The sequence below is a fragment of the Orcinus orca genome, chromosome 2, assembly GCF_937001465.1.
Source record: "Orcinus orca chromosome 2, mOrcOrc1.1, whole genome shotgun sequence".
Taxonomy (NCBI): domain Eukaryota; kingdom Metazoa; phylum Chordata; class Mammalia; order Artiodactyla; family Delphinidae; genus Orcinus; species Orcinus orca.
Window position 1 is genome coordinate 161000850 of NC_064560.1, and position 576716 is coordinate 161577565.

Genomic DNA, 576716 nt, shown 5'->3' on the forward strand with positions numbered 1-576716 from the left:
AAATGGGTGTTTCCCCTCCCCCAGATTCTTCCCTAAGTCAACTTTGTTGAGCATCCATATTGGGCTCTGTATTGGAAAATCCGAATGATTTCAAATTTTCCCTCATTCATTTCCTTAGTTGCCTCAGTTGAACAAAAGCACAAAGGTTAGCATATTGGTGTTCTTTGTTGTGAGGATACTGTTTACCTGCTACTCATTAAATATTATAAATACAAGTTTTAAATTACACCTTTATTTTTTACTTTGTTCTACTTTTCTTTTCCCTACATCTCTGTCCCGCCCTAGAAAATTTCTTTTTTAATAGAGGGAAAGACAAAGTGCATACAGATTTGCTTCTAAGATATATTAATGTTGGAAAATTTAACCAGGACAGGTTAGGAGTCTTAAATCAGAATGATTTTTAAAGAACAGAAATATGGTAAGGGGACTGCATTGTCATTTTGCCTTTTAGTTTTTCCATAAAAGGGTGGTTTTTTTGTTTTGTTTTTTTGTTTTTTTCTTGGTGAGAAATCAGGAGATATACTGTGTATAAAAATAATCCTCCTGGCCTTCTTTATGAAGATTTTGTCTGTTTATTTTGAAAACAGCCATTGGTTCCAGATTCCCAGAACTGATTTTCTTAGATTAGCTGTTTGTACTCAGAGGTAGAGCCCTGAGCAATATTATTCTTCAATTAAAATAAAGAATTTGACTTTAGGAAGAAGCATGTTATGTTTATATAGCATCAGCAACGCATAGAAAATATTCACCACACATATCTGAAGACAGACAAGGCTTCAATTGTTTAAACGTTCTTCTCACTTCATAGATACAAAGGCACGCTGACCTATCTAGCTTAATTTTTTTTAAGCTTGTTACTTACTTTCATATTCATGACATCCTAAATACAGAACTAATGCTTCTTCTTTGTAACTACCTCCTTGACTTTTAGGTAAAATTTCCTTTTGCAAGGTACTGCAGACTATGCCACCTCACCCTCAAAATGTGCATTTTCTGTACAAGCTCTGTAAGTTGCTGCTCCCCTCCGCCAACCACACCAGTCCCCAACACCACCACACACACAAAAACCTGCAAGAGTTAAGGGGAACATTACTGCATACTGATGCTTATAGTTTAAATATAATATCTGTTTGAGAGCCAACTAAAGATGTCACAGCTATGTGGATTTTATTTGGTTTGTTTTTTGGGGTTTTTTTTTCACAGTCCCATTGCCTTTCCCTGGCATTTAGATCATTTGGATAACTAGCAGCTCAGTTTAGAACTGAAGTGCTGCAAAGCAGCTAAAGCCATGCCTTAAGGGGAAGGAGGGGGCAAGGAATGTAGTTGAGTTTGTAAAAATACTTAATATAAAGTAAAAGACATCTAGAAAGTTGGTTTTACAGGCTTGCTGGTTGGAAGCTGCAGATTTTGTATCAGGGATGCAAACCGACCAGCTCTATGAAATGTTAAAAAACATTTTAAAGTTGTTATTGTTGTTTCTTTTTAAGAATCTTAAGATAAAAAAAATACGTAGTCTAGGACCGTGTTTTCCTTCAAGATGCCACGTGCATATCAGCTCAGGTCCTGAACCACCACCCCAGCAATAAATTATGTATCTATTATAAATAAGCCATGGCATTTTAAAAGTTGTAATCAATTTTAAATCCTATTCTAAAATAAATTATATAGCAAATTAAATTTGCTTTGTGTTAATCCATTAATGCTTCTATTTGGATCTGCCTATGTCAGTCCCATAAAAGATTTATCTTCTAAGTTAGGGAGGATGGAAAGGACAGGGGACCAGATGGAGGGAGTTGGTATACAATTTCCATGCCTCCTTATTATAGTAAGTAAAGGGCCAGAATCTATCTTTCTACTTATCTGTCTTTTTAATGATAACCACTAATGGCACAGAAGAGAAAACAGCCAATATCACCTAATTGTATTTTAATTACAATTGGGTAGCCACTTCAGGTACACTTAAGTGTGTGTTACAACTTAAGTTAACTCTTTTCTCTTTCAAAGATAAGACAGGATTGGGGTTTTAGTTTTAGTTAGTTTTTCTTTCTGCATTTTCCTGTTCGAGGGGGTGGGGGGAGAAGAATGTGATTTTAAGAACACTTCAACGTTATGGCAAAGGAAAACAATTAGTGGGCACTTTTGCAAAAGAAGGAGTGGGGGAGACTCCCAGGTAGCAAAGCAATACAGGAGAGCAAACCTTAAGGTGTCTGTGCTCTTCCTGCTGAGAAGTGGGGTCTCAGCTGTCCATTAACAAGTTAAAAGGATAGAAGCTGAAACTCAGATGGGAGACAGGCATACACGCGCCTCAAGCAATCTCTTTCTCTTTGTTTTTAAATGCTACTGCAGTGTTGTTCCTCGCTGTCTGAAAGGACCACAGCGCCTAAAACAGTGATTGCCATCCTCAGTGGGAGAAGAGGTTTCCAATTTCATCAGCTGGAACTAAGTTGTGTATGTATACTCAGATTAAAACACTAAAGAAAATGCAGCCTTTCCAGGGCAGCACTGTTTCTGGGCAGAGGACAAGCCAACAACTCGCCCATGATTTTGACTTCTCGGTCCTGGCTGGCTTACCCATATCTTTAGAGAATCTGCCAGGTGGAGCTATTGGATTCAATCAAACTAGGGAAGAAACGAAGGCGCGGGTCACTTGAGGGGGCTCACAAGTCCCCACCTAAGGTCACGGAGCATACCTGCGGGCTAAGGAACTGAGCCCTCGGGTACCCTTGGTGCGAATTGCCCCTGGGGGCTAAGTGGGCACAGACACTAGCTCCGCTGGCTTCGGGTGTTTGGAGGAGGTAGTCTGGGAGTGTTTTTACTTTCCTACTCCTGGGAAAAGCTCAGAAAAAAAGAAGAAATAACGTAGAGAGAGCACGTGGGCCACCAGCCACTCTCCTCACCTTAACCCTGACCCACCTGTTCTGTCAACACCACCTGCCCCACCAAAGAAGGGCAAAGTGTGCGCCGCGACAGCCCAGCCCGAAGCGCGCTGCGGGCCTCGGCCGGGGCCTCCCTGCTGGGGACCCGGGAGGTGCGTCGGGAGGAGGCCGCTGCTCGCCCCAGGGCCACGGGCTAGGGGGAAACGCCGGACCAGGCCCAGCGAAGGAAGCCGAGCTGCCGCCCGGTCCTGCCCGAGACTCTAGAAACCCGGGCCGCTCTCCTCGGCCGCCGTTGAAGTTCTAACGACAAGCCAGGGAAGGGGTGCCCTCTGTGGCTGGCACCCCTCCGCCGAGCGCGCGGCTGATGAGCCCAGGTCCGAGGGCCAAGACCCAGGCCGCAGGAAGCAAAGGAAACGGGCCATACCTGAAGTAGGAAGGGCGGCCGGGCCTAGGCCGCCTCCCGACCAGGCTCTTGGGCCTGAGCCGGCTGCCCTCAAGTCTGAGAACCAGGGAGCGCTCCCACCTGCCGCCTGGCCCGGGAGCCGCGAGTGGCCAAGACCGCTTCATCCCTCCGCCACTGGGCCTGGTCCAACCCAGCGGTAGCTCTTCCCGCGTGGCTCACGTGCCTCGCCCGGAACTTAGCTCCTTAATTCAAAGAGCGAGACGCGACTTGAGCTTGGGAGGTGGCTCCTGGGTGCCCAAGGCCACGGCAGCTGCGTTGTCCCCCGAAGCTCAGGCCTTTGCCTCCTCCACGGTCTGGACCTTAGAGGCTAGCCTCAGGGGCTCCGCAGGCCGGGCCACCAGGCCCGCGCCTGGAGCTGCGCAGTGATGCGGCTCCCGGGACGCGCGCGATTCTCCATGAAACGGTGGAGCGGCTCCACCCGGGTCCGGGGGCGGAGAGCAGCGGCGCCCCGATTTCCCGCGCCTTGGGAGGGCAGAGTGGCAGGAGCAGCCACGGGAGTCTGCAGGTGGCAGGAGAAGCTCCTCCAGTTTTCTGCAGCCGGAGACGCGCGGAACGGAAGCCTCTGGCTCCCTAACCTGGAGTTCTGCTTGGAGACCTGACCAAAGACCTCCAGGCGGGGGAGGCGGTAGGAGTGAAGCCCCCTCCAGCCGCAGCCGCCGCTGCAGGCGCGGAGGCTGCGGCGGAGCAGAGGAACAGCCGTTCCGTGCGGGGTCAGTGCCAGGTGCCCGACTCGCCCTCAGGGTGCGGGAGAGAGCGGCGTGACAAGGGTCACAGCTCAGCAGACTCAGAGTTCGCCCACAAGCACCAATGCTACTGCCTGTTCCTGGAAGCTTCCGCTTCATCTCGGGGTCAAGCCCAACCTGTCCTGCCTGGAGAATAGTTCAAGACCGGCGGTGCCCGGCCTCAGCGGCCTCCTTCTCCCTGCCCGCAGCTCGTGGTGCTTTGGGGACTCTTGAGTCCCTACCTGCTAAGCCAAATTCAGGAACCGTCGGCCAAGCCCCTTGGCCTCCCGAGCATTTAAGGAAGCTTCGTTCTCAGCCAAGAGGTCAAGGCAAGCAGGCAGTGGGGACCCGAACAATCCTGTGTTCAGATCTAAAACGTAAAAAATTTAAAAATCGCCCTAATATGTTATTGTTCTCATCTTACTTGATAAAATTCTGTAAGGTTTCATCCTAAAAACTATTTATAAGCCGTCGTTCATTACTTTGGGCTCTCCTTATGAAATCTGTAAAGGAGAAATCGAAAAGTGGCTTTTGATTCAGTTAAACTGTGAAGCCGAGAAGGTAAATTAGAGGTCCCTTAACAGCAGGTCCTTGAAGATTTCCTCGAGGAAAAAAAAATATGGTTAGTTCCCCCTAATGATTGCTCTAAAATGATTGCCAAGAAAACTCAAAGCAATATTCAGCTTTCTCGCTTCCTCCTGCTTGTCCCTGGTTTAGCCAGACTGAGAGGAGGATGGTGAGGGAGGCACATTGTGCAATTTCTTATTAAACACATCTGGAATTTGCGCACTCTGGATCGAATGCCAGGGATTTTACAAAGAGTTTATGACTGTGACAGAAAATTGTCCTTTTAACGAGTTTACAAGCAGTAATCACAGGGGCTTTTACAGGACCGGCCCACTCTGCTCCTTGCCAGATTTGCAGACATTTCCAAGATTCACCAACCAAGGGAGCAGGAAGTGGGCCGGGGTGCCCAGGGAGACAGAACTTCCACGAGTCTAAAATTATACTAAACAGAGCTGGAAGAGTGGGGGGTAGTCATCTGGGTAGGAAGAGAGGGCATGTAAGAAATTAAAGTAATTGGCCCTTCCTATTTTTCAGGGAGATTTCCGCGGTGTCCTTTGAAGCCTGTCAGGGTCATTGAAAGCTATCTTTGTGCAGGGTGTTTGTTTTGGGGAGTGAATGTGAAGAATGCGAGGAGATCCCCTGTGAGAGCCCCTCCTGCAGAGGGTGGCATTTCTCCGTGGCCCAAGACGTGGAGAATAAACACCCTAGTGACTTAAATAAACACCAACTTAATGATCCAAAACACTAACAAGGGAGATTGGGACCCTGAGCTCCCAATCCAAAGGATGGTCTCTGAGCGGCTGTGTGAACATCTGTCCATCACTGAGGGGAAAAATGACTTTATAAGTAAAAGTGACTACAGTTAAGTACAGTGACCCTTTCTCCCTGGAACTCAGTCACAGCCATTTAGCATTTAAAAAAAAAAAAAAACTCATAATAAGAAGGCCTTAATCTCCCCATCTCCCACCCCCACTTCTAGATCAGGACAGGAAAGATAGGAAAGAGTAAGAAAGAAATGAATATATTAATGGTGACACAGATGGAGAAAGATCAAAATTATGAAACTGTCATGTCAGAAAATAGACTTCCTCTGGGGAGTAATATTTTACAAAGCACAAGCAAGCCAATCCTGTTATCCTGAGTAGAATTTTAATAAATAATGCCATTTGTTTCACTAATTTTAAAAGCTAAATACAAAGATACATCATTTTTGCCCCAGGCAAAAATAATTTGGAGCCTACATGATTACTGGGATTTTTCTGGACACTATCAGGCAGCACCGCAAAGAACTCCTGTCCTGTTGGTCTGCTTTCTATTTGCACAGAGTAATTCACAATGTTGCTATCCTTGTACAAGTTCCCTTTTTTTTTCCCCCCCAAGCAGATAAATTATTTTACTTTCACAGTCTTGTCATAAATTTGTTAATAATACAAAAGAGCTAACATACGAATGATGTGGAGAAGAGCTAGTGGTAAACAAAACTGCATCTCTAAATAATAAAAAAATAAATAAATACCCCAAAGCTAAATTCACTCTTTTTCTGTCATATAATTAACTCAGTCACCACTCTTGGTTCAGGGGATGGCCTTCAAAGTACCCTGCAATTCATAACCACCATTAAGTAAGAAAGCAAGAAAACTATTCGTTTAAAAAAAATGGGGGGGGGCCCAATGACAGCAATACACAACTCACCTTTCAGAAACAGAATCAGTACTCCTGGTGTTCTACTAAGTTTTAATTTAGACTGGTTTAGGTACAATAGAAAAGAAACCTGAAAACACATGCTGTTTTAGTAACAAATACCAGGTTGCTAGATTTGTTACCTATTTTTGCAAGCTAGAAACTAGGAACAGGAGAAACCCTTAACAGTAGGCTACAGATAAGAAAGCTTCAAGGGCATGAGAAGTAATGGCATTCAGGAAAGTGTTTTTTCACACTGGTACATTTTTAAAGTTTGCCATAAAAAAAACCCAAGAAAACAAACAACAACCAAAAACCCCCACTAAATTTGACAGAAGTATTTGTATTACTAATGGTCACTTCTATTTCTAACTGCCTCACATAGAGAGCATTAAGACATTTAGGCACTTGTTTTTTCCCCTAATACTGTTCTTTCATTTTAATCTACATAAAATTGTTTAACACTAAATATGAAAATGTAAACTTAATTTTCCCCATCAAAAAAAAGTTATAAGATCGTATTTTTCCTATTCACCTTAAGAATGCAACCAGTTCCTCCCAGGCTGGAGGATCTTTTCACTATTTTGCTCTCCTCTCTCTCTGTCTCTCTCTCGTTTTCATTTCCTTTTCCTCTTCTCAAAACATTTTTCCATAAATAAATTAAAATGAAGTAATTAAAATCCAGTTGATTTTGTAATTCCCATTCATTGAAAAAAAAAAAAGAAAAAGAAAAAAGAAAGGCTACTGAAGCTGGAACACGGGTTGCCCAGAACCAAGACTGGGTGACTGGATATTTTTGTTTGTTTGGGTTGTTTTTTTTTTTTCGTTTCCCTGATCTCCACACTGGGAGGGGAAATAATGCAAAAGTGGAAAGAGTTGGAGAGAAGAGGGCACTGAGCTTGAGATCGCTGTTGGGTTTGAATTTTAAAAAAGATATTTGTGAAAGTCCACCATTCCTTTATGCGCAAAGAACCCCAGAAACAAGCTGCAAAAATGTTCCTGATTTCTATTTACAAGTGTCCCTAGTCGCTGCTTCGAGGCCCCAATCCCTCCCCCTTAGGACCCCAAGTCCACCAGACTGGAGGTGAGGGGGCCCAGCAGAGAGTCCTGGAGCTGATGCTGGTGGGCTTGCAGGCCGTGGGTGGGCTGAGAGGCGGTTAAACCTGGGAGAGAATAGTTTGAGCTCCTGGCGTGGCTCATATTGCCCTGCAGCAGAAGGACCGAGTTCTGGTCTGGACTTTGGGGAGGTGAGAATTCTTCTTCTGAGCTGGACATGAGCGGCTTGCCCCCTTCCAGAGGAGAGAGTTGATTCTGCTTGTTGGAGGAGGAGTTATTGTTTTCAGTGTTCTCCCTAAGAAATAGAGGACAACACCATATGGTTAAAAAAAAAAAAAAGTAAGTTAAAAAAAAGTGTGAGATGGAGGAAGGGGAGCTGGAAGGAGGAAAGGGCCATTGTGCAATCAGTCATTGACCCAAATGGAGAAGCTCTGCCCTCTCACCCATCCCCAAGGGTCCTAGGGGAAATGAAGAGGCAGAAGAGACTTGAGAAAGGGGGAGCTACGGACAGAGCTCCTGGGGAGCCAGGTCCCTTCCTCTTCCAGATTTTAGAAAGCCAGATCAGCAGGGCTTATTTGAAACATAAAAATTATTTTTAAATTTTTGTTCAAGCAGTTATTTTTAAATACCTATCAACAAGTACCACATTTAGAAGTAATGAAATTTGAAAATCTTCCAACAAATGATTGTTGGTGATGAAGAAAATGATCGGGGGACGAACAGCACCCAATGAACAGATGTTTGGTGGTGAATCAAGTCAATTGTCCTGTTCCCATCTGAGGAAACGATTAACCGTCGAGTTTCCCTGCCCCTGCCCGGAGGTTGTGGTCTCAGAGACACAGGACAGGTCATGGGAAGTGGTGTCCAGAGCGGCCCAGTGACCTGAGTAAACACAGGGAGCGCAGCCAGTCTCTCCGATTTCATCAGGGAGTGGGCCCTCGGGCCTGGCTTAAAGGACGGCCTTTTTGAAACTAACGTCTACCTGGAACTGTACTGTTCCTGTCTCCGTGTTACTCGCTCAGCCCGCAGTCCCTCACGGCCCTCTCTTAGACTCCCTGCGGGCATCCACACCAGCGCACCCATTCCCCACAGGGGAACTTCGCGACCCCGCACAGCCGGAGCCTGTGCGAAGAACCGGGGTCTCAGTCTGGGCGCTCGGTGCTGGTGAACTGCAGGGTCTTGTAGCCCTTGGCGCTTCTGCCTTCAGAGGGCTCGGCCGTCCTCCCCACCGCGGGGCCCGCCTGTCTCCCCAACTCTCTCCCCATCTTTCGCAGTCTCTCCCAGAGAGCCCATTTCAGCTATCCAGACTCTTGCTTTTCCACCCAGAGGGGAACAAGGCGGCGACATCTTCGGCCCCCAGGCTCCGAAGCGAACAAAAGAAACCTAGCCGACTCGGGAGCTTAGGTTTCCCCCAAACTGCCCGGCTCCCCGAAGCGCTCTCCCCACCGCCGCAGCCGCCGCCGCCGCCTCCCACACGCTCTTCCGAATCTCGGTCGGAAACTCTACAGCAAACGAGTGGAGCCGGGCCAGGTGGCCGGGTGTGTTGGCGTGAGGAGGGCGGGGGCACAGACAGGTTAAAAAAATATTGCTTTCTGAGCTCTGGGGCGAGAGAAGTCTGCGACTGGAAACCCCTTCCTCACCCGTGGAGGGGGGCGGGGGGGCGGCGCGGACAGCGAGACTGACCAGCCTCGGCTCCCAGCCAGGCTCGAGGGAGCCGACGAGGAGCAATCTTTTCTGGGCTCGGGGCGCCAGGGAGTAAATGCAGCGCCAACTCTCCCAAAGCTCTCTTTTCTGTGGATTTCTTTTGAAAGACTCCTCCCTTTGTACAGCTAGTGCGGAATTAAGCGACCTCTCACCCAGAAGACTACCAGGACAGAGCGATTGAAGGACGGGGCGGGAGTGGTGGCTGAGAAGTTTCAGGCCAGCTCCACCCTCACCGGGAGCAAGAGGAGAGAGGTTCGAGACCCTCAGGCCCCACCGAACCCCTCTCCTCGCGATACCAATCAACACTGCCCTTCTAAGCTGATCTAGAAACTCACTCTCCACCCGCCACTCCTCGCCCCAGCCAGCCAAGGAGGCATGAAAAACAAACCTAGCGCCAACATTTTCCAACACACATCCAAGGAAACCCACGCGCGGACGCTCAAATCAGATGAGCACCCCCCGCCCCACCCCTAGCAAGCGATCTCAGAGTTCACGAACTTTCGCCGCAGTGCCGCGGAAGCCTGGGCGCCGCCCGGCGGAGGGCTCCGGCCGGCTGGGTGGACACGGTGGCTGGTGCCTGCGGGGGCGGGAAGGGGCGGCGGGGACAGGAAGGCTTCCCGGGGTCGCCCGATCAGCGGGAATCACTCCGCGTACCTTTCCTTGGCCTCGGCGGCCCGGTCTCTTTGCCTCCGGTTCTTAAACCAGTTGCTGACTTGGGTGGTGGTGAGGCCGGTGGCCTCGGCCAGCTCCCGCTTCTCACGCGGCGAGGGGTAGGGGTTATGCGCGTACCACTCCCGCAGCACGCCCCGCGACTTCTCCTTGAAGCAGTAGCTGGTCTCTTCGCCGTCCCAGATGGTGCGCGGCAACGGGAATTTTCGGCGCACCCGATATTTGCCCACCGCGCCCAAGGGCCGGCCGCGCAACTTCTCGGCCTCCACGTAGTGCGCCTTCAGCCACAGTTGTTGCAGCTTGGGGTGGTTGTGAGGCGAGAACTGGTGGCTCTCCAAGATCTTGTAGAGCTCGCGGAAGTTGCCGCGGTGGAAGGCGACCACGGCCTTGGCCTTGAGCACGCTTTCGTTCTTGTGCAGGTGGTCGCAGGCAGGCAGCGACCACAGGAACCTGCCCAGGCGCTCCAGGTTCCCGCCTTGCTGCAAAACCTCGCATACGCACGCCACTTGCTCCTGCGTGAAGCCGAACGATGGCAGCATCGACATGGCTGGGGCCTGCCGGGGCGCACTGCCCTGGCGCACGCGGCAGGGAGCAAAGCCGAAAAAGCAGGAGGAGGCAGCCGCAGAGAGGGGGGCGCGGCTGCTCCTAACCCCCTCCCTAGGCTTTGCGAAGGCTAAAAAGCGAGTCGAGACTTGGGGACGGGCGGCCGAGTTAGTGGAGGAGGAGTAGGACTCGCGCTGGACAAGGAGCGTCCGGCTCACTCCGCAGCTTTTCGGGCCTCGCTGGCTCCGGCCTCCCGCCGGGTGGATGCTGCTTGTTGCCGGGGAACTTGGTTTCTGTTCTCCCCGCAGCTGCCTTAAAGCGCGCAGCGTCCCCGGCGCGCTGATTGGCTGCGGGCGGCGCCTATCCGGGGCTGGCCAGCCCGCGCGCCGCCAGGCCGGGCCGCGAGGCCGCGCCGCCTCGCGCGGGGAGGGCGAGGCTGTGCAGCGAGGGATAGGGAGTGGTGGGAGGAGGGGGACCGCGAGCGGTGGGAAGCGAGGGGGGCGTGGGGGGGAGGGAGCGGTGCTTCCCGGGGACGGGGGTGGTGGGAGTGGGTGAGCGCGTCAGGACCTTGAAAAGTGAGCCCCCTCTGCAGTGTCACCTAAGGGCAGCCGCGCACATCTCTGCACAAATCAATGACTCCAGACCTTCTGATTCGCCTCCTCTCCCTCCATACCCTGTCTCTGTCCCTTGCAGACTTGCCCTTTCCCGGTGAGCTCATATTTAATTACCTTAATGTTGGAATGAATAAGTAATGGATTGATGAATAGCTTATGGAACGCGATAAATAATACAAGAGCAGACCAGTGCTCCGGGCTGCAACCGCTGGAAGAATGGCTTCTCTCCCGGCTGGCTTCAGCTCCAGAAGCCAAGCCTAATTTCCTCCTCTCTTCCCTCCTGCCCCCACCTCCCTCCAAAAGTCACAGATACTCCCGGCTGTATAGCGCTTCCCTCATTCTCAAAAGGCCGCGACTATTTAGGACCACGCAAAGAGTTGTGTAGAGCATAGTTGCTGAGCAGATAGAGATGCCGAAGGTTCATTTATGATTTGGTATCTTAATGTTCTATGGTTTAAGTGGGCAGGCTTCTGGACTCGGTTTCCCCATTAGCGTGGTTGCATTTTCCAAGGCCACCTCTGCTACCGAGGAATGCCGAGAAGATTTACTTGCTATTAGCAAAAATGCTTTGGGAACCTCGCGCGAAAGGCGCTGGATGGGGTGTAAATTAAATAAAACTGTGTCCGGCTCCAATAGCCCTCTGGTTGTAACATAATCCTTGCCCTGTTCTGAGAGGGACACTGCCCTCAAAGCGAGAACGACAGCGGCTCCAAGAAGATTAAATAAAGAGGTGTGTGTGTGTGTGTGTGTGTGTGTGTGTGTGTGTGTAGATTGCAATGCTGGCCTATTTTACTGCCAGGGAATGAGAGATGTCTTGCAGTTTCAGTCCTATCATCTCTTATTTTGTGTATGTGTGGAGAATGCTTATTAAAACTACACAAACAAATGAAGCTGTAATTATCTTAAGCCTCATTTGCACACCTTGTTCCAAAGCAATTATTAAAAAGATTTTGAAAACAATTAGCGTCTCTAAACAAAGATAATCTATTGTCAGAGCTGAGACTGGCAGGAGATAAGAACAATGCATGGAGATAAGGGGAGCCAAACGGTGGAAGGAGAGTGACTTTATGACTATACTTATCTCTGATTAGATAACTTCAAAACAGAATTTTAAGTACACTTCAAAAATGCTTTTGATTTAAATGTCTCCTCTTGGTGAATGCAAGGAGCAAACTCTAGGTTCTTTAAACTTGCTCGTCTTCTTTAAATATATTTTGATTCCATCAGCAAGAGCCCAGCATCGCAGAACCATTTACATATTGAGACATAAGTGGGAGTGGAAGAAGGAGAAGCACGGTGTCTCTTTCCCCTTGTATTATTTATATGGTTTTAAAATAATGCACCCAGTCCAATGCACCCTGCAATGTACATCTTAAACTCATGAAGGGTTTCCACTCCCTAGCTGTCTCTCAGGAGGCTCCGAGTAGACATGAAGCTGCTTCTCCACTGAACTCCCAAACAATGCTTTTTGCATCTTTGAAACCCTGCAGTATCAGACCTTGGAAATAGATGCTGATATTTCAATATGTTTGGGATTATTTTTAAGTGCATGTAATGGGTGCATATTATTTCAAAAGAGCCCCTACCACACTGTGTGCCCAATGACTTACTTTCTAAACTGGAAAACTGGCAAAGCTGAGCCCAAGCCCATGTGTCTGGTAATTTTCCCTGGCGGTCTTATTTTAGTGCTCATGATGTTTCAGATGAAGTCTTGAGGAGCTGCAGTGTCCTGCCAGAAGGAACGTCTCTGCTTGGAACAGTCCTTATTGACATGGCAGCTGTGTGAGGACTGGAACGGAGGCTTAAACTCGGCTCTAAAAAATCAGTTAATGCCTAAAGTCTGGAGCGAGTGCGCAGAATTACAATGTGTGTGTGTGTTAGAGGAATGTGGGGGGGGGGCGGGAGTCTGTAAGTACAACCAAGTCTCTTAAAAGACAAACGGTAAATTGAGTATGGGGTGTACTTTATAATTAACAATTTTGTATAAGGAAATGAGGCACAGCTTGGACAAATAAGGGCAGGTATTGATTTACAGGGAGCAGAGAGATGACAATTAGACACCAATATGACCACCTTTTTTCCGGCTTCCTCCAGACCTCCCTGCCCACTTCTTTTCATCTCTCTTCAAAAGGAATCAAGACGCACTAGACGTTGGCGACAACTGGGAAGACGACCGTGTGGATGCCGCGATTGCGGGCACCGGGGTTGATGTGATGTGGTGCTCGTCTTTGGAGGCCGTGCCCGGGCCCGCCAGCCTTTCTCCTAGCGTTCAATCCAGTAGATCGCGTGACTAGAAAGGAAAAGTGCCTTTCGCTTTGTACCAACGAGCCTACCTGCTATTTCAATCCCTCGGTTAGGGGAACCAATCGTTATAAATGTTAATTATTGGCTCAGATATATAAGGTTTCCCAAAATGGAACCTTTCACTGAAAACCACTAAAAGAGGTAAAATGACATGAATTTACAAACCACATAAACCAAATGATCCATTTTAAATCGCACACAGAAAGGTTTGAGTTGTTCTAGTAACTTAAAACCTTTTGCTGTCAATGCAAATCACAAGAAAACAGAGATGCGGCGGAGATTTAAAGGCAACGAGCAACTCTAGCTGCTGCCCTCGCCGCTTCGCGGCTCCCGAGGGTAACGCGGCTGGAAAGGAGCTCCCAACACCAGGCTTCTGCTCTCCTGTGCCTCCCTCCGTACAGGTAACGGCCGGGTGCGCACAACTGGTCTATGGAAAGGTCAATGCAGAGGCACCAGTTGGTGCTGGGGTTTCTCGGTCGGGTTGACATAAGGCCTTGGTTCAAAAAGCTCTGGCTGGGACCCACTTGTTTCCCTTCTGGCTTGGAGCGAGATGCTTTGAGGCTCCCGGCCGGCTTTCTCGGAATTCCTTTGCCATTAAGAACGACAGCGGGGATTCTACTCTACCTAAAGATATTTGGAAGGGAAGGGCTTCGGGAGGTGTCTCTTCAATAAATTAGCGTCGTCGCTCTGGGGCAGTGAGAAGACTCCCCAAATCCTGGCTGAAGTGACAACGTCCATCTTTTTCCTCTACTTAGTCGGAAACTCCAGGTGCCCTCGACCCTCGGGATCCCGGGCTCCGATGGCGGCGCGGCACCCGAGCAGCCGCCCACCTGCCTCCTGGGGGACGCTGCTCCTCACGAGCTCTGAATAGGCCGAGGGCTCAGGCAGGGCGATGTGCGGACCCAAAGGAGAGAAACCCAAAACCAGTCCATTAGTAAATGAGTTTTGTGTTGTCAAGGTTCTTTCCCATCCACTTGCTGTTCTGAAAAATAGATCACGTTTCGTTATCTTTAGTGGGAATCTGCAACGTGACACCGGATCCGCGCGGCCCCCGCCTCTCTCTCCCTCCCTTCCTTCCAGCCTCGCTTGGCCGGGCCAAGGGGAGCCGGCCGGCCTCCTTGGCTTATTTCTGAACAATGAAGATTTGTCTGTTCCCCTAATATATTTATGTATGGAGGTAGGGAGGGAGTTTTCTCCTGGAAGCGGGAAACATGCGAGCAGAGCCTCCCGCTTCCTTGGTGCGAAAACGCAGCGGCAGCCCAAGACGCCGGGAGGCTGCCGCCCCCTGCCCACACCTGGACAAACAGAGCGGGCTGCGAGCCCAGCTTGCTGCTAAAAACCGTGCCGCCCCGCGCGGCTCCTGAAAATACAGTCTCCACATTGTTCCGGGGTCGGGGAAGGAAGAGAGAGGAGAGAGAAAGGCTGAGACACACCGCCGCGAGGGAACTCAGATTGGATGGGGACAGTGCTGGAGTGTGTGTGTTTGGAGAGGTTATCCTCTCCCTCTGTGTGTGTCCCCAGGTCTGGTCTCTCTCCGTGTCTCTTTCTACCTCATCCTCTCTTTTCAGTCTGAAAGAGGAAGCTCATTCATTCTGTGTGTGTGAACCTCTGATTCCTTCATTCTCTCTTTTATTCTCTCTTATCTCCATCTCACCCTCTGTCCCTTTCGTTCCCTCGCTGCCTCATTCTCATTCTTCTCCGCGTTTCTCTCTCTCTCTCTCTCTCTCTCTCTCTCTCTCACGCCACACCCTCTCCTCTCTATCTGGATCCCTCTATTCTCTTTTTCTTTTTTCCTTCTCTCTCTCGTTCCTCTCCCTTCCTCACGACTATTGGCGCCTGCGCCTGCTTCCCCAGGACCAGGAGCTGTGAGGTCTCACAGAGCGTGCTGTGCTGATATCGGGCACCCAGGCAGCAAAGGGCGAGTAGACTCTGAAGTCTGAGCAGGGGCGTCTAACTCAGCTGGTGGGGACCCGCCACACTGAGTGGTGGTGTGGTTAAAAAGGTGGGGGCACCCATGGAGGACTGAGGAAGGTGGGTTGGCCACCTGGGGGGAAGAGGGCAGATTTAAGCTGCGCTCTGCGAAGGCTCAGGCCCAGAGACTTGCCAACCGCCAGATTTGAGTCAGAAGACACCACTCAACATTAGATAGATGCCAAGCACCTTTCTGGAAAGTGAAGGAGAGTGTTGTAAGAATCTGTTCTTAAGAACCTAAGACACTCTTGCCTCTTTTGCTTTATTAATATTACCTCAGGGCAAGAGTTCTTATCTTCCACTGAATTTCCAATCAACTTTTTTGTCAGCTAATGTACATCCTGTATACTGCATCTGTCTAAGCTAAGAAGAATTTCCTTTTGGGAGGTGAAAGCCTGCAGCTCCTCCTGTTCAGAGGAAAGTGCTAGTGATGGTAATGCAGGGTGACACTAAATAAACAGTTAGGGTGGACTGCAAAGATGGAGTTAATTATCCAGTGAGCTGCGTTTCAGCCCAGACCATCAGGGGCTGATTTGTTTTGGCTCATAGTCCGAGGAAGGAGACAAACCACTCTCTTCTCTACATCTCTTAGGGATCCTGATCGTTCCTGTCGCAAACAAAATAAAAAACAAAAATCACTACCCAGTTATCACTGTTTCAATTAAAATTTGGTTTATTATTCCTCTGCAGACTCTGTGAAAATGTCCACTCCATTGCCCCATAGCCCTTGAGAGAAGACCCAAAATGACTCAAAAATGCCCTCCCTAAGTCTTTCTGTAGGGACCCATTGGTAAGGAAAGTGAACATCCAGCATTCCTCCCCATCTCTTCACTTAGATTCTTAAAATAAGTTTATAAAAACACGTATTTATAAAAACTAGATGTTGGCCTGATTTTCACATTGATTTCCTCCCCCCCCCCCAAATAATCAGGCTTCGTGAAATTTTAGATGGAATTAGATTTATTGTTTGCGTGATTCACTGACTATCTGGTTTCCTCAGGTAAGCCGGAACTTATATATAAATCCTAGTAACTTAAAACTTCTCCCTCCTCACTTTGCTCTTCCCTCCTTCCCTTCACCCACCTCCCCTCTCCGCCACATTCTGATATTAATAATCCCCGGCTGCCCCTCTTTCCGGGTCATTACGGTACTGCTGGTCTCTAATCAATCCTAATGCGATGGCAATTGGAGTCCCTGATGACTGCGGCTCGGGTTTCTTGTAATGGCTCTACCACATTTTCCTGGACCTCCTTCTTTAACCTGAGATGCCAGGGGGACGAGTCCCTTCTCGGCTGCTGATTACTTCAAGATGTGGGGGCTGGTTTGAGCAGAAGGGGAAAGAGACACGCGCACAGCGTGGCTACCACTACAGGCTGGGCGGCTGCGGCGAGCAAGGCGTCTGCCCGCCGGGAGCTGGCACCCCAACGCCTTTTGCTACTCCCTCTTTTCTTTTCTCCCCATTTTCCAGGCCCAAACTCACCCTGGTGGACCGAGATGAAGATTCTTAGAGGTTTTCTGTGTTTGTTTGTTTTGTTTGTTTGTTTTTTCCCTTGATGCGGAGACGCCTCGTGGTCTCTGGGCCTCTCCAGTTCTCCAGGGTTCCCACCCTACAGCGTCCGCCCGGGCTCCCGGGCCAGGCCTGCCCCTCGCTCAGTTGTGAACGCCTCTCCCCAGTCATCAGGGCCGGCTCCTCTTTCCTCATGGCTGTTTTCTCCCAGTGCCATTCTCCCTCTCCAATTTTAGTGTAGTTGTCCCGAAACTGGATTCTTCCTCATCTCTCCCTCTGACCCTTGACCTCTCTTCCCTTCCTTATCCCAGCAATGCCTGAAGCTCCCAACCTGTTCCTGACCCAAAGCCGAGGCCAGAAGCTTGGCCCTGTCTTGTCGGGATATGACCTCTTCTCTCCAGATCTCTGAAGGAGATCATCGCTCTGAATCCTTAACCTCTAGGGATAAAGGCCCAACACTTCTTTCTGGTTGGTGCCATTGGGAAAGAGAACCAAGAGTGGGAACTTGCGCCATACCTCCCTCTCCCTGGCCGAAATCCTCTCGCTCGCCTCCCTACCCTCATACAGGCCCGGCAGAAAACCGATCACCACCTTCGCAGCATTTATATTCTTCCATTTCTCAGCCTAAAGCCATTTAGTGTAACCTGAGCCCAGGATAATTGCCACGTTTCTGCCGCGATACTTTTAAAAACAAGATAATGCTTCTGAATTGCGGAAGAAAGTGCTGCGGACAAATTGGGCGCTGAGCTGCCGAGACGGTTCGCTTTGTTAGGGGCAGCCGGTGGTTTGTGACTCAATTAGTGCATTTCTGGGAGCCGCCTGCGCTCTGCAGCCGGGTGAGCTTGAGGCGAACTCCCCCTGTGGCTCCCGAGCGCCGGGAACGGTTAGGAGGGGAAGGGGAGCATTTCAGGCCTCTATGTCGGTGCAAATCCACGCCATGGAAAATGTTTTTGCATTCCCATACGAGAACATTGTTTGGGTTCTAAAGAATCCAGGTTTTCGCGGACATAAGCTTGACTGCCTCTGTTCCCGAATGGGCCACGCAGCATTTGTCTGAAGCAGCAGTCCTCTGAGCTGTGGAGAATTAAATAAGGGGTGGAGGGTGCCCACTCACGCATGCCCCTCCGCGCGTCTCGCCCACCCGTCTGGGCTTGGATTTTGCAACCATTTCCAACATCGTTGCTGTACTTGGCGCAGCCCTGCTAAAAGCCGGCAGGGTGAGGCTTCCAGGCAGCCGGCGGGCCGCGAGGGGCGCTTTTAGGGCTTCGAGCAAGGCTGTAGGAGTTTTCCTTACCTCTACTCAAGTTCACCCGCCACCCCCACCCGTCACCCTGCTTGCAGGCCCGCGTCAACGTCTCGCTGGAGCATTCTGGGGTCCCCGGTAAGCTGCTCTGCCAGGTGTGCGCCGGCGCGGGGGAGAGCTCGCCGCGCAGCGTACTCGGGGCCCCGCCCGCCGGCCCGCTGTACCCAGCCTGCGAGAGCCGGGCGAACCCACGCCCCGCCACCCGCGCCAGGAACCCCTCCCCGGGGCCGCGCTCGAGCTCTCGGGTGCCGCGTCTGCGCCGGGGACGGCTCCGCCCAGTTCTACAGCCAGAGGTTGGGCGTTCGGGCCGAGCCGGCCCAGTGGCCCAGACTTGAGAAGGCTTCGGAGCCCGCCATTCTCTCGGGTTGTTCCCCTGGGTGGTTCTGGGGGCCGAGAGGCGTAGGGGCGTAAGGAAGGAGGGGACAGGGCCGAGGAGGGCGGGGGCGAGAAGGAGGCGAGGGGAGGTCAGCGAAGCTGGGAGGGGGTGCAGGCCGGCGGCGGGCACGGTGGGAGGAGAGAGAGGGCGCTGTCTTCCTGGCAAAGGATGCCTGGCCGGTAGGAACCGAAACAAAACAAAAAAAGAAAAGAAAGGAAAAGAAAATCTGCCCAGCCGAGCCCCGGGGGTGAGGGACGCGCGGCGGGGAGGGGCAAGGGTGGCATAGCGGATTCTCAGCCCACAGCCTGGCAACAGCTCCTCCAGCTGAGGCCTTAGTAGCGCCGCGTTGCCCCAAGCGGAACTCGCAGGAAGGGAGTCTTCTTTGGCCCTAAAGGGCCCCCCACAGTTGCCTTCCTTCAGAGCCATCCCTCCCTCGCTTTCTCCTTTGGAAAACTGGAGGCGTCGGGGTAAGGTCTGCGACGCTTCACTGGCGATTGCGCTGCCCCAATGTGCCCAAGGCGAGCAAGGGATAGAGGAGAATCTGGATCTCCTTTGCCCGAGCGGAGCCCACTTTTCGTTTTCCAGAGTCCTGCGGAAGGAAACCGCAACGGCAACCAATCCTTCCCATCGAAGCGCCGCAGCAAGTGGCCTCACCTGGTTTGGCTGCGCCTTGCCCAGGAACAAGGAAGAGGTAGAAGATCCTCTTATTTACTGTTACCGACTGGCCCGGTTGCACACTCGGAGACCAAAGGGTCCCGAGGACAATTGCTATCAACCGTTCCCCACCCAAACCCACAAATCTAAAAACTGAATTTATATTAATTCAGGAGAAACTCCTCTATCATTTGCAAAGGATAATGTGTTCTTGTCTCTCCATGCTCATTATAAACAAGTCAAAGCAAAACAAAAGGATCTCATGTTTTGAAAGGTCCCTCTGTATTAATGAACGTAATTAAAGGCCCTCCAGGTTTGCTCATAGATACTAGAACCGATCATCCGCCGGAGAGTCCCAAGTTCCAGTCCCCATGTGAATTTCCTGGGGAGTCGTGACTCTTCCATAGGCCTTCCAGTAGAATCCAGGTGTCCCTGTAGTTCTGCCTTTAGCAAGAGAGCTATTTCCTAGGAGTAACTGGGTGGGCTGCAATCCGCCTGCCTCTCTTCACATTGAGAAACGCTTCTCTTGTGGGAACGTCTGTTTCTATTCATCCGATTTTCTAATTTCTTTGATCAGCCTAAATATTTTCTTGGCAAACGGAAATTGACCATGCCATGAATATAACAACCTGCTTGGAAAGAAGCTATTTTGTTTCGAAGCAGCAAGGGGGAAAAAGGCGGGGGTGGGGGGAGCAGAGAGCTGGCTGGTAGGAGTGCCTGTAACAGATTCCTGTAAGTACGTCTTTTTCAGTCTCTGAGGCAGCTTTGTGAAATCTGCCTTTCCCCCCAATATAGTTTCTTCCCTTTCTCTCCTCCCCTCAGATAAACACACACCTGGTCTCCTAAAAGTCTTTGATACTCTTTATAAAAAAAAAAAATAGAACTTCAATTGACGCCTCTGGAGAATTTCCCTTTAAAACATAGATGAAAGGCAAGGTTAATACAATGTTCTCTTAATCCCTTTGCCTTGTGAGTCAAAATAAATATTTTCTTCTGCATGTGATTGTACGTCCTGCCATTTGGCTGTGGTTATAAGGAAATCGACCGGTAATAAAAGTGTTTTGAGGCTGTGTATTAAATGCAGTTCTCCTGAAATCAAGGGGTGAGGGGAGGGAGGAGCCTTACTTCACAGGCAAGAGTTGGTGGGTTTCTGAAAAAGCTGCAAGAAAAGGACCTTTCACCTCTCATTAGTGATGCCATCAGTGCTCGGGCAGAGTGGGGCTGAGGTCATGTTACATATGGCACACAGTCTGCTCAGCACTTGAAACGTCAGCTTTGAAATTTTAGAGAGGGGAAAGGTCATCTTTAATAAGCTAAAGTCTGGGCCTCCCATTGCCCTCTTTGCAAACTGGGTGGGTGTCCATATGCTTCAAGCCTGCATAAGTTTTTTTTTTTTAATTTGCAGTTTTAAGCTGAGTTTTTTTTCACATCTTCATTTAAGCTGTAATGTTTTCAGCTGTTAATACACCAAAAGGCCTTTCATTTTTACAGCAACTTTGTCGTCTTTCCTTTTCTTTTCATGCAATCATAAAACCGTCTGTTCTGAGTGATAGCTTTTTAGAACTCAACTTCCCAGGAGAAATGAAGTGTATCTGTCCATCTGCATACATGGATCCAGACATGTGGGCTCTAGGGTTACCCTTCTGAGTGGGTAATTTAGACTTCACTTTTGTATACTACATAATTTACTGAACCTTCAAAACATTAAAACTTCCATATTATGTAAAAGCTCTAGTTTCTGAAAACTTGCTGGTACTACGAAAATTTTTCATGCCATTTACTGAAATTTCACATTTTATTTTTACCATGTGGGGGAAACTCTCAAATCAGAATATGCTGATTCTTCTATAAGGTTTAAAGTTAAGGCTGACAGATGCTGTAATGGTAGATATCGCACTGAAAAAAAAGTGCTAATATCTCACTTCCTTGTTCAAAAAATATTAGGAACATTTGTGAATGTTTAAACCTCAAATTTGTTCAAGAAGTGATGTCAGTCAAACCCAAGCCACTGATCTATCCCCAGATCTCTTTGTCACTGTCAATATGGATATAAATATTTTTCTTTCACGTCACTCTGCAAGGAACTTCTCAATAGTAATTTGTCATTTATTCAGTTCCAGAAACTTTTTTACCTTCTGGACCTACTATCCAAGAAGAGCAGCCTCAGCACACCATTTCATGTATTCCTCACTTTTTAAAAAAAATTTTTATTTATTTATTTTTGGCTGCATTGGGTCTTCATTGCTGTGCGCAGGCTTTCTCTAGTTGTGGTGTGCGTGCTTCTCATTGCAGTGTCTTCTCTTTGCAGAGCACGGGCTCTAGGCACATAGGCTTCAGTAGTTGTGGCACACGGGCTCAGTAGTTGTGGCTCACAGGCTGTAGAGTGCAGGCTCAGTAGTTGTGGCACACGGGCCCAGTTGTTCCACGGCATATGGGATTTTCCCAGACCAGGGATCAAACCCAGGTCCCCTGCATTGGCAGGCGGATTCTTAACCACTCTGCCACCAGGGAAGTCCCTCACTTTTCTTTATGTCTGCCAACACATTTTATCTGTTTATACATCCCAGATTTTGGTGGTGTTTTTCTTTTTCAGCTTTTTTCTTCTACATAAAAGTGACATATTTTGTACTTATAAACTTTATTAAATAAGACAACAAAGTGTGATCAGCTTCAACCAGTAGACTCAATAATCTTTTTTTTTTTTTTTTTGTGGTACGCGGGCCTCTCACTGTTATGGCCTCTCCCGTTGCAGAGGACAGGCTCCGGACGCGCAGGCTCAGCGGCCATGGTTCACGGGCCCAGCTGCTCTGCGGCATGTGGGATCTTCCCTGACCGGGGCACGAACCCATGTCCCCTGCATCGGCAGGCGGACTCTCAACCACTGCGCCACCAGGGAAGCCCCTCAATGATCTTTTAAAATTCCTTCTCCTACTTTGCAAATTGAAAACGCTGAAACAATCTTCAAATACCCTCTTGAGCTAACTAGGCGTTCCTCGTTACTAAGGAATTTAATGATTGTGATATGCAGATATGTGTTGCTTTTGCTTTGTCTCTAGTTAGATTTTTCAAAAATCCTTAATTTTGGATGAGCAAAAATTTAAAAGAGCAGTTTGCATGATAACAACTGAAACTATAGGTGGGTAGAATAATTTCACAACCAAGAGTGACATCAAGTAAATAATTTATTTCTAATCACTTTCCTACATTAGCGTTTACTGCTAATAAGCTAGTAGACCTTGTGATACTTTAGCTAACCCAAAGCATTTGAGGCTTTGAGGACCCAAATTGTTTAAGTTCAATCGATCTAGTCATTAGTAAGTCAAGATAAAGATGCACACTGTAGTCTCAGGGAGTGCATATGTGTTTGGGAGAGAGGTATTGTTGCTTTTTTTGTTTTTGACTAAATTTTAAAGCTCCCAAAAATACTGCAGGAAAATTTAAGGGCAGATTGTGTTACTCCAGTAAGCCTAAAAAACAAAAAGTGAAATATTTCAAGAGGCAGATTCATCATTGACAGGTCAATAACTCATTAAAGGCCCATAAAAGGAATACTAATAATTTACACTTTTTATAGGATCCTTCACTCAGAAACCTTTAACATTTTACAAGCCTGATCTCATTCATCTTCTCAGAACTTTCTTAACTTTTCAGTATTATTCTTATTGCAAAGAGAGATTATTCCTATTACAAAAATATGGCAGAGAGGTTGTACAATTTGCACACGGAATTATAATTCAGAGGCAGTTTGGGGATAAGAACTATGACTCCCAATAAAATAAATAAGCAATAACGATATATTATACAGCACAGAGAAATATAGTCATTATTTTGTAATAACTTAGAATGGAGTATAATTTATAAAAATATTGAATCACTATATTTTACACCTGAAACTAATATAATATTGTAAATCAACTACACTTCAATTTAAAAAAGAACTTTGAATCCCAGATCCTTTCCAATTTATCTAAAAAGCAATTTTCCATAAAGAGATCAGATTCAAATGATTCTGATTTAGTGAGTCCTTGTAAAATTTTATCCTCCTTAAGTTAGATTCTATAATTCAGGTTCAAGATTTGTGAGAAATTTCATAAGTGTCTTTAAATCACTAAGAAAAAGAAAATGTAACGTGAAGTGGCACAGTCCACACAGGTCTGGTAGTTCTTCCATCCTGTCTAGAAATAAGCCATAGTCTTGGTGCAAATGTCATGTGGGAGGAGACATACAGATTACAGAACTGTGAGGTAATTACTACAGCTTAACTGTTCCACAGAGAAGCTATTAAGTGTTCATAAACAGGGTTACAATAGAATACATATTCTATGACAAGATTTGGCCTGTATTTTCAATGCTTACAATTCTTTCTTTGGCTTAGCTGGGGGAAGAAATACTAGAAATTCCAGAAAATTAAGGATTTGGCTTGTCTTAAGGGCAGTGTTATCACGAAGTTTGGTGGGCATGCAAATGACGTGAGGCACTTGTAAAAATACCGTGGCCCAACCCCCCAGAATTTTTGATTCCCTAAGTTTAAAGTGGGATCCTGGAATCTGCATTTTAACACGCACCTCAAGTAATTTTAATGCAACTGGTTAGTGGGCTCTCCTTTGAGAGTAAACAATAACTCTGTGTAGGAACATAAAAAAGGGATGTCCTATCAGCAGGAGTAAAATTTAAACTCCAAATTTTGACCTAACCAGAAATTTATTCTGTATGATTTTTTAAAAAATATTTATTTATTTGGCTGCACTGGGTTTTAGTTGCGGCATGTGGAATCTTTAGTTGCGGCATGCAGGACCTTTTAGTTGTGGCATGCAGGCTCTTAGTTGTGGCATGTGGGATCTAGTTCCCTGACCAGGGATCGAACTCAGGCCCCCTGCATTGGGAGCACGAAGTCTTAACCACTGGACAACCAGGGAAGTCTCTACTTTGTATGATTTGGAAAGAGAATTTTTAGATTAGGTTTTTTACTTGGGGGGTGGGATCTTTGGGTTTCTGAAGGATTTTGTAGGAATTAAAATGTTTCTAACTAATGACTAGATAAGAAATAGGAAATAGTTTGTTCTCTTCCAGTGATTGCTTCTGCTGAATGCATTAGCAGGGAAGTGACATCAGACAAGGAGAATGAGACAAGAAGGAAAAATCTCTGAAGACAATCCAAGCACCAGCCACAAAAATTAAACAAATCTCATTGGCCAAAGAACAGTATTGCCTCCTGAGTACCACCTTAGAAACCAAAAGGTTTTTTAAACATTTCTCAATGTGCATGACCCCTTTAGAATAGTGTAACCCAATTGAGCCCCTCTCCCCAAAGATTTGCAAGAAATGGAGATGTTCTGGAGCATTGCCACAATATAATAAAAGGAATGGAAAATAAAATCTAAGAGGAAGTTAAAAGTGTTGTCTACACTGCAAATAATGGTCATTTGTTGCTTAAAAAGGTATACAAAGGGTTTTTACAATAAAGAACACAATCACATAAATCACAGCTTCTTGCTTATGAGAGGGAGATTAAATACCCAAGATGGTTAATAATCACAGTTTATTATTTTCTCCCTTTGGAAACATAGTCACCAGACTCTTTGCTGTTGGGAAAGACCAAGAAGTCACTGGATAAACCTGCCACACTAAGTAGAATCCCTCCAAAAACATTCTTGATGGACAACCCTCACCTCTGCTTAAACACATGAGTATTGGAGAACTCACTACATCACATGTGTTTTGCATGTTTCAAGACTCAACAAAACAAGAAAGATATGCATGGTGGTAACAAAGTCACATGGAATCCATGATCCATATGAGAGAAACATGGAGAGGATCTTCCAATTACTTGTTGGTAAAGTAGAAAGTTAGAGTAAACTATACTAGCTAAACTGCTTTCTCAAGTTTCCATTTTAGGCATTTCTACTGTTTGCCCACTGCCTAGTAGGCTGCTGGAGTTCACTATAGGAAAAGTAAATATTGTCATCTCAAATAAAGAACTGTTTATTATATAACAGAACAGAGGCTGCCTTCTATTTTTGAGACTCTGCTAAGTTAATTGGGGACAGTAGCCAAAGCAGCTGCCCAGGAGATGGTGTTTTCCAACAGCTACAGTCCTTAAAGCTAAGCTGGGTTCATGTTTGTCTACAAAGTGGCAATCACATTGTTCTTTTCATTGAATGTTCTTTGGCTTCTATTGGGGTTGAGTAAATGGGGGCACCATTTGTACCATTTTACCAGCCCATTTGACTCCTGCAGTGAGGGCAAACCATAAGGCAAGACAGATCAAAGCCAGACCTGATGGCCTGCTACCATTAATGGGATTCAGCCCAGACTCTTCTCAATGAAAGGGCAACTGTTGACTTAATCCCTATTTCCATTAAATCAGGGGTTCCAAGATTTTGGTAGGTTTGGGACTGGACTCAGTATTTTTAATAAATTCTCCACATCCATTTTGATGGAGATTTGTCTGCTGCCCACATTTTGAAACACTGGTTTAAATATATGATAGAGAAAAGAAATCTGGACTGAGTAGTGATTTAAGAAAAACAAAGTTTTGGTTAATAAAAGAATGTTTTTCAGGAATAATACTTTGCACTTCTACAATGCTTTCTACTTTTCAAAGGGCTTCTTTTGTTTGCCCCTTACTTGTAAGATAGATAAGAAGCAGCAATATTAACTCCATTTTATAAATAAACTGAGATAAAGAATGTAGAAGTGACTGGATATGTGGTAGAATGGAGGCTAGGAGCCTGGGCTTTCCCATCTTTGTTTACCCAGTTCATAGTCTCATTTCTATTAGGTCAAAACATATAGTTGTACCTCAAGCTTTTTCATAGCTATAAGATATTTCGTGGATTTTTTTTTCATGGATTTTTAAAAACTTATTTAACTATTCCCTTATTGATGGACATATCTTTTTTCCAACTTTTTTCTTTTATAAGTAATGATTCTGTGAATCTTTACACATATCTTTGAGTACTTGTGTGAATATTTCATTAGGGTATACTGCAAAAGTGAAATTGCTGAGTCAAAGGGTATATATATTAAAATTTTCATGTATATTGCCAAATTGTCCTTCAAATGTGTACCATTTTACCCTCCCCTTGACAGTATACAATAGGCTAACTTTCCCCAAGTGTCTATCTATACTCTTCAGTCTTTGCCAATCTGATTGCAAAAGTGTGGCTAATTAAAATTTTTCATTTTATTTTTTTTACTGTTATTTTATTTTTAATAAATTTATTTATTTATTTATTTTTGGCTGCGTTGGGTCTTCGTTGCTGCATGTGAGCTTTCTGTAGTTGCAGCGAGCGGGGGTTACTCTTCGTTGCGGTGCGCAGGCTTCTCTTGGCGGTGGCTTCTCTTGCTGCGGAGCATGGGCTCTAGGCACATACATGGGCTTCAGTAGTTGCGGCTCGCAGGCTCTAGAGCGCAGGCTCAGTAGTTGTGGTGCATGGGCTTAGTTGCTCTGCAGCATGTGGGATCTTCCTGGACCAGGGTTCGAACCTGTGTCCCCTGCATTGGCAGAGAGATTCTTAACCACTGTGCCACCAGGGAAGCCCTTCATTTTATAATTATTAAAGTTTAGCATCTTTTAAATTATGTCTGGAAAAGATAAAATGAAATAGGAAAGTGTACAAATTACAGCCCAGTAACTTTTTACATTTGTATACATCTGATTAACTATCATCCAGATCAAGATATAAAACATTTCCATCACCTCAGAAAGTTGCCTCTTGCCACTTCACCCGCCCACCCCAGGGGTAACCACTGTTCTGACTTCTATCAAAATCAACTCATTTGACCTGTTCTTGAATTTAATATAAATGAAATCAAACAATTTTATGATATCTTCCTTTGCTCAACATATCTGTGGGATTCATCCATGTTGTTGTGTGGGCTAGTAGTCCATTTTTCAAATTATTGTTTTGTATTCCATTATATGAATACACAATAGATTAGTAATCCATCCTCCTGTTGATGGACCTTTAAGTTGTTTCTAGTTTTTGACTATAATGAAGAAAGCTGCTATGAACATTCCTACACGTGTCCTTTATTGGGCATATATTCTCATTTCTCTTGGTCGTATACCTGAAGTACAATTGCTGAGTCAGGGACTAGAAGTAAATTTAGCTTTAAAAGATACTGCTTAATTGTGTTTTAAAGTTAAACTCCCACCAGCAATTGTAGGAGAGTCCCAACTGCTCCATATCTTTCCCAATACTTGGTTTTTTTAGTCTTTCAAATTTTAGACTTTCTGGTGGATGTATAATAGTATCTTGTGGTTTTAATTTGCATCCCTCTCATGAATAATTACATTGACCATCTTCTCATATACTTATTGGCTATTGGATAATCTCTTTTGTGTGATACTTGTTCAAGCCTTTTGCCCATTCTTTAAATTGTTTGTGCTTTTTTGTCTTATTTGTATGAGTTCTTTATACCTTCTGGATATAACCCTTTTGTCAGATAGATAGATAGATAGATAGACATATAGATAATAAAAATATTATCCTAGTATGTGACCTGCCTCTTCATTCTCATACTAAAGTTCTCATACTGAACAAAAGTTCTTAATTTCAATTAAGTCCAATTATGTTTTTATTCTTTTATGGTTACTGTCTTTTGTAACCTATTTAAGAAATCTTTGTCTATCCAAGGTGATGAAGATGTTCTATGTTTTCTTCTAGAAATTTGATATTTTAATTAGACATTTATACTTATGAGCTATCTTTAATTAATTTTTATATGTGGTATAAGGTAGGAGCCAAGTTTGAGGTTTTCTTCCCATATGGATATACAACAGTTCTAGCCTCATATGTTGAAAAAGCCATGCTTTCTTTCACGGAATTGCATTTGTACCTCAGAGGGAAAGTACTCAATATCGCACCATCAGATATGTAAGCTGTGATGTTTTGGTTTGGGGTTTATTTGTAGATAGTTTTTGTTATATTAATAAAATTCCATTCTATTTTAATATGCTGAGCATCTTTTTCCTGAGTGGGTCTTCTTTTCTTTAATCAAATCCATTTTCTGTATTTATTGAGATAATTATATGTTTTTTTCTTTTTTTCTGTCAATGTGAAGAATTATATTGATTATTTTAGAATGTTAAATGAACCTTGCATTCCTGGGATGAACCATACTTGGTCATTATGAAATTTTTTTTTTTTACATCTCTATTAAATTTACTAATGTTTTATTTAGAATTTTTTACTCCACATGCAGAAAGGATTTTGGTTTTGGCATCAGATTTATGTTAGCCTCATAAAACAAGTAGTTAAGTGTTCCTCTTTTCTCTAATCCCTGAAAGGGTTTGAGAGAGATTATTATTTCTCCTTAAATATTTGGAAAAATTTACCTTGAAAGTCACGTGGGCCTGGATGATCTTTATGGAATTTTATCCATGAATTCCATTTCTTTAACATATGTCAGTGTTAGTATTTTTATATCAGTTTTGGTAAATTGTATTTTTTCCAAGAATTTGTCTATGTTGTCAAGTTTATTGGCAAAAAGTTGTCATCATGTTCTCTTAATATCAGTAGAATGTGTAGTGACATCATATTTTGAAACTCCTGATATTGGTCATTTGTGTCTTCTCTCTCTTCTATTGATTATTTTTTCCAGGAGATTATAGATTTTATTACTCTATTTAAAGAACAGATTTTCATCTGTGATGATTTCTTTATTGTATATATACTTTTTATTTCACTGATTGCAGTACATTCTTTATTATTTCCTTCCTTCTGCTCTATTTGTTTTTAAGTTGCTTTTCATTTTCTGTGTTCATAAAATGAAAGCTTAGAGTATTGATTTTGAACTATTCCTCTTTTCTAATGTATTCATTAGAAGCCATTGATTTCGTTCTAGGCACTGCTTTAGCTGCACCCCACAAATTTTGATATGTTTTATTTTCATTTTTCTTCAGTTCAAATATTTTCGAATTTCCTTTGTGATTTCCTCTTTGGCCCACAGGTCATTTAGAAGTATGTTTCTTAATTTTAATACATTCTGGGATTTCCTACTTATATTTCTGTGTTTTCTTTCTTTCTTTCTTTTTTTTTTTTTTTTTTTTTTGCTGTACGCGGACCTCTCACTGTTGTGGCCTCTCCCGTTGCGGAGCACAGGCTCCGGACGCGCAGGCTCAGCGGCCATGGCTCACGGGCCCAGCCGCTCAGCGGCATGTGAGATCTTCCCGGACCAGGGCACGAACCCGCGTCCCCTGCATCGGCAGGCGGACTCTCAACCACTGCGCCACCAGGGAAGCCCCCAGCTTTCTTTTGATTGGTGTTTCCATGCTATATCTTTTTTCCATTATTATACTTTCAAGTTATCTGTGTCTTTATGTTTAAAGTGTGCTTAATGAACATAATATAATTTATTCTTTTCTAAAAACTGTCTGACATCTACTTATTTTTAGTGAGTTTGTTGATATAATTGGGATTAAATTTATCATCTTTCTATTTGTTTTCTATTGGTTTCATCTTGTCTTTATTCCTCCTGCCTGTCTCCTTTTATAGTAATTAATATTGTATTGTATCTCCGTTTAATTTTTGTTGCTCTCTTAGTTTTTTTTTTTTTTAATTACAAAATGATATATTTAAAATGTTAAATCCTCCTATTCAGGAACATAGTATATTTCTTCAGGTCATGTTAAGCCTGTAATGGGTTGAATAGTGTCCTCCCAAAATTCACATCTATTCAGAACCCCAAAATGTACCTTATTTGGAAATAGGATTTTTGCAGATGTAATTAAGGTAAGTATTGAGATGAGATCATATTGAATTAGGGTGGTCCTAAATCAAATGAGAATCCTTGCAAGAGACAGAAAGGACACAAAGAGGATTTTGTGAAGATCTAGAAGACTATGTGAAGATAGAGCTAGAGATCGAAATGATGCATCTTCAGGCCAAGGGGTGATAAGAAGTGCCAGCAACGACCAGAAGCTAGGAGAGAGGGATGGGACAGTATCTCCCGCAGAGACTCTATAAAGGAACCAAACTGGCCAGTTAGTGGCGGCGTACTACAGCAGCCACAGGAAACTAATGCAAAGACCTTCAGGTAAATTTTAGAGTTTATTAGCATAAATCTTGCAAAATTCTTGTTAAATTTATTCTGAGGCATTACAAAGTTTTTATTGCTATTATAGATTCTATATGTTTTTACATTAAAAATTTTTAAGTTTATAATATTATTTATTAAAATATTGATTTTATATTTAAAATATTTATGTATATTTTATATTTAAAAATTTTAAATCTTCTATCTGACTACTACTAGGAATCTAGGAAAGCTGTTATCTTTTAACTGGTCTCTTTATAGAACTCTCATAGTTGTTTGTAACTATTTTTTATTATTCCCATGGATTTTCTAGGCTGACCTCAAATCATCTGCAAATAATGATAAATGTCTCTTCCTTTCAAATTTGTCTTATGTTGAACCATATGAAATTGCTATTTCACCATTTTGTCCTACAAATTGACAGTTTTTTATGGTTCAAGCTAGTATGTCTCTTCTGTCCTGTATTTATTAGCTTAGCTTGAAACTCCGTAATAATTTTGGCTAAATCAGCAATAGAAGCATCCTTGTCTTCTTCCTAATATTAATCAGAGTGCCTTTAATAATTCATTTTTTAAGAAAAATATGATGTTTAGTACTGTGTTTTATTTCGTTAAGCAAGTATTCTATTTCTGGTTTCTATAATTCTTAGATATGTCTGTTAAAATTTATTAAATACCTTTTTGCTCTCCATAAACATGTACTTGTGGATTTTCTCCTTTATTAATAGAGAACATCATATATACATATATATATGGCTTTTTAAAAATGTTCTCAATAATAGTTTTTAAAATGTGCTACCAGATTTATTTGTAACCTTTTATTATTATACAAGTAATGCACATTCACTATAGTAAAATTAGAAAATATAGAAAAAGCAAAAATAAAATTTTATATTCCTGCTACCCAGAGATTATCACTATTAACATAAGTAGATTTCTTTGTGGTGACTATCTCAAATCCTTGTGTAAAACCTCCTAGGTCATATAATAGTTTTTAAATACATTGCTGGTTTCATTTCACTGATATTTTATTTACAACATATTTATTCTCATTGATGAAATTGCTCTATTGTCGTGGTTCTTTTTGTAGGTCATATACATGTTTGAAAATCTGATGGAAGCCTTGTGCTCTCTCTTCGGAATAATATATATGTATATATATATATAATATGTATATCATATACTCCCAATCATCCATAATATTTCAAGAATTTGGGGATCCTCTTAAAGTTCCATCATCAATATCCCAGTGTCTAGAGACTCCAGGTTAAGAACCATGGTCTGATTTTCTTTTTCAATGCCTCCCTTGCCAGGTTCTGGTATCAAGATGATGCTAAATTTGGAAGCTCTCATTTCTCAATCTCTCTCTCTCTCTTTTTTTAGTTTGCCTTTCCTTTCCTTGCAAATTTGGAAGAACTTGTGTCTGAAGTTGTCTGGGCCTTTGACAACAGTTTTTAAATCGTTACTACTCTATTCAGGCTATTTCTTTTAAAATCAATTTTAGCAATTTATGTTTTCCTAGCAATGTTTATTTTACATAGAATATTAATTTTTATTTATTATATTTATATGTTATTAAATCTATATTAGGACAATTTCCTTTTGGAATCTGGGCCTTTAAATCAATGTGCTTTATAATAAGATATTTTTAAAGTAATCTCACTGTCTTCTAAATTAGTAGAAGCCTGTTGAACTTAAAAGACTGTTGACTGAATAAACTTGATTATAAGGCAGCAGTTTTAATTTAGGTCAAAATTAATGCTGAAATAAAGCAGTGTTGTTGCTATCTATCTACGTATCTATCTATCTACCTATCATCTATCATGGTAGCATGGCCCTAAATGCCCGGATGACCTATAGAGCATTAAACCTTGCTTTTGTTTTACTTGTACTCTTAAGTATGTGTAAAGGCTCACACATTCAGAAGGAAAGGAATGCACTTTTCTTTCACCATTGAAATGAAAAATCTTGTCTTTGATTAAAGTTACAAATATCTCTCTTGATATTTCTAATGTCTTAAAAAAACAGCTATTGCTTTTATCATTTCTATTGTTATTCCCTTACTAGTTTTCACTTTCATCTTTATTAATTCTTTCTACCTTCTTTGGGCTTATTTGTTTTTCTTTTTCTGGTTTCTTGAGTTGAAATCTTGACCACCTATTTTTAGTCTTTCTTGCAAAATAATAATATAATTATTGCCATGGATTTTCCTCTGAAATTTTATCCTATAGGTTTCCTATGTAGAATTCTACTTTTTGTTAATATTTAAATAACAGACATGATCATGCAAATAAAAATTCAACCTCCAATTTAGAAGTGTATAAATTGACAAGAAAAAGTCTCTGCTTTCTACTCTCCAGCTCACAACTGTGAGTCCATGCCTTGGAGTTAACCACTTTGGACCATTTCTGGTTTTGGTCCTCCTTATGGACATATCTAGAACTCTAAATAGTATTCTATGTCTCTATTATTTGGTTTATCAACTGTTGGGTATACTCTTGACTGCTTTCCATAAAAGATATGGAGTTTAGCCCACTTAACACTTCTCAGTTCCCTACCCTTTCATGCAATTTTTTTTTTTTTTTTTTTTTTTTTTTTGCTTTACGCGGACCTCTCACTGTTGTGGCCTCTCCCGTTGCGGAGCACAGGCTCTGGATGTGCAGGCTCAGCGGCCATGGCTCACGGGCCTAGCCGCTCCGCGGCATGTGGGATCTTCCCAGACCGGGGCACGAACCCGCGTCCCCTGCGTCGGCAGGCGGACTCTCAACCACTGCGCCACCAGGGAAGCCCCATGCAATTTTGATTATTTTATAAGTTACTATTTAGCTTACAAAAATATACTTAAACCTCTTTTTTCTTGATCCATCAACGATCTGATTCTCTCCTAGGTAAGATGAGGAAATTAGTGTCCCTACTCTTCTCTTAACTTCCTTCTGTCTCTGCCTCCCAGTTTCTTTTCATTTTGCTAAAATCATAGAATACATTGTTGCTTTTATTATTTTGAACAAAGTTTTATCTGTTAGATCAACTAAGATTTAGCAAAAAAGTTTTATTTTACCTTTGCTTATTCTTCCTCTAATGTTCTTTTCTTTATGTAAATCTGAGTTTCCGACCTATATTATTTTCCTCCTCCCTGAAGAACTTCCTTTAACATTTCTGACGAGGCAGGTCTATTGGCAACAAATTCTCTCAGTTTTTGTTTGTCTGAGAAAGTCTTTATTTCTCCTTCACTTTTGAATGATAATTTCTCAGGATGCAGAATTCTAGGTTAATGTTTCTTTCTCTTCAACACTTTAAATATTTCACTCTACTCTCTTCTTTTTTTTTTAAATTAATTTATTTTTGGCTGCGTTGGGTCTTAGTTGCTGCGCATGGGCTTTCTCTAGTTGCGGTGAGCGGGAGCTACTCTTCCTTGCGGTGCGCGGACTTCTCATTGTGGTGGCTTCTTTTGTTGCAGAGCACGAGCTCTAGTCACGTGGGCTTCAGTAGTTGTGGCACGCAGGCTCAGCAGTTGTGCTCGTGGGCTCTAGAGCACAGGCTCAGTAGTTGTGGCACACGGACTTAGTTACCCCATGGCATGTGGAATATTCCTGGACCAGGGATCGAACCTGTGTACCCTGCATTGGCAGGCAGATTCTTAACCACTGCGCCACCAGGGAAGTCCCTCCACTCTCTGCTTACTTGCACAATTTTTGAGAAGTCAGATGTTAGTTCTTATCTTTGTTCCTCTATAGATGAGATATTTTCCCCCCTCTGGCCTCATTCAAAATTTTTTAATCTTTGATTTTTTACAGTTTGAATATCATATGCCAGTGTGTAATTTGGGGGACATTTACCCTGCTTATTGTTCTTTGAGCTTTCTGGATGTGTGTCTAATATTTGGTGTCTAATATTAATTTGAGGAAATTGTCTTTCTGACATTCCCAAAAGGAATACCTATGTTATGCCTTCTTTAGTTGTCCCATGGAACTTGAATATTCTGTTCCATTTTTTCTCTTTGCTTTACAGTTTTGGAAGTTTTTATTGACATATCTCCTCATGCTTCTTCCTCAGCCATGTCCAGCCTACTAACGAGCCCACCAAAGTCTATCAGAAGCTATCACATTCTTCATTTCTGTTTTTGATCTCTAGATTTCTTTTCGATTCCTTTTTAGAATTTCCATCTTTCTTCTTGCCCATCTATTCTTTTTTTTTTTTTTTTTTTTGCGGTACGTGGGCCTCTCACTGTGTGGCCTCTCGCGTTGCAGAGCACAGGCTCCAGACGCGCAGGCCCAGCGGCCATGGCTCACAGGCCCAGCCGCTCTGCGGCATGTGGGATCCTCCCGGACTGGGGCACGAACCCGTGTCCCCTGCATTGGCAGGCGGACTCTCAACCACTGCGCCACCAGGGAAGCCCAGGGGTCTTAGCATATTAATCATAGCTGTTTTAAATACTTGGTCTGATAATTCCAACATCCCTGACATATCTGAATTTGATTCTGATGCTTGCTCCATCTCTTCAAACTGTGTTGTTTGCCTTTTAGTTTGCCTTGTAACTTTTTGTTGAAAACTGGTCCTGATGTCCTGGATTAAAGAATGTAGTCTGGTTTCCATGTAGGTTTCTCCTCCAGTAAATTATGATTCTATCTGCCTGTCTGTCTCTCCAGTTTTGAGGGCAGCAGTTTGCCTTGTGACCTCAATTCTCTGATGGATCTAAGAAGAGCTGTTGATTTTCAGTTTGTTCAGCTTTTTTTTTGTTGTTAGGATGGAGTGATGATTTTCAAACACCTTATATTACTGACCAGAAACCAGAAATCTTTTCAACTTTGTAATTCATTTTGCATAGTTAGTTTTTAACAACACTTACATTTTTTGTAACTATAATTGAATTTTCCATACTTCCTTTATAAGTTCATTATGAAATTCAAGTCCAAATAATAGCATTTATAGTATTATGATTATGTAACTTTGTTTGTTACAGATATGGGTAGAATGATTGAATCCATAGAGAAGGAGTTGTAATTTTATGTTCCTAAACCTGTGCTACTCTGAGAATTTCCTGTAACAAATTGAAATGGATATTCTTTTCTTACAGTTTATCCATTTCTCAAATGAATGCCTTGTCTTAGCTTATTGCAGCTATGGACCACAATTTTCACAGAGTCTGTAATTGTTCCTCCTTTTCTCTTGCTGAAAGAGAAAATGCTTCATAATTATCCCAGTTTTTATTTATACTGTTTTTGGAATGGTTACTTTTTTTTTTTAATTTAATTTTTTTTAAATAAATTTATTTATTTTATTTTTGGTTGCGCTGGGTCTTTGTTGCTGTGTGTGGGCTTTCTCTACTTGGGGCAAGCAGGGGCTACTCTTCGTTGCAGTGCGTGAGCTTCTCATCATGGTGGCTTCTCTTGTTGCGGAGCACGGGCTCTAGGTGCATGGACTTCAGTAGTTGTGGCACGTGGGCTCAGTAGTTGTGGCTCACGGGCTCTAGAGCACAGGCTCAGTAGTTGTGGCTCACAGGCTTAGTTGCTCTGCAGCATGTGGGATCTCCCCAGACGAAGGCTCGAACCCGTGTCCCCTGCATTAGCAGGCAGATTCTTAACCACTGCGCCACCAGGGAAGGTCAGAATGCTTACTTTTAAATAGATTATTTTATTGTCACATTGTACAAATCTATCCCCATTATTTCTTTTTATGGCCTTTGTGGGTTTCTTCTGCTGTTTCTTAGATCCTGTGTCATCCTTTGTCATGGGATTCCTCTTTGGAGTTGCTAAAGTGTATTTTGGTACTTTTCAACTTTTTTCAGAAGAGATACATAAGAACCGTTCTAAGTCTTTGCATGTATGAAATGTCTTCATTTCACTTTCACACTTGGTTGATAGTGTGCCTGCGTATAGAATTTTATGCTCAAAATATTTTTTCCTGGGCTTCCCTGGTGGCGCAGTGGTTGAGAGTCCGCCTGCCGATGCAGGGGACACGAGTTCGTGCCCCGGTCCGGGAAGATCCCACATGCCGCGGAGCAGCTGGGCCCGTGAGCCATGGCCGCTGAGCCTGCGCGTCCGGAGCCTGTGCTCCACAACGGGAGAGGCCACAACAGTGAAAGACCCGCATACCGCAAAAAATAAAGAAAAAAAATATATATATATTTTTTCCTAGTTGTTTGAAATCATTACTTCATTGCTTTCTTGCTTGCTTTTCTATTTTTTTTCTTGGATAATATCTTTATTACATTGTCTGATTTTTCACTTGGAATAAGCTATCTTGATGTTCCAATACTGCTTTACCCACCTCTTGGTGTCTCAGCTAAGAATACCTGTCTTGGTTTCACCTGGAAATCCACTACAGATATTTACAGCTGCTAGATTGCACTGGGTACGACTGACACTCTTGGTTGCTCAATGAGGCTGTTCCTTCAACATTTTACTTGGACTTCTACCTCTGGTATGTGCTGGTCTATCATCCGTCTCAGGTGTAAGTGGTCCCTGGCCACTCCACCAGTGGCCACTTCTCTGGCTGGAATGTCAAGCATCTCCCACAGCTGGTCTGCTCTGCTCTACCCCATTGCTTTCTTGCATCCCATGTGTCAATGGAATCCCTGAAATTGTTACTTGTTTGTAGTAACCTGTTTCCCCTAACCCGGCCCCCGCCCCAAAGCTTTTGGTGTGTTCTCTTTATACCTGTTCTGAAATTTCAGAATGAATCTTTTTTTCTTTTACAAACTCATCCTGTTCTATACTTAATAAGCCCTTTCAATCTGAATTTTTATATCTTATATCAACTCTGGGGTATGTTCTTCTATTATTTAATTTTTTTTTTCTCTGTCACTATTCCTGGAACTCCTGTTGGACAGGTATTGATTGGTTCTTTTAGTTGCTCTACTCCTCTTGACATTTTTCCCTTCATGTTTTCTGTCTCTGGTCTTTTTCCTCTATATTCCAGGAGATTTTCTTAAGTTTTTTCTTGCATTCCTTAGGGTTATTTTTTTATTTTGGTGATTGTATTTTTAATCTCCATGAATTCTTCATTGTTTTCCACCTGCTCTTTTTTCATAGTAGTCTCTTTTGGTTTAAATGAATACATTATCTTCTCTTTTTGGACATTAATGAGAATTCCTTGTAGCTTCTTATGTTTTATGAATTATTTATATTTCCACTGTCTAGGTCAGTTATTTTGATATTTATTTTGGTTGTTCTCCAAATAAACTTGAGGTACAGAATTTCCTACCAACACATGGTCTTTTACTCATTTACTTGTGAATCAAGGACAAGTCCAATTGATATAGGTGGCTTTGGTGAGGTTTCCTTTGTTCAGCTCCAAACTTAGAGCTAGATTTTGTGTTTGTTAATAGGAATGTGGATGATAGGATTTACTTTAGGGTGCTGGGGGCAGGTAGTCAGTCTGGGCTTCTCTCTAAATGCCAATGCAAATTTGGTCCTCTCTGGTATGCCAACCTCTACTCTGAATTACTATTGCATGAATACACCACATACACTGACTAAATTTCTTCAGAGATGATGTTTCCAACTTGGCCTGGGAGCAAAATCCATTGCTGCATAGAAGGATGGGGCAGGGCACCAAAGACCAAGGACAGCAGGAGTCCGGGCTCTGGTTCCATCAGTCCTGATGTATGTGCCCATCTTTGGAGTTGGGGATGAGAACATCTGTATTCGTAACACCGTGGATTGAGTAGGGAAGTTGTATTCCTCAGAGGAGATTCAAATGCTTTTATCTGAAGATTAAGACAAGAGCAATAGCTGTCCACTATAATAGGCAAGTGTGATTAACCCCACTTTATGAGTGCATTTGGTGAAATACTGTGAATGAATCATAGAGGTTAGGAGTGAGGAGCAGCATGATATATAGTAAATCAACGTAATATAAACAACACCATTGCTGATCCTTGTGCTGATCTTTGTGGGAAAAGCTAGAGGGAATGCTTAAGTAGTTCCATCAACTTAACCTTGGCCCAGTTCACATCAGTTGGGAGTGGAGAGGAAGAGGCTCTGCAAATCATTAACATCATAGCAAAGATGCTATAGGCTCCAGTAGAGACCAACTTCCTGTTTCTGATTCACTAAATATCTTTCCCTTAAAATGAGCATAGAGTAATCATGGGAGAAAAATGTGGCTGTGGAAAAGACTTGTGGAATATTACAAAATGTTTGGGACCGTATTCACTCCATTCGTACTCCTCCTTTCATTTGTAGAGTTTCTATGCATTTCAAAGACTTTTTTCGGTGCTGACAGGGAAGAAAGTTCTGCCAAATTGGAACCTTTTAAACAGATCAAGATTTTCAGCTTATCTCAAACAGAGTTAGATTTGATGCAGATAAATCTCAACTACATCACAATGTTGATGGGATCATTCATTTCCTTTCTTTTTAGCAGAGTAACTGCCATTCTCAAACACAGATCAAGCATTTAGCCCTAACAAATGTAGTAATCAAGGTAGAGGTTGATCAGCTTACCCAGTTTCCCATCTGCGCTTTGGCTGAGATGTTTAATTTTCGTTTCCTCCTTTCCATTGACATGGAAGGAGGTCTGATAGCCCTTTACAAGGGATGTTGTTACTTCTTCATTCTCAAATAAGAGCTGGAATTCCATTTGAAAAGAGAAATTACATTGGGTTTAATCAATACCCTCAAAGAATTAAGAGGAAAAAATTACCTGTTATTTGACTTTAATAGGTACTTGATGCCCATGATTTGTGTTCTTATGTTAATTATAGGGTCACTAGCAATTAGATTAGCTATTGTTAACATCTAAAATTGATTTAAATGCAAAAAGAATCAATACTTGAGCTAAATGTTTAAATATCCTGACACTAACAAGAGACTCAGTCTTTCCAATTGAATTATTTTTTGCTTTCTGCATTTTACATCGATCATGTCTAAGAGAGGTGAAAAATACTTACTGTTGTAAAGGACAATGTAAATAACTTGCTATGGCCTTAGGAATGAAGGCAATGGCACTGGTGGGAGCATTAAGTGGTAAGGGTAGTTTGTGAAACTAAAGTATCTTAGCATTAAATTTGGCAAAAGATTATGCTAATTACAAATGGCCGATGAGGTTTTTTATAGTAATAGTTTTTTTTTAATTGGAGTATAGTTGATTTACAATATTGTTTTAGTTTCAGGTGTATAGCAAAGTGATTCAGTTATATATATTTTTTCAGATTATTTTCCATTATAGGTTACTACAAAATATTGAACATAATTCCGTATGCTATATGGTAAATCCTTGTTGCTTATCTATTTTATGTATAGTAGTTTGTCTCTGTTAATTCCATACTCCTAATTTATCCCTCCCTCACTTCCTATCCCCTTGGTAGCCATAAGTTTGTTTTCTATGCCTGTGAGTCTGTTTCTGTTTTGTAAATTCACTTGTATTACTTTTTAGATTCCACATATAAGTGATACCATGTGATATTTGTCTTTCTCTCTCTGACTTACTTCACTTAGTATGATATTCTCTAGATCCATCCATGTTGCCACAAGTGGCAATATTTCATTCTTTTATGGCTGAGTAATATTCCACTGTATATATATACACCACATCTTCTTAAACCAATTGTCTGTTGATTGGCACTTGGGTTGTTTCTGTGTCTTGGTTATTGTAAACAGTACTGCTATGAACATTGGGGTGAATGTGTCTTTTTCAATTAGTTTTCTCTGGATGTATGCTCAGGAGTGGGATTGGTGGATCATATGGTGGTTCTATTTTTAGTTTTTTTTTTGCAGTACGCGGGCCTCTCACTGTTGTGGCCTCTCCCGTTGCGGAGCACAGGCTCCGGACGCACAGGCTCAGCAGCCATGGCTTACGGGCCCAGCCGCCCCGCTGCATGTGGGATCTTCCCGGACCAGGGCACGAACCCGTGTCCCCTGCATCGGCAGGCGGACTCTTAACCACTGCACCACCAGGGAAGCCCCTATTTTTAGTTTTTAAGAAACCTGAATACTGTTTTCCACAGTGGCTGCACCAATTTACATTTCCACTAACAGTATAGGAGGGTTCCTTTTTCTCTATACCCTCTCCAGAATTTATTTGTAGACTTTTTGATGATAGTAAAATGGCTGATGTTTTCAAGCACTTGCTGGATGCTTGACACTGTTATTTTTCTCATTTAATTTTCACAAAAATCTTATGACACAGGTACTAAGTGACTCAAGGAGGATCTGCCTCCACTAAGTCACAGGTTAGGTTAAATCCCAGATCTGCTGACTACAGATCCAGAACCCATAACCTGTATGCTATGTTTTAGCAATTGCGATTCTAGATATTCTAAACAAATGGAGTGTTGATGGAGTTTTAAAGGGTGAAAAGTTGAAAAGATGTAAATTCAGAAAAATAGTGGAGTTTACAAATTACTTGCTCTTATATCAGTTTAAATCACAGAAACTCTCTTGGTAAATTTGATACTCCTATAACCCTAAATTTGGTTTGTTGAATTGGGTTCTACAATTGTAATAGTCGAATTTACAACATTTTTAACATGTTCAAATCTTTTTTAGAGTCTCCGAATTTAGAGTTGCGAGCTATCAGAGTGTATACAATCATAGGTCATAGAAGCATTTAAGGATCTGAGTCTGGGAGACTAAACCTAGCTCAGTGTGTGTGGTTGTGTGTGCATATGTGTGTGTGTGTGTGTGTGTGTGTGTGTGTGTGTGCACCCATATGTACACCTGACTGCATGTTGGTGGTGAGGTTCTGGTTAGACAGAATTTCAGCCAAATAAATCACATTTAAACAGTCGCTGTTTAAAAACAACAAGACCCCTTGGTGCAGATTCTCCTTGTTCTTTTTTGTTTTTAAGTATCACTTGAGAAGCTGAACATAGTTATGCAAATGTATGTCAAGTAGGCCCCACAGGCCCTAGAGAAAATGTATAACAGGATCTTTTGTGGCTTGACAAAGGCTGCTCAGACCAAGGAGCCCTTGGTTTTCAGAGTTGGATGCTAGAGAGGGAAGGTGGGGGTGAAATGAGGAAATTTGCAGAAAGCCCATTGTTTCAACAATTTAAAAACTACATTAGTGGGCTTCCCTGGTGGCGCAGTGGTTAAGAATCCGCCTGCCAATGCAGGGGACACGGGTTCCAGCCCTGGTCCGGGAAGATCCCACATGCTGTGGAGCAACTGGACCAGTGCGCCACAACTAGTGAGCCTGCATTCTAGAGCCCGCAAGCCACAACTACTGAAGCCTACGTGCCTAGAGCCCGTGCTCCACAACAAGAGAAGCCACCGCAGTGAGAAGCCCACACACTGCAACGAAGAGTAACCTCTGCTCTCAGCAACTAGACAAAGCCTGCGTGCGGCAACAAAGACCCAACGCAGCCAAAAATAAAGAAAGAATATATATATAAAAAAAAACTAGATTAGTTATTTGTACCACAAGCTACTAGAGTTAAAAGCATCAACATTTTAACACACACTCCAATATTCTCAAATCTGATATTCAACTTCTGATATTCAGGTTTTGACTACATTGACAATTATATTTTGAGTAAAAATTTCACTTTAGATGAATATATCCTTTACCTCAAAATATCTTAATTGTCTTAACATATATTTCTTTTGAACTCAATTTGCTTTGCTGAAGATTATTTCAACTTTGGAATCACTAATTGCCACTATTTTGTCAAAAATGTTTGTCTATTTAGGATCTCAAAAAGTTCTGCCCATCTTTTTCTATCTTTGTTGCCATGGGAAGATCCTTCTGCAGAAGCATGTTTGCAGAAGTGTTTGGGTTATAAGAATCACCCAAATCACTGTAAGGTAGGCAGGACAGGGATAACTCTTCCCATTTTCTGGTTGAGGAAAATGAGATAAATGATATGAGTTGAAGAAGGCCTCATAGTTGGCCAGCAGCTGGGACTTGAATGGGCTATTCTTGACTTTTAATTCTTTTTTTTTTTTTTTTTTGCGGTACGCGGGCCTCTCACTGCTGTGGCCTCCCCCGTTGCGGAGCACAGGCTCCGGACGCACAGGCTCAGCAGCCATGGCTCACGAGCCCAGCCGCTCCGCGGCACGTGGGATCTTCCCGCACCGGGGCCCGAACCCGTGTCCCCTGCATCGGCAGGCAGACTCTCAACCACTGCGCCATCAGGGAAGCCCTATTCTTGACTTTTAAAGCAAAAGACCCTCTTTACTCACTGTTGTGTGCTGATGATCTTTATGAATAGTTTTCTAGACTGAAAAGTGCTCTTCAAGGAGGAAGCAGATCTAGGTTCAAATCCTGAAGCTTTTGCTTCTCATCTCTGGTTGGACAAAGTACCTAAACTCTTGGAACCCTAGTGTCTTAATGTGTAGAATGGGAGAAAATGATATAAATTTTGCAGGGTTGTTAGGATTCAATAAGCTACAAGTTTTAAGTGCCTGGTATTGTAGTATTAGTGTAAGAAACACCATGCAGTCTCTTTTGATGTTCTCCAACCTTTACTAATTAGAGTATACTTTACCATTAACTTTTTGAGAATACACCAAGAATTGTATCATAAAGACCTAAAAATCTCAGGAGAAATAAACTAAATGGTCAGCAGCTTTTAGGTCAGCATGGAGTGATGCAGAGAGCTCTGATCAGCAGACTGGTTCTGATTACTACCTACCACTAATAAAAGCAAGAGTTTAGATTTCATCCATTCATTGAGCAAATCTTTATTGAACACCTATTCTATGCCAGTCATTGCTCTAAGTCCTGGGGAAATAGCAATGAAGGCAAAAATACCTGCCCTTAGAGAGCTTACATTCTAGTGACACTTATTGTATACCAGGCATTTGTTCCAGTGTTCAACTGCTGTGTGATTTAATGCCCAAATTAATTATGTAAAAATAGCATTTGGGTAAAACTTGGCTGGCAATTCTTTTGCTCAGTGTGGTATTGACTGAGGTCACTTGTTTTTTGTTCAGCTGACAGCTGGTTTGGTCTAGAGGGTGCCAAACAGGCTCATTCAGATGCCTGGCACCTTGTGAGGATGGCAGGAAAGCTGAGCTCAGTGGAACAAACCCCTCTCTCTCTTCATGTAGTTTCATATGGTTTTTCTAGCAGGGCAGTCATACTTCTTATAAGGCAGATGGCTTCCCACAGAGAGAGTGTTCCTGGAGACCAAGGCAGAAGTCGAAAGTCTTCTTCTGACTCAGACTTGGAAGCCAAGCAGTATTACTTCAGTTGCGTTTTATTAATGACAACTGAGGGCCTATGGCCAGTGTGGGTTCAAGGGGAGGGGAATTATATCCCATCCTCTCATAGGAGGAATGTCCAAAAAACCGTGGCCGTCTTCAAGCTGCACTTTATGTGTGTTATCTCATTTAGTCCTTACAACAACAACTCTATGAAATAGGTACCCTTAAATTATACTCATTTTACAAACAAGGAAACTAACACAGAGAAGTTAAGTAATGTGCCCAAGATTATGCAGTCAGTCAGTTGCAGAGCCAAGATCAAAAAATGGGAATCTAGATCCAGAGTCCAATGTTTTAACCACTGCACTTTACTCCCTCATATGATTTGCACTACCTTGGACAATATATTTAAAATGACTGGGTTTCAGTTCCTCATGCACAAAATGAGAGACTGAGAATAGATGAGGTTTTCATCTCACATCTGTTATGATGGCCACTACCAAAAACCAAAAAATAGCAAGTATTGGCAAGGATGTGGAGAAACTGGAACTCTTGTGCACTGTTGGTAGGAATGTGAAATGGTGCAGCCACTCTGAGAAACAGTATAACAGTTCCTCAAAAAATTAAAAATAGAATTACCGTATGACCAGCATTCCACTTCTGGGTATATACCCAAAAGAATTAAAAGCAGAGTCTCAGAGAAATATTTGTACACCCATTTTCATAGCAGCATTATTTATAATAACCAAAAAATGGAAGATAAAACCCAAGTGTTCATTGACGTATGAATGGATAAATAAAATGTGATATATACATAAATGGAATATTATTTAGCCTTAAAAAATGAAGTTCTGACACATGTTACAACATGGATGAAACTTGAGGATATTTTTCTAAGTGAAATAAGCTAGTCACAAAAGGACAAATGTTCTATGATTCCATTTATATGAAGTACCTAGAGCAGTCAAATTCATAAGTCAGAAAATAAAAGGGTGGTTGCCAGGAGCTAAAAGCTGGGAGGAATGGGAAGTTTTTGTTTAATCGGTATAGGGTTTCAGTTTTGCAAGATGAAAATAATTCTGGAGATTGGTTGCACAACAATGTGAATGTACTTTACTGTAAAAATGGTTACAACAGTAAATTTCATATTCTGTGTATTTCACCGCAATTAAAAATAAAAAAGAATGGATGAATTTCATCAACTTTCTACAATTCTGTGTAACTTTTATCCTATATCTAGTATAATAGTAGTTGCTTCTGCTAGACTTAGAAATAAATTTGTAACAAGTATATTCCAATTAAGGGTTAGTGCCTAGTCTCATAACTTTACAAAAAGAAATGAATTAAGTCATAAAAAAGCAGAGCACATTATATATATATTTTCCAAAACATTGAAATAATGAGTCATTAAGAAAGGTGTCTAGTGATGTGTACAGAAAGTGACTAAAATACACAATATAATTAGCAAACCAAACAGTGGAAGGCAAAGTCAGACAGGACTCCTTGCCCACCAGAACAGGCCAAAGCAAACAAGTGTATTTTGTATTGTGCTGTGCAGGTCAATAAACTCAGACTTGGCCAGTTCAGGAGTGGGAGAGAGATGCAGAAACCAGGACCTTTGGAACTGAACGTCAACCCAAAATTCAGATTATAGGATAGAACTCAGATGTTAGCTGTGTTTCTGTTGCCTGGAAGGTGACTTGGGGGGAAAAAACAACCAACCAGGTTCAGGGTTTCAGAAAACTATTTCACCAGGCCATTTAAGGGGGAGCAAGTTTGATTTCAAGGTTTAATCAGAAGGTGAATATAACTGTTTTTTCAAGTGACCAGAAGGTAAATAAGGAAGTATTCCAGAGGCACCACTAAACCCCAGGGCAAGAAGGAAATGGTGTTCTTTTCTCACTTAAAATTTTTCTTCCTGACTATCCAAATAAACATGTTCATTGAAAATACAGTATGATGGACAGTTGTTATTTTGATGGCCTAGCAGCTCTTTTCTTTTCTTGGTACATTGCACACTCCTTATCACACTAACCATCTGGCCATAGTGGGTGCTGCTGTCTTTTAAAAAAAAAAAAAAATTCTGCTACAGCATGGGGAATGCAGGCTGCACTGACTTGTCCCAAACTCAAGGAGAACAGATCCTGTTACCTCCTGATTGATACTGTCTTCTTCCATAAACCTGCCTTCCTATGTACTACCCTCCCCTCCCTCCCTATCACCACCCTGGCCACTCTGATTGGATATGTGATCTAAAGTGGGCCAATGAAAATTTTTTGTTGGGATTATTTTAGCTGGATCTGCCACACCCCCCAAAGAATGAGGGGACATTCTTTGCCTCTGTAGTGGAAAAACTAGAAAATGTGAATCCAGGAGCTTCTGGCAACAGAGTCCTGTGGCTGTGGAGAAGGCAGATCTACCATAGAAGACATTGATCCCAATGTGCAGAGAGGAGGGGGAAGGAGATTTGGAAAGAGTCCCTGGTTCCAGTCAGTCCTAGTAACTGGTTCAGTAAGCCAACAAATATCCCTTTAATTAAGGTAGTTTGATTTCAGTTTCTGTCACTAACAGTCAGAAGAGCTCTGACTTGTATCAAACAAAAAAGTATAAAGAAACAGAATAATATGCATCTGTAGTGCTACTCCCCAGGGGCAACAACTGATAACATTCTGTCATAGGTACTTGTGATCTTTTTACTATGCTTTATTTTTTAGTATTTTATTCATTTATTTATTTATTTATTTATGGCTGCGTTGGTTCTGCGTTGGTTCTTCGTTGCTGCGCACCAGCTTTCTCTAGCTGCGGCGAGCAGGGGCTACTCTTCCTTGCAGTGCACAGGCTTCCCATTGCGGTGGCTTCTCTTGTTGCGGAGCACGGGCTCTAGGCGCACGGGCTTCAGTAGTTGTGGCACGCGGGCTCAGTAGTTATGGCTCCCAGGGCTCGGTAGTTGTGGCGCATGGGCTTAGTTGCTCCGTGGCATGTGGGATCTTCCTGGACCAGGGCTCGAACCCGTGACCCCTGCATTGGCAGGCGGATTCTTAACAACAGCGCCACCAGGGGAGTCCCGAGCTTTATGTTTGTTTGTTTTTCATTATATCATTTTCCAGTATTATTGAAAATGTTAATTACAAATTATAGTTTTCACTACTGTTCCCGTAATATTGGATGTTTAGGTTATTTCCAAGTTTTTGATGCATGGTGGGCATAAATTTTTGTTTGTATTTCAAATTACTTCATTGGGATAGAAAGAGAATTACAGAGTCAAAGAATATGAATAGTGACTTTTTAAGTGTTTTACTTCTTTGTTTTTGGTTGCACTATGTGGCTAGTGGGATCTCAGTTCCCCAACCAGTGACTGAACCCAGGCCACAGCAGTGAAAGCCAGGAATCCTAACCATTAGACCACCAGGGAACTCCCCAAAGATTTTTACTTCTGTTGAAAAAGTGACATATGATAAAAAGAGTTAAATATAAACCTTAACAAGTTAGCCTTCCATCTCTGACCTTCAATCATGTTTTTTCTTCCTCAGATTCTTTCTGTCTCTCTCGCGCGCAATATATATATATATATATATATATATATAAATAAACGTGAACACTTGGGTTTTGTCCTCCAGTTTTTTTTTGAATTTTATTTTATTTTTTTATACAGCAGGTTCTTATTAGTTTCCTCCATTTTTTGGTTATTATAAATAATGCTGCTATGAAAATGGGTGTACCTTCCACAGCTACTTTTTAAAAAGCCTATCAAATCATGGTGGTAAAAATACTCTTGTGTACTTTGACTTTAACAATTTTAACAATGTATTTTTAAATAGCTGCTTGGCATTTAATTGCTCCCTCCCAATGAAGGACATTTAGGCTTTTTCCAGTCTTTTGCCACTACAAATAAGTCTGTATTAAGTACCCTTATATAAACGAACATCACAACTGTGCAAATATATCAGTAAGACAGACCTCTAGAGGAGAAGGTACTAAGTCAGAGTATGTGCATTTTAATTGTGCTAGGCATTCCCAAAATGTCTCCACAGTGGTTACTACTAATAGGCTCCCACCAGTAATATATGAAAGAGTATGCTTCCTGATACTTTCACCAAGATAACATATTAACAAATTTTTATATCTTTGCCCATGTGATCAACAAAAATTTGTTTCTTTTTGTTCTTGTAATTTGATGAATTGCCCTCTGGAAAGGTTGTACTAATTTATACTTCCATGTGTAATATGTCAAACTATCTGCCTTGTTGCATCTTCACCAGCATTAAGCACCATCATTACTTTAAACCTTCACTAATTTAAAAGGAGATAATAGTATCCCATTCCATTTTTCAAGCTGGCATCTTATTTTATTCATTCATGCAACATATATTTTCCAGGCACCTATAGTGTGGCACATTGTTCTGACAACAGTGGTAAGATATTCTCCTTGCCCTCAAGGTGCTTACATTTCTTTGATTACTTGTGAGTCTGAACATTAAAAAATGAGCAGTTTCAAGTTGTATTTTAAACTAGGAATTGTGCATTGCCTCAGATGTTTTAAGGAGATAGGAGATAATGGTAACTTAAAGATGATGTTTATTATTCTGATGGAAGTAGCATCTATAGATCTGTAGTGGGAAAACAGCATTTCCTGACTCATTTATATGACAACTTCCATTCTGTTACCTAGAAGGGAGAGTCCAGAGGTTTCAAGAAAGTAAGCTAAATACAGTGACAGATACCATTAATTGACCCCCAGTGTCTATTGTCCTCTTCTTCCTTTTAGGAATAGAATTATCTGACCTTTTAGTAGGACATATGGCCACTTAGCTAGAGGTATATTTCCCTGGGAGCTAGGCATTGGACATGTGACTAGGATTGGGCCAATGATAAGTAAGAAGTGACATAAGCAATATCTTGATTGTTTCTTAAGGTGGAATCTCCTCCTCTAGATTTCTTTCTTCCTTCAGGCTGGGAAATGACAGGGATTGGAAACCAATGTTGAGGGTCACGGGATTTTAGATGACCCGGTGAGGCAGAACTACCTTGTCAACCTAGACTACTCATCTCTGGACTCTTACATGAAAGAAACAAACTTCTATCTTATTGAAGTCACTGTAATATGTGGCCTCTGAAACAGCAGATTGGCTCATTTACTAATTGATATATGTACATAATGTGACATGGTATAATAGGTACTACAGAGACCTAAAATATCTCTTCTAGTTGGCCTCTGTAAAGTCTGAAATTTCCTCATTAGAGAGTCCACCTTCTGAGTTAAAGTCTCACAAAATAGATTCTGTAGAATACTAGCTTCTCAGTTAATAAGAAATATTGAGATATTGCTAGAAAAAAAGGGCTAGTGTAAATTAAAATTGGGACATGCAGAGTCTTAGCACGTTTCTTTACTGCAAGCTTTCTCAGATAATTTCATATGCTGGTGTGCATCAGGAACATTCAAGATTGTCATAAAACACATATTCAAAAAATACATTTCCAAAGAAAAAGCATTTCTATAACTTAAGTGATCACTTAAGCGGCCAAAATTGAATCCATTTTTGTGGATTTTGTTAGCATTTTAAAGGACTAATGTTCTTTGGAACATATCTTGGGGAAAGCTAGTTAAGACTTTAGACTCCAAGAACCTTTTTTAAGGATTCTCAATGAGAGGCTAAGAAATTTACACATCTCCTGGTCATGAACATTTTCTCTAATAGATTTTGGAAGCTTTTGATTTTGGCAGTAACCCTAAAAAGAGGAGTGAGCTTATATGTAGATTCAGTGATGTGTTGGGGGAGGGGTCTGGAGGAAGGATGATAATAGACTTAGTACTCTGGGACTACTCTAGGCAGCTTAGGTCACTGAAGTATGACCAGTAAATCTGATGATCTCATCTCTCTGTACGTTAGTCAGTTATTGCTGCAATAATGTGCATAAAAAATAACCATAATATCTTAGTGACTTACATGACAAATATTTTTCTCACCCCCAGATCTTAGGGTCAGCTAGAGTGACTGTGACTTGGGCTGTGAATTGAGTTCAGATCTGATCCACATGTCCTCCATTCTGCAATCAACAGGTACCCAGGGAATGTTGTTCTCACGGCAAAAGTATAAGACGGTGGAAGACTCCCTGGTGGCACAGTGGTTAAGAATCCACCTGCCAATGCAGGGGACATGGATTTGATCCTTGGTCCGGGAAGATCCCACATGCCGTGGAGCAAATAAACCAGTGAGCCACAACTACTGAGCCTGCCCTCTAGGGCCCGTGTGCCGCAACTACTGAGCCCATGTGCTGCAACTATTGAAGCCCACCCTCCTAGAGCCCGTGCTCCGCAACAAGAGATGCCACTGCGATGAGAAGCCTGCGCCCCTCAACGAAGAGTATCCCCGGCTCGCCGCAACTAGAGAAAGCCTGCACGCAGCAATGAAGACCCAACACAGCCAAAAAGAAAAAAAGAAAAAGAAAAGAAAAAAGTATAAGGGGTGGAATCTCTAAGGCAGCAAGTCAATCCATACAGGTACATTTAAAGCTTTGGTTGGATATTATATCTGCTCACATTCCATTGGCCAAAGCAGATCACACAGCCAAGCTTAATATCAGTGAAGCAGAGAAGTAGAATCACCTCAAGAACAAGGTGCAGAGGCAAGTGGAAAAGATTGTGGTTATATATGTATTGAAATCTTTGGTTATCTGCTTAACTGAGTGATTTCACTTATAAAGATTAATCTTAATGAAATAATTATGGGTATGCCCAAAGATGTACCTACACAGATATTCTTGAAGGCATTTCTCAATAACAAAAAATACTAGGAACAAAGAAATAACACTGGAAACAATTGAAATTTAATAGTAGAGAATCAGTTGAATAAATTGTAATCTGTCCAAACAGTGGAATCGTACGTAGTAACTTAAAAGTTAACAGTAATAAATAACAATTATTATGTGTTTTGCTAAGTGTATTGCATGCATGCTTTTGTATAATCCTTGCAGAAAGTCTGTAAGGTAGGTACTATAATTATTCTCAGTTTACAGATGAGGACCTTGATACACAGGAAGATAAAGTAATCTGCCCAGGGCCAATCAATTAGTAAGTGGCAGTATGTGATGGTTAATTTTAGATGTTAACTTGACTGGGCTAAGGGATGCTCAGATAGTTGGTTGAACATTAAGAACAAAAAGGCTGACCTTACCCTGAATAAGAGAAAATTCTTCTTCCCTGATTGCCTTTGAACTGGAATTTTATTTATTTATTTATTTTTAATTACTTGCTTCTGGTCTCAAACTGAAACACTGGCTCTTCCTGGGTCCCAAACCTGCTGGACTTCAGACTAAAACTATACCATCAACTCTTCTGGTTCTCAGGCCTTTGGACTTGGAGTGGAACTAAGCCATTGAGTTCCCTGGCTCTCTAGCTTGCTGAGACACCCTGACAATCTTGGGACTTGTGAGCCTTCATAATCGAGTGAGCCAACTCCTTATAATAAATCACATATATATATGTACATATATATATATATATATACTTACTGTAGAAATATTGTGAGTTCAGTTCCAGACTGCTGCAATAAAGCGAATATTGCAATAACATGAGTCACACGAAGTTTTTGGTTTTCCAGTGCATATAAAAGTTATGTTTACACTATACTGTAGTCTATTAAGTGTGCAATAGCATTATGTCTAAAAAAATGTACATGGTTTAATTAAAAAATACTTTATTGCTAAAAAATGCTAACCATCATTTGGCGACGCAGGGTTGCCACAAACCTTCAGTTTGTAAAAAAAATGCAGTGTCTGTGAAGCTCAGTAAAGCAAAGAGCAATAAAACAAGGTATGCCTGTCTATAGATAGTGGTTAAAAGGGTAAGCTTTGCTCAATGAAAAAAGAACAGTCTCTTCAACAAATGGTGCTGGAAAACCTGGATATCCACATGCAAAAAATGAAGTTGGACCTTTATCTTATGCAACATACAAAAATTAATTCGATGGATTAAAGACCTAAATGTAAGACCCCAAACTTATAGAACTAGAAGAAAATATAAGAGAAAGTCTCATGACACTGGATGTGGCAATGATTTCTTGGATATGATGCTAAAAGCACAGTCCACAAGAGCAAAAATAGACAGATGGGACTACATCAAACTTAAAAACTTCTGTTCGTCAAAGGACATAATCAATGGAATGAAAAGACAGCCTTGGAATGGAAGAAAATATTTGCAAATCATATATCTTAAAAGAGGTTAATATCCAGAATATATAAAGAATTCCTACAACTCAACAACAAAAGATCAAATAACCAAATTTTAAAAGGGGCAAGGGACTTAAATAGACCTTTCTCCAAAGATGATATACAAATGGCTACCATTTGTATATTAGTGAAATTTAAAAATAATAATGCATTTCATGGTTAATTATTGTCTATAGAGTTTAAAATCCTTATTATAAATGCTATATCATCCACTGAGAACATCCTTTCTCTCTGCCCTGCCAGAGTGCTCCTACTCATCTTTTTTTTTTTTTTTTTTTTTTTTTTGCGGTACGCGGGCCTCTCACCGCCGCGGCCCCTCCCGCCGAAGAGCACAGGCTCGGGAAGCGCAGGCCCAGCGGCCACAGTCCACGGGCCCAGCCGCTCCGCGGCACGCGGGATCCTCCCGGACCGGGGCACGAACCCGCGTCCCCTGCATCGGCAGGCGGACTCCCAACCACTGGACCACCAGGGAAGCCCCCTATTCATTCTTTGAAATACAATACCACCTTGCCTGTGGGGCCTTGTACAACTCCTAGGGACATGTTGTACATACCTCTTTTGTAGTACTTTAGCATGAATAGTTTGTAGGTCCATATCAATCCACTTAACTTAGTTCTTAGATGCTACAGACTGGCCTGTTCATCTTTGAATCCCAAGTGATGAACAGGGCACTTGCCACATGGATGCTGGGGTTTGGCTTAAATTAAGTAAACCGATTCAACAAAGCCAAGCTTTGAGAGCTTTTCAGATCTGGTGTTTCTAGAGTTTGGAAGTGGTTCTTTATCAGAAGTTTGCTCCTCTGGTACAGGAGCTTGGGCCCAGATCACAGACCTGGTTTTACGTTTATGTACAAGTGCATTGGCATTTTTAAGACTTGGGCTTCATCAAATTGGCACTGGGGAGCTCAAAACTCCACTGAATGTTGCCATATTTTAAAATTTACATCAGAGAAAATGAGTGGGGAACACATGAAATCTATGACCCAGACCCCTGAGAGATATGCATATGAGGTATATGATGATCAGGCATAGAAAGTGATATGATCAGATTCAGGATATTTTATCAAAGATTACACTTAACTGTTTTCTTTTCTTTATAAAAATTATCTTGGTTTACAGACACATCTAACAGTTTTCACGGAGAAATCTGACTGAGAAAGACTGAAAAGTGGTCTGTCAGTGTGAACTAATGAAAAATTTGGAATTACAGAAAAAAAATTAAAAGGTAGTTTTATTTATAGGCCATGTAATAACAGAAAAAAATTTCTTGTAGGCTCCATGGAGATCTGCTGTGTTAAAAGAGAGGATTACTTTGTATTTAACATTTCAATGGCTACTGTATTTGAGAATGCATTTAAGGGGTTTAAAGTGTTTAATAAATAGTTTTCCACCTTAGATGCTTTACATATGGACCCAATCTGGTTCATGTATTTTATTTACATTGTTAACATGCACCATTTAAAATAACTACTGGCTGATGATCTTCAGTCTCTCTGCACCATCTACATTGCACTGACCAGTTAAAACTTCAATTTGCATTGAGATTTAGGTCAGTAATAGAGAAGCTACTGCATGAATCCTCACTATTTAAAGTGTGGTCCCCAGGCCAGTAGTATCAGCATCACCTGGGAGCTTGTTAGACAGAGTCTCAAGCCTCACCCCAGACCTACCGAATCAGAATCCACACTTAATCAGGATCTTCAAGCTATTTACATATGCACATTAAAATTAGGAAACACTAGCTTGCAGCACTCATCTCCAAAGTGGGGTATATTTCCTCCAAATGGTGTCCAAGAAGATTCCTTGGGAAATGTAAACAATAATAAGAACTTATTCACCTTTATATACTTGTACAATTTTGATTTTGTGAATTTTAATAATATGTATAATATTGCATAGCAGTACATGAATACAACTTTAAAATAATAAAAGTAAAATAAATTAACTAAAGGCAAATTTTAGCCTAATTTATTCCTCCTTGAAAAAACACAAATTCTGTTTTAATATAGCGTGACTCATGCTGTGAGCTCAGTATTATAACACTACCAGTTTGCTACCTGATTCAAAAATCTGTACTCATCCTTGGGAAGACAGATATGTGTTAAGATATCAGAGTATGATTGTATAATGAGACTAGAAGTAAGGGGCTCTTATTAGGTGAGATTGTATGTATTCTTAGAACTAGTGTGTGTTCATTGGAGATATTTTGGAAAATCTACCTGGGATGATTGGGATAGGATACTTGGTCACTTTTAAAATATATATATATTTTTTATTGAAGTATAGTTGATTTACAATGTTGTGCCAGTCTCTTGATCACTTTTTTTTTTTTTTTTTTTTTTTTTGCGGTATGCGGGCCTCTCACTGTTGTGGCCTCTCCTGTTGTGGAGCACAGGCTCCGGACACGCAGGCTCAGCGGCCATGGCTCACGGGCCCAGCCGCTCCGCGGCATGTGGGATCTTCCCGGACTGGGGCACGAACTCGTGTCCCCTGCATCGGCAGGTGGACTCTCAACCACTGCGCCACCAGGGAAAACCCTCTGGATCACTTTTAAGATCCCTGATGCGCCACCAGGGAAGCCCCTCTTGATCCCTTTTAAGATCCCTGATGAGTATTCATGCAGGGACAGAATTTAATCCATCCTCATTCCCATTAAGTGCTAATACAATAAATTTGCCAAGGAATGAATATTGTTTATACTAGGATATTCAATGTCATCCACATGTTAAAGAACACAGTAAGAATATACTTATTAAATAAATAAAAATGAATACAAACTTGTATTACATTCCCTAATTTTAACCAAACATATATTTTGTGTTTCTCTTTGGCACACCTCCTAAGTAGCTCACACCTTAAAAAGGAAAGAAAACAAAACAAAAAACCCAAAACAACCCTTGTTTTTCTACGGCTAATTTTTATGGTTTCATTATAGCTAATGACTTTTCAACACAGGAATCCTCTTGAAGGTAATTATCCAGGCTCTGGATAAGATGTGTGTGGGGAAACTACACTTAACTGTTTTCAGAGGATCCAACAGCTCAGATTCCACTGTCTGGTCCTTGATACCCAGTAGGGAAGTGGAGCACATTAAGAAAGGAAAGGGTGACATTTGCTTTTCCTCCACTCATCCATCCTTCTCTCCCTAGTCTCCAAACCCACACACATGCACACATACACACACACAAACACACACTTGTCTGTTGTGCTTAGAAATAGGGAACACCTTGCTCAGTTTTATTGATCTGCAACTTATCATCCATGATGATAGCTTTGTTCTTTTGCATCTTTAAAAGGCTTCCTTAAAATACAAATTCCCAAGGGGTGGAGGGTTGGGCTCTTCATACCTTAAACTATTAACTACCCACACCAGGATTATCACTTAAGGAGCTTGGGAAGGTAGGACAATACCTGAGGGAAGGGCAGACCCATTAGGGAGCAAAGTAGATACAGGTGAAGAAGGTGGAAAAGTACAAAAGCAGCCCTGCCTCACCTAGCTGTACACCTCTAAATAGTCCTAGGGTGTCACAGGTTGTTGACTCAATATCAGTTATTTTATCTTACTTTTATAGCCCTTGGCAGGTCACAGTGTACTTTCACTCTGCAATTGATTCGATTGTCTTAACCTGTGGGGTGGCCTGGGAGGGAGTGCATTTTATTAACCCTTTTTCTCTTCTTATAACTACATGGATCTCAAATATAATGATATCCAACACACCCATTTCAATGGAAGAAAAGAGAGGTGAGTTGATATTTCCCAAATCTAAAGGCTAACTAGAATCCAGATTTCCTGATGCCTAAACTCTACATTCCATTAACTATTCCTTATAGACTCTTTAGACATCTGCTCAGTTTAAATACAATAATAGGAATATATCCATAGAGAGAATATTTTTAGAGAGCATATCTGTGTATAAGTATAAATACCGCTATTTTGAAACATTGATCTAAAAAATCTTAGTGAGTACATTTTTGCTAATGCCCCCAATTGTCTGTCAAACTTTGTATCATCTGGAACCCAGCCTCTGTTTGGAAGTAAGTGGAAAAAACCTTGGAGCAGTAAGGAAAATAATCACCATGAAGACCATCTACCAATGTTAGGAGATTCACAGTACCACTCTCAGACCCTACCCCAAAATGCAGTGATTTATTTTTGTTCTCTAAATAGGGATAATAGTTTAACCAGTTGAGCCATAAAGTTCCCTAATCCAAGCAAGTGAAATGATTTAAAGGGATGGATGACTGTTCGGGTCACTATTCATTCAACAAATAATTTTTAAGTGCTTACTGTGCTCTGCTACACTAAAGGAGAAACAAAGATGAAAGTGTTGAGGCAAACACATAATTACAGTGATGTGATAAGTGCCACATGAAAGGAAGATATAAATTCCTGTCTGATCACAGAATCAGCCATGTACTATTCTGTTTATGAGGGTGAGACAGAGCTTCCTGGAGCAGACTCACTTCCTAGTGAGTCTGGGAGATCTGGTAGGTAAGAAAGAACCTGGTGCCTGTAAGGAACAGATTCATGTGGCTGGAGACGTGACCAGACAGAGATGTAAGGCCTGGGTCTTGGAGGCTTTGTATGTTAAGGAGTTTAAATGGTATTTCATAAGCAATGGAGAGCCATTGAAGATTTCAAACTAGCATGTGAGGCTGGGATAAGTCTTGAATTCTGAAAGTCCTATCTGAATATAGTTGTAATGTAGCCTGGAATGAGGACCAGACACTGGATACCAAGCAGGCAGAGGCTGCAATAATTCAGTCGAGAAACGGTAATTATGTAAACTATAGCAGTAACCCTAGAAATGGAGGGGTAAGAACTAATTCAAGAGACAGTAAATGAGCAGACATGGATAGATGTAGTGATCTGGTGGAGGAGGTGGGAAGAAAGGGACAGAAGACACCAGAGTGAATCCCAGATTTTATATTTGGCCAATGGATGAATGAGGAACACACAGTGGAGAACAGGTTTATAGTGAAGATAATAGTTTAAATTTTCATATATAGAGTCATAGGTGACTAGGATATTCTGAAGATATTCATTAGGGAAGTGCATCACAGACTAGTAAAGCCCTACCTGTGATCTGGTCCCTGCCTGTCTCTCTGACTGGATCTCCTTTCACATGACCCCTAGAGTGTATAACACTGTGATCCAGCCGCTGTGCTCCTCCCTCAGGGCCTTTGTATTTGCTGTTCCCTATGGCTGGAATGCTCTTTTCTAGGTCTTGCAGGCTGGCTCCCTTGAACCGTTCAAATCTCTCTTCTGAAATGTCACTTCTTCAGAGACCTTCCTTGACCAATCTAATCCCCACCTCTACCCATTCCCCATTCTCAATTCCATCACCCTGTTATTGTCTTTATAGCATTGACCATTATCTGAATGTATTTTGTTTATTTACTATCTACTGTATTGGAAATGGTGAGGTACAAAGGTAAATTTCCACATTTATTATTTTTAATCAAACTGGCAAGGTGGGATGGAATCATATAGCTAAAGGTCTTGAATCCCATTGAGGGGTTTTAATTTGCTAGTTTCCAAGGAGCTACAAAAATGTTTGAAGTAACACAACATTTTAATCAACTATACTACGGTAAAATAAAATTAAAAAATTTTGTCGCTAAAAAAAATGTTTGAAGTAGATCAGTAACCTTGTCAAATGTTTTAAAAATGTTTCATTAAGGGCTTCCCTGGTGGTGCAGTGGTTAAGAATCCGCCTGCCAATGCAGGGGACATGGGTTTGAGCTCTGGTCCGGGAAGATCCCACATGCCGCGGAGCAACTAAGCCCGTGTGCCACAACTACTGAGCCTGCGCTCTAGCGCCTGTGAGCCACAACTACTGAGGCTGCATGCCACAACTACTGAAGCCTGCATGCCTAGAGCCCGTGTGGCTCTAGAGAAGAGAAGCCACCGCAGTGAGAAGCCCGCGCACCGCAGTGAAGAGTAGCCTCCGCTTGCTGCAACTAGAGAGAGCCCGTGCGCAGCAACGAAGACCCAATGCAGCCAAAAAATTTGAAAAAGAATATATATATGTATAACTGAATCACTTTACTGTACACCTGAAACTAACACAACATTGTTAATCAACTATACTCCAATATAAAATAAAAATTTTAAAAATGTTTGGTTAAGATATTATAAAATATCATCACTCCATAATTTCTGACCCTATACAGTACCCACTTACTGAGACACTATTCACTTTAACTGGTTTAACTACATAGAAAATTTGTAAATAAATGAACTGAATGACAAGATTATAAAAAACACTACACATAATACCTGAAATTAATTTGATGACTTTAGTTTTGTAATAGAGTTGTACAGGTGGTCCCAGTCTATTTTTTTAATCTAGTTTCCTCTTCATTTCAGTGTGGGAGGCATGCAAAATCAGATGTCATGTAATTTTAACATGAGGACCAAACTGTACTAAGGCTGACTCTTCTACACACTCAGTAATGCTGTTCTGTCCATAGTTTTAAGCCAAACCACTGGTGGACCCAGCTGTGGTATAACCAGACTTTGGATAATGGGAGTGCCTTAAAGATGGGGTGATACTGAGCTCTTTCAGTAAGGTTGGGAAAGGAAAGGTCCTTGGACCTTTCAATTTAATTCCATTGAAAATGGTATCAGATTCAGATTTGGGGACACCTAAATGAATGACACATTTCTTTCCTTTAAGGAGGATGAAATCTAATCATTTAGCTCTGAGTATGCAGTACAATTAAGTGAGTTGGGTAATTTTGTATAAAGACCAACAGACTATTTTCCCCAAATGACTCCTCTTATATTTGCAAGCCTATGAAATGTTTGTGGATTTTTGTTTTTCTTCTCTTTACTCTTCTCTGCTTTCCCAGGGATAAATAACTTTTTCAACATAAGGTATGTATAAATATAAAGTTTATTTAGCATAGTGTTTAGAAAAATAAGTTCACATCATTTCAGAAAACAAATAAAACACTTAATTGTCCAGGCATAAACCCCTATTACAGTACAACATACATACTTTAGATCTCTTTGGTTGGGTAATTAAGCACAGAAATGTTCTGGGACATGCTCTGTGTGCCATCACCTAACAGTGCAGTATAGACTCTGTTACCCCACCCCATGATATACATTCTGTATAGATTTTCTCTTTGTGTAAGGCACAGTAAAACCATATTGAGTATATAACTGGTTGCCTCTAAACATACAGTACATGCAACAAAAGAATAAAAAATTTTTGAGAACCCTGAAAGCCAAAAGAGTCACATGCTATACAATTTTGAGTAATAAAATGTGTGGTGGTAATAAGAAATTAACATAAAATGTATCAGTTAGATACAAAATAACTGTTAGACTCTATTATCTAAGCTCTAAGAAGACTTTGAAACATCTTCTATAAAATGTAATTCTTTTCCCCACAGTTTTCCTGAATTATTTATATTTTTATGATGAGATGATCTGTCAAAAACATTTTAAAGAATGAAGAACTTCTGGTTATGTACTAATGCACACTTGTCTAACATGTAGTAGGGCAGGCTGCAATATCTACCCAATTATCCAGCTTTTAACATGCAAGACGCAAGGGCATATACAGGGAGATTTAAGGTCAGTGTGCAATTCAACTATGAATTTTATCTATGGCTATAACATCTACCTGCCTTTCGTAACACAAGAAAGGCACTGAAACGTGTATAATTCAGTCTTTTCTTTACTATGAATATACATGAGCTATAAAGCAGTACAACACAGGTGCTCTTGCTTGACTGAGGAACAAATGCACCTTCTCTTTAAACAACAGGCTGTCCTTTACTGGATGTAACTAAGAGCTATATATCAATTCTGACTGATAGAGTGCATAGATAGGCTCACACAGCCAGCAGCAGGGGTTGGGGTTTGCAGGGAGTTATCTATCCCTATTCTGATTCCTCTTTGGGGATCATTAGAGGGTCATTTGCAGCATCTTCAAGCATTGGTTTACGTAAGAGGGAAATTCTGACAAGGGTTCTGAGTCTGGCCCTTGGTACTGCAAAAAAACATTTGCAATTCTGTGCAAGGAGATCATGGGGTTTATCTTATTTCATTCCCATATATATGGGCTACATAACAACTGGCCCTTATTTTACTGAAAGAATAGAAAAGAACAAGTTCTTTATAATGTGCATTGATTCTTACCTGGTATATTGTATAGCTACCTGGAGTAACTGTAGGGGTATAATTACATCATGTTGGAGTATGAATAGGTTTCCTAGGTAAGTCTTAAGTTTTGTGCTATCTTTCTCTTTCTTAAGGAAGAAAAGAGGAAGAACTGTGAATAAAAGAGTCTTATATTTTTGGAAGACACAAAACTTTTCCTGTTATATATATGTATATATAACATATATAACTTTTTAAACCTTCCCATCTTTCTTATTGGATGGGTATTTTAAAATAATTAACAAACTCTTGATATTTGCAGCAATCAAGTGGAAAACATCATTTTCATGTAAACTGCACTATAGACCCATGTAATTAATCTCAGTAACATGATCAGCACACACCCAAAGAAACAAACAAGCTGTATAAGTAGTGGTGGAGTGGAAGGAACTCTAAAAGACCTGATGTTGTAAAACAAAACAAAACAAAAAAACACGTAATTTCAGCAGTTTAGGAACATTCGCTAATTCCATAAAAAAATGGGACCTAAGTTCTTTATCAAAATGAGGGAGAAAAAAAATGATGGGGGAGGAATTCTTCAAAGGGCTCTTCACCTATGCCTGCAAGTTCCATTTGCAATAACAACAAAAGTTAAATCCTCTATGGCCCTTATTCAACATGCTAGGCTGATGGGCATGTAGACATTTACAGTGGACCCTTTGTTCCAATCTTAAAGAAAGCAATATGTGGTGACATCTTCATGTTCAACAACTTTCTGTCATCTCTGAAGAGATCATTTTCTCACTTTTCTTGCTTTTCAGAGGCCAGAGACTTTACTCACTACATAAATGTATTTGTATTATTACATCTTCTGTTCAGAGTCCTGATAAAAACTGTAACCACAGCTCACAACATTATCAAACAAGCTTCTTACAGAAACCCCGAAAGATTTACTTTTAAAGAAGAGGTGATAATATAGTGCAAACAACAGTCATATGTCATAATGTAACAACTGAGTTAAAACATTTAGAACTAAGTTTCAACAGGACATAATTCAGCTCAATAGAAGTTACATATTCTTTCTTTCCTTTAAAATGGTTGTTTTCATAGCCTCCAGAATTGGTTTTACATGGTGGTCTATAACTGTTACTTCTTTGTAATGAAAAGTATCAACAATAATTAATTGTTCAACCACTTGCATCATAAACATTAACTCTAATAATATAAGTGAAACTTAAGTTCTTCAGATTTAGAGCAATTCTGTGAAATTAACCCTGTTGGATAGTAGAAAGGAGTCATCAGTGCTTCTGTTGAAACTTCTGTACCTTAGTAAGAATAATAAAAAGGCCACAAGGTAAAAAGGCACATAGAATTCTGTAGAAAATATATTTAAATGAATCAGAGAGTTGCTAAATAAGGAACAAGGATGTGAAAAAAAGTACCAAAATTCCAATACTGGGAGTTAGATTTCTTGTTTCAGTGTTATTAATATTGACCTTAATAGACTCCTGATAAAAATCATTACTTTTAAAATCCTACAAAAAGTAAAACTTTGTTGGAAATAACTGTTCACTTCCTGTTCAAACAATAAAAATAAATTAAACAGTACAAAAACATTTTTCTTTTCAGTTCATAGTGTCTGAAGTATAAGAGAAACATATACAGCATAAATAAAATTCACTGTAATTACCCAAATTCTTGCTTATAGGACTAATATATTTACACTCATACTGAAGTTTGTTTCAGAGTTTTTAGTGGAGTTGCAAACTTTCTCAGCCACAGTGAACTATTACCAATCACATTTGGAAACGTATAGAGACAAGCCAAGACTTTCACAAAAATGCTGAAAAACAGAAATGCACATATTCAAAAATATACCCTTAGAATAGTGTAGAGTACCTTTTATGCTTCTTAACCTTACCAATGCCCGTGGAGTAAAAGTAAACAAAAAGAATTGTATTGTTTCTAACGCTCTGTAGTGATATTTAATTTCTACCTTAAGTGTATACATTTTTAATTTAGAAAACTATTTATCAAGTTCCATTTGATCTTAGAATTATGTTAAGTCAACCAAATGATACACTTTGACTTCTTGATATATTTCATCTTGTTCCTCTGTCTCCATCTATCTAAAAGAGAACACATGTGAACAAAAAGGCTGCAGTAATGCAGTTCTACTCCTGCATATTTAACTGTGATCTTCATTCAGATCAATCCAAAGTCTCTTGAATGCATTTACTTGCAAAACTAATGTTTCCCTTCAAATGGGAAAATCCTTTATGTCCTCAGGTCTTCATGAAAAGATTTGCCTGCTGATGCCAGAAAAAAAAAAAAGAAATTAAGTTTACAAGTCTTGCATCTCTTCATCCAATTGGACAGTCTGGAGCTTGGCAAGCTCTTTTTTGTCTGTTTCCAGGTCTTCACAGACAGTCTCAACCATGCCCTCTAGGACATACTTGGATTTGGAGTCCAGCATCATTAAGTTGCTTGTTGCTTTGCTCTCAGAATTTGTTAAGAAATTCTCTTTTATGTTAGCTACTGATTGCATAACCAGATGATGTTCTCTGACAAAATCCTGGTGTACTGTAGGGGAGGGGTGACTCACCTGGGCTTCAGCTGTGGGAACTATTTCCCCAAGGGCAGCCTGGGTCATGGGTACTGATAATAGATCTTGACCAGTAATAAGGGAGCAGTTCTGAAGAGTTGCATAGTTAGTGTTGCTGACAGATGTCACAGTAGATTTGCTTGCCACAGGTGCAGACATTGGCTGGCTATCAGCAATGTCAGGGTTTAGCTCAGTGGGGTTTAGTATGGTAGGGGGAGTCAGGGAAAAATTGTGAGTTGGGGATACATTAACTAAGGAGGAGGACAGTGGGTGGAGGCCACTTCCCGAGATACTTTCAGAAGACAGGTTTGCATTTACTTGTGCATTCTGATTGACAGGCATCAACTGAGAAAACACCAGGCTCCTCTCCACACCCTCCTGTTTAACAGATCCTATAGTCTGGCCTGAATTAGGAACAGTGTATACCACTGCACTGGGAGCAAGAGAGCTCAAGAAAACCTTTCCTTGCTGGACTGTGGCGGACTCACTTGTAAATGTGCTCCCATCTGAAGTGCTTGAATTTACTGAAATATTACCTAAAAAAAAAAAAAATGAAGTACAGATTATCATTGATGGGGCTGATAAGGAAAGAAAAAAGTTATTTTTTACACACATGATTTTTCTCAGGTTCCGTAGAATCACCTTGGGCACTTAAAACTACAGATTTCAAGACTCCACTCTTGAGAATCTATCTATCTGACTCAGTAAATCCCAGAACAGGTGTATTTTTAACTCCTTGAGTAATTCTGGTGATGAAGCGGGAGCAAGAACTACTGGCTTAGAAATCAAATGTGAAAAAAAAAAATGTTGTTTCCAAGTTCTAATTTCAGTGAAGTTTCTGGTTCAGTATTACTGAGACTTGATATCTCTCAATTAGTTGATAGTTATTGCTCGCTCTGCCAGTTAGAACTAGAAAACAAAAATGTGAAAGAGAATGCCTTTGTTCAGGGCAAGCTCAGTAACTGACATAAAATATAAACGGAAATGCAGAAAATACCACATAAATGAGTTACCCTGGGGCTTACAGTTAACCATATAAACCTGTACAGACAAGTTGCAAAGTTTCACCAAACTAACCATAAAGTCAAGTCAACAAAACATTCAATAGTTTTTTTTTTTTTCCTTTTGTTGTGCTAGTTCTGAATTTTCAGTGTTGTAGTTACAGGAAGAATTAATGATAATAATGAAATGTGCTTTTTAAAACACAGATTAACATAAAGAGCTAGAGCTAATGCTTCTGTAAAAGGTTTGTATCTTTTGAGACTCTCATTATAATGTTCTACAGAGACCAGAAGTAGTAAAAGAAATATAAGTAGAAAGCTGAGTTGTTCAAATCAGCTAACTCAGAAAATGCAGACAAATTAGACCCCCTCCCCCCCAACTCACACCATCAAATAAAACCCTTTTCTTTCTGAGTCTTTTCCTAGGCACAGTGAAATAATGGCAATTATCTTGCCATTAAAGGAAAGGTGGACATGGGGGAGTTTTGTGACAGAATAATTCAAGCAGGATGTTTACCCTGATCTTGAATTAGATGTTCAGTAAACTCTTCATTATTTTGAGAAAACAGCCTAATGTTAAAGGTAATTCACCTAAAACATTTCCCTCCTTGAATTAATAGAATAACTGTGATTACGCTGCCACCTCTATTGATAAATGTATGTCACAGGGCTGTTTATATGTCTTCCAAACATTCTTTTTTTTTTTTTTTGCGGTACGCTGGCCTCTCACTGCTGTGGCCTCTCCCATTTTGGAGCACAGGCTCCGGACGTGCAGGCTCAGCGGCCATGGCTCACGGGCCCAGCCGCTCCGCGGCACGTGGGATCTTCCCGGACCGGGGAACGAACCCGTGTCCCCTGCATCGGCAGGCGGACTCTCAACCACTGCGCTACCAGGGAAGCCCCCCAACATTTTTAAGCACCTTAAATGCAAAGGAATGGCTTTAAACAAACAAAAAATGAAAACACCTTATTTGAACTTAAGAAAAACATTTCTACATATGTTTGAGCTCTTCTCTAACGTAAATCTTTGTTCCAGGTCAAACGAACTAAAAAGGCTTTAAAATTCTTGTTGACTACTAAACTGTAGCAAAAGACATCTGAAATAGATGGTTACTTTGTTGTGTGTATGCGTTTGTGAAATTGTTTGCCAGTGTATTTGTGAACAAAATGATTCATAATTTTTTGATAGGGCTATATATAACATAATAGGTGCGACATTTTCCCAAACTGCTACGGAATATAAATAAAATAATATTTCTAAATGTGTAGATATTATAAAATACATAGATGAAGGGGGAAAAGCAGATGTGATCTAAAACTTGATATTTAAGTATAGCTGCAATTGAATTATAAATTGAACAATCATTTCAAAATCAGTTAAAAAAAACCCAGTTGAGAAATGATATAGGTACAAAGTATAATTTTATAATGATGCTTAAAAAAAACCCTTTATTTACTCAGATTATAAAGTGAGCAAAAGAAATAGAGATTCTGCTTTTCTATATAAATTTCGTCTATAGAAAGATAATCTACCTTGTCTAGCCATTTTTAAGAAAGGCTTGGTATCTGTTTTGAGAAAGGCTGAATCCCCAAATGCTTTACTGAGAACTGCAATACACAGTTACTCTAAGGGAACGTTGTTTCCTGGGCCATCTGGTTAAACTTATGTCTTCAACTCACCCAGACAAGTCTAAGGATTGACAGCTCTGTCATTTGATCTTAGCTACTTTAACTGAAAATGCTGTTCTTATTCATATTAAATGTCCCATTTTAAGAATTAGCTATTAGTTTGTAATAATTTTCTATGGTAGCACTTTTTTAGTTTATGTGTGAGAAGTACTCCTGCTTTTCTTCTCCCCCAATGTACATACCATGCTTTTTGCTCAAATTTGTTGTCTTTAAAATGTTACCTACTATTTGGAAATTTCCTAAAGAGAGAAAAAGGGTTAGATCCACATTAAAGTATTGTAAACTAAGCACTTTGGCTCTCCCTGTGGTTTTCCTATTTTTGCCCTGTGTTGGATAGTGACTAAGCTTAATCCTTTCCATAGCCTGGAACAATGAAGAAATAAATGGCATGCTGCAGGACTGTTGTGTGTTACTATACTACCATTTTACCTAAAGAGAAACAAATGAACAGAATGGAATTTACTGCACAACAATTCTTCCATTAATGCCTCAAACAAACTGAAGTAGACCATAGTTGTGGAAACAAGAGTTGTGTATAAATTGAGGTGTTTTTTTTGGATAAAACCATTTTACAGGAAGCTGATCTTTAAGGCAAACAGTCACTTATTTTGTTTGGGTAAAAATTTGGACTTTCAGATTTGCTTCCAGGAAGGCAAATATGCACTAACATCTCCCACTCCTGAATTCTAGCAGCTCTGCAACCTCCACTGCCATTCTAACCATTCCTGTTTCTACAGAGAAACAATGACACAGAGCCATCCAGATTTGCTTAAAGTCATTGAAGAACTGGCATATCAGCCTCAAGTTTCCCAAATTTCAGATCAGCGCTTCCTTTAGCAGATGCCTGAGTAAAGCCACCAACATATAAAATAAGGCTTACAGTTACCTCCATAAATAAACCCACACATTTAGGGGGCAAGTATACATGCATAGCAACAGACAATCACATACTCCTCTGTTCTCCCTTTAGGTCTGTTAGTCTTACTTATAGGAGGAACATGAATCAAACGCAAATGATCCAGTCTCTTTAGCTCGCTCTTCTAAAACTCCTTTTGGTCAAATAAAAAATGCTTAGGTGAAGTCTACACATTCTTACCAACTGCTTGACTTATTTTGTGTTCTAGCAATATTATTAATTTTTAATCTTAAAATGTCAAGCAGTGAGTTACTTTGTAAGCACCGATTGACTTAGCATATTTCTATAATTGTAGAACTGGCAGGACTCACTACGAACTGTATTTTTCCATTCAGTTGTTGGGAAAATAAAAACCCACCCCCATGATGCCAGGGAACCAAGCAAGCTGGATATTACATGGATGTTGTGAAGAAAGAGGAACAAATCAAGGCTATTCTGCAGCTGTGGCAGCCAGTAAGGTACCTGAACAGTAACAGCAATCTATAGCTCTCACCAAATGCGTCATTTACAGCAGCTGGCTAAAACATTCACTGGTGCATTACGGTACCAAACCAGACTTTTACCTTGTGAAGCTGCCACTGAAACAGGAGGCAGCTGCAGTGGAGAGAATCCAATGCTCCCATTAAGGAACTGATTGCTTGCTCCGGAATTGGGGATCTGGACGATGCCATACTGGTTAATTTGCACTGGTGTGGTAAAAGTCACTACAGAACCTCCATCCTGGGAAGCCACTGTTTGAATACCTTCTCTTTTCACCTCAGTGCTGGGTATCAGCCCTGGGAATGACACAGGAGCACTGGGGCTATAGGAGGTGGTGGCTGCTGAGTTAGTTGAAGAACTCTGGAGAACTTTGAATTCCTTCACATCCTGGGAGGTAGACCCCAGTATGTCAGTCATGGATATACCATTGCTCACAATGTTTGATGCCATTTTTGGTGGGTTCAGTGACACTGTCTGTGTATTTCCCACACTTAATCCATTAAGGATAACTCCATTGGGTCCCTGAATGAAAGAATTACCATTAAGGAAGACAGGTGAAGTACTGGCAGGTACCAAACTTCCATTCAACAAAACTCCAGAAGAGCTTAATGATATTTTAGCATTTCCAATTTGTTGCATATATACTGGCTCCATGTGACTGGAAAGGCTGAGGTTGGTGACACCATCGGATGAACTGGAGAGTGGATGAGGAGACAAATCTTCATGACCCTTGCTGGATTCATCTTCAGTGCTAGGATTGCCATCCGACTCACTGTACAGAGGAGGAAATCAAGACATTCAGAAAGTCATGGGAATGGCAATCTATATAGTGCCAACTGTTTGGAAAACCAGCCTCTAATCCCATTAAAGGTAGTGTTTAAGGAAAGCACAGCAGTTAAGTCTTCTAGTCTTGTTTTAGCTCTGAGGCCTTTCAGCAGATTCTGACCAGGGCATCTGAGAAGAGGAAATCTCATGTCTCAATAACCTTTACTAATAATAAGTTCAGAGAAAGTCCAGAGGTCTAAAAGATATAAATTCAGCTAATAGGATTTACAGGAGAATTGTCTACATGTTTTTATAGCACTGAAGTTATTTATTACTGTTAAATATGCTGCTACCTATACCACAGAAAAAAAAACTCATTAAAGGGGTGGTCAGTCATTTCTGTTTAGGAACTCTTTCCCTTCCCCTCAAACCAATTCAGATTAGTGTGATTTTGGAGGTAAATGAAACTGTCAAAGGAACAGGAGGTGGGAAGTACTCAGTTTTGTCTGCCAGTTAGTTAACAAGAGATCATTTTCTCACCTGCTCCCAAACTTCTACTCCACCAGACTGACAACTGTCTCATTCAACAAAGTGGCTGTCTTGTTGTAGGAAAGGCACTTTCAACCCAAGAACTGTTATGTGCAGTCGCCTTTGAATCCAAAGAAAGCCATAGGGGCCTATTTAACAAACACCATCCAGTGCCCTGGTGAGGTGGGAGGGAAAGGGTGTGGGTCACTCAGTGGCCTTGTACCTTTCAGACCCCTTCCCCAGCACCCTCAGTCCTTCTGTTCCAAACAAGACTGTGTTCCTCAGTTCTCCGATTTGGGGGTAAATACCAAATCTGGGGAGGGGTAGTGGTGGGTGTTTCCCATTTGGTCTGAGGCTGGGCCGGGGGAGAAAGGATGGTAGGACAGAGGCAGTTTGGAGTGCGGCGGGACTTGGCCCGGCAGAAGATCCGACATCTCTGCAGTGCCCCGAGGTCGGTTCGCTTTCATGCCGAGGGGAGGGGATTACCCCGGACTGCGGGGCCAGGAGCGCAGAAGGCGCTTTGATTTACGAGCTGAGGCTGAGCCGCCGTCGCCGTCTGCGAGGGTGACTCACCGGGGATGCGGGTGGGAGGTAGATCCGGAAAGGGGCCTCAACCAGGCAACTGGGCTGGGAGCGGGTGTGTGTGTTGGTGGGGCGAAGCAGGCTGAGTGTGGCTGGGGAGACGCGGAGAACGCGCCCGGTCAGGGAGTGGAGGCTCCAGGGCAGCTGGCCGGCGCGCCGCGCCCGCTCCCCACCCCCCTACCCCCTGCCCATCGGATTCCGTCGCCGACAGGATCCGCTGCCTCAAGTAGGCACGGGGACAGGTGGCGTGGAGTTACCAAGGCGCCTCCTCTGGGTCGCCCCCGCAAGTCCGCGGAGGGGTGCACACAGGTCGCAGTGCGCGTTTTGTTTTGGTTACCGCGAGGCCGGGTTCGGGCACGGAGCCTTGGGCGAGAAACGGGCAGGAGCGGCCCGCGGCGGGCTCTGGAACGCGCCGGGTGATCGCCTTCTCCCCGCCGGGCCGGGCTCCCCGGCTCCCAGATTCCTCCCCTGAGCAGAACCTTCGAGCTGCTTTTGGATTCTTTCTCTCCTTTCCCCGCGGGGCTGGCGACACCATCCCTTTCGGCGACCGTCTCTTTACTTTGTCCAACAATACACACAGACCAGGTGTCTGACTCAGGAGGACGTACAAAAGAGGAGGAAAACCCGGTATTTTCTACCGGTTGGGAAAAAATACCTGGCAGTCAAAAAGTTCAAACCCGCCAGGGTGGGCGCTCAAAGAGGTGCGGAGTGAATAGCGCCCCCAGTCCTTCCCTGCTGTCCGCCTGGTGCCAGCCTGCCCCCAGCCCCAATCACCACACCGGGAGGGAGCCCCGCAGGGTTCGGGGGCCGGGGAAGCCGCCCTCTAGCCCCACCACCCCGGCGGCGCTGAAATTCGATCCGAAGGAGTTCAGAATCAGGTTTCAAAACACCGCAGAGCCGAGCCGCACCAACACCCCACAGTTGCCGCGGCCGCGAAGGGAACCACAGCGGGCAGGGTGAATGATTAACTCTGTCATATAAAACCTCGACGTCCCCAGACCCCCTTCTGCGCTTCCAGACCCCACCAACTTTCTTCTCCCTCCGGAGCGCCACGGCCACCTCCAGCGCCTGCCTGGGGCAGCCGAACCCTGGGGGTCCGGGAGCGCGTGCGCGCGCCGGGCCGGCGTGACCCCATGGAGGTGCAGACCCCGGCGGGCGCTGGCAACCTCCGTGGGCATCGGGCGGCAGCAAGAACTGCCTTTCCGGCGTCTACACACGATCCTTCGCCCGGCTAGAACCGGGTAGAGAGTGGCAACTTCAAAGCCAGAGGGATGGGGGTGGGAAACCGGGCAGCAGTGACCAGCCGAGGTGGGGGCGGGGACTGAGACCTAGGCGGGCGACCAGAAACTTCTGGGGGGAGGTGGGGGGAGGGTAAGGAGCAAGGTTCCCCCGCCCCTCGCCGCCGCCGACCCCCCTCCCCCAGCCGGGGAGAGAGGTGGGGGGCGGGGAGAGGTGGGCAGCCGGACCAGGCTGGTGGGGAAGGTAAGCGCCATGTTTGCAAGCACTTGGAGGAAAAGAAAGCTGGGAAGGGGGTTGGGGAGAGGAAGGGGGAGGAGGAGGAAAGTTGGCGCTCACCTTTTGGACTGGGTCTCAGAGGGGTTCCGATCGCGCTGCCGGCGGTTCTTGAACCAGTTGCTGACCTGGGTGAGGGAGAGGCCGGTGATCTTGGCCAGGTGCCGCTTCTCGGCGGGCGAAGGGTAGCGATTCTGCTTGTAGAGCTCCTTGAGCGCGTTGCGCGACTTCTCCTTGAAACAATACACCGTCTCCTCGCCGTCCCAGATGGTGCGGGGCAGGGGAAATTTCCTGCGCAGCCGGTACTTGTCCACGGCGCCCAGCGGCCGGCCGCGGGCTCGCTCGGCCTCGGTGTAGCGCGCCTTGTACCAGAGCTGCTGCAGCAGCGGGTGGTTGGCCGACTCGAAGCTGTGGCTCTCGAGGATGCTGTAGAGCTCAGGGTAGATGCCCTGGTGGAAGGCCACCAGCGCCCGCGCCTTCAGCAGGCTCTCGTTGCCACGTAGCAGGTCGCTCTGGGGCAGGGACCACAGGAACCGGGCCAGGCGGTCCAGGTTCCCCCCCTGCTGCAGCGCCTCGCACACGCAGGCGACATGGTCGGGCGAGAAGGCCAGTGGGGTCTGCGCGGCGGCGGCGGCGGCGGCCGCGGCGTGGTGGTGCCTGCCCAGAAGTTCCGAGTGGAGTTGTACCTGATCCGCCGCCGCTCCGGCCGCCGCCGCTGCAGCCACTGCCCCTTCCTCTCCGCTCACCCTGGCGGCGGTGGCCGCGGCGTCCCCCGGCTCCAGGGGGAAAGGGGCTGGAGCCGGGGGGCTCAGCCCCGCCGCCGCGCCCCCCGCCACTTCTCGGGGCGCCTCCTGCCCTTCCGAGGCGCTTTCCATCCCATTCTCCTGCTTGATGTCCGCCGCACTTGCAATCTGCCCGGTGGGGGAGGAAGAGGACATTTTTTTGTTGTTTATTTTCCTCCCTCCCTCACTCCCTCGCACTCTTTTCCTCTTTCTTTTCCCCTCTCTTACTCCTCCTTCTTCGTGTCCCTCCCCCCTCCCCCCCTCCGGAAAGCCCACTCCCTCCCTCCCGGTTTCGGCTGGATCTGGCCGATCAGGTTTCCCCCCGGCCACGCAGTCACCATTAAGATAGCTGCTAGAGCAAAGTAGTGTAAAAGGATAGCTGCTTTCTGCCGTTCCCCCAACGTGACTCCTCCGGTTGCTGCATACTATATGGCACTGGCGGCCCGGCCGGCCCGGCCGCGCCACCTCATTGGCTATTTCACATTCAGAGGGAGGAGGAGACACCGTTTCTATCCCTGTCGATCACCCGCCTCCCACTCCACCCCTTGCCGTTCCCTCTCACCCTGACCCCCAGGCACCTATACCTGAAGGGAAACACCGACATTCTTTTCAGGCCCTGCTCCTGGGCGGGAACATGCCTAATGTGGCCTGAAAACTGGACAACAGACTCTTTCAAAGAGAGTCCCTACGATTCCAGTGGGAACATTAATTATGTGGCCTTAAGGTCCGGATGCGAAACTCTTAACAAAGAGACCACCCTCAGCATCTAGATGACAAAATTTCAGAGGACAATTCAGAAGCTTCCCTGGTGTCTCTCTACTGCCCTTCACCCCCCTTTCAGATGTCTTCATTAAGGATTTTTATTCAAAAGGGTCAAGAATAAAATGGCACTAGGGAATGCTCTAAGGGGGAAGCACTCACAGTAAATTAAAATTCCAAAGGCGGGGGGAATGCTTGAAAACGGTATAAATAGCCCACTGAGAACACAAAAACAAGAAGCCTTCAAAAAAAATGTGTTTAACCTTAAGTCACTTGGCGGGCTGGCAACCCAACTGAGTTGAACGTGTTACAACTGAACGTATAGAATGTTTTACCATATGTTTATCCTGGGTCGGTAGGGTAGAAGAGATCTAACTTTTAGATTATAATAACAGCATGGAGATTTAAGCCTCTATATGAACATTTTTAATATAAGTGTATGGACAGTGTTTTGCAGATGATATTCCTGGTAGAAACCACCTCTGTGTGCAGGTGTCTTGGAGGAGGTCATTGCGGGATCAGCAGCCATTTCCACAGCATAAACAGATGGGAGACTGCCCTTTGGTTTGAGGTGAAGTGCCCGTGGGGGTGGAGTCTGCTGCTTTCTGCAGCTGTGTCTCTTCATGGTTTGCATGAGGTCTTCACTCAAAAAAAGATGAACCCATCTCTGCTTCTCTGATGACTGTGGGTCAGTTGGGTCTACCTGCCGGTACTCTTTCTCAAAAATCCAACATTTTAATGACATCATCCTAACCTTTACTTCTGGGTGGCTTTGTGTTGTTTCTGCTCCCCAATTACCCATAAATGCTTACTTCAGCATATTATAAAGCAGCTGTTTAGGTCACCTGCTATCGTGATCAGCTTGATGAGGTTTTCCTTTTTTGAGGACAGGCTGCATTTTTATTGCTGGTCAACGACCAAGGTGTCATGTGAGTTTGAACTTAACTTGCTTTTGTACTACACTAATGAAGCCAGCCAGCACTGACATCTCTGGTAGATTCAAAATTTATAATTATGGAAAAGACCGCACGTTTCTGCCCCATTGGAAATATCCAGTTGGGTATTGGACTTCTGGACGATATCTGAGATTCATAACTTCCTTGACTTTTAAAAAATATGCTTTTTATTTTAGAATAATTTTGACTTACAGTACAGTCTTAAAAAGAGTACAGAGTTCCCACCTACTCTTTACCTAATTTCCCGTAATGTTAACACCTTATATTATAATGATACTTTGTCCAAACAAATTAACATTGGCGCAATACTATTAACTAAACTCCAGACCTCTTTTTGGACTCACTCCAGACCTCTTTTTGGACTCACTTAGATTTTTCGCTAATATCTGTCTTCTGTTTCTCTATCCAATCCAGGATACCACGTTCCATTTAGTTCCTTGAATTTTTAAAGTTTGTTTATCAGAGCAAAGTAGACAGGAGGTAGTGTGGCTTAGTGGAAAGGATGTGGATTTGGGGATCAGCTAGCTAGATGTAGGTTTAATCCTAGCTCTGCCATTTATTAGCTACTTGACTATAAAAAGTGGACAGGATTGTTGTGAGGATTAAATGAGATAAGATATGCCAAAAAGCACCTGGCACATAATTAATCTTTGTTAAGTGTTTCTTATCTTCCTCCTGATAGTGCAAAGTAGGAAACTTTTCAATTATATATACCTAATGAAAATCCATTTGGCTATATTATAGGGCTTTCCAAGTTCAGGTCATAGGAGTCTTCTTCAGGTTTATTATCAATCAAATATAGTGCATTGACTTGGAAAACCATGTATTGGGTTTCTGCATGTCTTCTGTATATTTGACTCCAGAGTACCAAGTTCAACAGATTATATAGAAGCAGCAGTGGCCTTTTATGATATCTGTAGCCTGTGGCTACACTGGTATTCTGTAGCTCCAGGAGGAGATTCCTATAGGACCAGAAGTGAAATCCAACACCAGGCTCTGGATTCCTTTAGCTGGCTGAGCCTCAGAGCTCATTCTGGCAGCATTTCAAAGTAGATTGGAAGCCCTTGACTCAAACATGGTCAGCTACATTAGAATAGAACACCAGACTTGAGGGTGTGTGGAGTTAATCTCAGAGTACTTGTTTTGCCAAATGACTTGTAAAATTGATGAATACTTGCTTCTATTTCCTATATCTGCCATGCTGTGAACATTGAGTCTGCTGTGCTGATATGTAGTCTAAAGCTGTGTTTTGATTTGGGAAAACAGAGTTGAGGTTGGGATTGTGTCAGAGTGAAAACTAAGCTGCTTGTTTCTGTATCTTTTCCTTCCTGCCGGAAGGTAATGATGAGCAATATAGAAATATAGAAATCTTTTGCCATTTTAGTGTAGTGAAGAAAATCTTGTTCAGCACAAAATGTTGCACTTTGCTTGAATATATTTAATGGTGTGGCCATCAAGAATGGAGATTTCCTTTTTAAAGGCTGACTTTGGCTGTCTGGAAGATAGTGGGAAGGCTATATATCTGTATCTTGGTCAGTTATTTCTACCACAGAAAGCTTATGTAGTGGTAATATTAAGGAAGTTAGGTTCTAAAGTAGTTTCCCAGGTAGAGGAGGTGTTCCACTGTTATTTAGTGACCAATGGTTGATGATACGTAATCAGCATTTCTGAAGGATCATTCATTTGCCAAATATTTATTGAGTCCTGATTAAGTACATGGTATTGCATTACATACTGAAGGATAGAAAGATGAATATATTGGGGTCTCTGACCCTGAGGAGCTTAAAATCTAGTGGGGGAAGTAAGACATATTTGTAAGTAAATACAATACAGGGTATACGAGTGGTGAGGATAAAGAGACTAATTTTGAGAGGTGGAAGGCAATGGGGGGTGGATTTTTAACTGGGTCTTTAAGGACAAGAATTTTGAGAGTTCAAGGATACAGTTCATTAGAGGCAGAGGGAACAAAGCATGGAGCCATGAAGGTGTGTGGTTTATTTCTGAATATATTGAGTAATTCAGTGTGTCTGGAGTGTGGGTTTTATGTAGGTGTGTGATGGGAGATTAGCTTAAAAGGCATGTTGGGGACAAATTATGAGGGACTTCAAATGAAATGCTCATTTTGCTGTGGTGTGGTGGACACAGTGGTCTGTGTATAGTGGCTGTGTTGTACATAATATCATAACCATATAGTTGACTGGTCCAGGGATGGGCACTGGCCCCAAACCAAAACAGTCCGAGTCCTTTTCTAGGATTTTTCAAACTTGCATGAAGAAAAGAATTAAGACTGGTAGAAGGAGTCTTGGAGGTAATGCTTGGGAGTTCTCAGTGACTAAGCTATCTGCCTGTTGAGGACGCTGATGAACAGTAGGTGAGAGGGAGGGTGACCTAGTAAGTCACATGGGTGATAGTGGAGGGAAAAGATCCTGGCAGAGACTAAGTGCCAGGTTCTAGTCTTCTCCCAGGTGTAGCAGCATTTTTGCCTCTTTGAGGTGATATTAATTTCCCCAGGAGCCAGAAACCCCACTTGAACTGGCCTAGGCAAAAAGATGAATTTTTTGGATCATGACACCAAACAATGGGAAGAGCAGAATGCAGCTGGTCAGACTTAAAGGCCCATTCATTGTCCCTTTTCACTTGCCTCTGCCTGTCTCATCAAAGTAGTTTTAGTCTTTCAGAGGGGCTTTCCCCAGGAGGTTGGAAGCATGGCTTCCATTAGTTCCCAGCTCACATATTCTAGCTTCAAGAGGCTCTGCTACATTTTCCTTGCTGCCAATTTGATAAATTCTAGGGAAGATCTCTGATTGGTCCAGTAAGGGTTGTATGTCAACCCACACAGGCCTGTGGGGGAGGAGGAGCTGTTTTCCATAAGAAGGGAGGAGGGATGCTATCCATCATCAAGGGACAAAACAATAAAAGCCTTTAACATATGGGGAAGGCCCAACCTGGGTCCATGGCCTTGGGGCTGGAAAGGAAGGGCTGCGTTTGAGAAACATTGTCCCAGGAGGTAGAATCTACTCTTAGGAACGCTAGAGGATGAGCAGATCTGGGAAGAGAAATAATGGGCTCCACTGGTCCACCGTTGGGATGCAGCTATCTTTAGAAATGTGGGAAACTTTGATAGTTGGGTGGTTTTTACAAGGGCTGAGTTTCCATTTGAGTCAGAAGTCTGGTGCTGTCAGTGCTTTCCTCCTCAAAGCTTTCTGACCATTTTGTATTAGTGAACTCCACCAGTGGTAATGGTATACTTTTCAGAGTTTCTGTTGTATGCGAGGCATTGTAGTAGGGCCTTTGTATATGCACGTCATGTAATTTAATCATTACAACACCCTGTGAAATGTATTATATGGAGGAAGGAAACTGAGGTAAAGGAGGATAAGAAGTTTGGCTCAAAAACAGGTCTGTTTGTTTTAAAAGAAGGACAGGCTCTTCCTAGTACATTGCATGCCTCTTGTCGATACTACTGCTAATAAAACCTATACTCCTCTTAATAATGGCTAACAGTTACTGAGCTCTTACTCTGCGCTAGTTGTATCCTCAGTCCTCTGTGCTAGTTGTGCTGGTGTTATCCTCATCTTATATTTGGGAAAACTGAGGCCCTTGATCATGCAGCTAGTAAGTGAGGAAGCCAGCACTTGAATCCAGCTCTCTTAGTGCCGGGGCCAAATCTATAAGCACTACTTTCTGCTGCCTCTAGCTCCATGAGTAATGCTTATCTGATAGAGTTCCAAGTCAGCTGTTGCTACCGTGCTTCTCTGACAGTAATTTCCAACCTGGGAAAAGGATAGAGTTGGTAGCAATGTTTCCTCCCATAATCTTCAGTGCTTTCTTTGCCTTAATCTCAAGGTTTGGGAGAAAGGAACAGCAATTCACTGCACAAACTGGTTGAGGTATCCTGTTCAAAGATACAATTAAAAGTGTGCTGGTGGTGACAAACAATAATGCCAACTTAATGGATGGGTTCTCGATGTAGTTTTGGCTAAAAATTTTATTTGCTCACTGATCATGTTCACTCTTTCACCAGAAGTTTCCTGTTCTGTTAAAATATAAAGATACAAAAAATTGCCTTTATTCTTAGAGAGCTTCACTTTGAGCTTATAATTGGTTTGGATGTGGTCTCTTTCAATAAATAGCAGGATAATGTCTCCAGGTCAGCACAGTGTTGGATATTGCCTATTTTAGTAAATTTACATTTGTTTAGCTTCTGTTAGTGAACAATATTATGATCCAGCAAATGACATGATTTATTTGTTAGGTGAATCCCTGATGTCTGTATACTAATATAAAGCCCTGTACTGCTGTGGCCTGCCTTGGTCTGTTGGTTCTCCTATGTGGTATCCAGCTGTTTGTCAGGTTCTCCCTCCGTAATCCATGGAAATCCCAACTGTATTGCCACATGGGTTACCTGTTGGGTTCACTGTTTAAAAAAAAAGTGAGAGTTGGAATGTTCCTCTTTATGTTTTCATTGAAAAGAGAAAAACTGCTGTGAAAAATTAAAATTACTATGAGTGTATACAGCTGGTATTCATTTTATGGGTTAATTTGAAAAGCTTTATTTGCCCACTTCTAATGGAGTTTGGGTCAGATTACAATATAGTGCTCAGCATAAAAAAATGTTCACATTACGCTACTCTTTGATGTTCATTCATTCATTCTTCATTTACTCTACTTATTCAACAAGTATAAACAAATCCTCCTTCGGGGGATGGATAAGATGTGTCCCTTATAGTGGGAGGAATTTATTATCTAATAGAGCTGTTTACAGACTTCACTTTGCAGCCTGGATAAATTTAGTGAATGTGACTTACAATTTCTAAAGAGATTCAGGCTCTCAGAGTGTAGAATTGCTGAAATAAAGCATAGATTCGTGTGTAATCACCCCGGTATTTGGGGAAACCAATATTGTCTTGATTGGGAGGGTGGTAAGAGATATTAGAGCCAGCCGAAACTGTTAAGCATGCCTGACCATCTTGAGGTAAGAGGTTCTCTACAGTTGCCAGATATTATTTATAGAACTATTTTGACATTTAGTGAGAATCTGTAATAAATAAACCCCCCTCTGCAGTGGGTCGGTGCAGAGACTTTCATTCTAAATAACTGTTCCAAACTTCATATCTGCGAATGCATATTATTTTCTGTGATTGCACGACTGTGCAAGCGTAAAGGAGAAGTATAAAACACAGGCTATCAAGTTGTTCAAAAGAAAATACTGGTGCGAATTATTGAATATGTACACCAGGCATAAATCTTTGATACAATGGGAATGTCTCCAGACAAAACAAGATGGAATCTCTGTTCCTAATTGTGACACAGTTCCTTGAAAAATACAGCTAGGTGCATAGAGATGAGGCTTTATGTACAATTTGCCTTTTTAAGAGCCCTCCCCGAAATCTAAGCCTTTGCGCTGGCCTGCGGAAGCTGACACCGAGCCCTAGCTGCAGGACCGGAAAACTTGCTGCCGGAACCTTTGTGCTGACATGCCTCGCCCCCCGGCCGGTGCTCATTTGCAAAGGACCGTCCCAGCCAAGTGCCTGTTGGTAGGAATCCGCTTGGCCTCGGGTCTGAGGGGGCTTGGAGGTGGCTGTGGCTGCGACTGAAGCAGGCATCCAGGAGAGTCCACAGGAAAGAAGGCGCCATGGACGATCAGGGCTGTCCCCGGTGTAAGACCACCAAATACCGGAACCCTTCGTTGAAGCTGATGGTGAATGTGTGCGGACACACTCTGTGAGTCGGGGGAGAGTGGGAATTATGGGGGGAAGACGCACAGGGTGGGAGCTCTCGAAAGAGCCGGGAGATGCTTGACCTCGGCTCAGGGGAGAAAAGGGCGTCGTTAGTTTCGACTCTGGGGAGGAAAATGGGAAAAGGGAACGTTGTTTCTGTAAACAGACTAGCCGCTAGCCCTGAGCCGCTCAGGCCTGGTTTGGACTGCAGGTTCCCTGATGTGGTAACCAGCAGTTTGTTAGGTTTCACCCTTCTTAGGTGATGAAAACCTCGACTGTATTTCCAGGCTGTGTTGTCAACAGGGTTCCAGACATTTCGCTGGTTAAAAGCGTGGGGTTAGGAGTGTTTAAGTTCACGCAAAATGTTTTTATTAAAAAGAGCGAAAGTGCTATGAAAATAAAATTACTGTGTTTATATACTGCTGCTATTTATTGCGTTAGTTAATTTGAAACCCCGACGATATGCCCACTGTCCTGATGGAGTTTGGTTAGATTCTCATCTCTAAAAGAGAAAATTTAGATTTTAGGCAGTTAATTTTGGAGATAACAGTAATGGCTGGCATTTATTGAGTGCACATTACATGCCAGGCACTGTTCTAAGCTCTTTACCATGAGTTATCTTATTTCATTCTCACAACAGTCCCACGAAGTAGGTACTAGTATCATTTCCATTTTACAGGGAAGGAAACAGAGACTGCTCCACGTCTCTTATTTAGTGGGCCCTGCTAGAATTGGAACACAGGCTGTCTGACTCTAGAACGCCAATTTTGGGGGGATAGGGGAAGAAGGGAGGTTGAATATTTTGAAGAGTAAGTGCAGGAACTGGTCAGAGTGTTTCTTGCCACGTTTTTATGGTCAAATGTGGTTCAGTAGAGGTGGTTTATATAAAGCACTTTGGGATGTAAGGTGAACATATATTCCTGTAGTTTCTTTGAGGTTTCTTAGAGATAAAAAATGATGGATAATCTACAATGTGGTGGACAAGACCTTTGGGTAAGCATAAATTGCATGGTTAATTGTAGTTATAATGATTATAATGGGATTTAGTAACTTACTGGATTGGTCCCTTTTTCTAATTAATCTTTATTTCCCTTTGCTTCATCCAGCAAAGGAAATACAGTAGAGCTGTGATTGAATGGGTTAAGATTTAGAAATATGGTGAAAATAATAAAGTAGATTGAAAAAGGGAAACGAGACAAACGCTGTGTAAAGACTATTAGGTTTTTAGAGAGATTTTGCTCAGCTTCTCTTCATTTTCCTGTATCAGATTTGTTACAGTTGGTGCTCAAGGAAAGGGAATTTGCTTTTTTGGAAGGATGCTAACTAAATGTAATTTACTGGAAGAAATTTCTACCTAGTAGTAATTAGCCAGTCAGGGAAGATTATGTGATTTTAGTAAAATAAATTGCGTTTTTATTAGACAATTATAAAATATTTATTTTTAATTAGAAATTGCTTTTGTCATATCCATAGTCTTTTCTGTTTTTTCATAAGAGTTAAGAATTGTCTAAGTCATTCTCGTATTGCATTGATTTTGGTTTATTTGCTAACCTGTTAGATAAAGACCACGTTTTACAGCCCTTTTTTGACTTGAAATATGAACAAACTGAATAAAAGATTATATGTTATTGGCTAAGAGAACAAACTTCTGATTTTGAATTCTTTGTACTCTTACAGGCTCTGTGGCTTTGGGCAAATTCCTAACTCCTTTTGCCTCATTTTTCTTACCTGTACAATAGAGATAATAGCACCATATATATTACAGTGTTTGAGGATTAAACAATATATGTAAACATCATATTTGGAGGTGCTTAACAGAGTTTCTTTCACATAGTATTTGTTCAGTATACATTGGCTATCATATTATTTGTGCATGGTATGGATGTTAAGCAGAAATAAAATTTAAACAGGATCTGTCTGGCCTGCTATGAAAGACTTGCACAACAATGGTTATCTTTAAATAAATTTAAGAGACTATAAAATGTGAAAATATAATTTTAATTATAATGACCCTTTTGTGATGATTTTCTTAATATGAACTCGTTATCATGTTCTCTCATGGAAGTGGGATTATATATATCCTTACTTTTTTCATAATGTATATCTTGGGTATCTTTTCTAAATTGGTATGTACATGTCTTCCTCTTTAACAGTTGGTTGATAGTCCACTGTTCAGTTATACTATAACTGATTTAACCAAAAGTTTTTTGATGAATCTTTAGATTTCCAGTTTTCACTGGAGCTTCTCTCTCTCTCTCTCTCTCTCAGCACTTATGCAAGTATATTGTAAGATAAACAGGCAAACGGGGGTAAATGTAAATGCCTAGTAGTAGAATTGTATGTGACTTGTAAATTTTGATGAACATTGCTCAGTTGTTATCAAAAAAGATTGTATTGATTGTGCTCCCAACAACTATTTATGGTAATTTTTGTTGCCAAACATCTTTGCTGATATTGGGCATTATTATTTTTTAAATCTTGCTCTTCTGATAGGTAATAAAACATTATGGATTTTGATGTGAAATACTTTTGATTTGATAGTATGTTGAATTTGTACAGAATGTATTTCATGGCATTGAACTTGGGCATTTTTATAATACAGTTGTTAGTCTGAAAGGAGCAGGTATTGTTGTTTAGCATTGCTATTTGCATTAGTTACCTATTGCTGTGTAATGAATTACCCCAAAACTTAGTACCTTAAAGCAATAAATATTTATTATCTTACATAGTTTCTGAGGGTCAGGAGTATGAGAGTGGTTCAGCTGAGTGATTCTGGCTCAGTGTCTTTCATGAGGTTTGCTCAAGCTGTTGCCTGGGACTGGAGCATCTGTTTCCAAGGTCACTCATGTGGTTCTTGGTAGCTTCAGTTCCTCCCTGTGGACCCTCCATAGGACTGCTCATGACGTGGCTTTTCCCAGAATTAGTGATGAGAGAGAACCAGAAGCTGCAGAGCCTCTCATCATCTAATCAGAAAAGTCACGTTATCATTGCTTCTGCTGTATTTTATTTGTTAGCACTGAACAATCCTGTTACAAGGTGGGAGGGTGTTTATACACAAGAGTGTGAATACCATGAGACAAGGATTACAGGGCCACATGATTTTACTCACTTTATTTTGTGTGTCCTCAAGTAGTAAAGGCATTTTAGGAAGCAAGTGATAAAGTGAGTAGGAATAGTGCTTCACGAAAGATAAGAAGTGTAGGATTATGGAAAGATTATTTAGGAATACTATTTATGAGAGAAAATACAGAGGCAGAAAGGAGAAAAGAGGTGAAACATTATGAAAATACTTTTCTCCCTTAACTGCTAGCTATTGAGGAAGTGTGTTCTCTTATGTATCAAATCTGTCCAGCAAACACCCAAATGAATTGATTGCATGAACATCCAAAGAAGATTGGATTCTATTTTTGCTTTTTTTTTTCCAATTCAATGATGAACTCTGACTTAATTACAGAAAAGGATAATATTTTTTCTTTGTTTATCAGGGCCACCTATTTTAAGAAATGGGTCTTTCATAGAATTCTGAAGGCATATTGAATTAGATGGAGCCAATTAAATCTAATTTTCATTTAACTGAAGTCTTTTTTTTTTTTTTTTTTAAGGAAGCTGGGAAAACTTTATTTTTTCTTTGGAATACAGAAACTTTATTTTTTCTTTTTCTATTACCCAACATAGTTGGATAATATTTTTCAGATTGACACAAATTTAAAACTAAAGTCTTTAATAATTTAAGTTTTATCCCAACCATCCTTGGCAACACTTGTCTCTGGAAACTTTACCTATATTTGATTTTATTAAATCTCCTTTTTTCATTTTAAACACACATAAGACACAAAGTAGAATAAACAAAACACATCTTGATATATGTAAAAATCAATATTTTGCAGTACTTAAGGTTTGTCTTTCTCTCTTTTTTATCTTCTTTTCTCTGTCCCTCTGTCTCTCTCTCTCTCTCATTTACTGATGTTTCTGAGTAGTTTGTTCTAAAGAGTTACCAGTCTGAATTTTTCTGATTGCAACTCTGTGGTATTAATATGTTCCTTTGTATTTTCTATAAATTACTAGTAATTTTAGAAGTTTGTCAGATTAAAGTTCAATTTATTTATTGTTGGAAAGAATAATTCATAAGTGGTATTAATTCATTTGTTTAACTAATATGCTGGGCTTATACAGTACCTTTTTGTGAACTAGGAAACAATGGACAGAAAAATTAGAAAAAGGCACTCATTCTGGGTAGAAGAATTAGAAAAAGGGGACTTTACAGATCATTTAATTTCTAATTTAATATTGTTGAAGTAAGAGAATGCACTTCGCTAAATTTCAGTCTTTTAAAATTTTCTGAAAACTTATTTATGGTCCAGCATATGGTCTGTCTTGGTGAGCAATCAGTGTAAATTTGAAAAAAATGTGTATTCTGTAGCTGTTGGGTATAGTGTATGTCAATTAGGTCAACTTGGTTGATAGTGTTACTCAGATCTGCATCCATACTAATTTATCTTATCTACTCATTTTATCAATTACTCCAACTGGATTGTGGATTTGTCAGTTTCTCCTTTTAGTTCTGTCATGCTTCATGTATTTTGAAACTCTCTTATTAGGTACATAGATATTCAGAATTGCTATGACTTCTTGATGAATTTATCCTTTTGTCATTATGAAATGCTCCTTTTGGTCTTTTGTAATATGTCCTGAAGTTTTTGTCTGATATTACGTCATTCTCTTAATGCTTCCTGTTTGATAGTATACCTTTCTCTGTCCTTTTGCTTTCAACCAATGTGTGTCTTATATCTTGTAGACAGTACATAGTTGGTTTTGCTCTTTTATATGGTCCAACATTGCTGCCTTTTAATTGGTGTGTTAGTCCCTTTATATTTAATGTAATTTTTGCTATCATTGGGTTTAAGTCTATTTGTTTTCCATTTGTCCTTTTTTTGCCTTATTTTGGATTAATTGGATAACTTAAAGTATTGGCCTATTAGCTCTTTATTGTTCTTTTATTTTTTAAATTTTCTTTTAGTGATTTCTCTAAGTATAACAATATGCATCTTTTTTTTTTTTTTTGCGGTACGTGGACGTCTCACTGCTGTGGCCTCTCCCGCCGCGGAGCACAGGCTCTGGACGCGCAGGCCCAGCGGCCATGGCTCACGGGCCCAGCCGCTCTGCGGCATGTGGGATCTTCCCGGACCGGGGAACGAACCCGTGTCCCCTGCATCGGCAGGCGGACTCTCAACCACTGCGCCACCAGGGAAGCCCAACAATGTGCATCTTTATCAAAGTCTATTAAGAGTCAATATCTGACACTTATAATTTTTCACTTCCTCACAAATTCCTTACATTTCAATACCTCACAAGTGTGAATAATATAATACCATTTACTTACCCCTCTCATCCTGTATGCTGATGATGTCTTATCTTTAACTTCTATATATGATTTAATATTGTTATTTTTGCTTTAAACAGCCAGTTGCCTTTAAGGAGATGTAGAGAATAAAAAATAGTCTTTTTAGTAAACAACTTTATTGAGATAGAATTCACATACCATAAAATTCACTCATTTTGAGTGTAGAATCAGTGGCTTTTGGTATATTCTCAGAGACATGCATCTGTCACCACAGTTAATTCTAGAATGTTTTTGTTACTCCACAAAGAAACCCCTTACTACTTAGCCCTGTCCTCCAGTCCTACTGTCTCCCAGCCCTAGGTAACCACTAATTGACTTTCTGTCCATATAGATTGCCTATTCTGGACATTTCATATAAATGGAATCATATAATATATGGTCCTCTGTGACTGGCTTTTACTTAGTACAAGTTTCATCCATGTTGTAGCATTTTTCAGAGCTTCTTTCTTTTTGTTATTGGACACTATCCCATTGTTTGGATATACCACTTTTTATTTGTCTGTTCATTAGTTGATGGACATTTGGGTTGTTTCCAGTTTTTGGCTATAATGAATAATACTGCCATGAACATTCATGTACAAGTTTTGTGTGACAAATGATTTTGTTTCAGGTGTGTACTTAAGAGTATAACTGTTGGATCATATGATGATTCTATATTTATCCATTTGAGGAATTGTAAGACTTTTCCAAAGTGACTGCAGAATTTTACATTTCCACCAGCAGTGGATAAGGGTTCCAGTTTCTCTACATCTTTTGCCAACACTTGTTATTATTTATCTTTTTGATTATAGCCATCCTAGTGTGCTGTAGTCTTTTTAAAAAATTATTATTATTTTTCAATTTTTGGCTGTGTTGGGTCTTCGTTGCGATACACGGGCTTCTCATTGCGGTGGCTTCTCTTGCTGCAGAGCACAGGCTCTAGGCTCATGGGCTTCAGTAGTTGTGGCTCGTGGGCTTAGTAGTTGCGCTCACAGGCTCTAGAGCGCAGGCCCAGTAGTTGTGGTGCACGGGCTTAGTTGCTCTGTGGCATGTGGGATCTTCCTGGACCAGGGATCGAACCCGTGTCCCCTGCATTGGTAGGTGGGTTCTTAACCATTGTGCCACCAGGGAAGCCCCATGTAGTCTTTTGTATTCACCTACTTATTTACCATCTTTAGTATCTTTCTTCCTTCTTTTGGATCTGATTTTATAGTTGCATTGATTTTTTTTCTGCCTGAAGAGCATTCTTTAGTATTTCTTGTAGTACAGTTCTGTTGGTTAAGAATTCTCCCAGATTTTGTTTATGTGAGTGTTTTTATTTCACCGTACTGTTTGAAGGATATTTCTGCTGAATATGAAATTATGGATTGTCATTTCATCACTTGAAATATATCATTCCATTGTTTTCTTTTTTTCTTTTTTGGCCACACTGCACAGCTTGCGGGATCTCAGTTCTGACCAGGGATTGAACCTGGGCCATGGCAGTGAAAGCGCAGAATCCTAACCACTAGGCCACCAAGGAACTCCCCATTCCATTATTTCCTGATCTCCATTGTTTGTGATGAGAAGTTAGCTGTTACTTATATCCTTGGACCCCTTTATCATAAAAATCTTTTGGGGCTGCTTTCAAGATTTTATCTTTGGTTTCTAGAAGTTTGACTATAAGTCTAGGTGTGCTTTTCTTTGTATTCATCCTAGTTGAGGTTTGCTGAGCTTGGAACTGTTAAGTCAGTGTTTTTCATCCTATTTGGAAAATTTCAGTGATTCTTTCTGCACTATTTTCACTCTCTTCTTATTTTGGAACTCCAAGTACTTGTGTGTTAGACTCTTTGGTATTGTTCTATAAGTTGCTGGGGTATTATTCATTTTTCTTTGATCTTTTTTTTCTGTCTGTTCTTCAGATTAGATATTTTTTACTGGTCTGTATTCAAATTCACTGACTCCCATCTGCCATGTCCAATCTTCTGTTAAGCCCATGTGGTAGATTTTTCATTTGTTATTGTACTTTTGTTCTAGGGTTTTCATCTTGTTCTTTTCTATAGTTTTCATTTCTCTTACTAGATTTCCTATCTGCACACTAATTAAGACCATATTTTCCTTTACTTCTTCTTCTTTTTTTTTTTTTTCCTTTTGCGGTACGTGGGCTTCTCACTGCTGTGGCCTCTCCCGTCGCAGAGCACAGGCTCTGGACGCGCAGGCTCAGCGGCCATGGCCCACGGGCGCAGCCGCTCCGCGGCATGTGGGATCCTCCCGGACCGGGGCACGAACCCGCGTCCCCTGCATCCTGCACCCACCGTCCGCCCTGCAGGCGGACTCTCAACCACTGCGCCACCAGGGAAGCCCTTTCCTTTACTTCTTTGAATGTAATTCTTTGGACATATTTTGTGTTAAATCTTTAAAAACATTTAAAATAGCTGATTTTAAAGTTTCAGTCTGTTAGATCCAACATCTTGGCTGTCTCAGAGTTGGTTTCACTTATTTTTTAAATTTTTATTTATTTATTCAGCTGTGCTGGGTCTTAGTTGCGGCATGCAGGATCTTCGTTGAGGCACGCGGGATCTTTAGTTGTGGCATACAGGATCTTTAGTTGCGGCATGCAGGTTCTTAGTTGCAGCATGTGGCATCTAGTTTCCTGACCAGGGATCAAACCTAGGCCCCCTGCATTGGGAGTGAAGAGTCTCAACCACTAGACCACCAGGGAAGTCCCAGGGTTGGTTTCTATTGACTACTCTTTTTTTTTTTCCCTATGGGTCACATTTTTCTTTCTTTTATTTTTTTTACATTTAGTACTTTTTTCAATTGTATACTGATTGTGTAGATGGTACTAGAAATTGCAAATTTTATCTTTCTGTGTAGAGTGGTGTTTTTAAAAATTCTTGTAGATACTTCAGTTACTGGCTGATTACCTTGAACTTTGTAGGCTTGGTTTTTTTTTTTTTTTTTTGTAGGCTTGGTTTTAATCTTTGCTAGGATGGATCTGAGGAGAGCCCATTGTGTTTCCTTACTTTACTGCAACTCAACCTCCAAACTTTCAATTCCTTGCAAAACTTGTTGGGGCTTGATTAGGCTTTGTTAGGGTGAGTCTAGAATAAGTCTTATTATATGATGTGGTCCTCACTCTTAGTTGAGGCCTTTTTCATATCTCAGTTGGATGTTTGAGGTGTTAATAAGGTGTTAATGTGGTTTCTCTACTTTGGCTGGGTGGGAACTCCAAAGTTTACCCAGCACTCCTTAACTATACTGTCTTCCTCTCCCAGCCATTATCTTTTAATCCTTGATTGGTTTTGCCCTGTATATGTGCAGTCTGTTCTGTGGCCAAGGACTTACAGCGGGGCGTGGTTCTTACAGACTTCTGGACCCTCTGCGTTGCAGATTTCAACCATATCAACAGCACTGAAGTCTGATCTCTGCCTGTACAGCTTAGCAGAACCACTGTGCCCTTCTTAAATTCTTACTTGCTGGGCCGTGGTCATGGACATTTTTCCCAGGTAGAAAGAAGAGGCAACTGTAGTGGTCACCTTGTTAGTTTACCATTTCTAAGGGATTATAGTCTCTGTGTTGCCCATTATCTAATACCTGTAAATGATTGTCTCATGCATTTTGTTTGTTTTATGGTAGCTCATGGTGAGAATGCTAGTCTGACATCAGTTACTCCATCATGTTTGTTAGGAAAAGCTGGCCTTACTATTGTTGAGGCATTTACTTCCTGTAGCCTCAGTTCTGTGTGTACATGTTTATTTTCTTTACCTCAAAATTGGTAATTGCTATGCCCCTTTAATATTTCTTTCCTTTTGTAGTTTCTGATTTTTTTTTTTTTACTACCTCAGCTTCTTCCCTAAAACTCTCCTAAATATTCTTTTCTTTACCCTCTCCCTCTCCCTCTTCCCCTCCCTCTCCTTCTTTGTCTTCTTTAATGGGATGTTTTGAAGTTGATTAGAATATAATGCTGTGGAACAGCTCTGGAGAATTAATATCTCATATTTGTGGATTGTAGTTACAATGAATATCTCAAGACAATTCTCCTGAAGGAGGTGGTTTTTGCTTTCACTATATGTATAAGAGTTCATGTCCCATGTATTATTATTATTATTTTTTTTTGCGGTAGGCGGGCCTCTCACTGTTGTGGCCTCTCCCATTGCGGAGCGCAGGCTCAGCGGCCATGGCTCACGGGCCCAGCCGCTCCGCGGCATGTGGGATCTTCCCGGACCGGGGCACGAACCGGTGTCCCCTGCATCGGCAGGTGGACTCCCAACCACGGCGCCACCAGGGAAGCCCTCCCATGTATTTTAATTATACAAATCCATTGGGTAATAGACAGAACACTGACTCACAAGTTAGAAAATCTATGTTCTAGTTCTGCCACAGACTGGCAAGTTTTAGGCCAGCTGTTTAACTTTGATTTGTTAATTTGCTTAGAACAGATAATATTTAGCCCCTTCAGTCTCTTAAAATTTGGGTAATTTAGTTAACAGTTAATTAGAAAATCATTGTAGTCATTAGCTTTAGTCTTTTTTTTTCTGACCTTATACCATTAGTAAAACTGCTTCTTAAAATATTAAAAATTTTAGTTATTTTTATTAGTGGTGATTTTCCTTTTCCATTATGGGAGAGAGTGCTGGTCAGTTTATTTACAGAATATGAATATATCACTATGGATTGGTTATTTTATGGCTATAATATGTATTTTTTTGGTTTGACTAAAAATGACTATTAGTGCATTTGAGTCTTGAAGATGCAGTGTTTGCATTTCAGTTCCTTCTCTTATTGAGTGTAACTTACTGTCTTAGTTCTTTAAAACCATGGTTACTAAATATTTAGTAATTAATATTATCTGTAATGTTTCTCTTTGTATGTGAAAATATAGCCCTAACCCCATATGGCTCTTCTTCTCTAATTCTTTTTTTTTTATACTGGGAATCTTTTTTTAAGATTCATTTTATCTGCTGACTAGTTTACTACATATATGTATATATGTATATATATACACACACATGCGTATACACATATATTTTCTGTCTTGGAAGAAACCTTTTGTTAGGTTTTGCCTGCAGGTGAATTTTCGTTTCATGGATGGACACCCTTTTTCATTTTTTTTTGGCTGCATCGGCTCTTTGTTGTGGCACGCAGGATCTTCGTTGCGGCAAGTGGGATCTTTTTGTTGCGGTGCGTGGGCTTCTCTCTAGTTGTGGCATGCAGGTTTTCTCTCTCTAGTTTTGGCGCGTGGGCTCCAGAGTGCGTGGGCTCTGTAGTTGTGGTGCACAGGGCTCCAGAGCGTGTGGGCTCTGTAGTCATGATGTGCGGGCTTAGTTGCCCTGCGGCATGTGGGATCTTAGCTCCCTGACCAGGGATCGAACCCGTGTCCCCTGCATTGGAAGGCAGATTCTTTACCAATGGACCAAAAGGGGTCCCTCATGGATGGACGCCCTTTGAGAGCTCTTTCCCTTGTATCTATATCCACCTCTCCTTTGAAGTTATATTGTCAAATTTGTATTATAAGATTCAAGCAGGTAATAAATATGAAGCTGTTTATTCGATGTTCAAACTTAATTGTTAAAACACAAATTATTTTATTTTGCAAGAACTTGAAACATTGGCACTTAGTTTCTGTAGGGGTAAAAGTATAAACAGAGACAGAATTAATATATTTCCTCATTGCCTTTTTTTCTGCTGTGGGCATAAAATATTATGTCTAACGTATGTGTAATGATAGTTTGCCTCAGTTTGAATCCTAGGTTTTCCACTTATTCTTAGCTGTGTGATTTAGGGAAAACTATTTTCTTTAAGCCTTTGTTTTCTCATCTGTATAGTAGGTTTACCAGTAGCATGTACCTCACAGCATTGCTGTGAGGATTAGATGAGGCACAGTTCAAGAAAGTTTAAAAATTTAGGTAAATTTAAGAGTATTTACTTTGTAGTCAACTGTAAAGAGTTGCTTTCAGTATTCTAAATGCAGAAAAATAACAATTTTTAGGTTAAGTTTCAGGAATATTTTTGGCAATTTACTTCTTGTTTACTTAGCTGTTAGTCCCTGAGATAGTAAATAGAATGAGAATAATTGAATGAAAATTTAACCTAGATATCTTAACGGTTTTCTTCACGTTTCATATGTATTAAGCTTATTTTCAAAGATTAAAAAGTAAGACTCAACTGTAGTTTATTAGTTGTTGGTTTACTAATAAATATAAGTTTGCATTCTTTCTCATATACTCAATACATTTTCCAGGCCACTGATTCCTAAACTTGCCTCATCCTAAGAATCACCTTGGGTGCCTATTTAAAATACAAATTTCTGGGCCTTACCAGGTGGAGGGAACTTGTATTTTATACTGGCTATCTAAGAGAGTCTTACGCTCAAGCAATTTTGGAGAACACTGTGCTGAGTATACAACAGTGAGTGTGGGAGACATGGTTACTGCCCCCAGTAATTTTATAGTATTTTAGGTCTTCTTTTGAGTCATTAAATGGAAATTAGTTTTTCTTGGTTCTTTATAAGGAGGAAAAGGGAAGTTTAGAGTTATAAAAATATTCTTTGTAATTAAGATGTGAAAGTGGATTTTATGCTATTTGTTAAACTATTTAAAAAAATTTTTTTTATTGGAGTATGGTTGCTTTACAGTGTTGTATTAGTTTCTACTGTAGAGCAAAGTGAATTAGCTATATATATATATATATATATATACATATATCCCCTCTTTTTTGGATTTCCTTCCCATTTAGGTCTCCATAGAGCATTGAGCAGAGTTCCCTGTGCTATACAGTAGGTTCTCAATAGTTATCTATTTTGTACATAGTATCAATAGTGTATATATGTCAATCCCAATCTCCCAATTCATCCCATCTGCTTCCCTTCCCCCTTGGTATCCATATGTTTGTTCTCTACGTCTGTGTCTCTATTTCTGCCTTGTAAATAAGATCATCTATACCAGTTTTTTCAGATTCCACATGTATGCATTAATGTACAATATTTGTTTTTCTGACTTACTTCACTCTATATGACATTCTCTGGGTCCATCCACATCTCTACAAATGACCCAATTTCATTCCTTTTTATGGCTGAGTAATATTCCATTGTATATATGTACCATATCTTCTTTATCCATTCCTCTTTTGATGGACATTTAGGTTGTTTCCATGTCCTGGCTATTGTAAATAGTGCTGCAATGAACATTGGGGTGCATGTGTCTTTGAATTATGGTTTTCTCTGGGTATATCTGCCCAGTAGTGGGATTGCTGGGTCATGTGGTAGTTTTCACAGAACTAGAACAAAAAATTTTACAATTTGTATGGAAACACAAAAGACCCCAAATAGACATAGAAATCTTGAGAAAGAAAAATGGAGCCAGAGGGACCAGGCTCCCTGACTTCAGACTATACTACAAAGCTATGGTAATCAAGACAGTATGGTACTGGCACAAAAACAGAAATATAGATCAATGGAACAGGATAGAAAGCTCAGAGATAAACCCACGCACCTATGGTCACCTAATCTATGACAAAGGAGGCCACAATATACAATGGAGCAAAGACAGCCTCTTCAATAAGTGGTGCTGGGAAAACTGGACAGCTATATGTAAATGAATGAAATTAGAACACTGCCTAACACCATACACAAAAATAAACTCAAAATCGATTAAAGACCTAAATGTAAGACTGGACACTATAAAATTCTTAGAGGAAAACATAGGAAGAACACTCTTTGACATAAATCACAGCACAATCTTTTTTGACCCACCTCCTAGAATAATGGAAATAAAACAAAAATAAACAAATGGGACTTAATGAAACTTAAAAGCTTTTGCACAGCAAAGGAAACCATAAACAAGACTAAAAGACAATCCTCAGAATGGGAGAAAATATTTGCACATGAAACAACTGACAAAGGATTAATCTCCAAAATATACAAACTGCTCATGCAGCTCAGTATCAAAAAAACAACCCAATCCAAAAATGGGCAGAAGACCTAAATAGACATTTCTCCAAAGAGGACATACAGATGGCCAACAAACATATGAAAAGATGCTCAACATCGCTAATAATTAGAGAAATGCAAATCAAAACTACAATGAGATATCACCTCACACCAGTCAGAATGGCCATCATCACAAAATCTACAAACAGTAAATGCTGCAGACAGTGTGGAGAAAAGGGAACCCTCTTTCATTGTTGATAGGAATGTAAATTGATACAGCCACTATGGATAACAGTATGCAGTTTCCTTAAAAAACTAATAAGAGAACTACCATGTTAAACTATTTTTTAAAAAAATGCTACTGAAGTAACAGACACCTGAAATCCTGAACCCTTATTGTAACCATTCTGCTGATGTAGGAAAAGGGCCTTTGGGGAAGCAAACAATTTTGGTGAGAATATCCTAAACTTGGGAAATTTTGCAATATTAGCATCAAGGGATCAAAGTGTTAAGGTGGCTCCAAATGCATAAATGTTTTTGTGGAACAGTCACTGAAGAGGAAATATCTAAATATTAGCTCCTTTAGGAAAGTGAAAGTCATGTCTGTTTTAGCTTTCAGGCTGGGGATGGAAGCCCTTACAAAAGTACATGCTACAAAGTGCTATTTGTTTCATCAAAAGGATTGATAGGAAGTTGGCAGACTCGATTAATGTAAATTTGGAAGGAGCTTTGCAGTCATCTTTTTAGTTCTATTCTCCACCTGTCCTCCCTTTTTTAACAGATGGGGAAGCTAAAGCCTAAGAAAGGTTATATGGTTGCATTGCTCACCTGGCCAGCTCCATTTTCTTTTTTCTGTGTAAATTCCAGTTATAATTGTTCAATTAAATTTTGATCATATTTGCCAAGTACTGTTCTTATTAATGTAATGCAACCAGATTGTAACTCAAACCCATTTTATGTGAAAAATGAAAATACTACAGTATTATCAAAAATCAATTTGATATGTTTGGAACAATTTTCTCTTTGTATTTTAGTTTCCAGGATGCTAGCTTGAGATTAAAAAATACTTTAAACATTCAATAATGATTTTTCTGCCAGTTTTTAATTTTAATTTATCTTTTTCTTTGATAATATATAAACAATGTCATTGTATTTGGTTTTTGAGATATAATATGCAAATTAGGAAACCTAAATGTATTATTTATGCCAGGAAATGATTTGGAGGATAACTTTTTTTTTAATCAGAAGCAAATTTTATTTCCTTTTTTTTCTGTTATCATTTAGTTTTTTTTGGAGAACAGAGCATCTCACAATATTGAAAAATCCAAAATTTAGACTTTGTTTTGTGTTATATGCAAGTGTCTAGAAAGACTGTATCAACCACCTCATAAGGATAATTTATTTTATAGTATTTTTACTTTACATATTTCACTTTTGACATTGTATAAATATATATATTATACACATGTATAAATAAATATATTTATTCCCTACAAAAAGGCAAGAAAATGTAAAATTTAATGGACTTCATTAGAAATGTTTTGGAGTATTAGGTTTCTTCTCATTTACTAAGTTAGAATATGTAAAAGCCAGATTTCTGAGATGAAGAAAAATGATTGTAAACCTCACTCGGTTTTTTTTAGAACACAAATATGATAGTGGCTGTATCATTGAAAATTAATGAGGGCTCCATCAATATGGTGCAGTGCCTCTGCATCACTGATTTATATATATTTAATGAGCCTGCTATTCTAATTTCAGGTAACTGAAGCAAACTGCTTCTAGCAGTAACTGATTTACTCACAAACAATTCATTCCTTTAAAATATAAAAGTCTTGAAATCTACCAATGTTAAGTATAATTTCTTCATAAATAATTCTACAATGTTTATTTTCTGGCTATAACTAACCTATCTTCTGTTTCAGATAATGTTACCAAAACATGTTCTTTTATTTGATCTTATTTCTTGCTACTGATCTGTGGAGTTGGAGTAGAAAATATGGGGGGAAAACCTTTAAAAAGTAATAGGACAGGGACTTCCCTGGTGGTGCAGTGGTTAAGAATCCGCCTGCCAATGTGGGGGACATGGGTTCCATCCCTGGTCTGGGAAGATCCCGCATGCCGCGGCAACTAAGTCCCTGTGCCGCAGCTACTGAGCCTGCGCTCTAGAGCCTGCGAGCCACAACTACTGAAGCCCCTTTGCTTAGAGCCCATGCTCCCCAACAAGAGAAGCCACTGCAATGAGAAGCCCGTGCACCGGAACGAAGAGTAGCCCCTGCTCACCACAATTGGAGAAAGCTCGCGCGCAGCAGCGAAGACCCAGCGCAGCCAAAAATTAAAACAAACAAACAAAAAAGTAATAGGACAGGAATAAAGACACAGACGTAGAGAACAGACTTGAGGACACGGGGTGGGGGAGGGGAAGCTGGGACGAAGTGAAAGAGTAGCGTTGACATATATACACTACCAAATGTAAAATAGATAGCTAGTGAGAAGCAGCTGCATAGCACAGGGAGATCAGCTTGGTGCTTTGTGACCATCTAGGGGGGTGGGATGGGGAGGGTGGGAGGAAGGTGCAAGAGGGAGGGGATATGGGGATATATGTATACATATAGCTGATTCACTTTGTTATACAGCAGAAACTAACACACCATTGTAAAGCAATTATACTCCAATAAAGATGTAAAAAAAAAAAGTAATAAGGTTGTAGAAGCATGACTTGGCAGATGTTATTTTTGAGATCTGTTAGAGCGTATATGAGAACCATTTTAGGGTGTATTTCTATATTCTTTGGCATTAGGATTATAACTTTTGATATTTACATTTTTTGTTTTATTTTAAGGTATCTATTTTGTTAGTTTTATTGAAAAGATAATATTAAAAACAGTTTCGACAAAAATTTGTACATAATAATTTTATAGAGTGTTTATTTTAATTTTTACCTTCTGGTTGTGTGTGTCCACATACACAAATGAGCAGTTCTATAGAAATCACTTTATAATATGCAGTTTTTATGGAACAGTAATTTGCTGAGCTACATTTTATTTTCTAAAAATGCTAATATTGCCGAATGAATATGCAATTGACAACTTAACATTTAATAAAATACAGTGTTAATAGGTAGAAATTTCTTATTCATATTTGCTCTATGCTCAGTGAATTGATAGCAAAGAGAGTGAGTTTCTTTAGAGAGCTGAGATTGATAAGCAGACTTCTAAAGATAAAAATTCTTACTCTTAGGTAGTTTAAATATATTTCTAAGGTATAAAATTGTGGTATGTTGTAATCGGTGTTTCTTTCTGCATTATTCAGATCATGGATGTCTTATTTCTCATAATTGTATCTGGAAGATTTCGTTAATATTTAATTCCTTTTGGAGGTTAATTGCAAAAAGCAATCTATGTAATGTGCTACAACTAAATGCAAAAACATACAATTTATAGAAGGAATGGTGTCAATAATAATAAATTTCCATGGCTAGTTTAAGTTCAGTGCTTGTAATTCCCCCTTGGGAAATATATTTTTGTCTCCTCTTTATGAATTTTGGGTTTATATTATTTAGAATTAGAATAGAAACTAACATTTATATATTATAACATTTATATATTTATATATCATATGTAGAAATAGAATGTAAGAAATTAGAGATGAAAACGTATGGCCAGAGTGGATTGATTAATAAAATACCTCACAGAGGACAATTATATACATATGTGAATATGAAGGGTTTATTTCCTACCAAAAGTTAGAACCAGAAATTAAACCTGTGCTTTTCGATTATATTCTCTTTATTAACACTGTGTTCCCAGTTGCTGTATTCATTTATGGGTTTTTGGTTTCTAGATTATGCTTACAGAGAGACTTTTGGAGCAGTGGTTAAAGGTATCAACTTTGGAATCAAAGAAACTTGAGTTAAATCCTCATGCTTCCACTTAATAGTTGTGTGACCTTCAGCAAAGCTTTTTTTGACTCCCACATTCCTAACTCTCTAAAATGGTGATAAAAATAATACTACCTACTTTACAAGTTTGTTGTGAAGATTCAATACAATTTGTACAAAGTGCTTGGCATGTTATGCTTAGCATATAGCAGCTAATATTTATTGGGCACTTACTATTACTACTATTAGGAGTGGTGGTGTCAATATTATGTAGTGTTTCTTTGTGGAAAACTATAAAATATTTGCAATAACAGAGAATTTTAATTGTGATAAGGGTACTTGTTAACTATTAGGTGTAATCACAGCTAGCAACTTCTATGCATATGCATTTTTTACTTTAAAAATTAAACACAAATGGATTTGCTGTATGAATTTCTCTGCAACTTCATTCATTCATCAGTATATCTTGGATAGTTTCTTATGTTTGAGCATATAGATGTACATCATTCCTTTTTTTTCTTTTTTTCAGTACGCGGGCCTCTCACTGTTGTGGCCTCTACCGTTGCGGAGCACAGGCTCCGGATTGCGCAGGCTCAGCGGCCATGGTTCACGGGCCCAGCCGCTCCGCGGCATGTGGGATCTTCCCGGACTGGGGCACGAACCCCTGTCCCCTGCATCGGCAGGCGGACTCCCAACCACTGTGCCACCAGAGAAGCCCCCCCTTTTTTTTTTTTAAACATCTTTATTGGAGTATAATTGCTTTACAATGGTGTGTTAGTTTCTGCTTTATAACAAAGTGAATCAGCTATACATATACATAATGTCATTCCTTTTTATGGTTGCAGAATATTCCTTGTTTTGAAGTACATTAATTTATTTAACATGTCATATATTAATGGAAGTTTTGGTTGTTTCCAGATGTTTATAATTTTTCAGTACATATCCTTATCTTTGTGAGTGTATCTGTAGGATAAACTTCTAACAGCAGAGTGTGCATTTAAAATTTTGGTGGATATTACCAATTTTTTTTCTTTTGGTTTTGCTTTTTTCAACTTTATCAAGACAGAATTGACATTCACTAAACTGCACATGAATTATATAATTTAATCAGTTTGGGCATGTTTATGCCCCATGAAGCCATCACTACAATTAGGATAAGAAATATTTCTATCACTCCCCAAATTTTCTTATACCATTTGTAATCGATTTTTTTCTCTACTCCCATCCTAAGGCAACAAATGATTCACTTTTTCTTATCATAGAGTAGTTTGCTTTTGCTATAATTTTACCCAGAATCATATAGTCTGTATTCTTTTTTTTTTGCCTCACTTCTTTCACTCAATTATTTTGAGATTCATCCACGATGTTGGGTATATCAATGATTCATTCCTTTTCCTTATGTAAATTATATAATTATATATATAAATTAGTATAGCTATACTAATTTGCTTTTCCATTCACCAGTTAATGGACACTTGGCTCGTTTCCAGTTAGTATTACAAAAGAGCTTCTATAAACTTTCATGTAAAGTCTTTGTGTAAACATGTTTTTGTTTCTCTTGGATAAATACCTACGAGTGGCATGGCTAGGTTGTATGGTAGGTATATATTTAACTTAAGTTTTATAGGTTTAGATTTTACATTTAGATCTGTGATCCATTTCGAGTTACTTTTTGTGTATGGTGTGAGGTAAGAGTGGTTTTTTCCCCCGTAGAAAGCTGTGTAGTTGATCTGGCACCATTTGTTGAAATGCTTTTATTTTTTCATTGGGTTGCCTTAGCATTTTTGTTAAAAATCAATTGACTAAATAAATATGTGTCTATTTCTGAACCCTCTATTTTCTTCCATTGATTTATATGTATCTTTGCCGTTACATCCAAACTGTTTTAATTACTATAGATTTGTGGTCCTCCACCTTTTTTTTTTTTAATTGCTTTTGTTATTCTAGGTCCTTTGCATTTCTATATAACTCTCAGAATCATTGTCAACTTTTGTAAAAATGCCTGCTGGAATATTGATTGGGATTGCTTTAAATTTGGGGAGAATTGCCATCTTGACCATATTGAGTATTCCAATCAATGAACATGATATATCTTTTTATTATTTAAATATTTAATTATGCTCAGCAGTGTTTTGTAGTTTTCAGTGTAGAAGTCTTGGACAACTTTTGTTATATTTATTTCTAGCTAATTTATGTTTTTTGGTTGTACTACATATATGTTTTAAAATTGTTTTCACTTTCCAATTGTTTGCTACTAGTATGTAAGAATACAATTGATTTTTGTATATTAACTTCATATCCTTCAATCTTGCTAAATTCAGTTATTCTAGTAGTAGGTTTGTAGATTCCCTGGGATTTTCTATGTAAACAATGGTATCTTTGGGGCTTCCCTGGTGGCGCAGTGGTTGAGAGTCCGTCTGCCGATGTAGGGGACACGGGTTCGTGCCCCGGTCCGGGAGGATCCCACATGCCGCGGAGCGGCTGGGCCTGTGAGCCATGGCCACTGAGCCTGCGCGTCCGGAGCCTGTGCTCCGCAACGGGAGAGGCCACAACAATGAGAGGCTGGCGTACCGCAAAAAACAAAAAAACAAAAAACCCGCAATTATATCTTTATTTTTAAAAAATTTCTTAAACTAATTTATTTTTGGTCACACAGCTTGTGGAATCTTAGTTCCTTGACCAGGGATTGAACCTGCACCCTGGGCAGTGAAAGAGCAGGGCCTTAACCACTGGACCACCAGAATTCCCAATCATATCATTTTTAAATAGGGCTGTTTTAATTCTTTCATTCCAATCTTTATTTATTTATTCACTTATTTAACCTTAATGCAATGCTGGAACCTCTACAGTAATGCTGAATAGAAGTGGGGAAAATTGGGATTCTTGCCTTGTTTTTGGTCTTGGGAGGATAAAATTCAGTCTTTCATCATTAAATATGATGCCTTCTGCCAGTTTGAGGAAGTTCCTTACTATTCCTAGTTTGCTGAGAGTTTTTTCCTTTCCTTTTTACATCATAAATTGGTTTTGAATACTGTCAACACTTTTCCTTAATCTCTTGATATAACCATATGGTTTTTCTCCTTTATTCTGGTAATATGGTGAATTATATTGATTGAGCTTTGAATGTTAAATCAACATGTGTTGCTGGCCTTAATCCTAACATGTCATGATTTATTATTATTTTCGTATAGTGTTGGATTTAGTTTGCCAACACTTTGTTAAGGATCTTTGCTTAGATATCCTGTAATTTTTTTTTTAAATGACTGTGTTAGGTTTAGTATTAGAATTACTCTAACCTCACAAAACCACTTGTGCTGTGTATTAGCTACCTATTTCTTTGTAATAAATTATTTCAAAATTTAGTAACTAAAAAGCACAAACATTATCTCATGGTTTCTGTGAGAAGGGAATGCATTAGTGGCTTAACTGGGAGGTTCTGGCTCAAGGTCTCTCACAGGGCTGCAATCAAGGTATAGGCTGGTGTTGTAGTCATCTCCAGACTCTACAGGGGAAGGATCAGCTTGCAAACTTACTTACATGAGCTATCTGAAGGCTTGACTGGGGCTGGAGTATCTACTTCTAAGCTCACTCCTGTGACTTTTGTGAGGAGTCCTCAGTTCTTTACTGTTTGTTGGCCTCAGTTATTTGCTACATGGACCTTTCCTAAGAGTTTCTTTCTTTCTCTTTTTTTAACATGTATTTATTTGGCTGTGCCTGGCCTTAGCTGTGGTACACGGGACCTTCATTGCCTGCAGGATCTTTGTTATGGCATGAGGGATCTTTTTTTAGTTGCAGCATGTGGGATCTTTAGTTGCGGCATGCGGGATCCAGTTCCCTGACTGTGGATCAAACCCAGGCCCCCTGCATTGGGAGCATGGAGTCTTTGCCCCTGGACCACCAGGGAAGTCCCTTCTAAGAGTGCTTTAGTGTTATCACAACACATAACTTTTTTTCCCTAGAGTGAATAATTCAAGAGAGAGAGGCAGATGCCATAGTGTCTTATGAACTAGCTTTGGATGTCTGGCACTTCCATTTCTGCCACATTCTATTTGTTAGAGTCTTAAGTGCAGGCTACATTCAGCGGGAGGGGTAATTAAGCTTCACCTTTTGATGAGAGAAATGTCGAAGAATTTGTGGACATATATAAAACCACATCACCCATATATCTGTATGTTTATCACTGTTATAGCCCAGATCCAAGAGTGTTCCCAGTGATCCTTGCCTCCTGGTATTCATGCCCTTGTGTAATTTCTTCCCATATTGTATCAGAGTTGCTTGTGTGACCAACAGAGTATGGCAGAAGTGATGGTTTGTCACTTCCTAGGCTAGCTCATAAAAAGACTGTGGCTTTCCATTGGACCACTTGCTCTGGGGAAAGACAGTTTCTGTGTTGTAAGCAGCCATATGGAAAGACCCATGTAGTGAGAAACTGAGGCTTCCTGACAACTGCCATGTGAGTGAGCCATCTTGAAAGTGGATTCTCCCTAGTCATGTCTTCAGATGACTGGCTAACATCTTGGTAAATAAACTACTACTGAATTCCTGGCACTCAGAAACTATATGAAATAATAAATGTTTATTGTTTTAAGCTGCTAAGTTTGAGGGTATTTTGTTATGCAGTAACAGATAACTAATACAATTACTTCACCTTTTTAGCACTTAATATTTATTGGTATAGATGTTTCTCCTGTTGATGAAAATTTAAAAATATGAACTTTTGATGACTCTTTAAAAATTTTTTTTTTTTAATAAAGCACACTAGTTAGTACCCTGCAATAGTGTATAAAAGTGCCTGTTTCCCCATACACTTTTGCAACACTGAGGCATTCGTAAAGGCTGTATTGGTTTTAATCCATTGTGATCACAGTTATAGCTATTGTGTTTCATGTTTGTATTTAGTAGCAAGTCTCCAATATGATTTTAAGAATACTGATATAAGGCATTTTTTAAATTGATGTTTATGTTTTGAGCAAATACACAGGTTGAAGTCATGGTTTAAAATCATTTAACTTTCTGAGTAATAAAAGTCTGAACGAACATTTACAAATACAATTGTATGAAATAGCTATTGTTTGTAAGCACTTTATCCACCTCTTATTTCTGTAAAAGACTCATATTACAATTAGTGTAAGATCTATTCTTTAGACAGCTGGAAAGCAGGACGAAGAAAAATCATTCTTTTGTCCTGTAGAAAGTATATTGGCCCTCTAGTACCAGACTTGGGCTTTTTTCAAAGATAATGGATTCCATACAGGTGAGTCAGTCTTTTGTGTTCCTACCAGGTGCATTGTTGATTTTCATGATGGCAGTCTAGGTACTCTCATTCTACAGCAGCTTTAGCAAATTCTCCAAAGAGCACAAAGAAAACAAGAGATTTTTGCATTTTGAGTGCAAGAAAATGAATTTCCTCAACTCTTTTGCCCTTTGTGCTTTTTCTTGCTAGATGCTTTTGAACTGTGACTCCTTTGAAAAATATATGTAAGATATGTAGTTTCCCTTTTTCTTTTCTTTCTTTCTTTTTTTTTTTTTGGCGTGGATTGTGTGTCATGATTATTTAATTTAGAACATGAAAGCAAAGTATATTGACTTACAGTTCTTTTTCTTGCCTGTAAACTGGGTTACGGTAGGGCAGGAAGGATTCCCATTTACAGAGGTTATCCATGTCCCAGATTCTAGGAATAATGAAGTTCACATCGTCATCTGGAGTTAACAGTCATTTGATATTCACTTGGCCCTTAAAGTACAATACTAAAATACATTTTGGGTCTTAACTAAGGTAACATTCAGAGTAATCTTAATGTAAGAACTCTTTGAACAGATTTCCGAGTGAAAACTATAATCTACCTGAGAGCCCTTAATAATTGAAGGAAAAGTTAAGTACTTGCTCCTTTAAAGTTTGGGATTTTTTTCCAGATTTGCAAGTTATTTATTTTTCAATTGTTAGCACTAAGGTAGGAGCTTAAACTATCATAGCTCTGAAGAGTTTATTTTATGTCAGTGTTTAGTAAACAGTTGCAATGAAACTTTGTTTATTTAGTTTATATTTCCTTTTTGGAGTAGATTTCTTTTTCAGGTTATATTTTCCTTTTAAAGTCTTGTTGCTTCTTTCATTCAACAAATATTGAGTACTACTGTGTGCCATGCATATTCATAGTTACAGAATGATAATATCTTTTGCCCTGGTTATTAGATTTCTTTGGTTATCTAATGTAACTCTAATTAAAGGTTTTATGGATTGATTTTCCTTTCTTGTTTTGTACATAGTAGTTTAGTTTAAATGTGTTATTTAACCTTTTTTTGTGGGTTCACAATTTTTAATATGTATAAATTAATATCCTGGCTAGTTGTTAGATCAAACTATCTAGATCTGTGAGTTGATAAATTCTAATTCTGGTACTTTATATGTTACAGCATTTTGTTGTTCTTTTTTTTCAAATCAGATACTCATTTTTTTTTTCCTATTTCTAATTCTATTTTTCTTCATTTTCCCCTCCTCTTCCTGTTACATAAATCATCTGCTCTCTTATCACATAGCAAATTACTATTTCAGTTTGAGTTAGTGACTTGAAGTTTGTAGCATTATCAACTAGGAGACCATAATCTCTTTGTTAGAAATCTCATGCTTAATTCTTAGGAGGAAAAACCTTAAAGAGTTCTTTGATGTAATTACTATGCTTTCTGGGCAAGTCTCATCTTCATGAGAAAACTTTTAGTTCTTTATTTCAACGCCTTATAATGGATCGTAGTTGATTTTAAATAGATTATCAAGAGAGCAAATGTTGGAAAGAATTTTAAGACATTTCTGTGGTAAAATAGTTCTTTGATATGGTATTCTTTAAGTGGTTTTTCTATGCGTTTTATGTATGCTTCACCAAGAAATAAATTGAGACTACCACACTTGGCTAGAAATTTTTATTGAGCTGTGGTATTGTACATAAGAAAAATTTAAAAAAGAGTACAAAACATGTTTCTTCTAGCCCAGTTTTTTTTTTTTTTTTTTTTTTAAATTATTTTGGCTGTGCTGCGCAGCATGTGGGATCATAGTTCCCTGACCAGGGATCGAACCCGTGCCCCTTGCATTGGAAACTCAGAGTCTTAACCACTGGACCGCCAGGGAAGTCCTTCTTCTAGCCCAGTTTGCAGTTCAGTTTATTACTTGCTGTACAGAGATAGATTATTCTCATATATAGACTTATTGAAGCCAAAAAAACCTCATCTAGTACAGTTTCTTGATTTTAATGGATGAGAGAGGATAGATTTTTCTTTTAAAGCTGTTGAGTGATGAAACTTTGCAAATTCAGATTGGCCTCTTCCTCAGTTTAAGTTAGTGAACAAGGAAGCCAATAGACTGAAGTAGCTCTAATGCTTCGGTGGCCTACTAAGCAAATCAAAACCTAAGCTTGTAAATGCCTCAAGGTGAAGAAATTGAAACCTAAGGACAACCCATCACAAATACCAGCTAGGCTTTAAACTATAGCCAGTCAATAATTTCCTTGCTTTGCTTCCTTACTTTCTCTATATAAGTCTCTCCTGAGCTCCTGTTGGTGGAGTGCTCTTAGCCAATACCAGTTTGGTGCTGCCCTGTTCGAATCGATTTTCGCTCAATTAAACACTTAAAATTTAAAAAAAAGTAAGTTAATGAAGTTAAAAAAAGATCTAATGAGTTGATTTAATCAGTTCTCATTGGTGCTAATGAAAATTTCTTACTGGGTTTCAAATGGGAACAAGTATTTTTATTATTCATCTTTAAATTGATTTATGATGAAATGGCCATTGCTGCATTGCTGGTTAGTACTTCAGTTTTTAGTGACTGCAATAGCTACAGCCTGTATCATTTTATTTTTTAATTTTTTTAAACATCTTTATTGGAGTATAATTGCTTTACAATGGTGTGTTAGTTTCTGCTTTATAACAAAGTGAATCAGCTATACATATACATATATCCCCATATCCCCTCCCTCTTGCGTCTCCCTCCCACCCTCCCTATCCCACCCCTGTAGGTGGTCACAAAGCACCGAGCTGATCTCCCTGTGCTATGAGGCTGCTTCCCACTAGCTATCTGTTTTATATTTGGTAGTGTATATAAGTCCATGCCACTCTCTCACTTCGTCCCAGCTTTCCCTTCCCCCTCCCTGTGTCCTCAAGTCCATTGTCTACGTCTGCGTCTTTATTCCTGTCCTGCCCCTAGGTTCTTCATAACCATTTTTTTGTTTTTAGATTCCATATATATGTGTTAGCATACGGTATTTATTTTTCTCTTTCTGACTTACTTCGTTTCTTTTTACGGCTGAGTAATATTCCATTGTATATATGTGCCACATCTTCTTTATCCATTCATCTGTTGGCCTGTATCATTTTAAATGACTAATTAAAGAGGAATGACTTATTATTTTCTAGCATGTGCATGTATGTCAATTTTTTAGAATCATAAACTCTTTGTGTTGGAAGAGATCTTGGAGAGCATCTAGCCCATGTTCTTATTTTATAGATGAATAAACTAGGGTACAAAGTGGTTGAATGATTTGTCTAATCTTCCTTGACTATTAAGCATTTTGTATGCTTGCCTCCACTGTGATTTAGTAAGGTTACAGACCTTAATGTCTGATTTCAGCTTTTACTTGGTTAAATTCAGTTTATGAATGTGTTGTATCATCTACTCTCCTACTTAGTTTAAGTTATCAAGCAATGAAAACTCAGAATTTATGGTGAGTAGTAATTGAGAAGAATCATTTTTCTAAGCCTGTCATTATCTGTAATTTAGAATTACAATGACCAGGAAGCAGTGTTAGTATAAGAATAGTTTAATACATCCATATTAATCTGCCTGGCAGAATATAACATTTTAACATACCTTTTAGATCCCCAGTGATGGAAAAAAATGATTAAATTGCTTATTGTCAAAACAAAGGACTGCTTTGGATATGGTTGTTTAATAAGCTGTTTTGCTTCATGTAAAATAGTTTTGCTTAAGCTCTGGAGATACAGTCACATGGATTTACCTTTCGGTGACAGTTGTTTACCATCTGGGTTTACATTTAATGCAGGTGCTGGTGACAGTTTGAGATTCTTGACTCATTGCCCAGAATGGGAAATGATTGGTTTTGCTAGCTATACACAGTACTATCTTTTATTTTGTTATATACATTTTCAGATTTTTTGCCAGAAATGTGTTTATTTTATTTTAATATTTATTTATTTATTTGGCTGCGCGGGATCTTCGTTGCAGAATGTGGGATTTTTTTAGTTGCGGCATGCAGGATTGGGAGTGAGGAGTCTTAACCACCGGACCACCAGGGAAGTCCCCACAGTACTGTCTTTTAATGTTCACTTGTTAATGCCATTAAACCTGACAATTATTCTCTCTTTATAGTGTTATGAAAGAGTTGTTAATGGTATGATATATCTGTTAAAATACTGTATGTATGTAAACTACTGTATATATGTAAAATGAAAAGTTTATGTGTACATGGTATTTATTGCAGTAATGTAAAGTTCAAAAATAGAAAATAAACATCAGGTTTATACATTTATACACATAAATCGTACAATACTGTCGAAGCTGTCTTTCTTGAGGATCTGCTCATGTTCAGTACATTCTCCCTTTTTCCTTGTTTACGTCTGTATATTTATGTCTGCAGTAACAGTGACTGAGAGACTTACCGGGTGGCGTAGTAGTTAAGAATCCGCCTGCCAAGGCAGGGGACATGGGTTCAAGCTCTGGTCCGGGAAGATCCCACATGCCGCGGAGCAACTAAGCCCGTGTGCCACAACTACTGAGCTTGCGTTCTAGAGCCTGTGAGCCACAATTACTAAGCCCGCATGCCACAACTACTGAAGCCTGCACGCCTAGAGCCGATGCTCCACAAGAGAAGCCACCGCAATGAGAAACCCGCGCACCGCAACGAAGAGTAGCCCCGGCTCACCGGAACTAGAGAGAAAGCCTGGGTGCAGCAATGAAGACTCAACACAGCCAAAAATAAACAAGTTAAAAAGAAACAAACAAAACCCCCCCAAAAAACAGTGACTTAGATTGCTAAGGCATCCTCTCTTGTCTGTTTATCAGATAGTGAACCTAATTGTCTTTTGACTTTGTACTGTTTACTACCTGTAAGTCTAATAAATAGATAAAGCTTATCACAAACAGTTACAAGTTAATGGGCTATTTGATTTTAGAACCCATACTCTTAGCTTCTTGTTTTATATTGAATTAAGGAGTGTGAAGACATTCACTAAGACATTAGAGTTGAACTGAAGAAAATAAGGAAGATTTGAGATAGATTTAAGAGATAAATTGAAAGTATTTGGTGATTCTGTTGGCTATGAGGGTAAGAAGGCATTGTCTAAGATAATTCTCACTTTTGGGATTTTGATGATTAGGTGAAGAATGGAATTTTGAAGAGTCAGTGAATTTCTTTCTGGAAAAGATAGGGAACGTGTCAGTAAATCAGCAGGCAAATAAATTACCCAGTGGTAATAGCTGAAATGGTGGGTCTTGGGGTCTGGGCCAATTATGAAAGGTAGTGTAACTAGGGGTAAACTGTAATTAGAAGAGGAAGGAAGTATCAAAGGGGTAGGAGGTCTGGATGAGATTCAGCGGGGCAGTGTAGGTAATGAGATTGAGAGCTAGTAGTTCAGAAGGTTGTGGCCAGAGTTTGGAATATAATTAAACAGGCTGCTATTATGTCCAGTGCTGGAGAAGTAAGAGAGCTAAACAATAGACAAAAAATGTTTAAAAGACTAAAAAAATAGAGCATTCTTAAAATTAAGATGATCATTGGAAAACTGAAGCATAACCAGAGTAGTTCATTTCTGATGGCTTCTATTTACAGTTAAATCGAGTACTAAATAGAAAAATCTTATCCTCTATTCAACCTATGATATACTGTGTTGTGGTAAAAAATTTGAACTTTATTTGTACTATGTGATTTTAGCAGAGGTTCAATCTAACTTTAAAGTGTAGAATTCTTTTCTGCCTCTATACAATTTAAAACCTGTAGTCTTAGAAAAAAATATTTTAAATCTTGACATACAAAAGTAGAAGTATAACCTGAAAATGATTATTTTTTAAGGAACCTCTTTTTTCCCCAATATTTGTTTTTGGTGATATCTTAAGATGATGATGTAGTTAATATAAAAGGATTGCATCTGTGAAATAGTACAAAGTACGCCCTCCCCCATTTTTTGGGTACCTATCTTGTTTTTCACAATCTTTTCAAGAAACTTTCAGATATAGGACAAATAATAAATCACTGGATAGTTAGTACCATTCATTATATGAGTACTATTTAGATTTCATTTTGGGGAGGTTTATTAATACAGTTTAATAATTTAATTATTAAAAACAAAATGCATTGGGTATATACTTGTTAGAACTCCAAATATGTTACAGTTGAAATTTGAAACAATAAAAACTGAGAGAATAAATGTTCTTTAAGAAATAGGAAATGTTTTCAGATAGTATGGAGAAAGTGTGGGGACTTAGGAGTTCAATAATAAAAATGAATGTTTGTAGATAAATCGAGTTTGAGAGTTTCTGTTTTAATAAGTTGTTAAGGTTTAGGTTCAGAGATCTGTTTCTCTTATAGTAAACATTTTTAATATAGGAACAGATCATGGAAATGGTTTCCATATGCTTCGTGAGGTGTTAACAATGCACTTTTGGATTGGAAATGCAATATAAACCTAAACTACATTTTGGAAGGTGAGTGGAGGAACATTTCAATGGTAATATGTACAAGAAACCCTTGTACTTTGTGGATTTGTGACTTACGGTCTTGTGAGTTTCTGGTACATGCAAATACTCCCTCACAAGCCTGGCATCTAGCACACCTTGCTCTGTCTGGCCAGCTTACTGCAGCCTTAGTCGGTCCAGTATTTCTTTTTACTACATTTCTTCCCTCTGGGTTCTTTCCTGGATACCTTTACTTTTGGGAGAAATGAGCCCAGTTTTGAAACCTATTCTAAGGGACTTAAGATATATAAAACGGAGGATGGTTGTGGGAAGCCCCCAAAAAGAAAAAAAAAATCCAAGTGGTAATTATCTGTCAGACCTTCTGGGTTTTCTAATGATCTTGGAGACAAGAACAATTTAGTTTTTGAATTATGGTTCACTTTATTTCTGCTTGAGGTTGAGTATATAGTATTATTATATTATCCATTTACGAACAGCTCCAGAATATATGTGCTTAAAAATAGTAGAATGGTTGTCCTTAATGATATCTGTAATTTTGAAGAGTTGCATGTTTAATAACTTTCTTCTTGGTTGACTTTTAAAAGTCTTGGTTGACCTTTAACATTTTTTTTTTGGTCTTTGTAAGTGATAAGGCACACCGAAACACAAGGAGAAATTCTAATGGATTTTTGAGAGTTATATCTCTGAAAAGGATTTCTCTAACCTTTCTTCGAGGATAATGACAAAATCTTTCAGACGGAGGTAGGGCAAGAGGAGGATTAGAATAACCTAGGAAGGTTTTAAAAAGTACTGTTACTCCTACAGAAATGCTTATGGTGTCCTAGGCATAGTACTGAATGCTCTTTATTCATTATCTCAATTAATCTTTATAATAACTCTAATTGGTTAGGTGCTATTAACATCCTCTTTTTGTGGATGTGAGCATTGAGGCTTACAAACTTTAAGTAACTTACCTAAGGTAAAAAAACTAGTAAATGGCTTAGCCTGGATTGAACTAGGTCTAATTGATGACAAACCTCTGCTTGTAAATCACCATGCTATAATTCACTTCTTACAAACCCTTTTTGTGTTTCTCCTCTATTATCAGAGAGGGGGTGATGACAAGGCCATGTGCATTTTCAAAGAGTTATCCTAGTTTCTGAGGAAATAGTGTTGCGTTTACATTTTTAAATCTTTTTTTCATACAAAAAGTATGTATAGAACACTAATAGCTTAATAAATAATAATAATAAACCAAACATGTTTGTATCAAATACTTACTACCTAGATGAAGAAGCAGGATATTACCAATAAATTTGAAGCCTCTATCCTTTTTCTATCATATTTCATCTGTCTCTCATAGACATGACTGCTACTCTGAATTTTTGTGTTAATCATACTTTTTTTTCCTTTTCTTTATAGATTTACCACATATTGCTGCTCTAATTTAGTTTTGAATTTTATATAAGTGTATGTATTATGTATATGTTCTTTTTCTAAATATTTTTTGTGTTAAAAAATAACATTAAATTTACCATGTTAACCTTTTAAAGTGTATAGCTCAGTAGTGTTAAGTATATTTACAATGTTGTATAAGAGAGCTCTAGAACTTTTTCAGCTTACCGCACTGAAATGCTATACCCATTAACATTCATCTCCACTCCGCCTGCTCCCCAGTCCTTGACAATCACCTTCCTATTTTCTGTTTCTCTGAATTTTGAGAAACAGAACTTAGTTACTTCATGAAAATGGGTTCATACAGTATTTGTCCATTCGTGACTGGCTTATTTCACTTAGCATAATGTATTCAAGGTTCACCCATTTTGTTGCACAATTTTCTTCCTTTTTAAAGTCTGAATTCCACTGTATGTGTATAACACTTTTTGTTTATCCATTCAACCACTGATGGACATTTAGGTTGTCTCCATATTTTGCCTATTGTGAATAATGCTGGAACAAACATGGGAATACAGATATCTCTTTGAGATTCTGATTTCAGTTCTTTTGGATATATACCCAGAAGTGGGATTTCTGGATCATATGGTAATTTTTAATTTTTTGGTGGGGAGCTGCCATGCTGTTTTTCATCTTTGCTGTACCATTTTACATCCCCACCAACAGTGTATGGGGGTTCCAATTTATATATGTGTTTATATATATGTGAACAAAGTTCTTTTTCAACTTTGTTCATTTAGCATTGTGTTTTTTTATAAATTTATTTATTTTTTGGCTGCATTGGGTCTTCGTTGCTGCACGTGGGCTTTCTCTAGTTGCGGCGAGCTGGGGCCGCTCTTCATTGCGGTGCGCGGGCTTCTCATTGCAGTGGCTTCTCTTGTTGCAGAGCATGGGCTCTAGGTGTGTGGGCTTCAGTAGTTGTGGCATGTAGGCTCAGTAGTTGTGGTTTGCGGGCTCTGGAGCGCAGGCTCAGTAGTTGTGGTGCATGGGCTTAGTTGCTCCGTGGCACGTGGGATCTTCCCAGACCAGGGCTCGAACCTGTGTCCCCTGCACTGGCAGGTGGATTCGTAACCACTGTGCCGCCAGGGAAGTCCCTAACATTGTGTTTTTTTTTTTTTGCGGTACGCTGGTCTCTCACTGTTGTGGCCTCTCCCGTTGCGGAGCACAGGCTCCAGACGCACAGGCTCAGTGGCCATGGCTCACGGGCCCAGCCACTCCGCGGCATGTGGGATCTTCCCGGACCGGGGCACGAACCTGTGTCCCCTGCATTGGCAGGCGGACGCTCAACCACTGCGCCACCAGGGAAGCCAACATTGTGTTTTTGAGTTACAGTTTTGAGATTCATCCATGTTGATGCATATAGTTGTAATTTGTTTATTTCCACTGCTGTATAGTATTCCACTGCATGATTTTATAGTATTTTATTTATCCATTCTCCCATTAATGGACATATGTGTTGTTTCCAAATTTGTTTTCAAATTTTGTTTTGCTGTAGGAAATATTTCCGTAACATTCTTGTACATGTCTCCTGATTCACATGGTTTAGGTTTTCTCCAGGATATATACCTAGGATAGAATTATTAGGTAGTAAGGCATGTGCATGTTTAATTTTACTAAGAAATGCCAAATTGTTCTCCAAAGAGGATGTCTAGTCTACACTCCTATAGGCAGTGTGAAAATCTAGTTTTGTATATCTTTGCCAACATTTGATATTGTCAAATTTTAAAATTTATAAAAATTTTTAGATGTGAAATGGTATTTTACTTTGATTATACAATGTATTTCCCCAATCGTTCATCTTTTCATGCTTCTCGGTAGTTTCTGGTTCCTCCTCTGTTAATACGTGTTTAAGGTGAGAATGTGACCACTTTTTGCTCCATTTTTACTGCTGTCACCTTGGTTTGAGTACCTTCATCTCTTGTTTGGATTATGATACTAGCCCATGACCTAGTTTAGCTGCTTTTGTTCATGCCCCTCTTGTCTATTTCCACACAGCAGCCAGGGTGATACTTTCAAATAAATAATTTATGTTACTTCTCTGCTCTAAGCCCTGCAGTACCTTCCCATTTCACACACAGTAAAATCCAGGGTCCTTATACATAGTGTCTCTTCTGTCTTATATGATCTTTTTCCAGCCTCTTTGATAGGCTCCATGAGGGCGGTTCTTTGTTTTGCTCACTGAGGCATCCCCAGTGTATCCAACAGTACCTGTCACATAGTAGGCACATATTTATTGAATGAATTTGGATTTGGCAACAAAATAAATGCCATTTTTATGGTATGTAGATTTTCCTTAAGAGTATTTTTGTTTTCTGAATAAATAGGAATTTTCTGTAAAACAAAAGAAAAATGGAGAGCAATTTTATACTTTCTTTCATTTATGCTGAATGGTTTTATTTTCCCTTGTTGAACACTTTAGATGAATTAACACATTTTTAAGGGGTCTAATATTACTTTTGATTGTATGTTTTATAACTTATCTAATTATTTAATGATAATTAGATAATTTAAGATCAAAACTAGATATGTAGATCAGAAAATCAGATTGCATTATTGGTTTCATCACAGAGATAATCTCATTTCATGTTAATAGCAAATGAGACAATCTAAAAGTAAAAAGTCAGCTTGAGAGTTCTTGGTTGTATTCTAGTGCAGAATGTGGAGTGCTAGGCTGCTAGGTTGAAATGAAGAGTAATTCCAAGGCTCTGAGCTGGCTGAATAAGCAGATGAAGAGAAGAAGGCAAAGTTCAAGAGGTATTGTTTTTAATGAGATTAAATTGTGGTAGACAGTAGAGGAACTTTGAGAGTTGGAGCTGTTACGTTTGATGTAGTGAGTGGAACTTTATTGTACCAAGGTGTTACATTCATTCAACTGGTATTTGTCCTGAAACACAGGGCTTGGGATACGGTAATGAGCATAACAAATGTGATCCCTGTTCTTGTTGAATAATCTAGTAGGAGAGACAGATATTAAACACAATTAACAAATGTAAAATTATTGATTTTGATAAGTGAGCTACAAAGAGCAGGATGTGTGTCCGTTGGAGTTCAGTCGGGAAAAGAAAAACCCACCCTAGTTATTTTAAGCCATTAGGAAATTAATGTGGGCAATTTACAGACTTACAAACCTGTTAAAAGGACTGGAGCAGTAAGGGAAGGGCAAATGCTGCATTTCAGGAAGTCAGGAAATAGCAGGAATTGTAGCAAAACTGCTGCTAATCTGTTGTCTGTATCATTGAAGTGGGTGATTCTTAGGAGAACACCTGAAATCTAGTTCCGAGGGTCACAGTTAAAGCCATTGTACTAGATGTGATCATCTATGGAGGGAGAAGAGTGCTCAGGATATAACTCTGGGTACTTCAACTTTTAGACGTCTTACAGATGTGGTAAGAAGGCATCTCTAAAGAAGAGACATCATCTGATGGATAAGATCTTTTAAAAGATGGAGAGGTCAATTTCTAATAAGAATTTTGGTTATATTATGGCACAAATGAAGGACTTAGCCTTGGATAAGAGGGACAGTTTTTCAGTAAGAGTCTTTGTGAACAAATGACATTTGGTGTGAGTCTTGAATGCTGAGAAGAGTCAGCCATAGGAAAATTGGGGAGAAGAGAGTTTCCGGCCCTGAAACTTGAATGATTTTGCATGTTGGAAGGACTGAAAGAAGACAGGGGTAAATTGGTAGGGCATGAAGCTGGAGAATTAGGTTGGGGTCAGACCATGTAGGGTCTTCAAGGCTCTGGTAACACATTTTTATTTTACGCTCTTTAACATGAGACACTATTGGGTCATGAACAAGGGGGTGAAATGAGCTAATTTCTAATTTAAAGAGATTATCCTATAGAGAATAAATTTGGGGGAAGGTGGTGGGTGTGCGTTGGGGGCAATAGTGGAAGCAAGGAGAGCAGTTGGCAAGCTGTAGCAGTTCTTCAGACAATAAGTGACAGTGGCTTGTAGCAGTGGAGGTGGCAAAAGGTGGGTGTCATTTAGCATGTATTTTTGGTGTGGAGTCAGTCGGTCTTGATATCAGTTAAATCAGAGGTCCCCAACCCCTGGGCCATGGACTAGTACCAGTCCGAGGCCTGTTAGGAACTGGGCCGCACAGCAGGAGGTGAGCGGCTGGGGAGCCAGCGAAGCTTCATCTGCTGCTCGCCATCGCTTGCATTACTGCCTGAACTAATCCGCCTGCCCCCCACCCCCCGTCCGTGGAAAAATTGTCTTCCACTAAGCTGGTCCCTGGCGCCAAAAAGGTTGGGGACTGCTGAGTTAAATGTTACTGCTTCATGCTTGTTCTGCCCAGACACCTTCAGTGGTTTGTTTTGATTTGGTTATAAGATCCTGAGTCACTATTCAGCCCAGTTATTTATAGAAGTATATTCTAGTGGAAAGATTAGGATGAGAAACAATGTAGACTTAATAAGTGTAACATCCATACAAATGGTTAGATGGTTGTGCCTAGTCTGCTGAGCTTAATGGTCTGGGTTCTGGACAAGACCAGAGAAGTCTGAGAATTCATTCTATTGGCAACAGCCCAAGGAATACTGGGCAGGCCTCAAGACCTTTGCTGGGCCTAACCTGGTGATATTGGGTTTGTTTTGATTCTTTATATAAGATCCTGAGTCACTGTTTAGCCCAGTTAATGCTTCATGCTCGTTCTGCCCAGACACCTTCAGTGATTCAGTTTTGGCTGCAAACCTGTGAGGGATTATTGACCATGGTGTGAATTGACAGTTGAAATCTGGGGACCCAAAGTGATACTACATTCCTCTTATTAGAATGAGGGTGTATGAGAATCAGATTTATTATTATCACCTAATAATAAATAGCGTTTGGGCTCAGATTTAGCTCACAGTGGGTCTGTATTCTCACCTGGTAGTCATTTCCTTGGTTCCCAAATGTATAATTGGAATGGACATACATGGTGTTTGGCAGAACTCTCAGATTGGTTCCGTGACCAGTGGGGTAAAGGCTGTCATAGTGGGGAAGATCAAGCACCAACCTCTAAAACTGTACCTTCCCCCATTCTGGGAGGGACAGCAGTTCATCTAGTCTGGGGTTAACATACATTCGGAGTATAGGTGTGCTTTTCCTGCTCATAGGGCTGTAGCCAGCACTACTGTCTGAAGACTTAACACAGTGTTTATTTTACCAATATGGTATCTTGAGCAACATTTTCTCTTACCAAGAGTCCCACTCTGTAGGAAAAGATATGTGACTGTGAGCCTAAGTTAATGAATTCACTGGTCCTGACACTAACTGCTCCACTCTTACTCCTCTGGATTGGTAGAGCAGTTTTAATGAGCTCATAAATGCAACTAAGGTGCTGGATTGGAGGTGATACTCTAAAAGGGTGGACACCAATCCTCCATGATGCTTTCTGTACCCTAAATATTCATATGGATATGACCATTATTTTGGGCATCCCTAACAGGTAAAATACATCAATCCTAGAACCAAGAGATGGAAGTGGGAGTGGATTCACTTAATGTTACACCCAGTCATTACTTGGGGAATTTGTGCTTTCCATCCATGTAACTTTAGGCTCTGTGGACTTAGAGATCCTTGTTTCTGGAGCTGAAAGTGCCCCACGGGGAACAGGGTAAGAACTCCATTAAACTTTAGGCCATGCCTGCTGTCTGGTAACTTTGGGGTCCTTGTGCCAAAAGAAGAAAGGAAAAAAGGAGTCATCATCTTGGCAAGAGTAATTGACTCTGATCACCATCCCAATGAGGTCAGGGAAGAATATGGTGCTTAAGGGATCCACTAGGACATCTCTTGGTGCTCCCAAGCCTACTGTAGTAAATATATAAGTACAGTAGCCACAACCTAAAAAGAGAATGGTAAGCAGGCAAGCTGCCTAGACCAGCAGAAGTGCTAGTAGAGGGTGAGGGGAAACTAAAGCAGGATGATGAGGATCAGTTATGGCCAGGAAATCAATGGCAGTATTGGGGCTGTAGTTTGTCCCTTTCTCTTGAAGGTTTCCCATGTAAACTAAATAAGTGGAATCCCTAAGAAGCTGTTCCCATCTAGGGTGAACTTAACTCTAAGAAGCAAGTGAATTTGCATGGTGCAATTTGCTTGTTCACATAATCCACTCATTTTTCTATAGCACTGTGTTACTGATTTGTAGAACCTTTTTATATAGTCTGAATATTATTTTTTATGTATGATGAAAAAGTAATTTCCTACTCTGTAGTGAGTCTGTAACCAGTATTGTGTCCCCCAGCCTCCCATAAAAGCTTTTAATTTTGATGAAATTAAATGTATCAATCTTCTTTACATGGTTTAAAGTGTTTTAGTCACCTTTAAGAAATCCCTGCCCTGATATCATAATTTCTCCTATAATCTCTTCAGTTTAAAGTTTTTTCTTTTATGTTTAGATCATTTATTCATATGGAATTTCTTTTTGTTGACAGTGTGAGAAACAAGGATCTAGTTTTTTTTCCCCTTCATCTAGAAACCCAGTGGTGTCCTAACCATTTGAGTAGTCATTCCTTTCCACATTAATTTGCTACTTCTTTCCTTTGTATGATTCCCATGGATGGATGTATTGTTATTATTTTTGTTATCCTCTATGCTGCTTTTTTTGGGAGGGGGAGGGTGTGCTGTGTGGCTTGAGGGATCTTATTTCCCTGACCAGGGATTGCACCCAGTCCCTCGGCAGTGAAAGCTTGGAGTCCTAACCACTGGACCGCAAGGGAATTCCCCTCTATGCTTCTTTAACTGAAGTGTATTTGGTCCTTGAAGTGTGCTTGGTATGTTGGTGGTACATAAATATATAGGTATATTTTTGGAATGTCTGTTTTACCTAGAGAATATGAAAAAATTTTTGAGTAATTGAATAACTGGGAATTATTTGAAGACATCTTTCAATGACAATAAATAGGATTCTATTGTGGAGTCAAATTGAGTTTTTATGAATTTTTAAGATAAAACATCATAATTTGAAGAAATGTTGACCTTATGGGGAGAAATGTTGACCTTATGTTGACCTTTTTTTTGAGACTATGTCCCCAGTCTTACAGGTGGTACATTTTTCTCTGCCATTTAAGAGTACTTTGATGGGAAAGGGTGAGAAGGACTGCTTTACATCCTTACATTAATTTTTTTCCCCAAAGTGTTCTGTTTATTGTTCCATGTATAAATTGTGAGTATTTACACCATTGTTCTTGCTGTGATTTCTGCCTGGAATGTCATCCTTCTTTTGTACTTCAAAGCCATCAAATTCTTCAAGGCCCAGTGCTGTTCAGCCTGTTTTCTGAGTCCTTCTCCAGCTGATCCTTGATACTGCCTCCTTTGAACTCTGGTCCTTATTAGTTCTTCTTTGCATTAAGTACTAGTTGTAATAGCTGATGCTTATTGAGAGCATACTATATGCCTGGTATATTTCTAAACATTTTAACTGAAATTAGCTGATACAAATCTCATCAACTCTGTGAGGCAGATCTCTACTTCCCTACACCTCAACCCCTGGAAGATACTATTTTTCTTTTTCACAAGGAAGTTGAGGCACAGTGATGGTTAATAATTTGTCTAGGGTTGCAGGCCTAACAAATGAAGAGAAGGAGGCAAAATGGCTCCAGAATTTGTGCCCTTAATGGTGCTCTATTCCCTCTCAGCTGCTCAGGAGTGAATCTACTACTGTTTTGACACTTAGCAGACACAACCTTGTCCCTTTGTTTTATGGACCCTTCGTCTTGCCATAGGGTAACATAAACTTTATAATTCACTGCCAAATGGATCTAAACCTTCTCATACTAAGTAGTTATATGATGGTTTGGATACTCTAGCATCACGGATAATGCTGTGAGATTTCCTGGATCTGAAGCTTTTGGGTTTGGCCAGATCTGGAACATTCAATTGGCAGAAAGATGCCCAGAAATGCCCAGAAATGCCCAGAAATTAGGCGACATAGATTTCTAGCCCGCACTTAAACTATAACCTTTGACAGGTCATTTTGTTTAACTGCCTGTGGAAAGGGGAAAATAATATCTAACTCAGCCTTTATTTTTAAATCATGGTCTTTGTATAGATTTTTAAGCTTTTTAGAAGAACAGTTATATGCATTCAAAGTAGTATCATACTCATAATTTGTTAAAATAGCATTATGTTGGTACAAATTCAAAAGAATATATTATCAGCATAGTAAGATTGAGAAACAAAATTCTTAGCAAAATTTTTTTTTTCTTCTAAAGGACCCTTTCTTCCTCTGCATACCTGTATATATTTTTGTGCATACGTGTATGTGCTTGTGTGTATATATGTTTAAATATATGTGCTTCTAAAAGTATTGTCCCAATTTTTTCAAATGCTGAAAATGGTATATTTTTTCTGGGCAAAATTACCATATTATAGAAACTTTTGAAGAGATCCTGGGGGTCTGTGTCTTCTTATACTTTGTATTGCTAATCCCATCTGTCATAGAGCATTCTATATCACATCCCTAAATATAATATCATAGGGTATAATATTCTTTTTTTTTCCTTTGGTCATGCCACGCGGCTTGTAGGATCTTAGCTCCCCAACCAGGAATTGAACCTGGGCCCTTGGCAGTGAAAGCACTGAGTCCTAACCACTGGACCACTGGGGAATTCCTGTGGTTATAATATTCTTGATACCTTGGGGTGTTACACAAGTTGTTAATTTCTTTTCCAAATAAGAATATTTTTTCTCTCAATATAACTGATGTTTATCAGTTTAAATTTTCCATATCACCTATACTTACAAACTTTATATATGGTACAGACTTACCCTTGTAAGTATAGGTGATATGGAAAATTTAAACTGATAAACATCAGTTATATTGAGAGAAAAAATATTCTTATTTGGAAAAGAAATTAACAACTTGTGTAACACCCCAAGGTATCTAGAATTATCCAAGTGGGAAGAAACCTTAGATATAAATTAGAATTTGACTTCCTCATAGTTCCTCATATTGTAAGAGACAAAGCTGGGATGGCAACCTAGGTCTTATGATTACCAACATGGGGTTTAATTATATCATCATATCTTTAGTAAATCAGTAAGTAATTTTTATGTGGTCAGTGGTAGTTTTATCTTTTTAAAGAAGTGTATTCTATAGACATAGAGAGTGTGTATGGATACGGGGGAGGGGGGAAGGGGGATGGGATGAATTGGGAGATTGGGATTGATATATATACACTACTATGTATAAAATAGATGACTAATGAGAACCTACTGTATAGCGCAGGGAACTCTACTCAGTGCTCTGTGGTGACCTAAATGGGAAGGAAATCCAAAAAAGAGGGGATATATGTATATGTGTAGCTGATTCACTTTGCTGTACAGCAGAAGCTAACACAACATTGTAAAGCAACTATACTCCAATAAAAATTAATTAAAAAAAAAGTGTATTCTAGAGTTAAAGAGTTGTCTTTGGTAAGAAAACTACCTTTGACGTGGTAAGTGCAGGATTTATCATTTAAGGAAATGCATTCTAGAATAAAAACCTCCATGGCATGATCTTAGGACATGTAGGTAGTTTTTCACAGTGGTTTCACATATGTCCTCTCATTGGAGTAACATTTCTGGAAGAGAGTTAATTTAGGGATTATTATTGCTTTTATGGGTAAGGCAGTTGAACACTTAGGTTTTTTTTTTTTTTTTTTTAACCGTTACGTGGGCCTCCCACTGTTGTGGCCTCTCCCATTGCAGAGCACAGGCTCTGGACGCGCAGGCTCAGCATCCATGGCTCACGGGCCCAGCCGCTCCGCGGCATGTGGGATCTTCCCGGACCGGGGCACGAACCCGTGTCCCCTGCATCGGCAGGCGGACTCTCAACCACTGCACCACCAGGGAAGCCCAACACTTAAGTTTTAAAACAATCTGGGGAACAAGTCTCAAGCTTGTCTATTATTTTATTAATTGATTTTCCTTAGTGTTTATTGGATATTTAAAATGACGAATTGAAAATGTTAATAAACATTGAGCAAACATTAATATACTTCGCTTTTAAAAAAAAAGTGACATTTTTATTTTTTATAGACTTATTTTTTTTAGAGCAGGTTTAGATTTACAACAACATTGAGAGGAAGGTACAGCGGTTTCTCATTTACCCATTATCAACATCATTCACCAGAATTGTCCTTTTTTTTTTTTTCTTAATACCAAGGATGGACGTGTATTGACACATCATTATTACCCAAAGTCCATAGCTTACTTTAGGATTCACTTTTGATGTTGTACATTCTATGGGTTTGGACAAAAGTATAATGACATATCCATCATTATAATATCATACAGAGTATTTTCACTGCTCTAAAATTCCTCTGTGCTCTGCCTATTCCTCCCTCCATCCACCACAACCCCTGATCTTTTTATCATCTCCGTAATCCCTTCTCAGCCTTTTGGCTAAGATCAGGTATATTGTTTCCATAATTTTGCCTTTTCTAAGATGTCATATAGTTGGAATCTTATACTATGTAGGCTTTTCAGATTGTTTTCTTTCACTTAGTAATATGCATTTAAGCTTCTTTCATGTCTTTTCATGGCTTCATAATTCGTTTGTTTTTAGTGCTGAATAATATTCTGTTGTCTGGATATACCACAGTTTATGTATCCATTTATCTATTGAAGGACATCTTGGTTGTGTCCAAGTTTTCGCAATTATGAACAAATATTCTATAAACATTTGTGCAGGTATTTGTGTGGATGTAGTTTTCAACTTCTTTGGTTAAATACCAAGGAGCATAATTGCTGGATTGTATGGTAAGAGCATGCTGTGTTTCATAAAGAACCATCAAACTGTCTTCCAAAGTGACTGTACCATTTTGCATTTCCCCCAGCAATGTATGAGAGTTCCTGTTGCTCCACATCTTTGTAAGCATTTGGTGTTGTCAGTATATTGCATTTTGGCCATTTTAATAGGAGTGTAGTGTATACCTCATTGTTTTAACTTGCATTTCCCTGATGCCGTGTTATGTGGAACATCTTTTCATGTGCTTATTTGCTATCTGTATACAGGCATACCTTGGAGATATTGTGGGTTCAGTGCCAGACCACTGCAATAAAGTGAATATTGCAGTAAAATGAGTCAATAATTTTTTGGTTTCCCAGTATGCATGTAAAAGTTATGTTTACACTGCACTGTAGTCTATTAAGTGTGCAGTAGCATTATGTCTAAAAAAAGTACATACCTTAATTAAAAAATACTCTATTACTAGAAAATGTTAACTATCATCTGACAATGCAGTTGCCACAAACCTTCAGTTAGTAAAAACCACAGTATCTGCAAAGTGAAATAAAGCAGAGCTCAATAAAATGAGGTGTACCCGTGTCTTCTTTGGTGAGTTGTCTGTTAAGGTCTTTGGCCCATTTTTTTAAGAAGTTTTCTCCCCCGTATATTTTAGATAACAGTCCTTTATCAGGTGTTCTTTTTCTCTTGATGTCATCTTTAGCAGAGCCGAAATTTTTAATTAAAAAAAAAATCCAGCTTATCAGTGATATCTTTCATGGATCATGCCTTTGGTGTTGTATCTATAAAGTCATCACCATACCCAAAGTCATACAGTTTTGTTTTTGTTTTAATTTATTTATTTAATTTATTTTTGGCTGCGTTGGGTCTTCGTCGCTGTGTGTGGGTTTTCTCTAGTTGCGGCGGTTACTCTTCAGGCAGTGCACAGGCCTCTCATTGCGGTGGCGTCTCTTGTTGCAGAGCACGGGGCTCTAGGGATGCGGGCTTCAGTAGTTGTGACCCACAGGCTTAGTTGCTCCACGGCATGTGGGATCTTCCTGGACCAAGGCTCGAACCCATGTCCCCTGCATTGGCAGGCAGATTCTTAACCACTGCGCCACCAGGGAAGCCCCGAGTCATACAGTTTTTATCCTACGTTATACTCAAGGAGTTTTATAATTTTGCATTTTACATTTAGGCCTGTGAGTTAAGTTTGGAGTTAATTTTTTAAGGGTGTAAGGTTCATGTGTAGATTCATTTTTTTCCATGTGGATGTCCAGTTTGTTGAAGAGACTGTTTTTGCTTCATGTGTTGCTTTTGCTCTTTTGACAAAGATCAGCTGAGTATATTTATGTGGGTCTATTTCTAGGCTATTTTGTTCCATTGGTCTATTCATCTATTCTTTTACCAATACCACACTGTTTTGATTATTGTAGTTTTGTAGTAAATCTTGAAGTCAGGTAGCATCAGTTTTCCAACTTTGTTCTTCTCCTTCAACATTATGGTACCTATTCTGGTCTTTTGCCTTTTTATATAAACTTTAGAATCAGTTCGTTGATGTCCATACACTAACTTCCTGGCAATTTGATTGGAATTGCATTGAATCTATAGATCAAGATGGTAAAAACTGACAACTCAAAATATTGAGTCTTCCTTTCCATGAACTCTTTCTGTCCATGAATATGGAAGATCTTTCCATTTATTTAATTCTTTTTTAATTTTGTTCATAGGAGTTTTGTAGTTTTTCTCATTTTGTACAATATCTTGTACATATTTTGTTAGATTTATACTTAAACGTTCAAATTTTTGGGAGCTAACATAAATGGTATTGTGTTTTTAATTTCAAATTGCACTTGTTCATTATTGGTACATAGGAAAGCAGTAGACTTTTTGTATATTGTATCCTGCAACTTTGCTATAATCACTTATTAGTTCTAGAAGTTTTTTGGTTGATTCTTTTGGATGTTTAACATAGACAATCATGTCATCTGTAAACAAAGAGAGCTCTGTGTCTTCCTTTCCAATCTGTATATCTTTTATTTCCTTTTCTTGTCTTCCTGCATTAGCAAAGACTTCCAGTATCATGTTGAGAAGGAGTAGTGACAGTAGGAGACAGTGAGAGTAGGAGACAGTCTTGCTTTGTACCTGATTTTAGTTGGAAAACTTCCAGTTTCTCACCATTAAGTATGATGTTAGCTGTAGGTTTTTTTGTATCTAGTCTTTGTCAAGATTTTTAATTGACTTCTTAGCTCTGGAAAAAGAAGAAACAAGCTGATTAAAAATCTTGACAGAGGAATATAAGCAGTTAAATATCCTTGATAGAAGAAAATAAAATCTAAAAATAAGTTGTTCAGAGAGAAAAGAGGGCAGGCACCATTCTGGTTTTTAAAAACAAAAGAACACCATAAAAATATCTTTGGGGATGGGTAATAACTGAGGATTTGGGCTTTTTCAGCAAATTTTCCTATGTTCTGCAGAATATAAGATTTTGTTTGAAAAAGTTCCTAGCACTCTTGGAGGCAAAAGATTGCCCAAATACTGCTCTTTTGGTTGCTCTGCTGCCAGATGAAGTGAACTAGCAATAAGGAACTTTTTCTTCTGTTCTTTTTTTGTATGACTAGTTTTCATGTATATAATCTGTAAATACATATATTGTAAGTATGTAGAAAAAGATCTGGTCACGTAAACATGGAACTTAACAGTTGTATGTTACATGTGGGAAGTGAGATGTAGAACAGAATGAAGTAGAACTTTGAGTTTTTTCTCTATATACTTCTATATTTGAGCTTTAAAAAAAGAACTATTTGTTCTTTTAGCAATTAAAATCAGAAAGGGAAAAGTATGGGAAAATAAATTATTTTAAAAAAACCTTAATACTGTTGAAATCCTTATGATTTAAGGTAGATTTTTAAAAAGTGGAGATGTAGAACTGATGGTGGTAACAAATTATATGTCTGAGATTACAATATGACTTTTAGAAATACTAAAGTGTTCTATATTACCTTGTTAACTGAATTATTGACTCCAAGACCTTGAAATATAGAATATTCTATGTAATGGCTCAATGGTTTTGAGTATTTCAGATGGCTCCTTGCCTATAAATATCTTTAGTCAGTGTAGTTCTAAAGTGTCCTTATTTTCAACTTCTCTAGTTGGATTTAATTTCCTCCAACCACAAAGATTAGGCAAAATGTACCACTCCCAATCTTCCCAATCCCAAGTGAATTTTCTGGGGTTTTGTTGATCTTGAATAATGACAACTATGATCTCTGTTCTCCCTCTTAGGGATTTTTTGCCTCTATTTTTTGATGGATTTTTTTCCCCTCTACTTTAAGATAGAAATATGCAAAGGTCAATGTTAGTATTTTACTGATAACTAACCTTAAATATTCTTATTTAGCTGTATCATTCTTCTCATTTAGCTTATTCCATAAATCATCTACATATTTGGAAGAAATCAACTTTTCCCTTATTTATTAGAATTTGTCCTTTTTTTTGTGTGTGTGTTGTGATGTGTTTAGAATAATTATAGGGCAAATTCCTGCCCTCCATTCTAGTGGAGGTTACAGAAAATCAACACATAAAGAAATAAATAATTTCATATAGTGCTAAGAAAGGAGTGATAGGGTTGGTATGGCCCTAACATATGGAGTTGGGGGCAATATTACAATTGGAGGACTACATACCAAAATGTTTAAATGTTTGAAAGTATGAATCAAGCTACATCTTTAGTGCAGCCTTAGTTCCAATGCTGCTTCCTGAGTTCCCAGGAACCTGAATCTTTAAGACCCACAGGCTAAAGCAGCTACTTTCTTCTGGTCAGCCTTTCCACTTGCTAGTCTGATTACTAGCATGGATCTACTAGGGCAGGGCGGGGCAGGGATGATTGGGTGGTGCCTGGACCCATCTAAAACAGTATATGAACTGACCCTGTCAATTTGCAGGAATCTTAATTTGCAGGAATCTCGTTAACCTTGCCAGCTTCTTTCTTTCCCAACTCAAGACTTCCAGGAAGTTCTAAGTTCTTCCCCAAATTGTACTACCCAAGAAGGGAGGAAAGAAGGGATGGAGGTATTTGGGAAACTTGGCTTGCCTGGGCAATCACTTTGGTGAATTTAGGACAGCCAGGTTTAACTGATTAAAGATTTTCTAAGTAGCCATTCTTTCTAGGATTTCTCAGGGCAGAAGCTGTGGTGATTTTCTCCTTTCTCCACATATACTAGGTCACTCTCAGTTCTTTATCCTCTGGCCTGGGGGCCTCCTTCAGCTAGCACCTCTCCCTTTTGAGTAACTGCCACTTATTCAATTGCTAACGGAACTTTAAAAAACTTCCTTACAAAGGCTGAAAGGGGAAAAAAAGTTTTTGTTTTAGTGATTATGATATGCAGTGTTCTCTAAAGTGCAGGCCCCTGCCAGGTCTAAGGGTGATACTGGACTGAGAGTGGAGTTGACCCTAGACTGCTCTTTTATGTGCCTCTTTGACTTCCCCCTGTCCTGCTATCTGAGTCCTCCCAGATCCCAAATCAATTTTTAAAAACTTGTATATTTGTTTAATTTGTAAAACTAAACTGGTAACCCTTGGGACACCTGTGTCTGAAGTAGGCTCCAAATGAAAATGAACTTTTTTCCCAAAGGTTTTTAATAAGAGTTTAAGCAGCAATGATTAATTTTCCTGTCCCCCTGCAGCCCCCCCAAACAAAGAAACACCAAAACAAAGGCAAACTATATACAGAGTTGTTGCCAATTTGAATACTAGCTTAAAAGTTATATTTTCCTCCTTACAGGTGTGAAAGTTGCGTGGACTTACTCTTTGTGAGAGGAGCTGGAAACTGTCCTGAGTGTGGCACTCCACTTAGAAAGAGCAACTTCAGGGTACAACTCTTTGAAGATCCTACTGTTGACAAGGAAGTTGAGATTCGGAAAAAAGTGCTAAAGATGTAAGTGTTAATGTTTGAATGATTCAGTTCACAAAGAGGACTTTAACAATTATTTCTGTAATTGATATAATTATTTACTTGTAGAAATGTGGACAGTTTGACAAGTGAATAAGTATAAATTCATTTATGTAATTGTTCAATGTTAAAAAAATTATTAAGGTCTTAGAGAACTCAGTAATATTAATTATCTTATCTTTTTTTATTTGTCTGCGTCAGGTCTTAGTTGAGGCATGTGGGATCTTTTGTTGCGTCCCGCAGGCTCTTCGTTGTGGCGTGCGGGCTTCTCTCTAGTTGTGGCGTCTGGGTTTTCTCTTCTCTAATTGTGGCATGCAGGCTCTTGAGCGCGTGGGCTCTGTAGTTTGTGGAACGCGGGCTCTCTCTAGATGAGCGTGCAAGCTCAGTAGTTGTGTTTTGCAGGCTTAGTTGTCCCACTGCATGTGGGATCTTAGTTCCCCTACCAGGGATCGAACTACTGTCCCCTGCATTGGAAGGTGGATTCTTTACCACTGGACCGCCAGGGAAGTCCCTAATTATCTAATCTTTGTTAGAGAAGTGTAAATCTTTTTTATTAAAAAATTAAAAAAAATTTTTTGGCCACTCCATACAGCTTGCAGGATCTCAGTTCCCTACCAGGGATGGAACCTGGACCATGGCAGTGAAAGCCCAGAATCCTAACTACTAGGCCATCAGGGAACTCCCAGAGAAGAGTAGATCCTCCAAATTGATGGCTTCACAATTTATTTGCTTTATTTATTCTTTAATTTAATTAGTAAATATATACTGAGTACCTATTCTGTTCGAACAGTGTTATACATATTAGGCCCTCGAAAGGCTTACAGTACAGTAGCTTGGATAGCATAGACATAGACAGTAAAACAGGCAAACAAAACAAATATGTGATTATACATTGAGAAAAATGCTATGAAGTTAGGGACTGAATGTTGTTGTGAGTCAGTGATGTAAGGTAAGGCCTGAGGAGGTAACATTTAAGTTGAGATTGAAAGCTATTAGAGAAAAATCAGCATTAACTACAATTTATTTTGATAGATCTCTCTGTGTGTATGTGAGTACATAAATATTTCTAGTATTCTTTTTCACTTATGATTTAATTTTTTACTCTTTGTTAGTAGTTTTGGATTTCATTTTATCTGTACTTTTGTTATAAGCCACTTTATTGTTTTTTATTTATTTTTTTTTTGTTCTTTCTTTTTAAACATCTTTATTAGAGTATAATTGCTTTACAACGGTATGTTAGTTTTGTTGTTTTTTAGGTTTAAAGAATTAATATCTATCTATCTAGGTGGTCTACATTTCAACATTGGTCACCAATGTTTTAGTGGCATCTTTCTAGGTACTTTACTAGATAAAGTGTTACTTTATCAATACCCCAAGCTACTCTTTTAGTTTTTGGATTGCTTATGGGAGATAGTCTCTCTTAGATTCTTATCTTTTTCATTAAGCCCTCTCGTTTCCTAATTCTTCACAGGCACACTTATAATATTTATAGATTTTCTTGATCTAGCATCCTTTAGACTGTAACTGTCATGAAAAACAGGCAGGTGTCTTTTTTTTTTTAGAGAAACATTTTATTTGTTTGTTTTATTTTTTAAAATTTATTTATTTATTTTTGGCTGTGTTGGGTCTTTGTTGCTGCACTAGGGCTTTCTCTAGTTGCGGCGAGTGGGGATTACTCTTCTTTGTGGTGCACGGGCTTCTCATTGCAGTGGCTTCCCTTGTTGCAGAGCATGGGCTCATGGGCTCAATAGTTGTGGTGCACGGGCTCAGTTGCTCCGCGGCATGTGGGATCTTCCTGGAGCAGGGATTGAACCCGTGTCCCCTGAATTGACAGGTGGATTCTTAACCACTGTGCCACCAGGGAAATCCCAGGAAGGTGTCTTTTTAATTAATTTTAGCTTTCTGGAAATTAGTGACTCTATTTATTAGAAGTAAACAACATCATAATTCCAATGATAGACCTTGTTTAAGCTCATTTCCCATTTCTTCAGTGTCCTAATTTCTTTATTTTTCCCTTAAGTCTTAGGATTTTACATGTTGTACCATTCTCTCCTGATTCTACTTCTTCTCTGTAGTCATAAGAATTTAAGAACATTCTTGCTGTAGTTACAAACCTGGTGTCAAGAAAACTGTTTTACACTGTAAGCAGTCTTTTTTTACGTATCATGTATGAATTAGTAAGAACAAACAAACCAGTTAGTTACTATTGAAAGCAAATGATATGGAATATGTTCATTTTTTTCTTCTCTTAAAGATACAATAAAAGGGAAGAAGACTTTCCTAGTCTAAGAGAATATAATGATTTCCTGGAAGAAGTGGAAGAAATTGGTATGTTTTTAATGCTTATACTTTTGGTGTGCCAGCCTGTGTGCTTTTATCTTTTAGATGCCTAGGAGAACATCTCATATAAAAGTCTCTGACAGGTTTTGTTGTAGTAGCTGATGTTTACCTAATTATTTTGCATTGCACTTAAAGGACATACTTAAGTAATAAACATTTTGTCTTAGGAAAAATATGACTAATAGAGGTACTACTACTTTATAGATGGGAAGCAAGGCTGTATGTGTATATATCATCTATACGTTGATGATGTATTAGAGTAAGCAGGAAAAAAATATTCAGTTTTTTAAGAAATAGGGTTTCCATGGTGACTAAAGCCATAAGTTGTTTATCATCATTTATGCTTCTGTGCATGCAGTAATTTGAAAATACTTTGAGCAGTTGACTGTTGAAGTGGCATTCTATTATTCAATGTTATTCTAGAATCTGAAGTTAGAGTAATCTTAGTGCTTATTCTTTCTATTGTGATTAGTCAAAAAGAAGCGTTCATCAAAAGAAAGTATTGTTTCTGTTTTTTTAATAAGATGTCACAGATGTTAAAAAGTCTGAATTTGTTATACATCAATTAAAATAATTAATGTTGTTTTTTAAAAACTTGCCATAATATTACTCACCATAGGTTTGGAAATAATACAAAAATTAGAGACTATGAAAATTAGAACAAGATTAAGAGAATTAAACAGTTATCTTTTTATTCTTCTCTCAAACCTGATAACCAAGCTATACTCACATTATTTTGTGTTTAAAATATGATTATAATAAAATTTATCTTTCTTTAAAATATTTATATATGGTAAATATTTAGAAAATTCAAATTCCTGAGGAGTGGAGTATTCTAGTTCCTTTAATTTCTTTATTAACTAAGAAAAACCCAGAAAATCTTTTGTTTCACCTGTTATTGAAACTTTTCTAAAATATCTAAGTTCATTTATTGTATCATAGCAAGTAGCATGTACAGACATAAGTTAGGCTTTTTCTGGGATCTTTTAGTGCCTTGGAGCCATTGCTTTTTTATTCTAATTGTATTCATTGTACTTTGTATGTAGTCTTAGCAACCATGAATGGCTATGAACTTTAGCTGAAAAGATGGTAGAATTGGGAGTGCTAAGACAAAGTAGAAAAGTTAGGATGTAGACTGAGACGATAAACTGAAAACAAATCTGCAAGAATGGGCAAGTGTGCAGCTATGTAGAAATCTGACTATACTTAGATATTTGGTTTAGGACAGGCAGTTGGACACCAAGCAGGAAGACACTTAGCTTACATTTATTTTGAAGGCCGTGTTGTTATTCAAAAGTCTGGTCAGGCAATAAAGGGAAAGGAGATTATAGATGTCACAGAGCAAGTTGAATACATGGTCTCAAGTCCAAGCAGGCAGGTAGGATAATTAAAAGAAACTGATGGACCAAGAAGGTGGGGAAGATGGGATCGTGATTCTGGAACAAGGTTTTAGTTGAGCCATGATTTTAAGAAATACATGTTTTTTGCTATGAAGTTTGAAGATATGAACAACCTGAGGGCCCATAGGTAAAATCGTGTCCAGAAGTGGGAGCTAGGATTGACAGGTAAGAGCAAGTCCAGATATTAGGGCTTACAATATGCCATTTTTTCTTTACCAGATAAGAAAGCTGGCTCAGAGCATTTAATCTGAAAGTGATTCTGCTATTATGTATTGATATATTCACGAAGGACTTATCTTTAGTTGCATTATGTTGGTGCTCTCTTAACAAAACTCCGCTTAATTGACTCATTGGAGTAACTGATATTTCCCAGTCCTTCTGTAACATGTACTGACTGATGATCGAAGCATAATGAATGCATGATGAATCTTGTCCATTAGAAGATTTCTATACCTCTGTACTTCTCTCACCAGTTCAGTTATATATCGAGTTGGTTGTACTGGTAACCAAACCTTCTTATGTCAGTTGTACTTGTAATTAATTTAATTAAGTAGTTTATAATATTGGGAAAAATTACAAACCTCTAGAAGGATTCTAGTTCTCAGGTCCTTGATCCATTTTAAAAAGATGGAAACTGAGCAGTATAAATGACAGGTATGGATTATACAAGAAGGAAGCACAATTCCCATTAAAAACTGTATCTTGACTGTGTGTTATTACATTAGAGAATGACTATACACTTACTGCATATGCTTTAAGTTAAAATAAAGTGTTTAAGAAGAGTGTATGTATGTTTCCCTTCTTTAACAGACTTTTCTAAGTAATCAACTACTGATCCTGATCATGTTGGACAAAGAGCAGTTCTGCTGCATTTGAAAATATTGATGAAGTTTGGGACCTCGCTTCATGGACTTATAGTTTATTTTCTGAACTTTAGCTCAATTCAGCAAATAGTAATTGTTCTATGTGAACTGTTTACTTGCTGAGGATATATGATCTTTGTGTTCAGTAAGTTCATACTCTAAAGGGGGAGATAATTATGTAATTATAATTTAATGTGAAAGCAGTGTAGGCATTTATTTATAAAGTGTTTCAGGAATATAGATAGCAAAACAGTTAATTCAGCATTAGGAAATAGAGGTAAAGTTTGAACACATTTGAGTTCGATCTTAAAAGATGAATAGTGGTTTACCAGGTAGAAAGAGGATGGAAGAACATTTGTAGCAAAAGACAAAGTCACAGAGATATAAAGGTGTTGAGCATGTTGGGTAATGTAGCAAGTAATCTGTTATAGGTAGGTAGACATGGGGAATGACTAGCAATGAGGTTTGAAAAACAGATTGGACCTGGGTTAATGAGGGCTTTGTAAGCTAGACTGTAAGGGTAAGATTTTATTCTATGGCCAGCCACATACTGTGGTAGTGATGTGGAATATTGACAGGAGATACTCGAGGCTGGGAAACCATTTTTTGGGGGCTGTAGCAGCAATTTGGGTGAGAAATAATGAGTGCTTAGAGTAGGTAGTAACTGAGGGAGGTAGGTAAAAGGGATGTTTTAGAACTAAAATATTCGAGTGACTAATTTCGTGTAGGTAGTGAGGTTAGAAAGAGCAGGCAAGGATGAATTGCAGTATTCTGACCTTGAGCAGTTGCTGGTGTTAATCTAGAAAATAAAAGTGGGAGAACTGGCATTATTTTCCATTGTTTTGTTGGGTAGAGTATGGAAATGAGGGTAATAAAAGAGGGTAGCCCTCTTAAATTTTGTTAGGGTGTGACTGCACCACTTAGTTATGTGTCATTGTTCTGATGGTTATGGTATAAATAAAACTTTTTTTTTTTAAACTTCCTTTTAAAATCTTGTTTCAGTACCTGTGTACTTTGTGTCTTATTCATGCTTTCAAAGGTGATTAGTTGGATGTTTGTGGTATCTGTATTGGCTATCTCTGTGTTAATCAAAAGTATAATTTTCACAACTCTTGAGATAGGCATTTTAATCCCTGCTTTGCATATGGAGAGGGGGCACAGAGAGTTTAAGTATTGTGCTGAAGATCACATTGCTAGTAAATAATGGAGCTAGATTTTGAACATGGGTTTTCCTCTCTCAGAGCCCATGAAAGTGCTTAGTAGTCTCAGAGAATAGTTAGTAGTCTGAGCCTAGAACATGGGGTGCAGATTGGTAGAATAGTGGGAGATGAGAGAAAAAAGTAGGTTGGAGCTATATTTTGAAGGATCTTAAAGAAGTTTGGAAGGAAGGAGGGAAGGTAAGAGGGTGATACTGAAGATGGTTAGAGTGAAAGGAATAGAGTTGGTAGGGTGGCTAAGGACTCAGTGTTTGAGGATTTATAAATTGGGGATTGGTCATTTTGTTATATAAATTTCATTATGAATCCTTTGAATATCATGAATATAAAAATTTTAAAGTATTAGAATTTCAAATAATGGCATAAAAATTACAGTAGAGGGGGCACACATGAAGGTGAACTTTCTTATAGCATTAATAATAGGCTCTTTTCTGTGGTTATGACAATCTAAACATAAAAATTCTTGTTCCTTTTGGCCTCAGGGATTATCTCAAAGGTTTGTCCTTAGTTTCATAATAAACATTCTTTTGGTTCAGGGTATGCTTATTTTAAAAGGGTGAGAAAGTCCTAAGGGCTTTAATTATAAATTCTGGATGTCAGAAAGACTTTAAAATTGTACTCAAATAACACTAAATCTTTCAGAAAATACAATAGGTTTTTTGTTGGCTTTTAATACTTGACTAAAGGCAGATCAACCTCTGAGCTAAACTAGTAACCAGATAGATAAAGGGCCAAATGATTGTTACAGAAAATTGTTCCTTTTTCTTCAAGGCTATTATACCAACCTGATTCATTGTGGCATGAATGAGACTTGCTTCTTCTGAAAATGTTTCAAAATTGTAATCCACTTTTATGTTTTTTTCTTTTTTTTAAAGGAAGAGATTTGTATTATGATTACAATTTGTATCTATTATATTGCTGTTACCTTTGCTTTTTCAATTAAAGAATGAAATAAACAAATTAGTTACTTTAGTTTCATTAGAATTCATCATGAAGTTTTTAATAAGCAAAAAGAAAAATTGTCTATAAACAGTTTTCACTTAGATTTTAACTTTACTGTTTCTAGGTTCTATTTAATGGGAAGTTTAAATTAGTACATTGTCTAGCTTGCTGATAAATTGTAATATTTTTTTCTTAAACTGCTGTAAACATTCTAGTAGAGTTCAACATAGGATATCAACTTGATTACCTTTACTTGTCAGTAGATTCATACCATAAGAAACAAAGATTTTTTTCCTGTAGTTTTGTACCTGCTTACTTTGCCATTCTGTATAATTCAGTTCTATAATTATAAAGCTCATTTAAATTAAATCTATATTTATAAAGATAATTATAAATATTAGCATTGATTTAATTTTGCTTTTTTTTTTTTGCGCGGTATGCGGGCCTCTCACTGTTGTGTCCTCTCCCGTTGAGGAGCACAGGCTCCGGACGCACAGGCTCAGCAGCCACGGCTCACGGGCCCAGCCGCTCCGTGGCATGTGGGATCTTCCCGGGCCAGGGCACGAACCCGTGTCCCCTGCATTGGCAGGCGGACTCTCAACCACTGCGCCACTAGGGAAGCCTTGATTTATTTTTTATTTTAGTTTCTTATTGAGTTATAATTAACATGCAATATTGTCTTAGTTTCAGGTATACAACATAGTGATTCGCTAATTTTATGCATTATGAAATGATCACTGCAATAAGACCGGTTCTCATCCATCACTATAGAAAGTAGTTACAGTATTATTGACTATATTCCCTATATACATTAAATCCCTATGACTTATGACTTACTTTAAGCAGGCAGTTTGTACCTCTTAATCAGCTTTACCTATTTCGTCCATTCCCTCACCCCCAGCATTGGTTTATTTATTTTTTTCCCTTTTGTAATAATTCAACAAGCATTTCTTGAGCTCTTACCAGATGAGAAGTTCCTGTTGTTTTTTAAATAGACTTTATTTTTTAGAGCAGTTTTAGATTCACAGCAAAATTAAAGGGAATGTACAGAGAGTTCCTGTATACCCCTTGTGCCACACATGCACAGACCTCCCTCACTATCAACATACCCCACTAGAGTGGTAAATTTGTTACAGTCAATGAACCTACATTGACATATCGTTATCTCCTAAGTCCATAGTTTACATTAGGGTTTACTCTTGGTGTTGTACATTTTATGGGTTTGGATAACTGTATAATGGCATGTATCCACCATTATAGTATTGTACAGAATAGTTTTGCTACCCAGAAATTCCTCTGTGTTCTGCCTGTTTGTCCCTCCTTCCCCCGAATCCCTGGCAACCACGGATCTTTTTACTGTCTCCATATTTTTGCCTTTTCCAGAGTGTCATATAGTTGGAATCGTACAGTATGTAGCCTTATCAAATTGTTTTCTTTCTCATAGTAATATGCATTTAAGGTTCCTCCATGTCTTTTCATGGTTTTATAGCTTATTATTGTTATTATTTGGTGCTGAATAATATCCCATTGTCTGGATATATTATAGTTTATTTATCTTTTCAAACTACTGAAGGACATCTTGATTGCTTCCGTGTTTTGGCAATTATGAATAAAGCTGCTGTAAACATTCGTATGCAGGCTTTTGTGTGGACATGGTTTTTAACTCCTTTCGATAAATACCAAGGAGGGCAGTTGCTGGATTGTATGATAAGAGTATCTTTCGTTTTGTAAGAAACTGTCAGACTGTTTTCCAAAGTGCTGGGCCATTTTGCATTCCCACTGCAGTGTATGAGAGTTCCTGTTGCTCACATCCTTGCCAGTATTTGGTGTCATCATGTGTTGGTTTTTGCCCATTCTAATGGGTGTATAGTGAAAGTTTTTTATTTAAATGCTGGGAGTGATAAAGCAGAATCAGTCCTAGAATCTGCCCTCAAGGACCACTCTATTAGGTCAAATAGATAGGTACATTGAAAATAATTATACAGGGTAGAAAATGGATAAATACCACCAGAACGATATTACGTAATCTGTTGTGAGCATTCAGGGGTGGAGAGATGTAGGGGATTTCTAACTGCAAAGTGAGTTATAGCATTCAGGGATGGAGGATGGAGAGGATTTGCACCTGCAAAGTGAGTTACGAGGAAGAGCTGCTGATTAAGCTGGACATAGAAGGGTAGCCAGATACAGATATTCACAGTTGTTCTGGGTTGAGGCTGGTACTAAGATGGGCCCTGTGGGAGCAGTTTGCTCACAGGTATGGAAATAGGAAAGTGTGGCCTGTACAGATGCAGAGAAATAGCTGAACTGGGCTAGCAGTGGTCTTCAGGCATAGAGAGAAGCAATAAAACTAGCATTGTAAACAAAAGTTCACGCTTTGGAACACAACACTGTGAATCAACTATACTCCAATAGAAATTAAAAAAAAATTTCAGGCTTTGGAATCAGCCTAGGTTAAAATCCTGGTTCCAACATTTACTATACCTTGGACGTAGTTATTTAATATCTTTAAACCTTACCTGTAAAGTGTAAATGACAGTAGTACCTCACATATCTCATAAGATTATCAGGAGGATTAAGTGATACAATTAGGTCAAATGCTAGATGTAGTGCCTATCATACGTGTTTTATAGATCTTTGAGATGTTTCATAGATACACATGCGTGTGCCCACATACACGTGCTATAGAGGTTTTTTTTTTTTTTTAATTGGGGTATAGTTGTTTTACATCAAGCAGAGTTTTGAGAAGGAGATCACTTCAAGAAGACAAATGAAGGAAAACTACTTTGGTTGGATTGCTCAATCTCTCTTTCCCTTGGTTCTTGAAGAGGCTCTGAGGAATCTGCAAAACTTTCAAAGCAGAGAGGGAAAAGTAATGTAAGAGTTAAGACTGGATTTTTTTTCAAGGCATTGTGAATGGAGAAGTGATGATACAGAGATTATAGAAAATATGATGAAGTGCAAAGTAAAGAATGCTGTGTATGTGTATACATATCATGTAAAGTAGAAAGAGATTTTTATATGAGCTGTGAATAATTTTTCCACATTTATAAGAGAAGGAAGTTATTTCTAGTTAGGGGAACCGGGGAGAACTTCATGGAAAAGATAGTATTTGGGTAGACATTTGAAGATTGGGTATATTTTCAAAAATAAGAAAGGGGGATCAGGCATTCTGGGCAATGGTATGATCAAAGGAACTGGACCAGGAAATGTGGGGAACATTTGGGAAATGCACACCTGTCTAGTTTCAAGATAGGTCTTTATTGAGGGGAGATAAAAGTAGTTATAGCCAAATTAGGAAGGGCTCTGGATTCTAAAAGTGTTTGATTTTGTTTTTTCCTAGTAAAAGGGGGAAGGCAGACAGGATGAGAGAGGACTATAGGATGGTAGAGGTGGAAGGTGATTTGAGGTGTGCTTCAGAAATATTAGTCTGGCAGCATTGTATACTATGGATGGGGTTAGGGAATAGGGAAAGATGCAAAGATTCTGGAGACAGGAAGTTAAGTCAGAGATTAAATTATCCAGGGAGAAATAAGATCCTGGCTTGGAGTACTGGCAGGTACATTGAAAATAAGGGCAGTTTTAAAGAGATTTTGGTGGTAGAATCTGTAGTATTTTGCAGCTGGTGCTTATGGAGTGCAAAGGACAGTGGGTCACATGAATGAGATGTTAAATCCTGGTGTCTTAGCATGATAGTCATAATATTAACAGGTAAAGAATTTACAAGGAGGAGTAAATTTGGAGATGTTTATGTGCTGGGTTTTCTAAATTGTACTTTGAGATGATATCAGCTTTTCCTGGCATTTCTTTGCTTGAAACTGTGGCAAGTTATGAGATTACCCAAGGAACATAGAGGGAGGAAAGAGGGCAAAAGTCAGAATCATGCAGTGTACCTAGAGAGCAAGATGAGGCAGAGATGGAAACAAGAATGGGTAGTTGTAGTAGTAGGAAGGAGATCAGGAGAAAATATTAACAAATTAGTCACGGGAAGGACGTGCTGAGGAAAAAAAAGTGATCAAAATTGTTAAGTGGGCGTAGATGTTGAGGGTGGTAGAGGTTGTGAAAGATTTTTGGATTTGGTGGTTCAGTGGATGGCTGTTAAATGCAAGGAGTAAATTGTGAGTGGTTGGCAAGGATAGTGGAATCAGAATGGATCACAGTTGTCTTTCTGAGGGCTGTTGCTAGTTTGGAACTTCTTTCTCTGACTATTTTGTGTTGGGACCAAAGTGTGATTTATAGGGAATGCCCTATGTTGCATCCTAGACAGATTCCCTGGTTTACCACCATTATTATTTTCTTTTCTACTTTGTGATAAAAAAGCTGGAGCAATAGCTAGAGGGCTGTTGTTTCTCATTTTCTCTCACTTCTCCCAGAGTTTTAAAATTGCATGTAATAGAATTGAGAATTGCTTCTTTTTTTCCTACATACTTAAATAAGCCTGGATTTTCAACAATGATTATGATAAATTGATGTTCTGAAATAAGTTGGTCCTTTGAAGAGATAAAAATTAAATTATGGATCAGATTGGTCTTTTGAGTATGTTTAATGGCCTTACTCAACAAAACAGATAACCCTCTGTTGGGCTTCCAATATTACTTTTCAACTCTTACAGACCTAATGCAAAAATCTAGGAACTATTTGAGATGGTTATTAGTTAAATGAAGGAGTGAGATGGGGAAGGAATCTGTAGAAACATGGAGTAAAGCAGAGTTATTTAGGGTAGATCAAACCTGTTTATAGGTCAAGCTGGAGGAAGCAGTGGTAAGTAATTGGAGAAGGGATAGAAGGGCTAATAATGGATGCACAAACATTATGAGGAATCCAAGGGAAGTCTGGATTGAATTATGGAACAGGAGAGACAACGATGATGATCCTTCTTTAGACGGGCTGATACAAACACTGAAAGGGGTAGGGCAGTGGGGCAGTACTTCAAAATATGAATTTATATATACTAAAATAGTTTTTTTGGTTCAGAGTATTATAATAACCTTTTTATTTACATATGTAAACTTAGAAGGGAGTAAGGCATTTATAATGAAAATTATTTTGAGTTGGAATTATAAAAAGATCGTTCTAAGTCACTGAAAGTTTATCACCTATCTGAACATATCTCAGTGGCTTCTCTTACTAAATTATTTCAGTCTTAAGTTTTGGTGCCAGATTTTCCTTTACCTTCCTTGTTAATTTTTGACTCATGTATTTCATAGTTTCCCAGATCTAGACTATATGGTAAATGATTCAAGCTTGTGTCTAGCCATGTTGAGGATCAGAATAAAACCTGTTCTAGTTTGATAATATTTTTTTATTCCTTTGGATAATTTTTCTGTTTCTGGCACATAGATTCTTTTCAGTATTGATTCTGACCAGTATAGTAGGTCCCAGACTTACTCTTTTTATTTAAAAACTTAAGCAATCTTTTTTATACTTTTACAGTTAAAATGGGCACTATAAAAATCAAATCCACTGTGATTATGGCAAGCACGTATCTTAGGTTTTTTGAGGTGATTCAGATCTTTAGATAGTCTGTGTGATAGTCTGACAGTCTCTCCTTATATTTGGTTCAGAAAACATAGTTGCTGAACTAGAGCTAGTTTCTTAAGCTGTAAAGACTGTCAACCTGATGAATTAAGAAATCACTGTGATGAATATTTGGTTTTTATTATCTTCTCAAGATTTATGTTAAAACTGTATTTCATGTCAGTGTTTCTTTTCTGATGCAGTTTTCAACTTGACCAACAATGTGGATTTGGACAACACCAAAAAGAAAATGGAGATATACCAAAAGGAAAACAAAGATGTCATTCAGAAAAATAAGTTAAAGCTGGTTGGTTGCTAAGTATTTTCTTCTTCTTTTGTATTAGAGATGAATGCTTCCACATGATCCTTTAAAAAGCTATCTTTCTCTAAAACTAGTTATATTTACAAAGACTTTAGCTGAAATTAATGCCAGAAATACTAATATATGTATATAGGCATATAGGTACGAGGCACACATTACTATAGCAAAGACAGTTTTGATGGCATTGTTAAAATATATCCTATAAAGGAAAAATAATTATAGACATGCAAAGATTTAATTAACTTACACAATTTAGCTATCATTTCTTCAGTACAACTTGGCTTTCTAGTTTTGGGGGAAAGCAGAGGTAATTGTTTTTGAGGTACTGTATCAGGAATTTGTAATCATTGGTAAAAATGATATAGATATATTTGGATTACATAGCTTGTATTTTCGTCTTGTACTTAGAAGGACTTCCTTTTTATAGTCTTTAAGTGTTTCATTTAGGCACTTCTTTCCTGCAATAAAACTCTCAAGGAATTGACGTTCTATTCCATTCATATCCAGCCTGGCTTCCTTAGAAAGGTGTCTCATTTCTGAAAGCATCAGTGTGCCATAAAAATTACTCTCTTTGCCCAGTAGCTTTCTCTGGGTACATCAGAAGATACATGCAAAATAGGTATGCCCAGGTAACTTGTTGCATTAGCTCTGTTTAAATTAATGAGGTTCTTTTCAAGTGAGTGCTGTTTTCATTTATTGTTTTAAAGTAGCAAATAATATTGAGTGTTGAAAGAATAATCTAATTTTAGGCTGGTTATATTATTTTAAAGTAGGAATTTCTAATTATCTGAAAACTTTATAATGATAGGTTATTGAATACAGTTGACCCGTGAACAACACAAGTTTGAACTGCGCGGGTCCACTTAACACCTGGATTATTTTCAGTAGTAAATGCTACAGTACCACACGATGAGAAGTTGGTTGAATCCTTGGATGCAGAACTGCAGATACAGAGGGAACCACTGATAAGGAGGGCAGACTATAAATTATACACAGATTTTCAATTGTGCAAAGGGTCAGCGCCCCTAACCCCCTGTGTTGTACAAGGATCAACTTGTATTTTATGTAATGCATGTTACAGTGACTGCATTTATTCTTCATATTAACGTTTAGCACCTGGATCTTATAACAAAGGATTTTGGTCAGTAATTCATTATCATTTATTAATTGGTCATTCTGTGCTGAGCATTTTATCTATTAGTGATACTTACTATCACTATTTGTTTTTGGCATAAATACAGACATAGGACCATTTTTTAAGATGGTGCAAATTAACATAACATAATTACATAACATCAGTAACTATGGTATCATTGGGTAGAGACAGTTCTCAAGTGGCCCAAGGAGTGTGGACTATATGACTGATGTCTTTTTGCAAACCTGAGGTAGCAACTTGCCTTTAATGTCTTTGTGAAAGTTGAAGTCTTACTGTTCCAAAACTATCAGAATTGTGTCAAAAAGGAAAAAAAAAAGCAATCTCCTGCATGATTAGGCACATGAAATGACCCATTTCTGACATAGAGAAACTATTACTGAGTTGTCTGCTAACGAGATCTTATTTGTCTCATGGAGCTGGCACCTAGCATCAGTTGTGAGCATGGAGAAACTGAATAAAGGTGAACTAATCTTGAAATAGACTCTTAGTGAAGATTAGCTTAATTTTTATCTTCCGTTTTCTGGATTCTCATGAGCAGCAGATATTGCTGCATAGAATGTCTATCAATTTAGCAAAAAAAACTTTAGTTCAATAAGCATTTGTTGAACGTCTGCTAAACACATAGTATACAAAGATGAATAAGAACCCTGGTTCTGTAGGGACCAGGTAATTTCAGTACAATGACATAGGCACATGGAGAGTTCTGTGTGCTTGCTATTACGGGAATACAGAAGAGGGATACCTAATCTGTTCTAGGAAGATTGGGAAAGGCATTCCAGGTGAGATAATGCCTGAATGGAGCTTTGAAGAACAAATAGAAGTTACCAAGTTGTAGAAGACGGGAAAGGGGTGGGTTGGGAAGCTGCACAAAGACATTCCAGGCAGAAGAAATCATGAGCAAAGGCAAGACGGCATGGATAATCACAGAGAGCGCTGAGAATTGTAAGTAGTTCTATATTGCCAAGTTCAATAGAGAGTTGAAACTGAAGTAGAAAGAGCCTAGGTAACATAAGGCCTTATGTATTGTGAAAAGTAATTTGGGCTTATATTGACCAGTTGTTTGTATGTTTTAGCAGGTGAACCTTTTCTTCAAATGAAACCTTACTCTGAATACGTTTGTTGAATCAACAGAGGGAGGACGAATAGGCTTGAATTCCCATCTGCTCAGTCTCTTCTGTAGTGTACCTTAGACATCTTATTAGGGAATTCCCAGGATTCCTTAGAGTAATGTTATAGAAACCTAGCTGTTAATGATTGTCATTGAAGGGTATTAAACAAAGTGATAATAAAGTATTGTCCTTATTAGAATAGATTTATTGCTTTTGTGGAGGTTGAATTTGAGAGGATCAAACCTGGAGTTTAGGAGGCCAATGGGAGGTTATTGCAGTCTTGTAGGCGAGTTCAGAGGTGACTTAAACAAGGAATGGAGAGGTAGGGATGAATTCGAGAAATGTTTTGAGTTTGAAATAGCAAGTCCTAATGATGGATTAGAAGTGGGAGGTAAAGGTTGATTGGGTAAGGTGGTGCCATTAATGGGGAGAAAACAGAGACCTTCTAGTCTTTCAGCCTGCTTCCCTTCTCCCAGTCCAATACCTTCTTTGTGTCCCCAATGTTTGATTTTTAATGACAGCTATTTTCCCAGTTATTCAATCAGCTAGCTAGCCAACCAATATTTATTGAGGCTTTCTATTTTCAAAATACTTAAATACAGTGAGAAAATTGAGGCTACCAGTTTCTCATTGACAAAGCCAATAGACTCTTTGTTGGTCTGAATGTCATTTAGTCTGTAGGCAGGGCAGTATTTGATGCAGGCTTCTCCCTTGATGGTGAAACTCTTCCTTGACTTCTGTGGGGCCACTCCATTCTCTTCATCCTGCTGCTCTCACCTTCCTCTTTCATCCTTCTAAGAGGCTTCTCTTTCCTTTCTGTTTCTTAAACACTTGGATTCCTCTCGGTGCTTCTCTTTAAGAGTTAATCCTTTACACTGATTACTCTCAAGTGTTTCTGCAGCCCGTTGTTTTCCTCCTGAGCTCCAAGAATTATATGTGATACGTCCATATATCTGTAATTGGTTAATCGACATTTTTTCTGGATGCATTAAAGGCATTTGTGATTCAGCATTCCAGAACTGAATTTTCTTTTCCTTCCAGTTTTATTGAGCTGTACATAATTGACATATGGCACTATGTAAGTTTAAGGTATACAGCATAATGATTTGACTTATATATCTCAGGAAATAATTATCACAATAAGTTTAGTAAACATCCATCATCATATAGATACAAAATAAAAGAAAAAATTTTTTCCTTATGGTGAGAACTCTTAGGATTTACTCTCTTAAGAACTTTCATACATGCAGCAGTGTCTATTATATTTATCATGTTGTACATTGCATCCCTAGCTAATCTTATAACTGGAAGTTGGTACCTTTTGACTACCTTTATCCAATTCTTCCTCCGCCTAGCCCCTGCTTCTGGTAATCACAAATCTGATCTCTTTTTCAGTGATTTGTTCGTTCGTTTTTGTAGTATAATTGACCTACAACATTGTTTTAGTTCCTGGTGCACAGCGTAGTGATTCGATATTTCTGTACATTTCAAAATGGTCACCATGATAAGTCAAGTTACCATTTTGATTGTATGGTTACCATCATGATACAAAGATACTGCATTCCTGTTGACTGTACTCCCACACTGTATATTTCATACCTGTGACTTATTTATTTTGTAACTGGAATTTTGTACCTCTTGATCTTCCTCACCTATTTCTCTCATTCCTCATCCCCCCTCCCCTCTGGCAACCACCTGTTTGTTCTCTGTGACTCTGTTTTGCTGTTTTTGTTCACTGGTTTTGTTTTTTAGATTCCAAAGTAAGTGAAATCATACAGTATTTGTCTTTCTCTGTCTGACTTATTTAACTTAGCATAATACCATCTAGGTTAATCCAAATGGCAAGATTTCATTCTTTTTTTATGGCTGAGTAATATTTGATTGTATATATGTATATATATATCTATATATATCTATATCTCACATCTTTTTTTATCCATGCTTCTATTATTGATGGGTACTTAAGGTGCTTCCATTATCTTGGCTATTGTAAATAATGCATAAATGAACATTGGGATGCATATATCTTTTCAAATTAGTGTTTTTATTTTCTTTGGATAAGTACCCAGATTTGCTGGATTGTATGGTAGTTCTGTTTCTAATTTTTTGAGGAAGCTTATTGTTTTCCATAGTGTCTGCACCAATTTACATTCCCACCAAGAGTGTGCTAGGGTCCCCTTTTCTCCACATCCTTGACAGCATTTGTTATTTGTTTTCTTTTTGATTGTAGCCATTCTGACAGGTGTGAGGTGATATCTCATTGTGGTTTTGATTTGCATTTCCCTGATGATTAGTGATGTTGAGCATCTTTTCCTGTGCCTTTTGGCCATCTGTATGTATTCTCTGGAAAAAAGTCTATTCAGGTTCTTTGCCCATTTTTTAATCAGGTTGTTTGTTTGTTTTTAAAAGATTATTTATTTATTATTGTTGGGCTGCGTTGTGTCTTTGTTGCTGCGCGGGCTTTCTCTAGTTGCGGTGAGGGGGGGCTACTTCATTACGGTGCGTGAGCTTCTCATAGCAGTGGCTTCTCTTGTTGCGGAGCACGGGATCTAGGCACGTGGGCTTCAGTAGTTGCAGCACGTGGGCTCAGTAGTGGTGGCTCGCAGGCTCTAGAGCACAGCTCAGTAGTTATGGCGTACGGGCTTAGTTGCTCTGCGGCATGTGGGATCTTCCTGGACCAGGGATTGAACTTGTGTCCCCTGCATTGGCAGGCGGATTCTTAACCACTGCACCACTGGGGAAGTCCCAGGTTGTTTGTTTTTTGATGTTGAGCTCTATGAATTCTTTGTATATTTTGGATATTAACCCCTTATCAGATTTATAGTTTGCTAAGACTGACGTTAAAGACCATACTACCAATGTTTTCTTCTAAGAGTTTTATGGTGTCAGGACTTACATTTAAGTCTTCAGTCCCTTTGGAGTTTATTTTTGTATATGGTATGAGAAAGTAGTCCAGTTTAATTCTTTTGCATGTAGCTGTCCAGTTTTTGCAAAACCATTTATCGAAGAGGCTGTTTTTTCCTCATTATATATTCTTGCCTCCTTTGTCATAGATTAATTTCCCATGTAAGTGTGGGTTTATTTCTGGGCTCTCTATTCTGTTCCATTGATCTTTGTTTTTGTACCAGTACCATATTTTTTTGAAGATTGTGGCTTGGTATTATAGTTTGAAATCAGGGAGTGTGATACCTCCAGCTTTGTTCTTCTTTCTCATGATTGTTTTGGCTACTTGGGGTCTTTTGTGTTGCCATACACAAAAAGAATTATTTGTTCTAGTTCTGTGAAAAATGCCATTGGTATTTTGATAGGGATTGCATTGAATCTGTAGATTGCCTTGGGGTAGTATGGCCATTTTAACAATATTAATTCTTCCAAGCCATGAGCACAGTATATCTTTCCATTTGTTTGTCTTGTCTTCAGTTTCTTTTGTCAGTGTATTATAGTGTTCTCTGTACAGGTCTTTTACCTCCTTAGTTAGATGAATTCCTAGGTATTTTATTCGTTTTGATACGGATGTAAATGAGATTAATTTATCTTTCTGATAGTTTGTTGTTAGTGTATAGAAATGCAACAGATTTCTATATACTAATGTTGTATCCTGCAAGTTTACTGAATTCATTGATGAGTTCTAATAGGTATTTTGTTGGCATCTTTAGGATTTTCTATATACAGTATCATGCCATCCGTAAACAGTGACAGTTTTTCTTCTTCCTTTCCAATCTGAATTCCTTTTATTTCTTTTTTTGTCTGATTGCTGTGGCTAGGACTTGTGGTACTATGTTATAAATAAAAGTGGCAAGAGTGGGCATCCTTGTCTTGTTCCTGATCTCAGAGGAAATGCTTTCAGCTTTTCACTGTTGAGTATGATATTAGTCGTGGGCTTGTCATATTTGGCCTTCATTATGTTGAATTATGTTCTCTGTGCCCACTTGTTTAGAGTTTTTATCATAAATCGATGTTGAATTTTATCAGAAGACCTTTTTGCATCTATTGAGATGACCATATGCTTTTTATTTTTCAATTTGTAAATGTGGTGTATCACATTGATTGATTTGTGGATGTTTAACCATCCTTGCACCCCTGGGATAAATTCCACATGATTATGTTATCTAATCCTTTTAATGTATTGTTGAATTTGGTTTGCTAATATTTAGTTGAGGATTTTTGCATCTACGTTCATCATAATTGAACGTATTTTTTTTCTTTTCCTTTTTTTTTTTTTTTTTTTTGCGGTACGCAGGCCTCTCACTGTTGTGGCCTCTCCCTTTGCAGAGCATAGGCTCCGGACGCGCAGGCTCAGCGGCCATGGCTCACGGGCCCAGCTGCTCCGCAGCATGTGGGATCTTCCTGGACCGGGGCACGAACCCGTGTCCCCTGCATGAGCAGGCGGACTCTCAACCACTGAGCCACCAGGAAGCCCCCATAATTGAACTTTTTAATCTTCACTCTCCCATCTATTTCTCCTATGACATTCTTTATCTAAGTGTTCTAGCCATATCTGGTCAGTCTTCATATATTGTTGATAGTCTTTCCTTATGACCTTTCAAACCTGGTTCCTCCTCTAATTATATTATTGTTACCTTACTTAGGGTCCTCATTATTTCTTACTTGAGTTATTGAAATATTCTTCTAGCTAGTCTTCCTGTCTTCAGTCTTGAACCCCATTGATATGTATTCTTCACTGCTTCTAGTCATCTTTCCAAACTCTAATGTCTTCCCAGTTGCCTTAGTATGGCATAAATGCATCCCTTAGTATGGTATGGTCGACTTTCCATGATCTGCCGTCTGCTTGCCTCTCCAGCTTTATCTAGAGCTTTCCCCAACTCCCATACTTCATGACTTGGCCATACCAAGCATTCCAGCTTTATTCATGTCTTTGCACCTTTGTTTTCTCTGCCTAAATGGCTCTTCCACTCTCCAGTGGGGATAAATACCTACCGTTTGAAGTCTGCTCAACCTCCATATATTAGTTACCTAGGACTGTTAAAACAAATTACCAAAAACTGGGTGATTTATAACAACAGGAATTTGTTCTCTTCAAGAACAGGCTTCTGTAGGCTAGAAGTCTGAAATCAAGGTGTCATCAGGGTCATGGTCTCTCTGAAAGCTCTAGGGAAGCATCTTTCTTTGCCTTTTCTAGCACCTTTGGCACCACTCTGATTTCTGCCTCTGTCTTCACATGGCCTTCTCCCCATGTGTCTGTGGCAAAATTTCCAGTATGACCTATCTTAACTTGATTACATCTGCAAAGACCCTATTTCCAAATAAGGTCACATTTATAGGTACCAGGGGTTAAAACTTCAATATATATTTTGGGGGCACATATTCAACCCATAACACTGTATACGAAATCTTTTCTAACTCTACCTGTCCTCCATCATTGCAAGGAGAATTTACCACTCTATCAATTCTGTCCCAACTGTACTCTGTGTATACCTCTCTGTCACTTGTCGTACTTATTACTTATATGTCACTGTTTTATCATGAGACTCATCCTTTTCTGCTTATGGACCTATAGTCCAGTAATTCACTTTTCTAGCCCTCATATCTTACCCCCTAAGTTTTTACATTTATTCCTAGTAATCCTTCTAAATCAAGTTTGAATTCTCTTCTCCACTGGGTGCCTGAGTTAGAATAGTAACCTCAGTAATAGAGGTTTGTAAAATTACAGGGAGAGATGCTAATAGGACTTAGCAACTGATTTAATTTAAGAGGAATGGGGTTGTGGGAGAGGGGGAAAACAGAGATGACTTTGAGGTTTCAACTTGAGTTGCCTGAGATGTAGGTGTGCGCTTAGCAGAAATCAGGAATACAGGAGGGTGATCAGTTTTGGGAAACCAAATGCTAAACTTAATTTTGCATATACTGAGTTTGAATTATAAGTGAAACACTTTTTAATTGGGAATCTTGTTTCTTTGGGGAGTTTAATTTGTGAAGTGAAAAAAATCTAATAGAGTGTTTTAATTATTATTTTACATAAAAATGTACTTTTCTCTGAGGTCTCTGTTAATTCATATATTATGTTAGTGATCCCCAAATGTATTATACTCTCTCCCTCTATTCTGTATTTGTCTTGAGGTGCCATAAATACTCAATGTCTTGTTGAATTAAAAAAAAAAAAAGGTATTACATTTTCAATAGCAACAGTAAAGGATTTAAACTAAAGCCATTCAGATTTTACTATATTTCTCATTCAGAAAACTTAAAGAGCAGAGGCTAGGTATAATATTGCTTTTAAGTACAAGTTAGAGTTGGAATAAATTTCAGAACCTGGAAGTATTTAATATTTCTGAGGAACTTCATAAAAGGGAAATGAGTAGGCCTGTAGTTCATTCTCTCTACATATTAGCTCTGGATTTTGAATTTTTCAGTCTACAAAGAGGACCCTTGAAATTTATATGCTTGTGTTAGAAAATGACTTCAGCTTTTCATAACTTACCTTAAATGAATGCTATTTGGAACTCAAGCATCAGAAAGACTTATTTTAACTTGGGAAAAAGAAGCTAACTCCTATGATAACTTTTCATTATCTTATATATTCTGAAAATTGTTTCTATTAAATAAACCAGTCTTTTATATGGAGTGTTTCAATCAATAGTTCTATATGGAGATTATCTATTTGTTGTTGGGTTTTTTGTTTTATTGTGTTTTTCTTGTTAAATCTCCTAAAATAAAGACATTGTTAAGCAGTTTCTACAATTCTGCAGCTGGGCTCAGTGTACTTTGTTTAGGTGTTCATTTAGTGCTAGATGTCATTCTCTTTAATAGTAACATGTCCACATGAAATAAAATGAATTCTAGTTCTTTTAAAGTGGAATTGCTGCACTATTAAACAATTAGTGACTAGTGCATTTTATGCTTCTAAGAAAGAAGGTACAGAGTATGGTATAGGGTTGATTTTGGTTACTAAATTTATTCCATGCCATATATCAATGTTTCTGTTTTAGACTCGGGAACAGGAGGAATTGGAAGAAGCTTTAGAGGTAGAACGACAGGAAAATGAACAAAGAAGACTATTTATACAAAAAGAAGAACAACTGCAGCAGATTCTAAAAAGGAAGAATAAGCAGGCTTTTTTAGATGAACTGGTACGTATTAATGTTAATTGTGATAAAAAATCATTTGTCTTCAGGGTTTATCTTTCCTATTTATTATTCTGGGTAATGGTATTTAAATAGCATTTCTATAGTTTGTGCTGGTTTATTCACCTTCTGTCCCTTTATTTAAAAAAAAAACGTTTGTCAATATCCATTTTATTTTCAGGTAAGAGAGTAATATTATAACTAACATAAGCCAGTTTACTATTAATAGGTTGTTGATGTGTTTCTGAGCTTACTGACTAAAACATATTGTTTTCAGAGCATTTTTCTCCTGATTAATACTGGTTTTCTAATAACTAGCTCATTTTCAAGTGTTTTGGCTTCATGCTGAAGTTTTAGTGACTCTGGTTACTCTGTGAGAACTATGTTTCATATTTTTGCATGAAAAAAATACATTTGAAAGAAATGGCAATGTCTTGCAAGTTATTGGTGTTTTCTAGTTATTAGCTCCCTAAGTAGACAACATTGTTAGATAATAGCAGTAATTATAACCAAGGTTTATGAAGTGTTTCATAGATTGGAGAATATTATTTGATGCTTATAAACCATTGTGATATTGATGAAATCACAATTAGAAAATCGTCCTTTCCAGTAAAGTCTTTTTACATTCTTCCTTTCCCCTTTCTGGACCCATAATTAGTTTCCATGTGGTGTTAACACACTTAACTCCTCAGTCTACTAGTTGCTATGCTGTTTGTTATTCTATGATCAGGTAAAAGTGTATGTGTATATTTTTCTACTGTGCTTTTGCCCTAAAAGCATTTAAGCCATATAACCAGGAATAAAAAGAGAAAGCAAGATAATTTAAATTAGAAGTAGGTGAGAAAGTAAAGGAAAAGTAAGGGTAAAGGCCTTAGTGAGGCTCAGACAGAAAATGCTTATCATAAACCCTATCTACTTTGTATGAATGGAATGTAAATTTGGTTCTAAAAATGAGGACAGGGAGTTCCTTGGTGGTCTAGTGGTTAGGATTTGGCGCTTTCAGTGCCGTGGCCTGGGTTCAGTCCCTGGTTGGGAAATGAGATGCTGCAGGCTGCACCGTGTGCCGTTGCGCCAAGAAAGGAAAAAAAAATTAGGACAGCAGTGTATAAAATAGAATATGTTTTTTTCCTTAGTAACTTCCATTGATTTTTCTTTTTAATATTTATTTATTTTTATATTTGGTTGCATCAGGTCTTAGTTGCGGCAGGTGGGCTCCTTACTTGTGTCCCCAGGGCTCCTTAGTTGTGGCATGAGAACTCTTAGTTGTGGCATGCACGTGGGATCTAGTTCCATGACCAGGGATTGAACCTGGGCCCCCTGCATTGGGATCATGGAGTCTTATCCCCTGTGCCACCAGGGAAATCCCTAACTTCCATTAATTTTTTTTGAAACTATTAAGTGGCAGTTATGGCTTTAACAGTTGAAATGATGCATGTCATGTTTTACATTTTTTTCATAGACATGTAGCTTGTGAGAAATTAAAAACTTTAAAGAAGGAATTAGTAAAGATTCACGTTACAATTATTTTTTTGAAAGGTTATTTCTCTCATCATTTTATGCAGAGTTTTCTTTGGTAATGCTTTCTGCTATACAATTAATTGAGTTAATTCCAAATACAGAACTTAGATATAAGACAAAAATACACTTTAACTTTTTAAAAATGTTCCATTTAGTATAAAGCGTTTTTAGTTTTGATTTTGAGATAAGCTGGTTTTGCATAGCAATTATTTTTGCATATTCTTTTTGTCTTTAGTCTTTTAGCATGAAGTTTTGCTGCCTCATTGAGCTGTTCTTGGCAATTGAGCTGCAACTGCCAATGTTGTACGTTGTGTATAATCTGGAGTTAATATTGGCTTTTGTTAAGAACTGCTCCCCCTTCCTGTTTTCTTCACCTGCAAGTCATTACTGTGCATACTTTCTTTACTGTTTAGATCATGTAACATGGTGGTTAAATAATCCTTAACAATTTACTGTATTCATTAGAACAATTAATTACAACAGATTGGTTTAAATACCAATTCAATTTGAATTTCTCATTTTCATATTTAAATTTATATTTAAAGATTGTTACTTTAATTTTTTAATATTTATTAAAATTTTTTTGTTAAAATGCTAACATATATTTCATCCTTATTGACTAACTGAAAGAATTCATTAAATTTCTTTTTATCCTCCTGAATCCTTATTAAGTAAAAGAATACATTGTATTTTTTTCTATGTATGTTCATGTGTTAGATTTTATTAAGAAAGATTGAATTGGCATCTATAAATATATCTAGAAGCTTAAATCTTAGAATGATTTTCTGGATCTAATTTAGGCAACTAGTATAAGCACAACTTATTAGAATTTTTTTTCTGCTGTTTCTGGTCCTTGTGCTACAAGTTACTTTTTAACCTTTTATAAAAGCATTGGCATTACACTATACTGTATGATGTGACAGGATTTTAATGTTATGGTCTTAATGTTTATGGCTTAGCATTTACTATAATGTTGCCTAAAATGTCCATTTATTTAATCCTAACTGTAAATTCAGGGTTTTTTTTTTTTTTAAAGTTTGGAAAAAGATTTTTAAACAGGTGCTGGCTTATTAAATCTTTTTATATTCTTGTTTGAAAATTCTCTTCAGCTATGTCTTAAATTTTGTTAAGGGCTAATATTGTCAAAAGCAGTAGCTGATTTTTATTAGAATATTGTTTGCCAGATGGCTTGCTTTAAGTCAGTTAAAATAATCATTTAAAAATGGTCATTATAAAGCTTTTAATGAGTGTTACAGGTAGTCTTAATTAAAATTTCTTTAAATATTAAGCAGTGTACCTTCAGGCAATCAATGTAGCTTAGGGAACCTTTCAGGGTAAAAATGGAAAGCTAAGAAGAATGAAATAACTTGAAAGGCTGAATCTGCATTTTTTGTGTTTCTGAGAGCATGTATGTTTCCCATAGTTTATTTTACTCTTTAGATTTTTTTTTTGTTGTTGTTAGAACTCCTGCTTATTTCTAGTTTAACTTTTTTTTTTTTAATTTATTTTTGGCTGCGTTGGGTCTTTGTTGCTGTTCGCGGGCTTTCTCTCTAGTTACAGAGAGTGAGGGCCACTCCTTGCTGTGGTGCACGGGCTTCTCACTGTGGTGGCCTCTCTTGTTGCAGACCACAACTTCAGTAGTTGTGGCACACGGGCCCAGCAGCTGCATCGGGCGGGCTCCAGAGCACAGGCTTAGCAGTTGTGGTGCATGGGCCCAGCTGCTCCGTGGCATGTGGGATCCTCCCAGACCAGGGCCTGTACCTGCGTCCGCTGCACTGGCAGGCGGACTCTTAACCACTGCGTCACCGGGGAAGTCCTTCTAGTTTAACGTTTACAAAGATTTTCAGTCTCCAAAGTTTTGATTGCTAAAGTGGAGTACAGCAGATTTAAAGTAAATTGTATTGCCTTAGTATCAAAATTAGTTTTAGCTTTCTAGTTTTATTTTTATTAAATTTCAACTGTTTTATCAAGACATTTTAATATTCTGGTTCTTTTATGTGAAGGTGAAACCAGGATTAAAACAGGCAAAGTATTGATTAGCAACTTTTTTGAAGTGCACACATTGTCTTACTTTTACATGAGAACTTTTACTTTTTAGGGTAAGTACCAGGTATGGAATTTGAATTCACTTAGAGTATTAATTAGGAAGCAATGATTTAGCATTTTAGCCAAGGAAATTTATTTTTCTTCTGTTAGCTTTTACATATGAAAAGGTAGTTAGAGATTTTAAAAGATATTTTGGGCCACCGCCCATTTAAAATATTCTTTAATTTTACATTTTATTATAAAATTCCTAATGGAAATAGGAATAGCTGCAGGAATTCACAGAAATACTATTATTAATGCATTACTAATGCTTTGTTGTAGAATATGAAAGGTAGTCAAGTATGTTGTCATAGTGTATTTTATTCATCCTCCTTCATTATTGCTAAAGCCATGTCTTAAGAATTTTGATCCTTAATAAAGTTCTATTTTATAAATAAAATTTGTGTTTTTCCATTTACTTTTTTTTTTTTTTTTTTAGAAGATGTTGGGGGATAGGAGTTTATTAATTAATTTATTTATTTTTGCTATGTTGGGTCTTCGTTTCTGTGCGAGGGCTTTCTCCAGTTGTGGCAAGCGGGGGCCACTCGTCATTGCTGTGCGCGGGCCTCTCACTATCGCGGCCTCTCTTGTTGCGGAGCACAGGCTCCAGATGCGCAGGCTCAGTAGTTGTGGCACATGGGCCTAGTTGCTCCGCGGCATGTGGGATCCTCCCAGACCAGGGCTCGAACCCATGTCCCCTGCATTAGCAGGCAGATTCTCAACCACTGCGCCACCAGGGAAGCCCTCCATTTACTTTTAAAAGTTTTAATCTTTGTAACATTTGCTCTTGCATAGCGCTTCTGTTACAAAGTTTTGAGATACAGATTTATTCTAGGATGATGCTATGGAAATAAATGGCTTGTTACTTGAATTTCTTCTGTACTATAACTTTTAAACAAGTCCTTTAAATATATTAATTAGCCATATTTGTGCCCCAAAATATTAAGTTGTTGGTTTTGGAAAGAAAATTAGATTCTGCTATGTCTTTACTTTTATACTATGAAATGTGTAACAATATAGTTTTTTCAGGATTAAATTCTGGGTAGTTACTATTTTAAAACTCTGTGGGCCATTTGAAGACTGTTTTCGTAGGTCACCTTGGTATAGGAGACTGAAATGTGTTTGTACCTTCATTTTTGTTTACAGATATAGAAAGTAGTATGTGTCTTTGCATATGTTTGTATATGATCTCCTTCCTTCCTGGTTTCCTTTTGCACGTGTTTCTGTGTTCTTATTTAACTGACAGCTCAGAAAGGAAAATGTCTGGATACATTTAGTTTAGATCTTAGCTCTGCATCACTTTAAACATGTGAGAAGACTTCATGTTAAACAGAATAAATGACAGTCTACATATAAGAGTTAGTAATTTGTGTTATTAATATGTGTGTGTACAGATTTGTGTAAATAGTGGCCCTGATTTAGTATCAATATAAGATATTAAAAGTGTTTACTGTTATTTTGTTAATTAAAAAATTTATAAAGATAAATTATTTATAAAAATAAGTCAATAAAGGAGAAAATATTGATAAATGTCTTTTGATTGTACTTAACAATCATTCCATTGTGCAAAACAGAGCAAGGATCATTTCCAAACGGCCTCAGGTGAAATCTAATGGGAAACAATTTCAGACTGGTCTGAATTCACTGGTAAAAAAGAAATGTGTCTTAGATAAACATCTGATCTAAGTTATAGTACTTTGTACTATTTTTGTGATTAGCTTCTAATTTTTTTATTTTAATAAATATGGTTGGTTTTGCTAGATGAAATAAGACCCTATTATATTGTCTTTAATGTGGATTTTATAAAAATCCTTTTTTGTAGGTTATTTTGATTTATGAGTCTAAAGCAGCCTTTTCTTATTATGGATTGTTAAAGTTTTTTGTAAAGTGTTCTCCATAAAGTGAATACCTAGGTTGACATCAAATGTTTATGGAAAGGCATAATTTAAAATAAAAGACTCATTGCTTTTATTTTTAACTTTCACATTGCACTTTAACTTTTCTTGCAGGAGAGTTCTGATCTCCCCGTTGCTCTACTTTTGGCTCAGCATAAAGATAGATCTACCCAACTGGAAATGCAACTTGAGAAACCTAAACCTACAAAACCAGTGACATTTTCCACAGGCATCAAAATGGTAAGCTGTATTTTAATTACTTGTTTGGAAGATATATTTCAAGGATTATAGTTTATAATTTTATATTGATTTTTATAGATAAACTGGGAGGTTCAGATATTTAAGAACAGTGTCTGATCTAGGCTACATGTCCAGAAATATAAATATGTGCATTGTAAGAGGAAAGTGAAAAATAATAAATAAATAATTTACAAAGTATGTAACACAGTTTTGTTCTATATGATATTGAGTTTGTATGTGTTTTATTATTCTACATAAGTTTTTAAGCTTGTGGTGTAGAAAAACATTTCTTAAAAGAAAACGCAAACTTTCGCTTTCTGGTATGGCATGTAAGAAGCTTGGAAGTTGCCACTCCATCCTAACAACAAGTAGAAACCTGAACACACTGAAAAATCAATGACTTTTTTAGTAGAGAGGTCACAAAGCAAACCACTGCCCTTAAAATTGGAGAGACCAGCAGAGACTACAGTGAATCACAGTTCACTAGAGCAGCAACCTTGTTGGAAGCCAGTGCTGGTGTAGGGAAACCTGAATTGGTTGACAAATTGCTGGAGGTTCAGTGTGGGCAACTCTGAGAGTTAAAAACTCCAGGGGAAACCGGTCATCAGAGGCCCCACACTTTTGTGAGTCTTACCTGTTGTGTCTCTACCAGATTCTCTCAGTAAATATCAGAAAAATCTCCTCATGCTTTTGATAGAGGAGGGGGAAAAGGAATGACTTTGAAATATGCCAGAGCATTCTGTTCCTCCTAACAAGGCTTGCCCTTAGGATAAACTATTTCACCAGAGCCTAACCTGCTGGAGTTTTATCAGAGGCTAACTGATGTGGGTGAAGGGAAATACACAACTTCAGCTCACTCTAGCCATCCTGTTCCACCTGAGGGGAGGGAGATGGATTGAGAAGTGTGTGTGTGAAGTTCACAGTCCAGAAGCACAGGCTTTCTAAAAGACTGAGATCTTATCATAAGACTATAAATTGTTCAGCCATCCCCCCCACACCTTACCACCATATTACTAAAGACCTGTTTATAGAAGGTCATTTTAAAAAGTGTATCATGCCTGGCTGTCAAAAAAAAAATTATAAGATATACTAAAAGGCAGAAAACACAATTGAAAGAGACAGAGCAAGCACGAGAATCAGGATTAGATATGGCAGGGGTGTTGGAATTATCATACTTGGAATTTAAAACAACTGTGATTAATATGCTAAGAGTGCTAATAGATAAAGTAGACCACATGCAAGAACAGATGGACGATGTAAGTAGAGAGATGGAAGTTCCAAGAAAGAACCAAAAAGAAATGCTAGAGAAAAAAAACACACTGTAACAGAATTGAAGAGTGCTTTTGATGGCCTTATTAGTAGATTGGACATGCATGAGGAAAGAGTCTTGAGCAAGAGGATGTATCAGTAGAATTCTTGGAAACTAAAAACCAAAGAGAAAAAGCCCGGAATAAAAAAAACAGAACAGGGCTTCCCTGGTGGCGCAGTGGTTGAGAGTCCGCCTGCTGATGCAGGGGAAAACGGGTTCGTGCCCCGGTCCGGGAAAATCCCACATGCCGCGGAGCGGCTGGGCCCATGAGCCATGGCCACTGAGCCTGTGCGTCCGGAGCCTGTGCTCTGCAACGGGAGAGGCCACAACAGTGAGAGGCCCACGTACCGCAAAAAAAAAAAAACAAAAAAAAACAAAAAAAAAAAACCCAGAACAGAAGAACAGAATATCCAAGGACTGTGGGGTGACTACAAAAGGTGTAACATAAGCATAATGGCAATACCAGAGAAGAAAGAAAGGAACAGAAGAAGTATTTGAAACAGTAATGACTGTGAATTTCCCAAAATCAACATCAGACATCAAACCAAAGGTCCAGGGAGTTCAGAGAACACCAAGTAGGATAAATGCCAAAAAGATTCTTATACCTAGGCATATTATTTTCAAATAACAGAAAATCGAAGATAAAAAAATCCTGAAGAAGCCAGAGGGGGAAAAATCCCTCACTTATAGAGGAGTAAAGATAAGAATTATTATCTGGCTTCTCCCTAGAAACCATGCAAGCAAGAAGAGAGCGGAGTGAACTATTTAAGGTGTTGAGAGAAAAAAGCCACCAACCTAGAATAATGTACTGTGCAAAATTATCCTTTAAAAGTAAAGGAGAAATAAAAATTATCAGACAAAAACTGAGGGCATTTTTTGCCAGGAGACCATTTTTGCAAGAAATGTTAAAAGAAGTGCTTTAGAGACAAAGAAAATGATACAGGTCAGAAACTCAGATATCTAAGGGAAAGCATTGGAGAAGAAATGAATGAAGATAAAATAAAAACTTTTATTTTTCTTGTTAATTGATCTAACAGATAACAGTTTAAAATAATAGTGACACTGTATTTGACTGTGATTGCTTATGTGTATGTATATATGTATACTTCACACACATATCCTTATATAAGTGAAATGAATGATAGTGATGATACAAGGGATGGGAAGAAGCAATTAGAATTATTTTGTTATTATAAGGTACTCACGCTACCCATGTTTCTACTACTTGGCTATTATTTTTGAGGTTTAAAATTGCCTACTTTGTCATATGTGTGCTAACTCTTAGATTATAAACATCTTGAGGGCAGAAGTTGTATATTTTAACTTTGTATTGTATGATTGTGGGTATGTGGGTACCTTAATAATAGGAAATATTCATGATTTATTTATTTATTTATTTATTTATTTAACATCTTTATTGGGGTATAATTCCTTTACAATGGTGTGTTAGTTTCTGCTTTATAACAAAGTGAATCAGTTATACATATACATATGTTCCCATATGTCTTCCCTCTTGTGTCTCCCTCCCTCCCACCCTCCCTATCCCACCCCTCCAGGCGGTCAGCACTGAGCTGATATCCCTGTGCTATGCGGCTGCTTCCCACTAGCTATCTACCTTACGTTTGGTAGTTCGGTAGTGTATATATGTCCATGCCTCTCTCTCTCTTTGTCACAGCTCACCCTTCCCCCTCCCCATATCCTCAAGTCTGTTCTCCAGTGGGTCTGTGTCTTTATTCCTGTCTTACCCCTAGGTTCTTCATGACATTTTTTTTCTTAAATTCCATATATATGTGTTAGCATACGGTATTTGTCTTTCTCTTTCTGACTTACTTCACTCTGTATGACAGACTCTAGGTCTGTCCACCTCATTACAAATAGCTCAATTTCGTTTCTTTTTATGACTGAGTAATATTCCATTGTATATATGTGCCACATCTTCTTTATCCATTCATCCGATGATGGGCACTTAGGTTGTTTCCATCTCCGGGCTATTGTAAATAGAGCTGCAATGAACATTTTGGTACCTGACTCTTTTTGAATTATGGATTTCTCAGGGTATATGCCCAGTAGTGGGATTGGTGGGTCATATGGTAGTTCTATTTGTAGTTTTTTAAGGAACCTCCATACTGTTCTCCATAGTGGCTGTACCAATTCACATTCCCACCAGCAGTGCAGGAGTGTTCCCTTCATGATTTATTTTAAACTTGCAAATGTAGGAAGTATGAACACATCTTTAAATAATTCAAAAGAAAACACTATCCATTAAGCAATTACCAGTGCTTTTGAACTAAGAGGCAGTATGATGTAGAGGAAAGAAAATGGGCTTGGAAAGACCCAGATACAATGGGACTAAACCCCAGCTTTACCACTCACTAGATGTGTATCCGTGGGTAAAATGTTACTTTTTGAATTTGTTTTTTCATTGGTAAAGTTGCGATGATTTAGCTTTACATGATTATTCGGAGGATTAAAATATGTATATAAAATGCTAAACCAAGTGCAAATGTAATTTTACAAGTAATGCTTTTTGTTGTTATTATAGTTAAATATCTAAGTGAATTACATTATAATCTCATTATGTTGTATAGTTAGGTAATACATATTCCAGAATGTCATGTAAATGGAATCATACAGTGTGTAGCCTTTTAGGTCTAGCTTTGTTAAGTTAGCAACATGCATTTGAGATCATCCATGTTGCTGCATGTATCAATAGTTGTTCCTTTTGTTAAGTAATAATACCATTGTGTGGATATACCAGTTTCTTTATCCGTTCATCAGTTGAAGGACATGTGAGTTGTTTCCTTTTTTTATGATTATGAATAAGGCTGCTATAAACATTTGCTTACAATTGTGTGTGTACATACGTTTTCATTTCTCTTGGGTAAGTACTACTAAGAATGAGATTGGTGATTTTTATACGGTAGGGGTATGTTTAGCTTTGTAAAAAATTTTCATTCACTATTTTTCAAAGTGCCTGTACCAGTTTGCATTCCTACCGACATTGGTGAGTATTCCAGTTGGTCTGCATCCTCAGTATTAAGAATTTTAGTATTTTAGGCATTCTAAACAGATGTGTAGTGGTTATCTCATTATGGTTTTCATTTGCATTTCCCTGATGACTAATGATGTTGAGCATCTTTTTGTGTGCTTATTTGTCATCATTTCATTTGACTTTAGTATTTAACTTAATATATTAGATATCTTTCCAGATAGTGTTGTGACTTGTTATTTATTTTCTTTCTTCTTCCCTTCCTCTCTTTTTTATAACCTTTCATTTGGCAAAATGTATTGCATATACACAAAGGTGCACAGAACCAAACCACATAGCTTAGTGAATCATCACAAAGTGAACATCTGTGTAACCATCACACAGATAAAAGAAAAAAGTATTCACAGTACTTTAGAAGTCCTCCTCATGACTTCTCACATCTGGCTAGCACCCCATTCCTTTTCCTAGAAACAGTCACTCTTCTGTATTTTATGGCATTCCCTTTCTTGCTCTTTTAAATAGCTTTAACATCTAAGCATGTATGCCTTAACCTGATTAATGTTTTGCTTGTCCAACTTATATTTGTAAGATTCATCTATGTTTTTATATATAGCTGTAGGTTTTTTTCATTTTCATTTATGGATAATGTTCCATTAGAGGAATATACTACTATTTATCCATTCTACTGTTGATAGATGTTTGGATTTTTTTGAGTTTTGGTATTATACATTATACTAACATTTTAATATATGTTTCCTGGTCACATGCACAGACATTGTTTCATGAGTGTTTACCTAAGAGTAGAGTTACTAGGTCATAGTGATTATGTATGTTCATTTTAGGAGATACTGCCAAAACATTTTCCAAATTGGTTTTTACCAATTGTACTTCTACCAACACTTGTGCTTTTCTGTCTTTTCCACTTTAACCATTCTGACGGGTATTTAGTACTGTTTTGTGATTTTAATCTGCACTTTATTTCACTGATCACTAATGAGATTGAGCATTGGTTGTCCTATTTTGTGAAATACCTGTTCAAGACTCTTGCTCATATGTAGAAGTTCTTTATATGTTGTGGATCTAAGCCTTTTATTAGTCATATGTATAGTAAATAACTTTTGTCACTTTATGTCTTGTTTTCTTCACTCTCTTAAGGGTGTCTTTTGAACTCTTTATTGTTTAACTTTCTATTATCCACCTGGAATTTTTTTTTCTTTTTTTGTGTGTGGTGGGAGGGAGGTGATCCAATTACTTTAATGCATGTTGACATTCATATAACCTAAGTGTGTGATGGAATACTTATTGTTTGTTATTTTAGCAAAATTCAGCATTTGGTTCAAGGGCAAGGTGAAAATTTAGACACAGTTTTTATGTGGAATTACTGAATTTATTCCATATTCCTGAATGTGGAGACTAACACATAATGTAGATGAAAATCTAAATGTTTATGAAGTTGAGTCTCTATACTGTTTGGAAAAATCATCCCTAAAATGCAGGATGAAAAGTAACATTTATTGAACACCTGTATCCCAGGGTTTAATTACATTGAACAGATGTTGGCAAGGATGCCAACACTGCTTAAGACTTTGTGACCTGTGATAGTTTCTTTTAATAAAAGGTGTCGTTTTCTGTTGTTATATCTCCATGAAATAGATGGTATTCCTATTTTTTCAGATCTGAAAACTGAGTCTCAGAGGATAGATTACATGTAAAAGATGGCACTGAAACTCACTCTCTTTCTACTATACCTTATTTAGTTAATGAGAATACTCAAAAACAAAACATAAATTCTATGTTAGGTGTCCTTCTAATCTGAGGGTAGCTAGGATTTCAACTATTGCTTCTAATAGTGGACTGATTGTATAGAGGGTAATCTAAGGGACAGGAGCCACCGCAATGACCTTTTCTTGATCTGCTGTACTTAAAGAAAAGTCAGACACAACAAATGAAGTTAGATATGCTGAACTTGGAGAGCGTCCCAGGGAGACATAAATTTAATTAAGCTTTTTGGAAGTAGATCCTTTGCTGTGTGACTGAGAAGAGAGGATTTATTTATTTAGTAAACCTAGAGAAATATGAAGGGTTAAAAATTGGCATAAAATAATTAGTATGAAATGAGGATTTAATTATTATGTATTGAGATATGTAAAGTTGAGACAGTGAATATATTTTGGTTAGGAATGTTCACAGATTGGCTGAATTTTTTGAATTATATTCCCTAGGAATTAAACTCTCAGTGAGTGGGGAAGTGCTAGGGGTACAGTACATATTAGAAGAATTATTTATATATAATTTGTGACTTGAATATCTAAGAGAGTTCCACTTAATCACTGTTTTATGTATGAATAGGTGAAACGTTATTTTGTATATATTTTGTCCTCTCTGGGGTAATAGCTTTTTGCACTCCTAAAGTAGGGATTGCAGCTTGTTTTCTCAGTCATTTGTTAGTTATTTTAATCTAATTGGTTCAGATTCCAACAATATAATTTTAGGACCTCTGTTTCTTTTTATTTTATAAATAATTCTAATTAAATTTTCCCCTAAAGAATAGATGTGGTTACCATTATTACATCATTCCTAGTTGATCCAGTGAATAGACCTCAAAGTAGCAGTTTTTCATCCCCATTTGTTACTAGCTTGTATCATTAAGTATCCATACATCATATCTACAGATTTAAGTACTAAGTCTTAGTCTTTTGGAAGCACAGAAAGACACCTTGATCATGTTGTAAAATTAGAAAGCAGAATCTAAGGCTGGGAATCTGGTGCTTCTTCAGTTGTGATGGTGTTCTATACTTCACTACGCTTTGGCATGCAAACTGGAAAGAAACTGAGTTACAAAGATAAGCTAAGAATTGTTAAGTATAGCTTTTGGTCCTTTGTTGTTGATTGCTGGAGAGCAGTAAAGGGGAGCCTGTCATTCGTTGCCAAAGGCAAAAGCTGTTTGAGTATTTTACGCTTGATGTTTAAAAAACTTTTTTTTATATTATCCATGGGTAAGCCAGAAGGGAGCTCATCTGTGACATAAATTGGCTTTTCTGATTACAACAAATAGGATTTAGCTATTTTCATCAAACATTGCTTATTATTCTGAACTCATTTGAAGATTAAACTCTTTGTTAACATTTGTTTATAGAAAATTGATATCCAACTGTGTGTGAAATAAGAAAGTAAAAACTGTACTGAGCAATTAAGTCTATTCTTAATATATAATGTTGCGCTTTGGTAGCAAATCAAATTGTAGAAACCAGAGAAGTAATGGGGGGGAGGATCTTCAAGATGGCGGAGGAGTGGCGCTTCCCCGCTGGTGCAGTGGTTGGGGATCCACCTGCCGATGCTGGGGATGCGGGTTCGTGCCCCGGTCCAGGAGGATCCCACATGCCGTGGAGTGGCTGGGCCCGTGAGCCATGGCCACTGAGCCTGCACGTCCGGAGCCTGTGCTCCGCAGCGGGAGAGGCCACAGCAGTGAGAGGCCCGCGTACCGCAAAAAAAAAAAAAAAAAAAAAAAGATGGCGGAGGAGTGAGACGTGGATATCACCTTCCTCCCCACAAATTCATCAAAAATACATCTACATGTGGAGCAACTCCTACAGAACACCTACTGAATGCTGGCAGAAGACCTCAGACTTCCCAAAAGGCAAGAAACTACCTATGTACCTGGGTAGGGCAAAAGAAAAGAGAAAAAACAGAGACAAAAGAATAGGGATAAGACCTGCACCTCTGGGAGGGAGCTGTGAAGGAGGAAAAGTTTCCACACATTAGGAAACCCCTTTACTGGTGGAGACGGGGGGTGGTGAGCAGAGGGGGAAGCTTCGGAGCCACGGAGGAGAGCACAACAACAGAGGTGCAGAGGGCAAAGCGGAGAGATTCCTGCACAGAAGATTCGTGCCGACCAGCGCTCACCAGCCTGAGGGGCTTGTCTGCTCATCCGCCAGGGCGGGTGGGGTCTGGGAACTGAGGCTCGGGCTTCGGAGGTCAGATCCCAGGGAGAGAACTGGGGTTGGCTATGTGAACACAGCCTGAAGGGGGCTAGTGCTCCACAGCTAGCTGGGAGGGAGTCTGGAGAAAAAGTGGGAAGGAGGCTGGAAAAAGTCTGGAACTGCCTAAGAGACAAGCGACCATTGTTTCAGGGTATGCAAGGAGAGGGGATCCAGAGCACTGCCTAAACAAGCTCCAGAGATGAGCTTGAGCTGCCACTATCAGTGTGGACACCAAGATCGGCGTGAAACACTAAGGCTGCTGCTGCAGCCACAAAGAAGCCTGTGTAGAAGCACAGGTCACTATCCACACCTCCCCTCCCAGGAGCCTGTGAAGCCCACCACTGCTAGGGTCCCGTGATCCAGGGACAACTTCCCCGGGAGAACACACGGCACGCCTCAGGCTGGTGCAACGTCATGTTGGCCTCTGCTGTTTCAGGTTCGCCTGGCATTCCATACCCCTTCCTCCCCCCGGCCTAAGTGAGCCAGAGCCCTCTAAACAGCTGCTACTTTAACCCCATCCTGTCTGGGCGGGAACAGACGCCCTCAGGTGACCTACATGCAGAGATGGGGCCAAATCCAAAGCTGAACCCCAGGAGCTGTGCGAACAAAGAAGAGAAAGGGAAATCTCTCCCAGCAGCCTCAGGAGCAGCGGATTAAATCTCCACAATCAACCTGATGTAACGTGTATCTGAAGAATACCTGAATAGACAACAAATCATCCCAAAATTGAGGCGGTGGACTTTCGGAGGAACTGTAGACTTGGGGTTTGCTTTCTGCATCTAATTTGTTTCTGGTTTTATGTTTATCTTAGTTTAGTATTTAGAGCTTATTATCATTGGTAGATTTGTTTATTGATTTGGTGGCTCTGCCTTTTTTTAAATATGCGTGTGTGTGTGTATATATATATATATACACACACACACACACACACATTTTTTTTTCTCTTTTTTTGTGAGCATGTATGTGTATGCTTCTTTGTGTGATTTTGTCTGTATAGCTTTGCTTTTACCATTTATCCTAGGGTTCTGTCTGTGCTTTGTTTTTTTTTTAAAGTATAGTTTTTAGTGCTTGTAATCATTGGTGGATTTGTTTCTTGGTTTGGTTGCTCTCTTCTTTCTTTATTTTTTCTTATTTTTAATAATTAAAAATTTTTTTAAATAACTTTATTATAATTTAATTTTCTTTCTTTCATTTTTTTTTGTTTTTCTCTGCCCTTTTCTTCTGAGCCGTATGGCTGACAGAGTCTTAGTGCTCTGGCCAGGTGTCAGACCTGAGCCTCTAAAGTGGGAGAGGTGAGTTCAGGATACTGGTCCACCAGACACCTCCTGGCTCCACCTAATATCAAACAGTGAAAGCTCTCCCAGAGATCTCCATCTCAATGCTAAGACCCAGCTCCACTCAGCAACCAGCAAGCTATAGTGCTGGACACCCTATGCCAGGCAACTAGCAAGATAGCAACACAACCCCACCCATTAGCAGAGAGGGTGTCTAAAATCATAATAAGTTCACAGACACCCCAAAACACACCACCGGACGTGGTCCTGCCCACCAGAAAGACAAGATCCAACCTCATCCACCAGAACACAGGCACCAGTCCTCTCCACCAGGAAGCCTAAACAACCCACTGAATGAACCTTACCCATAGGGAGCAGACACCAAAAACAACGGGAACTACGAACTTGCAGCCTGCGAAACGGAGACCCCAAACACAGTAAGTTAAGCAAAATGAGAAAACAGAGAAATACACAGCAGATGAAGGAGCAAGGTAAAAACCCACCACAACAAACAAATGAAGAGGAAATAGGCAGTCTACCTGAAAAAGAATTCAGAGTAATGATAGTAAAGATGATCCAGAAATCTTGGAAATAGAATGGAGAAAGTACAAGAAACGTTTAGCAAGGACCTAAAGAACTAAAGAGCAAACAAACAATGATGAAGAACACAATAAATGACATTAAAAATTCTCTAGAAGGAATCAATAGCAGAATAATGGAGGCAGATGAACGGATAAGTGACCTGGAAGATAAAATAGTGGAAAACTATCGCAGAGCAGAATAAAGAAAAAAGAATGAAAAGAATTGAGGACAATCTCAGAGACCTCTGGGACAACATTAAATGCACCAACATTCAAATTATAGGGCTCCCAGAAGAAGAGAGAAAAAAAGGGACAGAGAAAATATTTGAAGAGATTATAATTGAAAACTTCCTTAACATGGGTAAGGAAGTAGTCAATTAAGTCCAGGAAGCACAGAGAGTCCCATACAGGATAAATCCAAGGAGAAACACGCCAAGATACATATTAATCAAACTATCAAATATTAAATACAAAGAAAAAATATTAGAAGCAGCAAGGGAAAAGCAACAATTAACGTATGAGGGAATCCCCATAAGGTTAACAGCTGATCTTTCAGCAGAAACTCTGAAAACCAGAAGGGAGTGGCAGGACATATTTAAAGTAATGAAAGGGAAAAACCTACAACCAAGATTACTCTACCCAGCAAGGATGTCATTCAGATTCAACAGAGAAATTAAAACCTTTACTGACAAGCAAAAGCTAAGGAAATTCAGCACCACCAAACCAGCTTTACAACAATGCTAAAGGAACTTCTCTAGGCAAGAAACACAACAGAAGGAAAAGACCTACAATAACAAACCCAAAACAATTAAGAAAATGGTAATAGGAACATACATATCAATCACTACCTTAAATGTAAGTGGATTAAATATTCTAACCAAAAGACATAGACTGGCTGAATGGATATAAAAACAAGACCCGTATAAGGCTGTCTACAAGAGACCCACTTCAGACCGAGGGACACATACAGACTGAAAGTGAGGGAATGGAAAAAGATACTCCATGCCAGTGGTTTCCAAAAGAAAGCTGGAGTAGCAATTCTCATATCAGACAAAATAGACTTTAAAATACAGACTATTAGAAGAGACAAAGAAGGACACTACATAATGATCAAGGGATCAATCCAAGAAGAAGATATAACAATTGTAAATATTTATGCACCCAACGTAGGACCACCTCAATAGATAAGGTAAATGCTAACTGCCATAAAAGGGGAAATCAAGAGTAACACATTCATAGCAGGGGACTTTAACACCCCACTTTCACCAATGGACAGATCATTCAAAATGAAAATAAATAAGGAAACACAAGCTTTAAATGATACATTGGACAAGATGGACTTAATTTATATTTATAGGACATTCCATCCAAAAACAGCAGATTACATTTTCTTCTCAAGTGCTTATGGAACATTCTCCAGGATAGATGATATCTTGGGTCACAAATGAAGCCTTGGTAAATTTAAGAAAATTGAAATCATATCAAGTATCTTTTCTGACCACAACGCTATGAGACTAGATATCAGTGACAGGAAAAAATCTGTAAAAAATACAAACACGTGGAGACTAAACAATACACTACTGTGATCACTGAAGAAATCAAAGAGGAAATCAAAAAATACCTATAAACAAATGGCAATGAAAACACGATGACCCAAAACCTTTGGGATGCCTCAAAAGCAGTTCTAAGAGGGAAGGTTATAGCAATAAAATCCTACCTCAAGAAACAAGAAACATCTCAAGTAAACAACCTAACGTTACACCTAAAGCAGTTAGAGAAAGAAGAACAAAAATCCCTCAAAGATAGCAGAAGGAAAGAAATCATAAAGATCAGATCAGAAATAAATGAAAAATAAATGAAGGAAACAATAGCAAAGATCAATCAATAGAATAAAAGGTGGTTCTTTGAGAAGATAAACAAAATTAATAAACCATTAGCCAGACTCATCAACAAAAAAAGGGAGAAGACTCAAATCAATAGATTGGAAATGAAAAAGGAGAAGTAACAACTGACAGTCAAGAAATACAAAGGATCATGAGAGATTGCTACAAGCAACTATATGCCAATAAAGTGGACAACGTGGAAGAAATGCACATATTCTTAGAAAAGCACAACCTTCTGAGACTGAACCAGGAAGAAATAGAAAATATAACCACACCAATCATAAGCACTGAAATTGAAACTGTGATTAAAGATCTTAAAACAAACAAAAGCCCAAGACCAGATGGCTTCAGGCGAATTCTGTTGAACATTTAGAGAAGAGCTAACACCTGTCCTTCTCAGACTCTTCCAAAATATAGGAGAGGGAGGATCCAAACTCATTCTACAAGGCCACCATCACCCTGATACTAAATCCAGACAAAGATGTCACAAGAAAAGAAAACTGCAGGCCAGTATCACTGATGAACATGGATGCAAAAATCCTCAACAAAATACTCAGAAACAGAATCCAACAGCACATTAAAAGGATCATACACCATGAACAAGTGGGGTTTATCCCAGGAATGCAAGGATTCTTCAGTATACGCAAATCAATCAATGTGATACACCATATTAACAAATTGAAGGATAAAAACCATATGATCCTCTCAATAGATGCAGGAAAAGCTTTTAACAAAATTCAACACCCATTTATGATAAAAACTCTCCAGAAAGTAGGCATAGAGGGAACTTACCTCAACATTATAAAGGCCATATATGACAAACCCACAGCCAACATCATTCTCAATGGTGAAAAACTGAAACCATTTCCTCTAACATCAGGAACAAGACAAGGTTGCCCACTCTCACCACTGTTATTCAACATAGTTTTGGAAGTCCTAGCCACGGCAATCAGAGAAGGAAAAGAAATAAAAGGAATCCAAGTTGGAAAAGAAGAAGTAAAGCTGTCACTGTTTGCAGGTGACATGATACTATACATAGAGAATTCTAAAGATTCTACCAGAAAACTACTAGAGCTAATCAATGAATTTGGTAAAGTAACAGGATACAAAATTAATGCACAGAAATCTCTTGCATTTCTATACACTAATGATGAAAAATCTGAAAGAGACATTAAGGAAGCAGTCCCATTTACTATTGAACCAAAAAGAATAAAAGACCAAGAATAAACATATCTAAGGAGACAAAAGACCTGTATGCAGAAAACTATAAGACACCGATGAAAGAAATTAAAGGTGATACAAACAGATGGCGAGATATACCATGTCTTGGATTGGAAGAATCAACATTGTGGAAATGATTATACTATCCAAAGAAATCTACAGATTCAATGCAATCCCTATCAAACTACCAATGGCATTTTTCACAGAACTAGGTCAAAAAATTTCACAATTTGTATGGAAACAAAAAAGATCCCGAATAGCCAAAACAATCCTGAGAAAGGAAAATGGAGCTGGTGGAATCAGGCTGCCAGACTTCAGACTCTACTACGAAGCTACAGTAATCAAGACAGTATGGTACTGGCACAAAAACAGAAATATAGATCAATGGAACAGGATAGAAAGCCCAGAGATAAATCCATGCACATATGGTCACCTTATCTTTGATAAAGCAGGCAAGAGTATACAGTGGAGAAAAGACAGCCTCTTCAATAAGTGGTGCTGGGAAAACTGGGCAGCTACATGTAAAAGAATGAAATTAGGACACTCCCTAACACCATACACAAAAAATAAATACAAAATAGATTAAGGACCTAAATGTAAGGCCAGGCACCTTAAAACTCTTAGAGGAAAACATAGGTAGTACACTCTATGACATAAATCACAGGCCAGTCCTTTTTGACCCACCTCCTAGAGAAATGGAAATTAAAAAAACAAATGGGACCTAATTAAGCTTAAAATCTTTTGCACAGCAAAGGAAACCATAAACAAGACGAAAATACAATCCTCAGAATGGGAGAAAATATCTGCAAACTAAGCAATTGACAAAGGATTAATCTCCAAAATATACAAGCAGCTCATACAACTCAATATCAAGTAAAGAACCCAATCCAAAAATGGACAGAACACCTAGATAGACATTTCTCCAGAGAAGATATACAGATTGCCAACAAACACATGAAAGGATGCTCAATGTCACTAATCATTAGAGAAATGCAAATTAAAACTACAATGAGGTATCACCTCATACCGGTCAGAATGGCCATCGTCAAAAATTCTACAAACAATAAATGCTGGAGAGGGTGTGGATAAAAGGGAACCCTTTTGCACTGTTGGTGGGAATGTAAATTGATACAGCCAGAGTCAGTATGGAGGTTCATTAAAAAACTAAAAATAGAACTACCATATGACCCAGCAATCCCACTACTGGGCATATACCCTGAGAAAACCATAATTCAAAAACAGTCATGTACCACAGTGTTCATTGCAGCTCTATTTACAGTAGCCAGGACATGGAAGTAACCTAAGTGCCCATCGACAGATGAATGGGTAAAGAAGATGTGGCACATATAGACAATAGAATATTACTCAGCCATAAAAAGAAACGAAACTGAGTCATTTGTAGTGAGGTGGATGGACCTAGAGACTGTCATACAGAGTGAAGTAAGTCAGAAAGAGAAAAACAAATATCGTATGCTAACACATATGTATGGAATCTAAAAAAAAAAAGTGGCTCTGAAGAACCTAGGGGCAGGACAGGAGTAAAGACTCAATCGGAGATAATGGAGTTGAGGACACGGGGAGTGGGAAGGGTAAGCTGGGAGAGTGGCATGGACATATGTATACTACCAAATGTAAAATAGATAGCTAGTGGGAAGCAGCTGCATAGCACAGGGAGATCAGCTTGGTTCTTTGTGACCACCCAGAGGGGTGGGATACGGAGGGTGGGAGGGAGACGCAGGAGGGAGGAGTTATGCGGGTTTATGTATACATATAGCTGATTCACTTTTTTATACAGCAGAAACTACACAACATTGTAAAGCAATTATACTGCAATAACGATGTTAAAAAAAGTAATGTGAAAATGCAAGTAGTAGTAGAGGTTTTCTTTTTTAAGTATTTTTTAAAAATTAACTTTTTTTGCTGCGAGTGTCTTCATTGCTGCGCCTGGACTGTGTATAGTTGTGGTGAGCGGGGGCTCCTCTTTGTTGTGATGCGCAGGCTTCTCATTGCGGTGGCCTCTGTTATTGTGGAGCTTGGGCTCTAGGTACATGGGCTTCAGTAGTTGTGGCACTCGGGCTCAGTAGTTGTGGCTTGCGGGTTATAGAGTGCAGGCTCAGTAGATGTGGTGCAAGGTCTTGGGTGCTCCACTGCTTGTAGGATCTTTCCGGACCAGGGCTTGAACCTGTGTCCCCTACATTGGCTGGTAGATTCTTAACCACTGTGCCACCAGGGAAGTCCCAAGTAGTGGTAGCGTTAATATTTTTGTCTATAAATGTGTTTTGAAATATGAGCCAAATTACCATTAAAAACTGTCTTATCAGTTCTTATTATGCATTTATGAAACTCATAGGTAAATGATTATGTCTTATAATTAACTAGGTACCCGGTGATTACTTTCTTTTAGCATTTAAATTCTCCAGGTATTTTGTGTTATTTCAATAAAATTGTGATCTGTTCTAATTTTTACCGTGGATATCTCTGAAGAGTTATACATAAATAAATAGAAGTTTGTTTAATACAGTCATATTTTAAAGAAAATGGAGGATCTTGTAACTTAAGATACTCCTATGGTGAGTACTTTAATGTGACCTGAATAAATATTTTTATAAAATGAATAGCCACTCATGTTGAAAATTATAAATTTGAATTTTATTATTTTAGAATTATTTAAAAAGGGTTGTTCTTATATTGTTATAAGGGGCTTGAATTGTGGCTCCTCTACTACATACATATTCGGTGTATGGCCTTGGGCAAATCTTATAACCTCTTTAAGCCTTAGTATACTCTGTTCTTAAGAACTGAGTTTTAATGTCCGTTTCTGATAATTTCATCATCCGTCATTTCTCTGCTTCTATTGACAATATTTTTTCCCTCCTGGTGTGGGTCATATATTTCTGCCTTGTTTTTGAATACCTGGTAATTTATGATATTTCATTAAATATTTTCAGACTTTGGGGTTGCAGTTACCTATAATCTGTTAGATCCTTGCATGGATTTCTTTTAAGCATTTGTAGGGTCTAGCAGAGCTGCCTTTAATGTTAGGCTAATTTAGCTCTACTTTCAAGGTGTTACCATTTTGAGGACTCTATCTGTCATGTCCGTTGTATTGAGAGGCCTCTTTACCTTGTTTATTGAGAATATAAACTATTCTGGTCCTGTGTGAGTTTTGGGGATTTTTTGACCTATTACTTTCCAGGTTATTTCCTTGGGTTTGAGTAATTCACCCCCATGTCCAGATGAACACAGGCAAAAGTTAAGGACGTCACTCTGCAGATCTCTAGAGCAGAGGTGGGCAAATTTACAGCTCACAGACCAAGTCCCACCTACCACCTGCTACTGTAACTAAAGTTTTATTGGAACATAGCCATACTCATTCATTTATGTATTGTCTTCGTCTGCTTTCGTGTTTTAATGGCAGAGTTAAGTAGCCTGTGTATAGCCTGCAAAGCCTAAAAAATTTTTCTGCCCTTTACAGAAAATGTTTGTGACCCCTGCTTTAGAGTTTTCTCTCTGTGCAGCATTTTCTTTTCTGGTAATCTAACCTGTAAATTATAGCCACCTTGACAGCCCTGAAGTCTGATCTCAGTCTCCCTGACTCCCCGGCTTTGTTTGAGTTCCCTTGCACATATCATGGCCTGGAAATGACCTCCATGTAGTACACCAGGGAAATATAGTTATCGCTTCACTTCCTTTTCTTCCCTTGGGGATCACAGTCCTGTACTGACTGATACTCAGTTTCTAATTTCTGAAAACCATTGATTCTTATGTTTTTTTCATTTTTTTAGTTGCTTAAGATGGGAATGGTCCGTCCAGAGTCCTTATTATAGTAAAATGGTCATATGCAGAAGTAGCAGCGTAATATTTTGAGATTCAATTACTCAGCCATAAAAAGAAACGAAATTGAGCTATTTGTAATGAGGTGGATAGACCTAGAGTCTGTCATACAGAGTGAAGTAAGTCAGAAAGAGAAAGACAAATACCGTATGCTAACACATATATATGGAATTTAAGAAAAAAAAATGTCATGAAGAACCTAGGGGTAAGACAGGAATAAAGACACAGACCTACTGGAGAACGGACTTGAGGAAATGGGGAGGGGGAAGGGTGAGCTGTGACAGGGCGAGAGAGAGGCATGGACATATATACACTACAAAACGTAAGGTAAATAGCTAGTGGGAAGCAGCCGCATGGCACAGGGATATCTGCTCGGTGCTTTGTGACCACCTGGAGGGGTGGGATAGGGAGGGTGGGAGGGAGGGAGACGCAAGAGGGAAGAGATACGGGAACATATGTATATGTATAACTGATTCACTTTGTTATAAAGCAGAAACTAACACACCATTGTAAAGCAATTATACCCCAATAAAGATTTAAAAAAATATTTTGAGATTCATTCCTATTGTTTTGCGTATCCCGAATTAGCTTTTATTGCTATATAGTATTCTATTTGTTTGAATATACCAGTTTAGTGATTCTGTTGTTGACAACTACCTGAGCTGTTTGTAGTTTTTGACTATAAATTAAGCTGCTATGAACTTTCTTGTATAAATTATTTTGTGAACACGTTTTCTTTTTTCAATTTAATTTAATTTCATATTGGAGTATAGTTTATTTACAATGCTGTGTTAGTTTCAGGTGTACAGCAAAGTGATTCAGTTATACATATATATACATGCATTCTTTTTCAGATTCTTTTCCCATATAGGTTATTATAGAGCATTGAGTAGAGTTCCCTGTGCTATACAGTAGGTCCTTGTCGATTATCTATTTTATATATAGTAGTGTGTATATGTTAATCCCAACCTTCTAATTTATCACCCCCCCACCTTTCCCCTTGGGTAACCATAAGTTGTTTTTGAAGTCTGTGAGTCTGTTTCTGTTTTGTAAATAAGTTCGTTTGTATCGTGTATTTTTAGATTCCACGTATAAGTGATATCATATGATATTTGTCTTTCTCTGTCTGGCTTACTTCACTTAGGATGATAATCTCTAGGTCCATCAATGTTGCTGCAAATGGCATTATTTTATTCTTTTTTATGGCTGAGTAATATTCCATTGTATACATGTACCAAATCTTTTTCCATTCCTCTATTGATGGACATTTAGGGTGCTTCCATGTCTTGGTTATTGTAAATAGTACTGCAGTGAACACTGGTGTGCAGGTATCTTTTAGAATTATATTTTCTCTGGATATATGCCCAGAAGTGGGATTGCTGGATCATGTGGTAGTTCTAGTTTTAGTTTTTTTAAGGAAGCTCCATATTGTTCTCTGTGATGGTTGTACCAATTTACATTCCCACCAACAGTGTAGGAGGGTTTCTTTTTCTCCACACCCTCTCCAGCATTTATTTTATTTTATTTATTTTTTAAAAATTTATTTATTTTTATTTTTGGCTGCGTTGGGTCTTCATTGCTGTGCACAGGCTTTCTCTAGTTGTGGTGAGCAGGGGCTACTCTTTGATGCGGTGCATGGGCTTCTCATTGCGGTGGCTTGTTGCGGAGCATGGGCTCTAGCTGCATGGGCTTCAGTAGTTGTGGCACGTGGGCTCAGTAGTTGTTGCTCGCGGGCGTAGTTGCTTTCGGCATGTGGGATCTTCCCAGACCAGGGATCAAACCTTTGTCCCTTGCATTGGCAGGCAGATTCTTAACCACTGCACCACCAGGGAAGTCCCGCCAGCATTTGTTGTTTTTTGATGATGGCCATTCTGAGTGGTGTGAGATGATACCTCATTGTAGTTTTGATTTGCATTTCTCTAATAATTAGTGATGTTGAGCATCTTTTCATGTGCTCTTTGGCCATCTGTATGTCTTTTTTGGAGAAATGTCTATTTAGGTCTTCTGCCCATTTTTGGATTGGGTTGTTCGTTCTTTTGACATACAGCTGCATGAGCTGTTTGTGTGTTTTGGAGATTAATTCCTTGTTGGTTGCTTCATTGGCAATTTTTTCTCCCATTCTGTGGGTTGCCTTTTTGTTTTGTTTCTGGTTTCCTTTGCTGTGCGAAAGCTTTCAAGTTTAGTTCAGTTCCATTTGTTTATTTTTGTTTTTATTTTCATTACTCTAGGAGATGGGTACTGTGATTTATGTCAAAGAGTGTTCTGCCTATGTTTTATGCTAGGAGTTTTATAGTATCTGGTCTTACATTTAAGTCTTTAATCCGTTTTGAGTTTATTTTTGTGTATGGTGTTAGAGAATGTTCTGATTTCATTCTTTTACATGTAAGCTGTTTAGTTTTCCTAGCACCATTTATTGAAGGGACTGTCTTTTCTCCATTGTATATTCTTGCGTCCTTTGTTGTAGAGTAATTGACCATAGGTTCATGGGTTTATTTCCGGGCTTCTATCCTCTTCCATTGATCTATATGAACACATGTTTTAAATTCTTAGTTCAATATATGAGTGAAATTGCTTATTTATAGTGTAGGTATTTATTAATTTAGAAGAAAATACCAATCATTTTTTCTATAGTGGTTGTACACTTTTGTACTCCCATCAGTAATATGAGACTTTTGATTGCTTTACATTTTGTCATCATTTAATACTGTCAGCATTTTAAAGTTTAGATATTTTGATGGGTGTTTAATGGTATTTCATTGCGATTTTAGTTTGTATTTCCTTGAGAACTAATATGTTGCATACAAGTCTTTTGTCAGGTAATCTGTTTTACAAATAATTTCTCCCAGTCTTTAGCTCACTTTTTCATTTCCTTTTATTTTTATCTTTTTGACCATGCGGGTTGTGGAATCTTAGTTCCCTGACCAGGGATTGAACACTTGGCAGTGAAAGCATTGAGTCCAAACCACTGGACCCCCAGGGAATTCCCTACTTTTTCATTTTCTTAATGGTATGTTTCGATGAGCCAACGTTTTAAAGTTTGATGAAATCTCATTTATGGATTTATTTTTTTCTTTTAAGGTTATTCCCCTTTTGATTCCTGTATGTGTAAATAATCTTTAAATTCCCTAAGGTCACAAAAATATTCTCCTATTTAAAAGCTATTTATAGTTTTTGCTTTTACAGATAGATTCCTGATCCACCTTGGATTAATTTTTATGTATGATGTAAATTACATGTAGAGGTCCATTTTTTTGCACATGGACATCCAGTTGTTCTAATTCTATTTGTTGAAAAGACTTTGTCAGGTAGTGTATGTCTTCCAGTTTTGTCCTTTTTCAAGATTGCCTCCTGCATATTCTTCAAAATTTTAGAATTCATTAATTTTTACAAAAAGGTTTCATGAGATAATATGGGTTCTGTTGGATCTATAGATGAATTTCTGGAGAATTGAGATCTTTCTTAACAATGTTCAGTCTTCTAATCCATGAACATGGTATACTTCTTTTATTCAGGGCCTCTTTAACTTACCTCAGCAATGTTTTGTGCTTTTTAGTAGTTGGTCTTGAATGTATTATCAAATTTGTCCCTAAGCATTTTATGTGGCCTCTCCCGTTGCGGAGCACAGGCTCCGGACGCCCAGGCTCAGCAGCCATGGCTCACGGGCCCAGCTGCTCCACGGCATGTGGGATCTTCCCGGACCGGGGCATGAACCCGTGTCCCCTGCATCGGCAGGCAGACTCTCAACCACTGCGCCACCAGGGAAGCCTTTGGATACTTTTTAAAGGAAATAGTTATTTAAATTTCATTTTACTGTTGCTTACTCCTACTATATACTTTTTTTTTGTTTTTTGCGGTACGCGGGCCTCTCACTGTTGTGGCCTCTCCCATTGCGTATCACAGGCTCCAAATGCGCAGGCTCAGTAGTCATGGCTCACAGGCCCAGCCACTCCGCGGCATATGGGATCTTCATGGACCGGGGCACGAACCCGTTTCCCCTGCATCAGCAGGTGGACTCTCAACCACTGTGCCACCAGGGAAGCCCCTACTATATACTTTTTATAGTGGTCTTGTATGTTGTGCACTGGCTTATTTTACTTTGTATTTTTCATAGTTGCTTTTACATTTTTTTTTTTTTTAGATAATCATGTCATCTGCATGTAGAGACAGTTTTACTTCTTCCTTTGTTTTTTTTTCTTTTTCTTGCCATGTTTCCCTACCTAAAGGGAAATTCATTTAGCCTTTCAACGTTGTATATCATATTAGCTATAGAGTTTTCATGGATGTCTTCAATTAGACTGAGCAAAGTTCCTCTTATTTGTAGTGTACTGAAATTTTAAAAACTTCATGAGTGGCTGTTGAATTTTGTTAGATGCTTTTTTACTGCATCTGTTGAATAATGGTTTCTCTTCATTACTTTGTTAATGTGGTATGTTAAATTTTCAAATGTTAAATTAACTTTACATTACTGTGATAAACCCTACGTGATTCTACCTGGTCATGATATATGTGTATTTAATTTGCTAATTTTTTTTTTTTTTTTTGCGGTACGCGGGCCTCTCACTGCTGTGGCCTCTCCCGCTGTGGAGCACAGGCTCCGGACGCACAGGCCCAGCGGCCATGGCACACGGGCCCAGCTGCTCTGTTGCACGCGGGATCCTCCCGGACCGGGGCATATACCTGCGCCCCCTGCATCAGCAGGCAGACCCCCAACCGCTGTGCCACCAGGGAAGCCCAATTTGCTAATATTTTTATTAAGAATTTTTTATGTCTGTATTTATAAGGAATATTGGTTCACAGTTTTCTTTGCCTTTAGATGTCTTTGTCTGTGGTATCAGGATAATACTGTTAACATTTTTACCGGTAATACCTGGAATGGTTTTGTCAGAGTATTTGGTCACATTTGGAAGTGGGATCTACCCTGTATTTGAAAGAGTTTGTAAGAAATTGGTGTTATTTCTTCCCAAAATGTTTATAGAGTTTCACTAGTGAAACCATCTGGTACTCTAATTCTGTTTGCATGTAGGTTTTTGGTCAACTAAAGTTCAAAAATAGATATAAGCTATTAGATGTTCATTTTTTTAAAGTTGTATTTTTCAAGAAATATGAGCATTTCATCCAGGTTATCATATTTGTTGACATAAAGTTGTTTGTGATATTCCCTCAAAACTCTTTTAATGCCTGTAAGTGTTAGAGTAATATTTCTTTAAAAATTCCCAGTATTCTCTTTTATCTTGATCACTCTAGCTAGAGGTTGTTGATTTATTCAATGAGTCAGTTTTTTTCTTAAACAGGATTATTGAAGTATAATTTCATATAATAAAATTAACCTGTATTAAGTGTATAATTTAATGATTTTTAATGGTATTACAGGTATGTGCAACTATAATACAGTTTTAGAATACAGTAAGTTCCCTACATATGAATGAGTTCCATTCCGAGAGCATGTTCGTAAGTCTAATTTGTTCGTAAGTCCAACAGACCTAGCCTTGGTACCCAACCAACACAATCAGCTACATAGTACTGTACTGTAATAGGTTTATAATACTTCTCACACAAATAATACATAAAAAACAAATACACACAAAAAAGAAAGAAAACATTTTTAATCTTATAGTACATTACCTTGAAAAGTACAGTTGTAGAGTACAACATCTGGCATACAGGGCTGGCATCAAGTGAACAGGCAAGAAGAGTTACTGACTGGAGGAAGGAGAGGAGGTGGGAGATGGTAGAGCTGAAGGAGGTGGAGGGCAGACTACAGTTTCACTCATGCCTGACGTTGGTGGAATGCATGTTCGCATCTTTGAAAGTTTGCAACTTGAAGGTTCATATGTAGGGGACTTACTGTATTTCATCACCCCAGAAATATTCCTGTGACAGTTTTCAGTTAGTTCCTACTCCCACTCTCAGACCCTAGCAACCACTTCTCTGCTTTCTGTCCCTGTAAAGTTGCCTCTTTTTTTTTGTGCATTTCCTATATGTGGAATTTTTCAGTATGTAGTCTTTTGAGTCTAGCTTCCTTTTTTTTTAAAAAAAAATAATTAATTTTTATTTTTGGCTGCCTTGGGTCTTTGTTGCTGCGTGCAGGCTCTTCTCTAGTTGTGGCGAGCGGGGGCTTCTCTTTGTTACGGTTCGTGGGCTTCTCATTGGGTGGCTTCTCTTGTTGCAGAGCACGGGCTCTAGGCATGTTGGCTTCAGTAGTTGTGGCACTCGGGCTCAGTAGTTGTGGCTCGCGGGCTCCAGAGTGCAGCCTCGGTAGTTGTGGCGCACGGACTTAGTTGCTCCATGGCATGTGGGATCTTCCCGGACCAGGGCTTGAACCCGTTTCCCCTGCACTGGCAGACGAATTCTTAACCACTGCGCCACCAGGGAAGTCCTGAGTCTAGCTTCCTTAACATAATGTTTTTAATGCTTCATCAGTGCCATCGCATGACTTTGTCTGGCTTTAGTGTCAGGGGAATATTGACCTCATAGAATGAGTTGGAAAATATTTCCTTCTTTTTTGTTTTCTGGAAGAGTTTGTGAAGAATTGATATTATTTCTTCTTTAAAAGTTTGATAGATTTCACCAGTGAAACATAGATTTCACCAGTGAAACCATCTGGCTTTGGCTTTTCTTAAATGGGAATATTTCCAAGTACCTTTAAATTTCTTTACTTGATGTAGGTCTATTTAGACCTTTTCATTTTCTTTTCTTTTTTTTTTTTTTGCCATTTTCTTTTGTGTTTCCTTCCTCTCTCGCTTTCTCTCACTTCCTCTCTCACTACCTCCCTTCCTTTAGTAATTTGAATTTTCCTTGGAATTGATCAGTTTCATCTAAGTTGAATTTCTGTAGGGTTAGGTGAGATGTCCCTTCTTTCATTTCCTATTTTGGTAGTTTGTATCTTTTCTTTTTTACTCTTGGTCAGTCAAGCTAACAGTGTGGCAGTTTTGTTGATCTTTACAAAATCATCCTTGGCTTTATGGATTTCTTTTTCTGTTGTTTTCTAATTTCTGTTTTATTGATTTTCATTCTAATATTTATTATATCCTTTCTTCTTATTTTGGGTTTACTTTGTTCTTTTTTCCCCAGTTTCTTAAGATAGAAACTTAAATTATTTGTTTGAGATCTTTCTTTCTAGAATGGGTATTTAAAGCCATAAATTTTTCTCTGCACTGCTTTATCTGCACTAATAATTTTTGTTTTCATTTTTATATGGTTGAAAATATTTTCTCATTTCCCTTGTTATTTCTTCTTTGACCATAGGTTATTTAGAAATCTGTTGTTTAATTTTCAAATATTTGTGGATTTCCCAAATTTTCTTCTCTTGTTTATTTCCAATTTAAGTCTTTTGTGGTCAGAGAAATATGTTATATGAGGTCAACCCTATTAAACTTACTGATTCTTATTTTATGACCCAATATATTCTCTATTGGGGAAAATATTTGAAACTAATGTGTATTTTACTGTTGTTGGGAACAGTATTAGATGTTACATCATTTTGATTGATTAATAATGTTGTTTAAATATTCTGTATCGTCACTGGTTTTTTTTCTAGTTTGTCAGTTATTGAGAGTGGAGTATTGAAATCTGTAACTATTTTCAAATTGTCTAGTTCTGTCTTCAGTTATGTAACCATTTTTGTCTTGAAGACTATTTTGTGGCTCTCTCATGGTTATTGTTTTCATAGTTTATCTTGTTGCACACTTTTGTTTTCAGTCTATGTCTTTGATTCTAACATGTGTCTTTTATAGACAGTGTATAGTTAGATTTTGTTTTTCCAGTCTGACAGTCTTTGCTCTTTGATTGGTGTGTTTACCCATTTACAGTTAATGTAATTACAGATATGATTTGGCCATTTTGATATTTGTATTCTATATGTCACATGGTCCCTTTCTTTCCTCTCTTTTTTCTTGCTTTGTTTTATGTTAGACATTAAAAATTTTTTTACTATGCATATTTTTTGAGTTACTTTTTAAGGTTACAGTATGCATCTTAGCTTATTACAAACTACTTCATGTTAATACTAATTCAATACCAGTAATCTTTGATCCAGATTAACTCCATTTCTTTTTCCTCTTATGTGCTATTAATGTCATATATATTCTATTATATGTTAAAAGCCAAATCATACAGTTTTACCATTCTTTGCAGTTATTTTAAAAACCAGTTAAGAGAAGAAAAGAGGAAGAAACATTTTCATTGCATCTTTTATATTTACCCATGAAATTACCTTTTTAGTGTTCTTTATTTCTTTGTGAGAATTTGAGTTACTGCCTGCTGTTATTTCCTTTTAGCCTGAAAGACTAGTACTATTATTATTTTTTGTGATTCATGTCTGCTTGCAACAGATTGCTCAGTCTTTGTTTATCTTGGAATGTCTTTATTTTGCCTTTGGTTTGTTGCATAGTTTAGTTGGACAAATAATTCTTAGTTGATAGTATTTTTCTTTCAACATTTTTAATATGTCATCCCACCACATTCTGACTTCTGTGGTTTCTGATGAGAAGTCAGTTGTTAATCTTATTGGGATTCCCTGATATGTGAATAGTCATTTTTCTTTTACTACTTTCAAGATTTCTCTTTGTCTTTGTCTTTCTGTAGTTTTAGAGCCCAATAGGGCTTTAGCTTCCCTGAGTTTGTCACCTTTTTTGGGATTTAGTATAAAGAGGTACGTTTTAAAGGAAAATTACACAGATTTTCACAGTGTTTTAAAAATACTTATAACCTAAACTTATTTCTTTATTTGTTTGCCTTTTTCCTCACATTTTCATAGCCGTGTAATTCAATAATACCTGTTTGAGGAGGGGCTACTTAAGCATCTTTGCTAGTGAGAAATGGTAATAGTGTTTTAGTTTTTTGTTTTATTTCATGTGCTTTCATATTTTTCTCCTGCCTCATCAGATTTTATGTACATGCACACATATATACCTATTTTCTATATATTTGTTAGATAAAAACACATGTATAAAAATAAGGCTTATAGTAATAAAAGGTATTAACTTTTCTTAAGAAACATATGATCTTAATATATTTTCCCTTTGGTGGATATTGAGTGATAATCTTGAAGACTAGGTGAAAGATACCATAGTATATTTAGTATTTGCATTGAGGTGTGTATTAACTTATTTAGGAGTTTATGTCCATAAATATTTAGCTCTGGACTGTGTCATTGTCAAGTGACACCTGGGGCTAAAGTCCCCAATGTGCTAATTTTGCTGCCTTATTCTTTTAGAAGTGTTACTAGGAGCAGGCAACAGAAAGAAAGAAGGTGAGTGGAACCAAGAGGAAAAAAAAGGACTAAAACAGATGGCAGGGAAATAAAAATAATAAAAAGTTTCTTAAGCTTTGTTTGTTTTGGATGGTTTTCTTGTTAAGCACATGGAAACACTTTGCAAGTTTGAGAATTATTGACTTCCTACATTTCTGTTTTTGAGAAACAGCAAATCACTCATGTAATGTAAACACCATTTTGGATTATTTTGCTGGAAATTTATTTAGGGCTTACTTTTTCATAAGATAAATAACAGTGCCTTTTTTCAAGTTGTATTTTGGGAATACATTTGGAGGATCATACATTTAAATTGAAGAGTGCTAATTCAAATAATTGACAAACATTCATTCAAAACTTCCTGAATATTGTAGTCTTGTTGATTATATTCTGCTATAAAAATAAATGTTATTTAGTGTAAATGGGCTTTTTAGAATACATCTAAAATCAGTATATTGAGTTGTTTGAAATGCCTGTGGTGCTAGATTTCTGTATCTGTAATCATATTAATAAGATCTTTTAGTTGAAGAGTATTTTATACCATTGAATGTACTTACATGTAAATATTCTGTATCAATATTATTAATCCTACCTACCCGCCCTTTGTTACTGATATGTCCTGTAAGCCCAGAAGGACAATGGAAATCAGAGTGAGAGTATAAGCCTTCAGATCCTTAAGATCATTTCTTTTTCCATTATACCAGAGTATCTCTTGAGTTAAACATGTGAAGTAGGAGAGAGACAGGTAAAGATGGAAATGAAAGAAGGAAAAAGTATATGATACAGGAAATAATGTTAGACCTTGAACCAACCATACTGTCATTGGTAGGAACTCCTACATTGCCCTTGTGTATATGAAGAGGATTATTGATAATGATATGGCTCTGTAAAATAGTCTTTTTATTTCTGTAGTAATGATTTTAGTTTTAGAAATTAGATCCATAAATGTAATCAACCATTTCTGGTACAAGACCTCTTATCCTTGAAATGGTAAATAATTTTGCATAGTTTTTCATAGCTGTCACTAGTTCTAGCAAAGTTCCACTGTGTTTTATCAAAGATTATCAAGCTATTTTCCTTGTGTTCTATATAGTAGCAACTTGTGCTTTTCCAATAGTAGCATTTGGGTTGAGAATGAGAAGTAATGAAAGGTAATGGTAACCTCCTGACATTCTGTTTAATGGCACAAGCGAGAGACTTTTATAGGCAGGATAGCACTGTGGTTAGGGATAGAAAAGGGCTTTAATATCAGACTGAGTAGGTTCAAATTCTGGCTCTGTGAGTTAATGCTTATGGGACATGGGTAAATAACCTTATTCATTTGGAATAATATAAGCCTTATTGATTGGAATATATTTTGTAATGTGGTATTTGTGAGAATAAAATGAAATTAAAGTAGGCTCAAAGCAGATCCTTTGAATGATTTTCTTAGATACCGTAAATTACAAAGCAAACTTATTTCCAGATTTAACTTATTAGTTCCTTTATAGGTAACATAGTAGATAATTTTTTCAAAAAGTAAAGAAGCTGAAAACAAAGAAGTAAAAGGAAGAGAGTGATTTAAGTGACTAACTCTAAATGTAAGTGTTAGAACTGGATGTAGAATTTCCTAAAATTTTAAGCAGTCTAAACACAAAGGAAGAAGAATTTGTTCTAAGTTATAAATAGGCTAATAGGAAATAATGATATAGTTCGTTAAAAAGTATTAATGACTTAAGTCATTAAAGAATGACTTAAAGTATAATTTCATTTTGCAGATAATAAAAGCTGTAAAAGTAACTCCATTCTTTATTGGTTTCACATTTATGGGAATTTCTATTGAGCAGATGTTGTGTGGTAAATATATGGAAAAACAAACATTAGTCTGGCCATCACTTGGAATTATTAGAAACAGAAACCAAGAATGTAGAGTAAGTCAAAGCCTTAGATGAACTCATAGTTAAGAAATTAGCTGGTGCTTTATTGATTAAAATACTGTAATTAAGGAAGCTTCCTAAATATTTATGAATTTGTATGTGTATTACCATGGTGATTGATTCAGTGCATTGTTCTCAAGCAAGAGCATATCTCTCTTCAGTAAGAATCATGTTTCCAGGACTTCCCTGGTGGTCCAGTGGTTAAGACGCTGTGCTTCCACTGCAGGGGGTGTGGGTTTGATCCCTGGGGGAACTAAGATCTCGAATGCCGCACGGTGTGACCAAAAAAAAAAAATAATGTTTCCTAGAAAGTCTTATGGGATAAAGAAAATGAAGAGAAGAAAAGTTGTAGTTAAACTTCTGTAAGACAGATATTGTGATTTGTGCACATAAATAGAGATATAAAATTTTGTTGTGTCATACAGGTTTCATCTCTTCTTCATTCAGTTAGGTGTATACTTTTATACATTTATTTGGGTACTGAGACATATCTCTATAGACTGTTTTGGTGCTTTGGTTTTGGTTTTTTGAAGAAGAGATTCAAAATCCAGTGGCCAGTAAGACTTGAGATGATGTTTAATATCTTGCATACTTCTGAGATTCTTTGAATTTCATTATTTATGGTCGCTCAGATTTTACCCAGGGCTTCTGTACCCTTACCAGTTCTCATTGTGGAATTCCTGATGTTACTCTAATTGTCATTTTGATAAATGTTAATGCTTTTTGAGAATCTGTTTTTTATATAGGTAAATATGAAGATGAAAAATTTGCCTGAGATATCAGTGAATATTTCTTAGCCCATATATTTAAAAGGCAACTACTGCTTTGTATTTTGTTCCAGAAAAAAATGTTTTACAAATGTTCTTTTTAAAAACAATAATAATGTAATAAAAACCAGATGTCCAGTATGTAAAATCATGCAATGCAATTTCTTTCCTTCTAACACCTTAGTGATAGCAGGAAGTTTTGATTGTGGTGAGGTGCAGGTTGGTAACTTAAGATCAGGGAGCGCATTAAGAGTCAGTAGGTTTGAGTGGAATGTTTCCAATTAGGAACTTAGTGTTACAGCGTTGTGGGGACATAAAATGCCTGGGAAAGACACTAGGTCTGCTGGATAGGAATGCAAAAGGCAAAATGGGAGAAGCTAAAATTTCAGAAATTTGAAGTTTTTGCCTAAGGCCAGGGTTGCACCCAGGAAACAGAAAGTAAACTTTTCTTTGTTTTCTCTCCTGTATTGCTTCCAGGGTTCTACACTCAATTTAAGATAATTAATGTTTTATATATTGTTAGCCTAGGATTGTGCCCTCTTTCAAAACTTTGTTTCTGCAGGAAGATGTTTTGAGCTCTTACAGGCAGACTTTTGAAAGGTTACCAGTTCCTATGTTGATAATTGCCTGTGGTGATTTTATCTGGTGGTAGTGACTAAGAGATGGTCTGCGGAGGTGGTGCAGAATATTCCTCTTCTTTCTGCTCCTGATGAAGGTGATGATGTAGTAGCATTTTGTAGACAGTACACTCTTCTGTGTCCTTTAAATATATTTTATTTGATTCATTAATATAATTTTACAGGTGAAACTAAGGCTTGTTAAAAAAAGATACTCAAGGTAGAGCTGGGATTTGACTTTTTGGACTCCAAAGACTGTGTTTTAAACACTGTGTTATTCTGTGAAGACACATAACATGGGGAATTTAAAAGAGTCAGAAGTTATAGGCAGATAGAGTATTTGCTTGCATTCTTGATGGAAAGAAGAGAGACATAGATGGGAAAGCTGTTATAGTGTGAAGAACCAAAATAAATGGAGACTGGTATTGTTCTTACAGCTGCTTTAAGTTATTTGGAGGTTAACCTGGGTTAAACTGCTTGACATTGCAACTATGGGTTCTTTGGATGTTATTTTTAATTATAGTTATGACTTCATCAAGAGTGGTTTTGGAAATTATGGAAATCTTGAAGCGCATGCATTTCAAAATGAATTAGAGGGCTTAGGTATTTAAAAAATACCACCAGTGTTGACATAGTGTTAGAACATAGTGTAAGATCAAGTCTTGAGACATTTGTAACATATTTGATTCATGTTTTATAGTTATTCTCATCAATTTTTGTTTCCTCAAGTAGTATAAATATTATGAATAAAACTGGTGATTTTCTAGCATGCTAATTATATCTATTTAAAGATGTAATGCTTGCAAAATCACTTAAAATTTAATACAGTTTTTTTCCTGAAAGACTACATAAAGAAAAAATGTGTTCTTTTTAGTGATGAATTTAAAAAATGTCCAAACTCATGAACTTCTACTTGTATTCCCTAGACAAAGGGAGAGAGTATTAGAGAGACAAATTGTTTAAAACATCTTTTCTTAGGTATGGAACAATATAAATGTGTTGCTTAAAATGTTTAATTTTAATGAAAGAAATTTCTTATTTAACTCTTCAGATATTTTGTCATTACAGAATGTATTTGGTATCATCTGTGAACATGTCTGTTTTGTTCACTATGAACCCCTGATTGCTAAAAATGTAACATTAGATTTTTTTCACCATTTAAAAAATCAATTCATTCATCAATCTTTAAAAAAATTATGATTTTATCTTTTAAATTAAAAAAATTTATTCTGGTAAGACACACATACATAAGATTTACCATGTTAACTGTTTTTAAGTGTACATTTCAGTAGTATTAAATATATTCATATTGTTGTGCTACCACCACTACAATCAATCGCCATAATTTTTTTCATCTTGTAAAACTGAAATTCTGTGTCCATAAAACAATACACCCTGTCCCCCCGCCCCCATAAGTCTACAGGCATTTTTTCCCAATTGTTTGTACACTTAATAGTAATAAAATAAATTAGAAGAATTTAGAGCAAGGAAATATTCACCTGAATCAACATATTTTAGTTTCCTTTATGTTGAGCAGTTAGCTGATAAGCTAGTTTGAACCTGACTTTCAAGATAGAATACTTTTGAGGTTATAGTAGTTTCTTTGTTTTCAACAGGCAAGTCTTGATGATAGATCAATTAGCAAATCCTGAAGAATTAATGTAAATGGTGTGGTAATTCCTGTTATAAGAGATACTTCTTAGAACTCATGAAATTCCTCTTTCCCCCAGGGTATCAATCTGTTCTTGAAGTGAGGAAGTATACTAGTTGCAGTCATGTTTATCAGCTCAGTTCAAAATTCTTTAGAAATGGAAACTGTTTTTAAAATGCTATGGGAAAGCTAATTAAAATTGAACTTTGAAATTAAAAAGAAAACACAAAACAGTGTAAAAGTAAAGGTTAATATTTTCTCTGAAATGTTTTTAAAAGACCCATAGGAGTGCTGTAGGAAGATTTTTTTAAACCTGTTTTCTTAAAGTATATAGCTCCTTGAAGGCAGGTGTTTATTACTTTGCAGCATTGACCTTGCTAAAAACAGCAAGTTAGGTAATTATCCTTAGGTCTGAGTATTCAAAGTATTATTAGTTTTGAATAAATATTAAGAGACTAACTTTAACAACTTTTAGTACGTATGTTTTGTGTGCTAGCTTTTTCCTAATGTAAAATGAATCTCAATATGCCATACGATTGGTGACAAATAAGAAACTCCTTATGCAATTAAGGGAAGATCTATTTATTTAAGAGCTCTCAAAGGTCGTAAAAGATTATACTTGGCTGTATGTGAAGGATAAATGTTGTGCAATAATGCCCCTTAGTTCCCCTTTTATAATAAATCTCAGCTGTGTGTTCAGCGCAAGGGCTCAGTGCCAAAAAGAACAGGTTCAACTTGTCTGTGAGGATTTGCACCACAGTAAAGTGCACAACTGCTTTTGTAGAGGTCATTGTGGAGGTCACAGGCATGTACAGTTGAATGAAAGCAACTTTAAAAACATGTAGAACAGATAGTGTTACTTAAGACTCAAGGATCAGTGTTAACTTGAAACGTTAAAAGGATGGAAAATCACAAGAAGAACCCTCACATACATTTTTCACTTTATCTATATATGTTTATATGTTTTCAAATGGATTTAAAACAATTTCTTTGGCACCTTGTCCCAGCATATTTTAAAAGAACTGCAGAATCACTTTTATAATAATTGCCCAGACTTGGAAACATTAACTATTTTAATGTTTGCTAAATTCTGAGCAGTGCTTTGAACAGAGTTCATAAGATGAAGGTAGGATATTATGGTGGTAGAACAGAGTATTCAGGTGTGTGTGTGTGTGTGTGTGTGTGTGTATGTGTGTGTGTGTGTGTGTGTGTGTGTGTTGGGAGCTGGGAAAGGGGAGTGTGGGTAAGTTCTAATGAAAAGGCAGATTGGGTGTAAAGGAGAATGCCTCCATGAGTCATATTCTCCTGAACTTAGGATCGAAAGGTTCAAAATTAACAACAAAGAAAGACTCTTCTCCCCAAGTATCTCACAAATGCTTTCATATTCTTTGTGGTAAGTAGAAATAACTCAGAAATAGCAAGTGGAGAGACTATAAGACCCATGAGTCCAACCTGTAGAAGTCTTGGGTTTAGAATAAAGAACACCAGAAAATAATGTAACTAAGTAATTAAGTAGATGCAGAGCTTACTTAGAGTTGTGTTTTACCTAGAGTTGTGTTTGGTCATAGAGCGACTATTTCTTTTGCTTTTTTTTTTTTTTTAAATGGTGATCAAAATGGCAGGCAGCCATTGGTTTCAGTATAGAGATTAATTAGTAATCTTTAGAATATGCTTCAGCAAATGCAGCTGACTGTCAGTAGCACCTGTCTCAGCAACTGGTAGAATGTTAGTGCTTTTATTCAGCCAGTAATTTCCAGAAGGGCTTTAAAGCTGTGTTCATTAAAGTCTCCCATACTAATTGCTTTCTTTGTCTTCTAGGGCACTGTTTTACTAAATGTACCTCTCATTTATTTATTTATGTGTATACTTATGTATTTATTTATGAAGGTTATAAAATAAAGTTAGTTTTTTTAATTTTTAAAAAAGAAAACAAATTATGTGATAGTCTGTGTACTCCTGTATTTGTGGAACCATTTTTATCCTCAGTGAACACATAATGTTCTCAGATGAAAAATTTACCAAGATAATGATTTTTTCTGCATTGCTTTTGTAATTCATATCATAAACATAAAACATGTCTGTCAATTATGAAAAATGATCTGTTAAAGTGTAGTAAAATGTGATTTAAAGATTCGGTTATTAAGTCAACTTTCTAGGAAGGTAGCTTACCTCTACATTGCTAGGAATTCTTTCTAGCTGAAGTGGTCTTTCTGGTTCATATTTCAAAATATATTCAATTTTCACAGATTCATAGACAAGCCACAATTTTGTACATTTTTTGAGGAAGATAATATTTTTGCTTGTTATAAAAAGAAGACTGAACTTCTAAGAGAGTTTCTAAGAAGAATGAAGCACATATCTCAGTACAGGTGAAATTTGCATCAATCTAAATGTACTATGGTAAAGTTGAATGTGAATATTTTCAAAAAAGAAATTGAGTTGTATGTTTTAATGGACTAGGGTAACTGTCATTTAAAAAGCACTTATATACTAACATTTTTAAAACAAATGAGCATTTCCTAATTTACGTTTAATAAATATAAATATATATTGCTGAATGCTTCAAAGTAGAATCAGTTCTGGTGGTGTATCCTTTCTATCATCCCTTCACTAGTGCCTAACATCCACTAAATGTTCAGATAAATCAATTTTAATACCATAGTCCTGTAATAAGATAGTGCTTGGTGAATTCTGGCAGTATAGGGCTTAAAACCTGGGTAGGTTACTTGGCCTTGGAGAACATTAGTTTCTTTTCCTATAACATAAACAAAATAATACTTACCTCAACTATATGGATAGGGACTAACATAGTACATGGCATAAAGTAGATGTTCAGTAAATATTTCTGTGTCCTTTGTGTGGAATCCCACTGTTAAGTAATAACATTCTATATCAGCATGACTTTAGTAAAAGATAATTTATGCAAAATTGTAAGGGAATCAAAGAATCCTAAATATTCTATCCTATTCTACATTTAGAGTCTAGATCTAATTACATGGTGGTTTTGTGAAGGTGGTAGTGGTGATATGTGTTTGGGGAAGGCAGATTAGGATGGTTAAGGTATTGCTAGTATTTGTTGTTTCCTTTTAGGACAGAAGGATAAAGTCAGTATAGTTTGGCTTAGCTGTTTATTTTCTACAGTGGGAATAGCACAATAACTACTCATCTGTAGTTAAATGACCTCAAATTGAATCATATTTGTTATGTAGTTTTTTGGGGGGATGGTTTGGATTAGAGGATTGGAGTGAGTGGGATACTGTGGATCATTATAAAACATTTGCTCATTCATGAAACAAACATTCCTAATATGTACCAAGCACTGTACTAGGCATAGAGGGTTTATATCTAAATAAAATATGATTTCTTGAATTATTCAGTCTCTATTATGGTGTAAAGAAGCTTTCTGCTACCTTTTCACTGAAAAATATTTCTGCTTCAAAATACTACTAATTTTATGTGATATTTTTTGTTTTGCTTATATCATAATAGTAATATTTGTAGAAAACTTTATATAAAGCAATTTTCATATTTTATCATATTCAAAAATTTAGACTTATGTGTAAGTTGTTATTGATGGTTAACTAAAAGTTTACTTAAAGTGCCAAGGTGAGAATTCTTTTTTGGAAACTTTTTGCAATTACTAAAAGTAAATGAGCTAAAATGCTATATGCCTAAAAAGTTTGTAAAATTGCTGGTAAATGCTGTTTTTCTTAAAATTAGTGCAGACTCTTTTAACGAGGTAGATTTTGTCTCACCAGATAGTCTCCTTGATGTTTTTCTTTTCTGATTTTTTATAGAAACAGTTATGATTTGCTGGACGCTCTGTCCTCTTGGCCACAAATGGTAGTTCAGTAGCAAGACAAGCATCAGAGAAAGAATGTAAAAATAATACTTTTCAACACTGCCTCATTTATCAGTGCTCAAGGAAAAATAAAACCTAGGACAACAAAACCATACAAGATAAACAGAATCTTTTCCTTGGATCCTACTGTTTCTTTAAGCTAATGCCATATCTCCCTATTTTTATTTTATCTTAGAATTTGATGAAAATAATAATCAAGTTTATTCAGTGTTTCTACTTCTCAACTCCCATTCTTTCTGCTATCATTTATATTTTGGCTCCTATTTTCACTACTGCACTGAAGCTGTTCTTGGTATTAAAATTCTTTTCACTAGAAATACTCTTCCTTTCCCTCCATTTCAGCCCCATTCAGCCTTCATAGTCCATCTCAGATATCATTTTTGTCCATGAATTCAATTGAATGAACATTCAAATACCTGTCATGTTCAGCAGAGTCATATCATATGTACATTTAACTTATTTGAATTCAACTAAAGCTGAAAACACCAAACGAGGGAGAAAAATAGCAAAGAATTCCTGTCTTCCCCCAGTAAAAAATGTTTTTGAAACAACAAAGTTGCTAAAAGCAAGACAAGTACTTTATCTGGTTTTCCACAGAACAAACAGTAATCTCTTCTAATGCTGGAGGAAAAACTAGCTGAGTTGGATTTATACAAAGAGATTATAATATGCGCAGAACAATGTACGGTATACTTTATGGGCTATTTAAAGGATTTTTGAGGGGTTATTTTGACCAGTTTTTGCCTTACTCTGACTTTAGAACCGAGTGTAACTCCTGTGCAGGGTGTGACTTCATTGTTATAGCTGTGTTGAACTTAAATCACTCACATCACTTAGGATCCTTCTAGATAACATTTGGATGTCTCTTGGATGTGTTAGGTATAGAACTATTTAAGGCAGCGATGACTAGCTTAGTTCCTTTTCTGTCTTTATTTTTGTATCATGGAGGAAAGAAGTTTGTATACATAATTATAGTCAAAACACATTACATCAGAGGGAGAAAATGTTATTCCTTTTATATTTCATGTTCACCTATAGTTTGGAACCCTGGGCTTTCTGAAAACTAATTACACGTGTCCACAAATATATTGTTGCATTTAGTTTCTACATAAACCATAGTAGTTCTACATCAATACAAAGGAATTCATAGAAATGCTTTTTAAAAAAAAAAACGTGCAGGGAATTCCCTGGTAGTCCAATGGTTAGGACTCGGCGCTTTCACTGCCGGGGCCTGGGTTCAATCCCTGGTTGGAGAACTAAGATCCTGCAAGCCACACAGCATGGCCAAAAAAATTAATTAATTAATTAAATTAAAAAATGTGCAGGATTTGGTGGTTATTATATTCAACATACTTTAATGATATTAATCTTTTTCTAAAGATATTATTTCCTAATTTTCCCCTACATTTAACATTTCTGTATATGTTACATTTTATTTTTGAAATTCTTTCTCAAGGAATAGTTTAGATTGGTGTGACAATATGAGTTCTAAAATAGAGTTGATGCATTATTAAAGAACATTTTTCTGTGTGGTAATTTGAACACTAATGGTGTGTGTGGTGGGGAGATTACAAATGAATTTAGTTAACAAAGGCTTAAAGTAATTCCCCTGTAGTGAACAGATTTTGATGATGTTTTCAGGGCCAATTTGATATAGAAACAGTTTCAGAGACTTGGCTTGGCCAAGTGAAGATATAACTTTTTTAGGACTATTTGATTTCTAATGAACAAGAAGTTTAAGCCCGGCTAGATAAAGAAATTCTTCTTTGATGTTTCAAAGCATCTTACATATTCAAATGGAACTGATCGTCAGTAAGGAGCCAGAAAAATATGGTGCTGTTCCTAGTGTATTCAAGATGAATCCTCTTTCATATTCTGGAAAAGTCTGTTTTTTGTTTTTTTTTTTGAGAAGGAAAAATTGGGGGAAAAATAGGTGATCTAACTATTAGGCATAGTATTTCAAAAAACAGGAGTGCTCATAAAGGCTGATTTGTGGGAATAAGTCAATGTAAGAATGCTTAAAAAAACCAACCCATAATCATTTTTTATTTTAAGTTATATTCTGCTTATTCCAAAACACGCATTCAGAAAGGGAATGGAGTCTGATGATTCTAGTAGAGACTTGGGTATCTGGGAATTAGTGATTGTTTTTTCCACTGGCCGTTTCTTTAGTATATATAGAATCAAGTTATTTTACATTAAATTTGGGGAAAATTATTTTTATTTTCATCATACATTATCAGGTAGTGGTTTATTTCCACTATGGTCATGAAATTGTAGCAGATTGGACCTGGACGAACATCTATCTAGTCCAACCCTTCAGTTTGCCCCTACTCCCTCACTGTTGTTGATGAATATGAAGTTTAGAGAAATAAAATCACCTCAGTTCATTTTAGTTTAGAGGCAGTGTTAGCATAAGTATATAGTTACTTCTTACCATGCGGGGTCTTGTCCCTCATTTGTCTTACGCTGTTTACTGTAAATTTTGAAAGAAATTAGAGAAAGCCATTTCTATGGGGGAAAATGAATTGTACTTACCATGAAATTATGTGCTACCAGGAAGTTGTTACCATGCAGCTGTTGCAGTGATGACAGGCTGATGTCACCCTAGAATGACCAGAGCAGCATAGTATAAAAATTGCTCTGCTTGCTCCTAAAATAAATTGAAAACAACTGAATTACCAAAAGAAATTACCCAGAATCAGTAGCTTGACGGCAGTGCCATGTGTATTTTTTTTAAATTTTTTTAAAAATTTTATTTATTTATTTTTTTCATGTGTATTTTTTAAGTATTCTCTATTCCATTAAAAAACTGTGTGAGTACGCACACAAATACAATTTAAAAAATATGTCCACATCCACATACAGATGCATACATGTGCACAAATAGAAAACACATGTACATATGTGCACACACATTTAAATTACTAGGACGTTTACCGACATAGAAACAGTATTTCAAAAATCATTAATTGATTTTCTGAAAGGTCTCCTGTAGATGTTTTCCCTGGAAATAATCAGTAGAATTGTACTGGTTTAATGCTCTGAGACCAGTGAAATAGTCTGGTTTCTAATTCCCTTTAGCAATGTGATACTTTCTATAGCATTTGATAATTTTAACATGTGAGAGGATCCAGTTTTTTAAGAACAGTCACCACTATCATTGTTTTGTTGTTTGTTTGTTTTTATTTTGCATTTAGATGATTCACCAAAATAAAAGTAAAAGGAACAATCTCATTGAAAAGTGATCTACTAGAATATAAGCTTGTTGGTAGCAGGGGCTTGTATCTGTTTTGTTCACTGCTGTACTTTTTAGTTTTTGGCTATAGTTAGTGTTCAATATTTGTCTTTTGAATGGTTGTTGATTACAGCAGAATAACCACAATGTTTTGTTGTCTGAAATTTTGTTGAAGTTCTTAAGTGGCTAGAAAGCACATTTCCAGGCTAGGGAAAAAAAACATCTACTGACTTTCTCTAATGAATAAGAAACAGTATTAAAGTGTGGAGAATCTGGAGATGTATTCCTTACGTACTCTCGTAGTACATGTGATTACAAAATTCCAATTGTTTACATGTAGTAAGAGCATTGTAAAATTTATAGAATTTGGAAACCTGACTCTCCATCTTACTGTTTTTCTAATGTTTATACTACTACACCAGATGACTGTTCACATGCCCCTTTGTATTATTCGTTCATTCTACAAAATACCGAGCAGCTCTTTGGTGTCAGGTACTGTGCTGTGAGGCATGGCAGTGAACAACAGGGCCTTGCAGTCTAATGGGGGAGACAGATGTTAACAGATATTTATACACAGAGTTTACCAAGCTTACAGAGTTTATTAGCAAATATAAAAATTAAGAGAGTTCTGAATCTTAAAATTTTGTTAAAGGATTTTCAGAATCATTTAACGCATCACTCTGAATTGCTAGTACTTTATGAATTACAACCTGTTCTGTGGTACTTATCAAAATCATATACTGATTGATTTGGAAGGGTATTTTCATTATTGCTTATTTCTACAACCTGTATATTAATGATTACTAATTAACTTTTCTGTTGCTGTTAAAGTAAGAGTTGTTTTCAGAGTTAACTTTATCTCTTATCAAATGGCTTCCAGAAACCTAGATCATATAATTTTTAATTTGGAATTAAATCCTGCATTTTAGAGTTAGCACAAAAGATAGTTTGTGCTTTTCCTTTACTTGAGGGACACGAATAACGATAATACTTGCGGTGTACTATAGATTATCTAACAGATAAATCGCAGTAAATTGTAAACTTTTTATAGTAGACTTGAAGCTTGCTGAGTAAGACAAGTTAAAGATATATTTCAAATTATTACTTAAAATTACAGCCATGGGCTTCCCTGGTGGTGCAGTGGTTAAGAATCTGCCTGCCAATGCAGGGGACACGGGTTCAAGCCCTGGTCCAGGAAGATCCCACATGCCACAGAGCAACTAAGCCCATGCGCCACAACTACTGAGCCTGTGCTCTAGAGCCGACAAGCCACAACTACTGAACCCACGTGCCACAGCTACTGAAGCCTGTGCGCCTAGAGCCTGTGCTCCGCAACAAGAGAAGCCACCGCAATGAGAAGCCTGTGCACCTCAACAAAGAGTAGCCCCGCTCGCTGCAACTAGAGAAAGCCTGCGCACAGCAACGAAGACCCAACACAGCCAAAAATAAATAAATTAAAAAAAAATTACAGCCATGTATAATTACCTTTGTCAGCATTTGCATTGTTCTTCAAATGTTTTTATGTTTTTCTATATGGAAATGAGCTGAATTTTGGAAACTCTTTCCACAAATGCTTATATTTTTGACAAGCAAATTATTGAAATATAACTTAGGGCTCTAAGGTATACCTTAGAAGAGAAACAGGGGCTCCATTTTGTTACATTCTAGGAGAGTAAAACATTAATTTTACTATTGAATGTAGAGTTTGCCTGCAATTTTCCACCTGAGTGTAGATATTATCTAAGGTTGCATGATTTGCTGTGGCTCTTCTTGCTACATTTTTACCCTCAACGCCTCATTTATTTATTATTTATATGGCAACTACAACAGAAATTGAAAGGGCGTCAGTTTTGTGTTATGGTTTTGAAAGTCAGCAAAATGTAGTTGAATTACTTAATGTGGGTGTTATTCAGGACTCATTACTAGGATCTCACTCCTTATACATTTGTCTCCCTCAAATTTTATTTTTTCTTGTGACTTTGCCCATCATTTTGTTGATGATAATAGCAAAGTTTCTCTTGGGTTTATTTTATATTTTTAGCTGCTTTTACTGAATATTTCTACTTGGATATTTCATATATAGTCAGCAATGTTGATTTGATTTGAACCATCATCTTAAACTCTTTATTTTGTAAACAGCTTTATTGAGGTATAGTTTACTTACTATAAAAAATAACTCATTTTAAATGTATGATTTGGTGATTTTTGTACCTCTGTGTAGTCACTTTGCATTCACACTTCTAGCCCCTAGTGATTATTAATGTACTTTCTGTCTGTAGTTTTACCTTTTCTGGACATTACTTATAAATGGAATCAAACAATATGTAGTCTTTTGCCTAGCTTCTTTTTTTTAGCATAAAATTGTTGAAGTTAATATGTTGTAGCATGTATCAATATTTTATTCCTTTTTGTTGCTAAATAGTATTCAGCATATAAATATTAACTGAATGAATTCATATGCATATTGTATGAATATACTTCATTTTGCTTATCCATTCACCAGTTGATGGACATTTAGATTGTTTCTACTGTTTGGCTACCATGAGTAATGCTGCTGTTCTTATAAAAGTTTTTGGTCGTGTGTTTTCATTTCTTTTGGGTAGATATCTTTGAGTGGAATTACTAAGTCATATAGTAAATTTATTTGTAAATTTAAGAAAAACTGCCAAACTAATTTCAAAGTGGTCGCACCCTTGTACACTCCCACCAGCAACGTTTAAGGGTTGTAATTTCTCTCTGCATCCTCAGTGACACTTTGATTATGGCCGTTGTAGTGAGTGTGAAGTAGTACTTCATTGTAGTTTTAATTTGCATTTTTCTAAAGGTTAATGGTGTTGAGCATGATTTCATGTGCTTATTAGTCCTATGTGTATCTTCTTTGGTGAAATGTCTATTAAAATCTTTGCCCATTTTTAAATTGCAGTTTTTGTTTTTTTTAAAGAATTATTCAGCTATAAGAGTCCTTTGTATATATTCTGGATACAGATTCTGTATAAGGCATGTAATTTGCAAGTATTTTCTCCCAGTCTGTGTTCTATCTTTTTTTAAAAAAATCTTCTCTCCTCAATCTTTCTCTTTCCCAATTACCCTGTTTCTGTTAGTCTTCAGCTCTGTCTGGTTTTCACATTTTAGTATTCAACTCAGCTATTCCAGATTGCTACCAAGTCTTGCAGTTTTAATTATAATCTTTTTTTTTCCTCTTCCTCTCAGTCACTACTCAAATCTTCAAACCTAATTAAAATAGCTACAAACCTGACCTACTTGATTCTAGGCTCTTCTTTCTTTAGCACTATTGTATTTTCTCGGCTATAAATGCTTAGCTAATTTCTTTTCAGACTAACAAAGATTCCATGATATATTTTTAAACTATTTGTAATGAAAAATTTCAAAAAGAGCAAAGTAGAAAAATCATACAATGAATATTCATATGCCTAATGTCTAGATTCAGTAATCTTTTATTTGCTTCATATATATGTATCTTTTTCTGAACCATTTTCAAGTAAATTGCAGTTACTGTGAAATTTTACCTTTAAATTCTTTAACCTGCATCTCCCTCTGACCTGCCCTGATGTAGGACATTCTTATATGTAACCATAATGCCATAATCACACAAAACAAAATTAATAAAAATTCTCTAATGTAATCTTATACCCAGTCCACATTCAGATTTCATCAGTTGTCCCCCAAATGTCTCATGACTGTTTTCTCCTTTCCTAAATTGTTACTGAGCTAATGACTCTTGTTATATTTATTAAACCTCTTAATTCTTTTAAAATCTAGAACAGCTCATATCTCATGCTACATTTCTTGCTTTTCTTTCTCTTGCCGCTGACTTATTGAAGAGACCAAGCCAGTTGTCATATAGTATGGTTTTTAATTTTTCCCCTATGGTGTTGTTCAGTATGGTCCCTAGTATATTTTTATTATCTTTTTTATGGTTATAAAAATTATACCCATTTTGGCCAATTAGAAAATACTGCATAAATATAAAAATATAAATCATAATCTCATCACCTAGAGATTACTACAGTTAACATTTTGGTGCTTTTATTATAGCTTTTTTCTTATGCAGATTTAAAAAATAGTTTAGATCATCCTTATTATATACTTACTAGTTTATTAATTTCTCTTTGAACATAATTTTAAATGGCATACATTCTGTTACAATCGAACTCATGTTTACTTAATTTTCCCAATATTGCGGAACATTTATGTTCCTTTTGGTTTTTCAGTTATAAACTGTGATGGTCAGTCTTTTGAATAAAGATTTGATTAGTATATTTCTGTTTTTTCTTATAAATTCTTACAAGTAGAATTATTGGGTTAAGCTATATGAGTACTTTAAATGTTTACTAAATTGTTTTTCATAAAGAAAGCAATTCCATTATTTGCTCTCCTATCGGCAGTGTATGAGAACATCTTTCTCCACACTCTCTTGTCATATTGGGCATCATTCTTTCATTTTATCCTTTATTTGGTAATTTGATGGAGGTTTGTTTCGACATTGTTTTGAATGGTCTGATTTTTTACCATATGAGTTCAAATTAGTCTTGGAATATTTTCTGGCTGTAATGTAAGCTGTGCCATGCTGATTCAGTCTCTTTCGGCCCCCACTTCCCCATATATCCATTCTCTGCCCCTGTTATTTCATATAGTCTCAAGACACACATACTGCTCTAGTGATATTGTTGTCTTCTTTATTGCCTTGCTTTTGTAGACTTTGTCTGCCCTCTGAGGTCTTGCACAAGTTGCACTGTTTCAGTTTTCCACCTTTCATTGATTTTTCCTCTCTTGATTTTTTATAGCCCTCTTCAATCTATACTATATCATTTGGTGCCAAGTCAAATTTAGTTCAGGTGTTGAATATCACTATTGCATCATACAGTGTGACTTCTTTAATCTGAATCCTTCTTTTCCTGATAATTTAGAATAATATCACACTTACTGTTTTGTGTAGAAATATCACTTTCGTTTTCATTTTGCATCCAGAAACTTTTAAACATCGTTTTGCCTCCAGTCACTTAAAAACCCCTAACATTTTCCTCATAGGACTTCTTGTTGAGATAGCTGGTCTCTTGGTGATTTTTTTTTTTTTAAATCTTAATTATGTCAGTGATTTGTACTGTAAGTTCTTCCTCAGCTTTAGATTTGAGAAACTTGGCATCTATCTCACACCAGTTTTTTTGGGAAAAGATTGGATATTAGAAGACTAGGTTGTGTATCATTTATGAACTTTATTTTCTCATTCTCATGATAAATAGAATTACCACTGAGTAATGTTTATTTCTCTCTAAATGCTATAATAAAAAAATTTGTCTTTTTGAACCTATGGCATTTTGACCATATCTAAATTATTAGAATTTGTATAGAAATCTAGGACTTACTTATTAATATCAGACTTTTAAATTGAGCAACTGTGATTATATTGTCTAAAAATAGGATATTGATAGGCAGTGTGGTATGGTAGAGCCCACACTGGACAGGAATTAGGAGATAAGACTCTAACTATGTGACCTTAGGAGAAATTTATATTTTAGGGGTCTTAGTTTCTTTATCCATAAAATAAGGAAGTTAGGGGAAAAGAACACAGGCTTTAGAATCTGACACCCTTGGCTTTTAATCCTCAATCCGCCATTACCTACAGTGTGACCTTGCTAAGTCACATATCTAAGCCCCTGTTCCTCATTTGTAAAGTAGGGATGATAGTATTTATCTCATAAAACTATTGTGAATACTAAAGAAATAATGCATTAAATGCCTTTAGACCAGTGCCTGAGTAAATAATGTTAGCTATTATTATTGTATGATCTTTTATGTACCCACAAACTTGCAGACAATACTTTGGATTATATGACATCATAACTTTTTTTTTTTGGCTGTATGTGGGCCTCTCACTGTTGTGGCCTCTCCCGTTGCGGAGCTCAGGCTCCGGACGCGCAGGCTCAACGGCCATGGCTCATGGGCCTGGCTGCTCAGAGGCATGTGGGATCTTCCTGGACCGGGGCACGAACCCGTGTCCCCTGCATCGGCAGGCGGACTCTCAACCACTGCGCCACCAGGGGAGCCTGACATCATAACTTTTAACTTGGGCATCATTGTTGCTATTTAGGGAATGATTACTTTTAATGTGTTCATTCCCACATTAATGACTTAAGAGAGCCTGTCTTTTTTTGAATATTATCTTCCTTGGAAAATATTCCAGCTCTTGGAATTATCCATTTTGTATCATCTTTCCTGGGTCTTGCTTTCCAATTTGTAATGTGAAAATGGAGTAATCAAAGTAATCTGCATTACTGTGTTATGGGATAACTAATATAATAGGTGTCCTTTTAAAATTCTTAGTTTCCTTTATCTTCTTTTTTTTTTAACCTAAAAATGTGACAGTAATACTGGACTTTTTGTATAATGTGACAGGAGAATATAGTACTTAGTAACTTATGAAGAAGACACTTTGAAACAGGGATGTCAAAATGCCACTCAGAATGTCCTGCTTAGGCAGGCCCCTTCTTAACCTGTGTAATACTCTGTATTCAGATTCATTGTTCAGAAATTGGATTACTGAGAGGTAGTACAAGATTTAGCTTGACAGTTTCAAGTTTATTTAGAAAGGCTCTGAAACATATGGAGGTTAAGGGTTAAAATAATGTTAATGGAGTTTTCCATATACCTCACTTTATTTCGTTTTTGATATGTATTATTTCAGCCAGGTAAATGAGCAAATCAGAATATCTAAAACCATTTTAATTTTTTAAATTTTTTTTAAAGACACATTTTTCATTTTCTCCAAGAATTTTTATTATTTCAAAAAATTTTTATTTATTTTATTTTTGGCTGCGTTGGGTCTTCTTTGCTGCACACGGGCTTTCGCTAGTTGTGGCAAGTGGGGGCTACTCTTTGTTGAGGTGCGTGGGCTTCTCATTGTGGAGGCTTCTCTTGTTGCGGAGCATGGGCTCTAGGCAGGTGGGCTTCATCTAGTTGTGGCGTGTGGGCTTAGTAGTTGTGGCTCGCAGGCTCTAGAGCACAGGTTCAGTAGTTGTGGTGCACGGGCTTAGTTGTTCTGTGGCATGTGGGATCTTCCCAGACCAGGGCTCAAACCCGTGTCCCCTGCACTGGCAGATTCCTAACCACTGTGCCATCAGGGAAGTCCTGAAACCCATTTTAAAAAATTGTGGTAAAATATATATTACATAAACGTTACCATTTTAACTATTTTGAAGTATGTTCACAGTGTACATCCATCACCACCATCCATCTCCAGGATTTTTTTTATCTTCTCCAATTAAAACTCTGTACTCATTTAAATAGTAGTGCCTCATTCCCTGCCTCCCCACACCCTCTGGCAGTCATCATTCTGCTTTCTGTCTTTATGAATTCGACTACTCTAAGAACCTCATATAATTGGAATCATACAATATTTATCCTTTTGTGACTGGCTTATTTCATTCACTTAGCATAATGTCTCCAAGATTCATCCATGTTTTAGCATGTATCAGATTTCTTTCCTTTTTTGAGACTGAATAATAGTCCATTGTGTGAATACCCTATTCACTATCCATTGATGGACACAAGGTTACTTTTACCTTTTGGCTATTGTGAGTAATGCTGCTATGAGTAGGGGTGTACAAATATCTGTTCAAGTTCCTCCTTTCACTACTTTTGGGTATATACCCAGAAGTGGAGTTGTTGGCTTACATGGTAATTTTATATTTAATCTTTTAATCTTGTGAGGAATTGCTGTCTGTTTTCCATAGTAGCTGCACCATTTTACATTCCCATCAGCAATGGACATGAGTTCCAATTTCTCCACATCCTTGCCAACACTTGTTATTTTATGTGTTTTTTTGTTTTGGATAATAGCCATCCTAAATAGTTGTGGGTGTTAAGTGCTACAGTTGGGCCCTCTGTATTTGTGGGTTCCACATCCATGGCTTCAAGCAGCCATGAAATTTAGTCTGGGTTTGGTTGAATTCATGGATGCAGAACCCAGGCATGAGGAATCTGGGGATAGGGAGGTCTGACTGTGCTAGTATGCTATTTTCTATAAAGGACTTCTGCATACATGATTTTGGTATCCCTGGGGTAACGTGGAACCAGACCCCTCAGGGATACTGAGAGGCAATTTTATATCCTCATGGTTTTGATTTGCATTTCCCTAATGACTAGTGATGTTAAACATCTTTTTTGGTGCTTGTTGGCCATTTGTACATCTCTGGAGAAATGTCTGTTCAAGTCCTTTGCCCGAGTTTGCTGAAGGAGTTTTGAGGTCACAGTGTCAGAGAAGCTATTAATATGATGGTAAACTAGCTAGGATAATGCTACATGGTATTAAACTTGTTGAAGAGAAGAACCATGAGTCATATGCAAACATCCTCAGTGGTCGTTCCTCACCACCTCAGTTGCACTGTATCACTTTTAATTCATGGTTTTTACCTTTTTTTTTCTTTAAATAAAAGAGAACAAATGTTTTATGTATCCAACTTAGTAATTTAAGTAATGGAAACTAAGGGAGGTAACAAGAGGAATAAATTATAAACCAGAAACATTGGAATTAATAACTGTAAGAACTAGTTTTTATTAAAAAGTTAGGACATAGAGAAGCTGGTGAGAACTATACCAAGAAAAATAACAGAATTAGAGTTAGAATCAGAAAACATGGACTATATAAAAAAATACGGATTTTTCAAAATTAGAATTATGTGCTCAGATTACAATAAATATATAAATCTCAGTGTAATGGTGCTATGTGGCTGAGTGGTATTTTATTTTGTATATTTTTCATCAAGTATGATCTTTTTATTTTATTTATCCAGTAGTTCTTTTCAGAAAAATACATGGATATTCCATTCAACTTAATTTTTAGCATAATATTCCTCATTTTGTGTGTGTGTGTGTAAGTAGACATCAGATACACATATTTGTTAAGTAAGTTTAATTCCATTGTAAAGACTTAAGAGAATAGATATTTATGTGGCAAAACTTTGCAGAGAATAATTTCATTAGTGTCCTTCCTTAACTAAAGCTTTCAACAAAACACAGGTTACCAAAACTGTCACAGTTGTATAATAAAAATAGAAAAATGTGAGAATAGACTATGCTTATATGTTTCCTGAATTCTACCATTGACATTTAACAGCTATACTCTTTAAGGCTAAATTTTAATTTAATGATGGATTTAGGTTTCTTCCTTTAAATCATGTGTCACTGACTATGTGTTAATTATATAATACAGGTTTCAGTAATGTAATGAATAATGGGTAATATTTTTAATGTGAGGAATTTAGCTCATCTTTAAAATGACTGCAAATAAGTATTAATACGAAAATAATATTAAAAAGTATTATTTTCATTCATTTTTCTAACAGGGTCAACATATTACATTACCACCCATTCAGAAGCTTGAAGAAGCTCTATATGAATATCAACCACTGCAAATAGAGACTTGTGGGCCACAAGTTCCTGAGCTTGAAATGCTAGGAAGACTTGGGTAAGTGTTCAGAAGAACTTCTCATTGAGGAACTGATGTTTAGGACTTGGTTGTTGCCATTTTTAACTTATACTTTAGCATTCTTAGATTTTGAGTTTACAGAACTTTACTCTTTTGTAAGAAATGAATGGTGCTTAATACTAAGTTAATCTGTTATTTTTCCTATGGTCCTATTAGGTCTTTTGAGATTGAGACTGGATTGTATTAGTTCCCTTTTAAGGATGTCATTGGCAGCCAGCCATACTGAAGTAGCTGTTCATTTTCGGCTCACTGTGTATTTTTTTTAGAAATAGGGGCTTAATTTAGTCAGCAGTAAGCCAGTGAAAATAGAGTTGAACTCCTTGCCATGAAAAAGAGTAGATTTACTCAATGTCTGTTCTGTATACTGAAATTATATTTATGAGAAATGAGCTACAAAATATATTTTGTCAAAGGGTATGATGTAGAGCTGGCTCAGTGGCTCAAAACCTGTAATATATGCATCCATTTTGGAAATGAACTTGGGATTATGGCTTTTGTGAGTGATGGAGATGATCACATTCTGTCTTAGGAGAACAAATGGGTATTTGTGTACTTATGGAAAGTATACATATAAACTTTGTTGGATGGAGTAAATCATATCTTGATCTGGTGTCTCAATCTAAACTACTGAATGAAAACATAATCTAGAAACAGTTGTTTCTTAACAAAATAAAATAGCACAAAGAGTATAATGTGGATCAGGAAACTTACACAAGCCTATTAGATAGCCTCATCCACCAGAGGGCAGACAGCAGAAGCAAGAAGAACTACAATCCCGCAGCCTGTGGAACAAAAACCACATTCACAGAAAGATAGACAAGATGAAAAGACAGAGGGCTATGCACCAGATGAAGGAACAAGATAAAACCCCAGAAAAACAACTAAATGAAGTGGAGATAGGCAACCTTCCAGAAAAAGAAGTCAGAATAATGATAGTGAAGATGATCAAGGACCTCGGAAAAAGAATGGAGGCAAAGATCGAGAAGATGCAAGAAATGTTTAACAAAGACCTAGAATAATTAAAGAACAAACAAACAGAGATGAATAATACAATAACTGAAATGAAACCTACACTAGAATGAATCAAAGCAGAATAACTGAGGCAGAAGAATGGATAAGTGACCTGGAAGACAGAATGGTGGAATTCACTGCTGTGGAACAGAATAAAGAAAAAAGAATGAAAAGAAATGAAGACAGCCTAAGAGACCTCTGGGACAACATTAAACGCACCAACATTCGCATTATAGGGGTCACAGAAGGAGATGAGAGAGAGAAAGGACCCGAGAAAATATTTGAAGAGATTATAGTTGAAAACTTCCCTAACATGGGAAAGGAAATAGCCACCCAAGTCCAGGAAGTGCAGCGAGTCCCATACAGGATAAATCCAAGGAGAAACACGCCGAGACACATAGTAATCAAATTGGCAAAAATTAAAGACAAAGAAAAATTATTGAAAGCAGCAAGGGAAAAATGACAAATAACATACAAGGGCACTCCCGTAAGGTTAACAGCTGATTTCTCAGCAGAAACTCCACAAGCCAGAAGGGAGTGGCATGATATACTTAAAGTGATGAAAGGGAAGAACCTACAACCAAGATTACTCAACCCGGCAAGGATCTCATTCAGATTCGATGGAGAAATCAAAAGCTTTACAGACAAGCAAAAGCTAAGAGAATTCAGCACCACCAAACCAACTCTACAACAAATTCTAAAGGAACTTCCCTAAGTGGAAAACGCAAGAGAAAAAAAGGACCTACAAAAACAAACCCAAAACAATGAAGAAAATGGTCATAGGAGCATACATATCAATAATTACCTTAAACGTGAATGGATTAAATGCTCCAACCAAAAGACACAGGCTTGCTGAATGGATAGAAAAACAAGACCCATATATATATATGCTGTCTACAAGAGACCCACTTCAGACCTAGGGACACATACAGACTGAAAGTGAAAGGATGGAAAAAGATATTCCATGCAAATGGAAATCAAAAGAAAGCTGGAGTAGCAATACTCATATCAGATATAATAGACTTTAAAATAAAGAATGTTACAAAAGACAAGGAAGGACACTACATAATGATCAAGGGATCAATCCAAGAAGAAGATATAACAATTATAAATATATATGCACCCAACATAGGAGCACCTCAATACACGAGGCAACCGCTAACAGCTATAAAAGAGGAAATCGACAGTAACACAATAATAGTGAGAGACTTTAACACCTCACTTACACCAATGGACAGATCATCCAAAATAAAAATAAATAAGGAAACAGAAGCTTTAAATGACACAATAGACCATATAGATTTAATTGATATTTACCGAAAACCATCGAAAACCAGCAGATTACAATTTCTTCTCAAATGCACACAGAACATTCTCCAGGAGAGATCACATCTTGGGTCACAAATCAAGCCTCAGTAAATTTGAGGAAATTGAAATCATATCAAGCATCTTTTCTGACCACAACGCTATGAGATTAGAAATGAATTACAGGGAAAAAAATGTAAAAAACACAAACACATGGAGGCTGAACAATACATTACTAAATAACCAACTGATCACTGAAGAAATCAAAGAGGAATTCAAAAAATATCTAGAGACAAATGACAATAAAAACATGACGATCCAAAACCTATGGGATGCAGCAAAAGCAGTTCTAAGAGGGAAGCTTATAGCTATACAAGCCTACCTCAAGAAGCAAGAAAAATCTGAAACAATCTAACCTTACACCTAAAGGAACTAGAGAAAGAAGAACAACAAAACCCAAAGTTAGCAGAAGGAAAGAAATCATAAAGATCAGAGCAGAAGTAAATGAAATAGAAACAAACAATAGCAATGATCAATAAAACTAAAAGCTGGTTCTTTGAGAAGATAAACAAAATTGATAAACCATTAGCCAGACTCATCAAGGAAAAGAGGGAGAGGACTCAATTCAATAAAATTAGAAATGAAAAAGGAGAAGTTACAACAGACACCGCAGAAATACAAAGCATCCTAAGAGACTACTGCAAGCAACTCTATGCCAACAAAATGGACAACCTGGAAGAAATGGACAAATTCTTAGAAAGGAATAACTTTCCAAGACTGAGCCAGGAAGAAATAGAAAATATGAACAGACCAATCACAAGTAATGAAATTGAAACTGATGAAAAATTTTCCAACAAACAAAAGTCCAGGACCAGATGGCTTCAAAGGTGAATTCTATCAAACATTTAGAGAAGAGCTAACACCTGTCCTCTCAAACTCTTCCAAAAATTGCAGAGGAAGGAATACTCCCAAAGTCATTCTATGAGGCCACCGTCACTGTGATACCAAAACCAGACAAAGATACTACAAAAAAAGAAAATTACAAACCAGTGTCACTTATGAATATAGGTGCAACAATCCTCAACAAAATACTAGCAAACAGAATCCAACAACACATTAAAAGGATCATATACCATGATCAAGTGGGATTTATCCCAGGGATGCAAAGATTCTTCAATATACGCAAATCAATCAATGTGATACGCCATATTAACAAATTGAAGAATAAAAACCATATGATCATCTCAATAGATGCAGAAAAAGCTTTTGACAAAATTCAACACCCATTTATGATAAAGACTCTTCAGAAAGTGGGCATATAGGGAACCTACCTCAACATAATAAAGGCCATATACAACAAACATCATTCTCAATGGTGAAAAACTGAAAGCATTTCCTCTAAGATCAGGAACGAGACAAGGATGTCCACTCTCATCACTGTTATTCAACATAGTTTTGGAAGTCCTAGCCACAGCAATCAGAGAGGAAAAAGAAATTAAAGGAATACAAATTGGAAAAGAAGTAAAACTGTCACTGTTTGCAGATGACATGACACTATACATAGGGAATCCTAAAGATGCCACCAGAAAACTACTAGAGCTAATCAATGAATTTGGTAAAGTTGCAGGTACAAAATTAATGCACAGAAATCTCTTGCATTCCTCTACACTAATAATGAAAAATCTGAAAGAGAAATTAAGGAAACACTCCCATTTACCATTGCAACAAAATAATAGAATACCTAGGAATAAACCTACCTAGGGAGACAAAAGACCTATATGCAGAAAACTATAAGACACTGCTGAAAGAAATTAAAGATGATACCAACAGATGGAGAGATATACCATGTTCTTGGATTGGAAGAATCAATATTGTGAAAATGACTATACTACCCAAAGCAATCTACAGGTTCAATGCAATCCCTATCAAATTACCCATGGCATTTTTTAATGGAACTAGAACAAAAAAATCTTAACATTCATATGGAGACACAAAAGACCCCGAATAGCTAAAGCGGTCTTGAGGGAAAAAAATGGAGCTGGAGGAATCAGACTCCCTGACTTCAGACTATACTACAAAGCTACAGTAATCAAGACAGTATGGTACTGGCACAAAAACAGAAACATAGATCAATGGAACAAGTTAGAAAGCCCAGAGATCAACCCACGCCTCTATGATCGACTAATCTATGACAAAGGAGGCAAGGATATACAATGGAGAAAAGACAGTCTCTTCAGTAAGTGGTACTGGGAAAACTGGACAGCTCCATGTAAAAGAATGAAATTAGAACACTCCCTAACACCATACACAAAAGTAAACTCAAAATGGATTCGAGATCTAAATATATGGCCGGACACTAAAAAACTCTTAGAGGAAAACATAGGAAGAACACTCTTCGACATAAATCACAGCAAGATCTTTTTTGATCCATCTCCTAGAGTAATGGAAATAAAAACAAAAATAAACAAATTGGACCTAATGAAACTTCAAAGCTTTTGCACAGCAAAGGAAACCATAAACAAGAAGAAAAGACAACCCTCAGAATGGGAGAAAATATTTGCAAATGAATCAACAGAGAAAGGATTAATCTCCAAAATATATAAACAGCTCATGTAGCTCGATATTAAAGAAAGAAACAACCTAATCCAAAAATGGGCAGAAGACCTAAATAGTCATTTCTCCAAAGAAGACATACAGATGGCCAAGAAGCACATGAATAGCTGTTCAACATCACTAATTGTTAGAGAAATGCAAATCAAAAGTACAATGAGGTATCAAACAACAAATGCTGGGGAGGGTGTGGAGAAAGGGAACCCTCTTGCACTGTTGGTGTGAATGTAAATTGTTCTCCACTATGGAGAACAGTATGGAGGTTCCTTAAAAAACTAAAAATAGAATTACCTTATGATCCAGCAATCCCACTACTGGGCATATATCCAGAGAAAACCATAATTCAAGAAGACATATGCACCCCAATATTCATTGCAGCACTGTTTACAATAGCTAGGTCATGGAGGCAACATCGACAGACGAATGGATAAAGAAGCTGTGGTACATGTGTACTATGGAATATTACTCAGCCATAAAAGGACCGAAATTGAGTCATTTGTTGAGCTATTGATGGATCTAGAGACTGTCATACGGAGTGAAGTAAGTCAGAAAGAGAAAAACAAATATCGTATATTAACACATGTATGTGGAACCTAGAAAAATGGTACAGATGAACCGGTTTGCAGGACAGAAGTTGAGACACAGACGTAGAAAACATACGTATGCACAACAAGGGGGAAAGCCACGGTGGGGTGGGATGATGGTGTGCTGAATTGGGCGATTGGGATTGACGTGTATAAAATTGATGACTAAGAAGAACCTGCTGTATAAAAAAATAAATAAAATAAAATTTAAAAATTTTTTAAAAAATACTAAAAATAATACAATGTGAAAAGAAAGTAATGGATACAGTGAAACCAAGTAATAAAAAAGTAATTTTAAAAAAGGCCCCAATAGCAAAAATAAGGTAGGTGAAACAGATAATAAACGCTACAGGCATCTTCAAAACCCAAACTGCAATCTTGAACATAAAGTGTAGTATTTTACATATGAATGTGGAGGCTCCAGGTTCAAAATACTGTGAAAATTAGAGATAATTCACTTATCTGCTCTTTGGTAGATCTTAAGATTTTCTGTAGTTTTGTATTCTCTTAAAAGTCCTGCAGCCTCCAAGCATGAAGCCGTGGGGAAGTGAAAAAAAACCTAAAACCCCTTTTGAGTTTTAGATAACAAATATATCAAATAATTGGCCTGGATGTTAAAATTGAAGCTTGAAAAGACAGACAATATTGGGTTTTATGTAAAAAGGTATAAGTGATATAGACATTGATTTCTTATTTCTTACTGGGTTAGCAGGGACCAGAATTCTGTATCTTTCAAATAAATTTGTTACAATCTTTACTTTTAATATTAGTGAGGACAGAGTGTTGAAAGTACTCCTCTGTTACAGTTGGTTTTTCTAATAATTTTGTCATTAAAATTACATTTGAGGGCTTCCCTGGTGGCACAGTGGTTAAGAATCCACCTGCCAATGCAGGGGACACAGGTTCGAGCCCTGATCCGGGAAGATCCCATGGAGCAACTAAGTCTGTGCACCACAGCTACTGAGTTTGTGCTCTAGAGCCTGCGAGCCACAACTACTGAAGCCCGTGCGCCCAGAGCCCATGCTGCTCCATAGCAAGAGAAGCCACCGCAGTGAAAGCCCGTGCACTGCAATGAAGAGTAGCCCCCACTTGCCACAACTAGAGAAAGCCCACTCACAGCAACGAAGACCCAACACAGCCAAAAATAAAGAAATAAAATAAATAAATTTGTTTAAAAAATTACATTTGAAAGGTTATGGAAATGGCCATGAATAATAAGAACACAAAAATAAACTGTACAACTGTTAGTACAAAGGATAGGAAGAGGGAAAAACTTGGCTGTTGTACTGTTCCTACACTATGCATGAAGAGGTATAATAGTATTTGGAGATATTTAGTATAAATCCTAGAGCAACAACTAAAAATGTAAAACAAAGAGGGACAGACAGTAAGCAAGTAACAGAGTAAATAATGAGATCCTTAAAAATACTCCATTAGTGAAAAGGAGGGCAGGAAAAGGGAGGCAAAAAATGAAGAAATGGTATAATTAGGAAAGAAATAGCATGGTGGTAGATTTAATGTTAACTATATCAGTAATTACATTGTTCTAAGCAAGCACTATCCAATAAAGCTTTCTGAAATGGGAATTCTATGTCTGTGCTGTTCAGTATAGTAGCCACCAGTTGCATGCTTCTCCTGAGCATTTGAATATGCCTAGTGTAACTGAAGAATTGTATATTAAATTTTATTCAGTTTAATTTAAATAACCACATATGGTTAGTGGCTTCCATGTTTGACAGAACAGGTCTAAATACTCCAAATAATAGGCAGAAATTGCCAGATTGGATTAAAAAAGCAAGATTTTACTGTATATTTTCTATAATAACGTGACATTATATATGAAGATATAGTTTCTCTGAGCTTTAAAAGTTTCTCTGAAATCTTGGGACTATAATTTGTTTTTATTTTGTAAATAACTCAGCCAGTATCTTTTCACAGATTTCTTCTGCCCCATTTTCTCTATGTTTTCATTCTGAGACTCTGATTTCACATAGGTAAGACCTTCTGATGTTGTTTTACAGTTCTTCGATGCTCTATTTTGTGTTTTTCAATCTTGAGTTTTGTGTTTCATAAGTTTGGATGATTCTTCTTGTCCTTTCCTTACAGTTCACTTATTCTTCTTCTATGTCCCTTTTGCTGATAAGCTCATCAAAGGAACTCTTTCTGATATTGCAGTTGTCATTTCTAGCATTTCCATTTCACTCCTTTTTGTAATTTCCATCTTTTTGTTGAAATTCCCTCTCAATTTTCACATATTATCCACTTTTTCCACTAGATCCTTCAGCTTAGTAATCATGTTATTTTCAGGTGCCTCTTTGATTGTTCTAACATCTCTGGGTCTGATTCTATTGACTATTTTATACCTTAATAGTAGATTTGTTTTTCCTGCTTTCTTGTGTTTATTGTAATTTTCTTTGAATATTGTACAACAGAACAGTAGAGACTGAGATAAATAATATTTATGGCCAGCAATATTTATGTCCCTTTTTCTGTTAGGCCATTAGTGTAAGGAGTTGAGTATCAAGTCTGTAGTTTGATCTCAGTTTGGTTGTTGTTGCTCTATCACAGGCTTCAGATTCTTCCAGCCAGGACCTGTTGCCACTTTGTACCTAGTATGAGGCCTGGAGTGCTGGAGGGTTTTTCTTAGTCTTCTTGCTCCACCCTCAGCTTTCCGCAGACTCTGCAAGCTTGAGCCAGAAAGGGGTTCTCTCTCTCAGTGTCCCTCCTCAGCGATAGGCTCCTCTTGCTTTTTACTTGGAATGAGTCTTGTGGTAGGAGCAAGGGGGTTTCTTAGTTCTCCTGTTCTGATTTTTGTTTCAGGAGGTCTGTGTGCCAGAGCTTCAGAGTGGTGCTTTCTCAGTGTACCTTTCTCTTCCCCAGAGGCAAACAACTTCTGTCTCCTATTTCAGGATGCAGTTGAGTTTGCTATCCTCTCCCAACCCCACAGGTGAGCTCTGCCTTGTGATGGTGGGGATGGGAAGTCTTGGGTATAAGACAGTTTCCTGCCCTTCTTTCAACCTCTGCTTCGCATCATTATGTTAGTTTAGGTAAGAGTGGGTTTCCTGCCTTTCCTCAGTGATTGAAGGCTTTATTCTGTGTCAGTACAGGGTTGGGGAGGGTGGCAGTAGGTTTTTTACTCCTCCTCTAGTGGCACCCAACCTTTGCCCTACCCCAGCAGCTGAGTCTTGGCTGTTTTTCTAATAGTTCATTTCCTCGTGCATATTCAATTTTTGCTGATTTTTACTTGGTCTACTCAATGGAATATCCTCCTCATCTTCCTCTTTTAATCTGCTGTGGTGGTGGTGGTGCTGCTGTATATTTGTATGTTAATATTTAGCTAACTCTGTTAGAAGTCTCTGTAAAACAGAGTAGCTTGATTGACTGTTTTCTTTTTTTCTTGTTTTGAGTAAAATTTTAAAATTGAATAAGCTTTGGCAACACTTTTGATTGTTTGGAGCCCTTTTTGTTTTACTTCTGTCTTTACTATTGTGGTTTGAATTTTAAAATGTAGGGTAGGGCTTCCCTGGTGGCACAGTGGTTAAGAATCCACCTGCCAGTGCAGGAGACACGGGTTTGAGCCCTGGTCCGGAAGATCCCACATGCCGTGGAATAACTAAGTCCGTGTGCCACAGCTACTGAGCCTGTGCTCTAGAGCCCGCAAGCCACAACTACTGAGCCTGTGTGCCACAGCTACTGAGCCCGCAAGCCACAACTACTGAAGCCCGTGCACCTAGAGCCTGTGCTCCGCAACGAGAAGCCACTGCGATGAGAAGCCTGCGCACTGCAACGAAGAGTAGCCCCCGCTTGCCGCAACTAGAGAAGGCCCATGCACAGCAATGAAGACCCAATGCAGCCAAAAATAAATAAATAAGTAAATAAGTAAGTAAGTAAATTTATAAAAAAAAAATGTAGGGTAAGCACAATTTACATAAGGTATAACTATAGTGTTTGTACTTTTCCCAAGTTTTTCATATCTAAAATCTTATTTGATCCTAAATAAAGGATGCTGGATCATGGTTTTATTTTGTTTAGTTTTAGTGGTTGGGGGGCTTTCATTAATTATTGACTATTTAAAATATAGTTAGTTCCAGAATTCTAGAAGTATACTTTTGTCTCTCTCAACAAAGACTGTACAATATATTCTGTATCCACAACATTTAAGAAGACAAATTGTTCTGATTATGAGTTTGTATGTATTTCAAGCAATGGACCTTGATTATAAGTTTCGTTTAGCTTCTGTGGCTAAGTAGGGGAAGAATTTCTAGGTCATCCATAGTGATGTCAAAATTGCTAAAGAAACATTGACTTCTTCTTGATGTAGAAGTATCTACCAAAATAGAATGTGTCTCACACCTTCCTTCTCATCAGCCTTGTATCTTAAGAAAGGGATTGAATTCTTTTTTTCAAATAATATTTTATTTATTTGTTTATTTTGTTGCCTGGGTCTTAGTTGCGGTAGGTGGGCTCCCCAGCTGTGGCATGTGAACTCCTAGTTGCGGCGTGCATGTGGGATCCAGTTCCCTGACCAGGGATTGAACCTGGGCCCCCTGCATTGGGAGTGCAGAGTCTTAACCACTGTGCCATAAGGGAAGTTCCATAAGGGATTGAATTCTACACAGACAGTTTCTTTTGGGGAGCCAGCATGAATTAGCTCAGGTGGTCTCTTTGGTGACATGTTATGACTTCATACTTAAACATTTGCCAAAATAAATCCTAAATAGATTTCTTACTTTACTAGTTCATTTTCTTTTCTGGCATTATTATTTGAAGCTATATTGCTTTCTTCCTTTTTAGAAATTATTTTAGATTTAAAAATGTATTTTTATATAATCTAATTTTCAGAAACATTTAGAAAGAAACTGAAGAAGTTACTCTGTGAAGTGACTTTTCAAAGAATAATTTGGTATCTACAAAGGTGCTACTCTTAAGGTACAGGAATATAAACTTTAGTTGACTTAAGGTATAGTAGTTACACATCTGTTCTAAGGGTTGTCCATATTTTTGTTAGAAGATTACATCTAATAAGCCCCAGTTAATCTTTTTACAACGGGCTCTCCCCCTTCCCATAAAACTCTAGCTTCTACTCCTCTCTCTTTTCTTTTCCTGTTACAACAAATTTTCCATTTTGTGTTATTTTATCCACAGAGGAAACAAGTTCAGTTTCTCTAGAGGCAAATAGAGAATACATTACCTTATTTCCATTTTCTTATATTTGCTTTGAAGTCTGTATGAAATGAAGAAGTTAAGAATACTACACTTTGTAGCTTCACTTTAGTTGGTGCAAAACTATGAATGCAGGCACTTTCAAAATAATTTTAATTATATATTTTTGGGACTATGTGGCATAAGGTCTTAGGAGGCATTGTGTCTCCAAAGAACTACTTTTTTGTCCTCATGTATAACTTAGATAAAGGACAAAATCAGAAGTACATTGCCATGAGATTTTAGGTGATTTTTACTGGAATCTTTTCTAAAGTTAGTTAAACTTTAGAAGTAGATGAAGAATAAATGAGAATTTCTCATTCAGGAGGGTATTATGAATATATAATTATAGTTCGAATTGCACTGGCAGTACTTTTCTGGTTTGCTCAAGGAAATACGTAAACATGTTTTATTAACTCTGTGCCAGTGGGAGCAAGCATTGGGAAAACTTAACTGCTAATTGAAATTCCCCAGACTGCAGCTTTAGTGGTTAGTTTAGTAAAGTCTCATTGATTGGCACTGTGAGAGTGTCTTTTTAATAACCAACTGGCTTTCTAGTTAATATTTTACTACTTCCCACCCAAAGAAAAGTATTTCCCTTAACTAATATAAATTACAAGGATTATCAATTTTATTCATCAATTTCAAATTATTTAGTCAAATATCACTACTGTTTTAAAAATATGTGATTTATTTAATATGAACTTTTCATTCATGAACCTATTCCAGAAATAAGGAACAACTGTTATAAGCTATAATCTTTAAGATGTATATTTTTCACTTTTACTTATTTGTGAATTTAAATGAAACCATTTGCTACCAGATTTCTGTAGAATAAAATTTTAATCTTCATTTCTGTAGAACATTTTTGTATGTTTCTTTGTGGTAGAGTGTCGTAGCCAAGTGCACACATTCATTTCTGTCTCTCCTGTTTACTATCTAGAGTCCTTCCTAACCAGTTGATAAGATTATTTAGCTATTATTATGAAATCACTTGTGAAAAAAATTGTGGTTGTAATAATAGTAGAACCTGATGATAATTAGAAGGTTTCTTATTTGATCTTCATCAGTACCTATCAATTTTGTTTTCTTGTGTGGCTGTAGACTATACTGATAAAAATCAAATTGCTGAACAGAAGTAACTGACCTGTTACAAATCCATTACTGTTATTGGCAAAACAATTAAAATGTTCATTCTTGAGGGAATAGGATAAGATATAGTTCCCCTAAAATAGAAGATCCACCTTCACAGTAACCCTGGAGATTCTTTCCCTCCCTCCCTTCCTTCCTTCCATTAGTTTTAGGTGTACAGCAAAGTGATTCAGTTATATATAAGTATTTTTCAGATTATTTTCCGTTATAGGTTATTAACAGATATCCCTGTGCTGTAGAGTAAATCCTTGTTGCTTATCCATTTTATGTATAGTAGTTTGTGCCTGTTAATCCCATATTCCTAATTTATCCTTCCCCCCCTCTTTCCCCTTTGGTAACCGTAAGTATGTTTCCTATGTCTGTGAGTCTGTTTCTGTTTTGTCTATAGATTCATTTGTATTATTTTTTAGATTCCATATATAAGTAATGTCATATAATATTTGTCTTTGTCTGACTTATTTCACCTTAGCATGATATTCTCTAGGTCCATCCATGTTGCTGCAAATGGCAACATTTCATTCTTTTTTATGGCTGAGTAATATTCCAGTGTGTGTGTGGATAGATCCTTAGGAGTGGGATTGCTGGATCATATGGTAGCTCTATTTTTAGTTTTTTAAGGAACGTCCATATTATTTTCCATGGTGGCTGCACCAACTTACATTCCAACCAACAGTGTAGGAGGGTTCCCTTTTCTCCACACCCTCTCCAGCATTTATTATTTGTAGACTTTTCTGATGATAGTCATTCTGGCCTGTGTGAGGTGATACCTCATTGTGGTTTTGATTTGCATTTCTCTAATTATTAGCAATGTTGAGCATCTTTTCATGTGACTGTTGGCCATCCATATGTCTTTGGAGAAATGTCTCTTTAGGTCTATTTTTTTTTTTTTTTAACATCTTTATTGGGGTATAATTGCTTTACAATGGTGTGTTAGTTTCTGCTTTATAACAAAGTGAATCAGTCATACATAAACATATGTTCCCATATGTCTTCCCTGTTGCGTCTCCCTCCCTCCCACCCTCCCCATCCCACCCCTTCTGTCTATTTTTTGATTAGGTTGTTTGTTTTTTTGATAATGAGTTGTGTGAGCTGTTTGTATATTTTGGATATTAACCCTTTGTTAGTTGCATCATTTGCAAATATTTTCTCCCATTCTGTAGGTTGTCTTTTGTTTTGTTTATGGTTTCCTTTACTGTGCAAAAGCTTTTAAGTTTGATTACATCCCATTTGTTTATTTTTGCTTATTTCTTTTGCTTTGGGAGACTGATCTAAGAAAATACTGCTATGATTTGTGTCAATTATGTTTTGTCTATGTTCTCTTCTAGGATTTTTATGGGGTCATGTCTTACATTTAGGTCTTTAAACCATTTTGAGTTTATTTTTGTATATAGTTTGAGGGAGTGTTATAATCTCATTGATTTACATTTAGCTGTCTAGGTTTCCCAACACCACTCGCTTAAGAGACTGTCTTTTCTCCATTGTATATTCTTGACATTTTTGTTGCAGATTAATTGGCCATAGGTGTGTGGGCTTATTTCTGGGCCCTCTATTCTGTTCCATTGATCTATATGTCTGGTTTTGTGCCAATACCATGCTGTTTTGATTACTGTAGCTTTGTAGTATTTTCTGAAGTCTGGAAGGTTTATACCAACCCTGGAGATACTTTTCGTGATCATTCTTTTGCTCTTAAAAATTGATAAATTGGAACTTTATATGTCAAGAATTTGAGATGAGGTATGAAACATATTCTAAAAAATTTTTTGTTATAACACTCTCTTAGTCTCCCTCCTTAAGTCTTCCTCATTTTTGCCAGAGAAAACTTTCTAATATATCAATCTGGGCATGTCTCTCTATTATTAATATTCTTCAGTGGCTCATCATTATCTACATAATCTGTCCCCTATCTACCTTTGTAGCCATATGTCCTGGTCCTCTCATACTTGGTGTTTCTTAAGAACCTCATGGTGTCTCACAAATTTTTGTGCCATTGCATGTGCTGTTCCATTTCCTTAGGAGGCACCTTTACAATTGTGGCACAGTCCCCTCAGTAATTTCTTTCCCTCTTTTCCTCCCTATGCATGAATTGTCTGTTTATGCCCCTTATTCCCTTTCTATTGGAGTAGCATTTTTCCTTATTTATATGTCAGCCATATAGTAAGACTATTAACGTTTGATATCTTATGTTTTTCTTTTTTGACTTTTTATGGCCATGATTGACTTTGTGCCTATTTTTGTTTTAATTGAAATGTAGTTGATTTACAATATTATATTAATTTCAGGTTACAGCATAGTGATTCAGTATTTTTATAGACTATATTCCCTTTAAGGTTATTACAAAATAATGGCTATGTTTCCCTTTGCTGTACAGTATATCCTTGTTCCTTTTCTATTTTATACATAGTAGCTTGCATCTCTTAATCCATACCCCTATCTTGCCCCTCCCTCTTCCCTCTCCCTATTCGTAACCACTAGTTTGTTTTCTATATCTGTGAGTCTGCTTCTGTTTTGTTATGTACATTCATTTGTTTTATTTTTTAGATTCCAAAGCTCTGTTAATAACAGCTTTTGTCTTTCTCTTTCTGACTTATTTCACTAAGCATAATACTCTCTAGGTTCATCCACGTTGTTGCAAATGGCAGGATTTCATTCTTTTTTATGGTTGAGTAACATTCCAGTGTGTGTTTGTGTGTGTGTGTGTGTGTGTGTATAAACACACCACATCTTTATCCATCTGTTGATGGACACTTGGGTTGCTTTATGTGAAGTAGGTTTAATCTTTGAGCAGTAAAATATATTAATGACGTCCAGCTAACTTTCCATTGCTCTTCTACTTAAGAAGTCCTAAACCAACACAAAACTTTATATATATTTATTTATATTCTAATTTTTAGGTAGCTTTGATATTTACATGTAATCACTTAATCCATCTGGAATTTATTTATTTGTAAGGAGCTATAAAAGAATCTTTACTCTGTTTTTTTCAACTAGTAAATCAGTTGGCCCAGAATAATTTATTCAGTAGTCCTTCTTTTTTCCATTCATGTTTTAGATTAACATACTAGGGCTTTGGTCCACTGACCTTTCTTTTCCAATAATCTTTGTTTCCATTTTTTAACCATATCACATTATTATTCATTTAAATTCATGATATGTTTTAGTATTAAGTTGTATATTTATTTTCTATTGCTGTGTATCAAATTACCACAGATTTAAGTGGCTTAAAACAACATCCATTTTATCTCATTTATTATCAGTGTCTGTGGATTATGAGTCTGGGCATGGGTTACTTGGATCGTATACTCAGATTGCATGTGGCTGTGATCAAAGTGTCAGCAGGTGCTGTGGGTCCATGTAAGCGAGGTCTGGGGGGCTGTCTTTCAAGCTCATTCATATTATTGGTAGAATTAGGTTTCTTGCCAGTGTAGAACTCACAGTGGCTTCCATCTTCTTCAGTGCTAACAGGAGAAAATCTCTTCCTTTTTTAAGGGGTCCTACTTGTTTAAGTTTGGCCCACTTAGATAATTTCCCTTTTTATTAACTTATAATCAACCAATTCGAGATCTAAATTACGTTTGCAAAATCCGTCTTGTGATATAATCTAAGGATTGAAATCCATCATATCCATGGGGACAAAATCATGCAGGGCTGCACACAAGGAGGTGGGAATCTTGGGGGCCATCCCAGAATTCTGCCTACCAGAGTGGGGCAAGTCTTCCTTTGCTACTTATCTTTTTCAAAGTGTTCTTAGCATTTTTATACATATGTTCTTCCAAGTAAACTTTGTTGGCCAAAGCAACAAAGCACCCTACAGTTCTTTCAAGTTTTCTGTACGTTTGAAAATTTTCATTATAGAATATTATGAAACAAGTAATCAAACAAAGCGAACCAAAACACCTTAACAACTAAGGCACGGCCATCCCTATTACCCACTAGATACAACCAAACACCCCTTTTTTGGGTATTTTATTTGGAATTGCTTTAAACTTATAAACTGATACGGAAAGAGTGGACTTTTAAAATTTATTAAGTTTTCATATATCTGACACATTTCTTGGAAATTAATTTTTGTTACATCTTACTTATGATGCTGTTATAAAATTGTTTTCATTATGCTTTCTTACTGGTTCTTGGTTAAATATACTTTCATTTTGTATATAGCTGTTTTACTGATAATTTTGTTTTTTAAGGTGACTATCTGGGGTTTTATCTGGAAGCCAGTCACCTGAAAAAACAATTTTTTTCTTTTAAATGCTCTGTCTCTGATTTCAGTTTCATATTTTATTGCATTTGGCTAGAACTTCTTAACTTGGTGTTATACAGTTTTGATAATTGCAGTTTCTTGTGTCTCATTTTTTTGTTGTTGTTGAATCCTTCAAGTGTTTCATCATTAAGTATCATGTTGGTTGATTAAGTGATTTTTCTTTTATGTTGAAGTATTTTTTTAAAATCATGTTGTAGAATTTCTATTTTTTGGTCAAAGTCTTTACCTATTGACTTATTATACATGGATTGTCTAAGAATGGAGAAAAGGTGTTTGTTTTGTTTTATGTTTGTTTTGAATCCTGTACAATTAAGTTTATACATTAGTTTTGGAAAAATTCTCGGACACCAGAAAATCAAAGAATACGGAGAAGTACAAAACTCACAAAAATTGCAATATGTATGTGTATATAATATATGATATATACTTTGTTGTAATTATGAAAGTATTACTAAATTAACTTTTTTTATAGCTATGACAGCAAAATGTCTTTAGTATCTGTTTTTGCTGGCATTTGAATTAGAAAGAAATCAACTCACATCTATCATGAATCTTTTGCTTAATCTTCTAGTCTGGCACTAGTCTGGTAAGTTTTAAATCTTTTTTTACAGTCATGGAAAAAAATATGTTTCTGCTTGAAGCAGTTGTCAAACAAGCTTCTTTCATCGACCGTCAGACACAGGGCAGCTGAATGAGGCTGTTTAGTCTAGAGTAAATGCTCACGAGATTACAGGGTCACTGAGGAAATGTAATTATGCAGTTGATTCCAGAATAGTCGTTTGTAGTAAGGACTTTAAAAGTATTCAATCATAGTATTAATTAAAAAATATGTATACTCCAAAATTAATCTCAGAAAATCAGCACTAAATAAACTAAATTATTTAGTTTAGTAATAAAATTATAACTATAAATTATGACAATGAAATATAGTTTTAATTCAGATTTCTGCAGGACCCTAAAAAAGGAAGTTCCATTTATTATTGGAATTTGCTCGGTTCCTCCCAAATTGCTATAAAATTCAATTGACTCTGTATATCTATATGTAATTGTTTCTGTTGGGAAACGAAACCTCATAGTATTTAGCTCATGTTAATTGAGAAAATAATTGATTATTCAGCAGTTTTGTTTTTTACTTTTGTTATTCATTTGATTAGCACTCATTCGATTATGAAGCACCTCCTGTGTGTCAGTTACTCTTCTAGGTACTAAAAAAACAACAGTGAGCAAAACAGAGAAAGCACCCACTGTCATGAAGCTTACATTATATTGGGGTGAAATGAACAATATAAATACACTGATGAATTTGTTAGATGGCAGTATCAAAATACTTTATCCTGCGGTTATTTGTCTTCAAAAGACAAATACCGCAGGATAAAGGGATATGTAGTGATTGGTGTAGAGCGCTATTTTTACATAGGTTGGGGTGGAATCTTTTGTAGGATGATATTTGAACAGACATGAATTAAGCAGAGAAGCTAATCATGTGATATAATGGGGATAGGCAGAGGAACTCTTAAGTACAGTGGCCCTGAGATGGGCATGTGTATGAGGATGAGAAAGGAGTCCAGTGCCTGGAGTAGCGTGAATTGGGGAATAGCAGGAGATGAGGTCAGAGTGGTAGCAGGTTTTTATATAAGAAGGCAGGCTGGGCCCAGTTAGACCATGTAAGGTTTTTTTTTTAGATGATGGTCAAGACTTGGGATTTTACTGTGAAGAAGATGTCATAGAATTTTGAACAAAGGTGTGTCATGTGACTTACATTTAGAAAGGTCTGTTATAGGAGAATGGATGGTGGAGAGAAAACAAGAAAACTTGCAACTGTCTTAGTTAAGATGGTAGTGGCTTATACTAAGATGGTAACAGTGTAGTTGCTGAGAAAGTGGTCAAAATATGAATATAATTTTGATAGCATAAAATAGAGAATATTTGATGGATTGGATGTCATGTGCAGGGTTACTAAAAAGTTGCTCCCAGGGTTATATCTGAGGTACAAAATTGCCATTTAAATGTGATAAGGGAGACTAGGGGGAAGCGTTCTCTGGGGCAAGACAGTTGTGTGAGTTGCTTTAAGTTCAGTTATTTATCAAATATTAAAAAAAATATATGTTTCTAAAGAGGCTGCAAGAACTGGGAAAAATCCTTAGCAGCTCTTCTCTTTTATGGGAGAGTGAACTGTCATGAGTTCACTACAGTAGAGGCCAAAGAAGGAAATGCTTCTGTACTCAGAGTCACATCTCTGGGTAGTGCAAAGCTATGACTAGATTTTTAGTCTCTTAGGATACTTTTTCTCTGCGGTACCTTATGGCCAAGGCCATTCCATTTACAGAGCTTTCAAAATCTGAATGAGCTTTATTTTTTCTTTATTTTATTTTATTTTTTTTATTTTTTTGGTGGTACACGGGCCTCTCACTGTTGTGGCCTCTCCCGTTGCGGAGCACAGGCTCCGGACGCGCAGGTTCAGTGGCCATGGCTCACAGGCCTAGCCGCTCCGCGGCACGTGGGATCTTCCCGGACCGGGGCACGAACCCGTGTCCCCTGCATCGGCAGGCGGACTCTCAACCACTGCGCCACCAGGGAAGCCCTCTTTATTTTATTTTATTTTATTTTTTTTGCTGTACGCGGGCCTCTCACTGTTGTGGCCTCTCCCGTTGCGGAGCACAGGCTCCGGACGCGCAGGCTCAGCTGCCATGGCTCACGGGCCCAGCTGCTCCGCGGCATGTGGGATCTTCCCGGACCGGGGCACGAACCCACGTCCCCTGCATCGGCAGGCGGACTCTCAACCACTGCGCCACCAGGGAAGCCCCTGAATGAGCTTTATTTTTATTACGCTTTTAGATTGTTTTAATTTCAGATAGTATATTTAAAGGCAATGAGTTTATATATCAACTTTGCTTATTTTATTCTCAAAAAAATGAAAACAAAGTTATTCTGCTCTAAGAAATAGAGACACAGACGTAGAGAATGAACATATGGATACCGTGGGAGGGGGAAGAGGGGGTGGGATGAATTGGGAGATTGGGATTGACATATATACACTACTATATATAAAATAGACAACTAATGAGAACCTGTTGTATAGCACAGGGAACTCTACTCAGTGCTCTTTGGTGACCTAAATGGGAAGGAAATCCAAAAAAGTGGGGATATATGTATACATATAGCTGATTCACTTTGCTGTACAGCAGAAACTAACACAACATTGTAAAACAACTATACTCCAATAAAAATTAATTTTAAAAAAAGGTCATTGGTAAATCCTATAGAAATAAGCCCATTTCACTGTTTCAAGGGGCAGTTGGTTGAAAAGCTTTTGTTTACCTAATTTTGAGTTCATGTGTGCATTTTAAAATTTGTATATTTTTAAAATCCTGTAACTTAAAAAAATTATTCTGCTCTAAGTATGAGCCAAGTTTTCAGCCTCCATTTTTTTCCCCCATGAGGAAAATAGGACTGAGTTGGGCATTGTGACTCACAAGCTTTTGGGCTGGAGCTTATGTAAGTTTTGGGTTGGTGCCCTGATAGCAGAGGTGTAGCAAGGGTGGGGTGGTAGGAATGGTCTGTCCCAGCCAGATGCAGGCAATAAGGGTTGCATTATCTGTAGAGAATTTAAAAAAAATAATAAAACCAATAAAAAGTCAGTCTGGTTTTTTTGTTTGTTTTTTTTTAATCAGCATGTACTAGCAGTTCTAAACAATGTTGGTTTTCAAATACTCCTTCCTGAAAACATCTTCTTTTGGTCCAAGTTCTAAACAATTGCTGTTATTACTTTTGATTTCATAGTATATAAGTAAGCTTCCAATGAGCACATCTTTATTCTTTGTTCCTGAATAATATTGTGTTGTATACAGAGGTGTAATCAGAGAACTCCTAGTTTTATAGTCAGCCCCAGAACATCACCACCCCCCCGCCACTGCTAACGAACCCACCTATATTTAGCCTCACTCAAGAGTAAGTTTGTCAGATTTTAGAATCTTTCTGACTCCTTTCTGGCAAAATTTCTCTTTCCAGTTCCCCCATGGTATTAAATATTTCTGAGTTTAAGTGGTAGATTTGGAGTGAACTGATAGTCTAGTGATTGTAGAGATGAAGAAATAGAACTTAAGTTCTTGGAGTATTTATTTTTGTTTAAAGCTTTTCGACTATGGGACACCTGAAAGTTGCTAGAAAAAATCCTAAAGAAGCAAAGACATGAACATTATTGCAATTTCTGGAATTTGTTGTGAAATAGCTATTTTATAAGACTATTAAACTTATTATCATTAAGATATTTTCTAGCTATTTGGATACCTGTTGCATAAAGAAAAAAACTTGAAATTAAAATTAACAAAAAATATTCTTCAATTTATTATGAGCAAAGATAAATGGAAATATCTGGCTTTATTCCCTAGTGAACATGAATATACGAGGAAGATCAACTTTAATGAATTCACTGACAAATTTGCATAAGTAAAACTCAAAACAGAAACTATGATGTGACAATCTTTTACGTACTTACAAATATTTTCCTGTTTTCAAAAATTAAATTAGTATAATTAATGGTTTTTTTTTTTTTTTTTTTTTTTTTGCGGTACGCAGGCCTCTCACTGTTGTGGCCTCTCCCATTGCGGAGCACAGGCTCCGGACGTGCAGGCTCAGCGGCCATGGCTCACGGGCCTAGCTGCTCCGCGGCATGAGGGATCTTCCCAGACTGGGGCACTAACCCGGGTCCCCTGCATCGGCAGGCGGACTCTCAACCACTGCGCCACCAGGGAAGCCCAATGAATGGGTATTTTTGTCTGTTACTTTTTCCTCTTTTGTTGTGTGAATTTTATTTTTATTTAAAAATTTTTAGTGGCATAATGTGTACAAAATCCAATAGAAGAAAAAATTTGTGTCTTTTCTGCATTATTATTTTTCATTTCATGATTATTACAGAAAATAATTTTGTTGTATAAAGGAGCAGGTGTGATGAAAAATGATCTGCTCTGGCTGTCCAATATGCTAGGTGTACAGTTGCCTGATAAGAGTTGGCCCTGAGGATGGGATCCTGTGTCATGTTTCTGTAATACCAAGTCTTGTCAATTTAGTCATAAAAATAAATTCTCCATCATATTTGGTCATACTGATTTCAGAAGAATGTACAGACTTAGATTTGAAAAAAATAAGAGCAATAGAAATAAGCACGGGTCAGGAATTAGATCCTGCTTTGGTTAAAAGAATTGTGATTGTTGGGTCTGGAAAACAACTGGCTATGCTTTGGGAAAGCAGAATGAACATGGTTGGTTAATCTTTTTTTTTTTTTTGCCTTAAATAATAAGTGAACTTTATTGGCCAATAGGGAAAGGGAAGGAATAGCTTCAAGTGAGACTTGATGCAGGGCTCCAGTGATCTGACCAGGATTCAGTTTCTTTCACCATTTCTCACTCTTCTTCTTTGGTGCTTACTCCAATTTCTAATAGTCACTCCCCTCTGGTTCCAAGATAGTACCAGTAACTTTTTTGACTAAATATGTCCTACTTATGTTCAGAAGGGATAGTTAATCATTTTTTAGTTTATGAAAAATATTTGAAGGGATCAATGTTTCTGAAAGGAAAATTCTCAATAAGATGGTAAAATGTGGCTCAGATGACCAGTTTTGACTCTGCCCAGCTTCTACATCTTAATTTTTGTTGTCCTATTTATCTGTATATTTCTAAATCATACAGTTATACTGTAGTTTCTTGATTTCCAGTTTTAGACCTGCCTCTTGACATCCTAATTGAGAGATGAAGATTTAGCCCTCTAAAACTCCTTCTCTCTTCTTATTTCACTTCTCCTATTATTTCCCAATACAGTTATATCACAGTTTTAAAATTAAATCAGTATTCACTATTTCCATGGTAAATACGTAAATATTATTTTCAGTTGGGCCATGATTGTACAATGATTATGTTTCTTTAGATGTCTGATTATGATTGCTTTGCCCTTTTTGGGTGGGGGTCTTCAAAAATTTCATATTTTCATTTAAGTCAGCATCTTATCTATCCCATCAAGCCCCCAAATTATCTTACCCTTTCTGGGCCTAATGAATATGAAAACAAAATAGAATCCCACCATTCGTCACCTTCTGCTTTCTTTTAACCTCCTTACCCAGTGTAGATGGCACTTTATATTTTTGTTACTAGCTTAGTCTCTCCTGTCCTCTCGTTTGCCTTGTGTTATAAGCATGCAGTGTATCTGCTTTGATAGTTTATGATGAGTAACATCAGGATTTGACGGATTGCCACTTTCTAAATCTTGTAAAAATATTCTTCCAAGGAGTGATTAACTGTTTTTAGATTTAGAGAAAATTCATTCAACCTTTAGGTCTCTTGCTTTGAGTTTTACCTCAAACTTAATTTAGAAACAATTGAAAGTAAGGGAAGCAGAAACAGTAATGTTTACTTCATTCTACTGTTTTCACCTCTTCATCCCAGAGAAGAAGAGGAAGAAAGATTCAATAGCTTGAACTTGCTAGTGAGACAGTAGTCGTTCCAGTTGTAAGACATTTGGACAGCTCTGGTTTCCCAGAAAAAGAGTCAGCAGCAGGAGGGTATTTCTTGGAACTCTGTGGTAACTTTCCCATGAAGCTGCCGTTCTTTCTGAGTTAGTTGTTTCCTTTATCCTTTAATTTGCTTGAAGTTAATGTGTGTAACCTCATGGTGGCTCTACTACTTCATCTGTTTGTTGAGCTTGCCTACTGGTCTTGGTGGGTTTTATTTACTTGTTACAGATAATTTATCCAGTACCATCTTAACTCTCAACTTAAAGTTTAAAAATGATATATTGAAAGGCTATATTATTAGTGTTTTCAGATTGTGGATTTTGTCCAATATCTTACAAAATGGAGTAAAACAAAATAAACTAGACAAGGGCACTGTACACAGTAAATGTAAGTATTGTTTTGTGAAACAAAAAGAAATGTAAGTATTGTTCAGTTATATGTGCATATGTATACACATTTGTAGTGGTTTTTCATGTAAAGAATATTTACTAATTATGGTAAGAAAAGTTTGAGAAATGTTGCTTTAAACACAAAGTACATAGTAGTAGAAGTCACTACTCAAATAATTTCTAAAATCTAGGAAACAGTACTTTTGAGGCTAAGGGAAATTATGTATGAGCATAGGTGGGCATGGCCTCTGATTTTCTTCTAGCATAATGCTTTGTGGAATTTCATTTGTTTCTAAGCCTTTTTTTTTATCAGGAAAAATAGTCATCCCCTTTTATCATCCAGGTCTAATGGAGCCTTTTTAGTTTTTTTGTAATTTTAAGTTATTTTATGAATAATTTTGCAGATATAAGAATAAATGAATAGTGGAAAAAAACTTTATTAGAAAATTTAGTAGAGATTTAGACATAGCACAATCAAATTTTTATTCCATATGTTCTTGGTTTAGAAGATATATATACCCAAAATTGATGACATCCTTTGAGTGCAGCTAACCACTGATCAATGGTCGTGCATGAACATGGAACATATCCATCTCGTAAATACTGAGTTCAGATTTCAAATACATCTTTAGTAGGGTTCTACCTTATCACTGCTTCTGGTTCTGCTTGCATTTGTATCATCAAAATGCAAATGCAGGGGCTTCCCTGGTGGCGCAGTGATTGAGAGTCCGCCTGCCGATGCAGGGGACACAGGTTCGTGCCCCGGTCTGGGAAGATCCCACATGCTGCAGAGCGGCTGGGCCCGTGAGCCATAGCCACTGAGCCTGCACGTCCGGAGCCTGTGCTCCGCAACGGGAGAGGCCACAACAGTGAGAGGCCTGCGTACCGCAAAAAAAAAAAAAAAAAGCAAATGCATCAGTAATAAGTCCAAGCTTATTATCTTATTTTTTTGCATTTGCTTTGTCAAAATTAAATACTTTTGAAAACTTTGATGCCTTGTAATTTGATTGAAGAGAGGACCACTATCTCTTTTACCCTATAATTTTACAAGGTTCTCATTTTTAGATTTATAAACACCAATTAGAATGACCAATCCCATTAATTAATCATTTCTACATCATCTCCTTTCTTCACAATACCTTTGTATATGTACCTGCCTATAGTATTTATTTACTTAAAAGCTGTAGCAAGTTGTGTAAAAGTGATGGTACACAAACATCATAAAAAGTAAGAAAAAATTAACACACATTCTTTTAGCAAAATGGATAGTCAAAGTTCTTGTCCCATATTATTGTGGAATGAAATCCATTCTCTTTGATGACTGACTGGATGAGAAGGTAATATTTCCTTTTAGTCCTTAAAAATATACACTTGAGTGACTGTAATTGGGAATCAGGGATCTGTTTTGGGTTGATGAAAATGTCCTAAAATTGGATTGTTTTGATGGTTGCTTTGTAAATTTACTAAAAATCATTAAATTATATACTTAAGAATATACCAGTAACTCACTGATTTTTTGAGTTTGAGAAAATTCATCTAGGATATTGTCATATCCTCTTAAGAGATGATACAAAAAAAGATGTAGTAATTTGGGCACTGCAGTAAGAAAACTGAAGGTTGATATAGTAGTTGTTATTTATTTAACTGTTGCATCATTCTTCAGGTGATTCCATCATCCTTTTGTTTCTTATTACTTTAGCTTTTTTTTTAGCATTATGGGGAATAATTGAAATAATTTCTAGGATGCTAAAACAGTAGTATGTTTCAAGCTTTAGTAAAAATAAGGTCACTAAGATTCCATTATCTTACATTAAAAAAAGGATCTAATGGATCTGTATGGCATTTTATTATGGCAATTTAGAATTTATTTATTCTATTTTTAAGCAGCATTACTGAGGTATAATTGACATGCAGTAAACAGTATGTATTTAAAATGCATGGTTTGATGAGCTTTGACATATGTATATAGTTATGAAATCCTTTCCATAATCAAGATAATGAACATATCCTTCATATCCAAAAGTTTGCTAGTGTCACTTCGTAGTTTCACCTTCACACTTGTCATCTCCCAACCAAGAAACCACTCATGTGCTTTATGTAACTGTAGATCATTTTGCATTTTTCTGAGTTTTATATAAATTGAATCGAACAAGATGTGTTCTTTTTTTGTCTGGCTTCTTTCACACAGAATAATTGTTTAGAGATTCATCTTTGTTGTAGTGTGTATCAATGGTTCATTCCTTTTTATTGCTGAGTACTTTTCCATTGTATGTATATCCCACAATTTCCTTTCCATTTATTTTCTTGTTGGATATTTGAGTTGTTTCCAGTTTTTTTTTTTCTGGTTTTGGGCTAATAAAACAAAGCTGATATGAAGATTCATGCACAACCTTTTATTCTTGGGTAAATACCTAGGAGTGGAATGGTTGTATCATATGTAGATGTATGCATAAGTTTTGAGGAAACAGGCAAATTGTCTTCCGAAAAGCTTATACCATTTTACATTTCTACCACCAGTGTGTAAGAGTTCGAGTTGCCTTTCATCCTCACCAGTAACTGGTATCGTCAGTCTTTAAAATTTTAGTCATTCTAGTAGATGTATAGTAGGATATCATTGTTTTAATTTTCATTTCCCCCTAATGATTAGTGATGCTGAGAATCTTTTTTTTTTTTTAAATAAATTTATTTATTTATTTTTGTCTGTGACAGGTCTTTGTTGCTGCGCACGGGCTTTCTCTAGTTGGCGGCGAGCGGGGGCTACTCTTCATTGCAGTGCACGGGTTTCTCATTGCGGTGGCTTCTCTCGTTGTGGAGCATGGGCTCTAGGCATGTGGGCTTCAGTAGTTGTGGCACGCAGGCTCAGTAGTTGTTGCTCGTGGGCTCTAGAGCGCAGGCTCAGTAGTTGTGGCACTTGGGCTTAGTTGCTCTGTGGCATGTGGGATCTTCCCGGACCAGAGATTGAACTCGTGTCCCCTGCATGGGCAGGCGGATTCTTAACCACTGCACCACCAGGGAAGTCCCGAGAATCTTTTCATGTGTTTACTTGCCATCCATATATCTTCTTTGTGAAGTGTCTGTCGAAATCTTTTGCCCATTTCTTTATTAGGTCTGTTTTCTTATTGGGTTTTGAGAGCTTTTTGTATATTTTGATATCCAGTTTTTATATATTCTGTTTATCAGATATGTAGTTTGCAAATATATTCTCTCAGGCTGTGGTTTGTCTTTCCATCTCTTTACAGTGTCTTTAGGAGAGTAGATGTTTTAATTTTGATAAGTCCAATTTATATTTTTTTTCTTTTATGGATCATGCTTTTTAAAAATTAATTTAAAAAATTGAACTATAGTTGATTTACATTATTGTGTTAGTTTCAGGTGTACAGCAAGGTGATTCACTTTATATATATAAATATTTTCAGATTCTTTTTCATTATAGGTTATTACAAGATATTGAATATAATTCCTTGTGCTGTACAGTAAATCCTTGTTGTTTATCTATTTTGTATATAGTGGTGTGTATATGTTAATCCCATACCTCTAATTTGTCCTTCCCTTTCCCCTTTTTCCTTTGGTAACCATAGGTTTGCTCTCTATGTCTGTGAGTCTGTTTCTGTTTTGTAAATAAGTTCATTTGTATCATTTTTTAGATTCTTTGTATAAGTGATATCATAGAGTATTTGTCTTTCTCTGTCTGACTTACTTCACTTAGTATGATAATCTCTAGGTCCATCCATGTTGCTGCAAATGGCAATATTTCATTTTTATTTTAGTAGATGGGTAATATTCCATTGCATATATACCACATCTTCTTTATCCATCCCTCTGTTGATGGCCATTTAGGTTGCTTCCATGTCTTGGCTATTGTGAATAGTGCTGCTGTGAACATTGGGGTGCATGTATCTTTTCGAATTAGAGTTTTTGTCTTTTTATGGATCATGCTTTTGGTGTTATATCTAGGAAATTTTTGCCTAATTCAACGTCAAAATAATTTCTTCTGTGTTTTCTTCTAGAAATTTTATATTTTGGGGGTTAGCATCACTTAGGCCTGTGATTTATAGTTCATTTCTGTATATGGTAAGAGGTATGATTTGAAGTAGTGGTGTTTTTTTTGGCATATGCATATTGAGTTGTTTCCACACTATATGTTGAAAGGCTATTATTTCTCCAGTAAATTGCCTTTTCACCTTTGTCAAAAATTAGTTGTCCATATATGTGTGGATCTCTTTCTCACCTCTTTTCTCTTTCAGTAATTTGTTTGTTGATCTTGATACCAAAACTATATTGTCTTGATTACCATAGCTTTATAAAAAAGTCTGAATATCAGCCCTCTGATTTATTCTTTTTTTTTAGAAAGCTGTTTGGCTGTTCTAGGTTCTTTGCATTTCCATGTAAGTTTTAGGATCAATTTGTCCATTTCTGTAAAAACTCCTGCTGGAATTAAAAAAAAAATTAATTTTAGAACATCTTTGGATTTATAGAAAAATTGCAAAGATAGTATAGAGAGTTTATATATACCCCCACGTGATTTCTCCTACTATTACCTACCACCTAACTTTAGTATAATATATTTGTTATAATTAATGAACTGATACTGATATGTTTTAATTAACTAAAGTCCATACTTCATTCCAGATTCCTTAGTTTTTATCTAATGTCCCGTCTGTGTTCTGGGATCTCATCCAGGGTACCACATTACATTAAGTAGGCATGTCTCCTTAGGCTCCTCTTGGCTGTGAGAATTTCCCAGACTTTCCTTGATTTTGATGACCTTGACAGTTTTGAGTGGTGGCCATATATTTTGTAGAATATCCTTCTATTGTAATTTGTCCAGTGTTTTTCTCATGATCAGACTGGGGTTTTATATTCTTTTGAGGAAGACCACAGAGATAAGGTACCATTTTCATCACTTCATATCAAGGGTACATGCTATCAACATGTCTTATCACTGTTGATGTTAACCTTGATCACCTGGCTAAGGTATTGTTTGTCAGATTTCTCCACTGTAAAGTACTCTTATTCCCCCTATCTTTATTACACTCTTTGGAAGAAAGTCCCTATGCACAGACTACACTTAAGGAGTGGGGATTTATGCTCACTTTCCTTGAGGATGTAGTGTCTACATAAATTATTTGGAATTCTTCTGCACTGGAGATTTTTCTCTTCTGCCCCATCTGTTTACTTATTCAATCATTGTTTTCCTATCACTAAGGACTCATGAATATTTATTTTACACTTTGGGTTATAATCCAGTTTTGGCCATTTGAGATGTTTTTAGTTGGCTCTGGTGCCTATTTGCCTTTTTCCCATCATTGCATCTTTTTTAAAGTACGTCTTTACTTTCAGCATTGCAAGATGCTCCAGGCTCATGGTATATGTATTTCTTGACCCAGTTCTAGAAGCAGCCATTTTTCTAAGAAGCCCTGGTTTCTTTTATTGGAGAATAGTATTAGAAACCAATATCTGTGCTGTAAGTGTCCTTGTGCTACATGGGTATCATTACTCATAAGATCTGCCAAAATTTTGATTGAGATTGTACTAAATCAATAGATGACTTTGGAGTGAATTGTCTCTGTCTTAAAAATAGAGTCTTTTGATTCACGAACAAGGTTTATTTTTCCTTTTATTTTGGTCTTTAATTTCTCTCAATAATGTACAGTTTTGGTGTATAGGTCTTGGATATATTTTGTCAGATTTATTCCTAAGTATTTTATACTTTGTTATTGTAAATGGTATTTAAAATTTTTTTCAATTTATGATTGCTTATTTCTGGAATGAGGACATATTTGTATATTGATTCTGCAGCCTGCAACCTTGCAAAACTCATTTATTAGTTCTAGTAGTTTTTTTGTAGTCCATTGGATTTTTTAAAATGTAAATAATCATGTCTTCTGCAAATGATGTTTTATTAGGAACTAAACATTTAGGGTTGTTGTTATAACCTGTTAATTTATTGACCTCTTTATCATTATGAAGTGTTCCTCTTTATTCCTGATAATATTCTTTGCTATGAAATCTAATTAGTTTGATACTAAAATAGTCATTCTAGCTTCCTTTTGACTAGTGTCAACATGGTATGTTACTTATGTTAACATGTAATGGGCTTTAATTATTATTTTTAAATGAATAAATATTTTCCAATTTCTTAGTTTTAATTTTTAATATAGAAAATACAGGTAAATATAACCCATCTAAACGAAATCTCTTTGGGTGTCCTCAGTAATTTTTAAGAGTGTAAAGAGGTCTTAAGGCCAAAAAGTTTGAGAATTGCTAATCTGTTACATATTTTTTTCATTAGATATGTAGCTTTTGTACAGTAGTAATCATCTGTTTATCATCCGTTTATTCATCAGATGCTCATTAAGCCAAATTTATTTTTAGGAATTAAAAGTATATAAGCCATCATTTTGGGCATCATATGTAAATAAATAGGATACAAAGCAATGTAAGATATATACGGCCGGGCTTCCCTGGTGGCGCAGTGGTTGAGAGTCTGCCTGCCATTGCAGGGGACACGGGTTCGTGCCCCGATCCGGGAAGATCCCACATGCCGCAGAGCGGCTGGGCCCATGAGCCATGGCTGCTGAGCCTGCGCGTCCGGAGCCTGTGCTCCGCAACGGGAGAGGCCACAATAGTGAGAGGCCCGCATACCGCAAAAAAAAAGATATATACTGCCGTAGTGTCACTGTGCCTGGCTTAAGCAACATAGATTTTAGTGTTAAACATACCTGGCTTCAAACCCAAGCTCTGTTCCTTAGCTATGAGAACTTGACCTCTCTCAACCTTACTTTTCTTATTTGTAAAAGGCTGATGGTAATAGAATCTATCTCTCAGGATTGTTTTGATTATATAACTTAGTTTATAGTATTGATATTTAAGCTTTTAATACTTAGGAAACATTCAATAAATATTAACTGTTATTGTTGTTTAGTAGTGAAGAAGGTTTTATGTACCAAGGGAGAGGGAGAGGTCACATCTAGATTTAGGGGCAAAGGAAGAATTAATGGAGGTGGACACTTGTTGAATGAGTCTCATTTTGATTGGTCAGCACTGGGGGCTAGTTAACATAGACAAAAGGAATGCCATGTAGTAGTTGAAATTACATACTGCCCCCACCTGATGAAAAATCAGTGTGATTAATGAATAGAATCAAGATGATAAATTACCAGTAGGAATAATGTCACCTATTCCTCTCTTAATTTATCAAACATAATATGCAATAAAACCAAAGTATTTAAGCTTTATTATCAAATTAACCTTTTAGTGTAAGAAGAGAACATACTCTGGAACTAGACTGCCTGGGTTTGAATACTGGGCTTTTCATTGACTAATTTTAATTCCCTGGACACTTTACTAATCTCTGTGTGTCTTGATTTCCTCATTTTCAAGATGTGCCTATTTCATAGAGTTGTGAGGATTAAGTGAGTTAATGATAAACCCTTGGAATAATATCTGACACATGATAAGTGCTATATAAACATTAGCTATCTGAGTGACAAATGCTACCATTGGAGTTAACATTTGTTACTGGGAATATTGCTGATATGTAGTGAACTCTGTAAATATTGAACTTAAACTCATTTTGAAGTTTAAGTTCAGCCTTAACTTTGTTGATTGATTTTGTTTGTTTTTTCATTATGATGATCAAATTGCATTTTTGTCCAAAGTACTTTAATATAAAAACAATGTCAAATTATGTAGTCTGGGTCATTTAATTGTCTTGCATGTTCTATATGAATTTAATTTTTTTCAAAATTAAGTTTTTAAGTACTGTTTCTCTTTCTATAATCTCTATTTTTTATTAAGTGTAATGATTTTTAAAGGCCTATTAAGAATAGTCATACCCTTGTAGTTTGTTTTCTGTCCAAATTTATAGACAAATATAAAAATATGTAACATATACATCATACCATTGAGAATCACTCACTAGTCAGTGTTGTATTGACTAGTGTATTGATTACTACTAACAGAAGTAGTAATCAAGGAGTGCTTGTTAAAGGCTTAAATAGATGAGGAAGAAGTAAGATGAGTATACTAGTAGTGACTTGTCATGTATCTGTTTTTTTGGGGGGGGGGGCTGTGCTGCGTGGCTTGCGGGATCTTAGTTCCTCGACCGGGGATTGAAGCCGGGCCCTTGGCAGTGAGAGCACAGAGTTCTAACCACTGGACCGCCAGGGAATTAATTCCCTTGTCATTTATCTTTTGCTTGTAGTTGTTCTAAAGAAGACTTAATGGGTATTGTTAAGTGTTTTTAGAAGCAGTTTTGAGTTTTGTAAATAATAATTTTAGTAATAAGACATAGAACAAAAATTAATCACCTCAAGATTTATATTCACATTGGGGATAATATGTATGAACTGAGAGTCTGTAAAAACACCAGCAAAAGCCTCTCTTTTATTTATTTATTTTTTATAAATTTATTTATTTTTGGCTGCGTTGGGTCTTCGTTTCTGCGCGAGGTCTTTCTTTAGTTGTGGCGAGTGGGGGCTACTCTTTGTTGCAGTGCACGGGCTTCTCGTTGCAGTGGCTTCTCTTGTTGCCAAGCATGGGCTCTAGGCGGGCGGGCTTCAGTAGCTGTGGTACACGGGCTTCAGTAGTTGTGACGCACGGGCCTAGTTGCTCTGTGGCATGTGAAATCTTCCTGGTCCAGGGCTTGAATCCGTGTCCCCTGCATTAGTAGGCGGATTCTGAACCACTGTGCCACCAGGGAAGCCCTCTCTTGTAATTGTATGTTGACTGGCCCTTTAATTGACGGTACTGTAGAGTGTACAATCACTCATTAATTCTTCATTTCCTTGGCAAGAACTCAGGATCACATGCTAGAATTCAGGTAACTATTTTGAGGTGTGCCCTGAAAGAGTCATATTCTCTTAAAAACCACTTTCAAGTAGAGGTAACTTTATTTTCTTTGGTTATGTAGAAATTGTATTTCCATTTGAAGAGACTAAAGTTAAAAAAAAAAAGAAGGAAAAGTAATCTGGAGATTGAGTTGTTAGGAAATTATTAGACATGTGTAGCTTGGTGACTCTCTTAACCTTTCAAATGTAGAACAAGTTGGCTCTTAGGTTAAAGAACCCTGCTAATTTAAAGTTATAATGTTCTATGATTGTAACCTAGGTCTGTTTTCTTTTTCTGTCCCCTTATTAACTAAGATATAATTCATGTTTTTAATTTCTCTAAATCCCTCTACCATGAATTTTCCAACTAAATTAAGCATCATGCTTAAGAAACATTAGATTTTATACAAGCTACTAGAAATTGTCATTCACTCCAATTTTTAGAAATAGAGATTATAAACATCTAAATTTGAAAAAAAAATACATACAGTATAATGCATTAAGACAAGTAAGATTTTTCTCCCCCAGTTGTCACATGTGGCTGTCTTAAGGCCTTCTATTAAAATAGATAAATTCTTTGAGTTTTCCCCATTATAAAGATGATACGTTCATTATAGGAAAACTTTGAAAACACAGTAAATAGAAGAAAAAAATTGCCTGTTTCTACTATGTAGTTATTTTTTGTCAATATTCAAAATCACAATAAGCTGTAAATGGTCTCTATTCTCAGGAAATAATTACTGATATTCCCTATGCTTTTCTCTTAGTACTTTATTCCTAAATGTCAACCACCTTTCTCCTGCTTTGGAAGAATCTAGTGTCACCACTCTTCGAAAAAATGTCCAGCAAGTGAAGACTAGATAGTTGGTTCTGCCAGTACAGAATCAAAATATATCTAAGCTTTGCTTCTAATAATATTCAATTATTTTAACATTATAAGAATGCCCATAGTAGTCATTATTCTGGTTTGAAAGTATTGTTGCCATGTTTTTTTGTTTCTCTGTATAACTGGTTTTAAATGTAAAGACATAAATCCTAAAGAGTGGGAGTGGAAAAACGGGGATGGTTTTCATTTGCTACAATTTCCTGTGAGACATGGCTCTAAACAAGGCCTATATTTACACAAGACAGTATAGTTTTACATACAGTGGTGTATTCAGCACATTTTGAAATTCTTTAAACAGTCGTCTATATTTAAGAATTTCATAGTAAATGTGTTTAATAATGCTAGGTGAAATTGGAAATAATTTTAAAATAATTTTACAGTAGAAACACCAATTAAATCAACCTTTTCATAATAAATGTCAGAAAAAAATTATTTTTGCTGCCATTGCAAAATCAATTGTGTAACTGTTCTTTTTAAACTGACTATTACATTACTAAATTCTGAATGCTACACTCCTGTAACTTGTCAGAAGCAGGTTTTGGTTAATAGATATTTTCAGTGATGTAATGGGAACTTTTGGCAGTGAGTCAGAATATAATGGACTGTGATTAATGTTTTAATAAGTACTTTTCTATTGCTCATGATGTAGAGGAAAAATTGTTTCCTGCTAGAATTGATAGGAGAATAGCAGGTGTACATATAGCGTTTTTAAAAGAGTTGAAATATTTTTCTTAGAATGACATTTATGTTTATATATGGCTAAAATTCATTATCATATGAGATGCATATGTTACCACAGAAACCTGCAGTTGATTTAGAAAAATAAAATTAGGGGATGATTACCGATTGGCTAATTAAATCTTTTAATTTTTAGCCTTTGTTTTCTTATGAAACTATAACTTGAAGTCTTTGTAGTTTGATATTTGTTCTTACTATAAGCTAAGGGATCTGCTTAAATTATAGGACATATGAGTTCTATGCTCCATGTTTCTAAAACATTCACATTGTTCAAAAATTTTTAAAAATTAAAAATAAACTTATCCAAAAAGGTTTTTTTCTTAAGGCCATGAAGTACAGATTGATAGTTAAATGGAATAGCGATCATGTGAGAATTCTCCATTGCAAAGGCCACAAGTTCAGCCTATGAACTCAATAAAGTTCAGAAGTTTGGAAAGTTAAACCCAGGAGATTTTGTGTCAGCATTTGAATCTGAGTAAGTGAAGACAAACCAGAAGAAATACTGGTGTGCCAGACTTGAGGGATTGGTTTACAGTTTTCTGGTTCTTTCATTTTTCTCAATTTAATTTTGGCAACTTACGTGCAATAAGTATGCGTTATTTATTGTAGGTAAAGAGTCCTAGGGCTCAATAGATATATCCCATTTGGGAATAGTATATTACTGCTGCAGGCACCCTCTGCCCTATGTTTGTCTTTGAAATATATGTAAAATTGAGCATTTGTCCAAATGGGTAGTTTCCTGGGAGAAAGTTCATAATTTTCATCAGAGTCTCAAAGGGATCTTGATCCCAATAAAGAATCTAGAGTAATGGTTCTTAAATTTTGGCACACATCAGAATCACTTGGAGGGTTTATTAAAACACAGATTGTTGGGCCCTACCTCCAAGGTTTCCGGTTCAGTAGGAATGGAGTACAACCCTAGAATTTTCATTTCTAATAAATTCCTAAGTGATGCTGATGCTGTTGATTGGGGATCACACTTTGAGAACTCTGGTTTAGCCTTGGTAAATAACCTTCTAGACCTCTTCCTATTTTCATGTATAATACATATTTTATAAAAACACTTATGCTGTATTATTTTGTTACCTCTTTTAACTTTATTTTGACTGTCTTTTCATATTTATCTATAGTGTCATTTAATGTTTTCCATATCATAATTTATTTAACCAATTCTCTAATAAGCATTTAGGTCATTTTTCATTTGTTGTTTTTATAAATAGATTGTTGCTAAATTTTGGTGCTATCTTCCAATTATTTCATTAGCAAAATCCCTGGATTGAAGGATAGACGTGATTCTAAGGCTCATTTGAGGCTAAATGACTTTTGATATCTGGGACTTGAACACTATAAATATAACAATCACCACTTTAAAAGAGACAGAAGAAATTTTAAAAGTAAAACAGAAAGCTTACTTAAGGAAACAGTGTTTACTTTTCATTGATTCAATAGTTTGCATCTTTTTAATGATGAAAACTTGTTTGACCAATAGATTTTTCTAAATTAAAACACATATTTCAATCTTTGTAACATTTCTAGAGAGTAATAATAGCTTTAAAAAAATTAGGGGAGTTATTTGCCATGTTATTTTATTGGTATGTCACATACACATAGTTACAATTTGCACAAAAATTTATATTACTAAGTTTGTGCCAGTATTAAAGAGCTATTCAAATTCAGTGCCTTTAAAAAAAAATTGTACTGCTTGCCTTGAATATAGCAAAACTGTGGTATAGATTAATGTGGGGAAGTATTTTTATCTAGAGCTATAGTAAGAAAAATTAAATTGAGACATTGTTTTTGATTTGAGAAAATAATGAAGTATTGCCTTTTAAATTTAAGAAATAGGAATATGTATTTAGTTTCTGTGTTGTATTTTAAAACCATCCTGATAAACACCCACCCCTGTGCCTTCCTGATTCTCAAGATAAAATAATAAACCCATACAGAGAAAAATAATCTGAAGGAGAGTTCCACAAATATGAACACTTATAGGTGTCCAGCATTGGGAATCTTGGGTAAAGCAAGCCAGAGAAAGGGTGAGGGAAAGAGTTGACAACTTGGACACAGATTGAAGCAGGAAGTAAATCAAATATGTTCTGTCCTGTTACATTGTCTGTTTCTAGAACATGTATCTGTAACATGAATTAGTTCACATATGACTGGTAAATAGGGGAATGACATCTCTATAATGTGAAAGTCATTTGGTTGGCACATGATTTTTCCCAGGAGGTAAATGTGTTACATAACTGGATAATAGCAGCTGAACTCAGATATACAGATACATCAACACAGCTTAATGCAGTAAGCCACAGGAGAATGAATAGAGTACCATACAGGATGTCCATTCTCACCATGTTCTTCCTTTTGGCTTAGTTTGCCTTGCACTCTCTCTCGGAAGTGCTGTTTTGGGAATTCTTCCTAATTTTTGTGCATTCTGCCCTTGTTTTCATAACTTGGCAACCTTACTCCTTCTTTACAACTCCTTCCCATCAAATTACATTTACTTTTTTCTTCCTTTATCATAAAATTTATATTTACTGTATAATCTATTTATTTGCAATGTAATAACCTTTTAAAATAAACTATGCTAATACTTTTGGGAGGATTGTTAATGTTTTTGTTAGTGCTCTGATTATGAAGTTTGTATAGGTTTTGTGAGGATTGCCTCAATGCTATTTTATGCATAATTTTTTTTCTGGTAACCAAAGATAATTATTATCCTGGCAAACAATCAGAAATATAACACACATTAGCAGGGGGAAGTAACCCCCAAATCAATAGAAACATACAAGACTTGGTGGGCAAGGATGCTAAAACAGCTTTTACAAATATCTTGTTCCTGGAAGTGTAGAAAATAAGGATCTTCATAAAGGTAATCATGTACTTCAATCTGAATGGTCAATATTTTAAAATGTCAGTTCTCCCCTATTTTTCTATATGAACACACTAAACCATTAAAAATCCTAACAGTCTCTTTTTGTAGAAATTGACAAACTGATTCTAAAATTATGTAATGCCAAGAAGCTAGAATAGAAAAAACATTTTTTTTTGAAAACAACAAATTTGAAAGTCTTTTTCCCCCTCTTTCTTTCTGTATTTAACTATAATTTTTAAGTATGCATTTTGGCAGAACGTGAGGTCTTTCAAGAATGCTTATCACAAACAAGCCAGCATAGAGATATAGGCCTCTGGTTCATTGAGTCACAGTAGGCTCAGTTGGAAACAATTTAGCACTAGGAATTGCTCAGTGTAAGAGGAGATCTTTCGATGGAAATTCAGTCTTGACTGTGGTCACAGTACTGTGCATTTGGCCATACACTCTGGTTAGAAACTCCTAGCATTTAAAAGGTCTTATCCAGTTGTGAGTTGAACTCATTACCTCAGGAATCACCCTTATTTTATCTACAAAGAGTTGTCCACTTACATATTCTAAAGGAGAACCATATCTTCTGACCTGTTGTGGGGCTTTTTGAGATACAGTTCCTTTATCCTTTGTTTATCTGGCTCTGGGAAAGACCCTCAGGCTGGGACACTCACTTAGGCCTAGACATAAAGTACAGACATATGCACTGTCTGTGATGCTTTACTCATTTGGTAAATTTTAACATGCTGCCACCAAAGACTTAAAGCCATTAAAAAACCCACAACACTTTATCGAGGTATAATTTTATATACCATAGAGTTGACCCATTTTCAGTGTATGATTCAGTGAATTTTGCTAAATTCACCAAGTTGTGCAGTCATCACCATATTGATTCCTGCTTCATGTGTCTATGACCAGTGCAGTCTCACAGGGCCCTGTGCCCTGCATCTTGATATTCTTAATTATTTTATATTTGAATTTGTGTTTGGTAAGTAAAGTCTGATGGGACAGCAGGGCATATTTTAGGGGCTTGGAGCCACATAGACCTGTCTCTCTGCAACAAGTTTTCAGTCATGTATTCTCTGCCCCTGCTCAGTTACTGCTGTCACCACCAACCCCAGCAGGGTTGTGGACCCAGGGAAGGTCAGAATTGGATATATGTGCCCTTGCATGCCCGTGAAGGTCTATACTCACCCAGCGAGTATCCTCATGACTAAGGAAGCACAGTGTTAAATAGCAAATAAAAAGTATCATGACAGATCTAGAAGAAAGGGGGAAAAAAATCTTGCTTTTTGAACATTTTTATTTTGTACTGAGCCTGACCACAATCCAGCTTTAGAACATTTCCGTCACCTCCAAAAGATCTGTCATTCCAGTTTACATTTAATTCCCATTTTCCTTCCCCAGACCTGGGCAACAGTTTTTATCTCCTTTTTGTCTCTGTAGATTTGCCTATCTAGACGTTTCATATAAGTGTAATCATACAATATGTGGTCTTTTGTGTCTGGCTTCTTCCGTGTTTTTGAGGTTCGTATTGTAGCATATATCAGTATTGTAGCATATTTTCATTTCTTTTTGTTTCTAAATAATATTCCATTGGATGGATATACTATATTTTATCTAACTATTATCTATCTTATCCATACATTAGTTGATGATTTTTAGATTGTTTTCACATTTTGGGCATTGTGAATAATGCTGCTCTGAAACAAACGTTCACATGTAAGTCCTTGTGTGGATATATGTTTTCATTTCTTTGGGCTGTATGTCTAGGAATAGGTATAGGAACTGATTTACAAAGAGGCTATACCATTTAGCATTTTCAGTAGCATGAGGGTTCCCATTTTTTTTTATCCTTGGCATCATTTATTAATATTTGTCTTTATTTATTTATTTATTTTTATTGGAGTATAGTTGATTTATAATGTTGTGTCCAGCAAACTGAATCAGTTATACATAAACATATATCCACTCTTTTTTAGATTCTATCCCCATATAGGTCATTACCTATAGGTCAGAATACTGAGTAGAGTTTCCTGAGCTATACAGTAGTAGTATCTGTCTCAAAGAAGTTTTTTTTAATGTGTGTGGAGGGTAGGGGTAGGAGTTAGGAGGAAGTGGGTGGGCTTCTGTTTAGCTTTTAAAAAGATGCAGAGCATTTCCAATCCCCAAAATAGAATAAATTTTGGAGAAACTATTGCCCTTTACCCAGGTGTGTGCATGGTCCAGAGATAGTATTACCTGTCATTTTGATTGTAACCTTTCTAGTGGGTGAAAACGGTATCCCATTGTGGATTTAATTTGCATTTCCCTAATAAATAATGATGTTGAGCATCTTTTTATATCCTTATTAACCATTCAAGTACCTTCTTTGTTGAAATATTCACATATTTTGCCTATTTAAAAAAATTGGTCATTTATCTTATTAAGTTATGAGTTCCTTATATATTCTGGATACCAGTTCTTTTTTATTTTTATTTTTTTTAAATTTTTGGCCGTGCTGCACGGCTTGCTGGATCTTAGTTCCCCAACCAGGGATCAAACCTGCACCCTTTGCAGTGAAAGCGATGAGTCCTAACCACTAGACTGCCAGGGAATTCCCAACCAGTTCTTTTGTAGATATTTAACTAGTCAATATTTTCGACCATAGTATGGTTTATATTTTCATTTTCTTTTGTAGCATAAACATATTGAATTTTGATAAAGTTGAGTTTACCAGTTTTTTTCTTTTGTGGATTATTCTTTTGGTATCATATCTAAGACACCTTTGCCTAACTGAAAGCCATGAAGATTTCCTCCTATGTTTCTCTGAAAGTTTTATAGTTTTGCCTTTTACATTTAGACCTCGGATCTATGTTGGGTTAATTTTTGTGTATGGTGTTTGATATGCGTCCAGGTTCATCTTTTTGGACATAGATACCCAATTGTCCCAGTATCATTTGTTGAAAAGAATATCCTTTCCCTGTTGAATTCCATTAAAGCCACATGTTTTGCCTGTCATCCTCAGTAATTCTTACTATAAGCAAAGCTGTGTGATTATTGAGTCCTGAACTTTTCCTTGACCTGAGAATATATCTTTTCCTGAAGTACATTTTTAGCTTTTGAGCCTATCTGGAGTAGTAATAGTGAGTGTAGAGGTGTGTGTTAAGTTAGAGGTATGTTTAATTTTAAATGTGAACACTATAAGGAAACCTTTCACATCTTTCCTGTCAATTTATAATTAAATCTTGAAATAAATATTTATTATGTTTAGGATCCAAGAGGGTCCCTGATTCCTAAGCTAGGAAACATTTTGACAGGAACCTCTTTCAACCCCAAACAAACACCTAACCTTCTAACACCAAAAGGTCTAACTTTTGTTTCAGTCTTCAAACCCAAAATGTTTTCATTCAGAGGTCAGAAAAATATAGCATGCCTTGGTAAAGCAAAACTGGCTCCCTTCATTACTTTTCCAGGTCAAAAATTAGAGATAATTGAGGCAGTGTTTAGTTTTGGCTGTGTTACAAACACTGTCATCAGTTAATCCCAGGTTATTTGCTAAAGAAGACGTCCTCCTTCAAAATTCTTATTACTAAAGATTTATTTTCCCTCTTTATCTTTTTGAGTCTGTTTTCCACTCTAAATTGTAAGTTCTTCTAAGTCTGAGAATACCTGTTACTCGCTTTTGTTTCTCTACCTCACTGCATTCGACCCTACCTTATCTCACAGTGCCTTGAGGGCACAGATGTTTCTGAAATGAGTTTTTAAACTGAAGGGAATTTAAAAGGTATAGCCAGGAGAGTCATGACAGTGCCAAGTGCCAAGATTCTTCTTCCTTCTGAGGTGTATTAAGTGTAATTGTGCTGGTTGCTAAAATTATGAACACCAGTCATCTATGGTTCCTCTCTCAGGAGCTGACCTCCAGAGAGGGAGATTGTCAGATAAGCAAGCATACCATTATATGGGAGAAGGTCAAAAAAGTCTTCAGAGAGTTGGTAGAATTTAAAGGATAAATTGAAGTCTGCTAAGTAGCATGCAAGACCATTCTGTTAGAGAAGGAGAGTTGAAAGAGCATGGTATCTTTGATAGATATACAAGTAGTTCAGTCTGACTAGAGCACAGTTTGTAACAGAGATTGACAAGAGACTAGTTGGGATCCAGATCACGAAGAGTCTTATTTGCCATATTAAGTATTTTGAATGATACACGGTTTCCCCTTTTTATTTCTATGTGTCTTACAGCAAGGTTGAAAAACCACTGTTTTCTCTGTAGCTGGGCTCTAGACCATATAATTTTAGTAATAGGGAGTTGTTGAAGAACATCTAATAGGCGACATATTAAGATTTATATTTTAAAAAAACACTTCTGAAGGCAGCAGTGTAGAGGATGTATCGATTTTGAGTAGATTAAAATAAAAAAATAGCCCAAAATAGAGGTCTGAACAGCGAGGATGGAGTTAAGAGAAGGAATTCAAGAGATTTAAGGGATAGAATTGGTAGGACTTCGCAACTGATTTCATGTGGAGAATAAGGAATAGTCTAGGAAAATGACAAGGTTTTTGGCTCAAGTGTCTAGATGACTCTTTGGTTACTTCCATAGAGAGAGGGCCTCCTTCAGAGCTTTGCATGGCCTATGGAATATGATACTCAGACACAAGTCTGTGTGTGAGAGCTACAACCAGCATCTGAATGATCAAGGCAGCTGCTTCAGGCTTTCTTTCTCATTGCTCACTCTTTTTGCTTTCTGTGTCGAGGGAGGCCCTGAGAGAGAAGTCAATGGGGGACAGAGACTGCATTTATTGTGCTGCCGGAGAGTATGTGCAGCTGCCACTTCCTTCTGATTCACCACCACCACTTGCCACAGCTGCTGGGCTGGACCAAAGTAGGTAGATTGTAAAAACTTCTGTCATAACAAAGCCCATTGCAGCACTGGGTGTACCTTAAAATTTTGTATTCATGATATTTCTCCAACTTTTGCCTTAGTGTTCTTTATTTAAAAAATATGTTTTTAGTTTTTTAAGGAACCTCCATACTGTTCTCCATAGTGGCTGTATCAATTTACATTCCCACCAACAGTGCAGGAGGGTTCCCTTTTCTCCACACCCTCTCCAGCATGTTTGTTTGTAGATTTTTTGATGATGGCCATTCTGACCTGTGTGAGGTGATACCTCATTGTGGTTTTATTTGCATTTCTCTGATGATTAGTGATGTTGAGCATCTTTTCATGTGTTTGTTGGCCATTTGTATGTCTTCTTTGATGTGAAAAATAAATAAATAAAAACAATATAAAAAGTCTGTCTGTAGAGATATATATCTATGTATCTATCTATCTTGGACTTAAATTGTTCATTTACTACGCTGAAACCCTTAATATTCATGATTTAGTGTGGTGAATACTATTGCCTACTTTAAAGTCCCAATATATATAAAAATATATTTATATACAAATATACAGCTATTACATATATATAATTAAAAATAGAGCTGTGGAGTTGCTGTTAGAGTCTGAGAAGAATTGCTTAGTTGTCATGGTAAAAGATTTTAAACACTCCCAAAGTCAGTTTTTTAAAGTAATGGTGAATTAATTAATGTACTACTCCCTGAGATACACAGTCAGCTATTTAAGTTTTTTATTCAGTGATTTTGGGAATTAAGCATGCTATTTGTCCACAGCATAGTGTGTACTTAAATGTTTGCCTTTTCTAGCATGTTCAAACTTCTTAGTTTTACTAATTTTTCTTTAGTCCAAACTTCATATTATAAGGATATTAGTTTTCATCCATTTTATATTTAATTATCAAGCTTTTTTCCCCCTTGTAGTATATGTTTTTATTTTTGCTTTGTATAATTCCCTTGGCCTTCCTGTCTGGAAAGGTAAAGTCTTTTTTATTTTTTTAATCTTATTTTTGGCTTTTTTTCTGTATCTTGTCCATTATTTTGCAGCCAGTGATCAATCTGAGGAGGGCAAGGGCTCTTTCAAAGACTGCCTTTGGGTTTATCATTCTATTTGGTTATGCTTATTGGTAATCTGGGATCCAAATGTGTCATTTTTATAATATATACAGTCAGTGGCACAAAATATTTTAATAAGGTTGACATTCCCCACTAGCCCTCTACCTTTCTGCTTCTGTTTTTTAATTTGTGGAGAACAGTATTATCTTCACTGAGTGACTAGGCCCAGTCCCCATCATGTTTGTATGTGGAATAATATCTTTCAATCATTTGATGTATTTCTACCTGTATAAGCTTGCTTTAGTGTTTAAAAATCACAGCTTCACTTTTTAAAAACAAGTGGAACCTCTCAGTATTATCATTATGTTAATATTACTTTCCTGATGATCAGTAGATTAATTTCCATTCACTTTTTATTCTGTTTTCCATAGCTTATTTGTTAGAGAATACCAAATAGAGAAAAATGATAAGGAGTCTTTTTTTTTTTTATGGACTCAACTGCATATTTCATTTCTGCATCCTGCTTTGTAGCTTTATAAAAGACAGATACTTTCAAATTGGCATGATATTGGTTCCAGTTGCACATGGGAAATATGAGGTTTTCTTACCAAAAGTGTGCAGGTACTTTCTTTTATTATGAATACTTTGCCACCCAATGACATCAGGAATTTATTATTACTTAACTTTGAGGAAATGATTCCTCTCAAACAAGTTTTATTAAAGTCTTACTATTTTTCTTTTTTTTTTTAGGTTAAGTGCAGTCTAAAATTAAACTGGCAAATTAGTTTCCTATTCATTAATATTTCTTAAGATAGGTGGGGTTTTTTTTGGTTAAAAACACCTTTTAAGAGTATAATATTTAGTTCATCTTTTTCCTTGTAAAACTACATCAACCTTAAATTATGCCATAGGTGTTCATCATAAATTGGCTTGCATCCCAGAACTGTAATTCCATTTAACTGTAATTCCACTTAAAAATGAAATGTAATTCCATTTCATTTTTAAGAAGCTACCAAGTTTAGAAAAATTGGAGGTTTTTTCCCCTCCCCTTAGAGATATGGTTAAGTAATTATTACTATGGTTCAAGGAAATATCACAGGTGGAGTGTGCAAGTATTTCAGCTATTTACTTTCATTCGTTAAATGTCAGATAAACTTTAGTTTACCCTTTAGATCATTACTTTTAAGGGTTTAACTATTATATGTATATATAACACCCATATTTAATGTCACTTACTTAAAAATCTTAGTCTGCACTATTGACATTAATTCCCAAGGCAGTTAAGCATACTATACAGCTGTTGTTTAACTATTTCCTATCCTGTGCTCTAGCATTTATCATTTTTAAAGCCATGTGTCTGAATAGCTAAATATTAGTGACTTTGTACCATACTTTCATAACTGTTATAATATATTTTCAGAAAATGATAAATATAATAGTGATCTTAAATCTTTGAAGACATATAAATCACTTTGTAAATGCTAATAAAATGCAGCATAGTATAGAAGTTGTGAGAAGGGTTTTTGGAGTTATATTGCCTGGGTTTATATCTGTGTCCTTGCTTGGTTTATAACCCTAGGCAAGCTACTTAATCATTGAGTGTCTTTGTTTCCTCCCTTATAAAATAGAGATAATAAGATAGGTAGCTCCTATCTTATGCTTGAGTACAAAATGAGATAATATATGTTAGGCCCTAGAATACTGACTGGTAGAAGATGAATGTATAATATGGAAAGTCTAGTTCCTTAGAATCTGTTTGTAGTATACTGTTTTTAGGTCTATTGAGTTTTCCTAGCTTTTCTTTCTTTCCTTTTTATTCTCCCCCCAATTTGAGCAATTATGGGTATCAACTCAATGATAAATGGTTGTACTGCCATTCTTCCTTATAGTTTTGGCATTTAGTTAATGTAAGCGTTTGTTTTCTAATTGTTGAAATAAAGATTTAGTTTATCTTTGAGGAAAACTACTATGGTTTTCTAATGTTTTGAAACAAAGTAGCAGGTAAGAAGTTTTGTCCCAATGATTTCATCTTTTTTCTCTTAAAACCTTGGGAAAATCACAGGTAAGAATTTAAGGAAGAAGAAAAGGGGAGGGGGGCATGATTGACTAATTCCCCACTTACTTATTTAATGACAGTTTTGGTTCTCAAAGGAGAAAATGATATGCTCTTCCTTTGCTATTTAAATAAAGAGCGTAATCGCATCTAAAACATGGATCTCAACTATTCAATAGCTATTAACAGCCTGAAGCCCTCTCCATCAGTTTGTTGCTTTCCCTTGCTTATCTCCTCCCTCTAGTTCTGTGCTCTGGTATTCATTTAAGAGGCTCTATCCCACCCAGTGGCACCTTGGATATGGAACTTACATTTTCTTGAAGATTTAAGGGCTACAAAAGGAGGGATTATATTCCATCTACCTGTAACTGTAATCTTGTGTCACTCTGTTGTGTTCAACTTCTTCTTTCTTCCCTTTTATTTCCTTTTTATGTAACAGAAAGAAATTTCTTCCATTACCTCATGGAAGGCAATTTCTCCCACATTTACAAGCTCTTAGCAGGGGTCAGGGATTTCACCTTCTTCCCTAGTTTATCAAGGGTTTTCTTCCAAACAATTAAAGAGTACAAATAAATACAGATGGTGCTTTCCCCAAAAGGAATTCTGGTTAAAGTAGAATTTTCTCTACTTTAGTATATTTGTATTTGTTTATTAGTTGTTTTTTTTTCTTTTTTGTATGTTAGATGGTAAGAAAATTAAGACACAGATTTAAGGGAGGCAGTAAAGTTGCCATACTTAATAGGTTCTAAACCTTACTTTATCACATATTAGTTGTATAACATTTCACAAATGGCTTAACCTCTCTAAGTCTTAGTTTCCTCACATTTAAAATGAAAAATACAATACCTATTTTGTAAGGCTGTTGTGTGGAACAAATGAGATAAAGTGTTAAGGGGCTTAAAACAATACTGGGCACATAATAAGGCCTTAGTAAATGGTGATTTCTCTTACTCTATCACCACCTCCAAGTGCTGCTGCCACACCCAATGCAATTAGACAGTCATCTTGTATAAAGGGAAAAGTGTCTGGTAAATGCTTTAATCATCTACTCATTGATACCAGCAAAAAATATATGTGCCAATCTTAGATTATGATATAATGAGAATGTATAGTACTCATTTGGAAAAACCAAGTTGTATACTCTTTCTGGCTTGTCACTTGGATGTTTATTAAAGTCTTACAGTTCATCATGTATATTGCAGAAAATTTAATTGAGTATTAAAAGAACCTCAGAAATCATGCAGGTAAAATGTTGGTTTTCTTTTTCCTTCCTTCTTTCTTCTTCTTCTTCTTCCTTTTTAATCTAGTAACAATTATTTTCCTGAAAAGGAAGGATTATTTGTGTTATGTAGATAGTGGCCACTTTCTAGGCAGTTACTTTTAAAAAAATATTGTAATTGATATGGCAATAATTTATGTAAAGTACAAGAATGTACATATAAATTTTGCATTGATGAAAAGTTGGCATTCCAGTTCTTATTGATATTCACTTTCCATTAGTTGAAGGAGATGGAAGTATTCTATATTAACTTTCAGATGCATTGCTGTTATCCCTTTTAATCATGAAGTAGTATCTTTTATTTTCCAGTATTTTTAATTCATTTAACAAATATTGTGAGTGCATTATGGGTACATGATGTGTTTGACGTGAAAAATTCTAAGATATGTTAGACATGGCTTCTGCTCTCAGAGTTTATAGACTACTCGTATAAATAAGTAACTATTAGACAAAGTAGGAAATGAGGAGAACTGTAAGAGAGTAGATACAGAGCAATGTTGGGGTTCAGAGGAGGTAATGAAGAGGGGAATTAATTTTGAGCATATACAGTCCTAATTCCCAACATGGACTATGTACGGAAAATGTCTGCTGTTTGCCAGACACTAGATTAAGTTTTTTTTTTTTTTTTTTCCTTTTTTGCGGTACGTGGGCCTCTCACTGTTGTGGCCTCTCCCGCTGCGGAGCACAGGCTCCGGACGTGCAGGCTCAGCGGCCATGGCCCACGGGCCCAGCCGCTCTGCGGCACGTGGGATCCTCCCGGACCGGGGCACGAACCCGTGTCCCCTGCATCGGCAGGCGGACTCTCAACCACTGCGCCACCAGGGAAGCCCCTAGATTAAGTATTTTTATTGTATTAATTCATTTTGTTACTGAAAGCTTGACCTCTCTGTGCACTGGTGCCGAATCAAATTGTGGAGACAGAGTTTTGGGTGAAGTAGAAAAGAATAGCTTTACTGCATTGCCAGGCAAAGGGAGACACACTGTGCTTCTGCCTTGAAAAACTGTCTCTGAACCCCAGAGGATTTGATGAAGGGTTTTATAATTGGTTCAAGGGTGGGGTCTCTGACAAGATTAGGGTGTGAACAGGGCTTGGACTCCCTTAATCTTGTCTCAGGTGGTTAGTCTCCTAATCTTGATGAGCTTCTTTGGTCCCTTTAATCTTACCTCAGGTGGTTTCTTGGCTGCTTCTCCCTTGATGAGCAACTGTTCGAATCCATCCTTTGGAACTCAGGGAAGGTCATGGAGGCTGCAGTCTTGCCTACAAGAAACAGGGGACAAAAGGGCCTCCTTGCTCAGGCACCCCACAGGGCCCCACTCGGTTTCAATTTCACAACAACCCTATGATGTATAGGTAAATTATCACCATTTTATAGATGAGACAGGGCTTAAAGAGGCTAAATAACTTTCCAAATGATATTTGAAAATAGTACTTAAACCTAGAACTGTCTGAATCCAAACTGTATATTCTTTCTACTCTCTAAAAGAGATCCAGGTAAGCTTAGAAGTTTTTCAGGAACTGCAGCTGGCGATAGGTAGGATTTTGTCTTGTAAAAGTGAAGAACAACTTTTCTATTATGGAACATGAGCAGACGAGGAATTAGGGCAAAGCAGTAGAGCATATATGGCTAATAGTATTGAAGCTTGGGTGCAGAATCAGTTGTAGAAAAGGGAATAGTGGAAATGGCATTATTTTGTTCTTTTTAATGGCTGAGTAATATTCTATTGTATATATGGTATGTACCACATCTTCTTTATCCATTCCTCTGTTGATGGACATTTAGGTTCCTTCCATGTCTTGGCTATTTTAAGTAGTGCTGCAGTGAACATACTGAGTGAAGTAAGTCAGACACTGAAAGAAAAATATTATCATATGATATTGCTTATATGTGGAATCTAAAAGGTACAAATGAACTTATTTACAAAACAGAAGTAGAGGCACAGATGTAGAAAACAAACTTATGGTTATCAGGGGATAAGGGAGGGAGGCATAAATTGGGAATGACATACACATACTACTATATATAAAATAGATAACTAATAAGAACCTACTGTGTAGCACAGGGAACTCTACTCAGTACTCTGTAATGGCCTATATGGGAAAAAGAATCTAAAGAGAAAAAAGAGTGGAGATATATATATATATGTATAACTGATTCACTTTGCTGAACATCTGAAACTAACACAACATTGTAAATCAACTCTACTCCAATTTAAAAAGAAGGAATAGTGGAAGGTAAGGTAGAAAAAGGTTGGAATTAGATTGTATCAGGTTGAAGAATTTGAACTTTCTTCAGTTGTCATTGGAATATTCACACTCTTATGAATTCCTTTCATTTTTGATTAGCACTGTTTTATAATTTGGAGGTAAGACATCTTTGTATTTATTTCATACTGCTTAGTAGAACATTTAGCAACTACAGTGAAGGAATGAATCATAGAATTGTATAGAAAAAAATGACGTTAGATATCATCTCCAGCAACATCCTTATTTTTAGAGACAAAGAAATGGAGGCCCCAAAGGATTATGATATATTGAAGTCATATAATGTAATGAATTAGACTTGTATCTAAAGGTAGGAACAAAAAGGTAGGAAAAATAATTTAAAATTCTTTGATAAGGATAAAAAAGAATTTTAAAAACAAGTTTGAAAGGTCAAGAAAATGGTATTATTTCCACAAAAAAGTTAATTAAATTAAAATGGGCATGCTGTAATCTGCTTTACTTGCTAATCTGGAAAGTTAATTTACATACAGTTTGATAGCCATTTTCATTTTTTGATTAGTTTCAGGAAGGAATCTAGGAAGAATATGTAAATTTGTTTAATTCAGTCATATTATCACCACCTCTTTTTTTTTAAAAAAATATTTATTTGGCTGTGCCCAGTCTTAGTCGCTGCACGCGGGATCTTTTCGTTGTGGCATGTGGGGTCTTTAGTTGCAGCATGTGGGATCTAGTTCCCTGACCAGGGATTGAACCCGGGCCCCCTTGGGAGCGCAGAGTCTTAACTGCTAGACCACCAGGGAAGTAAGTTCCCATCACCACCTCTTTGATAATTCACAACTTCCTTCTCTGTACATGTGCTGTAGCATGGAGGAGGAGAAGCAGAACATAAACAAAACAAACAACCAAAAAAAAATGCTATTTTTATGTTGTTTGCAACTCTGTTTATTTTGATTACTATTTAAATTTATGTTTGTTGTTTTTTTTTAAATCCAACAGATGTAGTAGGTGGTCAGAAATAGATATCAAAATAGCAAAGGATGAAAAGAGAAAATGTCAAATGATGAAGAAATGCCAGGGATAAGAGTACAAAGCAGCATAGGAGGAGAAATGAGAAAGCAATATATTCTATATTCATAGATTTTTGGCCCTTATAGCTGCTGCTTTTTTCAAACTGTGTAGGATGCAGTATTAGATTTCAAAGTCACTTTAAAGGAGGAAGTCTACCATCAAGCCTTCTTAGTTATTTATCTGAATTCATTGACTAGGTAGACTTACCATGAGGTATCTAAAAGGATGCCCATTAAATTCAGTTCTTCTCTATTCTTTCTTATGAGGCTTTTCAACGTTATAAAATCTTAAAAAGGTTAAAATTAAAATAGATGGTCTGAGAAGCTCAATTTTTCAAAAATTTTTGACTGTAAGCTTCAGGCTTGTAATTTATTGTTTCTATTGAAAAATTTAAACTGTGTATTAAGAACATAATATAACCTTCTGCCACCTAGTGTTAATATTTGAATTACTTCTTTAAAAGTTTCCAGGAAGTGCCTTTGTTAAGTACTGATAATTTTATAGCATTCTAGTTAGCTTCATTTATATAGAAACTTTGTATTATCTCTAGTTTTTTATAATATGTAGTTCTTGTTGTGATTATTTTATGTGATGTTTAGATAATAAACAATAGTGAATTTAACAAATTAGAAATTTCTTCAGTTGTACAGCTGAAGAAATTTATGTCTCATCCTATGTCTCATCTGAAAATATTTCTCTAAGTTCCCTTTCCCCTGTAATTTAGGAAATTTAGGAAATTGTATTGATGAATGGACAAGGTGATACAACTGACTAGGTAGGGAGTGGTTGTTCAAATCCTCTTTCCAGATGCCCCTAAAAAGTTTTTAAGCTGATAAAAACACTTTTAGGGGAACAGACTCATAAATGGAGTGGTTTCTGTAATTGAAATGATTATCATTAAGTCGTCCTTTTTTTTCTTTCTTTTTCACATCTTTATTAGAGTATAATTGCTTTACAATGTTGTGTTAGTTTCTCCTGTACAACAAAGTGAATCAGCTATATGTAGACATATATCCCCATAGCCCCTCCCTCTTGAGCCTCCCTCCCACCCTCCCTATCACATCCCTCTAGGTCTTCACAAAACATCCAACTGATCTCCCTGTGTTATGCAGCAGCTTCCCACTAGCCATCCATTTTACATTTGGTAGTGTATATATGTCAATGCCACTCTCTAACTTCATCCTGGCTTCCCTTCCCCCACTGTGTCCTCAAGTCCGTTCTCTACGTCTTCATCTTTATTCATGCCCTGTCACTAGGTTCATCAGTACTGCTTTTTAAGATTCCATATATATGTGTTAGCATATGGTATTTGTTTTTCTTTTTTTTTTTTGGTATTTGTTTTTCTTTTTCTGACTTACTTCACTCTGTATGACAGACTCTAGGTCCATCCATCTCACTATAAATAACTCAATTTCATTCCTTTTTATGGCTGAGTAATATTCCATTGTATATATGTGCCACATCTTCTTTATCCATTCAAACGTTGATAGACATTTAGGTTGCTTCCATGTCCTGACTATTTTAAGTAGTCCTGCAGTGAACATTGTGGTGCATGTGTCTTTTTGAATTATGGTTTTCTCAGGGTATATGCCCAGTAGTGGCATTGTTGGGTCATGTGATACTTCTATTTTTCATTTTTTAAAGAACCTCCATACTGTTCTCCATAGTGGCTGTATCAATTTACATTCCCACCAACAGTTCAAGAGGGTTCCCTTTTCTCCACACCCTCTCCAGAATTTGTTGTTTGTACATTTTTTGCTGATGGCCATTCTGACCAATGTGAGGTGATACCTCATTGTGGTTTTGATTTGTATTTCTCTAATGATTAGTGATGTTGAGGATCTTTTCATGTATTTGTTGGCTATCTGTATTTCTTCTTTGGAGAAATGTCTATCTAGGTCTTCTGCCCATTTTTTTTTTAAATAAAATTTATTTATTTATTTATATTTTTGGCTGCATTGGGTCTTCATTGCTGTGTGCGGGCTTTCTCTAGTTGTGGCAAGTGGGGTCTACTCTTTGTTGCGGTGTGCAGCTTCTCATTGTGGTGGCTCTTCTCATTGTGTGTGTCTCTTTGTTTTGGAGCATGGGCTTTAGATGCGCGGGCTTCAGTAGTTGTGGCACTCGGGCTCCATAGCTGTGGCTTGCGGGCTCTAGAGCACAGGCTCAGTAGTTGTGGTGCACGGGCTTAGTTGCTTTGTGGCATGTGGCATCCTCCTGGACCAGGGCTTGAACCCATGTCCCCTGCATTGGCAGGCAGCTTCTTAACCACTGCACCACCAGGGAAGTCCCTTCTGCCCATTTTTGGACTGGGTTGTTTGGTTTTTTTGTTATTGAGCTGAATGAGCTGCTTGTATATTTTGGAGATTAATCTTTGTCAATTGCTTCATTTGCAAATATTTTCTCCCATTCTGAGGGTTGTCTTTTTGTCTTGTTTATGGTTTCCTTTGCTGTGCAAAAGCTTTTAAGTTTCATTAGGTCTCATTTGTTTATTATTGTTTCCATTACTCTAAGGGGTGGGTCAAAAAGGATCTTGCTGTGATTTATGTCATAGAGTGTTCTGCCTAAGTTTTCCTCTAAGAGTTTTACAGTGTCTGGCCTTCCATTTAGGTCTTTAATCCATTTTGAGTTTATTTTTGTGTATGGTGTTAGGGAGTTTTTTTTTTTTTTTTGGCTTTTAATCTTTGTTTTCCAGTTTTTTTGTTTTTGTTTTTTTTTGTTTGTTTGTTTTTGTTTTTGTTTTTTAATTGGAGTATAGTTGTTTTACAATGTTGTGTTAGTTTCTACTGTACAGCAAAGTGAAGTAGAGTTCCCTGTGCTATACAGCAGGTTCTTTTTTTTAAATTAAATTTAATTTATTTTTTATACAGCAGGTTCTTATTAGTTATCTATTTTATACATATTAGTGTATATATGTCAATTCCAATCTCCCAATTCATCCCACCTCCCACTGCCCGCTTTCTCCCGTTGGTGTCCATACATTGTTCTCTACATCTGTGTCTTTTTTTCTGCCTTGCAAACCGGTTCATCTGTACCATTTTTCTAGATTCCAGATACATGCCTTAATAGATGATATTTGTTTTTCTGTTTCTGACTTACTTCACTCTGTGTGACAGTCTCTAGGTCCATCCACGTCTCTACGAATGACCCAATTTTGTTCCTTTTAATGGCTGAATTGTATTCCACTGTATATATGTACCACATCTTCTTTATCCATTCATCTGTTGATGGACATTTAGGTTGCTTCCATGATCTGACTGTTGTAAATAGTGCTTCAATGAACATTGGGATTGCACGTGCTTTTTTGAATTATGGTTTTCTCTGGGTATATGCCCAGTAGTGGGATTGCAGAGTCATATGGTAATTCTATTTTTTGTTTTTTAAGGATCCTCCATACTGTTCTCCATAGTGCTGTATCAGTTTACATTCCCACCAACAGTGCAAGAGGGTTCCCTTTCTCCACTCCCTCTCCAGAATTTGTTGTTTGTAGATTTTCTGATGATGCCCATTCTAACTGGTGTGAGGTGATACCTCATCGTAGTTCTGATTTGCATTTCTCTAATGATTAGTGATGTTGAGCAGCTTTTCATGTGCTCTTGGCCATCTGTATGTCTTCTTTGGAGAAATGTCTATTTAGGCTTTCCACCCATTTTTTTTATTGGGTTGTGTGTTTTTTTTAATATTGAGCTGCATGAGCTGCCTGTATATTTTGGAGATTAATCCTTTGTCCGTTGATTCGTTTGCAATTATTTTCTCCCATTCTGAGGGTTGTCTTTTTGACTTGTTTATGGTTTCCTTTGCTGTGCAAAAGCTTTTAAGTTTCATTAGGTCCCATTTATTTTTGTTTTTATTTCCATTACTCTAGGAGGTGGGTCAAAAAAGTTCTTGCTGTGATTTATGTCGAAGAGTGTTCTTCCTGTGTTTTCCTGTAAGAGTTTTATAGTGTCCGGTCTTCCATTTAGGTCTTTAATCCATTTTGAGTTTATTTTTGTGTATGGTGTTAGGGAGTGTTCTAATTTCATTCTTTTACATGTAGCTGTCCAGTTTTCCCAGCACCACTTATTGAAGAGATTGTCTTTTCTCCATTGTATATTCTTACCTCCTTTGTTATAGATTAGTTGACCATAGGTGCATGGGTTTACCTCTGGGCTTTCTATCCTGTTCCATTGATCTCTGTTTCTCTTTTTGTGCCAGTACCATATTGTCTTGATTACTGTAGCTTTGTAGTATAGTCTTAATCAAGGGAGCTTGATTTCTCCATCCCTGTTTTTCTTTCTCAAGATTGCTTTGGCTATTTGGGGTCTTTTGTGTTTCCATACAAATTGTAAAATTTCTTGTTCTAGTTCTGTGAAAAATGCCATTGGTAATTTGATAGGGATTGCATTGAACCTGTATATTGCTTTGGGTAGTATAGTCATTTTCACAATATTGATTCTTCTAATCCAGGAGCATGGTATAGCTCTCCATCTGTTTATGTCATCTTTGATTTCTTTCATCAGTGTTTCATAATTTTCTGAGTACAGGTCTTTTGCCTCCTTAGGTAGGTTTATTCCTCGGTATTTCATTCTTTTCATTGCTATGGTAAATGGGATTGCTTCCTTAATTTCTCTTTCTGAACTTTTGTTGTTAGTGTACAGGAATGCAGCAGATTTTTGTACATTAATTTTGTATCCTGCAACCTTACCAAATTCATTGATTAGTTCTCGTAGTGTTCTGGTGGCATCTTTAGGATTTTCTATGTATAGTGACATATCATCAGCAAACAGTGACAGTTTTACTTCTTCTTTTCCAATTTGTATTCCTTTTTTTTCTTTTTCTTCTCTGATTGCCGTAGTTAGAACTTCCAATACTATGTTGAATAATAGTGGCGAGAGTGGACATCCTTGTCTTTTCCTGATCTTAGAGGAAATGCTTTCAGTGTTTCATCATTGAGAATGATGTTAGCTGTGGGTTTGTTGTAGATGGCTTTTTTTATGTTGAGGTATGTTCCCTCTGTGCACACTTTCTGGAGAGGTTTTTCATAAATGGGTGTTGAATTTTGTCAGAAGGTTTTTCTGTATCTATTGAGATGATCATATGGTTTTTATTCTTTAATTTGTTAATACAGTGTATCACATTGATTGTTTCACATATATTGAAGAATCCTTGCATCCCTGGGATAAATCCCACTTGATCCTGGTGTATGATCTTTTTAACGTGTTGTTGGATTCTGTTTGCTAGTATTTTTTGAGGATTTTTGCATCTATGTTCATCAGTGACATTGGTAGGTAATTTTCATTTTTTGTGATATCTTTGTTTGGTTTTGTTATCAGGGTGATCATGGCCTCGTAGAATGAGTTTGGGAGTGTTCCTCCCTCCGCAATTTTTTGGAAGAGTTTAAGAAGAACAGGTGTTAACTCTTCTCTAAATGTTTGATAGAGTTCGCCTGTGAAGCCATCTGGTCCTGGACTTTTGTTTGTTGGAAGATTTTTAATTACAGTTTCAATTTTGTTTCCTGTGATTGGTCTGTTTATATTTTCTAAGTCTTCCTGGTTCAATATTGGAAAGTTGTACCTTTCTAAGAATTTGTCCATTTCTTCCAGGTTGTGCATTTTATTGGTATATAGTTGCTTGTAGTAGTCTCTTATGACTACTAGATTCAGTTGTAATCTCCATTTTTATTTCTAATTTTATTGATTTGAATCCTCTCCCTTTTTTTCTTGATGAGTCTGCCTAAAGGTTTATCAGTTTTGTTTATCTTCCCAAAGAACCAATTTAGTTTTATTGATCTTTGCAGTTGTTTTCTTCGTTTCTATTTCATTTATATCTGCTCTAATCTTTATGATTTCTTTCCTTTGGGCTTTCTTTGTTCTTCTTTTTCTAGTTGCATTAGTTGTAAGGTTAGATTGTTTATTTGAGATTTTTCTTATTTCCTGAGGTGAGCTTGAATTGTTATAAACTTCACTCTTAGAACTGCTTTTCCTGTGTCCTACAGGTTTTGTATCGTCGTGTTTTCATTGTCATTTGTTTCTAGGTATTTGTTAATTTCTCCTGTGATTTCTTCAGTGATCTCTTGGTTATTTAGCAGTGCACTTTTATCCTCCATGTATTTGTGTTTTTTTACAGTTTTTTTCCTGTAATTGATTTCTAATCTCATAGCGTTGTGGCTGGAAAAGATGCTTGATATGATTTCAATTTTCTGAAATTTTCCAAGGCTTCATTTGTGACCCAAGATGTGATCTTCTCTGGAGAACATTCCATGTGCACTTGAGAAGAAGGGGTATTCTTCTGCTTTCGGGTGGAATGTCCTAAAAATATCAATTAAGTCTATCTGGTCTATTGTGTCATGTAGAGCTTGTGTTTGTTTATTTATCTTCTGTCTGGATGATCTGTCTATTGGTGTAAGTGGGGTGTTAAAAGTCCCCACTATTTTTGTGTTACTGTCGATTTCTCCTTTTATGGCTGTTAGCATTTGCCTTATGTATTGAGGTGCTCCTATGTTGTGTGCAGAAATATTTATAATTGTTAGGTTTTTTTCTGGATTGATCCATTGATCATTATGTAGTGTCCTTCCTTATCTCTTGTAACAGTCTTTATAGTCCATTTTATCTGATGTGAGTATTGCTACTCCAGCTTTCTTGTGATTTCCATTTGCATGGAATATCTTTTTCCATCCCCTCCCTTTCAGTCTGTATGTGTCCCTAGGTCTGAAATGGGTTTCTTGTATACAATGTATATAAGGGTCTTGTTTTAGTATCCATTCAACCAGTCTGTGTCTTTTGGTTGGAGCATTTAATCCATTTACATTCAAGGTGATTATCAATATGTATGTTCCTGTTACCATTTTCTTAATTGATTTGAGTTTGTTTTTGTGGGTCTTTTTCTTCTGTTGTGTTTCCCGCTTAGAGAAGTTCCTTTAGCATTTGTTGTAGAGCTGGTTTGGTGGTGCTGAATTCTCTTAGCTTTTGCTTGTCTGTAAAGCTTTTGATTTCTCCGCTGAATCTGAATGAGATCCTTGCAGGGTAGAGTAATCTTGGTTGTAGGTGTTTCCCTTTCATCACTTCAAATATATCCTGCCACTCCCTTCTGGCCTGTAGAGTTTCTGCTGAGAAATCAGTTGATAACCTTATGAGGATTCCCTTGTATGTTATTTTTTGCTTTCCTGTTACTGCTTTTAATATTTTTTCTTCGAATTTAATGGTTGTGAGTTTGATTAATATATGTCTTGGTGTGTTTCTCCTAGGGTTTATCTTGTATGGGACTCTGTGTTTCCTGGGCTTGAGTGGCTATTTCCTTTCCCATGTTAGTGAAGTTTTCAAGTATAATCTTTTCAAATATTTTCTCATTTGACTTCTGATTCTTATTTTGTCATTTGACTTTCCATGAATTTATGTAAATTAAATTAGAACCATGTAAATCATCACATGTGATTCTTCTAATGCATGTTGAATATGTTATTCACCTTTGAAGTTTAGCTCCTATAGATCTGTGAGCCACTGTATGAATTGCTACTGGAAAAAATAACTGTGAATTAACTGAGTAAATATGCCTTCACTAATACGATTATATAATTTCAGAGTGCTTTGCAATTTCAAAGCACATCATCTCATTTGATTCTTGACCACAGTCCTGGGAGATAAGCAGGGCAAGTTTTATTGTTTACTGTATTATTTTGTTTTATGTTATTATCACATCCATTTTACAGGTGGGGAAACTGCAGCAAAGTCACTTGCTTCAGGCTATATGTCTCATAGGCAGCAGAATTAGGATGTCACCTTCTGGCTGATCTCTCAAATGTTTGTTTTTCCTATTTTCTCTTAAGGATCAATTACATGTCCAGCCATTGGGCAGTAGGGGGTGGGGATGGGAGGAAGGAGTTGTTTTTCATTTATTTTATCTTTTTATTCCAAAGCATTTCTACCAAGATAAAAATTTATCCAAAACAGATAAATGTGTTACATTCTACTTTCCAAGTTGCTGGTTGCTAGGGCACCTATGCCTAATTTAGTAGCTTTTAAAATTTCCAAATATATGCTGGGTGGGAAAGGGAAGAAAGACTGTTACATCCTTTATTTATTTATTTTCTTGGCGGCCTCATGCAGCACGTGAGATCTTAGTTCCCTAACCAGGGATTGAACCTGCACCTCCTGCATTGGAACCGCAGAGTCTTAACCACTGGACCACCAGGGAAGTCCCTGACTGTTACATCTTGTAGAACAAAGGTAAATCCAAGTGGAGCTGTCTCTTTTCAAACAGTGAATTTTCCAGGGTTAGTTATAAACTAAGCATGATTTAATCGTGTACTACTGCAGCTGCAGTATCATAGAATTGAAAAGTGTTATCCATACAGGTTATGCACATAGAATAAGCTCTTGCTGATCTCTAGCTAGGACTGCAGTGTCCTGCAAAGGTGTTAAAATGCTTACTTAGGTTGTTCCTGGCATTTCTGTGATTAGCTCATGATTCAGTACATCTGGTGGTTTGGACCTAGAAATTTGAGTGAAGCAAAATTTATTATGGAAGGAGGCAGAATATTTTCTGTATTGTAGTACTGAGAAGGTAGATAGTTAGCTGCTTCTTATCCTGAAGAAAATGACAAATGGTCAGCCAGGTGGGTGTCCTTGCTCATCAAACACTTTTAGTTTATATAGTCCTATAGTGTAGAAGTGATTTGTATATAAAAGAAGGATTTACTGTGACAAAGATTTCTCAGAAATAAGAATTTTAGAAATTTTTAAGAATTTATTTTATGTTACTAATTATACTGTATGAAAAATCTTATTGCCATATAGATTATGAAAAGCTCCTTATGCTTCTGATGTATAAAAGTAACATTGAAGTCTATTTTCTTAGAGCATATTACAAAAAGATTTTATTTTTATGTTTAAGCTTTGACATACTTTAAAAATAAATTGCTTAAAATGGTTTAGAGATCTGAATATAAGACTTGATACCATAAAACTCCTAGAAGAGAACATAGGCAAAACATTTTTGGATATAAATTGTAGCAATATTTTCTTAGATCAGTCTCCCAAAGCAAAGAAATAAAAGCAGAAATAAACAGGGACTACCCTGGTGGTGTGGTGTTTAAGAATCTGCCTGCCAATGCAGGGGACACAGGTTTGAGCCCTGGTCCGGGAAGGTCCCACATGCCACGGAGCACCTAAACCCGTGCACCACAACTGCTGAGTCTGCATTCCACAACTACTGAGCCTGCACTCCAGAGCCCGCGAGCCACAGCTACTGAGCCAGCGTGCCAAAACTACTGAAGCCCACGTGCCTAGAGCCCGTGCTCTGCAACAAGGGAAGCCACCGCAATGAGAAGCCCGCTCACTGCAACGAAGAGTAGCCCCTGCTCACTGCAACTAGAGAAAGCCCGCGTACAGCAACAAAGACACAATGCAACCAAAAATAAAATAATAAATAAATAATTTATTTTTTAAAAAAGCAAAAATAAACAAATGGGACCTAATCAAACTTAAAAGATTTTGCACAGGAAAGAAAACTGTCAACAAAACGAAAAGACAACTTATGGAATGGTAGAAAAAATTTGCAAATGGTGCAACCGACAAGGGGTTGATTTCCAAAATATACAAACAGCTCATATAACTCAATATCAGAAAAAAAAACCACAATCAAAAAATGGGCAGAAGACCTAAATAGACATTTCTCCAAAGAAGACATACAGATGGCCAATAGCTCAATGTGGCTAATCATTAGAGAAGAGCAAGTCAAAAATACAATGAAGTGTCATCTCACACAGGTCAGAATGGCTATCATCAAAAAGTCTACAAATAGTAAATGCTGGAGAGGTTGTGGAGAAAAGGGAACCCTCCTACACTGTTGGGAATGTAAGTTGCAGCCACTGTGGAAAATAATATGGGGGTTCCTTAAAAAACTAAAAATAGAGCTACCATACGATCCAGCAATCCCACTCCTAGGCATATATCCAGAAAACATGAAAACAGTAATTTGAAAAAGATACATATACCCTAGTGTTCATAGCAGTATTATTTTCATTAGCCAAGACATGGAAACAACCCAAATGCCCATCAACAGACGATTGGTTTAAGATGTGTGTATACACACACACACAGATACAGACACACACACACACACAACAATATTACTCAGCCATAAAAAAAGAATGAAAATGCCATTTTCAGCAACATGGATGGACCTAGAGAATGTCATACTAAGTGAAGTAAGCCAGACAGGGAAAGGCAGGTATTATATGATATCACTTATACATGGAATTAAAAAAAATACAAATCTATAGACAAAACAGAAACAGAGTCACAGACATAGAAAACCATACTTATGGTTACCAAAGGGGAAAGGGAGGGGGGGAAGGGATAAATTAGTAGTATGGGATTAACAGATACAAACTACATAAAATAGATAAGCAACAAGGATTTACTGTATAACATAGGAAACAGTATTCAATATCTTATAATAACTTATAATGGAAAATAATCTGAAAAAAATATATAACTGACTCACTTTAGTGAACACCTGAAATTAACAGAATATTGTAAATCAACTATACTTCAATAAAAAAATAAGTTGCTTAGAAAAAGATAATGAATTTAATGAAGAGTTATCTTCTAATCAAGCTTGATTCCACTTGAAATTAATTAGTAAAAGGGTTCCTGTTTATCAGAAAGGGTATGTTTTAAAATGTTTATTTGTAAAACGGATAGAAATATAAAAAGTAGAATGTATTAGAAAACATGTTTAGTCATTAAGGTGTCATAAATCGTTCATGTAAGAAGTATTCAGCTTCATTTTTTTTGTCACTTAGTATATAAAGCTTTCCTTTCTATTTCTTATTTATGACATTATTTAATAAGTATGCCATGTTGGGATTGTTTTCATTGTGTTCATCTTAAAACTATTTGTTTTGGTGAGTCCTTTATTTTTTTCCTTTTTTTCTTGTCCATTTGTTTCATAGCTAAAACAAGTCTTAACTATTATATTAGAGTAGAAATGGAAAATATGAGCTGATAGAAGCGTTTTCAGATCAAAAACTTATTTTACAACCTCTTTAAGATATGACAAATGCAGAAATAGAATTATGTTAAAGTGGAATAAAATTCAGAAACAGCATGTAAGAGGTAGTCATTATGTTTGTTTTGGAAGGAGAGTGAAAGTAGATCTGGGAAGACTTTTGCAAGAACTGATACCTAAGTAGGGTGTAAAGAATGACTAGATATTTGCCAAACTGTTAGGAGGAGAAAGACATTCTAGTAGAAAGAAAAGCATACGTGAAGGCTCAGAAGCCTGACCCAGAAGATTGTGTTTCAGGAATTACAAGTTCTTAGTTATTGTTATAATAGAAAATATCGGGGGTGGGGTAGGGCAGGGAGGAGAGACATTAGGAAATGAGATTGGAGAAATAATCAAGCCAGATTAAGGGTCTTCTGTGTCCTGCTGCTGTGTCCTGCTGAAGAGTTGGAATTTTATTATATAGCTGATGGGAAACTAATTAAAGGATGTTAATCAGAGAAGTGACATGATGAAATACTCCTACAGAAAGATTACTGTTACAGTACTGTGTAGATGTCGGGGATCTGGGTGGTGTAGGTAGAGCAGCTGAAGGCAAGGGAGTAGTTTATTGATCATGAATATTTATGGGAAGTTTAACTTCAAACATATTTAGGTAATATCATGAGGTATAAGAAAATGAGGTTGTCTATCTTTTTTTCTACTTTAAAAGTAAATTAAAAATTTTAAACCTCACTATTTTAGAGTTTTCATAAAAAGCCACAATTTATACGTTGACTGGTTATCTACAAGTAGTCTAACTTACTGTAAGAGAATTTGTATAAACACATATTACAGGTTTTTTTTCTTATATACTTTGGGGCTACTTTTCAGGTGTATGCAAGTTTATTAAATCTTCTTAGAGGATTGCCCCTCTTATTAGTGTGTAGATTCCTTCTCTATTCCTATTCATAATGGCTTGTTTATTTATTTATTTATTTATTTGGCTGTGCTGGGTCTTACTTGCGGCACATGGGATCTAGTTTCCCGACCAGGGATTGAACCCAGGCCCCCTGTATTAGGAGCGCGGAGTCTTAACCGCTGGACGACCAGGGAAGTCTATAAATAGTGGGTATGTTTTATTTATTTATTAATTTATTATTTTTAATACATTTATTTGGTTTTGGTTGCGCTGGGTCTTTGTTGGTACGTGTGGGCTTTCTCTAGTTGCGGCAAGCAGGGGCTACTCTTTGTTGTGGTGCGCAGGATTCTTATTGTGGTGGCTTCTCTTGTTGTGGAGCACAGGCTCTAGGCATGTGGGCTTAAGTAGTTGTGGCACATGGGCTTCAGTAGTTGTGGCTCGCAGGCTCTAGAGCGCAGGCTCAGTAGTTGTGGCATAAGGACTCAGCAGTTGTGCACGGGTTTAGTTGCTACGCGGCATGTGGGATCTTCCTGGCCCAGGGCTTGAACCCATGTTCCCTGCATTGGCAGGCAGATTCTTAACCACTGCGTCACCAGGGAAGCCCCAATGGGTGTGTTTTAAATTTATAAATACATTATTAGCAGTGCATTAAACCAGCTTTCTTTCTTGTCAGTAGTTGCATTTTATGTGAGATTTTTAAAAATTCCTTTATTTTCATGTTTCCTGTGTGGTTTTAATTTATATCATTTGTAAATAGAATATTTATTACCTTTGTTGAGGTTTGGAAGAAATTTACACAATTACTTATGTGTAAATTACTATACAATTTATTACTATACATGTAAACCTAACTATTCTTAAGCTGTTACTCTTTACTTACAGATTTTACTTATGAATACAGTAATTTTTATGTAAAATAAGAATCATTTTCTCTTAATGTTCAGTTAACTCAGAAGTTTAATTAAAATTCTAACTACAAATTTAAAACTCTGATTCTTTAAAGCGCATCAGACTCCTAGAAAGCTGATTTACACATCTAACAAAATCTGCCTAGAAGTCCAACAATTGTAAATGGAATAAATCTGACAAAAATTAAGTAAATCAAGTGTTCTTAAGTGGTTTGAACATTTAAAAAAGGAAATTATTATATACAACACAGCTCATTAGTTACAGAACCTATGTATATATCCATATAATCACAGTTTATACAAAAGTATCACTAGTGTAGTTTCAGTTTACAGTTGACTCTTGAACAACGCAGGGGTTAGGGGTGCCGACCCTCCAGGAGTTGAAAATCCTTGTGTAACTTTACAGTCAACCCATTGTATCAAAGTTTTCTAATCTGTGGATTCAAGAAACTGCAGATGGTGTAGTACTGTAACATACACTCATGGAAAAAAAAATCCATGTATAAACGGACCTGTGCATTCAAACCCATGTTGTTCAAAGGTCAGGTGTACTTCTTGTAAGGTTAAACTCACTCGCTTTCCAAGGTAGACAGAATTACAGTCTTAGTCTATCTGGAACTGAGTTAATAGCTTGGGGTTCTTGACTGGATATCTGGGAAGGGGACATGAGACTTGGGAATACTTTTCCTGTTGGATATGTTTGTTAGCTCTTTCAATTCCATTCTTTTCCCTTCTCTACTCTGCTCTATACCCTGGGAAACTGACTTGTGTGGACTATATCAGTGGCTCCTGCATCTTTTGATTTCTGGGTTGTAGTGGGGGTGGGCAGTGGCCAGCCTCAGCAGGAAATTAGAGAGTGGGAGGGGAATGAGACAAAGGTATTTATTTCCATACTGGGTTGGCATATGCTGGCTCCGCCCTTCAACAAAAAGTCACCGCTCTTCAAGACAGTCCTTTCTTACACCATTCTCTCTTTTTTGGGTTCTTAGAGCCACACTTGTTTCTCTTGCCTAGAGTGGCAATGCCTCTGCTGGTACTCTGGGTTATTGAGCTATCCCCTATATTTCTCTACTTCGTCACTTCTGGAAATAGTCCTTTTGTAAATAAACCTTCCTCAGGTTATCCTAAGAAGAGTATGCCATCTCTTTTTAGTTGGAATCCTGTTATATGATCCAAAACCTAAGCCAGTGTAGTCATATCTTTCTTGCTACATTAGTAGGGCTTTCTGAACTCATGCTTTTCACATGGGACTTAACTAATTGTAACATCCCCCTTTTCTTGGTCCTGCCATTCATTGTCTCTCTCTGAGATGATGAATCTCTTAAGCTTTACCTAAAGGTTTTCTTTCATGTCAGTGGAAGTGATGCTTTTTAAAAAATGTGTAATTTCCAGTCTATTTCATATAAATAAAATCAAACAATATGTGGCATGTGGCCTTTTGTGTTTGGTTTCTTTCACTTAGCATAATATTTTCAAGGTTCATCACATTGTAGTATATATCGTTTCTTTTTATGGCCAGTAGTATTCCATTGTATGGATCTTCCACAATTTGTATATATATTCATTTATTGAGGGACATTGGGTTGTTCCTGCCTTTTGGATATTGTGAATTGTGTTAAGCATGCCTGTACATGTACTTATTTTGGTACTTTTCAGTTCTTTTGGGTACATACTGAGAATTGGAATTGTGGGGTCTTATAGTTCTATATTTAACTTTTTGAGGAACTACCAAACTGTTTTCCACAGCAGCTGAACCATTTTTCATTCTCATCAGTGGTGTACAAGGGTTCTAATCACTAATTATCTGAACATCTTTTGTGTTGGCAGCCATTTGTATATTTTTGGGGGAGAAATGTCTATTCAAATCCTTGGCCCATTTTTTAGTTGGGTTTTTTGCCTTTTTGTTATTGAGTTCTAAGAGTTCTTTATATTCTGGATACTAGGCTTTTATCAGATAGATGATTTGCAGATATTTCTCCCATTCTCTATGTTATCTTTCCACTTTTTTGATAATGTCCTTTGATGCACAAAGTTTAAAAATTTTGATGAAGTCCAATTTACTATTTTTTCTTTTGTTGCTCATGCTTTTGGTATCATGTATTGATATAAGAATCCATCACCAAGTCCAAGATTGTGAAGATTTACCCTTATCTTTTCTTCTAAAAGTTTTATGGTTTTAGTGCATATATATAGTGCATATTTTTTAGTTTATTGATCCATTTTGAGTTAACTTTTATATATGGTGTGAGTCAAACTTCATTCTTTTCCATGTGGATATCCAGTTGTCTCAGCACAATTTGTTGAAGAGACTATTCTTTCCCTATTGAATGGTGGTGTCACTGTTGTTGTGAATTAGTCAGTCATAGATGTATGGCTTTATTTCTGAACTCTTAATTCTGTTGCATTGAGTTATATCTCCATCCTTATGCTAGTACCACACTATTTTGATTACTGTGGCTTTTATAGTAAGTTTTCAAATTGGGAACTGTCAGTCTTCCAACTTTGTTCTTCTTTTTCAAGGTTGTCTTGGCTGATTGAGGCCTCTTTGTAATTCCATATGAATTTGAGGATCACTTTTTCCATTTCTACAAAAAATGCTGTTGTAATTTTAAAAATGAGTTGAATTTGTAGATTGCTTTGGGTAGTATTGTTGTCTTAACAATATTAAATCTTTTAATCCATTAACATGGAATATTTTTCTATTTACAGTATTTAGGCCTTTAATTTATCTCAGCAATGTTTGTAGTTTTCAAAGTACAACTCTTTCACCTCCTTGGTCAAATTTATTTTCAGGTATTTTATGCTTTTTGATGCTATTGTAAATGGGATTATTTTCTTAATTTCTTTCTTGGAACATTTTTTGCTAGTGTATAGAAATACAGTTGATTTTTGTGTGTTGATCTTGTATCCTGCAGCTTTGCTGAATTTATTTGTTACCTCCAGTGACCTTTTTGTGACTTCTTCGGAATTTTCTAAATATAGGATCATGTATTCTGTGAATAGAGTTAGTTTTACCTCTTTTCCAATTTTGATGCCTTTTATTTCGTTTCCTTGCCCAATTGCTTTTGTTAGAACTTCCAGTACAGTGTTCAACAGCAATGGCGAAGGCAGGCATCCGTGTCTTTGTTCTTGATATTAGCAGAAAAGCTTTCAGTCTTTCACCATTGAGTATGATGTCAGCTGTTGTTTTTTCATAAATGCCCTTAATCATGTTAAGGAAGATTCCCTTCTATTTCTAGTTCTCTGAGTGTTTTTTTTTTAAAGTTTTAATATTTATTTATTTATTTAGGCTGCGCTGGATCTTATTTGCAGCACGCAGTATCTTTTTTTTTTAGTTGTGGCATGCATGTGGGATCTAGTTACCCGACCAGGTATCGAACCTGGGTTCCCTGCATTGGGAGTGCAGAGTCTTACCCACTGGACCACCAGAAAGTCCCATCTCTGAGTGTTTTTATTATGAAAAGGTGTTGGAGTTTCTCAAATGCTTTTTCTGTGTCATTTGAGACAGTCACTTTTTGTTTTTCCTTTGTATTACATCATATTGATTTTCCTATGATGAACCACCCTTGTATTCATGGGATAATTCCCACTTGGTCATGGTATATAATTCTTTTAATATGCTATTGAACTTGTTTTGCTAATATTTTGTTGGAGGTTTTTACATCTATATTGATAAGAGATATTGCTCAGTAATTTCCTTGTGATATCATTGTTTGGCTTTGATATTGGTTATATTGGCCTTATAGAATGAGTTAGAAAGTATTTCTCCCTCTTCTATTTTTGGAAGATTTTGGAAAGGATTGGTTTTAATTCTCCTTTAAATATTTGGTGGAATTCACCAATGATGCTATCTGGTTCTGGACTTTTACTTGTTGGGAGTTTTTGATTACTGGTACAATTCTTACTTACTATAGGTCTGTTGAGATTTTCTATTTTTTATTGAATCAGTTTAGATAATTTGTGTTTCCAGGAATTGTCCATATAGCTAGGTTATCTAATTTGTTGGCATACAGTTGTTCATAGTTATTTTTTAGTTATTTGCATCTTTTGTCTTTTTTCTTGGTCAGTCTAGCTAAAGGTTTGTCAATTTTGCTAATCTTTTCAAAGTACTAACTTTGGCTTTCGTTGACTCTGTTGTTTTTTTGTTCTTTGGTTCATTTATGTTCATGCTAATCATTATTATTTCTTTCCTTTTACTAGCTTTGGATTTAGTTTATTCTTCTTTTTCTAATTTCTTAAGGTATAACATTAGGTTATTGATTTGAGGTTTTTTTAATATAAGCATTAACCGCTATAAATCTCCCTCTAAGCACTGCCTTCTTTGTATCTCATGAATTTTGTGTGTTCTGTTTCACTCATCGCTAAGTATTTCCTAATTTCCCTTTTCATATCTTCTTTGACCCATTGCTTCTTAGTGTATGTTGTTTAATTTCCACATATTCATGAATTTTCCAGTTTCCTTCTTCAGTTGATTTCTAGCTTCATTACATTGTGGTTAGAGAGGTTTCTTTGCATGATTTCAGTCTTTTAAGATTTATGAAGACTTGTTTTGTGACCTAACATATGCTCTATCCTATCATTTTAAAAAATGTATTTTCTTTCCCTAGCTTTTCCTTCCAGGTTTTAGTTGGTCTATTGTATTTCTCAACTGTAATCTTTTCCTCCAGATAAAGATGAGTGCCCCGTGTCAGTCCTTCAGTCAGTCCAGTCAGGCCCCTAGACAGAATAGAACAGACAAACACAATAATTTGTTTATAATATCTACCCTTCTTCCTCTGAAAACCGGGACCACGGCCCCACGCAGGGAAGGTAGGCTGCTGAGCTGGGGAAGGTGTGGGGCAAGGGCAAGTAAAAATTCCACAAAGCTTTCCTACCATTTGAAAGTTGCCGTTTTCCTGATTCAGCCGTCTCTTGGTTGCTGTAAACCTTTAGCTACTTTCCAGAGTTCTGACAAAGTTGGTTCTGACAGTTTTACTTGTTTCCAGTGTTTCTGTGGAGGGATGGGAGCTTGGAGCTGCCTCCATCATTTTCTAATATCCTGGCCCCTCATTTACTTTTATAATTTGTTTATGTCTCCTTGACCACCATTATGTAATAATAGTTTTGTTCATGTTTCTCTTATCCTCACCTGGTAGGCAGAGGTGACAGTGTCTGTTACCTGAGGCAAATTTGACTTTCCTGATTCTTGCGTTGCTCTTTATAAACTGAAGATACTCTGCTTTCCTCCCCTCTTTTCTCCCCCCTTGGTTATTATGAAGAGCAAAGAAGAAAATGAACATGAAAGTAGTTTTGTAAAATTAATCTAATTATATAATCTGTTGATGTGGAACCTTATCAATGCTTATTTTCTTTTTGTAATTGAAATATGAGTCATCAAGAACCATTAAGTAGAAGTAAGTTAAACTGGGAGTTCTGTGAATCTGTTCTCTGTTCCACATATTTTGTCAGCAGATTATAGTTACAGCAGAACATGCATATTTTTTGGATCACTGCAGACTAAAATGCCCTTGAGCAAAGAAAGAAAAGGAAGCAAACTAGGGAAAAACTTACATTACTAAACTTTTTTCAATCTTTTGTAATCAAATTTGAGTTTAATGAACATTTCCAGTTACCTAGAATATTAAAGCATAGACTGATTAAAAATCTGTACTCCGTGTCTTAGAGAGCATTCTTAATCTTCTGTTTTCTTTATATTTATATAAATTTCCATTTTTCTGACACAAGACTCAAAGACACTGTCAACCATTTGAAAATATTATCTTCTAAAAGGAAAACACAGTAGGAATGAGGAGATGGGCTATAGACATATTTGTATAAAATCAACTTTGCTCTCTGATTATAGTATATTACTTCTTTTTGTTATTTAAAAGATGCCTTGTATACAGGTGAAAGGTATGATGTACTTTATGGAAAAAATATATCCTTATGTTTCTTTTAAGTTCTACTTAATGTACTGTCTGTTATCATTAGGCAATGTTAAAACATCCTTATCATATAATTACTGCAGTACTTTAATGTTTGATACTTTATGGTCTTGATTATTTTATAAAATGTTATTTTATGTAGAAATACAGAATTATTTCATAGATATTCTTTACCATAGTCAGCCTCTGAATATTTATAATGTATGTTAGGTGATTTGTCATCCTTTTGCAGGACTTCCCTCAGCTATGCTATATAGTTAATTAAATATTTGAGTTTCATATATATTCACTTGTAACACATTGACAGACATTTCAGTGTACTCCATTACATGGGAAACATTGATTTGAGCATGCTATGCTATTTTAAAAATATTAAATGTGAGAGCTTTAGTTTCCTGTTTAGGTAATATCTAAAATGTTTGCCCAAATTAGCCAACATGTGACCATTTTTTTAAGTTTGCAGGATATATTAATTTATACCAGAATAAAAGCTGATTTCCTCCTGATTCCTTAAGAATTGCAAAATCCCCTAAGAATTACAAAACTACAAATTGTCTAAATTCTGGTAAGCCAGGAACTTCAGTTTTGGTTTCTAATTGTACTGAGAACCATTTTATTGTCCTAACTATTCATAGAAAAATAAGTAATGAGAACTCAAGGAATTTTCATGCAAACATAGCTATTAAGGAGTGTTAAGTCTTTGTTCATTGTGAGGAAATAAATGTTTAGAAAATTCTTACTGTAAATATGATTATAACAGTTTCCCAAAGCCAATAAAATAAATATTTGGTCACCTAATGGAAAACTCAGTCATTTCAATTAAGCAGCTAATGTGAAGATAAGAATCAGAGTTTCAAAGCTACTAAGTACCACTTAATAGCATCCTGTAGGCTCAAGTGCTTTTCACTCATCAAGTCTCAGCAGTGTACTTTCTTTTTCAAGGTAACATTCTTTAGGAGTAAGGATATTTCCTAAACTATAGCCTCCTACTATGTTTAGAAATGTTTTCTGAGATACAGGCAGCATTTCCTTTTTTTTTTAAAAAATCCATTTTCTGAGTCTATAATGTATCCTGAAAAACTTATTATTATGTAAGAGAAGAGTCAGATACTTTGACAATGTTTAGAGATGTTTCCCAGGAAAAAGATAGAGGATCTTTTTTTTTTTTTACTTGACATATAATTGACTTGTAATATTATATTTGTTTCAACTGTACAACATAGCGATTTGATATATTTATAGATTATACTGCATATAAAGTTATTATAAAATATTGACTATATTCCCTGTGCTGTACATTACATCCTTGTAACTTATTTATTTTATACCTAGTACTTCGTACCTCTTAATTTCCTTCACCTATCTTGCCCCTCCCCCTCCCCATCTCCCCTTTGGTAACCACTGACTTGTTCTCTGTATCTGTGAGTCTCCTTCTGTTTTGTTATATTCATTCATTTTTTTATTTTTTAGATTCCACATATGGGTGAAAACATAGTATTTGTCTTTCTCTTTCTGACTTATCTCACTAAGCATAATACCCTCCAGGTCCATCCATGTTGTAAATGTCAAAATTTCATTCTTTTTTATGGCTAATATTCCTTGTGTGTGTGTATATACACACACCACATTTTCTTTATCCATTCATCTGTTGATGGACATTAGGTTGCTTCTGTATCTTAGTTACTGTAAATAATGTTGCTATGAATATTGGGCTGCGTATATCTTTTGAAATTAGTGTTTTTGTTTCTTCAGATGTATATACCCAGGATCAAAATTGCTGAATCATATGGTGGTTCTATTTTTAATTTTTTGAGGAACCTCCATACTGTTTTCCACAGTGGCTGTACCAATTAGAGGATCTTCATTCAGAATTCTAATAATATGTATATTTCTCATTTTTATTTAGAATAAATTTGGACACAAAATGGATTTTTTTATAAGAAACACTTTACAACATGGGCCTGAATAAATCTTTGGTCATAACCACAGGACAAGAAGGGGAGAGGTCATTGGGGCACTTTCTAAAATTTCTTTATAAGCACATACTTTATTCTTTATGAATCAAGAACGCATAAGTATTTTTAGTGTTTTAATTATATTGTTTCAGTATATGACATTTACATACAAAGTGAATCTGATTTTGGTAATTCATCATGACTTCCCAATTATAAAATTTGGTGGGTTATCTTGTAGTCCTTATCTTGTTTTACCTCTCTGCTAAACTACTCTCATATTCCTCAAACTGTGTCTTTCCTTTGCTTTATCACCTACTTCCTTTTAGTTTTCTTTCTCTCTGACTTCTCCTAAATCCTTTTTGTCCATCTCTTCTTCCTCTGCTAAAGTTGTTGCTGTATAAGGTCTTTCCTTGACCTTTAGTCTCATTCACTGTTAAGTACCTACTATGTACTAGACTCTATCCTAGGTACTTTTTTGTGTATTGTTCCTGATAATTTATAACAACCCTGAACAGCCACATTAACTTTCCTGAGTCCACTACTAAGCGGGTAAAGAAGATATAACACCAAATGTTTGACTCTAAAGCTATATATGATAATAGTTTTCAAACCTTTAAAAGAAACTGAATAGTTAAAAAAATTCTTACTAGGACCCCAAAATATAAAACAGATGAGAACAGAACTGCTCTGTTAGATTGGGGGTGACAGGTCCAGTGTGGGTATCCTCCCCATTCTGCCCTCACTGTGCCCTTAAATGAACTTACTCAGAACCCAAGGTCTCTGGGAAAACCAGTTAAAAAGGTACAGTGAATGGTACTAATTCTTAAGCCCTTATTTATTTTGTTTTAAACTTAGATTTCCAACTGGATTCTGAACATTTCTATCTTTCTACCTGCATGTCTGACATGTACTTCAGTTCCTTATGTCCCCAAATGGAGCTTATCTTCGTGAAACCTGTTCTAACTATTGTGCATTCTGTTGTGGTGAAACTTAGCCCAGCCAATCTTCTGTGCCAGAGACTTGGGTGAAGAGTTCTTCTTGCTTCTGTCTCACATATAATTAAGCCAGTTAAGGTCCTGGGGGTCATAGCCCCTAGAGGCACTCATAATAATTTACTTTGCTTCCTTTTTCACTCTTTCTTTCTTCAATCTTTTTCATATAAAGGTTTCTAAAATTCAGGTCAGAATGCAATACTCACCTACTAACATTTTTTATGTGTCCTGATTATCTAATTAAAAAAAAGTTCAAAGCATACAAGGCCCTTCAAATTTGACACTTAGAATACACTATGTTCTCTCAGGCATCTAGCCATTGTATATTCTTTTCTTTTATATTCCTCCTGCCTCTCTATCTACCTGGCAAGTGATTGTTGTCCCTTATGTATCAAGTTACGCATTATGTTTTCTGCAAACACTCTCCTGACTTCTCAAGGCTTCCAGTTCTCTTATATTTAAAAAATCATCTTTCTTTACACTAGACTTTGATCTCCTTGGGAACAGAGACTGTCTTCTATCAACTAGCACAATACTGGTACATAGTTAAGTGTTCAAGATATGTTCATTGAATAAATAGATTCTTTCCAAGAAAATAAAAGTTCTTAAGCTATCTGGGTGTCCCCTGCTGTATCTGTCCCTGTCCCCCTCCCCCCCGCCAATTCATCTGTTCACAAAGTATTTATTGAATTGATATTATGTACCCAACCTTTAGGCACTAGGATACAGAGATAAGCAAGAATGTCATTAGTGTTAAGTCCACCTAGGTTTCTAACCAGAAACCTGGGCATCACCCTAGTTCAGTTGTTCCTAAGTGTGTTCCCCAGATTAGCATCATCTGGGAATTTGGAGGTGGGGTGGGACCCAGCAATCTTGTTTTTTTTTTTTTTATAAGGAGTCCATTTTCTTAATACAGTTATCAAATGTAGGATATCCCAAAATTTTAAGCTTTAATAACTTTAGTGGAATGAATGCTACAAGCATATAAAAAGCATCATTGTCATTTTAATTTCTTTTTTAAAATTTTTTAAATTTTTTTGCGGTACGCGGGCCTTTTACTGTTCTGGCCTCTCCCGTTGCAGAGCACAGGCTCCGGACGCGCAGGCTCAGCGGCCATGGCTCACGGGCCTAGCTGCTCCACGGCATGTGGGATCTTCCCGGACTGGGGCACGAACCCGTGTCCCCTGCATCGGCAGGTGAACTCTCAACCACTGCACCATCAGGGAAGCCCCTTAATTTCTTTTACCTTAACTTTGTGATTTTTTTTAATATAAATTTATTTATTTATTTTTGGCTGTATTTGGTCTTTGTTGCTGTGCGTGGGCTTTCTCTAGCTGCGGTGAGCGGGGGCTCCTCTTTGTTGCGGTGCACGTGCTTCTCATTGCGGTGGCTTCTCTTTGTTGCAGAGCATGGGCTCTAGGCGCGGGGGCTCAGTAGTTGTGGCTTGCGGGCTGTAGAGCGCAGGCTCAGTAGTTGTGGCACGTGGGCTTAGTTGCTCCGTGGCATGTGGGATCTTCCCGGACCAGGGCTTGAACCCGTGTCCCCTGCATTGGCAGGCGGATTCTTAACCATTACGCCACCAGGGAAGCCCTGTGATTCTTTTTTTTTTAATTGAAGTGTAATTGACCTACAACATTATGTTAGTTCCTGGTGTACAACATAGTGATTTGATATTTCTATACATTACAAAATGATCACCACAATAAGTCTTGTTGTCATCTATGACCATGCAAAGATATTACATTATTATTGACTATATTCTCTACATTGAACATTTCTTATCCGTGACTTGTTTATTTTTTAACTGGAAATGTGTACTTTTTAATCTCCCTCACCTATTTCCTCATCCCCTCACCCCTCTCCCCTCTGGCAGCCACCTGTTTGTTCTCTGTATATAGGACTCTGTTGTCTGTTTCTGTTCTGTTTTGTTAGTTCATTTGTTTTGTTTTTCTAGATTCTACATATATGTGAAATCATATGGTACTTGTCTTTCTCTGCCTGACTTATTTCACTTAGCATATTACCCTCTAGGCCCATTCATATTGTTGCAAATGGCAAGATTTCTTTCTTTTTTTTTATGATTCCACACACACACACCCCCCACATCTTTTTAATCCATTAATCTATTGATAGGCACTTAGGTTGCTTCCATTATCTTGGTTCCTGTAAATATGCAATTGCATATTGTTCCTATGCAGTGAACATAGGGGTGCAGATATCTTTTCAAATTAGTGTTTTTATTTTCCTTGGATAAATACCCAGGAGTGGAATTGCTGGATTATATGATAGTTCTAGTTTTAATTTTTTGAGGAACCTCCATACTGTTTTCCATAGTGGCTGCACCAATTTACATTCCCACCAACACTGCAAGAGGGTTCCTTTTTCGCCATGTTCTCGCCAACACTTGATATTTGTTGTCTTTTTGATAATAACCTTTCTGAGTGATGTGAGGTGATATCTCATTGTGGTTTTGATTTGCATTTCCTTGATAATTAGTGATGCTGAAGTACTTTTTGTGTGGCTGTTAGCCATCTGTATGTCTTTCTTGGAAAAAGGTCTATTCAAGTCCTCTGCCCATTTTTTAATGGGGATGTTTGTTTTTTTGATGTTGAGTTATATGACTTATTTGTATATTTTAGATATTAACCCCTTATTGGATTTATTGTCTACAAATATCTTCTCCCATTCAGTAGACAGCCTTTTCGTTTTGTTGGTAGTTTCCTTCTCTGTGCAAAAACTTTTTAGTTTGGTGCAGTCCCATTTGTTTATTTTTGCTTTTATTTCCCTTTCCTGAGGAGACATACCCCCCCCCCCCAAAATGTTTTCTTCTAGGAGTTTTATGGTTTCAGGTCTTACATTTGAGACTTTAATCTATTTTGAGTTTATTTTTGAATATGGTGTGAGAACGTAGTCCAGTTTGATTATTTTGCATGTAGCTGTCTAGTTTCCCCAATGCTATTTATTGAAGAGGCTGTCTTTTCCCCATTGTATATTCTTGCCTCCTTTGTCATAGATTAATTGCCCATATTAGTGTGGGTTCATTTGTGGACTTTCTATTCTGTTCCATTTACTTATGTGTCTGTTTTTGTACCAGTACCATACTTTTTTTTTTTGTGTGTGGATGACAGTAGCTTTGTAGTATAGTTCAAAATCAGGGAATGTGATATGTCCAGCTTTGTTCTTCTTTCTCAAGATTGTTTTGGCTATTTGGGGTGTTTTGTGTTTTCAGTTTTGTTTATCTTTTCAGAGAACCAGCTCGTAGTTTCATTGATCTTTTCTATTGCTTTCTTAGTCTCTATTTTATTTATCTCCAGTCTGATCTTCATTATTTCTTTCCTTCTACTACCTTTGGATTTTGTTTTTTCTAGTTTCTTTAGTTGTAAGGTTAGATTGTTTGAGATTTTTCTTGTTTCCTGAGGTAGGCTTATATTGCTATAAATTTCCTTCTTAGAACTGCTTTTGCTGCATCCCATAGATTTTGGATTGTTGTGTTTCCATTTTCTTTTGTCTTCTGGTATTTCAAATTTTTCTCTTTGATTTCTCCAGTGACACACTGGTTGTTTAGCATGTTGTTTAGCCTCTACATCTTTCTTGCAGTCTTTTTCTTGTAGTTGATTTCTAGTATCATACTGTTGTGGTTGGGAAAGATGCATTATATAATTTAAGTCTTCTTAAGTGTAGTGAGACTTGTTTTATGGCCATCATGTGATCTATCCTGGAGAATATTTCATGTGCACTTGAAAAGAATGTGTATTCTGCTTTTGAATGGAATGTTACATAAATATAAAGTCCTTCTTGTATAATGTGTCATTTAAGGCCAGTGTTTCCTTATCAATTTTCTGTCTGGATGATCTGTCCATTGATGTTAGTGGGGTGTTGAAGTCCTCTACTATTATTGTGTTACCATCAATTTCTCCCTTTATGTTTGTTAATATTTGCTTTATGTATTTAGGTGTTCTTATTTTGGAACACCTAATATTTGGAACACCTAATATTTACAACTGTTATATATTCTGCTTGGATCTATACCTTTATCACTATGTAATGTCATTCTTTGTCTCTTGTTACAGTCTTTGTACTAAAGTCTATTTTGTCTCATATAAGTATTGTTACACACACACACACACACACACACACACATATACATATATATGAATGATTATTTTAAGTTGATGATCTTTTAAGTTCCAACACATCCTAACAACCCTGTATTTTTACTCCCCCGCCTTTAATATTTTTGACATCATATTTTACATCTGTTTGTTTTGTATATCCCTTAGCTACTTATTGTGGATATAGGTGATTTTACTACCTTATCATTTAACCTTCCTACTAGCTTTATACATGGTTGATCTACTACCTTTACTGTTTATTTGCTTTTACTGATGAGATTTTTTTTTAGTAATTTTCAGAGGTTTTCTCTTATTCTTTCAATTGAAAAAAATTCCTCTGCTTTCTCATTTTGCTTAACTTTCTCTGTCTCTGAAATTAGGTGAAACAGTTACCTGTTGTATTGTTGAAGGGGTGTCCTTGTATGGAAGCATCCCTATATAGTCTGTATGTACCCAGTGACTTTGGTAGGAGAGCTGGATCTGACGTGAGCACAAATCATGTCTTTCCCTAGGGTAGGAGGTGGGGCTGGAAATGGAGGGGCTAGAGTAGAGCCAAGTGTGAGTTGGGGCTTCCCCTCTGCTCACACCACCCTGTTGGGGGGCAGGGTCAGTTCCCAAATTGCTGGAGCAGAAGCTCTAAGGATTGGGTCTGAGCTGGCTCCATTTCCTCTAAGTGTGTGCTCTCCCCATCCCAGTACTGGCACCCTTGCCCCACAGGGTGAGCGGTACTGGAACAAGAGGGGCCAGTACAGGAGCTCAGTGTGGGTCTGGATGCGGGCTGTGGTGGTCCTGGCCACAGTCAGAGCCTGTGACCGCTTGTGATGTGCTGCCTCAATAAGCATCAGTTATGACTGCCCTTGCCCCATTCAGTTGCTGTCCTGGGTCCAAGCTGCCTTTGTGTCCTGCACAACTGAGCGCTCCCCTTGGTTGCTACAGCCCTTGCCCTAGTGTGGAGCTACATTGCAGAGTAAGTAGGGCAGTGTGGACACTCAGTATGGGTATCAGCACTTAGCATGCGTCTGGGTGCAGCTGTGGCAGTCCCTGCTGGAGGCAGAGCCCAAAACCACTTTTGATTCACTTCCTTTTTATAAGCCCAGTAATGGCCTAACCCCCACCCTGTTCAGATGCCTCCCTGGCCCCAGGCTGAGGCAGCCCTCGCCCTGATGTGGAGTTGTGTTGTGAAGCAAGCAGAGCCTGAGCGGGCACTTGGCTCAGGTTGGGACTCATGCCAGGCTGGTTGTGGGAAATGGACCAGAGTCCAATGCAGTTTCAATTTGTTTTCTCTGCCTTGTTTCAAGAGTAAGCACGTATTCACGCTTTTCCTGCATAGAGTCGATGTTTCTTACAGCCCTCCTGTTAGTCCCACTATATTTCTACCCAGCTAAGTGGACTCGTCTTTCCAGTGTTGGACCCTAGGGCTGAAGCACTCAATATATGGCTCAGCCCTCTGTGTCTCCCTGTAGGGGCACAGGTCCCAACCTGATTGCTTCTCTTCCCTTCCTTCCTGATTCTGTGTACATCTTTCTTACAGCTTTGGTTGTACAAGGGTCTTTCTGCTAGTCTTCAGTTAGTTTTCAGTGTGAATTGCTTCACATGGAGATCTCTTCATGAGGGGTGGTGAGTTCCATGTCCTCCTACTCCAACATCTTGATCTCAATGTGCTCCTTTTGTAATTTTTATATTTCTAATTGTGTTTTTTTCTTCTTAGAAGAATCCCTTTAACATTTCTTATAAAGCTAGTTTACACGCTGAGCTCTTTTGCTTTTTTGGTGTCTGTAAAACTCTATTTTTCCTTAAAATCTGAATATAGCCTTGCCAATTAGAGTATTGCTGATTGTAGACTTTTCCCCTTTTATCACTTAGAATGTATTTTGCCACTCCCTCTGAGTGGGAGTGGCAAAGTATATTTTATATATATATAAGTTTTTGCTGAAACATCGGCTGGTAGTCTTATGGTAGGTCCCTTGTATGTAAATAGTTCCTTTTCTGCTGCTGCTTTAATATTCTCTCTTGATCTTTATCTTTTGCCATTTTAATTACAGTGTGTCTTGGACCCCTTTGGTTTAAACTTGTTTGGGACTCTCTGTGCTTCCTGGACTTGGATGTCTGTTTCCTTTCCCAGGGTTGGAAAGTTTCAGCTATTATTTCTACAATAAATTCTCTGCTCCTTACTCTTCTCCTTCTTGGACTCCTATATATAGTGCCAGTATTAGTATGCTTGATGTAGTCCTAGTTTTCTCTTAAAGTGTCCCTGTTATTTATTCTTTTTTCTGTTCTGCATGTGTGATTTCTACTACTCATTCTTCCAGTTCACTGATCCATTCCTTTTTATTATATAATCTGCTGTTGATTCCTTCCAGTGTGTTTTTTTATTTTAGTTACTATATTCTTCAGCTCTGTTTGATCCTTCTTTATATTTTCTAGTTCTTTGTTAGACTTCTCACTGTTTTCATCCATTTTTTTCCTCAGTTTATTGAGCACCTTTATGATCGTTACCTGGAACTCTTTATTGGGTAGATCACTTTCCTCCACTCTGCATACATAGTTCTTGTGAGGTGTTTTTTTTTTTTTTTTTTGCGGTACATGGGCTTCTCACTATTGTGGCCTCTCCCGTTGCGGAGCACAGGCTCCGGATGTGCAGGCTCAGCGGCCATGGCTCACGGGCCCAGCCACTCTGCAGCACGTGGGATCTTCCCGGACCGGGGCACAAACCCGTGTCCCCTGCATCGGCAGGCAGACTCTCAACCACTGCACCACCAGGGAAGCCCTTCTGAGGTTTTATGTTGTTCCTTCTTTTGGAACATATTCTTCTGTTGTCTCATTTTGTCTAATCCTCTGTTTTTGTTTCTATGTATTAGGTAGGTTGGTTATGTTTCCTGATCTTGGAGAAGTGGTCTTTTGCAGGTGATGTCCTGGGAGGCTCAGCAGCACACTACTCTCTGGTTACCGGAGCTATATGCTTTAGGGCTTCCCCCATGTGCAGGGTGTGCAGGTTCTTCTGTTAAGGAGGGCTTGACTACTGTGGGTGCACTGGTAGACACTGTGGGTGCACTTCTGCCTCCTGCCTGGTTGGCTGCCAGGCCCTTCTTTGTGTGGAGGCTGCCAGTTGCTGGTGGGTGTGGCCATGTCCTCGCACAGCTGGCTGTGGTGCCTTGGGGGTACTAGGGCTTTGCTAGCCAGGTCCTCAGGTGCATGTCTGCAGGGCCCTGGGAAGTCCTGCAGCTAGTGCCCACCTCCTGGTGGGCAGGGCTGTGTCTTGGCATGGTTGGTGAGCTTTATTTATTAATGAGCAGTGAGATAAGATGATTTCTAATGTTCTCTTCCAGTTTTAGGATTCTGTGTTGCTTCCCTTACTGTACTGTCTATGCTTTCTTTACCCACTATTCCTCTCATGTATTTTACAAAACATTTAGAATTTATTTTCAGTAACCACATGTAGGATTTATTTTAAGTGTATCTTTAAAGGATGGGGTTGGATCCCCTTGGTATTTATTTTATATCATTTCAAATAAAATTATCCTATCTTTAGTTCCATAAAACATTCGTTTTTACAAATGGAGGCCCAATTAGGAACAAAAAATCATGAATAATCTTAGTTTGTATTTTGCTTTTTTTTTTTTTTTTGGCAGTGCTGCATGACATGTGGGATCTTAGTTCCCTGACCAGGGATAGAACCCATGCTCCCTGCAGTGGAAGCGTGGAGTCCTAACCACTGGACCTTCAGGGAAATCTCTGTATTTTGCTTCTTTTTTACTTTTGCTGACTCATTGAGGCAGGTCCACCTCAAAGCATGATCCTAGAGATAAGCATATTATCTGGCTTGTTTTATGAACTTTGGAATGACAGATAAAAATAATTTTTCTCCTAAAAGGTAGAATTCAAGATAACAATAGGGCTTTTTTCTTTCTTTAATCTTTTAAAGTAATGAAATAAGAAATCTAGGTGTTTAACTATGAAGAAGTTTTACAGTGTATTAAAGCAGGTTCTGTAAAATTAAACTCTAAAAACTTATTTTCAAAATGTCATATGTAACTGATTAAAATGTGTTTTTATTTAAAATATACCAGCATGTGCAAAGGCATAACGCATTGCTAAAAAATGTAGTCTGGAAACAAATCAGAATACTGAAAATAAGGCTATAATTTTTTAAATAAGAGGAAAATATTTTCTTTACACATGAAGGTTTTGGTCCAAATGGTATTTAACCCACTGACTGATTAGTCTATTAAGGCATTCTATTCCAGAAAAACTTCATTTTTGGTAAAAATTGATTGCATTAGCACATTACTTATGATAATGGGCATAGATTTTTTTTTTCCCAAAGTGATGCTGTGGTTTTGCTTTTGGAAGGGAGTACAAGTTTTCTGTGGGCTTAAGTATTAAAAATGCTTCTTAAAAACTTGAAATTGTTATGCATTAAACCAGAACTCTTGGAGCTTTTTCAGATTTTACTGCTTATAGTCACTGGTCCCTTGAGTAGATACTTTATGAACCTGTTTTTACTTGCTGGAAAATAGAATTTTCCATAATTAAGGAAAAACATCAGTTATTTTATCCACTTGACTTTGTCTCTGCTTGTTATTGTTTGCTTTAGAGATTTATCTAAGTTATCGACATGATTCAGATTCCAGTGTATGAAATAGAGCTTTTGAGAAGGTGCTTTGAATGGAAAAATAAATATCTTACAAAATATCTAGCTCTGGGTGTGTCTACTTCTGTTTGAATTTCTGGTTTTTCTTTGCATTTATAGCTATACTCCATTATAGTATATATCTTTGAGTATAAAATTGGTTAACACATTGAGAGTTCAGCTTATGAGACAGAGCATGATAAAATCTCAAAACAATTTTCAAATATACCTATTTACAAAAATACGAATATTTTTATTTTAAATAATGTCATTTTACACTCTACATATTTATACATTATGCCCATCTTTCATTATTGTAGACATCTTCTAATTTCCAGGAAATCTTCCTGTCTTCCTCAGTGACTGATGTACACGGCCTGTCTTCCATTCAGTCCCCTGCCATCTTCCTCCATAGCTCATAATTTGTGGTGATAACTCGTTTCATGTCCTGTATATATATATATATATATATATATATATATATATATATATATATTTTGTGTGTGTGTGTGTGTGGTACATGGGCCTCTCACTGTTGTGGCCTCTCCCGCAGCAGAGCACAGGCTCCGGACGCGCAGGCTCAGCGGCCATGGCTCACGGACCCAGCCGCTCCGCGGCATGTGGGATCTTCCCGGACCGGGGCACAAACCTGTGTCCCCTGCATCGGCAGGTGGACTCTCAACCACTGCGCCACCAGGGGAGCCCCTGTATTTTTTACTTGACATCTATTTTCATGGCCATTCTTTAGATCCTTAACTTAACAAGAGTTGATTTAGTTTAAAAAATTCTATACCCTCTACTTAAAAATTAGGATTTTTTTTTAAGCAATGGCTGTTTAGTGAGTAGATATTTATCTTGCTATCAAGAAACTTATCTAACAGGGAATATATAACAGTTATAAACAGCCATGATACTTACCAGAGAGGTAAAGTACATGCAAAGTCAGAGGAGGAAGAAATAATTCTACCTGGGCAATCCAGAGGAAGTGGCATCTAAAAATGTTGTTAAATATTTTAAACATAGAGAAGTACAGCGAATAATCTAATAAAGAGATATAATTCTGCCACCTGGAATTAACAAATGTTATTTTTCAGAGGTCTAAAGGTAACATCTTTCTTCCTTTTGAACAAAACAAAGGCTTCAGAATGTTTTAACCTTAGACTTCCCCTTCTTTCGATACCATTTTGTGGTGGTGGTGATAGTGTTTTTGGCTCATCTTTGCTCCTTGTATCCTGTTCTTCCCATTGGGATTTAATTTCCACCTTGCTGCAGTATCTCCTTTAGTGCTTCTTTCACATTTTCCATCTGTTTAAGCCCTGCTAAATTCTTTGTGTTTTCCACACGTGTCTTCCAATTTACTCATTTTCTTGTTGTCTGTGGATAATCAACTGCTTAACCTGTCCATTGATGTTTTTGTTCCAAATATTGCTGTTGGATTTTTTTTAAAGAAAATGTCTGGTCTTTTTATATTTTTCTTGCCTTGTGGCATCTATTTCTTTCTTCATCTCTTTTGACATGAAATATACTTCTTTTAATGTTTCTTTCAGAGTCTCTTATCTATGGGTCTGAGTGTTAGTCCCGCCATTGGTTGTTTGTGTCTTCTGACTCGTTTTATAAGTGAGGTTCATTTCTTCTTCTTTTTTTAACTATGAACCCTTTTTAGTGAGAGTTGCTTTCCCATGAGCCTTGGATTGTGAAGGCATGCTGATGTACAGATTCATGTTTGCTTCTGCCAAGGTCCTATTGGCTTCACTGAATCTGGAACAATTGCTATTCTTAATTTCCTGGTGGGGGAGTAGGCTTGGGTATTATGATTTCTTATGTTTTCTTTTCTACCAATGCCCCTAGACTTTCTTGTGACTGTCCCAGGCCAGTGAACAAAATTTCCCTACAAGTTGTTTTACAAATGGGATGGACAGCATTTTGTAGCTCCAGGTTATATGCAGGGAGCCAAGCCTAGTTCCAGCTTCCCACCTCTGACAGGGCTGCAGCCTGTCTTCTGTCCCTATATGGGTGTCGAATCACTGGTACCCATCACTTCCCTGAACTTCGGCCTCCGTTCATGCTCTGACTTTGCGTTCCTCTATAATTTCTGGCACTTGAGAGTTTTCTTGCTTTTAAACTTAGTTATTTTATTTTATTGTTACAGTATATATAACATTTCTGTGTTGCATAGGGAAGCTTCTCATGTTTCTGTTCAGAATTGAGGGGTTGACATTTGAACCATGGCTTTGGAAGACAGGCAATGATGAGGTCATTCCAAGATAATGAAACAGCCTAAACAAAGGTATGGAGTGAGTAGTGATGAGGCTTTCATAGGGAATAACTGAAAACCTCATGGTTGACTTTGACTTAAGTTCAGGGTATGTGGAGATGATTAATGGGAAATGTGTTTGGAAAGGTAGGTTGGAATCAAGTGCAGTAGTCCTTGAGTGGTAGGCTAAGGAATTTTGACTTCATTCTACACACAGCAGGGAGCCTATGAACGTCTGTTTGTGTGAGAGCGATGCAGAGGTTTGCCCTAGGAAGAGTGCTTTGGTAACCATGAATAGGTTGGAATGGACAGACCATACTGGAAATAGGGAGCTCAGTTAAGAGACTATTAGCAGTAGTCCAGAAAGAGGTAATAAGGAGCTGAAATAAGGTAATAATATTGGCAATGAAGATGATGTGAGAGGTAAATAGATGTTTGTAGAGAGATACTGTGATGTAGATTTCTCATTGGTATGCAGGGAAAGAGGATTCCAAAATGACCTTAAGAGTACATTGAAACTATTAAGAGAAATAAGAGACACAGAGGGGTAGGTTTGTAAAGGAAGATGAGTTCAGTTATGAAAATATTAAATTTATAGTGCAAGTGAGACAGTCAAGCACAAAGGGCCACCCAAACAGAAAGAAGGGTAAAAGGGCAAAGGATAGCGTTATAGGGTTTAGTAGAACAGAGGTAGTGAATGAAGGTGGTGGTGAATGAATCCATTTCAGAGATGGAGTCAAGAATTGGAGAAGAGGAAGTAAGCCGAAAAGAAAACTAGTAAATTAGGAAGCAGGTGGAAGAAGAGAAATTTGGGGAATCATGTGTTAAAGCAGTTAGGAGTATGGTCCAAATTATAGGCATTTTTATGGAAGCCATAGGCTAAGAGCATTTCACAGCTGGAGGCTGTCTCCAGATGTAGAGAGAGTGGAAGATGTTGAGGAGGACAAGGACAGAGAAAGGGTCAGTTCATAGGAGTGGGAGTTAAAACACAGAATATGAAGAATAAGAGGAAGATAAGGTAGTGAGAGTGGAAATAATGTAGCAATTTAAATTTTTTTTTTTTTGCCGTACGCGGGCCTCTCACTGTTGTGGCCTCTCCCGTTACGGAGCACAGGCTCCGGACGCACAGGCTCAGCGGCCATGGCTCACGGGCCTAGCTGCTCCGCGGCATGTGGGATCTTCCCGGACCGGGGCATGAACCCATGTCCCCTGCATCGGCAGGCGGACTCTCAACCACTGCGCCACCAGGGAAGCCCGCAATTTAACTTTTGAAATAAAATATACTAGGGTGTGCATAGGATTTATGAAGTATAGATCTGCACATATATGTTTGTGAATATATAAATGTATTATATATGTTGTATATGTATGTATGTAAATTTTTCCCACTTTTAACATGTAGGTATTGGGATACTCTGTTACCCTGTGATAAAAGATTAACAACCAGTACTCTAATTTGTCTAATTAAAAAAAACAAAAATGAAACCTTCACTCGGATCTTCATAATTGGGGTATAATGAAAGGGGGAAGAGAGAGGGCAACATTATTGTTGGAATAGATGTGGGAGTAGATGAAGGTCACAGAGTTGGAAAGGAGAAGTACATACTAATTAGTAAAAGGTAAAGGGCTTTGGAAATTTGGGCTATGAAAAGCCTATTCCTTATGAAAGCATACTTTGTATTAATAGTGTCAAAGAGAATATGTACAGGGAGATCAGCTTGGTGCTTTGTGACCACCTAGAGGGGTGGGATTGGGAGGGAGACACAAGAGGGAGGAGATATGGGGATATATGTATATGTATACCTGATTCACTTTGTTTTAAAGCAGAAACTAACACACCATTGTAAAGCAATTATACTCTGATAAAGATGTTTAAAAAAGAGAGAGAGAGAACATGTAGTTTGGACAGGGACACTATGCTTTATCAAATGTCTCTTCTGTGCCATATGCTTTACTTGTATATTTTTTATTTAATCTTCTAAAAAATAGTATGAGGTATTATTATCTCCCTTTTACAGAAAAAAAAACCTGAAGTTTGAAAAATAAAAGAACTTTCTAAACCATAATGTTAGTAATTGTCCAAGGAGGGATTCAAACCCAAATGTATCTGTTTCTAAAATCTTTGTCCTTTCTACTAAACCATTATGTCTTTATATATTTATGTGGTACAGGGACAAAGGGGGAAATGGTACAGGGGAGAAGACTGGGGTGGTGTATATTTAATTTAGAGTCTGTAGTCACTAGGAGACCATGCCAAGGGGGAGAGTTTTCCTTCTTCAACCTTAACAGGGTGCTTACCCAACTACCATTGGATGGAGAGAGGAATTGAATTTGGTTTCTCCATCTAGGCTCATAGCCTTATTACTAGCCCCAGAGAGCTCAGTATGTTTCATGCTAATAAAGAAGTAGAAATTTGCAGCATTATCGTAGGAAAAAATTCCAGGTTATCAGGGCTTTGGCTGAGGCTTCATTGACCACTTAACTGATTTCATCCATCACTTTGTTTTTGCTGCTTTAGTAGATCAGCTTTTTAACCACTGATCAGTACTTAGGCCTGCTGTTTAGATGTGTAATCTTCAAAGGGTTCTTTGCTGATAAATCTGATTTTACTAACTTTTCTCATCTTAAATTAGTTATTGACTTTGCATGGAAACCAGGAGGGAGTCTACTAAAACAGTAGAAAGAACAATATGAATGTAACATGTTTTAGTATTATATATACTTTAAGATGAATTATTATAATTAACATGAATTATTACAAATGGAATCAAAGTAGCTATAAGTAGTAATATTTGGTGAAATCAAGGTCAGCTAGGAATGGTTCAGTGTTTCCAAGCAGATTGTTGACTGGATTAATGGCAGCTGTGGTTGTGACTATATTTTGTGCACTACTCTTTTTTTAATGAAATATTTCATACATAGAAAATATATAGTATATGTACTTTATAAAGAGTAATAATAAAACAGTTACTAAATTGTTTCCATTCTCATTGCTTCTCCCTCCTCTACTCCTTCAAGTCCTGTATTTTGAATTCTACTTATTAACGTATGAGATGGAGCATAACCAATGCTGTTGAAACTACCTGTGTGCATTTCTCTTACCCTACTGTGGTTCCACCTAACATCAGAGATTCACTCACCCTGAATATGGTGATTATCATTTCCTTGCTTTTCTTTACAGTTTGATCATATATATTCATTCTGTATTTAGTTTTGCATGTTTAGAACTTTATGTAAGTGGACCATGCTCTGCATATTTTCTGTAACTTGTTTGTAGTTTTGGTTTTCTCAGCATTGTTTGTGAGATTCCCTAATGTTAATACATGCATGCATGTAGCTGTAGCTCCTTTGTTTTTACTGCTGTATAATATTCTACTGTATAAGTAATAATAATTTGTCCATTCTCCTGTCAATGGACACTTGGGTTGTTTCTTTTGTTCTTTTGCTGTAAGAAACACTACTGCTATAAGTATTGGGTTGGCCAAAAAGTTCATTCAGGTTTTTCCATAACATGTTACGGAAAACCCGAACGAACTTTTTGGCCACCCAGTACTAGGAATAGGCCCCTTGGAGCCCCTCGATGGAGAAATCTAATAGGTTTTCTGTCCCTGTCCGCTATTATTACCACCCTAAAATTACAAGAACGGGAGAGGCACAAGTAGCAGGTTCTAACTCTTTTCCAAGTGGCTCATACCTCCCTTGCATCTACCTCCTGTGCAAGTCCAGGGGAAGAGAGTGTATGAGATATTGGCAGGGGACGGCAGCATTTACCATACCTGAATACACCCTTCACTCTAAAATATCTTAACTTATGTGTTAGGATTGTCCCGAGAAACAGAACCATTAGCAGAAATAGAGGAAGGGAGGGAAGGAAGGGGAGAGATGGAGGAAAGGAGGGAAGGGAGAAGGGAGGGAAGGAAGGAAAGGGAGGGAGGGAGGGAGGGAGGAAGGCAAGGAAGGAAGGAAGGAGGGAAATTATAAGGTATTGGCTCACACAGTTATGGAGGCTGAAAAGTCCCATGATCTGCTATCTATAAGCTGGAGAGCTGGGAAAACCAGTGGTGCATTTCAAAGGCCTGAGACAGAACCAACGGTGTAGATGCTAGTCCAAGTCTAGATGCCAGTCTGGAGCACCAAGAACAAGAGAAGATCAGTGTTCCAGCTTAAAGAGTCAGGCAAAGTGAATTAAACTTTCTTCCACCTTTTTGTTAATCTCAGGTTCTCAACAGATTAGATAATACCCACCCACACTGGGGAAGGCCATCTGCTTTACTTAGTTCATCAATTCAAATGCTAATCTCTTCCAGAAACACCCTCACAGACACTCAGATACACACACAGAGTAATGATAAACCAGATATCTGGGTGTCCTGTGGCTTATTCAATATAATTTTATGTTGATGCATAAAATTAACCACCACAGCTTCTTTTGTCATACGATTATACGTTGTAGTTCTCTAGGTCTCTGCCTTAGTCCTTTCTCTCTTCTCATTCTGTCTCCTCTCCCTAAATATTAAGCATCTACTCTTATGGTTTCAGATACCATCTAAATACTGATAACTCCCAAATTACGTTCATTCCATAATTTTATTCTTAGCACTTGGTGCATATATCCAGCTACCATTCTGCATCTCAACTCATGTATTCTTATATAAGCGCTTCAGACTCAAGTCCAAAATTAAATTCATGATCTTTCCCTTTTCTCTTGTCCCACCCCAATTTGCTTCTCCTCCTCCAGTTTTCCATTGTCTCTGTGAGGGCATCTTTTCTGTTATACCTGACTAGGTAGCTGGAAGTTGAGCTTGACAATACTTCCTCCTTCCCTTCCCCTTCCCCCATATTCCGTTGGTCCTTAAATATCTCTTGAACTAGTACTTTATTTCCACTGCCACCACCCTAATCCAGGAACCATTGTCTCAAGCCTGGAATAGAGAAACATTCTCATATGGAGTCTCTATAATCAACTTCTGCTTCTCTAATTCACTGTGCAGCCAAACTAGCCTATTTAAATTACCAGGTTCCTGACAAATTTTTAGTTGCTTCCCATTGCCCTTTGAATAAAATTTGCAGTTCTTAACATTCCTATAAGGCCTTCTTTTGGATACTTTCTGCCTGTATCACTAGCCTCATCCTGAGCTGGAGTGACCTTTTCCCTGTATTCTCAGTATGCGCTGTTTCCTCATCCTTTGGATATAAGCTTAACTGTCATTTCCTTAGGAAGGCCTTTTCTAAACTTGTTCACATTGGTTTCCCTTTTTATCCACAGCCATAGAGCCCTGACTTTCTCTTTCATGATATTTATTAACATCTTTTTTTTTTTTTCCCTACTGAATTACAGGTTCCATGAGAGCATGGAGTCTTTTCTGTCTGTTTTATTCTGAGAGTTGCTTCAATACCTGGCAAATAGTAGACACTGAGTAATTTTTTTTTTTTTTTTTTGAAAAATGAATGAGCTGCATACATATGAATGTTTGCATTTTACCTGTCCCACACTTGGGGAAAAATTGCTCATTCTTCCTTTATAAAGATGTGATGAAACTTCCGGCATACATCTGTTACTAGCATGGAATTCATAGTAAAACATTACATTAGACAAACCAGAATGGGCTATGTCGTCTGTGTGTTCAGTAATTCACACTCAAATCAAGAAAGTATTCCTTTCACTATGTAGTTACATTAACTTTCAGTAATAGCTGTCTTGACCTAAAATTCCTGGTGTGTTTTTTGATAGTAATAAATTGTACAGTTTGCTTCAGTTATAATTCAGAAAGACTTATCTGAGCAATCTGTAATTATCTCTTACTTTGGAGCAATGTGGCTTTTAATTTCCAAATCTGAGCTTTGTTGTTCAGATGGTCTAAATGTCTGGAATAATTGGTCATTTGATTACCAATTATGTTAGTGTAAGTCTGAAATCAGCTTTAATAAGTAGTTTATTCAAGTTGCTGGCTAGATAATAAAGTGAAGAGTAGCATCATGACTGTTTGTGGAATTCGTTATATTTTTGGTTGGAGTTCATGAAGCCATGTATTTTTATGACCAAACTGCCTTCAGAATTATGGACAGTAATTCTGACTTGTAGCGCTTTCCTCATTTATGTTAGAATATATGGTTATCAATTTCTCTATGTAGACAGTTTATCTGTTTTTCTGACATTGTGATTGGATTAGGACACCTGAGCACTAACCTCAGTTTTTTAGAATGCTTCTGCATTTTAGTGATAATTGTCTGAGCACATCATTGCTCTGATTGTTTTTAAATCTTGAGATAGTCTTCAGGTTGTTAAGGGAAATCTTTTATAGCTTTGGCTGAATTTCTTACAAGAGCTCTTGGTCTTGACAGCTGAGATGTGTTAGCTGATCTCTCTTAATGGTACTTAGATTTGAATTTTGCAGGCTGGGAGGCAGAACTACTTGGAACTGGTCTTTTCAACGCATGATGGCTTTAAATGCAGACTTTAAAAAATGGGCCACCTTGTAAAAAGAAAGTCTTAGTCTCTAGAGTTCATTCCCTTTCTTAGTTTGAACCAGTCCAACTTTACAACTCAGTGGAGTTAAAAAGTTGGACTTTTTTTAATTTTTAAACTCTCCATAGGGCCTGGTAATTTGAGGTGGAGGAAACTAATATGAACTTCACATTTTCATTTCAGTTTAAATTCTGAGATTCTTTGATTCTCTGGAGCCAAAAGCATTTCAAGGGTTTTCATGAGGAGGTTATGACTGGAGGGGAAGAGTGCTGCCTCTTGGTTCTGAGTGACAACCCCTGCCCTCTGCCCCTAGCTGAGAACTCAAAGAATTGTTACATAGCACTAAAATGAGCTGAGTCCAAAACTTCAGCCATATGGTCAATATAGGGCTTTTAAAGGAAGGGAAATAGTAAAAGAGTAATTTCAGAGGAACTCTCTTATGTTAAAGAACTGAGAAAATGAAGTCTTTCTGAGGCTAAGTGTAAATTATACCACCTTCTTTGGGAGCAAAAGCTGCTAAATGTAACAGAAGAAAATGACAGTGTAGGAAATCAAAGTTCAGGAACAGGCTTTCAAGTGTGGTTTTCTTACGCTTAATCCTTTACTCCCCTCTCAGGATCCATTCCCTCCTTTTCCTCCTCCTTCTCCAAAGTCTGCTTGAAAGAGATTTTGATGGGTAATGGCAAAGGAAGGCACCTTTAGACGTAGTATAAATTAGGGCATAAGATGCCCTTTGTACAGGAATTATCTTAGACATGCTTTTGAAAACATACTTTTTTTTTTAGCCTTATTTAAGAAAATAATCAAAGGTATGATTTTTAAATCTTTGAGTTTAGTCTGCTTTCAGTAAAAATAAGGTATAGGTACCAAAATAAGCAAACCTCTTTTTTTTCTTTCCTGGTTTCTGCTTGTAAGATTTACAGGTATTTAAAATAAACCCATGAAAAACAGAAATACTGTCCTGGGATTGGCTAAATAGTCAGAGCAATTACCTCCAGGCTCCAAAATCCAACTGAGCTTGACTTTTGGAAATAAATTTGGCTAAGACTTCTTCCTTATTCTGTTGTATAAAGGTGTACATGAAATGATACTGACCTCTGCCAGAAACCCCAGGAATCCTATTCAGTGATGTACTTGTAATGGTCATGAAAGAATTAAATCAACACAGATGTGGATTAATGTGAAAAAGTAGGCAAAACACTAAATTCTCATTGTGTGGTTTCAGTGTTGCAGATCCTTCAAAATACTTTGGTATACCACAATAATTAAAGGGTTTAAGAACGTTAAGATACTTAGAAAATAAAAGCCCACAGTTGAATAACAAGAATGACCTGTTTTATTTTTTAAAATTGAAATTAATGTAGACTGCCATGGTGAAAATAGGTTGAAATATTTAATAATAACTGTTTTGTGCAGCCCTAGAGATCAAAAACAGTAATGTAAATAAGCAGGTCTTTAAAGAATCATACTTACAAATATGTTTAATGTAAGTGATTGCTAGAAGGGAAATGCATTTTTTTCAATGCTATGCAAAGAAATTTTAATGGACTTGATGTTGGCAGTGAGAATCTACAAATTAGCATTAATAACTCAAATTTTATAATATTTGCTCATTGCTCTAGATTATGACTGTATTCAAGAAATACTGTTTTCAAACACTAATGAATCATTTTAAATAAACTTTTAAAAACACATTTATGACATCAATAAGTATGACTGTTTATTACATTTTACCTATAAAAAGTTGAACTGTTTTATATACTCTTTATGGAAACAGTGCACAGTCATAAATTAAAAGATGCAACTGTTTTGGATATTTTACTGGTGGTCCTGTGTTTTCCTGCCAGCAGTGCAGCTGTTTCAGGTTTCTCAGGATAACATATAAAAAGTTGTATGTACACTACAAGTTTATGCTTGAATTGCCAAGCCAGAGATGGTATGACTCAACTTTCCCAGAAGCAAGTTATACCAAAATGTGATGAATTAAAACAGCTAGTTGCACAGTGGTTTGTATTCAGTTATGAAAACCAGTTCTCATTTATGATAGTTGGCTTTGTAAGGTTGACACATTCTACTGTGGTACTTGAATTTTGCCATGAGTAAAGAGCCATTGGAGCTAAGACTGTGCTTTTGAGGGTCTGAGGAAAGAGAAAAGGGTGATACAATGCTATCTGGGGTGTGGATAAAACTTAGCTGGAAACTTGTGTCAGGAATGGAACATTTTCATTTTCAAGATACCTGTAAAAATATTACTCACTTATTTGTGTGATAGTTACTGAATTCTCAATGAAGAGAAATTAATTTTATGCTGTTCCAGGTTAATTTTTAGACTTTCTGAGGTGATTTAACACTTACCTCATTTCTCATGCATCATAGTCTTAACGGTGGACATTTTATTTTATTCTGGGAGGTAATAAGCAGATACCTTTATGGCCATGTATTAGGTTTGGGAATCCCTATTTAAATCCTGTGATACCCAAGGTTTTATTAAGAGTTTGACAACAACTGTTTAATAACAGTAGTCTCCAAAGTGAGATGCATCCCACCAGGATATGTAAGATGGGGTGTAGGGAGAAAATATTAGAACTTTTATTTAAACATTTTAGTTTCATCCTTTAAATGTTTCAAATTATATATTATATATATTTTATAATATACTTACTATATTAATATATTATGTGTATATACTATATAATAGTATATAATATATAAATATATAATTTATGAACAAGTATACAAGTTTTAGAGCTGCACGCTCAAATATTTTTACTGCTATAAATATACTATCAAAAAAGTTTGGAGATTGTTGCTCAATAAATATTCATTTCCTTTCTCCTTTCACTTGCCCCTTTCACCCTTGGCAGAGAAGCAAAGAATTAACACCTTGATTTGTGGCAGTGTGAATAAATTATAGCCAATTGCAGGAGCTTATGCTGTGTCTTACTTTGACCACTTTTTCTGTTTGGCCTCTTGTATTGCCATATAGTTTTTAATCACACAAGCTTATTAAACATGGATACAAATGAAAAACAGACTTGTTATTATGTTAGAAATAATAAGTTGCTCATGCATCAAGACTTTGACACACAGGAAGTCTGAATGAATGAATAGAAAAGTTTCCAAGTTATTAAAATGTTCTGGTACCTGATTTATTCATTTGCTATACCTGTAATTCTGAGGTGGATGAAGCTCCTTTACTTCCTGAGGCCTGAAGAAACAATGTGGTTTCTTAAACTAGGCATTAAAGCAAAGCTGGACATACTTGTTTTCTGACAGTGCTGGTAGTCATGCTAAGAAGTTGTCCCTCTTTGGCCAGGATTATCCCATTTTTTAGGGCTGTTTGTGTACCTTTATCAAGGTAGAAAGTTTTAATTGCTAAGTAACATGTGTGTAATTGAAGAATAATAGTGTCTGTTACAGCCTTTTGAGATTGACTCAAAAGACTCTTCTGTATTTACTAATTGGGACATTCTTTTGAACCCAGGCTCAGTTTTGGATGTAATTTTCTAAGGTTTCCTTTCCTGTAAGGAGGGAGACAATATATTTTTGTAATATTGAAGTAATTTTGAAGTAACTAGTATGTTCTCTCCCCTTTATCACTTGTTTACGTATTTTCTTCAGAACATATTTATGTAAAATTTTAGTAATACAATAGTATTATGATGTGCATTTATTTATTAAGAGTATGCCAGGAAGGAGAGCAGCAGTTAGGTACCCGAACAAGAGCCAGAAAAATAGATTAGTTCTGAAAATTGGGAATAGGGAACATTTTAAAAACAAGTATTATTTCTGAAACCTCCTTCAGAGCTGTTTTTAGATCTTAATGTAATTCGCTTTATAATTTAGAGTCGGTATGTTTCCTTTTAAAAGGAAATAATGCATTTATAAAGTCTGAACATTTCAGCCTTAGAATTCTTCTTTAACATTTGAATCAGTTTTACTATTGCTTTTTAAAGTGTTACCAATTTATATGTGCTTTCTATATCAATGGTACACTTTTTGTTTTGTTTTAGGTATTTAAACCATGTCAGAGCTGCCTCTCCACAGGACCTTGCTGGAGGCTATACTTCTTCTCTGGCTTGTCACAGAGCACTACAGGATGCATTCAGTGGGCTTTTCTGGCAGCCCAGTTAACCTTTATTTCTCCTCTATAAGATTTGGACCCTGGAGCCGAACCAGGGAGCTAGCAAAAGTAAAGCAGACTTGTAAAATTATAGCCATGTGCAGCTGTACAGCAACAGTATTACCACTAGCATCTGTGTTAAAGTATTTATAGAGAGCAAATTTCAGAACTAAGCTGAGTAATATAGTGGATAAATATTTGTGAAGAAATTTATTTTTTACTTATATTTTTCTGAGAGGGATTGAAGCTGTTAAGACTCATCCAATGGAAGCTATGAATAATTCACCTGTGTATGTTTGAGGTTGATAAGACTTGTAAAATCTTTTAAAAAATAAAGCTAGACTTTATACTGTTTTGTGGTTTTTCTCTTATTACAGTGTTTTACTTGAACACACATTAAAAATGCCATTTTGAATACGACACTTAGTGTTAATATCCAAGTCTGTTATTTCTTCTCATAAAATGTTCCATTTTTTCCCCAATGTCTTCTTAATACTAGTCCAGACAAGTGGATATATTTCCTTCTACCAACAGGTTGTGGCAAGTAAAACTTGACCTGTGATAATGTCAGTCTCTCAACATTAAAGACTCAGTGCCTGTTTTGAGCAGTGGAAAGTGAGACGAACCTTGATCAATGTGTTATAGTTCCCAGCTGTGAGCCTCGCTTAGGCTAAACCAGAGTACTAACCTGCTTTCATGACAAATTCAAAGAAGTAAGTTAACAAAATTTAATACTTAAAAGGCACCTTTCACCTCAATGTGAGCTCATTTTATGATGAAACCTTGGAGACTGGAATGAATATATTTTAAATGAAATTTCCCTATGAGTAAATTGCACACTCCGGTACAGTTTCTGTTGAAACTTCAAAGGCTTTTAGTATACCCAGAATGTTGCTTAAAGAGTTTGGATGTGGATAGGATATATATTTGTAGCATCTCAACCTTGTATGAGTCTGTTACCTAGACAACTGGGTATGGGACATCGTTTCTCAAGGAAATTAAAGGATTTTTTATTAAATCTCCATTACAACAGTTGTTAGAGTGGAAAGTTATGTGAAACAAGATTTGTGGGTTATATTAGGGTGGAATATCCATATGCAACAGCTCCGTCTTATTTGACTAAGTAGGTATTAATTTCAGGAGTACATCTTCATCTTTATAACACTTCTAACTATCTTTGATAATTGAGAAAACCAAGGCATTGAATAATTGAGTAGGCCAAGATCATATACACAAGTTAGTAAAAGCCAAAATTAGAACAAAAGTTTTTATCCAAGTCTAATTCTATAACTCTACTAGTCTGCATCCTATTTCTTATATCTATTAGTTTTCCCCAATAGAGGACTAGCATTTTAAGTACAATACATAAATCTGTTCAAAGAATAGTGAGAACGTTGGACTTGTGGTTAGATTTTCTGTACTCAGCTGCCAAAGTAAGGTATCCAGTCTTTAAAAAAGAAACACTATTATTTATTCTCAGTACCTTGTATGATGTATTTAAATGGAAGGAACTAATTATTAACAAAACATTTCAAAGGCTTTCAAAACTTTTTTGAGCCTACCTTATTATTGTGGAAATTGCCTGCACCTGATTTGGCAAATCAGTTAAATTCCACCACCTAGATATGTTTGTAATTATTTTGCCCTTACTATGGCCATACTTTGTTCAATAGGCTGGGTTTAGAAGTTAACTGACCCTATTAGATCAAAGGGAATGGTGAAAGATAACCTAATGGCAACAATTCACTAAATAACAAATATTCTACATTGATGAAATTATCCCCAATCCTCCCAGTGATTTCCTCTCTCAGAGACAAAAGGCTGAACAAGTCTTTTCATCTACATGAATTTAATAAGTCTTTTAATATTTTATAACACTAGCACAGAAACAACTACTGAGCATTAACCTATATGCCAAGCACTGTGCTTTATGCTTTATGAATTGTCTAATCCTTCTAACAGTGCTAATATTATTTCCCCATTTTAACAGGTGGAGATGCTAAGGCATGGAGAGGTTCAGCAACCTACCAAAGGTCAATACATCTTAAAAGGAGAAGAGTTTGGATTTGAACCCAAGTGGTTAAACTGCAGAGTCCATGTTCTAGAGATAGCTGTCAAACTTATAAACAACAGCTGTGCAAAACCAAATCTGAGTAGTCAAACTTCTTAAGACTTCCAGGAAATTTTACAGATCAAGTATCTAGTTCTTATATGGGATATAAGTGACATCAACTAAATAATGGTGTTGATATCCTTGAGAGAAGTCCTGAGGAATTCATTATGTAGAACATGATTTGACTGCTAACTGCACTCCCTTTTATGCAGACATTAATGGATTGAATACATTTACTTGGTAATTAGGATGCATTATTATTTAGTATTCGTTAATTTCTTTCAATAAATATTTGAGTTAAGCTTCTCTTAGAAGTTACCTTTAGGCTGTCAGCAGGTGGTTTGGAATAATCATTTCAAAATCTAATTAACGTGGCAGAAAACTTGTCAAAAAGTTAACAAAATTAAAAAATTCTACCTAATGAGTGCTCTAGCTGTCATTTTCTAGTGGATTAACCAAGAGTTCAGTTACTAGGTATCACATCAAAAAGTTCAGGATGAGCCAAATTTAAATAATGAAATAATCACATGTTCACTTATCCACTCTGAGGGAAAAAGGAGGAGAGGTTAAATTGTGTTAATAGAAGCATTTAAAGAATTCTGTTTTCTTTTTTTTTTTGGCGGTATGCAGGCCTCTCACTGTTGTGGCCTCTCCCGTTGCGGAGCACAGGCTCCAGACACACAGGCTCAGCGGTCATGGCTCACGGGCCCAGCCACTCCGCGGCATGTGGGATCTTCCCAGACCGGGGCACGAACCCGTGTCCCCAGCATCGGCAGGCGGACTCTCAACCACTGCGCCACCAGGGAAGCCCCCAGGAATTCTGTTTTCTTTACAATTATATACTGCATATTTTTTCTAATTAAGGGGTGACTAAATGGATCTTACCACTTTACATATGAATAAGAACATCATTTGCACCCACACTTAATATTTATAGCCTAGCACATGGATGTATCAATATAGTACTAGGAAAAAAGTTCTTATGACTACTTGCAAATTAATTATCTTCACCTAGATTGGGAGAAGGCAAACTGTAGACCTCTGGCGAAATCCAGGGGCTTCCTTTTTTTGTATGCTCCATGAGTTAAGGTTGGTGTCTGTATATTTTTAAGGTTGGAAAAAGCCAAAAGAATAATATACTTTTTAACATGTGAAAAGCATATGAAATTAAAATTTCAGTGTTCATAGTTTTTTTTTTTTTGGAATATGTGTTTATGTATTGTCTATGGCTGCTTTTGGACTACTATGGCAGTTGAGAGGCAGCAGAGACCTTATAGCTTAGAAAGCCTAAAATATTAAATGGCCCTTTACAGAAAGTTTGCTGACCCTTGCCCTACATACACTTGGAGGGGAGGGAGAGGAAGAAAATTAGAAGTCCCAAACTAGCAATCCCTGGCTGAATTAGCCCTCAAGGTTTTGTATAGGATAGGTTGGGTTGAACTCCAAAACCATTTTAAGTGTCTTTCGATAAGGAATAAAAGCTCCAAGTCATTACTTCCCTATACTTCTTACCATTTATTGCCGTCATCTATTTATATTACCTAGCTCTGAAGGCATTTGAGTTTGTAATTAATGACTTAGATTAGGGGTCCTCAAACTTTTTCTGTAGGACCAGAGAGTAAATATTTTAGGCTTTGTGGGCCAAGAGACAAAACTGAGGCCATTATGTAGATACAAGAGATACAATAAATTGGCACAATTTTTTAAATTAACAGACTTCAAAATACAATTGAGTACATTTTTTGTAGGGCTTTTTGGAGAATTACATTTCCTTTGATTGGGGTTCTAAGTGCTCCTGTCATCAAAATGAATTTTAATTGATCACATGTTGATGGTTATATGTAATGAGATTTTACACATTTCATCTTTAAAAAAGTCTTTTCAGACAGATACTGCCAAATTCTAGAACATGTGATTTTAACTGAACATATACATCACTTGGAAGGCATTTGTAAAACTATGAGATTCTTAATCCCTTGGTATTTGCCTTTTAGCATGTCATTACAATAACACATTAATCACTTCTAATTGAAGATCAGATGGAAGTTCAATTGTAGTTAAATGGACTTTGAAATATGGAAATTTCCTTTGCATTTGCACCAAGGTTCCAAGAATGCTGAACTCAGAAAATATATCCACTGCTAACTTATGAGAATGAAAATCTTGTTTCTTGTTTTAATTTTTGATAGCATGAGAAATGTACAGTTGTAGTCATTTCAGACTACTGCAGTATGTTTCACATTAAAGTTATGTTTGCCTTGTAACTGTAGGTTGATATCTTTGAGAAATATTATCAAGTCTTTAGCAAAAACTAATTTCCAAAGACACTCAGTATTTTAGAAGTGTTTAAGGTTGATTCTTCTTAAGAAAAATTTCAGTCTTGTCCATGACCCCCCAAAATTGCAGTCATACCTTACAATTGCTAAGCAAATAAAACTTAGGTTAAGCTGAAGAAATTTAGCTTCAATTTCTGACAAAATTCAAGGACTCTGAGGATGGTTAAAGTCCATGAAAGCAAATGAAGTTTATCATTGACATTACTGGTTCACTAACACATGACAGATTCAAATATTTGTTGCAATGTACTTGCTGGTGAATAATATAGTGAATAACTATAGGTTTTAAACACGGTGCATTTTCATAAGCTTTGTAAATTTTTCCAACTAGAGCTTTTTCTACCTCACACTTTTCTTTTTAACCATCATCAGTTATAACACATCAGATTCTACTTCAGGTTTTTACAGAATTAGTTTTCTCAGTTTCTTTGAAAGTATTCACCAGTAGTTGTTGCGTGCGGAGTATTCATAGAGGCTAATTCTTCAACTTCAAAGTCAGAATTCACGCCTCAAATAAACAAGAACTGAGCAGTATTAGTAATGTCTATCAACTCATCAAGAGTAAAGAACTACTTGGACTCACTACCTTTTTGACTGCTGACGGTGCTCCCAATGTTCTCAACCCTGAGCAACTGTCCTTGCCAAAAGGCCAACAGTCCTAGACAAGTTTGCTTTCTCCAGACACATTTCTTAGACTGCTGCTTTCAAACACAATTAACTCACCGACAGTAAATGGTTTTCCTTGCTTGGCTTAACAAAAGAGTCACTTGGAGACTTACTTTGGTTGTAGCCTCACTTTCATTTTGTGAAGAAATTCTGCCATGAATTTCCAGTTTAAATACCTAATTTTTCTGACAGTTGCTTGCCTGTGAGTTGGAAATACTGTGATGAGTACTTCTTTGAGAAATGTCAAAGTATATTGTACTTTAGCTCAGGTATGGATGCTTTGTCATCTAATTCAATGTCAAAAACATTCACACTCTACTGTGCCTTAAAAGCACAGCATGAATGGCCACTTTTCTTATTTTGGAATGAGGGATACATACTGATAATAGTAAAATAAAATGTTATAGCTTGGCAATACACATGGCACTCAAAATGTTGTTGAGTTGTAACTGTGTCACTGTGATTTGTAGTGTGCTGAGCAGCAGTATGAAGTGATGAGAATCATATCCCATCTGTGTTGCAACTGCTCAACTCTGCTGTTATACCATGAGGGCAGCCATAGCCAGTATGTAAACAAATGAGTATGGTGTGTTCTAATAAAACTTTATTTATGGACACTGAAATTCAAATTTCATATAATTTTCATGTCACAAAATATTATTCTTTTGATTCTTTTTCAAGCATTTAAAAATGTAAGAACCATTCTCGGGTCACTTGCCATACAACAACAGGTGGTGGACCAGATTTGGCCTGCTGGACAGAGTCTGCCTATCTCTGATCTAAATAATCTCATTTGTTAGTACTTTTATAGTAATAGTGTAGGAGTACTTATATAAAACTTAGCTACGCTCTTCAACTAAGGATAACTGTAAAATGATTAGTTCTTTCCTAGTTAGCACGCAATTATCCTACCTTCAAAAACTATTTTCCCAAGAGAAAGACAATATTTAAATATATTTATCTAATAAAATATTAGATATATTTGATGATAAAATTATAATTATAGCATAAAAATGTATTTAGTAGACTTATTTAAATTTTAATTGATAATCCCCAATTTATAAGACAGCTAGGGCAAAATATAAGGGTTCAATACTAAAGTAACTGAATGCTAAAATATAGAAATCATACAAATGATATTTCACTACATAAAGGTCTAGTGGGGAGCTGGAGAAAATATTTCCAATTAGGTGATTGAAGCAATTTGTGTTTTTTCTTCCTAAAAGTCTTTATCTGTCCTCTGGCGTTTAATAGGTGGATCTTCATGATTGTCTGTAACAAATCCAGAAAACCTATATTAGGTAAGATACTTAACATTTGAAAATACTTTTAAAAAGCAAATAATAAAGGCATTTTAAAGATTTTTAATCTAATTAACTTACACGTGAAATAGTAACATTCCTGCGGATTTATTATTTTAGTGAAGTAGACTTCTACTAGACTGAACAGTAAATCATACTAAAATTTGTAAAATTGTGAGAAAGTAGTCACAATTGAATGGCAAGGGGTCTTGAACTGAAATATCTAACTAGAATGAGTTTAACCTATTTCCAAGTTTAAAAAATAATATAAAATATATATGTAGCCCCAGAAAGTTATATGAAAAGTATTACAGCTTACATTTAATTTCCCAGAAATTGCTCACCTCCATTTAGGGTCTGGTTCTTGTAAAGTATAGCAGCAGGAATCCGAAAAGTGATGCATAACATTTCCTTGTTAGGGGCCACATTTCTTACTAGGTGAACTGAACTGCATGCCTCCAAGGAGATGCCTAACACAGTTCCAGCTCGTTGCTGAACATCCTTAGCAGGATTAGCATCTTTGGAAAAGCTGTAACAGTGCACAATGGGAAAAAGCTCACTGCCGCATGGCTGTCCATCTAAGAGTGATTTGAAAGCACTGAGAAACTCAATAGCCTTTGCTGGCAAGTTCATGACAATGTGCACAGAGTGTTTTCTTTCTTTTGACAGTGGTCCCAGCTGCTGCATTAATTCTTCTCTGACTGGTCCTTGGAGGAAGTCTTTCCCATCCAAGTTAAAGACTTTCACCTTTTGGTCCACTTTATTTAATTTACAATTGTGTAGTAACCATTTATGGGATTCAGGATTGAGATCATTAGCAAATACAGTGCAGTTTTTCTTTGCTGCTGGAATGGCAAAGGGCCCAACACCAGCAAAGACATCAAATAGGACATCCCCAGGTTTGAGAAGTTCTGTGATACGGCTGTGTTCTGTGGAGAGACGAGGATTCCAATAGACTTTTGAAAAATCAAATTCATAAGTGTAGTTGTTCTCTCGAACCTGAAAAAGGTATTATGCTTTTGGTTAAACTGCTTAGTCTTAAGTTCTAGTCACTGATATTGGATGGATGCACTCACAGACATACACACATTTAAATTTAGTATTATTAAGAGCAAAAAAAGCAGTGCATTTAAAGGCATTTTAACTAGAATTCTGGTGTTTACGCTATACTTGAGGCCACTTAATATCTTGCATTAGAAGTTTTCATGAGAAAAGTTCTCTCTTCAAAGCCAAGTGGTTCTCCATCTCATCCTAAAGGGCTATAAAGTGGTTCTCCAATCACATTAGGAATTTTTCAGATAGGCCAATTGACTGGCTTAATTATACTCTCTCCTGTCACCTGATAGAAAAAAAAAACCTATACTTTGAAACAACACACTACACATATCTTCATGGTGGGTAGCTAAGTTGCAGACAGCACTTCCACACAGCAAGCAAGCTTCCCTCCTTAGTTTTCAGTTTGTCAGGGGGAGTCATGATAGATGTGTCGTGTGTCATTGAATTTGGAGGTATTTTGCTGTGTTTTCAGACAGTTACTTGGACTTTGCAGGTTTCATGTCTATAAATAGAGCCAGTGTATAGAACAAATTATTCCCTTACTTTCTCCTTTCCCAAATCTGAGTTTTCATGGATAAACTAAATACATACAGTGAAGCAAAGTCTTGAACAAAATTAAGACTTTGCAGCATTTCTTTGGGGATTATCATAAACATGATAGAAAATAGAAAACAAAACTAAAATTACAGTTGTAGAATGTGACCTCACCCATCATCTTAAGCCCCTTATTTTAATAGATGAAGAATCAAAGGCCAGAAAGTTCTTAAGTTCTATAAATATGATAGAGATATCTTATGTATTCTCTCTTCATGGACCTTAATTCCAAATTTGTACATTTTTTTTTCTTCCTGACCACATCAGATGCTCTGGCCATATTATTAAGGTTCCAGTATTGGAAATGTTTCTTTATGATTCTGCCAACTAAAAGTCTTTCTAGGTATATAACTTGGAACGCTTAAATATGTCTTGGGATGCTTTTTCCGAAATCTCCTTTCTACTCCCCTTTTAAGCTCTTTAGTGTGAATCACAGTTCTGGCTTAAAAAATTAGATTCTGGTTTTATCATGCTGTCTTTGATATCTCGCTCCCTTAGTTAAGCATGACTTTCAGCAGATTCACTTTAGGAATCTTTTTACCTCACGATATACACACATACTACTTAAATGTTGCATGAGCTCCTAAAGTTAAACTTAAATGTGATTCTGTTTGGAGCAAAGAAATTATACTGAGTTTTTACATTTATTTGACAGTATAAATATTAGGTATAAAGTATGTCCTTAAGAACAAGCTTTAGTTGACTTAGGAAATCAATCACAAGGCATTTATAAAATTACAGAAGTTTCTCAGAACTTTTAGATGTTCTTTCTGAGAAGAATGATACTATCTGTTACCCTAAGGGTCAGTACCAAGAAAAGAACATGCACAATGTTCAATCAGGGTATGCCTAAAGTTTAGTAGGTCTTCATGTCGGCTGAGGTAAGCACTGTTATTACCAAAGGATTCATATTCAAATCTTGCTTGCCATAACAGACCTCATACATTATACACAAGTAGTAGGCAGTGGAGGTTTGGTATACAAGGAAAGACCATGCATGGACTCGAGTCAGAAGGCTTGCTCCTGTCAAACACTCAGTCATTCCTAGTTATTTCATCTGCATAAAGAGAATATGAATAACAACAACCATTATCTTGTGGGTCTCTTAGGATTTGTTATATTTAAAGCATTTAGCTCAGGACCTAAAGTAAGTGTGTAGTAAATGGTATTTTAATATCCTGACACTATTAAATTCTGGAGAAATATTGGCCCAGAATCTTAAAATTATTTTGCATAAGTTCTCTCCTGAGTTTTATAAAGTCCTGTTTGAAAGATATGACTAACACTTTAAGAATGGCTTTTGTTATTAAAATTATGGAGAGAGTTTAACCTATTTCTTAGCTTGGGTACAAAATTTCACATAATGTTAACATGTAATTATCTAAGGGGCTAAAAAAGGTTTATTATATCCAACACTCCAGAGGATTTGGGGGGTGGAAAATAAGAAAGTGGTTTATACCAGGAATCTGTTCCTACATATTTTAAATTATTTTTTCTTTGAAATAGATTTGTTTTGTTTTTCTTATAAAAGAAATATGTGCTCAGTAGAAAAGACGATAACAAAGGTCACCAGTAACTATACCAAATAAAAATATGCTCACTGTTAATGTTCTCGTGTATATGCATATTTACATACTTAAAATTATCATAGTTAAAATTTAACTATGTTATATATACTATTCTACAACTTACTTTTTGTCACTTAACGTGTCAGTGGACAATTTATTTTAAGTATGGAGCTAAATATAAATAATCTTTAATGATGGAGTATTCCATTGTATTTTTATACCAAAATGTAATCAATTATCTACTGATGACATTTAGGTTGTTTCCATTTCTTTGTTTGTTTTATTTATTATTATAAAAATGATGCAGGGACTTCCCTGGCGGTCCAGTGGTTAACACTCCGTGCTTCCACTACAGGGGGTGGGGGCTTGATCCCTGGTCGGGGAACTAAGATCCCAGATGCCACGCGGCGCAACCAAAAAACGAAAAAAAAAAATGAGGCAGAACCTAGTACGTACATCATTACAGTTTTGTCCAATTATATCCTTGAGATAACGTCCTATAAATGGAATGCTAGGTCAAAGGATGTATCTATTCAAAACTGCAATATATTACCATATACTCTTCCTGACTGTATCAAATTTGCACTCCCATCAATAGTATATGTAAATGCTCACATTCTCACATATTCATCAATACTGGGTATTTATTATATATTCTTAATCTTTGTTATCTATTCTGATTTCAAACATTAATCTTGATATACACTATATTAGGAGACAATAAAATACTCCATACCTTGGTCATCATATTCTCCTCTCCAGATAGCACTTCCATTTGGAAATTTCGGTAGGTATTATCAATGTTATTAATTTTATTTACCACTGAGGTGATTCCTGGATTTTTGTCAATCATAACTTGGCCTAAAAGCAGAGAATTCATAATAAATATTGCTGTTTGGCTGCAAAATAAAAGCTAAAACTGCAAGTATGAAATTGATGTGAACTATATTTTCTTTTGGTTTATAGACAAAACCTGCATCTAGTATGTGTAAAGAGGCATGCAATTCTAAAAATTCAACAGATTACTAAAGTTAATGTCTGACAGCCCCCAATGCAAACACACACAAAAAATGTGTGGGTACATTTATAAAAAAAAATTTTTGAGGAGTTTTGTTCTACCTAATATTTTTCCATGTCTTTTACTTAGTCTTCTCAAATGTATCAATACAGCAGTAAGCAAACAGGTAGCCCATAGGGAACTGGTTAAAAAACAGAAGGAAAAGATGTAAGGACTTTGGGAACAAATGGTCCCAGAAAACACCAGCCTGTCCTCATTGGCCTCAAACCAAATGTTTGCTTGATTGTGTATTTGAAACAGATACTTCCACTTTGGAAACACATACCAGCAAAATAATGTTTTCAAATAAAAGAAACATAGATTCTTTAGAGTTTTATCTAAACAAAATGTCCATTTACTTAAATTGTTCTTTATGTCAAATATTTGCCAGAGCAGAAAAAGCTACAAGGATAAAGTACACCAGCAATGGTATACTGATGCCCTATAATCAAAGTCTACATTTTTGTCAGCACTTTAAAAATTTATAAGAATCTATACACTGATTGGTTCAAGATGGCGGAATAGAAGGACGTGCTCTCACTCCCTCTTGTGAGAACACCGGAATCACAAATAACTGCTGAACAATCATCGACAGAAAGACACTAGAACTCACCAAAAATGATACCCCACGTCCAAAGACAAAGGAGAAGCCACAACGAGATGGTAGCAGGGGTGCAATCACAATAAAATCAAATCCCATAACTCCTGGGTGGGTGACTCACAAACTAGAGAACACTTATACCACAGAAGTCCAACCACTGGAGTGAAGGTTCTGAGCCCCACGGCAGGCTTCCGCACCTGGAGGTCTGGCAACAGGAGGAGGAATTCCTAGAGGATCAGACTTTGAAGGCTAGTGGGATTTCATTGCAGGACGTCGACAGGACTGGGGGAAAGAGAGACTCCACTCTTGGAGGGCACACACAAAGTAGTGTGTGCATTGGGACCCAGGGGAAGGAGCAGTGACCCCATAGGAGACTGAACCAGACCTACCAGCTAGTGTTGGAGGGTCTCCTGCAGAGGCAGGGGGGAGGGCTGTGGCTCACAGTGGGGACAAGGACACTGGCAGCAGAAGTTCTCAGAAGTACTCTTGGCATGAGCCCTCCCAAAGTATGCCATTAGCCCCACCAAAGAGCCTGGGTAGGCTCCAGTGTTGGGTCACCTCAGGCCAAACAACCAACAGGGAGGGAAACCAGCCCCACCCATCAGCAGTCAAGTGGATTAAAGTTTTACTGAGCTCTGCCCACCAGACCAACAGCCAGCTCTACCCACGACAAGTCCCGCCCATCAGGAAACTTGCACAAGCCTCTTAGATAGCCTCATCCACCAGAGGACAGACAACAGAAGCAAGAAGAACTACAATCCTGCAGCCTGTGGAACAAAAACCACATTCACAGAAAGATAGACAAGATGAAAAGGCAGAGGGCTATGTACCAGATGAAGGAACAAGAAAAACCCCAGAAAAACAACTAAATGAAGTGGAGATAGGCAACCTTCCAGAAAAAGAAGTCAGAATAATGATAGTGAAGATGATCCAGGACCTCGGAAAAAGAATGGAGGCAAAGATCGAGAAGATGCAAGACAAGTTTAACAAAGACCTAGAAGAAATAAAGAACAAACAAACAGAGATAAACAATACAATAACTGAAATGAAAACTACACTAGAAGGAATCAATAGCAGAATAAATGAGGCAGAAGAATGGATAAGTCACCTGGAAGACAGAATGGTGGAATTCACTGCTGCGGAATAGAATAAAGAAAAAAGAATGAAAAGAAATGAAGACAGCCTAAGAGACCTCTGGGACAACATTAAACGCAACAACATTTGCATTATAGGGGTCCCAGAAGGAGAAGAGAGAGAGAAAGGACCCGAGAAAATATTTGAAGAGATTATAGTTGAAAACTTCCCTAACATGGGAAAGGAAATAGCCACCCAAGTCCAGGAAGTGCAGAGAGTCCCATACAGGATAAATTCAAGGAGAAACACACCGAGACACACAGTAATCAAATTGGCAAAAATTAAAGACAAAAATTATTGAGAGCAGCAAGGGAAAAATGAAAAATAACATACAAGGGAACTCCCATAAGGTTAACAGCTGATTTCTCAACAGAAACTCTACAAGCCAGAAGGGAGTGGCATGATATACTTAAAGTAACAAAAGGGAAGAACCTACAACCAAGATTACTCAACCTGGCAAGAATCTCATTCAGATTCAATGGAGAAATCAAAAGCTTTACAGACAAGTAAAAGCTAAGAGAATTCAGCACCACCAGACCAGCTCTACAACAAATGCTAAAGGAACTTCTCTAAGTGGGAAACACAAGAGAAGAAACGGACCTACAAAAACCCAAAACAATTAAGAAAATGGTCATAGGAACATACATATCGATAATTACCTTAAAGCTGAATGGATTAAATGCTCCAAATAAAAGACACAGGCTTGCTAAATGGATACAAAAACAAGGCTCATATATATGCTATCTAAAAGAGACCCACTTCAGACCTAGGGAAACATACAGACTGAAAGTGAGGGGATGGAAAAAGATATTCCATGCAAATGGAAATCAAAAGAAAGCTGGAGTAGCAATACTCATATCAGATATAATAGACTTTAAAATAAAGAATGTTACAAGAGACAAGGAAGGACACTATATAATGATCAAGGGATCAATCCAAAAAGAAGATATAATAATTATAAATATATATGCACCCAACATAGGAGCACCTCAATACATAAGGCAACTGCTAACAGTTATAAAAGAGGAAATTGACAGTAACACAATAATAGTGGGAGACTTTAACACCTCACTTACACCAATGGACAGATCTTCCAAACAGAAAATTAATAAGGAAACATAAGCTTTAATGACACAATAGACCACATAGATTTAATTGATATTTATAGGACATTCCATCCAAAAACAGCACATTACACTTTCTTCTCAAGTGCGCACGGAACATTCTCCAGGATAGATCACATCTTGGTTCACAAATGAAGCCTTAGTAAATTTAAGAAAATTGAAATCATATCAAGTATCTTTTCTGACCACAACGCTATGAGATTAGAAATGAATTACAGGGAAAAAACGTAAAAAACACAAACACATGGAGGCTAAACAATACGTTACTAAACAACCAAGAGATCACTGAAGAAATCAAAGAGGAAATCAAAAAATAACTAGAGACAAATGACAATGAAAACACGATGATCCAAAACCTATGGGATGCAGCAAAAGCAGTTCTAAGAGGGAACTTTATACCTATACAAGCCTACCTCAAGAAATTAGAAAAATCTCAAATAAACAATCTAACCTTACACCTAAAGGAACTAGAGAAAGAACAAACAAAACCCGAAGTTAGCAGAAGGAAAGAAATCATAACGATCAGAGCAGAAATAAATGAAATAGAAACAAAGAAAACAATAGCAAAGATGAATAAAACTAAAAGCTGATCCTTTGAGAAGATAAACAAAATTGATAAACCATTAGCCAGACTCATCAAGAAAAAGAGGGAGAGGACTCAAATCAGTAAAATTAGAAATGAAAAAGGAGAAGTTACAACAGACACTGCAGAAATACAAAGCATCCTAAGAGACTACTACAAGCAACTCTAGCCAATAAAATGGACAACCTCAAAGAAATGGACAAATTCTTAGAAAGGTATAACTTTCCAAGACTGAACCAGGAAGAAATAGAAAATATGAACAGACCAATCACAAGTAATGAAATTGAAACTGTGATTAAAAATCTTCCAACAAACAAAAGTCCAGGACCAGATGGCTTCACAGGTGAATTCTATCAAACATTTAGAGAACAGCTAACACCCATCCTTCTCAAACTCTTCCAAAAAATTACAGAGGAAGGAACACTCCCAAACTCATTCTATGAGGTCACCATCACCCTGATAATAAAACCAGACAAAGATACTACAAAAAAAGAAAATTACAGACCAACATCACTGATGAATATAGATGCAAAAATCCTCAACAAAATACGAGCAAACAGAATCCAACAACACATTAAAAGGATCATACACCACAATCAAGTGGGATTTATCCCAGGGATGCAAGGGTTCTTCAATATACGCAAATCAATCAGTGTGATACACTACATTAACAAATTGAAGAATAAAAACCATATGATCATCTCAATAGATGCAGGAAAAGCTTTTGACAAAATTCAACACCCATTTATGATAAACTCTTCAGAAAGTGGGCATATAGGGAACTTACCTCAACATAATAAAGGCCATATATGACAAACCCACAGCAAACATCATTCTCAATGGTGAAAAACTGAAAGCATTTCCTCTGAGATCAGGAACAAGACAAGGATGTCCACTCTCACCACTATTATTCAACATAGTTGTGGAAGTCCTAGCCACAGCAATCAGAGAAGAAAAAGAAATAAAAGGAATACAAATTGTAAAAGAAGAAGTAAAACTGTCACTGTTGGCAGATGACATGATACTATACACAGAGAATCCTAAAGATGCCACCAGAAAACTACTAGAGCTAATCAGTGAATTTGGTAAAGTTGCAGGATACAAAATTAATGCACAGAAATCTCTTACATTCCTATATACTAATGATGAAAAATCTGAAAGAGAAATTAAGGAAACACTCCCATTTACCATTGCAACAAAAATAATAAAATACTTGGGAATAAACCTACCTAGGGAGACAAAAGACCTGTATGTAGAAAACTATAAGACACTGATGAAAGAAATTAAAGATGATACCAACAGATGGAGAGATATACCATGTTCTTGGATTGGAGGAATCAATATTGTGAAAATGACTATACTACCCAAAGGAATCTACAGGTTCAATGCAATCCCTATCAAATTACCAATGGCATTTTTTACAGAACTAGAACAAAAAATCTTAAAATTTGTATGGAGACAGAAAAGACCCCAAATAGCCAAAGCAGTCTTGAGGGAAAAAAGAGGAGCTGGAGGAATCAGACTCCCTGACTTCAGACTATACTACAAAGCTACAGTAATCAAGACAATACGGTACTGGCACAAAAACAGAAATATAGATCAATGGAACAAGATAGAAAGCCCAGAGATAAACCTGTGCACCGATGGTCGACTAATCTATGACAAGGGAGGCAAGGATATACAATGGAGAAAATACAGTCTCTTCAATAAGTGGTGCTGGGAAAACTGGACAGCTACATGTAGAAGACTGAAATTAGAACACTCCCTAACACCATACACAAAAATAAACTCAAAATGGATTAGAGACCTAAATGTAAGACCGGACACTATAAAACTCTTAGAGGAAAACATAGGAAGAACACTCTTTGACATAAATCACAGCAAGATCTTTTTTGATCCATCTCTTAGAGTAATGGAAATAAAAACAGAAATAAACAAATGGGACCTAATGAAATTTAAAAGCTTTTGCACAGCAAAGGAAGCCATAAACGAGACGAAAAGACAACCCTCAGAATGGGAGAAAATATTTGCAAACGAATCAACGGACAAAGGATTAATCTCCAAAATATATAAACAGCTCATGCAGCTCAATATTAAAAAAACAAACAACCCAATCCAAAAATGGGCAGAAGAAGACATACAGATGGCCAAGAAGCACATGAATAGCTGCTCAACATGACTAATTATTAGAGAAATGCAAATCAAAAGTACAATGAGGTATCACCTCACACCAGTTAGAATGGGTATCATCAGAAAATCTACAAACAACAAATACTGGAGAGGGTGTGGAGAAAAGGGAACCCTCTTGCACTGTTGGTGGGAATGTAAATTGATACAGCCACTATGGAGAACAGTATGGAGGTTCCTTATAAAACTGAAAATAGAATTACCATAACCCAGCAATCCCACTACTGGGCATATACCCAGAGAAAACCACAATTCAAAAAGACACATGCACTCCAATGTTCATTGCAGCACTATTTACAGTAGCCAGGTCATGGAAGCAACCTATATGCCCATCAACAGACAAATGGATAAAGAAGGTGTGGTACATATATACAATGGAATATTACTCAGTCATGAAAAGGAACGAAATTGGGTCATTTGTAGAGACACTGATGGACCTAGAGACTGTCATACATAATGAAGTAAGTCAGAAAGAGAAAAACAAATATCGTATATTAATGCATATATGTGGAACCTAGAAAAATGGTTCAGATGAACCGTTTTGCAGGGCAGAAAGTGAGACACAGATGTAGAGAACAAACGTATGGACACCAAGGGGGGAAAGCGGCAGGGGGTGGTGGTGGTGGTGGTATCATTTGGGAGATTGGGATTGACATGTATACACTGATGTGTATAAAATGGATGACTAATAAGAACCTGCTATATAAAAAAATAAAACTAAATTTAAAAAAAAGAATCTATACACTATCTCATTGTATAAGGAAAGATAACTTGATCTGTAAGTTAGTATAAAGTACTCCATAATACAAATATGCTTAAATACAACCAGAATTTGTCCAATTTCTCTCTGATAGTTAAATACCTGAGTTTGAATATGATAATGTCAATAAACTCTTGTCAATAGTTGTTCTTATCTTGTTCTGCTTCAGGTATCAAAACTCAATTTTTAAGGTACAGAAGTTAGTTTGAAATGAATGAAATAAAAAAAATATTCTGAAGGTCTATAGTAATAGCTTTAGAATTACCACTGTATGAAAATATTTCATTTTTAATCTATGAGTGCCCCTTTATGAAAGAGAGTTTATAAAATAAGAGTGCTAAAAGGAATGTTGAGTTAGGATAGGCAATGACTCATAGGAAAGCCTATACTTGACATTTGCACCTGGTCATAATTATAAGGATCTGCTTAAGTATTTATTACGTTATCACTATGCATTATCAGCTCCTTTCATCAATAAAAACAAAGGAAATGCATAATAGCATAGCTCTGAAATCCTACCCATGCAAAACACTGAGCACTACATTTTAAAGCTGAAAATCATTCTCAGAAGTTCTGACAATTACTCTACATTAAAAAAAATTAATCTGGAGAATGCATGGACATTAAATATTTATATAAGAACAAGTGCGATTTTGATTAGTCTTCTAGTTCTTTCTTATCCCAAAGCATAAAAGACCCACGCTTCAACTTTGGGCTACAGAGGTAAGAGATACACAGCAGTGTTTCTAAAAGGTTAGGAACACTAAAAAAGTATGGTGCCTGACATACAGAAGAGGCTCAGTTAACTGAATCAATGAAAGCATGACTAAACAGTGTCTTGCCCTTCTGACTATGAAACACTCATGAAACCTAGCATTCAACATAGTCCTGAAGGACTAACAAGTCCTGTATACCAAAATAATAAACTGCCAAAGAGTTCTACAAAAGCAAGTGATTCAAGTTTATGCTTACGTATTGTGTACACAAAAGCTTGAATTGATATTTAGAGATTGCTATGACTCTGGGAAGAGTATTCCAAAATGGCCCTCAAAAGAAAGAATATGTAGCTTAAGATCCAGCTTAAAATTAAAATGATAAAATGTCCTGATTCTGTAATTCGGCATTAAAAAAATTTTTTTAACAAAAATTAGAACTTGCTAATTGCTTTCTAATATGTGAATATTACTAAGACACACCTACCAATTAAATGCTTGTAAGGCAGTTGATGATCTCGAAGGTTCAGGTGGGCAATATGTCCAACTCTGCTAAACCCTGAAGTCACATCTTGACCTTCAGGAAGCACAGCTTTCAAGATTTCTTCTGACTTAAAGTTTTCATAAGTTAGTTCCAAGTTATATTTAGATATCTGTGGACTGACATTCAGCTGCTTTAAAATACTGAGTTCTCCCTTCTCAAAGGAATCATCAGTAAACATTTTATAGGGATCCAACATAATTAGTCTACTTTCTTCATCTTCTGGATTTTCAATCACACGTTTTATGCCTGGGCGCTGCAGTGCTGCCCTTTTAAGGGATCGCATCAATTTATTGACTATTTCTTTCCTCACTTTAAGCACCGGGATGGTGATTGTCTTTTTAAAAGCTGTTCTATCAAGTTCTGTCATTCCTCGAACATCAGAGGGGGGTGAAAACAATTCAGAGTCTCTCTGATTTGTTTCTATTTCAGGCATGGTTGAGAATATTTTTCTTTGAGCCAACAAGAAAATACCAGGTGTTCTGCTAAGCTTCTGTATCAGTGATGCCCAAGCTAGTGGACTCAATGATTCTGCTTCAGTTATTCTACAGCTTTCCACTTTGAGAAGTCTTCTTGAGAATCCAAATGGCCTCCATAAGATCCTAAAACAAGTATTAATTAAAAGAAATACCATAAAGTTACAAACTAACTTAACATGTTCACAATAGGTCTTGAGGATAAAAATTTAAATTCACTACTGTTTTAAATAGCCTGCTAAATGCTGATAATTAAAACTTTTAGTGGTATGTGAGAAGTATACTATCTTTTCTAGGACAGGATGACTGCAAGATTTGAACCTTCAATCCACCTGCTGCCAGGACTAGGGCTTAGTGATCCATCACCCTCCCTATAGTCAATAAACCTCCCCACCCACAATTTTCTACAGAATATGTTTGGAATTAGAAGGCTGAAGTTTAAGTTAAAGGATCATCTCTAAACAAAATGGTCACTATATTTACGATTTTACCAATGTCAATTTTTAAAAGGATATTCTTATGGATGCTTAATGGGTCAGATGTTGTACTAAATGCTTTATGCACATTGTCAATCTTGGGAGGTGTGTGGTATCACATTCTCATCTTGTATACGAGTAAGCTAAAACTCAGAAGTAGGTAAATTGACCCGAAGTCTCGTTGCTGGTAAGTGGCTGAGCGAGGATTAAAATCCAGCGCCTGCGCTCTTAATCTATCTCAATGTCTTCGATGTTTTACTGCCACAAGTCCTGCCTGTAACTAGAGGTTTCAGTATTTTGAGGACGAGAACTTTGCTAAGTGTTATATGCACATCCCAGTAGCAGTTCAGTATTTTGAGGACGAGAACTTTGCTAAGTGTTATATGCACATCCCAGTAGCAGTATCAGTTACTAACTTTGCCTTCTGGAATACCGAAGAAGTAATTGTCAGAAGAAAGGGCCCTGCCCGGGAACCCTGTAAAGCAACTGTCAAAGTTCACAGTCAGGGTTCAAACTGGGTCTAGAAGTTAACCAGATGTGTGATCTTGGGTAAATTACTTATTGTGAGTCTCGTCTTTCCGCATGTAAAATGTGGCTAAAGGCTCTATCGGAAAGCTTTTGAAAAGATGAAACACTCCTCACTCCGCCGTACTCAGACCTAGGCTCCACACCAGATGGTGGGTGACCTCGTGACGTTTCCGCGCCCAGAGAGCGCGAGGCGGAGAGCAGCCCCGAGTGGACCCGTACCGCCACCATACCCTCAGCCTCTTCGAACTATCAAGGAAACCGCGGCCGCCATCTCACCAACGTCACCATCTCATTTCTCTGCATCGCCCAGCAGCTGGCTCCAAGACCAGACCCTCACCTCATGCTCTGGTGCAGCTCGGAAATGGGTCGCCGGCGGGTGGGCGGGCCCTCGATGACACCATCAATGTTCGCCGCCGAGGGGCGAGCGTCATCAGATCACGTCGATTCCTCCTTTCTTCCCGGCCCTGGTGAGGTACGGGAACCCGGAAGGGCTGGGACCATAGCTCCGCCTTTGGCGCGACTACCCGACGGGAGGGCTGGGGTAGTAGCTTGTAGATGGACTGGGTAGTCGGCCAGTGAGCAGCATGGAGGCGCCCTGGGGGATCGTGGACGCTGAGCCCGGCTGGTTTGTCTCTGCCAGGCAGCCCGAAGAGGCGGAGGCGGAAGAGTTGAGCCCGTTGCTTAGCAACGTAAGTTCGCTCCACACGCTTCCCGGCACTTCTCTGAAGTGCCTGCCAAATAAAACCCGGAAAAGAAAGGGGATGGCAAGGGGAGAGGGGAGAAGCTGAGGGCTTGGGGCCCAAAGGCAGCAGCCGAGATTCCGAGGAGATCTGGCGGAGTTCATGAATGTGATAGGAGCCTAAGGTGTCCTGGAAAGAGAAGCTGAAGTAAAGGTGCAGGCTCAGGTGGAAGAGGTGCAGCAGCGGGTGGAGGCTGGGGACCCCACAAAGGAGCAGCCCCGCGGTTATGTAACTCACTGCTGTTTGTTAGTATCTTTGTCGGCTTCTCGTTTCCTCCACTAGTCTTGTGAGCTTTTTGCAAGAGTCACAAGATTTTTCTTTTCTCGGCTTAGTCATTGGGGACCTGTAAACATCTTAATACAAAGATCCTTAACCGTGAAGGAGCGGAGGTGGCCTGGTAATAAGTATGTAGCACGTCCCTGGCCCTAAAGCCTGTGCAGTGGGCACTTCGGCTCTTTAACTCAAGTCCCAGGGCAATAACAGTTTCTAGGACTTTGTTCCCGAATGCTATTTTAGGGGAGAGTGTTTTCTGGGGTGTATCCTCGCCAGAGCAATGTGAATTGCTTCTATTTATTATACCGTCATTGCATGGCATTCCTGACCATCCTTCCAGTTGGGCAGACTTAATTCATTGAGTGTATAAATAGAGATTAGTTTTGCAGTCCTACTAATTGGGGAGCAACAGTTGTCTGCAGCAGCTCCAAGCTGACTCAGGGATTCAGTAATCACGTGAGCTTGAGGCCATCTGCCTGCTCTCTGTCCCCACCCCGTCTTACCCTATCTTCATCTTTTGCAGTCACAAGGTTGGTTAGTCATGGCTCTTCCTGAAGCCTACCGGGTCTCTGTGCAGGTGGCAATGATTTTCCCAGGAAACTAGGTTCCTGGAGCTGCACCAGTGAGCGGTGAGAAGGGAAGGAAAGGAAACCAGTGCTGGTTGAGCAGCTAGTATGTTACATGATGCCTGTGGTTTGTAAGAGACTTTCTCCATAACGTGTCAGTCATTTCTGAAGGAAATTTGAACTTCACCATTCAAACACTTTATTAAATTTGTGTGCTTACAGGAACTTCACAGACAGGGATCCCCAGGTGTTTCATTTGGTTTCTCAGTGTTTAATTTGATGAATGCCATCATAGGAAGTGGTATCCTTGGCTTAGCTTATGTTATGGCTCATACTGGTATCCTTGGATTTAGGTGAGTTTTTTTCTTATTTTACTTATTTTTTTTTTCATTTTTATAGTACACTGAGAAGCAAAGAGGTAGGCAGCAGAAGCTGGTATTATACAATTTCTAGTTATTTCTGGGGTTTTAGCATTTTCCTCTTACTCTTGTATTGTTGCTAGTCTGTAGCGTGGAGGGATGCTACATAATTTGTATTTTTCATCCAAAGTGTGGCTAATTTTAAAAAATGGAAACTTGATCCACACTTGTTTATAACCTTAAGAAGTGGCTTGTTTGTTGTGTCAAGTTGGCCAAAGTAAATCAAAGTTTATCAGCCATGCAGATTACTTATAAAGAGCGATTTTGTGAGTGTAAATAAAGCACATGATTCTTTCATTTCTCTCCATCTCCTTCTCTCTTCCTACTTAAGTAGTCTTGTTTCACTTTCTGAGGCTAGACATGTATTCTGTGCTCATCCTTCTCATCTTTTGAGACTCAGCTCATATGCCAGTTTGCCCAAGATAGAAGACATTCCTATCTTTTCTGTGCTTCCATAGTACTTTGTATATTTATTCTTTTGTTATAATGATTTGTTTGCAAGTGAGTTTCCCCACTAAACCCTGAAATCCTTTAGGACTAGACCTTATCCTTAGCATCTAGCACCATGCATAACAGAATGAATGAACAAGTTTGTTTTGTCAGTAGAAGCAGACCTATTTTTCTAGGAAATTTAAAATACATAGTCTCAAAAAAATAATAAAAATAAAATACACAGTCTCATTTAGGTTCATTTGTGCCTTTATTTTGAAATTCTTGATTAGCAAACCAACTTGCTTAGCAAACCAACTTGCTTTTATTATGGGATGTATTCATGGACTTCCATAGTTTTAAAACTTCAAAGCTATGTGTGACATCTTAGGCAAGACATAATCATGGGACTTATTTCTTAGTTCCCTTTAAAAAATCACATTTTATACTCCAGCGTCTTAAACGCAGATGTATACCACTGAATGGGTGCTTGCTGAATCATATCACAGTTTCCATTTGGTGATGCCAAACTGTTACTTTGTGAGGTCTCTGACATCAGTTGACAAGTGTACTTCCACCTCTCAGTTTTGCTACTGATTAACAAGTATTAAGTGGACTACAAAGATAGAATTTCTTCAACTTCGGGAGCACGTCACTGGGGACAGCTCTCTAGAAGTTTGTCCTGCCAGTACCTTCCTGAGAATAAGTAGGGGATTATTCATGCAGTTTCTTTTCATACTTCTGGCTAGAGGACTCCAATTATTACATTGCACATTTTTCAAATTGTGTCATTAGAAGTGTGTTAACTGTATTTTTTTGGTTTGGTTTGGTGAGTGTGTGTTTAATAGATGCTAGGAAATGCAGTGTTAATTCAAAATTATAGGGAGGTACACATCTTTGGAAGGGGAGGGATAGAGGAAAGAAAACAGAAGACAATGAGATTTCACAACTGAAACTTCTCTCTAGACTTAACAATAGGAAAAATAGTTATAAAAGGGATGTATTACAAGCTAACTGAATGGCTAAACCAGCAGTCAGCAGACAAGAGCGCTAAAGAAGGAAATTCTTCTGTCGCTTTAAATAAACTTTGGTTTTTTTCTGAGTTTTGTTTTAAAAGCAGTACATATTCGTTTAAATAAAATTTGGTAAATATAGAAAGTATCTTCTTACTTTCTTTAATGACCATAATCCAACTACTTAAAGACAGTCCCTGTGAGCATTTCAATGTGAAAAAAAAATTGTTTTTTTAATGAGATACCATAAAAAAGAAATTTGGGGGGATTTGACCATGTGCTGTTTTATATTTTAGTTTCTTGCTGCTGATAGTCGCTCTCCTGGCTTCTTACTCAGTTCATCTCCTGCTTAGTTTGTGTATTCAGACAGGTGAGTAAAATGTTATGCTGATTTTTTTTTTTTTTTTTTGCGGTACGCGGGCCTCTCACTGTTGTGGCCTCTCCCGTTGCGGAGCACAGGCTCTGGACGCGCAGGCTCAGCGGCCATGGCTCACGGGCCTAGCCGCTCCATGGCATTTGGGATCTTTGCGGACCGGGGCACGAACCCGTGTTCCCTGCATCGGCAGGCGGACTCTCAACCACTGTGCCACCAGGGAAGCGCTATGCTGGTTCATTTGATGAAGTAGCCCATTGTGATTATATCTATGTACATTGGATTGGCTGTCTCAAATCTCAGATTTCCAGCGGACATACATTATTATTAGGTAGGATGGTTGAAATGGAAAATTTCAAAAGGTCAGGATATGTAGACCCAATCCTACAGGGGACTATCCAAGGACAGAATGGGAGGAGGAAACCAGCATTCTTCCCTGCCTTTCTCTACAACATGTGACATAGTTTTCTGGGTTAGATTAGGGGAAGCACCTGAAAGGTGTTTAAAGGATCCAGACCTTGTGTTATGGGGCAGTAGACAGGTGTTCATGCTGGTCATCTTTCTCGTAGGGTGATCATCTCCTCGAGAACACCTTCCCAGATCTACTGCTGCCATCTCTGCCCCCCTTATATGTGTATGAGTTTTTTCCATTTGAAACTTTATTATGCAATTCAGTCATTTACTGAATAAGTTCTTTTAAGTTGCAATAAATAAAAGTGTATGAATTATGGAACTGCTTTCATAAGGTTTTTCTTTTGGCATTAACAAATACTCTATGTCCATCAGTCATGGTCTTTTTTTGTTTTTCTTTTTTTAACATCTGTATTGGAGTATAATTGCTTTACAATGGTGTGTTAGTTTCTGCTTTATAACAAAGTGAATCAGTTATACATATAAATATGTTCCCATATCTCTTCCCTCTTCCATCTCCCTCCCTCCGACCCTCCCTATCCCACCCCTCTAGGTGGTCACAAAGCACCAAGCTGATCTCCCTGTGCTATGCAGCTGCTTCCCACTAGCTATCTATTTTACGTTTGGTAGTGTATATATGTCCATGCCACTTTCTCCCTTTATAACAGCTTATCCTTCCCCCTCCCCATATCCTCAAGTCCATTCTCTAGTAGGTCTGTGTCTTTATTCCCATCTTACCCCTAGGTTCTTCATGACATTTTTTTCTTTCTTAGATTCCATATATATGTGTTAGCATATGGTATTTATCTTTCTCTTTCTGACTTACTTCACTCTGTATGACAGACTATAGGTCCATCCACCTCACTACGAATAACTCAATTTCGTTTCTTTTTATGGCTCAGTAATATTCCATTGTATATATGTGCCACATCTTCTTTATCCATTCATCCGATGATGGACACTTAGGTTGCTTCCATCTCCTGGCTATTGTAAATAGAGCTGCAACGAACATTTTGGTACATGACACTTTTTGAATTATAGTTTTCTCAGGGTATATGCCCAGTAGTGGGATTGCTGGGTCATATGGTAGTTCTATTTGTAGTTTTTTAAGGAACCTCCATACTGTTCTCCATAGTGGCTGTACCAATTCACATTCCCAACAGCAGTGCAAGAGTGTTCCCTTTTCTCCACACCCTCTCCAGCGTTTATTGTTTCTAGATTTTTTGATGATGGCCATTCTGACAGGTGTGAGATGATATCTCATTGTAGTTTTGATTTGCATTTCTCTGATGATTAATGATGTTGACCATTCTTTCATGTGCTTGTTGGCAATCTGTATATCTTCTTTGGAGAAATGTCTGTTTAGGTCTTCTGCCCATTTTTGGATTGGGTTGTTTATTTTTTTGTTACTGAGCTGCATGAGCTGCTTGTAAATTTTGGAGATTAATCCTTTGTAAGTTGCTTCATTTGCAAATATTTTCTCCCATTCTGAGGGCTGTCTTTTGGTCTTGTTTATGATTTCCTTTGCTGTGCAAAAGCTTTTAAGTTTAAGTTTCATTAGGTCGCATTTGTTTATTTTTGTTTTTATTTCCATTTCTCTAGGAGGTGGGTCAAAAAGGATCTTGCTGTGATTTATGTCATAGAGTGTTCTGCCTCTGTTTTCCTCTAAGAGTTTGATAGTTTCTGGCATTACATTTAGGTCTTTAATCCATTTTGAGCTTATTTTGGTGTATGGTGTTACGGAGTGTTCTAATCTCACACTTTTACATGTACCTGTCCAGTTTTCCCAGCACCACTTATTGAAGAGGCTGTCCTTTCTCCACTGTATATTCCTGCCTCCTTTATCAAAGATAAGGTGACCATATGTGCACGGGTTTATCTCTGGGCTTTCTATCCTGTTCCATTGATCTACATTTCTGTTTTTGTGCCAGTACTATACTGTCTTGATTACTGTAGCTTTGTAGTGTAGTCTGAAGTCAGGGAGCCTGATTCCTCCAGCTCCGTTTTTTGTTCTCAAGATTGCTTTGGCTATTTGGGGTATTTTGTGTTTCCATACAAATTGTGAAATTTTTTGTTCTAGTTCTGTGAAAAATGCCAGTGGTAGTTTGATAGGGATTGCATTGAATCTGTAGATTGCTTTGGGTAGTAGAGTCATTTTCACAATGTTGCTTCTTCTAATCCAAGAACATGGTATATCTCTCCATCTATTTGTATCATCTTTAATTTCTTTCATCACTGTCTTATAATTTTCTGTGCACCGGTCTTTTGTCTCCTTAGGTAGGTTTATTCCTAGATATTTTATTCTTTTTGTTGTAATGGTAAATGGGAGTGTTTTCTTAATTTCACTTTCAGATTTTTCATCATTAGTGTATAGGAATGCCAGAGATTTCTGTGCATTAATTTTGTATCCTGCTACTTTACCAAAATCATTGATGAGCTCTAATAGTTTTCTGGTAGCATCTTTAGGATTCTCTATGTATAGTATCATGTCATCTGCAAACAGTGACAGCTTTACTTCTTCTTTTCCGATTTGGATTCCTTTTATTTCCTTTTCTTCTCTGATTGCTGTGGCTAAAACTTCCAAAACTATGTTGAATAAGAGTGGTGAGAGTGGGCAACCTTGTCTTGTTCCTGATCTTAGTGGAATTGGTTTCAGTTTTTCAACATTGAGGACTATGTTGGCTGTGGGTTTGTCATATATGGCCTTTATTATGTTGAGAAAAGATCTCTCTATACCTACTTTCTGCAGGGTTTTTATCATAAATGGGTGTTGAATTTTGTTGAAAGCTTTCTCTGCATCTATTGAGATGATCATGTGGTTTTTCTCCTTCAGTTTGTTAATATGGTGCATCACGTTGATTGATTTGCATATATTGAAGAATCCTTGCATTCCTGGAATAAACCCCACTTGATCATGGTGTATGATCCTTTTAATGTGCTTTTGGATTCTGTTTCCTAGTATTGTGTTGAGGATTTTTTCATCTATGTTCATCAGTGATATTGGCCTGTAGTTTCCTTTCTTGGTGACATCTTTGTCTGGTTTTGGTATCAGGGTGATGGTGGCCTTGTAGAATGAGTTTGGGAGTGTTCCTCTCTGCTATATTTTGAAAGAATTAGAGAAGGATAGGTGTTAGCTCTTCTCTAAATGTTTGATAGAATTCACCTGTGAAGCCATCTGGTCCTGGGCTTTTGTTTGTTGGAAGATTTGTAATCACAGTTTCAATTTCAGTGCTTGTGATTGGTCTGTTCATATTTTCTATTTCTTCCTGATTCAGTCTTGGCAGGTTTTGCATTTCTAAGAATTTGTCCATTTCTTCCAGGTTGTCCATTTTATTGGCATAGAGTTGCTTGTAGTAATCTCTCATGATCTTTTGTATTTCTGCAGTGTCAGTTGTTACTTCTCCTTTTTCATTTCTAATTCTATTGATTTGAGTCTTCTCCCTTTTTTTCTTGATGAGTCTGGCTAATGGTTTATCAATTTTTTTTTATCTTCTCAAAGAACCAGCTTTTAGTTTTATTGATCTTCGCTATCGTTTCCTTCATTTCTTTTTCATTTATTTCTGATCTGATCTTTATGATTTCTTTCCTTCTGCTAACTTTGGGGTTTTTTTGTTCTTTTCTCTCTAATTGCTTTAGGTGCAAGGTTAGGTTGTTTTTTCGAGATGTTTCCTGTTTCTTAAGGTAGGATCGTATTGCTATAAACTTCCCTCTTAGAACTGCTTTTGCTGCATCCCATAGGTTTTGGGTCATCGCGTCTCCTTTGTCATTTGTTTCTAGGTATTTTTTGATTTCCTCTTTGATTTCTTCAGTGATCACTTCGTTATTAAGTAGTGTATTGTTTAGCTTCCATGTGTTTGTATTTTTTACAGATCTTTTCCTGTAATTGATATCTAGTTTCATAGCGTTGTGGTCGGAAAAGATACTTGATACAATTTCAATTTTCTTAAATTTACCAAGGCTTGATTTGTGACCCAAGATATGATCTATCCTGGAGAATGTTCCATGAGCACTTGAGAAGAATGTGTATTCTGTTGTTTTTGCATGGGATGTCCTAATAATATCAATTAAGTCCATCTTGTTTAATGTATCATTTAAAGCTTGTGTTTCCTTATTTATTTTCAGTTTGGATGATCTGTCCATTGGCGAAAGTGGGGTGTTAAAGTCCCCTACTGTGAATGTGTTACTGTTGATTTCTCCTTTTATGGCTGTTAGTATTTGCCTTATGTATTGAGGTGCTCCTATGTTGGGTGCATAAATATTTACAATTGTTATATCTTCTTCTTGGATCGATCCCTTGATCATTATGTAATGTCCTTCTTTGTCTCTTCTAATAGTCTTTATTTTAAAGTCTATTTTGTCTGAGGTGAGAATTGTTACTCCAGCTTTCTTTTGATATCCATTTGCATGGAGTATCTTTTTCCATTTGCATGGATACTCCATTTGCATGGAGTATCTTTTTCCAGGATGGAAAAAGATACTCTATGCAAATGGAAGTCAAAAGAAAGTCTGTATGTGTCCCTAGGTCTGAAGTGGGTCACTTGTAGACAGCATATATATGGGTCTTGTTTTTGTATCCATTCAGCCAGTCTGTGTCTTTTGGTGGGAGCATTTAATCCATTTACACTTAAGGTAATTATCGATATGTGTGTTCCTATTCCCATTTTCTTAATTGTTTTGGGTTTGTTATTGTAGGTCTTTTCCTTCTCTTGTGTTTCTTGCCTAGAGAAGTTCCTTTCGCATTTGTTGTAAAGCTGGTTTGGTGGTGCTGAACTCTCTCAGCTTTTCCTTGTCTGTAAAGGTTTTAATTTCTCTGTCAAATCTGAATGAGATCCGTGCTGGGTAGAGTAATCTTGGTTGTAGGTTTTTCTCCTTCATCACTTTAAATATGTCCTTCCACTCCCTTCTGGCTTGCAGAGTTTCTGCTGAAAGATCAGCTGTTAACCTTATGGGGATTTCCTTGTGTGTTATTTGTTGTTTTTCTCTTGCTGCTTTTAATATGTTTCTTTGTATTTAATTTTTGATAGTTTGATTAGTATGTGTCTTTCGTGATTCTCCTTGGATTTATCCTGTATGGGACTCTCTGGCTTCCTGGACTTGATTAACTATTTCTTTTCCCATATTAGGGAAGTTTTCAACTATAATCTCTTCAAATATTTTCTCAGTCCCTTTCTTTTTCTCTTCTTCTTCTGGGACCCCTATAAGTCCAATGTTGGTGCGTTTAATGTTGTCCCAGAGGTCTCTGAGACTGTCCTCAGTTCTTTTCATTCTTTTGTCTTTATTCTGCTCTGCAGTAGTTATTTCTACTATTTTATCTTCCAGGTCACTTATCCATTCTTCTGCCTCAGTTATTCTGCTATTGATCCCTTCTAGAGTATTTTTAATTTCATTTATTGTGTTGTTCATCGTTGCTTGTTTCCTCTTTAGTTCTTCTAGGTCATTGTTAAATGTTTTTTGCATTTTCTGTATTCTATTTCCAAAATTTTGGACCATCTTTACTATCATTATTCTGAATTCTTTCAGGTAGACTGCCTATTTCCTGTTCATTTGTTAGGTCTGGTGGGTTTTTATCTTGCTCCTTCATCTGCTGCGTGTTTTTCTGTCTTCTCATTTTGCTTATCTTACTGTGTTTGCAGTCTGCTTTTTGCAGGCTGCAGGTTTGTAGTTCCCGTTGTTTTTGGTGTCTGTCCCCAGTGGCTAAAGTTGGTTCAGTGGGTTGTGTAGGCTTCCTGGTGGAGGGTACTATTGCCTGTGTTCTGGTGGATGAGGCTGGATCTTGTCTTTCTGGTGGGCAGGTCCACATCTGGTGGTGTGTTTTGGGGTGTCTGTGGCCTTATTATGATTTTAGGCAGCCTCTCTGCTAATGGGTGGGGTTGTGTTCCTGTCTTGCTAGTTGTTTGGCATAGGGTGTCCTGTACTGTAGCTTGCTGGTCGTTGAGTGGAGCTGGGTCTTTGTGTTGAGATGGAGATCTCTGGGAGATTTTCGCCGTTTGATATTACATGGAGCTGGGAGGTGTCTTGTGGATCAGTGTCCTGAAGTTGGCTCTCCCACGTGAGAGGCACAGCACTGACTCCTGGCTGCAGCACCAAGAGCCTTTCATCCACACAGCTCAGAATAAAAGGGAGAAAAAGTAGAAAGAAAGAAAGAGGATAAAATAAAATAAAATAAAATAAATATAAAATAAAATAAAAAATAATAAGAAATAAATTTTTTTAAGTTAAAGAAAAAACAAAACAAAAACGGACGTACGGAACCCTAGGACAAATGGTGAAAGCAAAGCTATACAGACAAAATCTCACACAGAAGCATACACATACACACTCACAAAGAGAGGAAAAGGGGAAGAAATAATATATCTTGCTCTCAAAGTCCACCTCCTGAATTTGGGATGATTCGTTGTCTATGCAGGTATTCCACAGATGCAGGGTACATCAAGTTGATTGTGGAGATTTAATCCGCTGCTCCTGAGGCTGCTGGGAGAAATTTCCCTTTCTCTTCTTTGTTGGCACAGCTCTCTGGGTTCAGTTTTGGATTTGGACCCGCCGCTTCTTGTAGGTCGCCTGAGGGCGTCTGTTCTTTGCTCAGACAGGACAGGGTTAAAGGAGCAGCTGCTTCTGGGTCTCTGGCTCACTCAGGCCAGGGGGAGAGAGGGGCACGGAGTGCGAGGCGAGCCTGCAGTGGCAGAGGCCGGCGTGACGTTGCTCAAGCCTGAGGCATGCCGTGCGTTCTCCTGGGGAAGTTGTCCCTGGATCCCGGGACCCTAGCAGTGGCGGGCTGCACAGTCTCCCGGGAGGGGCTGTGTGGATAGTGACCTGTGCTTGCACACAGGCTTCTTGGTGGCGGCAGCAACAGCCTTAGCGGCTCGCCCCCATCTCTGGAGCTCCTTTAAGCAGTGCTCTTAATCCCCTCTCCTCGCGCACCAGGAAACAAAAGAGAGAAGAAAAAGTCTCTTGCCTCTTTGGCAGCTCCAGACTTTTTCCCGGACTCCATCCCGGCTAGCTGTGGTGCACTAACCCCCTGCAGGCTGTGTTCACGCTGCTAACCCCAGTCTTCTCTCTGGGATCTAAGCACCGAAGCCGGAGCCTCAGCTCCCAGCCCATGCCCGTCCCGGCGGGTGAGCAGACAAGCCTCTTGGGCTGGTGAGTGCCGGTCGGCACCAATCCTCTGTGCGGGAATCTCTCTGCTTTGCCCTCCGCACCCTTGTTTCTGCACTCTCCTCCGTGGCTCGGAAGCTCCCTGCTCCGCCACGCTCAGTCTCCGCCCGCGAAGGGGCTTCTAGTATGTGGAAACCTTTCCTTCTTCACAGCTCCCTCCCACTGGTGCAGGTCCCATCCCTATTCTTTTGTCTCTGTTTTTTCTTTTTTTCTTTTGCCCTACCCAGGTACGTGGGGAGTTTCTTGCCTTTTGGGAGGTCTGAGGTCTTCTGCCAGCGTTCAGTGGGTGTTCTGTAGGAGTTGTTCCACGTGTAGGTGTATTTCAGATGTATCTGTGGGGAGGAAGGTGATCTCCGCGTCTTACTCTTCCGCCATCTTCCCTCTCTGCAGTCCTGGTCTTTTTATCTGTCTAATCTCATCTTTTTTTTTTTTAATATTTATTTATTTATTTGCGAGGTCTTAGTTGCAGCACACGGGATCTTCAATCTTTGTTGTGGCATGTGGGATCTTTTAGTTGCAGCATGTGGGAACTTTTAGTTGTGACATGCAGGATTTTTAGCTGTGGCATGTGAGATCTAGTTCCCTGAGCAGGGATCGAACCCAGGCCCCCTGCACTGGGAGTGCGGAGTCCTAGCTACTGGACCACCAGGGAAGTCCCTAGTCTTGTCTATTTTTGGATTAGGTCAGTTTTGACTCCAGAATCATGAGTTTAATTCTTATGTGTGTGGGTTCACTTTGCCGTATCTGATCTTTGTTTTCAGACTTTAAGAAGCAGAATAGATACATAAAATAGATAAAAATAGGATTATTCTGGCTGAAACAGGTGAGGGAAGCTCACAGGTATTTGAGTATTTTGTCTCTAGAGCATAGTTCTAAATCCACAGCTCTAGTCTGTTTAATCTGTCTATGCATCAGACACACCTGCAGATTGTTCTGTAAACAGGTTTCTAAGCCTCAGGGATTCTAATTCCAAGAATCTGAGGTGGGACTCAGGAATATATTTTTAAACGTCCTCCAGGGGATTCTTATGCAAAACTGATTTAGCATCCATAGTTCATAGCTGTAACTTGTGCCAATGCTTTTGGCCATCCAACCCACAAATATATTCCTCTGCTTTAAAGGGGCTTGGGTGAAAGTGTGGACAGATAAAAATACTAGGAAACAATGCAATGATATTAATCTCAGAGTAACAAATTGTTCATAACAACATCCCAAATTCAGGAATAAGATCATTAAATGAGTATATTTGTAAATCCTGCTGAAACTTGACTGGAATTTTAATGACATGTTTTGAAATTTTGCTTCTTTGTGTAAAAAAATTATTTTTACTTAATTGTGATCGTTTAACATCTTCACATGTTATTTTATCATGGATTCTACTAAAAGATTAATACATTAGTCAACTACATGGCAATTATGTCTTCATTAACTAAAGTGTTTTGCTTTATTAATTTAAATTATTTGGAAGTAATATTCAATTTATGAAGATTTCCAAATAATTCTAATTTTTTTGCTTTCCTTCAGTTTATCTGTATGTAACTTTGAAATTCTGATACTCTCTGTTGTTCTTTTCTGTAACTTTGGACATATAAGTGAGAAGCTCTGTTTCTCTTTCTTTTTTCTTTTTCTTTGATTTTTGTAGCTTATTTGGCCCATGAGCTAACTTCTTCATGGTTCTTCATATACACTGATGCACCTGCCTTCTGTTGATTGAATTTCCTTCAGTGATTGTAAAATTCTCTGTGGAGGTAGACTTTAACAAATTTTTTATATTAAAAAAAAAAAAATATATATATATATATATTCATTCTAGAGAATAATGTGTAGCTAAATTTTCTCCCCAGTTTATCAGACTGTCATAAAGGAGTATTATGCTCAGATTGAATTCATTGGTTGGAGAAAGGGCTATCATAAGTCTTTACAGATTAACTTCTTCATTTATTTGCCTGGAGTGCAAGAGAATTTTTTATCTTTATTAAAGTAAAGGATTTCTTCACACAAAATTCTGCTGTTTTCGATTTTATGTAGGATTTGGGATCTATCTGGACTTTTCTTGGGAGCTGCATGTAAGGTACCTTAATCTCTCTAGCCTTAGTTTGACAACTCTAAAATGGTAGTGATAATACTTTTCTCTTGGGATTGTTGTGAGAATGAAATATAATAATGTATATAAAATGTAGGGTCCTTGGTAAATACTAGCTTTTATTGTTATGAGTTCTCATTGGGCCAGAACCCATAAGGATTGCAAAGTCTTGTACATATTGCTGTCTCAGAAACAGTTGGCTTGTTGTGATTCTTTGAGGAAATTTTTGTGCTCTGAGAATAAATGAGGAGCTCTCCTCCTCTGGCCTCCACATCAGTGTCAGCAGAAGGGAATCAGAGTCTTAGAACTCAGCCTGCATCTGGTCAGGTCCCTACTTCCTAGTCCTTGATCCCCACCACTCATTGCATTGTCGTCATTATTTGCCTTGAGATCACTTGGATTAATGACATTATACCACTTATCTCAATGTATGTCAGTCACTTCAAGAATCCTATGTTATCCTTCATTTCCCAGACTCACTCCATATGGTTCTGTCATCCATTTTCTTTTCTTTTCTTTTAAATTTTATTGAAGTATAGTTGATTTACAATGTTGTGTTAACTTCTGCTGTACAGCTAAGTGATTCAGTTATACATCTATATATTCTTTTCCATTATGGTTTATCACAGGGTATTGAATCTAGCTCCCTATGCTATGCAGTAGGACCTTGTTGTTTGTCATCTATTTTCTGACTTTGTCTCCCCCTTCTCCCCAACTCCTGAAACCCTTCCAGTGTGCCCTCTAGAATGTATGGTCAGTCATCAGTAAAACCCTGTGTGCTCAACTCTTTTCTGAACATTTCCTTAACTTTCTTACTCTAAGAGAACCTAAGACTTCTCTGAGGACACTGCTTTCCCTTTAGTCCTCTCAAGTGGCCACTCTTTTCTCTTCCATGTCCCTCATACTTGTCTAAAGATGGGATAGGTGTCCTAGTCACACCTCATTTCCACTTGTCAACCACCTACCTCTCCCTAAACCCCCAGCTTTGAATCTCATAACTCTATGCTACCTACTTCCCCCTTTATGGTTAACATCTATAGACTCCTCAGCCACTTTGTCATTTTATGCATATATTAGCTTCTGCTTTCCTTTCAGTTTCTTCAATTTTAGCCCTGTCATAATTCTGGATGATTTCAATATTCATGTAGATAATTCTTCTAAATCTTTCATTTCCTTAACCTCTTCTCTTCTAATGATCATACTCCTGGCCTGCCTCCGCTACTTATTTCCATGGTCATACCATTGATCTTGTCATTACCAAAATTGCATCCCCTCCAAAATCTCATTTTCAAGAATCTCACCCTCCCAAAACCACCATCTTTTTAATTTTTTTTAACTAATTCCCTCAAGTACTCCAACTCTGGCAGTTCTTCACCTCCGCCAGGACTTGAGTTCATTGATCTACCACCTTCGCACTCTCCTTCACTCTCTTGTCCATATTTCCCCTCTTTATCCAGTTGAAGTTTCCTGGTATATTATTAGAATCACTCCCTTGCTCCTCCCTTTCATCATGCTACTCCCCTGGCAAAACTCCAACCATGATTAAATGTAACTCTGCCTACTTCACACAGGCACCTGTGCAGTTGAATATTCCTGAAGAAGACACAACCATGCAGATTAATATCGCTATAATTCAATGTCTAGTGGATCTGTGATGCTGTCACCTAACCTATATTAACTTCTTTAGTTCATTCACTTGCTTAGTCTGCTATCTAGGAGATGACTTTTTCTTCTTTCTCTCAAACCTTCAACACATTCTCCTTGATTTCATTCTTAGCTGATATTCTCACTTTCTATTTCACTGAGAAATTAGAAGCAATCATAAAAGAACTTTATAAGCTCTTGCTACCACTTCTATCTACCCATCTTCATCTGTGCTATATATTCTGTTACTTTGGATGAACTCTTTGTGTTCCTATCTGAGGCCAATCCCTCCACTTATGCTATGACCCCATCTGCTGTCACCTACGTTACTCCAGCCACTTTCTTCCCTGTCTTCTTTTTCATCATCTTTTTTCCTTTCTGTTTTCTTCTTATCAGTTTACAAATATTCTATAATTTTTTCCATTTTAAAAATGACTCCACATTCATTCAGTATGCCCTATGCCTTCATGGTGAAACTCCTCAAAATAGTTGTCTATACCAGAAATTTCCCCTTCCTCCTATTCTCTCTTGAACACTCTTCATTCAGGCTTTCCCCATTATTCCACAGAAATTATTGTACCAGCAACTAACACATTGCTAAATCCAGTGGTCAGTTCTGTCTTCATCTTGGTTGACTAGTCAGCAGCATTTGACACAGTTGATCACACCTTCCTCTGTAAAACACTATTCAGACTCTCCTGCTTTTCTTCCTGTTTCACAGAATACTCCTTCTCTTTTCTTCTGCTGAATCCTTTTCATCGCCCCATCTTCTAAACATTGGAATACCCCAGCAGTATTCCTCTGATCTCTTTTCTTTTACACTTCTGGGCTCCTTACGGCCCTAAAATTTATACCCCTAGCCTGCATCTCTTCCCCTGAATTTCAGTCTCATATCCAACTTCCTCCATGATACTTCCACTTGGATATCTAATATATTAATCTCAAATTTACCAAACTCTCCATTTTTGCACTGCCAATCTACATCTTCCAGTCTTTTCTCATCTAATTAAATAATATATCTTCCTTCTAGTTGCTCAGGCCAAAGATCTTAGAGTTATTTTGGACTCTTTTTCTCTTACTACAAACGCAAGTTCCAAATGTGAGAAAGTATCTGTTCTGTAATTTTGAAAGTAACATGTTAACAAAACAATTGTGAAGACCATGGTGAAAAGGTATAGAGTCTACCCCTCGATCCAACATCTGTACTACTTGGTGTTTACCTAAATGAATTGAAAATTTATGTCGACACAAAAACCTGCACATGGATATTTATAGCAGCTTTATTCGTAATTGCCAGAACTTAGAAGCAACTAAGGTGCCCTTCAGTAGATGAATGGATAAACTGTGGTCCATCCAGATAATAGAATATAATTCAGCACTAAAGAGAAATGAGCTATCAAGCCATGAAAAGACATGGAGGAACCTTATAAATGCATATTGCTAAGAGAAAGAAGCCAATCTAAAAACGCTACATTCTGTATGATTCCAACAATGTGACATTCTTGGAAAGACAAAACTATGGAGACAGTGAGAAATTAGTAGTTGCCAGGGTTTAGGGAGGAAGGAGGAATGAAGAGGTGGAGCACAGACGATTTTTAGGGCAGTGAAACTATTCTGTATGATACTATACTGGTCAAAACCCATAGAGTGTACAACACCAAGGGTGAACTCTAAACATGGACTTATGGTGATAACGATGCGTCAGCGTAGATTCATTGATGTGACAGATGTACCACTCTGGTGGGGGATGTTGATGGGGGCGAGGCTATGCGGGTGTGGGCTTAGAGGGAATGTGGGAACTGTCTGTACTTTCTGCTCAATTTTGCTGTGAACCTAAAACTGCTCTAAAAATGAAGTCTTTAAAAAAAAAAAAGGAAAGAAACAAACTCAGAGGAAAAGAGGAAACAGAGATAATGCAGAGACCAGATGAAAACATTAAAAAAAATACTATATTTAATAGCTTCAGAGAACTAAAAGAAGATATTTCATTGTTGAACCAAGAACAAGAAATTATTACAAGGGAATAGTCAGAGAATACAAGAGTCCTAGATGTAAAAAAGGAAATTTAAAATTAATTTAGTAGCTGGGCTGAAAGAGTTAAGGACATTTCCTGTGGGGGGAGAAGACAAGGAGCTTGAAAATGGGAGAGAAAATATAAGAAAATGAGAGGATCAGTCCAGGAGGTTCAACGTGCAAATAATAGGAATTCCACAAAAAGAGAACAGAAAAAATTAGATGGTAGAAAATTATCAACAAAAAAATACAAGCAAAGTTTTTGTAACTGAAAGAAATTAGTTTCCAGATTGAAAGAATTTTTCCTGGTAAGCAATATAATGATTGTAAAAGAAGTCGTATCAAGTGCATCCTTGTAAAATGGTATAGATGATCTTATTTGCAAAGCAGAAATAGAGGCACAAACGTAGATAACAAATGTATGGATACCAAGGGGGCGGGTGGGAGGAATTGGAAGATTGGAATTGACACAGATACACTATTGATACTATGTATAAAGTAGACAACTAATGAGAACACGCTGTATAGCACAGGGAACTCTACTTAATGTACTGTGGTGACTTAAATGGAAAGGAAATCCAAAAAAGAGGGGATATATGTATATGTATAGCTGATTCATTTTGCTGTACAGTAGAAACCAGCACAACATTGTAAAGCAACTATACTCCAATAAAAATTAATTTTTAAAAAAGTGCATAATTGTGAAAAATCAGAAATACAGTTATAAAGAAGCTATACTAAAATCTTCAGAGAGGAGAAACAAACCAAAATTCTTATACAAAGAATCAAAAACTATAATGGCAAAAGACTTCCCAGGAAGTACTTCAAATAAGACTATAAAGCAATACCTTCAGAATTTTGGGGGGAAATGATTTCAGTATAGAATTCTATACCCAGCCAAGCTATCATTTAAGTGTGCAGGAAGAATAATGACATTTTCATACATGTAAGGACTCAAAAAATTATCTCCTGTGCACTCTTACTTAATGAGCAATTCAGGATGCCATTTACCAAAGTTAAAGAGTACCAAAAAAATAGGGAATCTAGCACAGGGGAGAAGTAGAGGGAATTCCCAGGACAACAACCAAGTAGCAGATCTAAGAGCCACCTCCAGATTAGAGTAGTTCTTTTCACAAAGGCACAGTCAGCTCTCCAGGCCATGCTTGCCTTCAGGATGTGTTCATGCTTGTGTTCAGGATGGAAACTCTTTTCTTTCTCTTCTTCTTGAAGGGAGTGCCTTTCTCATTTGTCTGTCTAGCTCTAATTTGCACTAACAGTACCTGGGTAGGTTAGTAGTCAAGCCTGGCTATTAAAAAAGTCTAAGAATCCAATAGTGGGAGATTGAAACAAGGTATTAACAGGAGAATAAAAGAAAAAAACAGGTTAAGGAACGTAAGGAAGTTAGACTGAATGTGGAGAAGGAGGTGTCTGAGGATATCTCCCAGATTTCTGGTGTAGGCCACTGGATTAATGATAGTGTCATTAATGGACATAAGAGCACAGCAGATGTTAGTTCAAAATAAAAATAAGTTCAGTTTTGGATATGTGGACTTTGAAGTAAAACTAGATGGACAGGTCTTAGAACTGAAGCCCAGGATAGAGGTTCATTCATTCATTCTATACTCATTATCTATTAGGATTACAGAGGTAAATAATACTCACTTCCTTCCCTTAAAAAAGCTCATAATGTAGAAGGGGAGACAAACACATAAGTAAATAATTCATAATGTAGTGTGGTAATTTAAGTCTTTTTTTTTCTTTTTTTTTAAATTTTTGGCTACGTTGGGTCTAACCTGCTGTGCGTGGGCTCTCTCCAGTTGCAGCAAGTGGGGGCCACTCTTCGCTACAGTGTGCAGGCCTCTCACTGCCGTGGCCTCTCCTGCTGTGGAGCACGGGCCCCAGGCGTGCAGGCTTCAGTAGTGTGGCACACAGGCTTCAGTAGTGTGGCTTATGGGCTCTAGAGCGCAGGATCAGCAGGCACAGGCTCAGTTGCTCTGTGGCATGTGGGATCCTCCCGGACCAGGGCTCAAACCCGTGTCCCCTGCATTGGCAGGCGGACTCCCAACCACTGCGCCACCAGGGAAGTCCAGTGTGGTAATTTAAATATGTGCAAGGTATAGTGATAGCTCAGAGGAGGGAATGTTTTGCCTTGTCTGGGTGGAGGTGGGGAGTGTGAGGTTCAGTAAATATTCCTGGAGGAATGAGCTAAAAAGCAATTTGAGTAGCAGACAAGGCAAGAGAGAATATATTCCAGCATATACAAAGGTACATACTGAACATTTTACTCAGGTACCAAAAATAGTTTACTATTATTTATGCATAAAGTACAAAGAAGAAAGTGAAACTGAGGAGACAGACAAGTGTCAGATCCTAAGGAACTTGGAGTTTTTGCTGAGGCAGTGAGAAGCCACTGAAGTGGTTCAAAAAGGGTCAAGGTGGATACTGGGATTCACCAATTGTTGCTTCCAAAGAGAATTCTGGTCCTTCCTAGAACTCACTGAGAGAGAGAACATAGTCCCCTATCTTCCTCTTCCTAAAGTAAGGTGACAATTCTTTTATGAGGATTTTAATTGTTAGCAATGATGAGGAAATAAATAAGGAGTAAAATGGCCCCTTGTTCTCCCCAATGTTTGTTTTTTTTTTACTGAAACCCTTCAGAGCAGTGATTTGAAATACTATCCATCACAGCACCCTCCTCTTATTAAAAAAAAAAAAATCTAAATGCTCATTTTACTATCTAAAATGAAATTCCTATAGGTATTATAACCCACCTGTGGTGGGCTAAATAACGGCCCCCTAAAACATATCCAAATTCTAATCCTTGTGAACGTTATCCTTTATGGCAAAAAAGGACTTCGCAAGGGAGATTATTCTGGTGGACTCAGTGCAGTCACGTGTATCACAGAGGGAGAGCACAGACAGAAGAGGAGAAGGTAATATGACCACAAAGGCAGAGATAGGAGTGATTTGGCCACAAATCAAGTCATACCAGCTGTCACCGGAAGTTGGAAGAGGCAAGGAACAGATTTTCTCTAGCGCCTCTAGAGGGATTGTGGCCTTGCTAATACCTTGATACTGACCCAGTGAGACTGATTTTGGCCTTCTGACCTCCAGAACTGTGAGAAACTAAACTTCTGTTTTTTGTTTTTTTTAAATAAATTTACTTATTTATTTATTTTTGGCTGCATCGGGTCTTCGTTGCTGCGCAAGGGATTTCTCTAGTTGCAGCAAGTGGGGCTACTCTTCATTGCAGTGCGTGGGCTTCTCATTGCGGTGGCTTCTCTTGTTGCGGAGCATGGGCTCTAGGCATGTGGGCTTCAGTAGTTGTAGCACGAGGGCTCAGTAGTTGTGGCTCGCGGGCTTTAGAGCACAGGCTCAGTATTTGTGGCGCATGGGCTTAGTTGCTCCACGGCATGTGGGATCTTCCTGGACCAGGGCTCAAACCCGTGTCCCCTGCATTAGCAGGCAGATTCTTAACCACTGTGCCACCAGGGAGTTCCCTGAACTTCTGTTGTTTTAAGTCACCAAATTTGTCATACTTTGTTACAGCAGCCATAGGAAACTAATACAGTATTTATACATAATGTAATGCCATGTAGCAAAGTAAAGGAGAAACAAAAACAAAATAAATGCTGTTAGTGATGTGATTTTCCTAAATGGCAAACAGTTTTTGGCAAATTTCCAAACAAAAGCAAACATCCATTTACATGGTAATTGTATTCCTGGAAAATTTAGTGTATATTGAAAGCATTAACCATTGTTTTCTCAGCATCTACCGAACTGTGCTTGACATACAGAGGATACTTAATAAAAGCTGGATATGTGGGTGATGAATAGCTTAGAGCTACAGAGGGACTATTTTAAAAGTTCCAAAATTAACACACAAGGCAAAAATTACATATAGTCAAAAGTACCTTTGAAAATTTCTTGTATGGTCTATAAAATAGAGTGTACAACATTTACATGACATGTTGGACACCAATACACCATTTCTCAATAAAGTTGAGAGCCTTTTATTTTTCCCCAGCTTTGGTCTGGGCTCTGTGTGAAGGATATGGATTGCTAAGGTCACAAGGAATCCCCTTCAGCACTGTGAGATGCTGTCACTGTGAGAGTGAATGAGATTGAAACTGATTGAAAGACAGTAGATTCCTATTTCCTATTCCTATTTCCCATCTCAATTTGTTTATTGTTTGGAGTGATAGCTGTCCAAACTATTTGTAATTTTGTATCTTTTTCTTGTGATTAGTGAGCATAGTTCAATATTCTCACAATTAAGTGGGCTGTTTATGTGACTCCATCTTCATTGAATGGTGTTCTTGTCTCATCCTTTCTGCTAGTAAGTAGTTCTCATCTTGCCTTGATTCTTCTCCCCCAGGGGCATTTGGCAATGTCTAAAGACATTTCTAGTTGTCATGGCTGAGAATTGTAGGGCAGGGTGAGGTGCTACTAGCATCTAGTGAGTAGAGGCCAGGGATGCTGCTAAACATCCTACAGTGCATGAGGGGACAGCCCCCCACTGCAAACAGTTATCCAGGCCAAAAATGTCAGTAGTGGCAGGATGAGAAACCCTAGGCTAGATTGTGTGCGTACCCTGCTCTTGTAGTGATTATCCCTTCGTATCGTTTGCCTTGATGGCAGAATGTTTCCTGTAGCAGAACTGAACTTTTTGTTATTGGGCTGCAGGGAAGGATGGGTGTGAGTCTCTGCAGGGTTAAACATATTTTTAAATTAATCTCTTTTAATTTTATCAAGGTAATAACAGTCACACACACGTGTATGTACATACGTATGTATGTGTGCACTGGTGCAGGAGGACTTGAAGCACTTCCCCGCTCATTCTTCCCCACATCTAGTTCCATTTCCATTTCACAGGGTTAGCAACATTTAGAGTTTTCGTTTTGAATTCTTTTGGGGAGTTACCTTCCTAAGTCTAAATAATATTCTTCTACCGTTATTTATTGATTTAAATTTTATCTGTTGACACCTCCTTATGAAAGGTGAAGATTTAGCCCAAGTGTACTAATCCTTCCCCTTCTAATTTTCATTAGTTTGTATTCAGTAATTCTTTCACTGATTATTTGTAACTGTAAACAATACATTTATTTATTAAAATTTATCTATCTATTTATTTTTGGCTGTGTTGGGTCTTTGTTGCTGCGTGCGGGCTTTCTCTAGTTGCGGCGAGTGGGGGCTACACTTCGTTGCGGTGCGTGGACTTCTCATTGCTGTGGCTTCTCTTGTTGCGGAGCACGGGCTCTAGGCACACGGTCCTCAGTAGTTATGGCTTATGGGCTCTAGAGCGCAGACTCAGTATAAACAATATATTTAAAGTTTTATTTTTGTTTCATGGACTTTAGATGGTGTGTCTTGACTCTGCTATGTTGTATGTATTAGTGCTCCTATCCTTGCTTTCCCCTGGTCTCTTTCTATTTCCCATAGTCCTTCTGCTGTACCCTTATATTGTCAAGGTTGACAATATTTACTTTGTTTTGTAATCATATGTAAGTCATTCATTTTTTATGTATAAGTTGAGTCTAAAGTTGAAAACCAGTGAATAGCATTTATAGGATATGAATGACTGTAAATCTTGTTCACTGCAGAGCCAAGCAATATGTTGGGATCCTAGAACTTTTTTTCTGCCTGCAGTATCTCACCTCTGTGAAATTGAAAGGAGAATGTTCCTTCTACTCTAGCATTCTATTTTCTTTTGCTACATCAGGTGCTCTAAAATCATTCCACATTTAGTTGGTAAACTGACATTTACATACATATTAAGAAAGACCAGAAGTGGTGTTACAATTGCATAGTAGACGTTCCATAAATAAATGGCTTGCATGACACTCTTACGGAGAAAAAAGACAAGAGGAAAATGAAGGAAAACATGAGAAAGAAAAGAATTTCAAAATAAGGGTGCATTCCAAATGGCCTGCTTTCTGAGAGTTGAACTGTATTTGAGTAACTCATGTCCCTCAATCCAGTTCCAAAGATAATATTGCTGCTGCTGAAACTTGGGCTTTGTACTGTAACCAGAGTTTATTAATTGTCCTATTTCATTGAGGAAAAAATGCAAAGCAGACGGAACACTGGAGTAACTAGCTGGAAATATTCCACTACTTCATGGGAAGCAGCTTTCCAAACGATTCCTGTGGAGGCCAAACTCTTGGTCTAGCCAAAATAGCACTAAAGTGTGCCTTGATGGTACATTAAAGAAGAAATTTTTCCCCAATTTACTTGATTAAGATTTACAGCCTTTCCATCCCCTCAAAACCATAGCATTGATTTCTTCAATATCAAAAACTAATTTCCTAAAATAGATTGCTAATGACTGCTTTCAGTTATTTATTTAAGGATTGTGCCAAGTACTGCTTGTATGAATTCCTGTAAAAGGCCGAATTAAATCCATAATTTTCATAATTAATGTTATTCCTCTTCTGTAAGAATTTGCTATTAATGTGACTGGTCATCCTCACATCTCATTTTGATATCTCTCAAAACATCTTTTACATTATAAATAAGATATTAAAACATTGATCATAGGAAAGTGTTTTGCTTTATAGATCATATTCAATCAAATCCTATGTTTTTCACTTAATATTGACATTTTTCATGTTATTATAAACATAGTTTTTAATGGCTACATATTATTCTACTAGATATACCTACCATAATTTACTTAACCACTTTACCATTATTGAGCATTTAGTTAGTCTTTTTTTTCAATCTAAATAATACACAATGAGTATCTTTGCATATAATGATTTCTCTGATGTTAGTCTTATTTCCTAAGATGCAAGCTCCCAGGGGTCAAATATTATAAATATTTTCAAGGTTCGTTGGTCAAATTACATTCCAAAGTCAGTTCCAATTTACACTGTTACCAGCATCTTAATTGTGCAAATGGTAGAACAGAATTTTCAAAGTATTTCACTAGTGTTGTTTTGGTTTGTATGTCGAGATGATCCAGAAAACCATTAAATAGTAAATATGTGGAGATAAAGCATTTGACTGACTGTGTACATATTTTATCTAAGCAAAGCCTCGAAGTTAAGCCAGAAGCCATTGTTCGTACTAATGATGTCTCAGACCTGGAAAAGTACTTCTAATTTTTGCAACGTAAAAGAAGTAAGATGACAGTGACAGAACTCAATGACTAGCCAGACCTGCTGACTTAAAGGTCGAGTTAGGATTTGAACATAGTAGTAAGTCTCCATTTAAAAGTCTAAACTTTGTTCACTCTGAATTTGGGACTTTGCTGTACTTAAAGATATTTTTATAACACCAGAAAATAATAGAGAACAAATGTGAGATTGCTAAAATGTATGCCACTATTGTCAGAAGTTGCAATTACAACTATCTTCATTAAGCTGTTAGTTTGATTATATTTTCTGGAGTAATAAATGTTATATTCTAATTTAAAAATTAAGAATAAATGTTTAATTTATTTAAATTTAGATAACTGAAATACCAATTCTTTTTGGAATATTTCAGTATTATTTTTGCTTATCAGAAAGTTATTTGCTTTTTATGTTTACTAGTATACGATCTATACTTGTTTTCTGCTATTTAAAAATAAAACAAATCCTAGTCAAACTTTTTAAAGAGTATTATCTTGATAACTTGCTCCCTAAGAATCCAATACAAACTAGATCATTTAATTTTTTTTAAAGTTTTTAAAAATTTATTTATTTATTTTGGCTGTGCTGGTTTTAGTTGCAGCACAGGGGATCTTCGTTGCGGCATGTGGGATCTTTTAGTTGCAGCATGTGGGATCTTAGTTGCGGCATGCATGTGGGATCTAGTTCCCTGACCAGGGATCGAAACCAGGCCCCCTGCATTGGGAGCGTGTAGTCTTACCCGCTGGACCACCAGGGAAGTCCCCAAAATAGATCATTTTAAAAGCAAGTTATGTGGTGTATTTCCATATGTAACACTGAAAAGCCTCCTTGCTTTAAGTCCTTGGAAGGAAAGTTTTTTTAAAAGAACTAACACTTTCAACTGTAATATGAAAGAGGGATGCTGAAAATGAACAATGTTGTTCCTTTAATCTCGTGCCTCATAGTGACAGATCAGAGACCTTCTGGAGACTTGGTTCACAAACACATAATATGTAACAAAATTACCTTCTTAATGTCAAATTAGATAGAAGCTAACATTTAGAGAATTTTCTGGTTTACTATATATACCAAGGCTTTGGAAGTTAAATATAAGAAATTGTGCCCCTATATAACATTATCTCTTAACTATATTTAGGAATATGAAAACAAACTAGTAAAGATTTATTGGTTGAAATAATTATTAATTTTTGTGTTGACATTCACTTTAGAACATGTGTATTTGAAAAAAAGAATTTCAGCATTTCACATAGGAGGAAAAAAAATCCAGTTCTTAGTTTTTTAACTCTGCTTTTTAATTTTATGTTCTAAAATATATCTACAGTCTACCTCTCTAAGATTATTATTGAAGTCTTTCATTGTTAAAGCATAAAGGTTCCTGCTTATAATCAAATTATATGTTCCAAATTCAAAATTAAATTGTCCTTGCCCACTGTTGAGCAGTATGTAAATACATTTTAAAAAATAGCCATGTTGGGACTTCCCTGGTGGTCCAGTGGTTAAGACTCCACACGCCCACTGCAAGGGGCACAGGTTCGATCCCTGGTCGCAGAGCTAAGATCCCGCATGCCACACAATGCGGCCAAAAAAATAAAAAAGTAAAATAAAAAATAGCTGTGTCATCCAAAAAGTTTTGAAATTCTTCTATCTACTCTGATAATAAAGTTTAAAAAAGTTTAAAATGTTAAAAATTTTTGTTTTAAGTAAAACTTATTTTTTTAGCATTTCACTGTTTTCTTTCTGACTTTGTAATAGTTATAACATGTACAGACCATGTGTGGTTTTCGAAATGCTTATTTTTTCATACGTGGTAGACTTTGTTTATGAAAGTATAAGGGAGTTTTTTGTTAATGTAGTGGTAAAGAAACCTATGTATATCTTGAGAGCATATATTACAAACTTTCTTTAAGAAATGATGAGACATATCTTTGACTCAATAGGAAATGTGTGTTGCTATTAGCAAGCCTTAGTGTCTGCTAACCTGCTTTTTCTTTTTCAGTGTAAGCACTGTAAGTTTAAGGACTTTTCAAATTTAGGATTATATAAATGTTTTTACTTCTCTTATTTTTACCTGTGACATCACTAGTTATAACATGAAGCTTTATCATCTAAGGACACATTTGGTTCTTTTATGAGCCATTTAATTTTCATCTTTTCTGTGATCACACTTCTTGAACATGTGGAATGAAAATGTAATTTCATACTCTTTATGATGAAAAAGAAAATATATACCCTTATTGCAGGATGAGGGTATTGTTTCTATCATGAATACATTATCATATCCTAGGTAGCCTGGAAAAGTGAATGTCTCTGAAAGTATGATACAACTTTTGTACTTTATCAAGTTTTATTTACACAGCAGTTTTCAGAAACTGTTGCCAATGAAAACTTACATTTGGACAGTGTAGTCTGCAAGTACTGTTTAGTGAGAAGTGGGTTGTTCTTGAGTAATTATTCTATTTGAATTTATGCAGCCTGGGTAGTTGTTAGACAACCTTGGTAATTGCTAAGCTCTACTTATTCTAAGAGGACGCTGTCTTCATGGATCATAAGTTTTCGGGTTTCCCCCAAAGTCATTACTTCTGCTTTAAATTTAGTGTGACAATCCAATAGCTATCAGGTAGTAGTGGAATATCTTTCTTCTGTATAAGACTTGGCACACAAATAGTTTTGTGTAAAAATAACAGTTATAATTTCTCTTAACAGCTGTGACATCTTATGAAGATCTTGGACTCTTTGCATTTGGATTACCTGGAAAGGTAATTATTTTTTTCTCCTTGCTGTGTTCAAAATCCTGAAGGGAATTTTTCCTTCCATTTCCAGTTAGAAAAGACAAGTATATATAAGAGAAAGAAATTAAGGGAATAAAAGGAAACTAAAGTGAAGAAAGAGAATGATGGGAGAAGGAAGAGAGAGGAGAAATCTCTGTGCCCTTCCTAAAAATGCATTGATAAATTTAATTCAACACTTAAATTTTTTTAGTGTTTTTTACCCTAATGAAGGAGAACAATGACTTGTATAATTTTAAATCAGTAACGATGGCCTGCTTTAAGTTTTTCTTATTAATTTTGATTATATTATCTGAGTAAATTCTCGTGAAGACAGGACAAGACAGAAGCATAGAATTAAACTTATAGCATGTTTAAAAAAACTGATAATTAGAAGATCATATCATTTAAGAGCTGAACAGTGCTAAAAGATGATCTAGATGTCCCCTCATTTATAGGTTAGGAAATTAAGGCCCAGAGAAGGGAAGGGGCCTATTTGTCTACAATTACTTAGGCCAGTATTACATAGGACTCCAGACTCAAAATCTACTACTTTTCCTCCTTAGAATAAGAGAAATAACAACAGTATTTATTCGGCATTCATCTGTGATAGGCATACTAAACTAATTTAATGGGTAGAGGAAATACTGTCTTCTTCCACAGGTAATCAGTAGTTAAATATTATTGTTAGTGCTTTAATAATTTTTTATTTCTGAAGAGCTATCATACTTCTAAAACCCATTTACATGTTGATTCCAAACAGGACTTTTTCTTTGTAAATCTGTTGTTTGTATTTTTTGTTTGTTTTGTTTTTAATATAAAACGATGCTGTATTTGTAGATTGCCGAACTAACTTCTTAGAAGTGAGTCTGGGAGGAAAAAGATATAGCTATGTAATGGTGGGGGGGAATGTGTATTTACATTCAAATTAACTTTGGTTTTAAAGCACAAAGAGAATATTTAAATCATACTGTGTAACCTCATGATTTGGAGCTTATCTTTTTTTTTTTTTTTACGGTATGCGGGCCTCTCACTGCTGTGGCCTCTCCCGTTGCGGAGCACAGGCTCCAGACGCACAGGCTCAGCGGCCATGGCTCATGGGCCTGGCAAGTGGGATCTTCCCGGACCGGGGCACGAACCTGTGTCCCCTGCATCGGCAGGCGAACTCTCAACCACTGCGCCACCAGGGAAACCCTGGAGCTTATTTTAATAGCCTGAAACTTGAACTAAATGGAGACTATGTTACTTTTGAGGGTAAAGGTTTTTGTTAATCATCTAAACAATTTCTCTTTCTCGAAGATCAGGATGTTTGGTATAATCATGATCAATTAACTGTATCCAGTTTAATCAAGGAAGAAGAAAATGTTATTTATATAAGAAAACTCTCCAATTAATTTAATATAATCTGTAAACATGCCTAAGCATCATCACTGTTATTTCACATTGGTGTTTCTTGCATTCCTTGGATAGCAGCAGACTCTACAAGAAGAACATGGATTATTGAGAGTCCCCTTTTCCTAAAACTCTACAATAGTTGCATTATCATTTTAATGTATGCACACAGTTCTTAGTAGGCAGATACACAGACAGAGAATATTCTAAATGAGGAGTTGTTTGTTTCATATTTTCTCTCAACTTCCACAGTTGGGTTGAAACTTTCCTATTTCCTTCTTTCCAGATATTATATGAATATGGATATGACATATGATAGGGTAACATTGTTCTGAAAATTAAATATTTTTGAAATGCTTTGAACTTTTTAAGGAAAATTTTTAATTGTTTATAAATGGATTTATGTACTTGTCAAACAAATATTTATTGAGCAAATACCATGTGCCATGCACTGTGCTAGGCACTGGAAATATCGATAGATCGATAGATTGATAGAAAGATATACTGACTTTCTAGATCAAAAATGCTTAAATTCAGACAAAAAATGGGAAGATAGTCATCACTAAGCTGATATTATTGCTTTTTGCAGTATATTCTTAGAAAAATCCAAATTTCATGTGTGATTGACAATAGGTATCAATTGCATATGAAAAATAGTATACAAAAATTTCAAAAAAGTCTTTTCACAAATAACTGTGAGTGACACTTTGGAACTAATTTTTAAATGGGTTGATATGTAGAGATTTTTCTGGAAAATGTTAGAGTGGAGTTACCACATTCAAAGACACCTTGCCAAGTGTTTCTATCATTATCCCTGCTTTCCAGACCCCAAGGCTTTTAGGTCTCAGTAACTTAGTTTATTCCCAGGATAGGCAAATGCTGTGTCACTGATGGAATTTCTAGGAGAGGAAGGGTCATCTCTTCCCAGTCCATGTAGTAATGATCTTAGATAGCTAGTCAGCTCGAAACATATATTGGAGGTACAGAGCCACCAAGATATAAGTGACTGAAAGGCCCAAGTGGAAGCAGAATGTTTAATCATTTCTCCTGAGTACATCTGATGACCAAGAATGGATAAAGTGTTATCCTGAGTTTCCCAGGAATGTCATCAAAGATCACAAGTTAGCAAGCCTGCAGGCTGAACATAGTCCTCAGGCATATTTTGTTTGGCTCAAATCTTTTTTATTTTTAGCTGATTGCCAACAAAGAGTTATGACATTTTAAAAGAATTCAATTTCTGACTTTTCTTGAAAAAGCAGAAGATTGAGCTACACTGGATTCACATTCTCACATGTCAGCAACTGGCCAGAGCTGTGCAGCAGCTGCCCCATTTTGAAACGGGAGGACTTCTCCAATATATTACACTCTTTACCACCTCCTGTTGTCTTGCACTCAGTCTACTTCATATTATTGAGTTTAAAACATTTTGCTTCAATTTTCAGATGTGAGAATATGTGGGCTCTATAGAGTTTTCTGCTCTAGACTTTATTAATCCCTGCGACAGGGATGTTCAAGGCTTGGTGTATGCCAAGCTGATACACTCCGCAGACTATATTATTCCCTTCTGTGCAGTACGGCATTGACACAACACACCTGAGACTATCTCAGTCTACCTAACAAAGCAAAGTGATAAAACCAGTAAAAAAGGGAGAATGAGAGCAGATAGATTCAATTTCAGTTTTTTGGTACTTTGATAACCATTGATTACTAGCTTTTTAACACTTTTAACTATTTAAAAATGACTGCCAAGAAAACTTACAAAAGTGTTCTTTATAGTAACCATGGAACTATTAAAGAAAGGTTATGTGATGATTGTTAGTTTTATATATTACAAATGGCTGGCAAAGTGTATTCTTTTCAGTTTCTCTTCACTCAATTTCTGCATCTGTTTTTAAGTCATAGTTATTGGATTTTAATAAAATACTGATCCTTTTGTATTATTTCCCCTTTCATCTTCTGAATACATTTGTTGTTTTTTAGATGGTGGTAGCAGGCACCATAATAATTCAGAATATTGGAGGTAAGCAATTGAAAGTGCACTGCTTATGCATAAATGTGATGGAAATGATTTCCTCCTTTGGCTTCTTGCCTTACTACAGGTCTAGCTGGGAACCTGAACCTCTGTAGACATAGGTGTCTCAGAAGCCCTGTGTGTTGTCCTCATTACTCTTTTTTTTTTTAAAATCCTTTTTAGCACTTGTAGGACAATAGTTTCTAAATTCAGTTGCAGCTAAACCCTTGATTTCAATCTTGTTATTAGGTCTGCCACACACCTCTAAAGCATGGGCTTTCTGTAGTTGTAATAGTGGTGAGGTACCGCTTGCAAAAACTCTCCAGGTGATTCTGAAGTATTTCTCTGTACTTTTGTCCTGATCGCCCCCAGTGACATGTACTGCTTTAGAGGGAGTGGTGTTCCATGGCTGTGTCAGGTGTGGAAAGGCAATCTTCTTTGTAACCAAGAAATTGAAAATGACCACGTGGTTTAAAAAATAAACAAACTTGGGCTTCCCTGGTGGTGCAGTGGTTAAGAATCCGCCTGCCAATGCAGAGAACATGGGTTCAAGCCCTGGTCTGGGAAGATCCCACATGCCGCAGAGCAACTAAGCCCATGCGCCACAACTACTGAGCCCGAGCGCCTAGAGCCCGCGAGCCACAACTACTGAAGCCCGAGCGCCTAGAGCCTGTGCTCCGCAACAAGAGAAGCCACCGCAATGAGAAGCCTGCATCCTACAGTAAAGAGTAGCCCCCGCTCGCCACAACTAGAGAAAGCCCATGCACAGCAACGAAGACCCAACGCAGCCAAAAATAAATAAATAAAATAAATAAATTTATAAAAAAAGAATAAACAAACTTGAGACAAATGAAAAATATTCTCACATTTATCTTGCATCTTGTTCCCATTAAAAAATGATCCTGAGGGGCTTCCCTGGTGGCGCAGTGGTTGAGAGTCCGCCTGCCGATGCAGGGGACATGGGTTCGTGCCCTGGTCCGGGAAGATCCCACATACCGCGGAGCGGCTGGGCCCGTGAGCCATGGCTGCTGAGCCTGCGCGTCCGGAGCCCGTGCTCTGCAACGGGAGAGGCCACAACAGTGAGAGGCCCGCGTAACAAAAAAAATTAAATTAAATTAAAAAAATATGATCCTGATATCAAGAACTATGTAGAAACAAAAATAACTTTTAATTATTGATAGTTATTGACTAAATGTATTAAACATTTAAATCCAAAATACTATGGGAATCATGTTTGTATATGTTGTAAAGAAGTTACAAATGCTGAACGATATCTTAATTTTCTTTTACCATTGACTGGAGTGCTAAATAAATACTTTTACTTTAAGGTTAAATACGGAGAAGGTTGATATGCACTTTGGATCTTATTCAAGAAGGTATGGTCAGAGGAAATTTTAATCTCATTTCTTATCTGTGATAGTTCAAAATAATTTAAACATGACAGCTTTAATAAAGTTTAACTGATACTCGAGATATGAGCTATTTCACTTTAAGTATTGTTCAGCAAAATTCCATCTTTAATGAGTTTCTTGGTCAAGGAAAAAATTAACATTCCAACAATAAATTGTATTTGCCATTGTTTTGGAAATCCTGAACATTCATGTTTTAATTCTTTGAATTTTCAGGGCAAAAAAATATATTATTGAAGGAGAAGAATACTTTCTTGGATGTCGTACCAAATAATTTCCTTGTTAACACACACTTCACTCTTCACATTAGCAGTTAGTAACCAGTCTCTTACCTAATGAATCTATATAATATCATTGAGTTTAAGATCTACTTTGGAATACTTTATTTTAGCAAATATGTATTGCTTAAATGTGCACTTGTAATGTCGCTAATGTGAAAGTATGTTTTGGTATTTTCAATCCCTTATTTTCCTCTCTATATGATTAGTAAGAACCATCAAGCACATTTTGTTTGGATTAGGGTTAACTATTGTTTATTTTATGTAGAGTTTTCAACCCAGGACTTTGGATCTAAATTTGTGACTGGCAAAATGCCTGCTGTTGTATTCTCTGTATCCTTCACCCTGATCTCTTCCTTGTTCCCTAATCTGGTGTGCAACTGTTATTGGACATGACTCTATTTTAGCACTTGCTGTTATTAGGTTGAAGTTATCTCTGTATATGCTTTTACTTCCCCACTATATTGTCAGCTCCTCCAAGGCAAGGATTATGTCTTATTTCTCTTTGTAGTCCCAGAACCTAGCACAATACTTGGAACTGGATAAACCTTTTTTTTAAGCTTAATGGAGCTGAATATGATTTATATGTGCTATTTCCAAGTACTTTTTAATATTCTAGCTATATTTATCAAGAAGAAAAGGGGACTTCTAGACTGATCACTAGCTTTAAATATTTGAAAAGCTGAACATGAAATATAGAAAGATACTAGACTAATTTAGTATTGTTCTGGAGGGCAGAACTGGTTCTAATGGGTAGAACTCTACAGTGAAGCTGGTCTGGTTTCATTTGGAATGCTAAGCTGTGTGATAATGGAGATGGCCTACACTCCTTTGATAAAGCTCTGTATCCCTGAAGACATTCAAACAGAGCTGGTTGGTCAGTTGTCAGAATGTTCTAGAAAGAATTCTGAATTTGGTGGCAGATAAATCATCAGTTCTTCCAACTGTTTGTTGATTTGCTTGCTTGCTTTGTTTCAGAAACTTTTTTTAAAAAGTGACTTAGAAGCAATCACAGAAATTTTTAATGTCCCTCAAATTCAGAAAAGCTGGTAATGCTTATTCAGTTTTTAGAATAATGTCCTCATGATTTTCTTCACATTGGTTAAAAGTTTATCTATTGAGAGCCCACTAAATAATAACTGAAACATTTTCAGAACTTTTTTTTCTTTTGTCTTAGCAAGATGTGCATATAATCATTCCTTTATTATAATAGAATTGGAAGCTTGCTCTTGTGAGCAGAACACTGGGTTGGAAGTCAGATACGTTGAATTCTTTCTGCTCCAGTCTCTGCCATTAGGTAGCCATGTGTGTTGGGAAAATTCCTCTCAGCTTCAGTTTCCTCTTTGTTAAATTGCTGGGGGTAGGATGGGAAAAGCACGAAGCTTAAGGTCCCTTCTTACCACAAAAGTCACCTTCTAATTTAGCACTTTGATAGGCATGTTAATTCCTTCAGAGCATTAAAATATTTTTATTACAGGAAAGTTTTGTGGGAGGGTTATTCTTGGTTCAAAAGATGATTTGGTCTTTTCTTAGGTATCTTTAACAAGTCAGAAACTATTGCTCTAAAAGCTTTCATGGATGCTGTTCTTTTTCAGAAAGGGGAGTCTCAGTTCTTAGAACTACCCTTTAGGGCAGCCACTGAGCCTCTGAGGTTAAAATCTAAGAACTCCAGGCTTACGAAGTAATTTCTTGATTAATCTAAGCTAGGTCCGTGGAAGCCCTTAACAGCGCTAAGCCATGTATGCTTGAGAAGAAACAGCATACTTATTTGGGAGGATCTTTAATGTGTTGTGCATATGATTTATTTAATGTTATTCTTTCAAAATGGATTTTGACTTTTCCCTTTGTTAATTGGAAATACATTGGATATCTATAAGATGGTATGAAGTGTGCAGCATCAGATTAAATTTTTGCACTTCTTACATGCCTATCTGCATATATAATATAGTTCAGATAGCATTTTTGAAAAATAGTATATTCACTATTAGTATAAATGCTTGGAGTTTTTCAGTGGTTGTTTAGAAATGAAAAATAATATAATAGATTGTCTTTAGGTCAAGCCTCCTCCTGGACACTTTAATTATACTTACAACAGCCCTTCAGGGTAGATGATATTATCCTCGTTTTACAGAGGCCGAAATCAGTGCTCAGAAGGGATAAATGACTTGCTTACCTTTACCCCTTAATACAGCCAGGACTCAAATCTCACTTTGTCTACTTCTAAAGGCTTTGTTCTTTCTGCTCTGATATAGTAAATACTTGTAAAGCTATGAAAAGATTAAATGTTGAGGATTTTTAAAACTCATTGGGGACAGGAACTATGTGTTTTCATAACTTGACCTAGTTTCTGGTAGAGGAACTCAATAAATAATATTTGTTGAATGAATGAGACAAAAAAATTCTGTTTAAAAGCCTAAGATTTTGCTTCAAGGAGACAATTTTATATACTATATAAATGATAGAAAGAAACTTGAAAGTCCATAGAGTGGTTTATAGTTTAGAATTATATAAAAATTAAAAGGTTGAAAATATTGAGGAGAGTTAGATCTTATTTATGTAAAATAGATAAAGTATTTTAATATCATCTGCTTTCAGGTTGGATAATCATGTCTTAGATTAATGCTTCCTGACTCTTATTCTTTGTAACATTTAAACATTTCTCAGTTTTCTTGGGATTCTATGCCCCTGATGAATCTATGAGAAAAATGAAACAGGGGCCTTTAGAAGCAAGATGATCATGAATTGTCCTTGATCAATATTTGTTACATGGATCTTTTAGTAAGACTCAGTTTATTCCCTGCATCTTTGTATTCCATATATCTAAGTAATTTTGCTCATTCATTTATGCTCTTAAGTACGTAGCACTTAGTAGGTGTTTAATAAATCTTATTTATTATAGGAAGAAAGTAAGGAATAAGAGAAGGAGGGAGAGAAGGAAAAGCCAGTGACCTGGTTTGGTATTCCTTTAAAAAAGGAAGATCAACTGGCAAGAGAAGACCACACAAAATGCATAAGTGAGCATATGGTTTCTTTAGGGAAAAATCGACTGTCAGAACTTCACAGAAAACCTTTTTTCCCCAGTACAATCACACACCAAGTATTAGTCACAGGGCACTAGTGTGGTCTGACAAATAGATTGGAAAGATCTACTGTCTTTGAAAAATCTCTAAACTTTATAATAGAAAAAAATGTGACTCACTAAATTTAGCACTCTTTTTTTCTAGCGTTATGGAAACCATTACCTTTAGAAAATGGAGAGCCACGTAGTAAAATACTACTTAGAAGCAATTCCTGATTGCCTCCCAACACTGATGAATTAGGGGCCCAAAATAGGCCAGAGCCAGAGCCAGAGAGGCCCCAGCTGCCCGATGCCTCAGGCACTGGAGGGGCATTTGCTGAGAGTCATTGTTGCTTGGACATAAAGTCAGAAAAGAAGCATCTGGGAGTTTTAATATTTAATGCTGTTAGAGGGAAGAGAACTCTGGCTGAGAGTTTGAATTTAGTGGACTACAAGTTAAAGGATTAAGAACTGTAATAGCAAATAAGTACAGGTAGTTTCCACATAGTTCCTCTAATTGTGTTGCATTATGAGATTCTTTTCCTAAAAACCAAAGTAAGTAGTTTCACAAGTGTTTGAACTCCTGAGATAGACCACTCAGTTGGCTAAAGTATCCCTAGAAATCAAGCAGTAAACCTCAAATCATCTTTAGTCATGTTGAAAGTCATGTTAACTCTGATGAGTACGTGATAAAAGTGAAGTTAATTGATGTCATTTCTGGTTTCATATCTTGCCCAACTCAAAACGCAAGGTGAGTGGCTCCTGGGAGTACGTTAAATTCTTATTTTGCTTTTTAAAATATGAAGGACCACTATGGATAGCATATTCTTTCCCTAGTTCTTTAAAGGAGAATAAAGATTGAGTCACTGTTACATATTTTGGAAGGGGAACCCTAAACATTAGTAGACTTACTGAAACCTGAAATTGCTAGAATGACCCAGATTTTCCAGCCTGGCAGAGATCCCACAAACCTACTCCAGCAGCCTTGATTAACGCCTCAGTTTGGGTATCTAAGTTTTAAGAGAAACTCAGCAGCCCTTTTATGTGGTCAAGTAGCACAGTTTCTAAATCTCATAAGCAGAAAGGTATAAGATCATTCTTAGTTGAGAGCTATAAAAATTTCAAATTCTCAGTATTTTTCAAAATCGTGATTTAATATTAAGTTAGAAACCCTTTGGCTTTACTTTCTTACTGAAATATATGTGTGTGTGTGTGTGTGTGTGTGTGTGTGTGTGTGTGTATTTTTTTTGCGGGGGAGCGGGTAAGGTAACTGAAGTCTTTCAGAATTACTGGTTTGTACCATCTCCTGGGATACAGGGATTGGGAGTGCTGTTACAACGCCATCTGCTGGTCATCTCATCTGTAGTCAAACTGCGGCTTTTTTGAGGCCTGAATAGTATTGTCCAGAAATTCTAGAAAGCACTGTCTTAGAATAGGAGAAATAAAGGAAATTTGGAAGGGGAGTATTTCTTACAAGTCCTTCCTTTGACAAAATTTACTGGTTACATGTCACTTTAAAGAGGTTTTGAAAATATTGTATTTCTTAGTAACAATTGTTAATTGAAGTTTAATTATAGGGTTCTCAGAATAGTAAATATTCTGGTCAGTTTTTATTCAAGTTTAAGATCTTGATAAATAGTAAAACAAAGATATATATTTTCCAAGGGTTATGGGGGGGAAGTTCCTCCATATATTTTTGATTTCCATTTGTGCACAAATTAGGGAAATGACCTTGTTTTCAGAGTTTTTTAAAGTCTTTTTTAAAAATGAGAGAGATTGTGTTGTGTATTATTTTGAATGGAGATATAATTTCAGTGGCATTTGGACATTTAGTAGGAACACCAGGTTAATAAGACACATTAAATAGGATAAACCAGTTGCTGTCCATGACTAAAAACATGTTTGAAGTAAAACTGAATCTCTCTTAGAAGGAAAGGCAAACATTATTTCCTCCCATAGTACATCTGTTTAGAGCTGGCTGACTAATCCTTCAAGAAGTTGCTGAACTTCTTCCAAGTGCTGAAAACCTAATTCTGTTTTAAAAATAGATCTACATAATCTTATCTTCATACGTGTTTTTAAGTGTTTAACAAAAAGGATAATTATTTTTGTAAATTAATGGTTTCTTAGGTCCACACTCCAATTGAAGCTTTGTCGTTTTTTTTTTAAGGGAGTCCTAAAAAGTAGCCTATGAGAGTACAGGGTTTGTGGGAAGAAGAATTGGTTTTTGTATTAATTTTTTTCAATTTCAGTATAGTGTTAATATCTCAAATATGTGAGAACAGGACACTTTCTCTTCCGAACTACAGTAATAGCTGTAGATGCAATAGAATCGTAGTGGTAAATGCAGTAGTCCTATCATGAAACTCCTTAGCCTGTCTGAGGAATCTTGACTAAACACTTTACCAAACCAGCTACAAACTGAAATGAAAACACATCTCAAAGTGAAATGAACATTATAAGTGTTTTTTAACGCTTCTAACTAATGTTCTGTGTTGTAGAAATTCTTTATTTTCTTTGAACCCAACTGCTAAACTGAGCATTCGGTAGCAATTTGTTGTTTAAATGGTGATGAAAAGAAAAAAGAACAATGCTGGGGAGTGGTCCTTTTGATAGACTTTTCTTATTTCTTTTTCCTGTGGTGGATTTCTTCGCCACTTTGCTTCTCTGCACTTTCTCATAACATAACAGTTAATAGTGCAGATTTCTCAAGCCAGATGGGCTGCTTCCACCATCACTAGCTTGGGCAAGTTACCTCTTTGTGCTTCCATTTCCTCACCTGTGAAATAAATAATATCTACCTCACAGGTTCGTGGTGAGGAAATAAATTTAAACTTAACTTTAAATGAGGAAATAACTTGCAAATCACTTAGAATAGGCATACTAAGCCCCCAAATGTTCGCTGTTCTTATAATTCTTCTCCTCCAGAGCACTTTTCCCTTTTGTGTTTTTGACATCTCTCCCCTCAGCCTGCATGCTCCCAACTCATGTGTTTCTCTTTATGATTAGATCAACCAATATTAATACCTTACTACTTGCTATTGCCTAATCAAATTTTGCCCTATTTTAGTCATTTCTTAATAGAACAGTTGCTTCTCCACATGGCTTTTAAAGAATACTTTCAACTTCTGTGTTTCGATTAAGTTGACAGATTTTTTATTTCCCTCCCAGGGAAATAAATTTCTATTAAATGAGTTCTATTTGTTATGTTTAAAATGAAGGAGAAAAGAATACCTATTTAGTTAATATGGTGAAACTAAATGATTTGTAATGGTTGAATACCTGTCACCAAGGTATGTCTTCTAGCCCTAATTCTGGCTTTGGTGGTATGAAGGCCAGAACCACTTAGCTATAACCATGGCTCTTGTGGATGACCCTGTTACAGCTATTAATTTAAAGGACAACATGGTGTGTCTTGTATTAGGAGTCTATACTATGTATCGATGTCAGCAAAAATCATTTACAAGTTCTTGCTTATGACCTGTCTCTAAGATAAGTCCTTAAACACTTCCTTATGCTATTAATAGAAGACATGAGATGAAAGGTGTTGGCAAGCAGCTTTTGGAGCTAGTGAACCTTTGGGTTAAAAACAATGGATATATGAGCATTCCTATTGAATTTATATCTTTAAAACTTTTCCCCTTTATTTTATTGAGCTGACTGTTCTTTTTATGTAAATCTAAGATGTATTCCTAACTTAATGTATATTCAGTAATTTTTGTTTGTCTCTGTACTACATATAATATGTTAAGGTGCTAGTCCTTGCATGAAAGTTTTCTTGTGGTTAGGAAGAAATAATCTAGACAGTGAAAAGGATAGTGTCTTTCTTTGTTTTACTTGCTTAATCAGTGGAGTTTTTCCCCATCATGAGCTCTGTGGTTTTGTAGCTCTTAAAACAAACACCAGCATTCTCTAAGAAGCAGTATTTTACATGTTTTATTATATTTATATCTTGTATGCTGAGATCTTTTCTTCTGAGAGAGAAACATATGTTTGGTGAGTTCATATTTCTTGAAATATACATGATTCTTCAGACTGGAATCTAATGAAATAGGACTCCCATTTGAAAACCAAAGAGTTAAGGCTACAACAGAGGATAAAAGTGATCAAATGATTAGCCAGGGGCTAATAGAAATTCTGGGAAGAATGACAGATTGTATATTAGGAAGAAATATGATCTCATATTCATTGAAGCTTTTTACAACTAAAGATCTAAAAGAAATAATAGAAAATTACTGAAAGAGATGAATGTCTGAAACTTTAGAAAAGCATGTGGTATTGGATTAATCCAAGCAAGAAAGACTGATGGGCAGATAATAAATTACATTGTGTAGGAAGTCTGCATTCCTTGTTTTCAAGTACTTTTTTTTTTTTCCTTGCAAGATATATTTAAGTAGCTCTAGGCCAGTTTCAGAATATTCAATTCATGATTTTCATCATCACACCATATGTGTATGATTCTTTGGAATAGATAAAGTATTATAAACAAAGACCCCCAAATCCTTTAGTGGTGAAGGTTAATCTAAACCTTCCTTCTGTTCTGTACCAAATTGGTAGCATTTTTCCTTATGAGAATATGAGCAACTTAGAATACCTTTTCACATACGATTAATTGTAATGTCCCATAACTAACAGAGAGTTTGGAGAAATGTACTGTACTTCTGCTGAGGAAAAGGCTTTATTTCAACAGCTGTACTTCTGCTGGGAAAAAAGGAATAGTCATAAACTGGAAAATGTGAATATGTATATTTTCATTGCAGAGAAGTGACTATTTACTTAACTGTTCTAAATTTTACTTTGCCATAAGTACATGTTGTTTTACCAAAAAAAAAAAAGAGAGTGTATGTGTTTGTATATGTAAGCGTTGCCTATCTTCATGTAAATTTATACACAAACTAGTATATATGCTTTTTTTCCCCCCAGGATCGAGTGGTCACACAGCACTGTAATAATTGTGAAGTTCAGCTACTTTTAAATATGTTTATTGAGAAGCATACATTCTTCTTCTTAAACTCTTTGAGCCTTTTAATCAGTTTTCCCCCACATTTTTGCCATTCAGCCTTGGCATTCATTTATGTTCTTAGTTTTTGTAGGTCCAAGGAGAAAGTGAAATGTTTCCTGAAATATAAATAAGTAATAAAATTAACATGCACACAGAGTACACTCTATTCTTCATGGACATATTCTTGTTGGCTCTTTTTTAATATATACTTAATCTCTGGGGGAAACAGAGATTATTACTCTGTTAAACTGACTCTAAATCATCTGGGTTTCTATATACTTAAGCATTTAAGTTTAAACTCAAGTATTTACATATAAATGAGTTCTGTATTCTGTAACCATATTAAACATTTCCTAGTGTATGATGGAAGGTTAATAAGATGTGGGGTTTTTTTATAGCTATACCAGAAATAAGATCATTATTAAAATGCTATAAAAGTTCTTGGATCCTGTCTGATAGAATGTGAGAAATAATGCTAGCTTCAGGTTTTGATTGCATAATACAGATGAGCCCTGTTAATAAAATGGAATAAAAGTTATAAGCTTTGTCTATTTAATATGCTTAATAGTTGCAATTGAATCTTTTCTCATCTGTTTTAGAGGACAACTTAAAATGTAACTCACTGTGCACTTTGTTATTGTTTTATAATAACGTGTCCAAAATGTGTGTGGGAGGACAGTGGCAGAGAAAAGGAGAGAGAGGAAGTGAGACTTCTGGGGGGAGGTCTCTCTCTAGTAAGAAAGAACAAATAATCAAAATTATTAGCTGTACTTATTTATCTCCTGTGTCTATATCAAATGTTGCTAAACTAACTGCTAATGCCTTGGACAGAGGAATAACATTAAGAGTTTTGGCCAAATTTCAAGCAAAATTTCATTTATAAGTAGCCTATAATCAAGATGCTTTCTTTTACCTAAATCATTTGCCTTGGACTTGAAATGTAAACAAAAGATACCTAATGAGCTTACCAATTATTCTTCTCTACAAAGTTATTTATCTCCATTTTTATCTCCATTCCTGGTATATATCTATCTTTGAGGATAGTGCAGTATGAATTAATCTTCCACATGCTGTTGTAGCCCAAATGGACATCCATATTTCTGGATAGATTGTTCTTTAAATGGTTAAAAATTATAGAATTCTAATAGGAACTCTTTTTATTCTGTTTGCAGCTATGTCATCTTATCTTTTAATTATTAAAACAGAGCTTCCTGCTGCTATTTCAGAATTTTTGTCTGGAGACCATAGTGGGTAAGAAAAAATATTTCACATTGTATCCATTCATTTATTAATTCAATAAATACATATTAAGCCCTTGTGGGCAGTAAAATAAATGTAGCCCCTGCCCTCAAGACACTTACAAATTAGGCAGAGGCAGAGTAATAATAGAGAAGAAAACACTGCAGATGTCTAGTGATGCTCCGTTATGTGCAGAGCACTGCACTGTGAACCCTCTGATGTGCCAGTGTAATTCTTGCATTCCATGGGGGCATGAAAGGACAGGACAGGTATGAGCTAGCTCTTGGAGAAGAGTAAAGGAGAAATTTCTGGACATGAAAGATTGGGTGGGGGATGGGGGAAGGCAGAAAGCACTGACAGTAAAAGGTCTTAGTGGAGGGGAGTGGATAATTCTGCTGCCACTTTTCAGCGAACCATAGTGATAAAGATAAATCAGAGTGATAACGTTACAACATACTTGTGTAAGATCCTGTTATACAGCATTATTAGAAAAAATTTGTTTCATTTCCTGTTTTTTAACAATATTATAAACAATACTAAACCATGTTACACTGCCCTTCTCCTTTCTTATTTTAAAAATACTGGGCAGCTCAATATCAAAAAAACAAACAACCCAATCCAAAATGGGCAGAAGACCTAAAGAGACATTTTTCTAAAGAAGATATACAGATTGCCAACAAACACATGAAAGGATGCTCAACATCGCTAATCATTAGAGAAATGCAAATCAAAACTACAATGAGGTATCATCTCACATCAGTCAGAATGGCCATCATCAAAAAATCTACAAACAGTAAATGCTGGAGAGGGTGTGGAGAAAAGGGAACCCTCTTGCGCTGTTGGTGGGAATGTAACTTGTTACAGCCACTATGGAGAACAGCATGGAACAGTTCCTTAAAAAACTAAAAATAGAACTACCATATGACCCAGCAATCCCACTACTGGGCATATACCCTGAGAAACCATAATTCAAAAAGAGACATGTACCACAGTGTTCATTGCAGCTCTATTTACAATAGCCAGGACATGGAAGCAACCTAAGTGTCCATCGACAGATGAATGGATAAAGAAGATGTGGCACATATATACAATGGAATATTACTCAGCCATAAAAAGAAACGAAATTGAGTTATTTGTAGTGAGGTGGATGGACCTGGAGTCTGTCATACAGAGTGAAGTAAGTCAGAAAGAGAAAAACAAATGCCATATGCTAACACATATATATGGAGTCTAAAAAAAAATGGTTCTAATGAACCGAGGGGCAGGACAGGAATAAGGACACACGTAGAGAATGGACTTGAGGACATGGGGGAAGGGTAAGCTGGGATGAAGTGAGAGAGTGGCATGGACATATATACACTACGAAACATAAAATAGATAGCTAGTGGGAAGCAGCCGCATAGCACAGGGAGATCAGCTCAGTACTTTGTGACCACCTAGAGGGGTGGGATAGGGAGGGTGGGAGGGAGACGCAAGAGGGAGGGGATATGGGGATATAGGTATACATATACCTGATTCACTTTGTTATACAGCAGAAACTAACACAACATTGTAAAGCAATTATACTCCAATAAAGATGTTAAAAAACAATACTGGGTTCTAAAGACTATTGACTCATCTCTTTTTTATAGCAGAAAAAACCCAAATTAATTATACTTTTCCTTTTACTACGTATAACATGAAATTTTTAGAAAAATAAACTTGAAAAGACTAAATGAATCCTTTTAATTGTCATCAAATTATTATATATAGTTTCCAAACCACAACACTAAAACCCGTCAGACTTTTAGATTTAAATGTTTGGTTGTTTTGCTCCAATATTTGAACTTGTTCTGGACTGCAGGGCAAGTTTTCAAAATTGAGTTTTAGATTTTGCAAGTTGGCTTCCATGAAAGAATTCTACTTAGACAACTGCAAATACATATTTATAAGGAAAATATGGTATAGTTTAAATCTGAATAGGAACCATCAAGAATATGTGATTGAAAAAAGGTAAGTAGAAGCCCTTAATGATTTTTCATCATTGGAATATATTGTGCCTTTGTATAGGTTTCCACATTCATTATCACATCAGATACAGCTACCTTGTTTTTTATTTTATCTATAGTTTTATCTAGTTACTTTTAAGTTTTTTGCTCTTATTTTGATCAACAGTTGCTAAATGACATACTTATGTGAAATTTGCCGTTGTATTTGCTGTAAAAATATTGAAGGCAACTTCTATTACTCAAAAAGTTCTGTGCAAAGAACAAACGTATGGACACCAAAGGGGGAAAGCGGCAGGGAGCAGGGTCGTGGTGGGATAAATTGGGAGATTGGGATTGACATATATACACTAATATGTATAAAATAGATAACAAGAACCTACTGTGTAAAAAATTTTTTTTTAATTCTACGCAGTAAATTTCTTTTATAATTTAGGGCTAAGAACTCAAGGCAATAAGAGGTGAAATAAAGAATGTTAGACTAAGAGTAAATTCTCTCCATTTCATATTCAGTAACCTCAGGAAATTAATTTAACTTCTTTTGGCCATATAATTTAATTTTGGGCCTGAGGTTTCTTCATCTGGCATAATGGTGGTGCCAGTACTGCCTTCTTAACAAAGTTGTTGAGATGACCAAATAAGATATTATAAATATACATGCTTTTGTAAGCTGATAGCATAGTGTAAATGTGGAGAATTAAGCAACTCCGTAATGTCGTATGTCAGTTATACCTCAAAAAAAAAAAAAAAAAAAGAAGGAATTCCAGTAATAATAACTATATAAAGGTAGTTTTTCCCTATTTGCTCTGACTGCCAGGAAGGTCAGAGTCATATTTGAATGTATTGCATAAACTATGTTAATCCTACTAGTTGTCACATGTGTTCTCCTTTTTCTTGGTCCTGAATTTGGTGACTTCTCGTTATTTTCTTTTTTATTGTCATATATCACAAGGACAAAAATACATATAAAATTTTAGAAATAATTAAGGTAGTATGTGACAGAACTGTTAAAACTTAGGTCGTCTTTTTCTAAAAGTGATGCTTTTACCATAGCTTCATTTTAAATCAGTTGTCATTTACTTTATTGGTTTTTTTCTCTGATTTGTTTAAAGAAACAAATAAAAATTAACTCCATTTTATTCATATTAGTAGAAAATTGATAAAAATGTTATTTTTACATGTCAGAAATGAATTTTTAAAACTGTATACTTCAAAATACTGTGGCCAGTTTGCATCATCTCCGTTATGATGTTTTAAAATTGCACATCTTTTTAACATTCTCATCTTGTTTTAAATGTAATGTATATTCACTTATTTTGGATTTCAAAGTTTTGAAAAGCATTAGTAAGTGACTAATTATATTAATTGGTTAGAATGCAGTTAAATCATTAGTCTTTAAACCTTAATGCTGTAAAATAATTAAGACACAAATGTTATGGTAATTGATTTAACTATCTGGGCAGTTTATTTCTAGGTAGAGTTACAGAGCAATATTTCCTCTGTGAGATTAATCTGATATTGATATACTTTTAGGGTTTGAATTACAATGCATTGCAGTTAAGAATTTTCTGTTGTGCTTATTTTCTGTGTTATCCGTGAGATTTGATGTGCCTTTGTGAAAACTAAACCTTTATAAAGATGTTATCAAAAAGAAACTTTATTTTCATAATATCCTAATTTCAAAACTTATTATTAGAAGTCAGAAGCTATAATACTTATACCAATTTTTTATGAGGCATCTATATTTTCATAGAATAACTTATATTCAAAAAAATCTATGGCTGTTAAAAGTTGGAAGCTCTCTGTTAACATTTAATGATCTTGTCAGCGGAATATGATTGACACAATTAAGTTGTCTTGCATTTGAGTTACATAATTGATATGGGATGTGAGTAAGATCCTAATTCAGAACATATGATACTCTTGTTCCATTCGAGAATGAAATTAAAGCAACTTATAAATAAATCTGGTTTTCATTAAAATACGGGAAAAAATCTGCATGCCAAAGCATTTGCAATACAGCTAAGGATCTATACTCTATATTTCATACTTGGAACATTTTTATCATATAGGATTAAATCCACAGATCAAACAAGTTTTCCAGGAAGTATAAAACTTTTTACTCTAATTCTTTTGGCTTGAAGAGAGTGTATATTTACAATAGATCACAGTAGGAAAATAGGGGTTTTGTTAGATAACTCTTTTTTCCCCCACTTTCCCCCACTAACTCAGGTTAGCATATTCTTCTAAAATCTTGAGTTATAAAATGTGCTTTTGCAACTTCTTTGTACTGGCTTGTATTTCTCAAGCTGGAGTTTTATTTTGTAAGTTTAATCATTTCTGTTCCTTGGAAAATATCCATTGCCAAGCACAATTCAGTTGACTGTGACATGCACATGAAATTTAAACTAACTTTACTGTGCATTACTGTATTGCCTTTATTTATTTATTTATTTATTTTTTAACATCTTTATTGGAGTATAATTGCTTTACAATGGTGTGTTAGTTACTGCTTTATAACAAAGTGAATCAGTTATACGTATACATATGTTCCCATATCTCTTCCCTCTTGCGTCTCCCTCCCTCCCACCCTCCCTATCCCACCCCTCTATGTCATCACAAACCACTGAGCTGATCTCCCTGTGCTATGTGGCTGCTTCCCACTGGCTATCTGTTTTACATTTGGTAGTGTATATATGTCCATGCCACTCTCTCACTTTGTCATAGCTTACCCATCCCCCTCCCCATATCCTCAAGTCCATTCTCTAGTAGGTCTGTGTCTTTATTCCCGTTTTACCCCTAGGCTCTTCATGACCTTTTTTTTTTCTTAGATTCCATATATATGTGTTAGCATACAGTATTTGTTTTTCTCTTTCTGACTTACTTCACTCTGTATGACAGACTGCAGGTCCATCCACCTCACTACAAATATCTCAATTTCGTTTCTTTTTATGGCTGAGTAATATTCCATTGTATATATGTGCCACATCTTCTTTATCCATTCATCCGATGATGGACACTTAGGTTGTTTCCATCTCCGGGCTATTGTAAATAGAGCTGCAATGAAGATTTTGGTACATGACTCTTTTTGAATTATGGTTTTCTCAGGGTATATGCCCAGTAGTGGGATTGCTGGGTCATATGGTAGTTCTATTTGTAGTTTTTTAAGGAACCTCCATCCTGTTCTCCATAGTGGCTGTATCAATTTACATTCCCACCAACAGTGCAAGAGTGTTCCCTTTTCTCCACACCCTCTGCAGCATTTATTGTTTCTAGATTTTTTGATGATGTCCATTCTGACTGGTGTGAGATGATATCTCATTGTAGTTTTGATGTGCCTTTCTCTAATTATTAATGATGTTGAGCATTCTTTCATGTGTTTGTTGGCAATCTGCATATCTTCTTTGGAGAAATGTCTATTTCGGTCTTCTGCCCATTTTTGGATTGGATTGTTTGTTTTTTTGCAACAAAAAGAATAAAATATCTAGGAATATACCTACCTAAGGAGACAAAAGACCTGTATGCAGAAAATTATAAGACACTGATGAAAGAAATTAAAGATGATACAAATAGATGGAGAGATATACCATGTTCTTGGATTGGAAGAATCAACATTGTGAAAATGACTCTACTACCCAAAGCAATCTACAGATTCAATGCAATCCCTATCAAACTACCACTGGCATTTTTCACAGAACTAGAACAAAAAATTTCACAATTTGTATGGAAACACAAAATACCCCAAATAGCCAAAGCAATCTTGAGAACAAAAAACGGAGCTGGAGGAATCAGGCTCCCTGACTTCAGACTATACTACAAAGCTACAGTAATCAAGACAGTATGGTACTGGCACAAAAACAGAAATATAGATCAATGGAACAGGATAGAAATCCCAGAGATAAACCCATGCACATATGGTCACCTTATTTTTGATAAAGGAGGCAAGAATATACAGTGGAGAAAAGACAGCCTCTTCAATAAGTGGTGCTGGGAAAACCGGACAGGTACGTGTAAAAGTATGAAATTAGAACACTCTCTAACACCATACACAAAAATAAACTCAAAATGGATTAAAGACCTAAATGTAAGGCCAGACACTATCAAACTCTTAGAAGAAAACATAGGCAGAACACTCTATGACATAAATCACAGCAAGATCCTTTTGACCCACCTCCTAGAGAAATGGAAATAAAAACAAAAATAAACAAATGGGACCTAATGAATCTTAAAAGCTTTTGCACAGCAAAGGAAACCATAAGCAAGACCAAAAGACAACCCTCAGAATGGGAGAAAATATTTGCAAATGAAGCAACTGACAAAGGATTAATCTCCAAGATTTACAAGCAGCTCATGCAGCTCAATGCCTTTATTTTATTTTTTTATTTTATTATTTTTTTATAGGGTAGAGGGAAGTGGGGGAGAAAGTTTTTCTGTTTTTTTTTTATAAATTTATTTATTTAATTTAATTTAATTTTATTTTTGGCTGCGTTGGTTCTTCATTGCTGCATGCGGCTTTTCTCTAGTTGTGGCGAGCGGGGACTACTCTTCGTTGCGGTGTGCGGGCTTCTCGTTGTGGTGGCTTCTCGTTGTGGAGCACAGGCTCTAGGTGCATGGGCTTCAGTAGTTGTGGCACGTGGACTCAGTAGTTGTGGCTCATGGGCTGTAGAGCGCAGGCTCAGTAGTTGTGGCGCATGGGCTTAGTTGCTCCGCGGCATGTGGGATCTTCCTGGACCAGGGATCGAACCCGTGTCCCCTGCATTGGCAGGCGGATTCTTAAGCACTGCACCACCAGGGAAACCCAATGCCTTTATTTTTGATGAATGGTAAAGAAAAGCATTGTATTTATAATTGCCTGTATTAAGATAACTTAATAAAAATAAGAAATGATTAATATTAACCAGTAGCCAAACCAGGGATAGAGAAATTATTTTTTGCAATAGTTATTTTTAATATTAGGAATTAAAAGTTTAATCCTATGAAGAGAGTGTAAAGAAATCACAATCTTGAGAAAAATGAGGCAGTATCTGAAAAAATACCATAAATTCAGAGCGACTCTTGAAGAATAGAGAGTATTTCCATTGCTTCTATTACTAAGATCATCATCATCCTTTTGCTGATTTTGCAGACATAGAATGAAGTTGTTGAACCAGATGATCTCTGAGGTCCCTTCTAGCTCTAACATTCAATAATTCTGTGATTCTGAGTTAACTGCTGGGAGGAGGTGAAGTTATCTTCTGGCCCCCAGTTCAGTGCTCTGGGCAATCATGTGGCTTCTACAGACATGAGTGAATTGTGATCTCAAATTATAAAGTTATAAAGTATATAATAGTGTATGTTATAAAGTTCAGAATTTCAAAGTGTTCCTAAGATTCTTATACAGGAGAAAAGAGTCTTTGGTCCTGAGGATTAACGTGCTCCCTTTGCCCAGCTCTCCCTTCGTGACAGCAGGGACAGCAGAATTAACAGATGGAATCTACTTTGGTGTGCCTCTGGGCCTTTTTTTTCCCTTGCACTGCAACTGTCTGAGTCTCTTTTGGGTCCCAGAAGGAAGGAGATTTCAGGCATAGAGCCCTGGGCTTTTTGCCAGCTTCAGAAATTTAGTTGCCAGGTGTTCTTCAGTGAGGGTTATTTTGAAGTTCTCATTTTCATATGTATTCAAGAGTGATTAGAAGATGAATATGCCGAGGAGTGTCATGTTGTATTTGTAATCTCTGAACGCTCTTAGAACCTCCTGCATACCAGGACTTGAGGGGCATGTGCAAATGCAGGCCCATTAGCTAGAAATACTTATGTGTAGGTTTTAGTTTCTGGCACATGCATTTCCTAAAGACGTGAGTTAGGGTGGAGAAGGGTGAGCTGTGCTCATGGTGTTGCTTCTGCTGTTGCTCCATCTCTTGTTCTGTTAAAGAGGAAGTTGTCAGCACCCAACAGTACCTTTTATTGTGTATCTTTTTTTATTTTTTGGCTGCACTGCATGGCATGCGGAATCTTAGTTCCCTGACCAGGGATCGAAATCGCACACCCAGGGAAGTCCAATAGTACCTTTTAAAGATACATTAAAGAGGACTTCTTCGTACACCAAGGTGTAAAAGAGACACAGTGAATCATAAAGTTTGTGTTAGAAGCCATGAGCTGAAGCCCATGTAGAGGAAAACCTTTTCTTTCTTTCCTTTTTTTCTTTTTTTAAAGTGAGATATTTACATATAACAACATTGTGTAAGTTTAAGGTGTCCAACATGTAGATTTGATACACTTATATACTGTGGTATGATTACCACTGTAGTGTTAGCTAATACCTCCATTACCTTATGTACTTATCATTTCTTTTCTGTAGTGAGAATATTTAACATCCAGTCTCTTAGCAACTTCCAAGTATATAAAATAGTTACGTTAACTATAATCACGTTGCTTTGCATTAGATTCCCAGAACTTATTCATCCTCTACCTGCAAGTCTGTACCATTTGAACATCTCCTCAGTCCCCCTACCCACCAGCCCCTGCTAACCACCATTCTACTCTGTTTCTACAAGTTCAGCTTTTTTAGATTCCACAAATATGTGATACACAGTATTTGTCTTTTTCTGTCTGACTTATCTCACTTAGCATAATGCTCACGTTGGTCTATTGATGTTATCACAAATGGCAAAATTTCTTTCTTTCTCATGAGTGAATAATATTCCATCGTGTGTGCGTGTGTGCACCACATCTTCTTTATCGATTCATCCATTGACAGACACTTAGGTTGTTTCCATATCTTGACTATTGTGAATAATGCTGCAATAAACATGGGAGTACAGATATCTTCTTGATATCCTGTTTTAATTTCCTTTAGATGTATGCCCAGAAGTGGGATTGTTGGACCAATCATATGGTAGTTCTGTTTTTAATTTTTTGAGGAACCAACATACTGTCTTCCATAGTGACTGAACCAATTCACATTCCCACCAACAGTGCACAAGTCTTCCCTTTTCTCCATATCCTTGTCAATACTTGTTATCTCTTGTCTTTTTTTTTAAGATTTTTTTTTGATGTGGATCATTTTTAAAGTCTTTATTGAATTTGTTACAATATTGCTTCTGTTTTATATTTTGGTTTTTTGGCCACGAGGCATTTGGGATCTTAGCTCCCTGACCAGGGATCGAACCTGCACCCCCTGCATTAGAAGGCGAAGACTTAACCACTGGACTGCCAGGGAAGTCCCTCTCTTGTCTTTTTGTTGATACCTATACTAACAGGTGTGAGGTGGTATTTCATTGTGCTTTTGATTTGTATTTCCCTGATGATTAGAGATGTTGATCATCTTTTCACATACCTATTGGCCATTCATATATCTTCTTTGGAGAAAAAAAATGTCTATTTCCTCTGCCCATTTTAAAATTGGATTGTTTGATTTTTTGCTATTGAACTGTGTGAGTTCTTTATGTATTTTGAATATTAGTCTCTTATCAGATATATGATTTGGAAATATTTTCTTCCATTCCGTAGATTGCCTTTTCATTTTGTTGATTGTTTCTTTTGCTGTACAGAAGCTTTTTATTTTGATATAGTTCCTTTCATTTTTGCTTTTGTTGCTTGTGCTTTTGGTGTCGTATTAAAAAAAAAACTGTTGCCACGACCAATGTCAAGAAGCTTTTTCCTTGTGTTTTCTTCTATAAGTTTTATGGTTTCAGGTCTTACATTTAAGTCTTTAATCTATTTCAAGTTAATTTTTGTGAATGCTGTAAGATAGGTTTCATTTTTCTGTATATGGCTATCCAATTTTCCCAGTACAATTTATTGAAAAGACTTCTTTCCCCACTGAATATTCTTGGATCCTTTGTTGAATATTAGTTGACAGTATATGGGGTGGGGAGGGGGTATTCCTAGGCTCTCTAGTCTGTTCTGTTGGTCTGTGTGTCTATTTGTATGCCAGTACTATATTGTTTTGATTACTAAAGCTTTGTAGTATAGTTTGAAGTCAGCTGTGTTTTCTTTCTCAGGATTGCTTTGGCTATTTGGAGTCTTTTGTGGTTCCATACAAATTTTAGGATTGTTCTATTTTGGGAAATAATGTCATTGGAATTTGATAGCGATTGCATTGACTCTATAGATAGCTTTGGATAGTATGGACATTTTAACACTATTGATTCTTCTGATCCATGAACACAGACTGGATATCTTTCCATTTGTCTGTGTCTTCAGTTTCTTTCATTTAAGCCTTATAGTTTTCAGTGTACTAATCTTTCACTTCCTTTGTTAAATAGTCATAAGTTTTATTGCTTTCATGCTATTGTGAATGGGATTGTTTTCTTTATTTCTTTTTCAGATATTCCTTTGTTAGTTTATAAAAACACAACTGATTTCTGTATGTTGATTTTGTATCCTTCAACTTTACATAATTTGTTGATTAGCTCTAACAGTTTTTTGGTTGCAGTCTTCAGGATTTTCTATATATAAGATCATATCCACAAATAAAGACAGATTTACTTCTTTTCCAATTTGTATGCCATTTATTTCTTTCTCTTGCCTGATTGCTCTAGCTAGGACTTCCATGTTGAATAAGAGTGGAATAACTATTCAACTATGTTGAATAAGAGTGGTAAGAGTAGGCACCCCGGTCTTGTTCCTGATCTTAGAGAAGAAGCCTTCAACCTATAGCCTTTATTATATTGAGATTTGTTCCCTCTATATCAAATTTGTTGAAGGTTTTTATCATGAAGGGATATTGTATTTTGTCACATGCTTTTTTTTGCAGCTATTGAGATGATCATATGATTTTTATCTTTCATTCTATTTATGTGCTATATCATGTTGATTGATTTTCATATGTTGATCCACCCTTGCATCCCATGGATAAATCTCATTTGACCATAGTGTATGATCCTTTTAATGTGCTGTTGAATTCAGTTTGCTAATATTTTGTTGAGAATTTTTATAATATATTCACCAGGATTATTGGTCTGTAGTTTTGTTTTTTTTGCAATGTCCTTATGTGGCTTTGATAGTAGGGTATGCTGGCCTCATAAAATGAGTTTGGGAGTTTTTGCTCCACTCCAATTTTGGGGAAGAGTTTGAGAAGTAGTGGCATTAATTTTTCTTGAAATGTTTGGTAGAATTCACCAATAAAACCATGGGTCCTGGGCTTTTCTTTGTTGGTGGGTTTTTGATTACTGATTCAGTGTTCTTACTCATTATTGGTCTGTTCGTATTTTTTAGTTCTTCCTGATTCAGTCTTGATATATTGTACATTTCTAGGAATTTGTCCTGTCCATTTTCTTAATTTAACAGGCAGTGGGAGACTTTCGCTCTCTGGTAGTGAAAGGATACATTATAGCCAATTGGAAATTCTGAGAGCATCTACCAAATGACTTGAAAAAGTAATACCTATTGTCTTTGATGCTCCCAGCTCTCATATTAGCATGAATTTTACTTTGTTACCATTGTGCATATATGTTACCATATGCATAAGTATATATGCATATGTTTCAGTGTAAAAATATGACAGCTACATTGCAGAAAATTTAGAAGAGAAAGCAAATTAAAATTATGCAATTACCTAATCACTGTTATCATTTTATTTCCTTTGAATTTTTCCCAAAAAGCATTTTTTCAAACATAGTTAATAATATTTATTTTGTATTTCTATCATTAGTATTTTCTATTTTACTAAATGTTTTTTTCAAAAGCTGCTTAACATTCCATTGGGTGTGCTTTTTTTAAAAAAATTTTATTGGATTATAGTTGATTTACAATGTGTTAGTTTCAGGTGTACAGCAAAATGAATCAGTTATACATGTACATATATCCAATAAAATTTTTTTTAAAAAGAGTGTGCTGTTTTTGACATAAGCATTTTCTATTGTTAGATATATAAGATTGTCCCTCAACTTTCTAATATTATAATAATGTTGTAGTCACAGCTTCATGCACATAGAATTCTTTATATTTTAGATTATTCTCTTAGAGTAGATTTCCACATTTTTATTGTCCTTTGTACATATTATCAAGGTTTTTCCAAAAGATAATGCTAATTGACAAGATCACTAGCAATGTGTGAAGGACCAATTATTCCAAATCCTTGAATATTATTTTTTTAATATTTTTACTCATTTAATTTCTATAGCCTTATTATTTATTTCTTTAATTAGTACCAGAGATTGGGTTTTTCTTCATATGTATTTACTAGTTGTACTTCTTTCATGAATTGTTTAATTTTTATGTACTAAAGCAAAGTCTTTACTATTAAAGTCTTGGGGGAATTGTCTAATTTTTAAAAACTTCAACACATGTATTTTTATATTGAAAAATTAAAACCATGTATATGCAACCAGTAAATAAAATAAAAATTTCTCGATGCTGCTACATAGAAATATCCACTTTTGGTATTTTAAGTATATCTTTCTTACTTTTTTAAAATGTGCATCCATTTTTTTAAAATAATCAAATACACTATCACACTTTTAATCTACCTTTTCTCATTCATTATTCTATTGCCTTTATATGAAAAATGTCATATGTTTTCTCCTGGTAGTTCATGCCCTTTCCTGAAAATTTGAAAAATATGGAAAACTATAAAGAAGAAAAAGTACCCATCATTCTACCACCCAGGGATAATGGCTATCAATATATTGCAGTTCCTTTCCATTTTTAATGAATCTATATTTTCCCTCAAACTTGTTATCATACTAAATATATTTATGATATATTCAGTATATTATTATACTTATAAAACGTTTTTTTATGATTGTCCCATAGTCTCATAATTTATTTTAAAATTGTCATGGTCTTAGATGTTTGTTTCCAATTTTCATTATTTTAAATGTTTTCAGTAAACATCTTTTTACAAAAATGTTCTTATTGATGATTGTTTTCTATTTTTAATAGTCATTTGTTAAGTGTCAAATATCTTAAGTCTCTCAGTATCTATTGCCAAACTGCTTTCCAGAAAGGTAATTTACACAGTTTATACTTTTACTAGTTTTGTGTACATCTCATCACTCTTCACTCACATTGTCTATTGTCTTACTTTAAAATATTTGCTAATTTGGTAGTTGAAAAATGGCATCTCATTGTTTTGATACATTTTTAAATGTGAATTCATTAACAAGAATAATAGGATCCCACAAGAACATATTTTAACAAAAAGAAGTAGGCTTTTCCTAATGGGTGGTTATAATGGTTATACTGTATGAGTGTGTGTGTGTGTGTGTGTGTGTGTGTGTGTGTGTGTGTGTAAACACAAACACTGAAGTCCTGTGCCTAAAATAGAACTTTTTTTCCTAATAGGTCTTGGTATCTTGATGGAGAAACACTGCTAATAATCATCTGTGTTGCCATTGTGTTCCCTCTTGCACTTCTTCCTAAAATAGGTAAGTCTTTATAGAAGAGGACATTATTTGTTTAGAAGAAAAGAAAAAGAAAGAAAGAAAATACTATTAAGGGGCTTTTAAATTTCATAGTACCACATTTTTAGCAGAAGGTGGTTGTGAATAATTTTGAACTTGGACTTTTAGGTTGTTCAGCTTTCAGCCCTGCCTAGTTAACCTATTACTTGGTTTGCAGTAGTATTTTGTCTGCCCCACTAAAATAAAACCTTTACAACGGAACATTAAAGAGCAGCCTTTCCTTACAGTGTACCATTAGTGGTAAGCCAGTTCCAATTCTGCTGTACAGAGCTACATAAATGATCTGTGACAGATAGTTGGAATGTTGTTATTCTCAACCCTAAGCCCCAGATACCAAGCACTGTAATAAAAAACATGCCCAAGATGTATAGCTTTAGCTGCACGTTAGGATCACTTTCCTTATAAATTGCTTTTTATTTTACTGTTATTTTATAGGCTTTCTTGGCTACACAAGTAGTTTATCATTTTTCTTTATGGTGTTCTTTGCTCTTGTGGTAAGTTTAAAATATAGTGTATTGCTTATCTCCTCACTAAAATTGAACTCATTGTGTTAATGTCTTTTTTCTCTTAACTCTGTTTTTTGTTGGGAAGGTATCCCATTTTATTTCAATGTGTTATTAAAAGCACTTTTATTCTGCAAAACTGTTTCCTCCATTGTATCTATTTTGAAGAGGCTTAGCTAGAATAGCATTTCAAATTCAGTTTCTCTTCTGGTTAACTAGAGAGGAGAGCATACCAATTCTGTTAAATCCTTAGATGGAGTATAATTCTTTGGCTAGGTGTATGTATCCATTTATTTCTGTACAATATTGTGTGTGTATGTTTTGGGGGATACTCAAGCATGAGAATCAGGCTGGTTCTAATCCGTAAAATCAATTTGGTCCTAGTCATCTTAATTTTTGAAACTTTGTTCCATTAACGAAACCATAGCTTCAGGGGCTTAACTGTTGATGAGATCTAGTAAGAATTGGAGTGCCTGAATTCTATCTGGTCTAGTTTATTCAGCGTGGTTAAGCTCTCATGAAAAGCCTGCTGCAAAGAAATTTTTTTTTTTTCACATGTGGAATGTTTTTTTAAATTAGCCCATTTTTGTTATAACGTAGGAAAAATATCTCTCAGATGGTAAACTTTATTCTAATATTTATTAAATAATTTAATATAAAGATAAGAGAATTCTTTTAAAAAAGATAAAAGAGAATTTGAATTTCTTATTTCTTTTAAATTCTTCTAAAACAGATTTTAACATTCCGAAGACTGTATTTTTGTGTGAAATTTTGGAAAAAAAATCCTTTTTCTTTTTGCTTAGCAGTTTATTCCATAGTCAGTCTGTCAAACCTTAAGTAGGATTAAACATTTTAAACTTGCCAAGATACATACCTAAATGGCTTGATTAAGCTCTTAAAATCATAAGCTTGTTTAAATTCTCCTTTGTTATTGAGAAATGAATGAAAGAAAAATGCCATCCAAAAGAGCAAGACAACACATCATTAGTTAAACCATATAACAGAACCAGATTTCCAAGCTGTCAAAACATTTAGGATGCATTTAACTTACGCTAAACTATCTGCTGAGATACAAGGATAAAACAACTTTAGATTATTTAAATGAAGTGAAAGTGACCCTGGTTTCAGTGTACAGAAATATTTATACTTTAATGAATGCTCTTAAAACTAAAAATACTTAACAGTGCTTACATTTAATCATTTGTTGAATTTATCAACATTAAAATCATTGCCCTCCCCCGCAAAAATTGCCCAACTTGTATCTTGCAAGTAAGTGAATTGAACATACACTTTTTAAAATAAATAATCTATTGCTAATAATTCTTTTTTTCATTTCTAATATCCTACTGGTCTTATTTATTTATTTTATTTTTTTGGCTGCATTGGGTCTTCATTGCTGCGTGCAGGCTTTCTCTAGTTGCGGCGAGCAGGGGCTACTCTTCGTTGTGGTGGCTTCTCTTGTTGCCAAGCACGGGACGGGCTCTAGGAGCACGGGCTTCAGTAGTTGTAGCGCATGAGCTCAGTAGTTGTGTCTTGCGGGCTCTAGAGCACAGGCTCAGTAGTTGTGGCACATGGGCTTAGTTGCTCCATGGCATGTGGGATCTTCCCGGACCAGGGCTCAAGCCCATGTCCCCTGAGTTGGCAGGCAGATTCTTAACCACTGCGCCACCAGGGAAGCCGGAACATACACTTTTTTTTTAAGATTTTTTTCTATTTTATTGAGATATAATTGACATTATAAAGATATAAACTTACAGTGCTGCATAAGTTTAAGGTGTGCAGCATAATGACGACTTACATATATTGCGAGATGATTACCACAATAAGTTTACTTAACATCCATAAACACACTTTTTAGGTGCCACATTAAGAGGGAAACAACAAATAATTTCATCACAGTTTGATTGTTGAGAAGCATCTACATGGTTTAGAGTGGCCTATATTTGCAAATTAACATATGGATATTAAAGAGAATCAGTGTACACACATTGAATATTTTCCTCACAGATAATTGACCACACAAGCATTGTATAGTTAGGAGTAATTTGGTTTTTATAGCCAATAATTTGAAGCAGGTAAAATGTATTGATACAACATGTCTATTGTAGTTTTCACAGCTTTCATTTCTGTCATGGCAGATACTCTTTAATTTGATGCAGATTCCTACTGTAGCTGTCATATGGAAATAATACCCTTATTCTGCATTTATTAGGCTTTACAAACCGTCTGCTCAGATTTTACCTAGGAGCACAATTTAAATTTGGTCTACAGTGGGACAGTGAAGACACTGTATACTTTCTTCTTAAGTCTCTTTTTAATTGGCGTATAGGCATACCTCAGAGATATTGCGGGTTTGGTCCCAGACCACTGCAATAAACCTAGCATTGTAAAAAAGCGAGTGACACAAAGTTTTTGGTTTCCCAGTGCATATAAAAGTTATGTTTACCCTATACTGTAAACTATTAAGTGTACAATAGCATTATGTCTAAGAAAACAATGTACATACCTTAATTTAAAAATACTTTATTGCTTACTCAGACATAGAAAGAATGAAATAATGCCATTTGCAGCAACATGGATAGACCTAGAGATTAACATACTAAGTGAAGTAAGTCAGACAGAGAAAGACAAAGATCATATGATATCAGTTACATGTGAAATCTAAAAAAAATGACACAAATAAACTTATTTACAAAACAGAAACAGACTCACAGACATAGAAAACAAACTTATGATTACCAAAGGGAAAGAGGGGGAGGGATAAATTAGGAGTTTGAGATTAACAGATATACATACTATATATAAAATAGGTAAATGACAAGGACCTACTGTATGGCACAGGGAACTATATTCAATACCTTGCAATAACCTATAATGTAAAAGAAAAAAATTGCTAAAAAATGCTAATCATCATCTGAGCCTTCAGTGAGTTGTAATCTTTTTTGCTGGTGGAAGGTCTTACCTTGATATTGACGGCTGCTTACTGATCAGGGTCGTGGTTGCTAAAGGTTGGGGAGGCTGTGACAATTTCTTAAAATAAGACAACAGTGAAGATTGCTGCATCGATTGGCCCTTCCTTTCATGAATGATTTCCTGCAGCATGCAATGCTGCCTGATAGCACTTTACCCACAGTAGAACTTCTTTCAAAATTGGTTTTCAATTTTGCTCACTTCGTGTCTCTGTGTCACATTTTGGTAATTCTCAAAATATTTCAAACTTTTTCATTACTACCATATTTGTTATAGTGACTGATGATCTGTGATCCGTGATCTTTGAGGTAACTATTGTAATTATTTTGGGGTGCCATGAACTATGCCCATATAAGAGGGCGAACTTAATTCATAGATGCTGTGTGTGCTCTGACTGCTCCACTAACAGGCAGTTCTTGTCTCTCTCCCTCTCCTCAGGTCTCCCTATTCCCTGAGACACAACAATTTTTTGTGTTTTCAAAACAGGTTTTCAAACCCTGCCACTGCTTCATCAATTAAGTTTATGTAATATTGTAAATCCTTTGTATTCATCTCAACAATCTTCACAGCATCTTCACCAGGAGTAGATTCCATCTCAAGAAACCACTTTCTTTGCTCATCCATAAAAAGCAACTCTGGACCCATTCAAGTTTTGTCATGAGATTGCAGCAATTCAGTCACATCTTCAGGCTCCACTTCTAATTCTAGTTCTCTTGCTCTTTCCACCACATCTGTAGTGACTTCCTCCACTGAAGTCTTGAAACCCTCAAAGTCATCCATGAGAGTTGGAATCAACTTCTTCCAAACTTCTGTTAATGTTGATATTTTGATCTCTTCCCATGAATCAAATATGCACTTAATGGCATCTAGAATGATGAATCCTTTCCAGATGGTTTTCAGTTTACTTTGTTCAGCTCCGTCAGAGGAATCACCGTCTCCAGCAGCTATAGCCTTATGCAATTGTTTCTTAAAGAATAAGACTTGAAAGTCAATATTACCCCTCAGTCCATGGGCTGCAGAATGGATGTTGTGTTAGGAGGCATGAAAACAACATGAATCTTGTTGTACATCTCCATCAGAGCTCTAGGGTAACCAGGTGCATTGTCAATGAGCAGGTTCCAGGGCACGTGGGCTCTGTAGTTTGCGGCACATGGGCTCTCTAGTTGAGGCACGCAAGCTCAGTGGTTGTGGCGCGTGGGCTTAGGTGCTCCATGTGGCATGTGGGAACCTAGTTCCCCGACCAGGGATCAAACCTGCATCCCCTGCGTTGGAAGGTGGATTCTTTACCACTGGACCACCAGGGAAGTCCCCAAGCAATAGTATTTTGAAAGGAATCTTTTTTTCTGAGCAGTAGTTCTCAACAGTGGGCTTAAAATAATAAACAGATGTGTTGTCATCAAGGCTTTGTTGTTCCATTTATAGAGCACAGGCAGAGTAGATTTAGCATAATTCTTAAGGGTCCTAGGATTTGGGGAATGGTAAATTAGCATTGTATTCAGCTGAAAGTCACCAGCTGCATTAGCCCCTAACAAGAGAGTCAGGCTATCCTTTGAAGCTTTGAAACCAGGCATTGGCTTCTCCTCTCACTGTGAAAGTCCTAAATGGCATCTTCTTCCAGTAGAAGGCTGTTTGGTCTGTATTGAAAATCTGTTGTTTAGTGTAGTCACCTTCGTTAATGATCATTGCTAGAACTTCTGGATAACTTGCTGCAGCTTCTACATGAGCACTTGCTGCTTCACCTTGCACTTCTGTGTTATGGAGACGGCTTCTTTCCTTGAACCTCATGAACCAACATCTGCTAGCTTCAGACTTTTCTTCTGCAGCTTCCTCACCTCTCTCAGTCTTCATAGAATTGAAGAGAGTTAGGGCCTTGCTCTGGATTTGGCTTTGGCTTAAGGGAATGTTGTGGCTGGTTTGATTTTCTATCCAGATCATTAAAACTTTCTCCATATCAGCAGTAAGGCTGTTTCACCTTTTTTTTATCATTTGTGTGTTCACTGGAGTAGCACTTTTCATTTCCTTCAGGAACTTTTCCTTTGCATCCACAACTTGGCTAACAGTCTGGTACAAGAGGGCTAGCTCTTAGCTTATCTCAATTTTCAACATGCCTTCCTCACTGAGCTTAATCATTTCTAGCTTTTGATCTAAAGTGAGAGATTTGCAACTCTTCCTTTCTATTGAACCATTAGAGGCCATTGTAGGGTTATAAATTGTCCTAATTTCAATATTGTTGTGTCTCAGGGAATAGGGAGGCCTGAGGAGAGGGAGAGAGACGAGAACTGCCTGTTAGTGGAGCAGTCAGAGCACACACAGTATCTATGAATTAAGTTTGCCCTCTTATATGGGCATAGTTCATGGCACCCCAAAATAATTACAATAGTTACCTCAAAGATCACGGATCACAGATCATCAGTCACTATAACAAATATGATAGTAATGAAAAAGTTTGAAATATTTTGAGAATTACCAAAATGTGACACAGAGACACGAAGTGAGCAAATGCTCTTGGAAAAATGGTGCCCATAACCTTGCTCAATGCAGGGCTGCCACAAACCTTCAATCCATTAAAAAACACTGTATCTGTGAAGTGCAATAAAGTAAAGCACAATAAAATGAGGTATGCCTGAATTTATTTTAGACTTTCTAAGTATTAGGTTTAAAAATACACAGTGGTTAAGGAAAACATGTATATATTAACCCCAATTTTTTTTGATGGATTCCAATTTTTTTTCCATTGCACCTTTTTTCACTGATTATTTTTTTCAGTATGTTTGTATCAATAAATCTGTATAGCATTTATATTACATTTTTAAAAATCTGTCCAGAAAACTATTATTTTCTTAAATTATACTCTCCAAACAGTGCAAATCAAAACCTATACTCTTATCTATTGTCCCAGATCCTTATTTTGCTTAAAAGTTTTTGACATAAATTTTTGGCCCTGCTGAAATACCTAAAATTTTAAAAATAAATTTTATTTTAGCAGTGGCTTAGCATGACGGTACCTTTTTTGGTCCATTTTTGAACAAAAATGAATTTCTGTTCTTTCTAAAAGTTCTGTCTTGAGTACAGGTTAGTATTCTAATACTAATATTTGAAGTAATGTTTTAATAAGTAGGTAATGAAAATAGAGAACTATTTGAATCGATTTTGGTTAGATTTGGATTTCCTTCTGCTGAGCACTATGGTAGGCATTAGAGTTGTGGGAGATTAATCAGGACACTACTCTTAAGGATCTGCCATTCTAGTCAGGGAAATAAGATAAATTTATCAGAAAAAAAATAGAGAACAATGTAGTCAATACATAGTTAAGTATTGATTTATTTGCTTCATAATAGGGATTACATAAGAGCTGAGAGGAGAGAAGGATCACCAACAGGTAGAATAAAGAAAGATGTGGAAGGAAATAAAACTTGAGCTGAGCCTTGAAAGATGGGAATTACTTGGAGCAGAGAGAAGAGGGAAGGGCCTCCTGTGCAAGTGAACAAATATTTTTAATGCTTAATCTTCTATTTCCCTTTGTCTTTCTTTCTAACCCCTGAGTTTATCTTCTTACTGTGTTCTGCCTTCAACTTGAGCAAGGACTCCCTGTTACCCTTTGTTGTCAGGTATCTTCCATTCCTGTTCTGTACTTCTGCTTTATAGGACGTCACTTGGGCTTGAGATGGGTCTCTGCAGAGAAATTAGCTGTAGTAACTGAATTTTATGTTAATATAAAATCAGGCCTCTAATTATATTTTCTGATTAATGAAAAAATAATCATTTTCTTGCATTTTGGAGCACTGTTTTGAAATATTTGGGTTTGCAAGTCTTGTAATAACAGCTGATAAAATGAGGTAGCTCACATACCGACCTTATCAAACTACCTGGTACACAATGTAAATGGTTGTTGCTGCTGCCGCCTCCACTGTTAGTCAGGGGGAAATGTGAGATGCTGAATTTGGAGCAGGGCTGAACAGAGAGACCAGTAACAACTTTGCTTCTACCCCACCCCATCCTCATCCTTTTTGGGCAAACATATCAGAAAAAAAAAATGGTGAGATTATTGCTTTTGATTTTTTTTTCTTTCCTTTTGGTAAGTTGACCATTTAGTTTATTCTGTATTGAAAACTTACCTAGAAATATCAAAGCAACTTGCCCAGTTTACCCTTAACAGTTTTTTTTTTTTCCTCTTGGTGAGGGTTTTAAATAAGAGTAATTTTTTAGTTGACTCATTAATTTCATCCTAAAAGTATATGTTTTCCTTGGGTTTGTTTTATCACTATGTAAAATTTTGATTGAATTAGTTAAAATCTAAAACTAGATAAATACCAAATAGGCATAGTATAATATTTACTTACAGGTCTTCTGCAAAGGACAGATGCTTCCTTTATTCTCCCTTGCCCTTTTGAATGCTGGGTTTCAGCCTAGAGCAAGTATTTACAGAGTAATTATGTGCCCTGAAACAACTACAACAGTGGTAATGTTGACCAACTCAACTGTAGGTCTAGGAACAGGATGGCCACGATTAAGAGTAAAATCCTGAAACATTTTCATTGATTGTTTCTGGGAACTAGCAGCCCTCTGGATTTCTTTTAATTTTTTAAAAAATTCATTTTTACCAGCTCTAGTTCCTTAGCTTTGTGCTCTTATCCTTTGCCAGCTTCATCCACATTCACCAAAAGTGATGTAAGTCTGAAAAAAGCAAGGAGGGCCAGTGCTCATGCATCAGAAATCCCTGAGCCTCCCCCTTTGCATCTACCTGTGACCATTTCCAAAACTGCTATTAATATTTCTCTGTCTGCTACTGATGCCAGGTCCACAGATGGCCATATTCTTGTACTATTGTCACTAAAAACATCATGTTCCCATTCTGAGTTGGATTTTCTTTTAATGCCTTGATACTATTGGAGTTTTGAAAGCTCTCAGTCTTCAGTGGGGGAGATCTCCACCAAACAACTATGCAGCCCCTCATGCTGTCCCACACCGTAGGTGCCCGTGTCAGATGATGGCCCCATTCTATCTAGGGAAAATGACATGAACAAAGAATCTTTTATTAGTTAGCATATTATTTGGATGGTGTTAGATTAATTGAAATGATACTGACCTATTTAAAATCAATTTCTTGTCATGAATTTGGTAAGAAATCATCTGATCCTACTTATTCTTACAGATAATAATCAAAAAATGGTCCATCCCTTGTCCTCTGACATTAAATTCTGTAGAGCAATACTTCCAGGTAATTGTTTTGTTTGGTTTTTTTTTCAGTTCCTTCCTTTTTATTTTAAGCTAAAAAGAAAAATAAAATATGACTAATAATGATTTTTTTCCTAATTAATAAAAAAGTAATGGCTATATTGCATTTTGGAACTTTGTTTTGAAATATTTTTATTTGAAAGCCCAGTAATAATAAATTCATCTTGGTTTTTTTTGATGTATTCTAACTTTTAATGACTGTTGGTTTCTCTCTTTCCCCTCAATCCTCTTAAACAGATTTCAAATGCTACAGATGCTTGTAAACCAAAGCTCTTTCATTTCTCCAAAGAGGTGTGTAAGTTATCAACAGATACTTTTAGTTTTTTCACATTTCAAGTTTAAGAGGTTTGTGTAACAGGGTCTCTTAGGTCTTTTACCTGTAACTAACTAATTTTCATGAAAGTGCTAAGTATAGGGTTGCTTACCAGAAGGTGGCCCATTATGAAACGGCCACCTTTTTTTTGGCACGCCTTTAAATGGAGCCTGTTTTAAATGGGCCACTGCCTAAAAGAACAGATTTACTGAATGTCTGGTCTGGCCAATAAGGTCCTCTGTGCATACAGACTTCCTGTTGCCCTCTGGACTTGTAAAGCCAATTATATCAAAAACTCCTCCCCTGTGAGTAGAACCTTGGTCTGTGGCTAAACAGCCTCATCATTGGACCAGCAATTGAGCACTGCCAATATGTCTTCTGGCTGACATTCCAAAGTTGAAACTTATGATGCCTGTAGCAGAGGCAGAAGGACCAAGTCCCCCCTTGCCTTCTCTGAGAGAGCTAGGATATTTGAAATGCCTGCAAAAGCCCCTGAGCATCAGCAGAGGAGACAGGAAACTGATCTGAATGATCTCTACTTTACCATTCTAAAAGAGCCATATGTTCCTTGTTGCTGCAGGTTTCTTCATGTGCACTTTGTGATTCTGCTAAAATGCAGGTCCCAGATACTACAATCCCCACTACTCATGTATAACTCTATGAGTGTAGCATTTTAGTGTGATAACTCCTCCATGCAAAATTTTCCTTTTTATTCCCCAGAGTTCTTTTCCATTGTTGTTTTGTTTTGTTTTGTTTTTGGCCGTGCCTTGCAGCTTATGGGATCTCAGTTCCCCAATCAGGGATTGAACCCCGGGCCACAGCAATGAAAGCCTGGAATCCTAACCACTAGGCCACCAGGGAACTCCCTTATTCCCCAGTTTTTACATGAGAAATGTCTCTCTGGCCCCACAAGGGAGGTTACCACATCTTTTACATGGTAAAGGCCTCCACGTGCCTTAAAGATTTAGGTAGGGTAATTGACAAGCCAGGAAACTGAGCAGTATATGAAAGAGAATTTGTGAATTGAATTTCATTCTCTTAATCTAGCCTTGGGAAATGCTACAGCTTTCCTTCCTGCCAGCTCTCCTCTGATATTTTAAGAGGCCTTGTGTCTGAAGATAGATCTACAGTCATCTGGAACTTCTTTTGCTGAAGAGCCTTAAGTTAGTTAAGGAGAAATTTTTTTAGAGTAGAAAAGAGAAAGTAAATCATTACCATCTATTTTGTAAAGACAGTGTTTTCATTTAGATGGTAACTTTTGTTTGCTTTGTAACTTTCTCTGGTTCTTAACTATTCTAATTTTAAAAAAACAACAACTTTTGTTCATATATTCCAGTGGATCTCTATGAATTTGTTGGTCTAGAATAAGTCATGTTCATTCCCATCAAAAGAGACCCTAGTTATAGATGCTAAGATGTGATTAATATATTCAGTATTCTCTTAGATTAAGTTGGTACTTGAATTGAGTTGGTGAAAGCAGGTTCAAAAGCATTAACTATTATTGCTGCTTAGGGTAATAAGATGTTTTTGAGTTTCCTAATACATGCATTAGGAAAGACTGAGAATTTATCTTACTGATACAATATAGAAGCAGCAGTGATTGTAGTAAAACCAACCTGGTGTGGAAGCAGCCAAGAAATATTTTCGCTAGTGTGGGCAATACAGCTATCAAGTAAAATATTTACTGGGGACCATAACTGTGTGTCTCGTTAAAAACAAAAAACCAAAAAAACCCCTCTTATTTTATAAACAGGTGATTCATGAAACATGAAAGAAATTTAACTAAATTGATTTTTTTTTGGAGAACTGATGTTATTGTCAAATGAAGTAGTGGTTTCAACAGAGTAGCATTTAATAATTTCATCTTTAAAAAATTTTTTTTTCAGAGTGCTTATGCCATACCAACCATGGCTTTTTCATTTCTCTGCCACACCTCAATATTGCCCATATACTGTGAACTTCAAAGGTACTATAGAATCCTGGAATATTTAAAATGTATTAGTATGTCTTTTTACTTCTAGGACTTTCAGATTGAATAACATTCTCCTCTATGAATCCTTCCATCCCACCACTGGATTGTAGGTGTTAGTTTAAAACAAAACAAAACAACCAAGACTTAGTTCTAAGTTGAGAATGTTTCTTTGAAGCATAGTCCTTTGTGCAGTAATTTCAAATCAAGAATTGTAGTGTATATTTATTAGAGAACTAGGTCTTGAATGATTAAGGAATCCTTTTGAATAGCTTGGGAGATATTTATCTATTTAGATATAATTCAGATCACAGATTCTAATTTTACCATTTTTTTTCTTTTAGACCGTCTAAGAAAAGGATGCAGAATGTAACCAATACAGCAATTGCTTTAAGTTTTCTCATTTATTTTATATCTGCACTCTTTGGGTACCTCACTTTTTATGGTAAGTATATTATTTCATTATAGATGACAAAATAAATTGTTCTGTAGTTGATCTCACACCTGAATATGGACTTTGTTTCTGCCTTTCATTAGCAAGTTAATTTGTTCAGGCTGCCAGAATTCAGTGCACCACTGTGGTGGCTCTACGGGCCTTAAAGAACTGATTTTCCTTCTCTTAAAAAGGTGGATCAAATTCAAGATTGATAACTTCATATGGAAATTTTCTTAAACACCCAAGTAAAATCTCGGGCTTAGAAACATTGAAGTCTTTCTACGAGAAAAAAAAAAAGTGCAATAATGATTTTCTTTTTTTTTAATTGAGAATTCAATATGTTAGACTCTAGTTCAGCAGTTTGGGAGGTTGAGAGAATCAGTCATCTTAATTGCAAACGAACAAGTTGAGAAAGGAAAGGGTTTTACCTGGACTATAGTTGTACCCTTATGTCAGAGACCTCTGCCTTTAGATTTAATTCACACAGTTCTGCAGTGTGTATTCTGTGCTTTGCCATGAACTTTCTCTCTAAATTTTTAAAGGATTCTTTTAAATTCATAAAATAAAAGTAAAATTTTCTTTTATTTACTTTTGAAAAGTTATGTGCTTGGTGAGTTTTTTTCTCTTCTGGTAAGAACCTCAAGAAAAAATAAAACTTAAAAGTCTAGAACAAGAAAAAAAATTGTAAGCTCTCTTGTTAAATTTGCAAACGCACTTGTTTAATTTGCAAACAAACACATTATAACAAACTGCACTCAGTTTGTCAAATCCTTGAATACACTTTTCAGTTTATGAATGCCCCTATAACAACGCTCCAGGTAGATGGCTATTGTTACTTTTGTGATATTTAGCTGTTCTGACTCTGATTTCACCGTCAGTGGCCTTGTGCATGTGTTTCAGGTTTTAGACATTCACGATGGCTTGTAATGGTGCTTTGCTTACCTTCCAGAGTTTTTTCAGGTCTGACAAGTATTTGGACATTTACTTGTATAACTACCTTTCCTAAGCCCAGTGGAAAGAGTATGAATTTTGAAACCCAACAAATATGATTCAAAAAACCACTGTGCTCTAACCAGCTGTGTGGCCTTGAACCAGGGTACTTCACCTTGTACTGTCTTCATCTCCTAATCTGTAACACAGGGATAATTGTATAGAGTTATATTGAAGAGGAAATAAGTTATATGGAAAATGCCTGTTACAGTATCTGGCACACAGCCATCTTCCACAAAGGAGAGCTACTGCTGGTGGTGTATTATCATTACTGTTACCATTATTATTGCAATTATTTCATAATTTCAGGTGCTCTTTTTTCAGCACTGTACTTCTCTTCTTACTGTCATTAATGAAACAATTTAAATATGGTAACTTTTCAGTATATTATTATCAGTGTATTATCTTAGACTTTTCAGTGTGTGAGAAAATTATAATTGCTCTATATAGTCCTTTTCTTGCTAACTCTATGTCATTTCAACACTAATAAAGGTGACTGATGAATCTAAATCTGCTCTTGCATTTTTGTACTATGTTGAATAAGAGTGGTAGAGCTCTGTACACACCATCCGGAAGAGCATTACTTCCTACTTCCAACATGAGCATGGATACACTACAGGGAAAGTTAAAGCAGATGGTTAAACTTTTTTGATCATTGTTAAGGAAATAAAATTCTTGAAATGCATAAACTCTATTTTTGCTTGTTGCGTTTGTCTTCGTACAGAGTTGAGCACAGTGATGCTTTTCTATAAGAATGAGATACTACAGCAGGGTCTTTGTTGGGATTCAGCAAAAACTTAGTAGAATAGCTGTATATTTTTATAAATTGAAATTGTCACCTGGCACAAATACTATTATATTTAGGGATCTTCCAAAATTGAGAAAAAGTCCAAAAAATGGACCTCCTTTTCTTCACTATGGATCAATAGAGCTATCTGGAAGAAACCTCAAACGGCCTACCAATTTCCAGGACAGCTGAAAAGTAGTTGCAAAAATATTACCACGAGATATTAGAAGCTATGTTAAATTATAAGAAAACTTAGATGGAAAGGGACGTGGAGGAAGGATGGATGCTAATGCATTTATTGAGCTAACATTTATTCTGTACGTGCCAGGTGTTTTATTATATATATTGCCTAACTCAGTCCTTATGACGACTCTGCAAGATATAGGCTCAGATAGGTTGGGCACTTTGGCCAGTACCTGCAGCTAATGAATAATGAGTTGGGGGCTTCCCTGGTGGCGCAGTGGTTGAGAGTCCGCCTGCCGATGCAGGGGACACGGGTTCGTGCCCCGGTCCGGGAGGATCCCACATACCGCGGAGCGGCTGTGCTGTGAGCCATGGCCGCTGAGCCTGCGCGTCCGGAGCCTGTTGCTCCACAGCGGGAGAGGCCACAGCAGTGAGAGACCCGCGTACCCCCCCAAAAAAAAAAAACCCCCAAAAAAATAATGAGTTGGGATTTGAATCCAATTCTGACTCTTTCCAGAGTCAATGCCTTTATTACTGTGCTGCCTCCTCAGGAATTATGCCACAGAATCCAGATTCCCTTCATTCCAAGTTTTTCGCAAAGTGAACTTTTGGAAAAACCTGGTTCACTTAAGCTCCAGGCATATCTATCTATCTATCTATCTATTTTTGCCTTAACACAGAGGCTAAATATTTTCATCATGTATGTGAAATGTTTCCTACACAGGCATTTTCCTGGTTATCAAGTAAAGCTGTTGTCTCTGACTTAGCCCTTTTCCACTGATGCAGATTCTTTAGAATATCCATGCTTTATGTAATGGAGAAATACAGCTCTAAGAAAATCACATGGTAGGCTGGTAAGTAGGTGATAGATAGATAGATAGATAGATAGATAGAAGGAAGGAAAGAAAGAAAGAAAGAAAAAGAAAGAAAGAATTATATAAAAGTTCCTTCTCCAAAGACAGAAGAAGATTCAGATATTGATTTGCTATTCACAGTGTTTCTTTTTGGGGTTGAAAGTCTTTTACAGTATATTTCTATTGGAATAGCAGTAGCTCTCAGTCTTACAGAAAGAAATTGCTGATTGAGCTTGAGACCTTATCAGAAGGGCTTGTCACAAATTAACGCCTTCAACTCATTTTATAGGTGAGTAGCTTAAGTCCAAGAGGTGAAGTGACCTGTCTTACAATTAGTGGCATGTCTCCTGAATATTAATCCAGTGATCTTTCTGTTACTCTGTGATAATCTTTATAAACTTCATCCCCTGTTTGACAGTGTGTATTAAACAGGGCAGCCTCCTGACTTCAATAGAAGATATAACTTGCAGAGATCACCATCAGGTTCTTCCTGAGATTTGTAGAGATTTGTCTGAATGCAGAGAAGTGTGTTGTACTCTATCCCTTGCATAAGGCTCAGCTAGGAACACAGAATTGACTGGCTCAGGAAAAAGGTTTTTGTCTTGGGAAAGTAGAAAGTAGACATGTAACAGGTATTTTGAATTTGTAATCTAGTTCTTCAGGCTTCTGGAGTTGCTTGGGATCCTTTCATTCAGTGCTCTCAAGGCTTAGTTAATATCTAAATTTTATCAGATTAAAGGGACCAATAAGTATGTACCTAGATTAATAATATTGGCTCTGATTACAGATGTTAAAGCATTATAAGGTGAGGAATAAAAAGTGTTCCTCTGATAAACCAGGCCAATACCCAAATGTTGCATAATAACCAGACCATTTTAAAAGTCTACAAAGTTCTTAAGCAGTAAGTGTTAATAGCTCATTTTTATGATTCATAAAGTGGAAATAAAATAGTTTGCTATATTTTTCCAAAGAGTCACAAGTATCTCACATATTTGGGACTAGAATCCAGCTTTCCTGGCTCTTCTTAATCTCTTATTTGATCCATTAGTCCCACGTTATATCAAGTATGTCTTTGATACTTTCAACAATTAGTTTCTATCCCATTTCCATTATTACTAATCTAGTTCAAATTCTCATTACCTCTCAGTGGTTATGACAGTAGCCTTCTAACTGTTATTCCTGTTTTGGGCCTCTTTTTCTTCCAATTTGTCTTCCTGCTTAGTTCAGGTCATAATGCACTGTTCTTCAGAAGCCATTGCATCTCTGTGGCCTACCAGATTGAGTCCAGACCCTAAGAAGCGCTCTGTTACTGGTCTTAAATGCATTTCCAGCCTTATCACCCACTACTCTCTTTTCTCTACCACACAGTCTTTCAGCCTCTGAAGTGCTATTGGGCTGCTCATTTTCTCGGTTGCGTATTGCTACCAGAGAGAATTTCTTCCCCACATCTTTGAATGTCAGCACACATACATTAACTCATGTCATGTTCACAGTAACTCTGTAGGTCAATATATTATTGTCCACGTTTTACAAATATAAAAACTCAGAGAAGTTAAGTTGCTAGTAAGAGTAGGATTTGAATCTTAGTCTGTTTGATCGCAGAATTCAAGCCCCTCTACTACCCTGCTGCTCACTATATCATGATGACTCTTCTCAAGTCTTCTTGGATTTCGTTCATGTTCATCCCAAAGCCATAGTTATCTTTCCCTGTTCAGAATCACCATAGCTCTTTGTTTAGACCTTCTTCTTCCGCTTAAGTGTGTCTGTGTTTACACACTTTCTATTATATGTGTGTGTCTTCATCTTATCTCCCCTTTAAATTTTAAAGTATTTGAAAACAGAGGTGTATTTGATTTGTTTTTTTATTTTCTCCAAAGTGACTTTTCCAAACTGTATGGTGTCAAATTAAAAAGACAAACAACAACAAAAAAACCCCCACAATTCTATTTTAAGTACAAACTCATCTTTCCCTACAAGGCAGTGATATGGAGTGTTCTTAAGAACTCTCACTCTTAATAGCCCTCCTCTGGCTTGGAGTGAGGAAGACGTGAGGATAGCAGAACACCAGGGAGCAAAGCATGGTCAGCTTGTTCAGATTCTGTCACTGACTACCACACTGGCTTGCTAAGGAAGCCATTACCCTTGCTAAGGAAGCCATTATCCTTGCTAAGGAAGCATTCTCTTTTATGAAAGATGAATCTATAGATGAGATGTTGATGAAGCAGGTAGCATGCATGAAACTATAAGATCCTAGAAAACATTGCAAAATTAAGGAAAGGCTTTGACATCAAAACAATTTGGGAGTACAGCTCTGCCAGCTCTGCCCCTTTGTACTGTATGATCTTGGGCAAGTCAGTTAATAATTTTTAGCCTAGCTACCTATCTTATATTGTTATCATAAGGACCAAATTCAGTAGTATACATGAAAGCACTTTATAAAAGTGTTGTTCCAAACCTTCAGATTATGGAAAAGTTCTAAAGAGATTTTCTTAAATGTATATTCATTGTCATAATTTTAGAGATTCTGCCTGGGCCAATTTCTAGTTTCATTAAAAGAAAACACTGTAGGTTTCCAGAAGATACTTACTTAATGTCTCTGTGTTTCATAGGATAGGAAAAAGGCCAGAGATGGATTTGGTACCGGGGATCCAAAATCTGTTAAGATCCGTTTGTGCAAAGGAAAATAATGTTACTGTTATTAACATCTTAGTAGTTTATAATGTGATCCTTATTATTGTTTTTTAAATTTGCAGACAGTGTGGCGTCAGAATTACTACAAGGTTATAGTAAATACTTGCCACATGATGTTGTCGTCATGACTGTGAAGTTATGCATACTATTTGCTGTGCTTTTGACAGTCCCTCTAATCCACTTCCCTGTAAGTACTCTTAAAGGTTTTGTTGCTTGGTGTAGCAGCTCCCTAATATGGCAACACTAATTCTTTACAGACTAGAATGTTTGAATCACATCTAGTCTTGTATATCTTATTCATTTGTCCAGTAATTGATCAAAGACCTCATACTTGCCTATGGCCCCATGAAAGCACAAAAATAACAGTGAACCGCTAAACTAATTTGTGCTTTTTCAGATTTAGTTTAGATTTACGCTCTCCCACAGCATTGTTTCCAATTTAGAGACTATAGTTCTTCTAAAGTTTTTTGGGGTTTTTTTCCCCCTTTAATTCTGTATTCTGTTTTCAAAAGAATGTGCGTGAAGAGGAAAAAGTCAAGTCAGCAAAAATAAGCTCCTTCTAGTTTATTGGAAATTTATTTTCACATAGACGTTCTAGTCTAATCTTAGTCACGGATTTTATTTGCTCTAGAGTTATAGTTTAAGGGGCACAGCAGATCATCACTCGGCATTTAGTTGCCATATGTAAGACTCTTGAGAATTTCTGGGAGAATGGAATCATAGGCTTTGGGTACAGATGCTTCTAGTGGACGACTTGAGCCCCTGAACGGGGAGCTCCTTGAGACTGGGGCCTCCTCCCTGCGGGGACCGCAGCACCAGGAGTGCAGCGGGGGCTGGGTAAATGCTTGTGGGACAGGACTGCCTGTTGCCCGCCTTAGCAGTAGAGAGCATCATGAACTAGTTTTCACATTTACATGCTGTGAAACAGATAATATAACATAAAACAGCAAATGGTATTTCTTTATCATGCCATGACTTCTTTTTCTGTTTTAAACCATTTGTTCTTTTATCTGTTGAATTTCATGAAAATGATACTCTGTGATTTCTTCACAAAGTGTTATTGTTGGTAATTTTGAAAATTATACAACTGAAAGAAATTGCATGTGAAAATTTTTTCAAGAATAAAACCAGGGCTTCCCTGGTGGCGCAGTGGTTGAGAGTCCGCCTGCTGATGCAGGGGACGCGGGTTCGTGCCCGGTCCAGGAAGATCCCACATGCCGCGGAGCGGCTGGGCCCGTGAGCCATGGCCGCTGAGCCTGTGCGTCCGGAGCCTGTGCTCCGCAGTGGGAGAGGCCACAACAGTGAGAGGCCCGCGTACCACAAAAAAAAAAAAAAAAGAATAAAACCAAAACAGTTTTTATGAAGCTCACACAGATAGGTATATTTCTCAGTTTTTGTGCAATAAATACCTTACAGTAATAGATTGTGCCATATTTTTGGAATCTAAATGGTTTAGAGGGCAAGAATATCATGGTAACTGTACCATACATGTGTTTCCCTAAGCAAGTAGTTTGGCTTTGTTACCTCCTCTTTGCTTAAATCTTTTTCTGTTATACAGGCAAGGAAAGCTTTAATGATGATGTTTTTCTCCAATTTTCCATTCTCATGGATTCGCCATTCTTTGATCACTATAGCTCTCAATATTATCATTGTTTTACTTGCAATATATGTCCCTGACATTAGGAATGTACTTGGTGTAGTTGGTAAGTTTTCTATTTCAAAAATTCCATTTTCTAAAATAGATTAAATTGTCATCCAGTCTCACATCTGAATCTGGCAATATTATTTTCTTTTCCTCCCCACTTTAAGGTTCCAGTACATCAACATGTTTGATTTTTGTGTTCCCGGGACTGTTTTATCTTAAACTGAGCAGAGAGGATTTTCTCTCATGGAAAAAGTTGGGGGTAGGTTGATTTTTGTTTGTTTCTTTTAAGAATCTTATTTTAAGAAATAACTTGTCATTTTATAATTAAGTATTTTACCTACCTCACGAAAGTTAATGTATTTTGAACTATAATGTACATTATTGGAGCACATGAAGGTTTAAAATAATGCTCTAATTGTTCTTTATCTTTTTTCCTTATTTCCACAGGCGTTTGTTTTGCTCATCTTTGGTATTTTGGTTGGTAATTTTAGTTTAGCACTCATTATTTTTAATTGGATTAATAAGTGAAAGAAATCTTTTCCCACGTCTTTTGCTGAATGATTTACCTCCAGATGCAAAAAGGAATTATTCTGGAAGGCACCTTGGATGATCCTCTTTATATGGCCTAACATTTTTGCAAACATTGACAGAAAAGCAGAACAAAACAGGAGTCGGTAGGGGAAAGTAGACATAGCAGTTTTAATCAAAATAAGAAACTCAGAATGCCCTTAAATATGTTGAGCATCTTTTGTTTGTGGTTTTTTTTTAATTAACGGACTTTATTTTTTAGGGTAGTTTTAACGTTTACAGAAATAATTGAACAGAAAGTACAGAGAGTTCTCATATATTCCCTCACTCCAGCACACCCGTAGTGTCCCACATTACTAACATCTTGCATTAGTGAAGTACATTTGTTATACTTGATGAGCCAACTTTGATACATTACTATTAACTGAAGTACATAGTTTACAGTAGGGTTCACTTTTGATGCAACCACTGATCTTTTTACTGTCTCCATAAACACCATGAGCATTCCCCATGAGCCTTTTCTAAAATGTCATTTGGTGGAATCATATAGTATCTAACCTTTCGGGCTGGCTTCTTTCACTTAGCAATGTGTGTTTAAGTTTCCTCCGTGTCTTTTCATAGCTTGATAGCTCTTTTTTTTTAATCACTGACAATATTCCATTGTATGGATGTACCACAGTTTGTCTCACTGACAATATTCCATTGTATGGATGTACCACAGTTTGTTTTTCCATTCACCTGTTGAATGACCTCTTGTTTGCTTCCAAATTTTGGCATTTGTGAATAAAGCTGCTACAAACATTTGTATGCAGACTTTTGTGTGGACAGAAATTTTCAGCTTATTTGGGTTAATACCAAAGACTATTTTTTAGCAATTGCTGCATGGTATGGTAGAATATTTAGTCTTATAAGAAACTGCCCAACTGCCTTCCAAAGTGGCTGTAACATTTTGCAGTCCTGCCAGCAGTGTGTGAGAGTTCCTGTTGTTCCACATCCTTGCCGACATTGGGTGTTGTCAGTGTTTGGGATTTTCACCATTCTAATGGGTGTGCAGTTGTATCTCATTGTTGTTTTAATTTGTATTTCCCTATTGACATATGATGTTGAGCATCTTTTCACATGTTTATTTGCCATCTGTATATTTCCTTTGGTGAGGTTCAGATTTTTAAAATTGGGCTGTTTTTACATTGTTGAGTTTTAAGCATTCTTTATATATTTTAGACACCAGTCCTTTATCAGATATGTGTTTCACAAAGATTTTCTCCCAGTCTGTGAGTTGCCTTTTCATTCTCTTAACAACATCTTTCACAGAGAAGTTTTTAATGTTATTAAATATATTGAGACAATTTTTTGTTTTTAAAGAAATCAGTATATTGTTTATATACAAAATTGAATTTTAGTTCGTAGGTTAATGTCAACATCAGTCACCAATAACAAAACTGTTGGATTATTTCACTTGGTATTTTGCCCTGACTCCAAATCCTAAGAAACTTCTGTGATTTTCCTCTGTCGTGCAGTATGAGATAGAGCTGTGATGACTGGCTGTGGATTTTGAAAGTTCTCTGAGCTTTCTCATTTGTCACTAAAACATGTGACTTTCTACTTGGCGAACAGAGACAAATATTGATGATTTATATCATACTTTGTTTGGAGGTTATAGATTGTTCCAGTCTTCGCATTGATGTGGCTTATTCCTGGTTGGAAACCAGGAGCTAGGTGCCTCCCTCCCCTACTGCCCCAGGGAGTATTCTTGTAAAGGGCACCTTGTTAGCAGCCTACCAAAGCCAGGGTGTATCAGTAAAAATGTAATCCTACCCCTGCACACATGTAAAGTAGAGAATTACATGCAAAGTGCCAATTTGCATGTATGGAAATGCACACTTTTGCTGGTGCCCCCTTGCTTCCCACTTAGGAAATGGGCTGAAAAATTGACAACTGAGTTAAGTTTCCTCTTTGGCAACTTGAGATCAGCATAGTGTAATGAAAAAGGTCCAGGTTTGGGGGTTAGAAAGACTTAGATGAAAATCTCAGTGAATTTAGGCAAACCACGTAACCTCTCTAAACCTCTACTTTCACATAGGTATTAAATGGAGTTAATACCAATTATGCAGGGTTGTGTTGAGAGGATTAAATGACCTTGCATAAATTAGGTGCAGACCAAAATAGGCGCTCTTAATAAATTAGATGTTTATCCCCTTTTTTTCCCCCATCCTTTCATCTAGACCTGTAAAATGAAGTTGCTTTCAGATGAGGACATGGAATTTCTTCATCTTCCATCTTGCACAACTAATATGTTTAGAATCATTTTCTAGCCTTCGCTCACAGGAGAACTGGCCCCATGTGCATTCTTTTTAATGCTTTCCCACATTTCTATGGGAAATTATAGATCCAAATACAAATAGGTGTTCAGCTGCTAAAATAAATCTAACTCTCCTAATACCAAAATAGCCCTAAATCTGCAACAGATGCAAGGATGCCTCCTGGGGCAGATGTTAAGTGTGATGACAGGTGGGCATCAATTAATACATTTGTCACCTGCTCGTGGGATGGGATCATGGGAGGTTTGGCAAACCTATTGAACGCTGCATGAAACTTAGTTAATATCAAAAGAAATTATTTGGAGAGGTGTTTATTTTTATTTTACTTTAATATTCTGCCTTATCTAGTTGCCTGTTTGGAGTCATAACTTTCCCTATGAGTTTGGAGGGAGCTAGTAAGATGACTGGTAAAAGCAGTGCCCCCTTCATCAGGATTTCAAATAAAACCTTGTTCAAGTACTCCTCAGCATTTTTCCTGGGAAATACAGGCCTTCTTATTGTGGGCTTAATGTTCATAATTTATGAGGTAATAACTATTTAAAATAAAACTAAGTAAAGCACAAAATCTATATTTTTCTAACACTTGGAGACTTGTTTGCTAAATTAGAAGATGAAGTGCTGAGAATATAAATTACTTTCATATGTTGAGGGTGAATGTTTAAATTGTACTTTTTTTTTAACAGACTGTTACTCATGAGCTTAGCATTTAAATGGTTAAAACAAGCCTTTGAAGTTAACACTCCATTAAGGTGAATGGAGGTAATTCACACCTCTGCTGACACTGTATTATTTCAGTCTGGCTGTGGAGAAAACAAGACAGCAGTAGGTTGATTTATTGTGTGAAGGCCCTTTAAACACCCGAGGTCTGGAAACCTTTGTTGTTCTTTTTTCTTTTCCATCTAGAAGGAGATTCTGAAATTCAGCACAATTTAGGTTTAGAATTGAAGCCTTGAAAGTAGCATAGATTCTCTACTCTCTGGAAATTCCTAACTGGCGTTTGATGGGTAGCAAGTTACCAGGTCAGCCCAACCTCTCTGGCTTTGTTTGCTTCTGTACTCTAGTGTTTCTTCCTACCATGGCACTTTTTTTTTTAATAAAAGAAAAACATTTTTATTTTTAATTAAAATCATTATATAATAGTATGAACCAGAAGAAACACATCACAGAAGATTATACATTTTAATAAAATAATCGGGCCCAGAAATGTCTTTGTATCTTGATTATATTTACCTTTAGAGTAATACCAAGTGTGACTAGTCATTTTCAAATGAACATGTTGTGTGTATTTTCTTTCTGCCTAAACCAAATATTCTATGAATCCAAAACAGGCTTCTAGGGAGTTACTCCAGTCTATAGAAAATTCTGTTTTCTCTTTATGCCAAGTGGGATGAAATCTATTATAATAAGACAATACAAATTGTACAGACACAGTGCCTAAGTTCCAGAATTACTACATAATTGAAAATAAAATGTAACCACCATGTATGCCCTTTATTTAAACCAAAGTTACCTATGCTTAATTTAAAATCATTTTAATAATGTTAATAAATGAGTTTGAATTGGCTGCTATATTAAAATGTATGAGAAGCCTACTAAGTGTACAGCTGTACTACTCATATGTGAATGTTTTATAGTAAGAACAGAAATTATTGACTATAGTGCAAAACTTATATTCTATGAGGAATAATTTCTTAAAGAGAGAATCTGTTAGAATTGATATTACAAAAAATTTTCAGATAAATTAGATATTTTTAAGCCTCTTAAAACTGCTTTACCACCTAGGCTTTTTCAATCTACCTATCCTTTTTTTTTTTAACATCTTTATTGGAGTATAATTGCTTTACAATATTGTGTTAGTTTCTGCTATATAACAAAGTGAATCAGCTATATGTATGTATATATCCCCATATCCCCTCCGTCTTGCATCTCCCTCCCACCCTCCCTATCCCACCCCTCTAGGTGGTCACAAAGCACCGAGCTGATCTCCCTGTGCCTTGTGGCTGCTTCCCACTAGCTATCTATTTTACATTTGGTAGTGTATATATGTCCATGCCACTCTCTCACTTTGTCCCAGCTTATCCGGCACCTTTTAAATTTAAGCTTAGTACCCTGGTATATTCACCAATGGAAAAGCAGAAATAAACCATCCATTTTCAGGTAAACCTTACACATGCCTTTAGATGGGTTATGAGCTAATCATTGGCCTTCGTGTGCTGCTAAAAACATTTTCATCTTTGCAGAATCTCATGTTCTATATTCGCCTACATATAAAGCATCCACCTTTAAGAATTTTTTTCTTCCCCATTTCTTGGGGGTAAGCGGTGGTGGGTGAAGTGAGCAGAGATCAGTTGGGAAAGATTCACTTCTTTCTTAGGGTATCCTTTGCATCAGTACCATTTGTATATGAAATATGAATTTCCCTGCCATTGGTGGAAGGGCTATAACCATTTGACCCTGAAATGATTCATTTTAGAGCCTAGGAATAAGGTTATGTGAGCACAAATAAAATGGTGAGCACTGTATGAGATGTTAATGAAAGTGGAAGATCTCTTTTTAAGGTAAACAGATTTTTCTCTTGTGCATCCTCTGCCCTGTGTATTTGCAGGATCAGGTTACTAGAGAATCTGTGGGGAGCTGGGTGTGGAGAGTGTTTCCATTGGGGCTGTCTCCACTGGTGACACTGCCAGTATGGTATATAGAGATGGGAAATAGATGCTGGAAACAGAGGGACTCAAACCATTAATTTTAACCTGTTTTCCTTCTTGGCATATTGACAGTACTCGGTGGCTGTATTAGAATTAACCCTATTGGAAACATACTTTGTTTCCTGCAAATTACTCTGCCTGAATTTTAGGTATCGTAATTTTTGGTCTAAGAACTTCTCAGAACCTTCTATAGAATGAGAAATTAGCTTTTCTAATTTAAACACATACTTTATTCATCTTTTTACCATAACCCTCCTATATATAGTCTTTCCATAATGAAGTAGGAAAAATGGGAAAAGAGAATTTTGATGAAGGATAAGTTATTGTGGACGTGGTTTCCTCATTGCAATCAGAATTCTTTGTTTCTCACCCCTTCTAAACAATCTGATGTACATGTTTGCTCTCATGATCCACTGTCCTAGTTTGCCAGGCTGTCAATCAGGATGAGCACGAGGAGCAGGAAGGCTCATCTTGGCTGATGGCCAGGTGGACAGGTAGGAGTGAGAGGTTTATTTGCCTATGGGACAAAGTAAATGGTGGCGAGGGAAATTGAGTTGCCAGGGGAAAAAAAGACAGATGGATTAAAAGGCGTTGTAATTTGAAATGCTATAAAGAAAAAAGACATGCAGAGAAATGCTTCCCACTTGTTTGAATGTGTATGTGTTTTATCTTGTGTTGATCAGTGCACTGATACACAGCACCAGCAAGGGGGCTGGCTAATTCACCGAGCAAACAGCTAAACACTCTTGCTGGTCCTAAAGGTGTGAAGGTAAATAAGGCACACTTCTTGCCTGAAAAAAAGCTTAGCTACAACTTGGATTTTTCTGACTGAACCTTTTCAGATAGACTTGATAAGTGAAACTGATTAACTCAAAGGAAAAATTATACATATTTCATTTATATGTATCTCTATATACACAGATATATATACACATATACACATATGTATATTAAAGATATTGGAGTCAAACTTACTTGTGTTCAAATCCCAACTCTACCGCTTTCTGTCTAATTTTGGACAAGCTACTTTAATTCTCTGAAGACCTTCAATGTTTGAAGACTGAGTTTTCTCTTAACCAGGGGAAATATACTTTGTGTCTTTAAGTTAGATTATATGATGTTTGGGAAAAGCTCAAATTCTCTGTTAAACCCTGAATTGAATATACCTACAGTTTTCATTACATGATTGTTCCTCAGATCACATACTGTCCAAACCACGTATCCCTTCTCCCTTCTCTGCTTTCGCCACCTAGTCAGCAGCCTGATCAGAAAATAGTGTTCTAGAAATAATCCTGATTAATGTGGTTTGTTTTCACTACTGATGTATTCTGTCCCAGAAAATAATCTTTGAAGTTTTGTAATAAATATTATCAACATACTCTGATTTTACATCAGCTTTTTCACGTCATTACACTTTAGGCTTATAAAGTATGTGGTCAACAAAAGCTCCAGGTCACACAGACACATGTACATACAAATATTCATGTACACACACACACACACACACACACACACCTACACCTGTTATCCATCTATATATCTGTAAAATATCATCTTGTTAGCTTCAGCTCGTCCTTCCAGCAGGTGAGATCTTTTTTGAATCTTGTTTCTAGTACATCAGGTATTGTTCCCTGCTTTTTGGCATTCTTCATTGTCCTGCCATTTCTTCATCCCATTCACAGAGGAAAAAGTTCAGTGACACAAGACTAACTACAGAGCCCTCCGACCCACCACTAGAAACCTTTCTTCCGAGTCATTATTAATCTCTCTCAGTGAAGTTGTTCTATTCCTGTAGTGTAATCCAACCTGCTTTTCTTCAGAGCCCCTGGAAGAATCTCCCAAGTTAGTAGGTATAACCTAAATTCTCACCTATTCTTCATATTTCTAGTTGCTCTTGGACATTTCTGCTTGGATGCCACACAGTAACCTCAAACTCAACATGTTCAAATCTGTCCCCCTCCACAGTTTTCCCATGTCTGTCAGTGGCCCCACTGTTTCAATCTAACCTCCCAGCTGGTTTTTTTGCTTTCATCCCTGCCACCTGCAATCTCTTTCCACAGTGCAGCCAAAGTAGTTGTTTAAAAATGTAAATCAGATCATGTCACTGCCCTGCTTAATTTCCTCCCATGGCTTCCCATCTCTCTGTGCCATGGCCTACGAGGTTCTCTTTCATCTGTACCTACTCATTTCTCTGGCCTCACCTCGTATCTGTCTTTCACTCTTCTCCAGCACACAGGCCTGTCTGTCCCTTGAACACGCCAAGCTTGTTCCCATGTGCTAAGCGTTTTCCCTAGTTAGACCATTCTCTTCAAAGACCTTTGCAAGCCTGGCTCCTCTTCATCAAGCCTCAGCTCAAATATCACCCACTCAGACAGGTCTTCCCTGACAGTCTAATATAAACAAGCTGCCCCCAACATACAGTCATGCTTTAACTTTACCCTGTTAGACCTGCATATTTGTTTGTTGTCTGTGTCCACTAGACTGCAAGTTTCTTAAGAACTGGGAGTCATCTGTCTTGTTCATCACCAAACCCTTAGACCCTAGAATGGTACCTAGCACTTGGGATTGGCTTAATAAATATGTGTTGAATGAATACATAAAGGAATCTAACAGACTATATATCTTTTCACTCATCTCCAGTCTGTCACCATATCAGTTCTTCCTTTGAAATGTCTCCTAGATTTGCTTTCATCCTATCCCCAACGTCCTGCCAGCATCTGAATCTGAGCCTTCATCTCTTTTGTGCATGGATTGTTGCAGTGATTCTCAACCCAGGTAGCTCTTTAGAATCACTTGGGGAGCTTTAAAAAATGACAATGTCCAGGCTCCACCCCAAACCAATTAAATGGACCTGGGCATTAATATCTATTTAAAAAATAAAAAAAAAGCTTCTCAGATGATTGTAATGGGCAACCACTGAAATGCCACATCAGCCTGCTAACAGATGTGTGTCTTCCAGTCCATTTCATCTGTTGCTGTCTACTTATCTCCTTGGAATTCTGGTTTTGCAATATGATTTCCCTGCTCGAGAGCCTATAGTGGTTCCCTGCTACCCAACACGTTAATTCCACATTCCCCTCCCGCATCTACTCAACTGTATTTCATCTTTTTCTTACTTACCTTCTACTATACACTGAATGTTTCGCTGTCTGGCACTTGATTTGCCTTTCATTACCCTACTTCCACACTTTTACCTCCACTGTCCTCCCCACTCTGACTTCCACATATATACCCAGAATGTCCTTATTGCTCTCCTCTGTCAGTCCAAATCCTTTCCATTCTTCAAGACCCAGCTCAAATCCCACCTTTTAAATACTTCATTCTCCACCCAACCCAACCCACCCCTTATTATTTATATGATTCTTTTGGTATAGATCATTAGTATCTTGTAATATATTTTCTGTTTTCATAGGTAATATGCACATGGTACAAATTCAAAACTTACAAAATTGCTTCCCTCCTACTTCTGCCCAGCTTCCAGTTTTCCTTCCTGAAAGCAACCACTCTTACAAGTTTTTGTATCCTTTCAAATATATTCCAAACCTATTTAACCATTCGTTTATATAGAATACACACATGCATACAAGCACACACACAAATGTTGGCATACTACCTGCAGTTCTCTGCACCTTGACTTCTTTTCACTTAGAGATATATAAACATATATATATATATGCATTTATTTATTTAAATTGTAGTTTTAAAAAAAACCTAATGGGAAACCTCCCCTCTTAACAAACTTTTAATTATACAGTACTATGGTTAATTGTATGTACATTGCAGATCTCTAGAACTTTGTATCTTGCATGACTAAAACTCTATGCCCATGGAACAAAAACTCCCATTTTCCCCCCTCCCAGCCTAACAACCACCATTTTACTTTCTGCTTCAGTGAGCTTGACCACTTTAGCTGCCTCATACAATGGAAACATATTTGTCCTTTTGTGATTGGCTTGTTAAAATTAGCATAATATCTTCAAGTTTCATCCATGTTGTAACATATGGCAAGATTTCCTTTTTAAAGGCTGAATAATACTCCATCATGTGTAAGTACCACGATTTTTTATCCATTCATCTGTCAGTGGATATTTAAATTGTTTCCACCTCTTGGCTCTTGTGGTTAATGCTGTAGTGAATATGGTAATGCAAATATCTCTTTCATTTCTTTTGGATAAATACCCAGAAGTGAGTACCATGAGTTAATGCATGTACCATAAGTTAATTAACCAGTTTCCTATCAATGCATATTTAGGGTTTAAATTTTTTTTTTAATTTTGCTGTTTTATATAATGCTTCAATTATTATCTTTATACATACATAATTTAACACATATATGAGTGTGTCTGTGGGATAAATTTCTACGCATTTAACTGGAATTCTGAGTCTAAGGGTATGTGTGTCCATTTCTAATTTTGATGGATATTACTAAATTGCCTTCCATCGAAGGTTTTACTAATTTATATTCCCACCAACAATGTAGTAATTGCTCTTTAAATTTGGGGTGTTATTTAGCTTTTCACATTTAAACACCTTCTTTCTCTGGTCCAGTCATAATTAACCCAATGGCAGGAACCACGTCCTGTAAATTTTAGCATGTATACAACATTTAACACCATAGGTTCACTTAATTGCTGCTCAGCAAATATTTGTTAAATCTTACTTCATTGTGTGTTGAGGAAGTTTTCTTATGGCTCTGATCAATGCCATGTGAGAGTTGTCCACTTTACGTGTGCACTATTCCTAGGAGAGGACATTCTTAGGAGAGGTGACATTCTTAGGAGAGGTGCTGTCCATTGCTGTTGCTCTTCCAGGATTCTCTGTTATCATTGTCTCAGAAAGATCAACCAGTCCTTAGATCTGCTAACAGGTTTGGTTAATTTGAATAGTTCAGCATAAGGACTGTAGCTGACACCAAACATGTCCTAAAACTTAGTAGATAACAAAGTTTTATTCCATATACTATAAAATATCTAAACAAAAAAGCTCTACTCCATGAGTTTTACCCAACCAACTTTTTATTATGAAAAATGTCAAACATATGTATAAGTTGGAATAATATGTCCATGTACAAACCACTAAAATTTAACATTTGTTCATTTGTTCATTTTGTTTGTATTATATATATATATTTGCTGAATGGTTTGCAAGTAAGTTGCTGATATTCCATTGAGTAGTAAATAAAGCTGAAAATTAGTTTTATAATTATCACCTTTTATGAACAAATTTATTTTATTTTATTTTTAAATAATTTTTATTGGAGTATAGTTGCTTTACAATGTTATGTCAGTTTTTGTTGTACAGCAAAGTGAATCAGCTATACACGTACATATATCCCCTCTTTTTTGGATTTCCTTCCCATTTAGGTCACCACAGAGCACAGAGTAGAGTTCCCTGTGCTATACAGCAGGTTCTCATTAGTTACCTATTTTATACATAGTAGTGTATATATGTCAAACCCAATCTCCCAATTCCTCCCACCTTCCCCTCCCCCCCTTGGTATCCATACATTTGTTCTCTACGTCTGTGTCTCTATTTCTGCTTTGCAAATAAGTTCATCTGTATCATTTTTCTAGATTCCACATATATGCATTAATATGCAGTATTTGTTTTTCTTTTTCTGACTTACTTCACTCTATATGACAGTCTCTAAGCCCATCCATGTCTCTGCAAATGGCACAATTTCTGAACAGGTCTATTTTAAATGTTTCACAACTTTTTTTTTTTTTTTTTTTACAAATTATATCCCTTTCTCCAAAAGGATAAGAGGCTGTTTGATGGCGTCTGGCATCTTTTCCTCAAATGCCAAAAGAGTTGTATCCATGGAAGAAGAAAATTTAAGGGAAGTGGGGAGCTGACACCAGAATTTCTCTTAGTAAGGGAAATATCTTTAATGTCTTTGTTTAGGAAAATATCTTGATAGGTCATTTGAGGATGAAAGGTGAGACCCTGTACAGTTTCACAACAATGTGAGGGTACTAAAGCCCTGTGAATTTCATACTTTAAAATGGTTAGTTTTATATTATGTGAATTTCACTTTAATTTAAAAAAAAAGAAAAAAGTGAGCCCCTAGGAGAATGGATTGGCAGGAGGAGAAGTGAAAGTAATAGCTAACGTACTCTGCATAAAAAGAATGTGGACTTAGGAGTTGAGAAGCAGAGGGAAAAGGGCAGTGGGTGTTGAGCCCATGGTGGGAGTCTAGAGACTGTGAGGAAAAGCGGCTAAGAAGAATTTTCCGAGCATAAACGTCTAATATTCAGTTTTAATTTGCCTGCCTCCATCTCCTGAAACCAATAAAAGTCAGTGATACACAAACATGCCTTGTGTGAGCAGGCTAGTGTGTGTGTTAACCCTTCTCTGGAGCCACACAGGGCAGAACAGGAGTAGCACATGTGCCAGCCACGTGATCCAGAAACCTCCAAAAAAGTACACTTCAGAGCCAGAGATGAGCAGAAAACATACAAGTCACTGCTTCCTTCCAGAGTCCTTGGGGACATCAGAAGGTCTGTGAGACTGTCCTCATGAGAATGTGGTTGAACCAACTTAGCCTGCCTCTCAAAGCGCAGGCAACTTTAGTTGACATCTCAGTGGCAATAAAGTGTCAATTCATTGACTTACAGGTTCATTCTCGATTAGTCATCCATCGTACTTGTAGTGAAATGCCTCTTTTTAAAAGACAAGCGACCAGACCTTTAAAGATGTGGATCTCAGGGGTTGTGACAGCTCTACACTTCCTAACACTTGCCCCTGGCGTCATCCTCCCAGGTTCTCCAGAACCAAGCTTGGTGGTTCAGAGACTGGGCTCCCAGCACTTGCCTTATATAAACCTAAGGTGTTCTGTGTTTGGAATTAGAACCCCTTAACTTCACTTCTAACTGGATGGTGATAGTAGCAATCAAAGGAAGTAGGGCCCCTAGGGAAGGGCATTCCTGTGGGGAAAGAGTGAGGACCATTTTTTAGAGTTCCCTAGTTCTCCTACTCAGTTCTCTGTTCAAATCTGAGAGAGAGTTTGGTGTGTTAAACGAATGGAACGTTGTCAGTCCCATAAAGTAAAATGGTAATGATGAGCAAGCCCTTATATGTATGGACCAGGCACCATGCCAAGCATGTTACCTCATGTGATCTGAGGTAGGTACAGTTATATTCCCCCATTTAATATGTTAGACATTAAAGTTTAGCGAGGTTATGAAGTTAAGTGACTTGTCCAAGGTCACACGTCCAGAATATACACTTAAATTTTCCTATAAAACCTGTGTGCTTAACTATCATGCTAATAGTTAAGTATAAACAACTGCTGGAGTTTTTCCCACAAAAAGGTTCTGCTCATAGTAGATATATAGTCAATACTGACTGTGTTGAAGGCTGCTTTGATTCATTTAAAATGTTGCATGTAAGTCTAAGTCTGTTTTGCACACCAGCCAGACAGCATTTGGGCCCACTGTGTGTCCTCTGAGTCATGGTCTGTTGCCGAAGCATTGTTGTGAAGTATTTCGGAGGAAATTCTAGGCAAAGGAAAGTTCCGTGTTCCAATATTCGTCAGTCAGACTTTGAGAAATCTTGGATCCCTTGAAAAACAGTCAGAAATCCATTTCTGTGTTCTATGACTCTACAAATACAATTTTTAAAAATCCAAATATAGCTCGGACCATCAGCACTCTAATTCATTGTTGCTAAAACTGGATTTCTTCTGAATCCTTAGAACTTCAAAATAAACTTGGGGACATTCATCAGCTTGCCAACTTTTTATTTTGCAAATCGGTGAAGGACATTAAAAAAACCTTGCCGCCATTCATCACCATCCTTTAACATAAAAAAGAATGTCATGTTATAATAAAATACAATCCTTTAAATTCAGTAGATCTAGATTTGTTAAAAGATTGCCATATATTCCTTATTTTTCTCATCAAGGACCGTGAAAACTTTCTCATGGATCAACATTTGAAAACTACTGGTCTAAATAACCGAAGTCTATATTCAAAAATTCAGTAGAGATTTCTGCACCTCTAATGCTCACCAACTTCAGTTATCTCATATTCGGAAGGAAATATATATAAAAAGCGATCTTGGTTACAAAAATAAATTAATGACTTACTTGGCTTTCTCTTCCAAAATTGCTGATCCTAAACTTTGGAAGGGAAAAATATCTGTATAACTGATTCCTGGCTTACAAATTTTGCCAAGATTTCAGGATTTAGGGAAAAAACAGCATTTCTACTGTAAGGCTTCATAGGTTTGTATGTCATATCGAAAGTCAATCAGTAATGATTATACCATGATAATATTTACATTTCACAGGGAAGCAAAATACTTGGGGACGCCTCATGTCTCTGTCTAAAGATTTGTCATTCATTTGCATTCAAATAGATTCTTTGTTTTCACTCACCCAGAATAGTTCTCAACTTATTAGCTAAGCAGACTAAATAGAGTTGCATTCATGCATTTTAATGTCAATGTAAAAAGGGTTTTCCCAGATTTTTTTCTATTCAGTCAAATCCTCCAAAAGATGTCTAATCACTCCCAGGTTCAGTTACTTAAACATTTCACAATGTTGTCACTTGTATATAGTAAAACAAAAAAGAAACTTGCTTTCAGTAACTCAGAGAGCCATACTCCAGCTATTTAGAACTTTATTCTGGTGAGAGAAATTTCTTGAATTCCATTTGCAACCTGATTTGTGAGTGGAAGATTTTGCCTATTGCATAGCTATATGACATTGTTCAGTATGTATAATATTTGTTCTTTAATTGATATACCACTGCTGGAGTTTAGCAGGATTGTAATATCCTGAAGGACAGGATTTGGCCATAGTGCCTGCCATGTGCACACTAGAGCATCAGCGGGTGCTTGTTGAAAGAGTGACATAGCTTGGTGAGTAATATGAACAAGAAAAGCTCTGCTGGACAACTTCATAGGAATGGGCGCTCACTGCCCTCTGGGTGAGTGGGGAAGATTGTGTGGAGGAAGTAACAGCTGAGTAAAATTGCAGGATCACCAATGGAGAATGGGAAGAAGGCATTCCTACTAGAAAATACTAACAAACATACAAGAAAATGAAAGGTAAAAATATTTTGAAAATGACAGGTTAAAATTTTGCCAGGAGCAAAGATGTAATGGCAGTTTGAGAAATAAAGCTGAAGGGTAGGATCCTGGTTGTAGAGAATGCCAAAAGCTAGGCCGATTTTGGACTTTCCATCAAAGAAAAGGTAGCGTCGTGGATGAAGGCGTTTTTGAGCAAGGCATGATCCAAAATGGTGATAGAAAAACATTAATTGCCTCTGCATTGACTGTCAACATCATCTTCCAAAAGCTTTATGAAAAGAAGTACTTTCAGCCTTTAAGGGCTAGTCATCTAAAAACCTGTGCTTGGGCTTCCCCGGCGGCACAGTGGTTGAGAGTCCGCCTGCCGATGCAGGGGAAACGGGTTCGTGCCCCGGTCCGGGGAGATCCCACATGCCGCGGAGCGGCTGGGCACGTGAGCCATGGCCGCTGAGCCTGCGCGTCCGGAGCCTGTGCTCCGCAACGGGAGAGGCTGCAACAGTGAGAGGCCCGCAAAAAAAACAAAAACAAAAAAAACCTGTGCTTAATTTGTTCCAAAGTCTTGGCTCCAGGGTGCTTGAGGAATGGAGTTTGGGGAAATCCTTCCTGCCCTCAGATCCTGTTCAGACCTCTGGCGTCTTAAGGGACTCCCCATGAGTTCCTGCCTCCACATTTTTGCACAAGACATTCATGCTGTATTCTTTTTCTTCTCCAAAGCTCCTCCTCTTCCTCAAAGGAGAGGGGGCGGGGAATTGTACTGATGAACCTAGTTGCAGGGCAGGAATAAAGATGTAGACATAGAGAATGGACTTGAGGACATGAGGTGGGAGGCGGGAAGCTGGGGTGAAGTGAGAGTAGCATCAACATGTATACACTATGAAATAGATAGCTAGTGGGCAGCAGCATAGCACAGGGGGATCAGCTCGGTGCTTTGCGATGACCTAGAGGGGTGGGTTAGGGAGGGTGGGAGGGAGGCTCAAGAGGGAGGGGATATGGGGACGTGTGTATGCATACGGCTGATTCACCTTGGTGTACAACAGAAGCTAACACGGTATGTAAAGCAATTATACTCCGGTAAAGGTTTATTTAAAAAAAGGAAACATAAAAACAAAGACTTACTGAAACTTCACCTCTTCTGGAAGGACTTCTGAGACTGTAACCCCGTTTGCTCCATTATTCAGGAAATCCATCCCCAACATCTTCGTGCTACATTTAATTTCTTTAAATTACAAAATACACAAATTCTTGTATATTTATGTCTAAGCACACAGTAACAGACTTTATGAAAGATACGACACCTACCAGCCCCTTTCTACCCTCCACCCAGGACCTGCCGCCCCTGCCTACCCCACCGCACCCAGCTTCACAGGAGGTGCAATGCCCTTGGTGAGCGCTGGTGGTGTAAGAGCTTGCCCTGAACAACAAAGGATTTCTTTGGAGCTGAAGTCCCATGGAATCCATGGACTGTGGGTTTTCACCTCTCTTTGGCTCCAGCTTCCTTTCACCAGCATGTGTAAAGCTTCTAGGACAGTTCCCACCAAGGATCCCTTCCCGTGCCTCCTTCCTATCCTCACTGTCTCCGGTCTCTGTGGGCCTGCTGGTGATGATCAGAATATAGGCTATTAACACGGCCATGCTGTTGATAACCTGGGACTGGGCATCATGAACAGTAAGCATTAAAAAAAAAAAAAAAAAAAAACCTCCTTTTTGGGCTTCCCTGGTGGCGCAGTGGTTGGGAGTCCGCCTGCCGATGCAGGGGACGCGGGTTTGTGCCCCCGTCCGGGAGGGTCCCGCGTGCCGCGGAGCGGCTGGGCCCGTGAGCCGTGGCCGCTGAGCCTGTGTGTCCGGAGCCTGTGCTCCGCAACGGGAGAGGCTGCAGCAGTGAGAGGCCCGCGTACCGCAAAAAAAAAAAAAAACACCTCCTTTTTATCTAGGCTTAATTTCTTCCTGACTCATGTTACCCTCCACCTGTTCTCTCATACCTATGACTAACAATGGTAGGGACACCCTGCCCCACATACACACCTAATTCCAGCCCTCCACATTTTATTTAGTGTTCTCTAGAGCCTGTTTGTCATCTGACCTGCTGTGGGAAGAGGCCCAGATGAGGGAATTTGTGATGCCCGATGGACAGAGGTATATTTTTATCTCCAGATGCCAGCCTGGTAGAAACCATAGCGCTTAGGGACTTGGGGCTGGCTCTCTTCCTTGGCAGTTGCGCCCTCCAAAAATATGTCTTCGACTGCCTGTCCCTGCATGCCTCGGCTTTGACTGTCACCAACTGCCGCTTCAGACCGAGCTTCAGAGTCCCACCTCATGGATGCAAATCAGAAAAGAGCTCAGAATCAAGTCTGGGAAGCAAGTCAGAGTAGTTTGATTTGCAGGGAGGAGCTCTTGTCGCTGAGTGAAGCCAGCCAAATTCCCCAGGCTTCCCAGCCCTCCGGAAATCAGCCTTACAGAGCCCGGGGGCCTGGGCTCAACAGGGTGGGCGTGATTTGAATGTTCACTGCCGCAGCTGCTGCGCCCGGCGCTGGTCACTGCCATCGGTTTCGCTCCATTTTACTGCCTCAGAATCCCCCAGTGCATGTTAGTGGTTAATACAGCAGCCAGGAGACGCCAGACAGCTCTCGGCACCTGGTTCAAATTTAAGGCTCATTTACACATGATGTCACACACGCATTGTCAGCGCAAGGGAGGTCAGGATGGTTCATTTTGGGAAGGTTCACACTGTTGAGTCTTTACAACACTCACTGCTATTAATGCCTTAACCATCTGACTTGGATTTCGGTTTTCTGGCATGAGGTAATCCCAGGCACTAGATTTATATGCTGAATGGGAAGCTAACAGTGGTGGCTAATCATGCTGGTTTGCAGAGCTGCAACTCTGGAGCCTTGGGATGGAATAAAAGGGCCACAGGGCATGTAGCAAATCATGGAGGTTTTGAGCAGGGGCTGGGGAGGGGGTGTTTGCCTGAGGTGCTAGGCTTGATTGAAGAATAGAAGCTAAACTAAGTTAGACAAGGCCTAAGCCCAGAGGCAGTAGGAATTACTCTTGTTTGGCCAGTATTTGGGGTTGTTATATTACCCATCCTTTTGCTCACCATCCATATAAATTCCAGGCCCACCTTCCCAGGCTTAATTCATGTCCCGTGAAGCCTTTCCTGGCCCCCCAGCCCACAGTGATTTCTCACCTGAATGCCCAAGTACTTTCGTCAATAAAATGAGACAACTAACAATTACTGAGTACTTAATTTGTGCTACTAGCTCATTTCACCCTCACATCAATCTTATGCAGAAGGCACTACTATTTCCATTGTTCAGATGATGAAATAGCTTCAGCAAGATTAAATAATGTGTCCCGTGTCAGCGCTGGTAAGAGTCCGGATGGAAGACTGATTCCAGAGCCCAGGTTCTGAACCACTGGAGTAGGTTACATTCTATGTAGTGGTGTTACACTGCCTGTGCTACTTAGTGCACTAACACGGGAGAGACAGTCTGTGCCTCAGGGAAATGCTAGAGGAGTGCACAGTAGTGTTGTCTAATGCCTCAATGTGTGTGTGTTGTCTCTGTTGCCTGCCGAGCAGGGACCATCACTTCTGCTTTTCCATATCCCCTAACCTCCTAGCACAGTGCTTCCCGGGATATACTCAGATGGGTGGAGGGATACCAGCCCTCCTCCACCCTCACCTAAGATACTTTCCTACCTAAAACATATTAAAATGTTGAGATCTTTGTATAATCACCCCTATCACTTGTTACTGTCCTCCAACAGAAAACTGGTCTGCTTATTACATCTCCAGTAAGAGTCTCCTTACCTTATAGGAAGTTCAGAGAATGTCCTTTAGACCTGCTCTTGAAAGGTGAGTAAGGGTCAGACAGTGAAAAGGAGAGTGAAGGGCACTCCAGGCAGAGGGGGCAGCGTGGACAAAGGCCTAGAGGCATGATGGCATGTACCCACGAGCACAGCTAGACTCTGACTGGAAAGGGCTCTGAGGAGAGGGCGGAAACCCAGGTCCCACCTGACCCTTCTCTGCTGACACTTGAGCAATGTGGATGACACTCCTGACCTCAACCCTAGGGAAGATGTCTCTGAAGAGTGTTTTCTTAGGAAATGTCTCCTCAGAATGACCCTACAGACACAGTGGTTTTCTTCAGGGTTCTTGAGCATACCCAGATTAATTTAAAAATTAGGCAATTGAATGCCCCTGTCATAAGCCATCATGGCTTCAGAGCAGGATTTAGTGTTCAGTTTGCAAGCCATACTGAGTATCTTGTACTTGCTCCTCTACCCCTTCCCACGCAGCTCTAAGCTTTGGAGGCTGACCCCATGGGACTGTGTCAATAGGTTCCTTTGCCTCTGGCTTCCCGTTGGATTCAGCCAGAGAAAGGCACCAGTGGGAGCTCAGAGAGGAGAGAACAGTGATGTCAGGGTCTATATTCCACCCACTCCCTCCCTACTAGGCTACTGTTGGCTGCACCTCTCTACCAAACGCACAACTCCTGTCAGGGGGCCCTCTCCACATAGCCATTTTTGCCAACGTCTGGGTTCTGGTAACCTCCCCCTCCTCTTGCCTCTTCAGTCGTAGTGTGGTAATAGCTGCCCCCTCCATTGTTACTAGCTGTTATGGGCTAACTTGTGTCCCCTCAGATTCATGTGTTGAAGCCCTAACCCCCAGTACCTCAGAATGTAACTGTATTTGGAGGTAGGCTCTTTAAAGGGTGATTAAGTTAAAATGGGGCCATTGGACTGGGCCCTAATACAATCTGACTGGTGTCCTTATAAGAAGAGAAAATTTGGACACACAAAGAGATACCAGGCATGCACACGTACAGAGGAAAGACCATGTGAGGCCATAGTGAGAAGATAGCCTGCAAGCCAAGGAGAGAGGCCTCAGAAGAAATCAAACCTACAACACCTTGATCTTGGCCTTCTAGCCTCCAGAACCATGAGCAAATAAATTTCTGTTGTTTAAGCCACCCAGTCTGTGGTGTTTTGTTACTGCAGCCCTAGCAAACTAATACACTAGCCCTGAGGGTACTTCACTATCCCTTGGTGATTTCCTTAAACTTTGCTTATTATATTGTACAAGTCCCTTTACTAAACTTTCCTTTTGAGCATGTCATCTGTTTCTTTCTGGGACTCTGAGTGACATACAAGCTTGACTCCAACAGGAAGACTTAGTGTCAAAAGCAAGGAGGTACCCCATTGAAGGCAGCTCCCACTTAAAGGTGTCCCCCACTCCCCCCATCATGTGAGCCCACCTGGGTACTCTAGTGCTACTCCAAGATATTTCCTCTGCTTCGGGGCAAAATGATTTGGGGTTAGTCCTTCCCTATGAGCTTCATTTATACTATGTGTAAAGCAAGAGATGACAAAAGCTACCACTCTGGGGGTATTTAAAGATGAGTATTGGGTGAAAATGTGAACTAACTGAGAGAACCCTACAAAGAACCAAAGTGCCCTTCTGTAATATATCTGTAAGCACTTTCACTGATGAATGTGCACAAAACATTGCCATCTTTGAAGGCAAGAGAATGATTTCTGCTAAGACGGCCCTGAGCATAGTCTACGGGGAGGCACTGCTATTTGCTCAGCAGCTCCCTACTGGCCCTTCATTACAAAGAAAGAAATCAACTTTTATTCCACATGGATACAAACCTCATATGTACAACAGGTGGATGTGTGCATCTCTTCACCTTGCCCCTGCTCTTTTTTTTTTTGCGGTACGCGGGCCTCTCACTGTTGTGGCCTCTCCCGTTGCGCAGCACAGGCTCCAGATGCGCAGGCTCAGTGGCCATGGCTCACGGGCCCAGCCGCTCCGCGGCACGTGGGATCTTCCCGGGCCGGGACACGAACCCACGTCCCCTGCATCAGCAGGCGGACTCTCAACCACTGCGCCACCAGGGAAGCCCCATGCCCCTGCTTTTTGTTGGGGAGTGAAGTCAAATGAACCAGCTGGAGGCCAGAGCAGCTCAGACACCTAGAAAGGTACACAGTGTAGCGCAGGAACAGAGCGCCTCCAGGGCCCTGCTTGCTATTTCTAGTAAATGAGGCTCTCGACCATGTTATCTTCACCTGCAAAAGCTGAAACGGTCTTCGCTGCCCCCCGCAGCTGCGAAGAGGGAGATCCTGACATCACACACGGGGATGCTGCTAGAACGGGTCTGGTCCCAGCCTCCCAGATTGCAACTGTGAGGGGACGGACAGGCTCTGGATACTGAGTCGGGGCCTGGAAAGCAAAGGTGTCCAGGTAGCTTCTCACATCCTTGTTGCCTCCTCTGCAAGCTGGACCCTCTACTGGCCTTTCCCAGCATGGGACAGGACTCAGGCTTCCTCTTCAGTTGGACCTCTGGCTCACCACGAAGTAGAGCCGACTCCAGGGTGATAGGAGCACCTTCTTGTTAGTGTATTATTATGGCCATTCAATTCTCATCAGCTGTGGCTTCACTAAGGCATTCTTGTGGGTAAGAAAAACATACTGAGGTATGACATGGTCCTGTGGGTTAGCCAGGTGAAAAGAGAATAAAAAGCTCAAGACGCAGAGATCTAGGAGTGTCACCCCCCACTGTTATTTATAAACTTCAGACAAAATGCAAGTTTACTACTTTTTCGGGATCCATCAGAAAGCTGAGGTCCCAGGGTGATCACTTCGCCTGAAATCTAAGGATCGAGGTGGGTCTGTGGGGAAGCACGGAACACAAGCCCGTGCTAACCCGGGGAGCAGATGCAGCCAACAGAATTCACCTGGAGTCTATAAAGAATTGGTGGAGAATCAGCGTGGGCTAGAGAGGGAGCATGAAGCCGCCGGGGACTACAGGTATAGCGGGGGTTTGCGTCTTCTCCAAGACTTTTCTCCGTGGAGCCCATTGGGCACTCACCCAAAAGACTGGCCAAAGTCCTGAGAAAGATTCCCTCAGTAGTGCAGGTCTGGAGGAGGGAAAAACAGCCCCTGCAGAGGGGCGCGAAGCCCCACCGAACCCCTCCGCTCTCTCCCTTCTGGAGCAAAAAAGCCTAATCTGCTGGAGAAAGGGCAAAACACTGTTTCCCTTAGAGCGCTGGCACGCCTGGGGGAAGGAAACAAGAAAACGAAAACAAAACCCCTCCACCCTAACGAAGGGGTAAGAATTCAGAAAAGGAAAACTCAGACTTTATTGCTGGCAGACGGGCTCTACAAGAAACGTTGAAATTCTTCAGGTGGGAGGAATGCGATGCAAGATGGAAACGCGCTGGAATTTGAATCAAAGCAGGTAAAATACACGTAAAATTTTAAATTGCTCTAAAAGATACATGATTGTCAAGAGCAAAAATAGCAGCAATGTATTGTGAGTGTACAAAATGTAAAATGTATAATAAGAGTACACGTGTTGGGTGGGAGGAGATTGGCAATATCCTGCTGTAAGGTCCTTATGTTACACATGTTAAAAATCCAAAATTCAACCGAGTGAACTTTAAAGGTCCTATTGACTTTTTCCAGTGATTCATGAATTGGGCAACAACCAGTCCAGTAGATAAAAAGGAGCTCCCAGGAGCTGTAGGCAGAAGGGAGCAGGAACAAGGAAGTTGTATCAGGCAAGAAAGCTGGTTGACTACTGGAAGGTGACTTTCCTTTAGAGGATGGCACGGGTCTATCAGGCAGATGTCCTGACTAGTGATGATCAGGTGATTCCTTTTCTTTGGGGGCGTTGGGGGGGGTAACGCGGGCCTCTCACTGCCGTGGCGTCTCCTGCCGCGGAGCGCAGGCTCCAGCCGCGCAGGCTCAGCGGCCATGGCTCACGGGCCCAGCCGCTCCGCGGCATGTGGGATCTTCCCGGACCAGGGCATGAACCCGCGTCCCCTGCATCAGCAGGCGGACTCTCAACCACTGCGCCGCCAGGGAAGCCCGCTGATCAGGTGATTCCTGATTGACTGGTTTAAGATTCCATTTCTGGGAGAGGCCAAAATGTAATCAAGTGTCGGTTTGGTGACATGGGGCTTAGTGTGACTCCATTTGGGGCCTGTTGTCTGGTTTTTAACAATTCTGTTGATTAGACTTTTAGTCTGAGAGCTATGATGACAATTTTAAGGCATTAGTGCTCCTCCCAGCAACTACTCTGGAATTCTTATAGTTTTGATGAATCTCTGTGTGGTATTTACAGGTCATGATGTCATGTTCACAGTCTTTAAGTTGGTCATTCTCTTTGTTCCTTTTCTGATGTTCTGTACCTAAGGAGATCATTTGGTTGGTGGTTAGCAGCTGTGAACATGCATTTAAAGCTTCTGAGAGACTACAGTGCACCACGGAGACTGCTATGATTATTACAAGTAGGATAATTCCTAGTGTCTGGAGGACACTTTGGAGCTATGGTCCCCAAGACCCAAACCAATTGGAATCAAATAAGTCAGAGAAAGACCCTGTTGAAGGAGTCACTTTCTTAAGCCAATGTCTTGTTCAGTGATCTTATGTAGTTGAGTATCAACTTCCCTAGAAGCGTCAGTTCAAGTGCAGCACAAACACTTCCTTGGTCAGCTAAGAGATAATCAAGGGCTATCCTATTATTAAGAACAACTTTGGCCAGAGAGTGTAGAGATTTTTGTTGGGCAACTCTTGCTTTAGCAGCAGATTCTGAAGTATCTTTGAGAGTTAAGGAGAGGTTTCTGATCATAACTTCATTTGGAATTACTCCTAGCCAGGGGAGTAGGGATCTGCCAAAGGAAGAGACTTTTGACTCATAAATTGCTCCTGGTAATTCCCATTTGAAGCTGTGGCTCGGGGCTGGAAAGGTGACAGCCATGGAGACCAGTAAAATTGAAATGTCTGCAGACGCCCAGGAGGTTTTATTCTGGTTAGCCTTGCCTTGTGTTCCTTTCTTCTTACAGAGCCCGGATGCAGGGTTCCTGGGTTTAGGTTATAAGCCGGAGGCAGGTTAATGGGTCCCCATGGTTACAGAGCCTGGCATGATAGAAAGAGGGCTGTGTTTGTTCCAGAAAAACAGGCATTGGAAATTAGGGAGAAGTTTGTTACAGGCAGAACAACAGCATCACTGACATCGTGGCAAATCCAGCTGTTGTTTGGAGGTTGGATTACTCCCTCCTTTGACATGTTCTGACCTATGCATTACCTTTCCAGGCCAGAGCAAGAGAAAAGGTAGACAAAAGCATCATAAAGACCTTCATGGAGTAAGAATTGGGAAAAAGATAGAGAAGGAAGGTGGACTAGAAAGAAACATTGTAGATCTGACGTCTTGGGAGGAAGCAGTCTACCTTGAGGTCAGCTATTTCTCTTCTGAATCAATTTGGGGTCTTGAGGTCTCCAGCATTTGCACACAACCAGATGTCAGGTGGCGCCTTCTTCAGTTGTGAAATATGCACCCAAGGTTCAACACCTTGTAATTTGGCAGGGGTGTCAGGGATCAAGGGTACCTGGTAGGATCTTTTTCTTGAATCTCCATTTTGCAAAAGCATCAGAGTAAAACAATAAGCGTCTGTAAATGATAAAAAAAACCCTCTAATTCTCATGGTTAAAGATTTGATGAGAGTGCATTATAATGGAATTGACAAGGAAATTTGGTTATTTCTGTGACATACAGCACGTTAAGGCAATAACAACATTACATCAGGACATATCAGATTTTTAGGAATTTCATACAATTTCTAGAACACTTATTGGCTGCTTAAGGGAATAACTGATAGCAGTTTATTGGAGAATCCCTCACAGTGTCATCAACCCTGGAAGGGCAGGGCCCTCCTTCCAGGGTAGATATGAGGGCATTCAAGTTGGATGAAAGGATTTGACAAAACCTTCAAGGATAATTTTTTCCAGTGCCCTGGTTGATTGCAAATGAGACACTGATTTCTGGGCCAGTGTTTTGATGTTGGGTGCAATGGGGGAGGCCTAGGTGGTATTTAAGTTTTCTGGCCTTGGAGCTGTTGCAGCTGTTAGGTCACTAACGTGGCAGACTTCTGTTTATGGTCTTGTAGTCCCTTCAGAGTGGAAAGGCAATTCAGATAGAGGATTCGTAGACTGAGTCCTCAGGTAAAGGAGGATAGAGGGGATTAGGGGGAGTCACATTAGTATTATAGTCTTTTGTTTTAGGTACCTCTTGTGCCTTTAATTTTTCATTAACATTTTGCAATGGATCTTTCAATGAAGCTATTTTGGAATCTTGAGGACTTGGAGGCTTCTGCATATTTCCAGTTAGAATAGATATCCCATTCTATTTGTTTGATTTGGGGGCCCTTCACTCAAGTGCACTTCTTAAATGAATGATCTTGCCTGGCTGGAACATTCACCATACCAAGATAGTCATTGTAATTCTAGGTTGTCTTTGTAAGATTTTGCCATTTTTTGTAGAGATCTGCAGCTTCCAGGACCACGGTTCTTAGACTTTTATAAAATAAATAGGTGTGCTGGAAGAGGGCATGCCCAGTTCTATGAAACTCGAGAATCCCATTGCTTTAGCTAAGCCTTGGGTCTCATGGAAACAAATTAATACCTAAGAGGGATGTGCCACTGGGTCGGAGATTTTGTGGTGTCTTACAGTGTACCTTGTTGCATGAAAATTTTCTTGGGGAAGGTGGGTGACCTAATGTTGACCTAACCTGTTCCATGACCAACTTATCCCAGCACAGGAGTCTTAGAGTTAGGTGGTGAGACACTCTAACAGCTTTTAAGTGCTCAACCCATGCCCACAAATTTTGCAGTTTTGGCTTCATTTCATTTGCAAACTCTATGCTCTTTATTTCTTTTTATTGCCTTATTGCACTGGCCAAGACTTCCAGTAAGATGTTGAATAGGAGTGGTGAGAGAATATCAGGAGAAAACATTCTTCTTTCACCATTAGGAGTGATGTTAGCTGTAGGTATTTTGTAGATGTCCTTAATCAATTTGAGGAATTTCCTTCTCCTATTCCACTGAGAGTTTTTGTCATGAATGGATGTTAACATGTGGCAAATGCTTTTTCTGCATCAATTGCTATGATCATGTGGTTTTCCTTCTTTAGGCTGTTAATATGGTGGAAGACGCTGATTGATTTAAAAAATTGAACCAAACTTGCTTTCCCAGGATAAACCCCATTGTTCATGATGTATATTCTTTTCCCCCCAAACTGACAATTTTTTAATATCAACATAAGCAACATTAATTATCCATTTATCATTTACTTGGTGTGTATACCCATATTATTTTTTTATATATTTCTAATATTTAAGGGATTTCTGCATATCTAAAAAAGATAGTTTTTTTTAAACTATCTTTGTCTGATTTTGATATTAGGGTAACCTTGGCCTCATAAAATCAATCAAGATGTGTTACCCTCTCTTCTATTTTCTAGAATATATAGTATATAATTGGCAATGTTTCTTTAAATGCTTGATAGAATTTTCCAATGAAATCATGTGGGTCTTGTTTTTACATTGTTTCTTTATTGTTGAATTTTTCAGATGTTTGTAAGTATAGTTCAATTTCAGCAGTCTGAACGTATTTTGGTATGCTGCTTTTTTATTCATCTATTTTGTATTTATCCTGCCTGGGTTTCTCTGAGATTCTTGGGTCTGTGGCATGATGTATTTCATTATTTTTGGAAAAATTTGACAGCGATCTCTTCAAATATTTCTTCTGTCTCATCCTCTTTTCTCCTTCTAGCATTCCAATTAGAGTGTGTGATACTGTCCCACAGCTCTTGAATTCTCTGTGTTTTGTTTGTTTGTTTCTCTTTGTGTTTCAGTTTATTTCTATTGACCTATCTTCAAGTTTACTGATTCTTTCCTCAGCTGTGTCAAATCTATTGATAAATTCATCAAAGGCATTCTTCATCTTTGCTACTATTGTTTTTATTTCTAACCCGTCCATTTGATTCTTTCTTATGGTTTTCATTTCTCTGATAAAATTCTTGATCTGTTCATACATATTGTCCATCTTTTCCACTAGGCCTTTAATCCACTAATCATAGTTATTTTAAATTCCCTATTTGATAGTTCTGCTATCTGTATCATCTCTGAGTCTGGGTCTTTTGATTGCTTTGTCTCTTTTTTTTTTTTTTTTTGTAGTACGCAGGCCTCTCACTTCTGTGGCCTCTCCCATTGTGGAGCACAGGCTCCGGACGCACAGGCTCAGTGGCCATGGCTCACGGGCCCAGCCGCTCCACAGCATGTGGGATCTTCCCAGACCAGGGCACGAATCCATGTCCCCTGCATCGGCAGGCGGACTCTCAACCACTGCGCCACCAGGGAAGCCCTGCTTTGTCTCTTAACAGTGGTTGTTTTTTTTCTTTGCTTTTTTGTGTTTCTCCTAGTTTTTGATTGAATGTCAGACATTATATACAGAACAGAGAAGACTGGGGTAAATAGTATTTGTGCTGGAAATGGGCATTCATCTTCTTCTAAGTTGAGTGAATATAACAGAATTTGAGCTGGGTTTGGGTTTTGTTGTTGCTATGGTTATATTCATTATACTACCAGATTCAAATTCCTTTAGCATTACCTTATACTTATGGTTATGCCTGGCATGTCAGAGGGTTTTTCTCAGTGTTCTTTCTTTACTTGTAGATTTCAACCTGTACTTTGTACCTGTGTCTCAGAAGGTTCTTGCTTCCAACCTGTGGGGTATACTGCTGTTGCTTGTTACTTGGTTCTGGGTAGTGCAAAGTGTCTTTTCTACTAGTACAGTCTCAGGCTTAGGCAGGCACTGTGCATCTGGGTTTCAGAAGTGACGCTTCTCAGAAATGCTGTCCCTCGTCTCTCTAGAAGTTGAACTCTGTCTTCTGTCTTGTGCAAAAGAGGATGTCCTGCCTGTCTCCCTCTGATAGGAGACCTCTTATGGGATCCTGGGCCCAGGACTGTTTCCTGCTCATTCCCCAGGGATAGAGAGGTTTTTTTTCTTTTTGTCTTTTACCCTTCCCCCAGCTACAGTGGGTCTACACTTGTGCCCTGAGTGAACAGAGTTTACTGCCCAGTGGCTTAGGGGGAAGAAGAGTCTTGTTGTAACTTTGTGCCTTTCCCTCAACAATGTTGCTCCCCTTCCCCAGGCTTCACCACGGAGGAAGGCTTCTTCGGTCTCCTGCCTGATTTCAATCCTTTTTTGAGTAATGGGTGGAGGTCTCCAGAGAAGAGCCTGCAAGTGGGTGTGAATTCCTCTTGTATTTGCAACTCCCAGGGGTGCTGTACTCTCATGGTAGTCCTCTTTTGTCCTTTCACGAATTGTTACAATTTTTAGCTGAATTCTTTTTATTTTATTTTAATTTTGTATGGCACCCAACGCCTCTTCTTCCTATACTCAGACACAAGTACAACCTTGCTTAGCCTCATCTCTTTTTGGAGGGGCTGTCTGTCCACAGATTTCAAGCTGTTTGATTCTGTATAGCCTTAGTTTTCTGATGGATTCAAGAAAATGGATGGTTCTGTTGTTGTGAGGATGGGAGAGACACTTTTTTCACCTTTCTACCTACTAGGTAGGAATTAAACTCATATGTTTTCATATCTAATCAAACATGTACCCTCTCCTTATTCTTCATTTCAAAAACTTTCGTGGCTATTCTCATGTATTTATTCTCTTAAATACACTTTAGAATCATTTTGTCAAGCTCTTCATCTCCCATCCTCTCCCCCAAAAAACAATTCTTTACAGATGGAAATGGTGTTAAAATACGTAGACTGATTTGGGTCCCTGATAATGTTGAAACTCTCATCCCTAAGATCTGAATGTAGCAGCCAGAGCAGGTATTGTGATTAGAAGAATCCTCAAAGGCCAGCCTGCCTCTAAATCCCACGCATCTGCTCTGGTGCCTTGAAATTCCAGTGTTAGAGGTAAGAGAAATATTTCCAGAACCTTAGGGGATTAAACTGTATGTACTTTGCCTTGGAAGGACCAGTATAATAACTAATTTGTAACCATCACTCCACTTACAAATTAAGGCCACATAATTACACAAAGTTTTGTGTGAATTGAGTGAGTGAGTGTGTGAATATGTGTAAAGAAGGAGAGGGATTCTGTTAAGAACATGGGAGTCAGAGGGGAAATTCCTGGATCTGGAATTGAAAGCTCCAGAGTAGTTGAAAATGAGGACACTAAACCTCTGGTGGCTGGGGGCAGTGAAAGACCCATGGCCACCTCTGTGGTCATCACCCTTCAATCTGGCAGCCAGAGGAATACAGAGCAAGGGCAGACAAGACTCCTTAGAGCAACTGGGCATGACTGGGTAGCAAGGACTCTCTAGAATGTGTGGTGGAGGAAAAAGTTCTCCAAGAGGAACCAGTAATTGTCACACCTATTGCTTTGAACTCCCATGGCCCTCACAACCATGACTCTCTTGGAATCAAATGGAACAAACCATCAAGAGTTTCAGAAAGAATTTTCTAGTATGGGAAATAGAGAAAAAAAATTCTGGGGGAGAAAAACCCCCACACCTTCTTGATGTTTTCCACAGACTGCTTTAGAAAGAGAAAGAATGATGCAGTTCAATAAAAGTTTATGCTATGCTGCTGCTTCCCACCAGCCAACTATTTTACATTCGGTAGGGTATATATATCAATGCTACTGTCACTTTGCCCCAGCTTCCCCCTCCCACCCCCATGTCCTCAAGTCCATTCTCTATGTCTGTCTCTTTATTCCTGCCCTGCAACTAGGTTCATCAGTCCTTTTTTTTTTTTTTTTAGATTCCATATATATATGTTAGCATACGGTTTTTGTTTTTCTCTTTCTGACTTACTTCACTCTGTATGACAGACTCTAGGTCCATCCCCCTCACTACAAATAACTCAGTTTCATTTCTTTTTATGGCTGAGTAATATTCCATTGTATATATGTGCAACATCTTCTTTATCCATTCGTCTGTTGATGGACATTTAGGTTGGTTCCATGTCCTGGCTATTGTAAATAGAGCTGCGATAAACATTGTGGTACATGTCTTTTGTTGAATTGTGGTTTTCTCAGGGTATATGCCCAGTAGTGGGATTGCTAGGTCATATGGTAGTTCTACTTTCAGGGAGATCAGCTGGGTGGTTTGCGATGACCTAGAGGGGTGGGATAGGGAGAGTGGGAGGGAGGCTCAACAGGGAGAGGATATGGGGATATATGTATAGCTGATTCACTTTGTTGTACAACAGAAACTACTACAGTATTGTGAAGCAATTATACTCCAATAAAGATCTATTAAAATAAATAAATAAATAAATAGAGGATGATGATCCTTGGCTGACCCAGGACATTTCACAGAACAAAAGCCAGAGGAATGCAGAAGGCGCAGACACCGCCAGGCAGGCCTCAGTTTTGATTTTTAAGATGCAAAAATTTTTTGTAAATTAATATTTAATTTTCAACCAACTCTAGCACCTCATTAAGGAGTGGCCTGTTCTTTGCCAAACTCTTCCAAGGGAACCTGCTGGGTTTGAGTGTAGGTGTCAGCAAACATTTCCCAGTGTGCTCTAATGGGGAAATATTTATTTTGTAACACTCCTCTCTGACCAAAACTACGATTGTGTGACATGTTTTATATGACCAAGGGGATTTGGACTAATATCCATAAGGTACCCTGATATTGAGAAACAGTTTTAAGAGTATTTTCTCTTTGGAATGGATAGGGTGCTGCATCCTGGAAGAATGAGGCTTCATGGGAATTTCTCTTTAGCACTTGGAAAAAATAGTTTGGGAATACCCAAGGCTGTATTTGGTTTGGGATCTTGAATCCTGGAAGGTCTCTGGAAAAGGCGAACGGGTGTGTGAAATAATTGTTAGTTACTGCAAGTTCATTTCATAATGGCCTATAAAAACATACATATTCCATTTCTGACGCTGCTGTGCCTTTACTAAAACTTTTTAAAATGGGAAAGACTTCCCACAAAAGTCATTTTCTGCTTTTGGAGGGATAACATTTAGGGCAAGTTATAAAGGACCTTTGCCAAAATAATTACTATTTAAGGCAAAGATCTCCAAGATTTTACTTGGAACTGAACAGGCTGGCACTGCCCCTGCTCTGTGGACACACCACACGCATCCAGCAGCCACAGGAAAGCTGGCCGCCCTGCAAGGCAACGCTGCAATGTTAATAGAAATCACATGTTCTAAAGGGTGAAATGTGATTATCTGCTAAGTGAAGGCTCTGTCAGGAGAAGCCAGAGGAGTGGCAATGGCATGCTGAACCAAAACCCTGGAAGGGGTCCCAACCCTTTTCCATCATCCCCTCTTGTGTGTTAGAACATGTCCCTGTGGGCACCCCCATGGTGTGGGTGCCAGGACTCAGCTTCCCAAGGCCAAGGCGAGTTTGCAAACAGAAGGATCATTTACATGGCTGTTGTATCTGGAACACATGGCAATTCCACGATTTGGAATCGCTGGAAGGAGAGACAGATGTGTTATGGCTGAGGGCAGAACTTGGGCTAATGTTCATGAGACCAGCCAGACAGCCTATGTGTTAATTAGTGTCCTGCTGGTAGTTCTGTTAGGAAGGACTATCATTTGTCGGGAAAATAAGGCCTTTTATTAGAAGATAATGGTTTTTATATAATAGTGATGCTAGGAAACTGGTCAGTTACCCATGCTAGTGAAAAATCAAATTCATCATCTAACTGATACAAACACAATAGGAAATACAGAAATATAAGTTCAAACAAATGTTTAGGCATTGATTCATGATCCACTCAGCATATTATCTGGTTTGAGGCATGACTGGTAGAGGGCATGGTTATCGGCTGTAGTGTCAGCTTCATCAGCTCAGGAAATCCCTCTCTCCCCCACATCTATATTAATAATTTGTTAAGATTCCTTAATTCATACACCTCTAAACCACTTATCAGCTCCAAGTTGTCACTGTGTAAAAAGTAGGACTCTTTTTATGCTCCTACCCAATGCATAGACAATATTTCCTTTTACATGCCTAAATTTACCTTCATCTCCAAGGTAAAAAGAAAACGTAATTCTGTTATTTTGGGATATGGAGCTAACTCTCTATGTTTATCTTCTTTGTTCCTTTCACAATTTTTATAGCTTTTTAATCACATTTTCTTTCATCCCTCATCTTTCCAGGAAAAAGAGACCTGTGCTTTTTTTTTTTTTGGCCTGTATAGGAACCATTCCATTTTCTTGACCATATTATTGCATTTCTCTGGACCTTCTCCAGCTTCACTTTGCCTTCCCAGCAAAGAGATGTTTTTTAAAAGCAGTTATTTGGAGGAATAACATCGACATGGTTTATTATTTTTCCTGCTTCATTAAATACCAGTCTGCTGTACTAACAACTGTCAGTAAAGCCAAAAGTTAGTTAAGTAAGTAAATAGTTTAGTTTAAAAATAGAAGTGTTGACACAGGCACACTGTACTAATTTGCTAATCCTTTTGGGACACACACACATATAACTAATTTTGTATACACCCATCTAACTTTAGAACATCCAAGGTAGTGATAGAATTACATACTTACCCAGAGCTGCCAGGTAGTGATCGATAAAATGGTAAATTATGAGTATATTGATACATTTTTACACTCAGTATGACTGTAGAGTGTGCAAATTAATTATAGGTTCCGGGGCTTCCCTGGTGGCACAGTGGTTGGGAATCCACCTGCCAATGCAGGGGACACAGGTTCGCCCTGGTCCAGGAGGATCCCACATGCCGTGGAGCAAGTAAGCCTGTGCCCCACAACTACTGAGCCTGTGCTCTAGAGCCCACAAGCCACAGCTACTGAGCCCGTGAGCCACAACTACTGAAGCCCGTGCCCCACAGCAAGAGAAGCCACTGCAGTGAGAAGTCTGCGCACCGCAACAAAGAGTAGCCCCCGCTTGTCACAACTAGAGAAAGCCTGTGCGCAGTAACAAAGACCCAACACAGCCAAAAATAAATAAAATTAAATTAATAAATTAAAAAAAATTATAGGTTCCCATAATTAAACAGCTGGGCAAAGCTCCCAAACATCATCTAGACCGGCCCCGTATCCATAGATTAGGCGACATTTAAAATAGGCAAATCCAACTGTTGTCTTTCTTGTAAACTCAAAGTTCTTTTATTAGGCATTGACTGTGACCAACAGCACTGTTAGGCGCCAGAGGCAGGAAGATGGATGGGACTTTGTTCTGGCTGTGAAAGTAGGGCCGCACTTGGGCTCCTGAGACATTGGGCTGTTGAGAGGATTAAGGGCGTTGATGTCTCTGAACTCCTTAGAAGAGGGCCAGGCACATAGTGAGCTTTGCCTAAATTCGCTATTATTCTTGTTACTTGTGAGTTTGAACATTATAACTTTTATGATTTTGTAATCGGAAGGTAATGGTCTGTTTAAAACTACCTAATGAGAAATGCGGTACTAGAAGTAGGAACAGAGTACCATGGGAGCCTGGAGAAAGGAAGGATAGGGCCTGCCTGGGGGAGCGGGAACGGGTATCAGGAAGAAGTTGAATTGGGGCCTGAAAAGAGAGAAGGTGGGGGAAGAGCTTTCCAGGCTGGGGGAACAAGTACTAACTAGACCCATTCTTGCTTCATTTGGAGGCAATTTCCTCTTGTTGAGGACTTTGGGTAGAGAACACTGATAAGAGATGCCCTGATAATAGCCCGTCTTTTTTGAAGGATGGCAAGTCATCCATAATAAATGAAGGATGGTAAGTCATCCATAATATAACTTCCCTTCCAGACTGTAATCTGCTCGGTTCTCCTCCTTTTTCCTTGGGGGATTCATTTTCATCTTTTCTCCCTCTTTGTTTGGTAGAGAGGCAGCTAGGAAGAGCCTTGGCAGAATTATAAAGGAAACATTATGTGCCTTTGCCTGACCCCCATTCCCAGTTTGAAGTCTTTTCCCCACTCAGCTCTGCCTGATGTTCACTGAACAAGAAAAAGGAACCCACAAGCTCATTCTCAAGGCCTCTTCTGGGCTTACTATGCACTGTCTGCATCCTAAAGACAAGCTTTCTGAGAATAATGTCTTAATGCAGAGGTTCCTAGACCACTAAAATTTTCAAAACTTTTGGCAATCCCCAACAAAGTGCTAACTTTTTATTTTGCTAAGTGGGAACATTAAAAAGAAAACAAATTCCCACCCAAGAATATCACCAATATTTCTTAAAAGAAAGCATATTTTAACAGCAACAAATAGTGGAAAGGGTAGAAGTTCAGATTATAGGACAGTCTTTTATGAGGAATAGAACTGGTTTAGGAAAGTGCACTAGCTTTATTTCGCTGCTAGCCTGTGACGGTCACTTGGGAAGTTCTGCGTTGACTAGAAGGGATGAATACCTAATGATGGGAGGTCAGCTACCTGCAGGGGCTGAGTGGGAACAGACTGCACCTCATGGTTTGCTCTGCCTTTCACCACGCTCGAGAGCTCAGCTTTATCTGCCTCCGGCTTCTGACTATTGTAGGAACTGAGCCTTGGTCTTTGGGATCGACTGCCCAGACCATCAGGGTCAGGAATTGACCTAAATGGACCTGTTGGTGGTTAAGGCCATTTCAAATCTCCTTAGTCATTCATCCTTACTGTTTAAAAACCTTGAGTCAAAACCCGTGCTTGACCATGGCCCAAGCCTTGAAGAACACATTAGTCCTAAATGTCTATTGAGGTTAGAAACTTTGACTGCATCAAGTGAGGTTAACGTGCTTAAAATATGACTTTGACGTAAGCGCTTCTCTGAAGGTACCTGTCACCTTTGAGGCACCTGGCATTTCTAGCCAACTTAGGACACATCAGGTGTCAATAAAGTTCGATTCATCCAGCAGCCATCCCAGCCCACTATGGATAGGGTCAAAATGCTAGCATTAGAGAAGGGAAATATGCAAAACCTGCCTTTCTATTTTTGGTCACACTGCAGTGTTGTTCCTAGAATAAATTACCACTGCACAGCAGGATTCAAGGAAGCAGTGCTGACAGCCTGACTCCTCTTGCATTGTGAAGCCCGGAGAAAGATCCGCCCACTGCTGACTTGTGTCCTGAATGAAAAATGCATTCCAGGTAGAACTGTGCTCCTTATAATTTACTGGAGATTGCTCAAGAGAAATAGGCATGAGTATTTATTTATAGCTGCTCAACTCCCTTTCAGACGCACTCCAAATTTAGTATTCTTGAAATTGAATTAGTTGTAATCACTGATTATGGAAACACTGAGCAATTTCAAGGCAGGACGGGAGGAAACCTTTGTCATTGGACTCTCCTGTATTAAATCCTGCCTTCAGCTGTGGGCCTTTGGCAGAGACTTCAACGTCTCACTGTCTGTTATTTTTGCATCTATAAAATGGGGAGGTACCATTTGTGTAGCAGAATCACTGTGAAGAGTGAAAAGAATAACTGTACAGTACGAGACACATAACAAGTCCTCAATAAATAGTTCTGGTCACCCATATCAAGAATTTTTTAGGGTGGGAAAGAAAGCTCCTTTGGCATTTCCTGGACCCCTGGGACAGGGGTTGGGGGTCGGGGAGTGCTGGGAGAGTATGATCTGTTTCATTGTGCTGGCTTCGGAATGTTTTCTCCTCTGCATCACAGATGGGCAAGGACAGGGGTCACTTGAGGGTGGCTTGAGGAAGTGAGCAAACAAGCAGCTGCTTCTTGCTCTCCAAAGTCCAGGGCCCTCACCCGGCCTTCACCTGGCCTTCACCCGCAACACCTGTGCTCTTAGTGGTGATTTACATGCATATGTGTCTTTCGGGTAGACTGAAAGGATCCTTGCAGGCATGTGCTCCAACCTGGGCTGCTCTGTATGTCCCCCACCCAGTGCACGTAGCAAGTGTTGGTTTGATGGCTCTGGAAGCCAGGTTAGCACAAAGCAAATAGGACTTGAATGAGCTCAGGGACGGCTAAAGCAGTTGGATGCATAAATCCCTTTTTTGTGAGCACCGTGGCCTTTTGCTGGCTCCATTGGTAGAGGGGGGAGGAGAGGATGAGATGCCGCTGCTCATCCGGAGCAGGTGCAAAGGCAGGGACACCGAACAATTGTCGGCTCCTGTTTTTAAAGTTCTCCTCTGCCGTTAGTATTGCACTTTGTAAACACTCGGCGCTCAATAAATGCTAGCAGACAGGCAGAAGCACTGCTGCCGACCAGCTGGCCTGAAAGTATGGGCTGCCCAGCCCCCGGGGCCCTGGCTGCTGGTGAGGAGAGCCTTGCCCAGCTTCCGAGTCTTGACGTGTGGCACAGACCCTGGCTGAGCCTCAACCCCCCTCTTAGCACCTGTCAGTCTCCTGTCCTCTCTGAAAGAGCCTGTTTTTCTCCCTGCTGGGCCCCCCACTTCTCTGGGATTTCCTCAGTGCTGTCTGTCCAAGTCTTTCAGCTGCTGGAGGTGTTCCTCAGGCCCAGAAACTCTGGGAAAGGAAAAACCAGTCAGCTGTAGGCACGACTACACATTCTCCACCTTCCCAGCAGCCTGGGGGTTCTCTTCTTACCAGGACAACAGTGAGTCTCATTGGCAGAGACCCTCAAGCCTGGCCAGCCAAGGTCCCTGCCCTTCTCCCACTGGCACGGTCCAGCTCTAACAATGTTCCCACCCAAGGGGCAGACACCCAGGTGATTTCAAGGGGTCCGAGGAACAGCAATGGAACAGAAGAGCAAGGGCCTTTTCTGCTCAAGGGCAGAGGCTCCCTGCCCTGGATACTGGCCCATGTGACCACATGTGCCCAGCCTGAGTCAGGGCACCGAGCTCACGCTGCCCAGTTTGCTTGCGTGTTAGTTCACGGCAGCTGTGGTCGCAAATAGGATCAAATCGTGCAGCTCTTAATTCTGTGTAACGCTGCCGTGAAAAGGGGCTTAACTGCTTTTCAGTATGATCGTTATGACTCTCTCTACTTCCCTTCCCCATGAAACCTTGCATGAGTCATGGTTGGAGAATCTCACTCCACCCCGCTGCCCCCGCTGTCCCAAGGACAGAAAAGCTGGCTTCCTGGGGTTTCTCTTCCTGGCAGTAAACCCCATTGTCCCTGCAGGACCGTTATGACTGATCCAAGGTTAGAACATCAGGGAGCCCGTAACCTGGCAGGGGTGGGTGTTCTCCTCACCAGCTCACTCCCCGTCCAGGAGGGAAGACGGGTGTCTGCGGCAGATTCAAATGTGGCGGTGGGGGGTGACAGAGGTGGGCCATGAGGCCCACCAGGCACAAAGGCAGCTGTCCTGTGACGTCCCCAGGCCCGGCCAGCCTCTTCCCTTCCCAGACTCGAGTCTATTTGCTCCCAGGGTCAGTTGGGCTCTCTTACGTGTAAAGGACAGAAACTCACTTAGGCCTCTGCGTTAGTTTACAAGGGCTGCCATAACAAAGACTGGGTGGCTTAAACAACACAAATGCATTGTCTCACAGCTTTGGAGTTTGCAAGTCCACAGTCAAGGTTTTGGCAGGGTTCCTTCCTTCTGAGGGCCATGAGGGAAGGATCTGTTCCAGGCCTCTCTTCTTGGCTTGTAGATGGCCGTCTTCTCCTGTGTCCTCCTTTACATTGCCTTCCCTCTGTGCATGTCTCTGTGCCAAATTTCTCCTCCTTATAAGGACATCAGTCATACTGGATTAGAGCCCACCCTAATGATCTCATTTTAATTTAATTATCTCTTAAAGACCCTATCTCCATATACAGTCACATTGTGAGGTACTGGAGGTTAGGACTTCAATATATGAATTTTTGAAGTGACACAGTTTAGCCCATAACAGCTTCCTAGAGTAAAAGTTCATTTTAAGGATGCTGAGCTGAGCTGGGCCCAATGTGGGAAGCAGCTCCAGAGAGTTTTCCCTTTCTCACTTTCTTTCTCTGGACTTTCCAATCCCTCCAGATGAAGTTGGGTCTTTCTGTCATACACGCTCCTAACACCCCTTTGTCTCCCTTATAGAATTGACCAGCATTGTAATTAATAATGTGTTGTAAAGTTTCCTAGTCAACGTCCATCTCCTCACTACACTGGAAGCACCAGGGCAGCAGGGCGAATGACTGCCTTGTTCTTTGCTGCATCCCCAGTGCTTGGCCCAGGCTTGGCAATTTAAAGGACTTAACTTATAGTTGTTGAGTTGAAGGCCTCTCACTTTTGGTGATTCTGCCCCCTTCTCCTCTCACTCCTTACTGGCCAATTCCTCTGTAGCCTCTGATCCAATTTGCCCACATTGCAGAGTCACATTCCATATCCTGTATTTTACTTTGTGATATGCATACCGTTACTTAACTAATGTTCTCCTTTGAAATAAGTCACATTTTTACAGAAAGAAATTTATTTAAAACATTTTTAAATTAATTGATTAATTTTATTTATTTATTTTTGGCTGCGCTGGGTCTTCGTTGCTGCACGCAGGCTTTCTCTAGTTGCGGCGAGCGGGGGCTACTCTTCGTTGCGGTGCGCGGGCTTCTCATTGCGGTGGCTTCTCTTGTTGGGGAGCACGGGCTCTAGGTGCGTGGGCTTCCGTAGTTGTGGTGTGCGGGTTCAGTAGCTGTGGTTCGTGGGTTCTAGAGTGCAGGCTCAGTAGTTGTGGCGCACGGGCTTAGTTGCTCTGCGGCATGTGGGATCTTCCCGGACCAGGGCTCACGCCCGTGTCCCCTGCATTGGCAGGCAGATTCTTAACCACTGCGTCACCAAGGAAGTCCCAAGAAGTTTATTTTTAAAATTGTGTCATGGGTTTGATATTCTACTTATATGTTTAAATGAGTAGATATTGAAACGAACAAAAAAACTATTAAAATAAATGTGTAGCAATGAAAGACATCCCTTGAACCACCGGTGGGCTACCTGCCCTGCTCAGGGCCTGGAGGGAGATAGTCTGCGTGGCTCAGCTGACCATCTCTCAGATTATGACAAATAGGGCACTCTTGGCTGCAAGTAACAGAAACCCCACTGAAGCTGACTTAAATAATAAGGACCTTTATTACCTCACATAATGGAGATATTGGAATAGTGAGGTGTGAAGACTGCTTGTTTTAGTGACTCAGCTGTCTCATCATAGACTGACGTTTTTTGCACCTCTCTGTCCTGTGGCCTCAGTGTCGGTTTAACCTCGTAACAGGAGCAAGATGGCAGCAGCAGTCACAGCATCACATTGAGACACAGCGTTCAGAAAAATAAGGGAGGCTGCCCTCGTCATTCTCCCATTTCCCACAAGACTCCCATCAGACTTCCCTGTGAAATTCATTGGCTAGAATTGAGTCCATGCTTAGTCCTTGGAAATGAAATGACCACGAAGGTCCTCTGGGCTGGAAAGGGTGTGGAAGTGACAACTACAATGTCCGTCACACACATCAGTGACTGGACCATGGACAGCCTATGCCATTGAGGCAGGTGCCCACTGCTGGCTCATTCAGTCTCTAGCCCTGGCCCCAAACCAGCCTAGGTGAGGGGCTGGGGCATGGCAGGGGCCACAGCTCTCACATCCAGGCTCTCCCTTCAGGTGGCAATCGCTGTGCCCTCAAGCCCTGCCCGGCCTCAGGCTGAGCCATCAGCTTCCAAGCCTGTGCCGCCTCCTCCCTGACTCCCTCCTCTGGCTCACGGCAGACCTGAGCAAGCAGAGCCGGCTCCCACCCCACCTTGGCCCCCGAGTCTGGGAAGAGAGAGTCTGCCCTGAGTGTGCTTTGGATGGGGCTGGGCCAGACCCGCAGGGCTCATTTTCTCTGTCTCCTGCTAAATTCCCTGGCTGCTCCTCAGCTGTCAGGTTGCCAAGCCCTGAGCGTCTCCTGGCTCCATCTGCAGCAGGAAATGGGCCTGACAATTGTTCTTCCAGAGCTGGTGATTTTTCAATATGTATCTGTATGGATCCCACCCACGCTTCATCTCCAAAACCCCAGCTTGTATTCAGCTCTGATTTACTAAGCACGTACTACAAGCCCAGCTCTGTAGTCAGCACTCTGGGTGGGGCGTGGACGAGGAAGGGGCAGCAGGGAGGGGACGGAGGAAGCATCCGACACGCTCACTGCTTTGGGGCTTGTCCTCTGGCCATAGTGATAACCACACACTTGGAAAGTGAGATCACCAGCCAGGATGGTTCTGCTTGGCTACAGGTCACATACGTGGTCCAGATAAAAAATGCCATGTGGGTTCAGAGGAAGGCAAGATAGACAGGGCCAGCGTGTGTGCTGATTATTCTTTCTGGCCCCTACTTACCCCCAGAGCCATTCTCTTCCTACTGGGTGCTCTGGGGCTGACCGCTAGAGCCTGCATTGCCTGTCCCCGGCCCGCAGCTTCCGCTTGGGCCACTGGAGCCACAGACAGGCGATGGGGTGGGGGGCAGAAGGAGAGCGAGGCATGAGATTTATTCCCCCTGCTTCCTCCCTGCCTTGTCAAGTGTGATTCTGGTTTGGCTGGTTCCTCTAAAGCCGCAGCTCCTGTGGGGCGCAGAATGGTGTGGCTTCCTGCTGTCACTTGTCCCTGGGTCCCTGTTTGGTTTCTGTCAGCTTCCCCATGCCTCTGAAAATAGTTCCTTTATTCTTCAGAGCTCCCTTGAGTGTGCTAGAACACTGACTGGTAAACCAGCTTAGGAAATACCCTCCGAAGGAACAGAGGCTGGAGCTGGACTTCTGAGGATGAGTTGAAGTTGGGTAAGCAAAGAAGAGAGCAAAGGGCTTTCTACGGGGAGCACAGCCCCAGCAGAGGTGCCAGGGAGAGGCTGGGTGAAGGTTGGGAGACTTTGCCTAGACGGGAGCGAAGGCTGGAAAACAAGATGAAGGCTTAGCATGGAAGTCCTTACCTGCTAGAGCAAGGGACGTGGCCTTCATTTCTGGGCTCCACGGAGTTATTGGAAGCTTATGAACTAATGAGGCAACAGTTTTGACTTTATTATTAATGGTTTCGTGTTGGATTTTGTTTCTACTTTTTCCTGTTATTAATTTTACTGTCATCATTAATAACAGCTAATATTTATTAAACACATACTTATGGGTTGAATTGTGTCTACCCCGAAATTCATATGTTCGAGTCTTAACCCCCAGCACTTCAGAGTGTGACCTTATTTGGAGATAGGATCTTTACAAAGGTAATCAAGTTAAAGCGAAGTCTTTTGAGTGGGGCCTAGACCAATATGACTGGTGTCCTTATAAGAAGGAGCAATTTGGACACAGAGACACGCGTAGAGGGAGGACGATGGGCAGAGACTCAGGGAGCAGACGGCCGTCTGCAAGCCAAGCAGAGAGGCCTGGGACAGATCCTCCCTCATAGGCCTCAGACAGAAGCAACCCTGCCGACACTGTGATCTTGGACTTCTAGCCTCCAGACTGTGAGATAAAAATCTTCTGCTGTATAAGCCACCCAGTCTGTAGTACTTTACTACAGCAACTCTAGCAAACTAGTAACACCGCATAACGGTTGTGTGTTGATCTGTTATGAGCTGTCCTGTGTGCGAGGACAGCGAGTTATCAGGTTCCTTCCACAGCAGCCCCGCTTTGCAGGTGATTCCTCCAGCCCTCTTTGTTTCAGCATACTTTAACTCTGGCCATAACACTCACAGCCCTGATGCTTTAACTCTGGCCATAACACTTACAGCCCTGACACTTTTCCACGGGTATCAACATATCTATTTATTGAGCCCCTGTTGCATACCAAGCACTCTTCCAGGCCTTGAGGAGATAAAAACGCACAAAGCTCCTTACGGTCCTGGAGCTGACATTCCATCTTTCCGTATTTGTTTCTTGTCTTTCTCTGCCCGAAGAAGAATAGCTCCATGAGGGCAGGGCTGTGTCCATTGTGTTCACGACACTGAATGTCTGTGGGATGAATGAGAATAAAACCAAGGTTAAAGTGATGATGCCCTTGCCCAAGGTTGGCGAGTGACAGGTGCTGCAAATCAGACAGGCTGAGCCTTTGGGTCACTGTTGTTCACTTAGTATCTCCTTTCAAACTGAAGGCAGGAGGGACGTACACCGCGAAAAGGAGGAAGCCTCTTCAGAAGTGCTTGTTAAAGCTCGAGGCATGTGACTTTTTACTTGGTGTACAGATACCATGACTTCTGCTCACAGGATGTGAGGGATGTTTCAAGGAGAGGGAGGGACCCATATTTAGACTTTCTGTGGAACATCTATTCCAGGTTCAATTGCATCTAAGTACTCATTGAGAGAACTCTGGGCCTGCCCATAGGCCAGCCGCGGCCTCCAATGGGTGTGGGCGGCTGCCTCTCAAGTGATAGTTCACCCAGGACCTCTGGCCCTTGTGTGAGGACAGGGTCTGGTGGGGTGTGGTGGTGACAAGCTGCTGGTTCCGTTCACAGCCCTGAAATACATACTTTCAGCTGCATTCTCTATTGGAGGCAGAAAGAAAAGGGATGGAAGTTACCAGCTTGCTGGAAGCTCAAGATGTGGAACAAAGAAAGCAGATTCTAGATGCTGAGAGAGTCCTTCCATCCTATTTGCTGGGAATTCTCACAGGCATTGTTTCCCCACCTCCCTCAGCCTCACCTACTCTCTAAAATGGCCCAGGAGACTCGTGCCTTCTTTTGGGCCATGAGATCAGAAGCATGGTCATCTTGACAGTGTAATTATACTTTAGTCACCCCAACTTCTGCTGGACATAGAACTTCTCAGTCCACAGGGTTGAGGGTGTGGAAAGCTAAATTGCTCACCTAACGGGCCACACCAATCCCAGGAACCACTTCTGAAAGGCTGGGGACACTGGCCTGGAATGATGGCCAGTCGCCCACACCATGCCCTGGAATTAGGGCAGCCAGGCCCCTGCTCAGGGATGCAACACAAGCCCTCAGGAAGCTTAGTGCTGGCCCCAGCTCTCCTTCTGCAATCATGGTCCAGATGAGGCTACACGTGGACAACTGTCATCTGTCCCTTCTAGTAAAGTATCCAAGTGTGTGAACGATTTGTTCACTAACTTTTTTTAAACTGGGGTGGCTCCTTGATTACCCCATAATAATGTCCCTCACACTCACTTTTATCCTGATTCGCTTTTGCGGGTGGAAGAGGTGGAGGACAGCCAGATGCTGGGAATTGGGCACAGGTGTGGGTTGGTCCGGGGGTGTGTCATGGATGACATCCATCCGTATGAATATCATCGTCTTGTATGTTGTGGCAGAGAAAGTTGGGAACCAAACGTCTTTCAGGTTGTTAGGAGATGGGCTTCTGGAAGACCCATTAACAGCATGTTTGGAAACCAGCTTGGAAAATTTGACACGTTGTCACTTTCATCTGCTAAGCAGCTTACAAACATTCTCCCGTTCCTTCCTGTGACTCCCTCCAACTTCTTTGCTTCAGCCCAACTATCTGAATTTTCCAAGTGAGATCACAGACCCAGAGGGGGCTGGCTCCAGGCTCTGGGAGGGTGTCAGGGCAGATGTGAGGTTTGGAGACAGGAGCTATCAGTCCTCGGGAAAGTCCCCCATTTCACTCTACTTTTTGTGATGTCAAAAACCTGCCCGTCACAAGGCAAATGATCCCTAAATTCCTCAGAGCTCTACCTGACCTGCAGGAGCATTTGCAGTAATTGTGCTGAGCACGATACTGAGAGCCCTCCTGGCTGGTGGGGATGCAGACTCCCCTGGGCTGACTCCTGGTGCCTCTGGGAATGTAGATGAGATCAGGCCACTTTGCAAGCATGAAATAGGCCCCCCGGGGACCAGGGACTAGAGCCACTTCTCTGACATTTTAGAGTATGCACTTGACAGGTTAAACCCAACCCAAAGGGTCATTCTCTTTTCTAGGCAGTCTCAGTGACTCCCTTCGGAGCCTCCTCCCCTCTGACTTTTGTTGCAATGGCCCAGAGGAAGGTCTTAGGTCTACCCACCTCCCACCACGAGCAGAAACCCTTTGGGGGCACGCGCCAGGATCTCTTTGCCTGGGCTGGTGAGGCAGCCATGGAGTTAACAGTCTCTGTTTTTCATTTGTGTCTCTGCGCCTGCCCTGTGAAAGGCATGATGGATGCCCTGGGCTCCCCGGGGGGCAAAGCTGAGGGCTGAACAGAGGTGGGAAAGAAAAGCAGGTTTGTAAATAAACAAGGGCACAGTCAGAGCCCCAGGGCCGTGCTCCTGCCGAGGCTTTCCGGGCTTCTGATGAGGGGAGCTCCTGAGGCTCCCTCTGGGGTGGCTGGGGATTTCACTGAGATGAACTCCAGATGATTTTCCAGGGGCTGATTTCACAGCACATTTGCTCCATCTGAGCAATCACTCTCTGCAGCAGTTGGATTTCCATCCGACGTTTACCTTGTGTGCCCGGAATCAGGACTGTCTGCTTCTTTGGGGTCGAGTCGTCTTATTTTCTTTGGGGCTTGGCCAAACCCTTTCCGTCGGCCTTGGTTCCATCTAGGCATTTCCATTTGTGTGTGGGCAAGACTAGACCAAGTTCACAGCGTTTTCCAGAGCACAGAGACGATGCCCATTCCTTGTAGAATATAAAAAGTGGGGGGAGAATCCACCAGATCTTTTAATTTCACAGAGAGAGATATTTAGCTACAGTGGAAGACAGCAAAAGCCCGAATGATACCCAACTTAGGAAATACCATGTTCTCTGCCAGAGCGCTTCCTGAGGAGTCAGGACAGGCCTCTGGAGGATGTATGTCGGGACCCCGTGAGGGAGAACAGGCAGCATTGTTTGCAGCAAAGAGAACCCTGGGGACATGCAAGGGGTAGGTGTGCTGAGGTGGAGTGGGGTAGGGGTATGTGTAGCCTAGCTGAGCTGTTTCAGGGACTGATCAGATGCCTGGGATAGAGACACAGGAGACCTTGCCTTGAGAAGCTTTGTATCCTTGTGTGTTGAGTTGCACCGGAGGTTCGTTTTGTTTCTTTATCTTAATTTTCTATCTTAAAAATTTCCCCATATTTGTACTTCTGTAGTACAAAGAAAACTAGCCCCTGAAGTCAACATGCGGGTCATTTCTTTCACTCGAGGAAAGAAATCTGTGCCCAGCCTTGATGCGAGGGTCACTGGATATCTAAATTGTTTGTTAAAGTGAATGGCGGTGTGTTCTCTGTGAAATGTACTGACCACAGGGTGGCCGGTGTTAACCCCGTCCTCATGCGTTTCCTCACCAGGATACACATCTTCCACCAGGGCCGAGTCTTAAGATTCCCCTACTCAGTCAGCCCTTTATCTGCCCTAGGACCTCTGGCCTCGCTAATGAGGCTCAGGGCCCACCTCTTCTGGTTCCTTGGTGCCCACCCCAGCGCTTGGCATGGGGACAGGGCCACGGAGGGTGCCTGCTATTCACTTGCTGCTTGAACACACTCCCTTATGGTGGCCCTCCCAACCCCACTGCATCCTCCAGCCCCTCTACATCTGCCTTTTCTGCCCTCCTTTTCATGTCCCCAAGGATATCCAAGAGCTGTGCTTGAGGATCCAGCTCAGGGCATCCACCCTGCAGAAGAGTGAGTCCAGTCTCTTGAATCAGAGCTGAATGCCAGGCCTGCATCTGGCACCCCTAAACTCGTTTCTCAACCTCTCTAGCCTCAGTGTCCTCCTCAGTAAAAATAGAGGGTTAGTGCTGCCATGAATCTTAAACTACACATGATAGAATCTGGTGTTCTCAGTTAGCCTCCAAGTTTTACGGAAGTATGAAAGAAAGAAGTTCCTCTCCACTGGGGTTTCTTTTACAGTTAACAAGCGTGAGGAAGCCCTCCCAAACTTTTTCTTAGAGATTTCATTTTGTCTTAGAGAAACCTGCATCCAAACTGAATTCTAGAAGGAAAAGAACAGAAAGGAAGTAAAAGTTGGCCCTCGGAGATGGAAGCACTCATGCAGGTCCATTTGCTTGCTCCACGTGTCCCTGGACTGTGGGGGTCAGCTTTAATCATTCAAAGATTACGATGGGTGATTGTTCCCTGACGTTGGCTTTTGTTGTAATGGGAGGTAGCCTCTGAGCCTGCACCTGTTGCCTTCATTCATCTCGTCTTTTTCTGTCTACTCAGGCCTTTTAGTGAACATGGCTTGGTCTTTCTTTAAACTCCCTTCCTCTGTGCCTTTCTTCTGACTCAGTGCTCTAGATCCTAACTGGAAGACACCCCCCCCCCCCGCCCTGGTGGGCAGGGGAGGGGCCCTGGGCTTTGGAGGAAGAAGTTGGCAAAGTAACTCTCTCTTTTCAGTGCTCAGGTCTCTCCTTTACCCCAAGATCCTTGGTTGGGAAAAAGCACTTGAGGGTCTGTAAAGAGATCATTGCCTTAGAGGATGTGAAGAGAAAACGTGTGGTTAGAATAAGTGTTTATTTTCTACCAATGTGAGCACCACTGTGCTTAGGCATCATTTCCCTTTTAGGCACAAAAAGCCTACGTTGCTGTCTCTCAGGGAAAAATGACTCTTGCGTTATGGTCCAAGGCCAGTGGAAAGGCCAGGAGGCAATTATGAAATCCAAAATGCTGATTTCTTCCACACAAATGGTGCCTATTTCTACAAACTTTCATTACTATAGACTACCAAAAGTTATTGACTTGAAGCCTACTAAGAACCATTAAGCACTACTGAGCTTCTGAACTAAAGCATTGCTTCATAGTATAAAATATAATGCAATGTGAAATATTTATGTACTAAATTATTATAAAATATAGATGCATGAGAAATAGGTATTATATATAATAAAAGTAATTTAGTATAAAGTCATGTGTTCAAGTTTGTAATGTTTTTATAAAGTGAATGAAAAATTCTTTTTTATTCCTCTAATTTTTTTTATCATTACCGAGTTTTGCTTTTTTTCTTCTAAAAAGAGGAAACAGGCAGAGGGACATGGGCTGCGAGGGCTTCTGCCAAGCCTAAGTTGGCCAGAGTCAAAAAAGATTGAGGGCGCCACCCAGAGAAAGGGCGCTGCAAATAATTTTCCCAGCTTCCTCTCTTTTTCCTCAAAATGGTTTGAGAGTTAATGGTTGGGCAGTGAAGCATTTCCACATCCCCACATAGACAATGGTAGAAAAGTTCTCAGTGTGATGGTATAAACATATTACCATCTAAGACAGAAATAGTTGCCTTGTCCACCAGAGGTACAATGAGCATATGGGTTGGTTGTCTTTTCATCTCCATTTACTATCTGCAGAATTTCCCTTCAGTAAAAGAACAGAGAAGAGAGAACTAATCCAGCAGTTTAGGCTTCTGCTCTATTATAAGGAGAAGAAAGATTCAAAGACAAAAATCAGTGCGGAATATTTTACTTGCAAGCTTTTAGACGATGCATATAAACAGAGATCAAAGGAAGGCAGAGAAACCAGGAGACATGGTTGATTATATCCTTCCAACAGTGGTAATTGTGCCTCAATTTGCAGGGAAATAGGTTCCCTTTCACAGACCTGATGATGTGAGCTGCAGCTGAGATTGGAACACGTCTGGCATGTCCCAGAGCTCCAGTCTGGGGGCTTCAGTGGTCTTTGGTATGATCGTAGTGGGCAGGGCCCCAACCCCAAGTGCTGCGCCGAGTTCCATGAAGAGTCGGCATCCGTGACAGGGTCTGGGTCTGGGTCTGGATCGACCAGGCTTCTCATCAACCCAGAGGCAGAGCACCCACAGAGAAACACAAACACTCCACACACCACACAGAATGGTAGTGCTTTGTATTTACTTTTTAAGTTACAAAATGTATGTTTATTATACCAGAGTTGGAAAATTCTAAGCCAAATAAAAAGGAAAATAAATACCATCATATTTCCTATACCCAAGAGTAACCGCTGTTGAAATCCTAGTCCTGCTTCTTTCAGTCCTACGTGCATGTATGTGTACATACATTTACATGCAAGTCAGATGTCAGCAAGGATTTCCCAGCCCCTCAGGGAGCGGCTCAACCCTGCTGCATACTCTCTAGAAGTCCAAAATCTTCCCCATTGTTTCTGGAAATTCCAGGGGTCTCACATCCTCAGGATCACCTCCATCTCCAAGCATCTTTTTCTACAACCATTTTAATTGTGTTGTTCTGCGTTGCATGAACCTAGATGATTATTAAATCCTTCTCTGGATTTCCACCCCATATGTCCACTCACACAAAGCATTTATTGATGAAATGGACTTTACTGAAAATGTCACGTGGGGCAGAGTTAGGGTTTAACTTGCAGCCACTGTAGCACCTACAAATGGAGCACCAGGCATCTTTGTGCCCTGCAGGCAGCCCCGCAGTGGGGAATGCTTGACTTGGCTCTGGGGGGTCTAGGACTCACACCTTTGGCTCCGTGCTCCTCCTTTGGTTCCATGCCCCCTTCTCCCCACCCTCACCACCATAGCCCCCCAAACCCTCCTCTTGTTTTACACCTTTCAACACCAGACCCACAAGGTCTCCCTTCTAATACAAGTGGTTTCTGAATGAATTCTCTTAAACAGGGACATTTCTTCTTCCAGCAAATGTTAGAATAATAAAAATCTTGAGATCATACTCTATATACAGTCTTTATTCTACCTTTCTAAATTGACCGTTACATTTTTAGCACTTTCCCTTGTCATTAAATATGTACTGACATAGTACTTCATTAAATAGACGCATTCATTTCACTAGTCCGCTATTGTTGGGCATTCTTCGCTTTGGGGAAATTTGGAAAGCAGAAATGAAGAGCTCAAAGGGGTGTGAATATTTTTAAGGTCCTATACTAGTTGGCAAATTGTTCTCCAGAAAGGATAGATCCATTTGCACACTCCCCAGCTGTAAAGGAGAGTGTCAAGTGACTTATTCTTTAAATGATCTGCTAATTTGGCATTGGCCGTGGGAGAGAATATTTCAGGGCAGTAAAGAGTCTGGTCACACACAGCCACAGTGAGCCTGGGGCACAGAGGGGGTTCTTGGCCTGGCTGGACTCCAGGGCCCTGGGGCAGTCCATCAACCTCTCAACCTGCTGCCCCAGTCAGGCGAGGACACCCACTGTCTCATATAATCCAAGCAAGTCCTCAGCCCTGTCTCCTGCTCTGAGAGGTGAAATTCCCTGGGCATCTCCCGTTCCACCTTGGATACGCTGCCCTCAGCCACGCCTTTCAGCGATTCCTCAACAGACTGGGAAGGCATTGCGCACACCAGCCTTCTCCCCAGCTCAGAGGGGAGCTGGGCCTGGAGCCACCTCACTCACTTCTTTCTCCCTCATTGGAGCTTGAACGGGATCAAGGGCGTCAGCTACCCCATCACCCATCCTTCCAGCAGAGTGTTTCATGGGTTCTGCTCTCCCTTCCCCAAAGGTCACAGGGGTGCCAACAGGCAGAGCCTCAGAGCTCATCTTTCTTTTTCAGACCCCTTTCTTTCCTTTCTGGAGATGAGAGAGATGCAGGGAATCTGAGACTTCTCCCACCCTTTGCTGTTAGGACATTGGTGAGTTGTGCTTTTCCCGCTTAGCAAAGCACACATGTGCACAGGCAGCGGAGACGCTGGCCTTCCAGACTATTTTTAAACAGACTAAAAATACCGACTTACCTCAGAGGACTGTGCTGAAGGAGCTTGTTTAGGGTATCGGATGAACCTTTACAAATATAAAATACTTTGTGTCACCTGCTGTTACACCGTATAGGTTCCTTCCTACTCTGGTAACCAAGCAGGAAGATAGTTATAAACCCAGGCTGGCAAAGGAACGGGGTGATGGGTGGACTGGGTTTCATGATGCTCCGTTTGATCTGGACAACCCCAGGGCTGACCCTGAATTGCCAGGCCCAGTCCAGCATATAGAAGGCTCCCTGTAAGTGTTGGTTGTTGGCTAGGACTGGACAGGTGATGGAGGCCAGCTGTCTGAGATGTTATGATTTATGACACCCCTGTTTGGGTAGGCAAAGCCCAGGCATACATGCATCCACTGTGTTTTCCTCCCCCTCCCACCCCAAGTCCTTCCACAGCGTCCCTGGACTCGTCCCCTCCTTGGGATATCTGCTTCCCTGGCATAAGCCTTTGCTATTGCAGAGTGGAGGAAGGTCAAGTGCTCTTCTGTTCCAGGTCAGGCACTTTGGATTTGACCTTGAGGCAGAGGCTCAGCTGCCCTGAGAACCCGCAGCTCATTTCTGCAGCAACACCTCCCACAAAGGTAGCCCAGCCTGTCCTTGGCCACCGGCTTCCTGGGGCGATAAAAATAGCTGAGGCCCTGCAGCTGCTGAATGATGAGTTCTGGAAGGAGATGATTGATTCTCACAGCTGAGCCCCGGGGTCAGGAGCTCCGTGCCGGCAGAGGGGCTGGGGTGAAGGCTGGGCCCGCCCTGGGCCCGCTATAGATAGAGCTGTTGACAGAGTGATCCGGGCTCTCCCCACCTGAGGGGAACATGATGTAAGCTAATTAAAAAGAACTGCAAAGGGCTCTTGTGAAATGCAGACCATGCCCCGTTTTCTTTTAGGCCAGTCTTGACCTTTTTTGATAGGTGCAGTCATCTCCCACCTTCGTCTGGGACAAAGTTCCAAGGGAGGAGGGAGTTTCCTGCCAGGGAAGGGGATGGGGTGGTAGAGCGATAGGAGGCCCCGCTTCCCCTGCAACAATGGTAAGGAGCTGTCGGGGCTTATGAAACACCCCAGGGACGTGGATGTCAGGTAGCTCCCTACAGCCTGGAGTCACCCTCTGCCCCTCCCTCAGGCTGCGGCAGCGCTCTGCTTGCCTTGCCAGGGGCCTGGGCTTGGGCCATCGGCCCGGGCTGCTCTCGTTCTTCCCCGTGATCTCAGGTGAACCGTGCCCGTGGAGCTCCTGACCAGTAATAGAGTAGCTTTGAAGCCGGGACCCACATCACGAAGCTGCTGGGCTGTGCACAAGTAAACAGCTGGAAGGGTGAAGTTGCATAGCTGGATCAGCTCTGAATGATTCAGAGATAGAGCCATGTGTGTTTACAGTGCATGTTTTCTGGGCAATCTATAGGCCAGTGTTCTGTAAAGTAACAATAATAAGGTTTCAGAGAGAGAAAGAGAAAGAGAAGAAATTGCTGGAGGAGGGAGAAATTAAGAGGCAACTACGAAAGGCTATGTTTTCCTATGAAGTTATTAAAAAGATGATGAGTTGATGAGGTGACCAGACGCAGAAGATAATCCGGATGGCTGCTCCCGAGGAGAAAGCACCGCATTGTAATTGGAGCAGAGGGACTGGAGAGACCTACTGGTTTTCATGAAAGAGACAAAAGAAAAACTCTGCAGAGGAGCCTGGGTTAGGACCACAGGCTGGAAAGAGAAGTGGACCCTCCCTTTGTCTTTTATGCTACTTGTGGGGCATCTAGGTGTGTCTTTGTCTTTCTGGAGGCACAGGAGATGCATGCACTCAGCTTCCCTTCCTCACTGTTCTTTGCTCAGAGGTGGGGCTGTAGATAATGTAATTGGTGCAGAAAAAAGAAGATTTCAGAACAGTACGAAAATGACCCCGCAGGTTAGCTCCAGGTCTGTCTGATATCTGTGGGTGACAAATGGAGAGTCCTTCTCTTCCAAACCCTCCTCTGTCCCATGCAGTGAGAGGCCTTGTGCACACGTGTGCAAGTGTGTAGACAACCCAGGCTGCACGTCCAGGCTCCATCTCTACACCCCACCAAAAAACTGCCTCTTGGTCGCTGCCTAGGGCCAGGAGTGTGCACATCGACCACCCTTGGGAGGACAGACCTGGGAAGAGGCCACAGGCTGGGGCCATTTGGGCATGGAATTTCCAGTTACCTGGAGCAAGGCTAGAGGGGTGCGGCGTCACTGGATCTAGATGGGCACGTCCCCTTGGTCCCATAGACTTCTCGTGGAAAGTGGTGTGACCCAGGAAGGGTGAGAATGGGGTCCCCAAAGTGCAGGGCAGAGGGTGGGAGCAACCCCAGTTGCTCAAGTCTAAGTCTGGTCCTGAGTATGTCAAACTCAGGCTGTCCAAAACAGGATGAATTTACCACCAGACCTACTCCTCCTCCTACATTCTGCCTCTGCGCCATCCTCCACCCCCAGGGTTCCTGAGAGTGGAACCCCTTCCCCAGCTCTGAAGCAGCATTCGGTTCTAGCGATTCCAACTCCTCCAGAATCTTCCTTCTCTCTCAGCCCTTGGCTACGACCCAGTGACAGCTCTCACTTGTGCCTGGACTGATTTCCTAGCCTCCTGGCTTTATCTTCTCCCCTCCTGTCTCCACACTGCCACCCCAGCAGTTTTTCCCCAGGGTAAATATGACCTCTCCACCTTCGGTCCCACTTAAAGCCCTTCAGGGGATCCCTGTGCCAACAGGGTCAAGTGCAAACTCTTCAGACCAGCACCCAAATCTCCATGCAACCGTGCATTGCCCACCTCCACTCTCCCCCAGCCTCCAGCTCTCGAGCCTTGCCAAATTCTTTCGCAGCGAATGCAATATACCCTTTCTGACCTCTCTGCCTCCTTGCTTATACTGCTCTCTCTACCTGAAGTGCCCTTTCTTGTCAACATGTACTCACTTTCTCCCAAATGGAAACGTTTCCAATGCCTCCTACTCTCCCTTTCCTCCCCAGGTAAAATTGATCCCATTATCTGTAAACTGAGCTGATGCCCACTTCATAGCAATTAAACATATTTTCTAGCATTTACTTATTTACAAGTCTTTTTTTTTTCTTTTCTAACTAGCCTGTAAGCTCTCTGAAGGCGGGGGCTATATTGTCCTCTTGGCATCCCTGTGCCTGGCGTAGAAGCGTGTGTTGAACTGAGATAGAACAGTGTCCCTATGATCAACGTTTGCTGCCACAGATGGAATTGTGTGCTGATGAGCATACATTACTTGAATTTTTTTTTTTTTACCAGATATCGTATAGAACAATTCCAAAACAATGGGCGGGAACTGATCACGAGGTTCAGGCGTGCATTCAAGGCATGGATGGGTCCATAAAAGGTGCTCAGTCTCGCTGAGAACCCTTGGCACTGCCAGCAGCTGGAAAGGCTCTCAGAGCCTGCAGGAGTTCCAGGCGTGTGGACTTTGTGTCTCAGGTGCCAAGGTCATCTCAGGACGAAGGCCCGGTCATTTACTCTGGCCACGTGGCTGTGCATCCACTTCCTCCAACAGGGGCTTCTTCCTCACCCTTGGAAGCGGAGAGAGGAGGCAAAGGGCAGACAGGTATGCAATCTACTCAGGCGGTCAGGGCCCAGCTGCCCATCTCATCCATCCGTGACGCATTGAATGCACTAGTGCCAAAGACACAATCATGAGCAAAACACAACACTGCCCTTGAAGGGCCCACACTCAGCTTGGAAGATAGGGAAATAAACCAGTGGTAACAATGAAGGAGAACACCTGCCCAAATAGGGTGAAATACAACATGATCGAAGGACCCTGAGCATGGACTGCCTGCTCCCTTCCCATGACTCCTGGCCCTGTGTGATCTCAGCCTGCCTGTTCTCCAATCGCAGGGACCTCTGTCCCTCTTGCTTGCAGGTCTTCTCTGCACATAGCACCCCCTGCTGGCCCCTTTTTGTTTTCCAGCTTCCACTGAATATCATTTCCTCAGAGGCCTTCTTCCATTGCCCCGCCTATGGTAACTTCTCCACTTTAATCCTTGTTATTTGCTCTCAGCTTCTTGTTTATTTCCTTTAAAGCACGTACCAGGTGTGACCATTTTACTTACGTATATTTTATGATCTCTCGAATCCACAACAGGGTAAGCTGTAACAGAGGCTGCATCCGTCTTGTTTTCTCTTGCATTGACAGCATCTGGGACATAGTAGGGGCTCAATAATCTTTTATTGAGCAACTGAAGGAAAAAAGGACTGGTTCTCCAGTACGTGGTGGTGTGAGGTGGGGGAGATGTCATGGAAGGCCTCGCAGAGACAGGACATTTGAGTTGGGCCTTGTAGCATTATTAAGTGTTTGCCAGATGGCAGGTATATGAGCAGGGACATATGTAGCCCACCTGGGAGGGTAGGGAGGGGCACAGCTGCTATTGGCAATCTGTCCCTTTTTGCCTACAGCCCCTCCTCGATGCATGGGGTGAGGTAAACTATTAAAAGTCTACTTTGACACATCTACCTCATGGGCAAGCCCATCCAAGCTAAATAAATGCAGCATGAAAGTTAACCAAATTCAGCACAAGCGGAACAATTAGAATCCGGGGAGCTACCTGACGGACCCAACAAGGACAGCAGGGACACTCAAGTGACCTCAGATGATTCCGAAACCTGGGAAAAATACTCCAGCAAGCCCAAGTCATCCGATCATGAGACTCATCTCCTGATCACCTCTGAATGCTTACAAAGAGCTGGCCAAGGACATTCCAGCTCTGCCAGGCCACCGGGCCAAGTGCTCAGGGACAACAATCCACTCTGCTCTCTCCCCCCATCACACCCAAGGGCTGCATCCCACGGGCTGGCAGACACCTGCCCCAGTGCCCGCCAAACAGCCACCACCTTTGCACCAGGCCAGGGGGAGGGGCTGTTGCCGGCAGAGCCCTGGTGATTTACGACCTCCAGGCTCACCGTCGGCGCGGTGCCAAGCAGAATCTCCAACTTCCCCAGGCACAGGCTCTCCCTTCCAGTGATGTATGGATCCTGAGTAGGCCAGTCATTTTTTCCTTCTTCTCTTTCTGCCCCTCCTCCCGGGACAAACAGGTTTCACACACCGTGGGCCCCATGCGTGTGATGACAAAGACAGAGAGGCCGCATTTGCCCATCTCCTCTCTGCACCTGCTATCGGGTTGGTGGCTGTTGGTCGGCGGCCACATCCCTTTTGCTCGTGCTTTCAGCTCTGTGTGGTGCTTGGGCCACAGCACCCGCCGTCGTGCTCTCGCTATGGCTTTGTCAGTTGCCAGGATCTACTTCCCACCTGTAGCAGGCCTGGCTCAGGACTATGAAGTCGGGTTTTTCTCTTCCTCCTTCTTTCCCTCTTTCTCTCCCTCCATCTATAAGAATCCATAAATCTTAGCTAGATATCTTGGCGTGAAAACTGAGGGAGTCGAGGTTTCCTTCCATAGAGTACAATAGTTATAGAAGCTGCCCTCTCAATGCTGCCACCGAGCAGCCTGTGCCCTGAACCCGCTCTGTTTGTGCTGCGCAGTGAATGGGTCTTGAGCTTTTCCCACATCATCTCTTTGCTCCTAGAGGCCAACGGGGGAACAGGAAAATGACACCCACCTCTCTGTTGTTCTCAGGTGCCCCTGCATTGCCCTTGTGCTACATCAAGGCAGTAGCATTCTTGGGGTCTGGAACGTGGCAGAGGCATAGTCAAAACAGAGCGGGAGGGAGGTTGGGTGGTACCTTGCAGTGTCACCAGCTTTGCAAGCCGTAGTTCCTTAGCAGAGAATCGTCACTCTCTTAAACCTGCAGGGGGCATTTGGGCATTTGCCAGGTAGAGGCTGGCATCTATAGGAAATCACAGACAAAAAGCAAGAGCAACCACCCAGTGAGGTCAGGCCCTTTTCTTTCTGCTATGCACTGGCTAGTGGAAGAAAGGGTAGGCAATCCAGCACCAAGACTCCCACTCTCACCCCAGAGCGGCCCCTCTGACTTCTGCTCAGGAGAACTAACATCAGCCAGGCCAGCTGGGTTTCAGCTCCAAATGCGGTAGCCAGCAGCAGGACATGTCAGGTCTCAGGGAGGCTAGGGCTGCTTCTCCAAGTTCACCGGGATGCTGCATGTGGCTGCCGTCCCTCTGGTCTCTGGTAGCCTCCAGTGGCCTGCCTGTACCTCTTTTATCAGCAGAGCAAAGCAAAAGTGTGGGCTGGAGACTCTGGGATGCTTTGGGGCCTCGTGGGGTGTGGGAAAGGCGCCCACAGTGCTCGATTCAGGAGTCCCTGCTCTCAGGATGATGGCATATTGTGGGTGATTAGTAATGTACGCTACCACTGTGGAGAGCTTACCCTCTCTCAGGTAATGTGCTAAGTACTGTACGTCATCTCATTGAAGCCTCTCAACGACCTGTCAGGAAAGCCTTATTTCCAACTTCTGCAGATGAGGAAACTGAGCTTCCTGAGAAATTAGTTAATTATCCAAGATCACACAACCAGTTATTGGGAGAGCCAAGAATTCTATAGATGACTCCAATGCTCATGGGCTTAATGAATCAATTATGCTACGTTCTTCCATGAGGGTTATGGGGAATTCACATATTTAAGGAGCATTAGGTAAGTTAGTCAAAATTCCAAACAGTAGTTAAATCCAGGATGTTCAGATAAAGAAATTTCCTAGGCTATAGGCTGGGACAAAGCAGAAATACCACCTACCCCTCCAATACCCAGGATGATTCTAAGGCAGCCACCAGCTGCTATGGTTTCTTCTGCTCCTGGGGGGCTGAGAACACATCTCTCAGCCCCTCCTGGACTTACTTGGCTGGGACGAAGCCTTGACAGTAGACTCCCAAGGACACGGACAGCTTTGGGGCACCATTATTCTGCCTGCCACACACAGGTTTTCTCATTGAGTCCTCATGGTAGCCACGTGAAGCACATATTCTTATTATACTCATTTTGCAGATGGGAAAAGTGAGGCTTCCAGAAATTACATGACTCGCCCAAGGTCACTGTCTTAGTCTGCTTGAGCTGCTATAACAAAACACCATACACTGAACGGCTTAAGCAATAAACATTCATTTCTTACAGTTCTGGAGGTTGGGAAGTCCGAGATTAAGGTGCTGGTAGATGTGGTGTCTGGTGAGAGCCTACTTCCTAGTTTGCAGATGACTCCCTTCTTACTATATCCTCACATGGCAGGGAGAGGGAGAGGGAGATGGAGACGGAGAGGGGGAGGCGGGGAGAGAGCTCATGTCTCTTTCTTGCTTTGTAAGGACATTAATCTCCTCATGAGGCCCCCACCCTCATGACCTCCTCTAACCCTAATTACTTGCCAAAGTCCTCACCTCCAAATAGTATTGCACTGAGGATTAGGGCCTCAACATCTGAACCTGAGGCACAATATTTGGGACACAAATATTCAGTTCGTAGCAGTCACATAGCCAGGAAGTGTCAGAGGTGGGGTTTGAGCACAGATGATCTGACTCTAGAATATTCTACTGCCCCATGATATTTTCCCATAAGTGATATATGGTTCTTCTTAGCCTATGTTTTAAACAATTGAAGTATAGTTGATTTACAGTATTTCAGGTATACAGCAAAGTGATTTGGTTATACATATATATATTAAATATATTTTTTCCTTTTTTTGATTCTTTTCCATTATAGGTTATTACAAGATATTGAATATGGTTCCCTGTGCCATACAGTAAGTCCTTGTTGTTTATCTATTTTATATATAGTAGTGTGTATCTGTTAATCCCATACTCCTAATTTATTCCTCCTCACCTTCCCCTTTGGGGAAGGCTATTAAACTCCATAATATATTTTGACCATATTTCTCTATGAGTAAATCAATATCTACAACATCATTTTAATAACTGCACCATGAATGGGCTGAGGATACAAAGGGTAGGTAGAGTCCAAATTCTTCTGCATGATACTCATGCGATCTTATTGCTTTACGTCTTTGTAAAACAAGGACAATAATAATACCTATCACATGATGTTGGAGACTTAATGCATGGAAATATGATTTGCAAATCATAACTTTCTATAGGATGTAGGTCATAATGATCATTGTTATTGTTAATTATGTACCAGGGTGAGGGGACTCCCCACGGGTTGGGGTGTTCTGGGGAACAGAAGTGCCAGTTATCTGGACGTGTTCACTTTCGGAAAAATTCACCTGTGATTTGTGACCCTTTCTGTATATGTTATATACATATATTTGTTCATATATTTGTTCCTCCTTTCTGTGGAATTAAGTGCCAATTTCTGACTCTGGCATTCAGGGCCTACTACGACTGGACCTACCTTCTCAGCCTCACCACCCTAGTGCGACCCCACCAGGAGATGCATGATTCTTTTCACCCCTCCTATGCTTTCTTGCTTCTTCATCCTTTGCCTGAGGATATTATGTCGTGCCCTTTAAGGTCTTCTCAGATATTGCCTTCGCTGTGCCTCCTTCCTTGATCCCTGTTCCGCCCCCTCTTCTGAATTCCCTTCTCCCTTGAGTTCACTTTCTGTGTCCTACTCATCAGAGACACTCTGTCAACAAATACTCTTGGAATGGAACTTTCTAAAATCCCTAGTCAAGGGCTGCAGTCCTGGAAGCTCTCCTCTGTGAGCCCCTTTCTCATGGACAACACTGACTTCGCAGGGCCCTGAGCTAGGATGGCTAATGGGTGAACACATGTCTGATTTTGCTTGAGAAAAGCCCTATAGCTTGAAATGGAACCACTGCTGTTTTTGCCCTGCCTGGAGGTTCTCTGTATTTTCTTCCCAGCTAAAGTGTAAGCTCCAGGAGAACAGAGACCAATCATAGTATGTGTTTGAATGCATTCCCTACTGACTCGTAACTTTTATTGTGGACACTGAAATGTGAATTTCACATTATTTTAACATCACAAAACAGTATTATCCTTCTTTTGATTTTTATAAATCATTTAAGACTATAAAAACCCTTCTCAGCTTTTGGGCTGCAGTTTGCCAAACTCTGAGTTAGATCATCAAGGGGAAGATTTTTTTTTTTCCGTGAAAATGCTTTTCAGACAACTTGCATTAGAATCACTGAGGGGCGGAGGAGAATGCTGTTCAAGGTGCAGCTTCCTGGGCCCCACACCAGACCCACTGAACCAGATTACTAGGGAGAACGCCCAGGAACCTGCAGTTGTAGCAGATTCTCCTAGGTGATTGTGAAATACATAAAGTGTAGGGAACCATTTTAGCTAAAAGGAAACCAAGAGCTTTCCTAGAGAAGCTTTTCAATTTCTGCAGGAAAATGAGGCCAACTGACAAAACAAGTGCTTCCTACCTGGGCAGGTTCTTTTAGGATATTTTAAAAGTCACTTTCTTTTAAATAGGGTCTCCTATTCATGAGTTGTTTTAATCTTACTCAGACCCCCGGTGCTGTGTTTTCCAAAGAGAATGAGTGAGCAGCTGAGCCCTTCTCACGCAGATATTGTTGATCCTTATTCTGAGTCCACCTCCTTATTTCTCTTTGTAGCTAAAAGAACCCCAGTTTTGTTCCGGCATTCAGCCTTCAGGATGGGCACCCTTTTGCAGTTTATCTCTTTTGCTGGATGTTTATCTTCAGGACAGCTCTTTAGGGAAAAAAAAAGCCCTGTGTGTAGTGTTTGCCAATCCCTGTGGCGTAAATATGCCCACCACGGCCAGCCTCAGGCTACCAACAGGAGGTCACCAAATGGAGGGGTGTGCTGTCAGCTCTCGCAAGCTAGTATGAGCTACCCTATTGCCACTCAGGGAACAGTGGTCAAAGTCCATCATGGTGATTCCGTCCCTCTGTAGTAATTGGCTTGTGGCCAAAAAATATTCTGGGATGGGACTGGGCACTTTAAGGAAAGTTTTCTTTACCAATAAAGGAAGAGATGGCTTCTCTTATTCCGCTGTAGTAATTCATATTCCACTGCAGTGCAGTACTGACAGGCATCTTGTGGTTGTGAAGGCAGCTGACCTGAGGACAGCTGACATCATGGATTGCAGACCAGAGACAGGGAAAGGACTCAGGTCCTTGGTGATGTGATCAAACTGCTGAATTAACTAGGTCTGACAGCCCTGTGTATCAGGCCTTCTAGTTCTACACATTCCAAAAAATTCCAGGTTGTTGATTCTCTTTGGTCTGGGGTTTCTGTTACTAGCAGCAGAAAGCTTCCAAACTGATGTATCTTCTCTGCACTGACCCCTCAGAAATTTAGCAGAGAGGACATGTGAATTATTACTCAGCCTTTAGCACCTCACCAGGGGTGAATGCAGAGCAGAACTTCAAGGACTCAGAGGCCCTGGAGCTCCAAGTCAGCCTCTCATGGCTCGTTATCTCTCCCCTGCACTACCCTCCAAAGCCCATTTACTTGTGAAATGTCACCAACTTTCTGTCTCACCTATCTTGCTCCAGCACTGCTAGCACGAGTGATGTAGGGCATTATCAGGGCTTCGGCAACAGCGTGTGTGGCTGAGGTTTAAATGAATTTCATCAGCATGATTAAATACTTATTACATGAGTCAAACATACGGGCTTCATTAAGCTAGCGAACTCCCAGGAACCTCCTCTTCTGTTTATACAACCCATCTGGACTCTCAGATTACTTTAAAGAAATGGGATAAATGGAGTTTGATATGACAGCCAGGTCATCTTTCAGCATTATACTCTCAGAGGAAATGCATCTTCCATTGCTAACTCTGGCTTCCATACAACTGGGTGCAGAGGTTTTTTCCATCTGCTTCTGGCCTCTGTGAAAGCCTGACATGATGCTGAAATTGAGACTTTAAGTGTAACTTGCCAGGACATGACAGACATACTTTTCTCATTGAAGCATGGAACATTGTCTAAAGTCATTTGCAAGCACAGACCCTGGGCCTTTTACAAGGAGGGCACACCTTGAAAGCAAAATAAAGGACAAGGTTTAATTAACTTACTGGGCCTCTGTTAGTCATTATTAGAAGCTCTTTATCAAATTAAAGACCTGCTGGGAAGGCAGCTGAGTGCCGAGAAGCAGTGACATGCGTTAAGTGCCAAAGTGGGTTTTAATTGGCTGTTTAAATGAGGAAAAGCTCCCTGCAGTGTGACAGACACACATAGCAGGTGTGTGCGCAAACATTCAGGCACCCACACACGCACACATGTAAGTGTGGAGCCCCAGGCGGTCTGGGGAATCACAGTTTTGGAATGCTGACATCCCCAAAGTGGGAACACAAACCCACCAGGAAGGGAACCCTAAAGCATGTGGCATTCCATCCCAATAAATGCCAGTTATTATTTCTGATAATAATAAATAACAGCGACGGAGCCATAAGTCGTTTGAATGCTGCCAGATTTATACTGTACGCAGTCCAGCTACATTGCTAAGGCCCTCTTACTCTAGGATCAAGCTCAGGGTTTTGCCCTGTCTCTCATGTCCATCAAGCCATTGACATATCAAACAGGGGACATGTCAGCTACCCTGCAGGAATGTTATAAGACATTTACACAAAGCTCCTAGCCGTGCCCAGCATGCACGGAGAGCCCAGTAATTGATAATTATTTTGACCAAAGTATTTTCTACTATTCTCTGAAAAGATTAATGGGGATCATTTATTCTTAAGAGCTATAGTTAGGACGAGAGGCATTGCAGCGTAGTAGCTAAGAGCACAATCTTTTGTGTTAGCTTTATGTGGGTTTGTACGCTGGTTCCACCATGTCAGGGGGCCTCTCTGAGCCTCAGGCTCTTTTTCTACAAAATGGGATGAATCATACCTACTTCATAGAGTGGTGGGGAAATCATATGACCATGCCAGAAAAGAGCTTAGCGCAGTGTGTGCACATAGTAGGTGTGACCATCAATAAGCTTATTAGGGTTGTAAGTATTTCTGTTCCCCAATGAGAGATGGGGAGACTCAGTTACAGAGTGGCTGTGGGGCAGGCCCCAAGGACACCTCAGCTTTTCACAGAGGCTACTAGCAGACGTTCTTTGAGTCAAACTGTTGGTTGAGTGTATGGGGTGGAAGCTTACTAACCGAGTGTGGCAGGGACAGGGCTTTGGGGGATATTAAGGACACACGGGGAGGAGGGTTGGACAAAGGAAGAGATCTGGAGTTAGTGTCTTGCTGTTCACCCCATTTGAAAGCTGGGGCTCCTCCTTTCTGAGTATGAACACATTTTGCCCCAGAATAACTCTGTGACACAGTTAGGACAAGAGGCAAGGCCCCAGTTTCTAGCCTTCATCTTATTTTACTGAGAAGGTTTCTTGTTAGGATGAGATTCTCTCAACCAGGAGGGAAAAATTATCCCGAAACAACTGGTTTTTATTCCATAAGCAGGTTTATTCTCTTTTTTCTTGGTTAAAAGAATTTTATTGGTACTACGAACGTGCTGTTTGACAGGAGCTTTCAAACGAAGTTCTTATAAGATCAAGATTTTCCAGGTTCCTTTACAGGGGTGGTGTGCAGTAGCCACTCTGACTTCTGGCTTCCTGTCAGCATCACAGTTTGGCGTAAAGTTATAGGGAAGGTTGTGGGGGGAGAGGGGAAGGAATCGCATGACTAGAGAAGCCTGGCGAGTTGGTAAAGTGACCATCTTTTGAAGAAGTTAGACGTGTGAAAGAACCTGGGCCTACAGCTGCTGACGAGGAACTTAAAATCCAGGGCTGTGGGTCCTTGGAGCCATTGTCCGTTGGGAGATGTTTTCATAAAGGCTGCAAAAACAAATGTTCCTGGTTGAAAGCACGAAGCTACGTGCATTTAAACACACACCCTCTGTTCCAATAACAGCGCAGTGCCAAGCGATCCCTGGTGCGTCCGCAAGGAAGAGAACAAACTCCTTCATTTCCCAACGTCCTTGCTGGGCTTGGAGGGATAGCTCTCACTCCATTTTGCGGCCCCACAAGGCTTTGAACTTAAAATAGCAGCGTCCCAGGGCTTTTACAAATGATCCGCAGCGGGCTGGATGTGAGCTATGGATTCATGGGCTGCCGGGGGGTTCATATCTCTTGCAATTACAAATCAGAAAAAAGCCTGCATTCTTCTTCATTCCTCCTGCTTCACACGTCCTCGGCAGCTGGGCTTCCCAATGCTTCATTTAGGCCCATGCCCGTGAAGGGCCGGATCAACAGGCGAGGGCCATCAGGCAGCCATGTTAAGCCCTTGGCCTGGGTCCCCACTCCCCGCGCTTGGGTGAGACAGACAGGCCTTTGTGTGCCTGGAGCCGGCTAAGCCAGGATGTGACTGCGAGCTGGAATCTGACCTTTCGTGGGCTCCAGCACCTGTCAGAAAAAAACGAACAAGCTTGGAGTGTTTTTTCCGCTCCGGACTTAAATGCCAGTTTTGTGACTCGCTCGCAGTGGAACGGTGCCAAGGCAGTTGTGGTCAACTCCGGCTCTCCAAGGAGCAAACCTGAGACTTGAGTGATGGACGGCCCTGTGTTTCTGAGGCCTGGCCAGCTCTCAGCTCAGAAGGAGTTCAAGCCAAGCCGAGGACTCCAGCGCCCTGAGTGAGGAAGCTCAGAGCAGAACCTCACAGCCGTATTACTCTGGCACCCTATAGTGTGTGTGTGTATGCGTGCATGTGTGCATTCCACATTGGAACAAAGACCCAGTCACAGGGACCCTGCCACTGGCAGCCATCAGGGGACAATTTTGAGAGCCCTCCCCCCTTGCCCTGGCCTGTTGCAGCTGTCCGAGTATGATTGTGCTGGTCAACCTTGGGGTGGACTCAGCCACTTATGATCTGCAGGACCAGTGAAGGCAAATGGTTTAACCTTCTTGAACTTTGACTTCCCCAGCTGTTAAATAGGGAGAAAAATGCCTAGTTCCAAGGATTCGGTTGTTGTGGATTAAATGAGATGATATACACAAATTGCGAGCCCCTTGCCTAAGCACCTTGGAGGCACTTGGTCAGTAGCTGTGTTTCCCGCCCCTGCTGCAGGGCGCGCTGGGGCTGGCGGAGGGGTGAGGGTGCTGGTCACCAGTGATACTCGACTGCCCCAGGGACGCATCCTGCCCTGATCACGGAAGAGAGGCTGGCCCAGCCCGTCAGTGACTTCAGGTGTAGGAGGACAACTTTCCTCCAAAGTGCGGCCTCAGAGGATCATATTCAGGGCTCCTCGGTGGCCTCAGTTGGAGGTGGTGCAGCTGCCAGAGGGGCCTGGAGGCCTGGGTGTGGACCTGTGGTTGGTGCACTTACCTATACTCTGAATTAGTTCAGAACCCCACGGATGGAGGACAGCTGATGCACACCAACATTCCGGCCCCGGAGCTCGTCGCTTTGAAGAGAATATGGCCACTGTGCCTGCATCCTTGCCTCTGGGGATCCCGCATCTGCAGAGATGTCAGGCTGTCAGGCCACCTCGTTTCATAGACTAGAAGTCCAATGCTAAGAAGTAGCAGCTCAGGTGGAAGGCAATGTCTACAGTTAGATGCCTGCCCCAGAGGCTGAGACATGCAGGAGATGACCATGAAAAAAACCTGAAGTTTCCTCATCATTCTCAAGCTATGAATACTTTAGAAATACATAAATATCCATCATTTCAAGTCCGCTTTTGCATTATATCGATCAAAAATGAACAAAATTTTATTTTAGAATGAAGTTTCTGTTTCTTTGTTTGACTTTACCACATCTCGTGGAAATAGCTGAGTAGTTTTTTACCAAATTTGGAGAGTGTGTTAGGCTGGTATGACGGAAAAGGCTGGCTCTGCCCTGGGGAAATCTCAAAGAGATAAGCCATCATTTTCCAGAGAGAATGAAACTGAAATTTGGCAACAGGTAGCCATGAGTGGCAGCTGGGATGACTGGCCCCAGAACTAAGATGCTGGGCCAAGAAAGCAAGTGACTCTGTAGGAGCCCTCAGTCGGAATGTGGTTGTTGACTGCACCAAGCTGCTTCTCAGATGGGCAACTCTATGTAGTTGGTGCCAATGTGAGTAGAAGAGAGATTTGTTGAACCCTTTTCCTAAAGAGCACAGGGTAGGCCAGTTAGTAAACACACAAATAGTCTATCAAGTCCATTACCTTTATATAATTAAATTTTAAAAAGATATTCTTACTTGTTCAGACGGTACCTTTTGTAGCCTTTTTGTTCCTAATGTTTGAAACGCATAGTTTGCCATTTAAATAGATACTTCCCTTTAAATATATCACGTTTAATCCTCAAAAGGATTCCCCTAAGGAAGCTTCTATTGTGCCTCTTTCACAGATGAGGACAGAGGCTCAGGGAGGTTGAGTAACCTGCCCAGCATCACCCAGCTAGAAAATGCCAGAACCGGGACACAAACTCAGGTCTGTTGATTTCAGGGCCCAAATTCTTTACCAAAAATTCTATGTTGTCCCTTCCTGTTGCTTCTTAAAGTGTCATTCCTTTACTACAAAGACATTCAGATGGTCATAATTTGATTTTTTGGCTTAAAGGGTGACTTTAATCCATCAAATTGCATGCTGACAATATATTTCTATGTACCTTTCAAAAATGTCTGGGTTTTAAAAATTCAGATGAAATTTTAAAAATGCTCTAAATTAGATTTTCACTGGTAAGCATGTTATCTGATCAGGTGATTATTTGATGTTTGATAAATATTCACTGCTACTGTTCAGTCCTCAGCTGAACAGTTAAAAGGTGGCTGGTTTTAGTCTTAATCTGAAATACATTAGGAGGGGTCAGCCAAACCCAGGCAGGCTTGGCTAAAGGTTTTTTGCATTGGTCACAGTTTTGACTTATAGATCATCAATTAGTTGCAGATGTCGACAGTAATATGGAGTGTAGGAAGGGTCAGGAGAACACTTCGTTCCCATTTGAGAGGAATTCAGAACCTAAAAAAATACTGTTAATTCTGAGCTGCCAACATATACACATTCATGCGTGTGTGTAACTCCCTGGAAAAACAATCAGCTTTTTAGAAGCAGTAGACCATAAATCTATAGAGTTTATAATTCAATTCACAAACAATTGGGTTTTAAAAACATAATTGTAGCAACAAGAAGAATAACGGGAATCATTTTCACATTTGTCTCATCTCTAGAACTCAATAAATGGTTAATTTTTAATAATTACAGTAATTACTCATATAAAAATAAGAGCAACAATGAGAAGCACAGCTGTGTTCACGCGAAGTTCTGAGGGTTCTGTTTGTCTGTCATTCCATCAGTCCTCACACTCACTCTGAGTTAGGTTCTACCACTAGCTCCAGGTAGAGCAAAGGAAAATGGAAGGTCACGGAGATCTTTGGAACTGGCCACAGCTCAGCTGCCTCCCTCTTCCGACCATGTTTGGGGTGAGGCATCCTGCCAGTCTCTCTGGAGGATCTGTGTTCGGGAAAGATGGTGTCAGCTCTGTAGGAACCCGTGGATTTAGAAAAGACTGAGATGCAGACACCAGAATTATAGGAGGAATGAGGTGGAGAAGTCCAAGTTCATTGTGAAAGAGAAGGAGGGAAAGACTGCTTCTGTAGCTCATTGATCCCCACGGGTCTACCAGCTGTGGCCCACAGGCTCAATCTAGGGCCAAGCCCTGTTTATACAGCCCCGAAGCTAAGAATGGTTTTTATAGTTTTGAAAGGTTGGAGAAGGAGGAAGAGGAGCTGTAGGAGGACAAGCAGAAGGAGAAAGTACATGGCAGACCATATGTGGTCTCCAAAGACTAAAGTATTTCTATCCAGCCCTTTACACAAAGTATTTGCCAATCCCTGGTCTAGTAGAAATAATATTCAGTCACATAAATTTAACATTTTCTAGTAGCCACATTAATAAAGCAAAATTAAACAGGTAAAATTAATAATGTATATTTTTTTAACCCAGAAGATCCAAAAATATTATCATTTCAACATGTAATCAATATGAAAATTATTAATGAAATATTTAACGTTCCTTTTTTCGTTCTTCGAAAGCTGATGAGTATTTGACACAATACATCTGAGTTTGGATGAGTCACATTCCCAGGGTTCAGTAGCCACATGTGACAAGTGGCTACACTGTTGGACAGTGCAGGTCCAGACATTGATGAATGGGCAGTATTTTGATGTGGGGCATGGGAGGACATCAGACATGGTCCTGAGCACAGTTTCCCAACCTCAGCACTACTGACATCTGGGGCTGTACCACTCTTTGTTGTGGGAAGCTGTCCTGTGCATTGTAGGATGTTTAGCAATTTCCTTGGACTCTACCAACTTGATACTAGTAGAACCCTCCCCTCCCCACTTGTGACAACCAAAAAGTCTCCAGATATTACCGAATGTCCCCTAAGAGGCAAATTGTCCTAGGTTGAGAACCGCTGGTCTGAAGCGTGGAAAAGCTGTGTGTGGGAACACACCTGGAATGGCCCAGAAAATGTTCTCTGAGTCAATCACCTTGATGGAAGAAACATAATTGAAGGAGAGTAATGAGTGTTTGGGTAGAAAAAGCTGAGGGCAGAGCTCAGGCTAAAGCATTTGAAATTTATTCCCTCAGCAATGATAGCCATCAAAGAGTTTTGAGCAGGGGAATGAAATTAGTAAAGTTCTAAATTAAAAACATTTTTTCTTCCTTCTTTGAATAACTAGATTCTTTCTCCTCTTTCTTTTACTGGCACAGATTAATATTTTTTTCCTTAAAGCAAAGCATCGTTTAAAGAGCCAACACCCCCACCCTGCGTTTGATGGGTGGTTTTTATTAAATTCCAGTAGAGGGATGGGTTTCCAAAGCAATCATCCAACCCCTTGGTGAGCAGGCTCCCTGCCACTCAGCTGACATTCCACCCTGCGGGAGTTGAGGAGAGAGGAAAATCAACAGCGGGCAGGCAGAGTGACTGTAGCTTACGCTGTTGGAATTTCCAGCGGGGCCACTTGGTGTTACAGAGGGGGGCCAGATGCAGCAGAGCAGGGCTGGATGAAGCCTGATAACAACCTCTGTATCTAACAGTTGCTATATTGTTGTATTTGCTCAGCCCCTGACATCCAATGACTAAGGGGTTTCTAAGCCCCCTTTGAATAATCATGATAATGATAATAATACGTGTAGGTCTTTATGGTTGATCATGTGCTTCTGCGTACATAGTCCTGTTTAACAGTCACGCCTCATGATACAATATTGAAGGAGGTATGTATAGAGTAGATGTGTATTTTGGAGTTTGTTCTTTTTTGGGCGGACTCGGAGGCTGTTTGTCCAGCTCTGCTAAATGTTCTCCGTTTGCCCCTTGGATCCACTCTCCCCCTGTCCACCCTGCTCTGTGTCCTGGGAAGCTGGCCTGTATGGATTGCATCAGCTGGGCTCCTTTGCCCTCATTTCCTGCTGGGTTCAGCCAAAGGGAAGCACAGTGGGAGATAACGGCGTGAGGGAGAGTGAGGCTGGGGTGTGTACTCCCCCATCCCTCCCTGCTGGGCTGTGGGTTGGAGGTGGCTACATCCCTCCACTGAAGACCTCAGCTCCTACGGTGACAGGCCTCCCCAGACTCCCGGGCACTACTTCCTCTCCTTGTCCTTTCAGGCCTGAGGATGGGAAGGCACTGTCCTCCTAGCCCCCGAGTGCTTCATCATCCCTTGAAGGTTGTTGACCCACACACCTGCCAATTGTCCTCTCATAAACTCTCTTCCATCACCCCTTGTGAGTGTACCATCTGCCTCCTGCCAGGACCCTGCCTGGCATTCCAGCTCACTTCAGCTTCTTCTTCCTTTTTCGACCATCCCAACATCCAATCCGGACAATTCAAGCAAGGCTAGAGTGAGTAGCCTGGCCTTTGAAGTCAAGGTGTTGACCGCATTTTATAGCTAGAGAAGCGAGGCATGGAGTTCCTTTGGCTTTCCCTGGGTTACCAAGTAACTTGGTACACAAGAACTTTATTCATAAATCCCAAACCCACACACCCTGTTCTCTTCCAGAGAAGAATGTATGTAATGCTTAATTCGGTGTGTTTCTTTCTGGAATTTCTAACAATAATAATGGAAAAGGAACTTGGGGGAAAGTGTCAAAGAAAATCACGTTTGTGTTTTCCTTTCCTTATGCGTGGATTGTTCCAGGGAATCTAAACCCCAGCCTGAGCTCCAATGTCTGAACCAGACACGTCAGCTGTCAGCAGGCTGGCCCTGTCATTGGACATCAGCAGAGGGAGATGTGTGTGTTCTCATCTCCTCTCTGCTCTCGGCCTGGTTCTACCCCACGGGGAACAGGCCTGGACGTCACATTGCTTGCACTTCCTCATGGAGTCTCACCAATTACAAAAAGAACAAGCCCGGCTCTGGGTTTTGTCTCAGCCAGTTTAACCAGAGGTAGTGATTAATGCCGATTAGTTGAAAAAGCCAGGGTCTTTTTAAAGTTGTTTCCCAGCTATTAGTGAGCTCCTATTAGTATAAACATGAAGAACGAGTAAGAGCAGAGATATGAATGGTAGATACGGTGCCTAAAGACTATAGCGAAAGAGAAGACAGGCGTTCTCCGGCCACGCGAGGGAGAGGGCACTGAGCTGCCCGTGTATTCAGCCTCTTTAGGCAGGTAGAAGTGGGGTGTGGATACACACAGAATATCGGGGCTCTAGTCTTGGCTCACTGGGTGACTTGGGACCAATTCCTTCAATAGTTTAACCTCAGTTTCCCAAGAAAGGAGATACAAAGTCCTTGAACACTCTTAAGTTGAGTGCCTCTCAACCCTGACTCCATGTTAAAATCACCTGGGCAGCTTTTTAAAACGGTATGTGTGTTCTGCTCCACACCAACTGGATTGGAGTCAGGGAGGCTCAAGTCCTGGCACTGATGTCCACTATTCTTAGCAGATACAGTACCACCCTCAAATCAGGTGAGGGACAGAGAAGGAGAAGGGGAGACACACACACACAGAGGGGGAGGGTGCTGGGTTTTGACGTAAAAATGTGTTTCCTCTTCATGATCAAAAATTTTGAGAGCAACTGCATACTGTACTTTATGTATAGTGAGCACTTGATAAATAATTGTTTAACATCAAGGAGGAAAGAAAGCGGGTGCAAGAAAAGAGAAGAATAAAGGAGGGAGGGAGGAATGACAGAAGGACATTAGGACCGTTTTCTGTCCTCAGTGTTTGTGGAAATCATGGGCACAGCCAGGCATGATTTACCTGAATTTGCAAAAAGTTTAGAAGCAACTGAGGAAAACAGAAGAGAGAGGAAGACAGGAAGTAACCAAAAAGTACATGAACCAAAACCTCACAAATCAGTCCTAACATTTCATCATCTCATTTTTGACTCGTTCTGGTTTGTGAGTCTTGACGTAGGAGTTTTCAATGAATTTTAATTTCCTGTTGGTTTGAGTTGATTCACGACTGTGATATTTGAAAATATTTCAAGGCAATTCAGTGCTTTCTTGCCAACTGGATTTCTCCTTGGCTAGGCTCTGACCTGAAGGTGATTCAAGCATTGCTTTGTAGCGTCAGTCTGAGATAAACAGGGTAACCTTGATCTCAATTCACTCCTTGGAGTGAAAGATCGTCCAGAACCCTCTGGGGATTTTTTTTTTTTTTTAACAGACTATTCTGTGAACTCAGTATATTGGTCCACAACAGAAGAAATAATACCAGAGACAAAGAATGACATTTCTTAGTGAGTCAGGAGTAAATTATTCAAAGGCATAATAATCCTAAATGTGTTTGCACTTAATAATAAAGCTTCAAAAAACATGAAAAACTGGATATTCATCCAAGATAAATGAAAGCATATGTCTTCACAAAAACCTGTGCAAAAATGTTTATGGTACCTTTATTCACAATTGCCAAAGCTGGAAACAAGCCAAATCTCTTTTGACTGGTGAATATATAATCAAATGTGGTACATCCATACAATGGAATACTACTCAGCAATGAGAAGGAATGGACTACCGATACACACAGAGCATGCTAAGCTGAAAGAAGGCAGATTCAGAAGGCTATTTATTATATGATTTCAGATATATGACAGTATAGAGAAAGCACATCTATAGATGGGTAGATGGATATCAGGTCACTGGTTGCAAGGGACCTGGAGGGATGGAACTGACTCTAAAGGAGCGTGAGGGAACTTTTGGGGGTGATGGAAATGTTCTATGTCTTGATTGTAGTGGTGGTTATATCACTGCATGAGTTTGTTAAAATTCATAGAACAGTATACCTAAAAAGCGCAAGTTTTCCTCTATGCCATTTATTCCCCAGTAAACCAAAAAAAATCATAGAGGAATATTGTAAACAATTTTGTGCCAATAAATGCAACAATTTAGATAAGATAAATTCTTTGAAAGACACAAACCACCAGAACTTTTTAAAAATATAATGTGAATAGTCCTATACCTGTTAAAGAAATTGAATTTATACTTAAAATCTTTCTCACAAAGAAAACTGCAGGCATCAATGGCTTCACTGATGAGCCTGATGTTAAGGGTTAAGGGGTAACTATTACAATTCAGTTGGGAATACTTCCTAACTCGCTTTATGAAGCTAACTCTACCCTGATACCAAAACCAAAGACATCACAAGGAAAGAAAACAAAGACTAACTTCCCTCATAACATAGCCCCCAAAATATTTAGCAGAATTTGGGCAAATAAAATCCATCAGTATATAATACATCATGATCAAGTGGTGGTTATCTCAAGAACGCAATGTTGGTTTAATACTAAAAAAACCCCCTCAATTCATTATATTAACAGAATGAAAAAGTGAAATTAAATAATCATCTCCATACATGCAGATAAAGCGTTTGACAAAATTCACACTCATTCACGATAAAATCTCAGCAAACTAGGAATAGATGGGAATTTCTTTATCCTGATAAAAAGCCACGTGTGAAAAAACTATAGTTAATATTATACTTATAACATTGTGGTAAAACACAATGATTTTTCCCTAAGCTTATGTCCTCTCTTACCATTCTTACTACTTGTATTCAACATTGTAATGCAGATTCTAGGGGAATGGGAATCATAGAGATCGGACAAAAAGAAGTAAAACTGTCTTTATTTATAGCCAACATGATTGTCTACATGGAAAAATCCTAAAGAATCTACCAAAAGATTTACAAGAATAATAAGCGAGTTTAGCAAGGTTGAAGCACTGCAAATTCATTAAAGAAAAATCAATTGTGTCTTTATTAGTCACAGATAATTGGAAATTGAAATTTTTAAATATGACTTTTACAGTGGCATCTAACAACATGAAATACTTTGGGATAAATTTTAAAAAATATGTGCAACACATACATTGAAACATAAAACTGTTGAGAGAAATGAAAGAAGGTTTAAATTAGTGGAGAGAGATACCATATTTGGTCAGAAAACTCAGTAATATTAAAACTTCAGTTCTTCCCAAATTAATATATAGAATCAATATAATCCCAATCAAAATTCCAGCAGATTTGTTTTTTAGAACTTGACAGTTATTTAAAAATTTTTAATCAAAATGTGAAGGACCTAGAACTGTCAAAACTATTTTGAAAAAGAACAAGTGTGGAGGCATTATATTACCTGATTTCAAGATTTACTATAAAGCTACATAATTTAGTATGGTATTGGCCTAAGGATAGACAGAATTATAGAGCAAAATAAGGAATCTAGAGATAGACCCACACATACATGGTCAATCATTTTTCAAAAAAGGTGCCAATGTAATTCAATGGAGAAAGGAGAGACCTTTCAAAAAACAGCTGGATGTCCATAAGGAAATAAAATGAAAGTTGACCCTTATCTCACATCATATACAAAATTTATTTTAAGTAGATAATAAACCTAAACGTAAGAGCTAAAGTATAAAATTCTAGAAAAAAACAAAGAAATTGAACTGGGTTAGGCAAAGATTTCTTACATAAAATACAAAAATCAAAATCTTGAAAGAGAAAAATTGGTAAACTGAACTTCTGCAAAATTATCAACTTTTGCTCTTCAAAAGACACTATCAAGAAAATGACAAGGCAAGTTACTGACTGGGAGAAGATATTTGTAAAATGTATCTTAAGAGATTTGTAGTGAGGATATTTAAAGAACTCTTACAACTCTGTAATAAATGAGAAACAAATGGACAAAAGATTTGAACAGACAGTTCACCAAAGAAGATTTACAAATGGTAAATAAGAACATGAAAGAAGGCTCAACATTATTCATCTTTAGGGAAATGTGTACTAAAAACAATAAGGTATCACTACATGTGCACTAGAATGACTGGAATTAAAAATACTTATAATACCACGTGTTGGTGAGGATGTGGAGCAAATGAAAAACTCTCTCCCAGGGCTTCCCTGGTGGCGCAGTGGTTGGGAGTCTGCCTGCTAATGCAGGGGACATGGGTTCGAGCCCTGGTCTGGGAGGATCCCACATGCCGCGGAGCGACTAGGCCCGTGAGCCACAACTACTGAGCCTGCGCGTCTGGAGCCTGTGCTCCGCAACGGGAGAGGCTGCGACAGTGAGAGGCCCGCGCACCGCGATGAAGAGTGGCCCCCACTTGCCACAACTAGAGAAAGCCCTCGCACAGAAATGGAGACCCAACACAGGAAAAATAAATAAATAAATTACTAAACTCCTACCCCCAACATCTTCTAAAGCAAAAAACAAAAAAACTCTCCCATTACCGATGGGAGATGTGAAATGGTACAATCCTTTGGAAAACAATTGGTCAGTTTTTAATAAAATGTAATGTGCACTTATCGTATGACCCCGCAATTCACCTCTTAAGATATTTACATAAGAAAAATAAAAACGTGTCCACACAAAGATATGTATATGAATGTACATAGAAACTTCATTTTCGGTAGCTGAAAGCCGAAATCAATCCAAATATCGATTAACTGTTGAATGGATAAACAGGGTGCAGTATTTCCTTACAGTGGAGTACTCCTTAGGAACAAAAAGAAATGAACTACTGATACATGCAACAACATGGTGAATCTCAAAAGCATTATGCTAAGTGAAAGAAGCCAGATGTGGAAGACTACATGCTGTCTGATTCGACAGATATGAAATTCCAGAAGAAGCAAAGCTATAGTAACAGAAACCAGATTAGTCATTGCCTGGGGCTGGAGATGGTGAAATGAGATTGACTGCACAGGGGCTGAGTACTTTTTGAGTGATGGAAATGTTCTGTATCTTGATTGTGGTGGTGATTAAACAACTGTATATATTAATCACACTGATAAGACTATACGTTTTTAAATGGGTGAATTTTACCGTATATAAATTATAACTCTAAAGCTGGTATTTTAATAAAGGGTCTAGGTGTAGATAGGGCTTCACATCAGAGTGACAAGTGGAAAGTTGCATGGCAAATTGTGTAGATGCAGGCAAAGGTAAAGAATTGGAGCAATTAATGAAATCAATCTACTGTATTGGGTTTGATTATAATAGAACCTACCCATTGTTGGAGCTTTAAAAAGTTGCCCTCGATAAAGAATCTGTTGCTTCATACTCATCTTTGTGTTTCCTTTCCTTCCAGCCTTTTGGCTGGTCCTCTGATATTGTCATTACTCATTACCTCTTGAACTTAAGTCTAGTGTTTTTGTGCTTGGATTTCGTGTAGTTTCTAAGAGACTAAGGATTCAAAAATTTATGGTCATCTGGTCAATCAAAAAGTGAACTTAAACTCATTGGTATTTGCAATGCCAGCATTTATTTATCCTTTCCCAGTGGAAAAGCTGAACAGCTAAAGAAAAAAAAAAGTTAATGAGTTAGCTATCATCGAAAACCATTTAGGGATTTTATATACTTTCTCTTTAAATGCATCAGGGAAGTTTGCATGATCATTACAATTCACGACAAAATAAATTTTTGCAGTTTTAGGCACTGTAGTCAATGAATAAAATACTTCAGCATATTTTTATGGGAGTGACATATGCTGGGACTCTCTCTTCCTCAAGAGACCTGAGTCCAGCAAAATGATAAAACTGGCCCAGCGCCGTGGAATCCCATGAGAAACTGAGATTGAAACCACAACACAAAGAGCAGAAATTTTTCATGCTTTTCAAGCCTCTACTCCAGTTTGATATGAACAAAGCTTTGTACGCAAATCAAGCCTATATTTAAAATTTTCCTCCTGTCTGGTAGGGAAGGAGGGCTGTATTTTGCCATGTTTAGAATGCACTTAATCTCTTTGGTCTAGGCAAATCCCACCAAATGAGAACAGCTTGGTGTTTAAATTTGTTTACTCCTTGTAAAATAGAACTTCCTGCTTTTTGATTCTGTAAAGATTTCTTGAAGTAGGATTTAAATATTGTTTTGGTGAGTTGAATGCAAATGGATCAGAGATGTACGGATAAAATTTCCCTCAAATTTACCCTAAATTTTAATAATTAAGAACTAGCCAAACATACTTTAGGTTTAGGGCTGGATTCAAAACATTCAGGGAACTCAGACTGCATTCCAAACAGAAATGTTTTTGTTTTGGTGTTTTGTTTAAATTTTACATGGGAAGCAAAACACTTGGGTTTGTCTCCACAAATATGAATCTGCTCTCAGTATTTGTACCTCAACTGTCTCACTGATAGGGAAGTTTTTATATTGTTTTTCCTGGAAATGAAATCAATTTTCAGAGAAATGAGAGATTCTGTTGACTGTTGAGAGTAGCCCAAGTCTATGTTGGGCAGGCTCCCAAGGCTCCTTTTGAAAGGAACCCACTGCCCTCTGCTAGGGCACCCACTGTGGCTGGACCTCATTCGTGAATGTAGCAAATAGCTCTCATTTTCAGCTCCACTGATCCTCCTAGACCTCAGGGTTCCCATCTTCAAATTCTGTTCTTTCTCCAGACTGTTCCAGTTTGGCTATCTGACTCTTCCCACTTCAAGCAATTTCACTAGAATATCTCCACTCTAATTCTGGCTTTTGGGGACAAACCCCATTCTCCCACCTTACTCAACTCTCTGTTTCCGGGGAGCCTCACTGTGGGGCGTCTGGGCTGTGCTGGTCATGGAAGGGAATGGAGGCTTCTGGAGACCCCACTGAACTCAATGAGGAACTCAATGAATTCTGGGCCCAGGTCTTGGGAGGAGAAATTCCTGCTGGTCTGGGATGAACAGCTACAGAAATTTCCAGAGGCACTTGTCAATGGAATGAGGATGGGGAAAATGCTGTTTGGGGTGCCTTGGGCCAATGATATTTCATTTTCTGAGATGGGTGTTAGTAGTTATGTAAACTCTCCGTCTGTCCAGCCAAGGGCAGGTGCATACTGGAGAAGGACAGTTACTGTAATCATGGCAATGATTCAAGTTGTCAATGAACCAGATCTTCAGGGGGTTTTCCACTCTTTTCTCCTGGTTCTCTTTGTAACTGTGATGAGTAGGGCCTCAAAGGGAGAAAAGACTGGAAAAAAAAGGCAAAACTCAAGTTGATCAGCTGTGCTACCTTTTTGCAGTTAAAAAGTTTGAGTTCATGTCTGAATCACTAGGAGAAATAGAAAGATTAATGACTAAGTAAACTGCATGTTGGTAGGACTGGTAATCTTTCTCTTCCCCTCCCTCCCACTGCAATCAGAGGGGGACTGCTGAATTAAAAGAATTTAATCAAGACCACATCTTTGCCCTGGTTATCAAGAGAGCACCTTGACATAAGGATAGAAGCCCACTGCACGTAGGCCAAGCCTGCTGGTGAAGAAACTGTTATTCTTTTCTGTGGTTTTAGACCAGTTGTTTCCAAATCTGTCTGCACATTAGATTCACCTGGTAAGTCTTAAAAAATAGCAATGGCTGGACCCAAACCCAACTCTGGGGGAAGCCCAGGCATCAGTGTTTGTTTTGTGATTCTAATGTACAACCAGAGTTGAGAACCACTGGTTTAGATTCTAGTGTTTCTGAGAAAAGTTAATATTTGTCTTTTGGAGAGGTACTTACTTTAAGAGGTCAATGAGTCCCAAATTGGCAGTCCTGTATCTCTTTCACCGGTGGGAATGTTGCAAAGTAAACCTGAGTTCAAGGATTCGCACCCACCCTCATCCATGACATTACAGATATGATTTCACGTCTCCATTGCCCCCCACGCTTAGAGGTGGCAATAAGCATTCGTGTCCGCTCTGCTGAAGGTGACTGGGGAGAGATTCCTTCAAACTGCAAGTATTCTGAGAGTGAGACCTCTCCCCATGGGTAGGAGTAGGTGTAGAGCTTTCCCAGGGGAGGGGATGAAGTTTTCTCTCTGGGGATGGGTGCTGAATCCATAAAGTCCAAATTGGCTTCAACTTCAGCCTTTGTCCCTCTTGTACTATAATTTCTTTCTAAAAGTGTATTAACGCATGGGTAGATATTTGCCTGTGTCCTTGCAGCTTTTGTGTTAGTCTCGTGGTGACTGAGGGGACAGAATGGCAAGAGGGGAAGAGTCATCCTGCCTCTTCCTCTCCTGGGGAAAAGGCAGGCAGCCCGTCAGGAGGACCACAGCTCTGCAGAGGGCCAGATGGTTACAGGCCCCCCACAGGGAAGCCAGCAGCAGAGGAGGCAGATGGCCCCCAGCCTGTGCAGGATCCCTGGAAACAGCATTCAGACAAGAGGGAACAAAGTCTCTGGCCCCATCCTGCAGCATGGACTAGTAAATGTTTCGCGAGTGGCTGTCCAGAAGATAAGTCTCTATTTTGTGGCATGGGCCAATTTGCATGGTGTAAACTCACTAGTTTTAGGCTCCCAACCTGAACAAGGAGTCCCTGGCAGAGGAGCTGGGAAGAAATGTGCAAAACTAGCTCTGAAAAGCTGGGAGGAGCGGGCTCCAGCAGATTCTTAGGGGAATTGGTGTATTTTCTATAGATTTCTGCTCTGTGTGTCCCCTCTCCTCTTTCAACATAAACAACCAACATTCGGCTGTGATTGCTGCAAGTACAACCTCGTGAACTCAGGGTTGAAAATAAGCCATTTATCAGAACTGAAACCTGGATTTGGACCCAAATAGGCAGAAAGGACCGAGGGCTACACCTTTTATAAAATCAGAACAAATATTTTTGAGTGTTCTTCAAATATTATCCTACAGCTAGTCACATACAGTTTGAGATGGTCTAAACACGTAATATTTATTGAGTGCTCACTAGGTACCAGGTACCTTACATGTATTAACTCCTTTCATCTTTACTATAACTTTATGAGAAAGGTATTATTATTAGGAGAATTACACCATTTAAACAAATAACCCCGTGTCTACGGTTGAATAAAACTACATGTTATTCTAAACTGTTCACCGGGTAGTTGGAGATGGTTAAAAATAACAAACATTTATTGAGTGCTTACTATGTACCTGGGTTTTCCATGAATTCTGCAATGAATTTTAAAAATAACCTATCAGTCAGGTGTTCCTATGATGCTTGTATTACACTTAAGGAAATAAAGAACAGAAAGTGACTTCCTGAAGGTCAGGCAACTCATCGATGGCAGAGCCGAGAATCAAACCCACGCAACCTGGCACTACAGACTCTACCTTCTTTCCAAGCAGGGATGTTCCCAGGCAAATCCCTGACCTTCAGTGTAGATGTCTGACCTTGCTTAAAAGCAATGAACTTCTAATTCCAATGTTTCTGCACAAACACCCTTCCTAACACGCAGCCTTCCTTCAGGCTGTAAACGCTACCTTGTTCACTTTGGCGGTAGATACAGTTTGGTATTACGTTATTGTGGTCTGTGAGTTAGAACTGAAGTATCCACATGTCAAGAGGTCAGGAGATGAATTCTGAATCAAAAGCAATTCTCCTAATTGCTAGTCAAGTTCAATGTTATCCCCTTGAAAACCACTCCTAAACCACACGCAACTCAGCTGAACTAAGGGATTAAAGCAAGTCAGATTTCAGAAGGATTCTATTGATCTCCACCTTTCGTACTAAAACAGTTTTGAAGTTTCTGCCTCATTGGAGTGACATAATTTACACCTTTCATTCTGGGGTTGTCTTAGCTGAGCTGCACAGTGGCATTCTTATGTAGACAAAGCTACTGGAGTTTAGAAACAGGAAGGGCTAGAAACTCACTTTTTAAAGTAAAATAAAGCTTACACAGTGGGGGATTTCCTTAACTCTCCAAACTCTGACATGTGTTAGGTAGTCAGGAAAGAATAATAAAATTCCCCAGGAAAAGCGTTTCACAAATGGCAGCGGTTGAAATGTGGTTTTCTAGGTGGCCATGGGTCTGATTTCCATCCCGTTCTCCTCACCTCCTGCAGGGCTGGTCTCGGTTGTTTTCGCAGAGACAGGTTTGCAGAGCCCCGCGGAAGAGCCAAGCCTTTCTGAACAGGCCAAGGACAGTCTGGAGGATGCCCAGCCCATAACCCAGGCTCCTTCTGAAAATGTGTGTCTGTGTCACATAAGCACTGTGCTAGCTTTCAAGGGTTGCTCCCTTGATTACCCAGGAAGGACGCCAGCTTTTATTCAGTCCTGACGGCTCAGCCAGCACTGCTTGATAATGGAGAGGGTGAAGAGGTGCTTGTTCAATGGAAAGCAAATAATAGGAACCACACGGACATACAACACTTCTAGCAGGTAGCCTCAGAAAGAAAGAATAAGATTGATGGAGTCAGAGATGAAAGAACATGCTGCCGGAGGACAAATGGTATTTCTGGAGAGTCCTTCGAAAAGAAGCTGCACGGTGTAAGGTTGTCAAGACTTGTGGTTCAGCCCTGAGGACCTCAAGGAATGAAGTGGATCTTGGGAGGTTCTGGTCCTGGGGTCCAAGATGGGAGAGACAAGTTTAACTCAGGGGTTCACACCTGTAGCCTGTAGTAGCCAAACAATGGTTGAGTGGGAATTAAAAGATCCAGATAGTAACATCCCAGAACATTTATATATTTCATTACAGTACAGTCAGTTTTGCTATACCACAACACACGCATTCCTAAAACTCACCTCACTATGCAAAATCGCACAATAAAAACTGCAGGGCTTAGCGAAAATGGAGCCAAGGGTGCAATGCCTGAAAGCTTTGTCAGTGACATTAAAGAAAAGAGATAGGAATCTAATAAAAACGGTGGCACTGTCTCATACATGTTAAATGATTGAGAAATATATAAATACTACAATAAATATGGTACTTTATATTGAAAAGGACCTGAAGTTGTCTGTGGAAGTGGGCTTTGCAGCTTGCGAGTTATCATAAAATGATAGAAGGATGGTCATCAAAATTTGCAGGCCTAAAATCCTGGAGCTTGTTTGTCTGTCTTTGAAATATAGGCCCTTTGAAGTATGCAATTATACTATGGTATAATAGATACCGTCTTCATCAAAATTGAAAATTTAAATCCATGTATGGTCTTTTTCAGTTAACTTCTGTGTCTCTGCTGGAAAGTCTTTCACAGCTTTCTCATCTGCACTTGGCGCTTAGTCCAACAGCTGAAGGTTGGGAAATTGTAGCCATGTTTGAAACCACCCAACTAGCCCCTCGTAGTACTAGAAGGTACCACCTCTGCAGAATAGGGCATTTTCCATGAAGATCTTTGTATACAAATAGTGTGTTCTCTTTGTGAGAAAGGTCGTGCCCCATTTTTCACCCTTTGGTTTTCAGTCTCAACAGTGCTCATCTTTCCACCTCTTCCATTTCTTCAGTCCTTATGCTTACCGATTTCTCAGCACTTAGAGTTCCATCCATAGATGTTTCTTTTCTCGTCGCGGCATTGCGGATTCTTTCATGCCGTTGTTTGGGAAATGTCACGTGTTCTCTTGATTCTTTAAAAATGCTTTCTCACTTCAAGCTTCTCCTCAATACACTGTGCTTTCCTTTCTCATGACCTGTTTGGTGTTTTTGAACCAGGATTCTCAGATATATTTCAAGTGTTGAATGAGTTTTTTTTTTTTTTCTTTTCAAATATAGAAAAGCTCACAACTGTGAAAGAATAGCAAAACACAACCTTGGAGGACAACACACTTGGTTAGGATGAGTAGGGTGGGTAGGACAACACAGCTTCAAGTTAGGGGGTAGATGTGTGAAGTGTGTGCCTGGGTGCGTCCTGTGAATTCCTACAAGACTCAGTTCAGCTGGGTGCCGTTTTCTATGTTAACCTAGTTTTTCTCACAGACAAAAATTGCCTGTGAGAAATCTGCATTATGCTCAAATTATCCCATAATATATTAACCTCACTGGAATAAATTTGCATTTTCAAAACAAGTGTTATCCCAGACTATATATGGTACCTCTGCTCATGTATTTTCTCACTTGATCACTATAATAATGATGTGAGGTAGACAGAAAAGTTAATATTCCAATTATACAGATGAAGAAACTGAAGCTGGAACATCTCAGAGCTTGGATATGAGCCTGGAACTGCCAGAAGTTAAGATATGAGTTCTGACGATTTTTTAAGTTCCTGGTCCTACCAGTTCCTAAAGCTTCTGGAAGTTTGGTTTCGTGAGCCAGGAAATGTTCTTCTTGGCGTAAAGTAGTTTGAGATGGGTTTTTCGAGTAATGCAGGGTCTTGGCTAATGCAGGGTAGCCTGGATAATGTTCAGATTCTCTCCCAGCTCTGGGAAACTTTCTGCCACATTTTGACTTATAAATTAACCAACTTCAGATAGAAGGCTCCCTAAATTTTAAGGTTTGCTCTTGAAATTGGATGTTCTGCCGGTATTGAACAGTGATGCAGAAACAGGATAAAGGAGATAGCTCTTTCAACCCATGAGTGCTAGACAAGAAAGTCCCCAGGCAGAACAAAGACCCCTTTGGGATCTTTGGAGGGGTTCTGACTCGGTTTGCACCCACTCAGACATTGCCTTTTCTGAAGACAGTGCCCCTTCGCTGTCCCTGTCAGTACCATTGTGATGTGGCCATCACCACATCACCACACCAGCCTTGCTCTCCGGGGGAAGAGATGCTCTGGGTGTAGCTGAGCTTCATTTTCCTCTTGCCCTCTGGTGTCCTGACTGCTCTCAGTTAAACCCCAGCTCAGTGACAGAAAGGGATCCCCATGGTTTTCAACAATGAGCTCAGGGGAGATCACTGCTGCTGCTGCCGCCGCTTCTGCTGCTGTTACATGAGCACCTCCTGGTGCCCCAGAAGCCTGAGGAGTAGTCACCTGTTCATTCATTCATTCATTCCACCAGTTACTTGTGGAAGACCTATTAATGTGGCAGGATCATTCTTTTCATGTGGTTTCTTTCATTTGCTTCTTACAATTTGAACCCAGGAACTACCTGGCTCCCAGCCTGTGCAGTTCACCCCATGCTGTCCTGCTTCTCCTGTTCAAGGTTGTCCACGCAATATTAGTCAAGCCTCAATCATTTTTCTACTTACTGGAGACCAGGAAACTTGTCAGTGACCTTCCCATGACCTGGAAAACAATTTCTCAACTTGTCACTGCCTTTCACGTGTGAGTGCAGTCTTAGTTCCCTTCTATTTAGATAGCATATGCCTGGATGTCACCTTCCTGTGTGTTTTGATGACTTTTATATTTCCTTCCTTCCTTCCTCCCTTCCTCCCTTCCTCCCTCCCTCCATCTCTCTTCCCTCCCTCCCTCCCCATTCCCTTCCTCCCTCCCTCTTCCCTTCCTCCCTCCCTCCCCCCTTCCTCCCTCCCTCCCCTCTTCCTCCCCCTTCCCTTCCTTCCTTCTTTCCTTCCTTCCTTCCTTCCTCCCCCTTCCCTTCCTCCCTCCCTCCCTCCCTCTCTCCTTCCCTCCCTCCCTTCCCCTTCCCTTCCTCCCTCCCTCCCTTCCTTCTTTCCTTCCTCCCTTCCTCCCTTCCTTTCCTTCTTGTTTCAGATTCATGTGTTGGGACCTATGCTACAAATTTGAGAGAAAAAGAAAAAGAATAAGGAAAGCGGAGCAATCTAAACGCTGGAAAAAAAAATTTTTTTAACTTTATGAACGCAGCTTTTGAGTTTGGTGGCCATGGCTCCTTCCCAACCTGTGTCTTTCATGTCCTGTTTCCAGCTGGAGTGGGAATTTGAGGTGCCCTGGCCCTGAGCCCGCACTGGGTTATGCCTCCCTGTCCTCTGTGGGCAGTGGCAACCGCAGCTGCTGGAGAGGCGGAGCAGCTGGCCTTCCTGCTGGGAAGGCACGAACGCTGGCTGGGAAAGGAAGGGAGCCTGAGGCTTCACCTGATGTGTCCAAGGGCAGCAATGGGAGTGACAAGGAGAGATTCCTGCAGCCAATGGGCATGGGGCTGAGGAGGAAGGGGGTGTCTCCAGGGCTTGGTTTTCAAACTTTCTGCCTTGACTAAAACCCAGGTTCTCAGCAGAAGGGATGTGACTCACGGCTGAGAAATTCCCCATGGCCTTGCATGACATTTGTGTTGATTATCTCTGAGTCACATTTCTGGGAGGAAATTTTTTTTTTCACCAGATACAAACTGAAGGGAAAATGGCATGGATGGTAGTTTGGAAACATCAGAGGAAACAGGGTCACATGTGTTACTAGCAGGAGAGCTGGGGACATGCAAGAATGGAAAGAAAAACAAGCCAGGAAAGGAAGGACGTTGAGGAGGTAGGAATCATCTCCCAGTGGAATCGGTAGAATTGGGGGTCTCTCTCTGGTGATGAAAGGATGGGGGCAGCACAGATGGACTCTGGCCTTTGTCTCTTATTGTGATTACAGAAATTCAGAATGTAAGAGATGGAGTCATCATTCGCTCCTTTATTTCACAAATACTTGCCGAGTGCCTTTGATGTTCCAGATTCAGTTCTAGGCGCTGAGACAACACAAAGTCTGCCTGGCGGTGCTGACCTCAGTGGAAGAGAAAGACAACAAAGCGAATAAAACAGCATCTTTCAATCCTGCCCTTTTGACTAATTAACAGAAATGCATTCAGAATGTCCCTCCAGGATGCTGCAAGCGTGTGCACTTTGCGTGAGGGGAAGGGGTATGAAAGGCCCTGTCAAGGGCGCTGTGCTTCAGCTGTTCAAAGGTTTGTCTGGGGTCTGGGCTCCTGTAGATGCCCAGCCCCATACCTGGGATCCCATCCCTGGAAGAACCAGCAGGCGTTTGGAGCTGACTGGGATTTCAAAGGGGCCCCTTGAAATCTTCAATCCTCCTTAGTATGTGTGCTTGAAGCCTCATCTGAGGTTCCGAGCTTTCTTAATGTAAATCTCAGTTAAATCATTGTATATCTGGAGACAGAAAAAGCAATGTCCCAAGTCCAGTAGGATTCCAAACCACCAGCAGAAAAACCAAACCAAACCAAACAAACAGAAGACACTTTGCAGTAAATTAGCTTCACTTCTGTCTGACTGAGATGAATGGTTCTGAGGCTATTTCCTACAAAATGACCATTCGTAGCCACCAAGCAGCAGTTTGGGCGGTAAAGGGAGGCGATACTAAGAAGTGGAGAGAGCGAAAGGCCAGGATCCAGAGAGCCGGGGTCCCATCCAGACTCGCCACTAACTGGCTCTGGAGAGGCAGGCAGTCCCCCTGGCTGGGTGGACAGAGAATGGAACATCGGGAGACCCAGGGAAGGGTTCTCAGTCATGGATGGAACAGGCAGGCTTAGGCAGAGGGTGGGTACCAGAGAAGACTGGGAAGAAACTGAAGGCAGGGGCTGCAGTGAGCGGCCAGGAACCCAGCAACTCACAGAACCTTGAAGAAGCCAGACAGCGAACGATTAAGATACTTCCTGCAACCTGAGTGACCCCGGCTGAGGGAGGCTGGGAGGATCTGAAGGAAGGACTGGACGGCTGTCTGGCTGCCACTTTTGCCTCACTGGTGCCTTGCATTCGCTAAACCCAGGTCAGAGCTCACTGACGCCCCCCATCCCCTCCCCACACCCCTGGCCGTCTGGCTGCTCCCTGGACCCTACCTTCTGACTCACCCTTCTGCATCTGTCCTCCCAACTGACCTCCAGGGACCGCTGCACACCCCTCCATCCCGGACACACAGCTTGCATCCAAGGCTTTATGAAAGGCAGAGAGCAGAATATGACAACAAGCAGAGAGCGAAGGGGGCGCGGAGGGGAGAGTAAAAGAAAGATGGAAGGAGAGAGGCAGCAGCATGAAGGCTTCAGCTAAAGGCTGACTGAGGCTTAAGCGGGAGGAGTGAGTAATACTAAGAAAAAGAGAACTGGGACCCGCTCCAGCACTGGCTCTTAGTGTCCAGAGGCAATGGAGGTGCAGCCCCACCTAGCTCTCCCCAGCAACTCTCTTCTTCCTCTCTGTCCTCCAGGTGGCTCCCTCAAAGTTCTGCCCTCACTCCCCACACCCCCCACAGTAGACAAGAGAGCGCCGGCTCGGGTCTCCCTTCTGCTCCTGTACGTTCCCAAGAAGCTTCATCCTGTTGGCGTGGTCTCATCTCTTTCTGTTCATGTGGCCCTATCCACCCTTAGTGTCCCCAGGCCACCCATCAAGGTCAGTCAAGGGAGTGGCCAGATCAGAGCTCTGATGGCTGCCGTGGGTTTGGTTTTGACCTAGAACTCTGCATGGGTGGATGTGTGTGCACACGCATGTGTGCGTGATGTGCACATGTGTGCTCAGGGGGAGTGGAGGTGTACTTACAGCTTTGGCCAAAAGGATTTGGGTTTCATAGAGCAGGGACTAAGTAGGATCTCTTAGCTGGGGGGCAGTCCAAAGGTATGAATTAAGCTACACCCAGCAGAATCTGTGACTGACTAAACTCCTGTAATTTACTCCTGTATATGTTGTGTGACCTACGTGTTCTTACCTGGAAATGAAATAAATTCTTATTGTTGCTGTTACTATTACTGTGCCTTGAAACAGAAGACGGAGCGTTTGATGTGCTAATGGCCCAGGTCAGTGAACAGAGTTACAAGAGACATTCATGATGAGCCTCCAGAGCTCATCACGTCTCTGGTTAAAGAGGAGAGCATCCCCATCCTGGCTGGCGGCCAGGTGGTTGATGAGGGGCAGAGAGGGATGCTTGGGATGGAGATGTCCTGGTAGCTGGCATGTTGCCTTACCAGGGTCCAGCTGAAGCCCATTATTAACATGAATTCTCTTCCTTCGTCATTTTAAAGAGAATCACTTTATTACAGACATGCTATTAAAATAACAGAAAGCCAAAACAAAAATTGCTCCCAATCCCATCCTGAAATCAAATCAATGAAAAATATGCACGATATCCAACAAATATAAAATTCTATCCGTGATGTTACTAGAACACAGAGAATGCACATGGATGTGGCCTGGCATAGGATACTGACTAATCAACAAAGGTTTTCTCAGGCTTAGGCCCAACCATGCTACGCTCGACCAAGGTTTCAGTGACTTTTCAGATGATCTGGCTTAGAAATCATGGAGGAAGGAGACCCAGGCTTAGCCAAACCCCACCTATTCTCATTCTCCTCCCTCATGGTGGTCTATCCCTTTGAAACGTTTCCATGTCTCTGTGGGAGGCAGATCTTCTGTTACATTGTGACATGGCCCCTTGATGTTGATGGCAGGGAATGAATGGGGTCTATGCATTTGCCATGGAACAAATGGTGCTTCATCTGTGCTTGTTTGAACATGTGTATGCTTCTGCATTTCAATGATTTCTTCCTTCCTAACCAATCTGCTAAATGCAACATTTACAACCAGTCTCGCATGCATTATTGCAAGGCTGGGGCCTGATCACGTCAAATGAAGGCTGCCAGTTTCCCCTGCCAGAAGCAAGAGGCACTGGGAAAAATGGAAATTGGACAATAGTCTTGTATATACTCCCTGCTCTGTCATGGATGGCCTTCAGCAGGAAACCAATCAACGGAATCAAAAGAACACGGTTTCCTGTTAACATAGAGCGATGCCAAATCCACCAGACATTATTATTTCATGCCCTGTGCCAGTCATTGTCAACCATAGCGTAAGTAATAACATATGACTGGGGCTGTGGTTTCAGTGAAATATTCTTTTGCTCTTGGCATGGTACCACACACCTTCATATGCTTTATTGCCCTTTCCCAAACCTAGGGAGGTTTGTTTTTTTTTTTATCTTTGCTTTTCTTTTAAGATTTCTTTTCCCCCAAAGAACTATATCTGGCTGTTTTGCTGCATACCAGCTCTCAAACCCAAGCCAACCGACTCCCAATTCTCAGGCTTTTCTTAAGCAACACTTTAAAAAATATATTATTATTATGATGATGATGATTGCATCACATAGGGCTGAAATAAACCCACTGTGTATTGGCCTTCAACAATCTTACTTTTTCTTTGAAAATGGCTGGTTCCCTAAGACTGGCTTTAAGAGAGAAAAACCTCTCACATAATATTTTTCTTGTTTTCCAGGCTGATCTTGAAGGTGATGATAGGCCATAAGCCGCAGCCTCTGCAAGGATGTTACAACCTCTGCAGCAGGCGGGAAGTACATGTGTGTTTGGAATGCAACAAAAGGGAAAAGTTACTAGTGTGTTTTGGACAGGATCCCGCATTTTTAACCCTTTGTCCAAACCTAGAGAAAACCCAGTTCCATTAGCTACTCAGAACTTTTCTCCTAAAGTGCCACGGTTAAGGGGAAATGTGAGCAGTCACCTGGATCATCCCTTTTTTTTTCAGACAGTTTTGCCTGGTGGTAAAGAGCTTTGGTAGCGGATGGAGCTGGCTCAGACCCTAGCCCCCTCTCTTATTAGATGTGTGACTCTGCGAAAGTTGATAAACTTTCGGATTCTCACATTTCTTCTCTAGAAAATGGAGAAAACACTCTCCAGGGTTGGGGCCCTTTGCTCCCTGCTCTGTCATGGAAGCCTTTGGCAGAAAGTGTACCCCGTAAGTGCTCATTAAACAGCATGACTATTATTAAGAAAGCACTTTGGAAAGTACTGGGTCCCTGCTCCCAATGGTTTTGGGGAGTGACAGGAAGAGACTGTGGGGTTCAGGGGTGTGGAGCATGTAGGGCCAGGGGCAGAGGAGCTGCTCCATGAGGACTGGGTGCATTATCTCACTTAACTGTCATGAGAATTCTGGGAGAGAGAAATTGGGCAGTCATTATTGTTCCCATTTCACAGGTAGAGAAATGGAGGTCCTTGCACACTGCTAGAATTGGCAGAGTCACTACTAGACCCCAGGGCTCCAGAATCCTTGCTAATGTCCCATCTGTACATCACATTTCCTCTCAGAGCTGAGTTAGTTTGTTCTTGGCCTGTCCTCAGTTCCCTGAGGCCCTCTCCCTCCCTGTCCTTTCCAGGAAACGACAAGCTCCCTGCCTTTACCCGCCCGCCCCCTGCCAAGCACGCACTCTCACGCACACACTCACTCACTCACTCACTCCCTCCCTCCCTCACTCCCTCCTGGGCCTGTGCTGCCTCCTGTGGTCTCCTAGGAGAGTGGTTGCTCACACATGGATAGGACCTAAACTTTGAGGTGATTTGACTGCCTTGTATCACATTTTCTTCCCAGCAAGTCCATCCCTGCAATCTCTCTGTCTCTCCAGAAAGCTTTTCTGAACTGCAAATTTATTACCTGTAGGTTCCTAGATTAACCCATCATCTTTGTGGCTAAACTAGTTTATTACTTGAAAACAGGAACAGGTAACTATTGATAAGAGGAAGGTGAGCGGCATTTTGGAGGATGGGGTACTTGGGCTGGAGTGGGTTCTAGTTCAGGGTCCCAGGGAAACAGACTCTGAGATGGAAATTGCTTGGAGGAAGTTTATTGCAGAGGGCGCTCAGGATCAACACGTGTGGGTGGGGTGGAGGGCGGGTGGAAGAAGCAGGCCCAAGCAGATGGAGGATTAAACTGTAATGATGGCTGTAGTTATCACTGAGTCTCAGCTAATCCCATAGACAGCTCTGGAGCTAGGATAGCCCTTCAGAGTTGCCCTGTTTATACCCTGTATTGACCTGGCAATGGGTGCAGGCTGCTGCCAGAGGATGTGACTTTAGTCAAGGTATAATCTAAGGGTAGTTCCTGGAAAGGGACCCAGCTGAGAGCCTTCTCCGGATGTACCTCAGCATCTGGGCAGGGGGAAGGTGAATGAGACTTCAGCCCTGAAGGAATACTGGATAGAATGCCATCCTATCCACTCTCAGGAGGAAGACAAGGGGCAGTAGGTCAGCTGGGAGCTAGATGCCTGGGGTTTTGAGACTGATGAAAAGACTTTAGAATTAAAGTATTGGGAAAGAGAAGGTAGTTTTTTCAACCTGCAACTGAAACAGCAGAAGACTCAGATAGCTGGTAAAGGATGGAACCTTCCTGCTGTGCCTACTTTCACTCTCCTTAGAACCTGGCCATGCAGCTCATATTGGGTTTTGGAGTCAAATAAGATTCTGGACCAGTGTTTCTCAAAGTATGCTCTGTGAACCCGATATGTCCAAATTACCCTGGGGAAGGGGCTTTAAACATATAAATTCCTGGGCACCAAATATAACAGAATCTCTGGGGATGGGACCAGGAATCTGTATTATAAACATCTCCCTTCCCCCACAATTTGATTCTTTTGTACTTTTTTTTTTTTTTTTGCGGTACGCATGCCTCTCATTGCTGTGGCCTCTCCCGTTGCGGAGCACAGGCTCCGGACGCGCAGGCTCAGCGGCCATGGCTCACGGGCCCAGCCGCTCCGTGGCATGTGGGATCTTCCCTGATCGGGGCACGAACCCGTGTGCCCTGCATCGGCAGGCGGACTCTCAACCACTGCGCCACCAGGGAAGCCCTTTTGTACTTTTATAGTAGAGCTTATCAACATCTCTGCCACAACTGTCTCTGGAATTGGCAAGGTCTTCAGGGCCCAAAATAAGTATTTTTCATAATAATAATATTTGCACAGCTGAGTTATATCACTCTGGATTTTTCAGATCACTTCCATAGTAGGCTCCAATTGAAGTGGCTGTGTAACTCATATGTGATTGCCCTAGTAACTACAGCTATTCTACTTACTCTTCTTTGGGGGGACCAAACTATCCTCCCCTCCACCTCCTCCTGACACAGCCATGGGGCTCAAATTTGAGCATCTTTCTGCTTTTAGGACTTTACCCCTCTGGCCACAATCACGGATTGAGGGATGGGCATCTGCCATGAGCTGGGCCAATTATTGTGGCCCACTTCTGCCCCCAGGGATTGATGCAGAAATATGCCCATGATTCAAGCTAAGGCAGTTCGAGTCGTTCCCCTAGGATTTTTTTTTCCAAACTAAAGCTGGTATGGGGAGAAAGGGAGAATCTTTCCCTTCTGCTCCTGAGGCCATGAGTGTGATTCTAATGCTTTCAGTACTCACAGCCAGTGGCGTGGGGAAAGTGGGTTTGGAAGAGCAAAACAGACACCAGCTGAGAGAAGCAGAGGTAAGAGACAGGGTGCATCCTGATGGTGTTTAAGACCTCTGTTCCAGTCACTTCTGGTTTTGTACGGTTTGGTAATGTGAACCAATTACCAGTGTGTTAGTAATGATTTCCTGGTATTAAGCACGTGAGGGTAGTATATCAGGATGTGATCACATATAAATGTGGAATTATCAGACACATGGGCTGTCTGGGAGGGGGTGGGGGGAGGGATGGAGATGGTAAATAGGTAGTAGAAAGGTCTCCGTTTTCCTCTCACTCCCCCATGGGCATGCAGTAACAACTAAGTACTACATGTATGCGATGTGTTTGTATTCCTTTCTCTTGTTGAGCCTAAAAATCAAAAACAAAAACAAAACAACCTTCCAATCCAGTGTCTCAGGAAGCCAATTGGTGGGAATCAGCCTTTGATATGAAAACTTCATTGGATTCTTGGATCCACTGCCTTTGTATCTCTTTCAAAAGAGGTCTTTGCATGTTGATTTCTATGTGAGGCTAAAGGTTTTGAGTGTTTTGTCTCTGCATGCAGGTATGTTAGTAGAAAATCTTGTATGACTTTCCCCAAGTCCATCTGTCAGAGAAGGTCCTTGCTGGCCGTGTTATCTTGGCTTCTTCCAACTATCAATCCCAGTGCCAGGGCACATTTCACAAAAGAAGCTCTCTTTTTTCATTCTCCCTTTGGTATGTCAGGGCTTTAGTTTGAGGATGAGAAGGAATTCTTGCAAAATAGAAAAGTTGAAGTCTATAGTTTAATTGGTTTGGATTGAGAGGAAGAGAGCAAGTAACTATTTTGGGGTATACAAGTTTACCGCAAAGAAATTATGCTTCCTTACTGGGGCGGTGGTGCTGGTGGTGGAAGTGGTGGTGGTGATGATGGAGATAGTGGTGATGGTGACAGTAGTGATGGTGGTGGTGAGGTGGATGGTGGCCTTTCTCACCAGTTTCTTCCATACCCCAGGCATTATCATTGATGGTTTCTCTTGTTTCTCAGTGTAATGCTCTTCTGCAAAATAAACATTGAGAATATAAGGGACATTAGGTAAAAGCCCACATACAGAGATTCACTCAGTTTTCTCCTGCCCCTTGAGCTAAGTAAAAAGCACCTACCGGGCTTCCCTGGTGGCACGGTGGTTGAGAGTCCGCCTGCCAATGCAGGGGACACGGGTTTGTGCCCCGGTCCGGGAAGATCCCACATGCCGCGGAGCGGCTGGGCCCCTGAGCCATGGCCGCTGAGCCTGCGCGTCCGGAGCCTGTGCTCCGCAACGGGAGAGGCCACAACAGTGAGAGGCCCACGTACCGCAAAAAAAAAAAAAAAAAAAAAAAAAAAAAAAAGCACCTACCAGTGGCCCATCCCTCTTCCCTGCTTTTAGGGAGAGCGTTTAAGAGCTCTTCTCCTCCCCCGCCACTTCCTCCTCCTTCTCTTTCCCCCTCTTCTTCCCTGTCTCCAAATTAATCTTAGCAGGGAGTCCTAAAGCAAATGATCATGTTACAAGTCTAAATGCGATAGCCTGTCATCTTTCATTATTTTTGACATAAACAAAACTGTCAGAATTCTCTGAAACCTGCCTTCGGTTCAGGTTATTCTCTCTGAGGCCGAGAGCGCCATAAGGATTAGTAAAAGGAGGGTTGCTCCAAGGTAATAAAAAGAATGTAATGGAAGATTGGAAAAGATCTCCATTTCCAAACTTGTGTGCGTTTTTAGACCATTGCCTTTAAGGGGGATATTGATTAAGGCTGTAGAATGTTTACATAATTGTGGCATATTTTATAAAATAGAGGTCTGGGGGCATTTCATTAACCAGATTTCCTTCTTTGACGATTCCCCTGCAATTTCCTTGAATATTTAGGTTTGATATGCAGTTAAAGAATAAATTGCCTGGCTTGTTTCCTGGAGATCGGTGCCTTCTGTGGACCGAGCTGCTGCAGACAGGCAGAGTATGTTTTTATATAGAAGAATAATACCCAACTATTGGAGTTGCCGATTAGGGCTCTGAGCTAGCGGGCCAGCACTTCAGGCACACACACACACAAATGTTTTGGAAAAGTTTCTTATTCTTCGCATGCTTTGAGCATGGATCTCCCTGCCAGTGATCCTGGGATGAGCTGAGTGTAAATGAATGCAAGTATCTATTCATCAGAGGCTGTTTATCTTTTTCTGGCCCCTCATTCAAAGCAGCCACAGTTTTCTGAAAGAGCCACACAGACCACACTCCAAAGCAGAGAATTATTTGGTTCAGAGTGGGGAACGCTGAGGCCATGGTCTCGGTTTGGGGGCATTTCAGAACTTGAATATTTTGGTAACCCCTGCTCTATAAATCATTGAATTACATCAAGTCTATTTAAAACCCCTCTGGGCGGCTGTTTAAAATGCTGTCACTGCAGTAAGCAATGTCCTCAGAGTCACATGGCAGGTTGGGGCTGAAAAGGAGATGGGTTTTGTTTGTGTTTCTTTAACTCCAGTTAGGTTTACCCTCTGACTCTCCACTTCTGCGAATAGTCCCTCCATTTCCAGTTATTTCAAAGTCAGGATGCGAAGGCCACTGAGTCCATCAGGGTTAAGCCTTCCCATCAGAGCAAATTCTTTTTTCTTACATTCTTCAAGCCATTTAGTGAAACTACCACAAATTGTTAACTTCAGATTAATATGTTTAATAAGTGAGATCTGGACTATTTCAAGAAGGCAGGCAGTTTGGAGGATTGGCTGCAGCTGAGCGATCCCGTGGCTTTTCCTAGGTCATGGCTGGGGGTTGAGACCACCTGTATAGCACCTGTGGGCAACTCGGGCCTAATGACCCCAGGGAGCCTAATGACCTAGGGAGCCCTGCTCTGCCAGCCCTGCCCTCTGGCCTCCCCATTTTCTCTGGGGTCTGACAATGCAGGGGGTATCAGGAGGCCAGATCTGAGGGCGGGGGGGTGGGCAGGCAGCCCGGAGTGAGGCCTCCGGCTTCCCTGTCCGAATGCTGTATGTAATAGGTGGACTGCCTGCCTCTGCTCGGGTTCCAAGCCCCTGGGAGAGAAGGCTGCTGCGGCTGTCTTGTTCACAGTCACACCCGGGCCTGCCTTACCCAAGCATGTGCCAGAATGCATGCACACACAAGAGAGGGAAGTTTAGCTTCAGTGAACTTATTCAGAACGTTTTAATCAGAAAAATTGAAATTAAAAATCAAATATGCCAGGCTTCCCTGGTGGTGCAGTGGTTGGGGGTCCGCCTGCCGATGCAGGGGACGCGGGTTCGTGCCCTGGTTTGGGAGGATCCCACATTCCGTGGAGCGGCTGGGCCCGTGAGCCATGGCCGCTGAGCCTGATCGTCCAGAGCCTGTGCTCCACAATGGGAGAGGCCACAGCAGTGAGAGGCCCGCGTACCGCAAAAAAAAAAAAAAAAAATCAAATATGCCATCAATTTCAGCAGACTTATAAAAATGTTGAAATCTAAAAAAAAAAAATCAAATTACACATGGGGTGTGTGTGTGCTGGGGGGACATTACCGTTTCAGAGTCTGGGCCCTCCCATGGTCTTAGTCCTTCCCTGGCACACGGTAGGTGCTTAATAAAGTTGTTGAATCAGTGCATGAATCCAAGTTAAGAGCAGGGCTTTGGAGTCAAGATCTGAGTCTGAATCTCAACACCGCACTTACTAGCAGTGCGAGCCTGAGCAGGTTACTTAACCCTTTTGAGCTTCAGTTTAAGTTGTTGGGAGGTTTAAGTGAGATAAAGCATGCAATATATTATACAGTTGATCCTTGAACAGCCAGGGTTAGGGGCCCCAACCATCTCTGTGCAGTGGAAAATAGGCCTATACCTTTACCCTCCGTATCCACGGTTCCACATCCACGGCTCTGCGTCCATGGGTTCAACCCACCATGGATCCCGTAGTACTGCAGGAGGTATTAACTGAAAAAAAGTCCACAAAGAGGCAGACCCGCACCCACTCAGTTCAAATCCGTGTTTCCAAGGGTCAGCTGTGTATGCGATCTATATTAAAATGAATGGCATCTATCATATATATTCTACTCCCCATTGCATTTGTCCCAAGGGCACCCAGAGCGGACATGTCCGAGGAACAAGAGCCTCTGCCTTTGCCAGCTGAGGAGAGGAGTACGGGGCTCAGCTTTCTCTGCGGGTCCAGGGCGGGGAGGGGAAGAAGGCAGGGCCGCCGGCCTTGGCTTTGGCGGGGAAGCCCTGGCCTGCTCGCCACCCTCGGCGCAGGGGCGTCCAAGTCCCGGTCTCCGCTGCGCGTCTGGAATCCTCCGGGGCCACGGGGCTGCAGGGGCACCTCCACTCCCAGGCATTAGTGCATTTTGAACAGAAAAAAACCCAGCAGTACACAAAACAAAACCAGCAGCAGCCGAGGAGAATGTGATTCAAAGACGATCTGCTTATTCTGAGCCAACCCAAATGAGGGGCGGCGACTCCCAGCCTTCCCCGCACCCCTGCAAGGCCCAAGAAATACCCGAGGGCCCTTCGGAAGGGGAGGCCGCGTGCCTGTGTTTGGGAAGCCCAGCAGGTGTCCCCAACTAGCCTGTCTCTGGCTCTGACCTTGCAGAGATTTCTCACTAGGTCAATGTTTCTTTAAAAAACAGTAACAGTGAAGCCCTTAATTCGTTTTTGTTCTTTTGTTTGTTTTTGGGTTTTTTGTTGTTGTTGTTTGTGGGGTTTTTTTTTTTTTTGCAAAATTCCTTCAGTTTATGGAAAAGGCAGTCAAAGGGGGGAATGTGCTCTGGTCCCCTAAAAGATATTGTGGTCCCTGAGAGGAACCCTGACAGGGGAGAGGCCTTTCCCTTCCGGCTCAGCCTGCCCCCAGATGCTTCCTTGATAGAGGTGGCTCTGCACTGGAAATGTTGCCTCTCTGGAAAGAGGGTTTTATTTCCTACTGTGGGGGCCGCATTTTCCTCCCTCCCTCCCTTCTCTCCTCTCCTTGCTTCTTCCCTCCTCCTTTCCTCCCTTCCTTTTCGGTTGAGAGTTTGTTATTCATTTTCTCTCTCTGTCTCTCTCTGTCTGTGTCTTTGTCTTTCTTTCCATGGAGAGAGCAGGGATTTGTTCAAATCTCATCTTCATCGGTTACTGGCTTTGTGACCTTGGATACCATTTAGCCTTTCTAAGCCTCCACTTCTTTACGAGAAAAATGGAGTTAATAGTGTCCGAGGTATGAGATTGCTGGGCTGATAAAATATATTAACCGTAATCATGTGCTCACCACAGAGAATACACTCAGTAGGGACAGGTTTAATAATAAGTGCTGCTTTCCTGAAAAAATCTACTTTGATAATCCCCCCACCCCAACTCTCTATCCTTTAAGAAAACTTTAGTTAACAGGTTCCAGCCTCTGGGATCTTAGCTCAAGCAGATCTTCAAGGTCAACTTAAATACTCATATCATTTCCTGAAAAGAGAGACCAGTGGTTTCTCTCCCACCTGAACATCTGCTTCAGCTTCTACATAATCGTGTCTACCTTCACTCTTGCCCCACTTCAGTCCATTCTGCAGCTGCCAAAGTGGCCTTTCAAAAACAGAAATTCAAAGCAATACAAAACAAACAAACATCTCTGAAATCCCAGATCATATCACTCCCTTTCTGGAAATGCTTCAATGGTTACCCGTTATACTTAAAACAAAATCTAAACTGCATTCTCTAGACAAAGACCTGTGCTGGCCCTCTGCAGACTGTCCCCCACCACTCTCTCTCCCTCTGTATTTCAGCTATGTGACCACCTTTCTGACCTTTGCATTCTCTGATGGTTTTAAACTCTCTACTGCCTTAAGGCTCTGCACTCACTGTTCCCTGGACGATTGACTCTTTCAGCTCAAATGTCACCTCCTCAGAGATGCCATACCACTACCTGATCTAAAGTAGCACTCGTACCCCACCCTCAGTTATCCTCTACTTACATCACCTTGTTTATTTCCATAGCACTGTTATTAATTATTTATTCGTCCATTGATTGAATCAATGACCCTGTAATTTAGAGGGAGAAAACAACTTATAAACAATCAGCTCAAGCCAAAGGACCAGGGAAACAAATGCAATAGCTTTCAAAGCAAGGAGAGAGAGTCACCGATTAACCAATCTCTAAAATCAAAACAACAGAAAAGATCATTCTTAATAGGAAGCCTGAGTCTGTGCCCTGTGGTCAGAGCTTGGGTGGATATAATTCTGCCGCAGAAAAACTACCGAAGGACTCACAAAAGAGTGAGAAAATCTGACTTCCCTTCAGCATGAAAAAATGTCCCCAAGCAGCTTCGATGAAAGTAGGAAGAGAGAATGAGTTAATTATTGTAATTATGATAATTTCTTCTGTATTCAATACTTACTTGACTAGGTCTGTTAAGAGAATTAGCTTTTTCTGGCTTACTCATTTTTTTCCTCAGGCCTTACCAATGGGCATTATTTTCTTAACTTAAAAGAACTCTTTGGTTTCCATAGAGAAAATTCTGGAAACAAAATATACCAAGCAATTGAGTCTGAATTTTTTGAAGCCCTATCTCTTTCTGATGTGCCTGGCCTGGGTTGTTTACAGGCTATTGGTTTGGATGGCTTTGGGAGTTTATTGAACTACTGCAGATTATATAAATTATATTTTTCCTGAGTAATTTTGATCAAATAAACTTTTTCCCTAGTTCTTTCCCCCTTAGTTTACATGCTCATATGTATTCCAGAAAAATTTAATCCACATGGTTAGATTTATTTATGCTCAGCTCATCCCAAGATCACTGGCAGGGGGATCCATGTTCAGAGTATTTGGAGAATAAGAAACTTTTCCTAAAACATTTCGTGTGTGTGTGCCTGAAATGATAGCACATTAGCTCAGAGTCCTAAATAGGCAAATCCAATAGTTAGATATTATTCTGATGTGTGAAATAGGAAGATCTTAAGCAGTGGATGATACAAGTCCAAATTATTTGAATTTATTTTAAAAGAAGTGATTTCTAATTACCTATTGGCATTTCAGGATTTTCCCTTCTCTATTCAAATCCCAAGTGAATATTTCCAGACCAAATTAATTTTCCTATGTGAAAAGCCATGTCAGTAAGAGAAAATAGCTAGCCATGTGGTTTGAGGCAAGTTAACCTAACTGCGCTGAGCCTAGGTTTCCTCATATGTTCAACAGGGTTAGACACGTCCAGTCTGCAGAGCTGTTGTGAGGATTAGACATAATGTCGGTAAAGCTCCTAGAATAATGTATGACTTGTAGTAGAGTTTTAACAAGGGGCAAATGGTCCTATCTATCTAGCCTTTAGTAACATTTTTGATGAAGTTCTATATGACACTATCATCACTAAGATGGTTATAGGGTGTGTGTGGACCAGAGTGGGCAGAAAGGAATGTCCAGAGTGACCAGATGGCCAAGGCAAGTGGCTTTCAGAAGGGCTTCTTCTACAGAAGCTGGCCCAGATAGTTAAACAACCAGACACCACTAAGCTCAGCATCCTTCCTAACCCACATCTACAGCAGATGGTCAGTGGGTCATTTGTCCAAAACCAACCAAGTGTTGATGAGAGTCATGATGGCTTTGGGGCCACACATTGGAGGGTATTATCATAAGTAATGCCCGTGTGGACCTCATGACTTTTGTGTACATGACCTTTAGAACTTTACCTTCCCTCCTCCTTAGAATGTTAGCTTTTTGCAATATAGCTCAGTGAGGAGGACAACTGCTTCTAAAATGGGATCTAACAGACTCTCTTTGCCCCAGCACAGATCTAAAAGGGCAGTTCACACATGAAGCCACCCATGAGCATGAGGTGTCTCCAGGTCTTATGATCTGCAGACCACAGTTATGTTCTTCACCAAGAATGGGAGTATTTACAGGAAACAGTGAAAGGCAAGGGAAGCCACACTCAGCAATCATGGGAAAGATGGTGTCAGATGGCAGGGCAAACCACTGTAGTAACCTCCAGAAGTAATTATGGACATCTGGATTGATGAAAAGAACTGAAGGATGGCAGGCATTCTGCATTTGGGACTGGGTTTTCCCAAAGGAAGATAAATGGAAAAAACATGTTTGCTTTAACTGCTGACTCATGGTACAAAGTTTTAATTCAGAGACTTTAATTGAAAATGCAGCAAGAATGTAAAAGATTTACATGCAAAATATTTTAGTACATTGGCAAGACATTAATTATAAAACCAGATGGTCATGGTAGAAAAATCAACCAAGAGGCCTTTATTTTTCTTTTGTTTTCGTAGCAGGAAACATTTTTACTTTACAAATTTCAGAATTCGATTTTATATATAAGCAAGACCGCCTTTCTATTAAGATTAATATAAAGAGTGATTGTCCGGTGTTCCAAAATATTAAAAAAAGAAAAACAAGAATCATCATTATAGAAACCTGGAATATGAAAGCATTCTTGTGATAGAAGCTTCATGATCAAGACACTGGTTCTCTTTCCCCAGAGGCCAGTCTAATGAGACCATATTTCTCGGCTCCTATTAACCGTGACTGCTGTCTCAGTCAGGGGTCATTTGTTTGCAACAGAAGGTTGGAACAGAACTGCCTGAAATTAGCTCAGAAAGGAGAGTTTATTGTGAGGATACAGCAGACTTTCACTCTCAGAAAAACTCACGTTCAGGAGATATAATCGGTTAAGAAAGTTCATCTGATAATCTATCTCTCCATCTTTATCTTAAGGCACAAGGCATCTTCTCGTTGCTTCCCTCTGCACACCTGCTCCAAGGTAACCACATTTGTTCCCCAGGCTGGCTTTTCCTGCTTGGTGAATAGCAGGTCCACCATGGATGCCAATCTGAGTTTAAATCTACCATCTTTTTCTTTGTTTACTATCTGTCCCATCTGTTTTTATTTTCCTCTTTTTCTTCATTCTTATCTGCTGCCCTCTCTTACGTTAATGTAGTATTTTAAAAATTATTCCATTTCTGCTATTAGCTTCTTGATTATACATTTTAAAATTATTCTTTTTGTGGTTACCACAGAGATGACAAACATGCATCCCTGACTTATTAGACTGTACTATAAATTAATACTGTTAATAATACCATTAATACTTCTTGGACAATGAAACAACCGTACAACATTTAAGCCAATTTTCCTGTTTGGGCTATTGTTATTGTTGTCATGTGTTTTAATTCTACATACTTTTAATCCCACAAAGCATTATTCTTGTTGTTTTAAACAGTCAGTTTTCATTATGTTTCACCCACATGTTTACCTTTTCCATTTCTCTACATTCCTTCCTGTATTACTATGTTTCCATCTGTGATTATATTCCTTCTGCCTAAATAACTTCCTTTAGTATTTCTTCTAAGTAAATACCTGCTGCCAACACATTCTCTTGGTTTTTGTTTGAGAGTTTTTATTTCAAACCTTGCTCTGTGATCTGCCTGTGAGTTTTTCTTCTACTTATGGCACATTTTTCTGCCCAAATTTACACAAAAAATTGGGTTTCCCAGCTTCAAAGATACACTACAATAGTTATGAGACATCTTTATAGTTTATGATTTGAAGCTATGTCTTTTATTCAAAAGGGAGGATTCAAAGTGCATTTTATAACTCAAAACCTATGATGTGTCAGGTCTTGAAGGCCTACCACGTGTCAGGCGATGTGCTAGTCACTGGGAATTTAAGATCAAATAAGATGTGAACTTGTTTTCTAACCCCTCAGTCTTGTAGGAAAGACAGGCAAACAAATGTTACATCATGTGTGATAAGTCCTGTGATAGAATTATGCATAGGTTATTTTAGGAGCCAAAGGATGAACACCCCAATCAGAATCAGGGAATATTCCCCAGGACAGACACCTGACCTTGGATTGAATTTTAAAAGAGTAGAAGTTTTTAGATCCATGTATCAGCTAAGAGTTATTTGGCAGCAAGTAACAGAATATCTGACTAACAGTGGCTTAGATGAGAAGTCTAGAGGCCTTTGACGTTGACTTCAGCTGTTCATTTGAGCTCTTTATTCTTCTGCTCTGCCATCCTTGGTGTGATGGCTTTTCATCCTCATGTTTTATGGTCTCTTGATTTCAACATGGCTGCCACAGATCCAAAAATAGCATCCCTGTTGAAGGTGGGAAAAAGAAGGAAGGACAGCACCAGCCATATCTGTCACTTTCCTAGAAGTTCCATGGCAGACATTCATTTGCATCTCATTGGCCAGAAGTGGGTCATGTGGCTACTTCGAAGTGCAAGGAAGCTGGCAAAGGAGGATCTGGCTTTCAAGCCTCTGGGGAGGGAGGTTACCTGGAGAAGAGTGCTGGGAAGGGCTGCTGGATTAGTCAACTGCAGTGTCTGCCGCAAATCTAAGGTGGAGAACAAATATATAAAATTTGGAGTTGTAAAAATTTATGCACATTTGAAGAACAGCAAATAGCTCTGGAACCAATGGGGAGGCTAGAAGGAGAGACAGTGGCCACAACACAAGGTGTCTTGTGGGCTAAAGAGTCAGGCCATGAAGAGCAACAGAGTGTCTCAAGTACAGAAGGGAAATGATCAGAGTTTTTTTTAAAGATTCCTATGGTGGCATGTTGAAGTTGGCCTGGGATTGGTCCAGAGTGGAGTCAAGGGGGATAATTAGGAAGCTATTTCAGTAATCTAGGTAAGAAGGGACAAGAAGTAACTGTGGAGATAAAGATTTGACAATGAATTATAGCTATATTTGAAACAATAGTTATTACAAGGTAGTATGTATAGTTAAGAGTTTGGGTTTTGGAGTAAGACATAACTGGGTTCAAATCTGCTCTGCCATGTCCTAGATGTTCAACTCTGGACTTATTACTGAACCTCTAGAAATCTCTTTCTTCAATTGTAAAATAGAGGCACAAGGAGGACAGTGTCCACTTTATAGGGTTAAATGGTATAATATAGTGGCTTGTTAATTCAGGCTAACATTCAGTTATTTCTCTATACTTATATGTGAATATACTCATACATTCATATAGATGCAAATATTGAATGAGAAGAATAGATCTAGGATGACCCCAGGTTTCAGGCTCCAGTGACTAGGAGGATGATGGTCACTGAGATGAGGAATATTAGAGGAGGAATGTGTTTGAAGGAAAGAAGTGTGAGTTCAGTATTGGAAACATTTGAGTTTAAGGTAATTTAGGAACATTCAAATGGCCTAGGCCATTGGGCACGTGACGCTTTAGCAGAGAGAATTTGACCATGAATAAATATTTGAGTGTCATCACATTGTAGGTTATAGTTGGAGTTGGATTGAGGTCACTCAAGTATCCGAATATAGAAGAAGAAAAGCAGAGGTCATCAGTGAAGAATGTGAGGCAGGGAGAGTAGCTGGGAAGACGACTGAAAGGTGTGGTTGGAAAGTGGAAGAAAGACCAGGAGCATCACAATGGACAAGGGAAGGAACAACCAAATGCATTGAATGGTACAAAAATTCCCCATCCTGGCTTTCATCATCACAGGTCCTAGGAAGCCTCTGTGAGAGCGTAGTTAGCAGAGCAGTAGAGACTGAAGCCACACGACATGGGTTGGAGAGTGAACGGGAAGTGAGAAAGTAGAAACAGGGCAACTAGGGAGCTATTTCCAGAAACTTGTCTCTGACCAAAATGGAGCAGTTGGACAATAGCTGGAGTGAGGGAACGTCAAGGAATGGCATTTCAGTCTGCTCGGGCTGCCATAACACACTACAGCCGACTGGGTGGCTGAAACCACAAAAAAATCTATTTTCTCTGGAGGCTAGAAGTCTGTGATCAAGTTGCCAACAAGGTCTGTTTCTGGTGAGAGCTCTCTTCCTGGCTTGTGGTTGGCTGCCTTCTTGCTGTCCTCACATGGCCTTTGCTCAGTGTGTCCTACGGAGAGAGGGAGATTAGGATCAGGGCCCTACCCTTAGGACCTCATTTAACCTTAATGACTTCCTTCGAGGCCCCATCTCTAAATACAGCCATGCTAGGGGTTAGGACTTCAACATATGAATTTTGAGGGGACACACATATTCAGTTCTTAGCAGATGGGTTTTACGAAAAAGATAGAAAGGATATTTTTTTGAGCTGAGGTTGAAGAACCAGTCAGGAGAGCATTATTAAAGATACAGAAGAGGGGACCTGGGCTATTGGAACGAAGACCATGAAAAGCCAAAGCAAAGCCTTGGATCACAGAGGGAAGGGAAAAGTGTTGGTGCCAGTGGAGATGAACACCTGCAGGGGTCCTGGGAGGAAATTCCAGCCTGATGTAGGAGGCAGAGTCATCCGAGAACACGGGAGAGTCAGGAGTAAGGGCCTGGAGAAGGAAGGTGATTGCTGAAGGCCCAGCTGTGCTTGGAGACCATGGATTGATAAAGGCCGAGTCTTCCCAGTTGGGTGATGATGTCTAGTTTAGGTAACCATCTGACCCACACTTGAGGTTGCTGATCTGCTCAACTATTACTGCCATTTTGTATCAGCTGTCATCTAGAGACAGCAGATTGAAGCTTGAGTTGAAATTCCTGCTTTTGAGTCCAGAAGTACAGGATGGAAAAATACAGTAGCAGATCACTGTCAACTAAAAGGGAACGTTAGGTGACGAGGCTATGAGAGTTAATGGAGCTGGTGGCATTTTTGGCTGCATTGGTACAAATACAATATCTACACCAAAGAAGGTGAAAGTCTATCTCCAATCTGTGCCTGTCAGGTTATTCTGGAGAATTTTGAGCACCACATGTGAGAAGAACATAAATTGTGCTGTAGTCACCCCGAACATCGGACAGGACTCATGCCTTGCCACGTGACACGTGGGTACAGCTACTAGGGGACTCTTAGCCTGAAGAGAAGATTCAGCAGTAATAAGGTAATTGTTGATTTAATCAGTCTATTTATCTTGTCCTTTTTTTTTTTTTTTTTTTTTTGTGGTACGCGGGCCTCTCACTGTTGTGACCTCTCCTGTTGTGGAGCATAGGCTCCAGACGCACCGGCTCAGCGGCCACGGCTCACAGGCCCAGCCGCTCCGCGGCATGTGGGATCCTCCCGGACCGGGACACAAACCCGTGTCCCCTGCATCGGACTCTCAACCACTGCGCCACCAGGGAAGCCCTATCTTGTCTTTTATGTGCTCTCACTTCAAGAGGTTTCTCACCTGCTGGTTCATTGCTTCCCTCTGACTTCCCCAGTGAATAGGGACATTATTAGCCAGATTTCACAGATGGGGACATTGAGGCACCTAGAGGAGAAAGACAGGAGACAGCCTAGGTACCCAGCATCCACCAACTTGCTCCTTAAACCATCTCACTCTTGACTTTCATAACAAATGTTTTTCTCTGTCTCCTCCCATAAAAATCCTCCCGTTCTTCAGAGCCCAGCTGAAGTTTCCCTCCAGAGAAGCTTTCTTGGCATCATTGAGCCTTCACTGATAACTGCCTCCTTTGAAATTTGACAGTATTCAAAACATCTTACTAAGCATCTAAACAATATAAATCGACACCTGTTGCTAGAGTCTATAGTACTTGATTATATATTGTTTCATGTTATTCACTCTGGTTTCATACATGTTTTTCACCTCTCTCGGGGTTATGTTTTATTCTTTGTTCTTATCTCTCATAGAGCCCAGCCCAGCGCTGAGCTCTGAACAGGTGCTCAGTATAACGCCTTTGCTCCATAGGGGATAGTACTGCCATCTTCTGAGGCTGTCCACTTACACACATCCTTGGAAAGGTAGTCTGAAACAAAGAACAGTCATTGTCTCTGCTTGCGAGGTTGCAGAAATGTGAGGCACCAGTGGAGAACTGTTTCCCAGTGATAGGTCATTCTCAACTATTCCCAAGTATTGACATTTTAGCAGCTAGTAAGAGTTGCCAGTTATCTCCTTGACCTTCTTCTGATCAATAAAGTACATCAACAAAACTGGGATCCCCGGAAATTTAAAGTGATTGTTTTGTTTTTAAAATATGGTCTGCAGATATTTTTATTTTTCCTGAATCAATCCTTGAAAAACAAAGTTATTCATGACTGATTTGAAGCATCTATTTTTCCATTTTAAGTTTTACTTTTGTGCAGCTTCTGTTTCTGAGATCTCGTGTATTTGATGGCAGTGCTTTCGATTTTCTTTGCATCAGCCAGTCCACTGGCTGTTTATTCAACAATCCTATTGCACTGAGCACACGATCCTTCGTAATGTAGCCTCAACCTCATCCAAACTCATTCACTCATGTAGCTTCTGCCCCAGCCTAATTCTGGAATCATCTCAAAGATGACTTGTTCCTCCATACCTCTATGCCTTTGTGTGGGCCATTCCCTCTGCTGGAAAGCTTGCCCTATCTTTTTTGCGAAGGTAAACTCCTACTTGCCCTTCAAAGCCAGACTCAAGCTTTTCCTCCACTGTAGAGCATTCGCTGTGTTCCCTAAGCAGAATTACTGGCGTCTTCCTTTGTGATCTTTGTTTATCTCTATGATAGCACTTCCTATATTGCACTGTAATTATCTATTTACACAACAATCTCAATCAGTCCAAGGGCAGGAACCATGTCTCTGTATTCCTAGTGCCAAACATAGCAGATGTTCAAGAAATTTTGTCTTTGAATGAATGAATACATTAGACTTCTTGGTCACAAGCAACTGAAATAGCCTCTAATGATCTCAAGAAAAAAAATAATTTTTTGGATGGCTCCTGGGGACAGATCAATGAAGGGCTGGAAGACCAGGTTTAGAAAAGGGGCAGGACACAAGGGGAACCCAAGAGGGCAGATCAGCAGGGACAAAAAAATTCTAATTGCCACTAATATCCTTGTATCCCTCCCATTGGATTCTCAGGCTGGGGAGAGTATTCCATTGGCTATGTGCCACATCACACTTTGTCTGCTCACTCCGTGGACAGACTGGGATGTGGTCACCTATCGATGTCAGCTTGCAAGGCTGGGGGTTGGGTAGGCACTATTCCCATCAAAATTACACATGTTGGGGAAAAGCAACTTTGAAAGGAAACTGGGATGTTATCAGAAGGGGAATGAAGTGTGCCTAACCAAAAAAAAAAAAAAAAAAAAAGAGTGACAAGTGTCTATTACCATAATGAGACTTTGTGGAAAAGGAGACTATGTGATTTAAAAATCAATTTAATATTGGATGGTTTGCTTACCAGCAAAATCACTCATGACATTTAGCACCTTTCTTTCTTTTCCTTGAGGAACTCAGAGTTCTTGCATAAATTTCATAATGTGTTATGTATCCCCTGGATATCTGATTTACTCACTTGAGCTTAATGATTGGACTCAATACAAAAAAAGAGCTTGCAAACTTTGCCTGTGGCTGTCCAGCCGTCAAGGAACTAAGCTCTTTTGCTCCCTGGAGAAGCTAAAACTTCTAAACTGAAGTGCCCTCTGCTCTGGTCTCTGCTTTTCAGCATTTCCCTTCTGCTTTCACATACTTTTGCTGTTTTAAAATTAAATCTAAGAAACTCATTCCATATTTTTCATCATCTGCTTTTGAAAGTGAATGCTATGGATTTATGGGTTTGTGTTCTTTGATGTTAGAGTAGCAAACTATGCTTGCTTCACTTGTTTTCATTTCATTTCTTTTAACATCTATGAAGCTTTGATAATTTGATTTATTAAAACACCACAGTCAGTGTAGGGGAACTGACACCGTTTGCATTGTTGGAAAACGTCGTGAAACATCAGGCGCTAGTTCCCTACAGAGAGCTTAGGTCTGTTATGATGTACCCCTCCTCTTTGGTCTTCAGGGAAGTCTGGCATTAAGCAAAATTTCAAGCTACACCCCAAGGATATTCATTCCTAGGACATTTCAAGATTTTTGGATTGGCTCCCACCCTCCTAATTTTTTTTAAATAAATTTATTTATTTAAAAAAATTTTTTTGGCTGCATTGCGCCTTCCTTGCTGTGCATGGGCTTCTCTAGTTGTGGCGAATGGAGGCTACTCTTCGTTGTGGTGTGCGGGCTTCTCATTGCGGTGGCTTCTCTTGTGGATCATGGGCTCTAGGCACACGGGCTTCAGTAGTTGTGGCATGTGGGCTCAGTAGTTGTGGCTCGTGGGCTCTAGAGCACAGGCTCAGTCGTTGTGACACACAGGTTTAGTTGCTCCGCGGCACGTGGGATCTTCCAGGACCAGGGATTGAACCCATGTCCCCTGCATTGGCAGGCAGATTCTTAACCACTGAGCCACCAGGGAAGTCCTCACCCTCCTAATTTTGATGTTATACTTGCTAAGATATTCAGAATAATCAGTTAGTTTTTCTTATTAAGAAACAAAAATGCTCCTTCCTGTTTCCTGTATTGTGGATCTGATGTATTAAAATTTGCATTTTATATAGTATCCCTTTAAATGTATTAAGGGGGAAAAGGGGTGCAGAGGGGAGAGAGGGAGAGAGAATACAGGATAACTTTACCCTGAGTGGAAAGCCTGGATAAGCAGACTACCAGAAGAGCTTAAAACCATATTAAAAAAGTCAGGGTTGGAAGAGCGCCTAGATATATTCATTGCAATTCCCTCCACAGTGGGAGGGGCTTCAAGGAAAGGAACCATTACGTGCTACTATTTAATGAATGTGTGTGTGTGCGTTTGTGTGTGTGTGTGTGTGTGTGTGTGTGTGTGTTTGTGTGTGTGTGTGTAGGGGGGCTATTATTAGGCTAGGACAGGGACTCTTTTAGGTATCTGAGGAACGGAAAAAAGCCAGGTCACATGGGGACCAGAACTGCAAAGCCAGAAACCAGGGGCTCGCTCTCTCTCTCTCTGCATCTGTAGGGAATTGTACAATCTCTTCTCAAAATTGGGCATTCAACACACAGTATGATATAGGCTATTATAAGTTTCTTTCCTTAACAAGAAAATAGGCACTTAGACATGTCAGGAGATTTAAAAAAAAAGTCATGGTCTAAAAATGAAGCAAATTAAACTCTGGCATGATTTTGAACGGATGGAGTATCAAGAGAGAGAGAATCCATTCAACCTTGGTATTAGGAATAGTCTCCTTAGCATGACACAGGTTTAATAACATAAGAGCTACACACCTTTCTAATGGGTCCATTCACACTACCAAAATAATAATAATAATTAATTTTTATTTAAATTCTTACTAGGTGACAGGCACTGTGCTAAGTGCTTTTGATAATTCCATTTAATTTTCAAACCCTATGGGGTAGGTATTATTATTCCAAGTTTTTCAGATGAATAATTGAGGCACAGAGGAGTTTAGTAACTATACTAAGTCACACAGCTCTTACGTGGCAGAGCTATTCTAAGCCACATGCTTTACCTCTATGACATATTTTTCTGGCTAGGCTATATTATCCCAATCAGGAATAAGTGATATTTACACAATCATTATAAATGCTCTTCTGATTTTTAAAAGAATTATTCTATAGATAAAGCATGTAAGACTTGATTATGATTATAAAAGAGAATGCAAACATTATTGACCTTGGAACATAATAGTACAGAAGGAAGTTAGGGGAAAGAGGGAGAAAGAGAAGGGAAAAGAGCATGTATTTCCTCGCATTAAAAAAGCAGTATTTTTAAAGTTATAAAAAATAGCTAATAGGAGTAAAAATAAAAATAAGTTAAAAGTTGGAAGCAGGTTGAATATAACTGAGCCAAATTTTTTATTTTTAAAAGTGGTACTCAATAAATTCTTCTTGAAGTTGATAAATCAGGAAACAGCATAAACATGTTATTCCAGTTATGTGGCTGACTACAGAAAACAAAAAACTATAAACAGATGAAAAACTGTTACCTGTGAACAGTGGGGATCTTGGAATGAGATTTTTACTTTTTATTTTATACCTTTCCATTTAAATGATTATTTCCATGTGCACATATTATGTTTTATAATAAGAACCATGCCCATACAATGCATTTCAGTAAGTCACCATCTAGGTTTCCATCCCAGGAAAATGCTCATCGTGTAGATACATAAGTGGCTCGCAGTGAAATTCCAAAGTCTGGAAATGCAGTCCCTGTAGGGCGTGCTGAGCACTGTTGCCCCAGTGGTCTGGGGTTCCTTTATATAGATCTGAATGCCTTTAAATCATCACCTATCCCAACATACAGCCCAGAGATGGGAGAAAACAAGAACCCTTCTGCCTGAATTTCTTACCCTCTTTTTTCTTTTACATTTACTTCCAGGTGAGAAGGCATAGTAGGTTCCACTTCCTCTTCTGATCTGATCTGTGTCTTAGCCTGATTCCGGGAGACAATAAGCCACATGGCTTGGCCTTATTAGTACATGGGGTGCAGGAAGGGAAAGCAACCTACTGAAAAGAATGCACAATATTGGGAGGTATTTCAAAAGTATTATCTCCCTTACCTATATATAAAAATGCATATGAAAAGGTCTGTAAGGATACAGACCACTGCAATGGCAGTGGGCACCGCTGGGGAGAGGAGTGGGGGAGGGGAGAATGTATTCGTGTATGTCATGGCTTGTTGACTGTTCTGGTTTTTTTGGTACTGTGGATATTTCAGTGCTTTCATATGTTTTTTCCATTTTAATCATCACAATAGCGAGTTTAGTTTTAGTCTCTACTTACTTTTAAAAAAATTAATAGACCTTATATTTTACAGCAGTTTTAGGTTTACAGAAAAATTGAGTGGAAAGTACAGGGAGTTCCCATATACCTACCCTCACCTCCCTCCCCAATTTCCCCTATTACTAACATCTTGCATTAGTGTGGTACTTTTGCTACAATTGATAAGCCAATATTAATACATTATTATTAACTAAAATGCATAGTTTACATTAGTGTTCACTCTTATGTTGCACATTCTGTGGGTTTTGACAAATGTATCATAACATATACCCACCATTAGGACATCATACAGAATAGTTTCACTTTCTTAAAAATCCCATATACTCCACCTATTCATCCCTCCCTGTAATTGATTTTTTTAAAATCTGTGATAGTCCTGATTCCCATGCTTGCCCTGCTGGCTGTTCCCGCTTGCCCAAGAAGTGAAACCCAGTCCACTGCACCTGTTCTTTTCGTTACTGACTCTGCTCTCTGTGATAATAGCATCATGAGTGGTCTTCAAGCACCTCACATCCTGCCACTACCGCCACTTGTCAGGGGAAAACCCAGACAGGATGAGATCCACATTCCCAGCTGTCCCTGTCTTCCAAGGAAGAGAAACCCTAAACCAGTAGCTAAAGAATGAAACCAGATATCCCAGGGAAGGACTGGGGGATGTCAGGTCTTTGGTGGTCTGAAAGAGGCGTCAAGCCAGAAGCCCAAAAGTGCTGGGCAAACCAGCAGGGAGATGTAGATTATGCCAGGTAACATCTCAGGCACTGCGGGGAATGGACCTCGAATAACAGGACTTTGGATCTGAGACCAGCTCTTATTGCTGAGTGATTAGGAGAAGTATGGAGCCCTTCTGCTTCCTGAATAAAATCAAACCCTGACGACCAACATTGGCACTGGGGGGAGAGTATCTTGTGGAGACAGCTGAAAGCGAGGCTGCAAGATATTTCTCTAGGCAATGTTTTTCAAATATTTTTACTGTGACCTAGAGTAAAAATATATTTCATATTGATATCTAGTGCACACATAAACACATACACACTGCGAAGTCTCAGCATCACTTGGGAGCTTGTTGGAAATGCAGGATGTGGAGCTCACTTTTGACCTACTAAATCAGAATCTGCATTTTAATAAGGTTCCCAGGTAATTATGATGCACATTAAAATTTAAGAAGCACTCCTCCAGGGACCCCAAGCTAAAGATGAATAAACCATACCTATGAACCTCAGGGGGTCTCGTTCCATGGGTTTTCTCCATTTCAGACCAGAGTCCTTAGTAAGTTGTCTAAACACTTCAGCCAACAGTAATCTTGGGATCCTATCTCCCACCTGTCTCAAGACCCCACCAAATAATAATAATAATGGTAATAATCATAATAATTGACTTGTAGTACAGAGCTAAGCATGTACTGAATGCTGTTCTAGTACCTTAGATGTAGTAACTCTTTTAATCCTCATAACAAACTTAGTAAGATAGGTTCCACTTTTTCACATTTTATGTATGAGAAAACTGAGATACAGAAAGCTTAAATAACTTCTCAAGTCACATGCTAATAAATGGGGAAACAAAAGTATAAAACCAAAAAAAGGAAAAAGACAGGAAGCACACCAGTGATAGAAAACAATCAACAGATTTCCACAAGATGGAAAGTGGTTGGGAGAAGACTGTTGAATGACACAGGTGGAGAAAGTTGAGACCTCCCTGGAGGGTTACGAAGGTGACTGGGGCCAGTCTACCTGACAAAATCACTGAGAGGCTCTGTGCTTAGCATCAGCAAGTATGGCTAAGGGTCAAGGTCATGACCAGGAGCGGGAAACTAGACAACTGCCCTGTTGATGTGTCCCTGTATTCCCCCCTGCCCCCCACCTTAGTGCATGAAGCACAGGGAGCTGAGGCTCATCCAGGGCAGAAAGTCTGTCAGCTCTGCTCCAAAAATTTTGAATTGGCAATCTGTGGGAAAGCTAAGACCTCCAATATAGATAATGTATATCAGCTGGACACGAGGGGGTTCCCACAGCTTAACAGTTGGTCAGAATTTTATATGGAGCCCAGCTATTAAGTGTGAGGGTAAAAACATTTCAGAACTGTGAGGACTTAGAAAGTCTATCTTTCATGCCCTCTTCTGTGGGAAGTTACTTAAGGATGTACTCCGGCAAAATAAGGAAGTAAACTAAGAAGGAAGAAAATATGCCACCCATAGATTAACCACTCTGACCCAGGAGAACAGGGACAGACATGAGTTTCCAGGATGAGAGCAGTATAGCAGGCCCAGACTCAGGCAAGTCCAGATTGTTATAGGAGGACAGAAGACTTCAAAATGGAGGGACTTAAGAGGGGAAAGCCAACTCACTCAGTAGAAAAGATGTTATGATAGAGAGTTTGGGACATTTTTGGAATATGATAATGGAAAACCATATGAAAAGAAAAAAAAAATAGTAAGAAACCTCAAAGGCCAGAGGAAGCTATATAAGAACCTCAGTCAACTAAACATGACATGATTTAAAGCAAATGCTACATGTAGGAAAAGAGACTCCATTAGTCCTTAATGCTATGAACATTCTACGTGATGTGGTCCTTGGTCAAATAGGACCGACAGGGAAGGAACTGCAGTTCGAGCACACTGCTTTCCCAGGCATGGAGCAATACTTAAATGGTTATAAACATGTAAATACTTTTCACTGGTGTCTAACTTTTAGAGTCAACCTTTTGACAAAGCAGAGAAAAGTTAACAGATGTTATACAGAATATAAATGCCAACAATATCAGCCATATAAAAGGTAAACTGCAACCAACAGAGGGTAGAATGTAGGAGAAAAGAAAAAAGGAAGACATAACAACATGATCATTGGCAATATAGCTAGGCAAACTGAAGATGCGCCTACTCTATACCCCAATAATTCTAGAGAATCACTCACACTTTGAGTACCAAGAAGCTCACAGCAGCATAGTGTGTAATGGTTCAAAGGAATCAACATAGATGGAGAAGCAGTACTACATAGTGGTTAAGAGCGAGGACTCTGGATAGTCACTTATTAGCTGGTGAAATTTTAGGCACATGACTTCTCTGTGCCTCAGTTTCCTCATAGATGAAGAGGATTGCTATAGGATCACATTAGTCAAACAATGGAAAGTACTTAGAACAATGTGGCATATAGTAGGCACTCAGCGTTGTTACTATTACTATTATTATAATTTCCCATCAACAAAGCCTGAATACTGTGGCACATTCATAGAAGGAATATGAGGTAGCCCCTGAAATGAAAGGACTAGAACTTATATGTATTAACATGGATACATTTTGAAAACATCAAGTTGAGTGGAAAAAGCCAATGATAAATAAGATGTTCAGAGTAATAATACCATGTGTGTACATTTTAAAACATAGGAGGCAATGCTATGTATTGTTTATGGATATATACAGATGTTTATATAAAAGATAGTTAAGAAGTAACATAGGTGTTATGTTATTCTGTATACTCATATTTCATAAAAAATGTTTAAGATACAAAACTAAGTTGCTGAAATAAGAAATGGTGATGTAGCACTTTATATAAAGTTTAAAATTTCAAAGGTAACAAATAAAGGAATAAGAGTATAAATATTAAATATTGAGAGGACAAGGAGGTGGGAAAGGGAGGGATGAGATCATTCTTCATCTTTTACATTGGAGAGTCAATAGGTATTGTTTAAAATTGATAAATTAAGAAGTAGGAGTATAAGCATATTATCTAGAATTATGGAGCTTACCACCAAAAGAACAAAAACCAGAAGTTAAAATAAATTTTCTCTAGAGAGTGAAACTGGGTATGGTCTTCTGTACTATTTTATTTGTTGTTATGTGCTTGGTATTATTTTGATGAAATTTTAATTCAGGTTTAAGCTTAATATAGGTATAAAAAAGAGTCCTGAGCTCTCCTTGAGACCAGAATTTTCTGAGATAAGCAGCACCCCCAAGACCAACATCACCAACATTGAGGCAACAGTGAGGTTTAAGCAAGTGATCCTCAGAAAGAAAGTGAATTGTAGACAATAGGCAATGAGGTCCTACTGCACTTGGAGAAACTATTTCCAAGGCCAACAGTGACAGATGGGCTTGATTATGTTAAGGGGGCCTCTGGGTTTCCTTATAGGGAGCCAAAGGCCTTCTGAGAGCCCCCTGGCTCTGCCCCATTATGGTCAGTCAGGGTTCTGGCAGGAAACGGAAGCAGTCGCAGTTTTTTTTTGTTGTTTGTTTTGTTTTTTTTAACATCTTTATTGGGGTATAATTGCTTTACAATGGTGTGTTAGTTTCTGCTTTATAACAAAGTGAATCAGTTATACATACACATATGTTCCCATATCTCTTCCCTCTTGCATCTCCCTCCCTCCCACCCTCCCTATCCCACCCCTCCAGGCTGTCACAAAGCACCGAGCTGATCTCCCTGTGCTATGCGGCTGCTTCCCACTGTACAGAGGTGTGGGCAGGGTAAAGACAACCAATGGGGAGTACTGAGCAACCGTGGGAAGTCCCATCACCACTTCTGGGTGTCCAGGGGCGAGGGAAAGAAGAAGCCCTGTGCGAGCTGGAGCCATTGCCATGGACACTATTGTTGCTTTGCCCTGAACTCCCTCAGCCCACTTCTGAGTTCACCTCTGTGAGATGAACAGTTCCCTTGATGCTGGTAGCTAACCCCAGTGCCATGTCTCCTGCTTCCCTGCATGAGGGCTTTCCCTACGTCCAGGGCTCCAGCTCAGCCTTGCACAGGACAGAGCTAATATGGCAAGGATGGGACACGCCCCTCGTTTTACAGGTGAGGTCAAGGGGGAGTAAAGTGACTTCCAAGTCCCTTAACACCTGAGTCAGTCAGCATCATTGGAACAAATGGATAGGAGTCCCAAGTGATTGCATTAAACAGACCAAGAGGCTTTCATATGTCTACATTCTGTATCAGTCAGGGGTGGATCAGCAGAGCAGGACTCTGGGAGTGATGTGGAGTGAGGTGTTTAGTAAAGGGGTTAGACCCTGTGCTGCTGGGGGAGCCACAGGAGGAATGAGCGCCAGCCTGCTGTCTCTGCATCTTGCGTTGAGACTGAAGTCAATCTGTATCAGCGGGCAACAATAGTAGGGAAGGAAGGATGAACATGGTCAAGAGCAAGGGTGAACTGGAACCCATTTGGACAACTGGGCTTCACAAGGACAACCTGCTTTTACCCTCAACAATTCCAGTCTGGATACCGGGTTGCCCTGCCAGAGAAGCTGGTGCCCTTTGCCATGGAGTGACACTGGCACATGGCCCAGCAGCTGAAGGAGGAGCTAGGAGGAGCCGTGGGTCCGGGCGGTGCCCCTCACTGGGCCCGGCGAGCCAGCAGATCAGCGGCAGTGTGAGCAGTGCCACGGGGCCTAACGCGCACGGTAACCTGCAGAGCATAAACCCGGAGGCACGTTTACATCCATGAATTTCTCACGTGGCCATCCGTATCCCAGAACCAAACAGGGAAGGAAATTCTGGGACAGGTAATTTCAGCTTGGCTAAGTGGACACAGCACAAAACCACCACATTTTTGCATAGATCTTACGCAATTGAAAGTGCCTTGGTGGCAAGAAAGCTCTATTAAGTATTACAATTCGACACAACATCTAGAAGGATGCTTCACACATCGTAGATACTCTATAACTATGTTCCATTTTGATGAAATAATCTAAATATTAGTCTTGTTAGTTTGCAGTCTCGCACAAGTCAGCCAAAAACAGCTGTGCAGCCTTTAGAGCCTTGACGTGATCCCCAGATGACGGCAGCCCACTCTCTCCTCCTTAATTGCTTCTCCATTGTAGCTTCTAAGTTGCCAAGTGTGCCATTCATTTAATATCCCTCTATACTTATGATTGCTCATGATCTGAAACCTTGTCAAAAAGATTTGAAGAAAAGTGGAAAAATATTAAGATCCACAGAAAAAGCCCTTGAAACTTGGAGTGGAAAAAATGACAAAAAATAACCTGCCACAGTGCTAGCCAAGAGGCCAGTGATTGTAACACAGCCTCTGTAAACAGAGGGGCAAGAGCGAGGCGTTTCTTCCCAGGTGAAGGGACAGCCAGCAGCCCCCAGTATTCACAGCACCAGAGATGTTTCCAAATCCCACTCCAAATCTCGTAATCCCTTCAGTCCTTAACCACTGGGAATGACATCATCCTCCCCCCCCACCCCCACCCCGGTTTCAGACAGAGGCTCACCGCTTCTACTCTAGAGCACTGTTGTGGTCTAGCAGGCATGTGGCTTTCAGGCTGACTTAGAAAATCCAATCGCACATGGAAAAACACAATTTAAAAAATTATGATCTCTTTTACCCCTTTATAAACAGATGTCATTAACTTTGGATCTAAGCAGGGGCCTAACTGTCCTTGCTCACTGAAGGATTTGTGGAGTGTTTTTCAATATTGTTGAAGGCATGGATTTTCCTGTTGCAGAAAAGCTGTAAATATAGCATCACTGGAAGGCTGAGAAGTGTCCGTTTTCAGGGATTTGCCTCCCCAAATGCCTATAAAAATGGAAACAAAAAAGTAAAATGAAAGAGTAATGTACAGGCATGCTCAAAGCTATATCTTGCTGCTACTTGCTTGAGTTATTTAAAGTTCTCTCATTCCATTCACAGGATTTTCAAGAAATAGGGGATTTTCCTTTCTTCTCCATATTCCCTCTTCATTCTCTATGTCTATCTCCTTATATCTATCAAAGTGTCTCTCTGTAACTATGTAGTGGCACAATAATCTGAAAGCTCTGGTTAATGTAGACATACACATTCATTCATTCATTCATCAGACATTTCATGAGCAACTGCTCTGTGCCAGACACTGTCTAAGTTCTGAGTATAAAAGAATAAACAACTCCTGCCTTGGATCTCACCAGTCTATTGGTGGTAATAGCCTTTTAAATGGATAAATTACAAAACGTTAAGAACAAAGACAGACGTGCTCTGTGAGCAGAGATGGGAGCAACATACTGTGCTGCGATAACCTTTCCCAGTTGTTTCAGAGAACCACCCTGGTATGAACATTTTCTGAGGCATATAATATGCGTACAGATCACTTGGAGTTAATTTTGCAGTGTTGAGTTAATACAATGGAATGAAGAATCGTCCTTCTGTGCCAAAGTTTACCCTTATGTCAGGGGGAGAGGGGTGGATGGAGAAAAGCACAGGGAGGGGGCCTTGGCTTTTGGCCTACCAAGGGACTAGCACATTTGAATTCCCTGGTGCTGTTAATGAATCATTAGTCTGTTGAGAATGTTGTGTGTGCTCATGTGTGTGTTTAATTGTTTACTCTTCTAAAACTCCTTCCTTCCCCTCTCTTGTTTCTCCCCCTTCTTTTTAAAATGGTCAGAAGAAATCACAAAGACAAGGAGGAATCTTGTTTTATTGTCCTTTCGGTGGATTAAACCATCACATTGTGACATTCATCTAAATCATTAGGAAATCTACATTCCAAAGTCTGTAAAATCCCAACCATGCCTCAGCAGGGAGGGGAGAACATACAGTTGCCAAACTTCACACTCCCCCGATCCTTGCTAAATTTGGAGCCAAGTGCAAAGAATTGGGGTCCTGCACTCACTTACAGCTGGCAAAAGGCAACTGCCTCGTTTGTGAAAAAGGACTTCATGGCCATCAAAAGCTGTTACAGTGTCATGTGGTGATGAGTTTAATGTAAATGAACCTAAAACATCTGGATCAAATTTCCTCTCAAACAAACAGTGTTATGAAAATTGGTGAGTGAAAAATGTCTTCTGGCCAAAGGCATTTTGGGTTATTCCTGAACCCAAACTGTCTGCAGTGACAGTTTAAGGAGGGGGCCCAGGTGAGGCTGCTCTGTTACTTCTCCTGGCACCTGAGTCTACGGCAAATAGGACTGGAGCAAAAAGGACTGACCACGTGAGCCATCATCTTCGTAATGCAAAAATGGGAGTAATTGATTCATTTCTCAGTTATTTACTGAACACCTACTAAAAGCCAGCTATGATGCTATGCTCAGGGGAAGCTGCAGGAAACAAGACAGACCCTGCTCTCTGAGAGTTTGCAGTTTAGAGACAACTTAGAGGCACACACATTAGACAGACAGACAGCATAGAACATGGTGGTTCTTTCGGGTGCTGTGGGCGCTCAAAGCAGCCCAGTGAGTCACCAGCTGAGAGCGGGTGGACTGAGAGTGTGTCTGTGGGAAAGCGGCCTCTGTGCTGAGAGCTTCAGAGTGTCTGGTTCACTGCTGCACTCCTCAGGGCCAATCTCCAGGCCTGGTACCTGGCAGGGCCTCAAGAAATATCCATTACATGAGTGGTTCTGCAAACAAATGCTGAGAGGAGAGCTGGGTGAGGAGGAGAGGAGGTGTGTTTGGAAGCAGTGAACAGCGCATGCCCAACGCTGGGGATAGAAAGAGGTTTAGTAGGCTGGAGAGAGGGGGGCCAGGTGGGGATGACGAGGAAGAAAAGAGGCTGGAGGAAAGAGGGGTCCTGATACTGCAGCGTCTTATAAGCCCAGTTAAAGATTTAGACTCTCTTAAGGGCAGTGGGACATCCTTGAAGAGTTGTAAGCAGAGAAATGACATGATCAGAGTTTTATTTTGAGAAGGTCTCTCTTGGCTACCATGTGGAGGATGGATTTATATATAATATGGCTGGAATCCAGGAAGCTTCTGTAGTACTCCAACGGAAATGAGATGGTCAGGCCTAGACTGGAGAAGGTGGAGATGGGAAGAACTAGACAGGTTCCAAAGACATTTAGCAGGTAGACTCAGTGGGACTCAGTGATCATTTGAAGGTAAAGGGTGAGGGAGATTCCATGAGGGGGGCTCATCCTGAGACAAAGATGCACCAGCCAGTGACTCCTTAGGAAAGTGCTCCTGAGTGGGAGCAGCAGAACAGGAAGGGAAGGAGGCTAAGCAAGGCTGTGACTTTAAGGCAGAATTCCACAGATGGTGCATTGCCTTCACCCTTTCGGGGAATTCTAACATATCTCAAACCATTTTAGTTCATTTACTTATTTATACCAAACTCGTTCCACATAGGCTATAAGGCCAGCTCTAAGGATATATAAAATACAACAAGATTGCATAAAGATCTAAGAAAAGAAGAAGGAAAATGGGGGAGGAGCCTAAGAAAGAAGCCAGGATTGAGGATAAAATGTGTACTTTAATCAACATATTCCGCCTATATGGGCCACGTGGTTGGCTGTAATGTAGAAGGCAAACTTGGTCAATTATGCTATTTGGTGTTCAGAAAATAAATACCAACTTCAGAAATGCAACTATTTTGACACTAGAATGGGATGGGAATTTGTTCAGGAATTTTGATATGGGGCCACTGTGTGGTTTTATAAGTAACCTCCTTACACATCCCAGAAAAACAAAAAACAAAAAAACCCAATGAATCTCATGACAGTTTTTAAAATAATGATCCTCAATAGAGGCTGATGGCAGCTCATCAAAAACAGAATTCAGCAAAATCCCCCGTGGGGGATGGATGTGTGTGGGCCAGGTTACCAGTTCTCAGCTGCCCCTGCTTGATCAGGGGTAGATTTTAGAGTATCTTATAGAATATTGCTTGAGAAATAATAGATGTCCTCCTTCAAGCAACCGCCCTTGTTTCTTGCAACCAAATGCTTGCTAAACATTAACTCACAATGCACTTGAATTTTTTTTCTCTATTCTATCTCAATGGTAGATCTACAATCAACTCTCTATTTCCAGTTGACTATAGACCTACATGACTTAGTAGACATTCGTTCTGAGATTAGATTTAATGTCATTCTGTAAAAACTGAAAAATCAAGAAAAAGATGCAGGTGTGAATCAGCAGCCGTACTACCTGTGCTTACAGGTGAGCCCAGGGAGCACCTGTGGGCAGGGCACCGTCTGCTCAGAAACTGTTTTGAATCTATGCTAATGCATAAGCTCACAAGCTATCCAGGCCAACTGTTCTACTCCCTATATCCCAGTTCTAATAGTTTCAGCCTGGAAAAGCCATTTCAAGGAGGTATATGCAGAAATCGATCTCATAAGCAATCTGCAGTTCTGGATCTGGCTTGATTATGCCTTACCTGCATGTGATTAAAGGTGAATGCACTTAGAATGGTCTTTAAACAGTTCTAGAGCCACAAAGTCTTCCCATGGTGCTTCATTCAATCAATGTTTTAAAAGCGTCTATACAGGGACCAGGTAGAGAGTGACATTGACCCACAAAAATTGGGGTCATTGGCTTTACTTTCTGAGGCTAACAGAGATGAGTCTTCCAGGAATCAGCTAGGATCCTGGTTTCTTTTCACGTGGTTGTCTTTGGGGAGCATATTTCTGTCAGTCACTTTCTAAGACAAATAACCCACCAAACGCCACAGTGCCAACATTTCCTGTTGATTTTTTCTATGAAATATCTCTCGGATTTTCCCTCCTTTCCATCCTTTGTTCCCCCCAATACAGAATATTGTGACCCCTCTCTTTGCTTACACTCTGGTGTAGACCTATCTAGTTCATCTTGAACACAAAAGCCAGATTTGCTGTTTTCCTTCCTAAGAAAGCATTTCCATCATGTCACTTTCCTGCTTAAGAATATGATCGGTTACCAACTTCCTATCATGCTGAGTCCAGATTTCTCTGACTTTCAGCACCCTCCATAATCTGGTTCTACCATAAATTCCCAACTTTATTAACCATTAGCCCTTTCCTCCTCTGAATTAACATAGTATCTTGCTCATTCTTCTATAACACTTGTCACTTAAAAACTTATATACTATACTCTTCTACACTTATGTCTTCTCAATATATTTGTTTTATATATTAAATGTATATCAGTTTAGAATTACTATATATATATATATATATATATATATATATATATATTTTTTTTTTTTTTTTTTTGCGGTACACGGGCCTCTCACTGTTGTGGTCTCTCCCGTTGTGGAGCACAGGCTCCGGACACGCAGGCCCAGCGGCCATGGCCCACGGGCCCAGCTGCTCCACAGCATGTGGGATCCTCCCAGACTGGGGCACGAACCCATGTCCCCTGCATCGGCAGGCGGACTCTCAACCATTGTGCCACCAGGGAAGCCCTAGAATTACAATATATTTTTAATGTATCAAATCTTTTATCATTTTGCAATGACCCTATTTACCACTAGCATAGCAGTTCTTCTTCATTTTTTTTTTTTTTCCCTTAAAAATCCATTTGGTGTGATAGTAAAACAGACATACCAACTTTTTTTGGTTTATATGCCTGAAAGATGGTTATCTATCCAAGTACTTTAAACATTTTTGTGTCCTTATGAATGTCTGTAACAGCATATATCTAGATTTTCTTCTCACATTTATTTTGGTTGCCAGTGTATTTACATTTATTTCTATCATCTTATTTTGTATCTTCTATTTGCCCTGTCTCCTCTGTTAACTTTATTTTTCCTCTTGGCTTATTTTTGGAGTGAAATTTATATCCTTTAGACTTCTCTCTGAAGGAGAATTCTTTTGTATTAAACTTTCCTTTTTGTCTGAAAGTGTCTTTTTTTATACTTGTTTTTGATAGTTTCTCTGGGTATAAAATTTTTATTTGACTTATTTTTTCTGCACATTGTAACTATTACTCCACTATCTTTTGCCTTTTGTTTTACTACTGAGCACTATTTGCTCCTTTATATTTGTTCTGTCTTTTCTCTCCAGATGTTTTTACAACTTTCTTTATCTTTGCTGTTCCTTGTTTCATTATGATGTGTCTAGATATGTTTTTCTAGTTATTTATCTTACTTGAGATTCACTGGCTTCCTGAATATCAGGTTTGAGATTTTTCAGTAATTCTGGAAATAATTGGAACACCTACTAGACTTATGGTAGACTTTCTCAATTTATTCATGAGTCTTAGCCACTTTTTCATATTTTCTATCTTTTTGTGTCCTTGAACTAACTTCCAGATAGTTACTTTAAATCTCTTTTCCAGATTACAAGTTCTCTTTTTATCTGTTTAATCTGCTAGTTTACGTATCCACTGAATTTTTAACTTCTAGAGACTCTATTTTTATAGTGACCTGTTTCTTGCTTATAGTTTTAGGTCTTTTTATTATTTCTTAAAACATAATAAACCTATACTTATATTCTGTATTTGATAATTTCATTACCTGAAGTCTTTGTAGCTCTAATTTTGCTGACTGTCATTTATAGTACCTAGTTTGTTTATGTTTTGTGATATGTGGCTATGAGTTCATGTTCTTGGTACTTTATCTGTGAGAATTCTTAGAAACTTGAGTTGCAGCTGAGAACTCCAGAAAAGATTTGTGCTTCCTGACATACAGGTGACCAATAAGCACATGAAAAGATGTTCATCATTGCTAATTATTAGAGAAATGCAAATCAAAACTATGATGAGGTACCACATCACACCGGCCAGAATGGCCATTGTAAAAAGAAGTCTACAAATAATCAATGTTGGAGAGGGTGTGGAGAAAAGGCAACCCTCTTACACTGTTGGTGGGAATGTAAATTGATGCAGCCACTCTGGAAAATAGTATGGAGGTTCCTCAAAAATCTAAAAATAGAGTTGCCATATGATCCAGCAATCCCACTCCTGGACATATACCCAGATAAAACTATAATTCGAAAAGATACATGCACCCCCATGTTCATAGCAGCACTATTTACAATAGCCAAGATATGGAAACAACCTAAATGTCCATCAACAGAAGAATGGATAAAGAAGATGTGATATATATATGTATACACACACACACACAATGGAATATTACTCATCCATAAAAAGAATGAAATAATGCCTTTTGCAGCAACATGGAAGAACCTAGAGATTATTACACTAAGTGAAGTAAGTCAGAAAGAGAAAGATAAATACCATATGATATCACTTATATGTGGAATCTAAAATACAACACAAATGAACATATCCTGAGGTTTGCCTCCCTCTTAGGACTTGCCATTTTTTAATAAAACAGTATGTACCATTCTGCCTCAGCTATGTTCTACTTTCCATTTAGCAATAAAGCTTTGGGAGAGATTTCTAAATTCGTATCCTGTTCCTCAACCTGTGTTCAATTTTGTGTGACATAGGAGACCTTTGTGCCAGTCTCAGAGTCAAGACTGCTGTTCAGTATTGGTACACATTTTAAGGACATCCAGGAGAACCACCGGGCCTCTGGGACTACATACTCTCCCTCGTACAAGGTCGTGGTGCAAAGTTCTTGGCAGATTTCACATACTCTTCTGGCCAATAAAGCATTTCTGGGCTATTTCTTTCCACATTTATTCTGTGATTCAGATCGTAGGCTCCTTTTGTTTTCAGGCTGGCAAAAAACCTGGGCATAAAAAAAGAAAATCAGAAAAGTCAAGGGTTACCAAAGAAATAAGAAGCAGTGATAAACAGTTAGAGGGAGACATTTACAGACCTTCTGAAAGATGGAGAGCCTAGCAAATTCCACTTCTTAACTTCTCCAAGCTCATAATTCATGCTTGTATCCTTACATAGAAAGCCCTTCACTGCTTTCTAGGCTTAAAAGAAGTTGGGATGCTGAAGAGCTTGTTCTTGGGTTGCTGTCACATGGATGGTTTTGACTAGGCTCAATGGCAAAAGTGAAAGCTTTCAGTTGTTTTGTGTAGCTTTGTGTTACAAAAATTAAGTTAATTAAAAAAAATCATAATTAATTTAATATGGTTGTTTCTCCATGGGGAAAAATTGGTGCCAGGCCAGGAAAGGTTATTCTGGAATTAAGTAGGAAACTTGCACACAAAATGTGCAAATGTGCCTCATGCTAAGGCAAATATAGGGCCTCCCTTGGAGGCATATGAAGTTTTGATTTTATCTTCTGTTTATTTCTCTGGCATAGCTGGTGCTATGTTGATGGCCAATAGACATGAATGTGGAACTACCCTGAGGTGGGATGTTTCAGTCCATAGCATGCTTACCTCGATTCTCCTTCATTTCTCTTCTCTGGTTCAGTCAAGTTCATAGAAGCATTATCTACTGGAAAAGGAAGTTAAAACAATCTAGGTTCTCTCCAAAAAAAAGCAAGACTTAAAATATTTGTTAAAGGGTGGACGGAGGGGAGTAAGTACATCTACCTCACTCATCACAATCATCTTCCCATCCTCCTGGCCTCTTCCTCCCTCTCTCCTCATCCTCCAACCCCATACTCTCTTCTTGAGCTACATGCGCACCCATTGCCAGCCCTCCATCACCTTGTAGATTTAGGTAAAACATCCTCCCTCAGCGTTTGAATGATAAGCTTTGGTAAGTAAATGAACACATTCATCAGATTTATGGGTACCAAATGAATATTTTTGTACATTCCAACATGGCCAAATGCACCTAACTGGTTATTAATCAATATAGCTGCAAAATAACATGTTCTCCTGTCCGCCTCCCCAAATTTCAAGAGGAAGAAAAAAGCAAGAGTGGAAGCAAAGCATACACAGGCATAGTTTGGCAGCTTAAAAAAGGGCTTAAAAAGTTTTAGGTGAACCTTGGCTTTTGTCTCTCAGCCCTCAGGGGAAAATGTGAGCTTGTTGCCTCATTGAAAAAATATCATAGCCCTTGACAGGCTGGATTCTTTGATCCTCCAATGTTATAGTGATTTCTCCAGTGCCCTCCTACACCCCATCCCTCCTCACCCCCCACCTTACTGGGGCTTTGTAACCTGATGCTCCATAAAGAGCATTTCCACAAAAGCATTAAGACATGTCCCCACATAATATTAAACCTGTCCCCCGAATGCCCTCTTCCTCCCAAGCACAGTCCCCCCCCTCTCCACCATGAGACTGGGCTGGCAGGAGAAGCTGGCTCAGCTGTTTCAAATTAGGGGCAAAGGGAGGCTTCCTTGTAATATATGACTTAATCAGGGGTCTCTGAAGGAAACAGTCCAAACTGAGTCTGGAAATGACCCGAAATTGGATTTCATAAACCTCCTTTGGCTTTGGAGCTGGGAAAGAATTGGAGTCTCTCATAGGTGTGTTATACGTTATCATTAGTAGATGGATAGCTGTCCTTGGACGCCCATAGGAATGAAGTATGCTGTGTGGTGGTTGTGTATTATTAGAAAAAATACAGGATGCCTAGTTAAGTTTGATTCAGATAAATAATATTTTTTTAGTATCAATGTCCCAAACATTGCATGGCAACCATAGTGTTATTGATGTTATTGTGCTATAGTCTTATAGTGTTATTGCAATAATTTCCAGGAGTGAAGGAGCCATGGTATTCTTGATATTACCTCCTTCCTACTAAGGTGAGGCTCAAACTTCTGTAAGGCTCCATCTGAAAACGTTGGGTCATTTTTTTTTCTATTGGTCCATGGTTTCTCCTTAAGTCTAGTTTCCTGTCACTCTTACTCAGGTGAGGAGCTAAAGTTAGCCTCATGAGTAAGAAGGAAATTGCTGCCTATAGGCACCCCCCCCCCATAGACCAGAAGCTGAATGCTTAAAATGTTGTCACTATATACGTACAGATGGCCAATAGGCACATGAAAAGATGCTCAACATCGCTAATTATTAGAAAAATGCAAACCAAAACTACAATAAGGTACCACCTCACACCAGTCAGAATGGCCATCATTAAAATGTCTACAAATGACAAATTCTGGAGAGGGTGTGGAGAAAAGGGAGCCCTCTTACGCTGTTGGTGGGAATGTAAATTGATGCAGCCATTATGGAAAACAGTATGGAGGTTCCACAAAAAACTAAACATAGAGTTGCCATATGATCCAGCAATCCCAGTCCTGGGCATATATCCAGACAAAACTATAATTTGAAAAGATACATGCACCCCAATGTTCATAGCAGCACTATGTACAATAGCCAAGACATGGAAACAACCTAAATGTCCATCGACAGATGAATGGGTAAAGAAGATGTGGTGTATATATAATATATATATATATATATATATATATATATATATATAAAACAGAATATTACTCAGCCATAAAAAAGCATGAAATAATGCCATTTGCAGCAACATGGGTGGACCTAGAGATTATCATACTAAGTGAAGTAAGTCAGAAAGAGAAAGACAAATACCATATAATATCACTTATATGTAGAATTTGAAATACAACACAAATGAACATATCTATGAAACAGAAACAGATTCACAGACATAGAGAACAGACTTGTGGTTGCCAAGGGGATGGGGGGGTGAGGGAGGGATGGACTGGAAGTTTGGGATTAGCAATGCAAACTATTATATGTAGAATGGATAAACAACAAGGTCCTACTCTATAGCACAAAGAAGTATATTCAATATCCTGTGATAAACCATAATGGAAAAGAATATGAAAAAGAATGTATATATACATATAACTGAATCACTTTGCTATACAGCAGAAGTTAACACAACATTGTAAGTCAACTATACTTCAGTAAAATAAATTTTTAACAATGTTGTCATTATATGCATCAGTTATATATCGTACAGCTTTATTACCCTACTAGTTGTATTACTTGATGTTACTCAGATGAGTCATTACCATTGCCCGTCATCAAATAAAAAATAGAAACATATGAAAGGAACATTTGAGTTGCTATCATTTCCTCTAATGGTAATAATTTAGACATTTTTGTCATATTTTTCAACTTTGTAGCAAAGCTGCAATATAAATTACATTTGTCATTGTAGTTTGAAGCTCACAGAAAAATGCCTTATGAGAAAGGAGGTAGAGATGTCAGAGCTGCTTTATCATAATATTGAGAAAGAAGTCAGAAGGCTCAGGGAGGAGACAATGTTAGAATAGATTTATTATAAGACTCGAGAGTCTGCCACTCGACTATATTCCCTGGGAGGACTCGGAGTATACTCTCCTCACTAAGTGTAGAAGGATCGCATTGGGGGGTGGGCATCCGTGTTTTTGAGCTTGTGGTAAATGGTGGTACATGCTCCCATGGTCCTAGAGAACCCTTGGAAAGGCATAGTCCTGGGACCCCAACATCCCCGTTTCTCCCAAACCAAATCACTCCAACAGCAAAGCCCAACTTCCTCTTGCATGTATGCCACCCCAAAATGGTTATGGCAGTGGTAATACTCCTGATTATCCTGCCTAAGGATACTCTGTCAGGTGGCAGAGTCCTGCTAGGAGGTGTACACCCAAAAGGGAAACTTTTGATCACCCCAGACAGAGATATAGCTAGTGGACAAAACAGGAGGAAAAAAACTCAGTATTCAAAGTTTATTAGATTGGGTAAAGGAATAGGAAGCCCCAAAGCATCCCTCCGGCCAGTTAGGAAGACCAGGGCATCTGAGGATTAAAGAGATTGCTCAAGAAATACAATAGGAAATGAGGGTGGGGTTACGAACAGTAAACAGAAGGAAACACTGTGACAGTGAAAAATTAGGTAAGATTTGCAAGAGCCAACACTGAGGAAACCAAGAGATAGAATCATGGCACAGAACAAAAAAGACAAAGAAGAGCTTGGTTAGAAGGACCAACTCCACACAAGATACAGTAAGAAAACACAAGAGAGGAAATTATTCCAATGGTGCAGGCAACCTGCTTGCCCGGAAAGTTCATAAGGAAATGGTAGATATATTAACATCATCAACACAGGAGGCAAAAACAAAGTTAGGTAGCAATAAGGAATGTGATGGCATGAGTCAAAGAGGGAAAGAAAGGAATTAATAATTAAAAAGGAAAATTAAGCAGGCAAAGATACAGACTTTAAATTTTTATTTTTATTTATTCCTGTTCCCACATTTTATTGTATTTCCCTGGCAGACATCCCACACTCTGGTAAGTCTGGGGGAAGGGGAGGGGTTGGCAGAAAAATGTTGCTTTGGGGATTTGAATCTTATTACTTGGTGCTGTTAGTGTTGGGCAGACATTTATAAAAATTACATGCTGTAGTGGCAGGTCATTTTTTAAAAAAAATGAATCCTGAGCTTCAAATTTAGGACAAAGGTGAGGGTTTAAAAGAAATAAAGGGAAATAAGATGAAGGCAAAGGGAAGGTGGGATGTCGGGGGTGGGGGGCGGCAGTTGGCTTGGAGGGAGCTGGAAAACCTGCCAGTGACCAGGAAGAGAGGAACCCAGCTGCCAGATCCCTGACGGACGAGAGACATTTACTTCCTGGAACTTGTCTTTTTGGCTGTTTACTTCCGTGGGGATTTTCCCTTGAATTGACACTAGTAGCCAGAAGCTTAGAAAGAATCATTGGAATTGGGTTTGGAGGTTAGATACCGTCACAATTAGCTCTGCTTTTCACGCTTTTATGACTATTTTTAATCTCTCTCTTTGTTTGCTCTCATCTGCTCAGGAAAAGTTTAGCACATCTCACTTCCCCCATGTGGGTCCCCTCCCCCCCCATCCTCTTCTGTCCTTTGCTCTTCACCTTCTTTGTGAGAGGACCAGAGGCATATTAGGGCGACACCTGTCTGAGGTCTGGGATCTGACCTCCGGCATTGCTCCTACATTGGTTCTGTCTCCAGGGATGGGATCTGACATCCCACTGAGAACCTCACGGCCGGGACCACAGCTGCCTCTGCAGCAGCTCCTCAGCTTCTTGCTCCTCAGGAGGACGGCATCCTTCCTCCGAGCCAGGCACTCCAGACTTGCCTTCCTTTTCCTTCTTGCTGCAACTTTGTAGGGCCATTTTCTAAAAACATTCACCAGAGGGGAGAAGGAATGTTTCCTTACAGGTGCCTATTTCCCCAAGTGACTTTTGTTAAAAGGCCGCCTGGGAGAATATTTACAATCTAAATGGTCTACAGAGTTTGCCTCACCATGTGGTATCCTCTTTAGCTAAGAGCTCTCTGGGGCCGGGTCGGGGAGGTAGAGGCAGCCCACACAGGGCTCCCTCCCCAGCACCGCCTAGCCTGGCCCCTGTCTCCACAGACTGCCTTGCCGCCTCTGAAAAGCAGATTCTGTAAAGTGATATTTTTCCCTCTTCTAATCTCAGAAAAGTTGTCAGACTGGTTCTGAGCCTCCCCATAGGCACTGTTCTTTGCTACAAAATGTGATGTGTGGTGCTGGGTTTAATCATGAAACTAGTGTATTTAGGGCCAGTGAAAAAGATTTTCACAGGGAAGTGTCTTTGCAATGATTCTCAGTTGCTCAGTGTCTTGCTTCAGTTCTGTCCTCCTTTTTAGCTTGTGTGCATTTTTTGCTATTTCTTCAGCGTGGTACAGACCAGAGAAGCATTTTCCTCGGTAGCATCCTTGTGTATATCTCTTTTAACTATGTTCTTGGGACTCAGGCGGCGTTTTACTTCAAAATTCCCTCATACGCCTGGACTTGGAGAGATACAGACTAGACTCATATTTCCTGTATTAAAATACTTGCACAAAAACACTGTTCTTTCTAGTTTATCAAACAAGCTAATGTGTCTCCCGAGAATTTTGAGTTCAGACATGAAAAACTCTGTGAACCTTTTTGTGTGTGAATCATTTGAGCTTTGGACGGGTTTCCTCATGGGGAGATATGATTGCATAAAATATTCTACTTCTACCTAAAATGTTTCAGGAGATGATCTTTCAGCAAAGACTGTTAGTTTTACAATGGATAAGCAGTGTTTGAGAAAATAAACTCTGCATGAACAAAAAGCTTTCAGCTTCTTGCATACATTCTGTCTTCTCACAAGACCAAAGAGCTCTCATGAGTTCCTGAAATTTGAACCTCAAAGATTCAACTAATTGATCTATTCCTGTTTCTACATTTTATTCCCAGTGGCCATTTTCACACCCATCCCATTTAGGAGACCTGGAAAACTCAGGAGATATTTTCGGCCTGTCAGGACACACTTTTTTTTTTCTTTAACTTTTAAAAAAGAGCCATTGACTCTCTTTTTTTTTTTTTAAACTTTGCACCAACCAGTCCAACTCTTCATCTTGTTGAATCACCCCAGGGGACTTAAGCTCTGAAACCCAATTCCCCTCAAGCAAAGATATTTCATAGGCTTTTAGAAGTGGAAAGGATCCGAGAATTGTTCCTCTCGCCCATTTCAACAGTTTCAACACAGGAAAGGATCCAGGGAGAGGGAGAAGGAATCCCACAATAGAGGGGAAACTACACAGAAACAAAAGATTGTTTCAACCTTCAGATTCCACATACCTTCCACTGTGGAGCTCCATAAAATGGCCTACATCACAGGGACAAGAAAGAGTGGGGTGGTGAGGGCTAAAGATTTCACTTTCAGTTTGGGTTGAAAATGAAGCAACAGTGTTTCCCTACAACCCATTTCTTTAGCTTTCAGACAGTCTAGAGTGTCTTGCCTTTGAGGCCGCATCTGAGATGAGCTGAGCGCGATTTCCACTGCCTGCGGCCTACAACTTCATCTCTGGCTCCTACCATTTGGCCCAATTTCAGCTTCTCTCCAATTCCTGCCCTCCTCCCCCGCCTCCTGGGAAGACTCTGTTGCCTGATCTTTATTGCTCTTTTCCCACACTCCATTATACAGAGTGGCATCAGCCTCTGAATTTATTTATTAGGACCCAGGTCTATGATATACAACCCCACGCTTCAGTCGTAGAAAGTCAGCACCCAAGAGGAAGGGCCAGAGGCTTGCAAAAGAGCCAACCCTCTGGAGGCCCCTCGGAGCCAAACTGGTTTTTCAATACTTCACACTCGCAATCCCACAGTCCAGACGGGCAGCCACAAACCTTGTGGGGGAGTGCATTTGCAAGTGGCAACCTTATACCCACATGTCTGGCCTTCGCTTGGGACACTAGCTCTATTTTTAAAAGTTAGCATTTTGCCTAATAAGCTTAACCTTTGTCATTGATGTTCCCATTCAATACATTTAAGTGTGGTACAGACTTAGATTGTGTATTTTTTTTTAAAAAAAAACAACAGATAATACAGGTAATACATTTACATTGTGCATAACTCAAAATGATATTAAAAATATATGCGTTGAGAAGTCTCACTCCCACCTCTGACCCTGGTACCCATCCCCACCCCCTGTGTGTAACCACTTGTATTAGTCTTTTACATATCCTTTATTTTCACTTTTCCACCTGTTTTTTAAATAAGCCTTTTATTTTAGAATAGCTTTAGATTTACAGAAACATTGCAAAGATAATACAAAAAGGCTTTGTATTCTCCTTACCCAATTTCCTCTATTGGTATTACCTTACAGTACCAGGGTATATTTGTCACAGCTAAGAAATGAGCATTGTATGTAACTATGAACTAAATTCCACACTATTCATCTTTCACTAGTTTTTTAACTAATGTCCTTTTTCTGGTCCAGAATCCCATCCAGGACGCTGCATTCGTCATCATGTCTTTGTTGGCTCCTTTTGGCTATGACACGTTCACAGATTTTACTTGTTTATTTTATTTATTTATTTATTTATTTATTTATTTATTTATTTATTTATTTATTGCGGTACGCGGGCCTCTCACTGTTATGGCCTCTCCCGTTGCGGAGCACAGGCTCCGGACGCGCAGGCTCCGCGGCCATGGCTCACGGGCCCAGCCGCTCCGCGGCATGTGGGATCTTCCCGGACCGGGCCACGAACCCGTGTCCCCTGCTTCGGCAGGCGGATTCTCAACCACTGCGCCACCAGGGAAGCCCTACTTGTTTATTTTTAATTAAATTTTTTTATTGGGTAAAGTTGACATGTAACATTGTGTAAGCTTAGGGTGTAGAGCATGGTGTTGCTTTGATATATTTATATATTGTAATACGGTTGCCATTGTAATGATATTTATCACATTACATACTTGTAGTACAGTATCATTGTCTATATTCCATATACCGCATGTTAGATCTCTATGGCTTATTTAGTACTTGTTACGAGTTTGTACCATTAAACACCATCAATCTTATCCCTGTGCCCCACCTCCCCTGGTAACAACCATTTTACACTGTTTGTTTGTTTACAGGTTTGACTTTTTTAGGTTCCACATACAAGTGATATCATACAGTACTTGTGTTTCTATCTGACTTATCTTGCTTAGCGTAATGTGCTCAAGGTTCATCCATTTAGTTACAAATGACAAGATTTCCTTCTTTCTCACGGCTGAATAATATTCCATTGTGTGTATATACTACATCTTTCTTATCCATTCATCCATTGATGGGCATTTGAGTTGATTCCATATCTTGGCTATTGTGAATAATACTGCGATAAACATGGGAGTGTATGTATCTCCTGTTTTCATCTCTTTTGGGTATATACCCAGAAGTGGAATTGCTGGATCATATGGTAGCTCTATTTTTAATTTTTTGAGGAACCTCCCTATCGTTTTCCACAGTGGTTGGACTAATGTATATTCCCACCAACAGTGTGTAAGTCCCCTTTCACTCGCCAGCCCCTGTTGTGCCTTGTCTTCTTGATGATAGCCATTTTAACAGTGGTGAGGCAACATCTCATTGTGGTTTTCAGTTGCATTTCCCTAGATTTTTCTTGTATTTGATGACTTTGACAGTTTTGAGGAGTGTGCTGGGTTGTGTATTTTGTAGAATATCCCTCAGTTGGAGTTTGTCTGATTTTTTTCTCATGATTAGGCTGAGTGGAAGACCACAGAGCTGTACTGCTATTCTCATTACATCATATCAGCGGGTACATGCTGTCAACATTGACATTGCTGTTGAGGTTGACCTTGATCACCTGGCTGGGGTGATGTTTGCCAGGTTTCTCCATTGGGAATTTACCTTCCACCCTCTCCCTCCTTTTCATATTCAGCTCTTTGGAAGCAAGTCCCTAAGTGCAGCCTGCAATGTGGGGTGGGGAATACAGTGTTCCTTAGTCCGTGTTTGGTGTAAATTGGCAGGGCCCCTGGGAACGCCAAACCTCGGGCTAAGGCTGTTCCTCCAGTGGAGGCTCCAAAGTCAGACTTTCTCACCTCCTGACAGACTCACGCATTCTCAGAGGCAACTCATACACTTACCAGGTTGCCGGGCTTTCACTCTATCATTTGAATCGTGCTTTTATAGCGACCCCTCGGCATCAAAATCCGCTTTTACGAAGGTGAATCCCACGGCACTCTGGCGCTAGGGAAATGCTCTCTGCGTTAAATTTCAGTGGATTTGCACTGGACTTTGGTTTGATCTGAGTCCTGAAAAAGAATGTGTGGCTCACAGGACAGTCAGTGTTTGGGCGGGTTGGTGCACACGGGCTTGTAATGGCATGTGTGTTTTGTCGTCCTAGCTCTGGAACTTCCTGTTGGGAAATAAAACTCTTTGAACTTATTTCTGTTTTACCACTGCCTCCCACACTGTGGGCTTGGGAAGTTCATCCTCCCGGGACCTCAGCATTGCCACCTGCCAAGTGGAGAGGGCAACATGAGGCCCCAGCAGAGCATCGTGCTAACCACTTCATAACCGGGATTGCACGGACTAAAGATGGGCAGCTCTTGGTGTCAGAGGTGATGGGCTACGAAGACATTGGGGCACAGAAGTCCTCCTCTGTCTCTTGGGAAGGGTTCAAAGGGCGAGGTGCCTGGGGGTGTGATAGCACTCATGAGCTCTCCGAGGTTCTGGGGGAGACAGCTCTGCTTACGCACGAGCAAGTATTGTCTGCCCTGTTACTGCAGCAGTAACATGGAAACTCCTCTTTTTTCAGCGAGCTTATAAAAATGAATAAGGCAAAAGCAAAACAACATACTCTGGTGGAAATGTATATTCTAGAAAAATATAAATATAATCACAGGAATGGGGTGTTTTTATTTTTTATACTTCTTGTTTTTTGGTTGTTCTGCAAGGCTTGAGGGATCTTACTTCCCCGACCAGGGACTGAACCCGGGGCCATGGCAGTGAAAGCGCTGAGTCCTAACTACCAGACTGCTAGGGAGCTCCCAGGAATGGGAGTGTTTTAATGAGAAGCAAATTACCTACATCAACCAATGTGGCTTATAGAACTGACTGACAAAACGAAAATCATCTACCAAATCCTGGAAGGCCCTTTAAGACCCTGCTAAAGGCTCACCTCTGTTCCAGCGCAGTCTTGACTGTAGGTGAATTACACCGTGTCAGGTTCTCAGTACTCACTAGCTCTTTCAACCAACAAGCATTTATTGGCCTCCACTCTAAGCCAGGTACTGTATTAGTTATTCATCCTAAAAAGAATGAAAAATATTGTTCTAAGTGTCAGCACTACCTTCGTGACTCATTAAAAATCTTTTAAGTACATTTTTCCAGGACCAAAATATACATCTTCAAGCCAAAGATTATATTATTTCTTGGCCACACCCTTCATCAAGTCATCTTTTCTCTTCCACTCTCTGCCCTGGCCCCAAAGGGAGTTAGGAGAGGAAAGTATCTGCAGGATGTTGTGGGTCAATTAAATAGAAAGGATGTGACAACTTGATGTGGGTTTGTGATGTTTCAATTGGTTTATGCCCGGCTGGGGTGACAGATTTGTATGGGGCAATGGCATCATACTCCTCTTGCTTTCCTTAATCACAAAAATGTGCCAGAAAACTGGATGTTGTGGATAGACTGTGGAATTACGTGGTTCCCACAAAGCATGGCGTCTGGCAGTGATTGGCAGACGATGGTTGTCACTGATGCTTCTGAGTTCTCTGAAGTTCTCTCTTGTGAGGCAAACAGCTGAGCTTTTGGTCATTCCTGATAAAGGCCTAAATATTATACCCAGGGCTTGTCTTGTCCTGTATGCTGAGTGAGCCGTTGACTGATAATGAGAGAAGTCCCCCACCCAAGAATATTCTATCAGCCTCCACCCCAGCACCTCCTACTACCATCATCCCCTCCCACCAACAAATCTTTCTCAGATACCCTTGGCTGCCACCACTAGTCTTTTAACAGTGAACTATACATTCACTGAGGTGGGTGGTGCTTTGGTCCATCATTAGCCATTAGCAGACTAAATGTGTTTATTGGATTAATTTAGCCCCCTCTGCAAGGCCCAGATAGATTAAGGGGACAAAAGATTTTTTTTGATGACAGAGAAGAAAAATCTAGAACAACAACAACAAAAGTCTAGATTGATTGGCAGCATGGAACACTGGTTGATCATGTGGCTCTAAGTCTGACTTCAGCCCTTCTGTTATGATCTTCCAGTTTCCTAACTTCTTACTGCTTCAGTTTCTCCATTTGTACAAGAGGAATGATAATAATAAGAGATTCTTATTCAGACGTGATGGGGCACAGAAGTCCTCCTCTGTCCCCTGGGAAGGGTTCACAGGGCGAGATGCCTGGGGGTGTGATACCACTCATGGGCTCTCCGAGGTTCTGCGGGAGACAGCTCTGCCTGCGCGTGAGCAGGTATTGTCTGCCTTGTAAGATTGGGGTTGTGAGGATTAAGTGAGGACAGTTTTAGAGGAGTGCATGGGAATGCCTGGCAAACAGCAAATGCTTAATAAATATTACATCTTGGAGAGGGACTTGAGCAACCAGCTGTTAGCATGAGGGCCCTGGGAACCCTGGGAACATGGAGGGGAAGAAGAAACATCCCAGAGTAAAACATGTTCCAAAAATAAGACTCACATTCATTTTGCTAGGAACTGGTTTCTATCCCCAAGTGCGGATCTCATAAACTCTTCTTCTCAACCCTCCCTCCAATACCTTCCAAGATTCCATCCACAATCAACAAAGGGATTATCAGCTCCAATTTCTGGGGAGAGTATCGTTTTACCCTTAAACCAGAAGAAGGGGGACTCCCTGCATTTTCTGCCTCAGGGGTCAAGTGTCGTCAAGTTTTCCATTCATTTGATAGGGATCATGCCCGCACCCGGTTGCTGCAGTAGCTTAGGTGACAAGTACAATAATTTGGTAATTTGACTGTTGAACCTTCAGGAGACAAGAATTGCTTGAGTCCAGCATAGGCACAAGGACAGACACAAGGTCAAAAGTTGAAGCTTAGAAGACAGAGAGAAAAGCAATCTTTTCAAGTCTAGACAGCATATTAACAGAAGGGCTTAATATGTTGCTCTGTTTATAGGAGATTTTGCTGACAGCAGTGAACATGAGCCCTTTTTTCTCCCCATTCTGCAAGTTCCCTTCTGCTGTGTCGTTATAGCCACCTCTTCCTGTGAGCCCATGGAGGACTGGCAATCAGAAGCTATGGCTGGGGTCTGCAGGGCAGGGGGAAACAGGAAGGGGAAAAACAACTGGAGGGTTGATATTTTGGGGGCTGAAGGTGAATTCATCACATCAGTCTACTAGCAGCTCACAGCTATATTTTAGTCTTCGCATGATTTTTTTCTAGAAATGTTATAATAGTAAACGGGAGAATAGGCAGGTCATCAAACATTTTCTATATGCATTTTTATTTTCCTAAGGAAGGCAATTTGGGAAAGATACTTTCTTTCATTTTTTTTTAAATTATAAAATGACTTTGGTTAGAGTATTGGGCAGTAGCTGATGGGAATATAAATTCATTTCAACTTTCTGGAAAGTATTTTGGCAGTATATAATAAAAAGTCATCAAAAAGGGTACATCCTTGACACAGAAATTCCATTGCTAGGATTTTATACTATGGGAATAGTAGTATAAATATTTATATGACAGAATGTTCCTCACAGAATTATTTAGAATAGCCCCCCAAATGGAAATTATCTAAACACTCTGAAATAGGGGATGGGTTAGATAGAATATAATGTGAATGCCAAACAGCCACTCAAAACCTTCCTTAGAGAAGTATTTAATAGCAGTGAGACGTAAGGCAGTGCTTCACATCACAGGCTTCAGAGGCCTTGAATTTGAGCTGCTATATGAGGGTAGTGATACCAACCTCACAGGGGTATTAGAAGGACAACGGAGGTAAAGAAGATAAAAATGAGATCAATGTATGATGATGATGTCATTGTTGGGTAAAAAAGCAGATTTCATTGATTAACTCTGGTAGTTTTCTGGTAGCATCTTTAGGATTCTCTATGTATAGTATCATGTCACCTGCAAACAGTGACAGCTTTACTTCTTCAAAAAGCAGATTTCAAAACAGAATGGACAGTAAAGTAACAATGTATCATTCATTTAAATATTTTATATATATATATATATGCACGGCTTTACTACATGCATGTCTTTAATATGTATATACATATATAGTACATTATATGTATGTGTGTATGTATATGATATGCCTAGAAAAAAGACTGGAAGGATATACACAAAATGTTAAAAGTAACTAGCTCTGGGTAGTGGAATTACAGGTGGATTTAATTTTTTTACTTTTCTGTATTCTTCAAAGTTTTAAATCCTGAATTTATATGGCTTTTGTCATCAGGAAATTTCATACCACCAGGAGTAAAATCCACCATTTAACTCTGATATTAAAAATGCTAAATCCGTTCTCTATGAAGAACAAGAATCTGCAAGGGGCGGGGTGTGGGGAGTAAAGTGCACCCTACAACGAAGCTCTTTAACCTGGAGAGAGACCGCAGGAAAGACTTGACCTCTCAGGAGGCGTCCAGTTATTGGAACAGAGTTCCGCTGTAGTCAGAGACCAGAGCTGTGGAGCTGGCCTGTCATTGTTCACCTGAGGCACCTGAATGGGTAAGCAGGTTTCTCATAATTTGTATATTGGGTTCTGGTTACATAAGCCACTAGCTGTTTGTGTAAATGGCTCTTTTACCCTGGTCTGAATTGGACGGAGTCTGTTTGATAGAGCAGCTTATATAACCGAAATCTGAGACTGAAGGAAGGATTTGGCCTGGACTGTTGATTGCATGGGAGGGTGGGTTGGAGAGGAAGCTTCCAGAGCAAGAGGCTCTTATTTTGGGGCAGTGAATTAGAGCAAATTGTTCCCCGCACTCCACCTAACCACATTAACACAGTGGGATCTAGCCCATCGATAGAAATGGGTTCTATTCCTTCTTCTGCGGAGGGAACAGGGCTGTTTCTCTCCAAGGATCAAACAAGGTTAAGACGTGCATGCACGGACACTGGTGGAAATGCCACGTTTAATAGTCATTCCACGGCCTGTGTCCCATTGACATTCCAACCCCCTTCTGTTTTTTAAAGCTCAAAAACATTTTCCTAACGGTTTTGGGGGGGTGGGATTTTATTTTTGCAAGAGTGGGTGTGTTTGTTGCCTTTTTTTCTTCTTTGAAAACTAGTTCAATTTTTTTCCTTTTTCCCTTCCTGAATTTTAATGGGCCTGAAAGTTGGAGTCTGCCAGAATTTGAACATTCAGAAAAGAAAGGTACAAGATCTTTCTCTCTCGAAAGCCAGCCTAGCGTGCATTTTTCAGGCCTTTCTCCCACACCCACTCAGCTTAAACCACGGAGGCTGCGTGGCGCTGGCCAAGGACTCCACTGTAAGCGCATATGCTTCCTGTTTTGTCTTTCACCTCATCTGGACCCTGGGGTAGACTCAATTCTCATCTCTGAGGCTCTGTTATTTCAGTCTTTGGTCTCAATGTCACTCAATCAGGAAAATGCTAATTCCTCAGCAGGGAGAGGAAAGTCATAACTCTCTTCTTAGCTTTATATTAAATCCCCCAGAATCCCCCAAACAAGTAGCCCAACCCTCTTACCTCTATTTCTCCATCTGTAAAGGGAAGAACTGTGAAGTGTGTTTAAGTCCTCATACCAGCAATCCCCGAAAGCCATTTGGGCTCAATTTAGGTTGTGCCTCATTATCTCAAAAGGTGTAGAGAGAGTATCAGATCATCTAGACGGCATTCATCTTAATCAATACATGTAAGTCAAATGTGTATCGATCCATATTTAGAACACAAGTGTATACTCACAGGCACAGAGTAGATATATGTAATCTCTGACCACCCCCGTACACTCAGTGATTGCCAGTGGGATCCCCTCTTACCTCCTAGTTACTTCTCTGTCCCTGCCTCCACCAAAGGGACACCCTTTTTATTCAGAGCCCCACCTCCATGAAGAACTTGTCCAAATTTCATACCAGAGGGATGACAGTCTTTTAGCATAGTTCTTACAGCAGTGTGAATCACTAATATGATTAATCCTGCCGAGGAGAGTTGCTAATTTTTATTCTAGGATGTCCTCTATTGTAAGATCTACCACCAATTTATTAATAGCTTTAAGGGGAGGAAGGAAAAACTACTACATGAATTGTATACAGTAACAGGGAGATACATCTCAAGTTCAGGAGAGGAAAATGCACAAGACATTGAGAGATCTGCAAAGAGGGCATTTGTTTACTGTGGTTAAATAGGCATGTAGACTCGAGGGAATTGCCTGGATAAGATCCCTGCACCACAGTCGGCTGTGTGACCTTGGGCAAGTGACAACCTCTCTGTGTCTCAGTTTCTTTGATCATAAAATGGGGATACTAGTGCCAGTCACACAGAGTTATTGCAAGGATTGAAGTATTTAATACATGCAAAGTGCTTAGAACAGTACTTGGTAACCAATCAACAAATATTAGGGTAATTGTTAATCCAGATGAATCTTTATTTTTCTTGTTCCAAACAAATCTGATGCAATATAGAGAACTTCTCCCCAGAAAAAAATACAAAACCTGTGCAGACACACAAAATTTATATACAAGCTCGGGGGTTTTCAAGACTCTGTGAAGTCCATTCATATTCCTCATCCACTTGGTGGAATCTAGACGGATCCACCTGGGGCAGCACAAGCCTGGGCTTTGGAGTCAGGCCGACTTGGGTTTTAAGCCTGCCAGCCGCTGACTAGCAGTGTGGCCATGGGCAAGTTCTGTGACCTCTTTACATCACATCTCCTCACTTATAAAATTGGGCGTAACAACAGTACCTGCTCTGTGGACTTAGCCCATCGATAGAAAGGGATTCTACACGATAAACTGCGGTAACGCTGGCGGGGGCAGGAGAGGGGGAACAAAGAAATCCTGCCGTTTTCTGGGAATGGAGATTGTCCCTTTGCTCCCAGTCTATTTCCAGACATTTCCCCTTTTACAAAAGAGCTGGGAATGGGCAATCTGGTACCACAATTCTGGAAAATGTGCCCTATAATATGAATTATGGGAAGAGTAACAACAACAAAAATTAAATAGTGAAGTGACATGTTTCCAAATATTTAAGAAATTGTTACTTTACTAAAAGAGCCTAAATAAATATTCCTAAAGTGACAGTGAAATCTGGTAGGAAGATCCCAGAACTTGCTCCCAGGAGCTTCTTTTTAATCCCTCCCCAGCCTTAGAAACCATGAATGGTGATATCCCTGCTCAAACTCTCCCCCCGCCCCTGATATCAGTTTTGAACACCAGGAGCCTGGTGCATTTTAAGACTTTTCTAAATGTCCATAGGATCCAGCTTTCAGCTGGTAATGTTTATCCACGTACCACATATGTTTGTTTTTTTAGAAAAAGGACATAAGGAAATACACTGAAATGTTAATAGTAGAGATATAGGTTATTTTAATTTTCTTCTCTACATTTTCTTCACTTTCGATAATTTGTTTTGTAATAAGTATGCATCATTTAAATAATTAATTCAACAATTAGACATTTGTCTATATGAAAGGTACTCCGCTAGGTGTTGAGAATACAGCATCCATTATCTCTTGATGTCTACAGTCTAGAAGGGAATAAGACATTAAATAAGTAATTACACGAATAATTCATTGCTTCCAATGGCAGTAGGCCCAATAGTGAAGTCTAGGGGACTATGAAATCAAGAGGGACTTGACCTAAGCTAGGGTCTGGGAAGGCTTCCCTGAATAAATAATATTAAAACTGAAATCTGAAGGGGGGAGGGGAGTAGGAAAGAAAGAGGAGAATATTCCAGGTGTAGAGATTAGCGTGTGCAAAGGCCCTGAGGCTTAGTGAGTTCAAGAAGCTAAAAGGAGGCCAGAGTGGTTACAGCTTGGGGGAAGGAAGAAATTCAGCTAAGGCAAGGGCAGCAACAAGCATGGCCTCAGAGATCATGTTAATGGTCTTTGCATCTGATTTTAAGAGGAGATAGAAAGCCAGGGTTTTAAGCAGAATAGTAACAAATAGTTATTTCCATTCTGGAATTTTTTTTTTTTAAAGAAAAATAACAACAAAGGTATTTCAAATCATTTGTTATGTATAGTTTAGGAGTTCTTGGATTTAGATTTTTTAAGGCCAATTCAATAGACTCACCCTATATATGAAAATATTGGGTAAAACTGTTTTTACCCAGTATTGAAACGTTAGCTTCCTTTTTACAGGGAGCCTGGGACAGTGACAGGAGCTCAACACTGCAGCCCGGGTCCCCTGTCAGTCCAAGGCCATGGGGCATGGCTTGGCACAATAGTGGCAGATGGTGAAAGCCGGGCAGCAAAGCACCCTTCTTCCCACCACCCTGGGGAGTTGAGGCAGGAGGCAGCCCGTGAGCATTCTGTCAAGAAACCACCATGTGCCATGGAAACGCAAAACGATGCAATTCCCAGACCCGCTGCGGTCAAAACACAGCTGGATAAATGACAGCATCTAGAACCTGACAAATTGTGAGAGTGTTTTTCTGCTCAGGAGTGCAGGGCTGGGTCACTGCCGTGCCAATGAACTGCCGTTAGAGTTCAGGGGATGATCTCAGGGACCTCCAAAAATGTACATCCGGAAACGCTGTCTTAGTGATGTGAACACACCAACTCGGAGTCTACATGTGTTGCGATGCTTTTGAGTTTATTCAAAATAATGGTTTAAACCACAGTGCTCTATCATCTCAGGAAATCACGGTATTGGAAGTAATTCACCACTTGGCCGCTGAATAACAGATGAGATACTTCCAGCCAATCCTCCTCTCCAGGGTTCCTAAATCAGCTGGGCATGTCCTGACCTCCAGGTTATTTGAAGGGCAGGGGAAGCTGCCAAAACCCACCCTCGCTCCTGGAGGAACTCAAAGCTTTAGTGGGCTTTGGAGCCCGGTAACCGGCATCTGGTAGTCAACCTTTTCCTGTAATGAGGAGGTATTAAATATTCACATCAGGAATTGGGACTTTTGCAGGCCCTGAACTGGTCTTCCAACCTGTTACCTATTATGCTGCACACTTTATATACCCCCAAATACGACAAGAAGAAACTTGTGAGTGTTCTATAAAACCTGCCACTGACATCAGGGTGGGTCTTCGAGGCTTATGGTTATTCTAATAAAAGCAAGGAATGTGTAACAGGCTGTAGCCAGCAGACCACCAACCACTTTATCGTTGAAGCACAAAAGAAAACCTCTGGTAAACCTACTGTACCTGCCTCGCAGCGTGTGGCTGTTTCTTAACCCTTGAAGACTCTGTTACACGCCTAACTTAAGACGACATCTGTACGTTTCTGGTTTCCCTCCCTATGATGAGTCTGCTAAGTTACACGCTTAGACAAGAAATACCTATTGATGGAGTGGTTATGAATTACCACCAGATTGGAGGTTACAAATCAATTCAGGATTTTTAAAATATAAATGCAAACTAGATCTGTGAAGCCAGCTTTTCCTCAGACAGCATAAGAAGATGGGCAGCCAGGCGGCCCTATGATAGGTATGAAGGAGGTCTTCTATGGCCCCAGAATCCTTTCTTGATCTCTTCCTTTTTCCGTGGTTACCCTCACGCTCAGGAACTCAGTGTCCTATCCCTACCAAAGCGCAAACATGGAAAAGGAACTGTATCAGCAGGGGAATAGCAGGAAACTCTCAAAATAGTTATTAACTGAGGAGAATGAAATGAAGTTGCTATTTAGTCAAGCATAGGCCGGTAAAGGGCATCGGTGAGAGGTTGGGGGGGGCACTCAGGGACTCTTACCGGCAGTGAGCTACTCCCACCCCAAAACCAAGGGGCCAGGGGTGGTGGAGCCCTTATGAGAATCTGGCAGGAGCTTCAGCAAGAGAATCTGATGGGGCTGCCTACAGCAGCCGGCCTCCTGGGGGCACAGAATAGGCCACGCAAGGGCAGGTAATCCATCTGGAGGGGCAAAAGAAATCCAGATCCGGCACAGGATCTGACATCAGATTATGCAATCTACTACCTTGCTCAGATTCTTTAGCACCCCAAACCTAATAAGTATGAAAGAAAAGTTAGCGGTCGTGTGGGTACCTTATTTTTAATCCTTGTCCTAAAGGGTTTTCCAGCATCAGTGAGCAGATACGGAAGGGGGGAAAGAAGGAGCTGTCTCTGTTTCCAAAATCACACCCAGTAGTGGCCTCTGATCTTGAGGACGCTCAGGGATGAGAGGGAGCTTCCAGAGGAGACCGGATACACCTGGTGCACTAGGTCTTCCGCCCTCCCAAAGCGCTGTCATCCGCTGGACAAGTGTGGGATGCACTACAACGTATCTGCCTTGAAAAGGATTCCCCCATTGAGCTTATTTAGGAGTCATGAAGCCATGCCTCTCATCTCCATCCTGCACTTTTTACCAAAACTCCTCAAAAACTTTCCTGCTTCTATCTTGCTCTCTCCAAGCCACAGTCCTCCGCATAATCATCAAAATATTCTATCTTAAAAAAAAAAAATCCCCTGGACTTCCCTGGTGGTCCAGTGGTGAAGACTCCGCGCTTCCAGTCCTTCCACTGCAGGGGCCGCGTGTTTGATCCCTGATTAGGGAACTAAGATCCTGCGTGCCGCGTGTTGCGGCCAAAAAAAAAAGCCTGCTTAAAATCCTGCCACGACTCCATATTACCTACAGTGTAGACTGCAAACCCCATGGTGGACTCCCAGGTGCTTCCGCAGCCTCACCTCTTTTCAACTCTCCTCCTTGCCCTTCAGGTACCAGCCACGTCAGTACTTTTGCTCGTGTCATCCAAGATGCGCGAGCTCCTTTTCTGGGTCTTCTGCCCCTATCGTCTACCTGCCTGACTCCTACTGGTTGTTTTGAGAAGTGTCTCAGGAGTAAGACCTCCAGGCTGAGATGCAAAGATGCTATCGCCCTGACCACCCTCCATCACAGCACTCCCACATCACACTGAAATGTCCCAGCTTGCCACTGGCACTGGGAGCACCATGAGGGCAGAGACTGTGTCTTATTCATGAATTCATCCTCCTAATGCAGCATCCAGCAAGAGCTGCCATTAGCAACTATTTGATGAACTAAACTAAATGATGACTTGCCAGAAAGAAAGTGCTCCTCCAAAGCAAAGTTCCCTGGGCATTAGATTTTTTTTAAAAGCATTATAGGAGGGGCTTCCCTGGTGGCGCAGTGGTTGAGAGTCCGCCTGCCGATGCAGGGGACACGGGTTCGTCCCCCGGTCCGGGAAGATCCCACATGCCGCGGAGCGGCTGGGCCCGTGAGCCATGGCCGCTGAGACTGCGCGTCCGGAGCCTGTGCTCTGCAATGGGAGAGGCCACAACAGTGAGAGGCCCGTGTACCGCAAAAAAAAAAAAAAAAAAAGCATTATAAGAGTACAACCTGTATAGGTATTTAATTACTGTTGCTAGATCTCTCTCTGTATTCCACGAATACCTCAGACCCTTAAGAATTGATTTAAATGAAAAAAACAATTTTGAAAGCGGATTGATTAAAGAATGTTTTGGTGGAATAATTGGAAAGAATAGAAGAATAAACCATAGAACATCTGACTCAGGGAGGCTTTAAAATACCCTCTAGTGGAAGAAGTGAAGCGACACAGTTACCTGAAGACAATCGTAGAGATCATTTGGAAGCGCCAGGCTCGATAGACTGACCTCCATGTTCCCACGGGTCTTATTCTTTCTATAATTCTAAAGTGGCTTTAAAATACAGGTAATCAACTGCTCAGAGGAGACATAATCACTTAGTGTCTATCGCGTCACAATTGTGTAGCTACAGGATTAGATCGTGTAGATTGGGATCTGTTTCTAAGAAATGGGAGCGCTAAATGAAGTGGGTCAAACATACCTCACTTCTCACAAGCTATAGCCTCTGGCAACATTATTTATCCTCTAAAATCAATATACTGTAGATATCTTTATCTTCCTGGTGTTCTCTAGGGCTCCTGGAATGGTGGGTTGGACCCTATCTAGACGGCAGCTTCATCCATTCAACGGGAGATCACCCACTGGAGTTACTGGAAAATGTCCATTTTTACATTCAGCATGTTATCTCAACCATCAAAATAATCTGGAGTTGGTTTATTTTTTGGAAAACTATTTGCTGCAAACCAAAAAACTGTCAGTCATAAAAAGGATGTTAACGATAGAGAGACCTCAGCAGGGTAAACAAAGCAAAGATATTGGCTGGCATCATACAACCTGTAGAAGGCGCAGTGGAGGCCCGGAGTTCGTTGGCTAATGGCTCTCAATCTACAGAGCAGCTCACCAACACCGAAACCATTGGCACCGTCTGGGGGTCTAAACAAGGAAAGTCCATGGGGTCAAAAAGAGCAAGGACATACCTCAGAAATTCCAGCTCCTTTTGACAAGTATCCGATGCTGGGACTCAAAATTGACACCAAATTATTCATTAAAGGCCCCCTACACACACCACCACCACCACCCTTGCAGCACAATATTTTCTTCCCCGCCCCCTTGAATGTGAAGTTGAAACTAAGTGAATTCAGTGGCAATTGGAAACCCCAGCATTACAAAGCAGTGTATTTCATCATATACGGTTTAGTCTAATTCTGGATAAACCACGTCTCCCCACTTTTGTCTCCAGCTGAAGAGGCATCAGTGGCGCCTGCAGCCTCTTCTGCACAGCTGCTTCTCCACCGACAATTGCTGCTCAGACACAGGGCCCTTCTCCAGAAGTTGATGGTAGAATCGGGGAGCAGAGGGAACAGTCGTCCACCCAAACACAAACTCCAAGTTTGAGAAAGCGTCTGTTGTGCAATTTTTTTTTCGAGTGCTAAAAATCTTTTATTGGATTACTTTGTAAAATAACTTATATAAAGTCATGCTTGTAACGTTCTTGCCTCTTGTGGTCTTAGATTTCACACCAAAGAAGATTGAGGGCTAAGAGTACCATTACAAGAAGAAACATGAGGGAGGCAGATGCTCAGAGAGTCGGAATTCATGCCTCCATTTGAGATACAAAGAGAAAATATAGACCTGAGAGCTCCTTGGAAGGCGAGATAAGAGAAATTATAGATGAGGGATCTCTTTGTCACATCATAGAAGGATATCTGTCCATATTCATAGTCCAGGAAAACTCCAACTCTGTGCATTTGCTCTCTCAAGGAAACCTTTTTTAAAGGGGGAAAGGCCCAGAAAGTATAATCAGTTCCCATGATGGATCCTTGAATAAGACCTTATCTCCGGAAGCACTTCTGCTGGCCGAGCTTCCGTGTACGCCCAGCCGCCACTGTGTTGCCTTTTCCACACCCACCCCCCAGTAGGTGCCGCCCTGAGGGGAAGCTCTCCACACCCAATATGGTGGCACTCAAGTCACATCTCTCTGGGTGACCGGCTACATCCTGCTGCACATTTCTGAGTCTCACACTTCTCAGATCCTCAGATAAGACCAGACAGGGATGAGCTGTTTTAGGGTCCAAAGTTATAGGGCTTTGCAGCACGTTTAGCATTTTGCTCATTCCTGTTATTTGGCATAAACTCAGGTCTGTGATTCGGGCGGGCTCTAGACACTGAAGCAGTAGTGACTCACTCCTTTCCAGAGAATACCTTGCATTCTGGAGTGACGCTGAGGCAGATTGCCCACATTTCTTCTCTAGCTCTGCAGTGATTTTTGGAGGCTGCAGATCTGTTCAGAGAGTTGACTTCACTCTCCCTCAGTTTACTCATGTTCTCTCTCCCCAAACAGTTCCGTCTCTGTAGTATTTCCTGGAACTTCTCCTTCAACTTTGTGGCAAACTCCATCAGTTGGTTCTGATTGGCTTCTCTCAGGTTCAGGTTGAATCTGCAACCTTGCAGGCTCTGGAAGTTCACTTTGTTTTCTTCAATCATCAGTCGGAACCTTATCCTATATTCAGACTCAATCATCACTTTAAAATTCTGCTCTTCCTCCTGCATCATCACCATTCTTCCTTGCTCATCAGCCAATATGCTTTTTGTTACTTCAAGTTCCTCCTTCAATGTGTTCAATATCTCCTGGAATAACTTCCTGTAATTCTCAGCAGCTTTTTGTACTCCATACACCTCCTGATTCTTGTGCTCCTGGGACTTGAAGTACTTGTCACAAAGCGTGATTTGGTCATCATGGCAGAACAGCTGTGGTGGATCCAGATGTATCTCACAGCAGACATCTGGGATTTCTTGCTCTAACTGGGAGCAGAGCCTTTTGGACATGCGGGCAGGTGGCCCTAGTTGAAGATTGGGCTGTTTCTGTTGTGGAATACACCTCCCCGTACTCTGAAAAGGAAAAGAGTGGCAGTGTTCTGGTGCAGACACACTTGTTAACCTCAGTCCACAGTCAAGCATCAGCAGGTCAGCGCATCCTGGACTCCTCAAATCCAGCAAATCTTCGGCAGCCACGTGTTGAGCTCTCAGCAGTCAACATAGTTGGCCAGGACCCTCCTCTTGGAATGGTTTCTTCTCTTTGCAATCAAGATCATGTAAATGACGACCCTCCTACGTTGCTCGTCTGTTTCCCAGCATTATTTTTCGACTTGGAATCCTCTTGAACCTCTAAGTTTTGGGGTGCTTCCAGGGTCAGTGCTGGTCCCTTACCTTATGCTAGTTCCAATGTCTCCCTAGGTAATCACATTTACTTCCCTGTTGTGTAATTTTGAAGGTAGGATGTTGACACAACAATTGTGAGGACCATGAGGAAAAGGTATTGAGGTTAGCATTTCATCCAGTAATTGCTATACTTGGTATTTACCCAAATGAGTTGAAAACTTATGTCCACACAAAACCCTGTACATAGATGTTTATAGCAGGTTTATTCATAATTGCCAGAACTTGGAAGCAATCAAGATGCCCTTCAGTAAGTGAACGGTTAAGTAAACTGTAGCACATCCAGACCGTGGAATATTATTGAGTGCTAAAAGGGAATGAGCTCTCAAGCCATGAAAAGACACAGAGGAAACTTAAATGCATATTTCTAAGTGAAAGAAGCCAGCCTGAAAAGATTATATACGATAGGATTCCAACTATATGACATTCTGGAAAAGGCAAAACTATGCAGACAGTAAATACATCAGTGATTGTCAGGGGATACTAAGGCAGGAGGGATGAATAAGTGGAACACAGAAGATTTCTAGGACAGTGAAACTATTTTGTAAGATACTACAATGTTGGATATATGACATTATACATTTGTCAGAACCCATAGAATGTACAACACAAAGAGTGAGCCCTAATGTGAACTATGGACTCTGGATGACATATCAGTGTAGGCTCATCAGTTGTAACAAACGTACCCTCTTCTGTGGGATGTTGATGGTGGGGAAAGGCATGCAAGTGTGGACAGGGGGTATCTGGAAACTCTCCACACTTTCCACTCAATTTTGCTATGATCCTAACACTGCTCTAAAAATTAAGGTGTATTTCTTTTACATCTAGCACACTAAAAAGAAAAAGATACAGAGGAAGCAGAGTAAAAGTGAGTCTTTTAAACATTTGATTTAAATATCTGTGTTTGGTTACTGAGAGGTGTAATCACAAGGGATGCTTTATTTTCGATATGTCTTTATTGATGCAGCCCCATCCTCAACAGACCACTTTCCTCAGTATTAGAACCCCACTCGTGCCTTCCCCAGTATCAGAACCTAGCCATGTCAAGCCGTTTCCTGCTTGGTCTGCCCATGTGGCCTCAGGAGGAGGCCCTGAAGTGGGGAGATAGGAAGACCACGCCTTCCCCAGCGCCCGTTTCACATGCACCCACAGACTCAGGATCTGGTCCGAATGGCCTGTGTGAACTTGCCCTGAATTCCTGCAGGAGGAAGCTGCTGCAGCTGAAGACGAACTTCTACCCAAGACTGGATAATCACTACGGATTAGACAGTCATTGCTCTATTAGGTGTGAGTGATCACTGAGGCCAGTCTAAACCCCGAGGAAGTATCTGGCTGAGAATGGCCTGGACGAATGGAAGTACACACAGCTCCACTCCCCATTCCCTACTTTACCAGCCTGATAATGACACACAGAAAAGAGACACAGCATATACTCAGGTTTAACAGCAAGAGTGAGCTAAGGCTAATCATTTTGTGATAAGAACTATTTCTTTGAGAAGTTCGAAGTACAGACTTGAAGCCTACTGTTCATACACAGAGTCATTATTAAAGCATCCATTTCCCCAATATTGCAATCCCACCTCCAAAACCACAGATTCTTTTCTCCTCAATCTCTCAGGCCTGGTGTCTTTGATATTTCTTCATTCTGCTGCCTGGAATAAAGGTCCTGGTAACAAACAGTGCAGACAAGCAAGGATGTCTTTTAAGAGTACGGTGGACAAGAGCGACCCCTGCTGGATGAATGAGGACAAACTAGCACAGCACAGGGCTAACACGGGAAAACAGAAGAAAAATATTTTGAAGTGGTGCTTTTGGAGGAGGAGAAGAAAATGTTTTGCTTAATAATCTTTTTAAACTTTATTGGATTGAAAAACAAACCTGAAAGAGTTATTCTTTTTTAGGTTTCTAGAAACAGACTTGGTTGAGTGTTTGCCACTTCTGCAGCACGTTGTTACTTTAAGTGATTTTTTAAGTGCTCCGACTATTCGGCACTGGTTCTAAAAGCAGCTTAATAGCTGAACTGTTCCTTTTCTGTCTAATTGCCTGCCAGGACTCCAAGTAATTTGTGCACAGACAGGAATGTATCTACTTCGTGATCAGGAGTAATTCTGATAAACCTGAAAGCATACGGTGGACTTCAAGACTGAGTTTTCAGAACTGCCTGGGGAAAGGGATGTTTGAGATAGGTCAACAGGGTCAGAAACATTCAAATAAAACTTGACACATTTTGCCAAACTTTTTCCTTTGGCCACAATGTAATTTGGATATTTTCAGAATCCTTAGATCCTTAATTTGGAGGGTGAGTGCTTTTATAAAAAGAGAGTAGGTTTCCTTACACATGACGTATATCCTGATGCACTGATTATGCTCTTCTTTGCAATATCCTCTGTACACACTCTGTTTTAGGGGCATGGAGAAGACAGAGTTTGGTGTTTCAGTTCACTGCCTCTCATGTCAAAATGCCTAATCACGGGAATTCCCTGGTGGTCCAGTGGTTAGGACTCTGTGCTTTCACTGCTGAGGGTACGAGTTCAGTCCCTGGTGGGAGAACTAAGATCCCTCAAGCTGCATGACTTGACTTGGCCAAAAAGAAAAAAATGCCTAATCACATCGGCATTGTGTGACTCTGCCACTTTTTTGACTCTGCCACTACTCAGTTAGGCAACTTTGGGCAAGTTTTCTAAACTTCCTAAGCCTCAGTTTCCTTCTCTGTAAAATGGAATTGTTTATAGTGCCCACTTCAAGAGGTTATTGGGAGGATTCGGTGAGTGATGCTAAAAACTGTCTGCTAACACCCCAGGATAATCCCAATTAGCTTTAGATGAAAATGTTTAATCTTAGAGATGAAGATACAGAAAAATCATGATTTAAAAAAAAAACACTGAAAGATTGGCAATTGTATATGTCAGCTTTTGAGAGGGAAGTCATTGATGGTAGGTAAGCCTTTAATTTGGGGCAAGAATAAAAATGAGTTGATTTTCGTTTCTATGGCTCTATGAACACCTCCACCGAAGGACAGGGTTAGAAGCCTTCAGGGAATTTTAAACTTTTCAGGATGGACTCTGGTCTTCTTGGTGTAGACAGGCTCCTCCGACCCATCATCCATGCAGCATCTGTTCCTCCTTCACTAGTTCTGTACCTGCCAGGTGTTGGAAGAGATGTGATAACAAAGGTGCATTCTCTGCCTGTGAGAAGGGCATGCTCTGTAGGGGAAAGGGGAGAACGTTTCAGGATCCTGAGATTTGTACTGTTCCTTCCTCATTTCAGTCCAACACACTCTCAAAAGGGCTTGTCGAGATCTTTGGCAAGCACTCTCCCGCACTGACCAGGATTAGAGTTAGATTTGAAGACACAGAACAGAGTAAAATCAATTCCTTTCAAGCCAATTATCCAACTGGTTTAACAAAACCAATTTCTCAGCATTGTCCTTCAACCTCTTGGTAGGATTAAGGGAGCATCTTTCCCTTCAGTAATTGGATTGTGGACCTCACAAACACCCAGCAGGAAAGAGGTTAATTGAAAGGGTTTGGGTTGTTATTTATATACCGCGTAAGTACCCAACTGGTCCTGGCCTTCCCAGTTGGCCATATCTCGGCAGGGATGACAGGATGAACTTGACACTTGCTGGATTGCCAGGAGAGGTCTTGGGATTTGGGAATATAGACTTTTGAAGTTTGCCATCCACTTCAATCTATTCTGTAGGCCAAATCCTCATAATCACACCTGTCCTCCTTATGAGGGTTTGGTTGTGAATCAGGCAATTTTTGCCTTTTCTCCCCAAAGGAGAGATCATTATCTTAAAAAAAAAATAAAACGATTGTCTTATAAGAGGCAAGTTCAAATACAGATGAAAATAATACTACTTCTTAGCATTTCCACCCCACCTTTCATCTACAGAGCTCAAAGTACTTGGCAAACATTAATTAATTCTCAAAACACCCTTGCGAGGTAAGTAAGGGTATTATCTTTATAATAATATATAAATACTGGCTGGTTCATGAAAGCAGCCACTTTAAAGGGACAATTCTGCAGGATCAATTTCAAAAACAACCTTCTTACCTGGTGTAGACTTAATACTTTTGGGTAACACATTTGGGAGTGCCAAATTTACTAATGATACGATATCCTAGAGGGAGCATATCCACCCTTTCAAAGTGATTTCTTTAGTGGATTTCGACAGTCTTATCTATTCTAAGGAGTTTTTTCATGTTAAAAAAAATACTAATTGTGGCTTATTCAGTCTAAATGATGTCAGTCTCTACACATGAAAGAATCCCAAACTGTCCTAGTACATAAAGTTTAATGGTGAGAAATTGAGATCCTATTTCAAGTGCATGTGGCTTTAAAGGGGGTGCGATAATTTCAGGGTTTTGTAATGTTTTCTGTCATCATCTTAAATTTTGAACACATTGCAAACCATAGTTCCAAGACTCATCAAAATGGATAGCAGCCAGGTTTTCTAGATGAGAGACACTGACAGCTGGTAAAAGCTCACCAAGAATGAATTAAATGAATGAAATGGGCCCCCCCCACCAGCCTCCACTTTCCTCTCTTCAGGTGGGTCACACTGAATGCTTCACACCAAAAGGTGGTCCATTTTTCTCCTGTATCCCTTCTGTCTTCCGTCTCCCTCAGCAACAGCTACAGCATAGCACCCTTTCCCGTTTGCTAACCTGGGTCTGACCAGTTGTTCATCAGAGTTGATTTTAGGGCGCATCATCACCCTCAGTGAAGCTCACCCTACGTCACCACGTTCCATCACGAGCATCATCTCCATTTATGCTCAACCCTCCTGATGACAACAGTTATCTCTGTGAAGTCTGACTGGCGTTCTGATCCTGGAAAGTCAATTCTTTAGTCTAGTAGAAACTCTACTTTTTCTGTGTCTTTAAACTCACTCTCCATCAAGAACTACGTTGCGTCCAGGAAGCACTCGGTAAACATTGTCGGGATCTACTTTGTTCCGTCGAAATGGAAAAACATCCCCGGACTCCGACTGAAACCTTTGTTTATCGTCTTGGTTAGTGAGGTAAATCCTCTACAGGAAAATTTTACATATGTTGCTCCGAACTTTCTACTTATTGAACCTAACTAGTGAACTGTTCCGCTCAACCCTGTAAGAAACTGTATGTACCGCTTAACTGTGCCGTATTGATCCACTAGGTCTATCTGCTTGCCTCTGTCAATGGCTTTACTTAGCAGCCTCAAGAGAGAAAACCTGGTTTTGGTCTCATAACTTTGTTTGAGCTGACGGTCTCCAATCTCCAAAGTGGGATAAACCAGATTCCTTCACTGTGTTTATTTTGGCCCACCATGTCTCTTTATGGAGAAAATGGTCCAAATAAAGTGCTTCCTCTGTGTATTTTGACAGGAAACACTACTAATATGCTTTCCTTTTGTTGTGTGCCTTGCTCTTTTCTCTCAGTGTTGTTTAAATATTTTCAGTACAATGACATATTTATTAATCCACTCCTCTCTGCATGGGGCATGAAATGATTGGTTCCTCTGTAAAGCCCTCTTAGAAAAGGTGGTTTCTCCAGTGAGAGTTAATAATATTACCACTATTCATGTAAAAAACACTGAGACAATCTCTTAAAAATGGAACACATTTATCTAAAACAGCTGGTAAAGAAAGCACACAGGCCCAGCCAGAGGCAGTGAGGCCAGAGGTCAGGGTTAACACCGATCTCGGTGGAACTTTGAAGCTGACACTTTACAGATTATATGTGTCTCAGTGCGCAGTGGGCACGGCATATAAATTGGACTTAGAGGCCCTTATTTGTTCTCTGCATTTTTATGAGCCCACAGAGCTCTTCTTTGAAGCAGAATACATCGAAAATAAAAACTCATTTTAATGTTGTGGAACTATTTACAATAAATCACATTTACATCCTGGCTTTTCTTAAGTATAAGATCTCTCTCTCTCTTTCACACACACACACACACGCATGCACACACGCACACACTCATGGGGTCTCTTTTCCAACCTGGGTAGCATATTCTTTATCTTTACAGTATTGTAAACCCAGCTTCCCTCTTTCTCCTTGCTTTGACTGAGGAGTCAGATCAGAGATGCAGCTATATTCGGTACCACAAGGATTACTATTGTTAAGTCATGTGAGGTGATTCAGCTCCAGTGAGCTACTTTTTACCCCCAGGAAAATCCCCTGATACCATAAAATGCTGGCTATAGCATGGCCCTTCAGCACTAGAAGAAAGCATCTGATTTCAAAGAGATTGAGTTCCACTCTGGAACTAATTATATCATTCGTTTTATGGATTTTTAAAGTTGCTAGGTGTTTTGACTGGAGAAGGCTGGCGACCCAGAGAGAAACATGCACTGGCAGAGTCTGCCATGGGCACTTTAGCCACCTAATTAATTTTCAATAAAAGCTCACAATAGTTAATTTGCTCTAGACCCAATGTAAATCAAACGGAGACAAATAGGTTAAAATTAGAAATGTGTGATGGGAACCATGTTTATGGTCAAAATTACCTTTCACCCTGGAAATAACACAGATTGACAGGGAAAGAAAATGAGACCACACAGACTTTTGTTCAAATTGATTCTTAAGTGAATTAAAGATTTTATTAAGAGAAAACCAGAATCCCCCCTCACAACCCCCCCCCAAAAAAGATCTGAGATCTACGGAAAAAACATTGCTTTAAGAAAAAGCATGGTTTAGAAAAATGTTACCTTAAAAAAGAAAATCACAGAATGAAGACACTGTTTCCATTATACCAAGTTGCCTGGTGCCCTCTCATTTTTTCCCAGGCTTGACATAGTGTGGGTATAATAGTAAAAATACTATAAAGTTATTAAGTTCCCAGGTCTAAGTTGCCAGACTTGCCTACCCAGTGCTATTCCTTTAGCTCCTACTTTTCAAAACACTGCTTTCTAACATCAAACAACCATTTTTACTTTTATGAGAACATAGACATAGATTTCTTATGATTTTATAATGATACTTCAGGCCTCCAATTAAAATACCTAGACAATATAGATATCTTTGGCTCACTCCATTGGACAAATATTATTATTAAGCTTCCCTCCAGGATTTTATATTTGCAAAATATTTTGTGGGCTTTAATCATTTTAAATTGCCTTAACTTTGCCCATTTTCTCCATGCCTCTCTGTTATTCCTTAGGCAACCATTTCATTTTAACCCATACACTGCTCATGTGATGCAAGGTGAACTAAGCTAATTTTTTTTTTTTTAACATATTGGAATGTTAGTTTCAGAGATGGTTAGCTTTTCCCTTGTCCTTTGCTGAACATGGCAATTTAAACCACCCCGGATTCCATTTTTATTCCACGTTTGCCAAGTTCATGAAGTAAATTCCCTCTTTTCCACTCAATCTGGTTTTTCTTCCTGCCCCAAAGGAATGATGTTGTCACTGTAATGTCTTCTAATGCACTATAAATGCCGTGATGAATTGGAGGCAGGCTGGTTTCTTCTGAGCAGGAGTCCATTATCCTGTCAGAGTGTTCCTTCCCTGTAACTTAATTTTTATTGTAACAAATGACTAAGTACCAAAAAATGAAACAATGTGATGGGCCAATCTAAAGTGGCCTGACTCTGATGGTAAGTGCAGCGGAGTGACAATTGTTTGCAGCTGCCTTCCAAGGGCTCTCTCCCCAATGACATCCACTATCCAAATTGGAGTTATCAAAAGCGTTTTCTGGATGTTTATGTAAGATCTGCATGCACATTGACTGCCTAACAGTACTGATATAAAGTGCTTTGCAAAAGACATAAGATAAGCATTAAGAATGAGCATGTAAGAGACAATCTTAACTGTGTGTTAGAATCACCTGGAATTTTGTTCAGCTGTGATCTAGGGTGCCACCTCCCATCACAGGAGATGCCAATTTAGTTGGCCAAATATGGGGCCGAGGAATATGCATTTTCAACAAGCACCTTTCCTAATTTTGGTGGAGTCATATAGATTATATCGTGAGAAGCCTTTGCCCAGAACTTCTGGTCAATCAATCTTTTCAATAAATATCCACTGTACACTTGACCCTTATTTTATAATAAGGTTCCATTTTTTTTTCTCATTGGATTTTTAACTAAGGTTGTTCTCTCAGATCAGATTTCCAACTTGAATATGATCTGTTCACACATGGTCCATTTTCCCTTCATTTGTTTTATAGATTGTCACCAACATGTCTAGAATATTAAAATCACCCCTATGTTACTGATGATAAGAGAATATTAATCTGGAATCCATAAATCCCAGGAAATTAATCAACTTGTTGCATAAGTGAATAGAGGCTTTTTACGAATTGGAGGTTTCATAGATTTCACCATATTCCCAAATGGGTCTGTGACCCCAAAAGAGGGTAAGGACCACTGTCCTGAAAATGGACAAATTTAGTAGTATTGGCCTCATTAATATGAAACTTCCACATCAGATAAATGGTTGTAATGTCTAAACAGTACAACTTATTACGTGTCTAAATAGTACAACTGATACTAAGATTATAGCTTTATAGGCGATTAACATTTTATAACCAAATAAAGTTTATTTCAAATCTTCTTACGTATTCAAGTTGTCGTGTGATATTTGCAGTTTAATATGTAGTATAATCAGATTGTCCCAGAAGCACTGAAACTTCTTTCCTAAGAAATATTTAGTAACAAATGATAGAACCACTAGGTTTTGCTTCCAGTGGTTTAAATGGTGTCTATTTTAGAGGCAGCAGGAAACTGAACAAGTTTTTGGAAGATGGTGGAATCTCAGCATCAATCCGTCTATTAAATATTTATTGAAGACCCATCAAGAAAAATGAAAACTGTCCTATGTTTATTGGAGCCTGAGGCTAGCAGATTTGTGACATATCCCAGGTTCATCTAAACACACCCACACCTGTGATTCTCATGGTGGAATTCTCCAGCCATTAAACTACCAGTTGGAGTGATTCCAGTAAAAATCACAGTTGACTTTATCAATCCATGTAATTTATAAGAACAAAGGGGCTGACTTAAAAAGAAAGTTTCACCATCACTTAGTTTAAAAGGCTGGATGAGAATGGGAGGGTGTTGGGGAAAGAAGCAAAAGAACAGGTTTCTGAATAAAAAATTAAATCCTTAATCCACTGATGGCCACAGAATAATGATAACCATATTGTATAATCATTGTTGGTGGTTACAAAAGAATGGAAGCCATATCAAAGAAATATCAAATATTCTAGCTCTACTTAAACAACTGCTGGTAGTAAGACAAGATGTCTTTAAAACGGTCTCCGAGTATTTCATTTTAATCATAAACCATGAGGTGTTAAAGGGGTTAATGAGGTCTCAAGTCATTGTCAACTAATTATCTTTAAGTTGTTGTCATCACATTCTAATCGTTATGCTTCTGCCAGCTCCACCACTGGGGGTACCCAATCTTAGAGTAATTGGTTAAACACACACACACACACACACACACACACACACACACACACCCCTGATGGTTAACCTAGCTGCTACTTAGTTTGTTAACTTAAACCATTGCTGTCACTAACACACACGTGCATGCATACATACACACATACTTGCATACAAAAAGCTTTTAGGAACTTTCATCTTTTTAAAAGGGCAGGGGGAAAATTCAATAAAGTGGTAGCCTGGCCAGCAGTAGGGGATGGTTGGAGCAGCATGGGTGGCTGAACTGTATGAGAAACAGATGTAAGCTCTTTGGGGCTAGGGCAGGCCTTTCTCTCTCTCAACCAGCCAATGGAAAGCAACGAATGTCCCTACCATCCATCACCCAGCCCTCCCCACCAAAGATTATTCAGTCTGTCTGTTGAAGCGAAGAGCAGAAAGGGGCATCCACCCAGCTGGGGAAACTATGATTTAGGCTCACACTTCGCTCAAGTACCACGTAGTCTTAAAAATGATTCGTTTCATGGTCTGAATCAGCAGGGAAATGCTTTCTTGCTGTTCTGTTTTGTACGTTCTACCATCAGACAAATCGCAATTCACCTATTGCTCTTTACATTCATCTCTCTCTTTTTAAAATTTGTTTTCCCTGCCTGGGCGCCCTTTTGGAGTTGATAAAAGACAGGGACCTGACACAAATGGGTCATTGCCGGTATGGTCACTGAATCAGCTTTCAATGAAGTTAGATGTTACAAACTTAAGGATTTGGAATGATTCAACCAGTTTGGAAAAAAGTGGCAGTTTCTCAAAAGAGTAAGCAGGTATCTACCCTACAACTCAGCAATTCCACTCCTAAGGATTACCCAAGAAAAATCAAAAGAAATGTCTACAAAAATAATCATATGGCAATGTTCATAGCAGCACTGCTCATAATACTTCCAAATTGGACACAACCCAGATGTCCATTATCCAGAAAGGATAATCAAATTGTAGCATATTCATACAACAAAATACTGTTCAGCAATACAAAGGAATACACGACAATACGGGGAATTTCAAAACATTAGGTTAATCAAAAGAAGGGGGATATGAAAGAGTATATACTGTATAATTCATTTATATGAGGTCCATGAATAGGCAAAATTAATCTACAAGGATAGAAGTCAGAAATCAAAAAGAGGTTGCTGCTGGCAGGCAGGTAATTGATTGGAAAGGGTCACACGGGAACTTTTTGGAGGTGATAGATCTATAGATCTATAGATCTATCATCTATAGATCTATAGATCTATATCTTGTTTTAAATGATGGTTATGTTTGTGAATACAATTGACACAACACATTGAACTGAACACCTAAGACCTATACCTGGTATTGCGTGTGAATTAATATTAAGTTTTTTAAAATTAAAAAGTTAAGGATTTTGGAAATACAGATGCTATAACAGGGAAAAAAGAAATGAATGAGGAAATCAGAAAATAGAGGAAATTGGGAGAAATTGATGATGCTGGGGGAAGTGAAACTCATTAAGGATGAGAATGTATGTGGATACCGGTAGAAATACCTAGCCAGCTACCTGAAAGTTTCTTGAGTACTTACTATGTACCAAACACCGTGCTTAATCACTTTCTTGTATATTATCTATTTGTCCTTCCCTTTTTCTTTGACCCTCCAGGGCACAGAATTGGATTAGTCCTATTCCTTGGTTCATTACACATTCTCATCATTAGTCCATGCATGGCTAGTTTCATTTAGTTAGCTGGTTAATCTTATTCATAATATGTACTTGTAAGCCCTCCACCCAAGAACTAACTAGAACCTTGACTGTAACCTATTATCTAGCTATATAATCCTATCTCCCGTTCTCCCACCTTCCCCCCACTCAAGGTAATCATCATCCTGAACCCTGTGTTTACCATTCCCTTTCTTTCCTTTTTGCATACAATTTTATTAATGCTTGTGAATTCTTACACATCTAGATTTAAATGTTACTTAGCTTTAATTTTATGAAAAAAATATGTTCTACATAATCTTTTGGCATTTACTTTTTCACTTGATATTATATTGCTAAAATTCATGTAAATTATGTGTCTCTGTGTCATTTAATCTTTAGTATAGCCCTATGAAATAGGTGTGATAAAGTTGGGGCTCAGAGAAGTAAATTAACATGCCCAAGGGCACACAGCCAGGAAGTGGAAGAAGGAGGATTCAAAGCTGAGGCTCTTAACAAATATGTTACACTGCCTTCTCCATTCTATATTGTCAGCTATTTATAACCATATCTCTACCTATACCTTACCCATACCCCCATCTATACATACATAGAGAGAGAGAGACATAAATGTCAGCAAGGAGCCCAGGTTATGGAGCATGAAAGAATCAGTCAAGTCTATCTAATAATTTATGGGTCCTTATACTCTGGTAGAGAACATAAAATATAAAAGTTATATATGCATGTCATCTCAAGAATTTTAGTCCTTTAAAATTCAGAATATACAAGCAGGTAATGCTTTAGGAAAAGTGTCTGAAGGTGTGGTAGCATGTACGCGTGCACACACGTGCACATGCACTTTCTGGGGTGTGTCCTAGAACAGCATCCTTATTTTATTTCATTTCGTATTCTAAAGGGGCAAATGCACAGATCTTGTTTAAGCAAGTCCTGCTCTGCACCTTATAACTGTATACCAGAGGCCGTGGAAACTGGATCACTCTCTCAGGATGTCATTACAGCCAAGCAGAATCTCATTAAAAATCAATTCCTCAGGTCCATAAAGCTAGTTTATTTTATCTTCCTGGAGTGCCTGCTGCTAGCAGTTACACGGTTCCATTGTATGGCAGTCTTGTCTGTGAAGAACATTGCACAAAACGGCCATTTACAGATTTTCCAATTTTATGTTAAACTTTACAATTTTGCAGTAGTTTAAGTTTACAGGGTTTGCTTCTCAAGTGTAAGGTATCTTGTTACATGTGCTAGAAGTCCATTGCCAGTCCTAGGTCTCACTAATTAAACATTGGCCTTTATAAACTAGGTGCTGTCCGATGTGAATGTGCACACTTAATTGGGTAGCAGGGTTTCCAGAGCTAAGAATGCCTGATTTGGTCAATTTCTGCAACTTCTCACCCATTGCTACTTTCTGACTGTTGAGTTGTACCCATGGCCTCTATGGGTAATTACACAAAAATCAGGTAGGGAATTTGCTCTTTGTCGTGACTTTAATTCAATATCTCTAAACATGCTAGAAATCGATATGTATCGGCCAACTTTTATAAATGGGGAGTTGAAAGCACATAGAGATTTAGTGACCTGTACAGGTCACACCCTGAATGAGCAACAGAGGCGGAAGAAATCAGAGAGGCTGCTCTGGCCTCATCTGGAATCTTTTAACTCTTTTGACCCCCTTCAGCGATTTAGGGGCTGGCGGATTTCAAAGATCAGTGAACTTTTTGGAACAGTGCTTGGCAGTGAAACATAGAGGCTTGGATTCCTCAGATTTTAGCTCTTCCAGGATGCAGGCTTAGTTTGCATTTTATTATTTTTTTATTTTATACATTTATTTATTTTTGGCTGCGTTGGGTCTTTGTTGCTGCATGTGGGCTTTCTCTAGTTGTGGTGAGCGGGGGCTACTCTTTGTTGCGGTGCGCAGGCTTCTCATTGTGGTGGCTTCTCGTTGCGGAGCACGGGCTCTAGGCGTGTGGGCTTCAGTATTTGTGGCACACGGGCTCAGTAGTTGTGGCGCACGGGCTTAGCTGCTCCGCGGCATGTGGGATCTTCCCAGACCAGGGGTCAAACCCGTGTCCCCTGCATTGGCAGGCGGATTCTTAACCACTTCACCACCAGGGAAGTCCCTCAGTTTGCATGTTGTGAGGAGAATAAGGAGGGATGGACAAGTGTGAGTTGGGCTGGGATTAGAGTACAAAGAGGGTTAAGATCACTACAGACACCAAGTCTCCTTCTCCCCCCACATGTTGGGGACTAAATAAGCATATCATTTAAAAAATGTTAGCAGTTGACATTGGAAGGAAACAAGTCCAAAATAAACCTCAGTATAATCTGTTACAAAATATTCAGTGGAAATCGACAGGATTCTCCTCTGTTATGAACTCCTGCAATTTTGACAATTGCATTTCTCTTCATGAAACCATCCCTGGGCACCATTCTCCAAGATGCCTTTTGTGGAGCCCTACATCTATAAGATGGTAATTGGTGTTTGAATAAAAAAGAGGTACTTGTTCAAATATATTTGCATATTTTGGCAACATTTGATCTCATTCCTGGAGATTCATAAGCATATGAGCATGTTAAAGTCTCTGAAAAGTCCTTCAGGGAAGAAAGCTTATTTGAACTTGTCTGACCATGGACTTTCCCCAACTGCAGCAAAACAACTACAAATAGCATCTCATGAAAATAGAAATAAGCTACAGAAGACATTTCAAGGGAATGATTAATCCTTCAACATTAAAACAAAAATTAGTCCTATGCCCCGTCCACTGTAAAAATTTCCATCTAAATCCCAAGTCACAGAATCCTGTCACTGGAAAGGAATCCAGTGGTTTACTCTAACAGCCTCATTTCACAGAAGAGGAGGCACAAAACATTAAATACCTTATCTAGGTATCATGAGAGAAGGGCAACTATACCCAGGCTCTTCGCTTCCCAAGCCAGTGGTCATCTGTGTCACCACCCTGTCACTCAAAGCACTTATACTGCCCCCACCTAAAATTATCTGTGAAGAATAATTTTCATCTGAGCTTGGAAACACAAAACTGAAATGTCACTACATCTGTGTTCGGTGCTATGTTTGCCTAGGATGAGACTAGGTTAGGAGAAGAATATTGAGAACTTGAAAGAAATGTGCTCCAGGATGGGGGGAGAACGTTAGAGACTACTAATGCTTTTAGAAACATCGCAGATCCAGAAAGCATGCAGTGCCCAATAGACACTGAAGCTGCATAAAGCCGGCAGGTGGGAAAGTTGTCAAACTCGAGGAATTCTGGGAAGCGCAGAAAAGGTGGAGTTCATTGCAAGGAAATGCTAATCACTATTGGGAGAATTACTCACCAGCCTTTGAACCAGTGGCTTGACTCAGCACTGGAACAGAGATGGAGAGCGAAGGCAGATGGAAATGTAACTTCTGAAGGGCCAGAAGAGGAATTGTCTCATAAGAACGTGTAACTAGAAACAGCTTTATACACCTGAGTCATCTATAAACCTGCTATTCCTCATATCTGTGTACATTTTATACTATCGAAGATTGGCATAAGAATCTGCATCTGTGTACACTTAAAAAAATCTGATTCTATGAGCTTTGCTAGGGAGGGAGGTAAGGAGGTGGGGATGGATGGTGGGTAACAAGAAACATTTTTGAAGGAAAAACAAAAACCTGATTCCTTGGTCTGGGTGGTAGAGGGTGAGGTTGAAGTGAGTCTTCAACAAAGCTGAGTCTAAATTGACTGGGAGGCTTTTATTTGGAACTCTCCCTTGCCAATATTTTATCACAGTATGGTTTCCATTCTTGGCCAAGAAAAAGAACTGAGGTGGAATGGAACTGGCTCCGTCTTAGCTCTGATAAGACAGTCCTAATAATGGAAGACATCTTTCCCCCATAACTTTGAAAAACATGAAAGCAGATATTGGCTCTGAGTATGTCTGATGGCCTAACTTTATTTCCTGTCAACAGAAATAACTCTGATTTATGTTTGGTCATCAAGTTCACACACTCACATACAACTTGTATTGGGAAAGCACAGAGAGATGTAATATACAGAGCTGTGATGTATGCCTGTCCAGCGAAGCTTCCTGGTCCAAAGGAGACCTCAGGGACTGAGAAAGACACTTCAGTATTCTCACTCTTCTGACACTATATCCCCCTGTGCATCCTTCCAGTGAGTTATATTACGTGGGCTTCAGATGAGCTACATGTCGGCTTTGATCTCTGAGCCCCTCACCTACGCTCTTTGTGATCCAGAGGTTGGTTGGCCTGTATCCAGTAATTGCGGTGGGATGCTGAAAGCTGAGGGGATGGTCCATGCTGGTATCTGGCACATTGTTTTATTCTTTTAATATCTGGATGCATCAGAGGAGTGAGAGGATTTTTTAAATTCCATTTCCTTTTCAAAACTGATCGATGGTCCAGGCAGTGGAAATTGAGTGAATATGCCTTTTCAGTTAATGCCTTCTTATGTCATCTGGTTTTGAATTCAGAAGTATTCTTTCCACTGCCCTGTTATTATGCCGTATAATTCATTGAATTTAAGATGCCATCAATCATAACATGTCCCATTCTTTTATGTACCACTACAAAAAAAAAATACTGCCTATTAAAGGAGGACCTAATAGTTCCTTATGTTTAAATTTTGTATTTTATCCTTTTTCAAGGGGTTCTTTTATACTTATTTGGATAGATTTATTATGCGTCCCACTTGTGCAGACATAAAAAGGAAAGTATATGTAAAATAAGTTGGCTAAGTTTCTCCTAAAATTTCTTCATATCCAGAGTCCAACTCTTCCAAACCCCTCTAGAGACAGATTCTTCAATGTCTATACATAATGCAGTGTTTTGCCCCAAAATACAATGACAGTGCAACACAATAACTACATCATGACTGTGGCCTGGCTGACAGTGAGTCTAAGTGACAGCAACCGTAAGAAGCCATGGATAGTGAGAAGCCAGGAAATTGAGACACATCCTGACTGTAGAGATGTTAAAACATGGGGGGGGGGGGAACGGTAGGGGGGAGGTATATCTTAGAATGGAAGAAATATGGTATGACTCAGTCTCAAAGCGTGGTACAAGATTCATGTATACAAAACTTAGAACTATTTTACAAAAAATTCTCTTTTTATTTCTGAGGTTCAACATCAACCTCAGAGAGGAATGCAAAGTTTTAAATTATCCACCCCTGAATTGCCATCTCAGTGTAAGCAGTTCACGGGATCCTAAGTAAGCATGCTTATTTTACTTCTAGAGAGACTCTATAGGCTTTCTTTTTAGAAACAAGTGGCCATGGAGACGGTTTACCTGTCAGTCTATGAAGACTGTGAGGCAACTTCGTATAGTTCCTGGGAAAGGTTCTTGCCAATATTTATTAGCCTCTCATTGTAAAAAACCTAATGTGTAATTTCAAATAAATAAGAATAAAAATTTCAAATAAAACCCGACATGTTCATGCTTATTTGGCAAAGTTATTTGGTGAAAAGAAGAATAGTAGCAGTCTTTTTCATTTTGGTGCCTAAGATACAACGAAGTAGATTACATATACTTTTCCAACAATAGCGTGAAGAACCTTTTACATAGCTCTAAAATAAACACAATCGTTTTAGCAGGAAAAAAAACTTAAATTGGTAGTAACCACTAGAATTATATTTGAAGGAAATATTCTATGTTATTTGAATACAAATTAAACACTCCAGTTTCTTTTTTGATAGATTAATTGGAACGTATTAAAACTCACAGAATTATTATGCAACTTATAAGCATTCATCTTTTATTTACTCTCAGGAACCTTACTTTTGGAAACTAGTATTCCACGTGAGCATTACACAATCACATAAAAGATTTTTTTCCTTCCCACCTGCGTTAGGCCCAGAGGTAGTTAAATGCTGGTGATTCTGTCTCCGTCCAGCGGAGGGCAGTAGCGCACATCTTTAGAAGAGGGATTCCCGTTTCAGGTTGGACGAGCCTCAACCTGAGAAACCGTACACCGCGTTCCGTGTCTCTTGAGCCAGCCTCCGGTGACAGTCCTTGGCAAGGTCAGCAAGGCCACGACGAGTTGTCTTCAGGGGCCCAGGTGGCAGACTTGAAGGCTCCTCTTCCCAGTTCTGTGGGATGTACTCCCTCAGCCCAGGCGTGTGCGATGCAGGAAAAATGCAAGGCCCCGTGACACGCAAAGGATCTGGGACCAAGCCTCACCACTTGGCTGCTTGAGTTCGCCTTTGGCAACAAATTGGAGGGAATGTGGTTAAAATGCGACTCATTCCCTTCCCAAGATATCGGCACTTAGATTGCATTTCTTCCTGTTTTCTGCTCTGATGAAGGACAATGAGGGGGAGATGCGGAGGCTTTGGTCCTGTAGGAGCATCTTCGAATCTAAAAATTGCCTCCCTGTACCATCCCCGCCTAGAGCTTTGCTTCCTTCATGCTGTATTTGGACAAACTGGGATTGTCCAAGCCACCAGAATTCCCAGGGGACTGACTAGCAGGCATGCTCTGTACCTTTGAATTCAATTAGAATGGAGTGCTTTGGGCAGTAGTCAATCTAATGACATTTTTATCATTCAACTTAAAGAAAATGTTAAATTAAAAAATTTTCCAAGTTCCTTAACGAGGTAACAAATGCTTTAGAATGACTTCTAATCGTATGCATTGCATGAGTCTGTAGAAACACCGGAAACACCACAGAAAGGAGTGGACTCTAAGGGCCTCGTGGAGGTGTAGCATGAGAACCTCCATAGTCTTTCATGAGGACAGGGTGCATTCTCTGGGCTATTACTTTTTCTAATACTATACTATATGCCTAGTTAAGGGATGATAGCAAAATGGACACCTGTGTATCCACCTCCCGGTTTAAGAAATAGAATGTTACCAGTACCTTTGGTGCCCCTGTTTGCCCGTCCCTGCTTCATTCCATCCGCCTCCTCTTTTCTCAGAAGCAACCACTCTCCTAAATTGTAATCATTTCTGGGCTTTTCTTTTTTTACATCTTTATTGGAGTATAATTGGTTTACAATGGTGTGTTAGTTTCTGCTTTATAACAAAGTGAATCAGTTATACATATACATATGTTCCCATATCTCTTCCCTCTTTCGTCTCCCTCCCACCCTCCCTATCCCACCCCTCTAGGTGGTCACAAAGCACCTAGCTGATCTCCCTGTGCTATGCAGCTGCTTCCCACTAGCTATCTACCTTACGTTTGGTAGTGTATATATGTCCATGCCACTCTCTCCCTTTGTCACAGCTTACCCTTCCCCCTCCCCATATCCTCAAGTCCATTCTCTAGTAGGTCTGCGTCTTTATTCCTGTCTTACCCCTAGGTTCTTCATGACATTTTTTTTCTTAAATTCCATATATATGTGTTAGTATACGGTATTTGTCTTTCTGTTTCTGACTTACTTCACTCTGTATGACAGACTCTAGGTCCATCCACCTCATTACAAATAGTTCAATTTCGTTTCTTTTTATGGCTGAGTAATATTCCATTGTATATATGTGCCACATCTTCTTTATCCATTCATCCTGTGATGGACACTTAGGCTGTTTCCATCTCCGGGCTATTGTAAAGAGAGCTGCAATGAACATTTTGGTACATGACTCTTTTTGAATTATGGTTTTCTCTGGGTATATGCCCAGTAGTGGGATTGCTGGGTCATATGGTAGTTCATGCTATGATTCCTTCTCTATTCTGTGCCATTTGTCTAGTTGTCTTCCCTGGACCAAAATCACCCTGTTGTCTAAATTACTGAAGCTTTGGAGTAAGACTTCATTTCTGGTAGGTCAAGCGAGATTCCCCTTCCACCTCCTCACTCCCACAACCCCTGTTCCTTTTCTTTAGGGGTGTCTTGTCTATGTTTGTTCCTTCATGAGATTACTCTTAATATTCAGAGAGGATGAGAAGCTGAGTGCCTTCGTGTGGATCCTTAGTCTGACAAGCTGGTTTGAATCCTGGCTCTTCATTACTGTCTGTGCTGCCTTTTAGGCTAGTTACTTTACCTCTTAGCTTCAACTTCCTCATCTGTGACATGCACATCATAGTAGCACCAATTCACAGGATTGTTGTAAGGATTACAATGGGGTAACATAGATAAGGCACTGAGAGCATTGCCTGGAAGGCGACACTATTGGCTTTGAATAGCTGAGAGCCTCTGCAGTCACACTGACCTCCTGGCTGTCTCTTGCCAACCATGTCACCTTGGACCAGTTTCTTTATTTTTCCAAACCTCTGTTTCTGCATATGCACATGGGGATAATATTAGGGTTGTTATAAAAGGTAAAGGAGAAAACCAAGGAAATTACATAGCATGTTGTCTGGTAAATGCTTAACAATTTCATTTCAGCGTTTTAACTAGATTTAATTTTAAAAGTAAATTGGGCCTTAGTGCTAAAAACTGTCTCTACACTCACTTCTGGGTATCTACAAAAACACTTGCTTGGGAATCCAAAACGTTTGCCTGGGTGAAGGATGATGATAGTAAAGAGAAGTTTGCAAAACCATCTCTTGCTTTCTTGCAGCTTTTCCTTGCTTTCATCTTTTTGAGGTGCAGCATTCTCAGAAGGAAAAACTGTTCCTGATTCAAAGCCAAACTCTCCTTCCTAGGCCTTCCCTGTTTCCACAGCCTGCTTTGCCAGCTTAGGGCTGACCAGGCAAAGCTGTTTCTTAACTTGTTTTCCAGAATCAGAGGAAAGCTTAACATAACAAAATTTTATAGCTCCTGCCCGGTAACATATATTACTTTAGAAAAATAAAAATACCTTTCCCTTATCATGCATTATTCTTTTACATGTACAATTTTCCTGACGTATTGAAGTAATATTCCACGGTTTGCTGTGACTTGGAGGTTTATGGCCCTTCTGTGGCAGATCAGACTAAACATAATTCATTCATAGCTACTTAGTGCTCTGGGAAATAAACCCCTGAACTTAAATAACTATGGTGTGACCTCTGTAAAATATTATTTATGGTTTTAAAACTACTATTATGTAGATATCAAGATATGCCAAATGTTATAAACCAAACACCAGCTGGCAAATGGGACAACAAGTATTCCATTTATTTTTGCTTTTCTTTCTGGATATTTCTCTACAAATGCTATTTTCACTTAAATGGATTCTGGGGTAATTATCTGGTGGAGGAAAGCAATGCTCATTTACATTTTATTATAGAATACTACAGTAAGTAAAACAATTCTCTATAAAAAGCACCACAAAAATATAAACATTCCATTAACTTACTGCAGTTTAATAGGAAAGATACTGATTACCTTTGAGTATAAAGTAACTGTCCCCACTATCAGTGAACTAGTGTAACCCATCTGTTATTCATTTCTGCAAATTAGTTTATGGAGGAAAACCCGACTGCACTTTTAAGTTATCCAAATGGGAACTCTAAGTTTAGTCTTTTCATGCTGTCAAAAATATGTGTGCATTCACAGCACTCCTTATTGTAAGATTTTCAAAAGTGTAGGGTGTCATCTCCACATCTCCTTGGTTTCCTCAATGATTTCCTGTGCATTCGACTATATTGTAAGAAATAAGCTGTTCAGTGGTAGTTAAGTCATGGAATCGTCGGTTTCCTAATAATCATTCAACAAATGTTTGAGGACCCACCACATGCTGGTCACTCAGCTTGACACTGGCAATAATAAAGATAAATGAGAAAAAAGAAATCCTCAGTGCTCAAAGAACTAACAGTTTGAATATGGAGGTAGATAACCAAATAAGGAATTTCCAGGCAGCGCATCAAGGGCTGTGAGAGAGGAATAAGCACAAAGGGAAGACGAGGCTGAGGACACAGTGGACGAGGCAAGGAGGGCTTGTGGAGGACTTCACAGAGGACGGAGACCCAAACGCTGAGCATGGTCTTGAGGATGACTGGGGAGATTCCGGTGGTCAGGTGGACGTGCAAGACCAGCACGGGCAAAGACACAAGGGGATGCTGGGTTCAGGCCTCTTCAAATCATTCGATATAGCTGAAATTTGCTGGAGCCTTGGAGAAAGAAGGGATGAAGATTCAGTGCGAGGCCAACCATGGAGGTCTTGAAGGCCCTGCTGAGGAATTTAGGCTTCCTCCTGTAGGCTGTGTGTAGACATGAGAGAGCTGAAGTTGAGGGTCACGTGATGAGGTTTGTGTGGCTGGGATGTGGAAAATAAACTGGAGCCCAATTAGCAGGCTCCTCCAACTTCCAGATGGAAAATAACAAAGTCCTGGGCCAGGGCAGTGACAGAGACCTGATTGAAAGTGCATTTGGGATCTGGAAGCAACAAGATCTGATAACCAGTTGGATGCGGGAAGAAACAGAGGGAGGAGTCAAGGAGGTAGTTCGGGTTTGGGGCTTGGATGCTTGAGTGGGACAGATGAGTCATTTTCAGCACCTGGGACTATTCTTGGAAGAATGAGTTTGGAGGAAAGGTCAATGGGTTTCCTGCTGACCACGTGGAGCTTATGTTATTTGTAGGACATTTAAGTGTGTCCCAGAGGCAGCTGGACATGTGAGTTTGGAGAGAAGTTAAGGTTGGAGATAGAGATTATGCCATTTATATATATGATGGTCAGTGTTTTTAAAGATTCATGAAAGTGAATAAATGAGCTAATTTGCCCCCTAATGGTATGAAAGATACCATCATTCGGTTATTTGCAAACTATCTTGATGTAACAAGGTAAGTCTTCACCCCTAAAGCCCTGTAGGTAAAAACAAAAAGGGAAGGGTAAAAAGTGTTTTCCATTCTGTCATTTGCTATGAGTAGGAAGTGATGCAGCTCTCATTTTGGATTCTTTAACAAAAATGGGATATGTCTTTTACTTATTAAAATCATAACAAGACTTAATCAAGTCTTCCTTTGAGAATACTCAAGTGATTGAAATCATTGAAATGATATCACTGCCACATCCAGAGGTTGTGCTTTTGTTGTAGAAGACTGCCTACTTTTGTAGAGTTCCAAACAAAACTGAGCAAAATAGAAGGGAATCGATTTCTCCCTCGTTAGTCTTGATGACTTTCTAAAAGCTCATGCATTTTGATGGCTAAGATTAATGAGACCACATAGTGTTAAGCACCTTGGACTTTCAGAACAAAGGCCTTTTAGAAGAACAAAGTATCATTATTAATGACACATCACTTACAGTTTTCATCAGTAATGTTAGGTTTCAGCCACTTTAATGGGAATTTAGTTAAGAGCTCCAATGTGGAGAGCAAGGCTATTAGAGGAGGTTCTTGACAGTAATACCTTTTGCTTCTAAGGAAAAAGATAAATCATACTGAAATTGATCAAAAAGACAAGCTGAGAGGTTCAGAAGGTGAGCTACCATCCACTTAGTAAATTTCTCAAAGGCCTTATCATCAATGAGTCCGCTGGTGAGCTCTGCCCTCTGCAGTGGGCTCCCTTTGTGGCCAAGTCTCCCCCTTCTGGACAACTTGCTGGCCCAGAAAATTGCTTCTCACTCCTAACTTCACCTTTCTTTTTTATTTCCTCTCTCCTCTCCCTCCACACCCCCAGTCTATGTTGGGTTTCACTGCCTCAGGATCTTCCTTTGTCCTATGGTGAGCTGCTCAGTCAAGTGCATGAATAAAGGAATGCCACGTTGCTGTGGTGAACTAATTTACACCATTACCACTAAAGGTGAGAATCATAATGCCAGGTGGCAAACCAGTGGGGAAGTATTTTTCCCTGAATACATGTTGTTAGTCTTATCAGATAAATCATGGGGGATGGTGGTATACATAGAGTCAATGGTGTTTGCGATTTTTGCAAATTCTTTACATAAGATGCTACTCTCAGATAAGATCTCTCAGGGACCTTAATGTGTTTCAGTCAGATTCACTAAGACTCTCTCAATGACACTTTATAAATGACGCTGCTTTTGTTGGAGGGAAATTACGAGAAATTCTCCTGGGGGGAAAAAACTGAAGTTAAAAAAGTTTTAATTTTGTCGTCGAAATCAGTCAGCTATGTTTTATCTGTAGGAAAAAAAAAAAAAAAAACTAGAATGCAAAGAAATGCCCGATGAAAATAAAGGAAGGGGGAATTTACTATTATTACCGTAACTGATGACTTATACCCAGGGGCATATAAGGAATTGATTACACTGCAGCTCTACCAATAACTCTTTGAGATCTTAGTCAAGATTGTTGAGATCCCCAATGACAGGAAGAGAGCACAGACACCACAAGGCAGAAGGGGTTGTGGTTATATAGTGTGAAGTGATATTGTTACTAAAGGAAATCTCAGACTATTATTCTGTCTCTGATTTGTAACAACTGTATAGTCTGTGAATTGTTTAGTTGATTTAATTCTGGAGATTCTTGGAAAATCTTTCTTGTTATATTATTCTGTTTTGGGAGTTCCTGCCAACCACATTAATTAGTTTCTCTTTTGTTTGTGGTTTACAAGGTAGATCAAAGCACATTTCCAGTCCAATTGTTGAGGTTCACTCTTTTCTGTCTCATTCCAGATGACACAGCTCTAGCTAGGAAGGCTTTACTGGACAACATGAGAATTCAAGTCCAGCTAAAATGCTGAGATACCAAACAAAATGCTACAGCGCAGGAGAATGTTTTGTTTTTAAAATTTCTGAGGCGTTGTAGTCCAAAATACCCAACAAATAATTGCAATTTAGAATTTGAGTAAAATGCAGAAATGGAGAAGTAAGATTACTGCAATCACATTCTTTAGTAACTTTTAGTACTAAATATTATTAAAAATTGACCACAGGGCTTCCCTGGTGGTGCAGTGGTTAAGAATCTGCCTGCCAATGCAGGGGACACCGGTTCGAGCCCTGGTCCGGGAAGATCCCACATGCCGCGGAGCAACTAAGCCCGTGTGCCACAACTACTGAGCCTGTGCTCTAGAGCCCGCCAGCCACAACTACTGAAGCCTGTGCTCCTAGAGCCTGTGCTCCACAAGAGAAGCCACCGCAATTAGAAGCCTGCACACCGCAACTAAGAGTAGCCTCCGCTCACTGCAACTAGAGAGAGCCCACGCACAGCAACAAAGACCCAACGCAGGCAAAAATAAATAAATAAAATAAAATAAAATATTTTAAAAATTGACCAAATTTTACCAAATTCAAACAATAGTTGAAGATCATCTGATTTGTACTACATGTTGATGTTGATATAAGCTCAGATTCTGCACTGGGAAGTTAACACTGAAAGATTGAGTTCACTGTGAGCTTTATTATGAAAGATGATTTTCTTTCTGCATTATAAATCTGCTAATAACAAATGAGCAAAGTGGTTGCTAGTTGGTACCTTTTTTAACGTTTGTGCCTTTAAGATCATAGTTCAAAAGAATTAAGCAAGTGCGATAAAAAAGGCAACACAAACATAACCTTTATTCTCTTTCAAAAACCCGGAGAATAAATAGGGCTTGGAACCATATTCTTTGATTTAATCAGAATACCTTAAATTTTGTAGTCCCATTTAAACTTTTATAGCAATACAATGATTATTGTAAAAGTGATGGCAATATACATGGTTGTTCTCAACTAAGTAGTAAAAAAATGTAGTAAATTCTCTTATCCATCATAAAGAAGGGCTAGGCTAGTGAGCTGCTCGATCAAACACTCATAATAAATAAAAATTACTCTCTATATATCTGATCATATATTCATAGCCTAAAATCACAATACACAATCTGACAGTAAAACTGTGCTATATTCAGGAGTTGGGAAGCCAGCACACTGGGATTGTAAAACATTTTTTGGTTTATGTAAATACTGAGACAGAATCTCTAAAATCACGACTGTTCCAGAAGATCTGAGACAGATGTCAGTGAACATGCATGTCTATCGGCTATTAGTTTTCAAAGGACTAGAAGAGTAAAATAAAATTAATGTAAATTATTTAATACAATTCAATATTGCTTTGACTACTTAAGAAAAATACCTCAAGGTATTGCACTGCCTTATAGGCATGAGCAAAAATTGTAGTAACTGGAAAGTAGCCGTAATAGAGAACAGGCACTGAGAATTCTGACAGAACACCAAATAACTGCTTTTGGCAAATAAACTGGTTAAGATGATCTCACTTTTTTAAAGTTCTTTTGCCATAAAAGGGGTTTGTTAAATTCTATTTTCTTAGAATAATTTTACATATATTAGAATGATTTTAGAGCAGTCAGAGTTTAACATTATCTCAAAGGTTCAAATAATTCTTATGATTCTAGTTTACATAAGACTATATTCCTTAGCAATCATTTAAACATATTACTAAAAACAAACATGGTTCATCTGAGAACATAGATTAAAATTTTTTTTTCTTAAACCCAAGGGAAAAGGTATGAACGTAGCCCTTTCTCTCTAAGCATAAAAAGTCATTTAGATGACAAAGAGGACTGGGTCCAGAGTCAGGAGACACAGATATGACTTTAGGGAAATCACTTTCCCTCTAAGATCCCCTCCAGCTATCTGATTCTAAGGTTAAAACATTCCCTCTGAACTATACAAACTGACCTGGCATTTTCCAGTTTCTACACAGTACCTGGCCACCCTGCCCCCTCAAAAAACCTTTTAATTTCTTACACTCAAATATCAAATGAATTGATACAAACCCTGCTCTGCAAATCTGTATGCCAGCTAGTTGTTTTCACTTATTCTGCACATTGTAGAGAGCTTCCTGTGTTCAAGAAGGAGTGCTAGACCAAACCTGCTTGTCACTGCCCCTGGGAACAAATGACCCCCTGGAAAATTGGACGCAGTGATTGCGTCAGGCCCAGCTTCAGACACCTGAGGAAATTGGGAAACAGGCAGTTATCCTACTTGCTCCCTGGTTCAGGGCACTGATTCCCAAACTTGAGGGAATACAGGAGGAATCTCCAGATGGGTTTGTTAAAACCGCAGCTTCCAGGGTCTCACCGCAGCCTTATTGTATCAGAATTTCTGGGGATGGGGTCTCCTAAACTACCTACATTTTTAATCAATATGTTCTCCCCCACCCCTCCATGTCTCTGCTGGTTATTTATGGGCTTCCCTCTCTACACTCCCAACCCCCAAAAAAGAAAAAAGAAAACCACTGTACTGTAGCGGTTAAAACTCTAGAGTCAGCGTCAGGAGGCAATGAGCAGCTGCTAGATCTGGAATGAGTTATTTAACATCTCTTCACCAGATGGGGGTTGAATGAGAGGAGTCTAGCCGTCCCTTCCTCTCTCAAAGAACCTCACGTGTCAACTCGTGAAGGAGATGGGGACAATGTGCAGGGATGTCTCACTCTAGCAGTTCAAACACCCCAGAAGAGTCTGGAAGCCCCCGATCGGGTGTAATTCCTCTCTCTCTCTGGTCCCCTCATCCACAACTGGAGGCAAAGTGAGGCGAAGTTGGAACTGGGTGACAGTCGGGAGGGAGAAACCAAAAGAAGCTTGCAAGAGCGTTGTGGCAAGAAGCAGAAAGGGTACTCTGAAAGCAGGGATTACTCGTCGTCCTCGTCGTCGTCGTTCTGGTCCTGGTAGCGAATGTAGACGACCAGCATGACAAATCCCGTGAGGATGCAGAGGGAGCCGACCACCAAGTAGGCGATGCCCAGGAACGGATTCTTGCCGCCCATCCAAGAGATGCTGCTGAAGTTGATGAGCTTGTGGCCGCCGAAGACGCGCACCGGGTAGTTGTAGGTGATGTTGACGCGGTAGGTGCCCCGCGGCAGCCCGGCCGAGTAGTTGCCCTGGCGGATGCGCGCGTACAGCTTGCGGAACGTGGGCAGCGCCGCCGTGCGCATCCATACCACGAAGTCCTGGTTGATGAAGCCGGTGTTGTTCGGGTCTGGGCTGAGCTCGTAGACCGGCCGGTGCCAGCTGGGCGGGGGCGCGGTGCCCTGGAAGGCCAACGCCAGGCTGCCGTTCACCAGCGGCGGGTTGCGGAACTTGACGTGGTAGTCGGTCCACCAGGCGATGCCGGTGCGGTCGAGCGGCACCTCGACGTAGGGCCCGCCCGGCAGGCGCTGGTGCCACAGCGAGAAGGAATCGTTGAAGAGGCTGTTGGCGATGGCGCCGCAAGGCGCGATGGGCAGGCCAGCCGCGCTGTACTGGTAGGGGTAGCACTCGTTGACCGGGTGGTGCAGCGCGCTCTGCAGCCCGCTCAGCTGCGCGTCGTCGCGGGACACGCCGTAGCGCCGGTTGTTCTGGTAGAAGTTGGTCAGCTCGTAGTAGAGGTACACGGGGCCCTGGAAGAACTCGGGCAGCGAGAAGTACCAGGCGCACGAGCAGCGGGGCGGCGGCGCGCGGCCCTGGCCGGCGGCGGCGCACACCGAGCAGTTGCCGGTGCCCGGGTCGCCGGTGTAGTCGTACTCGAGCTCCTTGATGCCGTTGGACGAGTAGTAGAGGCCCAGGCCCAGGCCGATGAAGGCCAGGCCGGCGCAGAAGAAGAGCGGCAGCGTGATGCTGGCTGACAGCAGCGGCTGCCAGGCGGGGAGGCGCTGCTGAGTGAACGCGGTGTTGTCGGGCTGGTGGGCGCCCCGGGCGGTGGCGCTCCAGGTCATGGCGGCCGCGCGGACCCACGGAGGGGAGCTCGGATGGGGCCGGACGGGGGCGCCTCCCCCTCCTCGCTGGGCGAACCCGGGGCTACCCCCAGGGCAGGTTTCCACCGGCTCAGGTGAGTTCTGGCCCCGGCCCCGCCTCCGACCCCCGCACAGGTGAGTCTTAGTTACAGGTTCTCCGGGCAGTGACCGGACCCTTCAGTTCCGCCTCGGCCCAGGTGATCGGCCAGCACCGCCCCTGCGGGTAATCAAGAGCCGCGCCCCGCCTCTTCGGAGGTGAGCGGGCGGGCGTTCCTTCCCTCACCTGGCGGGCCCAGAGCTCGCTTTTCCTCTCGATCCGGGTGCGTCCGGACTCCAGCTCCTCCTCCCCGAGGTGAGTGGCGGCCCCAGGATGCCTCTGAGTGGCTCATACCTTGCTCAGGTACTTCCTTCCCTTCCGCCTTCCAAGTGACTAGAGTGCCTGGGCCAGTCTTGCCCGAAATCGTAGGAGCTGAAGCCTCCAGCACAAAGTTCCACTGAGGGATTGCACCGTGCGTCCTGGAGCCTTGAAGATTTCAGGTAATTAATCCTCTTTTATCTGAAAGTGGAAAAAAAGTGTCTCTGGACCCTCTTGTCTTTGTAGGTTAACTTAGGGGCCCCCTTTCAGTCAAGTTGCAGCCAAAAATTGTAATGCCCAAGAGACTGCACTATGGTAAATCGGTTTGGAATGCCGTGCCTGCATTCAAATTCTAGAATTTTTTTTTTTAAGGGAAAATGATTTTCCGGCTAGGTGTCCCAATCTGGCTGTATAACTAAGAAAAGTGGAAAGTTCTCTAAAAATGACACTTAAAAAAGAGAACTAAAGATGGCAGGAGGTTCAGAGCCTTTAAATATCTCTCTAGCTGGTGGAGAAACCACACAAGGAGAAAAATGCACTGGACTACATGTGATTTCTTTTTCTTTTCAGATTATTTGCCTGACTGGAAAAAAGTCCGACCCAAGGTCCCAAAAGACCTAGCTGCTATCCACAATCAAGGATGTTAGGACTTTGGACCTAAGGAGGTGAACTACAAGGTTTTATAGGACTTACTGCAAAGGAAACCCAAAATAGCTCTGAACATTGCTTGCGATTCTGGCTTTTATATCTAGGTTGGTACAATATACAAAAGAGGGTGTCGGGCCATTTCAACTTTGTGCTAAATCCTCCTTAGGTATTGAGGTGTTTCTGCCTCTCTTCCCGCTCCTAAAATGCAAATAACTTAAATATTTGCTATATTACACTTCTGCACTTAGAATAATATATTGCATTCAGGAGTTATTCAAACCCATTGAAATCTGGAAAGTTAAAATACTTGCTAAATTAAACAACAGGGATTTTTTTTTTTAAAGCATCTTTCAAGTGTTAGCCCTAAGCTAAGCAAGGTAGAAGACAGAAGACAATTAGACTAAAAAGGACCCTTGATCTCAAGGCACTTGCAATCTGATAGGGGACATATTACTTAGGAATAAGATGAATCAAAATAGACAATACACAGCATATACTCAAGTACCAAATTATACTTTACAAGAATGATACTAAAATTAAAAAGTAATATTGTTTTAATAACAGAAAATTCATTCTCTCTTGTTGAATGGAATGAATGCAGATTGCAAGCTTTACCTATTAGAGAATACTGAGGGAGACCCAGGTGACTCGAATTCCACTTCCCTCACTTTTAATCATATCCCAAGAGAGGAAATCCCAACATTGTCCACAACTTCCTATGGTGTGATCCAGTCTCCACTACACCTTTCTTTCAAGAAGATAAAAGAATAAACAGTTCTCTGTATCATTTTGGTGGGTTCCATCCACTCCTATATCATTGAGTCATCAGTTGGTTTGACATAGAGTCCACAGAACTAGTCCCTAGGAAGGAATTTGGTTCCCCAAACTTAACCTAGTGGATTTTAAGTCTAACAATTGCCCTGCCACCACTCCCTGGAAGTGTGAGCCCTCCTGTTGAGCTGAGAGACTTGCCAGCTCTGTCCTCCCTGGATGACATTCATTTATTCATTCTGATAACTAGGGTCACACCAGAGTGTCCCAAAAGCCAAATGAAGAGAATATTTCAAGACAAGGAATGGTCTACAGGGTGAAACACAGCTGAGGGTTCTAGTGAGACAAGAAATGAAAAGGTGCCATTGGATTTAACTTCTGTGGGAACAATTTGGGTGGTGGGGTGGGAGGAGTCAGGCTGTCTCAGGTGAGGGAAAGAGGATGTGGAGGCAGCCCAGGCAGGACAACGCCTTTTAGAAGTATGGGGGAGGGGCAGGAGAAAGGCAAGTGGCAATCATTTAGAAGAGTATGTATCCCAAGGGAAAGGCTTCTTTATAGATGGCAGCAAGGGTTTATTCTGAGGGGAAAAGATAACAGTCCCGGCAAGGTTGAAGAGAGGGGCGACAAGCTCATGGATGGTCCAAAGGCAGGAGCAGGCAGGAGGCTCCGGGTCCAGAGAGCAGGTGCAGGGTCAGCTCACCTCTGAAACAGGGAGTAAGGATGGATGCAGAATGCAACTGGGCTTTGGTCTTGGCTCAAGGGGAGGAAGTTCCCACATAAGAATTTCTTTCTGTGCAGTAAAAGGCATTGGGGGGCAGGGAAGGGAAAGCATGAGCCTAAGGAAGTCTATGAGGAGGGGAAGAGGGAACTGGCCTGGGATATATGAAGTGATGTTGAGTGGCTTCGTCTAGAGGAGTCATGCAACCCAGGCTGGGAGAAGGCAAGTGAACACGTCCAGCACATGGGGGCTTTCAGTGCAGGTGAATTGGAAATAAAGGCTTAAGATATTGCAGTTATTGTGGAGCGGGTGGCTTAAGTGATAGGCCTTAGTATTTAAGAGAATAGCAAAGAAAAATGAAACAAAGCTGGGGGACCAAAAGAGAGCATAGGGACCAGCAGACTGGCAGTCCTAATGATGTTAATTAACTAGCAGGTGGCATGAAAGCTGGGAGGGGAAAAGCCCTGGTATGAGATGGGATGTTAAAGATTTTGGAGGGGCTTCCCTGGTGGCGCAGTGGTTGAGAGTCTGCCTGCCGATGCATGGGACACGGGTTCGTGCCCCGGTCCGGGAGGATCCCACATGCCGCGGAGCTGCTGGGCCCGTGAGCCATGGCCGCTGAGCCTGCGCTTCCGGAGCCTGTGCTCCGCAATGGGAGAGGCCACAACAGTGAGAGGCCCGCGTACCGCAAAAAAAAAAAAAAGATTTTAGAGGTGGAGCAGTGCCGGGATGCATGTATACGTCATGTCTTCTCTACCAGCTTGCAAGTTCTGAGAGGCCAGGGACTGGTATGTATTGCTGTGTCCCCCAGAGTTCAGTGTATAACGAGGGCTCTGACCTCGTGTCTTGCATTTGGTTATGTGTTATGATGCATTAAAGGACACGTGACTCTTGTGAACTCTTCCCAGTCCCAAAAAAGAAGTTAGTTCATTCTAAACAATTCTTTTTTGTGTCTGTTTATTATAAAGAGAACTCAAAGTGAAAGGAAAAAGTCATTCCCAATCCCAGTACTCCTCAAATCGTTTTATTTTTCCATTTTATATTGTGGGTTTTATCCATTTAATTTTAATAGATTTTAATTATAAAAAATACATTATCATTCTGTGTGTTAAATTACCTCCTTATGGAATGAGATGAAGAATAAAGTAAATATTTTCTCTGTTTCTTCGTGGTCTTCATAATTTTTAAATGGTTCCAAAATTCATGGTTTTGCCATATTTAACCACTCTCCTATTGCTGGGCATGTGGATTATTTCCAGTTTTTCAGTATTCCAAAGAATATAGTAGTAGACATCTTTTCGCCTATAACCTTTCATTTTATATTATTTCCTTAGGATAAATTTCTAAAAGCAGGAAAGGGGCTTAAAAGTCAGACCTGTTAAAGATACATATCTCTAGAGTCTTTGACACTGCCACAACATTGTTTACTTGGCTACAGTCACCAAAATGTTGCCAACAAAACCAGTTGTAAACCACAGAATATATTTAGTCTGCGCTAATAAACTATCAGTAACTAGGAGAAGCAATATAAGATAGGGGAAAGAAAGTTGCCTGACGTTAAGGAAGTCCAAGTTCTACTCAAAAGTTCATCAAGAAATAGCTGGGTGACCTTTGTCAAATTGCTTAACTTCTCTGGTTTCCTGATTGCTTATCTGTATGAGTGTGTTTGCCAAAATGATAGTAAATATCTCTTTCAATGCAAAGATATCTGTTTCTAGTCATCCCAAGAGGTCTTCCTTGCACTGACTCATTGAATAAATAGTCAGCATTTACTGAGTACCTACTGTGGGCCAGTCACTCTGTAGGCACTTTATGTGCAGTATCTCATCTAATTCACACCGCAAACCTAGGTGGTAGGTACTATTATAACCATGAAACTGATGCAGAACTAAGATTTAGGCTAAGGAAATAGAGGCTAGCCAAGTTCTTATAGAGGTAAGTGGTAGCTGAGAGTCTAGTGCTAAATTCCAGCATCCTTCATTTTCAGTCACCGCAGTGTAATGTCTAGACATACTTCTTCTTAAAAGAACCCAAAAGACTTGAACCGACTTCTAGTGTAGCAGGTCTTTTATACCCCAAAGATAAGAGAATTCTGTTCCATTTATGCAAAGTCCCAGAACATCTGAGTTGCCTTATTTTTGTTTAACAAAAGCTTTCGTTTTGAAGCCAACTTTTGTTCAGCATGTCTATTTCTCTTGCTAAAGTAAAAATAACTTCACTTGTCTGGCTATACTCAGTTTTTGCATTTATTTCATTTAGTTCATGACTATTTATCTTACCGTAATAGAGCCAAGGGTTTTTAATTGGTGTTCGCTTATATAAGTTTATACTGCTCAGGATTGTTGCCTATTACTCTGCCCGTGGGGCAGCTTTTATTTAAAAGGAATCAAATTAAATTGCTTCATAAATTACAGCATGTGTTCAGAAAAGTTTGAAAAATATCCACTGTGCCTGGACTTCATTTTTCATTAAGAACTGTGTTCAGCAGACTTCCTGTTTCAAAAATTATGGGGTGGTACCCCCTAGTGGAAGATGCAGAGTAACTTCGGTGAACGAGTACTGTAAGCACTGGGGGCAGAAAAGACAGACAGGAGTTCTTTGCACTCCTTGCTGCAGTGTGTTGGAGTTTTGGGTGATTAACTTACTGAAAAACAGTGGAGGCCACTTGTGAGCAGAATTGGGTGAGTTGAGAGCTGCAGGGGGCAGTATAAAATGAACAATATGACTGAGATAGGTGACAATAGGTCTTAGGTGGCACAGGCATTGGCTATGGGATGCCCAGGTTAAAAGACTGGAAAAATCAGCAGGGATTGGATTGGACTTGAACTATGTGCATAGAGTTTGGTTGTAGGAGTTGTGCTTGGTGAGTTGGTACTAGAGAGACCCAAAATATCAGGAGGACAAGTTGGGTGACAGAATTGAGATAGAGGGGAAGGAAAAGCTTTGTCACTGGAAATAAGAAAGAGTTAAATCAAAACTGAATTGGGTTAATGCAGTGTGAAAGGTGAGAGGGCCGTATACCAGGGTGAGAATGGCAAGAGGGAGGGGACACCTACAGAGCAGTGTCTAGGGAACCAGCTTGTCTGTTGAGACTAAAGGCCACCCTCCCCTGCCCTTTCCCTGTCCCTGTGGGAGTGAAACTCATTGGTTTGGGGATGACCCCACTGAGGAATGTGATATACACACTGGCTTTCCCTTTCCCACAGTGACAATATCTATTTGAAATGTAGGAATCCTTCACTCTGTATCGGGAGTGAATGGTTAAACATTTAAAAATTTTCAAAAAGTTATCACCTTGTCTTTTGACAAGATTCAACACCCATTTATGATAAAAACTCTCTGGAAAGTGGGCACAGAGGGAGCCTACCTCAACATAATATAGGCCATATATGACAAGCCCATAGCAAACATCATTCTCAATGGTGAAAAACTGAAAGCATTTCCTTTAAGATCAGAAACAAGACAAGGATGTCCACTCTCACCACTATTATTCAACATAGTTTTGGAAGTCCTGGCCATGGCAATCAGAGAAGAAAAAGAAATAAAAGGAATCCAAACTTGAAAAGAAGTAAAACTGTCACTGTTTGCAGATGACATGATACTATACATACAGAATCCTAAAGATGCCACCAGAAAACTACTAGAGCTAATCAATGAATCTGGTAAAGTTGCAGGATACAAAATTAATGCACATAAATCTCTTGCATTCCTATACACTAACAACGAAAGATCAGAAAAAGAAATTAAGGACACAATCGCATTCACCAATGCAACAAAAAGAATAAAATACCTAGGAATAAACTTACCTAAGGAGGTAAAAGACCTGTACTCAGAAAACTATAAGACACTGATGAAAGAAATCAAAGATGATACAAACAGATGGAGAGAGATACCATGTTCTTGGATTGGAAGAATCAATATTGTGAAAATGACAATACTACCCAAAGCAATCTACAGATTCAATGCAATCCTTATCAAATTACCAATGGCATTTTTTACAGAACTAGAACAAAAAATCTTAAAATTTGTATGGAGACACAAAAGACCCAAATAGCCAAAGCAATCTTGAAGGAAAAAAACGGAGCTGAAGGAATCAGACTCCCTGACTTCGGACTATACTACAAAGCTACAGTAATCAAGACAATATGGTACTGGCACAAAAACAGAAAAATAGATCAATGGTACAGGATAGGAAGCCCAGAGATAAACCCACGCACCTATGGTCAACTAATCTATGACAAAGGAGGCAAGGATATACAATGGAGAAAAGACAGTCTCTTCAATAAGTGGTGCTGGGAAAACTGGACAGCTACATGTAAAAGAATGAAATTAGAACATTCCCTAACACCACACACAAAAATAAACTCAAAATGGATTAAAGAACTAAATGTAAGACGAGACACTATAAAACTTTTAGAGGAAACCATAGGAAGAACACTCTTTGACATAAATCACAGCAAGATCTTTTATGACCCACCTCCTAGAGTAATGGAAATAAAAACAAAAATAAACAAATGGGACCCAATGAAACAAAAACTTTTGCACAGCAAAGGAAACTATAAACAAGACAAAAAGATAACTCTCAGATGGGAGAAAATATTTGCAAATAAATCAACGGACAAAGGATTAATCTCCAAAATATATAAACAGCTCATGCAGCTCAATATTAAAAAAAAACAACCCAATTAAAAAATGGGCAGAAGATCTAAATAGACATTTCTCCAAAGAAGACATACAGATGGCCAAGAGGCACATGAAAACTGCTCAACATCACTAATTATTAGAGAAATGCAAATCAAAACTACAATGAGGTATCACCTCACACCAGTTAGAATGGGCATCATCCTAAAATCTACAAACAACAAATGCTGGAGAGGTTGTGGAGAGAAGGGAACCCTCTTGCACTGTTGGTGGGAAGGTAAATTGATACAGCCACTGTAGAGAACAGTATGAACATTCCTTATAAAATGAAAAATAGAATTATCATATGACACAGCAATCCCACTACTGGGCATATACCCAGAGAAAACCATAATTCAAAAAGTCACATGCCCCTCAATGTTCATTGCAGCACTATTTACAATGTCCAGGTCATGGAAGAAACCTAAATGTCCATTGACAGACGAATGGATAAAGAAGTTGTGGTACATATATACAATGGACTATTACTCAGCCATAAAAAGGAATGAAATTGGGTCATTTGTAGAGACATGGGTGGACCTAGAGCCTGTCATACAGAGTGAAGTAAGTCAGAAAGAGAAAAACAAATATTGTATATTAATGCATATATGCGGAATCTAGAAAAATGGTACAGATGAACCAGTTTGCAAGGCAGAAGTAGAGACACAGATGTAGAGAACAAACATGGACACCAAGGGGGGAAAGCTGGGGGCGGAGCAGTGCTGGTGGGTGAATTGGGAGATTGGGATTGACATATATCTGCTAATATGTATAAAATATAAAATAAAATAATAAGAACCTGCTGTATAAAAAATGAAATAAAATTCAAATCAAAAAAGGAAAAAGAAAAAACAGTTATCAGCCCTATGTTCTAACACCCATAATGTGAAGAGGGAGGGCTCATCTTAGGAAAACTGAAGTGCCCAAGACAGATGTGCTTAATGCTCTTTCCTGCTTGATAGCATCAATAAACTGAATAAACATACTTTTAATTCCACTATCTAGGTCACTGATACAAATGTTTAACAACCTTGCCCGAGAACCTGGGAACCTGTACTTGCCGTTCGTGCTGATCAATATGCCTTGTTAATATTCAATCTGGAGGTTGTATTACCCTTGGAGGACGGCAGGGGCCCCTGACCTTTGTCTCTGAAATGTGAATTTGAAGTGGTTGTGTTTAAAATTTTAGTTCTCTTTCTGTCAGAGGGATACTGTGAGGACAGCTGCATTGTGTCAACTTCTAAACCAAAGCCTGAGAATCTTAAAGGGACCAAGGCCCTGCATGATACTTGATCCAGTGGTTCCCCATCTGGCCAAGTAGCAAAATCGTTGGGAGTGGGGATGGTGTTTAAAAATACACATTTCTCAGAGTCTGATTCTTGACACTAAGTCACAGTCTCCAGGGGCCGGCACCCAGGAAGCTTACTCAGAGCAGTGTGGTGATCACCCAGCCTTGGGGGCCACTGATCTACTCCAGCCGCATAATCCATCTGGGGATTTGCTTTGATTAGATAGTCAAGGATTTCTGCAATGCAAGGAACAGCTTCAGCAACAGGTAGCTATTGTTCAGATATGAGGAACGTCACAGAAGCAAGGAACTGAGGGAAGTATATCTGGCTCTCATAGGAGGAGAAAGTCATCAGGCTTCTCTCCTCTCTGCACTGTTTCTTGCCGCTGCTTCTCCCTGTAGTTCTGTAGGCCACCTTCTGGAGCAAGTTTGCTTCTCCAAATCTTGGACTTTGCATGCTTCAGGTTGCCACAGCTCTGACGTGGACACCAGTGCTGGGTCGCCTTTCAGCTCCTCCCGACTCTGGCAGTTATATTCTTTAGTTCAAGGGAGGCTCCAGCTTGGGTCACGGGTCCAGCCCTGGTCCAATCTGTTGTGGCAGGAGTGGGGAAAGGTCCCAAGACAGACACAGGGCTGCCCACATCCATCTCTTCAGTAAAAGTTGAAGGGACTCTTCCAAAGGAGGGGGTGTGGTCTGGCTGAGAACTAAAAGGGTGTCCACCACACCTTTGTAACCTCCCAACGAGGGGGTCATTTGAGCTCCACTTGAACACTTCTTGTGACAAAGAACTCAGCAATTTGTGAGGTCCTTTCCTTGTCCAGTTCTAAGATTTGACAGCTTTTTGGGTAATGACCATAATGCATTCTATGTTCCTTCTCTAGAGGAATACAGAATAAACTTACTCCTTGCCCTTTAAGAACTCTGAAGATGGCTATCATGTTTGTGTCAAGAGTTTTATTTCCAGAACATACTTGCTTAGTTTCCTGATTTGGTCCTCTTTGGGTTTAGACTCTCATCATCCTGATCTCCTTCCTTTTCTTGAGTTGGTTTCTTAATAAGAATTTTCTTACTTACATAGAGTAATGTTTTTAAAAGGATTGAGGTGGCTTTAAAATATGCAGTAAAGCGACATACAAAAAATACTTCAGAGCAAAAGAATGAAGGCAAAGGGAATACATTTTGTAAAACAAGGTGGAGCTGAGTGAGAAGTTGGTTCGTGAAGCACCTGCCATGAGATTGTGTGGCTTGCTAAGGGTGGCCTACAGGCTTGCTTCTTAAGCTTTCCAGTGGCCAGCTCCAAGGGGGAAGGATCAATCACTGCATCCATGGGAGGAAACGAAGCATCAGCTCAGAAGAATATTAAGTGATTTCTGGTGTAAAGACTAGGAAACATTTTCTCCTTGGGGTTCTCCCAGAGAAGATGTTGTGAAACCAGGTAAACAATGTCTTTAACAAAAACCTTGCAGTAAATATTGCATTCATTTCCTAGCACTGTTCCTTACACCATCTGCCAGAGTGAGATATAATGGTGCTTGGTCAAAGCACAATTCAGTGAAGCCATTCTAGGGAGGCCCCCCATCCAGTCTGTGTGTGCTTCTCTGCCCCGCTGTCTTTGGACGGGTTCTCAAGCTACGTTCTGGGGGGACCACCAGTGGTGGGATTAAGATCCCCATCCCTTCCTCGCATCCCATTCTCTGACCCTGGGCTTCTAAGAAAGACATGGTTTGAACAAGAATTCTGTTGTTAAAAAAGAAGTTTGAAAACGACTGATCTAAAAGAATGGGTGCACTGCTATCCTTCAGGTAATCTTCCATAAATATCATTCATTTCCCAAAGTTTTCCATAGTTAAGGAGCAGCTGTGAGTTCCAAGATTAAACATCGCAGTAAGTTCCTAGATCACAGAGCTTCTACATTGCCAGTTAAACTCAGGGCCATATGTTTTAATAATCAAGCAAGCTAGGGAGGGATTGACAACTTCTTATTAAATTTGAGGTACCTAACAAGGACATATGGTGGACAGAAGGCCACTGCACCTCCACTTGGAGGTGAACTAAGAAAGGACCATCTGTTGGTGTCCAGATTCTCCTGAAGAAATAATTTGGCATTTGCTCTAACACGTTGATACACAAAGTACAGCCTCAATGATTTTAGCTTGAAAAATTTATCTCATAACCAAACACCCATTTTATCCACAAGCAAATCTCAGTAAGTCACTCATAGAACATCTAGCTTTTATATTGAGAAGGGTCTACGTATGTTTAAAAATATAGATGTAAAACTAGGAAGTTGATGGTTTTAGATTTAGAACAACTGGCTTTTCCTTGTGATAATAAAAGATGGGGTCAGCTGACTATTAATGCCTTTCTGGTCCTTGATACTAAGACCATGGCATTGGTGTACCAGAGAAAGCCCATCTTTCTCTTTCTTGTAATTGGAGTAAACACTGTGTCTGATCTATTGATGGACTGTTATTCCTGACCTTGAAACACAATGTTATTAAGTGCAGGTTCCTTATAAGCCTTTCAGGTGAGGGTGGGAATGGATCTGGGGACTCATTATTGAGCTTGTATATCTCAGCCTACAACTGATTTCAGCCTTCAGAGTCAAAAGTTATGGAAAATAGATAAAAGCAGCAAACACTCAGGTTTTTCTTGTTAGATGGCTCCACGAGATTGACAAAGAGTTTAATAATGATCAATGGTGGAATAGCTATGCCTATAGCTCCCTTTCTGTAGAACATTGACCCAAGAGTTCTAGAACTTACAATTTATCAAACAGGGAAGTGACGTACGTTTTAGGTAGACCACCTAGTAAATTAAGAGAAGAGTAAATGACTGCCTTTAGGGAAAATGTGGTAGACTTAACTGTGGTCCAATCAATAAGGAGAAATTTCTCATTAAAATACACTAACAAAGGGTCTTCCCTATCTACTCACAAAACCACGTGATAACTCAACCTCTTTAAAAAGACATCTGTGGGAATAGTGTATGTGTGTGAGGATCCCTGTGTACTTTGTCACAGATGATTGAACAGTGAAAGTTGCAGAATTAATCAAATGTAAGCTCATCTTTATTAACCTCCCAAATTGGCAAAAGGAATCTGTTAGGGCAAAGCCCTGAAATGCCTGATTGACCACAGCACTGTGGACTGATAGGCCTCCCGCCTTCTTACAGGGCCTGCAGCTAGGGCTCAAAGCAGAAGCATCTGGCTGCCCGTAGGCCATTTTTACCTCGTCTCAAATCACCATAGCAGGGACAGGACCCCAGAGTCCAAAAGCCTTGCAGGCTGGGAAGGGACGATGACAGCAATAAAGAACAGGCTTGTGTAGGTCCCAGGTCTTCCTTCCAGAAGCAGGGGGAACACCCCCATTGGGCCCTTCCCTGTAGGTTCACACAGCCTACCTCTGGCTGTCCTTACATCCAACTGGGATGACATCTCAACCCCACGTTGAAATGGCAGAGTTCCCCTTGCCCAGCTTGTACAAACACTCATCTTGGAGACCAAATCACTTTGTTCTCCAAACATCTGAAGTTGAAACCTTTTTTTGGCAAGTAAGTTCGCTAAGATCAGAGCTCTCTCTTAGAAGTGATCTGTGGGCGATCAGTCTCCTCCAAGAGTTTTATTTAGCTCAATTTTTAAAATGTGCTAAGTGATAAGAAAGAGTCTTGCTAGGTCCTAGTCTCTGTCTGCAAACTTAGAGCACTCAGCCTTCTCCTTGCAAGCTCTGAAAATTTAGCCTCTTGGGCAGCACCCACGATCTGAACATTGGGATTTCTCCCAGGACAATCTAACATGGGAAACTACCGCAGAACCTGCCTATCCACAGAGCGGGTGACTGAGCCCTTCTGAGGCAATGATATGTTTGTATTGAGATTTACTTTTTACCTGCTCCTGGGTAGCCATTTATTGAATATAACTCGCATCTCTCGTGTTGCACCACTAATCTTGGTACACTTTGTTTGTTGATACCTGACTGAGGTGAATGGTCGATTTGCCGGCCCTATCTTCACCCCTCCTTAGAGTCAGTATTCTCCCCACTCCCCCAAATAGGGGGTTTGGTCAGACAGTTACTAAACAGACTTGAAGTTTTACATTTGTTATTAAGTTTTATATCAATTTAGAGCCATAATTTCCATTAATGAAGATGATTTACATTCTGATTCTGTAAATCCAGTGCATTAGCCATCTCTGCCAGCTTTGTGTCATCCAGATATTTGATCAACATACCCCTTCATCCAAGTCACTAAGAAAAATGCGGACTGGATTTGACTCAATGTTGACTTGTTGACTAGGTGGTAGATTTATTTGATGGACTGTAGCATGAGTTTCAATGTGTTATTGCAGATCTGTTTATTGTCATGGAACAGTGTCCACAGTATACTGAAAACTGAAAACAATCATTGAATATTACGCGTTTTAATGCTAGTGCTGTTAAAATATGTGTGGGTGTATACATACTCGGAAAAGGGCCTGGAAAGAGATGCACCCGGAAAAGTCACTGTTTATCTCTGGGTGGTCAGGCTACTAGTAACTTTTCCTTTTCTTTTTAATTCTTGTATGTATCTTCTGGAAAGTTATTCAATGAGCATGGCTTGCTTTTATAAACAGAGGAAACAAAAAAGAATTTTATAGTTTAAAAAATTCAAAAGAGGACTTCCCTGGTGGCACAGTGGTTAAGAATCTGCCTGCCAATGCAGGGGACACAGGTTCGAGTCCTGGTCTGGGAAGATTCCACATGCCACAGAGCAACTAGGCCCATGCACCACAACTACTGAGCCCACGTGCTACAACTACTGAAGCCCGTGCACCTAGAGCCCATGCTCCACAGCAAGAGAAGCCACTGCAATAAGAAGCCTGCGCACCGCAAAGAAGAGTAGCCCCTGCTCACCATAACTAGATAAAGCCCGCGTGCAGCAGCGAAGATCCAACACAGCCCAAAATTAATTAATTAATTAAAAATTCAAAAGAAATAAGGAGAAAGATCAAAGAGATCCCTACGGCATATCTCTAAAAACCTTTCTCCAGGTCCAGGAAAGTGGTTCTCAGACCATTGTGCTAAACAGAATTATTGGAAGAGATTTTAAAAAACATCTACCTTGGGAGAAGCACAAGATGAAACTGCTGTTGCCAGTCCCTGGACCAGCCAGTGGACAGAGCCACTTAGCTATGAATACACCTAAATTCTCTGCCTTCTACCGGCTGTGGGACCCCAGGTAACCAGCCTAAGCTTCAAAACCTTTTTTTTTTCCTGCTGTTCAAAATGGAATATTAACATCTATCTTCAAGGATGGTGGTGAGGCTTATATGGAGTAATGCACACAAGATGCCTAATCCAGTGCCCGGCACATGGTAAAGCCTAGTAAGTGATATGCTGTCTCCATGGCATCCAGCCCACAAGTTTAAAATTTATCCTCAGGTCATTCCTTATCACATCTCTTCCCTCTTCTCCCTTTCCAACACATTTTAGGATCTTATCTGAGTCCAAGAAGCAAGCAAAGAAACTGATTGCTTAGTATTGATGCCAGTTTGTGAAAATCATCATTTCTAATGATCTCCATATAAAGTAACAAACCTTCCACATGTAACTTATGTTTTAACTTTTTTGTTTAGATCCTTTGCTTCTTTTTTGTGGCTTTTGCATTACGAAATCCCCCTTGCATTCTGGTAAGCCTGGAAGTTAATTCAAGAAACATTTGCAATTGTATGTAAAGCAATGTGTGATCTTCATTCCCCAAAGAACTTAAAGGCAGGTGGGAAAGACTACACAGGAAAAATCAGTTTTCCACATCATAACATTTTAGTGGAATTTTTGTCGTTTTGAATATTCTATGTGATGAGGGAAGAGTGAAACAGCATACTTTATTTTTGAAATCCCTCCTCAATTAGAGCAGGATATTTTAAAACAAATCTTATGGGAAATTATCAGTTTCTATAGCATATGGTTCAAACCACCTCAGAAAGGCTGAGACCAAAGAGATGTAGCCTTGAAGAGACCAGTAAGCTGGAAGGGAAGGTGACTCATTTGACTCGGGAGCCCCACACCCAAGTCTCAGTCTGGGAGGCATTGTTCTTTGAGTAGCAAGCCTGACTAAGATGGTACACAGCCGTGCTCCTCCCATCTCTTCTCCTGTTTATGCCCCCAGAGCTGGATGGCATGTATGAACAATGGAAAATTCCTTTGACTCCAGAGCTGGGCTGGAGAAGGGTCGTGCCACATGCTACAGCTTCCCAAGACAGAACCAATAGATGCGATCTTTACTTTCTTTCCCTGGAGTCCAAGATTCATTCAGTAGTCCCCAAATGTCCCCAGTCTTGAGGGGCTGCAAGGAGAGTACTTAGAATAATCAGTTTCCATGCAGAAGACTGGTCCCACATTAGCCTTGTAGAAATCAAGATAAAGTCCTTCTACTGATACCCCTAATTTACCTCTTTAAAAGAAAAAAAGAATCATCATAGTTGAACATATTATTTCATCCAAGGTGTTTCTAGTGATTTTGTGATTTTTAAAAAATGTGTATAATTTATGGTTTCAGGTTTTTTGTGATTTACATTTAAAATGTGATCTATAGTTATCTCTGCAATATGATCATGTGTAACTCACATGACAATATTAGGGAAAAGATAAAATTGTTGTTTGCAATGCCAGTTGACTAAACAACTTTGAAACTTGAAATTTATTTGAGTTTCCTTTTATCATTATTATTATTTTAGTTCTGTTCTTTTTTTCTTCCTCTCTTTCAGATATGGTTTGTGACCATTAGGTGGCGCTGTGCATTTCAAATATGAAAAGCACGTGAAATTCCAATGCTAGGCTGCGCGGAAGAAAGTGATATGCATTAGTTAAAATTGTCACATTCTTGTTTCAATGAGGGCAGAAACATTTTATTTTTCACATAAAAATTTCCAGTATTATAATTTATTAAACAACCCAGAACATAATCCCACAGTTCCATCTGAAACTTTCCTTGCAGAAAGAAAATGTTCCTTACTGTATGACATAAAAGCAATGCCTCTTAGACTTAGAGATTTGGGTGTGGGACTCCTGAGTCAAATGAGATAATTTAACTTTCGCCTCCCCTTTGGAGCACTGTGCTCCTCATTTTCTAACAGTGTTGATGAATTTGTATTAGTGTAGCCATATTCTCTCATTTGGAGGTCCTTATTACTGGAAGCATTTACTTACAGATAGGATGCAAATTCATTTACATGTTATCTGAAATGCTAGCTTTAACTCTAGAAAATAATAAAAATGGCTTTCTTAGGGATCAATCCCAGGATCTAGCTTCATGACTCTCATTGTTAACCAACTAATGGAAGATGTTACTCAAGTTTAATCCCCAGACAGAATATCCCATAGCTCCTGCTACACCAATAGTCTCCTGTTCCCCTATTTCCAGCCTTCCCTCCCACTGTGCACCCAGTCACTCTAGAGCTCTGCCAGGGGCCCCTTGTCCTCTCCTCCCACAGCTCCCCCTGAGCAGTCTCTCCTGCACCCAGGACTCTGGTTACCTTTTGGTGTTGATGTTTCCTAGTCTGTATCTTCAGCCCATGTATCCACTTCTTCCATTTAGATGTCTTCAGGCACTGTTATACTTAACTCATCTGAAATGGAACTCACCCTGCCCAATTCCAAACCAGCATTCCCTCCGTGGGGCAATGCCACCTTCATCCGTGCAGTTGCCCACGCAGAGATCTGAGAGTCAGGCTCCACCCTCCCTTGCTTTTATCCACCCATCCTTAACGTTCACTCTGCCACTACTATGGACATGGGTTGGATCATCTCTCATTTAGATGATGATTGTATGTATGTATTTATTTATGGCTGTGTTGGGTCTTCGTTGCTGTGTGCGGGCTTTCTCTAGTTGTGGTGGGCGGGGGCTACTCTTCGTTGCAGTGCCCGGGCTTCTCATTATCGTGGCTTCAGTAGTTGTGGCACGTGGGCTCAGTACTTGTGGCTTGCGGGCTCTAGAGCTCAGGCTTAGTAGTTGTGGTGCATGGGCTTAGCTGCTCCGCGGCATGTGGGATCTTCCTGGGCCAGGGCTCGAACCCGGGTCCCCTGCATTGGCAGGCAGATTCTTAACCACTGCGCCACCAGGGAAGCCCTAGATGATGGCTGTTAACCTTCTCCTAGTCTTGGTCCCTCTGAACCCTTTTTTTTTTTTTTTTTTTTTCACATTATAGCCACTGATCCTTGTATAATGTGGTTACCACCATGTTTGGATCCTGCTGGAAACCCTCGATAGCCTCTCATCTCTCTCAAGACAGATCTAAACTCCTTAATGTGAACATAAGGCCCTGGGCCCTTCCTACCTCTCTGGCTCTGTCTCCTCTGTCTCAAACCCTGTACTCTGTCCTTAGACACACCTGTCAGCATATCAGATCTGCTGGACTTTCTCCAGCCTCCCACCTCTGTACACACTGTCCCCTCTGCAATTCTTTTCTGTCCACCCCTGTCTGTCTCCTGCATAATTCCTAGCTTAGATGTCACCGCCTCTGGGAAGGGAACCTTCCCCACTGCTTCTCCCGATAGGATGAGCTCCCCTGCTTACCACGGCCCTTATCACACTATATGGTAATTGTCTGTTAGTCTACCCTGCAGACTGTAATAAACACATCTCTTACTCTCCGTCCTATCTCCACCATCCAACACAGTTCTTAACACATAGTAGGTCCTCAGTAAATATGTTTTGAACGAATGAATGAAGACCTGGTCTATGTAGCTCACTTTCGCTTACTGTTTATAACCCAGGTCAGTTGTCTTCCCAGCTCACCCCAGCGGGAGTGAGTCCCTTCCATCGACCACCACGGCACTGGGCACAAACCTCAGTCAGAGCACATATGTTGTGTGGAAATTGTGTGAACCATCTCCACTAGACTCTGCACTCTTCAGGGCAGGACAAGGTCCTCCTCAGGTATTCCATGAGAGTGGAGAAGGAACAGATTTTTCCTGCTTCCAAAGATCATGCAGCAAAAGGTGGTGAAGAGAGAATAAGTTTTCATCTGATTTGGGGGTTTAGGCCTGGTTTTGTTTATATGGCTATTACCTTCAATTTTAGGTTTTTAAAAATTTATTTTACTTAGAACTCTGTCTGAGGTTTAGAGCTACAAACCTTTGCTTGTGAAAACTACTCATGCGATCATTTAAGGGTGTTAGGTCCCATAACGTTTGAGTGAGGCTGTTGTTAGCGTTTCCGGTGCGTGTGAGGAACGTGCGTGTGTTCCGACTTCTGTTTCCCTCTGCTAGCCACTCTGTGTACTCACTTCCTTCAGAGGAAGGGAGTTGATGATCCGTTCCGTAGTAATAAAATATAGTAATGTTTCTTGAGCACATACTATGTGTCAGACACTGTTGTAAGCATTTTACATGCATTAACTCACTTAATCCTTGAAAGACCCTTTGAGACAGGTGCCATCGAGTGTTAGCATTCCCATTTTAGAGATGAGAAGACTAAGGCACTGAGAGGTTTAGTAATTCCACCCGGGATGAGAAGAGGAGCCGGGCAGTTTGCCTCTAGCTCATGACCTCTTATATACTATATTATACAAAAAGCTTGACAGGAAATACATTTTTGATTATTTTAATTGAGGATACTAACAGCTGTAAAACATTGTCACGTGGACCTGTTTCACTATGTAAATATCTCTGAGTAAAAGGGCAGTTTGTTACCCAAACCTCCCATCTCCTCTGCCTCAGACCAGAGCATTCCCAGCCCCAAACTTTGCAGAAAGCCTGTAACCCTTTGCCTTTCAGGTATAATCCTAATTGCTCATCTCCCGTGACACCTTTTCTTGAGACAAGCAAAGCCTTGCTCAGTTCTCCATAAATGGAGAGCCTTCTTTCTTTCGATCACAGATCTCTAACTGCTAAGTTACTTTCCTTCCATCTTCCTGATCCTAATTTAGAGACTTCTTAAGTTTTACAGGATCTCTTGCTAAACATTATTCATTGTGTATAATAGTACACCACACATCTTACCCCTAAGAGTTCATATATATTTGAGCATGCCCCACTTAACCTGAAATCAAACTAGAGCACTGCAGCCCACAATATGGCTACAGAAGTTAACAAACTATATTGTGATTTGGTGTAACACAATGTAGGCATATGTATTATCCATTATTAGAAAGGTTATTTTAAAATAAGTGTTTCAAAGGATAAATAACATTTTTTTTCACACAGTTTAAATACTACCTGACCTTTCAGAAAGTGATTTAGAAAGATCTTCTTCCCATATGTAAGTTTTTCTTCCTTTTATAATCTGAAGACTGTGTACTATAGGTCCCTGGCCTCATTTCCCCATTTCATTTTATCTCATAGTTTATCTTTTCATTTAATCTTGAACTGGAGCATTTTTGAGCATTTCATTCAATATCTCCTATCTAATATTTTTGTTTCGTTGGATGTTTTATTTTTCCTCGGGGTACTGGAATACTCTTATGGAATGTGTTTCCTTAGATAACGTGTAACAGGAAGGGAATCCTATTTAAAGGGAAAATGTTTAAATACTTTTTTCAAGACCAACGGTGTATTCTGGCTCAAAGAACCTCCATATGAATATCATTAAACTATTTGCTCAATCAGTATTTATTGTATTGTATTGTATTTATTGAGTACCTACTAAGCCTGAAATCATGCCAGGCATTGGGGAAATGAGATAAAAGCACAATCTTATCTTCAAAGAATTCATAGTATAGGGTAGGAGAGAATAACTATTTTTAGACAATCAGAATACAGTATACAGGTGCTGTAAAGCAGGTATATACTGGAGGGCAAAGGAGCAGAACTAGAGCTGATACCCTCTTTGTGGTTCCAGAAAGATTACCCTGAAAAAGGGTCACAAACTGACTCTGGAAGTCAGAATTAGCCCTGTTATTTTCATTGCAGAAAGAAATACTGTTTAATTCAGAAGGAAAAGAAAGCAACATTTTTCGGCTAAGGCTATAGGATCATTTTGGCATTATACTATCTAACATATCTCATGGAACTTTCAATTTCAATTATTTAAAAAAATTTATGTTTAAAATTTCAGAATGTTTCAAGTTTTGTATGTTTATGTTGTAGTCTGGGGGATGCAATCTGTTTATTTTTGAGGTGAAATGTACATACAGTGAAATGTACTCAAGAATACAATTACCATATTACAATTATAAGTGTGTCAATGATCCTTGTAATAAGCACAAAAATTTGCCGTATAGAACTTTTCCATCATTCCAGAGAGTTCTCTCAAGACCTCTAACAGGCACCATTCTCCAAAGGCAACCACTGATCTGGTTTCTATTACCAGAGTTTTGCCTGTTTTATTTCTTTAACAGATATAGGGCTATTCTGCTTTTCTCTTGTGTCAGTTTCTTCTTGTGTCAGTTTTTATGTGGTGTGTTGTTTCAAGAAATTTTTCCAATTCATTTACGTTGTTGAATTTATTGGCACAATGTTAAGCATAATATTCCCTATTATTCTATTAATATCTATATGTTCTGTGGTGAGGTCCCCTTTTCATTCCTTATATTGGTAATTTGTGTGGGGTATTTTTTTTCCTTGATAAGTATTGCTAGGGGATTAAAAATGTTATTAATCTTTCAAAGAACCAAATTTTGACTTTGCTCATTTTCTCTGTTTTCTATTTTATTCATTTCTGCTCTCAAGTAT

General features: G+C 39.2%; 6 protein-coding genes, 1 long non-coding RNA gene and 2 pseudogenes across 15 annotated transcripts; 3 read left to right on the forward strand and 6 right to left on the reverse strand.

Moving 5' to 3' along the window:
- Positions 1 to 6345: 6345 nt before the first annotated feature.
- SIX1 (SIX homeobox 1) lies at positions 6346 to 10573 on the reverse strand. The gene is made up of 2 exons (XM_004262096.4): positions 9723 to 10573; positions 6346 to 7659 (listed from the first exon to the last, which is right to left on the reverse strand). The coding sequence occupies exons 1-2, from the start codon at positions 10280 to 10282 to the stop codon at positions 7365 to 7367; spliced, it is 855 nt and encodes a 284-aa protein (XP_004262144.1). The 5' UTR covers positions 10283 to 10573; the 3' UTR covers positions 6346 to 7364.
- A 25737-nt stretch (positions 10574 to 36310) lies between these two features.
- Positions 36311 to 36559, reverse strand: LOC101277954 (SNRPN upstream reading frame protein-like; annotated as a pseudogene).
- Positions 36560 to 58256: 21697 nt separating this feature from the next.
- Positions 58257 to 70548, reverse strand: LOC101269746 (homeobox protein SIX4). The gene is made up of 3 exons (XM_004262097.3): positions 69631 to 70548; positions 66264 to 66952; positions 58257 to 62630 (listed from the first exon to the last, which is right to left on the reverse strand). Exons 1-3 carry the CDS (start codon positions 70503 to 70505, stop codon positions 61834 to 61836), a joined length of 2361 nt encoding a protein of 786 aa, XP_004262145.1. The 5' UTR covers positions 70506 to 70548; the 3' UTR covers positions 58257 to 61833.
- Positions 70549 to 77564: 7016 nt separating this feature from the next.
- On the forward strand, positions 77565 to 294058 carry MNAT1 (MNAT1 component of CDK activating kinase). 5 transcript variants are annotated; one of them, XM_049706413.1, is made up of 10 exons: positions 77565 to 77788; positions 123557 to 123709; positions 125979 to 126052; positions 136204 to 136307; positions 145535 to 145675; positions 151282 to 151407; positions 155688 to 155720; positions 199142 to 199263; positions 207615 to 207741; positions 291311 to 291772. In XM_049706413.1, the coding sequence occupies exons 1-9, from the start codon at positions 77700 to 77702 to the stop codon at positions 207712 to 207714; spliced, it is 942 nt and encodes a 313-aa protein (XP_049562370.1). In that variant the 5' UTR covers positions 77565 to 77699; the 3' UTR covers positions 207715 to 207741; positions 291311 to 291772. The 5 variants fall into 5 exon arrangements, with proteins under 5 accessions (XP_049562370.1, XP_049562369.1, XP_049562371.1 ...); XM_049706412.1 differs by lacking the exon at positions 207615 to 207741 and having other exon boundaries at positions 77566 to 77788; XM_049706414.1 differs by lacking the exon at positions 155688 to 155720 and having other exon boundaries at positions 77566 to 77788.
- A 3412-nt stretch (positions 294059 to 297470) lies between these two features.
- On the reverse strand, positions 297471 to 311696 carry TRMT5 (tRNA methyltransferase 5). Of its 2 annotated transcripts, none has more exons than XM_033420400.2 (5): positions 311572 to 311696; positions 309701 to 310356; positions 301791 to 301915; positions 298181 to 298835; positions 297471 to 297807 (listed from the first exon to the last, which is right to left on the reverse strand). In XM_033420400.2, the coding sequence occupies exons 1-5, from the start codon at positions 311574 to 311576 to the stop codon at positions 297755 to 297757; spliced, it is 1494 nt and encodes a 497-aa protein (XP_033276291.1). In that variant the 5' UTR covers positions 311577 to 311696; the 3' UTR covers positions 297471 to 297754. The 2 variants fall into 2 exon arrangements, with proteins under 2 accessions (XP_033276291.1, XP_049562350.1); XM_049706393.1 differs by lacking the exon at positions 311572 to 311696 and adding an exon at positions 311365 to 311503.
- A 94-nt stretch (positions 311697 to 311790) lies between these two features.
- Positions 311791 to 385896, forward strand: SLC38A6 (solute carrier family 38 member 6). Of its 4 annotated transcripts, none has more exons than XM_004262101.3 (16): positions 311791 to 311923; positions 313036 to 313166; positions 314971 to 315044; positions 338172 to 338224; positions 341606 to 341645; positions 352556 to 352634; positions 365873 to 365955; positions 366427 to 366485; positions 374617 to 374682; positions 374937 to 374990; positions 376899 to 376978; positions 377326 to 377426; positions 382985 to 383109; positions 384481 to 384625; positions 384732 to 384826; positions 385015 to 385896. In XM_004262101.3, the coding sequence occupies exons 1-16, from the start codon at positions 311819 to 311821 to the stop codon at positions 385093 to 385095; spliced, it is 1371 nt and encodes a 456-aa protein (XP_004262149.1). In that variant the 5' UTR covers positions 311791 to 311818; the 3' UTR covers positions 385096 to 385896. The 4 variants fall into 4 exon arrangements, with proteins under 4 accessions (XP_004262149.1, XP_033276490.1, XP_033276706.1 ...); XM_033420638.2 differs by lacking the exon at positions 311791 to 311923 and adding an exon at positions 312010 to 312127; XM_033420599.2 differs by lacking the exon at positions 374617 to 374682.
- Positions 385897 to 406531: 20635 nt separating this feature from the next.
- On the forward strand, positions 406532 to 486280 carry LOC125963584 (uncharacterized). The gene is made up of 3 exons (XR_007475752.1): positions 406532 to 406810; positions 440962 to 441001; positions 485866 to 486280. It is a non-coding gene; the product is annotated as an uncharacterized LOC125963584 (long non-coding RNA).
- A 40999-nt stretch (positions 486281 to 527279) lies between these two features.
- On the reverse strand, positions 527280 to 528951 carry LOC101278196 (probable E3 ubiquitin-protein ligase TRIML2; annotated as a pseudogene).
- A 26369-nt stretch (positions 528952 to 555320) lies between these two features.
- TMEM30B (transmembrane protein 30B) lies at positions 555321 to 556864 on the reverse strand. Its single transcript, XM_049706411.1, has one exon. It carries the CDS (start codon positions 556587 to 556589, stop codon positions 555528 to 555530), a length of 1062 nt encoding a protein of 353 aa, XP_049562368.1. The 5' UTR covers positions 556590 to 556864; the 3' UTR covers positions 555321 to 555527.
- Between the last annotated feature and the right edge of the window lie 19852 nt (positions 556865 to 576716).

Bases quoted from the DNA above. Each gene is read 5' to 3' on its own strand.
- SIX1 (XM_004262096.4), bottom strand. From the start codon at position 10,282: ATGTCGATGCTGCCATCGTTCGGCTTCACGCAGGAGCAAGTGGCGTGC. The intron at 7,660-9,722 runs GTACGCGGAGTG...TCTATTTCTTAG, and splicing joins GCCGCCGAGGCCAAGGAAAG to GGAGAACACTGAAAACAATA.
- LOC101269746 (XM_004262097.3), bottom strand. From the start codon at position 70,505: ATGTCCTCTTCCTCCCCCACCGGGCAGATTGCAAGTGCGGCGGACATC. The intron at 66,953-69,630 runs GTGAGCGCCAAC...TCCTCTGTACAG, and splicing joins TCTGAGACCCAGTCCAAAAG to TGAGTCGGATGGCAATCCTA. The intron at 62,631-66,263 runs GTAAAAGTCTGG...TTTTTTTTTTAG, and splicing joins TTCAGTGGCAGCTTCACAAG to GTAATATTTCAGTAAATTCA.
- MNAT1 (XM_049706412.1), top strand. From the start codon at position 77,700: ATGGACGATCAGGGCTGTCCCCGGTGTAAGACCACCAAATACCGGAAC. The intron at 126,053-136,203 runs GTATGTTTTTAA...TTTCTGATGCAG, and splicing joins GGAAGAAGTGGAAGAAATTG to TTTTCAACTTGACCAACAAT. The intron at 199,264-291,310 runs GTAAGTGTTCAG...GTTTTGTTTTAG, and splicing joins GAAATGCTAGGAAGACTTGG to GTATTTAAACCATGTCAGAG.
- TRMT5 (XM_049706393.1), bottom strand. From the start codon at position 311,462: ATGGTGGCGGTACGGGTCCACTCGGGGCTGCTCTCCGCCTCGCGCTCT. The intron at 310,357-311,364 runs GTCTGAGTACGG...TACTTGTTTTAG, and splicing joins CCATCTGGTGTGGAGCCTAG to GATCTTATGGAGGCCATTTG. The intron at 297,808-298,180 runs GTGAGCAATTTC...GATTTGTTACAG, and splicing joins GAACCAGACCCTAAATGGAG to ACAATCATGAAGATCCACCT.
- SLC38A6 (XM_004262101.3), top strand. From the start codon at position 311,819: ATGGAGGCGCCCTGGGGGATCGTGGACGCTGAGCCCGGCTGGTTTGTC. The intron at 374,683-374,936 runs GTAATTGTTTTG...CCTCTTAAACAG, and splicing joins CTGTAGAGCAATACTTCCAG to ATTTCAAATGCTACAGATGC. The intron at 383,110-384,480 runs GTAAGTACTCTT...TCTGTTATACAG, and splicing joins TCCCTCTAATCCACTTCCCT to GCAAGGAAAGCTTTAATGAT.
- TMEM30B (XM_049706411.1), bottom strand. From the start codon at position 556,589: ATGACCTGGAGCGCCACCGCCCGGGGCGCCCACCAGCCCGACAACACC.